At 42.5% G+C, this 576,716-nt stretch overlaps 2 protein-coding genes across 3 annotated transcripts; one reads left to right on the plus strand and one right to left on the minus strand.

Annotated features, from left to right (window-relative positions):
* Positions 1-28,580: 28,580 nt before the first annotated feature.
* EGFLAM (EGF like, fibronectin type III and laminin G domains) lies at positions 28,581-216,903 on the plus strand. The gene is made up of 24 exons (XM_055139954.1): positions 28,581-28,851; positions 103,959-104,083; positions 105,117-105,206; positions 115,222-115,339; positions 116,972-117,107; positions 137,119-137,285; positions 139,257-139,271; positions 164,592-164,707; positions 165,645-165,774; positions 167,095-167,195; positions 168,413-168,513; positions 170,073-170,217; positions 174,590-174,779; positions 178,516-178,641; positions 181,778-182,021; positions 185,618-185,729; positions 188,117-188,233; positions 191,145-191,325; positions 196,939-196,962; positions 199,404-199,482; positions 201,323-201,466; positions 208,887-208,970; positions 214,114-214,217; positions 215,293-216,903. The coding sequence occupies exons 1-24, from the start codon at positions 28,758-28,760 to the stop codon at positions 215,445-215,447; spliced, it is 2,898 nt and encodes a 965-aa protein (XP_054995929.1). The 5' UTR covers positions 28,581-28,757; the 3' UTR covers positions 215,448-216,903.
* An 8,090-nt stretch (positions 216,904-224,993) lies between these two features.
* On the minus strand, positions 224,994-299,702 carry LIFR (LIF receptor subunit alpha). Of its 2 annotated transcripts, XM_055131347.1 has the most exons (21): positions 293,304-293,320; positions 292,597-292,676; positions 273,231-273,391; positions 271,153-271,261; positions 270,141-270,277; positions 264,181-264,344; positions 261,169-261,346; positions 259,870-260,127; positions 257,886-258,015; positions 257,093-257,262; positions 255,165-255,310; positions 252,489-252,651; positions 250,055-250,125; positions 247,631-247,847; positions 244,638-244,817; positions 243,366-243,467; positions 240,727-240,894; positions 235,902-236,063; positions 234,941-235,034; positions 232,721-232,799; positions 224,994-232,237 (listed from the first exon to the last, which is right to left on the minus strand). In XM_055131347.1, exons 3-21 carry the CDS (start codon positions 273,367-273,369, stop codon positions 231,614-231,616), a joined length of 3,291 nt encoding a protein of 1,096 aa, XP_054987322.1. In that variant the 5' UTR covers positions 273,370-273,391; positions 292,597-292,676; positions 293,304-293,320; the 3' UTR covers positions 224,994-231,613. The 2 variants fall into 2 exon arrangements, with proteins under 2 accessions (XP_054987322.1, XP_054987317.1); XM_055131342.1 differs by lacking the exons at positions 292,597-292,676; positions 293,304-293,320 and adding an exon at positions 299,342-299,702.
* Between the last annotated feature and the right edge of the window lie 277,014 nt (positions 299,703-576,716).

Here is a 576,716-nt window from a genome sequence, read left to right on the forward strand (position 1 = left end):
CCTCCTTAAATTCCAGTGAGGTCGACAATCATCAAGTAATGTCAAAACTGAGAAACAAACTTAACCAAGACAGTGTACACCAACTTTATTACCACTCACAGGTGCTCTTTGTTTCTTCTCACAGGTATTTGACTGTGGTATTTTGTGAAATGTCATGGGGTGGGGGAGCATGTAAGGAGAAGGAGGGGGAGGGGGAGAAGGAGCAGGAAGGAGGAGGAAGAGGGGACAGGAGGAGGAAAGAAAATAGATTGTTTAGGGTAGCTTGTTGTTAGAGTTTATTGACCCTAGCTGGCCATGTCAAAATGAATACCTCTCTAACAACCCATTTATGTATTTAGCAGTAACTGATTGGAGCACCAAAGCATTATGATAAGAACATTCTCAATCAACATGAACATTTTACAAAAGTTGGCTTGATTTTCACCATCCATCGATACATTTATCTTTAGCAATAAGGTATAATATTTCACATAAAGTGTGGTATTTGTGTGCGTTGCATCAAAAGCTAAGTTAAAGCTATATTGCTTAGCTATTTTGAAATAACAGAAAAGCGAAACATTCTAACAGGAGTAATGATAATGGCAATAGCAACATCTCTTGTATGGAGCATCTATGTGCCCTGTATAATGTTGGAAGATTGACATTATTGCATTTAATATTTTTTCATTTCATGTTGGAGGTATTTTTAAAAGCCTAGCTTTTACAAAATAAGTGGCTATAAAGTTTTCAAATTTTGGAAGATTGAAACTACGGTGACCCTCAAAACTTGCAAAATTTGGGGAATGGTGATCTTAACACAGGGTTTAAGTCAAAAAAGCATCCTTGGATCACGTGCATTTCTGCCTCTACTGTCTCCCCTTCTCCACTCAAACTAAAGCAAACAATATACTTAGCTTCTGCACTGGCTTTTAGTCTCAGTTCCACATCTCTGAATTTTTCCACATCTCTGAATTCACCACAACGTGGCAACTGTCATGAAATGAAAATAGTTTGTAGGTTAACTTACCCTCATTGTGGAAAGTTCTTGCTCAATGTTAGTCTACTCCTGTCCCCTCACCATTAGCTGACAGAGACTCTGAGGAAATGCTATTTCAAGTGGGCTGCTTTGGTGAACATAAACCAATAACTGCTCATTCATAAAACCTGTGCTCAAGCCATCTTTGTTTTCTGCTAAAGCTGTTCTTCAGGCACTTTCCTCATCTTGCCTCTTTGGTGCTCAATAAAGTAAGGAACTCTAGCCTTCTTATGACAATTAAATTTGAGAGTATATATGAGCATATATACTTTGCAGGTGAAAAAAATATAAAATTAGCTGATATTTAACACCTCTCCATTTTAGTTGAAAGTAGGCCAGCCAGGGAAAAAGGTGATAAGAAAAAAATAATTTTTCTGGAAAATTTTTTGGCACATATGAGAAAGGTTTGATTGCTAACTGTAAAGATGAACTAATTTAGAGACTAGTGAGATAGTATCAGTAAAGGACCGACAGCAGTTAGATCCATTAACCACATATGATGCCCACTCATAGAGCCAGGAGTAACCCCTGAGTCACACTGGGTATACTGCACCTCTTCCCCCCACCCCCAGCTAAACAATAAAATGTGAACTAATGTCAATAAAAGATAATCAGAATAGAGGCTGGAAAGTGGGTAAAGCACTTGACCTCACGTACCAACAGAGGTTCAATCCCTGGCACCACATATTTCTCTGAGCACCAGCAGGCATGATCCTTGAGCACGGAGCCAGAAGTAAGCCCTGAACACCACAGAGTATGGCCACATAACAAAACAAAAACAACAACAACAAAAAATCACAATAACCAGCTAACAGTTCTCTCTCTGCTTCCCTCACTTCTGCCTCCATTCCCAATCATTTCCACTGTCTGCCCCACCAAAATTTTTGTAAAGGTAAATTGTAGATTACGGTATCACCTGGAGGCAATCCAGTGACTTGGAGATGAGAAAGAAGTGACAATATGGTGGTTTAGAGTCACTCAAAACCTAGCCAACTAGCCCCAAGTAAGTGAGAGTGGGCTGTTTCTGTCACACTGTCTGGTGTAATAATGATTAGTAAGCTAGCCAGTCTGGTGTACCCCTAGTTAGGGAAGCATTCCCCACCAAGGCCCCCAAAACAGGCACAGGTTTCACCCCACCACCCCCAAATACAGGCAGAGGTACGCTACCTCCAAGCCACTCAAGTGCATAGGTGGTTGATCTGCATTTGATGCTCCGCGCTTTCTGTGAATAATTTATCATCTTACACTTAAGCGTCATGCTTTCTAACGACTGAAGGGAAAGTGAGCCAGCCTGCCTGTGAACTTCATCAGAGGCAGACTTAGCAGAGGGTAAGGTGCCCACCAACCCCAATTTGATCCCCAGCACCAATATGTCCCTGGAATTCCACCAGGGGCCATTCCTGAGCATAGAGCCAGGAAAAAATAAGCCCGAGCATCGCAAGGTGGAGTCCCAACCTTTCACCTCAAAAAGAAGATATTTATACTAGCATCCCATAAAGTGAGAGTCAGTGGGGTATTTTTTAGACTGAGTTTAATACAAGAAATAGTATTACTGCAGTCATATAAACAGCATCATTATTAATAGCAAGAGTATAATAAAATATGATAGCAGTATCATTCATTTATTATGATGATTTTTATTTAAAAGCTACTTAGAGATTTTTTTGTCATCTTAAATTATGAATTGATATTTGATCTCCCGTAAGAAACTGAAACAAAATGTAAAATGTTTGTTGTATTATTCTGGATGTTACTGCTGGGGAATAAATAATGCTACCAATCAATGCCGGGGTTAGCAAAGCTGTGATTTTTCTAATTTTCCAGCAGACATTCCATCGTGGGGCTCATTAGCAGAGGGCAGATGTGATCTCATTTCAGAAGGGGGGGGGAGAAACACTTCCTGAAAATAAATGGGGTTGGTGCCACCTCCCACCCTTCAAAGTCTTTGACCTTTCCCCTTTGTGTGGGAATAGAATGGGGCACTTTTCCCAGTGGTCACTGTCATCTCCCTCTTGACACGGGAGTTCAGAACTTGGCACTGGACTGACTGGAGGTGAAGCTGGGAAGAGGCACTTTGAAGGGTTCCAAATACTCGTGAGATGTGGCAGTGGGGACGGGCCCTTTCTTCCTGTCTCCCCACCTGCTTGGGGTCCTGGCTGTCATGCCCACGATCTCCCTCCAGGATCCATCTCAGTACATCAGTGGCCTTTGATCCAGAGACCCCAAAATGAATCTCAAAACGGATTAGTTCCCTACAGAGATGTCTCAGGACCCCAACCATTTACGATTTTATAATTCCAGAAACGCGCGACTGCTTTCATGGCTGCACGACCTCTCATGGTATTCATAATAAACAATAGAAAATAAATTATATAGCATCTGCCCCCTGGGAGGCAGGTTTGAATGGTGGTGGGAAAATTTGAAATAATAGTGGTGGGAAGGTGTAATGGTGGTGTTGAAATATTGATGGGAATCAATTAGTGTGAGCAATCTTGTGAAAATAAAATTAAATTTAAAAAAATACTCATGAGGCTAAAGATCTAGTCCATCCCCTGGTAGAACTCCCTTGCAGGGGACCTTCCTGGTTAATTCTTCTCATTTTTGATCTGTCAGGTTAAGGTTTCAGACAGTACCACCCTGGGCAATAGTACAGACACATATTGGACTGATTTGCTCCAGTCTGTCTTCTGCCATGCACAGGATCAGGGAGAACTACAGGGCCCAAGGAGGGGCAGGACACAGGCTCCGTCCCCAGGAACAGGCACGTGTGACTGCTGAGGAATGAAGCCCAACATACTGAGCTGGGTTAAGCAGGAATTGTGAATTCCTCAAGCTCTCAGGGCAGACCCCCGTCGTAGAGTCGTAGCCCTGATGTAAGCACAGATATTCCTGAGATCAGAATCTCCTTTTGTCCAGAAAGCAACCCATAGGGAATGGCGAGGACACATACTTTCTCATTATGAGAATGAGAAGGGGGGAAAAGTGCGGGCTCCTAAGAGCCCAAGACTCAGGTCCGCTCTGTCTGTGACCTTTGTGTGTCCTGCTTTGAAAGGCTCAGGTCCTGCCAAATGCAGGGCAGCGGGGAGCATCCTCGGAGGTGCAGGTAAGACTGCAAGAGAGAGCCAAGGACAACTTCGGATGAGTATTGGAAAGATGAACTTTTAAATTTCTATTTTATTTTTTGAAAAATGGTTTTTGTTAGACTGTAAATCACTGAATTGTGCACACATTCTATTTTCTGTTAAGGCTGTTCCTATAAGGCTGGAGAGATATTGCAGTAGGTAGGGCACTCGCCTTGCATATGGTCCCCTAAGACCTCCCAGGAGTGATGTCTGAGTGCAGAGTCTGAGCACAACCAGATGTGGGAAAAAAGAAGAGCTAATTTTTTATATAATCATTTCCCTTAAAAATCGAATTATGTACAAGAAAAGAGGCTTATTGGTTATAGACAAATGTTTTCTTTCTGAAAGGTACAATAAGGACAATTTCAAGCCTTTCTTCCTCTGTTGAATCACGCAGATGCCTGCAGCAGAGAGGAAACCGCAGTGCCTGACCCATCACCCTTAGCCTCCTGGGTGCACAGCTGGGCTGCTTTTCTCAGACTTCTTTGCCGCTGGTACCATCAGGACACGCAATGGAACATGGACGGAAGTGATGCAAACCACGGCTGCCACCACTAAATGTCTCCCATAAAACCTCCTTTGCAAGTTCACAAGCTCCCTCCTGTCTTGATCATCCCTGAAAGCAAAGGAGTGGGGGGGGAAGAAAGATGTTGTAATCTGGGCTTCTCAAAGAGGTATGTGGCTAGAATTTCGGGGATCTTTGGAATTAAATAGGGAAAATAAATTTTTATTTTCTCCCACTAACTGAAGTTCAGTACTTGCTTCCATTTTGAGTGAAAGCAAGAAACCACAGTCTGCAATTTTTTTTCTTGTCACCACTAGTAATGACAGGTATTTTCATGTCAATCACAAAATATCATATTTCTGATGAAATGACAAAATGCTACCTGATCTTCACAATTGTGATATTGAGGCATGTTCTTGTTCTAACAAGGAAGTATCTTGATGTAACCATTTCTTAAGCAGTTCGTATTCAATATCACTGATTTTGCAATCTCAAGTCATTCATTTTATGTATTTAAAAATATTTCAGGGGCTGGAGCTATAATATAGTAGGTAGGACATTTGCCTTGCACATGACCAACCCAGGTTCAATTCTCAGCATCCCAGATGGTCCCCTGAGCACCGCCAGGAGTGGTTCCTGAGTGCAAAGCCAGGAGTAACCCTTGTGCTTTTCCAGTGTCACCCAAAAAGCAAAAAATAAAATAAAGTATTTCAAAATACTATCCTGAAAATGAGACAGAAACTTCAGGCATCCCAGATGGTCCCCTGAGCACCGCCAGGAGTGGTTCCTGAGTGCAAAGCCAGGAGTAACCCTTGTGCTTTTCCAGTGTCACCCAAAAAGCAAAAAATAAAATAAAGTATTTCAAAATACTATCCTGAAAATGAGACAGAAACTTCAGCAAACTGCCAAATTGGCCTGTAATACAGAAAAATATGTGAGTTCCTGGCTCCAGCTGGTGAAAGCAGGACCCCGGGTTCCTGGATATCTGATAGGATCAACCTCCTCCCCTTCTCTGCTTCCCTCTATTTCCCCTCCAACTCACAGCATACTGTAAGGTGAGTGGAAGGAGACAGAGATTTACAAGGGTGAACTTCAGCGGTTAGGTTAAGTAGGAGGAGTTAACTTTCACATTGATGATAACATTCTAAAACTCAATTTTCTACTTTTCTCTAACAGGCGTCTCTTTGCTGGGCCTCCATCTCTATGGTCCCCAGAGAGGATTCCCAGAGGTTACATACAATGAGAGACACTCTTTCCTCCTGACTCAAGTTGTACTTCCCAGCAACTGTGCACATTCAGTTTGGGAAGAAGCACAATGGAACCTGTGTGCTTTTCCACACAACTATGTGCCAGTAGCATCTTTTACATGTATTAGACTCATGTAAACATAATCCTAACCCACTCTTTAAAGGGAGGACTGACAGAGATGAGTTGGGGAGCATCCCATAGCATCCAATTGCTTATGGGGGCAAAAGCGATAGTTCAGTGGGTTGGGCATTTGTCTTATATGCAGCTGACCAGGGCTCTATCTCTGGCATCCCAGATGGTCCCTGAGCACACTAGGAGTGATTCCTTAATTTCTCAGAGCCAGGAGAAAGCCCTGAGTATTGCCAGGTGTGGCCCAAAGGAAAAACAAAACAAAAGCAAACAAATTTAGAAAACCACACACAAAACCATAATCCTCTCCTCCAACCCCCCCCAAAAAAGAACAGATGAATATTTATTTAAATGCTTATCATTCAATTGCTTTACCTTCCAAATTATCACTTAAATGCAGAAGGCAGGGCATCTAAATGTGTGCAGAGATAGTCTAGCACTTAGGACAATGGCTTGCTTACTCACCAGTACTACAGGACCTCCCAGACATTGCTGAAGGCTCCCAAGGGGCCCTGGTAATTCTGGGCAGCCCAGGATCTGATAGTATCACATCCTCAGACTCTTGCACTGAAGCGCTGCCTCAGTTTGCATGGTATCTTCTGGAATGGTCCTGGGCTCTCCTGAGCACCACTTGAGAGGATCCCAACTGTCCCCTCCACCCCCCCCCACCACCACCACCCCATGTATTTATTTTCAAGTTGGTTTTTAAACAAGAAAACCAACTTAGTCTGTTCGTCAAATATGACCATTAAATGTGCAAGCAAAATGCTGTTACTAGAGATAAGGCAAGTGCATATATTCTGTTACAAGTCTAGCTTGATTTATTCCTTTTCCCCTTTTCCCGAAGTCTGCTGTTTTTTCATGGTTTTATTTTAGTGGACTTTTAATGATGTTCTTGGTATTCACAGCTAGCGATGAGTTTATAAGCTTAACAAGTCTGAGAATTATTGAAAGTCAAACCAAAATTCTGTTACACAAATGCTTTTAAACTCCAGTCTACTTACCAGTAGCTAGTGCAATGATGCTGCCTGATTTTTAGCCTTTAAAGTAGGCTTAGTGGCAAATGAAATATTGTAACTGACTTTACTAGGTTTCCGACACTTCAGCTCAGGGAAGACTCTGAAGCCTTGAATTTGGCTTTGTTCCATTGTTGCCGGAATGTCTTATGGACATCTCATGTTTTAATTTAAAAATTTAGGAGCTTGAGAGATAGTACAGAGTGTAGAGCGTTTTCTTTGCACATGACTGATCTGGGTTTGTTCCCTGGCTCTGATCCCATCTTTCTTTCTTGGTTTGGGACCCCACCTAGCAGTTCTCAGGGCTTACTTCTGGCTCTTCTCTCAGCAATCACTCCTGGTGGAAAAGCTCAGAGGTCAGATATACCTTATCTTAACATAAAGATGAGTCAAATTGTCAAGAAACAGAGATGTTTGCAGGTTGGTATAAAGAAAGTAAGAAAACTGAAAGGAGTTGGCAAATGACATTAGTACTGAGGCTAACCTGACTAAAGAAGCCCAGAAATAAACAAGTATGTAAGGGTGAATACCTGAGAAAGAGGTCATTATGCAAATTCATGTGGGGAAGAGAGAGAGAGAGAGAGAGAGAGAGAGAGAGAGAGAGAGAGATAGATAGATAGAGAGAGAGAGAGAGAAACAGACAGACAGACAGGTCAGAGACAGATCAGAGACAGAGACAGAATCGATGCAATCAGGAACCAGACTTTTTTATTTTTAATTCAGCCTTTTATTTTATTTTTTTGGGGGGCTATACCTGGTGATGCTCAGGGGTTACTTCTGCCTTTGTATCAGAAATCATTCCTGGTGGAAATCCTCAGGGGTTACTCCTGGCTCTGCACTCAGGAACCACTCCTGGTGGTGCTTGGGGAACCACATGCAATTGCCTATAATCAAACCTGAATCTGTCATGTGTAAGGCAGGCACCCTATCCATTGTGCTATCTCTCTGACCCACAGGGGTTAGTGTTTTAAAATTCAAGATAAATTAGGTAATCTTGAATGTCCCTTCTGCTCTAAAATTGTTGAATTTGGAGCCATGGTGTTCAGTGGTAGAGCCCCTATGTGTAAGGCCATGGCTTCATTCTCCCACACTATGTAAAAAGGAAAAGGATTACATTAAATTATAATTTTAAATAGCAAAATTGTATGCTTTTATAAATAAAAGCACAAGAAGGAAGAAAAAATGTTTAAAAAAATTTTTTAAAGCTTTAGGATCCTTGTGGAACAGAAGCCATGTTCACTTGGGAGGTGATAATAAACACCTCACATTTATAGAGTGCTTATGAAGGTCCAGGCCTTACATACCTTGTTTCACTTCATCCTTACAATTCCATAAAAGGGTTATTGGAAAGTTTGCTTTTTGTTGAGCTTCTGGAAAAAAGGATTCCTAAGCATGATTCAGAGCTGCACATGCCAACAAGAACACACTTTGTAGAAGTCCTTGCTGCCCTGAGTCAAGGATCTGTCTTCCTCTAAGTTGAAAGGAGCAGTTAGACAGGAGGTCAAGGGGAATATGGAGGTGAAGGGTGTTTTTCCAGCCAAAAGACTTGTGCAGAAAATGACAGCTTTGACCTCAAAGGGTAGAGTTCTAGAAGACCCGGAAGCCTGTGGCTTATGGGCTCATGGATCAGGACTTTTCTGTTTATCTTTTTCCTTTTCTCTAGAGCAGTTCTCTCATTAATTGGTGGTGCTTCCTCACTGCTATCTGTAAGCTAATTCTGCTCTGAATTGGCCTCAGGTGCCCTGGAAACACAGCGGTCTCAGGTTTCTTTTATCCTTGGGTACATGTCAATATGTAGAGGCAGATGAGGCCCACAGACCTCCCAGCCCATTCTCGCACTATAGCTAGCAAGAAGCAGAGTAAAGGGCCAGAGATAGTACAGCAGGTAGGACTCTCACCTTGTAGTTTGCTAACCTATTTTGGAACAAGTAGAAGAGCAAGCAGACTGAACAAGCTGCCATGCAAGGTTTTATTGAAGAGAAAGTACAAAGGCATGCAACTTAGTGACTTCAGGTCTTTACTCTCTAAGGTGCTCCAGTTACTCCATTTAAAAGTCCCTTTTAGGACAAATGACATTGCATCCAGAAGCAGGGTTTTGTTAAGCATGAAGCAGCCATTGGGTAACTAAAGTCTTCCAACTTGGCTGTGGGTTGAAGACTATCTTGGAACCCGACTATGGGAGCCATTTTAATGTATGCAGAGATGTATAACTTTTGGGGGGTGGGAGGGGCTTTGGGGATACACTCCATGCTGCTCAGGGGTTTCTCCTAGCTCAGTGCTCATGGATCACTCCTAGAAGTGCTTGGGAGGACCTTATGTGGGGCTGAGGATCAAACCTGGGTTGGCCACATGCAAGTCAAGAAACTTAACCCCTATACTATCTCTCAGCTCCCAGAGATTTTAGAAAGATCCTCTGTCAATCAAGAATAGGCAATATTTCTATAGTATTCTAGCTGCAGAGTTGGCAGTGTATGGCATGGATGCCAACTGTGCTTATTTTTGTAAATAAAGTTTTATTGAAACACAGCCACCCTGATTCATTTACATATTGTCTAGGACAGATTTTGTGCTCCTATTACAGAACTGAGGAATTGTGACAGAAACTGTTTGCCTGAAAATATGTAAATAACTTACTATCTGGAGCAACATCTGGCACAGCTCAGAGCTTACTCCTGACTCTGTGCTCTAAGATCACTCCTGGCAGTGCTCAGGGGACCATATATTGTACAGGATATCCAGCTGGGGTCAGCCACATGCAAGACAAATGTCTTATTTTCTTGTACTCCCTTCAGCCATTATCTGAACATTTACATTGACCAAGCCTCCCCCCAAAATATACTGGATTCAGTAACTAAGAGAATTTGCTTTGAAAGTCTGAGGCCACAAGTTTAATCCCTGGCAATAACTGCATGCACCGATCATGGTTAAAGACCCCCAGTAGCACAATCAGAACAATGTGCTGTCTCCAGTACAGACTACAGGTGTGCAAGTACTTTGGCCAAGACACCATAACACCCCACTCCCCACCCTTCACCACACCAAGCACATGTATCAGTACCACAGTCTCTCAGGGAGTGCTAGTACCAGAATATTCTGGAACACCACAACTAAAGGAGTGTGGCTCCTAGAGGGCACGTGTGCAGATGTGGCATGAAGACACTTATGTTGAATACATAAGTACCACAGTCAGTACAATAACCACAACAAAGGGAAGGCAGACAAAACTGGGCTGAGCCCTGCCTGAATATAGGAAACATTACTATTTTCAGCAGAAAAACCCATTGCAGAGAACATATTTGCACACAATGTATCAGAGAAAGAGCTGATATCTGAGATCTATAAAACAGTCACAAAATTCAACAGCAAAAATTCCAATGGCCCCATCTACAAATAGGGGAAAGACGATGAACAGATACTTCATGTGACGGACATAAAATATATTTCAAGCCAAGACTATTGAATGTTTCTTGTAACAATGACTTCCTCAAGGGCCAGAGAGATAGTACAGAAGTTTAGGTGCTTGCTTTGCATGTGACTAACTAAGGTATGTGCAGTTGGATCGCCTATACAACATATGGTCCCCTGAGCACCACCAGGAGTGATCTTGGAGCATAGAGTCAGGAGCAAACTCTGAGCAGCAACAGTGTCTCCCCAGATAGCTCTGTCATAATTCCTCAATTCTGTCAAAATCTGTCCTAGATGATATGTAAGTGAATCAGAATGACTGTGTTTCAATGAAACTTTATTTACAAAAATAGGCCCAGACTAAATTTGGCCTCTAATTCTAGTTCCTGCACTAGTTCTATTCCCTGAGCACCTCCAGGAGTGATTCCTCAACACAGAACTGGGAGTAAGCCCTGACCACCACCACATTGACCCAAACACCCCCACAAAGTGAAAATTTGGAGGTCTAGAGAGATAGTAAGAGAGTTAAGATATGTGCTTTGATAGCAACAAACCCTGTTTGGGGTACTGAAACCTTTGATTACAGAGTCAGAAGTAGCCCCAAGCTCCACCAGATGTGGAGGACTCCCCCGGATCCCTGCAAGAAAAAACGTGAAACTCAGAATAGCAAGAGACTCTTCCCAATTAATGGTTCTTTGCATTTGGAAACTGGATACTGGGATTTCCTTGAGAGTGAAAGTGACTAATATCTGAATCTGGAAGCTAGTACAGTGGGCAAGGTGCTCGTCTTGCCTGTGGTTGATCCTGGTTCAATCTTTAGGTATAGCTGAAACCTGACTCCAGAGATTCCAATTTAATTACTTTGAGGTACAGTTTGGGTATCAGGATATATTTTGTTCTACTTCCCTATAGTGATACTAAGATATGTGCAGGGTAGAAAGTCACTGGTCTATTCTAAGGATTGAGGTCTTAGGGTAATTTTCAACTTCAATATTATCTATCCATCTGTGTGGTCTTAAAGGAGTCAATTAGCCTCTCTGGGTCTGTTTTATTATCTGTGAAACCAGGAGCAGAATACAATGATCTTTACTACTTTGAAATTCCTTCATAGACCACTGGCTTTTGTTTGGGAAGTGTCTTAAAGCTCAGGTTAATGTGTAAATACAGCCAAATTACTTTGTAAATTAATCTGGTTAAGCGCTTATATTTTCAATAAAGGATTAAGGATAGTCATCGAAAGGATTCTTTCCTAGGTAAATAGCTCTGCTCCCCACCCAAACCAAGAAAAGCCAACCAAACTTGGGCATTAAACCCACATTATAAAATAGATACAAAATTAACTTGATCTCTTGGTGGTCTGTGGACTAGTGATGTACGCCCTTGTCTGAAATGAAAAATTGTATTACTGAAGACTATTCCAACCAAAATAAATGTAAAAAAGTCACTTCCCTCCATTCTCTCACTGAAAATGAAAAAGTTTAAGGTCTCACAATTTCTTCACCATGTAATCCTACCTTGGAGCTGTCAGTGTCTTAATAGTGTATTGATTGGCTCCCACTCCTGCTACCCTTAAAGAAGCATTATTACTCTATTGGGTCAAACATGGAAAACTGCTTTTTTAAAGACCTTTTTAAGAGACTTTTTAAAAAAAATTTTTCAGAAGCTTCTTGGGGGCTTATTGAGTTAGGGCAGCTAGAATTCACTCAACAATGCTCTTTTTCTCTTTCTGACAGTGAATTCATCCGAAGCTGGCAAATTATCAATGACTCACAGAAGGGCACAGATAAGGGGGCCCTCAAGATAAATTAATGTGGTAATTAGTTACATGGACACCTGGACTTTCAGACTCTTTCTGAGTGTTACCACTGCTTTAGAAATGTGTGATCGTTATCCATCTTAAATAGGTGAAGTAGAGTCCAGTATTAAGGAGCACAAAGTGAGGCGAGGAGATTTTTTTTAATAAAAATTAAAACTGTTGATGCATTTCAAACAGTATTAAACTTTAAAAATTAACAAAATTCCTGCCAAACTGAAATAAGACAAAATATTTTCTTAGAACCTCATTCTCTCTCGATACAATGTCTGTATCTCTCTTCAATTTTCAGAGAAAAATATAATTGAGATAATTTTTAAAGTATGCTTAGCAAAATAGCTTATAAGCAAATGTTAAAATGGTGTCACCTTAGATAATGAAACCGCGGGTGGGTCTATTTTCTTCCTTTGGGAATCTGTGTGTTACCACTTTACTTTGTTAAGGGTTTATATAGATTATATATATATTCCTTTTTAACTCTACCTCTATTTTACCTGGATTAGAACTGACTTCCCTCCTCACTATGTTTGGGTAAAATTATTTAGCCATATGTGTTGCATTTCAAAGTGAACATCATCTACCTTAAATGCTGATGTGTATTAGGTTCAAGTACATGAAATAGCTAATACTTGACCATCTTTTGTGTAATGAAAATAACTATTGGAAAGCTCCCATATAATTCTAATGCTAACACTAACACTAATACTAATAATACTAAGAAAACATTTATTAAGGCATATGACAAATAGTTAGCACTCAAAAATGTTTGAAAAACAAGACAAACTTGGTGTAAACTTTGTACCCTTTTACCAAATTACATGTTATTGACGACACCAAGGATCTTTTGTAAATGGTCTATTTCTGTTATTCTTTCTGTAATAAAAACTAAAATTTAAAAAGTTTTAAAAATATTTAAGGAAATCCATCACTTATTGATAAAAATAACATTTAATAAAAATAATTTTTTAAAAACTAAAATAATTAGAAGAATGGCATTTCAGATATTTCTGAGGATCTCTTTAATGTTAGTTGTAATAGAAGAAGACGTCTTCCTTCTCATTCCTGCTTCTGCATTCAATCTGCTGTGATATGATGTGACAGGCAGTTTCTGGAAAGCTCCACTTTATGCTCAGGAGAGAATTCAAGTCAAGAAAGAAAATGGAATCTTAATAGTATAGGACTAGCTTTAACCTGACAGACCCTCTCAAAAGGTTGCAGAGATTTCACTTTTGGGCATCTCCAGATTGCACTCAAAACCACCCTACTAAGCTACTCTTAAAAATGCTAGAGGACTCTGAAAATTGTCACACTCCTTGTGGAGGTGAGCTTTGGGCATTTTATAAAATTTTATAAAATTCCTGACTTTTGTAATCCTGTGGGGATGCTCCTTCTGACTTGAAATGATGTTTCTATTTCAATTGCAATTTACATCTCCATCTAATGATGGTGAATGGTCATAGTCTTTGCACAGACAAGGCACTCTTCAAGAAATCAAGAGCCCCAAAATGGTTACTCCTTTCATTGGCTTTTTATTTATTTATTGAGTTGGGAACCACGGCCAGTGGGGCTGTTCCAGCATGTTGCTTGGGAATTGAGTGGAGGCCCATGAGGTACCACAGCCTCCCATATTGCACTACCCCTTTGAGTTCCGTCCCCCTGACTATTCATTTTAGTCTAAGTATTTGATAAAGCAGAATGTCACAAGAAAGCAACCTTACTGAATTCTTTAAATTTTGAAAATTGCCTTGGAATCAATTTAATGCCCAAATTTAAAGTATTCATTGACTTACAACTAGCATGATTTTTTTCTTTGTAAACATTTACCACATTCATCTTTATAGCCTTTTTGCCCAAATGTGGCTTCACCATGTAAAAATAGTGTTCTGTGTGTTAATGGTGGGTGAATACTCTTAAGCAGGTGGTCTAGGGGCGACGGCATACTGGGCCAGCCTGTCTATGACTCAGTGCAAGGTTGAGGAGGTGGTGTTCCTCGGTTCCTGCTATGCTGGGGACCACCAGGGCCACCTGTCAGTGCTCAGGGACTCCGAGGCTATACTTGGCAATGCTCGGAGAACAATGTGGTTTTAGGCATGTAGTCTTGGACCATTTCATGCACGCTTATAGCTTAAGCTTGTAGCTTAATCTTCCTGGCCTGGACCTCACTATTTTGAATGGGGGATTCTCAATAGTACTTCAGGATGTCTGGGGGCCCCACCAGTAATTCACAGCCAATTGGCCACTATGTCTCAATGCAAGGGCCCAAGGATGCTGGGAATTACGTGGGCCACACAAAGGTTCTCAGGGATCTCCAGATCCGTCCCTGGCATTAACCACTGTACAACTCCCCCACCTTACCACCACTTTTGAAACATCAAATGGAAGCTGTAGTCACCTATTATACCTAAATACAACCTATCTACTTCCCACTTTTTATACCTTACTTTTAATGTCTTGATCCAAAGTTTATACTAGGTCTTCTCAGAAGCATTTGAAACATGCCCCCTGGTTCCAGGGTTTGCATTTTCCACTGGGCTCCGAAATGTTTCCTTAGCACATCTGCTGCTTCACTGAGGCTGTACTAGCATGCTCACCCAACTGTATATGGGGAGAGTGACGACACTTGCCAAGCTTGATCATTGTCATGGCAGGGAGCAGCCTATCACTGAAAGTCTATAGATTCTCTCTTTGGAAAAATCATTTTGGAACCATGATGGTCTCAGTTGAGGGGATCATAGAAGCTTCACATCAGAAAGATCTTCCAGATCATCAATTGTTCCTCAAATACGGCCTTGAGATTTGCATGGTGCCATCATCTGAGAGCTTGTTAGAAATGCAGCTGCTCAGTAGCTACCCAGTCATAATCTCTATTTTAGCAACAACTCTAGAGAGAAATGTGTACATTAAAGTTTGCGAAATGTTGTTCTAGATCAGTGTCCTCTCCCCATCTGATGGAGAAATGCCATCTGCTGCCATCTGAAGCATTTCCATACCCAACCCACCACCACTTCCAGATGCTCACAGCCTTCTCCTTCCAACCTTGGAAAGCAGCTCTTTCACTGAAGCTCAAGGATCCCAACTTTGACTCCATATTAAGATCACCTTTTAATGGATAATTAAAAATTCCCGGGCTGGAGCAATAGCACAGCGGGTAGGGCGTTTGCCTTGCACACGGCCGACCCGGGTTCAATTCCCAGCATCCCATATGGTCCCCTGAGTGCTGCCAGGAGTGATTCCTGAGTGCAGATCCAGGAGCAACCCCTGTGCATCACCAGGTGTGACCCAAAAAGCAAAAAAAAAAAAATTCCCAATGCATACCCCGCTTCATTAATTCAGAATCTCTGGAGATGAAGCACAGGTGCTGGGGTTTTGTGAAGTTCCCCTGGAGATTCTAAGGTGCAACCTAGCTCCAAACTTCTGATGGAGAGCCATCTATTTGCATCCCGGGCTATTTGCTTTATTCCTTACTTTGATATCCTGTTAAAATGCAAATATCTCCTCAGAAAGGCAAACCTGTTATCTCTCATTTACACTTTGCTTGGAAATTGGTGAATTTTTTTTGAATCAGCATTTAATAATTTACCATAAACTCTTTAATATCATACACTAGTAGGCTTGACAATTCACACAGCTCTATTTGTGGGATGGAGGAGTCAGGAGTTAGGGAATGTGGTGAAAGTGTAGAATGTGAAGACAGGTTGATAAAGGGCAGATGTCATTCTGCTGGTGGCCAGTTTGTGAAGTACTATGTTACCAGGGGCAAGAAGGAATTGAACCATACTAGGATCTAGAAGTAATTCTCCCTCTCTTTCTCTCTAATTGGCCTTTATATAGAAATATCATTATTTGCATAGTATGATGTTAGTGCTTTAGGCTTACAGGATTATTGCACCACACACACTACCAGAGAGACACTACACTACATCCACCATTGTCCCTGGGTCCACCCAAACTACCTCCATCACTGCTTGGCATACTTAGTTCTGTAGTAGAAGTTCAAAGTTTGTTTACATCGGTCATTGTCTATTCCCTTCCATTGCATATTTTAAAGAACATTTATTTATTGTCAATTTTAACAACTGTCCCAATATTATTTTTTCATACATGCAGTACTGCCATACCAAGGAAGCTAGGAATCCTCCACCATTAACCCAAGAGCCCTACCATCCCCCTCCCTCCTTTCTTCTCCCCCACCCCCACCCCACACACATATTTACATGAAATATCTTAGTTCTTTTCCAGCCAAATCACTTTAGGTTTCTGGCCTGAATGCTCTTGCTTCTGCAGTGGTGGTCATCTGGGCAGGGGGTGTTGGGAAATAAAAGTCCTGTAACTTCCAGCTCCATCGACCTGAGCATGGGGGCCTGGCCTATCTCCTCCTTGGTTTAATAGATCTAAGAGAAATTTTGCTAATATTATACTTTTACTGACCTCTCAAGCAGCTTGAGTTTTAGCCCAGTCAATAATCCTCTTGAGTAATAAACCCTTTCATTTGTGACATTTCTGTTAAACAAACTGAAATCTGTAATTTTTTACTATGGTTTCAGGGGAAATGGTATGTTTACCCTTTATTAGTTTTTGAAACATCGTGTTTTATTGAAATAGTGCTGAACTTGACTAATTATTACTTGGGAATATATAAATAATGTTAACGGTACTCATGAGCATGTAAATTAGTGACCAAGTCAAAACTTTGGGGAAGGAGGAGAGTGTTAGTTTAAAAGAAAAATCAAATTACTACTTACAGATACATTAATTTGCCATTAATGAAAATTAAAGAAAACTTTTAGTAATTTAGGAACTCTAACATTTTAGAGTTTAAGATATGTTTTATCCATAAATTAAAATAACATTTAGAAAATTTGCTGTTTAAAACCCACCTATATACGTATATGTTTTGCATGTTAAATAGTAATATAACTTATTTAGGATAAATTTTGAAGATTAAATGCCATTATATTTTCTTTGCCCTCCCACTCCCTGTTTGCTTTAGCTTCGAATCTGGATAAATACACTGCAGCGTTGTTTAAATGTTAATCTGACAAGTGAGACTTACAGATGCTTTAGGGATGTCAAAGGTTGATGTTTTTAAAAGTCTTCTAACAGGAAATCTTTGGTGATAATGTGTTATAAAAATTTAAACTCTCTGAGACTGGAGAGATAGTACAGTGAGCAGGGCTTTTGCCTTGCACATGGCTGACCAGAGTTCAATCCCTATCACCCCATATGGTCCCCTGAGGACTGCCAGGAATGATCCCTGATCTCAGAGGCAGAAGTAAGTCCTGAGCACCACTGTGTGTGTGGCAAAAAAGCAAATAAACAAAAAAAATAATCTCTCCAATTAGCAAGGTTACAAGAAGAAAAACTTATTTTGGGTGTTTGGAAAAATATAACAAATTTTAAAGTTTTGTTATTCTTTATGGCACATGGTGAGATCAGAGAGTTAGTTTATTTGTAAGGCATTTTCCTTATACATGGCTGACTCTGGTTTGATCTGCATCACCACATATGGTCCTCTGATCACCTCCAGGAATGATCCTTGAGCACAGAGCCAGAAGTAGGCCCTGAGACTCACATGTGTAGCCCCCAAACCAAAAGCAACAAAAAAATTATGAAGCATACACAGCAGAGAATGCACAAAGGGAAACTGGATAACATTTTATAAATGATAATTATAATTAGAAAAAAATTTAAAAATGTTTTCTTCCATTAAACATATTTATGTTTTTAATTTTTTACAAAGTTTTAATTTTCGTACCTGTGTTCCACTTTTCTCTAATGGCTTACACTTTCATTCCAATAATGCTTTCTCTCTGTGTTTGAATGTATCTAACTTGAAGGGAAAGAGCACGTTAGCCTGAGTTCATCCAACTTTCAGTGAAAATCTTTGGAAAAGTTATTTTGTAGTGAATACTTTCTTGCAATTTTTTTAATCATGAAAATATCCCAGTCATCCCCCAAATTAATTTTTCTTATATGAATTCAGATTTATTTTTAAAAGGGAATGCTTGTAAAGTTTTTTTCATCTGGTAGTTTGAAATGTACAGGAGTAAATCCTAACATACATAGACAGTTTATGACAAAGAAGCTAAGAGCTCAAAAAAGTCTCTTGCAAAGTCCCTTCAGGAAATGATGGTAGGAAAACTGGGTAGTCAAGTGCAAGAGTTTGAAATTAGACCACTATCCCCATGCATAAAAGTCAACTCCGAAGGGCACTCCATGGTATTGGCTTCCAATTTATTTTATTAATTTCATTCAATATCAGTAAAATAAAAGCAAAAATAAAGATAGCGGGTTATAGTTATAGAACAGCAGGTAAGGTACTTGCTTGCTTGTAGCTGACCTGGGTTTCATCTTCAGCATCACAAATTGTCTCCCAGTACCCTGTTACAACTAACCCTTGAGCACTACCAGTTATGGCTCAAAAACCAAACTAACTAACTAACTAACTAAATAAATAAATAAATAAATGAGATTACACCAAACTAAAAAAGTTTTATACTGAGAAAGACACTATCACTGAAACAAATCATTTTACGGATTCGGAAAAGAATATTCTCACAGAATATATCTGATAAAGGGGCTAACATAAAAAATATGTAAAACACTCAAAACTCAGCAATAAAAAAATAAAACCATCAATAATGGGAAAAGAACTAAACATACATCTCCAAGACCTACAGATCTCTAACATTCATATGAAAAATGCCCATCATTACTTATTATCAGGGAAATGCAAATCAAAACCACTATGAGATATCACCCCACACTATTGAATAATGGTCTATGTAAAAGTACCTCGGAAATAGTAAGTGCTTGGGAACTGGAAAGATGTGGAGATAAAGAAACACCTATTCATTAATTATAATAATATAAACTGATTCACTTTCTATGGAGAACACTCTGAACGTTTCTTAAAAGATTAAAAATTAAACTACTGTATGATCCAGCCATTCCATGCTTAACTATCCCAAGAACAATAAAATACAGTAATTAAGAAATTAATCGCATTGATAATTATAATACTCAAGATCTGGAAGGAACCCAGTTGCCCCAAACCAGAGAATGGATTTACAAGATGGGTATATACTCAGTGCAAGTCAGCAGCTACTGTTCACTTCTAAGGACTGAAAATTGATTTTGCTATACAACATGGAGGGTGCTGGAAGATTTCATGCTAAATGAAACAAGTTAGGTAGGAAAAGACAAATACCTGATGAGCTCATTCAGCTGTGTTACATAAAGAAACACAGCAGGGCAACAGAAATCTCCAAGCCCACAGACTGACAACTATGATAGCGTAGACTGTTATTCTAAGGGTGTGGTAAGGTGAGTGGAAGAGTGATTTGGTGGACATGATGTGGTAGCATTGTACTTCTAACACATAGACATTTTTAGTGTAATTTTATTTTTGATGTTAAAGCCACTCCCAGCTATGCTCAGGCCACAATCAGCTCCTTTTGGCTGCCTTGACACCCCTGATAGTGCTTTGGGAGACCATACAGGGTGCTGGGGATACAACCTGGGTAGTCTGTTAGCAAAGCGAGCACTTTAAGCCACGTACTATTTCTCTGGCCCAACTTAGAAACATTTTATTTTATTTTATTTTATTTTATTTTATTTTATTGCTTTTTGGGTCTCACCCGGCGATGCACAGGGGTTACTCCTGGCTCTGAACTCAGGAATTACTCCTGGTGGTGCTCAGGGGACCATATAGGATGCTGGGAATCGAACCCAGGTCGACAGCATGCAAGGCAAATGCCCTACCTGCTATGCTATCACTCCAGCCCCCAGAAACATTTTAGCGCCTATAAACAGATGTTATCTCAGTTGAAATAATGTTAAAAATTTGTTTGAAAATGTTAAAAAGGTGAATATTGAAACCAACCCATCATTCTTGCAAGCTAACCCTACAGACTTTGGGGGAATGTAGATGAGAATATTATTGTTCTCTGCTTATTTCCTTTGACCTAATTTCCCTCTATATAGATCTCTACTATCTGGAAATCTCAGAGCAGAAGCATGTCCTCAAGGGTGGGGGCTGAGGAGGCTCAGATGCCTGTAAGTTCATATGCATTCAGAATAGTCATTCTTTGGTCCTAGTCTGTTTTATACCCCCACTGAAAATATGGTGTAATCCCCAACCCCCAATGAAAACTATGGTTATGGTAAAGCTTGGAGCTAAAGTGATTAAAAATACTCCTCTATGTTTACCCAATGCTGTATCTCTCCAGTCAACATCTTCATGTTCTGCTTCTGCATCTTGGGTTTTCTCATTATCTGAACTTAGCAACCACTTTAGTCTCTTCTTTCACATCAGACTCCGCCATCATGGTCATGAAAGCACTTCCTCAGGATAGTGAAATGAGGTCTTCTGGGAAGAGGATGTGCCTACAGCTGCCACACTACCCAAAGGCCAAAGGAAGAATGTGGAAGCTGGAAAGGATCCGATGTTCATCAGTTGAGTCCAGGAAACTGATGTCAGAAAGGCCCAGTGACTCACCCAGGAACATTAAATAACTAATAAACAAAGAAAAAAAACAGAACATGAAAAGGAATACACACTGGATTAATTACAGGCACTGAAGCTAAAGGAAAAATTGAATGGACTAGATGTTTCCTGAAGCATCCAGAGCTCACCGGAATCCTACCAGTCACAAATATATTCCGTGTGTATCATCGCATATTTCATTGCCTCAGCCATTGATTTTACCCAGAAGAGCTATGGCATTATCTTTGGGGGAACTGTCTTTCAGGGTTCCCCCAAACAAAGCTTGATTCTCCACTATTTCCAGTTCATCCTCAAAGTGTTCAGATCAGAGGTTTATCTTTGGCCTTAATACATCTCCCAAGCAAGAGTCCACTTGTACTTCTCGAACTTAACCCTGGAGAGGACTTAGCCTATCTTTGTGGTAAATGTCGGCATAATGTCATGAAATGATGCCCATACTCAGTGAATGTCATGCACCAGGTACTGGATTTATCCATCAGATGGGCGCATCCAAATCATGTAGGGGTTACATAAGTTAATTTCTCCCTTGTCTCTAGTTGTTGATATTTCTTCATATTGCCAATATGCCAAGAAATAGGAATCTTAGCCACGCCCTTCTCCTACTAGAATATTCCATTTTTCTTTCTATCCACCATTTCTATTATTCTGTTGTGTCACACACTTCTCTGGCTAAAAGCGTTTCCTCTCACATTCTTTCTTCCTTTCAACAGGGAACAAATCAAGTCTCCTCCTTGCCGGAGCTATTTTCACCTCCTTGACACTAAAGTCCTTCCCTTCAGATTTTTTAGACTCCTCCCTCCCTTCCTCTCTTCCTTCTTTAAACACATCCAAAAGTATATTATAAAAGCATAATCTAACAGATTGAAAGAAAACGGGTGTTTGGGGTTTGTTGTCGTTGCTTCTTTCCAACAGTTTTCTCTTGGCATCAGAAAACCCACATTTATTTGCACCGTCATTAAACAACCCAGAAATGGAGCCAGCATTCCTCTACTTCCTCCGCCCACCTCTTAACTCTGGTCTTCCCTGCCTACCTTCTCACACCTCCCCATTTCTTCTGTTCCCAATGGCCCACTTGGAAACTGTGAATGGCTTCTTACTGCCTTCTCACAGGCCAGGAATTTGGTCCTGCAGCATATGTGTGTGTATGTGGGTCTGTGTGTGGAATTCTGCATTTTATTGTGTCTTCTTTTATCTTTTTTTGGCAAGGGTGTTGCTTTCAAACCTCAAAGAATGTCTGAAAATAAACCTTTAGAGCTTTCTTTTTTTTTTGTTTTTCAGTAGTGACATCTGTCGATTCTGGCATAAGGAAGCAGCTCTTCTGTAGGTGCTGAGACTGTGAGTCTTAGGATAAGCTGAGACATCCTCCTAGCCAACACCCTTGTTTGAGAGGAGTAAAATAAGGTCTAAAGAGGTCTATTGAATCTCCAAAGTCCCATGACCAGTTCGTGACAGGGCTGGAACTAGAGTGCATGGCTCCTGAACCTAGCTAGTCCCCTGAGGGTTTTCTGGATGTACCGTTATTTCACAAACAAGCCTTGAGTTTTGAAATTGCATGCAGCTCTCCAAATAGAGGCCTTTTGGTATGGTGAGCAGTAGCATGGAACCATGATGAACTCCCGCAGCTGGTGGTGGTGTCTGTGGCTTGTGGCTAACTGGAGATCACAGGATGCTGGTGAGCTCACACATCTTCAACAGAATCTCCCTGCATTCCCAGAAGATGCTAGCTTCTTGCTCTTCCCCACACATTAAATCTGATTGCACTCAACAGAATTACATAATTTCTGAGTTTTATGTATCATGCCTCAAACTCTTCATTTCCTCTTTCTCCTGGGACAGTCGAGATCTGTATCCCTTCTCTTGATTTCTCAATCTGCATCATTTCTCTTGTCCCAATGGGTACTGTGTCTAGACTGCGCTCATACTTTCTTTCCAACCCAAATAAAGACATTCCTAGGATAAATATTGTAAGAAGTAAACAACAAAAGCTAGCTTCCTTCCATTAATCTCAACTCTCCTGTACATGCTCCTGTAATGCCTGCGACTATGATCTGCTTTGATCACTTTGTTTCATGTTAGCACATGAGAAGATGTAAGCCTTCTGTTTCTTAGATACTGTAGAATGTCCCATTGCAGTCTACCTACACCTCACTTGTTTCTCCTCTCATGAAACACTTACTGCTTCTGTGATTTTGCTATTACAAACAATGGGTAGTTCACAGTCTGAAACTTGCCTACCACCATAGTCTCCTTCCCAAGTCTCTATCAATCCCATATCCTTTGTCTGCTGTCATCTTGGAGCTGACAGCCTATGGGAAAGCTAAATTAGGTAATAAATTAATTGTTCCCTATGTTAACAGGCACAGTATTATTGTGCCCCCTATCCTTCTTTTGTGAATAATAAATTCAGAAGAGTACATATAACCTGGAAAAAACCTCTTATAACTTCCCTCATTTATTGTTCTCCAGTGATTTTTGGAATCAAAGGATTATACACAAATCATCATATTTTCCACTATTGTGGTTATTGGTTAAATAAAAGACTGGTGAACCAAGGTTATTTATTTGCTGTTTCTTTTTTTTGAGGGGGGGTGGCACACCCAGCAGTGTTTAGGTTTAACTCCTGGCTCTGTGCTCAGGGATCATGTCTAGGAGCACTCTGGGCACCATATAAGATGCTGGGGATCAAACAGGGGTCAGCTGCATGCGAGGCAAGTGCCTACCTGTTTTAGTATATCTCTACCCCTTTCCCAATCACTTGTAACGGAAGCTTCTAGATATATAGATATGCATGCAGAAGAAAGGGAAAATCTGGGAATATTTTACCCTGGTAACTCTAACTCTTATCATTGGCACACACATATCTATATAACTGTATGTGTGAATACATATATAAACATGATTTAAATATATATACATAAAACTATATATAACTATATATGTGTGTGGATACATACATAACATGATTAAAACATTTGTGACTTTAATGTCTATAGTTTATAGCACACTACATATGATTATCATTTTCATGCAAATTCTTCCTCTTGATGCAACAACATGTTGCTTGCACTCGATGCTTTCTTTGTTCTGCCTTCTGGAACTGTTAGCCATGCAGCTTCTTTCTCTCAACAAATCTGAAGTCTTGACTGTAGAGAATCAGTGTATTTTTGTTTTCTATAGTCTTTTTGTTCTCGATAGTATTTTACACATGATGGGATCAAATCTGAGCTAATGCTTCTTTCATATTGGGAGTGACTACAAATTATATTTTTACTCATCTGTTTCTACTCTGTAATTTAACTAAAAATGACTAGGTTTGAACTGTACTTGTTCTTCAAAAAAATGTCTATCTAGGAGGAAGCATGAGGAAGGATGATGTGTGGAATGGGTAAGGTTCTAGTTCTTTTTTTTTTCCTTGCTCTTTGGGTCACACCTGGCGATGCACAGGGAATACTCCTGGCTCATGTACACAAGAATTATTCCTGGCGGTGCTGGGGAGACCATATGGGATGCCAGGGATTGAACCCAGGTCGGCCGTGTGCAAGGCAAGCACCCTACCCGCTGTGCTATCGCTCTGGCTTCAGGTTCTAGTTTTTTATTTGAGTGGTGTTATGCAAGTGTGCTTTGCTGTGGTACACTTCTCACTTGGATACTTTGATTATACGCTGGGTATCAAAAGTTGTATTATAGGATCCACAGAGGCAGCTCAAGTGGTAGGGTACATGTCTTGCTGGTGTGAGGTCCAGGATTCAATACCTGTTACACTATCATGGCTCAGTACAAGAGGGAGTATTTCTGGTGGTCCCTGAGCACTGCCAGGAGTGACTTCCATAACAATAAAAACAAATAAGAAGCCCCAACAAAATGAAAAGTAATTTAATTTTTGACTGTGCAATGGCTAATCTAGAAAATGTGCCTTATAGTCTATTACAAACACACACAAGCGATTCTACAGATAAGGTCATTTATTACAGTGTTGTCTGTCTGTAACAACGAAATTGTAAATAACCAAAGAAAGAATATGTAGTCATACAGCGCACAGTAAGATATTATTCAGTGGTTAGTAAGAGGGAGGCTTATCTGTACCTGCTGATTTGGGAAGGTTTTCAGGCTGGAAGCATGTACAAGAAGCTTCTATTTGTTTTAAATATATACATATATATTGGCTTTTATGATTCTAGATTACTTTCAGAAGAATATATAAGAAATGGGGGCTGGAGAAATAGTATAGCAGGTAAGAAATTTGCTTTGCTTGCGTCCAACTCAGGTTTGACCCCTAGAATCCTGTATGATCCTTTGAGCACCACCAGAGTAATTTCTGAGGTCAGAGCCAGGAGTAACCCCTGAGAATCTCAGGGTATGACCCAAAAACTACCAACAAAATTTTAAAAGTATGTATAAGAAATGTGTAATAATGACTGCTTCTGAGAGAAGAAAGGTGAAAAAGAAACATTTTTCTCTGGACACTCTAGTGTACATTTCCAATTTTATATGTACATGTCACCTATTCCAAAAATATATCTATAGTCGATTCTTTGATGCTGTTTTTTTCTTCCTCCCTTGTAGGGACTTTCCAAACACCCTACAATCGGTAAGTTTGTCTTTACTTCCAACCACTGCAAATCCATTTCCTGGGGCAGAGGTCAGACTCTTCTTCCATGATATTGGCAAAGCAGGCAGGTCATTGTGTGGCTGCTGACCTTATTAATTGAGTTTAGACCTCAAGTGATTTTGAACAGATTTCTTTAAATGAAACATTCAATGCCTCTCTGCCCTCTTTAGTTCTCCTCCTCCCCAAAGGCAGGAAGAGCGTGAAAGGCAAGTGTTCCATTTTTTTTCTTTAGTCAGATTTACAAGTTTCATAAACTGGTTGTCAAACTGGAGAGAGAGGGAACCTTGGGGATGTGACATGACAAGCAAAGGGAGAGAATGAGCTCAGTTCAACTCCCGGCCTAGATTTTTAATAAGCAAATTTCAAAAAGCAAGGACTGAACGGGAGGATAGATCAGCCAGGAGGGCACTTGCCTTTCTTGGCTCTCCTGGTTTGATACCCAGCATCCCATAAGGTCTCGAGCACTGCCAGGAGCGATCCCTAAGTACAGAACCAGGAGTAACTCTAGAGCATCACAGGATGTTGTCCCTCCCCACCTCTGCTAAAGAAGATAGGACTTATCTCAAGGGCCCTCCCAAGGAGGATTCAGAGCATTTGGATGCCCTCTGAGGTAAATCAGAATAACATATTCAGAGGTGATCCCTACAAGGAAGAAGCAAGAGAAGTCTCTGAAGACCCAAACCACCAATGGCCATTGGCAAAGGAGGAGAGGGTGAAAGTCTGGGGATGAGGGGTTGTGGGGGCACATGTAGGAAATGGAAGCTTGCAACATTTGCAACAATTTGCACACATATTTTTTTTCTTTTGGGGTCACACCCAGCGATGCTCAGGGGTTACTCCTGGCTTTGCACTCAGAAATTACTCCTGGCAGTGCTTGGGGGACCATATGGGATGCCGGGGATCAAACCCGGGTCGGCCGTGTGCAAGGCAAACACCCTACCCGCTGTGCTATCTCTCCAGCCCCTGCACACATATTTTTAAAGGCACCCTCAGAGCAGTTATAGTTTATTTGGATTAGCTGGTGCCATTTTATTAGATAATTAGGGGAAAGCCAAACCTGAAATTCAATGATGATTTCATCCAGCTCCTTCATTTTACCAAAATATCCAAAGTTGCAGTACCCAGACCTTAGGATTCCCGTCCCTAGCTCGCTCTGCTTTCCGCCTTCGAAGCCTGCACTCTTCTCCCACTGGCACCTCAGGTTTCAGCAAAGCTTTGCATCTTGGGACCTTTTAAAACTTTGAGTAAGACTTCACGTTTCTGTGTGTTGATTTCTTCATCTGAGGAGGAAGGGAGGATACCAATACCATTGATACCAAGTCTTATGTGGTGTGGTCACTCCTGAGACTACAGAGCACTTCCAAGAAGATCAGGTAGGTAGAAGGTGCTATACATACACATACGCCAGTCAACAATAGTAATAGTATTCTTTCCAAGTGCTGGGGAGCCATTTTTAGATGGGAAAGAATGGGACCCACTGGGGATGTATTTCCATGGCAACCCTAGCTGGGTCCTGCTGCCTTTGCTTAGGCCTGATAGGAGAGAACACTGTCCCACACAGATTGCTGCCTGGGAAGGTGGGGAGTAGGGGTGCTCTCTCACAGGAGAAGGCCAGAAGTAACTGACGCAGGGACAAGACAAGCAGATGGCTCCTTGCGCTGGAGATAGACTGGAGTAACGCTGATCATCCCCAGGGCTCACATTCTGGCACTTGGAGACCAGCAAACAACCCTGGGCACTTTCCTATCTCGTTTCCAGGATCTTGGCAAGAACAGGGCCTTCTGTCGGGACTTTTCTGCCCAAATTTCATGTGCGAGGACAAGCTTTGGTCCCACAGCTCCTCCACAGGAGAGGGCTTGCTCATCCTTAGTTTTACTAACAAGATTGGGCTCCTGGCAGACCTTCCAGCAGGGGGGTAATTAATTCCTAAAAGAGGAGTAGGAATCTTCGGTGGGGGGTGAGGAGGGGTATTATCACTCCGCATGTCTCTTCCCAAACCGAAGGTAAGAAGATCCGCCAAGACGTTCACTGCACCCCAGTTATGCTGTGAGATGGGGACCTCTCAGCCCTTGCACCCCGCAGCTTCCATCTGTTGGGCACTTCCTAGCGCCTTTGATCTTTCCCCAGTCATCGGAGGGCTGTTTCTTCCCAGGTTTATTTATTCTATCTGCTCTCTCCCCGCCAGCTTTAAGATCAGCACAATAGTATGTATGCAAGGGGACTAAAGGCCCAGGGCCAGCGGGAAACCGGGCGGAAAGGAACCTTTTAACTAAGTTCTCTCGGGCAGCCAATTCCCGAGGCCCGGACGGTCCTTTTCTAGGCTGGGGAACCGTTTTCTGGGAACCCGGATCCGTGTTTGGGACACTCCCTCCCTCCCCCAGCCAGTGGGGTCCTCTGCGCCTTCAGGCTGGGAGGTCCGGGATCAACCTGGAGTTTCCTCTCGACCCCTGGAGGGTCTCGAGTTGTGTGGGGGGGGGGAGAGTGGGTGGCGGCCTCCTTCGCGCCCTGCCCTAATCTCCCCTGGGCGCGAGCACCTGAGTGGCCACCTCTCAGCTCCCCATCTGCGCGCCTGAAATCCCTTAGCACCCTGATCCTCTTAGCACCCCAGTCGGCCAACCGGCTGGCTCTTCTCACCCTCCCCCACTTGCAAATCCGACCCTCCCACTCTGGCCGCGCTTTTTCTCAAGTGTGTTAGACTGACCTTTGGTATTGCAAGCGTTTGGGGGTGCTGGGGGAAATGCCTCCATCCCCCAGCTAGGTGGCAGCCACCTAGAGGGGTTCGGACGGCTGTAAGAGGGCATATACAGGGCATGTACTAGATTTCAGGGTCCCCCTACCTAAGGTCCGGGACTTGCTATCACCTAACTCCTGGGGATTGAAGCCGTCCGCCGCCCCCCTCCCGCCCCGGCCCCCCAGGATGTCTTCCCCACCCCCATTCTGCCCTCACCCCCGCCCAACCAGGTCGTCCTCGAGAGAAGGACGCAGCCGGGGGGCGTTAGAAGGAGGGGCGGGCGGTGTGCCCGGAAAAAGGCGAAGAGTAAATTGTCTCCGGGTCTGCCCCCTCTCACTTGCACCCGATTGTAATTCCATCCCTGGTCGGGTCGAGCCTCCCTCCCTCCTCGGGTCCCTCCCCGTCGGCCCGCCCCCCCAGCAAAAGAGAAAAAACCCTGCTGCTAGCGGCGGGCTCCACTCCCCGCAGCTGTTCCACCTCCTCGGACTCCTGCACCGCGCGAGCTCCGGGGCCCTCCGCATCCCGCCCTCCATCCCGGGCAGGGGACCCCCGGGTGTCTCCACCCTACCCCACATCCCCCCCGCGTCCCCCCAGGGAGACGCCCTTTGCCCGCGCACCCGGGACTTGCAGAAACTTTGCGGGCGCCCGTGGTGAGATGGAAATAATCCGAGGCGTCTGGCTCCGGCTCTTGCCCCTCCTGGCCGGCGGCCCCGGCGCCGTGTGGTTCGGAGAAGCGCTCGGAAGATCAGGTAAAGCGCTCGGCGGGCCAGGGGTGCCAGTCCCGAGCGCCCGGGTCCGGGTGGCCTGCGAGACCGCCGAGCCGGCGCCCTCTCGCCTCTCCCTCCCTCCCTCTGTCTCTCCTCTCTCTCCCTCTCTCTCTTCCACCACCCCTGGCTGGCGAGGGCTTAACTGGGTTCCTCGCTGGCCCGAGCTTCCCAGTTTCTGCAGCCCGGAAGGTCCGGGGGGTATTTGCCTGTTCCCCCAAGGATGTTCCAGACCCCCTGGGGGCGGAGGGCTTTTGTCTTGGAGCTCAGAGAACTGGGAGTTGGGGTGCGATCGCGCTGTCTGGATTCCCCGAGAACTGCAACTGTGCAGAGAAGTCCTGCCGTTGCTCCCGGGTCGGTGGCATCTTGCTGCGAGTTGTCCAGAGCCAAGCCCTTTCCCTGTGCAGTCTGACGAGCGGCCCGGGTGCGCCCCTTTCCCCACGCGCGCGCCAGCCCACGCGCCCTGGGAGGCTGTAGAGCCGCCGCTGTTTCCATCCCCTGCCACGCAGGGGCCGTGTTCTCGGAAAGGAGCGCCCAACGGGTTAATTTTCCCCTGTCTCTTCCTGTGTTGAACTCCTGCCTTGGCTCAGATTTAAAACTAAGGTGTGTTGGCGTCATAGGCTCTTAAAGGGAGTTGGAGAGAGCTTGAAGGCAACAACTTGCATTTCTTCTAGCTATGCAGGTAGAATGGCTTGGTGTCTTTTTTGTCCGCTTTGATTTGGCCTGTGCGCGTGCCGCGACTCAAAGGAGCACATTCTAAATAATGAAGTTCTACACATTGTTTCCCAAACAACAGTTTTTCTTCTTTGCTCCCACTATATTTAGAACTGGGGTGGGGAGGGGGTGGAATCTGTTTTTTCTTAGTTTACTTTGTAAGCAAAGTTGACTTATGGGATTAATTATATTTTATGAACAATGGAAAACAATATAATTTTATTTGAATGCAATCTGCAAAAGTCTGCAGAAAGCACAGTTTTGTCTTCACAAATAATGTTTCTATAAGGAAGAGACAAATCAGGGAAAATGTATCAGGGGCAGAGAAAATAATCTTGCAGGTTCCCATGTGGCTGCTTACATATTTGGTTCCTGGAGATTCTGTGTGTGTGTGTGTGTGTGTGTGTGTGTGTGTGTGTGTGTGTGACTCACTCACTTTCTCCATTTGGGAATAGGCCTTGTTGCCTTTCAGTTCTGTGCACCACTTCCTCTCTCTCTCTCTCTCTCTCTCTCTCTCTCTCTCTCTCTCTCTCTCTCTCTCTCTCTGGACTGTCTCTGCACCTAACCCTTGCTGCCTGCCTTGAAATTGAGCATCTTTATCATACTCTTCTGCACACTTAAATTATGAGGCATTCCTATTTCTGTAGTCCAATTCAGTTTGGAGATAGCAGCGGCTGTTCAGTCTAATAGTATTTTAAATTGTTTTTTTCTTACACACTCACATACACACACCCTCAAAGATTTCAGTGAAGGACTTCATTCTAACTTCCCCAGTTAATCTAACATCAGACCAAAGGCATTCTGCAGGTTTATTCACATCAAACCACCTCAACAGTGCAGTTGTAACTAATTCTTTAAAGTGTCTTTTAATTAAATCACCATGAGGTACATAGTTACAAAGTTGTTCATGACTGAGTTTCAATCATACAATATTCCAACATCCATCCTTCACCATTCTGTATTTCCTACCAGCAGTGTCTCTAGTTCCCCAATCTTCTCATCCACCCTTCCTCTTTGAGAGATACTGAGACACTCTCTCTCTCTCTCTCTCTCTCTCTCTTTCTCTCCTCTCCTCTCCTTTTCTCTCTTCTTTTGGTCCTTGTTTCTATTGTTTTGGGTATTATTCTTATACTATCTATATATTTTTTAACCCCACAAACGAATGCAAGCTTTCTATGTCTGTGTCTCTCCCTCTGACTCATTTGTCTCATCATGATACTCCCATGTCCATACATGTGCAAGCAAAGCATTTCCCCCTAATGGCTGTATAGTATTCCATTGTGTAGATGTTTCTTTATCCACTCATCTTTTCTCAGGCACTTGAGATGTTTCCAGATTCTGGCCATTGTGAATTCATGGTGCAATGAACATAGGAAGAGGTATAGATGACTTTTCTGCATTGTGTTTTGTTGGGCCCCCAGGGCATATACCCAGGGGCGGTATTGCTGGGTTGTATGAAAGTTCAATATTTAGCTTTTTGAGGAATATACATATGTTTTTCAATAAGCCTTGGCCAGTCAACATTCCCACCAGCAGTGAATGAGAGTCCCTATCTTCCTGCATCTGCACCAGCACTGGTTGTTCTTTTGAATGTGTGCCAGTCTCTGTGGTGTAAGATAACATCCCATTGTTGTTTTTATTTGCATCTCCCTGATAGTTAATGATGTAGAGGATTATTTTTATGTGCATTTTGACAATTTGTATTTATTTTTTGAAGAAATTTCTGTTGGTCTCTTCTCCACATTTTTTGCTGGGGTTGATTTTCTTTTTCTTTTCCTATAAAGTTTCTTTCAGTGCTTTATAGATCTTGGATATTAACCCCTTATCAGATGGGTGTTAGCTGAATAATTTCTTCCACTTTGTAGGCTGTCCTTTTATCCTGGTTATCATTTCCTTTGAAGTGCAGAAGCTTCTTAGTTTAATGTAGTCCCATTTGTTTATCTTTGCTTCCACTTACTTGGCCAGTGTTGTTTTATCCTTGAAGATGCCTTTAGCTTCAATATCATGGAGAGTTCTGCTTATGTTTTCCTCTATGTGCCTTATGGATTCATATCTGCTATCAAGGTCTTTAATCCATTTCGCTTTGACTTTTATGCATGTCGTTAGAAAGAGGTATGAGTTCTTTTTTTTTTTATATATATATATATGTGGCTGACCAGTTTTCCCAGCACCACTTGTTGAGGAAACTTTCCTTGTTTCACTTCTTATTTTTTGCTCCTTTATCAAAGATTAACTGATCATATACCTGAAGTTCTATCTCAGGGTATGAAACTCTATTCTATTGATCTGAGGGTTTGTCTTTATTCCAATGCCAGGTTGTTTTAATTACTACCATTTTTTAGTGCAGTTGAAGTTGGGGAAAGTGATACCTCACATCATCTTCTTTTTCTTAAGGATTGCATTAGCTATTAGGGGGTAGGGGTGGGGAGGGCAGTGTCATTGTTCTATATGAATTTCAAGAGTATTTGATTTATTTATTTGGAAAATGTCATGGGTTTTCTTATATAGAGACTGAATTGAATCTGTACAATACTTTGAGAAATATTGCCATTTTAATTATATTAATTCTTAAACATAATTAGCAGGGGATGTGTTTCCATTTCCTCATGTCCTCTTTATTTCTGAAGTAGTTATTTTGTAGTTTTCTTTCATAGGTCTTTCACCTTCTTGAGTTAAGCTGATTCCAAGTTATTTTTTTCTAAGGCACAATATTAATTTCACTTCCTCTCACTTTACTATACAAATGTATTGTTTATAGGGATTTATTTTTTTGGTAGAGTCTTTAGGATTTCCTAAATACAGCATTGTGTTATCCACAAATAGTGAGAACTTGGGGCCGGAGCGATAGCACAGCGGGTAGGGCGTTTGCCTTGCACGCGGCCGACCCGGGTTCGATCCCCGGCATCCCATATGGTCCCCCAAGCACCGCCAGGAGTAATTCCTGAGTGCAAAGCCAGGAGTAACCCCTGAGCATCGCTGGGTGTGACCCAAAAAGCAAAAAAAAAAAAAAGTGAGAACTTGACTTCTTCCTTTCCTATCTGGATGCCCTTGATATATTTTTCTTGCCTAGTTGCTATGGCAAGTACTTCCAATACTATATTGGATAGAAGTGGTGAGACTGGGCAACTTTGTCTGATCTTGGAGGGAAGGGGCTTTTAGTTTTTTTCATTGAGTATAATGTTTGCTGTGGGCTTGTGGTAAATGGCTTTGACTATATTGAGGAATTCAATTCCTATTTTTGTTGAGTTTTTGTCATGAATGGGTGCCAGATCTTCCCAAATGCTTTCTCTAAATATATTAACATGATCATATGATTTTATTTTTTCTTTTATTGATATTGTGTATTGACTTGCTTATGTTAAACCATCCTTGCATCCCTGGGATGAATCCTACTTGGTCATGGTATATGGATTTTGGATGAATTGTTGGATTCTATTTGCTAATATTTTGTTGAGGATCTTTGCATCTGCTTTCATCAAGGACATCAGCCTGTAATTCTCTTTCTCTCTTTCTCTCTCTCTTTGTGATGAACTGATTAAATAATTTTTAAAATTAAGCACTGATTAAATCCCTTTAAGTAGAATGTCTTAAAAAATAATTTTTCAGAACCATATTTATGTAGTCTCCACTATGTTTCCTGTCATTGTAAGTCTCTTAAAAGTATTTTCTACTTAGTTTCTCTAGAATTCTCTTCCGATATTCAGGACATGATTGTGCCTGTTGGTCTCCTTTGGTTTTAAATTTTTTCTCTATTAATTTATTACTTTATTCTCTCCCCTTCCCATCATTATCAATGTAATTGCAGTGACAGAGGTTGTATTTCATCTGGCCATGGTGCTTCCTGGGAACTGCACTTTGGTGCTCGCACACTCAGTCACTGCACTTGCCGAATTTGTGGTGCTCATGCACAGGTTTGCACTCCTCACTGGGGCACAAATCATGGTTGTGGTACTCCCAGGGGGGTCACAGCTGTGCTCATTGCTAGGGGATTCACACTTCCTCCAGTAGTATTTACTGTTCTTTAGTTGCTGTGCTTATCTGGAGCCAAGTCCCCTTTTACAATGCTGACACACACCTGCTGAGGTGCAGATGGACATCCCTTGCAGTGCTAGGGCTGGTGCATGTAGGACATCAGGGATTTGAATTCAGCTCCCTATACTTGCAAGGTGGGTCCATAAGCCTGAGTACCATTCCTCCAGGCTTCTCTTTTCTTTGCTTTGCTTTTCATGGTCATTTGCCTGCAATGCATAGGCCCTTTACACATTCCCTGGAGAGCTGATGATGGTATTTCTGGAGGCCTTGGGCTGATGTTTCCTTCGGAAAGGAAACTTTTCCCAGCATGTAGCCTGGAGCTCCTGCAGACAGTGTCCTTGTGCCCCAACAGAATCCCATCCTGAAGGCTGGTTTCCTCTTTTGGTGTTGAGATGAAGCCCTCTCTCCTCCTATGACCATTTTTTTCTGCTCTAAGAGAACATTTCCCTCTATTTAAAAGACATGAAGATCTTTGCAATTGGGGTAATAAGGATTTGACCTTTGTGTAGTACTGGTTAGAGCTCAACTGACACCCTATTCTTTTTACCAGCACCTCCTTGGCCTCAGAGTATCCAGTGTTTCTTTATGATGATTTACTTAGTACTTTCTTCATCTTTTGGGTGTAGGGGAGCACTCCTGGCAGCACTCGGGAAATCATGTAGGGTTCCCACGATTGAACTCAGGGTAGGCATGTGCAAGACAAGTGCCCCACTTGCTATACTAGTGGTATACTATTGTGCTATACTAGTGCTATAAATCCAGTCCCTAACTAGGATTTTCTTAATAACATTTTATTTTCTGGGCTAAAGCAATAGTGCAGACAGTAGGGCTCTTGCCTTGCATGTGGCCAATCAAGGTTAGATCCCTTGTGTTGCCAGAGGTTCAGTAGAGAGAGGAACAAGGGAGGTAGCCTCAAGAAAAGAGTTCTTCCACCTCTCACCTCTGCTTCATCCACTTAGGCCACCCAGGGATATCCCAGCTTGGGTCTGGACTGATACATCTGCTCTGAGCACCAACATGGCATGGCACAAATGCTCACGTTCCCCTAGCCCCGAGGTGCCTCACGTTCTCTAGCCCCCTGGGGCCACCATCAAGCTATGCCTGAAGCCTACTTGTTCTACACAGTGTAGGAGATGCTCCCTGCCACCTGAGTTCATGGGGAGCAGTTGACTCAGTCTAGAGCGAAGAATTGGCTCTTCTCAGGGAAGGAAAATCAATCCTAACCTCAGCATGAATGTTTGGGATCCTTCGACTTTCCTTGCAGAAAGAATTTCAGGAGGGAAGTGAGATAGTTTTTTTTTTTTTGTCACACCTCTTGGCTCTGCACTCAGACACTCAGAAACCACTCCTGGCGGTGCTCAGGGGACCATATGGGATGCTCGGAATCGAACCCAGGTTGGCTGAGTGCAAGGCAAATGCCCTACCCGCTGTGCTGTCACTCCTGCCCTGAAGCGACATAGTTTTTATTGAATGTAAGTTACGTAGAAAGACATGAGGGGAGAGAGAGACATACATGGCCAAGGGAGAACATGGGCTTGAAAGCAAGCTTTGCCTCTGGTTTCACTTGAAGCAAAGATAGGGTTTTGATAGTGGAAATTCTACCATTTCAATATCTTGGTATATTAAATATACTCAATTTGAAACAGTCAAAGTATTGTTTGGACTAAGTTCAGCCAAGAAGAGTTGCTCATTATTTTATAATTTTAACCAGACATTGGCGTTCAGGTTGGGAAGCTGCTCAGATTAAAATGACAGCTACTTCATAAACTTCAGGGTAAAATTTCCTCCTGGGCTCATTTACATCCCTTGGAAAGACCAGTATTTGATCCGGAAAATTGTTCTAGATTAAAAACTGAATGTGCCCTGCTTGGCTCTGATGTGAACAGCAACCAGCTAATTTATAATCTTCCCCAGACACCAGCAAATCCTGCTAGTAGCCATATGGGAATTTCTTTGTACCTGTTTTTTTCAGTAGAAATTGATTTGTGCACAGCAAACTTTGAAGGTAGTACACAGGCGAGTTAGCATAGTTCTGTTTTATTTGAACAACTCTGTCGATCTTCCCACACTCCTAAAACTACTTTTGACATGTACAGCTTGAATGGAGGAGTCTTAGATTCAAAATCATCTAAAAAAAATCCCACTTCTCCTTATCTCAGGTGAAAAACCAACTACCAAATAGCACCTTCAATTTAGTATCTAATTTGGTTTCAACAGAGCAACTTTTCCTTCCTCCCTAAAATAGCTCATTTCCTGCCAGTGAGTATTAATGATAATTAATAAATGAACCTCTTTGTTTGCCAAGACCCCCCAAAAAAACAGTTTCAAGTTAAGGCAAATTAAATAATCACTAGCATCAATTAAGTTCTTACTGCACTGTCCAAAGAACCTGAAGTGTTCTGTCTAATTCAATCAGCCTCACATCCAGGAGAACTATTAGCACCCCTGCTTAATTGACGTGAATACGGTGTCTTGGCAAAAGGAACAGTCTCTGACAACTCACACAATTTAGAATGGTGGAACTCAAAGCCAGGCTCTGAGAGTCAGAACCAGAAACAAATTCCTGGCTTAACAGGAACTTCCTAGGGGACAAAGCCAGGCTAACAGGAGCTAAACAAATATTTGCACAGGGGATTATGTCCAGGTCTCCAAAGATAATGGAGTGTGAATAATACCAAGATGGAGTTCTGGAAGCTACTGTCTATGCATTCACAGGAATCAGTGGGTGTATCTTTCCAGGGAAAATGCCCTTGCTCCCTCTCCTAGGGTGCTTGAGATCTAAGGCTTGTGAGGGTCCAATGCCCAAAAGGAGAGAGAGAGAAAAAAAAATAAGAAAAATGCATGCTATAAAGGCAGGCAGGGGTGAGGGGTGGTGGGAGGGAAACTGGGGACACTCGGTACTGGGAAATGTACACTGGTGGAGGGATGGATGTTAGAATTCTGTATGACTGAAATCCAATCATGAACAGCTTTGTAAAAGATATATATGTATATATATATATACATATATATATATATATATATATATATGTATATATATATATACATATTGCTTTTTGGGTAGCACCGGGCGATGCTCAGGGGTTACTCCTGGCTTTGCACTCAGGAATCACTCCTGACAGTGCTCGGGGGACCATATGGGATGCTGGGAATTGAACCCAGGTCGGCCACGTGCAAGGCAAACACCCTACCCACTATGCTATCACTCCAGCCCTATATTTTTTTAAAAATAAAAGGAAAAGGAAATAAGGCTTGTGAGGGTCAGAGAAATTCCTATATTTGAAGGAAGAAACGGGGGCATCTGAAGATTGGTGGAGAATAGGATCCTGTCATTTTTCCAAGTCTTTCTAGGGTTGACATTCAATTTGTTTTGTGTAGCCTTTTCAAATTGCAAATTTGAATTATAAACCCAGAAGGAAGGGGAAAGTCCTCAGGTTACAACTGTGCCCAATGGGATTAAGTGACTTGTTCAATTTAAATTCAAAGCTACACCGGAGCTACTACTACCAGAGCTACTACCCAGAGCACTGCCCCTCACTCCAGAAAGGACCGAAGGGATAGTTGTGATGCAGGTGTGGGTGGGAAAGAAGAGAAAGGGAAAATACAGAGATATCTGTACACACGCATGTTGTTGTGGGCAGACTGGTGATGCTTGGCATTAATTCTCTCTGGCACAGAATGGCACTGTAGGAAGAACTTATCTTCCTGTCTGCCTTTTCCAGTTAGTCTGAGATTCCAGGGTCATTGGGAAAAGGTCAGGTTAGAGTTCAGAGGTCAAGGTTTATCAAGGACCAGGGACTCCATAGTTACCCTAAGGGAGATCTAGATCCCTAATCTTTTCCTTTCCATCACTTCAGCATTTCTCCCCCAGCTAAATTGGACTGAAATGAAGATGCAGGTGAATTCAGAAAGAAAAACAAAAGCCTGGAAAAGCAGAGTTAGCTCGTGGGTCACATAAGTTGATGATTGGCGGTGGGGACTACCTGTGTCCTAGGTGGTATCTGCTGCAGCTGTGAGTGTGAGACTGGCTAAGGGTCATCTTAGTCTGTTCCCCTCGACACCCCAAATAACCTGTGCTCACAGGGACTGCTTATACCCTCACTTCTTGCTTAGAGTTCTCATCGGAGGGCCCTTCCCAATGTGTATAATTTAGAGGATTCATCCCCTCGCTTTCTGGGGAGCCCACATGCTGCTGTGCTCAGGGCTTACTCCTGACTCTGCAGTCAGGAGCCACTCCTGGCAAGGTTCAGGAGACCATATGGAATGCCAGGACTTGTACTTTGATTGGCCTCTTGCGAGGCAAGTACCTTACCCACTGTACTGACTCTCCAGCCCTCCCTCTTCTTTTTCAACTATCCAACACAATGATTGTCTTCTTGGGGATTTGTTTCTCGGGGACACCAGGAATCGATATAGATATAGGTGATAGGTGATGGAGACATGGATGAATATATCTTCTGAGCTTTTAGTTACCAATGTCCTGTGCAGTTAGGCACTGTGACAGGAGTCCTTTCCTCTGATCTTTCATCCCATCAGTCTTCCTACCTTTGTTTTATGTATATATATGTATATATATATACATATATATGTATACACTGTAGCACTGTCATCCCATTGTTCATCGATTTGCTTGAGCGGGCACCAGTAACGTCTCCATTGTGAGACTTCTTGTTACTGTTTTTGGCATATCGAATACGCCACACGTAGCTTGCCAGGCTCTGCTGTGCAGGCGGGACACTCTTGGTAGCTTGCCGGGCTCTCCGAGAGGGATGGAAGAATTGAACCTGGATCAGCCATGTGCAAGGCAAACGCTCTATTTGCTGTTGCTATTGCTCTAGTCCTTGTGAAAATAAATGCATGAAAAATACTTATGATGGGGGCTGGAGCATTAGCACAGCAGGTAGGGCATTTTCCTTGCATGCTGCCAACCCTTGTCCGATTCCCAGCATCCCATGTGGTCCCCCGAGCACAGCCAGGAGTAATTCCTGAGTGCATGAGCCAGGAGTAACCCCTGTGCATCGCTGGGTGTGAACCAAAAACCAAAAATAAATAATAAAATAAACTATAAAAGAAAAATATTTATGACAAAATACTTATGACAAAAGGAATAAAACATGTCAGGAACTCACCATAGTGTACTGAACATTCTTGGGACGCATCAGGAGGTGACAACTCTTGTGCTGTCACATTATCTAAGAGAATACTCTGTTGTACAGTATATGAAAGTGCTTTGAAAACTAAGCTGTAGAAACAACTCACAGAGACTTCCACCAACAAAAACTTGAAGTCTTGAATACCAACCTGGCATTTTAACTAACGACTATTATATCATATATAATCCCTAAAAAGTGTCTCCTATCTCTTTCTCTCATCTTTCACTCCTCTCTTCTCTCTCTCTATCTCTCTCTTCCCTCTCTTCACTCTCTTTTGTTTTTCTCTTTATCCCACCTTTGATTCTTCATGAGACAAAGGGATTCAGAGTCCAGAGGCCTGAGATATAGTACAGCATACAAGGCTGTACTGCCTGGCAATGCAGTCATGCAGTTCAATCCCCAGAACCTCATATGTTTCCCCCAAGCTCCTCCATAAGTGATCCCTGTGTGTACAGAGCCAGTAGTAACCCCAAAGCACTGGTGGGTGTGGCCCAAAAACCAACCAAACACACAAACAAAAAAGAAGAAAAAAAAAAGAAAGAGTTCAAGGTCAGGGGTAAATGTAGTGTAACATGAGACAGTACATGTGTCTCAGAATTCTTTCTCATGGAAGAATAATTTGGATAGAAAGGAAATGAGTGGTTTTTTTTTTTGGTTGTTCTAGTCCCTGAGCCCAGAGATTAATAACCTTAAAACTCTTTGGGGAGAAGTTGTCCATCTGTTCATGGATTACTGTAGCTCAGAGTTGGTCCAGGGGTGCATAGCTAGATTTCTGGCAGAGAAGGACACGAAGATGAGGTTGAGGTGATATTGTCCTGTGGCTCTCCTGTATTTGTAGGCCTCCTGTATTTGTGGTCACACTCCTAGTGGGAATGGCTGTGATTTCTCTCAAAGGACTAAATGAATGATGGTGTCTTAATATAATAAAATATAAAATCTTTTGAGCTGGTTGAGACTTCACTACTTGTTTTAGTCACTGAATGCCAAAATGTCGATACTAAAAGTGCACCTTCTATTTTGACATGGGAAAAAATTATTTCAGGGATACAACAGTTGAAGGGATTCTACAGAGTCTTAGTGGTACTTTGAAGAGAAATCCCTTTACGCCTAAAACCTATTCTTTGAGTCCTTTGATTATGGGCTGCCATTTTGAAGAAGAAGGAGGCTGACATTCTCCAAGTGCCTTCAGCCTCCCAAAGGGAATTGGGGGACATCTGCCTCCTTAAGGAATCCCAGGGTTTGGAGGAGACTTACTACTGAGGACAACAGGAGGAATGAAGTAACCATCATAACAAATTGAGTCAGCAGAGGGCGCACTTTCAAGGCCTGGCTGAGAAGCAGGTGTAATTTTTTGGCAAACCCTGAACTTCTGCTTAAATTAGAATTCTTGGGGGGCAACCCAGACATCTTCCCTTTCAGTCAGCACATTAGGCCTTGGTGGTTCACAGCTCACCTTTGGGGAGCTTATCAAGGAGAGTGTGGCCTTTAGTTTCCACTTCCACCCATGCTATCACAGGATGGCCGGCAACCAAGGTTTCTCTGGACATCTGTAGTTTAGCTTAAATTCATTCTGTGCTCTGGCTTTCAGCAGGTTTTTTGAAGGTTGGATTTGGAACTTGTATCCTAAAAGCATGTGAGGAACATCTACCTGGAGTAGGTTCTTCTAGCCACCTTCATTTCCCCACCCTGTTCATGGAAAGACAACAGCACACAGAGGCAAACTGCAGCAGCACGAACCAAGAGCCAAGCCAAGCTGTTTATGGACAATGCCTGCACCCACATCTTTCCAGGCCTCACTAGCTAGGCAGCTGCATCTCTCCCGGGGTTGGTTTCCCCTGACTGAGCAGGAAGGCCTGAATGTGAGCACATCATCAAGAGAATTAGAGCTCTGATAGTATATATTGTTAAATTATAATATATATGACACTGGGGTTTCTTCATCTGGATGGCAGGAAGCCTGAGAGAGTATGTTTGAGGCTTCATTTTAAACACAATCACTATGATTTCATGTACTTTTTTACCCCACTTAAAGCACGTCCGTGTATGTGCTAAATACATAACTTTATTTGAATTAAGCTGTAATTTTTCCCCCGACAGATTAATTGACAAGTCAGAAAGAATCTTTGGTCAACAACATTCTTTGATTCGGCATTTGGAAAATTTGGCTACCAGGCTGCAGTCTTCTTTGAGAAAGAGTACCTCAAATGGATGGGCAATAGATAATTTTTCTTGGTAATTGTCTTTGGGGAAGTTTTGCAGGGCATGGAAAGGGGGAACAATTGTTCTGGAAAAAGAACTATCTAGATTGATGTGTGACTGGTAGAAATCTCCTCGAAGAGAGTGAGCGAGCTAAGAAATGGTTTGGACTTGTTCATTAATCAGACCATGGGTATAATTCATGAGCCACTACCAGTGACATAGAAAGATAGAGACGAAGGTCTGTAGGCTCTTTCTTTCCTATGAATGATTCTTCCAATTACTCAGCTGCATAACTGCCCCCACTTACCCCAGATAACCCCAGCAGCTTATTTTCAGAATCAAAGGAATAAAACAGAGTGTGTTTTGAAAGAGTTAAAGTGATCATGTAAAGATAGGACATTATTATATACTAATAATCATAGCAATTATTGTTTCCTTAACTAATCAGACTAACCCAGGGTACAATTTCTGGAGCTTTTGTCTTATTTCCAGTCTTTTCCTTCCCTCTTCTCTGAAAGCTCTTGAAGATTCAGTCTTGGTCTGACTCTGCAAATCCTTAGCAATTTAACTCTAACACTTGTATTTGCTGACAGAGCACCCAAAATCCCGAATCAGATTTAATGCAATGTTAATGCTATTTATTTTTCTTGGTGCAATAAATTTATATTAGCCACTTAATGGTTTACATTGAACAAAAGGAGTTGTATCAGCAGGCACTTTTCAGTAACATCTGGGCAATTGGAGACATAATACTTAAATACAACCTGAGTTTAAAGCCTTCCTTGGACAGATGGCTAATTTTATTGATCTCATCTTACATTTAGGAATAGGCCCCATGATCCTTTGCTTAGAGTGAGCAGAGAAATAAATAAAATGGATGATGGTGATGATTTTGAAGTTTGTTCTATTGTTTGTAATTTTCAAATGCTTCAAAATAAATAGGCATTGTGTGAGTGACTTGGGTCTTTACCCTAAGGGTGCTTAATTAACACTTTAAGTAATACAGGAGTCTGGCATGAGAGTTTACATCTATATTAATGTCTGAGAGACTGTGCCATACTGGCAATCAAATATTTGAACTTTCCTTCTGTGCTTGCGAGAAGCCTATTCCAGAACAATTTAGTTCCATTGGAAGAACTTTACATTGAAGCCCATTCTCAAAGATAACTGGAAAAACATTCAGGTGCTACTCGAGAAAAGTTTAGCGGGTTTTTTTTTTCTTTTTGGGTCACACCCAGCGATGCTCAGGGGTTATTCCTGGCTTTGCACTCAGGAATTACTCCTGGCGGTGCTTGGGGGACCATATGGGATGCCGGGGATCGAACCCGGGTCGGCCGCGTGCAAGGCAAACGCCCTACCCGCTGTGCTATCGCTCTGGCCCCCAGCGGGTTTTTTTAATTGGCACAAATTTTGTCAGAATTTGTGCTTTCATTCATGCCATAGGTTGATTAGCTAGAAAGATGGTACATGTCCCTTTAGTTCTGCACCAAGAACAAGAACCCAGCAAGCCCATCAGGCTGCTATGCAGTTGGGCCAGAGAAACTGAGATTTCTATTTCCCTCTCTTCTGAGACTCATCTGCCTGAGCTAACTGCAGTAAGGTGTGATGCTGCCATTAGAATGTTGGTGTGTACTTTGGAACAAGGTGCTCGCAGTAATCGAAGTAACTAACATTTGTTGCTATTGCAAACAACTCCAAATCTCAGTAGCCTCACCCCAAATTCATTTTATTTTCCTTTCAGTCCAAGTGAAGTATTCCTTTTTTTGGCTGCTCTCTTTCAAACAGATACGTGTTTGAGTAGAGGATGAGAGGCGTTTTGGCTTTAACATCTCCAGTTTGTAATGCCTCTATCGTTAACATGGGCCCACAAAGAGTCAGGGAAGGTAAAGGGCTAAAGACTTGTGATTTTTATGTGCCAGGTCAAAGCATGGTCAGGGGTTCTCAACTGGATTGTAAGGAGGTCAAGAAATTTAGTTTAGCTGTGTTCACTGGCAGAGCATGACCAGAAGGGGTCGGTTGTCTCTAATGCCATGTTTTGTTATTTTTCAAAGCATGAGCAAATTAATATTAACATAGCTGTCTGAGAATTTATGTGACTTTTTCCTCTGGAATATTTGGACATATGGAGGAATTTGGCCTGACATTTGTTTTCATAATAGTATTAAAGTTGATCAAAAAGCAGGTTATTCCCTTCTATCTCTGCTGGTGGGAAGCTACCATGATTTAACAGGAATTTCTAAGAATCAGGGAATCCAATTGCTTTTGATCAGTTTGCAATGGGGTACAAAAATATGTGTAGAATAAATGTGAGTAGATTGCAGTTGTTTCTACCTACTTCCTACACTTCACAAAAGGCTAAAACTTTTAAAAAGTAAAATGACTATCCAGTAGCAAGTAGAATGAGTTTCTAAGCACATCCACTAAAGCTCCAGTCCTTTCCATTTCCCAGTTTTCTAGATGCTCCTTCTATTTGTGTCCCATAACAAAAAGGACTATTCATGGTAGAATAATTTATTCAGTGAGAGATGCATCTTAAAATATAAAAAACATTTTTTTAGACATCACAGCCAGCTTTGATGGGGATGAAGATGGTGTGGACTGATCCCAACAAAAATAAATTGATATATTTGGTTGAACCACTGTGCTTTTCAAAAATACTTTTCACAGGAAGATTCTCATTTGATCTTACAACTCTTGCCCTACTGGGAGGTCAAGAGCAGGTGACTTAGCAAAGTGAAAACAAGCAGAACCAGGACATGAAACCAGACAGTTGAAGTTCAGTTGCTTCCCATCCATCCATCCTGAGACGTACTTCTGTTTTTCAGCTAATGGATGTGTGCGATCATCATAACATTCCCTGAGCCTTAACCCTGCAGTAAGAAGGGACTTTACCAATAAGACTTGCTGCATTTTAGCTCAGATAGAGAAGGGAACACCAAGTAAAATGTGGTTGGAGTACCCTCTCGGAAAGGGAGATGCGTGCTGAAAGTAGACTATAGATTGAACACGATGGCCACTCAATACCCCTATTGCAAACCACAACACCCAAAAGGAGAGAGAGAACAGAAGGGAATGCCCTGCCGCATAGGCGGGGTGGGGGGGGGATGGGATCGGGGGTGGGAGGGATACTGGATTCATTGAAGATGGAGAATGGGCACTGGTGGAGGGATGGGTTCCCGAACATTGTATGATGGAAACACAAGCACGAAAATGTGTAAAGCTGTAACTGTACCCTCATGGTGATTCACTAATAAGAAATAATAAAAAAGAAAAAGAAATTGTACAGAGATAAAAAAAAGACTTGCTGCATGTTAAAGATTGTGCATGTTAGGGAACACTGTGAGATGGACGATGCTATGTGCAGTTGGACACTCCTAGCCAGTTGCTGTATGTTCTGCAAAATACCACAACCTCAGGCTGTTTGCAGATGATTTGGTCTGACTTTGAAGGTTTCCATTCCTCCACTGTTTAGTCACCTTTTTTAGTGGCAAATGGTATTTTCTAGACTTTCAAAGTGGCCTACTTCAGGGTTCATCATTCAAGTCTCAAGGCTATCACAAAATGAAGGCTTTTCTTAGTTTCCTAAACATTTCTTTGATGTTCTAAGGATTTCTAATTGGTGTAATTAAAGAAATAAACCCATTAGGTTGAAAAGAGAAGCATGCCTTTGATAGCTGTTTTAAAGTAATTGATGTACTTTGCACATAAAACACACGTCCCTTTAGCTTGAAGGAATTGTAATAAGAATCCAATCAAACAGACCCAGATTTGATTTCTAGCTTTAAAATTTATGGCTGTTGAATTCCGTAGAAAGAAAACAATCTCTTTATGCCTTTGAGTTTTAACCTAATCTTTAAGATTCATAATTTCTACCACAAAGGATTTTTTTTGTAGTAAATAAATAAATGATGACTAGACATGCACCTAGGAAAGTACTTGAAAATTTGATGCAAAATGCGCATTCTAGGGTTAGTCCATACCAACAGATTTATTATAGTTTATGCAGTGTATAGCATAGTAACAATGGTGTGTTTTCCCATATTATAATCACAAATATAAGCATTGATATGAATGTATGATATGTATCATGATATCATACATGATACAACTAAGCTTAGGCTCCCATAAAAATGGAAATTGAAAGAATTTCATTTCTTAAGTTTTCTATTGTAGATTCTTAGGATGCATATTCCTAAGTATTGACTATGGGTTTCCAGGTCAGTCATAAAGTTCAGACAATTGATGAAAGAGCTAGAGTCAACTTATCGTTGAACAATGATAGCCAACATTTGTTTTAAGTTTTGTTCAAAAGTAAGGAATGAAGATCATATGATGTCATATAGCCACTGTAGTGTTAGTGATTATTTATTTATTTGTTTATTTTTGCTTTTTGGGTCACACCCGGCGATGCTTAGGGGTTACTCCTGGCTCTGCATTCAGGAATTATTCCTGGCGGTGCTCAAGGGACCATATGGGATGCTGGGATTCCAACCTGGGTTGCCGAGTGCAAGGCAAACACCCCTACCTGCTGTGCTATCGCTCCAGCCCTAGTGTTAGTGATTTTTTTTTTTAAATAGAAGCTGGCTTCTTACCCAAAAAGAAAATAAGTTATTTGTAATAGGATTATCAATATTTTAATCTATCTTCTTTGCTAAGGTATTAAGAGAATTAAAGCAAAAGATGCTTTTTTCGTTATGTCAAAGCCTCTCTCTCTCTCCCTCTCCATTTGAATTCAGCCATTTTCTCTGCCAGAATCACCTTTCCCAAATGCAGTCCTACCAGTTCTTTCCTTTTTTTAAATTTAAGTTTAATTTTTTGGACTATATCTGGGGATGCTCAGGGCTTACTCCTGACTCTGTGATCAAGGATCCCTTCTGGCAGGGCTCTAGCGGCCATATAGGTCTGGCTTATATGGCTGCTAAGGATTGAACCCGGGTCATGCCTGTACAAGGCAAGCACCCTGCCCACAGTACTATCACTCTGGCTCCCCATTTCCTTTCTGACTGTTCCTGACTGCCTTCTAAACTCCAAAGCTCAAGAATGAGGTCCATGGTAATATAGCCTCAACATGCCCGTACTGTCTTCCATTGAATATACATCCTAGTGCAGTTACATTGCTGGCTCTTCCATAGACCATAGAACTTGCCTTTGCCTCCCCACTACTGACCCTGTATACATGTTGATCTGGGCTGCCACTCGCCCTGTGAAATAGCTTTTCCTCCTTTCTGTCCAAAGAACGCAGCAACTCAGCTGCCCCTACTCTGTGGAGACTGCATGCATCCTCATAGTTGAAAGTCATCTCTCCCCTCTCTCAATTTGCCTTCTCCAGTGCCATCAGTGGCCCTGACTCATGTCTTCTGTTAGATTTATGGTTCTGTCAAGAAAACTACTGTGACTTCTTCACCTCTGGGTCCCCTCCTTTGCTGGGTGGAATCTCTTCCATGCATTCTATCTTCCCAAGACAGCTCAGGAATGGAAAACGATGGCCTCGTTCTGAGCTAATATATTTGAACATTGCATGATTACTTTGATCCTGCTTCCAGCTCTCCAATTTATTTCTTTCCTCCGGTATAATACGAAAAGGTGTCACTTCCTTGTGCCAACAGTTTTGCTCAACCTGAGCAGACACTTGAAAACCCACAGTGCTGTATGATTCAGAGTAGGAAATGGCCTGGGGAGTCTTTTTGCAGCAGTATGTAATTTAAACCCTACCTCAGTGCTGCCAAAGGCTATTGGAATTGTGGATTTTTAAGGAGTGTCTGATTGAGTTCGTACTGTGAAATATGCCATCTTCGATACCACGAGATCAGGCAGAGTTCCATGTAACATATGGGATGGCTTCAGACCTGCTTTTTGTCATGTTTGGGAGGTTAACGAGCAAAGGCAACAATGCTATCTACTCATGCATCAAAAGCTGGTGGGGGAGGAGGAGTGAAAACAGTCGGATGTTCAGTCTCCCTCCTTCCCCATCTGTATTTAAAACCAGAGGCAAACGAGGCTTGTGTGGCAAGGGCACGTTGGCAGTGTGATTGAAAAGCTCAGTTTGCAGGAGAAGGAAGAAAGCTGGGCCATCTCTGGTAATGAGAGCTGACAGTGGGCTTGGGAGGAAAATAGTACTCAAGTTTTCCAACATCCTTCTTCAGTTTTATTGTGCTGATCCTGGCTTGCTTATGAAGATCAATGCTGTAATCCCTGAAAAGTAAAGAAGCCCAAAGCTATCGTGTTTGCAAAGGTTTTTGTTTTCTGTCTCTGTTTTGTAAGGGAAAACATGCCTAATAAGATGAATGTTCCCAGACAGCCCGATTAAAAACACCCAATTGATTGAACTATTCACTATTGAAATCTTGTTCTGTCGGTCTGTGTATAACTGAAGCTACATCTCTAATATTGATCTTTCTGGAATGCTGAACACAGGTTTCCACTTATGGCAATTAAAAATGGACTCCCTAGGACCTGAGAGATAACTCAAAGAGCTGGGGTGCAAGCTTTGTATGTGGTAGCCCCAGTGTCAATTCCTGACACTTCTTGGGCCCCTAAGCATCAACTAGAAGCTACTCCATGAGTACCCCAGCACTAACAGGTGTGACCCCTTCTCTCCAACATGAACCAAGTAAATAATATGTTATCAAAGTATCTAGAGGAAAATTGTTTGTGTTTTAAATTTACTTGAAATTCATCAACAGTGTTCTCTGATGATGGAAGGAAAAACTATTGGAAACATAAGATGAAGTATCACTTGTATCACTTGTCATCCTGTTGCTCATCAATTTGCTCGAGCGAGCACCAGTAACATCTCCAATTGTCCCTGTCACGTGCTAGTGTAGCCCAATGGTGCTCTTTGTTCCAAGAACACAAAGAGCATCAAACTGTTTGTTCAGGGTCTCGACGAAGAAGTCTGACCATCTCGTAGGTGGGTGGCCAAGTGTTCTTTTGACGTTCTGTGGAATACAGTCAGTAACAGCTCTAGTCCAGAGATCGTCTCCAAATAGCATTTCATGCCCATCTGATTTTTGACTCCTTGGCAAACGAGACAGTGTCCCTGGTTCTTGATTGTTGGCAGAGATTGGAAATCCGGATTCCTTCTCTCATTTGAGTGAAATATGATACTCCACGCATAGCTCTTTCAGTTCCTCTTTGGGAGATCTGAATATCGTTTTCATCCTATTTTCATAGGGCCCAGGTCTTTGAGGTGTATGTTAGTGCAGGAAGAACGGTGGAGTCAAAAAGATGTGCTCGGAGCTGGAGGTTCTTCGTCCTCTTAACAACTTCTTTGACACTCTTGAAGGTGTTCCACTCTGCTCTCTTCCTCCTGCGCAGCTCAGTGCCAGGTCATTGAGCTCTCGACCTAGGTACACATAACTGCTGCATTCAGAGATGTTTGTTCCATTGAGAGCAAATGGAACGTCAGGAACTAGTCCTTTTCTCATGAACATTGTTTTCATGAGATTCAGCTCTAGTCCGACCTTTCCACACTCACGGTTGAAGTCGGCCAGCATTCGTGCCGCTTGACTAATGTTTGACGTTATTAGAACGATGTCATCAGCAAAGAGGAGGTGGTGTTGCCAACCTTCTGTCTTCACTCCCATTCCTTCTCATTCCAGTTGTCACATGATGTTCTTGAGGGTGGCACTGAAGAGTTTTGGTGAAATGGTATCACCCCGCCAAACCCCTCTCTTTACGTCGATGAACGCTTCCTTGAAGAATGGTGAGATCCTAGTGGTGAATCCATAATACAGCTCACGGAGAATAAAAAACATCTGGCAGGGGGTGACCGGGATAAAGCCCCAGTGACTCTCCCCATCGGCTACCCCCAGGTTCGGGGGGTCGGTCCTGAACCGCTCGCCCAACCGAGAGAGCAGATGCCTGGGAATGAATAATATTTGAAGCCAATTAAATCCCAAGCATAATACTGTCTTCCTTTGTCCATACAGAAAGGACATTGCTTTAAAGAAAACTATTCAAAAGACATAAGGAGAGGAGAAAGGCAATATTAACTTACAATGTAAGTTCAGTGTCCTAGAGAGATCTGACCTTATAAATTAACAGAGTCTGATTAGGGGAGAAAGCTGAATAACTGTTTGGGGAAGAGAGCATAGAGAAGTGGTTACAGATAGACAAAGAAATGGGAGTGAACTTGGGAGCACCTTGATGGGTGTGACCGGGATAAACCTAAGCTCCTTGTGGCAAGGGGGAAAGGAAAAAACAATGTCATCCTACAACGGAGAATCTTGATGTACTGAGTTTGAATGCCCTGTTTTGCTAGGGCTTTGATGACTGCTTCATTCTCAATAGAGTCGAAGGCCCTCTTTAAATCGATGAATATTAGACAGAGCAACATCTTGAACTCTCACGAAACCTCAATGAGCTTGGTCACCGTCTGGATATGGTTGATTGTGCTGAATCCTTTTCTGAACCCACCTTGCTTGCATGGTTGTCCTTCATCTAGTGTTCTGCCAATCCTATGCAGGATGACTGGAGTGAACAACTTGTAGATGATGGACAACAGGCAGATAAGGGCGATAGTTGCCCATGTCATAGATGTCTCCCCTGTACAACAGAATGGTCCTGCTAGTTTTCCATTGGGACGGAACCTTGCATATAAACTTGCATATAAAATCAGTGGTGGTGTATGCTGAGTCTACATGCTCCTTTTCACTGTTTGAATATGTTCATACTGAAGTGATAAAAGTGAGCTAAGACCTTTGGAAACACATGTAATGACAACAGATTTACCTATAAGTGTGACATTTCACCTTGCACTGCCAATACTGACTCACTGATGGCTTCCCAACTCCTGCCTTGTTCTTCACCCTGATTTGCTCTCAGTTCACCTTCCCTGTCCCTTGACCCACAGGGCTAGCTGGATAGCATCACAGCCTGTTTTGTCTCTTGACTTCCTTTGGGCTCAGTCAATGGGAGGCATTGGAGGAAGGGGACTGGAGGAGAGGAGAGAAAGGGAGAGGCAGGAAAAGGTGGGGAGAGATGGGTACAGGTGGCAGGAGAGGAATGGTAGACATCTATTTCACGGTTCCCTGTCTCCTCCCTGCTCTGAATAGCCCTAAAACCAAAGCTTCTGATTCTTTTTTTTTTTTTTTTGCTTTTTATGGGTCACACCTGGTGATGCACAGAGGCTACTCCTGGCTCTGCACTCAGGAATCACCCCTGGCGGTGCTCAGGGGACCATATGGGATGCTGGGATTTGAACTTGGGTCGGCCACATGCAAGGCAAATGCCCTACCCTCTGTGCTTATGCTCCAGCCCCAAGCTCCTGATTCTTCATGACTTTCACTGACCTCTGCTTGTTTTCTCCATTTGTACTTTTTGCTTTGGGGTAACACCTCACCAGTGCAAGTCCCTGAGCACTTCAGTGTCCCTACTCTTTCTTATTTGCTGGTTGGTTTGCTTTTGAGCCACATCCAGTGCTGCTCAGGGGTTATTACTCCTGGCTCTGTATAGGAATTATTCCTAGTGGTACTTGGGAGACCATATGGAATGCCAGGAATGGAACCCAGGTCAGCTGTGTGTAAGGCAAGTGCCTTACCTGCTATATGATAGCCCCACACAGCTTTGCTCTTTTAAGTTATTTACACCTCTGTAAAGTCTTTTAGTTAAAATTGCTTTTAATTAAGTAAATCCTTTTACCTGCTAGGACCCTAATTGACACCTTTGGTACCAACTGCCTTGTGATCTGTGTTCCTATTACTTTTCTCCTTAGTCATGACCCATGGTTTTGGTTTGTGTTTAGTGTGCATTGAGACTCAGTTAAGGATACTGGCGGCTGTAAATGCCGCATAATCACGGGAGCAATAGAATCCTTATACTTCTGAGGACTCACATGTCCTCTGGACCCATGTTTTCTGAGCTACTTAGGTAAGAGCACATTGTGACTGAAGTGCCCAGTGCTGTGTGGTGTGGAGAAATATTTGTAGCACATTTAGCAGCTGTTGTAAGGACCCAGAGATTTCTGGACACACATAAGAGGAAATTAATTCATCTCTTGATAAGTCACCATGAGCCAAAACTCTTCTTGTAACTCCAGTGAATTTGATCTATAGTTAATGTCCCTGCTAAAGACCAAAGTTAAAGTCTGGACTCCCTCCACATCAGTAGATTTGTTCTTGTCCTTTTTTTTTTCTTTTTGGGTCACACCCGGCAATGCACAGGGGTTACTCCTGGCTCATGCACTCAGGAATTGCTCCTGGCGGTGTTCGGGGGGCCATATGGGATGCTGGGGAATCAAACCTGGGTTGGCCTCGTGCAAGCAAACACCCTACCCACTGTACTACCGCTCCAGCCCTGTGCTCTTGTCTTTTATGTTCTTGATATTTTAAGGATTGTATTTTGATTTATTGGTTGTTAATACTACCTTGTACATGACGTTCTGTGAATTAGTTGAGTGGAAAATGCTTATTAGTCAAACTTGAAAAAATTAATTAGATTATACTTACTTCCTAACTTTGTATTCTCCAGCAACAGATGTTAAAAAAAAAATTGTATTTAAGTGCCAGTGAAAAGGCGCGTTACCAAGGATTTTCTTATCAAGAAAGTTATGTCACTGTTTAGTGCTTAAACTGAATGGATAAACTCTAGAAAATGAAATAGAGCATATGGTTAAGAGCTATTCTCTCGGAGGGAGCTAGAGTATTTATATCAATTCTACCAGCTCACAGTAGGGTCAGGAGAATGGGATTACAGGAAGGGTGGGTGTTAATTTCAGCACTTGTCATATGGCAGGCTTAAAGGTGGAACAAATTTCTGGTCTTCTTTGAAAACTGGCAGAAAGTTGCAGAGATTGGTAACTGGAATTGGGCCGGTCCGTTCTGAAGTATTAAAGCCAAGGATCATGCAGGGACTAACAGTTGCTCTATGCTAGTAATTGGCTACTGTTATTTAATCAAGACTGACTTTATCATCTTAATAGAACCTCCCATAGGGTTTATATAATTTATGAAGAAAACAAAAGACATCTAGAACTCTTATATATATCCCAGATCTCAATTCTTAGTCTCAACCTGCGTTGGGATTTTCAAGAGAAAAATGAATCTGCATTGCAGTACGAAGTAGAGACTTTTGATTCACCAACACTCTATTTGGAGATAATTTAGGAAATGTGACTTCATAGGTTTTATATACAAGAACCACAATCCACATCCTAAGAAAGTAATGGGGAAGACTTACATTTACAGTTATAAGTGTGTACTGTACCTTTACAAAATGATAATGATCACCACCATTTATATAGAACTTGCTATATTCTAGGAACTGGTAATGATAGTTCAGTTTCCTCAGGTTGGCCTCAGAGAAAAACTACAATTTCATCTCTAGAAGTGGTTATTGATAGAGTCATTTAATACTTGGGCCTGATGAAGATAGGTCACTTGCTTAAGGTTACATAATCTAGTTAGTGGTGAAATCAGCACTCTGGCCCAGGACTTTGCTAATCTCACTTCCTCTGTGGTAGGTAGACTCAAATGAGCAACTTCTACACTAAGTCTTCACTTCCAGAAATTTTTGGAAACTGACTTTAAGTAAAAAGATGTAAGGAAAGCAAGTCCTTAAATTATATTACATCCAACTGTCATACTCCAGGAATTTTTTTCTGCTCATTAAAGTTATAAATATTTTTCCATAAAATGATGTCATTTGAGGACCTTCTCTTTATTCTCATCAACTTTCATTTTTTCTCTTGAATTTGGTTTTTGCTTGTACACTAGAATGAACCTTCAGCCCAGATTTCAAAGGCAGTGAGTGCTATGCCTGGAGAGAAACAAAGGTTGTTTGACATGTGAAATAGATTCTTCTGTTTTTCCATCCCCACTCGGGCTACCTTCTTCCTCCTCCCTGATTAAGCCCAAACCTGAGGTTGTGAGAGGTACTGTTTGCTAAGACACAGAGACCTACAGGGATGGCAGGGCAGAAAGAAGAATGCTTTTGGGTGGTATTGAGATTCCCATTTGGAATTATTTCTAGGTAGTGATCTGGAGTAACTTTTTAAAAAATGATTTATTTGTGTAAAAAATGATTATTACGTGTGTGTGATTTTTTTCTGGGAGTCACCCTTCAAAGGAAAATTGAGGGTACATTTATGTCATAAGATCATGTTAGTGGCTTAATTACTTGGCTTTCTTCTCATCATGGAGATAAGCTTGAGGAATTAATCCACTAAGGCAAAATTTTAGAGTGTTCTTAATAAAAGCACAGTTAAAGTTACACCTTGTCGAGTACCACTTTGTATATAAATGATTCTTGAGTGCTGAATTCACAAAACGTTTTCAGTAAAAGTTCAAATAATACATATTTTATTAGACTTTGTTTTAAACTTTTTATAATTGAGGTTCTGTGATTTGCAATACTGCTAACAATGGTTTCCCCTATACAAAATTTCTATACCACACCCATCACCAGTGTACTCGTCTGCCTCTGCCAAAGTCCCAATACCTCTCCCTTTAAGCATTCCTGACCCCCAACTTAGTTTATGGATTAGTTCTCTCCATGTGTTGCCTTCGGTCCTTTGTTGTTACCTTGATGTATCTTCTTATATCATTCTGTATCTATCTCTTTCCTTCTGACAACTGCTCAACTTGGTTATCCATACAAAGATAGCCATTGGAAATATGAAATAAATGTGTGTGACTGTGTTTTGATATTGTGTTATAAATACAACTTTATTTATAAAACAAGCTATGGACAATTTTACAAGAACACTGCTCATCCTTAAGTCTTCAGATAGTCAAGTCAACTTGTTTGCTTTCCCATTTTGATTGCTTCTTCCATGGGTTCTTTAATGCTAGCATACTTTTTCCCTGCTGGAAGTTTTTGTTTCCTTCCAAACAACTTGACCCAAACACCAAAAAAAAATGGGGATATTATAATGGTAAAAAAAATAAGATGCATATTAGGACTTGGTATAAATCCAGAGGACTAGTCTCAGATATACTCAAAAGCCTGTTCTAATTGTAAATAATCCTGAAAAGATCAAGTTATCACCAATGAATCCCCCATATAATGTAGGTAAGAAGCAATAGATGATCACATCAAATTACATGCAAATAAAAAGTCTTTTAGACTTGATCTATAGCCTATTACCCCTAATCTCTTTGTATTTTAGTATTAGTGTTAAGGATGAAACTTTATAAATGTAAGGACTTTATGCATGTGATGTTTGTATTCTACCATTGAACTATATCCCTGAGATCTATTCTGTTCATGTTTCAAAGAAAACAGGCCTAGTTATTATCAAAGATAACTATTTTCATGTAATTGCAGTAGATACTCTCTTATGGAGTACAATTTGGATTGATCAGTTAATTGAAAGAGTCCATTAAGGGGACAATTTTAATCTATATACCTTTTTTGCTTTCAAGTAAGACAGTAATGTGAGATTTATTTGACCATGTTTGGGTGTAACAGCAACTTATTTTTTTTTTTGGAAACATGGGTTCACTGGAATTGATCACCCTTCAAGCATAAATGGTGAGGCTGGCCAGGCTCCTTACAATAAGGTGCTGTGAATCTGCTCCTACAGCTAAGTTCTGTGCTCACCATGATTCAGTCGAATTATTCCTAACTTTCATTTTATTCATAAGAGCCTTCCTTTTGTACATGGATAAGTCACAAACACAACAAGAGAAAGTTGTTTCTGTAAAAACCTAGGTCAACTCCTTTGGGATCATCCAGTGGAGCTAATTCTTAAGCAATTGCTGCATCTCCGAAATCCTGGGAGTCTAAAAGACTAGGAGTGATTCTGAACTCAGCTAATGCCTGATGTTGCTGTTAATGCTTGAGGGTGATCAATAAGCCCTGGTTCTGTGCTCAGTAGTGACCTTGTGGGTGCTTAGGGAGACTATATGTGGTACCTAGGATCAAGCCAGGGTTGATGGCATGCAGGACTAGTGCCTTAATCTCTGTATTATCTCTCTTGTCCTTTTTAAAAAGTTTCATATTTAGAGACCAGAGTAATATTATAGTGGGGAGGGCTTGCCTTGCATGCCATACGTGGTAGTGCTCACAGGTTACTCATGCTCTGCACTCAGGAATCACATTTTAGCAGTGCTCAGGGACCATATGGGATGCTGGAGATGGAACCCTGGTCCACTGTGTGCAAGCCAAGCATCTTACCTGCTGTTCTATCTCTCCAACTCCAAGAGATCTAGATCACATTCTGGTGAGAGATATCCAGGAGGGAAATGACAGAAATAAAAGCAATTGACAAATGATGTCAATAACTCAAACATGTTTTTCAAAGGTTTCAAAACTCTTGTCTGTTTTGTTATTATTGCTACTGGATAGATTTTGGAGTTAGAACTATTTAATAATAAACCCTATCTCCTAGATTTGGTCATATCATATTATTTTCTGATTTTTTTTCTGTGTAAAATGAGGATAAATAATTTTCCACTTGAAGTTATGAATTATGAATTAATTCTTATGAATTAAGGTTCTCTAATGCCTATGAATAGAGAGACCCATATTTACAGTATGTTCAATGAATTTTTTTTCTTCTCTACATGCAAATTGTATCATAGGAATGGTAGGTTCAAATCCGATATCTTCTGGTTCAAAAAATCAGTGTCCAGGTTTCAACATGCTTTGTCTGGAGTCAAGCAGGTTTCTACCTAGCAACCTGTAAGACAAAGGCACCATCCGATCGAAATGCGCACCAACCAATGAGAAGGAAGTAGAGCAGTAATCTGACTTGAGACATGAGAATGAATATTATTCATGCCCTTAGTGGTGGCAATGACAAATAAATGTACTTTCTGTTAATCGTTTATGATGACATCCATTTATTCATTCAGCAACTGCTTATTTAGTGAGTACCATATGCCAGGTATTGTGCTAACTGCTGGGAATAAAGTGAATAAGAAATACAATAATTTCTCTGAAACTCATTAGCGCTTCACAAAATTTCAAAGATATAATGATTCCTGTTGGAAATAGAAATTGCTTCATTTGTAATTTAACTATATTGGATTCAAATCATTTGATTATAGATTACAGAAGTAATTATAAAGCTGAAAGGTACATTATAAACCAGTTTTTCAGTATAATTTCTTAATATAGGTCTTTATTAATATATTTTATAAAAATGAAAATTCAGTGCACAGGTTAGATGGTCTGCAGATTTTTATGAAATCATTTAGAGATAAAAGGGCCTAAATATATGATGATAAGACTGTTTTATTATATTATCCAATTTTCTTGACATCTTCTAGCATTTTAATATAATTAATAAAATAGCTATAAAAGGTGCTGTGAAAGAAGAATGGTCACTTTTAAAACAGGAAAATGGAAAAAAACATATAGCTGGGCAAAATGGACCCACAGCTTGATATTATCTGTTATGCGTATTATTGTTCTTGCTATCTGGCCAAATAGAAAGCTGTCATTCCACAATTGTACTTTAACTAGGAAAGTGAAATATCATAAACTCTTAGAATAATGAAGAGTATGATAGAGTAGTCTGTACTTAATGTCTGAGGATGGAGTTTTAAGACTTTGGTCTCTAAGTTAAGAAAAAAAATAGGCCCCCAAGAGAGTTTTGGGGGTATTTTTTTCAGTTACATAATAAAATTTAGGATGGTCTAAAAAAAGGATAATTTTTCTTAGGAGAAACTTTCAGGCAGTAAGAAGGGAAACTATATTGCTTCCTTTTTTCTTCCAAATTATATAATTCTGTTGTCTATACCAGTATTTCTCAACTATTTTTTCGACTGTGGCCCTCTCCCAATCTTGTTTCATTCTTGTAGTCCCCCATCCTACTGATTGCTCCTCCCTCTCATCTCATTCCATGACCCTCTATCTATATGACTTCCACGTGTGGCCTCTCTTACAATAACTTAGGGCCCACAAAAGACCAGATGGCCCTCAGTTGAGAAGCATTGATCTACGTAATATTAAATTAACCACATTCTTCAACATCTCCACTGGTTGCATAAGCAAACTGTGTAATTCTTCAATATTGAGGAAACTTTAAGGGTTAGGAAGAGCACTGGTTTATAGTGCCGAATTCCTGAGTAGAAACCATTCCTATACCATGTCCTATAATTGGGTATGTGATTATCATTACTGTGACGAGGATAACACTTAGAAACCCTTTGTGGTTCATGAATCAGTTCCTGGCATTTGTGGAAAAGGGAAACCAGCTTCTGTGATCCGCACATTTCTCTAGACTGGACGTTTTCTTTTATGAACCATTTTTCTTTGAGTTTTTTTTTGAACATCAATCTATGGAGTCATTTTTCATTTTTTTCCCTCTCCTTTATTTGCTTATTCTTCTTTCTTGAAATTACTCTTTAATTTTCCTTCCTCAGTTTATGTGCCTTATTTAGGACATTATCCTCTGAGATTTATTTAGGCACCATGATTTAAATATGTTAATAACAGTTTTGTACATATTTTGTTCTAGCACTTACCATCAGAGTGTCATTCTCCCATAGTAATTTACTCACCTCTCCAACTTACCCCTACTCCATGCCTTTGGTAAGGTCAGTTCTGTTGGTCAAGTTCAAGGTCTGTGACCATTGTCCATTTGTTATTCCCTTAACTAGATTTCTAAATACCCACGTATGCAAAAGGTCATCTATATTTGTCCCTCTACCTCTGATTGACTTCACTTACCATGATACTGTCTATTTCTATCCATGTAGTAATGAATTGCATGATTTTTGTCTTTTCTTGTAGGAGTAATACTCAATTGTGTGTTTTGTATAAACACTAAATCCTTTATCTAGTTGTCTGTTCTTGGAAACATGGGCTGTTTCTAGACTTGGCTATTGTGACTACTCTTGCAATAAACTTAGAGTGCAAATCATCATCATCATCATCATCATCATCCCGTTGATCGTCAAATTTTTTTGAGCAGTCTCAATAATGTCTCCATTTGTCCTAGCCCTGAGATTTTAGAAGCCTCTCTCTACTCGTCCTTCCCAATGATGCCTCATTGGAGACTCTTTCAGGGTCAGGGGAATGAGACCCAGCTTGTTACTGGTTTTTTGCATATGAATACACCATGGGGAGTTTGCAAGGCTTCCAGGAGCTTGCTTTTAAGTCTCTGAATGTTGGCCAATGATGGGATTACACGGCGCAAATATCATTTTAGAGTGCAAATATAATTTTAAAATATATTTGGGCTCTTCAAGTAGATGACAAACAGAGAAATTTCTGGGTTACATGGGAGTACAATTCTTAGTTTTTTGTGAAGTCTCCTTACTAGTTTACATAGAAGCTGAGCCAGTCAACATTCCCACCTGCAGTGGATGAGGGACCTTTCTTCCCCACATCTCTGCTTGCACTGGTTGTTTCTACTATTTTTGATATGTTTCATTTCACTGGTGTGAGGGGGTATTGTTGCTTTTATTTTTATTTCCCTGATGATAAATGATAAGAAAAGCACTTTCAAAAAACTTTTTTAAAAGTTCATGATAATTTTACATGCAATATTCCAACACCAATCCCAACACCATTACACCATCCCACCGCCATTATTTCTAAATTTTCCACCACCACCCAAACTTGCCCCACAAGCACGTACCAAATAAGTTATTTTGTATTTCTTGTTATGAATAATAATCAGCTAAAAATGATCCAAAAAATATTTCTTTAGAGGAAAGTGTGTGAAGAGCGTTGTATCTCACCCTAGCCCATTAAGCCCTTGTATAAGAGATTACTAACATGTTGTTACAGATTACCCCTTGTAAGCTTATATATATCTATATATTTATATATAGATATTTTTCAATCAAGATAAGTTGCCTTCTACATTACACTCCATCAAATATGGTGTGCTACCCTTGGTACATCTTTGGGGTAGAGTACATGGCCCTGCACTTTAGGAATTCTAAAATTTTAAATAGGGTGATACAGCTAGAATTAAATTTTTAACTGGATGGTAACTTTGGGGTGTGGAGGCATTTCTGTTGCATGTTGCTCTCTTTCTCTTCCAAGATTTATTTGTGAATCTCTGGATCATGGCCATTAATGAGCTTATATGGTGCAAGAGGCAGGTCGTGGGCATGACCTCCAGGCTCTGGAAAGCACAGGGAAATGAGGGCAGGTTGCTCATTCCCAACTCTACAAGAGCTTGGTGATTTCAGTCACAAAACCCACACATCTGATTTTTCAGCAGGTTCATTGTTATGGATGAGGCTCGTCCTGAGCCTGTGGAAATTGGCTGTGAGCATGGCGGCAATTGGGTTCTGGGGGTTTTCCGCTGCTGGGGTTCTGTTGGGGCAGGTGGAGGGACTCACCCACCCCCTTCAGGGTGCCCTGGATGGGACAGCCTGGCATGGGGTACAGAGGCATCTCTGTGGCATGTTACTCTCTTTCTCTTCCGAGATTTATTTGTGAGTCTTTCAAGAAAAGCAGTTTTTCATTTATCTATTGGTCATCAGAATATCTTCTTTCAGAAAATGTCTATTCAGCTCTTCTCCACATTTTTTTTTGGGGGGGTCACATCTGGTGATGCTCAGGGGACTGCATTCAGGAATTACTCCTGGTCATGCTCAGGGGACCATATGGGATGCTGGGAATCGAACCCGGGTCGGCCATGTGCAAGGGAAACGCCCTACCCGCTGTGCTATCACTCCAGCCCTTTTCTCCCCATTTTTTGATCTTTTGTTGTTGTTGTTGAGTCTTGCAAGTGCTTACAATGTCTTGGATACTAGCCCTTTGTCAAATGTGTAGTGAGCAATTACTTTCTTCTAGTTCATATGGTACATTTTATTCTAATCATTCCTTTCACAGTGCATAAACTTCTGTTTATGTAATTGTTTATCTTTTGTTGTTTGTTTGGACAGTGGTGTGGAGTCATTGAAGATGCATCTGCAGTCAATTTCATGCAGTTCTGCCAAAGTTTTCTTCAATGTAATTTATTGTTTATTATCAAGGTCTTTAATGCATTTTGAATTAACTTTTGCATATGATATGAGATAGGGATCCAAGGTAATATTTTTACATGTCACTGAACAATTTTTCCCCAACACTGCCTGATGAAGAGGTTTTCTTTGTTCTACTTCACCTATTTCTTTTGTCAAAAATTAGCTGTTCAAATAGCAAAAGGTCTGACTCTGGTCTCTCAATTCTATTCCTTTGGTCTGAGAGCTTTAGTTTGTTCTAGTACCACATAGTCCTGATTACTATAGCTTTATAATAGAATTTAAAGTTGGTGGGGAAAAGACCTCCCACCTTTCTTCTCCCCCAGGATTGCTTTGCCTATTCGGTAATTTTATTGTTTCATATATTTTTTAAAAACATATTTCATGACCTTTTAGCTTGAGACCTGCAATAAACTGCTAACTAATGTGCCTGCTTTCTTACCCATATTAGTCAGTGTTGGCTAGGTTGTGCTACTATAACATACACAGAAAATTATAGTGATTTAAAACAAAATTACCTATAATTTATGTCATATAGCCACCACCAATTATATAGACTTAGTGCCACACCATCTTTGCTCAGTGATCTATTCTTTGCTACTTAAGGTTTTCTCAGTTTTTAATGCAGGAGGCAAAGGGCATTAGAGGACCTCACACCAACAATTAAAATGCAGTTCCAAAGTAACTTACTTTCACTCATAGGATTGTCTAGAATGAGTCATATGTCAAAAATGTGTAATTTTCTGAATTGTTGGCAACAAGTGAAATGCTAATTCTCCCCTAATAGTTGGGACCATTTGGGGATTCACTCTTTTATCCTTCAGTCAAGTCCAGAATCTTACACCCAAGACCAGGATTTCACTAAAAAGATCACAGTTCTACTTTGAGTATTCTAAGGAAAGGTCATTGGTAGTGTCCTCAAAGACTCTTTACTTAAAAACTTTCTCTTCTATTCCTAGAACTCAAGGATTGCTAACATGGATTGCTAGCTTTTATTGACTAAGCAATATTTATCAAGTACAAACCAGTCAGGCACTAGATCTTCCAATATGCATTATCTTGCCAATATGTATCTTACAAAGGTAAGATAGACATAACCATCCACATCTGACAGATAAAGAAAGTGAGGATTAAAATAGCTTTAGTTTGTTTTCTTCACAAACAGACCACATGATAAGGACTTGGAAGCCAGGATGTCTAGTGAGGAAGGGATTTGGTGGTCATAGTAAGAGAGGAAGGACTGGCACCGTGGGGTGCCAGGACTCTTAGTGTCATTGCAGAAACCTGGGAGACTGTACAGCTCTACCCTCTAGGCCAAACAGCTAGGCTAACTCTCCAGTAACTCCTAAATGACACTTGAGATGTTAAATCTACAATAAATTTGCCCTGTCATGCCCTGGCCTGACCTCTCCTGTGTTTCCCATAAGTGAGGCACATGCTATCTGTCACAATATAGCTTTCAGCATAGGTGAGCAATTTGTAAATTTTAAGTACCAGTCATGTTTGCCTCAGGGAATATGAGCCATGGTAATGTCTACCAAAGAGGGTGAAGTTCTTATCCAAAGAATTGAGATTAAAACCAACACCCTTGTTCCTCAGTGTGAATCCACATTGACAGTGTGGATTCACTGTCAATCTACACTTCAAATTTTACTTTCTACTAGCACTGAGCTAGATTTGTGTTCTATCCCAGATGTACCAATGGACCACCATGTATGACCCAAACCATCTTGCCCTTTTCCCTCTCTTTCCCCTTTCTTTGTGTTACTCGTTCTGCTGGGAGTTGCATTTACTCTGTCCCTCCTATATAAATCTATCCATGGTCTCTTAATGCAAATGTTACCTTCTCAATAAGGTCTTTTTTGATCATCAGAGATGCTTTATCTCCTCTAAAAACTATAGTCATCAATTGTGTGCCTGAGCACTTACCTTTGTACCATCTTGCATGGTAAGGATGCATTTATGGGTAGATTAATTTATTAAATTGCCCCAAATGCTGATGGACAAAGTCATATAAATGTAACACACATTCATCTTTCTATATTGACTGACCTAGCTAAAAGTCACAATGAAGTCTGGATTGAAGGAGGAGGTGGTTTTCTGTCTTTGTGCTACATGGCATTATCAACCCCTTGACTCACCCACCTCTGGCATCTGTGATGTCACTTGCAGTTTCCAGCAGTTGGAAGTGAAAAGAGGATGACTTGCCCAATTTAGATGATCTGACAAGAAGAATGTAATTAACCTTAAGGTGACACTCCAAAATGCCAAGTATGGCTGATGATTAGGAGGTAACAAAAACCTTTGGCTTTGTTTAGATTTTAAGAAAAGAAGTGACTACTGAAGTGTTTTTGCCTGAAATTCAGAGTTGTACTTTCAATGAGATATAAAAATTGTCCACTGATGAAGGAAACCCTACGCTTTCTGAGACGCTCTCATATTATTGCAAAATTCAGATTTCTGTTGCACACTGGTGCTCCATGACAATAAATAACAGCCAAATGGATGGGCCTAATCTATGCTTTGTGTCATTTTTTCTGGTGTTGAACTTTTCTAACATGGTAACTCCAACTTCTTGTTCATACTGCCATTCAGGTTTGAAAAGAAACTCTGGCCACAGCTGGTGAGTCATTCAAAACAAAGATAAGCGACTCTCCTCATCCCTTCCAACAACATGCACAAGTACAGAAACAGATGGTATTGTTAGTTGAATGCTCTTAAGAAAAATTAATCTAAATACTTGCCTTAACAATTTTCTGCACAGAACATTCTTAAGTTAATTATATGGTAGATAAAAATAATGCATCTTCTTTTATCTGTTTTGAATGAGTTGCGTTTCGATTTCATCGACTGCCCCTTGTTCTTACATGGCTGAATGAGACTTTGTTGAAGAATGGCTTTGTTGTGTTTTGGGCATTTGTCTCCCCTGCTTAAATAGAAACTCTGTAAGAAAATATTGGAACAACTGCTGCCTCCTTGTGAGCCTCTTCCAAGAACAGGCAAACTACAAGTTTCCTTGTATCTTCCAGTTCTGAAATCCTTATTTACAAAGTATTGTGTTCATTTGTATTTCTTTCCCAATCATGTACCTAAAGCTAGTTAGTTCTCTGATACTCATATCAAAGTCACACAGTGAAACTAGATAAATATATGAAGATAGTTCTTAAGGATGGAGAGATAGTACAATGGGTATCTGACCAAACTGGGTTTGATCCCTAGAACCCTATATGGTCCTCTGAGGCCCACTGAGAGTGATCCTTGAATTCATACCATGAGTATGCCCTGAGCACCACTGGGTGTGACCTGAAACCCTCCTGACTCTCCAAAAAGAAGTATATGTGTTCATATATATACACACAATATATACATATATGCATATGTTTATTACATATATTCATAGGTACGGACTGGAGCAATAGCACAGTGACAGCGGTAGGGCATTAGCCTTTCATGCAGCCACCCATGTTCGATTCCTCTGCCTCTCTCGGAGAGCCCGGCAAGCTACTGAGAGTATTGAGCCTGCGCGGCAGAGCCTGGCAATCTACCTGTGCGTATTGGATATGCCAAATACAGTAACAATAAGTCTCACAATGAGAGACATTACTGGTGCCCGCTTGAACAAATCGATGAGCAACAGGATGACAGTGACAGTGATACATAGGTACATATATTTATTACAACATAAATGTACTTTGCAGAAATTTACACTGATGAAATAAAAGTCCTGAATTGACACGTATAAGCAGGTTATATTGACTAGAGCTAGGAAGACAGGCAATGGTTAATCAAGAAGAAATTCTTTTGGGGAAACCTAACTCTGCCAATGTCATAAGAAAACATAATGTTATTACAGTTTATATAAACATTTATTATGAATATGCTTGGTGAGATAGTTGATAATTCTATGAAAAATCATTATAATTGTAAAAAGGAAATCAATTCCTGAAATCTATCTATTCTTCCCACTTAGAAACCAAGCAATAGAGTTTCCTTATGAAAAGCAGAATATGTGGATGGTTCCTTTCCTGATTTCTGTTTGTTTTTAGATTGTAGCTTTTTGTTTTGCCACTGAGCCACTAATTCCAAATGTTTTTCATTTTCAATTAAAATAGTTTCAACCTCTATTGACAAAGGACTTCTAGCATAATTGGGTTTTCACTTATTTTTTGTTTGTTTGTGGCCATATCTAGCAGCGCTTAAGGCTTACTCCTGCCTCTACCCTCAGGGATCACCCCTGGCTGCCTCAGAGGACCATATAGGATTCTGGGCATCAAACCCAGGTCAGCTGCATACAAGGCAAGTGCCCTACTGGCTGTTCTATGTCTTGGGCTCTGAGCTTTCATTTTTAAGGTTTCATTCATCTACTCCTTCAAACTATGAAGACACTTTGTTTTCCTATCTGGAGTATATTGCACTTGTCCACATGTGGTATGGTAGAAACAACACCAGCTTTGAATAAGAGGATCTGAATTTGAGAGCCAGTCTCAGCTCTGTGGCTTTAGGAAAGGTCTTCAGTGTTTCTAAACATCTGTATCCTTGCTTGCAGAATAAGTTAAATAAATACAGATAATACTTACTGCGCAATTACACTTACAATTAAAATGAATCTTATGTCCTACCTAGATTTTCAGGGCATATGGTTTTTATGTGGGTATAGATAGTTGGGTCACACCCTGCAGTATTTAGACTGCTCCTGGCTCTATGCTCAGGAATCACTTGGACCACACATGAGGCTGAGGATCAGACTGGGTTGGCCTGCATGAACAGCAGGGACCTCAACCTCTGAACTATTTCTCCAGCCCACAGGGTGTATGTTTTTAATGTCCAGAGCTATCTTTGTACTGACTGAGCATGGGAACTTGGCTGCTGAGACATTTTCCTTTAAAGGGGTTCCATTCTTGAAATACCGTAATTATAAACAATTAACCCCATAGAAGCATTTTCCGTCAGAGTTGCTCTTTACCGTTTCCCTAAACTGTCTTCATCGATGGTTCCTCAAGATACAATCTGTGAAGTTATAGATTTAATGAGGCAATTTCCTGAGATCAGAATGGCACAAAGAGTCAACGTTATTGTTGAAAGTTTTTAATTGTAATTATCATTCATAGACTGCAGTGTTTATGCTTAGATGAGTGCACACATGTGACTCATTTAGGGAGCCATTTCTAGAAAAGGTGTTAACTGTTCAATCCTGACCCACAGCTTAAGGGCTGACAGCTACTTTGGGAGTTGCTTGTGTAACTAAAATCAGTTAAGGAAATGTGAATTCAAGATTGCATCTCTCATTCCAAGTGCTCACTTATCAAGCACTCTTGATAATGATTTTTTTCTTTATTACTCTATGCATCGCCTATTATTATATAGAAAGCCACTCTAAAACATAGTGACTTATAAGAGACATCGTTTGCTTTCACTCATATCTGCAGGTTGTCTGGGATTAGGCTGACTGAGGCTAGACTTCGCTAGATAGTATATTTTACATTGTGGATTCTCCTGGTTTGTCTCCTTGGTCCAGATTAGATTTTGTCTGTGCCATATAGGTTTGTTCTGGAACCTGAATGGGCTATTGTGACAAAGAGATTTGGAATTATTTGCTTTTGGTTTTGGGATGTGAGTGTAAATATATTTGTGAGTGGTCTTCCCTGCTTAACAAGTGCATAAATTGAGTTTTTGTAAGTGGAATGTAGACATTTGGTGCAGCGTAACAGAGTCAGCTGAGATAGCTCAGTGTTAGCCCGATGTCCACGAGCTTCCAGAAGCAAAACCCAGGTATGCAGGTTCAAGTACTAAGACTTTAGGCCAAATGGCAACAGTGGAGATGGGCCATCACTTCCCATCTCCCTGCCCGCTTGGGGTCCTGGCTGTCATGTCCATGATCTGACTCTGGGTGCCATCTCAGCGCATCAATGGCCTTGACCTAGAGACTCCCAAATTAATCTCAAAATGTATTAGCTCCCTAAGGAGATGTCTCTGGACTCCAACCATTTACAAGTTTAGAATCCAGAAGCGTGCCACACAACCTCTCATGATATTCATAATAAGCACTAGTAAATAAGTTATCTAGCATCTGCCCCTGGCAGGCAGGCTTGAATGGTGGTGTGAAATTTTGAAATAATGACTGTGGGAAGGTGTAATGATGGTGGGATTAATGTTGACATATTGAATGTGACCAATTAATGTGAACAAACTTAAGAAAATCACAAATCAGGAATCACAAAATCCTGTTAATCGTCGATTTCTCGAGTGGGCTCAGTAACCTCTCCATTTGTCGAAGCCCTGAGATTTTAGAAGCTTCTCTCCACTGGGCCTTCCGTGGATGGCTCATTGGAGGCTCTTTCAGAGTCAGGGGAATGAGATCCAGCTTGTTACTGGCTTTAGCATATGGATACACCATGGGAAGCTTGCTAGGCTCTCCCATGTGGGCAGGAAACTCTCAGTAGCTTGCTAGTTTCTCCCAGAGGGAGAAGAAGGTTATAAGATATCGCTTCTGGGAGCTTGCTTTTAAATCTCTGGATGTTGGCCGTCGATGGGATTACACACACCTGAGTTCCTCTGCCGGTACCTTCATACGTGAGGCTTGTCCGAACGTGTGGAGAGGGGGCTTGAGCAGGGCTGTGGCTAGGTTCCGGTAGTCTTCGGCCACCAGGAGCTCTGCTCGAGGCAGAGAGGGAAGGAAGCTGGAGCCCATCCCCTCCGAAGGGCCCCAGGGAAGACAGCCAGGCGTTCTGTTTTATTTTATTTATGAAAATAAAATTTTATAAAAAGATAGTCCAGTGTTTCTCTACAACAACCATTCTGAAGTGGTTCATAGAAGATGTTATAAAATGTCTCCTTAAAGAATCATTTCTACTGCTCATGAAGCAAGCGGGGCCAGGGAGATAGTGTAGAAGTTTGGGCTCGTGTCTTGCATGCTCACAATTTGGGTTTAGTTTCCCGTGCCATGGACCCCCTCAGCATAGTTTTACCATTTATTTCCCTTATTTTATTCTTTTAAAAAAAATGATGAACTTGGGTATTTTAGGTTTTGTTGTAGTTAACTGCTGGCAGTAGAGCTCAGACTGATGGCAGCTTGCCATGACTAAGAGTTGCAGCTGGATTCCACACACCACACACTATTGTGTCTCAACAGTGGATCCCAAAATGAAGTCTGTGGGAAGCAGTGGTGAGGTGGGGGTGTTTAGAGATGTCTCTTCAATTTTGACTTGAAATTTAAAGTTCACAATAGTAATCTCTTCGCCATTGTTCTTCTTCTGCTTCTGGTTGATATTATTCGGAAGTTTCAGTTTTCATTAACTGTGACTCCAGCTGTAGATGAGCAATGTCCAAGTTATCTTTCAAGATAATTACCAACCACTCTCACCCAGGGCTCTTCTCTTAGGAGGTGTACAATACCCCAGCTCCTACCACCTTCTCGGGTGCTCCCCAGTATCATGGCACCTACAAATAGTTCACTCAGAGTCCTAACGGATTCATCCCTTCACAAGCTTTTATCTTTGGGCCATCTCTGAAACTATAATCATTTGTAGATGCTCACATGTTGGGTTTTTAAGATGGGGTTTTAAGTACTCTCTGACATACCGAGTATTCTTCTGCATAACTGAGTACTGTAAATGTAGAAATTAAAGCCTGTTAAATAACTGAAATAATATGACTATACTATTTTACCAAATATTAGCTAAAATTATTGTATGTTAGAACTGAAGTTAGCAGAGGGGGGAGTTGGGCTGAAAGTTGGGGGGTGCAGTTGGCCCAGTGCACTCTCATGGGGAGATACTGGCACTTTGGCAGTGAGTGTGGTATGCTCACAGTTTTTGAGGACACATGAAAAGGAAGGCCCAAATATACACAGCCCTGTAAACCAATATTACAGAAATTACAAATAATTTTAATTAAAAATTAAATAAATTTAATTAAAATTAGTCAACTAAGTAACTGCATGTGTATCATTTATGAAATATTGTTTTAATTGGTTTAGCTAATTTGCTTTGTTTTAGGTAATTGAATCCTTCAGCACATTACTGAATAGTAGTTCAACTATTATCCCCATTTGACAGTAAAGAAAAATGAGGCAAATAGGGTTAGGCAAAGTCTCATTTGGTTATTAAAGCTAATAATTAGGGGGAACAGGTAGGAACCTAAGTGATCTGCTTGAGAATTATAACCTTAGTTACTCTGGTATATTACCCCTGACTATGACTGCTGTCTACAATAGAAAAGAAAGAAGTGCATGCCAGACTAACCAGTGCCCATTGTCATGAACAGAAACACATATAGTTGTTTTATATATGTAGCACTGCCATCCTGTTGTTCATCGATTTGCTCGAGCAGGCACCAGTAATGTCTCCATTATGAGACTTGTTTTTACTGTATGGGCAGCTTGCCAGGCTCTGCTGTGCGGGCAGGATACTCTTGGTAGTTTGCCTGGCTCTCCGAGAGGGATGGAGGAATCGAATCCGGTCAGCTGTGTGCAAGGCAAACGTCCTACCCACTGTGCTATCACTCTATTCCAGTTTTATATGTGTATATATAAATATATATAACAATAAATATATATATATATTGTTGTTTTTGTTGTTTTGTTTTGTTTTGGGGTCACACCTAATGATGTTCAAAGCTTACTCCTGGCTCTGCACTCAGGAATCACTCCTTATGGTCCTTGGGAGACCATATGAGATGCTGAGTATCAAACCCGGGCCAGTCATATGCAAGACAAACACTCTACTATTGCTCCAGCCCCGGAAATATTTTTCTACCATTTTTCTATTATGTCTACTTGCTACCTTTTGCTTATAAAGCCTCCATGTACTTAGTGGCTCATGTAAAGAAACTAAGTGAGAGGGAGCCGAATTTTTTTAAAAATTGGCTAGACTACTCAACACCTTTATTGCAAACCACAACAGCTAATTAGAGAGAGAGAACAGAAGGGAATGCCCTGCCACAGTGGCAGGGTGGGGTGGGGGGGAGATGGGATTGGGGAGGGTGGGAGGGACGCCGGGTTTATGGGTGGTGGAGAATGGGCACTGGTGAAGGGATGGGTTCCCAAACTTTGTATGAGGGAAATATAAGCACAAAAGTGTATAAATCTGTAACTGTACCCTCACGGTGATTCTCTAATTAAAAATAAATAAATTATAAAAAAAAATTGGCTAGACTTGTGAGTGTGAAGTTTGATGTCCAGTGGTTGAGTTATATGCCAAGATTATTACTGCTTTATTTATTGAGTATCTATTATGTGCTGCTCATAGTTTGAAGTACATGAGATGCCTCAATGAGCAAAAGAAGCCACAGATCTTGCTATTCTGGAGTTCATAGTTCAGAGGGGGAGAGAGAGAATAAACTATAACCTAATGATAAATACGTTAATGTATATTAATGTATAAAGTTATAAGAAAGCAAGAATGATGTGGGGGCTAAAGGGAGAGTACAGTATGTAGGAAACTTACCTTGCATGTGGCTGACCCAGGTTTGATTCTCAGCACCCCATATAGCCCCCTGATTTGTGCCAGAAGTGATGCCTGAACGAAAAGTAAGGAGTAAGTCCTGAACACTTCTGGTCATACCACCCCGCCCCCAGAAAAAAAGAAGAAATATTGTGGAGTTGAGGGGATAAGAGGCACTAGACAAGGACTAGTATGGATGGCAGGCTTTTGGTTTTGGGTCACATCCAGCTGTGCTCTGTGCTAAAGGATCACTCCTGGCAGGGGACTATATGTAGTGTTAGGTATAGAACCCAGATCAGTCTTATGAAAGGCAAATGCCGTACTCTTTGTACTTCCCCTCCGGCCTCTGGACCCCTTTATTTTTTGGCTTTTTTGGGTCATACCTGGCGATGCACAGGAGTTACTCCTGGCTCTACACTCAGGAATTACTCCTGGCGGTGCTCAGGGGACCATATGGGATGCTGGGAATAGAACCCAGGTCAGCTGCGTGCAAGGCAAACGCCCTACCCACTGTGCTATCGCTCCAGCCCATGGATATCATGTTTTTTGTTTGTTAGTGTGTTGCTTTGTTTTTGGGGACACATCCAGCCATACTCGGGTCTTACAACTGGCTTTACACTCAGGGATCAGTCCTGGTGGTGCTCTGGGGAACCATATGTGGTACCAGAGCTTAGTTGTGAACCTCTAAGTTCACACCATATGTGAACCTAGCTTGGTTGCATGAGAGCCAAGCACCCCACCTACTGTACTATCTCTCCAACCCCAGGACTGCAGTCTTAAGTAAGTTATTCCAAGTGATCTCGGTGAGAAAACAAAAGAGTTAAAGGCAGCAAGCAGATGGTGATATAGTGTATGACCAGTAAAAATGTCCTTAGCATGGAGTGTTTCTGACATGTTCCAGGAACAGCAGGAGGCGGGGGAGTTTGCAGCTGAGTGGTCAGAGGTGAACGCACATCACCGCAAGGGGGTGAGATCATTCAAGTTCTTAAGGGTCAAGTTTATGCTGAGTTAAGAAGGCAGAAGGCATCACTGGGGGAGGGGGGAGACGGAGTGAAGACCGAGCTGAGGAATAACCTGCTTAGATTTTATTTTAAAAATAGCACCCTGGCTGCTGCTTTGAGACTAGACTTTAGTGGAAGGGAAATAGAAACCTGTTAGGGAGTCATCACAATTACCTAGTACAGAGGAGGCTGGGCCCAGTCCAGGCTTGTAGCTGCAAGGGGGTGAGGGGTGCCTGAGTTGGGATGACATATTGGAGCTCAAGCCAACCAGACTTCGGGATGCAGTGGATGTGACTATGAGGGAAGGAAGATGATGTCATGATGATTTGTAGAGCCAGGTAGAGGGAAGGACTTTGAGTTTATTCAGATGGAGAAAAGGGTGAAGCAGGTTCGAAGGTTCAGGAGTTCTGTTTTGGAATATTTCAGCGTTTCCGACATCTCTGTGTCGGGAAGCAGTTGAATAGATGAGTGGAGGTCAAAGGAGAGGTCTTGCACCCAATGACGGGATTTAAAGCCATGAATGGAAGATGTCAGTGAGGGAGGGAGCGTGGGTACTAAAACTCTAAGAAGCCAAGAAAAATAAGGAAAAGCCAAAGGAATATTCTGAGAGGGAGGGAGGCACAGCGGTAGGAGGGCAGGAGAGCTTAGGGTCTTGGAAATCAAGTTAAGAAAAGAGGACTGTAGGACAGATGATCAATTAGAAACTGCTGTTGTTGAGTCAAGTACGGAGACAGAAAATGGCATTGGTGACTTAGAAGAAAAGTGTATCAGTACCATGGTAGGGAGGACAACGTGGCAGAGATGGGCTAGAAGGGAATGAGAAGAGAATATAAATCGCTCTTGGAAAGACTTGTTACCATAAAAGGGAGAAAAGAAAAAGGCAACGGTTACTAGGAAGGTCAGGAGAATTTTTCTTAGATGGGAGAAGTAACAATAGGTTTACATGATTTATAGCTCAGGTTCTTTAAATGGGATTAGAACAAATTCTGTGCTAGAGTTCACATAGAAAATCCAATAAAGTATTACGGCTGGTGTCATGAGGGAATTAGAAATAAGGAAGGGTGAAACAGATAAAAATGATCCGGAAAGGGAAAGGGAGAGATTTGGAGGTTGACACTTGTGACACTCTGAATGTGGAGAGAATTGGTTGCCATTCAGGTTTAGATCAACACGGTGTCTCATCCCAGTCAAGTTGTTCCAGATGGCAAGTTATACAGATGGAATCAACGTTTCAATCCCCCGACAGCCCTAAAGATACAGCTCACTCCTTTGCTGGGAAGAGATCAGTTCCTGCTGGACTTTAAACCATGAAAATTAAGTGGGAGGCTGAAAGCCTAGATTACTCAGATAGTTGTGATGAGCTAGAATGGAGTTGGGGGATCAGGCATGTTTAAATTCCAATATAGGGGGGCTGGAGGGATAGCACAGCGGGTAGGGAGTTTTGCCTTGAACTCTGCTGAACTGGGTTCTATTCCCAGCATCCCATATGGGCCCCTGAGCACTGCCAGGAGTAATTCCTGAGTGCAGAGCCAGGAGTAACCCCTGTGCATCACCAGGTGTGACCCAAAAAAGCAAAAAAAAAGTGCACTGGTGGAGGGATGGGTGCTCGATCGTTGTATGACTATCTCACAGTGATCCAATAAAATTTATTTAAAAAAATTCCAATCTCAGATTGGTCAATCTCCTGTCATAGTCTCTTAATCTTCATTCTAAAAAAATGTGTCTGAGTCTTGCTAAACACAACACCGAAGTAAAAGTATCAGTTTAATTATCACATGGATCCTTCCTATATTTTCCTTCCTGCCTTTTCTGGTAAGCATAATATTCGGAGTCTGAGAATTTTTGTTGCTGATATGTTTTATTAGTTCATTTGTTTGGGTTATTTTTATTCAAAACATAAAAGAATCATGGTCCTCCATATTGTAATCTGTACAATGGGAAGAATAATAATAAATTAGTTATTTGTTTTATATTCAAGAACATTCAAAATTCAGTACAGCAAGAAATAGAAATGCTCACTCAAAAATACTATTAAGTTGATTTCCTGATACTTCTAGAAATATAAATTAACAATTTTCCTGGTTCTTAGTTTCATTTCCCTCAGACCATTCAGTCAGACCCTAAACATTTCAGTCTCTATTTCTTTAAGAGATTTGTTTTCAAGGTGTCAGGTAATCAAAATAAGAACACCTTGTACACAAGTTTTTCCTTCCCATGTTCAATTAAGTGTAAAGTGGCAATATAGATTTCTCAATGCTTTCTTTCCACCTTGTAAGAGACAGAATTCCTATTATTTCAGTGTCAGAGTCAGTTTTGGAAAGGCTGTACATGCCAGAAGTGAGGATTTCTTGAGTAACCTCCACTCTTTTATTCTCTTTCTCCATGCTCTATAGCCAGACTGTTTACCATTCCAGGACATCACAGGTGTGATCTAATTCCATGTGCAGAGTTTCAAGAGTAGGTTAGTGAAAGGTTGTAATCATCATTTCACATAAGTAAGAAAGGACTTCCAAATTATTAAATTGTGAAAAATATACCCTTAGTCCCTGGGATTTTTGTTTTGTTTTGTTTTCTGAGTCACATTTGTTGATGCTCAGGAATTACTCCTGGTGATGCATGGCAGACCATATGGGATGCTGGGGACCAAACCCAGGTTGGCTGTGTGCAAGGCAAGCATTCTACCTGCTGTATCATCTCTCCAGTTCCAGTACTTGGGATTTATATGGAACATTTATGGGATTTTTTAAAAGGATTTTTTAAAAGAGTAAAATAAAGAAAACAATTCCCTTCCTAAGCATACTGTAATAAGTGCCTTGGTCCCAAATCAGCAAGGAAATGAGGAGAACCTAAGGAGTTGCCTACAGAGTGTTAAGATATCACAAGGGAGTAACATCTTCATTGTAGTTACCAGAATATGTCTCAGAGAGGGCACTCTATTACTGGAAGATAAATTTGACATTTATCTTAAAATTGAGTGTAAATGGGGCATTAATAAAAGAGCTTTGGATTATCATAACCTTTCAGTATCTGTATTGCAAACCATAATGTCCAAAAGGAGACAGAGAGAGAGAGAGAGAGAGAGAGAGAGAGAGAGAGAGAGAGAGAGAGAGAGAGAGAGAGAGAGAGAGAGAGAAAGTGCCTACTACAAAGACAGGGTTGGGGGGACATTGGTGGTGGGAAATGTATACTGGTGAAGGGACAGGTGTTGGAACAGTATTGATGGAAACCCAATAATAAACAACCTTGTAATTGTGTATATCATTGTGATTCAATTAAATAAATAAATAAAAATTAAATAAATAAATAAACAAATAACAAGGGGAGGAGAATGAAAGAGCTTTGGAAATGCTCCAAAGTGGAAATATATAGGTATTCACAGAGCTTCTAGATTTTGCTAAATGAGCTATGCAATTTTAGGGCCAGAGCTGAATTGTTGGACAAAACACCAGCAGCTGAAGCCTGTGTATCGTTCACCTTTACCTTCTCTCAGGCGGGGAGCATCCTATCCTTCTAAATAAATGTTGATCATATATGTAAATAATAATTTATTTGTGGGCTGGAGCAATAGCACAGTGGGTAGGGCTTTTCCCTTGCACGCTGCCGACCTGGGTTTGTTTCCTCCACCCCGATCGGAGAGCCTAGCAAGCTACCAAGAGTATCTTGCCCACACAGCAGAGCCTGGCAAGCTACCCATGGCGTATTTGTTATGGCAAAAACAGTAACAACAAGTCTCGCAATGGAGACGTTACTGGTGCCTGCTCAAGCAAATTGATGAGCAATGGGATGACAGCGATACAGTGAATTTATTTGCAGTTTTTTTTTCTCAAATGTTGGGACGGTGAATGGACATTAAACATACATATTACTTGTACTTCTGACCAAAGTCTCACTAAAAATGACAATAAGGTATTTATTGTAAGCCATTCCGTCATAAATGAGAAGAAAAGAGATAACATCTTCAAAATTTTTTATAATTAAGAAAATTTTATTTTAAAATTTAGTTTAGACATTATGGTTTGTAAAACAATTATTGGTGTGGTTTCATAAAAAAAACTTTCCAGAATTACACACTCCAATAGAGTTTCTCCTTCTCACCACCACTGACCCAATGTATCCTCAGCATTTTTGAAGCTGAAAAGTAGAGAGTAGGGGGCCGAAGCGATTGTACAATGGATTGGGCATTTGCTTTCCATGCGGCTGACCCAGGTTGGATTCTTGGTATTACATATGGTCCCCTGAGTACCCCAGGAGTACTTTCTGAGTGCAGAGGCAGGAGTAATCCCTGAGCATCGCCAGGTGTGACCCAAAAAACCAAACAAAAAGGAGCAGATGATAGAGGGATAAGTGACATAATAGAGTCAGGTAAACAGACCCTAAGCTAGCAATAAGGAAAAATCTATCATCAGATTTACACCTTGGTGTCTTCTTATATTCTGAGATTGCTAATACCACATACTCCTGAAAGTAGGAGATAGAGGAGAAGCTAAAATAAGAAATAATATTGGTTGAGCATGTGCCTGAGAAGTGGTAAAAATCCCAGGTTTTTGAAAAACAGACTTTACTGAAAAATTTCTCCTCCTGTTCCCTTTTCAAAAGACTTTTGAACATGACTTCTATGTATACTGAGGACACCTGCCACAGATGAGATGGTAATATGCTGAAAAGTGATGTACACGTTGTACACAGAAACTTTCGGGCTCCTTTTCTATGCAGTTCATATATTTTTGGCTGATTTTCCCTTTCAGATTAGGTATTGAAGCACTTCTCTGGAATTTGCCAATCTAAAAGGAAAGACCTAATGATACTGATATTAAAAACTCTTGAACTAGATACAGTAAAGCTCATAGTCAAGATGTTCCAATAAAGGGGCTGGAGCAATAATACAGCATTTGTCTTGCATGCAGCTGACCCGGGTTCGATTCCCAGCATTCCATATGGTCCCCCCAAGCACCACCAGGAGTAATTCCTGAGTGCAAAGCCAGGAGAAACCCCTGTGCATCGCTGGGTGTGACACAAAAAGAAAAAAAAAGTTCCAATAGCACATACAAAGCTATTGAGTTTTTACTTTAATATGATCAGAAACAAGAATTTCCAGGCATTTAAATAATTCTTCTAATGTGAAAGACAGAAACTTTCTATAGGAAGAGAAAAGCAACTTGAGAGAAATAGAGACTATGAGAAGAAAGGAAAGGCAGGGTGGGGTAGTGGGGGATGGGGTGAGAGTGGTGGGAGGGATACTGGGAACATTGGTGGAGGAGAATGGGGAGATTGGGCACCGGTGGAGGGATGGGTAAATGATCACTGTATGACTGAAACGAAACCACAAAAGGTCATAAGTCTGTTACTGTACCTCACGGTGATTCACTAATAAAAATTTTTTTTAAAAAAAATGTAAAAGAAATATACCAAAATTTATTCACATAGCTCTCTAGAGAGAGAAGTTATTGCGACTATGAAACACAAAGCCAGATGAAATATAAAAAAATAACCAGAGGGCAAGCAATGAGTACTGAGATATTAATAATTTGATATCAGAAATTTAAAACTCACTATAAGGATTAGAAAGAAAGTTGGAGGAATTTTTTTTAAATGTAGGAGTACAGCTATTTATTCAGCCATTGATTAAGCTGATTGAATTAGGCACGAACTCCAAATTAATTTTTTATTAGAATGTTAATTTTTTTTATTACTGAGATACAGTTACAAAGCTTTCCTGTTTGAGTTCCAGTCATACAATGATCAATCACCCAATCCTCCACCAGTGCACATCTTCCACCACCAAGAACCCCAGTATTCCCCCCATCCAACCCTCCCCTTGCCTCAATGGCAGACAATCTCCCGCATATTCTCTTTGTATTGCCTGTTATGAATAGCATGAGATGTTGCAAGGCCTCGAGAGTGACTGCGCACATGCTCCTGCATCTCCAACATTCCAGGTAATTAGGGTCTGAAGAAATTTCTGCAGTGAGCTGCTCCGGTTAAGAGACTCTTTTGTGTGTCTCTGGATAATGGCCATTAAGGAGCTTAAGTAGCAGCCAGAGGCAGTTTTTGGGTGTGATCTCCAGGGTCCCATGGCGATGGGGGATGAAAGGGACCAGCTCATCCCTTATCCCTTGAGGCCTGCCATTTGCTGTCACTGAACCAGCATACCTGCACTTCTCAATGGGTTCTGGGAGTTGGCAGCCACAGGAGTTTTTAGGGGGCAGGTGGAGGGACAATGCCTGCCCCTGTCTGAGGCACTGTGGTGAAGTCAGCCTGGCTTAAAGTCCAGAGGCATCTCTGTAGCAAGCTGCTCAGTTCAGAGATTCTTTTGTGTGTCTCTGGATCATGGCCCGTGTTTCTGTCTTTTCCAGAGAAATAAACTATTGGCATATGCCCTGCAGGGTGCACCCGCTTGCCCGAAGCACACTGCGCCACTGGCCCTAACTCCGGTTTTGATCTCTTTTGAGATTTAAGGGTCTCTGAAATAAGGCAAATAAATGAGCTTATATAGCTGAGGTGGTTTGGGGATGTGGCTCCCACACACCTAACTTTTGACCGTTTAATTTCTTGGTAAACTTGGCCCCAAGTTGTTGGGGTCTGGCCAAAGGCACAATGGCAATTTTGGGGTATCTGGAAGTCTGAAGTCACCATTAGACTGCTGATGCACTTGCCCCACAGGTACAGGTTGACCTGCTGGCAGCACCATACCCCTTTGGAGGAATTTTTTGGAAGGCATAACAAAGATATGACAAAAAGGAAAGAAAAAAATGAGAAAATTAGAATATTAGTGCCTGGTGCATGGCATCAAATACACACATACTGGGCATTCTTCAATAGAAGAGCAGGAAAAGGAAGAAAAATTAGGAGATTTTTCCAATGAAATAATTCAGAGATTTTCCCTAAAGAACATGAATTTATAGATCAAAAAGCCTACGAACAATGGATGAGAACAAACTCGAACCAGGGAATGAAGAGAAGCTATTACACAATTTCAGAGAATTAAAACTAACATGAAAAAAAAATGAGTTTTAGATGGCTTTGGATTTCTAAAAATACTGACAAAAAGAGAGTAATTGGGTTTTTGGTTCTGGTTTTATCTTTTATTTTTATAAAGTTGCTCACAATGATTTATTACATTCAACATTCTGACTGGAGCGATATCACAGCGGGTAGGGCATTTGCCTTGCATGCGGCCGACCTGGGTTCAATTCCTCCGTCTCTCTCCGAGAGCCCGGCAAGCTACCAAGAGTATCCTGCCCGCACGGCAGAACCTAGCAAGCTACCTGGGATGCATTCGATATGCTAAAAACAGTAACAAGTCTCACAATGGAGACATTACTGGTGCCCGATGGAGCAAATCACTGAACAACGAGACAACAGTGCTGCAGTGCTACTGACAAAAAGAAGGCTGAAGAACGATTCCTTCAAAATACTGGGCATGGTGTGTGTGTGTGTGTGTGTGTGTGTGTGTGTGTGTGTGTGTGTGTGTGTGTGTGTGTGTGATTATTTCAAACCAGAATCGCATACCCGGCCAATCTATCAATTAAAGATGAGGGTAGATCGCTCTTGTTATTTAACTATTTGTGACACTTCTGAAGGATATCAGTAGAGGTAATTTAGGAAGAAACAAGACCTAGGTAACAGGAGATTTGCCTGGGGAAAATTATAAGGAATACCAGAATGGTGGTGGTGAGGAAATGCTAGGATGATAACTAATTATTAGAAAAATGAGGTGGCTATTAAATTAGAACAGGTCGATAGGCTCTGAATGATACTTCTTCAGCTAAGTGTACTTGATAAAATGTTGATATGTCTTAATGTTTGAAGAGATTTTTAAAAAACAGGCAAAATCATTATTTGTGATTTTTTAAAAAATCACAAATAATGACAGTACACGCTGTTTTTTTTATTTAGGGATCTTGGAACACTGGAATGGATTTCTTATGTAAGACCTGCATACTCACTCTCTCACTGTGACCCCAGAATGTCACAGGTCACTCTCTTCAAGGCAGTGAGAAAAACATTCATTAGAAGATACCTAGTGTCCCATGCAGAGTTTATCTGTGTAGACCAGAAAAGATGACAGGCAGGTTGGAGTGATAATACAAGGGGTAGGACACTTGACTTGTACGTGATTGACCCTGGTTCATTTCTGGCATCATGTATGGTCCCCTGAACACCACCAAGGGTCAGTCCTAAGCACAGAGCCCCTGAGCACTGCCAGGTGTGACCCAAAACCAAAACCAAAAGGAAAGTAAAAGCATTGACAGGAGGAACTATTGCCATTGGACTGGGATCCTAGGAATTCAGTGGCTCCAGGGCATAGTGGGATGCCCTGAACAGAGACAGCCCTTTTAATGATGAGAACCTGGTTATCAGAATTGGGATCAGAACCAAGCAGAACCACATCAGAATAATTTGACTAACAGATCTTTGGTGTTGGCTTGTTCATCATAGTGATGAGTTCCTTATAGCCCAGTTAGATGGGCAGACTACTTAGATTATTCATTTATCAAAGTCTGGGTCTTGTAATCAGAAATCTAACAGCATCATAATTCTTTTTTACATTTTTATAATTTTTTCATTTAACTACTTTTAGATTTTCTCCTTTCCTCTTCCTATTGATGCTGTTGTGATGATCAAGAGTGACACACTTAGTGGCGCATTGGATTGCGGTGCTTATGTACCCAGCTGCAGTGCCCTCCAGGAACTCCACACTTTAGTTATGGTACCCACTGGGCCAGATGGCTGCTTAGTTTAGACCAAATACTACTTGCTGATGTCCTGACCTCTAGATTCATAGAATGTCATAGCACTGGCTATTAGAATTCAGGACCTAATGCTCAGGATTGTTTCTCTGAACTGCAGTTCTTCTGTTGTTACTATTCAAGCATTAATATTCCCTTTACTTTTGCATAACTCTAGCTTTATTCTGTTTCTATAGTCACTGAAGTTACACTGCTGAGTATAAGTTATTGCTCACACTGGTGATAAAAATCACATTCTGTTGTCATCTGTCACATGGCAGACCCCAGGGCATTCACACACACTTCCACTTCCCTGATCACAGCAGGTTGAGGTGCTTGTACCCTGAAATCTGGGCTGGGGCTATTATTTTCTTCAACCAATAGAAATAGCTCATTTGTGCTTTGGGGAAGTCAGCTTCACAAAGGATATCTAACTGCCCCAATAATACCATATTATGGAGAACCTCAAAGGAGCTTGCTTGTGAAGAAATGATATGTAAGAGAAGGGACAGCAAGAGCCAGGGTCCTTGGTTGCCAACCCCAGCCAGGCTCACAGACAACAGCCACAGCAATGTGAGTGCATCATCTTGGAAGCGAAGAGCCAGCCCAGCTGACAGCTTGTGGGGCAGAAGCAAGCTGTTTCACCAAGGAGCCCAGATAGAAGATTTTATTGGTATTTAATAACAAGTATATCACTATTTATTTGTTATACTTGGCGCCAGGGGTAAGCCCATGGATCTGTGTTGCACTCCATTTTATCATGCACCCATGAAAAAAATTGATGCTTGAAATTCTTCCCCCCGCCCCCCGCCCTGAGCTATTGGCTTTTCATTTTCCCGGCTTTAGGTAACTATCCAAGTAAGGAACTGTCTCACACTGCTTAGAGTGTTAAGGGGCCATGCATATAAGAATCTTTAAAATGACGGGTGAGGATTTGGAGCTGTCTGTGACCATCATGGTTATGCTGCCCTTTGGCCTTTTGCTCAGCCTGTATGAGGGTTGGGCATGGTCTTCCTTCACCTCGACCGCTGCTTTGACGTTTTTCTGATCTGCTTTCACTTGGATCTTGGTTTGCTCTCAGGTCCTGGAGAAGTCCTGGTTACTCTATGCTTACAGTGTATGGGAAAGATTCGTTTCCCAGAAAAAAGAAAGGTAGGAAGCTGACCCCATAAGAATACTTAGCCTTCCTCTATATTCTTTTCAAGTATATTAATTTTCAATGCTTCCACCTTCTCACAACTGCTATATCAAGGACAAAAGGGGAATTTTCATCATAAACAAGTGGTAACAACCTAAATGTTCTTTTTAGCATTAGAAAATTAGCTGTCCCCATTGCTGCCCTTGATTCCATCTTCCTGGGTGAAAGGAGGCCTGACCTACGCTTGGGACCCCTCTCTGCACCGCCCATTTTCTTTTCCTCTTAGTTAAGACATGAACAAGTGTCCTCTGTGCGTGTCTATTAAGGGCTGGGACCTACCAAGAAGAAGAAAGCTGGTGACTTGGGGCAGGGATGAACACCAGTTTTGGAATCAGAAAGATCCAGATCAGAATCAAGCTCTAGCATTTCTCTAGTAGAATGACTGTAAGCAGGTAACTTAAACTTTCTAGATGTACTTACTCACAAACGCTGACATTCAGTACTTACTTTATGACACAACTCTTTGCAGGCATCCCTCAGAGAGCATGTGTGCAAGCACACTGACTAAAGCATTCAACTCACCGCAAGCACCATGGTGAGTGTGTCAGTACCTCAGTCAAGTGTTACTGCATTTACTACAATAGCAACAAAGAGGAAGGGGCAAACTGTACCAAGTACCCAGAGCATTTCCCCTCTCGCTAGCAAGCACAGGGAATCTTAGAGATAATGGTGGTAGGCTCTAAGGAAGGAAATAAGCTCCAGTGTTCCTATATGCTCATTTTTATGAGTCCTTAATGAGTAGACAGATGTTGGACTGAGCAGGCTGTGAATTGCTTTTCCCAACTGTACTACATAGTACATGGGAATCCTGACAATCCAGGCATCAGAAATGCAGAGATGATAGCTAGATTGGATTAGTAACTGATTTTTGTCTGTTTAGTTTGGGGTCCACATCTTGTGGTGCTCAGGGGTTACGCCATCTCTGTGCTCAGGGGTTACTCCTGGCAGTTTTGGAGGAACACATGGTTTCAGGGATCAGATTTAGAGCAGCCATGTCCAAGTTTATGATCTGATAAAAAAAATCTTGTAGAAATCTTTGTAAATCTTGTAGATTTTTACCATCACTTACAGATGTTTTTTTATTGCCATGATCAGCCTGGACAAAAACTGAATGCTGAAAATAGGTAAAGGAATATATGTCATAACCTTTCAGCACCTGTATTGCAAACTATAACACCTAAAATGGAGAGAGAGAGAGAGAGCGAGAGAGAGAGAGAGAGAGAGGAAAAGTGCCTGCTATAGACGCAGACTGGAAGGGGTGGGGTGGCCAGGAGGCAAAAGGGTTCATCAATTTGCTCAAGCAGGCACCAGTAACGTCTCCATTGTGAAACTTATTACTGTTTTTGGCATATCAAATACGCCACTGGTGGCTTGCCAGGCTCTGCCGTGCAGGTGGGATGCTCTTGGTGGCTTGCCGGGCTCTCTAAAAGGGATGGAGGAATCAAACCCAGGTCGGCTGCGTGCAAGACAAAAGCTCTACCCTCTGTGCTATTGCTCCAGAAAAAAAAAAAAGAGTGTACTTTCTTAACTAAGAAAAGGGGCAGCAGAGAGAGAATGAGGAAAGTGTAGAAGCTGTACAGTGCAGCTGCCCATGATCATGTAGGAAGTTCTTTGGGTTCAGTGGGTAAAACTGGAGATGGGCAGGAGTGGGTGGTGGGGGTGGATTCAACCAGTCTCAGAATTCCGACTTCCAATACAAGCTCCATTCTTGCTATCCCTGAAACCATGGTCACTTGCCATATCAGAATCACGTTTCTCATCTATAAAATGGTATCTATCAGTCTAGAGTGGTGATTAAAGGTGATAATTCCTATATAGTGTTCTCACACGTGTTGGCTTTGGAAACTGTTTTGGTTCAAATACTGGCTCTATCATGTAATAAATATATACCAGGTATGTGATTTTTGGGAATATTGCTCAATCTCTCTGTGCCTGAGGTTCTTATCTGTAAAACAGGGAAAATAATGACAGGATTAAAATATGGGGTCAGGCAACAGATATTTTAGAGTCTTCATATGTTCCTCAGTTGCATCCCAAAGAGTCAAAGCAAGTAAAACAACTGATCAGTGTGTTAGCTGTACACTATAGCCCTGGATGTTAGCATTTTTCAAAAACTTATTTTAATTTACAGATAACCAAGGGCTCAAAGTGTTGCAATCCACTGCTGGGCTTTTTTAATTACTCATGTGCTTTGAATGTTTTTTCTGTGTGTTTTTAAACTATCTGTTTTAGTAATTCGTCTCTTTAGGCCTTGTCCATTTTTCCCTTATGAGTCATAAAATGTTTATTTTCTACTTTGTATGAGTTTTTTATTTACTAAATTCATCTTTTTTTTTTCCCTGTCTGCAAAGATTTCTCCCCAGGCTGTATTTCAAACTTTAGTGTTGTTTTGATTGAAAGAAGTGTTTTTAATGTTTGTTTGTTGTTGTAGAATCTGCCTATTTAGTGTATGATTTCTTCTATTAATAAAAACTTAAAAAAGGGAATAAATTTGCTGAGGTAGGGTCACATGGGGAGCATCTTGTTCATGACTTCACAAATATTAGTTTCTCAAATTCTTGAATGCAGCTAAAGTTAGGATAGCATGTAGTATGAATTAAGACTAGAAATTGATTTCCTCTTCTAATTTGCTAACTAACTGTCCTACTGCCATCTGTTGAATAATTCTTCCATTTTCCAATTGATCCATGATGCCTTTCTTATCATAAATTATGTTTTTATACACCCTAGAGCTATCTGTCCTGGTCTATTGATCTGCCTGTCCATTTCTATGTCAATATCATAGTGTTTTAATTATACTTGAAGAGCATTTTAAGTTTGATTTCTTTCGAGAGAGTGCCCAGCAAAGCCAGAACAATTACACAAGTGTGAGGACATGGGAAATAGATATTTAGACACGCCTACTTGTTGTGGTTTTCCTTGCCCATATTGGGACCCTGAGCAGAACACACGGCCTGTCACTGTCACTGTCATCCCATTGCTCATCGATTTGCTCGAGTGGGCACCAGTAACGTCTCTATTGTGAGACTTGTTGTTACTGTTTTTGGTGTATCAAATACGTCATGGGTAGCTTGCCAGGCTCTGCTGTTCGGGCGAGATCTCTCAGTAGGTTTCTGGGCTCTCTGAGATGGGCGGAGGAATCGAACCCGGGTCGGCTGTGTGCAAAGCGAATGCCTTACCTGCTGTGCTATCCCTCCAGCCCACACAGACTGGTACTTGTTGGAAAGAGATAAGGAAGATGTGGTTGTGTCTCTAGAAGTCTTTGTGGGCATGAGCTCCCTGGCTGGGGCTGAGATGAGAGCCACCAAAGCTGACCTCTGTATTTTTTTTCCCTATGAATCCCCATTCCTCCACCAAGGGGCAGCATCTTTCTTGACATCCAGGTAGAATGCTCTTGTTCATCTCCAAGTGTGACCTCTTGAATGGAGCAGGCAAGTTGTGGTCAGTATGAGGAGCAGTAATACACGAGTCCTTTCTGGAAAGAAGCTTGAAGAGGTTCTCCAGGCTCCAGACAGAAGCAACTCCATGGGCTTGGGTCATACAATAGGAACAATGTGCAGAAAAGCTGCAGAGAGCCTGGGTGACACGCTGTCACTGTCACTGTCATCCCATTGCTCATCGATTTGCTCAAGCAGACACCAGTAACATCTCCATTGTGAGACTTGTGAGACTTGTTACTGTTTTTGGCATATCGAATACGTCATCAGTACCTTGCCAGGCTCTGCTATGTGGGCGAGATACTCTCAGTAGCTTGCCAGGCTCTCTAAGAGGGGCAGAGGAATCAAACCTAGATCGGCCGAGTGCAAGGCAAAAGCCCCACCTGCTGTGCTATTGCTCCAGCCAGTGACACTCTAGGGGACAATAAATAGATCCTGGGTGTTAAAAGCCACAATCTTTCTGGGGTTATGCTAGAGGCGTGGTTTAGCCTATCCTGACCGATTGCAAGAGACAAATTAAAATACTTAACAATTGCTGTGACCTGAGCTTTGACTAGTCACAATGGACACCTGGACACTGGCCAGGAGCCCTGAAGGTGCGCACAGTGTGCTAGCTAGCCTTCTTTATTCACGTCTTAGCAGCTCCTCTCTTTGAGGTGACTTTGCAAATCTCCAATCTCATTTATTGGAGATTGATTTTCTAACTTAGATTTTTACGGCGGTGCCTAGCAATTCCAGCCACGATGGTACCCCTCTTCTTTATTATCCTGTGCGATTTGCTCTGCTGGACATTAGACAACTCTTCATTTTATTAGTTTGTTATGTTGATCTTTCCTCCTCATTGAGATCATAAGTCCTGATAGGCATGAGAAGTCCTGAAGGCACTTCTGTCCCTTCCTAGACTATAGCGCTGTCTCGAACCTTCCTCCCTTCGTTCCAAAAGTGCAGTTTAAGTGAAGTTTACATTTACAAAATATATGTCTGAGATGCTTCTTTCATATCCTCTTTATTAAGCATTGGATTTTTTTCTTTTTTGCTCTCAGCTGAGCAGCACTGCACAGATGATCTGACACCAGAAGCCCTGGAGGGGAAGGAGGATCCGCCATCCTTCTGCCCAGAGGGAGGGCTGGGAGCTGGGTTGGCATCCTTGTTTCTGGAGTCAAGCTCACCTGACTTCCTAATTGCTACTCAAGAAGTTTGTGATTGGGGCAAGTTGTTTTGTCTCTTCTCTTCGATGTCCTCATCTGTCAAATAGTGTTCTTACAAAGATTTTTATAAATACTTGGACCAAGAATAGAATAAGCAGGATGTGCTGTTGATGTGGCTTTTCCAGTCACATCACTGTTTTCACGAACATCCCAATGATAGCTCTGTCACCTGATCCTGGCAGTAGTAGGAGAGGGGCTTGGGCCAGAGCCAGCAGTGCTCAGAGGCTGTTCTTGGCTGTGTGTTCAGGAGTAACTCCTGACGGTGCTCAGGGGACAATATACAGTGATGGTGGCGGCTGAAGCATGCTAGGTAAGGGCCTTAGTCCCATTTCTATTTCTTCAGTCCTGCAAACACCCATTTTGGAATCCAGGACCCTGGGATCAAATCTTGGCCTCTTCTTTCTGCATTTGAAAAAGGTCACCTACCCGACAGATCTGTTGGTAGCTGAAAAGAGTGAGTTCCAGTAGGTTGGACCCCTTGTGTGCAGCCAAGGGGTGCAGAGATCTGGAATCTGCCCTAGAGAGCACCCTGGTGCCTAACCTGGAGGACTGTTCACTCACCAGAAGGAATTTTTCCCCCTTTTTTTTGTCCAGTGGGCTTGAGTGGAGTAAAGAATGTGTAAAATGCTGAGATGAGACTTCTGCGGAAAGTTGGAGATCATTTCATTCTAGCCATCATTAACAAATGAAGACACAGCGCAACTGTATTGGTTTTAAAGTTTTTAGTATTCAGGGGGAAAGGGAGTGGTTATTTTCTTCAACTATTTTTTTGCATTCTAATGTCAATCCACATTACAAATGAGCATCGACCTCTATTCCCCGGAAAACAGGCAATGGCAAGTCTTTGCTAATCATGCAGTGTATTGATTCGGAATTTCCAGGTTCCATTCACTCGGTGGCCACAGAGCATGGGTCAAAATATGACAGAATGCTTCTTGCTACCGTCGAGAATATTGCCGACGCCAGATTGTGGGTTCTCCCAAGGGAAGCAGGGAGGCTTCTTCCCAAATCAGGTAGAAACTAGATGCCAGATGTGCTGCCATATGGTGCTGGGGACAGTGTTGGCGGGAGGAAGGGAAACCTGATCCTGAGACTAGTTTCTTTAACTAAAAGACTAAAAGTGGCTCCACCTACCGAGATGGCTCAGGTACTGCAAGGTGGGCAGTGGGGTGAGAGCTGCTCTCTGGCTCTTCAGAGCTGGAGAGGGTGCTGCAGGGGACAGTCTCAGCAGATGAAAGAAGTAGAAAGGTATGATGTAGGTATAATTTTTTTTAAATGGAGGCAACCACCGTTTTCCTCCGGTAGTTTTATTTTGGGATTAATTTTAGATTTATAGAGGAGCTGTGACAACAGAATGGCCTTTCGCTCAGCTTTCTATAATGTGAATAGCTTACAGTGCCTTGGTGCGTTCACTCATGGTAGTTGCTCACCTTGGTATAGCGCTAGTTGCTAAAGCATGATTTTAATTAAAGCTCTTCCTACTTTTTCATCCTTTATCTTCCTCCACACCTCCCCTTAATTTCCCCCCTATTTTATTAGTTCCCCCAAGACTAATCCAGGGTACCATATTGCGTTGGATTGTCGTGCTGCCTCAGTCTCATCAATCTCAATTTGACTTCATGTTTCACATGAGTTCCTTGGCCCTTGTGAAGTACATTGGTCAATAGTGTTGGAGGGTTCTATCCAATTTGGGTTTGTGAAGTATCTTCTCAAGTCTTGTATCTTTTACAAGGAAAAGCAAGAGTTCTCATCCCATCGTGGTTTCTCGTTGAGGATGATTACTTGGTGAAAGCAGTGACTTCCAGTTTTTCTCATTGCAAAACTACCATCCTCCCTTTTAATTCTCTATTAATTAGACACAAATCACAAAAATCCAGTCCATACTAAAAAAAATGGCAGTTAAGTTCCATCTCCAGAGGGAAGAACATCAAAGAATTTGTGGGCTCATGTTAAAACCACCACAGTAATTAGTAAATATTTTGGGTGAGATACTTAGAGGCTATGCAAATAGTCTCTTTATCAAGCTTCCCCCATTAAAGTTTACTCCCACTCATGGATTTTGCCTGCAGCAACCACCACTATGTTTTATTAATGAATCTCTCCTTTAAGGATCTTTGCTGCAGTCACAGTAACCCAAAGAGGTTACTTGTCTAGCACCGAGCCAGAGAATTATAGGGAGGCTACCTTCAATGGGAACAGAGGTCATCTGAGAGAATGTTCTAGGAGGCTCGTTGTAGCACTTAGCTTGCAAGGAGCGCCCTGTGGTTATGCTTCTGGGAGATGGGATGGGAAGAATTAATTGCAGGAACAAATATTGCCTCAGCCCTTGTTTGACTCCCCTTCTACGGCTTCTATGGAAAGATCAGGCTGCCTCCCACAATCTTTCTTCAAAGCCTTCTCTCTGCCTTGCAGACTGGGAGTGACTGGCACCTGAGCCAGGCCTCAGTGGTTCTCCCAACAAGAGCAAATGACCTCTGGTCCCAGCCAAGACTGTGGTCGAGTGGTGGTGGCAATTCTCTGTGGTTCTCATGATTTGATGCTTCTAGTGGTTCTTGCAGTGTCATGGGCATCTGGTGGAGCAGGTTTGTAGCTACCTTGCACTGGATGATAGCAGGTTGAGCAAAGGCCACGGCTGTCATACCTGAAGGGAGATATGGATTTATTTAGCTGATCATTTACTCACACTGGCAGCAAATATTTACAGAATGTCAGTTATGCATCAGAAGCGCCTGTGGGTGCCAAGGATGAAGGATGAATGCAAAAACCCCTCCCCTTGTGGAGTGTCTATCTTCCTGGGGCCTTGGGCTGATGAGTAATGGAGCACTGTATCTAGAAGCTGAGAGTGAGGACCTGAAGATGCTCCAGGTTTGGGACTATGAGGAACATGAGAGGAGGAGGGCAGAGGCTCCAAGGCTGTAGACACGAGTTTTCACCTGGGCCATTTGGAATTTGGAGTGCCTGTGTGCTATCAAGGCTGCAGTGCCCTATCAGTCTGCAGAGCTCCCTTGCAAAGATGTGTGCAACAGGTGTGTGGGGGATGCTGTGGAAATGGATGAGCCCCTCTGTAAGCAGCAGACTCAGGCAGGAGCAGGTGCACATCAGGATCACCTGGGAGCTGCTTCCCTGCACACAACAGCGTCCCTGATTTAGTAATTTGGAAAGTGTAAGATTCCTCTTGGGGCATCCTCCCCAAACCACCGCCATTGAGATGTTCTGAGGCAGCATGATAGACGTCGAAACAACAAAAAGCATAGTGAGCCACTGACCCTGTCACAGAGGAGGACCCAGGCTCAAGGAGACCTCTACAGCTTTGGGAAACGTGGAAGAATGTGCCACATAGGAGAAAGCATCTGACTAAGGACCGAGTAAACCAAGGTCTTGGTGTCAGCTCTTTACTTGCTGCAGTGACTTCCCACGCGTAGCTTTGACTTTTTCTTTCCTCATCGTTAAGTCAGAGGTGAGACCAAGCCAGATTCTCAGCTTGTGGCTTAGGGATCAGCAGCATCAGCATCTCGTGAGAGTTTGCCAGCAGTACAAGTTCTGGGGCCCCACCCCTTACCCACTAAATCAGAAATGCCAGATAGGGTGGCAATCTTATTATGACATTCTCGGGGTTCTAGTACAGCCAGAGTGTGAGAACCACAAGATCAGATGATATTGAAATCCCCCTCCTGCTCAAAAAGCATCCACGTGGTGTTCTTAGTCAAATAGTTTTGTCACATTTTATGGTCTGTACTTCGTTGTCCTCCTCAAGGAGTTAAACCATCTTCACATTTAAGCATTACTAATAATAGATCATGGTTAAATGATTTCAGTGGTTTCTGCTTGACGTAGGAGCATGTGGATTTTGTGCCTATGTATGTGTATTTATTTGTGTGTGTGCATGAGTACACACACAAATAAATACATATGTGTAATGACAGGAGAATGTGTAGGAGCGATTTACAGACCACCTGCTTGCTTTACTGGTGATGTGATAAGAAATAAGCTGGACTGAGTGAAAGTCAAGATCACCCGAGGATGAACTCCTGCACACTATGCACATAAAAGCTGCTTTTGGTTGCAGGAGGGTGGGGGTGCGACTGGAGAAATAGTACAGAGAATAAGGCATTTTCCTTGCATGTCACTGATCCCAGTTCAATCCCTGGCATCCCCTATGATCTCCGCATTGGCAGGAGCAGTTACTGAATGCAGAGTCAGAAGCAACCTCTGAGCATCACCTGGTGTGGCTCAAAAACACAAACAAAACAGCTGCTTTTTTGGGGGGTCCTAACCGCCCCAAACAAACAAACTCCAACATATCATATCAAGTTTTAGAGTGCAATTGGACATAGGAGCCAGTTATTTGTCACTTGGAGACAGTGACAGGTTGCCTTCACTGTATGACCATATGTCTCTCCATGCCCAATGTTTGGATTTCCTTGGGTTTGCTAACCAATTCCCCACAGGAGCCACTGCTAGACACTCTTGGCCTAGAGTTCACTCAAGCAGGGTCACTGGTTGGGCCAGAGAGTCCTGTGGAAGATTCTCTCACAGTCCAGTCACACCCAACCTATGAAGGAGCATGGACAGCTCTGCTCCTAATTCTAGTGTCAAGGACTAGATTTAAGATGGAAATACTATACCATATCATGCCAAGCCATGCCATGCCATACCTAAAATACCATGCGATATGATACGATACCATATGATGTGATATGATACGATACGATATGATACCATACCATGCCATACCATATCATACTATACCAATGTGGTGTCACTGATGATGAGTCAGCCAATGAACTATTTATTAAACAGGACATTTCTCTCTGATAAATCTACTTTCATAATGACCTGGAAGACTAGGTTCAAATTCAGATTTCCCAGGTTCCATGGATTTTGAGGAGGCATCAGAGAGAGAGAGAGATGACCCCAGACCAGGTCAGCTATACAAACCTTTCTCTTACTCTTCCCTGTAAGGCAGCCTGGGCTTACCCATGGGCACTTCAACCCATAGTCCTAGTTTTTGTCACTACCTCTCTTGGCACTCAGTGACACATGGCTGCTCCTTCCACCTGAGGGTGTACACACCAATGCACATGTACTCTGAGAATTACAGACCAAAGAAGAGATAAGGATCACCAAAGCACAGGAAATAGTTTCCAGGTTACTGGGAAAGGAACCCCAAGTTCCAGGCACACAGAGGTTGTTCCACAAGGGAAAGGATGCTAGGCGCTCAGTGAGCCTGACCTGTTGGACACTCCAGCCGTTGCGAGTGCTTGGCCAGAGCAAGATCCAGTGTGGGTCTTCGAAACAGTGGCCTCATTTGCCTGGCTTTAAAGAAGAAAGCTCAAGAACTGCTCCAAGACATTCTCTCCCGCCTTTACAGTCCCTCGGATTTAGGCTTATATCCTAAGAGCATTAGAAGTAAGAAAGACATTTGGAGATCTAAGGTAGCCCATTGGTTAGCAAATGATGAAACGGGGAATCTCTGGAAGAATTGCTTACACTCTGAGGCAATGCTGCTCTGTATTCTGGAATCATTCTCCAGGGGAGCAGGTCACATTCTGGATTATATGGTGGAATGGAGGCTTCTGTTCTAGAGTTGCATTCTGCAACAGTAAGTACGTCTGGCATGGAAGATTGCTCTTGAGGTCACACTCTTAAGTGAAAGGTTATATTGTGGAACTGTGTTCTCAGTGGATTCAGTGCATTCAAGAATTTCATGAAATGGGGACTGGAGCAGGTAGGGAGCTTGACTTTCATGCAGATGACCCTGGTTTGATCCTTGGTACCACCTGAGCACCCCAGGAGTAATTTCTGAGCACAGAGCTAGGAGTATCCCCTGAGCATCTCCCTTTGTGGCCCCAAAACAAAAAAAATTGCATAAAATACTGGATTTCAAGGGAATCCCAGTTGTGATGTGAGACAGAACTATCCCATAAGGAGAAGCTGTCAAGGTTCTGAAATGTACTTACTGCTGCCTCAGAATTTGTTGATTCCCCAGGTAATTAGAGCATATTCTGTGTCTTAAACCTCCTCCTTTACTGCTGCCTTAAAGGCCTCTCTTGGAAGTGACCGATAGCAGATTTGTGATTACATATTCATAGTATTGCTTTAGTACTATTAGTTGGAGCAAGCTTCAAAAAGATGGAAATAAGGTTTCTCCTCTTCAAAATTTCCTGATTATTTTTAGTTAGTCTGGGCATTTTCCATTGCATCAGTGAATATAACTTGGTTCATTTAATGAAAATCAAATAACTGAAAAGCTAGCAATGTATTTCTGTCACAGATGATATTTTTGTTTGCATTTGGAAGTGTTTTTATGAATTGAATTACTAGACTAATTGAATCAGATGAATTTTGCTCAGGAAGTTAAAGTATTTTATGAAATAAAATTACCATAAGAAATTGACCTAATTATTCAGAAGTTTCTAATGTAAAACCTTAATACAGTTTTGAAAGCCCTCCAAAGAAGGAAGCCCAAGAAAACAGCTCTCTCCTGGCAAAGAAACTCATATATATAACACATGTATATTTTCTCAAGGATAGCTCTTAACATAAAAGAACACAACTTAGAGATATATTGTATTTGCATGTTATTAGCTTTAAAGGCTGCACATTCTCAAAAACATTTTTCTATTGTGTAATGTTTTCTGTGATTGTGATCACTGTGGATTAAATGTGAGTAATGATTTAGTATTTAACTACTTAAATTTTGTTCGATCCACATGTCAGTGGCATATAATTGATTTTTTTGGTATTAAGGAAGTAAAAACATATAAGTACTCCTATATTTTCACATCATAATAATACAGTCTCAAAAGATCTCAATGTTACAACCATTATCACATTTTTAGCTTTGATACGTGTTTTTTAGTTTTTCACCTGAGGTGGGGGCACCTCCTAAGTGAAGTTCAGGGCTCTGAAAACCCCTCTCAGAGATTCTCAAGCAAATATGGGAACAGTGTAATGCTGAGGACTGAACTGGAGTTGACTGCATACAAGGCCTGCGACTTAATCCCTGTGGTCTTTTTCTGGCTCCTGTGAGTGTGTTTGGAGTGTGTGACTGAGTCTGGACTTGTCCTATCCAAGGAATTGACATTTTTTACGGTGAGTCAGAGAGAGTAGATGTGTAAGGTATAGAAAATCTAAGTGCTTGGTCTCATTCACTCTTATCTTTCATTGCAATCATTGGAAGATATTTAGAGAATTGCTTTGATGTGCTCTTTCCAGTGAGGACCAGATCCCCAGTTCTTCCTGTGTCTGAAGTTGATACCAGACCTTGTGTCAACACTTGCTTGCTAGTTTTTGTAGCCTTCCCAGGTCCACCAGTCTTCTTTGCCTTAAATCTATCTCCAGCCTGAGGATAGTGCTAAGAGGTGACTTACTCCTGCATTTAGTTTGCCCCCAATAACTGCACAATCTCTGTATAAACAATGTGCTAACTCTGCAAAATACTACTTCAGATGGCCTCCAGCTGGAGAACTGCCCTCATCTCAAGGACATTGCAAACAAATACACAAAAAGAAAAATGCTATACTTGCAAAACAAATGCAGCTTAATCAAGGCATCTGTCTTTTCCAACCTTGTAGCATTCATTTACTCCACCTACACATAGATTTCAGTCAGAGACCCCAGTCTGAAGGCCCATAATCTTAACGCTGCATTTAACTGCTTTATGGGAAAACAAAATTCCATATTTTTTGCTAACACACAATCTCCAGAGGAGTTGCAGACTGTGAAAAGGGGTTGAAGGTTGAAGAAACTGGATCCTCTAGGATCCAGATAGGTCTAAGTGCAACATTTGGTTATGCTGCTCCAAGGCACTGGGTTGAGGAGCAATCTAAAACCTCCTTAAATAGAGGAAAATAGATGTTAGTCTGGTTCTGAGGCTGACTTCCAGAGCGTTCTTGATAGAGATGCCATTTACCAGAATACAGAAGGGTTCAGATTGATGAGAAAAGTGATGAGCTGAGTTTTGACAGGTTGAGCTTGACAGGATTGAACATCTCAGTCCACTTGGCAGTGGAATGCATAGGCCTGCTCCTCTGGGAACGGGATTGGTCTGGAGAAATAGATTGGGACTCACCAACTATGTGGTAGTGACTGAAACGACAATAGTACCCGAGAAGAGGATGTGGTGGGTACTAAGAAGAGGAGGTGGTGCAGAGTGACCACGAACATTAATTTCTCCTTCTTTACCGCGTCTGCTTTCTTCTGAGATGTTGCAACAACAATGACCCTTGGTTACTTCGTCCACGAAGAATGCCTTCCTCCTCTGTCCCAGTTTTACATGGTGGATTGAATAAGCTTATTTATTGCTGGCCCCTTCAGAACTTTGAGGACATGCTTGTCCATGGATGCAAGGGCTTTGCCCAGCAAGATCAAAGAAAATAAGCCGAAGATGGCAGCAGTGAGAGTTTAGAAACTGCCACCCACAGGGACAAGGGGCAGTGGATTTAGAAACCAGTGGCAGATGATTATGAGGCCAGCAGTGAGAGAAAGCTTAGGAGCTGGCTAATATTTGAATAGTGCTCTAAAATTTACAAAGGCTTTTGCCAGCTTCTCTTGATTTTCTCATGTCTTCTTCAAAGAAGTAAATGTGCAAAAGGGAAGGATGCTGCTATGTTTTAGAGATAAACTACAGTTCATACATTTTTTTTGCTAATGAACAAAAAATGCAAAAAATATCATTTTTGTTAATGCTTCAGTAAAAAATAAATATATGTGCAGATAAATCAAAAGCACACATGTTTGGAGATAAAATACAATGTTACCAAATGTACATTATCTCTGGCAGAGAGGAAGGAGAAGGGATGGAATGTGTATGGAGTTTTAGCTGTGTTTTATCTCTTTACCCCCTTAGCCCCCATCAGTTTACTGATTGAAAAATATGTCCAGGGGCTGGAGAGAAAGTACAATGAGTAAGATACTTACATTGCATGCAGCTGACCTGGGTTCCATTTGTCCTATGTGTTGTTTGATCTCAAAGCACAGAGCCAGAAATAATCCCTGAATGCTACAAAATGTGATTAAAAAGAACTCCAGGTTTTTAGGATATAATAGGCATATGACCCTGTGAAAGTTTCCGCTATATAGTATGATGGGTTGATAGATGTGTGTATTGGAAATGATCCCTGCAGTATAGCACATCTATCATCTCAGTTTCCTTATGTGTGTATGTGTGTGTGTGTGATGAGAACTTTGAATATCTCTGAACAGCATTCAGATATATAATACCATATAGATCTCCCTAGCTTACTCGTGTTAAAACTTGTTTCTAAACTTAACCAGCACCCACTCAAACCTTCTCCCTCCAAAGTTACCAATCTATGTTTTTATGAGTTTGGCTTTTTTGAGTTTTCACTTTTAAGTGAGCTCACACACATTTGTTTTCTTTGTAAAAGAAATTTCATGAAAAACTTGACTTAGCATAATGCCCTCAAAGATATCATTCTGTTGAAAATGGTTAAGATTTCCTTCTTTTTTTAATGGCTAAGTAATATTTAATATTACCTATGTATATGATGTACACATGGGTATGTAGCACTGCACTGCACTGTTTGTCCTGTTGTTCATCAATTTACTCTAGCAGGCACCAGTAATATCTCCATTGTGAGACTTATTGTTACTGTTTTTGGCATATCAAATACACCATGGGTACCTTGCCAGGTTCTGCCATGTGGGTGGGATACTCTCGTAGCTTGCTTGGCCCTCTGAAAGAAACAGAGGAACCGAACCCAGGTTGGCCATATGCAAGACAAACGCCCTACCCGCTGTGCTATTGCTCCAGTCCATATGGGTATGTATGTATGATATAAACATATATGTAGTATAAACATAAAGTATATGTTCTTTATATACATGTGGGTGTATATTTACACAACACATATTCTTTATTCACTTATCTGTCACCACAGGGTGAAGATATATCTTCAAGATAGAAATTCAATTTTTGTTGGACTTATACCCAGAAGTGGGGACCATATAGTAGTTCTAATTTTAATTTGTTGAGGAACTTCCATACTGTTTTCCATAGTGTCTGCAACACTTCCCACCAACAGTATATGTAGTATTAATTTTCCCATCCCAGACAACATTTCTTTTTCTTGTCTTTTTGAGAGCAGCCATTCTTGCAGGTGTGAGATGCTACTTAATGTGGCCTTAACTTATGCCTACCTGATTAGTCACACTGAGTGCCTTTTCATGACTGTGTTAGCTATTTGGGTGTTTTGTTTGCAAAAGAGTCTATACAAGTCCTTAGCTCACTTTTTACTTTGTTTGGGTGGGGCACCACTGTGTGGTGCTTGGGGGCAACTCACAGATCAGGGGTCCCTCTCAGTGGAGCCTGGGAACCGTGTGATGTTGTAAATCAAACCCAAGGCTCCAGTATGCAAAGTACACACTTCAGGCCTTTGAGCCATCTTCCCAGACCTGCCCATTTTCTTTTCTTTTCTTTTCTTTTCTTTTCTTTTCTTTTCTTTTCTTTTCTTTTCTTTTCTTTTCTTTTCTTTTCTTTTCTTTTCTTTTCTTTTCTTTTCTTTTCTTTTCTCTTCTCTTCTCTTCTCTTCTCTTTTCCTTTCCTTTCTTTTCTTCCTTCCTTCCTTCCTTCCTTCCTTCCTTCCTTCCTTCCTTCCTTCCTTCCTTCCTTCCTTCCTTCCTTCCTTCCTTCCTTCCTTCCTTCCTTCCTTCCTTCCTTCCTTCCTTCCTTCCTTCCTTCCTTCCTTCCTTCCTTCCTTCCTGAGTCACACCCAGCAATGCTCAGGGATTAGTCCTAGCTCTGTGCTCAGGAATTACTCCTGGCAGTGCTTGGGGAACCATATGGGATGCCGGGGATTGAACCCAGGTTGACTGTGTACATGGAAAATGCCCTGCCCGTTGTACTGTCACTTCGGCCCAGACCTGCCCATTTTCAATCAGATTGCTATTGATTTTTTTCTATAGATTCATGTAATTTTCTTGAACATTTGGTATAAGAGATGTAGCTTATGAGATATATAGCTAGAAAATATTTATTTGTTTTCAATGTAGTCAGAAAATATAATAATAACAACAACAACAATAATAATTGTAGGGTGCAAGAGAGGGAGTACAATGGTAAGGTACTTGCTTTGCATCTTGCCACAGTTTTAGAAGCTAGGCTCTTACAGGGCCAATGCTCTCCCTCTGATAGAGCACTGGAGACGTTTTCACCTGGTAATTTCATGTGTCATTGTTTATTGCAGAAATAGCTTCCTTCAAGGACTCCTTCACTTTACCGTGATGGTTGACTTATTTTATGTACCTACCTAACCTTTGGCTGTTGAAAGCTAATGGATGGGATTAATTCATTGAGAATTATTTTTATCTTACCATTACATGGAGAGAGACAGATTACAAGCATGATACTGCATAGCATCTGCTTACTTGATTTGTCCAGACTTTATAAAGCATTATTTCATGGGTTTGCTTTAGTTAGAAAGAAATCCAGTCATTACCATGCCCAGGCAATCTTGATCATTGGAAATAAAGTACTTTTCAAATTATTATTTATTTATTTATTTATTTTGCTTTTTGGGTCACACCTGGCAATGCACAGGAATTACCCCTGGCGCTGCTCAGGGGACCATATGGGATGCTGGGATTCGAACCCCGGTTGGCCACAAAGTTTGCAAGGCAAACTCCCTACCCGCTGTGCTATTGCTCCAGCCCTCAAATTAGTTTTTTTTTTAATTTTTATTTTTTTAAAAATTTTATCACCATGTGGAAAGTTACAGAGTTCTCAGGTTTATGTCTCAGTTATACCGTATTCAAACACCATCCCTTCACCAATGCCCATATTCCACCACCAAAATCCCTGGTATACCCCCCGCCACCCACCCCAACTGTATAACTGATGAACCTCACTTTATTTTCTCTTCACCTTGATTACGTTCCATATTTCAACACAAAACTCACTATTGTTGTGGGAGTTATATCCCCAAACAAGATAACCCTAATAAGGAGGCATTTGATAATTAGTTTTCCATTCAAAGATTGTATGTTTTCAGGTTTTAGAAAAGGTCGCGCGGCATGAGATAATCTTCCCAATTTGATGAGTAACTTTCATATTTTGATACCCAATCAACAAACAATGGAAATGTCTAAACAATACTTTGGTGTCTTTCCAATAAAATGTTTTACTTTAAAAAAAAAAAAAAAGAAAAAAAAAGAAAAGGTCGCGCGGCCAGGTTAGCGGCCGCGCGGCTCGGATCTGTCCCAGTCCCAAATCCTGGAGCCGTGTTAGTTGCTGCTCAGTGTCGCCAGGGTTCCATCTGGAGAAGGTGTACTGGCGGCACCTCCTCCCTCCGGCCCCCCAGTGTTGCTGGCCCCGATTCGGGTCCGGAGCATTGTCCGGGCCGCGTTGCTCACCAGAATGCCTCTCAAATTAGTTTTTGAAAGTAACAAATACACTATAATAGCATTCTTCAACATTGATAAGTAGAAGGAAATGGAAAAACATCCTATATCTTGGCAATACTAATGTAATGACTAATCTTTTCTTCATTTTCAAGTTACTTTTCAAGTGCATTTCTCATCAAACTAATAATAGTATTGAAGGAGAATGGGTTTACATTTCATTTAACACATCATATTATTGCTACAATTATGCACTATAATCCTCATTTAAAAAACTTATACTTTAAGATAAATTTAAATGTATTGAGGATTGCAAAAGCTGTAAATAGAGAAAACTTCTACCCACTTTTAGCCAGTCTTATGAGCACATCTCACATAACCATAGTCCGTTTGTCAAATACAAAAAATCAACCTGTGTAATTTTATCAGTGAAGCCATAGACTTTCATTGTGTTCCATTGGCTTTGCCATTCATGGGCTTTTTCTATTCTGAATTCAAACCAAGTTACCACAGTGTATTCATTCAAATCTTATTTTCAGACTTTGCACAGCAGTGCACGAAGGTTGTGCACCCTAATTGAGGATTGACATATTTCTAAATATTTAGATAGTTTCTTGTTTTTCTGCATCCTAAGTGAGTCCGTGAAGTACATCTTTATCTTAGCAGACTTCTTTTAAGATTCTTTCAACAGATTGGAGTCACACTTCTAAGAGCATGAGAGAAGAATGTCTGTATTTATGGCTTTACCCATTGCCAAATTGTGTTTCAAATGCCTGCACTCATTTAAGCTGCCATAAGTGATTTCTTGCGAGTAGCATTTTCCTGTAATTTTGTCAGCTTTGGTTACTCTCACTTACTTATTCTGGCTAACTTAATAGATGAAAATTACATCTCAGTTTTTAAAGTTTCACTTATATGATAACTAGAAAATTTGAATATTTAACCATGTGAATACCACTTATACTTCACCTTTCGGGAATTCCCACTTCGTGTTTTTTTTAAGGCCTGGATTTTTCCATCAATATCTATGATATAATAAAAATATCTCATGGCCTATCATTTTGTTGTGGTCATTTATCCATAAATTTGTTGTTTTGTTGTTTCTTTAATTATTTTTGAAGATTATAATGAAAATGTTATGATGTACTATCCATCACGTATGATATGTTTTTGCTATCTCTTTTAAGCTTGAAAGGTTTCTCTTTTTTAAAAATCAAAACAACTGGTTTTATTGTATCTATTTATTTGTTTTGGGGACCACACCCAGCTGTGCTTAAAGTTTATTTCTGGCTCTGTCCTTGGGGATCACTTTCGGCAGGGCTCTGGGAATCATAATGGGTTGCAGGGAATTGAATCGAGTTAAACATATGCAAGGCAAGTGCCCTACCTGTTGTAGTATTTCTCCAACCCCTGATTTAAAAATTTCATTCTTTTCTATAAAAATGTAACTTGATCTTCATTCTTAACCCATTGGGTTCATTGGAATCTGCTAATTTCATGTAAACTTTTTTTTTTTATGGCAGAAACAGCTTTCTTCAAGGACTTCTTCACTTTTTTTTTTTTGATGATGAAAACAAAGTTCAGTTCAACATCTGCAGTTGACTGTGCCTCCCTCAGAAACAGTCAGCAACATATTTGTTTTTTCTTTTGTTGGGGGCCATATCCAGAGATGCTCAGAAGCTATTCCTGGCTCTATACTCAGATATTACACCTGGCAGTGCTTGGGGAACCATATGAGATGCCTTAGATTGATCCCTGGCCAGTAGCAGGCAAAGGAAACGCCCTAGCTTCTATACTATCACTGTGGCCCCAGGAGGCACGATATTTGCTCTCCAGATTAGTGATTGGCGCATACTTGCTCAAAGCTGTCCTGATTCCTCCCTCTCCTTTACCACCTATCTACACCCATTCAGCCATCACAGTGCTCTAGAGCACACCGGCACCTGTCTGCTTGCTACCTTCCACAGACCAGGAGTTAGAGTCTCTGCATTTAGACCAGTGGTTTCCAACCTTTCTACAGCTGTGGGCCAGAGCCTGTCTTCAGACAGGAGTTTGGAGACCACTTCTACAGAGGCTCTATAACATGATAGATATTACCTGGTGTCCCTACTCTATAGGAAAAGAATATATGCTGCTTCCTCAGCTTAGAACACTCCCTTATTCAGCTTGGGACACACTCCCCCACTCCCCCACTCCCAGATTCTCTCTCTCTCTCTCTCTCTCTCTCTCTCTCACACACACACACACACATACACACACACATGCACACACATTTTTTGCTTATTCCTACTAATCTGTCATGTAAAGACAAGTATATTGTATCCTTGCTATGTGCCAACAAGTGCCTGATACATTTTTTTTTTTTTGCTTTTTGGGTCACACCCAGCGATGCACAGGGGTCACTCCTGGCTCTGCACTCAGGAATCACCCCTGCCGGTGCTTAGGGAACCATATGGGATGCTGGGATTCGAACCCGGGTCGGCTGTGTGCAAGGCAAACGCCCTACCCGCTGTGCTATCGCTCCAGCCCCGCCTGATACATTTTTATATACTCCTAACATTTGATCACAATGTCCTCCTAACTTGCTTATGATTCGTTTCTCTCTTTCATACATATGCATATATATAATATCAGTACATATTTGCTGGGTGTTGTGTGTGAAAATAGAATAAATGAATAAACATTTCCAAAAAAATAGAAGTTATCTGTGTTTCTCAGGAGGGCTTAATAAGAATATTTCCCTAGAGAACAGAGAAGTTAAAGGATAGCATATTGGAATGGATGCCTTTTTATTATATCAAGATGTCACGAATAGTATATACTGACTTGTTTAATATGTATTTTACCTTCCTTCTAGGAATCATTACTGTCACGCAAAGGTTGGGAAATTAAGATGACATTTTCCTTATTGCCTTGCTGACAGTATTCTGGATATAAATTAGATATCACCAATTAGATACAATCTTGAAAAATAAGAAAGGTAGGGATGGAATAGAAGCTACTTTCCTCATATTTTTCCCTCACCAATGCAAGGTCATCAAAACATGAAGATTCCTCATTCCAGGGCTTATCAACAATTTGGGGGATGGCTGGAGGTCGCTGTGGTAGTAGTAATGACTAAATGACCTCTTGATTAAACATTAAGACTGGCCAGTGCTGTGTAATTATGCAGCAGGACCCAATCATAAAACTACACAGAGAAAATATATAACCAACTGATAAAGTGCTTTATTTATTTATCTATTTGCTTTTTGGGTCAAACCTGGTGATGCACAGGGGTTACTCCTGGCTCTGCACTCAGGAATTACTCCTGGCAGTGCTCTGGGGGACAATATGGGATGCTGGGAATCGAACCCTGGTTGGCTGCATGCAAGGCAAATGCCCTACCCCTACCTACTCTGCTATTGCTCCAGCCCCTAAAGTGCTTTAATATAGTAAGGTTTCTTTTAAATCAATAAGAAAAAATTAAACTCAATTAAAAATGTATAAAACACAAGAATAGAGTTAAAAATAGTTCAAATAATATTAAATATTTAACATTTTCTACATCACACTAGCAAGGGTTTTTAAGTGGTAATACTCAGTTCTAGTGAAGATGTGCTACTTGTATTGGGTGTTTTTAAACAACTCTGTAGACTTCTAAATTATTTCATTTTCTGCATCTACATGCAGATGCATTTTATGCATCTAGATTTGATTATATTTGTAAACAATCCTTTAAAAATTCTCATTTGCTGTCTCAATGATTTTTAGTTTTGTCTTAAATAGAGAAGTTCTACTTCAAGAATCAATTTATCCAAATGAAGTCATTGAGTGTACTTAAATACTTAAAGATCCTTTCCTGCTTTTGGAGAGCAGGAAGTCCGCAAGTAGCTGTTAAAAGTGAAAAAGCCTATACCTTTAGTTAAAATTAAGAAGCAGCCTAGAACTATTTGCACAGCACACAAAATTGGCATATAGATAGATGTTGGTCTCATCCCGATTTTTAAGAGTGTGCTTTTTAGAATAATCATAATGAATGTATGAGCCAGCTCCACGTAACTGAGGATTTGACTGTCCGACCTCCTGCTGCTCTTTTCCTAGAAACCTGCCCTCTTCTAGGGAAACTTCCATTCTGTGGATAGATTTAGAAAAGAACAATGCTCAGCACTCCCTATCTATTTCCAGTTTGGAAGCTGGAGAAAAAAAACTGATCTCTTCTTCTACTCCTGATTGAGTCAAGATAAAAGTTTTGGTCCATCCATGGGACTTCAAGTCTCGAGCTGAGGTAGAGTGAGAGCAGCTGGGACCACAATTCCAGGCAGTGGCAGGGGGAGATGTGTGCAGGGCACCAGCAGCTGCTTGCTGACCTCACAGTTCCTTGCCTCTGAGAGCTGCACGTCCGGTTACTTGGCTCATCAGAAAGGCCTGGGGGGCCTGTTAAAAACAATGGAGGACATTCCCTTTTGGCCTCTCTCTCCTTTTGGGTGTTGTGGTCTGCAATAGAGGTATTGAGTGGCCATCATGTTTGGTCTATAGTCTACTTTCAGCACATATCTCCCATCCAAGCAGGTCCTGAGAACACCCTTTACCTGGTGCTCTCTTCTATATCAGAGCTGCCCTCTCCCCCAGCATGTGAGGCCAGCTTCCAAATAGTGGAGCTAACCTCCTGGTACTTATCTCTTCTATTCTTGGGTTAGTCTCCCATTCTGTTACTTTATATTCCACAGATGAGTGCAATCTTTCTATGTCTGTGCCTCTCTTTCTGACTCATTTCACTTAACATGATACTTTCCATGTTGATCCACTTATATGCAAAGGAGGCAGGGGGAGGGGGATAGGGTGGGGAAGGTGGGAGGGATACTGGGATTATTGGTGGTGGAGAATGGGTACTGATGGAGGGATGGGTACTCAATCGTGTGACTGGAAGGAACGCAAGCGTGAAAGTTTATAACTCTGTAATTGTACTTCACGTGATCCACTAATAATAAAAAATAAAAAAAAACCAATGGGGGAAGAATCCAACATCAGTTAGTAAATAAACATTGTAGATCTCTGTGCTTTGCAGACAGAGACCTTCACTGATATGCTGGTGAATTATATCAGTTGTTAAAAAGAAAGATCACCAGGTCTGTTAGTAAGGGGAAAATCTAATTGCAGAATATCCATTTACTTGAGGAATGTTTATTGAGCACTTTCATTTTCTCATTTCTGTGCTCAGTACAGGAGACACTTAGCTTTTGCCTCTGTGGAGCATTATATAAAATTCCTAAATATCGAAAATAAATTGTATCTAGCTAGAGTAGAAGGAGAAATACTGTAAATTATTCACATGCAACATATGGAAAAGTTAGCAACTATTATCAATGATTCTGATAGGTATATATCATATATACATAAGTATAATTCACTCTTATGATGTAAAATACAAAATGAACATAAATAAAAATAAAAAGTAAAAATAAATTATGCACATACATGTACATATTTGACGAAGCATTCTTTAAAAGGATCACTTTCTCTTTTTGAATTTTTAAAATTTTTTATTGGTGAATCACCATGAGGTACAGTTACATACTTACAGACTTTTGTGTTTACATTTCAGTCATACAATGATCGAGTTCCCATCCTTCCACCAGTGCCCATTTTCCACCAATGATCCTAGTATCCCTCCCACCACTCCCACTCCCTCCCCCCTACACCCCACCATTGTGGTAGGGCATTCCCAAAATAGATCACTTTCTTTCTTGACAAAATGGATCACTTAAGGTTGACAGGACTAATTCTGAATGATTGAATTATTTTTTCTGTTATTTTATCAATTTTGCAATATGTTAATTTTATAACATAAATTTATTTAAAGTAATTACACAGTGGACTTGAGCGATAGCACAGCGGGTAGGGCGTTTGCCTTGCATGCAGCTGACCTGGGTTAGATTCCTTTGTCCCACTTGGAAAGCCTGACAAGCTACCAAGAGTATCCCACCCACATGGCAGAGCCTGGCAAGCTACCCATGGCGTATAACATATACCAAAAATAGTAACAACAAGTCTCAAAATGGAGAGGTTACTGGTTCCTGCTTGAGCAAGTGGATCAGCAACAGGACGACAGTGCTACAGTGCTAATTACACAGTAAAATATTTGAAATTTCTTAACCTCCCTTTATATTTAACTAACATTTGAAAAACTCTGTAATAAGGATTTTCTAACCCTATAAATACTTCTGAACAACATATCTATACAACATACCAATGTAGACTGGGAGATAGCGCAGGAGTTAGAACACATGTGATTCCCGGCACTCCATGGTCTTCTGAACATCGTGGAGTACAGCCCTGAGGGCACCCAACTGTCTGAGTAGCCTCATCTCATCTAGTTCTTGCATTAAACCACAGGTCTAGTTTACCCAGAATCACCGGTGAGAACCCTGGCCTCCTGAGCACAATTTGAGAACCACCCTCACCCCCTAAAAACGAACCCCCTACAGATATTCATGCTACAAAATTGAAAGAAAAGTCATCATCCTGCTTTAATGCATCTCAAGCTCTGAGTCAGAAGAGCTTAGTGTGGACACCTCCTGGGTACAGGAAGTTGGTGGGGGGGGGCAGTAGTGGGGTTGATCTCCCTACCAAGGCCTGGCTGGGGTTGGGGAAGAGCCAAGCCCATCTGAGAAGTCAGTGGGTGGGTGGGTGGGCTGCAAGTCCTCGCCAGGGGTGCTCTCTCCAGGATTTATAGAACCTCTAACAGCATTTCTTGTTCGCAGAAGACTTCCTGGGACACGTGCTGGATCCTCCACCTGCTGTCAGGCTAGAGGCAGAGAACTGCACAGCGTTCAGAATCCAGTGGGGCGTGCCGGAGCATCCCAGGCACTTCATTGTAGCATTCAAGGTGGGCATCTGGCACAGGGCGGGGTAGGGGTGGGGGTCCTGGGGGTCTCTGTAATGCATGTACAGGCTACCCTTCCTGCTTCTTCCTAATCATGCCTCCTTCTCTCAATTCCCCCACCCTTCATAGTGACCCCATTCCCCTTTTGTAGGAACTGAAGGGCCTGATACTCTTTTTCAGGGTGTTTCTAAGTGCTCTAAAAGGCCATTAGGAAATAATCCTCCCTTCCTCCAGGAATGTAAACTAAACTAAGTAAAAGCCATGGCGTCCAGTTGCCTGGAGTCACTGTGGAGAGTGACAGAATCATGGGGAAGCCATGGAGTGTTGTTGGCAAGTCAGAGTAATGTAACATCTGAATGAAAGCAGAGGGGTGGCCAGGCAGAGTGGAGGAAGGCGCAGAGAAGGCAGCCTGCTTCGTTAGCATCACAAATTAGACAGATTTCTTTTCAGATTGTTGAACAACAATTTTCAAGATGAATCAACCCATAGAAGTCAGGAGATCTGAGAGAAATTTCTGGACTTCTGGAATCTCGGGGGGAATATCCAGAGAGCTACTCTGGTCCCTCATTCCTGAGGGTGGGCACCAAGCTCCCCTCTAGAGCAGAGTTCCCCACCTCCAACTGGTCCTCATAACACCCCACACTCATCCCACCTTTCTCTTTTCACCAAAGTTGAGTTGCGCTTTATCATGGCCCTTTGCCCCGTTGTCTCCTGAAAGTAGAGACTGTGGATGTGGCCTTCTGCTTTTAAAAAATGGGGCAATGAGTGAATACCTGAGAGAGTCATTCCTTGGAGCTAGGTCCAGTGCTATTCAGCCCCCTTCACTTCTGTGTATTTCCCTCCTGGCCCCTGAGGATGAGGAGTTTGCACCCTGGCTATCTCAGACAAAGGCTGTTCCAGAAGAAGTAACTGTGGAGGTGGGAATGAGATACCCCTCAGCACCCTCTGAGCTGTTGACTGCAGCGCCAACACGGATCTTTGACCTGAGGGAAGAGGGTGGGCCCCCTTCTCATCCCTGGTGTCTGTTCTTTTCCAGATATTTTACTCTGAGGTCATTTCCAGCCTGGACAGACCCTCTGAGGAGAAGACCCATAATGTCCCTGTCACTGAAGATAGAATGATCACGGTGAGTAGCCCCCTCCTCGGTGAAACCCTCAAAATCTCCCACAGACTTGGCATCTGAGTGATACTCAGGAACCTTTCTCATTTGGGTGTGTGTGTGCTGTCTGTGTAATAATAATAATGAATGAGTGTTTAGTCCTCCGGAATGCATGAAGGTCTTTCATGTTCATTACCTCATCAAAGGCCTCCTGATCTCAGAATAGTAGCTGGAGGAAGACAGTCCTCTTGGCACAAATATTTTCACTGAATCCAAGCCACTCCATTCAGAGAACACAGTCACCTTACAGCATCTTTTTTCTGCTTAAGGTCACTTCTGATTTGTTTTTGAAATCCCAATAAATCTTTATCAATGGCGCACTTGTACCTTTCCAACCTGCTTGTGGATACAACAGAGAAGAAAATGATGCCATTTGAAACATATATTCAAACAGGTCCGAGTTGCTAATTTTCTTCCTGAGCACAACACTGTGTTCTTCCACCAATCAATTGTTGGCTCTTCATCAGCTTCCTTGCTACTTCTGGTCAAGGTATCTCTAAGTGAAGATTTCAGCCTTAGGCATGTGCTGTTTTCTCTCCCTCTCCTCCTTCCTTCTCCTATGACAATTAGCCTACAGGGTGGAACGTTTTGAATTGTTTTATGAGAATTGAGCTTTGGTACACAGTGTTCTGCTTTAATGGTGGTGGCTAATATTTATAATAACTGCCTTCTAGACATAGAGCGTAAGTCGGAGCCCATTTGTCAGCTCTGATATGTAACTATTACTTCTGAAGCATCAGATACCTTTAAGGTACTTTTCCCTGTGCTTTCATTTGATTTTCCATATAATCTCATGACTTTCCAATTGTTTGGAGATGCCTACTTAATAAATAGAACTCTCAGGCATTTACATGGGCTTAAAGGTACTATAAAAAATTACCAAGACCCAAGGTACCATGAACAGAGAGATTGGGGGCTTCTGTGGACTATCATCTTTGTGGGCATTCAGCGTACCTTGGGCATTCCCTGTGGCAGGAGTGAGCGCACTGTGTGTGGGGTCTGCCTTCCTTCTGCTGAAGGGAGCAGATAGGCAGCACCTTTTAGTTTTGGGGTCCTGCAAGTTTTACCTATTATGTAGTGTTTTTATTTTTTTCCTCTTTTCCTGGGATGAGTTGAGCATCCGGTGATTTGGGTAAAAATGGTTTAGAAAAATTAAACTCTTGCCACAACCAGGACTCAGAGGGTCTCTTTTCATTAAAATGTTGACTTTTCCCACCTCAATAGTGACAAAGGCCCAATAATGGAGTGATAGGTTGCAACATCAGCAGGCATGGAGGAACCGCTCAAGTGAATTTTTTTTTCTTTTTGGGTCACACCCTGCAATGCACAGGGGTTACTCCTGGCTCTGCACTCAAGAATTAACCCTGGCTGTGCTCAGGGGACCATATGGGATGCTGGGATTCAAACCCGGGTTGGCTGCGTGCAAGGCATAGAGCGTAAGCCCTACCCATTGTGCTATTGCTCCAGCCCCCTCAAGTGAATTTTTTATAATTTAGCAGAAAGCAACTTTTATCCTTGCCCATGCAACTTTGGCTCACATGACAGAGTGAGGTTAAAAGGAACAATGGAAAAAGTTGAAGTAATTTAAGTTTCACTCCGAAACTAGGGAGAAGGTGAAAAGATAGAAAAGGAGTGAAAAGATTTAAATCAGTGAGCATCATTGTGGGAATGGTTTCTGTCCCACCCCCCACCCTTTCCTTCATCCCTACTTCTCTAACCACCCTAGACCTTCTCAGTAAATCTGGCCTCGGCCCGCCAATGCTGCTTGGCCAACTTGTTTCTGTCTTGCCCCATCCTTCCTTTGGTGGTTATGTGCTGACTGGGGCCCACTAAGTAACATGTGGGCACACTGATCACACACTTGGTTGCAGTGCTCACATACAGTTGGTTTTGGTGCTTGATGGGTTCACACATTTGGTTGTGGCACTGGAGATCACAAATGGCCATGTTCCTAGGAACACAGTAATGTGGGCCGCTATCGGGGACAGAACACACAAACTCACACTACTGAGCTAATGTGGGGTCTAACTGATTGATTTTTGCATTGCCACATGGTTAATCTGACTTAAAGGATGAAATGAACAAATCACTCTGGTAAATGATGTGGATATGTCTAAAGGCTTTCCTTAGCATTTGACACAGGGATTTTTCTTAGATGAACACCTTCAGAGTTCGTCCTCGAAAAAAATAAAGCAAATTAGGGCTACTTGTTGCATTTGGGGAATTATACATGGATGTTGACACTGGTGGTCTCCATATTTAAACATGGCCATGCATACTATTAGCTGAAATCTATTTGAACCTGAATCAATATATGCATATTTATTTTTATAGATTTTACATGGGCTGCTCTACGAGCAGATTTTGCACATTATAAAGACATAATTTTAAAGGAAGAGATAAAGCATATCTGGAGAGTTTTTATTTTTTATTCGTGATCATCTTGTCCACTCAGGGTGTGGGGTGGGATGGGGGTACACTATCCCCTGGTCTGATTGACCCCTAACGGTGATTGTATCCAAACTTACAGGAAACTGAGACAGAGGCCATGAGATTTGCATCTAGTCCAGTTATTAAGCCAGAGCAAGGCCCACCGAAATATAGCATTTCGTTAAAAGAACCTTAGACCAGGTTCTCTATATTTCTCTGAATCTGGCGATGTGTTGCAGGAGGTAACTGAGAGTGCCATGGATCTAGGTGTTCCTTCAGTACTTATGGAGGATATGGGAATATGTGTGTGACTGTTAGTGAATACACTTCGGGAATGTCTCACTCTTTCTGTTTTACACAGGATAGATCTATTCAAGGAAGATTTTTTTCAGACCCCCCCAAACAATGCTGCTTCTCCTACAAAACTCTGGAAGATAATTTAGTACTTTCCAATAACCACTCAAGAAATGGAACTCTCTCAATTTTCCCTTCACCCTGGCCTGGATAGCTTTCTTTATGCCTATTAGAAGAAGGATGCTTAGAAAACCAATTTTCTATTTCTCTGGGGCCTTCCACCTGTTGCTAGGAGAGGGAGATCTACGATTGACCTATAGAGTCAACTGTGAAATCAAAACTAAGTTTGACAGCTACAAGTGAAGGTTACTCTAGAAGAATCATAGCATTTTGATATTGAAACTTTGGCCAGCCCAGCGAAGCTAACTTGCATTCCTCAAGACTATGTAGCTACTTACATTATAAATTTGAATCTCTTGACTCTTGTTTGGTGTTCTCTTGGGTAGAATCACTTCATGCCTCCTCTCAGCAATGCTCATGACGTCATAGTAATGTGTCTGGAGTAGTGAACAGGACAGTATTATGTTTTATTTCTGGAAAAAAAGAACCCAGGCTTCTATCATTTTATTCTAGTGGGAATAAGATGCAGCATGGAAGGGAATAAAGGTGATGTCTGAAATCAGGGTTAGAGATTTAAGTAACAACTTATTTAGTATGGTTTCATCATTGCCAAGTGAACCGATATTAGTTTAAAACAGTCTATAATTTTAAGGGATCATATATAATTTAGGATAAAAGTCTAGCAGTACAAAATCTCAAAATAATAATGATTCCAGCAAGATGTGCTTTAACTCCCCCCTCATGCAACTGCCAGGATTTAGGAAGTTGAGCATTTTTCTGGTTCCAGAAAGTCCCACTCTTTCCATCTCAAACCTTTTCACTCCCCTCCCTGTAGTCTAAAATATCTTAATGCCATACTTACACTCTAGCCAATAGATGAAAATAGAATAAAGAATGCTCCCCTTCCCTTGAAGGCATAACTCAGCAATTGCCTTCAGCATTGTTACTCATTTCCTAGTGTAAAGAATTTAGTCACATGATCACACCCAAAAAGCTAGGGAAGCTGGGTGGTTATGGTCCACTGAAATACAGTGTTTTATTATAAGGACCAAATGGTTCCAAGATGACATTGAGGTCACCCATGTTGCAGAGTGAATACAGAGAAAGAATTTGTATAAAGAACATGGAAAGGCATTTAAGTACCTGAGAAAGTTAGGTGCTGACCTGAGAATCATTATGTCTGGAAGTCATGTGACTGAAATATCAAATCATGGTGTGTTTATGAGAGAATCAAGACCCACTGATATCCCCACTGCTTATATAAACTCTCTGAGTCTAGCTTATCATCTTAAGAATAGAGGTGATAAGGGGCTATAATCCCTAGAGCCCACCAGGACTAATTCCTTAATGCAGTTAGGAGTAACATGAGCTTTGCTGGGTGTGACCCCAAAACAACGACCAAAAAGTATAGAGGTGATAAGATTAGGGCTGTTTGGAGGATTAAAAGTTGCAATGGTGTACAACGTTTTTATAGATTCAAATGACATATAAATTTGAAATGACATATAAATGCAAATTATTATGATTATCCCAACTACAAGGTGTAAGTTTGTTTTCTGGCAATCTCTGAGGGAGGCAAGAGTCTGCGGAATAGTGCACTCAATTTAGTTTTGCTCATTCGGTCTCCTTGAGATAAATGAACTTAAATTAGCCTAGCTTTTTCTCTTTTATGGACACAAGTTCTCTGACTAATGACAGTCACAGGTGGTCTTGTGAAAACAAAGGGGGCAACTTTTAGAAGATTTTGCTTTTCAGAAATAATCAAACACAAAGATGCAACAAAGCATCTCTTGTAGCCAAAATAAATTTTTCTTTAAAGTGATTGAGAGAGCCAAGGGACCGTATTAAACTCAATTTGGCTCCTACTTCTAGAAAACAATTTTTCTTACTCTCTTTACTGTCTTGTATAGAAACTAAAATCAAGAAACATAGGAATACTTTTAATTGTTTGAAAATTCTTACAAGCAATAAAATGGAGCAAAACACTTTGTTTTTCTACTTTGAAAGGAATAACATCTATTTAGTTATTTTCAGAGTATTTTCTACTTTGAAAGGAATAGCATCTATAATAGTATTTAGCATCTAGTTTGATACAAAGCTGAAGCAGTGATTTTAAGACATTTAAACGTGGAATTGTGTGGTATTATGCTAAATTATTTGATATAATGAAAGATTTCATTTTAGAAGAGTGATATCAGAGAAAGGAGTATGCTTAAATCATTGAGTCCAGCCCAATTTTTCATAATCCCAACAACACTGTCCCCTTGACCTTCACTCCCTTTTGCCAACTTGTCAGCTTGTCGACACAGGAAAAGACCTGAAGAAAGATTAGAAACATATGGCTCTGGGAGGGGCCCTCTGTGTCTTTTAGCACACTTGGGTTAGAGGTAGCATTTATCTTCCATGGTTAATAAAGAATCTGTTTCAAGCTATATAAGAAACTTCTACAGGAATAATTTCCCTTGGTTTTCAGAGATAATTTCACATCTCTGATACACAAACTTTCATAGTTTACAGAAATAATAAGCTGGTTTTCAGATTGAATATATTTAATATTTTCATCTTCATATTATCCAATAGAATTTGAGTCTCGGAGTTAAATAAAGAAGGACTCAAGTCCCTTCTTTGTCACCTAATTATGGCTTTGAGCAAATTATTAACTTTACAGGGACTGTTTTCTGTAAAAGAAACCAGACACCTGTATTTTAGGACTGGAGGACAAATTCAATCAAGTGATGTATATAAACACTTCTTGTTTCAGAAACAGAAAAAAAGCGATATGTGGGTAATAGTGGTAGCTATGTTAAGTATTGGTTCATAGCTAATATCTGCAATGATTGATGAAACCTTATTATCGTCTCCATATTTCATATAGCATAGTGACTTCCCCAGAGGGAAAGCTTGGAGCAAAAGCCTGTGATGGCATGGAACTGGTTTGCCTGTGCATTTCTGTTACTTGTGTGGGCTTCGGAGAAAGGAGTGAGAACCTGAGTTTATACCTGCCTGTTACTTCCAGTTTCTTACCTTCCCACCTGATGTGAAGCCAGGGGGGCAGATGGACCGTGGAGGCACCATCTAATTCCAGATACATGGAATTAGAATAAGAGTGCCTGTGGAAACAGTTCATATGTTCAACAAAGACCTCTTGTGCAGTTGCATCTAGAATAAATGGGGGATGGGGGATTGGAGACAAACACAGCTTCCAGAGGCTGTGGACATGACCCAGGTAGAGAGTCAGAGAATGTGAAGAAGTAAATAAGTTTGAAAGGCTTGTGAAAAGGAGTTCAAGGGAGGTGGGTAAGAGACAATTGGGCATGTTTCCATAGTTACTAACTCCAGGCTCTGGAGCCGAGTTACTGCCATTGTTAATCAAGTCATCAAGTCCGAGGGCCCCGGTGATAGAAACTGCTTTGTGATGAAGTCATCTGTTTACGTTATGCATCTTGGCTTGATTTCTTTCTTTCATCCACTCACTAGTTCATCTGTTCATTTATTAAAAAGCATTGTTTGAGTCTTTGCTATGAGTTTCCCGATGTTATGCTAAGCTTTGAGATGCCAGAGGAATTAAAAACTTGCTTTCTGCCCCCAAGTGGGCAAGGAGAAATAAATAGGCAATTACGGTATAAGGTGAGCAATGCTAAGATTGAGGTACACCAAGGACACCAGGGAAGCATAGAGAAGGCACCTAACCAGAGTGGAGGCTGGGGGTCAAAGAAATGAGGTAATGTCTCAGCTGAACTGAGTCATGAAGGATGAAGAAGAGTGAGCGAGTGGGGAGAAGGGCATTTCACATAGAGGGAGCAGTAGGTTCAAAGGCCCAGAGGCAAGGAATTGAATGGAATAAATTTGAGCCCTGCCAAATTCTTAAGTATGAGTAGAATGTAGAATGCATGTAAAGGAGGTGATATGAAATGATGTTAGGAGGACAAACACAGGGATGGAAATGCACTATTAAAAGAGAGCCTCTAAGTAGGATCAGTCATGATTTGAGGCTTAGAGAACTCTGGAGTTGAAATGGGGGGTCTAGGCAGTATTGGTGGAAGGGAGAGTCAGAAGCTATTGCCATAATTATCAGGAGTTGGACTTAAATAACTGTGATGACAAAATTATATCAACCGATTAAAGTTTTGTGATTACTGAGAAATGTTTGAATGGCGTTTAGGAAGGAGTCATGGATATAGAGTACCATGTAAAGAACTGTCTTGATGAGAGAGAGAGAATATAAGAACTGAAGCAATTTCTTGTGTATTTGTTAATAGTTGGAGGAATGGTGAGTTGGGCTGTAGTTATACTGAACTTCATTTGTTTGTAGTTGTTGAGTAGAGATGTTCAAGAGGCAATCACAAACCCATGGAATGGACATCAAGAGGGGGTCAGAGGTAGAGATGCAATTTGAGGGTGGGTTTTCCTTGAAGTTCACAGGGTAGCAATCCAAGTCAGAGTGAGAGAAGTTGGTCAGGGATGGAGCTCCTGGGAAGTACCAACATCTAAGGGCAAGCAGAGAATGGGGAATGGTCAGCGGATATCAAGAAGGAGCAAGGAGAGTAGTAAAAGGAGACCTAGGAGGAACAGTCATTATTTCCAGGGAACAAAGAGGCTTCAAATACGAGTGTATTGGAGGATCCGGATTAAAAGTATCAGTTAAATAATAAATCATTGCCACTGGGTTTACCACAAGTTTTGGTGACTTTGTTAGGAGCATCTCAACTGAGTATGAGAATGAGTTGAGCAATGAATAGGAGATAAGGGAATGAAGACAACTTTCTTAAGAAGTGTGCTTCTATGGAGAGGGTAGGGGTGCATTCGTGGTGGGGAATAATTGTTTCTAAAACAGGGCAGACTTGATCACACACACACACACAGTCCACAGATGATTCTAATGTATTTTAGAATTAAGAATTCCTGTAGGAAGCACTTGACAATTATTTATTTAATAAAACAAAATTTGCTTATCTACTGATTAATTCTTCTTAGCAACTGTGAACATTTATTTATTTATTTATTTATTTTTTAGCTCTTTGTGGAACTAAAACTTAAGCTTTATTCTTGATATTTAATATATTCCATTTGTTTTTTTTTAATTTTTTTTATTGAGTCACCATGTGGAAAGTTACAAAGTTTTCAGGTTTAAGTCTCAGTTATACAATGCTTGAACACCCATCCCTTCACCAGTGCACATATTCCACCACCAAGAATCACAGTATAGCTCCACCCCGCACCCCCACACCCCTAGCCCCCCCCCCCCCGCCCCTAGCCCTCCCCCAATCTTAGCCCCCACCCGCCTGTGTAGCTAATAAATTTCACTTTACTTTCACTTTGATTGCATTCAATATTTCAACAAAACTCACTATTATTGTTTGGAGTCTCTCCCCCCTAAAGTCGGACCTGCTGAAAAGGAAGCATTAGATAATTTGTTTTCCATTGCTGAGAATGAAGAGGTATGAGGTCGAGTGACCACACTTAGCGGCCTCACGGTTTTGGGTTTCTGTATTTTAGTATTTTAGTAACTAAGTCTAGAGAGATATCTGCCAGCAACTGTGAACATTTAAGCATCTGCAGAGGAGTCTATTAAGAACTTTAAGACAGTATTCCTGCTGTCAAGGGACTTATGGTCCCGGAGGGGAAATACTTTGTAATAAGCATATGCATATATATGTATATTGTGTGTATTTTGTGGCACAACAATTTAAGATAATAAAGATGACAATCCTTTTCTTGAGTACATCCATTGCACCAGCTCTATGACACACATTATCACAAATATTGTAATCGTGCAATATATAGCAGGCACATTTTACAGAGGAAGCAATGGATGTTAATATCAAGGCCACATAACTAGCAGGATTAAAGGCTAAGATGGTCACTCCCAAGCCAATCCCTTTCTTCTGCAATGTGCTGTGGCTTTTCACCAAGAGAACCTAGCTCTCAGCTTACTACTGAGCCCTGTAACCTCAGAAGCATGCCACTTTAGGTCAGGTCCAAGGTAGAGTGAATGAATACCCTTTAGCTGTAGCTTTCGGCGCAGAGCTTCATGTACAGAAAATAGTACAGGAAACATTCTCTCTCTGTGTCTCTCTCTCTGTCTCTCTCTCCTTCTCTCTCTCTCTTACACACACACACACACACACACACGTTCAGTCTTGATTATAAGTGGGGCCCCTAGAACAGCGATAACTTCATTTGGGAACATGCTAAAGGCTCAAGTTTTCATAACATTTCCCATATTTACATAATCAGAAACCTTGGAGGCCAAGTTCAACAGCTTTCTTGCTCCCAATAGTGGGGTCCTAGATTTGAAATGATAACCTTGCACTTACCAAATAAGCATCTTAAGTCATTGAATCATTCCTGGGCTCCCTAGAAATTGCTTTTTAGAAGGCATCTAAGTGAATCTGACTCTGATTCTATTGAAAAATATAAGAACTGTGACTGGGAATGAAGTTTAGCAGTAAAGCACATGCCTGAGACCTGAGTTCCATCCCCAACACCGCCAAAGAAGAAAGGAAAGTCTAAAATGTAAGGACCAAAGTTCAAGTTCCTACTTTATAGATACAAAGTAAGACCTCGGTTTACTGCTGGAGTCTGTTTCTGAGCATCCGTAGCGAACATCTGCTATGGGAAGAAAGAACTGAGGGATTCCAGCCCTGGAAAGGAATGCTCTTTATGTTCTATCAGCCTTGTGGTCTGTTCAGAGAATTCAGCTCAGCCAGGAGGAACACTATTTGATAGGCTGAATAATTCTTGTTTAAGATAGAAGCAAGGGGGGGAATTCTTTCATCTCAGACAATATGTCACAATGTTTTATGCTTTGCAAACTGTCGACTTTGGTCAGTCCTAGTGAAAGTAATGGCTATCCCTAGCAATTTACAGATAGTTTGACATACATATACAACCTTCATAGAAGTTGTCTGGTTTGGGTCTCGAGAAATAGTACAGGAAGTAAGGCAGCTGCATTGCATATGGTGGAAGCATCTCCCACAGATTCAATTCCTGGCACTGCATATGGTCTCTTGAGCTCTACCAGAGTTTTTTCCTGAGCACAGATCAGCAATAACCCCTGAGCACTGCAGAAAGAAAGAAATTGTTTGTCCCCGAAGAAGTTCTGCTTGTTGATGATTTCTTGTTCCGTTGTTGACAGGAGGAAGTGATTGGTGGTCTGAAACCAGGCACGAAATATTTAGTGACTGTAGCAGCTGACAGCCCACTGGGCACTGGGTCACGGAGCTCTCCTCAATATTTTGTCACTTTGAATGAAGGTAAATGGGTTTGATTCACTAATGATTCGGAAGTGTGTCTGTCATTCCTCCCTCCATGCAGCCTTTATCAATAAGCAAGTCCTATGTGCCAGGCACTGTGAACTCTGGGAAATCAGAGGTGAGAAAGCAAGAATTTCCTTGCCTTCTCAGAATAAGTGAGGAAGGTCAGAACATTATCTAATTCACATGCAGCCAAAGGTGGTAAGTTCTGGGGTGAGGAGTTCAGTTCAGTGGTAGACGTGGGTTCAATGCCCAGCTCTGCCAAAGGAAGAAAATGTGGGAAGTTCTCCCTACAGAATGCATGAAAGAGTATAAAGAGGATGACTAGATATAGGGGTGAGGTTAGACTCTTCAGAGAAAATGACCAGCATATGGAGCTCTGATGGGAAGTTGAAAGTGAGACAGTGAGGAAGGGAAGCGGGAAAAGAAATGTATATGCAAAAGGAAGCCAGCACATTGCTCCTGGAAGAGGCTTCATGCCAGGCACCGGGAATCAAGAGCATCATTGCTCTGGGCACTCATTGTGGAGGGAGAACAAATGATAATTAAAATTGTTTTCTGTAGATTTTAGAGGGGAAGTGCAACAGTGCTAAGGTACTCAGGTGCCACTTCCCCGGTTCTCCGCCCACTGGGCCAGATGGTTGCATGCTCAGTGCCAAGGATGCAAAGTTGCTTGGGACCACCAGGACCACAGATGGCAGTGCTGAGGTCAGAGGACCCTGCAGTGCAGGGGTCAAACCTAAGTTGGACACCTGCAAGGAATGCATCCTAATCCCTGCACTAACTCCCTGGTCCCACAAGAAGTACTTTTGCAGCAAAGTGTTTGGGACTGCGCCTGGAAGTACTTCGGGTTTATTCCTGACTCTGTGCTCATGGATCACTCCTGGGGGTGCATGAGGCACCCACAAACAGTATTTTAAAGCAACTATCTTTATTCATGGGAGGTCTGCACCCCCTGATAACCTTGCAGCATTTTTTCACTCTTGAGCTCGGGAGAGTTTCAGAAAGAATTATATTTGGCCTGAATTTCAAAAACAGCAGTTGCCTTGGAGAGGTAACACCTGTATGTTTTCATATGAGGGCATGGTTTAAGTATACTGTTCATGAAGGAAAACACACACATAAAAATGCCAAGTTGACCAGGGCCAGAGAGATAGCACATTTGTCTTGCACATGGCTGACTTGGGTTTGATCTCTGGCATCTCATTTGATCCCCTGAGCCTCCCAGGAGTGATCCCTGACCACAGAGCCAGGAGTAAGCTCCAAGCATGATTGGATGTACCTCCCCCAAACAAAAGCAACAGAAAAAGAATACCAAGTGGAGTGATGCTAAGGATTTATGTTTCCTTATGGATAAATGTTAATACTGGTATGCAAACTTTTATACAAGGTCAAAGAAGGTTAATATCTTTAACCTTCCATATGCTACCTATGGAAGGTTAAATATATTGCCTTCATAGTTAATATGTTTTCATAGTTTGTGTGTGACTTTAGTTTGGATTATGAATTTGTTCTTAACGGTGCTATTTAGGCTGAAGAAAATGTTTTTGCTCTGTTTTTTTCCCCTATTGTTTGTTGTTGTTAAGCAGCACCAAAAACCATAAGCCAACTCTGTTGTATTTTCTGTTTTAGATTCCTGCCGACCTCCAGTAGCACCCCAAAAGCCCTACATTCTTGTGGTCTCAGATACTGAAGTGGCTATATCTTGGAAACCTGGAGTTAGTCAAGGAAGTGTCCCTATTGAGTACTATTTTGTGGAATTCATCAGGTAAGTTTGTATGTTGCATTCAAAACCCAAATGGGTGGACCTTAGTTATTCCAAACCTGACAGTGGACTAGAGGGAGTGTCTGTTAACCGCATGTATGTTTAAGAGATGACAGACTTGCAGAAATGTCTCTCGACTGTGAACTAAAGCTATGGCCCTATGCTGTCCTGGGGGGAAAGGTTTTTCTCTCTCAGCCTTTCCTTTTGGAGGCAGCGGTGCCATGATGACCGCCATCTTTTAGAGCCCACTAAACAGAGGAACGAGCTTGCAGTGAAGAAATTTCTGGCAGAAATTTCTCTGGACTTAATTACGAAATGCCAGAAATCCAAAACTGCGTGGCTGCTCTCACAGCCACGTGACCTCATGTGCTCTTTATTCTCAGCAATGGAAAACAAATTATCAAATGATGCCTTTCCCACAGGTCTGATTGTTGGGGGAAAATTCCAAATAATAATAGTGAGTTTCCTGTTGAAATATTGAATGTAATCAAAGTAAAGAGAGAGTAAAGTGAAAATCATCAGTCACACAGGTGGGGGCGGGGTGGGATGGGAGGCAAACTGCGGTTCTTGGTGGTGGGACATGTGCACTGGTGAAGGGATGGGTGTTTGATCATTGTATGACTGAGACTTAAACTTGAAAGCTTTGTAACTTTTCTCATGGTGATTCAATAAAAAAATAATAATTAAAAAAAAGAGATGACAGAGGTGTGAAGCCTATGTTTATATACTGTCCTGGGCCAGCATCTCCTCTCCTTTCTTTGTTGGTGATGGTAGAGGTGGGAGAAGGACCATGTGGAAAACCTGTCCCCCTATACTGTTATCCTCCAAAGTTAGACTGTCCTAAACTCTGAAAACTTTTGCAACACCATTGTCAACAAGACTCTCTGTCTTTTATTCTGAAAACAGGATTCCTGGCTTGGAAGCATTATATTTGAAGTAAATATTTGATAGTGACCTTTCTCAGGGGATGGGAAGAAAACTATTTAAAAACAAATACAATTTTGATTTTCTTTATATCAGTGTTGCCATGGGGCAAGTTCTGTGGATTCGTTTCAGCTCTATTCTTTTGTCTACTCCCCAGTTCTTGTTATTCAGTTTATCAGAGATTAGAAGAGTAATTAGAAGTTCTTCTAAGATCACACAGATGTAAACACATGCATTCTCAATGCTACTATATAATTTTAAAGAAAATGACTCTTTCCATAGCAGTTCTAGTGGTGGTTGGATTTTGAATGAAAGCATCTCATTCATGTAAACGTGGGTTTTATGATCTCTACATTAAAAGTGATGGACTTTGTAAGAGGCTGCTGCTTCATGCATTCATAAAGTGACTACTTCAACACCTAACTCCTAAAGCTCTCTGAAGCTGAAACAAAGAAATCTGCTTCTGTTTCTTAATTTCTGAATCCTTGGTGGAAAAAAAGATATTTGTGTTTTCTGAAATATTCTGCCTGGACTTTCTTGAATATTTGCGCTCAGTTTGTTTCAGATGGAACTTGTTGAACTGCAAAAGTCAGAAATTTAAAAGAATATGAGAGTGATACATTGGTTCTTTTGACTATAAAATCTAGTGAAAAATCTCAATTCAGAGAAGACTAAATCCATGTCAGCTGGGCAGTTAGTTAATCTTTGATGTTTTCCCCTCTGTGGGCTTTCTTTCCAGGATGTCTCTTCCCATAAGAAAGCAAGATGACTTGTGGTCCCTTGAGACCTTCAGTGTGCCATCTTGACTCCTCACTGAAAAAATTGGCTTTTTCTCTGAAGCCAAATTAGAGTTTCAACAGTCATTCTCATTGGTCAGAATCAAGTTCCTCATATATCTTAACCAATCACTGTGACCAGGGATGAAAATCCTTAATTGGCCTGAATGGACTCAGGTCACATTCTGAACTCTGTAGCTAAGAAATGGTGGGTTCATCAGAATCAGACTCAGACTACATGGATTGAGAGTAAAGGGTTTTCTTCCTCAAATTAAAATTATAAGCCAGTGGAAGAACAAGGAAGAGAAGGAAAACATGTACTCTGCATTCTTAAGTTCCAGATTTGTTGCATAAATATTCTTTCGGTCAGGAGCATGGAGATAAAACACGCGAGAGGAATGTAGAGAGCATGGAAGGCCAAGGCTCGTTCTGGCTCAAGGCAAAGAGCAACTGCCAGACGCCTCCTTTTATTCTATTTTTTATCAGTTACATCCTAATGACTTTATCACAAAGACTCACTAACGAGAGTACAGAGAGTTATAGAATGAGCATTCGTCAAAGGAACATCAGGGTATACATCGTCTTATCAAAGCTATGCTGTCAAAGCTATGTTGTTATAATTAAAAACGCCAGAGGAAGATATGGAACTGGACACGTAGGTTCTAAATATTGACGTAATCCCACATTCTTGTGGTTGGTTACACATAGGCCAAAGAGAAGGCTCATAATGATACTGATACTTGAAGGATTATACTGATACTTGAAGGCCAATCCAGATTAAGGATATGTAAGCGGGGGCTGGGGGGAACTGCTGCCTTGTACTGCGAAGATAGTGTATGACTAGGCGGGTGTATGAGAGCATGTTGTACTCCTCTAGATCATCGGACTCACAAGTTTTTAGCTTGCCCACTTAGTGAGAAGTGGGGCCTCAGTTCTGCTTCCTGCTTGCAGGGCAGCATCCAAAGGCTCATCCTAATATCCTGGCTTAGCACCAACACAGATTAAAAGTTTTCATTGAGCATAGTTTACAATCTTGTTGTTTGGACTAATTTGGTAGGTACACCCTGGAGTATGCATGAAGAAGAAAAATTAAGATACTGATTCCAATTGTGTCTAAAAGTGCAACACAGGGAAGTCTTCAAAACTTACCTTTTCTTCCATAAAACTAGGACTGAACCTTCACATGGGTCATTTACTTGTTTAATACCAGAAAGCCAAATGTGATAACACTTTTTGAAAACTGATATTTTTTCAATGGCATCTAGAATATCATCTGTGGAATCTCCCAGTGAAGGTACTGAGTCATTTATTACTAATAATATGCTAAATAATAGATATTTAAAATTTGTTTTAAGTCTGACATGCACATAAGGTATAGAAATCTTGATTTTCTAACATGTATGTATTATAATAGGTAGAACATCTAAAATTTTCATTGAATTTAGAGCCAGAAGTTCTGGGAGAGGTTGCCCTAGGAGAGACACTTCTCGTGAGGTCTCAAGGCTTTTGATCTCCTAAGGCAGAGCCTGAGAAGGATTTGGTACAAGCTTTCTTTTGTTGGAATAAATAAGAAAAAGTGAGTAGCAAGTGTGAGACAGAGAAAATGCCATGTAACTGCATGTTATGTAAAGCACTTCTACTAGCTCTAGAGAGAGCCTCGGAGGCTTGATTCCATTTGTGATCTCTCTGAAGTGTACAGTATGCCTCTCTAATCTGCCTATAAAAAAAAAATAAGCTAACTACCTATAGGCTTATGTTCTTTGTTGATGGGGCTAGGGTTGCCATGCTGTATAATTCCTACATTTCTAGAGTCTCTGTGACTGGTTTAAGGACAGGGGTCCTGGGGTAGAGGAAGGAGTGACATGAGCTCAGCATGTCCCAGTGCTTAAGGTTGGATGCTGGCTCCTTGGGGAGAGTCCCAGTTCACACGGAATTCTCTACACCCCAGCTGCTGCTGTGTTCAGAATGGGAACACAGGGAGGTGACTAGGGCCCCAGAGACACTGCATGCAGTGTTCTCATCTGTACAAACACTGGTGATAACTATTTCCAAGCTCCAAGTGTCTGGTTAGGAAGAACACATGAAATCACATATGAGAAAAAGCTTTTAGATATAAAAATTCTATACAAGTACAAGGTATGATAGGTATTATACCGACATTTAGTAATTATAATATGTCCACAGCAAAAGCACATTTTCACTTTTACAGCTACTCCTAACATTTGACTCAGGCCTTAAATGTTTATGTATAAATATTTTCGAATGTTACACCCATCTAAAGCTAGTTTCAAATTTAAGGTTTTTAGCCATCTTGGAGAATCAAATGGAACCTGTTAAAATGGAGAATGTAAGTCCTGCTTCCAGTTCATCTTAAGATTTTACTTTGAGGGGCTGGAGTGATAGCATAGCGGGTAGGGCATTTATTTGCCTTGCACGCGGCCGACCCGGGTTCGATTCCCAGCATCCCATATGGTCCCTCGAGCACCACCAGGAGTAATTCCTGAATGCATAAACCAGGAATAACCCCTGTGCATCGCCGGGTGTGACCCAAAAAGCAAAAAAAAAAAAAGAGAGAGAGAGAGAATTTTACTTTGGGCCTGTAGAGATAGTACAGTGGTAAGGTGCTTGCTTTGCATGCGGCCAAACTGGGTTCAATCCCCAACATCCTATATGGCCTCCTGAGCACTGTCAGGACTGACTTCTGAATGCAGAGCCAGGAATAAGCTCTGAGCACAGCTGGGTGTGGCCAACCTAAAAATTGCCTTTATTTTGTCTTTCAGAGTACATATTTTGGTCAGAGCGTCTATGTTCCCATCATTATTATCAAGCCAGTATGTCCATCATGGTACTATTGTTGCTCAAGATTTTCATAAAGTGTTTAGCATAATGGGTAGAGTCTTGCACGCAGCCGACCCAGGTTCTATTCCTTCATTCCTCCCAAAGAGCCCGGCAAGCTACTGAGGGAATTCTGCCCTCACGGCAAAGCCTGGCAACCTACCCATGGCATATTCCATATGTCAAAAACAGTAACAACAAGTCTTATAATGGAGACGTTACTGGTGCCTGCTCAAGCAAATCGATGAACAATGGAACGACAGTGCTACAGTGTTACAGTTTACACCCAGTAGACATCCAATATGCCTTGTTCCCCCTCCCCTCACCAACCTACTCTCATACATTTCCCTTTTTATATATTGTTTTGTTGGGGGGGGGACCATACCCAATAGCTCTCAGAGACTATTCCTTGCTCTCTGTTCAGGAGTGATCCCTGGCAGTGCTTGAGGGGCCTTATGAGGTGTTGCAGATCAAGCCTAAACTGTAGGCTGCAAGGCAAGCCCCTTCACCCTCTGCTTTCTCTTCAGCCCTGCACCACTTCTTTGTTTACAAAGAAACTGATTCTCAATTGCTCAGGTTGCTTTGTTCAGCTTCAAAATGTCTCATTGGGGACCAATAATAGATTGGACCAATAATATATTCTGATTAGAATTGGAATCTTCTAACTTTCAGCCTATGACTCAGTTTACAAAAACCCCCATCCCATTTGTGTCTGGGCTGGAAACATGTCTCCCTTCTGAGATGGAAACATGGATCCCTTCTGCAGACTGAGGCCACAGGAAGCTGCTGTTTTCGGAGGTTCAAGAAAGAGCTTTCCCTGTTGGTTACTTAATGTTTGCCTGTAAAATGAATCCCCACCTTTGTTTGTAAACATCTGAGTTTATCTCCTTACAGGTGAGGACCAAGGATATGGGTTTAAAGAGAACTTTCCTGGAATCCAAATCTTAAACTTGAATTGGTGTGAATGATCTCAGGGTGGGGGTGAGGGCAGTGGTTGGGGTTCCTCAGTTACTCTGTTTTCCCCCAAAGAGATCTTTTTAATTCTTGAATTCCTTTTGCTCTGCTACCTCCTGTGTTCAGAAGCACCTGGCAGGCGTCCCCTTGGGAGCCCAAGTGGCAAGAGCTCAGAGGCAGGCTGTCTGCTGGTCAGGATAGATGCTGGAGAAATCAGTTTATCACCAGGCAATGTCTTCAGATTTCAGCTCCCTATATGAACTGTCTCTGTGAGATGATGAGGGTCTTTTAACCCACTGCCTTGGTAGGTTCTTATACATTTGATGCTCGTATGCCAAATGAATAATGTACCAAAGATAGTGGGGGGGTTTGTTTGTTTTTTTTTTCTTTTTTTGCTTTTTGGGTCACACTCAGCGATGCACAGGGGTCACTCCTGCCTCATGCACTCAGGAATTACCACTGGCGGTGCTCAGGGGACCATATGGAATGCTGGGATTTGAACCCGGGTCAGCCGCGTTCAAGGCAAACGCCCTACCCGCTGTGCTATCACTCCAGCCCCAGGTAGTGTGTTTTTTAAAGTATGAAATGATTTTAAATATTCAGCTGAATAATAAAAAAAATTAACCTGAGAAAGCAGACTAGAACACGAAGCTAATGACTGCTGGTTTGCTCCTGTTTCCTTGCCCAGTTCTACTTCCCCCAATAACCCTAGGCAGGCAGAGGTGAGATTCGGGGAGTCTTGAATCTTGTAAGAGAGAGTCTGCTTGACTTCAGGCTCAGGTAAGAGAAAGCATTAAGAGGGAAGAAATTTTTATGATCTTCCACCCAAAGTTGGCCTACTGGCTGCACATTAGCTTCCTGCTAACAGTAAAATTTTAATCAATGTAGAAAAGACTTGAAAATGCACATTCCAAGTAAGCCTCTAGACTACAACATATTGGTGTTAAAAAAAATCAGAGATACTAATAAATGAGAAATGGTGATGTCTCCCTCTTTTCTTGTTACCTAATTTTTCTAAACAGAAAACCCATCCACTTGAGGTGAAGGAGAATATTTCTTTTTCAAAGTGATACTAAAAAGTTCTTTGCTGGCAGAAATGCCTAGTATTTATTAAAATAAGAGCTAAGCATAAATATAGCTACCTATGGTTGAAATGTTTAGGCTATAAATATCTGAGAAACTTTCCTTCTTCTGCCTAAGAATTTCCCCAGGGCAAGCCCCTTTTTCATAAGCAAAAAATATCTATGCTACAATGGCAATAGAAACCAAAGACCTAGGGAAAATATTCTTTTCCTCTCACGGTTCACTTGGGAAGTCATGTTTCATGCATGTTAATCTACCAGGTTGTTAAATATAAAAAATAGTCTTTTTTTAAAAAAAAAACTTATCTGTAGGGGTTTTTTATATAAAGATATAATTTGATTAGTTAAAATTGCTTTAGAGAATTGTGTTGTCAATTTCTGGAAAGGGTAGATTCAAGTATGTTTCAATGGCTGTTTTCAATTTTAAAAAATTCCTTCACTAGGTTATTTTGGGTCCATGTGAAAGTTTAAAGTTCACTGGTGTGTGTTTTAGGGCCACTGATAAAGAAATGTTGATCTTCAAACCTTGGTCCAATTCAGAGGTATTAATAAATGAGAAAGGGTGATGCCTCCCTCTTATCCCTTTTGCATCCCTTATCTGGTCCTTATAAATGTTTTCCATAGCAAGACTTGCCATATTCCTCTTTACTCAGGGCTGCTTTTAAGCTGCTTGCAAATGCTCCCCTATTGGTTTCGCTCGAGAATTTCAAGGTCTTGCACACCTGATTGGATTTGCAAAATTATTTCATAAATTGATATTTTTGTCAAAAGGCACCTGCCCCTCTATCCCATTGCATCCCCCTTCTTAATCTATAAGTAACAAATAAGTTTAGTTAGTTTCCCCTGGAAGGTGACTGTGAAAAGACGGTTGCTGGAATGAAGATCGAGTCTGGGTTTCAGAATGGAGCTGAACAGATTATGGATTTTCCTTGAATAGTTCTAAAGGATGATGTGATTTGACTCATAGTCAAGGGAATGGAGTGTGCATATTTAAAGAAGTTTCTCATTCAGAATAAAACTTGGGAACATTTCTCAGATTGGTCCAAGTGTGGAATCAGAAGATATAATCTGAGACACAGACCTCTAATCTTGGGACTAGTGGCTTAACTCCAATTCCCAGCTTCCTTACGTGTAAAATAAAGCTGGTGACTCTGGTTTTCTAATCTCCTGACAAAGGGCAGGCTGTATAGACTAGTGATTTCATGTTCATGTTGTGGTGCTAAATCATTTAAATTCTACATATGTCCACACACTTTTGAATCCTCTTAAGCAGATGTTTTTAAAAGATTTTTCCTACTGAATCACTGTGAGATAGACCCTTACAAATCTGCTCAGGATTAGATTTCAGTCATACAGTGTTCGGTCACCAATCCCTCCACCAGGGTATGTTTCCCAGCACCAGGTGCCCAGTTTCTCTCCCATCACTCCCCCACCCCACCCCAGTCTGTCTCTATTGCAGGCACTTTTCCTCTCTCTCTCTCTCTCTCTCTCTCTCTCTCTCTCTCTCTCTCTCTCTCTCTCTCTCTGTGTCTCTGTCTGTCTCTTTGTCTGTCTCTCTCCCCTCCTTCCCCCCGTTTGGGCTTTGTGGTTTGTAACACAGATACTGAAAGGTTATCCAGTATATCCCTTAACTTATTTTTAAAACTCAGTTCTTGTCAGTGTGATCATTTCTAGCTATTATCGTCATACTGACTCCTTCTCTATCTTACCTACCCCCCCACCCCACACACACTTGTGGTTGATTACAAATATTGACCACCTAGCTCCTGTTTTCCCTGGCTGTAGATATTAGTCTTCAAATATTTATATATATATATACATATACACATATATATATACACCACAAATGAGTGCAGTCATTCTATATATGTCTCTCTGTTTCTGACTCATTTCACAGCATGATATTCTCCAAGTCCATCCATTTATAAACAAATTTCATGACTTCATTTTTCCCAATAGCTGCATAGTATCCCATGGTGTAGATGTGCCATAGTTTCTTTATCCATTCTTCTGTTCTTGGGCACTTAGGCTGTTTTCAGATACTGGCTATTGTGAATAGTGCTGCTGTGAACATAGGAGTGCAGATAATGTTTAGCTGTGAGTTTTTGGACCCCCAGGGTATATTCCCAGATTTGGTATTGCTGGGTCAAATGGGAGCTCAAGTTCTGGTCTTTTGAGGAATGTCTATATTGTTTTCCAAAAAGGCTGGACCAGTCAGCGTTCACACCTGTTAGTATCAAATATATACAAACTACTGATTAAACTTTACAAGAAAAAAACATTCAACCCCATCAAAAAATGGAGAGAATAAATAAACAACGAAAACTTTCTCAAAGAAGAGATTCAACTGGTCAAAAGGCACATGAAAATATCCTCTACATCACACATCTTCAGGGAGATGCAAATCAAAACCACAATGAGATATCATTTAAAACCACAGAGACTGGCACACATCCAAAAGAATAAGAGCAACCAGTGCTGGCATGGATATGGAGAGAAAGGGACTCTCCTTCAGTGTTGTTAGGTGGATATTTTTAAGCATCCCTCTGCCTCAGACTCAAGGATAGAGATGGTATCTTGCATAGCTTATAAATTGTTGTAAGATTAAATGAGATTATGCTCATAAAATGCATAGAATAGCACCTTGCACTCAATAAGTGCTTGATGAATGTAAACTATACAAATCATTGCTATCATAACTTCAATATATATAATCTGATATGCATAGAAACATTTGCTTTCCTGGATGGAAGCCTATGTGCTAGTTGCCAGGACATTTACATATTTTTTAACCCTAATTTATTTAATTTATTTTTATTTATTTTTTGTAGTGAATCATTGTAATTTGTTGTTTTTTTTTTTTTTCTTGAGTGTTCTGAGTTTCCCCCAAACTAGCTCTGTTTAACCTTCAGGACCTCTGCTTAAGTAGTCTAAGTATCCTTTCTCTTAAGGAAGCCTTTCCTGTTCTATCTCAACTAAGTTAGGTAATTCTGCACTATTTCCTGGCAGCTCTCAGGACACTTGCAGTTCTAGCGTTCAACATCTGTTTTCCTACCCTCATCAGCTCCTCTCTATGGACTCCACACTTCAGATCAGTGCTGTGAACATTTGGCTACAGTCTGGGACTGAAAGCAGAAAATGCCAACTCCTATCTTGAGGCTGGCATGCACACTTGTTAACGTCTCTGTGACTTCCATGTTCAGAGGGGGAAGAAAAAGTAAAGTAGAGGTGATTGCAGTGCTTACCTGGGAATAGTTATGAAGCTGAAAAAAACAGCTATTCAGTACGTGAAAGAGAGGCTCACGGACAATTGGCTTAAATGTTGATTCTTTTCTTTCACCCAACCATGTGAAAATGGAACTGCATTATTACCCTTGCGCAGGATGTTAATGAAACGAATCTATCATTTCCTTTACAATGAAACTCAGAGGCCACAATAGAAACCAAAATCCTAACTCACCAACTGCAAAAATAAAAATTAGACCAAACTGCATGGATATCTACATGCGCCTCCTTTCCTCTCTTGTGACCTAAAGTTATGCATTGTTTTTGTTTTCTTATCATTATAGTTATACTGGTATGTGGGAAGATTTCAAACAATACCTAAATGTGCAAGACTAATGTTAAAGTTTTGCTTTTTGGGTCACTCCCAGCGATGCACAGGGGTTACTCCTGGCTCTGCACTCAGGAATTACTCATAGCAGTGCTGGGGGACCACATGGGATGCTGGGAATTGAACCTGGGTTGGCCGCATACAAGGCAAACGCCCTACCCGCTATGCTATCACTCCATCACTCCAGCCCCTCTTTCTTTTCCTTTTTCATTTTTTTCTTAAAACTTAAATTTTTTTATTATGGTACCATGATTTATAAAGTTATTCATAGCTGAATTTCAAGAAATGTCCCAACACCAATTCCACCACCCATGTGCCCAAGTTCTTCCACCAATGTCCTCAAGTTTTCTCCCTCACCTAACCCTCCCCCTTGATAGATAAGCTTTTTAAGTCTTTTCCCTTACTTTGAATTTTTTAATGGAAGAACCATTTTCCAGACTAGTGTTTGGGCTCAGAAATTCTGGTATCCATTTCTATTCCTCCACTCAGGCTCCAATGAAAGTGACTTTCTGCATTTTTTAAAAAAGTTTGATTTGCAAGTCTGCAGATTGATTCTATGAAGCATCACTTCCTGCTACTGTGATCCTTCCTGATTTCATCCCTGGTCAGATTGATGGGAGTTGACATAAATTGAATTTGTGTGCAAGAGCTATGGGAGCTGTTTGTAAACTCTGAGAGTTGTGCTCTTTTGTGGCCCCACCTGCACGCTGTGTGCTTGGAGATTATATTACCCCATCCTATCCATCTGCTTGTCTTTGGGTTGGATTGAACTAATTCATAAAGAAGAAGGCTGAAAGCTGAAGGCCAAAAAAATCCCAATCTATTTGTTTTAACTGATTATTTAGTGGTTTCAGACATTTCTCTCCATTGTATTTTGGTGAAGAGCAAATCCTGCAGAAAACCAATCCAGGAGCCAGAGAGTGCAGGGGTTCAGATGCTTTCCTCACATGTTGTCTAATCCAGCTTGATCTCACGTGGTCCCCAGAACATTGCCATGAGCAGCCCCAGAGGCCCCCAGGCACCACTGAGCTGGCCCAGAGAATCCCCACTAACTACCACAAGCCCCCATCAGTATGGAAGCCTAAAGCCTCGCATCGGACCTAGCTGGCCACCTCAACACCGATTAGGATCAATTCCATGCCCCTCAACCCCCCTATATTTAAAAAAACTAACACACACACACACACACACACACACACACACACACACACATACACACACACAGTTCCCTTCCAGGGATTAGGAGATGTACAGTGGTTAGGGCACATGCCCAGCATGAGGTTGATCCAGGTTTGATTCCCAGAACCACATGGCAATCCTCTGAGCATTGCAGAGTGCAACCCTACAGGCCCAAAGCACTGCTGAATGTAATCCGGGAGGGTCCCAGTACAAGTAGGTGGCCCAGACATTCCCTAGCATGATAGGGTTCAAATAGCATTGCATCCTCTGGCCCTTGCATTTAACTGAGTCCCTAAGTCTTCAGAACACCACTTTGGAGGTTTCCTCCGAATTAGTAGAACTGTTCTGAGGGTGAGGTTTTCTTTCGAACCCTGGATAATCCAAGGCCCTTTTCTTAGAACACTGTGCCCCCACCTGCCCTCGGTAATTCCCTAAGGAATCCATGAATATAAGCCAAGGGATCACTTGTCATTAGATGGATGCAAATTACGGTCTTAGGTTTACTAACTAAATTTTAATGTTTTTTTTTCAGCTGTGAATGCAGTCAACGAACCACCAGGGTATTAGTTATTCTTGCGAGTTTGTGATCATTAGAATCACAGATGTGTTCTTTTCCCATTGTAATTGTTGCACATATTTAAAAATACCAGTTATGCTTATCACTACTCTGAAATTATTGTAGTTATTAAATCTATTTCTTGGTATTTATACTTAATATATACTAATAAAGAAAACACATATATAATTATATCACAATTTACTATTTTCCATTGTTTTCAGTGTAACTGACTTCCTATGTGATTCTGTGCATTTTATTTTATGTACTTAAAAGTATTCTAGCAGAAGTTCATAGGCTTCCTTCAACTGTTGAAGTGGCAACACAGACAAGGTTAAAGACTTTTATCTTAGATAGGGAGCAAGGGCCAAATAGTAATTTCAGCTATATAGTAGTCAGTTTTTCAATGCTCCAACCCTACCATTGCATCGGGGGAAAGCAGCCATTGACAATACCTAAACGAATTAGCATGGCCGCAATCCAATAAACCTTCAGCTACAATTAATTATTGGACACTAGCTAAAGTTCATTGTCTCCTAATTTAGGGCATTGGATTATTTCTACATTCAAATTCTGATATTTCAATTCAACTCAATCACCCTTTATCCGATAACTGTTAGGTTCATATATTCTTCCTTAAGTACATATCTTTTTTTTCTTTTGGGGTCACACCCAGTGATGCACAGGGGTTACTCCTGGCTCTGCACTCAGGAATTACTCCTGGCGGTTCTTGGGGGACCATATGGGATGCCGGGGATTGAACCCGGGTCAACCGAGTGCAAGACAAACACCCTACCTGCTGTACTATAGCTCTAGCCCCACCTTAAGTACATATCCTAAGAAACATATCTTAGGTACATATCTTAAGGAACATATGGACCTTAAGGAACATATCCATATCTTAAGGAACCTATCTTCTATGTGCAAAACATGTAAGAACCTTAAGGATGAACTACTGTCACCCTTTTCTTCACCTTTTTTGTTTCTTTCATTTCCCTAGAAAATCATCCACAAGGTTTGTCAAGGCATCTTGGATTTTTTGTGAATTTAGTAAGACTTCTAGAAATGAATAGAGGGTGGTGCACAGATATGTCTTGGATATGTTTTAGTACATGTATTTATATATTTTTAATGAATATGATATAATTAATTAATTAATTAATAATGGAATCACCATGAGCTACAATTACAAAACTTTCATGTTTGAGTTTCAGTCATACAATGATCAAACATCCATCCCTCCACCAGTGTACATTTTCCACCACCAATGTCCCCAGTCTCTTATCTCTCCCCCGACTGACAATTTCCCTCTTACACTCTCTCTACTTATAGGTATTATGGTTTGCAATACAGATAGTGAGAGGCTATCACGTTTGGTCCTTTATCTATCTTCAGCACACATCTCCCATCCTGAGCAAATATTTATGTATTCATGTGTCACTTACATTAGAAATACTCACCTAATATTGTTGGGATTGTTTGTGGGAATTAAATCTTTTAAGTTAGTGAAAATCAGACATCATTTATTAAAAATAATACATACATCCCTTAACCACTCTATTTTACCATGAATTTTGCAAATATACATCAGTTGATCACACTTTTAATGCTTGCACCTAATGTAAAGACAAGTATACTTTATCAATTTAGCTTTATCAAATCTCAAAAAAATTAGCATAACTAGTCGGAACTTATTTTATTCATTTATATAATATTACAACAGATCAAAATTACAATTACAAGCAGAAAATAAATAGGTTTTATAATAGTAAATAGGTTTGAGAATAACAACTAGCTCTCAGTAAATTTATTGATAAATTAATAGAGAAAATTGAGGGTCATTGATTACTTTCACAAGTTGTTTAAGTTGATTAATCACAGCAGCTGACTATAAGTGATACAAGAATACAAAGAGAGGAGCTATCAATTTATTTACTTAATTATGGTTAATGTTTGTATATGTTATTCTCTTATAGAGAGATTAATTGTTATATCTAATAGGATCTGTATTATTTACTCTATAACTATCGCAAGTGAAATTTACATGTAGTTGGTACTTCATATACTCAAATCACACATAGAACAGTTGTTCCTCTTATTTCTTGTCCACCCAAGGTTGCTCTGTTCCTTTTTATTTATGCAATCCCAAATGAATTCCAAACCTAATTTAAGTCCTTTTGGTCCTCGTAGACTTTCTCGAGGTTTCCAGTTCACATCAATCCATTCCAATATAGCACTTGGAAAATGCTATTATGGCTTCCTACTGATCCTTACATGCATTATCTCCTAATAATTCCCTGAGAATAATGGAATATTTATTGTTCCTTGGAGTCTCCAAGCACAAAGTTTCTGTGACAGATGCCCAGTCGCTATTCATTAATCATGTGCATTGACTAATCCAAGGCAGCCACCTACTGGTTTTGATGGTACCAAGACAAATGATTATTCTCTAAGGTTGTGGTTGGCTATGGAGAGATGTTCAAATGTCACAAGAAAGAAAGTATACAGAAAAAATATATATACCACTCAGTGCTTCTGTGAATTTAGATAAATTATTTTTCTTTTCATGTCCACAAGGTAGAATGGGACACATGACTAAATCAATGACTCCTTCAGCTTTGAGAATCATAATTATCTTTGATAACCTGATGAAAGCTATGAACCCTTTAATAGAAAAATGAAATAGTGCACACACATTAAACTTTGCATGAAGTTTCTAAAACCTTTAGCCATTTGGTTTAGAAACCTAAAATTTCTCATAACCATGCTAAATCCTTATTTTTTCCCCTCAGGAGACCATATAGAACGGCAGGCATTGAACCAGGGTAGGCCCTGTGCAAGGCAAGTGCCCTACCTGTTGTTCTATTGCTCTAGCCTTACCAGGTTGAGTGACAGCACTGGCAATGGCAATGCATTTTCCCACCAAAAAGAATCAGTGAGTGTATCATGATTCTTGAATCAGATAAATGGGCTTTGAGTGAACCTTGGCAGATAGCATTGTGTCTTCCAGACCCAAACTCCTCCCCAAATAGCTTCCAAAGGTGTTTCACTAATGTGCTGAGATGCAGGATGCCCAACACAATTCTAATCCATTCTCAGCAAAAGATCTTAAGCCCTATGGTGGCTGCCCGTCTTTACCAGATGGTTGTTCATTCTTAAACTACTCCCCCCACACTCTACTTCCACTCCACACTCACCCCCCCAACACACACACCATCTAGACTTGGTGGGGAAATTGCCAGGATAGCTGTTGCTATGGTGATTTGACTGGCAGATTTGTAGCTAAGATAAAATAATTTCCTTTCATGGAAAAGATAAAACTATTGCTTGAGCATGATGTAAGACAGTGTTTTTGCCTCATTATCTTTCAATCACCTCACCTTTGCACTCTTGTATGTCTAGAGACTCTAAAAACCTTTACATGCAAAACCCTTGACAGAATTAGAGGCAAAATGTTAAAGGTTTTGAACTGGCATTCAATCTTCCTGAGTTTTTCTCTTTCACTCTATATTATGAGATTAAATGTTAATGATTTCAATCTCTATTCGCTGGGGGGAAGTAACTTCCCTTACAGCAGCAAATGAAAAACAATCTCCCCCGTTAGTGGCGAGGGGCCCTACAATTGGTACATGAATATTGTTTCAGATATCTGCATGTAATCCTAAACTAACAATAGCCCATTCTGAGAATAGTTACAAATTATTTCTTCTACAAATGCCACTAGGGAAGGAGAACCAAGAGTTTTATCCAAGACCGCATTGTTGCTTTTTTTTTTTTTCTGACTTTGTTTTTAGGTATTCTCTGAGGCTTTCCTCTGTTAAATGATTTTGCTCTAATTTGAGTTTGTGAACATGTTTCTTTTCACTCAACTGAGGTTTTCTTCTTGATAACAAGGTTAGTTTACACAAGAAATCCATCTTTGGGGAAAGGAGAGAAAAGTAAACAACCCTTTCTTCCCTCAGAGGCAATGCCTGTGACTTCTGCTTCTCCAAATCTAAATTCTTAGGTCATTCAGATCCCCTGCCTTCCTCGTTAGCATGGGGAGCCCAGGATTTTTTACTGGACTTTTCCAGTCCTTTTGACTTTCAACCATCTCTGCTAATGTCAAGGTAGCTGAGGCGCAGATGAGACAAACCCAGTGATCCAGGTCTGTTCTTGTAAAATGATTCTTTATTTCCTTATCTGGAAACTACTTTATGAAAACCAAGGTCATATATTTTTGTTCTGTTTTCCTCCAAATAACTGTAAGCAGAGAGTTTAACAGCAGATTAACTAAGATATAGCAAGGAAGCAAGATGGAAGGTGGACAGTAGATGGAGAATAGTACCCCCCCCTCAAACTGTCACCCAAATTTCTCACCGGATATCAAGGATTTTAATCTACAGCAATGATCTTCACCAATCACCAGCTGTTTGACGTCAGGCACGCAACAGAGTGCCCTATTCAGTTTTCTATTAAATGAGTAGGGCCTACCACATAGGGTAGTTATAAGCAGTAAATAAGTTATGATAACAATTGTTGGTGCATCACATGCAGTTAGAGATGATAGTTCTTAGTACATAGTATCACAAACCTCCTGTTTAACTAAGCTATTCTCTCTGTTCTCCAGTCATTCACAATCATTCATTGAACTGATGGAGTTCTGGAAGTGAGATGTTCTTTCTCATGAATCAGGAAGGCCATATAGAGCAATGCTTTTCAATAGAAACAAAATAAAGTTCTATTCTTGTAAGAAAGGTGGAAATAATTTGTTTTTGTTTTGTTTGGGGGACACTCCTGATTGTTCTCAGGGTTTACTCTTGGTTCTGCACTTAGGCATCACTCCTGGTGGTGTTCAGTGGACCAAATGGGGTGCCAGAAATTGAACCTAGGTTAGCCATGTGCAAGGCAAGTACTTACCCACTGTACTATCTCTCCAGCCCTAATTTTTGATAAATATATAGTTAACCTATGAACCCAAAATAGCATTATTTCAGTTTATAATCAGTTGAATAGTTTGCACTTTTTTCTGTAGAATCTCATGTTTTTTTTTACATAACATGAGACTGACACCGAAGGACAGTAGACACAAGAACCAGGAAGATTGCTCCATAGTCGGAAGCCTGCCTCATAAGTGGGGGGAGAAGGTGGCTGGAATAGAGAAAGGATCACTAAGAGAATGATGGTTGGAGGCATCAGTCGGGACGGGAGATGTGTGCTGAAAGTAAATAAAGGACCAAACACTATAACCTCTCGGTATCTGTATTGCAAACCATAATGCCCCAAAATAGAGAGAGAGTATGGGAAAAATTGTCCGCCATGGAGGCAGGGGGAGGGTGGGAAACGGGAGGTATACTAGGGAGATTGGTGGTGGTGAATGTGCACTAGTGGAGTGATGGGTGTTTGATCATTGTATTATTGTAATTCAAACATGAAAGCTTGTAGCTGTATCTCACAGTGATTCAATAAAATTTTAAAAATTAAAAAAAGAATCTCATAATTTTTAAACAAATAACACTTGTAAATTTTATTTTTTTAATTTTATTTTATAAAATTCACAATTTATTACATTCAATATTTCAACACCAATCCCACCATCATTACACCTTACCATCACCATTATTTCAAATTTTGCCAACACCACCCAAGCCTGCCCCCAAAGCAGATGCTAAATAATTTATTTTGTATTGCTTGTTATGAATAATCCACTAAAAATGATCCAAAAAGGTTTCCTAAGAGGAAAGTATGTGAAAATTGTTGTGTCTCACCTTGGAGCTATTAACACCCTTATAAGAGATCATTAATGTGTTGTTAGAGTTTGAGTCTTGTGTGCTTATATATTATCAAGATCAATTGCCTTCTACTTTACACCTCATATGTGGTATGTGGTATATGGTATGCTACTCATACGTGGTATGCTACTCTTGGTACATCAGTGGCACAAAATATGGGATGTTGCTGCAGGAATTCTAAGATTTTAAACAGGGTACTAGAGTTGGAGTTAAATTTTATTTTATTTTATTTTATTTTTAATTTTTTTATTGAGTCACCATGTGGAAAGTTACAAAGTTTTCAGGTTTAAATCTCAGTTATACAATGCTCGAATACCCATCCCTTCTCCAGTGCACATATTCCACCACCAAGAATCCCAGTATAGCTCCACCCCGCACCCCCACACCCCTAACCCCCCCACGCCCCTAGCCCCCCCATCCTCAGCCCCCCCCACCTGTGTAACTAATAAATTTCACTTTACTTTCACTTTGATTGCATACAATATTTCAACAAAACTCACTATTATTGTTTGGAGAGTCTCTCCCCTAATCTACCCACTAGCTCAGGATGTAACTGAGAGCTTTAGCTGGTGGTGCTTACGTGCTGAGTAAGGTTGATGTGCTCAGGGTATATCTTCATTTCATCTTTTGTGGAAGGAAAGGAGAAGTTAGGGCCACAGCTAGTAGTAATCAGAGGTTAGTCCTGGCTCTGTGCTCAGGGGACCCTGCAGTGATGGGATTGAATCAGGGTGGGTTAGTGTGCAAGGCAAGCACTTTGCTCTCTCTACTGCCTGTCAGATGCTCTCCTTTTATCTTTTTAATTAAACACTCTTCTTTTTGTCTCATTTAAAAAAAAATTTGTATTGAATCACCATGTGAAAAGTTACAAAGATTTCACACTTAAGTCTCAGTCATACAATGCTCAAACACCCATCCCTTCACCAGTGCCCAGTTCCACCACCAAGAACCCCAGTATACCTTCCAGCCCACCCCACCCCACCTGTGTAGCTGATAATTTTCACTTTACTTTCTCTTTACTTTGATCACATTCAATATTTCAATATAAAACTAAATTTTATTTTTTGGAATTTCCCCCCCAAAATCGAACCTGCTGAAAAGGCAGCATTTGATCATTTGTTTTCCCTTGCTGAGAATGAAGAGATATGAGGTCGCACGTCCATGCAGTTTTGGATTTCTGTATTTTAGTAACTAAGTCCAGGGAAAATTTCTGCCAAACATTGCATCATTGCAAGCTCGTACCTCTGTTTAGTGGGCCTTATAAGATGGAGGTCACCATGCGGCCTCCCAGGAAAGGAAAAGCTGAGAGAGAAAAACCTTTCCCCTCCTGAGGCGGCATGGGGCTGTGGCTTAGTTCACTTTCTGGAGGCATTTCTGCAAGAAGCTGCTAGTGCTGAAGGTAGTTCGATGACCTCTGTGATCACGGGCGTTCAGCCACCTCATTTTTTTAAGGCAGGGAAGGAGAAGTTTAAAATTAACAGCTAGTTGGGGGCTGAAGTGATAGCACAGCGGGTAGGGCATTTGCCTTGCACTCGGCCAACCCGGGTTTGATTTCCAGCATCCCGTGTGGTCCCCTGAACACTGCCAGGAGTAATTCCTGAGTGCAGAGCCAGGAGTGACCCCTGTGCATGCCAGGTATGACCCAAAAAGCAAAAGGAAAAAATAAAAATAAAAGTAACAGCTAGTTAGTAAATAGTTAAGGCAGGACTTGCTGCTCTCACTCTGGGGTGTGTATCCTCACCCTATCTGTTGCCTCACAGATGTGAGGTGAAGTTCTGTGTTCTGTAGGATTTCCAGAAAGACTGGGGAATTCGAGTTGGCACCTTTGGACAGCTTTGTTAAGAATAAAAATGGCCACAAATAGAAAGTTGGGGGGATTTCCAATGGTAATGCATATAATTAGTCACCCTATAAAACTTGGATTTGTTTATGTTGTGAACAGATTGTAAATGGATGAAATCTGTCTCTCCTGACCTCTTGGAAGCAGGCTGCGAGGGAGGGTTTGTTTCTGAGCATCTGGAAGAAAGAGTCCTTGCAAAGGCATCCCTCAGCAGGGATGGTTCCTTCCCAGTCAAGGCTGTGTGAAGAGACGCGGATGGTGTTCAAACAGTGCTTCAAACTGCTCCTAAGCATGATCTACTTGCTTTTATTGGCAGGAACTTGAAAATGATGACCTATGATTCAAGATCGGGATGACTTTTGGAGAGAAAACACTAACTCATTATTATAAGCATTACTTCTGTGAGCTGGCCTGTCAGAGAGTCCCCCTTTCCTCTGCCACTCATGAACCATTGCTTCTTGTTTTTTTTTTTTCTTAACCCTTAAAGACCAGATATTGACCAAAGTTGGACCTTAATCCAAGAGCATATCCGGATGGAATCCATGGTTATCAGAGGCCTCGATCCAGATACCAACTATCAGTTTACTGTAAGGGCCGTCAATCCCTATGGCAGGAGCCCCCCCAGCCTGCCCAGTGATATCGCCAGAACCTACCGTGAGTACAGGGGTCCCTATGAAGCACAAAAATTGCTGGGCCTGAGAGCCCATTGGGCCGGGGTAACTTGGTACCTGGAAGGGGCCTCGCCCCTGTCTTTCTCCATGGCTTCTCCGGCCCTTTGGAAGCTCAGAGCTCTCAGTATGAACACAGGCTATTTCTATGTATGGGAGGTCAGCAGAAGATTTATTTTTGCTTCATCCTCAGGGAGTTTGAGGTCAGTTTTCTTTGACAAACACAGAGCATCCCACATACCAAGACGACATGTGCTGGCCCCTTTCCCACCCTTTCTCATCTCTGGATAAGATGGGTTCATCTTAGAATCTTAAAAAAAAAATCAAGATTCTTTGGAGTTGGTGTGTATTCCCACTAACCCTAAATCAAGGTCACTAAAGTGAAAAATCAAATTAAGTCAAAATGAAGGATGCTAAAGTGAAATCAGTTCTTCCACATGATGGTTGTGGAGGATCCAAAGAATCCGTGGATAGTCAAAAGGAAAGAGAGAACAAAAGGGAATCCACAGAGGCGGGGGGGGGGGGGTGGGAGGGATACTGGGACCATTGGTGGTGGAGAATGGGCACTAGTAGAGGGATGGGTACTCGATCATTGTATGACTGAAACGCAAGCACGAAAGTTTGTAAGTATGTAACTGTAACCCACGGTGATTCACAAATAAAAATTAAAATAAAAAAGAAAATGAATCCGTGGATGGTAAACATGTCACTGGGGTCTAGGCACTGATGCAGTTTCTGTGACTCACCTTTCTATCCTAGTGCCATCCTGGTACTGCAGGAAGCTCAGATCAGTCTCATTCAAATAAAGGGATGTTCTAGGGAAAGGCAGACCTTATTATATTTTTGGTGGAAGACCCTGAGACTTATTCAGCTTTTACCAAATAAAAGCTTCCAGCTCTGGTGTCTGCAGAGGTCTGCCCCAAGCCCAGGTTCCCTCTGCCCTGGAAAGGTGCCCCCAGCAAAGCAGCCATCTGCTTCCTGAGCTCTGCCTAGTTCACTTGTTAGTGGACCTGAAGCATTGTCCAACCTCTTTCCTCTCCTGATATCCACTCAGCTACATCCTGAGTCACCTTTGTTTCCAGGAACAGAGATTTATCAGATTCCCCAAGTTGTAGGAATTTGTGCTCTTCCAAATATGCTTAATCTTGAGTATTAAGCCTCCTTCCAACAGAAATATTGGCAGTTGTGGGTATGAGGTAAAACCACACGTTTTCACCTTGATATAGCTAGCATATATGACCATCCAGCAACTATTTCTATCTTCTCAAGAACCTAGAAGCTAAAACTGCCCTGGGCTTATAATAAAGAATGACACTCCTGGGGCTGGAGCGTTAGCACAGCGGGTAGGATGTTTGCCTTGCACGTGGCTAACCTGGATTCGGTTCCCAGCATCCCATATGCACCCCCCCAGGAGTAATTCCTGAGTGCATGAGCCAGGAGTAACCCCTTCGCATTGCCAGATGTGACCCAAAAAGGAAAAAAAAAAGAAAAAAAAAAAGAATGTCACTCCTGCTTTCTACAGAAGTTGTTCATCGCTCTCGTTTGAAAGAGAAGGGGGACCTCTTGCTGGATGAGATATATCTGTAGTCTAATGAAGCTTTGTGAATCAGGACTAAACCTTGAGGCATGCTTTCAGACCTGACTATAATTCGAAACATGGAGTTTGGCTTTTTGTGTCAGGAACTGAGCAGGCTTCCAATGCTGAGTTATCTGTGTTCCCCTTACTCCCCCTCTCTTTTAATTTCTCCTTCTCAGAGACAGGAAAGTAAAAGGATGAAACCAAACAAGTGTTGGCCCCAAACTGGGATGGAGAGATAGGTGGAGGGGGTGAGACGGGGGTGTTGGGGGCAGGGGACATGGGTTAAAATATCTCTAATTCTTTTCTCTTTAAACTGAAACATGGGTCTGCCCTTGGAGTATCCAACCATTTTTCCCTTCATGGATTCCAACTCTGCAGACTACATAGGATCAGGTACGTGAAAGCATTTCTGATATAGAATGTTATATGACAATCAGTCTCTAACAAAAAGTAAAATTTTATCATTTTAAAAATTGTATGCAGGGGATATTGTTGATTCAGTGAAAACTCAGTTAAGAAATATTCAAAATAAATATAATTTTACTGCTTTTACTTATGTGTGGTTACACAGATCAGTAGAACGGAAATAGAATTTATTAGATGATTTGTTTCATGAATACTTAAGAATGTGCTATAATTGGAATTTCAACTATGATTTTCCCAAGATCCTTTCTAATGTTTTAGAAAACACTTTCTTCTGACACATTCTTATTTTTCTATTAGTGGAGACTACTATTTTGCATTCAAAGCTATTTTTTATATATAGTTACCTAATTACTAAACAGCATTCATCTAACTAAATATGATAAATTCTAAATACCAGAGTAACCATTGCAAAAATCCCCTCCCCCCACCCCTGAGCCAGGCAATAGGCTATCAGCTCTCATTCTTCTATGAAATCCCATATTAATTTCCAGCACCTTTTATGCTGAAGGAATAGTATGCCTTTTTCTGCAATTTTTAAATTGAATCTTGAAAAAGTTTTGTCTTTTGTCACAAATAGTAATAATAGGAATGATGATAATAATAATAGTAACTAAGCACTGTCTTCCCGTTGTTCATCGATTTGTTGGAGTGGGCATCAGTAACGTCTCCATTGTGAGACATGTTACTGTTTTTGGCATATTGAATACGCCACAGGTAGTATTCAATATGCCAAATTGCCTCTGCTGTGCAGGCAAGATACTCTCGGTAGCTTGCTGGGCTCTCCGAGAGGGATGGAGGAATGAACCCAGGTCGGTCGAGTGCAAGGCAAATGCCCTACCCGCTATATTTGAACTCACATTTGGCTAGCTGCAACAGCAATACCACTTCCCTGAGTGGGAATGAGGACGTTAGAAAGTAAACAAAGTGCAGGGCACATTCTGTGTACAATCTGTGGACTGCAGAAATTCTGCCCACATAGAACAAGTCTATATGTTTCCCCCCATAAACTTAGGAGGTAGATGGTACTTGCTAAAATGTGAGTAAAACATACACTTACACACTTGTTCTTCCGTGGATGATGTTCATACGCCAGGTTCACTGATTGGAACGGAATGCTTCCCGGAAGCTCTGGGAGTTTGCAGTCTTTCTGGCTGGGCAGATCCTAACTAAGATCACGCTTCAACATTTTGCACATTGCCCTGAAGACATTGAGAAACAAATTATTTCTTTGTTTTGTTTGTTTTAGTGTTTGGGGGCTACACCTGGCAGTGCTCAGGGCTGACTCCTAGCTCTGTGCTCAGGGATCACTCCTGGTAGGGCTCAGGGCACGCGGTGCAAAGGATGGAAGCTCAGTGGGCAAGCGCAAGGCAAACGCCCTGCCCACTGTCCTGTCCCTCGAGCCCAGATGATGCTTCTCTGTGTTGGGCTTCTCCATCTTCTGCCGATCTCAAGGCCGTTTTTTTATATTACTGTTTTCTTGGCCTGGTGCCCACTTTGCTCCCTAAACAGCAAACTTCAGGACAAAACGTTCCAGCTGACTGTGGTGACCTGGTGGGAATCCTGAGATTCCAGCCTCAGCCCTGACACCACGACCCGCTGGGCTCCTCTGTGGACTGTTTCTCTGAAGCCTCCGCCCACCTCCTTTCTGAAGGAAAAATAACACTTCCACTCTCCTAACTAACAAAGCCGGGACTTCCTGCTGCATCTGTTAATGCCAGGCCCTATTAGCAGCTTAATTGCTTAATAGGGCAATCGGTAGATCTCAATTGCTTTTGTGTCTGTAGTTAATGGAAGCCAGACCCCACTGTTTCCCTGAATTGGCTCTCAGCCTGTATGAGGAAACAGAGAGTTTGGGTGGCTTCGAGAGGCATGTTCCACGTCCTCAGTTTACCTCAGCCCCAAGACGTAAAAGCAGAAAGAGAAGAAAATAGGACAAGGATTGGATGTTTAGATGCTCGATTGAGAAAGCCCATCATTTCAGTGACTCTGAGTAGGAAAGAAGATGCCACAGGTATTTGAGAATCGTGTGGGAAAGTTTTCAGTGAGAGCCGCTTATTCTATTCTTGAAGGAAATATGAAGACAAAGGCTAGGGTCTTCCCCTCCCTAGTTCCTTCTGGATGTATTTTTTTCTTCATGTAAGAAACGTCATTAGGGGCTGGAGTGATAGCACAGCAGGTAGGGGCATTTGCCTTGCACTCGGCTGATCTGGGTTCGATTCCCAGCATCCCACATGGTCCCCTGAGCACCACCAGGAGTAATTCCTGAGTGCACGAGCCAGGAGTAACCCCTGAGTATCGCTGGATGTGACCCAAAAAGCAAAAAAAAAAATGTCATTAGCTGTATCATTTAGTTTGTCATTGATGACACCTCTTCCTCCCTGTGATTGGGCTCAAAAATTGGCCAGTGGAGGCCATAAACATAGTGCACTCATGTGACTGTGTAGCACATGTATCACCCCATCTGGTAGTGACTATTCACTGGGGGCCAGGCTTATCTTGCCTAAGAAGGATGGAACAACTCATAAAGGGCATGAACTATGGATAACAGACTTGGCAGAAGTAAAAACTTAAAATGAAAAGTCATCCTTTTTTTTCCCCAAAAAAACAAACTGAAATGAAAAATAACTCACAAGCCTGGCCAACTTTAGAATTATATAATCTCCCTGATACTGGAACTCGGTCCTATCATCCTTGTATATTGTATTACATTGTATTATATTTTATTGTTTTGGGGGCCACATCCAGCAGTGCTCAGGATTTACTCCTGTCTCTGTGTTCAGAGATCACCTATGACAGGTTTGGGGAATCATATGAAGTGCTGGGAATCGGGCCCCGATCAGCTGCATACAAGGCAAACGCGCTACTCACTGTACTATCACACTGGCCCCTTCCGGTGCATTTTAATTCTCATGTCACATTCTCATAAAATAGGTGGAGAGAAAAATCACTGAGTGTCACTGAAATTGGTTTCTTCAGAAAAGTGCTCAGGAGTTTATTTGTTCCTCGTAAAAGTTGTTTTGTTCTTCTCTGCCTCAGGGCTTTTGCCCTGTTTGCTTCCTCTTCCTTGAACCCTCTCTCCTCTCCTAGACTATTCCATGACCCCCTATCTCAGCTCACACATCTGCAATTTAGATGTCACATTTTCACAGAGGCTTCATCGAACCCCCAACTCATGCCGGAGCCCAGTTCCCTGATTTGAGCTCTCTTCAAGCTCTTCCAGTGACTGGAATGGTTTTATAAATTTGCCTCCTACCCCAAGAGAAACTCCATGCTGGAGTTGGGGTGACCCGTCTGTTTCAGCACCCTAAAAGAGTCAGTCAGAGCACTGCAGAGTGTGGCTCAAAAAAAAAAATCACAAAAGTTGGGGCTGGAGCAATAGCACAGCGGGTAGGGCTTTTGCCTTGCATGCGGCCGACCTGGGTTTGATTCCCAGCATCCCATATGGTCCCCTGAGCACTGCCAGGGGTAATTCCTGAGTGCAGAGCCAGGAGTAACCCCTGTGCATCACCGGGTGTGACCCAAAAAGCAAAAAAAAATCACAAAAGTAGAATAAGAGAGGAATAAAGGAGGGAAGGAAAGAAGGGATAATGCAAACCGAAAAAGTTCAAGTTCAAGGCAATTAGGGTTGAAATGAAACCTAAGAGACAGAAATCAAGAGTAAGTCTGTATGTGGCATTTTGGGCTCCTTAACCAGTGCTCAGGGCCACAGGTCTCTCCTGGTGATACTCAGCAAACCAGGTTCCCCCATTCAATACTAAGGTCCAGCAACACAGTGGTAAAAGTGTGAGGGGCCCTCCATGTCATGCCCAGCAGTGCTAGGGGACCTTCAATGCTATACCTGGGGGTCCAGAGGGGGCCATGCAATACTGAGGATCGAAGTTGGGTCCTTGCATTTGCAAGGCATGCACCCTTGAACCCTGAGATTAGCCCTCCTTTTACTGCCCTATGCTTTCTTGGTCACCGGAGCAAGCTTGAACATTACCGTACTAACTAGGAGTCTATTTGTGCTCTGGTCCACATCCGTTTGATCCTGTTCTCAGATGCCTGAAGACTACACAGGGAGGGTTAAGAGTTGCCAGGTGTGGGGTCTACTATTTGCCACGCTCTTCTCTCCACATCTTTCCGCTACAATTTCAGAAACTCCCTCCTCTGTGGGCTCAATCAAATACTCCCTGGCTCAAGTCCATCAAATGTTGACAGTTAATCTCATTCCATGCTGCTCCTTGCCCTGTCCTCCTACTCTCCTCGTCTCTCTCTTTCCGTTTACTCAGACATCGCTCTGTTCTGCAGTTATTGGGCATGATGGTGTCTGTTTACTACCTCATTGTCTGTGTGGGGCATCTGGCTTGTGCCCCGTTTTGTTCTAAGAGCTAAGCCCTTGTTCTCATGGGCTCCCCAAAGGCCAGCTCACATTCTAGGTTTCCTGGGTCCATCTTATAGCATGTGTGTTTACAAAATACTTCCCTTTATCCTCAGTCTCCAACAAGGCCTGCTCTTTGGTAACAATACCTTCAATGCGCTGCTAGTGAGTGAAGGGACAGCAATAGGGGTAGAATTACTAAGGGTGGGTAGGAAGCGATCAGACAGGTAGGAGACCAAAAGTAGCTTCCTCCATATGGCTAATCATCACCCTCCAGTCACTTCCAGAGGATCTGTTGCCTCCTGTGGTTAGTGCCCTTGAACCCTTAAAAATGCCGCCAGAGACCTCCCGAGCTACCCTCAAACATCTGTGTCCTTAAGAATAAAATCTGACAAGCACCTCTGACAAGCACCTCTGAGGGCCAAGAGAACTGTGCTGTTACAACTTTGCTGTGAGAATTTTTCTGCAAATTCAATTCCTCTCCCTGGGCCTTAGCGTTCTCATCTCTCCTTTTTTTTTTTTTCTTTTTGGGTCAGACCTGGCAATGCACAGGGGTTTACTCCTGGTTTTGCACTCAGGAATTGCTCCTGGCGGTGCTCAGGGGACCACATGGGATGCTGGGAATTGAACCTGGGTCAGCCTCGTACAAAACAAACTCCCTATCCGCTGTGCTATCGCTCAAGCTCCAGCATTCTCATCTCTAAAATGGTCACATTGTGTCTGAGGGGTGGCAGCTGTGGTTTTAAGTTGTCTGCGTTATTTTTAAGGGGCTATGTGTGAGGGAGAGGGAATTACATCAGTCCACTTCTGAAGAAGAGTGATGTGTTGACAAGAGTCTCCTGGACATACCAGTCACAGGGCAGAGGGGTTGGGGGGGGGGGGTTGCGGGGGCGGTGCAGATGGCCAGGCTGATCACAGACCTGCTGCTATTTCTTTTTGGCTCCAGGTTCTGAGCTAACTGTTCTTGGAACTTCAAAGCATTAGGATCCCAGAATTAAGGAACAAAGATCCAGCCTCCAAAATTTTAGGATGGTGTGAAGAGAAGCAACCCCTTGGGTCTTAAGTTAGGTCAGGTAGAATCCTTGGACTAGGTTTTAGTTGCTTGGCTGGAAAATTGGTTTAAGATAGAAAGAGATCAGAGGGCTAAAATCACCTACAATGAATTTCACTAAGTAAAATTTCTTCTCTCTCCCTTCTTAAGCATATACTACTAGATTTATGCAAAATGAATGGGGAAATAAAGAGCCTCCCCTAGAATTATTATGCTATAATAATTATGTGTACCTCTGGTTTTTCCTACCTTATTTTTTTTATCCCACCCAAAGCTAACAGATTATTTTCAGGGCATCAACATAATTTTTGTAAAGAGAAAAACAGTAAATACTTTGGGCTTCCCCCTGCTGTTGGAGCATGAGGCAGCCACAAATAATAAGTAATTATAAATACCATGCATGACTGTGTTACAACAAAACTTAACACACTTATGTAGCATTATAGTATGACTTCCATGTGTCACAAAAGATGATTCTTTTAAAAGTTTTTTTCCAATAATTTACTATGTAAAAATGACTTTTCTCCTGTCCTCTTAAAAAAAATTAAAGAAGACACTCATTTGTTAAATAAACTTTATTCAAATGTCTGGTGAGATTAGTTTCCATTCTCAGAGAATAGCACAATGGGGCAAGGCAAGAAGCTTTGATGGGATAAAGAATAAAGAACAAGAAAGCAGAAAATAGAAACTAAAGGCACTAAGCAGGTCTAAGATCACTGCTGGGGGAGCGTTTGGATAGTGGCTGGTCAGTGCCGTGCTCTTCAACTTTATGGTATCTGTGGACTGCCAACTGTCCTGCTCACCAGTCCTCAGACTACCAATTGCAAGCAAGGTGGTAGATGGTTTTCAACCTTTCCACATCTGCACACTGGTTTGCGGACTGGCAGGTATAACCAAGGCAGTCCTTTCTACCCCTTGGACTGGCAGTTGAAGAACACTAGGCTAGACAATGCTGTGTTTTTGTTCATGCAGAACTTTTACAAGATCATGAAGGTATCTAAGTTTTATTAGCTTTTCTGATACAGCACCTTGAGCAGAAGAGGTTCCATCATGAGTCTGGAAACCTGTTTCTATGGTAAAAAAAAAAGTGGGCCAGAGTTCAGATTGAACTGATAGGCAAGACCTAGTTTGCTGACCTGTGCATTATGTTGCTGCATTTCTTCCTTCCAACCAAAATTTAAGAGCGCTCTAAGAAATTTTGGGTCTCCCCTCATTGTCAGCGATTTTTATCAGAATTAAAAGCAATTAATGAGAGCATTTTAATTAAATTATCCTGATAATTTTATTTTCACAAGAATGCATTAAAATAAGAAAGTGGAGAGTCTGCAACATGAATTGAGTTTGAAGGGGCTGAGTCTGGTGTCCAGGGGAGAGAGAAAGTGGCAGCAGAGGTTGCTTTGCTCAGCATTACTCCAGGAACTTAGAAGAGGCCTATAAATTGGTGAACAGATTTGTAAATCTTTTGACTGGAAGACCAAAAAGGGAATAGGAGGAAGCACAAATCATTTATTTCATCATTGCCAAGATAAATCAGCATTTTAAGCGTGTAGCTTGTGCATAAAAATAACTTCCAATATGATTTTATGTTCAGGTGCCCTCCACAGTAATCGCTCTATTGATTTGCTAATGCCTCAGTGCCTGTAAATCTGAGTAATATTCATTTGCACAGGTTTATTGGTTCTAAAAGGAATGATTCACTTCGTTGTTTAAATACCTGCTACCTATTAAATTGCTCTTCTGAGGCCTTTGAACATCTTACATTACCATACATTTACTTATAATCAAAACACTGATGTTTTAGCCCCTCTGACAAATCACAAGAAAAAATGAATTCTCTAAAGAAAGCCTTACAGTGCTCTAGTTTCAACCACAGCATCTGCACAGTCACTGGGCAACCCTAGATTCACGAGTTATTTTACCCCAACTCATTGGATTTCTAGATATTTAAACGAGCAAAATACGCATGTTCTTAGGTATTTCTCATTTAATTTTTTTCCTATTTCCTTCTAGTTCACTTTGTCTTCTTTCCTCTACTCGTTTATGGTTCGTTGTTCCTTTGGAGCACTTCTTGCTTTGACACCTGATCCTTTGGGATTGTTTCTGGAACACTCCATTCCTGATGCCTTAAGTTCTTTGTGGTCTAGCACTGAGCAGAGGACAGCTTAAGTGAATCAGCTTAAGTGCCACATGTAGGAGGAACAGAGTGAATGTGGCTGGGTTGGACAGATCTCATCTGATTAGGCAACAACTATGAAACAAATTTCTACAAATACATGCAAGGGAGTAACAAGGAAAGGAGAAGAGATGGTTTTCTAGTGATCTCAAATGTGCATGTCATACTTTCTGGCAGGAAACTCATGTGTTGAGTAAATTTGAGTGAGTATAGGCAGAAACTACTTGCAGAAATTTAGGGGAAAATGTAGGGTGGTCAGGAGCGGGTAGTTACTGGCCTCCAGACACAGACAGTCAGGCGTGGCAGGGAGCCAGGGCTGAGTCTATCAGACATGTCCCATGGCACCCTCAGGGGTGGCAGTTGGAGAATAAACCTGCTTGCTCCTTTCCTCCCTGCCCCTACCCTCCCATTGGTGCTTCCCATGGAGCACAACACAGCTGGAAGCAGAGCTGGTCAGCGCCCTCCCACGCCACCCCAATGGGTCCTAGAGCCCTGGGGAGAAAGAGCAGAACTGAAGCTGGGAGGCAGAACTCACCACAAAAAGAATCATCACCTTTTAGGTATGGTGAATTATATGGGTCCCCAATGCATGGCTTATGTGTTGGTCTTTCACTCTTGCAGATTTAGAATTCTAACCCCATTCCCCTCATCTTGGCCTTTGTAAAAAAATACACATTTAGTCACTGTGAATGACAATGTTTTATATGATTGGGTTTCAGGCATACAATGTTCCAACATCAATCCCTTGACAGTGCCTTCAAATTTTTAGTCTATGTATTTTTTTTTAATTTTTATTTTATTTTTTAATTGAAGCACTGTGAGATACAATTACAAAGCTTTCATGATTGAGTTTCATTTATACAATAATCAAATACCCATCCCTCTACCAGGGCTCATACCTAGGTCTACTGCCTGTAAGGCAAATTGTACTATCACTCCAGCCCCCAATCTTTTTCTTTTCAGTCTACATATTTTCTTGATGTAAGATGTGACCAAGTTGCATAGCTCAGTGTTTGTTATCTGGGGATTTTATCAGCTCACAGGTGTAGAAAGGACCACTTTCGACCACTTTTGCTTCTTCAGAGCACATGGAAGATAGCCAGATTGAACCAACGACCTTATCACACTTAGTGACAGATGTTAGACAAGGCAAGTTTCAGGCAGCTTGCACTCTAATCAATACAGAGAGCCGACGAACAGATGAATTAAAAATATAAACAGGATGTCAGGTGACAAGAGCTATAGAGAGAAAAATCAGGGAGGGAGATAGGCAATCAGAGAAAACCTAGGAAGGTGCCCTTTGAATAGGAAACAGAGGCTGTCAGTAACTTACCTCTAGGTGTCTATATCAATATGTATTATGTGTTTATATACCCCTAGATCTGTCTGTCTGTCCATTCTACCATCCTTCTGTTCAACCATTCTTCCACCTGGGGGAGAGCATTTCAGAAAAGCTTTTCTGATTTAAGAGCATACTGGGGTGTGCAGAGAAGAGCAACAAGATATGAATGGTTAGATTAGGGGGACCAGGGGGACTCTCTCATGGAAGGAATGAGATCAGAGAGTGTGGGCAAGTCACAGCTAGTGGAGGCTGATTAAGACCTTGGAAGCAATTGAGACCACTGGGCTTTGTTTTCCCTATAAGCAAAGTGAGAAGATTCGGAGGGCTGGCTGAGGGTGGGACCTTGAACAAAGGAGTGAAAAGAACTTCCTTAGACTTGAATAAGATCATTCCACTAGCACGTGAAGGAACCATGCAATGCCAATGACAAGACCAGGAGACCAATGAAGGAAAGGACAGCAATAATCCTAAAACAAAAATAGCATTCTTCATCATCTCTACATAGAGCAAATGGCCCAATTTATTATTAGAAAAAATGGAATGTAAAACCAAAGATGAAAATTATCTCAAATCCTAGACTAACCGTTATTTATATTTTGGTATACAGTCTTCCAGAAATGTTTTAATCCATGGAGGAGATCATAATACATATACTTTGTGTGACAAAACATCACACATGGTTTCAAATATAAATACTAATGCAGCCTTATGTTAATAATTTTCACAACCATAGTATATCTCATTGTAAAGTTCCATTACCTTAATTTAAGTAATTATATAAAGTTGTTTAGACTGTTTCACTGTTATATATATATATATATGATGCCAAACTTCTTAAAAATGCCCTTAGGCTATTTTTAAACTTGCCCAAGTTTACATTTATTTGCTGTGTTATGAAGCAGAGTTTGTCAACTTCTGTCTTCCTTTCATATATATCCATGTATAGACTCACATATGATACAATTGATAATATGATGGCATTTGAAACTTGAGTCTCTTATTTGCTATTCTAATGAAGTATTTTGATAAGTAATATCCATTCTAAAGCAAAGTTTTAATACAGATTTCTAAGACAGTGTTTTTACACAAGAGAAAAAAAATGTTATCTCTAGTAAGACGGAAATTACCTTTCTGACCCAGGTCTCTCATTGGCAGTTTGGGTAATCCTAGCTTCTCACTCCAGCTTGCTTGAGAGTTATTCCAGTCATTGGAACATCTAGGTCCTCTTCTAACCTTTACCATATTTCAACATTCATTTTTTAAAAATCTATATCCATTATGGCTCAGAGATATTCTCCTGTCAGTCTGTTTGATCATGTGGTCATAAAGGGCTCCCAGAAGCCAAATCCAAAGAATCATAAACATTGGGACCATAAAGAAATTCCTTGGAACACACTCAGCCCACCCGAGGTGGTCATTTACAAGTCCTCCAGCAGATGGCGACAGTTTCTTTCAGACAAACTTAGTGTCTGGAGCGCCCTTCATTCACTACTTGCTTGGTGTCTGAGGGAGAGGCTGAGGTGAGGGCAAACCAGTGCAGTTCTGTCATGTGTCTGGGGATGATTGACTTTCTCCAGGGTCCAGTGGTCTCATGTGGCAGGCAACTAATCTCAGACTTGACTTTTTGCAATTGGAAGAAAAAATTTCAAGCAAAAATGAAAATTTCTTTAGTGAGCTGAGGCCTTTATAACATCACATGTATAATCAATATTGAGACCCAATGGTACAAGGCACTGATGAAATAAATTTCTTCCTAAAATGAAAAAGAGGGCTTTCAAAAACTTAAAAAATTAGAACAATAAAAAGAGGGTGAGAGAGGAGAAAGCTGTGTACAACTTTGAGCCTTGCTTCATTTTTTGTTCTGTTTCCATACACCAGTCACCACTCTTAATTATTTGCATCAATCTGGAAAACATAGTGGTGAAGCTTAAGAAGGTAAAAAATTTAGTTTCTAAGTCGACAGTGATTATTTCACTTGTTTAAGAATGCATTTAACAAATGTTTTTTTAAATGTATATTTGGTACCTATTAAGATGTCCTGGGCTGGAGCGATAGCACAGCGGTTGGGCATTCGCCTTTCACACGGCCGACCCAAGTTTGATTCCTCCGCCCCTCAAGGAGGGCCCAACAAGCTACCGAGAATATAGGGCCCTCGAGGCAGAGCCTGGCAAGCTACCCGTGCGTATTGGATATGCCAAAGACAGTAACAATAAGTTTTTCAATGAGAGACATTACTGGTGCCCGCTCGAACAAATCGATGAGCAATGGGATGATAGTGACAGTGACAGTGATTAAGATGTCCGATTTGGGTGCTGGGATCTCAGCAGTAAATAAAGTGGACAATTTCCTGCTGTGGAAGAATCAGACTCACTGTGTAGCTAAGTAACAAAGTGATTTTTTATTACATTATGTTACATTAGCCATATGGGTTTTGTTTTTTTTTAATTGACAAGGTTTTCATAAGGGGAGGGAAATGATGGGGTAAGAGTTCATTGAGGAATCTGGGAGCTGCTCTTTGGGACAGACCATGAAGGAAACCTTCTGGTCATTTAGAATTTGAGTAATGCCCCTCGCACTGTGCAGGGGTAGGTTTGTAAGTGCAAAGCATTGTAAGTGCAAAGGTTCTGGGATTAGAGAAGTTTGGATTAGTTCAGCCACAGTCAAGATTCTCACTGGCAGGCAGATGATAAATAAAGGAAAGAATGACTGGGGCTGGAGCAATAGCACAGCGGGTAGGGTGTTTGCCTTGCACATGGCTGACCCGGGTTCGATTCCCAGCAATCTATATTGTCCCCTGAGCATCGCCAGGAGTTAGTTAATTCCTGAATGCATGAGCCAGGAATAACCCCTGTGCATCGTCGGGTGTGACCCAAAAAGCAAAAAAAAAAAAAAGAAAGAAAAGAATGACAGAAAGGTCTGAAGGATATCCAGGAGTCACACCATGTGGGTCCTGGGGAAGATTGGGAGTTTTATTTTCATTTAGATGCAAAGATCTCATGTTTTAAGCAGCAGAATGAAGGTCTATTTTTTAATAAAAGACTATGGATACCAAGTGAAAAATCAGTTGAGAGGGAAGGAAATGAATAGGAAGACTTTTTATGTTGCCTGAAGAAAAACACACACACACACACACAGGAGGAGGGAGAGGCCACGTTTCCACAATTTTCTAACAGGGAAGTGTACCATCACCAGACACTGACTGACCAACTCTCCTTGGGTTCTTGTGTTTCCAGCTTCAGGGAAGGATGCAAATTTTCCCGCTGATTTAGGTTCTTCTATGGCTGGTTGAACAATCACATCCATAGGTTAGTAGGAGTGAAGAAGAAATGGAGTTAGATACATCTGGAGAGTCTACTTAGCTGTGCATTCTGGCTCTAGAATCTGATTCCAGGGGAACTGGGGATTACAGCCTGAGCTAAGAAATGGACTGGGGAGCTGGGGATTCAGGGAAAAGGAAAAGACTAATTTGAAATGCAGTTGCTCTGTAATGATGTTTATGTAGAATAAGATAGAAATGTTATTTCTGGGAAGAATCCTAATTGTGAATAACTGCCTCAATTTCTAGGCAGTTAAGGGAGTGATAAATGATTGTTGCGAACCAGTAGAGCCTCGATTGACCTCAACAAGACAAATACCATGAAACACTGAGATATCTGAGGCTTTGGAGAAGGGCCTGTCCTTCCCTACCCTCCTTTCTATGATCCCCTGCTGCAAGCATGGCTGGTACAGTCTATGCAAGAGCAGTGATTTCTTGTCACCTGACACTTAGGTTGTCACCTATCTCCCATATACTGTAGCTCCCTTTTGGAGCATGGGACAGTTGCTTCCATGGTCCAAAGTAGGGACTTTTCACATGAGTTTCCTGAGATTATTTTCATTGCAAGACTCAACTTGTTTGGGCCAGAAGCACTCTTACTCCTTAACCTCTCTTTATGCATCCAAGAACAATTCTTTTTTTGTTGTTGTTTTTTCTTTTTGTGTCACACCCAAAGATGCACAAGGGTCACTCATGGCTTGCATTCAGGAATCACCCCTGGCAGTGCTCAGGGAACCATATGGGATGCTGGGAATCGAACCCGAGTCGGCTGCATGCAAAGCAAATGCCATACCTGCCGTGCTATCGCTCCAGCCCCGAAGAACAATTCTTGACTCTGAACACTGGCTGTGTCCTGCTGCCCAGCCCCTCCTGAGTCACACTGGTGGAAATTCTATGGTTAGATTGAAAGAATTCTGAGCAGTCACACAGTGACCATCAGGACCTGGTTATAGACAATGCAGAAGTGAAGAATATTTGGGAGAGAGAAGATGTGTAGCCCAGTTATGCATCCATGGGAGAGGGTCCTGCAGAATCTTGGCTTCAGTTCTATTTTATGCATGCATTTCTGAAAAGCAGTTTGAGTGCTCAGAGTAGTCTGGGGTACTATAATGTAGTTCTCCAATTAGGGTGGCTTTGCCTCCTTTGAGGACATTTGGCAATGTCTGGAGACACTTTTGCTATCGCTATCATAAGTGGGGGAAAGATACTAGCATCTAGTGAATAGACTGGTAGCCTTTGAGACTGCTACTCACCCTTCAGTGCACAAAGCAACCTGTACAGCAAAGAGCAGGCTAGCCCGAGGGCCAAGGGTAAGAAACTGCCCTATGCAAATAGAAAACCTAATTCCTGCTCACAGTAAAATGGCCATCAGACCAAAAAAGTTTCCCAATGTTCATGCAGTAATTAGAGTAGTATTTCTTACTTTGGGTATTTCTTACTTAGTCCACTGTGAGGACACTCCGCTACAGTCAGAACGCACAGATTTATCTAGATTATTCCTGTGTCTGCACAAATGTCTCAACATTTATAGCACAAACTATATTCACCTCTATTGAATGCGGAGCTTCCTATTTCGAAGACTATTTTTCTCCAGTCTTTAAAATGTGGTCATGCCCCATTGAATTCATTTTCACTCTCCACTTAATGGGTGTGAAATCTGCAGTTTGAATGTTACTGAATCCAACATATAAGGAAATTGAATATAACTTCACCTAAGCGGTGTATTAACACTGAAAGACTTAAAGAGAGGCAGGTGGCTACCCACCCACCTAGTTTACTCTGCAGCTTTGCATACCATGTGTGGGAAGTGGCTGATGGTGTGGATAGATCTGAGAGCAGGATGATGAGGGTTTCACAGCAAGGTGGCATTGAGGGTGACTGGCATAGTGGATGGGATTTCTCCAGAGACAGGGACCGAAGACTAGGAGAATTCAGGCAAAATGCTTTCGGGATTGAACACTGAAAGAGATTTTGACAGAACTTTCCTAGGCCAAAGATTAGGTGCAGAGGCAGAGATCTACCGTGTCTCCTCTGTTGAGTGTTTTAAACCACCTCCATCAGCATGGCAATGATTCTGCAGCTCACAGTTCACAGGCTAAAGGATGACATTAATAATCTTTCACTGCCTAACCCAGCCACCTTCTCCTGCTTTACTGCTTCCAGGTCCCTGTACCCCAGCAGGTTGGATTCCATCCAAGGTCTTGGGAAATCTCAACTCCTCAGCTTCCCTGACTCGGTACATTCCAGCTCAATAGCATTGGCTCATGCAAGTTTCAAATCATTGCTGCAATTCTTCCATTACAAAGTCTCCCATGATGAGCATTCCTCACATGATCCATTCGTTATCCAGTCATTGCATTCTCTGTGTCAGCGTTCCATGATTTTCTCTGGGATACTGGCTGGTTAGTGATGGCTTAATGTTTAGAAACACACAGTGACACTCTTAGCTCTCTCTTCTCCATCTTGACTCAAGTGAATGTCCATAACCCACTTGAAAATGGGAGCAGGTTGTTCTGTTCCCATTTATTTTGGAAAATGTTACTTTGGCACAACATAATGTCCTGGCTGAAAGAGGCTGGCTTGCTTCTGTTGTGGATACTCCATGACTTAACTAACTGTTGCAAGGGGTGATGGGCCTTCCTGAGGGTTTGGAGTTCACCCCTTCCCTGACGCCCTCCTTGCATTGCGGCAATAGACAAAGTCATTGTTATTTTCATCCCCCAGGCACATTGACGGGACCCTCCCACCTTAGACACATTATTCCTCTCTTCTCTAGGAATAGTGGCAAAGATTGAAAAGTATAATAAAATTATTTATATTTCACCCATGTGCCAAGTGATTGGAGAAAGTTTGTGTATATACTCATACTCTGATTGCAAAGAAGCAGGATAAGATGTTTAGAAACCAAATTAATTGGGGGCAAGGCTTAAATCCTGGGTATTGCTAAAATTTAAGCTTCCTATGAGAAGAAACACAAGAAAGAAATTAAGATTTTAAAAAACCCTTGGTGTCTAATTGGAGGACAAATTCTTTTTTCAGTGAGAATACTTTTATTCTGGATATAGTTATAGGAAGAAATTATCAAATAAATCACTTATATCAAGCATTTTAAGCATTTAATGAAACAGAACTGATGCTAAAAACTGACATTTTATGGATTTCATAGTTAAGATATTTTTTGCCTGACTTGATTTTTACTGATCCTTATTAAAAAATGAATTGTCGTTGAGCCATGGCATTTCTATTGGATAATCAAACTTGAGAGAGGAATACCCTTAGAATATTATAAACATTGGCAGTTAATTCTAAGCCTATTCTTAGAGCTTGTTCAAATACATTGTACAGTCAACACGATCTATGACCTTCCCAGAAAGATAGTTTAAAATTTCTCACTAGATTTCCTCTCACAACCTTTATGTGTGAGGTTGCATCAGATGCATGCAAATTTAAAATAATTTTATATTCTTGGTGATTCCTTTCATCAGTAGGCATTTTTGTTCCTTTAATCAGTAACCATCTCACAAATTAGTGATGCTTCTCTTTTACTGTGAAATTTATATTGTCCAGGAAATATAGACCTACTAGCTTCCTTCTATCACTTGAAACATTCATTTGCAAAAATCTTTTGATTCTTATATTTTGATTGCTTTCTGGAAACAACAGGTAGCTTAGTTTAAAAATTCATTCTCATTCTGTCAGTACCCCATTTCAGATAGCCAGTTTATTACCTTTGCAGTTGTCATTATTGGCATGTTTGCTCAGTTTTTGTGGGGAATCACTTAAAGGGCTACGGTCGTTTAAAGCATATAGTCCACATCAAAGAAACTTAAAGCATGAAGACCAATTGGAGACAAACCTCAGAAGGAACTTTGAATATCAATTAACTTTCCTTGAAAATGATGTGAAATAATTGTTTTTACATCCAGAAAATAATTATTAATAGCCTATGAACTCTTGTACCTGGACTTATACTGTTAAGAACCCAGAGGAACCCATCTTCCATGTACTTTTATTATGCCTAAACTCTCCCCAAAGTTAACTTTTTCCTTCCCTCACATTTTGTAAGTCCTTACAATGTTCCAAGATGTGAATGGGGTTTGGATGGTGCTATAGAAACCACAGTGACAGTACTGCATTCCTCAAGGAGAGTACAATCAAACGGTAGAGTCGAATTAATCAAATCATCTCACAGATACATAATTAAAGGCCAGTAGGGCTACCAAAGAGCACTGTGAGAATCTACACAAAGGGAACGTGATTGTTTGTGGGTTACAGAAAAGACAGTTTCTAAGAAAGTGATTTTGAGTGGAACAATAGAAGAAATTAAAATGCAGAGGGATGTGCAGTGAGAAATAATTCTTCCAGCATAGGGGCCAGCCTGTGCAAAGAATGCAGAGGCAGGAGAAACATGCTGGTACCTGAACTGAATGAAGAGTCCATGTAGTTAGAGCAGGATGAGAAGGAATAAACTCTTATGAGAAAAGGTTCCAACTAGTAGGACCAGGACATACAGGGTCTTAGAGAAATCAAGGAGACGGTGTATACAACTGTGGTCTATCACCATTTCATCCAACTGAGTCTGGATTTTCTATGAGATGGTCCAGTTTCCATCTATGGCACATTGCCTCATGAGGAACATTTTTCCTCTACCACTTTAATTTTGGTAAAGGGGACTTTGAATTTGCCCAATTAACACTTTTCTCCTTTGCCCATTTTCCGAAGCAACTGAGTAATTGCTTCAACAAAGCAATTAAACAAAATAGAGAAATGAAAAGACTACAGCAAATAAGATATGCAACTGAGCTGGATTCAGTCCTTGGCATATATATATATATATACACACATATATATATATATATAGAGAGAGAGAGAGAGTCTCTCTCCATATATATATAGTCTCCTGATTATCTCCAGGAATGATCCTTGAACACAGAGCCCTGAGCACAGCCATTTTTATTTTAAAAAATAAAAATTAAAAAAATTCAAATGTCATCCTTATTTCTGATAGACTGAATCAGAGAGCACAACTTACCCTAGGAACCAGAATGAGCTTTCAAAACTCTTTTTGCCTAATCCAGACTGCGGGCTTGCCACTGGGGGAAATTTGGATTTGCTAAGAAATCACAGCTGCCAAGGTTAATGCTTCCTGCTTATCTAGGTGGAAAGGGAGATGAAAGGACCCCTCCCCTCCCCGTCCCTCCTCCCGCCGCCACACACACACACACACACACACACACACACACATACATCATCCCTTCTCCCTCTCCCAGGGCCTTTGATAGGGTAGCTTCATTTAATCCAGAAATGCGAACCATTTTTTTTTTTTTGCTCTGTTTCCTAACTGCTTTTTCTATCCCTGGAGGGAGAATAACAGTTGGGCAAGAATCCAAGAATATTTTAAGAAAATCTTTTAGTGATTGGAATTTGAGGAGAGGGAATACGTGTTTCTCTCTCAGTACTGCTCAGAGCTATTAGAAAAGGGACTGAACTACAACTTTGTCCTTATGAATGATGCTGAATTCTGAAAAGTGACAGATTCCTCCACTAGCTTAAACACAAAGCTGCCATCCCCAAGGGATATATTTTCATGCTGAACTAACTCCCTTTTTCCATCCACAGTAGTAAAATTCCCTGGTCATTTCTTTTTCAAACTTTACTTGAAGTAACAGTTGCCTGCAATGTATATAAATCAAGCATGTAAACTTTGGGTCTCAGAATGTTAGTACTGGAAGTAATCTGAAGGTCATCAAATACAATCTCATTCTTTTTATATCTAGAAAACACAGGACCTAGATAGATTGAAAGACTTGTCTAAAGTAAAATCATAATTATCTGTGTTCTATTTCCAATTATTTGGATTTTGTAACCAGGGATATTTTCAACTATATCATATTGATACATCAGAGAAATTAATCATAGAAAGCCTGTCATCTCTTTAAAAATGTAGACATGCAAATCCACACCCCCTGAAAAAAAACCTTTATTAGTGGGAATTTAAACTTTGCATAATGATACTTTCAGAATAAAATAACACTTCAATTTGTTTTGTGGTTTTGTAGTCAGTGGTTTGAGTCTTCCAATGCAAAATAAATGACTCCTTTTAAAGTTCTCTTTTCTAATTAACAGAGTACCAACTAGAGAGAGATAAGTATTGTAGCTTAATTACAACAACCTCAGCCTGCTGGGAGAATACTTGTTACTGACTGGTTTAGACTGTACTCTGTGTTCACTTAGAAACAGCCTTGGACAAAGCTTTGAGTAGGCCACCAGTTCGAGATGAGAGATGGGGGGGACCCTCAGAAAATAAGAACAATGTGCTTTCACCCCACAATTTTGTTTTTAGTTGAATCACTGTGAGATACAGTTACAAAGCTGTTTGTGATTGGATTTCAATCAAAGTTCCAACCCCCAACACCCATCCCTCCACCAGTATACATTTCCCACCACCAATGTTCCTAGTTTCCCTCCTATCACAACTTCCCCTAGCCTGTCTCCATGGTAGGCACTTTCCTTACTTTCCTTCTCTCTCTCTCTCTGTCTGTCTCTGTCTCTGTCTGTCTCTGTCTCTCTCTCTCTCCCCCCCCCCCACTCCCAAGAAAAAAGTTCTTATCACCCAAGAACTTTTGAGCAAAGTGTGTCTATTACCCTTGCTGCTTAATTCCTTTAAAATTGGGACATGACAATTACCTTATATTACATGAGAGATAACACATTTGTGATACTGTAAAGAGTACTTCGATGCAGCTTTGGGTGTCCAGAATTCTACATCAGATCTGCTACTAAGGAGTCTCTCTCTGAGCAAGTCACCTGGGTTCTCTAAGCCCTCTTTGGCTCTGTGAAATAGATTTGTGGAAATAATCTCAAAGGCTTTTCTACAAAAATCTAAATTTTCTGTCTTACATTCTGCTTCTTCAAATTGAGATATAACCTCTAACTTCAAGGACACCAGTGTCAAAACAGAAAACTTTATAAAAAAAATTGAGTACCCACTGAGTATTGTTACCTTAGTTTACTTGTCAAAATATGTAGAAAATCTGGAATCATATTTATTCGTATCATGCTGCTATTTTTTAGATGCAGCAATATATTTTTGCTCGTTTGTTCTAGGGAGTTTCTTTCACAATAGACTTCCTGGGGTGTGTTAAAGACCAGGTAATCTCAGTTATATATAATCATTTCTGGCTTCTCAGTGTTTTTCTTTTGAGTTCTGATTGAAATATCTCAGGTACTTGGCACTCTATATCCTAGAGTGTTCAGGGTTTTGAACTAGGAATCATATAATTTGGTCCAGTTCTGTATCTGCCACTAATGAGTTTTAGGACCTTTGTTTTCCATCATTTCTCTTCTGTGTCTGTTTTCACATTGTGAAATGAGAGGTTTAGAGAGAGTCTTGAGAAAGAAAATCTTTCTCAACTCTAAGTCTCTGGTTTTGAATTTAAAAATGAGCAGGAATGGTGCAGCTTGGATAGGGGGTGGAGGGATGTCTTTGGATTTGGAGGCAGAACCTCACCTAGGAAGGAATCCTCCTGCACATAAAAGACACAGCCAGATGGGCCAGGGCGGGACAGGGCCAGAATTGACTGTATCTTGTCTCTGATAGAGCTCTTTAGCTTTTGGTATGTATGGTACGGAGAAAGGTAACCGATATCATGAAATTTAAACAATGGCTTCAACTATCAAGGCATTCACACCTTAGTTAATAACTACAAGGGCAGCACTCCTATATCAGAAGTTGGAAAGGAATAAGTACCATATTAGGGACTAGAGCCTTAGTACAGTGTGTAGGGCACTTGCCTTGCACGTGGCTGACCAGGGTTCAATCCCCGACAATCCGTATGGTTCCCCAAGCCCACCAATAGTGATACTTGAGTGCAGAATCAGGAATAAGCCCTGAACACCACTGGGTGTGACCCCCAAACAAATAAACAAACACCATCTTAAACGTACAAGGATTTCACCAAACTGTGGGAGCTTATTCTGAGCTTGTTTCTGAGCTGGCAGCCCCATTCAAGAGCAGATGGAGGAATGTCTTAAAGCTTTTGGTAGTACCATGTCTTTTGGAGTCTCTGCTTTACCCTCTCCCCTAGAATGTTTTTTTTTCTTTTTTCACAAAATGTCACCGGATGTTGGTCTTTCGAGGTAAACTCAGCTGTATAGAATGCATCTCCCTGGAATGGTGGGCAGGCTGTGTGTGAAGATACAGGAAAGAGGGAAGAACTGCAATATGGAGAGGAGTTTTTACCAAAATTCTGAGCAGGAAAAACCCAGCTCTATTCAGGTGATAACTGGTAGACAGTACAGGCATTGTGGTTTCTGAAGTAGGGGTAAGGGGGGCTGGGTGGGGGGACTGAAAACATAGTTCGGAGTCAGATTGTAAGTGGCAAAATCTAGTAGAAAGTTGAAAAAGAGACTTGGGTAAATTCTCTCTCTGCTTCAGTATGTGCCTGCCTTTGAGCAAGTTGTTTCATCTTTCTAGAGTTTATTTCTCCAGGTAGTAAAATGGGAATAATAATGCCCACTTCACATAATTAAAAGAAACAATGTATAAAAAGCTTTGGGCACAATAAAAATGATCAATAAGTGTAAACTTTCTATGGCTCCATCCTAGCTTCTGCTTCTGACAGCTGGGAAAGAAGCACGCAGACAGACCTAGCTTTAAGTTCATCCTAGCCAGTTACAAAGTCTTTGATCTGAGTGAAATCACTTAGCCTCTGAATCTTCTATTTATTTACCTGGAAAATGCAATGAATCATACTTACCACGCAGAATTATTGTAAATGTCATAAATGTATGCTAAGCACCCAATGATACCTGTTAAGTAGGGGAAAGGCAATAGTTTCTAATAAATAATGATGATGGGAAAAATTGTGGGGGAAGGAAATAGTTATTATAGAGAGCTCTGATTTATTGGCCAAGTAACCGAGGAGTTTTATCTTCTAGGCACGGGAGATTTTTTTTTTTGCTTCTTGGGTCACACCCAGTGATGCTCAGGGGTCACCCCTGGCTCTGCACTCAGGAATTACCCCTGGCCATGCTCAGGGGACCACATGGGATGCTGGGAATCAAAGCCGGGTCGGCCGCGTGCAAGGCAAACGTTCTACTCGCTGTGCTATCACTCCAGCCCCGGCACGGGAGATCTTTAAAGGTCGTATTTGTTTTGTCTGGTAGGGTGTTCGAAGGGGAAATGTGAAGAGAACGTCAACATTGCTTGAAAAAGAATTAAAATGGCAAGTGTGTGTATAGGACAAGAGAGAGCACCCAAGAGGAGAGCAACCAACCTAATAGCACAGAATTCTTATTATCAAATGGAGTTTTTAAAAAATTCAACAATTATAAATATATGAGAGGCACATGGAAATGGAAATGTCTAAATGGGCACAAAAATGGACAGAGGAAAAGAGAGAAAAGAGACCCAGAGGGAGGGAGAGTGCAGGAGGGAGAGAGGGGTAGAAAGATGCTGACCCAGAGAGAAGAGAGGAGAGGATGCTGTCTTCAAAAACCTTCTGGTTTGTTGTACAGACACCCAGTACACAGCTCTGTAGGCTGAAAGTGAGAAAACTAGCATCTCAGTATAAATAGGGTATCAATGAACTTAAGCTTTCTGTTGACATGTGAACTATTTCCATTTAAACTGTGTGTAATTAGTAAGGAAGTGGTGAAAATGTCATTGCCCATGTGTTACCCATTTCCACTTAGATGTATCTAACACCTAGAAAACAGTTGCCCCCCCCCCCCGCTGCTTCCACATCATGCCACTCTGGCCCACTCTTTCTGCTTCAGGAAATTTCTGGTCAGCAAGGTCCCCTGATCTCCCTTTTTCTATTTCCCTTCAGCTCCATTTTCTTTACTTTTTTTTTTTTTGCTTTCTGGGTCACACCCAGCGATGCTCAGGTGTTACTCCTGGCTTTGTACTCAGGAATCACTCCTGGCGGTGCTCAGGGGGCCATATGGGATGCTGGGAACCGAACCCGGGTCAGCCTCGTGCAAGGCAAACGCCCTACCCACTGTGCTATCCCTCCAGCCCCTCAGCTCCATTTTCAATCCATCTTTTTGCTTTTATGAGAAAGGAGTTGATTTTACTTATTCTGAGCTGAATATCTGTAAATTCAGTTTGGCTTTTGGTTTTGGTTTGGGGGCCACACTTAATGGTTCTCAGGCTTTACTCTTAACTCTGTGCTCAGAGATCTCTCTTGGTGGGACTTGAGGACCACATGAGGTACCAGGGATTGAACCTGGGTCAGACATCTTTCTAGGCCTTTACTTTGTTTTAAATCTTCCTTCCTTCCTTCCTTCCTTCCTTCCTTCCTTCCTTCCTTCCTTCCTTCCTTCCTTCCTTCCTTCCTTCCTTCCTTCCTTCCTTCCTTCCTTCCTCCCTCCCTCCCTCCCTCCCTCCCTCTCTTCCTCCCTTCCTCCCTCCTTTCCTTTTCTCCCTCCCTCCCTTCCTCCCTTCCTTCCTCCTGCCCACTTGCCTATAATCCAAGTTTCCTTCCTTTTAATTCCGAACCAATCATCTACACACTGGATGTCTTGTACTTAAATGAGTCTCAGCAACCAAAAAAAAGTTATGTTATCAGAATTGTTACTGCACGAAAGACTAGTGTCCGATGTGCCCCACTCAGAGAAGGTGCCTGGTACCTGGACTTGCTGAAACCCACCATGACGAGATGGGGAGGGGATGGCGATGGAGACACACTTTGAAAGCTGCTCATATTCCTGAGAAGAGCTTCCTGTGCTGCCTAAGTCAGGCCTGTTGGCAATCAGCAGATTTTGTGAATGACAAGTGAATGAAAATGTGAATCTGACCTTTCCTCAGATGGCGGTATAATGAGTGTTTCTAAGTTCCCTTTCTTGTTCTGAAAGATCCTCACTGTCCTACTAAAATGGCTATGACTGATTGGTCGCCAAGATACCACAAAGGCCTTGTGTGTGTGTGTGTGTGTGTGTGTGTGTGTGTGTGTGTGTGTGTAGGAGTGTTTATTACAATGACTCTTGTTTTAAAGAACTTTTAATGAGATATGATACACATCAAAAGTACACATGTAGCAGGTAAAAAAATGTGAACAGTAACATGTTCTTATTATTCCTGTGACCCAATTTCCCAAAGACCACCAAGGAGCCAACTTCAATGCAAACACAGGAGGGTCTTTATTGCGAACTCAAGCTTAGTCTCCCATGCAACACTGACACCAGAGGATTGAGGCTGGGATCCCTGAGCCCTTAAGCAGCAAGGTTCATATAGGGTTTACAGCGGGACCTGGGGAACTTATACAGCATTATTACAGGATTGGTTATCTTTACAATTTGAAGAGTGTGGCATTACATGATTGGCTACATTCAACTTTAGCCCGTTACTAGCTTGTGCATGTAATTTAGGGGACCACCTAAAAGCTTTGGGCTTTTGGCAAGGCACTCCTGATTAGCTGTGGCCTGGGAGGTTCAGGTTTTATGCACCCTGTGGTGTCTCTAGCTAAGGACCCTTTGTTCCAGTTATATGAGCCCTGTGCTGTTGCTGAAGTTCCAGTGATTTCAGGCCTATGCTGCCTTTCCACTCGTGAAGCCTGGCACGGCATCCCTTTGGTTTCTCAGTTCTCAGCACTTTTTTATAGAAAAAGGGTATCAGAAAGTACTCATGCAGGCCTCTGTGCCACATCTCATTCATATCCTTTTTTCATACCTCTCCAAGATTATTTTGTCTGTCTTGCTTTTATTATAAATTTAAACTGTGTATATATGTATTCCTATGCTGGCGTGATAGCACAGCGGTAGGTCGTTCGCCTTTCACGCGGCCGACCCGTGTTCGATTCCTCCACCTCTCTCGGAGAGCCTGACAAGCTACCGAGAGTATTGTGCCTGCACAGCCGAGCCTGGCAAGCTACCTGTGGCGTATTGGATATGCCAAAAACAGTGACAATAAGTCTCACAATGAGAGACGTTATTGATGCCCGCTTGAACAAATCGATGAGCAAAGGAATGACTGTGATACTGTGATATATGTATTCCTAAGTAAACTATAAAAGCTTTGGCTTTTATATAAATAACAATAAGTTGCATATATTTCTTTGCATTAAATTTATTTAGGTGGCTGCAATCATGTGAGATTAAGACATGTAGACATGTCAAACGCTTATTTCCACACCACATAGAATTTCACTCCATAGATCTGCTATAACTTATTTATCTGTTCTCTGTTGATATATTATGTGGAGAGTTACTTGCTATTATAAACAGAATATCTGGGTGCTTCGGACAATAATTTTATAATATACTTGTAGATAGAATACCTGGATGCTTTTTTTGCTGTTAAAAGCACCAGATATTTTATTTATATAACAAGTATCACAAATCCTGATACTATGAACTGTTATTCACAAGTCTCCTGATATTAACATGGAAGAGTTTCTCCATATTTTGCAAGTTGGTATGAGTCAAAGGTGAATGTTTATATTTTATTAAATTTTTCCAAGTCTTTTTCTGTTTGTCCTTTTGTTTTCATTTGTTTTTTGGGGGGGCAACCCCAGAAGGTGGTGCTCAGGTGCTACTCCTGGTTCTGTTCTCAGGGTTATTCCTGGCAGTGCTCAGGAGGCCATTTGTGGTGCCAAAAATTGGACATGTGTCTGCCACATACAAGGCAAGCACTATAACTCCTATACCTCTTTTTGGCCCCTAAAATCTGTTTTACAAAACGGTTCTACCAGTTTCTGTATCTAACATCAGCATTTAATAGTCCCATATTATGAGCCTGTTATCCTATTGGTCCATAGTGATATTTTTGTTGCCTAAATTTAATTCTTTAACCAGACCATTAGTATAAAATGCCAACTTTTTCTTATTTTTAATATGAATTTCCCCAATTCTTTATAAGACGACATATGTTTTATATTTCTTTGTTATCGGTGTGTCGTCTTCACTATGGAATCTGATGTGTTTGCCGTGATGCCAATCCACGTGGTATAGCTCTGTATGTGGCTAGATTAGGATAGCATAAGGCCTGAAAGCTTCTGCTAGTAGCACTGTGTGGTGTTTATGTTTTTTTTTTTCTGCGAAGGTGATGAAGAAGCAGGAAGTGGCAATTACGGACCTGATTATACAAATGGCACTGGGGTTGGTGAGGACGATGAAGATTTTGAAGATGACTTAGATTCAGATATTTCCTTTGAGGAGGTAATAAATCACAACTCTTAGACCCCTTGTGTTTTGCTAAACAAGGCAATTTAACCAACGGACCATAATCAGGTTATTAAAACTTAGTTATATTTGCTTTTACCAGTTAATTCATCTGACTATGAGGTCCCACGTGATGATAAATTAGCAGTAACTGAGAGCCAGCCTTGCTGGTGTCCTTTAGGCTCCTGTCTGCTGGTTTCACCATCTGGCAAAGCCATTTTGGTTTTTTCACCAAGTGAAATATTTATAAAGTCAGGTTATTGTATCTCATTGTTCATCAATTTGCTGGAGCGGGCACCAATAACATCTCCATTGTGAGACTTGTTGTTACTGTTTTTGGCATATCGAATATGCCACAGGTAGCTTGCCAGGCTCTGCCATGATGGCGAGATACTCTCAGTAGCTTGCCAGGCTCTCTGAGAGAGATGGAGGAATCAAACCCAGGTTGGCCGCATGCAAAGCAAACGCCCTACCCGTTGTGCTATCAAAATTCCTTGAAAGAGCAATGCATTTTTGTGAAATTCAAATAACAATCCATTGTGTAATCGCAGCTTTGCAGTGATTTTTTTCAGAGCAATTCAGAACAAGATACTTAAAATCCTGATTGTCAAGTTTTTCACTCCTAACCGAGGGTCAGTACTGTCCACCCCATTTACACTGCAGGGTTTGGAGGCAGTCTGCCAAATGACCCTATTTTCAAACATCAGGCTTCAACCTAAAAGTGAGGCAGTCTAGTGTTGTGTTATCTATAGATCCATTAAGTTACACTACTTCTTGCTATTCCAAGAGAGAACAAGAGAATTTAGGTGGATTCTCAGATGTGCCAGAGACCTTGTCTGTGCTTGTCCCCCCTGCCCTCCCATCTCTCTGTTCTACTAAGTCGGCTCCCAAAGCCAATGCAGCAGAGCTAAGAGGTCTGGACCCGCCCCCACAGGTACCACAGCTCATTGATGCTGTTTGCGACCGGCAATGTCCCCCCGGCAGCTTTTGTGTGGAAGACTTCTCCTCTGGGTTCAGCAGATGCAAATGCTCTCTGGGCAAAGGTGGAAAAGACTGCTTAGAAGGTAGGCCCTTGTAACTATCTCACGGTGTTGCAATTTATAGAAGTGTAAAATTTAAAAAAATTCTAGAAAAGAAGGTAGGCCCTTGAGGTCAATGTGTGTGGTAATATGAGCACTGGGGTAAGGGGTAGAGGGTGCTGTAACTTAGTATTCAAAAAGGAGAGTCACACAATTGTAAACCATGTTCCGCCAAAAATAAGTTAAAATGTGCAAGAGGAATATAGACATATATGTATATATCCATACATATGTAGGTACATAAATATGTAATGAAATGGAACTATCAAAAACAAACAAGAAGGTAGGTTCTTGGAGAGTGGGAGGGGAACAATATAGTCGTGGATCCAGAGAGAACAGTTTTATGGTTCATGCCCAGTTCCTTGTAGCCCCTTTTCTAAGATAAACCCCTTGATTGCTAATTAATTGGCCATTAAATTAGCCACGCAAGACAGCGTGTAGGGCAGCTTTCATTGCTTCTACCTAAGTTGCCGAGTTAATGCAATGCATTAACTGGATGAAACTTTGGGGGGCAATAAATCAATCAAAAAATCTTCCTGACGGAGCTGGAGCACAGCAGGTAAGGCATTTGCCTTGCAAGTGGCAGAGCTGGGTCCCATTCCTAATATCCCATATGGTCCTCTGATCACCACCAGGAGTAATTACTGAGTGCAGAGTCAGGACTAACTCCTGTGCATCGCCGGGTGTGATCTAAAAAGAAAAAAAAGACCATCCTGACAATTCCGAGGGGAGGTGGACTTTACTGTTATTACTTCTGCATTGAAGAAATTCAGGGAAGATTCTTAGAGGAAGGACAGTAATGTGCCTCTAATAATTATTGATACTACCCAATATATAACTGAAAGTGGTCAGAAGGTCAGTGATAATTTTCTTTTAATTAAAAAAATGTATTGGTTCCTCCTCCCCTTCCCTTAGTCATTGTTGATGATGGTGATATTATTGTTGTGATGGTGAGGTTGGAACCCCACCAGTCATGGGGCTCACACATTTCAGCAGTGATACGGCTTAGGGTTGCATATCATGTTGTGATGCTTGTGCACTGGCTGAGGTGCTCCCTGAGTTTTGCACTCCTAATTGATCTCTTTTTAAGATAGAGAGTAACCATCTCAAAGATTCCAATTTCTTCCTCAGAAATTCACAAAAGCAATGCTCCCCATAATGAGCATGAAAAGAGTAGGAGAAGGAGGTAGTCAGTGAGGTAAACAGATTAGTGGTGGTTTTAGCCTAGATGTTCAGTTGACTGTATATTTTGATTTTGCCCTTGAAGAGAAAATATCCTTTGGTGATGTCTTTTTCTCTCTTCAGATATTACTATAGAGTATCCTCGTTTCTATGGTTACTCCTATTTAGCCTTGAGCTCTCTGAAGAACTCCCACAAGTCATTTCAAATTACTCTTCAATTTAAGGTAAGAGGATGAATTATTTGATGAGTGCTTATTGAACATATTCATCCGACAATATGCTGCATCAAGGGGGAATAGAAGAGGGTGGAGGAAGCAGAGAGATAAATATCCAAAGTAATTACTACAAAGAGCTTTTTTTAACCAGTTCCCAGGATAGTAAGATGATGGACACATTCACACTTTCAAAGACACCAACAAGGAAGACACATTCACACTTTCAAGGGTGCCAGAAAGGGAGAGGGGGTTCGGTTTATAATTGAACACTGGGAGTGGTAGGCTAAACTGCTGCCAACCTAGTCATGCTTCCTATGATTCTTCTGGGTCTAGACAGATATCAGGAAACCTACTCATGCTTCCTATGATCCTTCAGGGTATAGACTGATTTCAGGAAACCTAGTCATGCTTTCTATGATCCTTCCGGGTCAAGACTGATTTCAGAACATTGTGCCTTCTCTATTCCAAAATCCCTTCTAATGGGAGCCTACTTCTCTGTCTTGATTGCTCCACAGCTGCCCTTTGCACAACCTGACACATAGGGAAAACCCGACAGATACTTTCTGATCTGAACCAACTGGCAGCTCAGGATTCAATCAGCAGCATTACCTTAGTGTGATTCTTTAGTATATCTCAGAGACATGGAAAGGCTTGGCGATCGATCTGGTAAATAGGTCCCTTCTGTGGTTACCATCATAGAAGTGTCCAAAAGATAAGTCTAGGACCTGTGTGAAAACCATACTAGTCTGCGTTTATTGACTCTTTTATGTTCTGTTCTTCAGAAAGAAGTAAACAATAAAATTGTCATGCTTCCCCAAAGTGAGGCGGGGGCAGGGGGAAGTGAAGGGGGAAACAGGATTCCTTTTGGCAGAAATAGAATTTTCTATGCACAGAAACATCTCTGTGACCTCAGTCTGCGCACATGGTTTTCCTGAAGCTCTGATGGGAGATACACAAGCCAACTACAGAGCAGGTTAAATGTGGGATTACCTTAATGTCACCTCACTGCCACTCCTCCCAGGCTATTTCTATTACTGTCAGTTACTTATTGAAAAGGAACTTGGCAGAGACACCTGGGAATTAATTGGAATCCAGAGATTTTTCCCTTTGTAATTAGGACCGCCTTGGGTGTTAGTCACATCTTATACTCCTAAATTTCCAAGAGGTACTTAATATGGAAAATGTGGTACTTATTGTCCTTGTGGCTTTTGTTTGGATAATGACAGGCAGATACTGAGGATGGTTTACTGCTGTACTGTGGAGAGAACGAGTATGGGAAAGGTGACTTCATGTCTCTGATGATCAGTGATGGTGCACTCAAGTTCAGGTAACTGTCACCATAGTCCATAAATTTATATTTAATGTGAATGGCTTGATTTATTCATTTTTTATCATAGTTTTATAATGTCATGGGACTTCAGGGAGTTAGCCTCACCTCTCTGTGTCTATCAGCACTCCACCACAAAGTTCCTATGCCATCCCCCATCCCAAAGATCCCATGTTGTTTTTCCCAATCACCTACCTCTTCCCTTGGGTAACTATCATAGTAGCACTCGCAATTATTGGCTAGTAGCAGCTCTCTGGCTCTGCAAGTTCTACTGAGTGTTTCTGATATTCCCATTAAATTAGCCAGTCGGCAATGCCTCTTAGCCCATTCTACTCTATTAAGAGTCGCAAGACTAAGGAGCCCAGAAAAATGTGCCATAATTTGTTGAAAGTCTAAAAGGCCAGTCATGCTTCATTTCCTACTGGCAACCTCAGGATCCTTGGGGACATGGCATAAAGGCTGTCATAGTGGTGTTTGACTGAGAGGAGTCAAAAGTCATAATGTTAGGCATAGTGGCGAGTGGACATTGCAGGATATAAGGAGGTTATGGGGAATAAGACAATACAATGATACAGATAGCTGAAAATGACCCAATTCCTCACTTCTCAGCCAGAGTCTCTGTTCACCCCAAGGCATAGGTCATCTAGATGGCAATGGTTGAATGACTATGAGGAATAGGTTTCCTTCTATTTCATTATTACCTTTTGGGAATTGGGATAAGTCCCCAGAGAAATCCCTGGAAGAAAAATGATTCAAGATCTAATTATCTGAAATTTGAATTCATTTTAAGTATTTGGTAAATTCCAAGAAGGGAAAGAATTTCATTTATTCATCATTTTTTTCTAAGCTTCTGAGGGAAAACAAATATTCTAAACAGCTCCCCAATAAAGATTCTGTGCACAGATTAAAGAGAGATAGATCATTCCAGAGAAGAGATATTTAGTTCTTTCAGCTATCTAGCACAGCTTTTTCTTAAATTTCATACATCAAAATGAAAATAAACAACTTTGTAAATAAAGAACTAGCTAGGAGTAAAACTATCATACAGGGAAAAAAGCAAAATATCTTTAAAAGAAACTAGTTTGGAATGTTTCTGCCAAACATTTGAAATGCTGGAAAGCCAAAGTGGTTGATGAGTTATAAGAGACTGAGAAAGATATGATTTGGGAGGTATGGAGAGGTCAGATTACGAGAATTCTTATACATTACAGGAGATATGTATTTTAACTGAGACTGCCATTCCTATGGTGAAATATATTCACATTGCATGAGCACTCCTGCAGAACTGAACAAAGTTTGAACAAATAAAACAGGCTACAGCTATTGGAAGTCATTGAATGTACAGAAATCCAGGCAGATTTTGGAAGGACATCAGGACATAGAAGAGAAGCAGCGCATGGTAGAATTTCCATTGTGTGCTGAAAGAGCTCTTGGTATTCATAAATATAACAGAGCAGATTGACTGAAAGAAGCCCTCACTTCTGGAGGTGAAGTCCTTGGAATTCAAAGCATGATGAGTCAGTGGATCAAAGACTCTGTTTCTTTTTCTACCTCCATAGATTTAACTGTGGATCTGGGGTTACTACCCTCATCAGTGGGACCAACATCAAAGTTGGGGTCTGGCACACAGTCACCATCTACAAAAATGGACGGAACGGGATGCTGAAGCTAGACAATGGCACTGCCTTGATAAGTGAATCCCCGGTGAGTGAGAACACTGTTCCCTGCCTGCCCACCTCATACCCCCCCAAGGGCATCCTGTGAGGGCCCCACTGCAGAGAGCTGAGGTAGCTTCAGCAGGATACAAGTTCATGGTGAACTCTTACAGTTGATCTCTGATATGCTCCTGCAGGGTTCCTGCCGTGGAGGTGGGCTTTGGATACACCCCACCCCATTCCCCATTTAACAAGAATTGTATTTGCAAAGACCATCACTTGGAGGTTGCACAGGGACATACAGTAACTCTTTTGTCTAGGGATGCATTCTCTTTCCACAAGGACATCAAAGCCAGTGGCAGAGGAAAACTAATATTAGAATAGAAATCATCATTAGCGCCAAACCCCAAGCTTGCTTTTGAGGCAAGGATGTTACAATTTTGTGGCTTCAGAAAATAGTCCCAAAAGATTCACTTGGTTCAACAGGCAGGAATAATCCACTCATCAACTCTTTAGGAGGGGATATGATTATAGGAAGTGGTAAAGAATTTAACTGTTGGGGTACTCAGCAAATCACTGAGGTAATCACATATTTGTCATGCTTTGGGCAATGTTAGGATGGTGTTTAGGGTAAATAGTTTGAATTAGCAACCTGCCTAATATCCAACCTATAATTATAATTAGTTAGGTGTCCCTATGCTCTTAGGAATAATGTAGCAAGAAACCCTCTATGTATGGTTTCCTCTATGCCTGTGCTCTTCACTCGTTTTTACGGGCAAGGTGTGTCATAGAAAGAACATGACTTACTGTTTCAAAAGGGAGAGGGGAAATCGCATTAATTTTGACCCTCATTGTCCCCCCCCCCAAAAAAAATAAAGGGCTCTAAAGTGCTGGTGTAGGCCTGGGATATTACACCACTCATAGAGTACCCTGAGTTCACTGCCGGGCCCCCGGGATTTGGTCCTGATGGTCCCTAAGAACTACAAGGGATATCTCTTGTTAGAAAGTTGCTGAGGGACATATTGGTAACAGGGGAAGCATATGGAGCATATGGACAGGGAAAAGGCAAAGGTCAGCAAGAGTGAGATCCCAGGCACCATTCTTGAGAGTTTGGCTTCAGTTTCTATAAAAGGGAGTTCTGGGGTTTAATTTAGGTATCAGAGTTATCTCACCCTAAGCAAGGGAATCCATTTTTCACAAGTCAGCCCCCATCTGAATCTGTGGAGGGCTTCCCTGGGGAAAGCAAACCCCAGGGCACTGCCCGTCTCCACGCAGGCCAGTAAACAGGCTGTGTGGACCGAAAGGCAGCCCTCTTCACATGCCAAGCCTCTGAGCTGAGATACTGTAAAGGGAACATGGAACTCAGAAAAACCACATCTCTAGGAAAGGTGGAGGAGGAAAAAGGGATTGAGCATTCAGCCCCTGGCACGAACTTGGATCAGGAACAGCAGCAGAGGAGTGAAGATAGATTTAGACAGGCTGACTTCTAAGGATCTTCAAGAGTGAGATAGCAGCTCCACTAATGAAAGCAGTATGCGCCATACTGGCAAGCCATAAATTAATTCCTAAAATCCATGTAAGCACTTGAAAGAGACCTGGATCTAGTCACTATGCTATTTACAAATTATTTTGGGTTTTTCATTATGGTTGTTTGTGTTTCTTTTTGTTTGTTTTGTTTTATTTTTGGTTTTGGTAACAAAAGTGCAAAGGATAAAAATTACATTTCTGGATATCCTAAACTTTTTAAGTCTGCCTTTCTCTTGCCCCCATTTTACTCTTTAATCCAGATGAATAAGATTTCTCTAGAACAACTATTAACAACTGAAAGCAACTTGATCTTCATCTCATTTTCAGCTCTGTATTTTATCACCCTAATACAACCCAAATTGTGGTTTGGTCTAAGACTGTGAATGTCCCAACTAACTATATTTTTAGATGACTTACATGTTAAAAGTATTTTTATTTCAATTTTTTATTTCTGGGTCACACTTGGATATGCAGATCTTACTCTTTGCTCTATGTTCAAGGGTCATACCTTGCAGTGCTCAGGAGTGCAATGTACAATCCTAAGCACATGTGCAGTGTTTGCATGAAGGCAAGTGTTGTACCCACTGTACTATCATTCTGTTACTTATAAAAACTTTTTACCATCACATAATAGTATGATACTTGCAGTAGTTCTATAACAAATTCACCACTGATAAGCTTTAATTGACACATTTTTTAAAAGTTGCAACCCTGAATATATTAAAAAATATTTTGCCAATCTCTGGAAATTTTCCCACTGACAGTGTTTCCTGCATGATATAGTATAAAGGTGATGAGGACAGTGAGAGGTAAATGTTAGGCCACGTCTATCCAAAAGTAATCTTATTCCCTCCTAATGCTCAGAAGAACCCTTTGACCCATCCAAAGTTCACACTAAAATGGTGTCAGAACTGGAAAGAGAATTTTTTTATGGATACCTAATATAGCATATTGTTTGGTTACTCTTGGCTACCTACCTTCCCTTCCCTACTAGACGTTCTAAAACATCCCCTCTGGAAACATAGTCCTTAACAAACATGAGAAGTTTGCTAAGTTTCCTGTGGCCTCTCTCTCTCTCTCTCTCTCTCTCTCTCTCTCTCTCTCTCTCTCTCTCTCTCTCTCTCTCTCTCTCTCTCTCTCTCTTTCTCTCTCTCTCTTATACATTTGAAGTAATATTTTAAAGAAGTACCTACATAAACTGTACTATAGTCACCACTAGAATTTATTCTAGTTCTGGACATCACAAATTGCTGGCTCTTCAGATTCATACATCTGTCTTTATCTCCGCCCTACAAGTCAATGTCTTAAAAAAAAAAAAGGAAAAAAACCTCAAGGGCTCTGTAGATAGTACAGCAGAGAAGGCACTTGTCTTGCATGTGGCTGACCCAGGTTCAATTCCAGCACCCAAAGGTGCCCCTGAACTCCACCAGGTATTCTGCCACCCTGCCACCCTGAACTTCACCAGGTGTTACCCCCCCCAAAAAAAAACAAACTTGGTTGGGAGAAAACATTGTGGCAATAAACCACATTTTAATCATGTCCTTCATCAAAAACCCAAGTGTCCAAGAACAGATGACTGGTTAAAGAAACTTTGGTACATCTACACAATGGAATACTATGCAGCTATTAGAAAAGATGATTGTCTAATTTCTCAAGCGGTCTCAGTAACATCTCCATTCATACTAGCCCTGAGATTTTAGGAGCCTCTCTACTGGCCCTTCCCAACGATGCCACATTAAAGGCTCTTTCAGGGTCAGGGGAATGAGATCCAGCATTGTTACTGGTTTTGGCATACAAATACACCATAGGGAGTTTGTGAGGCTCTCCCATGTGGGCAGGAAACTCTCGGTAGCTTGCCAGGTTCTCCCAGAGGGAGAACTAGGCTATATGATGTATGGGAACTTGGTTTTAAGTCTCTGGATGTTGGCCGTTGGTGGGATTACATGGCACTGCAGGCAGTTCCTGGGTGTGACCGTCTAGCTACTGGAGAATGGGGAATCTAGGCAGAAGAGGCCCAGTCCCAATCCGAGCGGGCTTGGAGGTCTCAGCCCCAGGTCCCACACACCTGGGCTCCTCTGCCGGTACCTTCATGCGTGAGGCTCGTCCAAACGTGTGCAGAGGGGCCTTCAGCATGGCTGTGGCTAGGCTCTAGAGGTCTTTGGCCGTGGAAGCTCTGCTTGGGGCAGGGAGGGAAGCTGGAGCCCACCCCTCCAAGGGGCCCTGGGGAAGACAGCCAGGTGTTCGGGCAAGAGACTCTGCATTGCTCTCTTCCGGGAGCTTGGTTTTAAGTACAGAAAAGATGAAGTCATGAAATTTGCATATAAGTGGATCAACATGGAAAGTATCATGTTAAGTTAAATAAGTCAGAAAGAGAGAGACAGACATAGAAAGATTGCACTCACCTGTGGAATATAAAGCAACAGAATGGGAGACTAACACCCAAGAGAAGTAGAGATAAAGACCAGGAGCTCTCCACAGCTTGGAAACTGGCCTCACATGTTGGGGGGAAAGGCAACTCAGATAGAAAAGGGAACACTGAGTAAAGGATATTGGAAGGACCCGTTCGGGTTGAAAGATGTGTGCCGAAAGTAGACTATAGACTGAACATGATGGCCACTCAATACCTCTATTGCAAACCACAACACCCAAAAGGAGAGAGTAAAAAAGGGAATGCCCTGCCAGAGGCGGAGTGGGGTGATGGGGGATGGGAACATTGGTGAAGGGCACTGGTGGAGGGATGGGTAAACAATCATTGTATGACTGAAATGCAAACACGAAAGTTTGTGAGTTTGTAACTGTATCTCCTGGTGATTCACTAATAAAAAAAAATCATCTCCCTCATCAAAATCTTTTGTGCTTCTTTTAGTGATTTACAGTTTTCATCTTTCTTAAAGGGTGGCTATGATAGGATTACCTTCCGAACACCTCTCTATATTGGTGGAACCCCTCGTGCTTACTGGTTATTCCCAGAAATAGGAGCAAGTCTAAGCTTTCAAGGATGTGTGCAATCACTCATCATTAATGGAAAGAAAATTGACCTGAGGCCCCAGCCCCTGGGGAATGCCATCAGCGGGGCTGATGTGGGTAAGTAGTTATGAAGTGGACTGGTCTGTTCTTGTGGGATTGTTCCTATGGTTGAAAAAGGAAATTGAATATCTTGATGAGTTGCAATCCTACCAAAGCAGGGGTATGCATAGACCAGTTGGGAGGATAAAGCAATTGCTCCAACGTGAGATCATGGTGGTTAGGTCTAAGATGGCCTTGGTAGAGCTGTGGAGAAATTTGACAGGTCTTTGGGGTGGGGTATGGGAGTTGGGGAGGTTCTCATTGCCCTTCAACATGCTTTGCCTCACCGCACACCATCCCACCTTCTCTTGCACCTTAGCTTTGCCCCCTTCTCTTCCTGGTGTTGTCGGAGGTGGTGCTGGTGTTGGAGTTCCAGTGAACACTTGGTTACAGTGCTCACACACTTGGCTTCACCAAAGTCCCACTTGTGATGTGTTACCAGGGATCCCAATGGCAGTGTCAGCAATCACACTCAAACATTAAGGTGGTATCAAACATGTGGCTTCATGAATTCAAGGCAGGTATACCAGCATTGAGCCATATCCTGGTGCCCTCACTTCATTCTCACTGAATAAACTTACACAGCAGCTGACATAGTGTAGATGTGTGTCGATGAAAGTTCATTTGTCAAGACTAGAGAGAGCTCGTTGTACTGAGGTTGTGCCATTCTACCCTGGCTCCACATGTCTGCCTGGTACCACTGGTATAGCCCATAAGACCCCTGAACACCACCAGGTTCATTGAACCATCAGGCCCAGTTGGCCAAATACCACAGAGGTTGGGAAGGCTGCTTGGGGCACCCCACCAAAACCAGTTATCTTAAATAAGGGGCTTGAGCTGTGACTCAGTGGTAAAGTCTCTGTAAAGTCTTGGGTTTTATCTTGGCTCTAAAAATCAAAACAACAAACCTTTTCTATGTTGTTGATGAGATCCTGTCAGCAGTTTTATTCCCCCCACTCTACTTGAAGGTTTTTGTTGTCTCTAAAACTAACCTTTTCAGCCATACTCTCATCGCCTCAGTGCGGGCTTGCTGCCGGGATTCTGTCTTCTCAGTTACCCAAAGATTTCCCACCTTCTGTGTACCATTCACTCCTCTGCAGTCATTGGAACCACTGAATTTATTTGTAATAAAGACAATAATATATACAGGGAACATTTATATTGATATAGAGTTCTATGATAGTTTTTAGGCTTTGATATTATAGTTTTATATATATATGCTTCATTACTAAGCATTGAACATGATAATTTTATTGTGCATGCCGTTGCTATCATGATATTCAAGGGTGAAGAGATGAGTGATATTTTGAGGTAGTTGCCACAAGTGGAATAGGCTCTGGCAATAACATGACTCTGTCAGTGACAAGTCCCCATCACTGCTGCTAATAGAGGTATTGAAGTCAATACTCAGGTACTCAGTTTCCAGCAGGGGTGAGGGGAAATGCTTGAACTTATTTGCACTCACTCAGGACTTCTCATCCTTCCCACAAAAGCCAGAGTCCTGCTTCCCATGGTCCCACTTCTGTTCTTCTCTGGGGACTCTTTCCTCTCTTTCTTGGACTCCAACAGCAGTTCCTGGTACCCCCCCCCCCCACCCTGCCTGAACACGCCAAGCAGACGAGCTCTCTGGAAGCTCTCATGTCCTCTCTTAACAAGTCCTGAAGCTCATCCCCATCTGTTCTTTGCCAAGCCGCAATGATTGAGTTCTCTCCTTGCTCATGTTCCTCTTCCAGACCCTCCATGAACTTGCCCCATCTGTGTTCCCTGGACCATTGTCTGTTTTGTGTCTTCCCTGCCACTCAGCAATGTCCTTTCATACCCTGTCCCCTCTCAGGGGGTCCATCTGTTCTCAGTGGCCAAGGTCACTGCTTGTGGAACCTCCAGTCCCTCTCCTGTCCCTGGGCCTCACTTTGTGTTTCCACTGAGCAAAGCTCAACCCTCTGCCCCCAGGAAACAAGCTCACAGAAACACTCAATTCTTCGCTCTCACCACCGTTCTTCCCATCATCCAAACTGGAGAACCTTGACAGCTGGCTGAATTCTTCTGTCCTTTCAATCCCTGCAATGAACTATCTCTCTGCCACTATGTCCCTTTGATCTTTTCCATTCTTTCTATGTCCTGGGCTAGCACCTTCTCCCGCCTTGATTTTCCTTACCCCTGATGGATTGCATTCCCTTTTCCTGCCCGAGTCACTCCCAATCCATCATGCCTCCCACCGGCAGAATAATCCTGCTGAAATGTGGCTCCAATTGAGTAAACAAGGCTGGCTGCTGTTCACAGCCTCTGCGCCTCCACCCCACGTCCGTCTCTTTAAAAAAAAACAAAACAAAAAAGAGTTACACTGAAAATTTGGGAAATAATTACTTCCATGTGTATCTGAAAGAACCCAAGGCTCCCACTTCTTCCTGTGGGACCAGCCGTTCTCTGGGAAAGAGACTCAGCTCATAGACACGGGTGGGACTTGGAGACCCGTGAGAGAGTTGGACTCTCAGGGCCAACCTGGTCAAGGTAAGCAGGGGTCACTCCTGCCTGAGCTTCCAGGGTCAGGCTCTGTGAAAACGGAAAGGCCAGGCTGCTCACACACAGGTGATGAGACAAAAGGTGCCCAGATGGTGTCTTGGAGGGGCCAATAAGGGCTTCTGGCCTCATGTGGGAAGGTGAACGCTGCTTTCTCCACTGATGGAGGAGGCTATCTCTGGTGCCATCACACATGCATCTTTTTTTTTTTTTGCTTTTTGGGTCACACCTGATGATGCACAAGGGTTACTCCTGGTTTTGCACTCAGGAATTACTCCTGGCAGTGCTCAGGGGACCATATGGTATGCTGGGAATCGAACCTGGGTCGGCCATGTGCAAGGCAAATGCCCTACCCGCTGTGCTATCACTCCAGCCCCTACACGTGCATCTTTTAGCCTCCATCCTAAGAGAAGAATTTTGTCCTCATGTAGGGGGCTGTGGGCTGGCTGTGGTCTCTCTTTCTGGTTAACTATGAATAGGAAAACTAGGATGGCAGCCAATTGGGAGAAAATCTATTTGTTTTCACATTCTCTGGTGATCTACATTGGAAAATGACTGTGTTTCTCCTTCATGAGTCTCTGACTGACGTGTTTGGGTAAGAGAATTGCCCATTCTGAGGCTGAACCACTCAGCAGTTCTCCTCCCAACCCACCTCTCTGTCTTTCATGAGGTTATAACCCATGAGAAGTAGAAATAGAATTTTTGGAACCCACATTTCAAGGGGTCTGGAATCCCCCTTCCACTCCCACCCCAGAGGAGATGGCCATGCAGGTCAAGTAATGGTTCCTTAACTCTTTCACCGCTCATCTTGTTGGCTTCAATTTTCAACCAACAAAGCTGCACCACTTAAGGTAATTGGGGCTACACAAATTAGAACACTTTTACCATAAAGACTGTTCACATTGAAGGAATTGGAATACCCTCTGGGAGGAACAGCAGAGAGATGAATTATAGAGGAAACAGCTCAGTCATCCCTGTCAGTGATCATAAAATTGCCCAACAATCTGTTACTCAATTTATTGTGTCCACTGTCTCTTTGGCTTGCCATCAAAGTCAAATGAAAGTGAAGGCTCACTTATCCTGAAACCTGGATCATGGTTGTGCAATAAGCGCTAAGCAGCAGGACTAAGAGTCAAATCCTGGTTATTTAGAACTCTGGGCTCTTGACTTGATCGGCTTGGGTCTGGGACTATCGGGCAATGCATGGCCAACTTTGTAATCTGTGCTCTATATTTAGGGGAATGCAGCCGAGGGATCTGTGACACAACCTACTGCGTCAACGATGGCATCTGCATACCATCCAGCGCTGACTCCTACATTTGTCTCTGTCCCCTGGGATTTAAGGGTCGACACTGTGAAGAAGGTGAGGAAGAAGCAAGGGGCAGGACTGTTGCTGCCTGCAGCTAATTCATATTTGTGTCCTTTTTCACTGGTGTGTCTTGAGCAGAGCCCTGTACAGTTTTATGGGATTAACATTGCTTGGTTCAGAGTGATGGAGAATTTCCCCTTCCTCCACCAGTTCCAAGTGCTTTGAATGCCAAAGTGTTAAACCAACCCAAGAGACATGATCCTCCGAAGATGCTCCTCAGTAGGGCATCAAAGGGCTCTACTTGGCCCTCAAATAACATTGAACACTTTTATTAACAGTGCGGTCACATCAGACTGGATTCTTAAAACTTATTTTTGTTTTTGTCTTGTGGCCATACCTGATGATGCTCAGGGCTTATTCCTGGCTGTGTACAAAGGGATCTCTCCTGACAGGGCTTGAGACACCATAGGGGTGCTGGAGATGGAGCCCTAGTTGGTCGCCTGCAAGACAAATGCCCTATCTACTGTACTATTGCTCTGGCCCCAAACTCTTAGAATTTCTGTCTGTTTCAAAGGAGAGGTTGGAAAGACAGGCAAGAAATACTAAGAAAGAGATGGGACAAACATGATCTTGTTTCTTCTGTCGGCCATTCTACTGAGTTAGTCCCCCACTTCATATATCACATACCAAGTACAGATGTGGTCTATAAATATATATGCACACACCTAGGCTTCAAGTACACATGCATCTAATAAATCTAACAGATACATACTCATCTAATGATGCCAAATTGGGGATTGGAGAGATAGTCCAGTGGGTAGGGAACTTGCCTTGCAGGTGGCTGACCCAGGTTCAATCCCTGATACCTATGTGGTTCCCCCAAATCCAATCAGGAGTGATCATTGAGCATAGAGTCAGGAATAAGCCATGAACACGGCTGGATGCCCCCCATACACAAACAAAAACAAATTTATAAAAAGAAAAATTCAGGGGGCTGGAGTGATAGTACAGTGGGTAGGGCATTTGCCTTGCACACGGCCAATCCTGGTTCAATTCCCAGCATCCCATATGGTCTCCCAAGCACCATCAGGAGTGATTTCTGAGTGCAGAGCCAGGAGTAAGCCCTGAGCATCGCCGGGTGTGACCCAAAAATCAAAAAAAAAAAAAAAAAGAAAATTCAAAAGATTTTTTGGGAAAATCCAGGAGGATCAAGCATGTAGTTTACTTTTTAGGCCATGCCCAATGATGGTATGTGACTCTTCCTGGCAGTGCTTTGGAGAACCATATGTTCCCGGGGAATAAAATTAAGGTTACTGCAAGTAAGGCAAGTGCCTTCATCCCTGTACTGTCTTTCTGACTTCACTATCTCTCTTACCAGTCATTCCGATTTTAAACCTGAGGTACCATGCTGAGGAAACCCATTTTTAGCCCAGCCTATAATCTCAAACCTCCTATCACCTAGCAGAGACCGTATGAGTCAGAGTTAGGCCACACTGTGGCTGATCTTCTCCTTGTTCCCTGCCTGATACAATGGAGGCTGATCCCCTGTCACATCGCACCTCACTGTGATGGAAGTTCAGTGAAGGTCTGGGGTGCTATCAGATAATCCCACCCAAATTCCACTGGCAAGAATTTACCTCCCACCTAGCTGCAGAGCAGCTGAGCCATGCATTTATTTTATTTTTCAAAAAGCATTTTAAAATTGGATCATCATGAGATACATAGTTACAAAGCTTTCATGATCAGGTTCCAGTCATATAATGTTTCAACACCCATCCCTCCCCCAGTGTATACACTTCCCACCACCAATGTACCCATAACACACCCTCCCACCACACCATTACCCCTCCTTCCACCCTATCCCACCCCATCCTGCCTGTCTCTCTGGCAGGCACTTTTCTTCTTACTCTCTACTTTGGGACATTATGGTTTGCAATATAGATACTGAGAAGTCATCATTTTTGATCCTTTATCCACTTTATATGCCTGGACTGGAGTGATAGCCCAGCAGGTAGGGCATTTGCCTTGCACATGGCTGACCCGGGCTCAATTCCTCCATCCCTCTTGGAGAGCACTGCAAGCTATGAGAGTATGCTGCCCACATGGCAGAGCCTGGCAAGCTACCTGTGGCATATTCTATATGCCAAAAACAGTAACAACAAGTCTCACAATAGAGACGTTACTGGTGCCCGCTTGAACAAATTGATGAACAACGGGACGACAGTGCTACAGTGCTACAGATCCACTTTCAACACACAACTCCCATTCTAAGTGATTCCTTGAATCGCTCATCGTTGTCACAGTGGTCCCTTTTCTATCCTAGTTGCCTTCTCTCCCAGCACTTGAGGCAGATGTCCAACTGCGGATCAATCCTCCTGGCCTTTGTTTCTACTGGCCTTGGGTGTTAGTCTCATAGTATGTTATTTTATGTCCCATAAGTGAATCAATTATTCTATGTCTGTCCCTCTTCTTCTGAATCATTTCACTTAGCATGATACTCTCCATGTCCATCCATTTATGTGAATTTCATGACTTCATTTTTCCTGCATAGTATTCCATTGTGTAGATTTACCATAGTTTCTTAGCTCTGTGCCTACAAGCAAAAGAACACAGCTCTGCAGAATGGGACACTAACACCCAAGAGTAGTAGAGATAAGAACCAGGAGGTCTGCCCCACAGCTTGGAAACTGGCCTCACATGCTGGAGGAAAAGGCAGCTGAGACAGAGAAGGGAACACCTAGTGGAGAATGTTGGGAGGACCCACTAGGGTTGAAAGCTGCATGCTAAACGTAGACTATAGATCGAACATGATGGCCACTCAATACCTCTATTGCAAACTACAACATCCAACAGGAGAGAGAACCAAAGAGAATGACCTGCTGCAGAGACAGGGTGGAGTGGTGGGGGTTGGGGTGGGGATGGTGGGAGGGATACTGGGAACATTGGTGGAGGAGAATGGGTACTGGTGGAGGGATGTAAACGAAATGCAAACATGAAAGTTCATAAGTTTGTAACTGTACCTTATGGTGATTCACTAATAAAAATTTTTTAAAAACCCAGCTCTTTACTAGGGAGGTAGCTCAGTAATGGAGCACTTGCCTTGTATGCGTGCAATCCCTCACACAGCCTCAAAAGTAAAGACCTTGGGTCAGCCATGGAAGGATTTCTAACCTCCTGCTTCTGCTTTCAGCTTTCACTTTGGTCATCCCACAGTTCAGAGAGTCGCTAAGATCCTTTGCAGCAACGCCGTGGCCACTGGGACCCGAGCATTACCTTTCCTACATGAATTTTGAGATCATATTTCGACCAGAGTCGACAGACGGTGTCCTGCTGTACAGCCACGACAATAGCAGCAAGGACTTCGTGTCCATCATTTTGGCAGGCAGCCACGTGGAATTCCGCTTCAACTGTGGCTCTGGCACTGCCATTCTCAGGTAGATGCTGTTGGGTGGTCATCGACCGGCACATTGCCTGGGCAATCCTAAGGTGGATGCACAGCAAGTGGCTAACAACTGGTTCAAAGCATTAGCAGTAATTGAGTAGAGAGAACAGTCCTGTCCTGAGCAATGTCACTTTATTTTATTTGGTGAGAGGTGGTTTGGTCACCTATGCTCATGCTTACTTCTGACTCTGCTCAGGGATCACTCCTGGCTGCGCTGGTGATATCATATGTAGTACCAGAAATTACATCCATCCAGGTTAGGCAAGGGAAGCTCCATAACCCTTATACTATCTTTCTGGCCCCGAGGCAACCACATTTTATTTGTTTTATTTTTTGCTTTTTGGGTCACACCCAGGAATGCACAGGGGTCACTCCTGGCTCTGCACTCAGGAATTATCCCTGGCAGTGCTCAGGGGACCATATGGGATGCTGGGAATCGAACCCGGGTTGGCCACATGCAAGGCAAACTCCCTACCAGCTGTGCTATCACTGCAGCCCCGGGGACCACATTTTAAAAATCAACCTTCATCTTTCTTTCCCATGTGCTTATTTCTTTGTGATCAAAACTATTTCTTTGTTATTTAGCAAGTCTCTCCCCATTCATTGTATAAAGAACCTGACTGTGAGTGAATCACCACCCACTGCAAACCCTCCATCCCTACCTGTGTGCTTGGTATGACTGTGTGAGGGAGGAGCAGTCTCAACACCAAACAATAAACAGTTGTCTCTGAAGTACTAGGTGAAATATACAGAACTGGTTCTAAGTGGTGAAAACTTCCCTCTGTGTAGTATTTGGTCCTCTCCACTGACTCAGCGCATCGGTTATTCCCACACGGAGTGCCATGGGCATCTCTGTAAATCACTTAGAGCCTCTGCTTGGGAAAGGAAGATATTTTTCTGATGGGTTTATGCCTGGCTCTTCTTGGTGTGTTCACGGTATCTCTTACCTTCCACCCTGAGGCCCACTAATCTAAAGCAGATGTTGTTCTTGTTCCGACATTTGTCAAATTCATCTCTTGAAACTCGGGGATGTTTTGCTCCATTGTGCCCCGAAGCAGGAAATCAGCTCATTTGTTGTTTTGGAGGAAATTGCAAACTATATTCAATCATTATTCCTATTGCTCAGTTGTCATGTTTAGTGGGAGTATGCGGGTGAAGCGTTCCAATTGCGTGTCCTGAACTGCGGGTCCTTTGTCATGGCTGATGGGAAGTGCTTGCTGCATGAGGTCGAAACTGTCCTTAAAAAGAATAGTTCATGCTTGTCCCTGTGGCAGAATTGCTCACATCAGTGTGACAGCTCCCACCTTAGGGAATGGATGAGCACTTGGGTGCTGCTAGTTATGCAAAAACATCCTGTGTCTCAAGAAAACTTGGGTGGGTATTTAATTGGTGCAATTTACATATGATTATGCAAACCAACCTGAGCAATTCCTTTAGAACTATTTGTCAGGCTGAAAGGAAGACACCTTGAAAGTCCCTTTGTATTTTCACAGGGGGCAGAAGGAGAGAGGGAAGAGCTGGGCTCATTCCCACCCCCTACCTTTGCAGTTACTGTGGGGTCACAGGCACAAGGAACATCTGAAAACCCGGTTACTTTTGGCAGAATGTGTATTTTGATAAATAACGGGGCCAGAGAGGTAGTATAGCACATAAGACGCTTGCCTTGCATGTAGCCAACCCAGGTGTGATCCTTAACATTAAATATTGCCCCCCGTGTTCTGAATTGATCCCTGAGTACAGAACTCATGATAAACCCTGAGCACAACCAGGTGTGACCCCCCCAAAAAACAAAAGCAAAACTTTAAAATTTAGATTAGTTGTTTTCCTGCATGCCAGGAAAAGGCCGTGGGAGAAATTTCTTGAGCAGTAGGCGTGATGAAAAGAAGACAAGTGCTCTGACCCCACGGCCATCTGCTCCACTGGCCCGTCTTCCCTCCACTGGGACCTGAACACATAATCATCCTGGGGGCTGCAGACTCCCTTTGGAAGATGTTGAGTTTGGAAAAGGTTTCAAAGGCTTCCTGCTTGATTAAGAAATTTAATAGAAGTCTGAACTACAGGAAGTCATGTGATTGGTTGAAATAATTTTAATTTGTGGTCTGGAGAGATAGTACAAGGATTAGGGCACTTACCTTGCTTGTGGCCAACCCAATTTCGATCCCCAGCACAGAATATAGTTCCCTGAGCACTGCCAGGAATGATCCCTGAGAACAGAGAAAGCAGTAACCCCTGAGCACCGCCAAGTGTGGCCCCCAAACAAACAAACAAAACATCTTAGCTTAGAGAGATGGATAAGGTTGACACATTTATAATTAATTTGATTTAAAAAAAAAAAGAGAGCAGTGAACTGAGTGCTGGGTGTCAGTGATCAATAGAGCTGTGCAGAGGAAGTAGCATATTGACAGGAAATGGCCTCGAAGGATGAGAACAGGACTAAGGCACTATTAGTTATGATGGAGATGGACCAGTTGAAAAAGCAATACTCATTTCTTTATTGCATATTGATTTAGCCAAGGTGATTAAATTCTAATTGCTAAGGACAAATCACAAAAGCATTTGCCAGAGCAAAAAATCAAGTGAGGGGGGTGGAGACCTTTCTGTAATTGGTATTCCTGATGGTTTTCTAAAGATGATCCAGGACCAAAAAAATAATTGGGAGGTTCAGTGAAGGCCAGCAAGCAGGTATCATTAGAAATACAAATGCAGTAATTCTATTTTTGCACACTCCACTTTAGAAAGTTAAAAAAGAAAAGAAAGAAATATGTGAAGATCCTATTGATATCATTTAATGGTAAGTAGTTTCCACCTTGAATTAATAATTAAATTTTTAAAGTGCTTTTATCTTTTCAGTATGGTTGACAGCAGCACAGAATCTGTCTTTGTTTTACCATAAAAATTTTTAATATATAAAAGGCTTTAAAAATATGAACAATAAACATCCTCATACCCACTACCTAGAATTTGCACTTGACACTGGCTTCATTTATCTCTTACATATCAAACCATCCTTAGATCTCTCTGTCGATGCACCCACCAATCTGTCTTATCTTTCATACCTTTCAAAGGGTGCCGCTAGCATCAATATACTGAGGAATATGTTTTTCATACCATACTCTGCATTATTTTATCCTCTTCAAAGCTTGTATGCAATTAAGATCACATTTTACCCTCCTGTCACTTCTCATCCCACAAACCAGGCTAATCTGACCTGCAATTATTTATTCCAAGAATAAATAAAGGAATAAATACAATGCTTTACCAATTAGTGAAGCTAGTTTGGCTGTGTTTTCTGAGCAGGAATTGTTCTGTCTCTCTCTCTCACCTCTCTCCCACCTCCCGTAGGGGGACACATCTGGCAAATACTCAGGGGCTACTCCCAAGTCATTGCTCCCTGAAGTGCCCAGGAGACCATGCTGTGCTGGGGGTTGAACCCTGGCCTTCCACAGGCAAAGCCTACATTCTAGCCTTTCAAACCATCTCTCCGGCCCTGGCTCTGTCTATCGAAAGGCCTGAGGGATCCCTGTTTCCACCCATTTCACCAGTGCTGCACCAGTGAAGCTGATCTCCGTGGTTTCCTTCTTTCAACAGGAGTGAAGCACCCGTCACCCTGAACGAATGGCATGAGCTACATGTTTCCCGCACGGCAAGGAAAGGCACTTTAGAGGTGGACAAGCAGAAAAAAGTGGAAAAATGGGCAGCGGTAGGATTCCCTTTGCTCTTTGTAATTAATGTGAACTGTGCAGCTATTTTTTTTTTCTGTCCTGGAGGGAGGGAAGAGCAGCAGGGTAGTGGGGTAGCAGGGAAGCATGTGCATTCTGGGCTGACCATCTTGGGCAGGAGACAAAAGCTTCAGTAGGGCTAATGGTCTGGGGGTGTCTCACATCCCCAAAAGAACACAAACTCTGAAACCAGACTGTAGGGTTCAAAATCCAGCTCTGTTAACTTAGCAGGCAGGAGAAGTCAGACTGGTCCCTTGACCTTCAAGATTGCATTTTCTCATTTATAGATTGGAATGATGGTGATAAAATAATAGCGCCTCTTGCAGCATGGTGAGAATTAGAGCAACTGCATATAAAACACAGCACTGCCTGGCAAAGGGTCAGAGTGATATGCATTATTAGTTAGTTGCTAGTTGTACTGCCATGGTCAAAAGCACAGAATTTCTACTCAAGTTTGTAAGAGCCTTGATTTCATTTCCAAGGTCATGTTCAAAAACATTCCAACATTTTTAAGATAAGAGATACTTGCATTCAACAGTGACCTACTAGAATTCTACACACACACACACACACACACACACACACACACACACACACACACACACACACACACACACACACACCCCACTTAACAGTTTCCTAAAACCTAGAGGGGCTCCAGTTTGCCAGAACAGACCTGTGGGATCTATTCACATCTCTCTTGAGGCTCTGACTCTGGTCAGCAGGAGAGTGACCACCAAGGATTCTCATGGGCTACTGGGGGCAGCCCTCAGCTCAGGAGACCCAGCCATGCTGCCTGGACACCACCTTGATTCCATGTCTTTTTGGTCAAAATTCTCTGAGACTGCTTTGACCCTGTACATCCTCTTTCCCTTACTCTCTTATTTTAACTTCCCCAAAGAGTAAAGAGCTGAACTGGAGGTCTTGTGTGCCATCAATCCTGGCCTGCTTGGGAATTCTATCAGGCTCCAAGTACCATATTTCACTGCATATTATCACAACCCTTTCTTTATTTTCATTCCAAAAATGGCCCTGTGATTTTTTTCCCAATGCTTCACATATGCCCACACTCACTTTTTTATTTTGGGAGGGGGTCGTGGGGAGAGGAAATATTGGTAAAAATCTATGATGATTGTACAATAAAATACAGTACTTTTTTTCCTGAAAGTCTTTCTTCTTCTTTTTAAATTTTTAAAAAAATTTTATTGAATCACCATGAGATAGTTACAAGCTTTCATGTTTGGGTTACAATCTCACAATGATCAAACACCCATCCCTCCACCAGTGCACATTCCCCGCCACCCCCCCTTCCCCCCACCTTCCACAACTCTGAGCCGCTAATTTTATCTAGCTGGTCCACTGCTTCCTTCCTAAAACACAGTCCTGACTAGTCTCTCTCTTGCATAAAACCTTGGGGGTGAAATATAAATTCCTGTCCAAGAATAATCCAGCCTTTTCTGGCCTCTGCCCTTGCCTACATTCCTTCCTAGCCCCGACTTCACCCCTTTATCTGGCCACTACATTTCTAGCTTCCTTGTCTGCCCTTCCCCGCTGCATGAGACCCAGCCCCCACCCAGCCCACCCCTGAGCAGCCATCCACCCCCTCACTGCCACCCCTCCCTATAACCCTTTCCCAGTGGAAACTTTGCAGGAACTAGTTTATATTCACTGTTGTTTATCCAGCACTTCATGCCTGTGTCTTAGTAGCTGACCAATTGTATTTCATAAATCAATGAGAAAGTGCTATCTTGATGTATTTGTTTTACTGATGATTGAAGCAAACAATAATTTTTGTGAAAGTATATTTATTCCCAGAGATCTCAAGTTATAATTGGTCTTTGCCTGTTATTTGGGGATATTGGAACATTTTGAATGTCAGCTGGTGTCTGAAGCATTTTAGTCACAAAATAGTACACAACTTGTTGTCTTCCAGCCATGGGTGCTTGTAGGACTTTGGGGATCGATAATGAAGAATTCTCCCCCAAATCTGGAAAGTAGGAGCATTCATTTGCCCACTTCATTGGTTAGGGAGGGATGCCTCCCACCCACTAGCCTTCGCATTCTTGGAAGCTAAAGAGTCTGCCTCTTCCTTGCTGCTTCTAACCACAGCCAGCCTCCTGTGAACTGAGCAACAGTCACAGACAAATCCTGCACCTTCTTCCTCACTCACACTCACTGCAGATCACTCTAAGATCTGAGCTGCCAGGACCAGGAAGATTAGAGAGCAAAATAAGCCTGTCAGCTTCTGTCCTAACACCATGCTTCAATCTTCTGTCTGAGTTTTAAGGACCTCAGAGGATTATATGGGACTGATTGCTTGGAGCTGATCCTCTTTTCTGAGCTATACCTCCCCCCCATCTCTTGGCAGGGAGGCTTCACGCAGATAAAATGTAGCTCCAACATTTTTATTGGCGGAGTTCCTGATTATGACGAGGTGAAGAACAACTCCGGTGTCCTCAAGCCCTTCACGGGAAGCATCCAGAAGGTACTGGTGTCACGGACTCTTGTTTCTGGTGGAACTCTGATTGCAGATCCTGGTGCCTCTTCCTGCAGCCTATAAAGCAGCTTTGAGAAAGGGCTGGGATTGGACTTGCAAATGGTCATTGCCCAGTTTCCCAGTCCCACTTTCTATAACCCCTGCGCCTGGGCCTAGCAGGCACCGCATGAACGAAACTCAGGGAACAGATATTTTCTCAGCAAATCCACCAACATATCTGAAGGCTGCTGCAAAGCTGGGGCGGTGGGTCACTGTAGATATCCTACAAAAGGGAACCAACCACCAGAGGCCCAAAGCAGACTTGTCTCTGGACCTTCCTGGGGGGGGGGGTCACTTTACAGGATCCAGGGCAATTGTATGGGACTTGCCTTTTAAGAGGTGCTTGCCTTATAAGCCAACCTGACTTCTATTGCCTGACACCCCCCAGTGGTCTCCCAAGCACCGCCAGGAGTGATCCCTGAGCACAGAGCCAAGGGGAAGCCCTGAGCACCACTGGGTTGACCTACAAAGCAAAGCAAACATTCTGCTAGTAAAAGTTGCCTCCCCTCAAGCTCTCCTCTCATTCCTCTGTTGGGGCTTCAGTAATCTCCCCTCTTAGGAAAGATGATGTTCTGCCTGCAGCAGGTGTGCCGGTTGCCCCACTAGCCCAGATTTCTGTAGGACCAGCAGTGGGAGGAGGTGAATTTTAAAAAGCCTTTGGTTCCTGGATGCTAATCTCATCCTGTCTCTTTTGACAGCCAAGCCAAGGGTAGGATGTGGACTGTTGATCCTTTCTAGTGCGATTGACAAAGATGAGAGAGAGAGACAGAGAGAGAGAGAGAGAGAGAGAGAGAGAGAGAGAGAGAGAGAGCAGATGGTGCTAGCACTCTGCACAGTGGGTGCTGGGAAGAACCGTGGGACTATCCCAGTCAATCCAAGTTCTCTCAATGGGGCTGAGCCCCAATCAAGGGGCTGACTGAAGTTTCCCCTAATGTCAGACATGCAGGTCAGACCACTGCCCATCCAGGAGGGAAAGAGGCCCCACTGAATCATGGCTTGAGATTCTCACTTGAAACATGCACTACCCTGGTCAGGCTCTGCCTCCCATCCCACACTTCACATAGCATACACTTTCCTCTTTCCTTCTCACTTTCTGGAAACCCCCCAGCCTCCCAGGGCTGAGTCATTGGCTGCTCTTTATCCTGCCTGCCCTACCCTATGGTGCATTCTGAGCTGTTCCCAAGAACACATGACTCACTTTCACGGTCCTTTCACTTACAGTGTGAAAAGGGGTTGAGGGGTTGATCTAGAAAAATCCTGGCAACTTTCCAAGAACTTCCGATTCGGACTGGGGCAATTTCAGCCCTGTTCTCCAGACACCATCCAAAATAATGAAGCCTTTGGAAACAGGATCCCAGTGGCAGAAGGGGTCACCACTCACCTTTCAGTGCCCCTGCAGGGTGCCTGGGAGGTGCTCTTTTATCCTCAGTTCTGCAAAGCCTTATGACACAAGATCCAACAGTTCATAGGCAAGGGCTAAAAAATGGTGCATCCATTTAGGTGAGGTTGGGGAACCTGAAAAACCTCTTCTGGTAATTCACTGGCTTTGCTGAAACCCCATCTCAGGGAATTGGGGTGGGGGGTTGGGGCTAAGAAACTGCCCAGTGGGTATGCACAACCGGCCTAGGATGTTTTCTCAGTTCTGGGTGAGAAAGATTGTGATGGGGATAGGGTGCTTGCCTTGCATGTCGTCAATCCAACTTGGATGCCTGGTTCCTCCAAGCACTGCCAAGAGTGATCCCTGAGCACAGAGCCAGATCTGAGCCCTGAGGGCAGTCAGCTGTGGCCCTATAAGCAAACTAATAAAATAAAAATAAAAGAATGTGTTCTCAGTTCCACTTGGTTTTGTTGTTTTAATGGGAAAGAGGGAAAGAGAAAAGAAGTGAGGGGTCATGGAGGACAGCAGGACATCAGGACAGGCTGGGTCATGGGGCTGGAGGAAGGAAGACAGAACACACCAAGCTTCTCTGATGCCGTCAAGACCAATCACGCCCTCTTAGGTCCTTACTGCCTAAATTGGGGTTTTGTCAGCAGCAGGTCTGAGCCATAGCTGCATCTTTGCATCTCTGGAAAGCTTTATCAAGTGGCCAGGGATGGAATCCCAGCCTCTCGGGCTCTGATTTGGCAGATCCAAGTAGGGCGGGACTATTAGTGTGTGTGATGGGAGGGTGGGGGACTGGATCACACCCTGCATTGCTACCAGTTGCTCAGTGTTTGGAGGACGGTGGTGCCAGGGACCCTATGAACCCCGGGGCTCCTTCATGCAAAGCATGTGAGAAAGTCCTTTGAGACATTTCAATATTTCCATCAGTATATTTCTTCTCCCTTCCCCATTTCCCCCCTCCTCTCTTTTCTGTTTGACTTTTGGACCATCCCCTGTGGTGCTCAGAGCTTACTCTTAGTTCTACACTCAGGGATCACTCCTGGTTGGGTTCACAGGACCATCTGGGGTGTTGGTGATTGACCCCAGTCCTGTTCTCTGCCGCTATCTCTCGTCCCCTACCCCTATTAATATATAACTCTGAATACTTCCCAGGAGATTGCAACATGCTGCATGGTTGATAACCCTCTTTTTTGTAGTCATTGGAACTTCTTTAGGTGCTTCCCGCTGGGGTGAGCTGGTCTTCCTGGTCCAGTGGCTGTTTCTCTTCTGATTCTGCCCCTACCCCACCCGAGAGCACGAAAGCCATCACCTCCAGTCCTGCCTCACTTACCAGACTGTGAAAACAGGAGTCAGATCTTTCTCCTTTATAAAGCTCCTTCGTGCCACAGCATGCCCATGAGCAGGCTCAGGAAGGTCTCAGAAGACTACAAGGATGCTTTCTGAACGCCTGAATTCCTTTCCATTTTCTGTCCTCAGCTCATCATCAATGACCTGACCATCAACCTGATGCATGACCTGACAAGGGGCGTGAATTTGGAGAACACAGCGCACACCTGCGTGGTGAATCCCTGCCATAACGGGGCCAGCTGCCAGCCCAGGAAGGAGAAATATGACTGTGACTGCCCCTTGGGCTTCGAGGGGCGACACTGCCAGAAAGGTACCTGGAGAGTTGCTGGAAGGACCGCCCCTTAGAGGAGGGAGGGCAGGGCCATCACTCTAAAAGGTGCAGCCACACCATTCTTTTTAATCAATAATTTTAATCACATACAAAATGTTTAATTATATATAAATCACTTTAAGTATTTACTCATTAAAATACTTCAGGACTTCTGCAACCAGAGATAAATAGCTTCTCCATCCCCCACCCCCACCCTCCTGACTCCTTCCTAAGATTTCCTCAATGATCTACCACATGTAAATGGTAATTCATGTTGTCTGTTATCCCACTTTCCCAGGACCCCTCCCAACCCCCATCTGAGCCAGAACTTCTCCAGACAGGTGGACACCAGCCACTGGTGCTAAAGTAGCTGAAGAGAAGAAATTAGGAGACAAATATTTTTACAATATTTTTATCCTCTTTCTGTGTGTACTGTCAAAAAAAAAGATGGAAAATCGTGTCCAAGTCCAGACAATATTCATTATACCTTAGTTACTCCCACTAGTATGGATAACCTTTGAATAGTGTGACTTTCCATGCAACCTAAGATTCCTTTAAACCTCTGTTTTTACATCTGTAAAATGGGAATCAAAAACAGATATAATCTCTAACACATGTTTACATCTCGATTAAAAGAAAAACAAGGTGACATGTGTCAGGCCTTTAGAAGAAGGCCTGTTAGGTAATCGATGAAGATTCATCATCATTGCCATTGGTGTGTAAAGGAAAACTGCCTTGGCAGGTGCTGTAAGCTACTCAGCTTCCAACATGCCCTGGTCTGAGAGGGCAGGTTCCAGGCCACCAGCCCTGCAGGGCCTAGCTGTCAGCCTGAGCTCCTGGGAGGCCAAGGCCAAAGGGCCTGGTGTCAGAAGGGATTTTCCCATGACCCCTTTTGGCAGGGCCATGCGCACTACCTGTTTCAGGATGTCAAGCTGAATGAGTCAAAGAAGGCAGATAGGCCGAGAGAGAACAAACAGCGAGCCTTAATGAAGGAATGTGCTTTTTCTCTTTCCTATGTTTCCAGGTTCCTGATTCGTATCCGTCTTAGAAAATATGAAAGAGGGGGCTGGAGTGATAGCACAGCGGGTAGGGCGTTTGCCTTGCACGCGGCCAACCCGGGTTCGATTCCCAGCATCCCATATGGTCCCCTGAGCACTGCCAGGGGTAATTCCTGAGTGCAGAGCCAGGAATAACCCCTGTGCATCATTGGGTGTGACCCAAAAAGCAAAAAATAAATAAATAAATAAAATGAAAGATGCCAATTTGCCAGTTGGAAGCCTGAGTAGCCTTCTATTTAAATGAGTTTTGAAACCTGCCTGACAAATCATGTGACATGTGATTTACATGACATTCATTTACCTCACTCTTGTGATGATACCCCCAGCTCCCATCTGTGAACTAACCTGATGACAATTTTCATGGTTTGGTTTATAGCGTGTCCTCTGGGAGATTTTGTTTTAGAGGAGCCCGTTCATTTAGAAAATTGGATTTAGGTTTCCTAACGCTCCACTTTGACCACAGGCCAAGGCCATTCAGTCTTGCTCCAGCCTTCCAGTGCTCACGCTAATAGTCTAAGGTTCAGGATTAAATAAGCATTTAGCTTTAGGGATGTAAGAAAGAAGGAAAGGGTCATTTGTGATTGTGTTAGCCCTCATTTCCTTCTACAGAACATCAGGCAGAAGAGATGGAAAGTGCCTGCATTTAGAACTTCCTCAGTCTAGGCTCCAGGTCAATGTGAAACCAAGCAGAGTGAAGGGGCCATGTCTAGGGAGAGCCTGGGCTTCCTGCCAAGATCCAAGGGATGGGTAGTGGTGGGGGTGAGGTGGGCGGGGCTGGACCTTTAGGCTTCTTTTCTTGCAACTTATTAAGCCAGAGCCAAGATTTTTATATCCAGGAGATCCAGGGCCCTTGTGCTGTGCTCAGGTCTCTAGAACTTTGGGATAAAATTAGTGCTCCCTGCAAACCATCAGCCTTCCTTTAATCCTGGAGAGTCTTTGTGAGAGGAATATCCCGATTGCCTCTGATCCTGTCCTGGCACGGGCCAGAGAAGATGAACAGGGATAAGATTTTAGGCATGGGCTCCCAGCCACCAGCCATACAGGGCAGTGGCCATACAGACTGCTGTCATGTCGGGAGAGAGAATCCAGACCTGAGGCAGGGAGGGGAAGGAAGGCAGAGAGGTGGGATCTACATCATTCAACAATGATGCAAAAGAATATTCCAAACGTTGTGATAAATTCTTCATGGGAAACACTAGGAATGTTAGAAGCTGCCCTTCACTGTCAGAATCCTATCTAATCCAGCAAGTTTTTCTTTTTCCTTCTCTTTCTTTCTCTCTTTCTTTCCTTACTTCTTTCTTTCTTTCTCTTTCCTTCCTTCTCTTTCTTTCTCTCCTTCCCTCTCTTTCTTTTCTTTCTCTCTTTCTTTCTTTCTTTCTTTCTTTCTTTCTTTCTTTCTTTCTTTCTTTCTTTCTTTCTTTCTTTCTTTCTTTCTTTCTTTCTTTCTTTCTTTCTTCCTTCCTTCCTTCCTTCCTTCCTTCCTTTCTTCCTTTCTTTCTTCCTTTCTTCTCTTTTCTTTGGGAGTCAGGAGACTTCCAAGCCATGTTAGGAGATACTTGGCCAACCAGGTGCTTCTTGGGCCCACAGTGCCACGGATCATCAGACCAGCCTTTGCTTGAACTGGGGTTGGTCGCATGCAAGGCACAGATCCTAATTCTTGTTCTATCTCCTTGGCCCCTTTGTATTTTGAGAACCAGATCATGCTTCCAAAGCAAGATGTCATCCCTGGTATCCTCCTTGGAAGTACAATTTATTCCTTTGCATCAAATACCATGTTGTAGAAATTCCAGCACCAGTTTCATTTAATCCATACTAAGGGACACTTCCACCAGGAATTTGGTTTTGGAATTCTCACTGGCTCTAGTTTTCTTTCCGTATGTTAGAGAATTATGGGCAAGCAGACAAATTCCATTAAAGCTTTAGTTAGAATATTTGATCCTTGTTCTTATTTAGATGGCATAAGAAGTTTAATGATAGAAGCCTGTATAAGTCCTGAAAACAGGAGTTATACAGTTTAACTCCATTCCCAAGGGTGTTTCCAGGACCATTAAAACACCCTATGGCCACAGAAGCTACAGAAAATCAAGTCTCTCTGTCCCGGCCATGAGAGCCAGATAGGACGGGGAAACAGCAGGGTCTTCTAATTCCCAACCAAATGTTCTTTTAGTTGGGGGCATAGCCAGCAGTGCCTTGGGGGCTACTCTTAGCTCTGTCCTCAGCTCTGTGCTTGGGGTGCACACATGGGATCATGAGGAACTACAGATTGACTCCAGGACACCCATATGCACTCAGTTGATTGCATTACATCTCCAGCCCCCAACAAAAATCTGAAGGCTCTCATCCATTTGGGCAGTCTTTATGGTGCTTTCTTCCCCCTCAAGCCTCAGCATCCCGTATAGCACCCTAATATCTAGACATCCCTTCTCAAAACGGTATGCTGTCCCTAGAGATTTCTTTCTGCTTCTCTCTGCTCATTCAAATCCTCCCTGGGCATCTCAGTTCTGGAGGTTTTTTTTTTTTATCAAAGTAAGTTACTACCAGATTAAAGCAGAATTTCACAACACATATGTAAAGAAGGTGGTACTGGGTAAGCACAGTTAAATAGTTATCTCTTACGAAGCTGTCCTTGAAGCCTGTATAGGCTCTGTGTCTAAGAATCTAGAGTGCTGTTCGTTCCCAGGGCATCTTCCAGTTTATAGTATTCAGGACTCAAGGGAAGAATTAAAGTCCCTTTTTCTCCTGACCTGGGAACACCATGGATGCGGCTGGTATAGGACTGAGTAGGACGCTAGGTGGCGGTGTTTCTCCACAGCTGGTCTCACTAGTGACACCGATTGCTGCTGGCACACATGTGGGATGAGAGGTGCTGAAAGATCAGACCCGGCGCGATCAATCAGTATCTACCACATAGGCAACATCTAGGATGTTTTATACCTCACCTAGTAGAATAATATTATATTTCTAGATGGGAATTAGGTGTCTTTTTTTTTTGTCCCACTGAATGGAAACATAGCTTCTGTAAGTGAAGTCTCTCCTTTCTGAACACTGAGATTATTAACAAACACAAGTGGAGAAGAAAGAGTCCGCGTGTTTCAGGCATTTCTCTTTGTTGCCTGGTGCAGCAGTAAACCGTGAGCTGCATGTGGGTGTTCAGGCAAGATGTTGGTCTGTAGATAGCCAAAGTTTTCCAGTGTGTTGAGAAAATTTGTGTTCATTTCCTTTGACACAGCAGTCTGCTTGTCTACCAAGAATTCTGCACGAAGTAGCGCTGTCTAGCGGTGGGGTGAGGGTTGCGGTGGGGTGGGGTGGGATGACTGCTGCCTGGCAGAGCCTGAGCTGCCCCTGTGGAAAGAAAGTATTGCCTCAGGCTTAAGCTGGGGCCCCACCCAGCAGGATGTTGTGGAGAAGAGCTCTGGGTGTTGGGAAAGCCCGATTACAACACCCCCAGGTCTTTCGCTGAGGTCCTGTGACTGGACCACAAAGCCAGCTCCCTTCAGCTCTGAGTCCCTTGGGAACGGAGTCCCTCTAGTGGAAAATTTACTTTGTCTGGGGCTGATAGAGTCTGCTAGTCATTGGTGTGTGTGTGGGTGGGGGAGGGAACGGAGTTGTGTGTGGGGGCGGGGAACGAGGTTGTGGGGTGTGTGTGTGTGTGTGTGTGTGTGTGAGAGAGAGAGAGAGACACACACCAGATGGCCCAAGCTTTCAGGTATAAATGTGAGACAGAGATTAAAAAAAAATACATTTTAACTCATGCATCCTGAAATCTGCCTTTGCCACAGAAAAAAGACAAGATAGAAAACTGTCTGCTACACCGAATTAGGTTGTTACCTCTTGGACCACAAAGGTCCAGGATGGGCTCCATGGTCACTTCCAGCTCTAATATTTTAGGCAGGCATTAATATGTATCCCTATGCGCCAAGGATTTATGCTGCCAAGGATACTTTCGCCATTTGGACATTCACTGGTGTCATTTCTTGACAATGCCCTGCCTTTGTTATCACAAAATGACGAGGGCTTCAGAACTTTGCAGAGAGGCAGCAGAGGGTCGGGGCAATCCTCTTTTTCCACTATGGAGAGGAGAGGAGACAGCTTGGTTAGCTTCTTTATATTTTTTGCACATGCAGCCCAGAGCCAAGGAAAGTAATACTTGGTGACCAGGTAAGTGATTATTCTCTGTGGAGTTTTTCCAGGTTTAGAAAAAGTGGGAATTGTCAGTGCAAAGGCAGGGAAACTCCCAAGGGTCAGGCCCCTCCTTATAGGCACCTCCTTGGCCCTTCTTTCCCTCCCTGCACTCACCCTGCCGTGAAACCCGCACTCGGAGAGGTGAGTTGCCCGCCTTGGTTCTGATTGGGGTGAGAAAAAATATAGCATCTCTTGTGGCTTCGTTCCTACTGAGATGCCTGGTCCCTTTCCTAAGAGGATGTGCCGGGCCCTGGGCACAACTTTGGAAGGAAATGAAACCAGTTTCCAGGATCAGCGAACAGAGGCCCTAGACACGGACAAGGACTGTGAATTTCTGACTTTCCTTGTTCTGTTTCATGCTGGCACCGGGCAGAGTGTGGGAACTACTGCCTCAACAGTAAGTACAGTAAGCCCTCCGAGGAGCAGTGGGGACACTGGGCAGTAACCAGGGTGGGTTCTGGCCAGGCTGCGTGGACCCAGTGCATGCCAGCCACAGGCAGAAGGTAGCCCCAGTAAGACTCACACCCCACTACCAGGCTCCTGGGAATCCTCCATCCCAAAGCGCCACCCCTGAGAACACCCGGGGCTCTTGGTTTGACCTGGGGGTGTACTTGAGTTCCCAAGTGAGGGGTGCTGTGGGTGGAGGGAGGCTCGCGGACAGGGAGCGCACAGACCCCTTTTGAGCCCCTGTGCCAAGTTGTCATGTGACAAGCATATCCTGACTGCTGGCCACAGGCCATGCTCTTAGCCGATAACAGAAGCCCCGGGTTGCCCGTGACCCTCCCCTGCAGGAAAGTCGGAGCTGCGGAGCCGCCTGGCACCTTGCTTATGTTAAGAAGGGCTCCTCCTCCTCAGCTTGCACAATCTCTCTGCCCTCGCCCAGCTTGGCACCAGGTTCTGGGGATTGGGAACCTTGCGACCTGCCTTTCCAGTTAAGAGCACCTTTGGCCTCATATTGTCACCTCCCTGACACCCTGTTCTGATTTCCCTTCCTCTGGGTCCATCGCCTCCCCACTCTCCACCCCACAGCTGTTCCCTCTCTGCTCTCTCTCTCTTCCCCCTCGCCTCACCTTCGCCCCACACTTCTCCCCCTTTCCCTGGCCATTGGCTTTCTCTTCTCACTGCGGTGTTCCCACAGGTTCCCCGCTGTTTACTTGATTTTCTATTTATGCCCCATATGACCTCCAGTCTCTTTTCCTCTTTCTCCTTTCCCTTGCTTTCTTCCCCCATTTCTTCTGCTTGCACCAGCAGGGAGAGAGGCTGGTGGGCTGCCCAGGCTTGTGAAGATGAGAGCATGTCACCTCTGTCCTTGCTGGGTCCTCTGGCTGGGACCCTGGTCTGGGGTTCTACCGCCTATGTCAATAGCATTATCGCCCAAATTATCTATGAAGATTTGATTTCTCTTTGCTGATCTTGTTTTCACACCTTTCTTTCTTTCCTTTGTTTTTGTGAAAAGGAATTTGGGGAACATGTGGTGGTAACCTGCCAACATAGGAACATAGAGTTTGGGAGCTCATTGTCATTGAATTCTTGGTTTGCTGTAATTCCTCCCTCCCTCCCTCCCTCCCTCCCTCCCTCCCTCCCTCCCTCCCTCCCTCTCTCCCTCATTTCCTTCCTTCCTTCCTTCCTTCCTTCCTTCCTTCCTTCCTTCCTTCCTTCCTTCCTTCCTTCCTTCCTTCCTTCCTTCCTTCCTTCCTTCCTTCCTTCCTTCCTCCCTTCCTTTCCTTTTTATCTTTCTCTTCTTCCCTCCTTCCATCCCTTCCTTCCTTTTTTGGTTAATGTCTACAGGTTATTTAAACTCCCATCCATTGTTCATAATGTCAAATAATCAGACGTTTTCTCTCCTGGGTTCAGTGCCATCTTTGCAACCATCGCATACATTTGTAAAGCTATAACTCATTTAGGAGCTGACTGTTCACTCTCATAATGGACATTTCTTTGATGACGTGATTCACTCTACTGTAATGTCATTAAGCCGCCAATTCTGTGTCTTTCTAAATGAGGGAAGAGATATTGTTTTTATCAACTTCATTAAAAAATTTTCCTAATTTATTCCTAGTGTGTGACACCAACCATGACTACTTAACCCATTCTTTTGCTAAATGTGTGTCAAAGAGCAATTCTTCCTCTTTTAAAGAAAACCACAATGATGAGAAGCTGGGAGGAGGAGACAGCATTTCTAAAATATTGCAAAGTAAAGAGTGATCTGGGCCTGGGAATCAGAAGAACCCACCCCGTTCTTGTTTTATTGCTCTCTTAGCTTAATTTGGAGCAAATACTTGATATTATTTGGACCTCATTGATCTTACCCATAAAATGGGCAGAAACCACTGCCCCCTTTCCTCTCTGCTGCCCCAGTGCCTGGTGGGGCAAATTAGTGATATAACCATGGAATGTGGTTGTACGGGGCCAGTCAGAGGTCTTTGCACTCTGCCACTGGTCTCAAGGTCCTGATCTCAAGTCCAGAAATCCCAGTGGGCCTGGTTTGGGAATGATCTCCTCTGCTTCCTTTGAAGCACATTTAGAATCATCCTCAGCTGCTCCCTGCTTGGCCCAAGACGTGCTCCTTAGCTCCCTAGAAGAATTGGGTCCCGTTCATGTTTGTGCATATTGCACATTCTTCCCAGTCTTCTCAGGTCAATAGCAGCAATGGCCACTCCCCAGAGAGGGGACATCAGGCAAGCACCAACTCCAGGCTAATGTGGCCAAGGGTAGCCCAGAAGGGAGCACTCAATGTCCCCTCCCCTGGGGCTGACCCTTGTTCTGTCCTCCCTCGTGGTTAGTGCTGGGGTCGAGAGCACTGCAAGCTAGTAACTTCCATTCTCTCTTCTCTCTCAGCGATCACAGAGCCCATTGAGATTCCGCAGTTTATTGGCCGCAGTTACCTGACCTATGACAATCCGGATATCCTCAAGAGGTAAGTGTGCCAACAGATGCCTTCCTTGTCTCTCTGCGGGAGGATATCTTCAGTATCCTCCCTGAAGGCTTCTGACCATCTCCCACCTCGGAGATGTGGGAGCCTAACCAGGGCCCCTCAAGGGAGAGGAGATACCAACATAAACATAGACAAAGAACAGAGTGAAACAAAACACACATGAATGCAGCCCATCAAACAGCCTCATGACAAGCAACCCAAGCCCTTCTGGGTCCAAGGGCCTGGGAGGGGAGCCTCCCCAGTGCTGGACCGTGCAGGATGCAGGCGGTGTGGAGCAGTAGGACTCGTGGCTTGAGCCTGGCCAGGAGGGCGCTTCCCGGGCAGTGGGGGGGGGGGACGGGGTTCCGGCTGTTGTCTGATCACAGTCTCTTCCTGGAGTCAGGCACGCTGCAGCCCGACACCCCCACCCCCCGAAGGCTCATTGTCCTCCTTTGCATCTTCACCAGTGGAGCTGTTACCAGAGATTCAAATTTCTCTCCCATTTCTGCCTCGTTATCTTCAACATGTTCTCTAGAGGCTATTCCCACTCTCAGCTACCCACAAGATGCTCAGCAGGTGACTCTAAAGCAGGCAGGGCAAGTGCATTCGGTAGGACTGAAGTGGGTGGGGGAAGACGGGGAGGATGCCACCACCCTGCTTCCCCACATTTTGCTTTTAGTGGCTTTTATTTTTTAAGGGGAGGAATCTTTCCCAGATAAATGTTCTCCATCTCATTGGACAGTACTAGGTCAGGGTCTCATGCCTAACCCTTCGCTGCAGGAGATGTGGAGCCGTCTGATTAACTTTACTCCAATCAATGTATAGGAAACATGGGAGAAGCTCTGGGTCCCTGGGTAGGGAAGGAGTCATAGCAATTGCCCAGTACCCAGGCCCTGTAGGGGAAGGCACGGCAGGCTTTCTGTGCAGACCAGGCCCAGAAGACACAGGCAGGGTCTCCCCTCCTGAATGTGTTCTGCATCCGGACCTGGATGCGGGACAGAGAACAGGAAGGACCTGCAAGGCGAGAAAAGAAGAAAAAGACCAACAGCAATGAGTGCTGCCCTGGTGCAAGATTAGATTCCATTCAGTCCTACCTCACTGTTCCTCTGTCAGCAACTCGTGCTTCTTCTTTCCCCATCATCCTCTGAAATGCCCAGGAGGCCTTCTCTGGTGACATCTTTTTTATTTTTTTTTTTGCTTTTTTTACTTTTTGGATCACACCCGGTGATGCACAGGGGTTCCTCCTGGCTCTGCACTCAGGACTTACCCCTGGCGGTGCTCAGGGGACCACATGGGATGCTGGGAATCGAACCCAGTTTGGCCGCATGCAAGGCAAACGCCCTACCTGCTGTGCTATTGCTCCTGCCCTCTGATGACCTCTTCTTTAACCTCAAAGGGATGCCAGAGTGGACATCCACTGTCAGTACCACAACCCAACAATTGCCAACTCGAGTCTTAGGCAATCAAGAAAGAGAGCTCACACCACCCCCTGCCAAAAGGGTCTTGAGCAGCAGGACAGGGAAATTGGAGACGGGGCCTGGAGGTGCAGCCCAGGCCGTGGCTTTGGCCAGAGTCCTGCTCAGCTCAGCCCGCACTGTCCGGGGAGCGCCCCCCACACCACTGCAGCCTGAGTGGACTTGCAGAGTCATGTGGGATTCCAAGACCTGGTGCCCCTGTGGATCTCCGGGTGCCCCCTTTGAATCTCTTTGAATCTCCACATCAAAAAGCCTGGACAATCTTTATAATGGGGAGTGAGACAGACAGACCAAACGGGGGTCTCTCGGATAAAGGAGGTTGGTGGAGAATGCTGGATGGGGCTGCATCACTCCTGTGTTTCCGCCAGGGTTTCAGGATCGAGATCAAATGCGTTCATGAGGTTCAAGACAACTGCCAAGGACGGCCTGCTGCTGTGGCGGGGAGATAGCCCCATGAGATCCAACAGTGACTTCATCTCCCTGGGCCTTCGTGACGGAGCTCTGGTGTTCAGGTAACCACAGGGCGGGCTTTCCCGGGTGGCACAGATCATGAAGTGGCTGGATTTGACTGTCCCAGTGGATTCCTGATCCACCCAGAGTCCACCTGATAGCACAGAGCTCAGCAGATGACAGCCTGAGGGTCAAATCCTCCCTCCCTCCTTCCCGCTCCCTCCCTCCCTCCCTCCCTCCCTCCCTCCCTCCCTCCCTCCCTCCCTCCCTCCCTCTAGCTTAGTGAATGAGGTTCTTTATGACACCTGCCATTCTTGTTTATCTATATATTGTCTCTGGTGGCTTTGCAGTGATGGTGGCATAGCTGTTTTGAGGCTTCAAAACCTAAAATATTTCCCCAGTAGCCCAGTAATAATCCAGGGGCCCCGGTTTTAGTAGGGGACTACCCTGTGGTCCCCATTTGTAAGTGAAGGAATTGGAGAAAGTGGACTTGGGTAAGGCCAGCCCTGGACACGGGCTCTCAGCTGTACGCTCGCTGGCTCTGCGTCTGGATTCTGTTTCTGTACAGTTGGGCAGCCTGGGAAAGATGCTGCGGTCCTCATTGCGAAGAACCAGGCACACACAACTCTTGGAGGTCTGCAGGTCATGGGGTCAGCTCATGCTTTGTGGATGATAACTGCAATGGCCGGTATAGCTTGGGCCACACCCAGCTGTGCTCAAGGCTTACTCCTGGCTCTGTGCTCAGAGATCACTCCTGCTGAGGCTTGGGGAACTGTATGTGGTGCTGAGAATCGAACCCAGGTCAACTGCATACAAGGCAAACACCCTACCCACTATACTATCTTTGCAGACCTTCCTCATCTATTTGAAGAGCAAACTTATCTGTTCTCAAATTTGTCAGATAGGTATCAGTAGGTCAAGAATTACCTTTGTCTCATAAGGGTGGGTCCCTAAGTTCCATCCCCAGATACACACACACACACACACACACACACACACACACACACACACACACACATAACCAACCTCTCTCCAAGGAATGGGAACTGGCTGGTGTAAGATGAAAAAGCTTCTCCTCGGTTGGGTAAATGGCTCAAAAGCTGGAGTACACACCTGGTGTGTGGAGAGCCTAAGGAATGTGCCTAGCACATGGCCGGGGGTCGCCTAGCTGAGCCTGAGCAACATGGCACTGCTGACCAAGCATGCCAGGTCCACAATCAGGCCAGGTATCACCAGGTATAGGTCCTGGGCCCCCTGAGCGCTGCCTGATGGACCCTCCCACCCACCAAAAAGAAAAAGAAATACCGTTTCTAGAGAGCTTACTCTCAAGCGGGTGAGCCAGAGCACTGATGCTCACATCATGGGCCTGGGGCAGGGGATGGCATTGTTAGAAATGCAAACTCTCAAGCCTCTGTGCTCACCACCCCCAGGGCCATCCTGATGCCTGCTGACCTTGGCACACCCCGCCCTCTCTGCAGCCCTCTGCTGCTTCTCTGCTGCCACCCCACAAGGCCCAGGGGTGCTCCCTGTGGGGGATGGGGTTATATGATCCCATGAGACAAAGCAAACAAAGGGAGTCAAAGCATAAAGAAGATGAAGCCTGAATTCGGGGGCTTCCATGGGTGTTCCGAGGTGACTGGCAACCCCGTCAGCAGCCTTCCTCTCCCACTTCTGCAGCGAATGCAGGGTTTCCAGCGAGGAGATACCAGTCACACTTGCCCTTCCAGAAATGCCTGCTGGGGGACTTGGTCTTGCGGCTCGGGGTGCCTCTGAGGGCTGTGTGGTCGCAGGTCAGAGCTGACAGGCCATAGCCTCCGCTCCCCGCCTAGCCCCTCACCCTGCTGGCTGGGCCCAAGGTCACACATGAAGTTCTTCACACCCCGAAGCCGGCTGGCTGCTGCGAAGCCATTTTCTTGTGGTTTTCCTGTGGTTAACCTCACCAAGGCCTCAAGTGCCTGATTGTGCCCAGAAAAGAGAAGTGAAACAGTAGCTCAGCCCTGGGTGGGAGGCCCGACTTCCCCCCTAAAACCACCAGCTAAATCTATTCACCCCCCTACCCCCCCACCCCGGCCCCGGCCCCAGCTCATCAGGGAAACTTGATCTGCCCAGGGCCCACCCCGCAGCTCCCACCAGCTTCCACACCCGGCTCCTGGCCAGCCCTCCCCCCACCCCATTCCCAAGGCCCACGATGAGCCACCGCGTTCCCGCCTGGACACATTTCTTAAGCTACCGTTTCTTTCTCGGGTTTGTGGAACTTGGCCCTGTGTGTTCCTCTTAAGCGTGGAGTCGTGGTGGCGCGCTAGGTGCTGGACTGTCCCCCAGACCAGGCCTGGAGCTGCAGGCTTGCTGCTGAGTCATCCCCAACTCCCAGTCTGAGCGTGTTGCACGTGAGCCCACAGCAGTTTGGCCCTGGCAGAGGTGGGTGACCTCCTGGCCAGTGTGCAGAGACGCCGCCAAGCAGGTGTGGGGAGGCCAGCAAGCACCCAGCTAATGCAATGCCCCGACATGAGAAACTGAGTCAGCAGTGACCACCAGCCTGGACTTGGCCTGCACTCCACCCCCGGGGCCCCGGCTGGCAGCCATCTGACTCCTCCAAATCTCACATGGCTACGTCCGAAAAGAGGCTTTAGTTTTGGGGGTATAAGTTTGCTCTTGCACAGGGCTTGAGACAAGATCTTCTGGGGCTAGTTATTAGGGAAAATGACTTTTGGGGAATAGCACTCTAAGCGGTGTCCATGGGGACAAGGGCCTTGCCTGGCAGTATTCCACCAGCAATGCCAGCAGTTCAGGGCTAAGGCTCTGCTGTGCAAGTGAAGTGGAACTCCAGGGCCATCTGGTGGTATAGCTGCCCTGGTGATGTTGGGAGCCAAGGATAGAAGCCTGGTTGGCACATGGCTGTTGGATCTCCCAATCCCAGGCACAGTGATCTTCAAAAACGATCATCCAGGTCAAGGAGATACCCAGGGTGGGTGCCTGCCTTGCATGCTCAGGTCATTGGTACCCCGTGACTCTCTCCTCTGCCGAAGCACTGCCAAGTGTGACTTGAGAGGCCACCAGGTGCTGCTGGGTGGTCCTGGTGGTCCCCAGTACACCAGGCGGTCTATCGCTGGGCCCTGGCATTGGTCCCACCAGCCTCAAGGTCAAAAGATTGCTTTAAACTTAAAAAAAGACCTTTATTGATTTATTTTTAAGATAAAAGGATCATCCTCAATCATGGTTTTCTGTTTTCTAGAATGTTCCTCCTATTGGTAATATAAGCAGAGAAGCAGTCTCTAATGCTCTGTAAAGTGTAGTTATTATGACTAGATTCCCTTTGGTTTGGTTTGAGGGGCTACTCCCATCTTTGCGCTCAGCAGATTTTGTGGGGGGTGGGCCCATTCCTGGCTCTGTGATCAGGAGTGACCCCTGGCCATGCTTGGGGAACCAAACGTGGTTCCAGGAATTGAGTCAGATCTGCCGCATGTCAGGCAGTGCCATATCTTGGGTACGATCTCTCTGCTTCTGCTAAGACACGGGCCCTTGCTCTTTGTCTACATGGGCTGCTCTAGTATGCGGACAAGCCATTTTTGAGGCTTTGGTGTTTGATCTAGGTTCAAAGAAAACAATAGCGAGCTAAATAAAATTCTTTCTTCACCTAAATGCTCCTCCTTCTGCCGCTTCTGCCAGAGGAGGAGGAAAAACAATGGAACTCTTTACAAGGTGACTTAGGGTTTTGATGCTGGATTAAGTAGAAGAAAGGCAGGGAATCAGGACGCCTGGCTAAGAGCATGCTTTCTTGCTTTGTTCCATTTGGTTTGAGGATTATACCTGGACCATAGGATATAGGGAGTGGGTTTGTGGAAAGTCTCTGGACTTCCCACTAATTTTCCATGTGATTTCAAGAACATTTCAGTGCAGCAGAGAGAAGAGATTAGACCTCAGGAAGGAGGCCAGTGCTACAGTGTAAAGAGAACACAGCTAAGATGTGTTCCAACATGGAGGCTGTCGAGAGGTTTCCAAAAGGCCTCACCTGCCAGCGGGTCCCAGGCTGCACCTGAACTCAGCCATCGCATGTACCACACATTCAGTAGGCCCACTTGGGTCAACAGAACCAATTCATCCAAACCCGGTTCCCCAGATGCGGAGAGAGAAATCAAACATGCCATAGATGTTCACTTATGTTCTCTTACTCACGCATTCTTTTGCTTTGATCTTTTTTTGGTTGTTATCCTTGGAGAGATCATTTACGTAAGCGCACAATGCTGAGGGTACAATCTTAAAACCTTTTCAGTGCATAAACACCTTGAGATAACCACCACCCGGAATAAAAGAGAAAACACTTTCAGGAAGGCTCCCTCAGATCCTCTGCCAGGGAAGGTGACATTTATCTCTAGTCATTAATGAGTGACAATTGTCCAAGGGCACATGTCAGGCCACCTGGAGAGCAGGAGATTGATTAGAGAGTTTTCAATCAAACAGAGTCCGGGGGCTGGATAGTCGGGCCATGGGGATAGCTACTGCGTGTCACCCACAGCCCCTGCCTTTCAGTGGTGCCTGGATCCCTATGTTCAGAATTTAGGTTGGACTCCATGAGCAGTCAGACCCTTTGTGTGACCAAGAATGTCATCATGCAGAAGGACAGCCTGTCCTTTGTCCCAGCACAGCTGAAAAGGTTTCTAGTTGCTAGATTACAATCACATTCCAGCCAGTCTCCCTGCATTACAGGAGGGCACCTTGATGCTCAGCGCTGGGTGTTCCTAACTCTTTTGGGTTACATATTTACAGCCTGTTTACACACACATCCACAGAGAGAGAGAAGTGTGTGTGTGTGTGAGGAGAGAAAGAGAGAGAGAGAGAGAGAGAGAGAGAGAGAGAGAGGAGAGAAAGGAGAGAAAGGACACACACACACACACACACACACACACACCCCATTCTACCAGGTGCAGCTTGTGGCCACTTTCTCCTTTCTAGATACCTTGGCGATTCTGGGTTGTATTAGGCACTGCATATACTTGGGGTGGAGGGTGTTTCATTTGGTGCTTGCTAAGTGTTGTGCCCTTGGGCGAGCTTAACTTAATACTCCCCACAAATCCTTCGGGGAAGGCAAAGTTAACCCCACTTTGAGGAGAAGAACTCTTAGGCCCAGAGAGGTCAAGCAAATTTCCCACGGTGACAGCGGGTTCTTGGTCAGCGGGGACGTGAAGACAGGCGCCTCTGAGGCAGCGACCTGGCACTTCCTCCCACCCCGCACTAGCTCCCCTAAATGCCAGCCTCGGTAATTCAGCAAAGTTCCTCCCACCCACTCTCACCCACTTCGTTTTGCATTCATGTCTCTCACGGCGGCGTTTGGCCAGGAAATCCTGCAAGCTGAAAATTCCACCTCCTCCCTCCTTCCTCCAAGGAGCACTTGATGTGGGAAAATTCATTAGAAAACAGTGCATTTTCCAGGGTCAGAGTGACAGCTCTGTCCCATGCTTCGTCAAGTCCCCCAAACGCTATTCTTGGTTGAAGGTCGATGGGCTGGGTGACTTCTCTGAGCCTCCTTTCTTCAAGCATCCTTTCCCTGGTGAACGGTGTCGTGGACTTCCTGGCCCGGCGCTGGGCTCAGAAGGAGCGCCTGCCAACGCTCGGGCACCCACACGGGTTTCCGCACGGCTTTCCCTGGTTCTTGGGCAGCAAGAGAAGGAGCTGCACGTGCTTTTAAAGGAGGAGGGCTGGAGCGCGGCCGTATGGAACACATTTGCTTTCAAAAGCACGATTACACAGGCTTGATCCCATTACCCGGGGGAGGGCTGGGCTGCTGGGCCCATGCCCGCGCTCGAGTAGTCATTCACTAAATATTTGTTGAATCCAATTAAATCCGAGTAATTGAATGAACGCCGGGCTAAGAGGACTATTTCTCTCTGGTAAACATGCTCGCGTCTTCTGATACCCCGAGGGTCTCGGGGTGTCTGGGTATCTGGAAAAATGAAAGAGGAAATCAAAAGCGACCTGGGTGGACTTTGCTTTCAGAGTGAAATGGGGGGGCCCGGCAGTCGATACTATGCCAAGTTCAGCTTGTACACAGCAGCTTGGGGATTTTAGGCAAATTCCCCTAATACCTTTGGGACTCCCTCCGGCAATGTTCTGTTCTGTTCTCTTCTGTTTTTGTTTTGTAAAAAGTGAAAACAATGCATTAGTTTCCAAGGGCTGCCGTAACAAATGACCATGAAATGGGTGGCTTCAGACAATAGTCATCTATAGTCTCATAAGTCAAGTGTTGGGAGTCTAAAATGCAGGTACTGGCAGCACTGGGTGTTTTGGGGTTTTTATTTTTATTTTTTATTTTTCATTTTTTTCCCTGGGGGCTCTGAGAGAAAAACCTGTTTTATGTGTTTCTTCTAAGTCCTGGGAGTTTCAGGCAGTCCTTGGTGTTCGTTGGCTTGTAGCTGCATCACTCCTAGCTCTGCCCACATTTGCAGATGCCTTTCTCCTCTCTGCATCCACCTGTCCTCTTCTTATGAGGCTGTCGGCCCTATTAAATGAAGGGCTGCTGACATTCTGTATGATTTCACCTTAACTCCATGGGTAAGCACCCTATTTCCATTTCCTCTCTAATTATGAAGCTCTGAGAGTGCACAGAATTCTGGGAAGGGGAGAGCATTTAATCTAATACAACATTTCTAAATAAAGTCTAGTCATGATTTAGAGCTGGGCTGGAGTGATAGCATAGCGAGTAGGGCTTTTGTCTTGCACGTGGCTGACCCAGGTTCGATTCCTTCGTTCCTCTTGGAGAGCCCGGCAAGCTACCAAGAGTATCCCGCCCGCATGGCAGAGCCTGGCAAGCTACCCGTGGCGTATTCGATATGCCAAAAATAGTAACAAGTCTCGCATTGGAGACATTACTGGTTCCCGCTCGGGCAAAAAACGGGACAACAGTGTGACAGTGCTACAGTGCTACAATGATTTAGAATAACTCTATTCCTAACAAACTAGGAAGAATAAAATATGTTCTTGGTGTTTCTGTCCATGGGGCTTTGGGAGGGTGGGGGGTGGGATCAGTCTTGAGAGCAATATGCTATGTGGAATAAGCCTGTCAAGAAAGGAAAAACTGTGATCCTTCCTAGAGGAGACATGTATCACAATCAGATTCCTACAGGCATAACACAGAGTAGAGGCTGTCAGAGAAAGGGAGTGTCACTGGGTTGACGGGCAGGCAGAGTTACCTTCTTTGCAAGGTCATGAAGAAATGTGGAGGTTGCTTGCAAAGCATTAATACTGCTGCCCATGGACACTTGAAAGTGAAGATGGTCAATTTTGTTATGGATATTTTAATAACAACTAAAAAATTATTTGGTCTTTTATGGCCCCCCTTGGAAATTTCAGCCCTTTATAACTATGTGGTAGCCATATAAGAAAACCAGTTTGAGTGCCAAAACACATCTGTGAGGGAGCATCACTGGTGTCTGCCTGTTTATCAGAGCTTTATTTTGTTCTTCATCTTCTCTTTCTCTGATACTTTAGCTACAACCTGGGCAGTGGTGTGGCATCCATCATGGTGAATGGCTCCTTCCACGATGGTCGGTGGCACCGGGTCAAGGCTGTCAGGTGAGTCCGGTGTCCACAGGAGACAGAGCTCCATGGAGGTGGGCTGTGAACACCTGTTCTCTGAGCCTCATTATCCTGCCCCTCATCGTGCCTCCTAACCTTGCTCAGTCAGACCTTCTTTACTGATTCCCGCCATGCCCTTCACTCACAGGACAGGCTAGAGAGACTCTAGACCCCCACTGCACACAGTGGCCTCAAACAGCAGAGCTTTGATGGATACATGACAACATGGTGGCAAACTTCAGCAAGGTGGTGAAGCCTAGCGAGATGCAGTTATTCCTTTTGAGATGACGTTTCTGGTGTTTGAAGACTCCTCCTCATTATTATTTCTCTTCTTCCTCCTTCTCCTCATCCTCCCCCTCCTCCTTGTCTTCTTCCTCCTTTTACCCTGTCCCTCTTCTAATTTTTCTGCTTTTTTTTTCAATCTCACATTTACGTTAGAAACCTTGTTTAACTCTCCCAAGACATAATCCTCCTCAAAGAGGGCACTTCCCTGACTTTCCTTGGGTGAATTGTTCCCTTAAAATTTCAGTTTTACCAAGTTCAGATGAAATATATGGCCATAATGAGAGAAAGAGAAAAAATGGGTGGGAGGAATGAGTTGAGGTCTCTCTCTCTCTCTCTCTCTCTCTGTCTCTGTCTCTGTCTCTCTCTCTCTCTCTCTCTCTCTCTCTTTGGTATAAGGATGGCACAGCAGTTCAGTGGTAGAAGGGGTGATAACTATACATTTTTTAAATTTAAAATTTTTTCTCTTTTTCTTTTCTTTAACCCCAGCTATGCTCAGGGGTTATTCCTGGCTCATGCACTCAGGAATCACTGCTGGCAGTGCTCAGGGGACCATATGGGATGCCAGGGATCAAACCTGGGTTGGCCGCATGCAAGGCAAATGCCCTACCCGCTGTGCTATTGCTCTGGCCCCAATTTTAAATTTTTTATAATTTTATTTCCCCTTACACTTTACATAAACACTGTGGTTTACAGAGTTGTTCATGATGATTTGTTGCAGACATTCAATATACCAACACCAATCCCACCATAATAGCACCTTCCCACTACCATTACCTTCAATTTTCTCAACCACCCTTTATGCCTGTACCCATATCAGGACCTCAATAATTTATTTTATATTGATTATTATGAATAATTTACTAAAAGAATGATTAAATTTTTTTTCCTCAGAAGAAATTTAGTGAAGATTGTTGCATCTCACCACGAAGCCATTAAGCCCTTGTATAAGGGTTCCTAAGATATTGTTACAGGTTAAGCCTTTTGGGTTGATATTTTGTTAATCAACATTGATTGCCTTATATTAAATTACATTACATTGCCTACATTACATCCCATCTAATCTGGTGTGCTACTCCCGGTTTATCAGAATTACACACATTTAGAGGTATGACGCTAAACTCCTAAAATCCCATAATGTTGTAAACAAGTGACAAATCAATGGAAAAGTCAGACATAAATGACAGTTCTGCTCACTGTAGTCATGTTCTTGATGATCTATTTTGAAAACTGAACATTGGCCCAAATATAGCTAATAATGAAATGGAAATCCTAACATACTAGAAGTTTTTAGGAGAGGAACCATAGAGACTCCGTGGTTCAGATTCTGTGAGAATTTTTGACAGCTCCTTCTGAGAGGTCCACAGGCCATTAGCAAGGCCAGGGAAATATGGTCAGCCTCCTTAGGCTGTCATAAAGTTTCTGGTAGGAGCAACCTGGCTGAACTCCAGTTTCCCATCCATTACACTGACTTTTGATTTTAGAGTATGTCTTAACACTGAGGCAGATGCCTACCCCTCAGCTGACCAGCTGGCCTAGAATGTCCTTCAGAGAGTGACTTTGATAAAGTCCTAAGTCTGACTTGTTGAAAAAAGAAATAAATATTGAAAACCACATGAACAGACTCAAGCTCAAATATGTCCTAGAATACAAGTCCAAATGATCATTGTCAAACTTGTCTCCCAAATACCCCTGAATTCATGGCTTTAATTCCTTCTTTTCTCTCTCCTGCTCATCCTTAAAAGAGATGATTCAGAAATATACAATGGAATGCTCAATAATTCAAGTTCTTACCTTCATACTACACATAATCCCTAGAGTCCGCAACCCTGGGACATAAGGAATATGCTATCCTCAATATCCCAGAGTGGGGAAAGTTGGTCAACTACACTAGCAACAATAAAAATAGAGAATAAAGAAAATTGGTAGACACTGAAGGATTCTAGACCAAAACACTTCCATCTCATCCCATGGAACAACCCATCCCAGCTAGGATTTCAGATGTCTGGGAAAGATAAGACAGGCAATGTTCCACCAGAACTTTAGAAGCAGAGTATGAGCATGGCTCCATGAAGATGCAGTAGCAGAATTAGCTCTCACCATTGTTATTGCTGATACTTCCCCGCTGGGTGGTAGGATGCTGTGAAAGGTAAACAGAAGGAATAGAGACCTGGACCTGGATGCGTGGGAAGATTCATGCAGATATTCTGGAGGTGCATCCCGGCTAGATTGGGTCAAGCTCTGAGCAAGAGCCGAGTCAAAATCATGAACATCAAGTATGGCAGGATGATTTGAATGGATCCTTTAATTGTCTGTAACAGATTCCAGGAGAAGAGAAAGGGGAAATGAGTTAGGAGGGCATCTCCCAGGGAGCCTGCTTACTATTCTATCTTTTCTGAGTAATGTTGGTCTTGCTGGCATTCTAGCAAAAAGATAAAATGCACCCTCATTTAATATCTTCAGGATACCAGGTATTTTATACTTATTTCTACAATCCTATTTTATAGATGAGAATGATGATGATACTAAAAACAGCAACAACACAATCTTCTGATGTTCTTTGTAGAGCACGTGTGTATCTATCAGATGTTTTGTTCATTGCTTGCATAACCTCCAGTCTCCACGACAACCCTGGTCAGTGACTATTTAATCCTACTTCAAATAAGGTTGAAAACTCCACAGATAATGTTGTTCATTTACCCACTGCTTTGAATCATGCTCTATTCTGGACACGTGAGATACAACATTGAATACCAGCATTTTTAGCATTCTTACCTGAATGTTCTTGCATTCTAGCTGGAGCAGTAGACAGTGAGTAAGAAGCATAATACACACTACTTACGATGCTGGATAGTGATGTTTTCAGACCACAGTGCCCTTTACTGACCATGGAAAATATAATGAAAACACGTGCTCTGGAAAAAGTGAAATAATGGGTCTTTCTGGCCCTGGAGACAGCTCCAAGCACTGAACTTATGCATTACATGTGGGAGACCTGGTTTAATCCCCAACACCTCTGGACTCCCAAGCACAGATGGAAAGACCCCCAAGCCCTGCCGATTGCAGAAATTGTGCACCATTGGGTGTAACCCTATTCCCTCCATTCCAATAATAATGTATCTCTTGAATATTATAGACACTAGTAATAACTAAATACCAGATTATTGTATGCTGTGTACATAAAGACTGAGAATTATGGACTGAAGCCATAGCACAGTGAATAGAGAATTTGCCTTAACATGGCCCACCTGATTTCAATACCTGGTACCACATATGGTTCCCCAAGCCTGTCAGGAATGATCACTGAGCACAGAACTAGGAATAAGCCCTGAATAAGCTCTGTTGTTCCATAGCTATGGAATAACAACAAAAAAGGCTGGTAACCGTACAAGTTTGTATGTTGGATATGAAAAAATCAATTTTTCCTTCCTTAAATTCTAGGATATCAACAGCCAGGCCTATTTGCCACAGTAGTGGAGAAGAAAATCTGGGCAATCCCTGAGAGAATGATTGACCACAGTACCATGACCCCCCTCCCCCAATGCACAGAACCATCCCCAGTGTACAAAGGGCCACCAGTCTGCCCCAGTGACCCATACAAATCTCTGAGGTGGCAACCAAAAATCACTACACTCTCAGAAAATGCCTCCACTATAGAAGATGGACCTCAGAAAAACTAGACATAGCAAAACAACTTGGAGGAAACAGAAACCTTGAATATAAAAGTGATTCCAAAATACCAGCTATTAATATCATCAGAAAATGAGAGATTATTAACCCAAGAAACAAAAATAGTTATTTGAAAAAGCAAAAGCAAAAAAAAAAAAAAAAAGAAAGTGTTACCTGGGTAGGTAGAACCCCAAGAGCACAGAAACGGGTATATTCCATGAAGACGGTTCATGGGGCTAGGTACGTTTGGAAACAAGCTGAGAAAACTGCAAACCCTTTGTCACAGAGAAAATGCCATCACTGTTCTGTCCTCGGAGTCTCTTTAATGTGGGATGGGGGTCCTTTAGCAGCTTTTAAGTCACTTTCTGCCATCTCTGGCAGTAGTCTTCAAACTACAAATTGCTTTGCTTTGTACTCTGAGCCACAACCAAATTTATCACAGATCATACCGTCTCAGAACTCTCTTAGACTTTCCTGTAACCAAACTCATTTCAGGCTACACCATCACCAAACCTACATCAGAGGACCCCATCACCAAAATCTCCTCAGGTCATTCTGTCTACAAACTCACCTCAGGCCACCCCATCACCAGACTCACCTCAGATTAACTATTCTGTCATCAAACTCACCTCAGGCCACCCCATCACCAAACTTACCTCACGCCACCCCTTCAGTTCTCTGGGTCTCTCTTGCCCTGGGGTATATCCTAACAGCTTTGCTCCTTCACCACCTGCTTCTGGCTTCAGTTTTCACCTCCTTATTCCTCACTCCGGAATTCTTTCTGCTCTGTTATTCCCGAACCTCCTTGTCTTTGCTCTCTCAGCCTTTTCCTCCCCTTCTTCTCCCAAACCCCCAGAACTGATCTCCAACTGGACTTCCTGTGAGGTTTCCCCACCCTCTCACCAATAATTTTCCTTCCTGGTCTTGGCCAGATGCCTCTCCTACGTGTTCCCACAGCACGCTGGCATTCCTCTACCAAGTGGTGAACTATTGTCACACGCAATTGGATATTTTTAGTTTTGCTCACTAGAACCAATATCCTGATGGCCAGGCATGATGTTCTCTTTCACATCTACAGCTCTGTCTTTTAGCACAGTGACTGCCTAACATATCATAGGTGCTTCACTACTTTATACAAAAATGAGTGCATGGTTGATTGAAACTCTCAAAATGGTGGTGGTTTCTACAGGGATGGCCAGTCGGGAAAGATAACTGTGGATGACTATGGAGCAAGAACAGGCAAATCTCCTGGCAAGATGAGGCAGCTCAACATGCATGGAGCTCTGTACGTGGGTAAGTGTATTTTGACTAACCTAAATGTCTGCAATACTTTGTCTTGTTAGTCCTACAGTTGTTAGGCTGGGGTACTCCAAAGCCGTATTCTTCACTGGGTCAGCCAGATACATAGAAATCAGGACATTTTCCAAATATTCCACTCCTCCATTTTCTGAATTTCTGACTCATGCCAGGGGGCAGAAAGTACTTAGCTGCTTTTGTGTTTTGGACTTATGCACGAGCAAAGTCATTCTCTTCTTGTTTATGGAACAGGAATCTGCTAAATATAGCTTCATGAATTCACTTGGAGGAAGGAGAATCTGTCTCCCTGGGCCCTCTCAGAAATAGAATGAGTGGTATTTCTATGAATAGCTGAGACTTTATTAGTGCTGACACATTAACATGAAAAGAGATCTCTATCCCAGTAATATTTTTTCAATGTGGAACTTAATCAAAAGCATTGAATAGCAGTGTATTTTTGTTTAAGATGTCATCATCTCTAACTCCATATTACATTTTGTTGACATGATACAACATTTTGGAATATGCCAGATTATACTACGTTTACAGTATTTAGGGCACAGCCGGGTAGGGCGTTTGCCTTGCAGGCGCCCGACACGAGTTTAATTCCTCAGCCCCTCTCGGAGAGCCTGGCAAGCTACCAAGATTATTTCACCCTCAAGGCAGAGCCTGTCAAGCTACCTGTGGCATATTCGATATGCCAAAAACAGTAACAACAAGTCTCACAATGGAGATGTTACTGATTCCCGCTCAAGCAAATTGATGAGCAACAGGATGACAGTGAAACAGTGATACAGTGATACAGTCTTTAGATTATACTACATCTACAGTATTTTAGATACTGGCAGAAATCATACAGAAGGTATACATTTAGAACCTCTGGCTGTTTAACAAATTGATCCAAGTCATCTTAGACAAATTAGACAGGTTGTGATGGGCTGAACAGTTGTAAGCACTCATCACCCTTATTTTTTCTGTGAGCCAAGGGACCCCTGGGTCAGTAGATATTTAAGGGTCCCAGTAAGATATCCTTCCTTAGGGCTAACCACTGCTCCTTCTTGCTTCCTGGCAGGTGGAATGAAGGAAATCGCTCTGCACACCAGCAGGCAGTTCCTACGAGGCCTCGTGGGCTGCATCTCTCACTTCACACTGTCCACTGATTATCACATTTCCCTTGTGGAAGATGCTGTGGATGGGAAAAACATCAACACGTGTGGAGCCAAGTAACACCAGTTGGCCTTGCGCAAGGGACAGAGCCTTCTACCTGGGACTCCCGCCATGAGACCCTGCCTGATATCATACTCAGAGGCACAGGGATCCGAGTGTGCTTCCTCTCACCAAGAACCCGCCCGCACACCCTGAGGAGAAGCTAGCACCAAGCGGGGAGTCCCTGTGAGGCCTTTCCTGCGGACTCTCTGTGGGCCAAGCCCCAAGGCTGACTCCGTAGGAACCACCAGACTTTGTCCATTGAGTGTGGAGTGGCTGCCCTAGGTCACACATCAATGGAAATTCCAGAGCTTGTCTGCTGTAGCTCAGTGACCGTGTTGTGATTCATAGTGCTTAAAAAAAAAAAAAAAAGGAAGGAAAAGTGAGAGAGAGACCCAAAGGGCAGTATTAAAATACTTCTCTCCTTCCCTGACTCATGATACTCTTCCTGAAAACAGAATAACTATGTGACCTTTCCTTGAATTTTTTTACTTTGGCCCACGAATAGTATTAACCCCTTTTAATCCTCACTGACTGGTTCACTAGTACATAAGGAGGAGGCATGGAATCATATCATAATGCCACCCCCTAAATCTACCTTAGTGAGAAATCCTTGATTTTTATAATGTAAACCCAAGAGATCAGGAACCATCATTTTGTAGCTGTCCTTTTGTATGTGTATATTTTTATAGCTGCAGATTGTTCACACAGTATACTTTTACAGGTGTGAGTGGACAACGCTGAATTCTTTGCACACATCCTACAAATGTGCTCCCCAAGGAAGTTAGGTAGAGGGAGAGGGGGATGGCTAATTTGGGGGCACTGCCTCCTGTCTTGGGTCTTGGTAAATGTTGATGGCTCCAGGAGAGGAATAGGAAGCTTTCCCAAAGAAGCAGACGAGAGAGAGAGAGAGAGAGAGAGAGAGAGAGAGAGAGAACATGTATAATTGAGGTGGGTCACTGTCAATTATGTTTCTAGAAGGTGGGGGCATGGCATTAGTGAACTCGAATAAAGGAGACAAGAAGGCTAGATCCTTTCATCTGGTCATTCCTTTCAGGTGTTACTGATCCTTGCAGGAATCTTGCTCTGATACGGGCTCAGTGTCTTGGTGTTTCTGAAGTGTTCTAAAGTGTCTCTTGGTGTTCTGTGTTTCTAAAGCTGTGCTGGGGGCAGGGCAGCAAGCACAGAGATAGGGATGCTCCCCTCTGTGCTGTCATTGGCCATGCCTCCTTGCAGGCCAGTCACGTGACTGTAGGGACAGCTGGCTCTCTGGCCAATTGCCAGGATGGGGCTTGCTAAGGGAAAGGTGATAAACAGGGCCACCAAAGAAGAAGGGAAGTACAATTTGATGCACACAGGAGCCTGTAAATAGTTGCCTGCGAGAGCCCACTCCTGCCTGTGGCCTGCAGTCAGCAAGGACTTCTGAGCTTTGTGCACGGTTTTAGGCATGTGCCAGAGACGAAAGAAAGAAGCATCAGACAAGACAGTCGCCTTGTGGCTTAACCTTCTGCTTCTCATCTCTGGGAGTTTCGATAACCAGGACACATGAGAGAAAGGTTTTTTCACTTCCTTCCAGTGACCCTTGCCTCCACACCTTTCCTCCAAGAGTGCTAGGGACAGCGCTTCCCAAAGAGAAGGGGATTGCTCTCCAACAGAGTGCTTTGGGGATCAGTTGTTTCTGGCCAAGAAAAGCAAATCATCATGAGTTTGTAGCCAGCTGAGCTAAAGCCAGAAGTTGTAGCTGAGCTATTGCTCCATCTAAGTGTGATCCAGTGAAAAGTGCAACGACCCAGGGATGGGAGCCTGGGAGAGTGGGTTGAAACTGTGGAAGACTCTGAACCTCCTCCGCCCTGGGTGGCGTACACAGGGAAGGCGGGCACCGGGCAGCAGGAACTGCAGGAGTGGAGGAAGGGCCTTGCTGGACAGGGGCCCAGGAGTTGCTAACTGACCCCTGGGAGGCTCAGGAGAGAAAAACAGAGCAAGACACTGGGTAGGGCAGACTGTTCCCCTCACAAGGAGAGGTGGGAGGCTTTACCCCAGAGATGGCTGGGAAGGAAAGTCAAGATGATCACAGAAGCAACAGGTTAGATGGAGAGTCAGATGGCAGGAGGGCTCAGAAGAGAAATGCCTGAGGTGGGAGGTCGGTCCTGCTTTCTCTCCCTGCCCGTCCCTCTGTCACCGTGGCACAGGTGCTCATGCTCCTTGAGAGTCAGATTGGCAGCTCCGCTGAGCCTGACGGGGCTTGAGGAGTTGGTTCCGCTCCCTGCTGAACTTGCACCTGCGTCCAAGAGTGAGTCCATGAGGGACCGCCTGGGATGGCATGGAGAGTGCCTGGACACTTTTCCATGGAGGCAGACAAGGACAACTGAAGAAAGGCAGAAAGGTTTCCCACACACTAGGGCTCTCCTGTGTCACTTCAGCCAAAATGTATTCACCAGAAGCCTGCAGATTCAAGCTATGAAGAAATGGACTCCTGCCGATAAGCCACCCGGTGAAGGGAATTGAATTGATGCAGGAAGAGATGAAATCGGGGCATGGATGCAACTGATCCGCCACAGCACGTCACAAGATGGAGAGCACAGAGGCAGTAGAGAGGCACCTGACATCTGTCCTCCTGCAGGAACACTTTGGGGTGGGGGCAAAGTCTGTGACATTGTCAGTGACTTGCCCAAGGGGACAGCATCCACATTTTCTCCAGCTTTGCCTCCCATGCCCGGCTTTCCTTCATCCTTTCTGCTGTTGCCTGACACTTGGCAGCTGGGTGGCTCTTCTGAGGAGAAGGCACTCACCAGAGTGTGGGCCCTGTGCAGGGTTCCGGAGTCATGACCCTGTGCAGAGGTTACGGGGGAGTTTAGGTTCAAGAGCCAGGACTGGGGCATCACCAAGGAATGTGGCCATTAATGGCATCCTTGTCCTGTGACAAAAGGGTTCCTGAAAAGCTGCTGTCTCACAACCAAGATCTCAGAGAATTCCCTGGAACTTCCTGTGTGTTCTAAGCAAGGGTGACCGGGAAGGTCACGGCCAGAGGGAAGAGAAACATCATTGTGCTTTTTCTCTTGCAACTTTGACAGCCACATAGGTTTCCTCTGTGTGGTGGGGTCTCAGTCAGGGAGGTCCGTGGGTTCTTCCTGGTCCCCATTCTTCCCGGGAGTGCCTGGCCCCGCTGACCCCAGCCTGTCACACACCAGCCGGCCCGCCCTCTTACTTGCCTTGTGTGATTTCCTGTCCGGGCCGGCTCCAGTCTCCGGGCCAGCTCCAACACAAACAGGCTCTCTGCTTTCCACATGCGAACGTCCGGGGTTCAGAGTCACTGGGGCTTTCCTTCCGGCTCCCCACCGCCACCACCCACCTCCCTGCTTCTCCCCGGGCGGGAGGAGGGAGCTCAGCTCGGAAACGTGCCCGCTGCTGGCCGGCGGCTGGCTTTCCACTTGGAGGAAAAGCTGCATTTTTCACCTTTAGCCCAGAAAAATATGGTTCTCAGAAAGCTTGTTTTTAGCACGGAGCGTTCCCAGAGGAAGAGGAACAGGGAGTAGGAGGGGGCCCCGCCCCCACGGAACCCTGACAGCCACCTCCTGGCCCCAGAAGGCCGCTGGTTCCTGGGAGGGGACAGCCCCCTGCCCTCCCCCCAGCCCTGCTGTGGAGAAAAGAGTGGCGGGAAATCCACTGCCCAGGAGAGAGACAGCACATCCTCCAAGAAAGGGCCCGGGCAAAGCCTTCGCTGCGCCCATTCCTCCCCGGGTCCTGGCCCCGGAGCCCAGGGCAGCTGGGCTTGACTGCCGAGGTGTGCCTGGACCCCGTGCTGGGGTCTGTGTGATGGGCTTCACTGCGTTCCACGAAGTCCATCGTCTCCCAACAAGACTCGCTCCGTGGCTCAGCGACGCTGGTGAGGGGATGGGGAATTCTGTCCCCCCACAGGGCAGAGAGTCCTGAGATTCTATCGTGAGTCTGAGCTATCAGGTCCAAAGGGGACAGGAAGGAAACAAGGATAAGAAAGAAATGCTCCAGGAGGGGCTGGAGCGATAGCACAGTGGGTAGGGCGTTTGCCTTGCACGCTGCCAACCCGGGTTCGATTCCCAGCATCCCATATGGTCCCCTGAGCACCGCCAGGGGAATTCCTGAGTGCAGAGCCAGGAGTGACCCCTGTGCATCGCTGGGTGTGACCCATAAAGAAAAAAAGAAAAAAAAAGCTCCAGGACACAAAGGAGGGACCAAGGCTGCCTCAGCCCTGCCTGGCCCCCACCCACGGCCTTCCCCTGCATCCGATCAGGGCGCGTTTCTACTCACTGAGCATAGAAGAGGGGAGCTTCTTCCTTAGCCCCCCGCCCCCTCCCCCCTTCCGGCCTCCCACAGGCATCTGAGCTGGTGGACAGTCACAGTTGTCACGAGGGAGTCGCTGCTCACAAGTGGTTGGATCAGGCAGCGAAAAGACACATCCAACTCACAACATAGAAGCACTTCCAGGACAGGCCCTGAGGGTCACTGAGGGTCACTGTCCTTCGATATCACCTTCAAAGGCGACTTCCTCAGTCAGGAGAGGTCCAGGCGCAGAAGGCTTCCCTTCACGCTCCGTGACTATTTTTGCAGTTGGTGGGTCCAGGGCGCCCTACCTGGCAGTGCTCAGAGCTATTCCCAGCTTGCTACATGGGGTGAGGGTTCCTCCCAGTGGTCCTTGGAGGCCCATGCGGTGCCGGGGGCGGGGGGGGGGCGCTCCAGCATGCAAAGCCTGAGCAGCAGCCCTCTGAGCGCTCTCCTGGCCCTTGTGTTTATGGATTTGATCTTAATAACAGATTTGACTTCTAAGAGCCAGAGCAGATGGCCTGGCCTCGGGCCCAGGATGGCAGAGCAGCCCAGGGAGCTGGGCCCTGCCCAGGCCGTGCCCGCTCCCTCACCTCCAGTGTCGTGCAGCTGCCCAACACCACTGGAGTGGGGCCGTGGCCTGGTGCGGCTCCCTCCGGTTTGCTGTCGATGGCAATAAAGTCCTGTGGTGAAGTGGTGGGTGGATGGGGCCGAGGCGGGTGGCCCAGTGGCTCCACACCAGTTTCCCATCATAGCTTCGAGTCCGTCTTTGACCCATTTACTCACTTCCTAGCCGGCAGATTCCAGGCTGAGGCAACACGAATGCAGAGACCGGGCAGTCCAGCCTCTTTCCCCCAACACCAGGCCATGGGGTCTCAGTTTGAACTGTTCCTTCCTCTCCTCTGCGTCCCCCATCACAAATAGACACAAGTAGAGAGGGCAGGCAGTGGAGACACCCCCCTGTCCCTGGCCGTTCTTCTCCCTGAGTCCTCACAGAGGTGACATCCCTGTCCTGGGACATGCAGGGCTCTCGGGAGCTCTTGTCTCCTGGAAAGAAGGAGCAGGAACACTGCGTCTCAGCTCGGGACATGAGTACACTGCTTTTTGGTTTCGTCTTCCTCTCTTGGACTTAACGAGAAATGACAGAGGCACGGAAACTCCAGACAGGTAGCATGGCTCCCCTACCCCCTCCCAGGGCCTGCCCAGCTGCCGCCTTCAAGGAAAGACTCAGCCAGGGGCCACCCTAAGGGGCTACTGCTCTGCCTTGACTCCAAGAGGTCTTGGGGTTGGAATGGCTCAAAAGCTCAAGGCCAGGGATGCTCAAGGAATTTGCTCATATACACTCATTTTTTCAGGAACCAAAATAACAGGCAGCAGGCCAGAAGGATTAGCTGAGGAAAACCCTGCAAAGAAATTGGCCGAGGAACTAGGCTGTCAGACCAAGAGGGAAGGGAGCACGGGACGGCGGCTTCCAAGGCCAGCTGCCTGGGGTCGGCCCTGGCTGCTCACTGTGCAAGTTCTCACTAAACTGACGTGAAGAGGGTGTGTGTGGGAGGGGGGGGGCGGGGGGGGTGACAGGAGGGTAACTGCTCAGAAGAGCAGGGAATGGAGTCACGGGTGTTCTGAACACATGGCTAGGCCTTTGAAAGGAAAGAAACAGGAAGGAAGCTTCTTCCCCACAGGGCTAGGAGGAGGGTGCAGGGCAGGTTCCAGGCGCTTTCATGGCAGGTTGGCTGCCCCTGTTGGAGAGCCTCAAGCTTCAGAGTTGATCTGGAGGCGTGGGAGTGGTCACATGCACCATGCATCATGTAAGCTGCATCTCTGTGTCCTCACGAAAAGCACGGTGGTCGTGTATAGCTTCACAGAAGAGCCCCAACATTTGGTCAGATGTGATGCGGACTCTCCTTGGATATGGTTTGGTTCCCTCGGAATGTTTTCTCCCTCCATTGGAGAGAGACTGGGACTCCAACTCTAAATACGTGATTCTTGTAAAAGGCATCTTTAAACAGAAGCTCTGTCCAGCCCTGTGAGGGACACAGGGAAGGCCAGTCAGAATCCTCACAGGGAACTGGGAAGAAATGTCTTTTCTCTTTTCCTGTTAAGGCCAGAAGCTTGGAGGAGTCTGGAGTCACAGGTCAGGCTTTCTGGGGACATCTGGCCTGACAGAAGTAAGTCGAGGGATAGAGAAGAGATGCATTTCACTTCTGATAGAACAGAGTTTGCAGCCCAGTGCAACCTGGGACTATTCCAGGGCTCACCTGTCCACGATGTAAGATCTCTGAGATGGGGAAGGATGCTGCCCTAGAGAAGATTTACGCCACTGTGGGACACAGGAGGAGAAGAAACCGTCATTTGGCTTGGCTTGCAAACTGTTATCTGGAAGGAGACAGGGAAGATGACCCAGAGAGTGGAAATATACTTCAAAGTGGGCAGAAGGGGGTGGGAGAGGGACAGTGGTGGAAGGTGGAGAGAGGGAGAGCTCTCATCTGCTGTCACTTCAGATAAAGTCCTTCAACGTCTATCTCCTGTCTCTAAGAGGACAGAGGTACCTTTCCTTCTAGGGCAGAAAAGTGTCACTGCTCATATTCTTTAGTGCCCAAAATGCACCGAGCACACAGCCCACTCCATGAACCGGGGAGGAGCTGCCAATGGCCACAGCAGGGCACCTCTTGTTCTCATCCTGGGGGTGCAATTTTGATTGGGTATTTCTGTTTTTTTCCGGAGTCAGAGAGATCTAAGGCAGATCACTTTTCTGTAAAACAAACTATTTCTCATACGCAGTGTGACACACAAAACCACTTCATTTTCTTAAGGCGTAGTTATTTAAAGACCTTTTATCAAGTGTTGGTGACAGACACTCTGCTAAGCTTGGCCAGGCAGCAACGCTGAGATACTGTTCTTTCCTGTTATCAAATGAAGTTTGATAATGACGAAGTCAGAATTAGGCTGGGTGCGGCGGAGCTGTGGGGTGCTGGCAAGGCAGATGGCTTGGGCTACTGCACGAAGGCTTCTCTGAGCTAGCGAAGTTGACGCTGAGACCTGCAGAAGGAGGACGGTCCCAGAGCAACAGGAAAGGGGCACAGCCTGGGACGAGGTGGGGGGCAGAGCCAGAGGCTGCTTTAGCTGGCCTTTTGCCATAATGCTCCTATGTGGGGAATCGAGAGTTGTAATCCAAGGAGAAAGGTGTTCTCAACGTTACTACGACGTTGGCCAGGGGGCTGGATTAAGGTGCTTGCCTCGCCTTGCATGTGGTCAAGCCGGGGATCAATCTTGGACACGGAGCCCCACCAGGAGTGACCCCTGAGCACGACCATTGGGTGTGTGTGTGGTCCCCAAACAAAAACAAAAACATAAAAGCAGCTGGTTAGGAAGCCTGAGGTGTCACTGAAGTTTCTCAAGGGACAGAAAAGCATCTGCATCAATCCACAGTCTCTTCTGCAGGGACCATGATGCAGGCTCGTGCGACACTCACCAGTCTGGCAAAGGGAGGCAGCAACAGCTGTGGGTGGGGCCAGGGAGAGTGGGACTTCTCTAGGTCCTCTAGGCACAAGGCGACAAAACTGACCAGACCCAGGTCTGGGGTGACTCATTGAAGACGGCAGCTGCCCCAGCATCAGTCATCACAGGAAAGGGACAAAACCACAAAGGGTCACTGAGAAAATTGAGATTCCAGGCACACTTCTGAAGTGTGTGTGTGGGGTGGATGGGTGGGGGGGGTGGTGTACACTGAGCAACTGGGAAGTAGGCAGGTCTACGGGGTTCTTGGATGTGCTGGTTGATGATTCTTACACCAGCTCTAAAGGAAAGCGGAAGCTGAGGTGGCCCAAATGACAGGAAGATCAAAGCGCAGGTCCTGCCTGTGAAGGTTCTGTCTAGGGTGAAGACACGATACAGGTCTTGGTCCTGCAGCAGCTGGCCAGGGGCAAGAGGGAACTTTGTAATTCTGAGACTTAAAATTCTGTTTTCACCTTTCAAATGTCGAGGCCGGTGGCTACGAGCTCTTGACCCTGGAGTTACACCTCTTTTCACATTGCCGCCCCACAGTTCTCCTCAGGATCATTATAAAAAGTCTTGTCTCCATCTGGGATAATAAGTCATTTGCAAATTCACTCTCATCTCAAAACATTTCATTTTTCATCTTCCTTTGGTTCTTGAAGACTTAGTTTTAATTCAATATTTAAGTCATTCCAGAGGACGGGTCATGGATCTAATTTACAGGCTATCTGAAACTCTTATCCAGCTCTTTCGTGAAAAACTTGAGCTTGTAAACTACCTTGGCGTGAAGTGGATATATTTGTTATTTACACATTTCTATTTTATTTCCTTTAACAATGATGTTCTTTTATCTTTTTGACCTTCTCACGGTCCCATGTGGCTGATAATACTGTATAGGTTTTGGCTTAAGCATTGTCACTTGGGAAAGAAGTTATGTGCCGTCTCCCTCAAAGGACAGAATATATGTATGTGCTCTCCTGCTCTGTGCTCTTAAGTTTCCTAGTGTTTTCCAATTTAAAATTGGTCTCTTCCCCTCACCCCTGCCCCCAACATTCAATCCAGACCCATTCATTCATGACAAGTAGTCTGTGTAACCCTAGAATACATGACTAAAGAAATAACTTCTTCCTTTATGAAACTGTTTCTTATCACTTCATAATTTGAAATTATTGATGTTTTACTGAATCGATGGCTGCATTTTCAAATCTAACAAGCTGAAATAAATAAAATATGGTATAATCCCAGAATCAATTTCAAATAATTTCTGAAATGTTTAGACTCCTTAGAGTAAAAATATCTGAAAACTTCATTTTATGGACAGGTATGCATTTTATAATGTATTCTCCCACAATTTGGCTAATTACATAGGAATTCCCTGGTATATATAGTATAGACAATGAAATGCATAGAAAATCATTATAAAGGTATGATAATGCATTAAAATATTCTCATGTAGCCAAAATCCAGTGACGGCTTCATAATCTGTGTCATTTCTTTGTTGGTTTGGTTTGGGGACCATATCTGGTGGGGATTAGGGGTTTGTCCTGGCTCTGTGATTAGGGATCACTCCTGGCGGTGCTCAGAGGGCCATATGTGGTGCTGGGGATCAAACTGGAGTTGGTCTCATGCACAGTACCTTAAACCTGGTACCAACCAGCCAATTACCAATGTAATTTTTATGGGACAGAACCGAAAATATTAATAGCAACAAAGCAGAAGCTATTTTCCAAGGGCTTAAAACAGGAGGAGAAAAAAAAATCAATATGTACAAATCTATCCATGTAAGTTGTAAGAAAATATATTTATTTGTTCCATGACAATACTATGATAAAATTGTTAAATACATGCATGTTTAAAAAAAAAACAGACATTAAGTGACATCTTTAGAGTTAACAGCCAAGCATACTAATTTTACATTTAAGGTGTTTTAGTAATAGGTTACTTATAGTCTATGTTCTTGCTATAACCATGTTTTCCAAAAGATCTGGAAAATAAATTCTGAAATCACAATGGTATAAAATGTCCAAATTTTTCATTCTAACAGCAATGTGATCTTGAAATTTTCACAAGGCAGAGAACATTTCAGTTGTCATCCCAGTAAGTGGATCAATCTTATTCTGTATTAAACTTGATTTTTATGAATCAGATGGAATCATACAAATGTACTGCGATCTGTTTACTTGCCGTATATGTCTATTTAGCCGTTTCTGTATATAATGCTTTGACAAAGCATGATTTTAAGAACAGAACGTAACTGATCAATCATTCAGGTTAAAAAAATAGTCTATAGTGGTAAACATTTCAAGAAATGAAAGAGTTCTGGATCTACGCTCTGTCCCTATCTTTAAGCTGTATTTGCATACGCCTGACCAAACAAAAATTAGTAAACAATTACTAGTAGTTGCTTTTTTAAAAAAAACTTAAACTAACGTATAACATCCCCCTAAAAAACACTCATTCTACAAACAACCTTATAAAAGACAAAAACTTATATCTGTTCACAGTATGTGTAATTTGTAAACAGCAAGTCAGTATAGTGAAATTTTGAGAGAGAGAGAGAAAGAGAGTGAGAGAGAGAGAGAGAGAGGAAAAAAATGTAATTTCCTAGCATCGTAAAGGCCTCTCTCGTATGGCCACTTAATGAAAAAGAAATGTTAATAAGAAATATTGATCTTATGGGAAGGGTGAATAGGTTTCAATGAATTTTACCTTAGGGCATACATTTAAAGTGGCTATCACAAAATTAGAATGTCTTATCTAGGTCAGAATCCTTCAAGCAATTTTGAATTAAAATGTATTGAAGAAAAATACTTTTTTTTTTAATAACAGAATTGAAAAAATCTTGCAGGGTTTTATATTAGAGCAATCCTACAACAAAGGAACAGAATTTCTTATATATTATGATTAACTATTCATAATATTGATATTTTCCTAACCATTACGCTGGAAAGAAAATTAAGTGGAATTATGTCATAAATATGGTGAAAGTATCTGAATCAAACTGGGGAAAGAATATCTGAAAAATATTTTTAAATGAACATCATTCTCTATCTTTTCTACTATCAAATGCAAAAATGCTAATCTTAAATCTAATAACATGCCCATGTTTTAATGAAAATTGTTATCACCATCTAGAAATATTCACATTATAAAAATCATAACACCACTGGAATGGTCAGGAAAAACAGTGAGCTCAGAAATGGAAAGTTATCCACTTAAAATGGAATCATTCTAAAGGGATGTAGATCTTAAACATAGAAGGAAATTCAATACACTGAGTGAGACATTCAATCAGGTGTACAAATTGTTTTTGGCTTAAGTGCAATATAAGGCCTATGATGCTAAGTCTTGTTGGTTTTAAAAATGTCTTATTGGCGAGTACAAAGGCTATCTTAGAAGATACAAGGAAAATAAAATAAAAATTTCCTTATCAATTCAACATTTATAGTTTTCCTATTCATCTTTTGGTTTTTTAGGACATTCATTATAGCAACAAAAAAGTAATGTTATTACTGCTTTGAAAATGGTTAATATTCAATCAATATAGATTATTTAAGAGAATATGAATTTATTGTTTCTCTGGTTCCTTAGCTAGGCACTTACATATAAAAAAAAAACAACAACATTCAAAGGGCTTACCCCCTTAAAATACTACTTATAATTTTCATTAAAATGTTGTACAATTAAAATTTGTTTTGCATAGGTAAATTGTTTATAGCTTAGACACATATAATCCCAAATATTTTCACCCTTCTTAATTTAAGGAGAAACAAACTCTATTCATGGCTAAGAAGAGAATTGTCAGAACTCAATGACATAATTAAAAATCTATGGATATATTCTAGATCAAATCATATCCTCTAGTATTTTAGGTTAACCCTAATAAAGCCTTTACATACTAATTGAATGCGGTTCGTAATCCTTCATAAATGACATTAAAAATAGCTCATATGTATTGTAATTAGCATGAATACAATCATGTTACAGGTGAGAAAACATACTAATTAAAAGAGAACAGAAATCTTACCATCCCAGTGAAACGAGGTTTCATGATTAATAGCCCTGATGTATAATCCATGAAGCTACAGACCAAATTAAAACTGAGTAATTTCCAATGATTCTTCAGTTCTAAGATATGCATTCTAGTAAATTTAGCCATAAATAATTTTCTTCCTTGAAGTGTTTTCTTCTAGGTGTATATGATCAGATGGGCATAACACCACAAAACTATGCTTCATCAGGAAGTATCAGTTTAAAATAAATGCTTGGAATCAACAGTTTATCAAAAGAATGAATGCTAACACTATTCAAGTAAGCTCACACATAACGTGCTGCTTTCCAGAACACAGACTGGGCTGCATAAATAAAAATGCTCCAAGCAGCATCTCTTCTGAGTATGAAGAAACAATGAACACTTAGGGAGAAATTAGTTGCTACTTATGCTTTTAAGCATGTGTCTCCCAGGTTTTCACTCACAACAAGGAGCCACTTGTGGGTCACGTTAGAATCTATCAGCTGCAGTCTCAGACCTGCTTAAGCCAGATCCAGACACATATGCCACCCATCAGGAAAACGGTTTAATCAGTACATGCTGGGATGGAACTCAGTGAACAGTTACTGAACTTCCACTATGAACAATGTAATTGGCTTAAGATCTCACACTTGACTACTGAGCTATCCAATTTTCATACTTTCAAAATAAGGAAGCATTTTATAAAATGTAGGCAAATTTTAACATGGTTCAGAAAGAAAAATTATCTTAGGATAAACAAGCAAAAATTCTGTGTCACTGTCATCCCATTGCTCATCAATTTGCTCGAGTGGGCACCAGTAACACCTCCATTGTGAGACTTGTTGTTACTGTTTTTGGCATATCAAATACGCCACGGGTAGCTCTGCCGTGTGGGCAAGATACTCTTGGTAGCTTGCTGGGCTCTCTGAGAGGGGCAGAGGAATCGAACCTGGGTCAACCTTGCAAGCAAAAATTATCTCAGGATAAATAAAAAAAAATTGTAGCGGATCATGTGCCTGAGCTGTAGAAATAGTTGATAGAACATTTTCTGAATATGGGCATGTCAGGGAGGACTTTAATTTCAAAATACCCTAAATCAAAGTTCCTTTCAGAAAAAAAAATATTCCCTGATCTCCTTCATTAATTATCCACATATAGAAAAGATTGCAATGTTCTTTCAACATTTAGAGTATAAAAAAAATACAAATTACAGGACTAATTTTCAATAAAAATTCAAATCGCATGAAATTTTAAGAATAACTTTACCACAGTTTCTGAAAGTGCAGTAGCAGTGCTAGGGGCTCTAAATGTAATCTTTCGGATCTGGGAAGTGTAAAAGTAAGGCTGGTGTGGAAAATGAGGCAGCTTCTTTCACCCTCAAACTTTTCTGCACAGGGTGGCCTCTGTGTCTACTCTGAGGAACAAAGTACATCTCTACCTGAGCACATCACACAGGCCTCCGCCATCCAGACACTCAGGCACAATCTCAAATCCAGGTGTCTACGGTTTCAACGTGCCAATGACTTCCATGACACTCTGATGCTAATCCACACCAATACATAAAGTACAAGGCCTATCTTACACCAAAACTTCGTCAAATCCCGTAAGAATAATTCTACACTATTATTTATTTAGGATGCCCTTATACGAGAGATAGCTAGTTGCACTGACTATCCCCATAATCTTCACTCCTCACAAAGGACATTTGACTTGAAACTGGTTTGTAAGTGAACTGGCTTTGGCGAGATGTGAAGAATGCACTCTGTGTTCAGTTCAGCAGACACCATGGAACATAATTCTAATTCCAACATTTACAAGTTTCTAACCAGTGACTGGGCTTTAGATGAGGAAAAGGAGGATTTCTCAATCATTTCCTTAGTTAGGAGCCTCCTCTAGCCCCGGGGGAAGGAATGGATCAGGCTGTATGAAGTCTGGCCACTGACTGCCTTTCATGAGTGGGCACGGTCCTGGCATCTGCCACCTGTGTCTCCAGTGCCACCACCACCAGGGTCTATTAGCAGAGCACATTTCCTCTCTCTCCTCCCTGCCCCTCCAAGAGTCGAGGATGTCCCTACCACCTTAGGCAGGGCTGGGAGCGAATACTGATATGCACACTGGGGCTGGCCTGTCTTAAATTCACTGGTGGTAGTATGTGCTTTGGACCCAGATTTACACCACATGCCTCGAAGTACAGAGCACTTTACAGAGAACTCGCCGTGGCTCCTGGAGCATGAACTCAGCTTCTTACTAAACGAATGCCCTTTGGGTGTGGGACTCTAGCAGGGGAGAGGTGAGCCGACACTGTGCCCATTCAGAATAGGCAAAGTAGGAAGCCCTGGACAGAGGAAGACTTAAAGAGTCCCAGGGATGGTCACCACTAGCCAAACAAGTGAGCTATTCTGTAGCACAGAGACGTGGCTGAACCCAGACGGCTGAAGCCGAAATGCATATACCCTAAGGGCAGAAATGAAAATTTTCATCTTTTTTTTTTTTTACCTGACCTCAAGTTTATTGGATTCGTAAACTCTTACCTCAGCCAGTACTTATCACGAAGATGAGCTTTTTGGAATATGCGAGAGACACAATGAGGACAAGGTTTGGATGATCTCTCCCTGCCCCATGCCCAGCTTCAGGAGTGGGAACTAAGGGAGAAAGAAGATGGAGGAAACTGTATTTAGGAACAACTCTGGCTTGATGCCTGTTTCACAGTGGGAAACCTCCGTGAGACACTGCAGAGGTCTACGGTGTTATGTGTGAGCGTTATCAACTGTACCTAGATCCACCTGTCTGTGTATCTCAAGCCTCAGAAGTTTAGCTGGGTCCTGGCAGGTTAAATCAGTCTGCACACTCGGGGCACCTGAGCCACACGGACTCAGTCACACAGTGCCGACTACTTCTACAACACGCCTTTTATGCAGAGACACTCATGAGCTAGCTCAAAAACCACCAGAAGTCCATTGCAAACGCTACACCACCTCAAATGACCCAGGTCTGTCCTGGCTTCTTCAGCTGGGGCAGACTTTCCAGTACTGAGGCCTTCACTAGCACAGGATAAAAGGCAGGAACGAGCAGAAGACGGGGATGTCAGCACAGGAGAGACGCACTATTGGGTGTTGCATTCAGCCTCTTCCCCCAAACACACCCACTCTAGAGACTGTCCTGGACAGGTATGAGGGGCCGTGCACTGCCCCCTGGACTCAGACCCAGCACTTCACACAGCAACAGTCATCCACTAACCGTTCCTGACAGCAGCACTATCTTTGGAGGTTTATATTGAAAATTCGAGGGCCAGGTCAAACAGTTTAAGGATCATAAATGAGGAAGGACCCCAGGACCCACAATAAGGAGGAACACTTGCTCGGAGATCAACGGCCTGGTCTCCCAGGAGCCAGAGCCAACCAGAACTGTGGGGATCACTAATGCCATGAGATATTGCTTAGTAGTCGTATCAAATAGTAAATCATTGGAATTACACGCTATGAATAATATTGAATATGCTCAAACAGCTATAAAATGGACACTGTCACAAAAAAAGGTTTAAAATACAAAACAACAAACACAAAACAATTTCCCTATACAGTCTTAGAAATCTAAGTTTTAAACATGAAGGCGACCAACTGCATAAATGAAGCTAGGAAAAAAAAATTCTAAGAAACAATTGAAAGGCTTGGAATAACCTTGCAAAGCATGAAAAACACAATTCTAATTTGGGCTGGTCAGTGTCACACTCTCGTTCCAAGCTTGTACCCCTGAGACAACTGTTTGATAACCATTATACAGTAGGTACAGAAATCAGCATACTTTATCAAACAGAACTAAAGAACTGTTGCTACATTAAAAAAAAAAAATCATAGTTGTTTTTGTAAATGCTGTGGACGGAGGTGAACAATGTAAAAAGATATAAAATCTGTGCTTGGTTTTCATCTAGAATGGAGCAAATGTCAGGCAAATACAGGTCACCTGTTAACTTGGGGCATTTGTCTCCCTTGCTGGCAAACCCACCTGCAGCTCCATTAACGCATACATATGAGTAAACCATCAACAGAACAGAATACAGTTACGGTGGAATTGGTTTTGCACACGTGGACTGGAACAGGATTAGCCTTGAAATGCTTCTGGAAGGTAGAGCAGTGAGAATTCTTTGGCTCGAATCACAAACAGCTGCGAATCTTGAGTGGAGTCGGCTGAATTCCGGGGTGACTATGCCTGGGCTCGGAGACTACACGGAAAGCACGTGAACACTGAGACTGTCACTTGTAGCAGCGACGGCCACCCCCATGGACAATACTTCAAGGAGGCCTCCAGGAGGCCCGCTGCTGACACGGCAACACTAGCAATGGGAGCTTATGGAGATGGCAGACACGGAAGCGACAGGGTGACACCATTAGTCGTTTGGTTTGTTCTGAAAGAAGTTTGTAAAGGACCACCCTCCCCCGCTGGACTTGGGAGAGTCTTCGTCTCTGAGGGGAAGCAGAAACTGCCGGGAGTTAATGGAGCATGGGCTCCCAAAAGAGACCACCTCGCTGTTGCTGTCTGTGGACCTCGGCGAGTCGGGGGACACTAGGTTCCAGGTACTGACATCTGCCTGAGGTCGGTAGCCGGCGGCTTTGTCCACGTCCCCGTCGGCAGCAGGCTCTCCAATGAGAGAAGTCACGGGGAGGTGCATCTGGGGCTTATAGCCGGCTGCCCCGATGGCGTCGCTGTCCGGCTCGTCCTCGGGCTTGGCCTGCGGCTGGTACATGGACTGGACGTCGATGTAGATGACCTGGGAAGTGCCGCCGGCCTCCTCCACGCCTGGTGTTGGCATTTCCTCCTCGATGACCGGCGGGCAGTAGGACACGGCCACGTGGCTCTCGGGTTCTGCATCAGAGCTCTCTTCTGGGCGCTCGGCCACGGGGGAGATGATCTCTGTGTCTTCTATTTTAGAAACCGCCGAGGGTACTTCCAGAACCTCCACGTTATTTGGGGTACACGGGTTCATCTCCAATGTCTTTAGACCACTGTTGCCCTGGAAACGAATTTGCACACAGTGATTACAGGTGGCACTCAGGGATGCTGCGAGGGACACTAGTCCTCACTGTTCCACAGTGTGGTGTGGGAAAACTCGGCCCGAGAGCAGCCAGTGGGCAGAACAGAGCAGCGCTTGCCAACCCTTTCTCTGGCCCGACCCACCTGCAACCGTGATTTCTCCCTGAGCCCCTGGAGTCTTAATGGGTGGAGAACCAGGGCAAAGCCACACCTTTCCTGCAAATGGTCAACACCCCACACCCCGCCCCCCATTTCTCACCCACCCGCCCCACCATTCCCCTGCTGTTAGTAATAGTGGGGGCTGCAGGGGGGAAGCATAGTGCAATCTACAGCCACAACATTGGAACTCAGCAGAAGTTTCGAACTGCATTCTCCTCAGTGCATCTGACAGAACAGCATCTGGCTGTGAAAACCTCTTCCCGAAAGACAGAGCTTCAGAGACTAATAATGTCAGAAAGATTACCTCACAGACACTCTTCTGGAACTGCAGAGCTTTACAGTTTTCTGGATTTGGAATATCTGGGTAGAAGGTTTCTTTAATCCTTTAAACAAAGAATAAGTGTTATCAATAGAAGATCACACACAGGCTGACAAACCACCAGCCGTACCTGAGTGTTGCTGCGAGCACTATTACGAACACCTGAGATAAACACGGAAGCTGGAGCGATAGTGCAGCAGGTCAGGCGCTTGCCTGGTACACGACTGACTGGGGTTCTAGCCCCGGCACCCCGTATCAGCCCGACGGAGTGATGCTCAAGTGCAGAGCCAGGAGTAAGCCCTGAGCACCACTAGGTATGGCCTGACGGCAACAAAACCAAACCCAGGAGCTGCTCTCAGTGACCCCTTTGGGAGACCTTTCTGGAGAATGCCTGGGAAAGGTCCTATCTGGAAGCTAGAAACAGCCTCTATCTTCCAACAAGCAAAACATTTGAAGTACTTTAGAATTTAAAAAAGCCAAGAATTATAATGGTGACTGTGATGCCGACTGCAAAGTAAGGCCCAGGCGCTGCTCCCGCTAAGCGCAGCCCACACTCAGAGCCTCTGTGCGCCGTGCAGTGCGGGCCTGCCCCGACAGACGCTGCCGCTACAAAAGGAGTTTCCAAGCCCGAGCAAAACTGAAACACAAACACGAGATCTGCTCAGTTATCATATCACTCTGGGACTGTGGGGGTGGTCTGGGCCACGGCCAACGGTGCTCAGGGGTCACTCCCCGTGGTATTCAGGGCTTGGGGTGGGGTAGTGCTAAGCACGTTACGTCTAAACAATCTCTGGCTCCTGTAACATTATTTTTCTAGTCCTCTACAGAAAAAATAAGTCTGTCATTGTAAGTCTGAAGGAATCTAACTTCTAATCTATTTGCTTATCTTTTTGATACTGAAATCATTTCCAATATGTGATTTCTCTTGGAGAACAGTTACTCCAATAGGACACAATGTAGTTCCAACTACTGCTGCTTCGGTTCGTAAGCCAGCACCGCTAGAATCCCTTCTCTGGACTGCAGAGGAGGCACTTTTGGCCAGGGGAATGTTCTCACAGGAGCAGACACTGGCCCAGCCGGCCCAGCACGGCTCCCTCCAGGGGGCACTGGTGCCCACGGAACCTCTGGCTTACCTCGCCCTCAGCTTCCTGTGCCTCGTCCTCCTATCATCTTCATCTCTTCTTCTCCTTCTCACCTCATCTCTTCACCTCACACACGCCCCAGCCTCTCCTCCCCCAACACCTTACCTTACAGGGCACCTCCCTGCCTGAACAATCCCCTCCTCGCCTCACCTCAGCCCACCTTCCCGTACCTGCTGCCCTCACTGTCCTGCTCTACCCAAGTCCTCGCTGCCTCCACACAATCAAGCTCCTTCTCACTTCTGCGCCCCCTTCATATGCTATTCTCTGCCTGGCACGTTCTTTTTCCTCTGGTTACCACTGGGAGCACTGTTCAAGTGTAATCCCAACCATGAAGTGTCCTCCCATTTCCAGAGACAGAATTCACCTCCACCCTCCTGATTATGCACCTTCACGAACCGTGTTCCCTGGGAGCTCACGGGTTTGTTTGATTTGGTTTGTTTATGGGGAGAGGCTATACCTGGCAGTTCCCAGGATCTACCCCTGGCTCTGTGCCAAGGGAATGCTCCTGGCAGGGCTTGGGAGACCATATGGAGTTCCGGGGATCGAAGCTTGGTCGGTTGTGTGCAAAGCAAGCACTTCACGCGTTGTTCCATGTCTCCAGAGGTTACTGGTGTCACATCCTCTTCCCCGTGTCACTGTGTCCTAAGACTAATACTTATCTTGCTCCTCACTCTATCCCCCAGCACATAAGAGGGGTCACTTATATTTGCCAAGTAAAGGGCATGAGCAGACTTTACAAACAGAACACCTGGAAATGTGGGCCCGTACTCTGAGAAAAGATTCATTTACTCTAAGTCCTGCATACAGCTTGTTGCCTGTTTATGATTATTCTGGGGTACAACTGCCATTACTTAAAGTTAACAAAGTCAATAAAGTAGGCAATGGTTACCTTTCTACTCTGAAACCTTTAAATGGCAGGCCATATGCCAGGGTAAAGTCAAAGGAAATCCCGACTGAAACAAGTACTTCTTTTTTTTCCTTTACTAGTCTTAACCAAAGAGATGCACTTGTGTGCTCACACATAAACCCAGAAGCGAGCAAGCTCGCATGCAGGTACCATTACCATTCTCGTTTCCGATAGCAAAGGATGCTGGTGACCACGCCCACGATGACAGCCACAGCCACTGGGATGAGAATGGCAATGATCAATCCTACGGCTGAAAGAGAGCATTGCAAACACTCGAGTCATCATTTTCTGTGTGAGGTACAGAAAAGGTTTGCACTAGGAGATATTTAAGTTAGACTACTTGGAGGGGAAAAAAAATCCCCAGTCCATTCTTCAGGACACTGAAAAACTACTGAAACAGAACCGTACAAGTGCCATAATAATCACTACACAGACACCTAAGTCCTTGAGGAGGGGGCTTCTCCACCTTGGCACGACTGACATTTCAGGCCAGTAATGTCTTCACCGTGCTGGGGGCGGGCAGAGGGGAGCTGATCCAGCAGCACCCCCAGCCTCCACATGCTGCCAGGCAGAGGCACTTCTCATTTGTGAGAAGCACCAGTATCAGCAGACATGGCCAGGCATCGCTCAGGGACCAAGAAGCCCAACCTCCTGACTTCCTGTGAGAGCTGTGTGTGAGCCCCAACTCAGGGGCACGGAACATGCCAGGGCCGAGGGGAGGCAAGTCCATCTCTCTGCCCTTCTCTGCTTCTCCAGTTCAGGACTGCTGTACTTTAGACAACAATGCAGGGTTAGTCAATGCACAGAAAGAGTCAAGACAAAAACGCTTGTGCTCACTGGAAGTGGTGACAACACTGCAACACAAATGAGAACTCAGGGCTTCATGAAGGTGTCGTCAACCATTCATTTCTTAGGTACTCAGGTGGGAAATGGCTTCAAATAAACCATTGCGTAAATACAAAGTCATCTCACGGCCTTCTGAGCACGGCCTTCCACCCATTACAAACACACAACTCGGTGTGGAATCTTAAGAGGGTTTCTACATAAACAAAAATCACTAAACAGCACACAGTGCATCTAAGACAGGAAAACATCTCAATGGCATCATCTGACTTACAATTTTCCTTCGTCACCACAAACATGCTCTTCTCTGGGCCCATTCCGCCATCTGTGTACGCTCGCAGGACCAGATGGTAACTTGTTTTACCCTGCAGGTCAGCAATCCTCAGTGTCTTCTGGGACGTATCAGTTATATTCTTGACCTTGACGTCAGAACGGCCTGTTTGCAAAAAGAAGAGCACCCCTGATTTCTCCACCATTTTACACACATGCTTCCCTGGACCTGACAGACCCGCCTCCCTTCCTGGCGAGCCAGGCTGCTGCTCCCTGCAGGGGCAAGGCCCAAGGAGCAGCCCGAGCCATGCTCAACCTGCATCTCTGCAGTTAGCCCTGCCGGTCACCTGGGTGGGTGGCTGGGTATGCGCGTGCACGTGCGTGACTGCCTGCAGGATGTCCTGGGGTGGAATTCAGGGCCTCACACCTGTGGGGCGTGCGCACTACCATGGAGCCACGTCCCTGGCAGCTGGGCCCATTATTTCTAACACCCGAGTGTGAATCCGCCCATGAGTTAGGGTATGATGATAGGACGATGTGGGTTCTGTGAAGTTCTGACTGTGAAGTTCCGATGGGCGTTCTCCAGAAGTGCTGGGCACACAGCAGATAACCACCGAGCCCGTGTTTTTCTGGTCTTACGAGCATGAGAAATCTCACGCAGCCAAGGAGCAGGAGAGGCTGTTCCTGGGACTGATGGTCCCTACGAGCTGAGTGAGGCGTCACGAGCGCAAGTGTGTAAGCAAGAGAAACTCACTCCATGTTAGAGTGAGAGACAAAGCAAGGAAGACACTGCTTTTTTTTTTGTCGGGGGTTGGGGGGAGGTGGTGGATAGTCGGGTCACACTGGTGGCACTGAGGGGCTATTTCTGGCTCAGTGCCCTTGGAGAGGGTCACTCAAGGCTGTGAGGAGGGGAAGGTGTTGAGGCGGGGGTGCTATGGATCAAATCTGGATCTCTGTAAACAGAGCATGTATTTGACCTTCTCTGGTTCACGGAAGTCTTTCAACCACTTCCAAAGTATGAAAAACTGTTTAAATAAACGATTTCATTTTTTTCACTCAAAAATTCAATTAAGAAAACTAAGTCATAGGATGACTAATAACAAAACATCACAAGTCCTGCTGGCACCTGCGCCTGCTCTCTCCAGCCACGGGCAAACCACGTGATTGGTTTCTGGGGGTGTCTACTTCCCCAGTTTGAAATACACTCACTGGTAGCCTTGATTCCTCTCGGTCTTAGACACCATCTACTCGGGTTGCCGTGACACTGTCATTACCCCCACTCCCGTTCCGCCAACACCATTCATACCGCAGCAGCAGCACAGTAAATTCAGTGTTTACAAGCCTGTGATGGCATAAATATGCATTTGCTGCGAAGGCAGATGGCCCAGCATGCTCATTCACGCTGCCTTTCTTGTTTCCTGTTGTTATGACTGCTTTTCCCCTCATTTGCTTGGTGGGCCAATTCCTAATTCTTCCCACATCTGCCAATGAATATTCAACACAGCGTCTCATGTGGTACCACACAACAAAATCCCAGTGCAAGCTTCTTCTCTCCACCCCTTCCTGAACCTCCTTTTCTGTGGCTGGTGGGGGAAGGGAGATGCCCCAGACAAAAGGCCGCCTTCGGCTGCCACCACCCCAGGAGCTCATGAACTGCCTCACTTCCTGAGGTTGATGCATTCTTTTGCATTTTCTTTTTCCGGTGGGGCCATACAGGGCCATGCGCAGGGATTACTTTTGATTCTGTGATTCTGTGCTCAGGGATCACTCCTGACGATGCTTGGGGCAGGGGGGAGGGGGTCCCTATGAGGTGCCGGGGATTAAACCCAGGTTGGCCATGTGCAAGGCAAAGGCCCTACCCTTCTTTATTTTACTTTTTTGGATCTGGGGTCTCCCTCTCCAACTATGCCATATCAGAAGCAAAGCCAGCGTTCCTACATGCGGTGGGCTCTGGTCGTCGGAGTTACCTGGTGGCTTTTAAAGGGAACATGAGGTAACAAAAGACTGCAGGCTTGCACAACTCAAAATGCCCTCCTTCTGGCCTGGCCTTGGTTGACAGACAGGCTGACTACAGAATTTTAGGTGAACGCATTTTCCTGCAATTGCTTGATGACACGACTGTGAGCTCTTCTCAGAGCTGGTGTGCTGTTACACCTGCTGCATCCTCACTGCCGAGCCTGTGCACAGGAGCTACTTGTCTCTGTTTCAAGAACTTGGTCTGTTATATGCTACTTGCTCTGGAAATCCATGACAATGGACAGCCGTGCAGATCTTCGTTCCTGTTCAGTTTACTATATTCTGAAGAAGCTCTATTATGCTTATAGAGGTAGGTCTTTTGTTTCTTCGCCATGTCCTTGTACTATTTCTTCAGGAATTTCTTTCTTTATTGGATGCTGGGGATTGGACCACAACTACAGGCAGTTGCTTGGGGAACCACCTTTGACTCTGCTCAGGCATCACTTGTGGACCATGTGATGTTGGGAGTCAAACTGGGTGAGCTGTATGGGACAAAAGTCCTTTAACCACTGTATTAGGAATAGTCCCTGAGTATGGTTGCAAGTGGTTCCAAGTCCTTTCCAAAACAACAACAACAACATCAACAAAAAAACAATGTCTTCAATCCAGAAGTTTCTTTCTTTACCTTGCTCCCTTTCTTCTTGGCCTAAAGCATGATCAAAAGTGCAGGTCTTTTGACTCATGATTTAGTTTGTCATCGTTTAACTCCAAGTTTTCTCACTAGCCTCTAAATTGGGGAAAATATCCTGTTTTTATATTTAAATTTCCCTATCTTCTCTTTAATTCTTTTAAACAATCTCTTGGGTCACAAATTAATTCCCAGGTGTTTCCTGAACACTGAGTTTTACAGCATGACATCTTTCCAGAAAATGCAGACCCCTCCCTGGTTTCCTAAGAAGAGTCTTTTTGAAATATCTTTCCTCAATCTGGATCTGGTTCCTTAGACATGTCGCTTCTTCCTTTCACGTGGGAGGCTTTTCTCAGCTCTTCTGCTGGCCCTGGTTGCGTGTCATACTTAAGAGTGAGGCACAGAAAGGCTCATGGGAAGCACTGCATCGTGGGGCTTGGGGCTTACTGGTTGGTGACTTCATGGCTGCTGGTGTAAGTGATCGGGGCCATCCTGGGAAAGTCCCCTAAGTATCTGCACCTTTGATGTGTCTCCTCGGAGACCATTTAACTTTTCCAAAGAAAGGATCCACTCACTTCCTGTCCCAGGCCTGGCTGCAAATATCCTATTAGCTGGATGGGACAGGAGAAAGAGGGAAGGTCACCCCCATATACTCTGTCCCCCTGGGCAAGGCTATTCAGTTCTGTTTCTGCAAAGAGACTCTTCAGGTGCAAGCAGAGACCCTCACTCGCATCAGCTGCCTGAAGCTTAGTGTGGGGCTTGGGGGTCCCCAACTGCTCCTTCCACAGACATCCATTCAGACAGTCTCCACTCTCTGCAGACGCATTCGCCCAGCATGCCTTCAGTCCTGCGCCCACAGGGCAGGTCAGGCTGGCGGCTCACGGGATTCCACCCCCGCGGCTCCTCCAGGTCATACACACCATTTCTGCCCTCCCTCAAATGCCATTTTTAGCGGAATCCTTTCTCCCCCTCTTTTTCTCACCACAGCTAGACTGGGAATGGGGGCGTCGGTGGAGGAGCCCAGGGCTGCGCGTCACGATGCTGGGCGTCCAAAGGCACAAAGCTCCTGCAGGCAGGACAGCTACACTGGGTGGCGTTTGGGGGGGGCCATGTGGTTGAGGATCAAACTCAGAGCTCTTTCATGGGCCTTGGCTGCACTCAGTGCTCCAGTCTCTCGGCCTCTGCGGCTCTGTGTGTGGTTACTGTTTTCTCTGCTAACTCATTTCACTGACCAGTCCACTGGGTCACATGGCAGAATTTTGCTGGTCCAAATGTGCAATGTCTGAACACTGGAGCCAAAGGACTAGGCTCTGGAGCGTAGCACTTGGCATCTCCCTCATGCACAGGTGGGGCCCAGTGGCTGCCGGAGGTGCACATACCCTGCAGCTGCCCCGGGGGGCGGGGAGGAGGGACCAGGCCTAGGCTTGGTCTCTCAGTGTCAGAGCAGGTATTAAATAATTAAAACGGCTTCCTTTTGAGCAGCATTCACTTAAAGGCAGTGAAAGCTCTCCTGCGGTGGAGGTGATGGGCTCAGAAGCCAGAAGCTGACACAAACATTTCTGTGTTGGTAAGTTTGAGAATTCTCTAAGGTTCCTGTACATTCACTCACCAACTGTCAAGAGTGACTACTGTGGGAGTCCTGCTGGATACGAGCATCCCCAGACAAGTCACCCGGGCTCCCAGCTCAGCAGGCACTGGCTCCTCTGGCTAGCCACAGGGACACCCTGGCTACTGAGTGCCCCACCCCCACATGTGAAGAGGAGGAAGCCACCCCTTTCTCCCCCACCTCTCTTTCTCTCAAGCCTCTCTCTCCTCTCCCCCCTCTCTCCTTCTCTCCTCTCTTCTCTCTCTCTCTCTCTGTCTCTCTGTCTCTGTCTCTCTCTTTCAAAAACCTTCATAAGGTGCTCTTATGGACCATGTGAAGAAATAGCCTGTCCTATGGAGCTTAGAACTAAAGGATTCGGAATAAATGATTTCTCAAAGGACCACCCATGTCATTTATCACATACTCAAATATTAAACTTTTATCCATCACATGATTGTGTTTGCATTTCTCTATTTTTCAGACCGCTTTGGAAAACAGGACTGAACCACTTAGCAAGCCTCCCTTTCTTCTCTGCTCCTTTGTCTGCAGTTAATGAGGAACATCTCTGAGATGTTACCCTCAGTCTGGTAATTTACTTACCCGATTCCAAACCCCTCATCTTTGATGTGTCTCTTTCTCCTTTTTCAAAGTAAAATAAATATCCTCTTAAAAATCCTCTAAGTTCTTCCACAGGAATGTCCTCCCATTTCACTAGTATTGAATCTGCAGATGTATCCTCAACAGTGAAATTTGGTGCAACTATTGGAGCTATAAAGAGAAAACGTCAACAGCTGAAGGAAGGTTTATGAATAAAGAACAAGATAATGTTTAACGAGCTTTCCAGCCTCAAGAGTGAAACATCGGGTTAGAATTTCCACTTAATCATAAACCTTCAGAGATTTTTTTATGACCAACACTTTCACTGTAACCAGAGACAAAAAACAGATCCTAGAATTTTTTGACAAAACAGCCGAAATCTTTTTTAATATTTTAATTTTTTTCCCAGCTTTTACTTAAAATGTTCTTTTTTTGTGGTGCTGGGGAATGAACCCAGGTCCTGACTTAAAATTTTTCTAACTTTATATAAAAATTACTCTTAATATTGCATAACTTATCAAAACCTTTTTTTTAAGCTTCAATTTTATTACTATTACTTATTTAGTGGCACCAGGCATCCAACCCAGGCTTCTCACAAGTCAAGCATGTAATCCAGCCCGGCGAGCTATCTCTCTGGCACTGTTTTAGCTTTGAAGCAATAAAGACTTATTTCTCCTCATTCTGGGAGTTATGAGTCTGAAGTGAGTGGTCCCTGGGCCGGCCTGAGTCTGGTTTCGAGCTCGCAGGCCGCCGCCTCTCCATGTCCTCTGTGGTGGAAGGGGCTCTCTGGGTGCCCATGGGCCCAGACACCCAGGATCTTTGGCTCTCAGAAACAAAACTTCGTGAGAGGCCTGAATTCCCTTTCTGACACCAATTACCGAGGGGCACGGGTGGGAGGGCAGGGGAGAGCACCAGTGCTTGAGCACAGGGAAGGGCCAGGGGCGCCAAAGCTGACGCCAATAAGGAATCCTGGACAGGATTTATCTATTTTTTGTGTGTCTGTGCAACTTTTAATCAGAGAGATTAAACTTTTAATCATTTACGCCTCTGGTGTCGAGTGTGCGCCTGCCGCCTGGAGAGCACCCTGTCTGACTGGCCGCTGGGCTGCAGAGCCTCAGTGGGGGTGACCTGGGCACTATGATGAAGGGATGTGGGGGAGAGCCGTGGGCCTTGCCAGGGGAAGCCTTGAGGGGCCCTGGAGGGGAGCTCACTGTCGGCAGCTCTGTCAGTCTCCTGCTCTCCTGCTCAGCACTGGCAGGCCTCACTGCAGGAGGGACGGGGCTTTTTCCTCCTTCCAAGACGGGAACAGGGAAGGAGGTAATGCACTGCTGTAGACTCACTGTTTCCTCGACTGACAAAATTTTCAGTGGAAAGCTTCTTCATACTTTTTTTTTTTTTTAAAAAAATGCTGTTTGAACACACTCTTTGAAACAATACCTTGTCATTAACGGGGGCTGACAGCTGAGTAGACTAAAGGGCTGTTTCATAGGTTTGAATATGAAGATACCCCAATATAATTTCCCACAAAATAATTTTTATAGAGATACAGATAAAATTGTCGATTTTCAACTTAAAATGCTTTAAGTAATGTTAATATAAAATATTAGCATATTAATAAGAGAACTGTATAATAGATGATAATTTTGTGTCACCTCAAAGAATCACTTTCTATTCTCATATTTCCTGAAAAAAAAAATTCAAATTATTTGGGTATTCCACTTCTATCAATCTATCATTAATGGTGTCATTAAAAATCATCAAAAATAATTTTCTAGACTGTATCATCTTTATATCCATGTAATTTTTGGTAACTCAGTATCCACATATGATGCTACCACTGAAAATTATACAATAAATAACATGCATCCATGTGTGTTTTACGTATTTAGTCAGCCAGTATTTGCTGAGCTTGTATTTTGGGCTGGGAATATATCTAAGTCATTTTTATGTGTTGGGAGTGACAGTGACAACCTTATGAATATAAATTCTGATAATGTTTCCATTCTGCTGGGAGAAGACAAACTAGTATTAGGATGTTCTGTGAAATGCTATGAAGACAAAGGAAAAGAAGGTGGAGGCTGATGATGAAAAGTCAGATGATTCTTTAGGATGTCAAAGAAGGTGACTTTGAGGATTTCTCGAACTGTATCATTTATCTTCTGTATCCCGATGCCCTGCAAGTTAGATTCCTAAACCTATCCAGACTAATTTTCCCAGAGTCAGCCATTCCTAGAAATAATAGACAGATCTCTAGTATGCATGCTTCTTAAATACAAATAAACCAATCCAGGGTCAAACATTCCAACGCCAAAATAAAATCTTTTAGTGGGTATTCAAATTGAATGATTTTATTTGACTTTCCCTTTTTAATCAACAGTCCTGAGCTGGTCAACTCTTATAGAAACTTGTGTAAGAGAAATTGAGTATTTTTGTCATCCAAGGTTAACTTTTCTCAATGACAACCATATATTTAAAAAATTTAAATATTAGGCAAATAGAGTAAGAAAAAGTAATCAAATAAAAAATTATCATACAAATATTTTTCACTCCTTATGCTAATCTTCTCTATTTTTATATTCAATCTTGGTTTAGAATTTCTTATATGACCTCAAATTCGAAGAAAATTTATCCACTTAACTTACCCAATTCTTCTATATATCCAACTATAGAACGCAGCAATTGATATCCTTGAGTTTTGCATCCATATAGGTAAAAATTGTATCTCACGCCTGGTTGAAACTGATCTACAGGATAAACGCAATCAGCAAACTTCATAAGTAAAGATTACTCTGAAAACTTAAGGAATACCAGATTCATGACTATTTGTTCTGAATGTTCGAAAATTACCTTTAAGCAGATGCCTTATTATAAAACATCTAATTAAACCACAATTACATGTACTACCGTCATGAAAAGTTTGGTGTTTCAGGAGGACCCCACTGTGAAGGGGGGAAAGTAGAGATCAAGGCATCCACTATGTTTCTACAAATCAAGCCATGCTGCCTTATTCCCAGAAAGGTTTTTCAACCCTTTTTGTTTTTATTTTTGGACCAGACTTGGTGAAGTGGGATGAGGTCTGTGCTCAGGGATCACTCTTGGTGGGCTCCGGGAACCTATGGGATGCTAGAGCTTGAACCTGGGTCAACTCTGTGCAAGGCAAATGCCCTACCTGCTGTGTTATTGCCCTGGCCCCTTATTCTGTCCATACAGGAACCGGGTCGGCTCACTAGCCATCTAGGATTGCATCCTGCTCCTATGAGTCCCTCCCCCTGGAAAACAGCACTCTGCTTGCTGTAAGAACCAGACACTGGAAGCTCCAAGCTCCCAGGAGGTGCCTGTGTGGAAGGAGTGGGCCGCCAAGTTCCCTTCAGGGAAAGGCTAGGGAGCGACCTTGAGGGAGACCACTGGACAGCCACGAGAGGCACCTTGATTCCAACTTAAAGAGCCCGTCTGAGGTGCTTCCTCTTGTGAAAAGCCAGAAGCACAAAAGTATACACAAGGAGGCTCTGGTCTGGAGAAACCGGCAATTTTCAGTGGTAAAATCTATACACCTTTTAATGCTATGTAACACCAAGGACATTTCATTGATGTTCCACAATTTACTCTTTGTCCTAATGGCTCTTTGGATTGTTTTTGGATGTTCCAGTGCTAAGCAAGACTGTGGTGGGCATTCTTAGATGCCTACCTGCATTATTTCCTCTAAAATTGTTCTGGAAATGTACTTACTGGATGGAAGAACATGAAAGCTCTCACACAGACACTGCCACAAAGCACCTGCCAGAAAAGTGAAGCCAAACCACACCGGGGCCAGCGGTGGGGGCACTGTGACTTGATTTCACCTGGTCTCCCCAGGAGATGCTCTTTTTAAAAACGTTCCCTGGTAGCTTTCATTAAAAGGCATGGCTATATCTCACCAGATTCGATGGCGGCTTCCGTGGAGCTTGGAAGAACCTTCCTCCAGTCCATGAGGCAGGGCTGGGGCTGCGAGGACTTACACCACTTGATGACATAGTCGCACGTCATGTTGGGATTGTAATTCCACGTGAAGAGAAAGCCTTTCCCCCTCCCAACAGTCTGTTCCACTTTGAGATCATCTGCAACAAGGAAGGAGGAGTGTAAGGCTACGGGCTTGACTTCAACCCCACAGCAGAGGGGAAAATCCCTGGAATATGGGCTAGAGTTACAAAATCAATGTACGGATCGTTGAAAGAACAGTGCTCGGTCAAGACAAACCTGAGGCAAAGTTTTAAAGTTCTAAAACCGAAGGAGAGTCACGAAAGAGGGACGGAGTAGGGTGGGACAGGAAGGTCCCTGCTGGGCTGCAGGAAGGAGCAGGAGAGGGGAACTGCAGGGAAGGGCTGGGAGGATCAGATGCCCTCTGCTCATCATCTTTTATGGGCTTCACCACCCACCATGAGCACACACAGGGCTTGCACCTGCACCCCGGCCCTGGGCACAGAGTCCACAGATGGGCATGTGTTATCTCCAGGTGAATGAGCAGTTGGGCCTCCACTTCCTTCTTTCCAAGGAGGGGGATGAAGGACTGCAGGAATGTGCTGAAACCTCTGTGGGGTTAGGATGGCTCTAGGGCCAGTGCCAGAGGAAAAAGCCTGAAGGGTCCAGAGTAAGGGAGGCCCATGGTGAGGGAGATATTTAGGTCAGGTTAGGACACAGTGTTCAAAAGGGGCAGACTTCCTTTAGTAATAGGAGGAGAGACGCAATTTCTATAGCTGATATAAAGCATAAAGCTACTGCTGGATGCAAAACAACTTCGCTCGAGTACAGAGTGCCTTGGGCATTAGAGCCTGCTGGCTCTTTGTTTTTGTTACAGCTAGGAAATATCCAGAGAGGACTCCACTGAGGACACAACTGAAGAAATCTGAGGAACAATTATCTGTTCTGAGGTTTCAGAAACTGTGTGAAAGTGACTGACCAGACCGCTGTATAATTCTGTAATCACTATCTTTTAAAGGAAATGTGAAAAAAGGTATGAATATAGCCTATGAATTAAAAGACGATATATAGTATTATGGACTGGAGTGATAGCACAGCGGGTAGGGCATTTGCCTTGCACACAGCTGACCCGGGCTCGATTCCTCTGTCCCTCTCGGAGAGCCCAGCAAGCTACCGAGAGTATCCTGCCAGCATGGAAGAGCCTGGCAAGCTACCCATGGTGAAACAATAACAAGTTTCACAGTGAAAATGTCACTGGTGCCCACTGAGCAAATCTATGAACAATAGGACAACAGTGCTACATACAGTATTATAATATATAGTACACAGAATACAGTATTATTAAGTACAGGGTGGCCTAACATTATGAGAGCTGTGAAATCCATAAATCCTATCATCTTTCACCCTCTTTCGCTTGCTCTCATGAGTCTGTAATTTTGCATCCATGCATGAATGCCTGAGGGTCTTATCTCCACTACTGAGCTCTACTCTCAGGGCTCTGGTCACTGTTCTGAGACTAAGGTGACTGAGAGCACTGTGGGAGCACCCAGAGCACTGTGCTACCCCCGGTCGGTCCTTCCTCTTTATTCCCCTCTGGTCACAGAAACAAATTAAAGGCCCAGTTAAATGGCAAGCCGTAAGGTATGGCCTCGAGTGAGGGCTTAAAGATTAATGTAGAGGACCCTAATTTCACCTCCAGGAGTGAGTGGTGGGAGATGACGCCCTCAAACTGGGGCAGGCTAGTGTGAAGGGGACGTAGGAATGACCCAGAAGCAGAGCCATCAAGGCTAGGAGGTAGATGAGCTCACGTAAACCCATGCCTCAGAAAACGACTAAGGCAGCGGAGGGCTGGACGCATCACGGGTCATCCGCCAAACAGAAGTCGGCTGGGGAAATGCTCAGAGGGTAAAGTGCAGCCTTTCATGTAGAAAGGTTTAATTCCTGGCTCCAAGTACTCCGTGAAGACCCAGGCAGGGAGTGACTCCTGAGCACTGCTGGTATGATACAGAAACAAAGATTTAAAGGAAGGTACCAAGCAATTACAGTAATCACAGCATGGGAACTAGAGTGACAGTACAATGGGTAGGGTGCTTGCCTTGAGTACAGCCGACCTGGGTTCAATCCTCGGGATCCCATATAGTCCCCCCCAAGTACTATAAGGAGAGAGTGCTGAATGCGGAGCCAGATATATTTCCTGAGGATTGCCAGGTGTGACTCAAAAACAAAAAAATAGATACCAGGGTCCAATTTTAAAGCTAATACTGAAAATTTAATTTAGAGGGGGAAAAAAAAGTCTTAACTTCTTTAAATTAACTTTTTTAACTAACTTAACTTTATTAACTAAATTCTTGTTAATAAAGAATATTGTAGGCCAGAGTGATAGTATAGCAAGGAGGGCATTTGCCTTGCATGCGGCACACCCAGCTTTGATCCCCAGCATCTTATATGGTCCTCTCAGCAGCACCAGGAGTAATTTCTAAGTGTAGAGCCAGGAGTAACCCCTGAGCACTGCCGGTATGGCCCCCAAACAGACAAAGAAAATCTTAGCTTCCAAGCTGCAATTTCAATGAGTACTTTCCCCTGCATGACACTTCATTACCTAGCGCAGCTGACGTAACATCAGCACTCATGCCTTGGAGAGATGTTTGAAAACACCATCTGAATAAGCTGCTAAACTACTTCCTTCTTTAGAGCCACATCCACCTCCATGGTTCTCCCACATACTGCAAGAGTCGCAGGGGACAGCGATGATCTCATCCACCTGCGTCGATGTGGTGAGTCAACGAGAGTGACTGCACTGAGAGAATCCTGCTGACTAGCCTCTGTGTGCCCCTGCCTCTGTATCGGGCACCAGGGACAGGAGAGAGCTACCGGGTCAGGGAGCCGGCACCAGCTTCAGACGCGTCTCGCCCTCTTTCCCGGCTCCTGGAACCACATTCCCTGAAGCACTCACCATTTGGAATTTCCATACTGGTTATCTGAGAAGGTGGCGATGCGCCAACAGAATTCTTTGCCACCACACTGACGACACAGTCGTGCGTATCGAGTGGGATTTCCGCCTTGTACTGTTGAGGCTCAGGGTTCTCAGAAAGGAACTGTCTTTCCTCTGCTGATGAGCAGGAGACGTTGTAGAAAAGTATTTTTCCATTAGCTTCGTTAATGGGCAAAGACTATGGGAAATAAACAGAAGACATTAACTTAACACCAAAAGAGACCAAGTGACAAGGTGAGACTGTCAAGTCTGAAGTGGATGCTGCACTCATCCTGACCAGGGAACCTGAGAGAAGGGGAAGCGGCTGCCAAAGCCAACACTGGCCACAAGCCTACCGGCATCTAGCAAGGGAGGACCCCAGAGAGAACCCAGACCTGTAGCGAGAGAGCATGAACATTCGAAACCGGAACAGCCGGCACACTGTTTGTCCAGAGATGAACTCCAAACAAGGGATGAGAAGCACCTCCATGCTCCTTAAACACACACACACACACACACACACACACACACACACACACACACACACACGTATCACAGTTGTTTGGAAAAAAAAATTGCTTTCTCATGGTGGTCACTTGCCCGTGACAGAATATTTAGAAAAATAAAAAGTTGAAAAGGAAGAAGTTTAAAAAGATCTTGTCAAATCCCATCCGCTGGTCTCTGTGACTTCATTTTGCCCCCGGTCTTCCCTGTCTCCAGGGCTGGGCCTCCTTGGTGGGTCCTCTGCTGCTATCACTCCCTTACTCTGCGGGGGGGCCCCATGTGTCTGTGCTGAGCCCCCAGCTCCAGACCTCCGACGGCCACCCACTCAGCATGACACTGCACAAGTCCACAAGCCCCAGCAACCCCGTTTCCCACTCAGGAAATGAGCATCCTGCCTCCCCCCCCACCCCCACTCAGCTGAGAGAGAATCACCCAAGTATCTTTGGTCTTGGTTAAATGTCTGGTTTGAACTGATTGGATTTTGCTGTTGTTGTTGATGATTTAGTTTTGGGGTCACACCCGGGGGTGCTCAGGGCTTATTTCTGGGTCTGTGCCTGGTAGGGCATGGGCTGTGGGAGATTGAACCTGGGTCAGCTACATGCCAGGCAAGTGTCCTACCCCCTATACTATCTCTCTAGCCCCAAAGAACAATTTTTTTAAAAAATATATGGTTAAACATATTCAACTACTTTGAAAAATATGCCTAGCTTTCTCTGCACTGAAGCCATTTGTCACACTCAACATGACGCATGCCAGGCAGTGGCCAGGGGTGGGCGTTGGGGCCCTTATGCACAGATCCGAGCTGACCCCACCCCTCGGGTGCAGGCTTCACTTTCTGTGGTGTTGTACCGATGGCAAATTTTTGTAAAAACACAATTAGGTTTTACTTTCAATAGCAAAATCTAATTACAACAGTTCTTATAAGATAGAGCATAGAAAATGAATCATTCCTGGTGTTCATAAATTAGATTTTTAAAAAACAGCAACAAAAATGTCTCATGTAGTCAAGAAAAATGTAATGCAATTTGTATTTTATCTAAAAATTTTGCTAAACCATGCAAAACTTTGTAATTGGCATGTTATTATAATGTAATTTATTTAAGGGAAACAAACTACACATGAAATTGATTACAAACCCAGTGTTCTGGGCTGGGGAGATGCTCCAAGAACTAGAGCGCCCACAGTATGTGGAATCCTGGGGTTCGATCCCCAGGTGCTGCACGAAGCCCTGAGCATAGCTGGGTGTGGCACAAATAGCAAAGCAAAACAACACAAAAACCAAGAAGCAAAAAAAAACGGTAAAAACTTTCTATTCTTAGAAGAAAAAAAGGTAATATAAACACGAGATTCTAACTTGTAGCATGCCCATGTTTCTGGCTAATCTGAGAGAGAAGGAAGCCAGAAAATTCTCAGGTCCTTTGTGGGCCTCATAAAATCAAGATTTGAGTGCTCGGAGACAAAACATCCTCACTCAGCGTACCAGGGAGAACCAGTGATGAGCAATCAGAGTTTTAGGAGTTTGGGCAGATCCCAGCAGGTCTGCAAACTAACCTAGCCTGGGGAATGACTAGGCATCGTGAAAACCATAGAACCTTAAAGGAAGTTAAACGGTCACTGTCACTGTCATCCCGTTGCTCATCGATTTGTTTGAGCGGGCACCAGTAACATCTCTCATTGAGAGACTTATTGTTACTGTTTTTGGCATATCCAATACGCACGGGTAGCTTGCCAGGCTCTGCCGCGCGGGCTCGATACTCTCGGTAGCTTGCTGGGCTCTCCAAGAGGGGCGGAGGAATCGAACTCTGGTCGGCCATGTAAAAGGTGAACACCCAACCACTGTGCTATCGCTCCAGTGAGCATTATTAGAGTTAGCTAAGCTTTCTAAGAGAATAAGAGATGTACCTTCCAATAGATGATTAGTTTCTTTCCATCAGCACTCCACTCTCTCCACGTGTCTGGTCCCTTTGAAGGAACTAGGAAAGAGGTTTGAGAGTTAGGACTGAAGATGCACACGACTCACCTGCAGACAGCGGTCCCTGAAATCTTCACTTCCAGGTATCTGGGATTTTCAATAAAAATGTGAAGCCATTCCAAAGCTTCCGGGAAAGCAGAGAGATGCTGAGCTCTCTGGGCGGTGGACGGGCTCCCGAACTACCCTTAAAATCCACTAGGGATGCTGGGCCAGCCCCACCAACCCCTCCAGCTGCAGGGACGTTTTCTCCCTCTGCCCAGCACTCCCCTCCCTGCAATCAACCCCATGGCTCGCTTCCTCAGGCCTCGGTTTCCAGTTCAGATGTCACTTTACAGTGACCAGACACCCTATTTAAAATGAGAACCGTCCTCCCCAACCCAGGGCCCAGTCTTCATTCCCGAATCTTGCTTTTTTTTTTTTTTCTGTCACACTCATACTAGTATCTACTATATATTTTTTTCTTCTTTTTGGTCTTTAGGCCATACTGGGAATGCTCAGGGCTTCCTCCTGGCTTTGTGCTCAGGAGGGGTCACTCCTGGGTGGGGGTGGGGAGGGGTCCTGGGGACCACAATGAGAGATCAAACCCAGGGAGGCTGCACGCAAAGCAAATGCCCCACTGCTGTACCATCTCTTTAGCCAAGAAAAGTTTCAATTTTAATCCTATTAACCCCCAGTGCAGAATTGCAGCTTTAGTCACTGCATGATCCTGGTAAGTAGAACTATTTCTTATTACACAGTAAGCACTTACTCAGTCAGTATTTAAGTAAATTAATGCCTTTCTTTGAATAAAGTGTAAATAAAACATTTCCTCCCAGCCACAAAAGCTGATCATCTGAAGGGCGAGAAACTGACAATGTCCAGTTCTCCTGGTAACATGTGTGTTTGTACCCCACCCCACAATGACGGGCCCAGTGTTGGCCAGTGAGACCAAAAAAGGTGAAAGAGAAAAAGAACTGGATTAACATATATGACTTTTTTGTTGTACTAGTTGCTAATTTTTGCAAAAAAAATAAAAAATTATAATAATTACATGATATAACATTTTACTATTTTTTGCTGAATGAGTCCTAAAAATTGCACCTATTCTATCCTATTCTTTGTGATATCTCTCTGTCTCTGTCTCTCGCTAGGGACCCACACTGTGGGGCAGTCGCAAGTCAGACACTTCCCCCTCCCCCATGGTTTTGGGCCACATCCTGCAGTGCTCAGGGCTTCCTCCTGGCTCAAGGATCACTCCCCAACAGGCTTGGGGCACCAGATAAGACACTGGGGACTGAACCCTGATCAGCTACATGCAAGGCAAGTGGCTGACCCCCTGCACCATCGCTCCAGCCTCAGGACTGGGAGACTCTCTGGGGAGCCCTAACAGCAGAGCCATCAGGATCGGCTCAGCACACGCAGGATTAGACTCTCTACCTTTGAGCCATCCTCCAGGTCCTTCTTGCCCGGGACTAAACAGGGACTTTCCTGAAAAGGGGTCTGACCAGTGAGCTGGTACTAACCAGGCAAGTGCAGTACCCTCTGAGTGCCCGCCCTTCCCAGCTCAGTGTCTCCATTCTTTTATTTCACTCTGACTCGTGAGTCATTCATCATTTTGCCTTCAGAAATTATCATAGTCAAAAAACTAACACCTGTTTTAGTATCAACTTTGACTCAAGTTGAACTACAGAAGGTAAAATTTTGTGTGGAGACTGGGTTGCAGATAAGAACTCCCAACAGATGATTAGCTTTCAATGAAAGGCAATCTATGTCGATTATTAACATTGCTAGAAAAGGAAGTCTAAGAAAAATCATAACTTCCATGAAACCGGACTTGTTCCAAATTTGGTTTCCTGGGCATAATTTTATCAGAGTCGCTGTAAGCATGCCATAGTCAGCACGGCTAGTCCTGTGATAAACACATGCCAAAGTCTTTTCCTGATCACAAAACAGTGATTTTAAAAATCATTATTTAAAATACCTCTTTGGGACTTGAGAGACAGTCAAGTGTTAAAGGCTGAAAAGCTTTCTTTTCTTGCATGAAAGGAAAAAAGTCTATCTTTCCTATCTTTAATGCATTTCCTTGCATGCATTAACCTGGGTTTGATCCCTGGCACTGATGTGGTTCCCCAAGTACCACCAGGGGTCATTCCTGAGCCCAAAGTTAAGAGAAAGTACAAAGCATCCTAAGTATGGGCCCAAACTCCACCCCTCCCCATAACAATATATAAAATAACATGCCTACAATAATGTACTGCTCACAGTGGTTATCAATTACATAATATAAGCATTCTCCTTTGTCACTTTGGTAACATCTTCTTTTTTCAAAAAAGCATTAAATTCCAGGATCCACAATAATGACCAGACATAAATTAGTTAACTCACTGGCTTCTGTGGTTAAATGGTGCATTTCATTACTCCATCTGCTCCATTTCCAAAAAGGTTCAGTAAAACAACGAATCCGAAAAGCATACGTGGTATATGGGTTTAACTTGTCCACAGCAATGAGGTAATTTGAATTGTCTACTCCCCTGATTGTGACATTCCGCTGTTAGAAACAAAACATATGTATGTATATATATATATAAGGTATATGAATACAGATGCACATCCACAGACATTTCTGCATAGGAAATCCTACCAGTACATTTGTAATATAAATTGACTAAATTTCTATGATTCTGCTTCTTAACAACTCAAAACAGTTCCTTGATTTTTAATATTTTTCCATAAATGCAAAAATCAGTAAAATTATGCTGTCATATAATAACATAAAATTTTTAAATAATAAATGATACAGAGATGATATAATTTTGATAATCAGTCAATGGCTAGTAGTTAAGCAGTAAGCTTTGGCACCAATTAGTAATCTGAGATGACCCGTAGAAAACATGAATTACTCTTATGACATCTAGAAGCTTTCTGGAGGTAGATGTTGCTTTACGCTTATTTCACTCGTTTGCTTATTATCTTAGGGGTCACCCCATTGGGTGCTTGGACGATATAGACTACTAGGGCCATATCCAGCAGTGCTGGAAAGGCGCGTGGGGCCAGGCCCCATGTGCAAGGGCTGCACTCCACTCCTCTGAGCAATCTCCCTAAGCCCAACGACAGTTAAACAAGCCAGCTGTTCAGGCACTGGTATGGTGCTCGACATGTAAAATATTCAACTAATACCTAAACTACATATATGAAGTTGAAATGAGATCTCGGCGGCAGGGAAATGGCCCACCATCACAGCTCCAAGAGCACATGATACTGCCGAATCCTCCCAGGAAGGATGGGAGAGATTCCAGGTAGGCTGAGAACTCTGGGGCCCTCTTGGAGTGGGGGCAGGCAGATTCCCCTTTCTTCCTGAAGGCCCAGCAGCACAAAGCCAAACCCAACACCCTCTGCCATAAAAATGGCCCAGCTCCACACAGAACCCTCATCAAACTGCCAAGCCACCAAACTCTTCCAGATCTGTAGCTCCTAGACTTTGCGGCCGGGAACTTCAAACTGTCATAGTACTATTAGCCCAGTAGGATCACAGCAAACCTGACGGAGGGGAAAGCTGTACAGAAGCCCACCAATCGCCAGGAGCCTACACAGTAACACAGAAGGCCCAACTAGCACTAACCAGCACAGCACATCTTCAGACAATGACTTCTGTGACACCACTGTGAGATAAAACAATCTTCACAGATTGATTCTTACTGAACTAAGTTTCAATAATTCCATTTGCCTTTGTGCTATAACAAGCAATATGAGTAAAGTTTATCATGCCTCCAGCGGGGCTTGCTGGGATGGTAGGTAGGAAACAGGGAACATTAATGGAGAGAGGGTCACAACAGTAGTGGATTGGTGTTGGAACATTTAACACCTGAAACAACTATATTATGAACAACTTGATAAATCGCAGTGTTGTAATAAAAACTTTTTAAAAAATAAGTTGAAATGTTGGGGCTGGAGTGATAGCACAGCGGGTAGGGCATTTGCCTTGCACGCAGCTGACCCAGGTTCGATTCCCAGCATCCCATATGGTCCCTTAGCACTACCAGGAGTAATTCCTGATTGCAGAGCCAGGAGTAACCCCTGAGCATCGCTGGATGTGACCCAAAAAGAAAGAAAAGAGTTGAAATGAAACAATTTTAAATAAATTTAATGATTTGCATGCCTCAAAAATTAGCCTGAGAGGTCAGGGAGATAGCGTAGGGGTTAAGGCGCATGCCTTAAACAATGCTGACCCTGGTTCAATCCCCAGCATTGCATATTTCCAGAGAATCAACTGAGGGCACCTGAACACCACCAGGCGGCTGGGTAACCCCTGGCACCACAGGACCTGAGTAGCCGTGCATTCTCCAGCCTCTACATTGAACACCGAACACCTGCCTGATTGGCTGAGAATCACCCAAGGTGGCCCTGGGTACCACCAACCACCCTGTGGGAGACTCTCCTCCTTGCATTTACAAAAAAAAAAAGAACACCTCTGAGCTTCTGATTTCTTAATACAAAGTAGATCACATTTTCCATATGACTAATATTCTAGAAAGCAACAGTAAATTTTCACATGGATGCTTAAAGTATCATTTATTTTGAATGTACTATACTTGTATAAGATGGTACAGTATAAAAGCCAGTCCAATTATTTAAAATGCATTAAAAAATCATGTTCTGACTCATAATGACCAATTATTACTTGCTCCTACTGTTGCTTAGCAGTTTTAAAAATCCCATCATTTCTCTGGTGCCGGGTAGTCCATTAACTGGTGCTGAAGGTTACAGCCCTAACCATTCATTCATACACAAAGGTATGGAGTGCCAGCTACCTGTCAGAATTACAGAAGACCTGGAAACATTCTGAGTATAAAAGCTGTGCTTATGTTATACTATCAGGCATTATAATTGTGTTCAAGTATCAAATATGATGCTGTTAACTAGACTGATATACAATGTCCTGATTCTTGGTAAAACTAAAGAAGAAATAATGTTTCACATTAAAAAAAACACTCAATAATTTTTTATTCACATAAAACCATTTAATACAAAATAATATCGAATATATATAAAAGCCTCACTCACCAATTCATGTACTGAATTAATTTCATTAATTTCAACCTGACATGAAAGTTTCATCTTTGCAAAGTTGCCTGGCAAATGCCAGGAAAGCACAACAGCTGTTGAATTAATATCCTTCACTTTGATTGAAGTCGGTGTGTGGGGATAAACTGCAAATAGAATTTTTAAAGATGAATGATTTTAAAAGCTATTTTCTAGGGGCTGGAATGAGTGCACAGCAGTTAAGGTCTGTGCGTGGACCCCTGGGCACCTTGAGGTCCCAAGCACTGCTGTAGCAAGACTGAGCACAGAGCCAGGAACAGCACCCACTACTCTAAGTACCAGTGGGTGTGGCCCAGAAAACAAGACACCAAATAAATAATAAAAATTAGTTTTTCATATGGCCAGTGAAGAACCAAGAAAGGAAGAAAGGTATGTTGGTGTTATCAGTAACAGACTTTATCGAATTCACAAACCCGTTTTTCTGATGATACCATGTCAGCATTTTTAAGAAATGACCATGTTAAAGGTTCTTCAATTAGTGTCAAATTTACTAAAAGACAGTAGGATCATAATCTAACTTACTTCGGATATGACTAGTAAAATACAAAGGAAATGACAAGAGTACAATGTACTAAGTTCTAAGTCTATGGCACAAACTTAAGCATGACAGGAATTTAAGTGCAAGCATGATGAGGTTAAGTCTCATGGTGGAGATGGGAGACCAAGACTAGACTTGGCAAAATGACTGCGGGAAAGCCTTTCAAGCCAGATCAAGGCACTGTGAAGCTAACTGCATATTGCACCAGAGACGGGAAAGAGTCATCAGCAAGGGAAAGAACAAACTATTTGTTGCAACACACAATGCAGATGGACCGAAAGGGCTTTTATCCCGGGGGTAAAATTTTTTTAAAAATCAATCTCCGGGGGCCAGAGCAATAGTACAGTGGGTAGGGCATTTGGCTTGCACACAGTTGACGCAGGTTTGATCCTGAGCATCCCATACTGGCCCCTGAGCACCGCCAAGAGTAATTCCTGAGTGCAAAGCCTGGTGTAACCCTTGAGAACCACTGGGTGTGACCCCAAGAAAAACAAACAAACAAAATAAATATCTTAAGATTATATATGTACACACATCCTATGTCCTCTGTATGATTCCTTTCTCAAGAGTGCCAAACAACGTTCTCAAGATGACCAAGGAACAGATATGAAGCAAATATCGCAGCCGACTGGGCAGGAATGTGAGGACCTGGGAGGGGATATGGTACAGGGAGTCCTAAGGAAGCTCCTTTGTTGGTGGTGACAGCACTTTCCTGCCTCTGCGTGGCTTAAGTGAGACTCCACAGGTACAGGTAAGGTACTAACATGGAGAATGTCAGGTGAAGGAGTCACAGGCTCTCACTGTCAACATAATGTTTTTAAAAATTTGCAAAAGCTTTCAAAAATCAAAAACTGTAAAAGTTATATAGAGTTTCTACCTAAATGGCTAATTAAAAATTTATTTTCATTAAATAAAATGGTAAAATCACAAATTAAAAAAATTAAGGTTCTAAAATAAACTCACAGAACTTTTACTTTGCAATTATTAAGAAATTAGAGAAATATAATCCCTAGAAGTACTTTTCACTAGTCTCCAGACCCTCCACTACTTCATATTTTTAAGATGCTTATTTTACTGGGCTGGAGCGATAGCACAGCAGGTAGGGAGTTTGCCTTGCACGTGGCCAACCCGGGTTCGATTCCTCCACTCCTCTCAGAAATCCCAGCAAGCTACCAAGAGTATCTCGCCCACACAGCAGAGCCTGGCAAGCTACCCGTGGCGATTTTGGTATGCCAAAAACAGTAACAAGTCTCACAATGGAGACGTTACTTGTGCCCGCTCGAGCAAATCAATGAGCAACGGGATGACAGTGATACAGTGATATAGTGATTTTACTGCAGTGGTTTCTTACCTTTTTCAGTTACATTAATTAAAACTGTTGATTCTGACTGGCCCAGAGGATTTTGAGCATTCAGAGTAAAATTATATATTTCTTGATCTGGAAGCACTTTAAAGAATAACTGATAGGTTTCATTTATGGCCATTTCATTTCTTTTGAAGACAACATGTTTTCCTGAAAAGCTGTAAATTAGGAGAGCAATAGAAATATCAAAGGGATTTGAGAATGGCAAGAAATAAATGGATAAATCTCTAATAAACTTTTTAAAAAGTCTGTATTCTAAGGTCTATCCTTCTAATTATGGACTACTGCATATGGTTAGAAAATGTGTATGAGATAAAAAATAGAAGAAAATAATCAGTCACAAGTCCACCACTCAAACAGTCTCTGTTCATATTTAAGGTTCCTCCTCAAGGCATTCTTTTTATTTTTCCCAAAGGAGACAAGAAATCAAGACTTTCTAACGCATTTAAAATTATAATAGAGGAATCAGAGAGATGGTACAGTAGGTAATGTGCACGCTTTGCACCAGCTGAACCCAGCTGAACTCAGCTTCCATCCCTGGCACAATGGTCCTCTGAGCTCTGCCAGGAGTATTCTCGAAGCGTAGAGCCAGGAGTAAGTCCTGAGCACCACCGGGTTAGCCCCAAGACCCAAAATATGAATAAAATTGTAATATAACCAAATTTGAACACTCCTATATATCTCGTTCAGACAATAAAAGCAATAGTGCCTTTCTTTCCCGCATCATCTGACATCCATCCATTGTACACCACACTGAGTGGGCATTTCTGGGGACCTTTACCTTTCCAATAAAGTGTAATTTGTATCACGTGGGCCCACCAATGACGTTGGTCTTCCTGGATTCCAAGTACATATTATCTCTTTTAAATCATATGTTTCACAATTCAGTTTTTGAGGAATATCAGGTGGATCTAATGAGAAAATTTAAAAAAAGAAACACAGTTACTTATGGTTACATGTTTATTCTCTGAAAACATGACACTTCATAAATATTCTTAAATTTTCTATACTTTCCTTTAAAACTGGGGAAACTCGGGACACTGATGGTGGGAAATGTACACTGGTGAAGTACTGGAGCAACCCATGACTGAAACCCAATCATGAACAACTTTGTCACTGTGTCTCTCACAGTGATTCAATAAAAAAAAAAAAAAAACCGTGACGCCAATTCAACTTCCGGTAGATTTTTCTAAGTATGAATACATGTGTGCGTGGGAAATGGACAGGCTGATTTTAAATTTCGTTCCAGGCTTTTCAAGGAGAGGTCAGGAGAGAGAATAAAATGAACCCTAGCACCATACCAAAACCTTCCCTGACCCTCAAGCTCCGACCAAGCTCCTGAAGGAAAGTCCTCCTGCTCCTGTGGGCGCTACTGAACAAGGAGAGAGCAGCCCCAGTGGTAGACATGACAGGCAAATAAGAATCAGAGCTGGCCTAGGGAGTGCTGGAGAGAATGAAAATAACAATTTTTATTATTCGGGTTTTTTTTAAAATGTAACCTCGCTCTCACTTGAATTATGAAATGCATAACTGGGAAGTCAAAAAAGGAGAGGAAGGTTATAGCCACTAAAGTGAGAAGTATCTAATCTTGGCTATACTCTGGGGAGAACGTCACCAGCTGGATATAATTCATCCTGAATTTCTATAGAAGTGAACAAAAATTACTTGAGAGCTGTTGGCCCAGAATACAACTGTGAATAAAAACACTTGAAAAATTCTAAGCAATCAGAAAGCACAATATCCACTTTGCAACAACTTTTTTCATGAGGTGCTTATTTTTAGCTCTGAGACTTTTAGCTAAGTACTCAGAGAGGCAAAGGCACCAAGGCACTACATGGCAGTGGCCTGGGCAGGAGAGCAAAAACAGTAATATGACGTTATCTGTGGACAACTGGCATAACCATGTAGCTACAGATACACCACATATTCACTACAATTACTTGTGGAAATGGTATAAAACATCTAAAGCCTAGAAGATCAAAGATGCACTACAGAGCACAGTGAGTGAGAACTCCCTCACCCGTTTTCCAGCTACCCTCTTTCTCCTCAAATATATTATCTTAAAAGTCAGGAAAAAAAATGTGCTACTGAAAGGTTTTGTGTTGAGTTATTAAATACTCTTTAATTCAGGGACTTAGAGAAGGCACATGAGGACACTGATTCATAGTGATTCACACTGATTCAAACTCCTAAAACAATGAATAATTAAAATATATCGCTAAATCCTCTGGCTCAACAAAGCTGCCAAGAATCTGAATCTGTAGCAGAATTTTTAAATCTTATTAAAAACCTGATAAATTATATAGATACAGGTATGTAAAAACTAGAGCAATAGCACAGTGGGTAGGGTGTTTGCCTTGCACATGGCAGACCCAGGTCCAATTCCTCTGTCCCTCACGGAGAGCCTGGCGAGCTACCGAGAGTATCTTGCCCACACAGCAGAGCCTGGCAAGCTACCCATGGCGTATTCAATATGCCAAAAACAGTAACAAGTCTCACAATGGAGACGTTACTGGTGCCCGCTCGAGCAAATTGATGAACAATGGGATGACAATGCTACAGTGCAACAGGTATGTAAAGAACAAGTTTAGAACTAATCTTAAACAAGCAAAAAATCTGGTGCCTTCATATATTGTATATGTTGAAGAATAAGAAAACAGGAAAGAAATAAAACAACCTACCCCAACCACAAAAATGTATTACGGCTTTCAAAGAGGATAAAAAAAAAAAGAACAGAAACTTTTTTCTTAATAGTATATACTTACATCCAACAAAAATAACTGTCCCAAACATGTCATTTTTTGTCTCGAAAACCACATTTGTTCCACTACTTTGAGAAGCAGACACGTTCCTGATCCTGACTGCAACATTTTCTCCATCAAGATGGATCAGAGGACAGGAAGTTCGCCCAATCTGGGCAGATATCACTTTTTCTTGGGTAATACAACAAATTGTGATATCTGATCCTACAAGTAGTACACTGTCTAGCGGAACAACCTGATTAGTGTGAGAAACAGGAGACCCTGGGGAAGGAAAAAGCAATTTAGTAGATGCTTAGAAGGTTCAACCCCCCGATATCCATGTGGTCCCCCAAGCACCACCAGGAGTGAGTCCGAAGGACAGAGTCAGGAGAAAGCTCTGAGCATGGCCAGGTGTGACTCAAAAAGCAAAACACCATCAACAACTATCTTGCTGCACCATTTTACTTCCTCTATGAGGAAAAGGAGATAAACTCAGGATGCTTGTGCTAAGGTTAGAACGGACTGTCCTTTCCTGCAAGGTTCCCACGGTTCCCCGAGTGATCAGGTGGCAGGGATCATTTCTTGCGAAGTGCACCGCAAGTGGGCTTCAAGTGCACCTTGATAACTGCCTCAAGGGGTTGGCAGCACATGAGCACCGGTGCCACGTAGGTGCTTGTAACTCACTTTGCCTAGTCTTGACCCAAGGCAGAGAGGTGGAAGCACTCCTCACTGAGTCCATCTCCCTTGCTCCCACTCTAATGAGCCACCGGCGACAGAAATATATACAAAAATGTTTACAAAGCGAATGTAAAGGAAAAGGACAGTGATTGCTACTCCTATTAAAAATCTAAATTTAAAAATGATGAATAAAAATAATAATAATAAAAAAGTGCAAATTCCTTTGGTGGAAGATGGAGGGAGAAGAGGCAGACTAGACGTCACCTAAGGACATTGTAGAGGGACTAGATGTCACCGAAGGACATTGGTGGAGACTAGAAGTCACATAAGGACACTGGGGGAGGGTTTGGGCACTGTGTAAGGTATAGCAACTGTGTACATCAAACCCATGACTGCTAACATTGTTATCATGTTATCTAAAGTAGAATAACAATTTTTAAAATTTGAATCAAAAAGATTCAGATTCCTAAGGCCTATCTCAGACTTAATGAATCAAAATCTTCTGGGATGGTTACAAACTGCCAAGCTAGGTCACCCTCATATATCCAACTGGGCTTCAGAAAAAAACTTGAAGTTAAAAAAAAGTCATTGACACAAGGATAATATAATTCTCTTGAAATAAAAATGTTCTGAACTCAAGATTACCAGAAATACTCTTCAAAGGGCTCCAGGCACTCCACTTTTTGTGACCAGAGAAATAAGGGTCATCGATGTAGCACCGAATTCCCACGTAATGACTGGCACACTCCAAGGGGATGTCTGAGGTCCAATTCCAGTGATGCACTGAATCTTTCCCACCACTCAGGGCTGTGTTGTGGGTTATCTAAGAAAACAAACACAAACACATAGTTGTATTTCCACAGAGTGACTTGACTCTTCTTTCCTTTAGGATTAACATACAATAGAGCTGAGAAGTGGTTCAAAAGGTAGGGCACATATTTTGTCTGCATGATGCCCTGGGTTTGATGGCAGATGGGTGGTGTGGGGCCCCCTCTCTACCCAGCACTACTTTTGCCTTTCATGTGAGCACTGCTGATATACCCCTACACATCACTACCACAAACAAAAATGCCTAAGAGTCTGCAGACATCCACTAGACAGATGAAGTTTTATCCCTTAGAAAAAGCATGTTAGTTTTCTAGAAGGCACAACAGAAGGATAAAATGCATGTCACTGACTCCTGTTTGACCCCCAGCTTCCCATAGCACCCCCAAGCACCACCCAGAGAGATGTAAACACAGAGACAGAAGAAGGGCTAGAGCACAGCGACATGTGGCATCAAACTCCCGAGACAAAACAAGAGTTTCCAGTATAACAGTTGGAAGATAAAGCAAGAATAAATAATAAAATGCCTTAAAAATGTTGAGAAAGATTCCCAGGCAAAATTTCAATGCCCATGTTCTATAGTGAAGTATAAAGGTACTTTCAGAATTGTGTCTCAATGTCTACAGTCAAGAACATTTTACACTCCCACCAGCAGTGCATTCAGAGTCCCAATTGGCCTGCATACTGTCAATAATTAGAACATAGCCGTTGAAATTTCATTAGCAATTCATCAAAAAAAAAAGTAAAGATAAAATAAGGCTGCAGGCCGACATTATAAGCAGACAACTCTATCTACAATAAATAGTAAATGATTAAATCCATGTTTCTGGGGCCGGGAGATAGCACAGCGGTTAGGGTTTTTGATTCCCAGCACCACATGGTCCCAGACCATCACTGGGGGCAGCCCCAGAGCCCTGATCACTACAAGGTGAGATTCTGCACCCCCTCCCCCCGCCCCAGGCACTACCTGGATGGCCCGGGAACCCTGGGCACTGCAGGGCCTGAGCAGCACCGCATCCATCCTCTGGCCCTGGCATTACACTGCCAGCCTGGCTGGCCAAGAACTGCTGGTGAGACCATCAGGGCCCTTTTCCTCACAGAAATAAAACATTTACTGCCACCAAAAGAAGGAAGTAGGAGGAAGGCTAGGAGTTCAGGAAAAGGGGATTTATCACCAGCCAAAGGAGAAGAGGGAGTCCCCTGGGTGAGAAGGACTTCTTGGACTACAGCTTCCTAACATCCGTGACTGTCTCAGGGGGGGAGGCCTGTACCTCTGGCACTTTCCTCAAGCCTGCGGGTGCTGGTAGAAGCGGAGAGCTCCCGAGACACCTCTGACCACAAGAATTCCTGCGTGGGGGGCCAGAGCGCGAGGACAGCAGACAGGGCACTTGCTCTGCACATGGCGGACCTGGGTTCAGTAAACCCTGCCTATGACCCCTCCGCACTGCCAGGAGTGATCCCTGAGCTCAGAGCCAGGAGAGTGCCAGGTGGCCCCCAAATCCCACAACCCCCACCACCACCAGAGAATCCCCGGCTGCTGACCACACTCTGCACGCGCAGACATCGGACAGCCCTTACAGAAAGAGGGCTGGAAAGCCAAGAGCCCTCGGAGAGACCCAGACGGAGATAAAATGGATAAAATATTGATTCTCTTTAAACATTTCAACAACTTGGGGAGAACTTAAACTTTGCCTGTTTCCTGCCATAGCCTTAGAATCCATTTTTCTGATGAAAATAGCTCCCTAGCTCCTTTTCCAGAGGGGCAAATTAGAAATAAAAAGAGATAATCTATATTATAACATCTGCTTCTGACTTTGGAAAGTTTTTCCCCCCGATGGGATAAAATGTCCTGCTAAAGGGAAAATAATAATTTTTTTTCTACTAAGTGCTTTTTATTTTAAATCTGACGCTAAACTGATATCAAACATTAGATTAGTCTTAGACAACACAGGATAATGACTTAATATTTGTATGCACTACAAAGAATGCAATGATAAGCCAACAATTACTATGGCTAAAATTTTTCAAGACATTTATTTTTATGTTTATAATGTTGGAGGAAGAGAAAATAGAGAAAGTTATATAAAATTGTATTTATGTACTTTTATTTTTTGTATGTAAATGCATTTATTTACACAAAGATACTCTTTACTGAGTGACCCAATGCTAGAACAGTCCTCCTTTAAATTTCCAAAGCTTTCTATAATGGTTACACTTAATTTTAATACTATGATTTTAGCCCAGCCTATGAAGCTGAAGCGATAGCACAGCGGGTAGGGCATTTGCCTTGCACGTGGCCAACCTGGGTTCGATTCCTCTGTCCCTCTCAGAGAGCCCGGCAAGCTACCAAGAGTATCCCGCCCACACGGCAGAGTCTGGCAAGCTACCTGTGTTATATTCGATATGCCAAAAACAGTAACAAGTCTCACAATGGAGACATTACTGGTGCCCACTCGAGCAAATTGATGAACAACGGGACAACTATGATTTCTGAGTCACAGTGTATAGTTTTTAATGATTTCTGAAAGGATATCTGCTTTGCTTCTTTAAAACTACAAAGGTTCACCGGTGTCACCTGAAAAATCTTTTTCAGAAGTACTTTGCTTTCTGAACTGGGAAAACAGTACAGGTGGTAAGGCAAGGGCCTTGCAGGGCCACTCGGGCCAGTCCCCAGCACCGTATCTGACCCCCTAAGCACTGCTTGAACTGACCCCTGGGCATGGAGCCGGGAGTAAGCCCTGAACACAGTGGGTATGGTCCAAATGCCCCTCCCAAAACATATCTCATTTATTAAATGCTATAGGGGGAAAATCTACTGTTGTTGAAACTTACCAAGTTTACAAATTCCTTACTCTCTTTACGTAGAATTTTAATCTCCCAGGTCACATTTGAGTAGTGTGGGAAAGCAGAACCCTTGTCACTCCACTTCAGATGTAATGTTGAAGTTGACAAATCAGCAGATAAATTCAAGATCTCTGGAGTCTCTGGAATTAAGGCTTAAAGGAGAGATTTATCCTTATTAAAATCATAGCATCTTTCATATTGAAATTCCATTTATCAACAAATTTTAAAGTATCAATCTTGATAAAATAATTAAGAGCTGAAAGTAAACTCCGGAATCTAGAACTTAAAAGTGCGTGCGTGTGTGTATGCGTGCGCCTTCCATCAGCCAAATCTAAGAAAATGATTTATCATCTGATGGTTTCAGATCCATAATATTTTCTGATACAAAGAGCAACTAGGTTCCTAAGATAGTCTAGCATCACTTGGTCTGGGACCTACAAACTGACACTATGAAAGAAGTCAAAACGTCCTTTCTTAGGAAACAGCGGACCACTGGAAGCTTGCTGCTTGCTCTACAGCCTTCCCTATCACATCTCAGGCTAAATGGAGTTTGAGCTGAAGAAAATCACCCACTTGAGAGATGCTATGAGTTACACCAGTAATAGCCATCAGAAAATAGAATATATGAAGCTGAGGAAGGCAATGGGTTTCTGAGTAGATCCAAGATGCACTGAGCAGATAATAGTTAGTCCTTCTGAAAGGCACAGGGTAATGAGGTCAGCAGTGCTGGAGAAAGCCTCACCAGAATAACGAGGACTGGGCTGAAGCGATACTACAACAGGCAAATAGGGCACCTGCCTTAGAGGGCCAACCCAGGTTCAATCCCTGGCATCTATACAGTGCCCCATTCTATATGAGCACCATCAGAGTGATCCCTGAGTGCAGAACTAGAAGCAGCCCCTGAGCACTGCCAGATGTGTCCCAACTACCAAAAAAAAAAAAAAAACCCACCACACACAATAGTGAGTTATTTTTTTTTTTGAACTTAGAAAAACGTATGTTCTTTATTTTATTTTAATTGAATCACTGTGGATTACAAGGTTATCAAGTTATTTATAATTAAATTTCAGGCATGCACTGTTCTGACACCGATCCCTTCACCAGTACCCATGGCCCTCCACTCATGTCCCCAGTTTCATGTCCCCAGCCTGCCTCTATGATGGATTATGACGTTCTACATGGAAAAGAATGGAAAAAATCTGATGGGAAATTGCTGGATGAAAAAAACAAAGGACCAGAATAATAAAAAAGAGAGAGAGATGCAGGATTTTGTTCCCAGCCAAGAGAGAAGCGAGCAGAACAAAAGGAATGAGGAACATGGTCAGCAGAGGTGGGAGGGCTGGCCTGGGATGACCAAGTGTCCAGCAAGGAGAGACCCTAGGTGGAAGGTCTGCGGACAGGTGAGTGAGGACTGACCAGGGTGAGTCAGAACCCATGCAAAAGTGGACCTGGAGAAACCAACAGTGAACCAAGAAGGCGAAGACAGAAGAAAACAGCAAGAGTCCCAGGGAGGAACAACACAGAAACAGAAATCCAGAGAAAACTTACAAACAATGGAACCAAAAGCAATGGGCTGGCATTCAGACTAGTAAAACCAAACAAAACATACTATATCCCAAGAGTCTGGCACAAAGATCACTGACATTAGCATTAGCTGAGGATACTACCAATGCTGGAGAAACAGATCTGGGAGAAGAGTGATGCTAAATCTGCATTACAAAGTGAAAAGAAAAGAGAGAAAAACCATGTTCAAGGATGCGTTTCTCACAGGAATAAATGGGTAAACCAAAAGGGAAAAAAAAGACAAAATAAAGAAACCTTTAGAATCTTCAAGTCTCCCTATCTAAAAGGGGAAGGTAAATTAAGGAGAATTTTTAGACCGCTGGGAAATATACAGGAAATGAACCTGTTCTAATCTAGGAAATACTGGCTTTCTGGTATGAGGGGCGGAGAAACTTGGGTGCTCTTTCTGGCATGTTCTTTCTTCAATAACAACTAGGTGAAAGTAGGTTGAAAGAGATCCATAGACAGAGGTTCTCTGGCTTCAGATCAATCGAAGTGCTTCCCCACAAAACTCAAGACCAATTAAAGTCATAACTACAGTCTCTAGAGGCAGGGCACCTAAACACACTAAATAAAACAAATCGGCAAGACAAATTCACGTAACCACGTTGGTCTTGGATCTTAAAAATATATCCTGAAACTTAGAAACCTCCCCCAATCTTGGACTTATGGACAAAGTCAAGGACTGTAAAGGAATGGATGCAGCATCTATACTAGGAAACAAAGTCTGCAGTAACCCAGCTCTCTAGGGTGGGTGAAAGGATACTTCACTGGACAAGGTTTACGTGAGATGCTGCTATAGGCAAAGCAGGCAAGCAAGGCAAAATGAGAGCGCCCAGGGAGGGAGGGTTCAAGAAGCCCGTATGGATCAGAGTTCCCAAAAATGTAGCTCTTGTTTCAAACGTTTCAACATGACGAGCTCTAGTGACTTAGCAACTGTGCACAGGAGACTATTTCACTGAGCAACACTCATCTATTAAAATAGCCCCCAACTGAAAAGTCCACACAATTTTTATTTCATTTAAATAGCTGTGGGCTACTCTTCACAACACAAGTCACATCCAGTATTCCAGGCTAAAGACAGTAATAGCTAGAGTTACAAATGAAAGGATTAAGGACACACACACACACACACACACACACACACACACACACACACACACACACACACACACACTTTTAAACTTGCTTTTCTTCACAGCATGTATGGGAAGTTGCTCCGGCATTCCTAGGAACCACCGACTGCATTTCTTTCCAGCTAAAATAGATTCTTGAGGACAATGTTAACTTGCTTTCTAGAAACCAGGAACTTCTCGGCTAGGAAAGGCTCTTAATCAAAGCCTTGCTTTTTTATATTTTTAAAGCCATGAGAGCTCTACCCGTAACCTCCAAGACCTTAGACCATCAAGATTCGCGAGTTACAGGATCCACATTATTTATTCTACACCTCTGAAGCACTGAACTTTTTCAGGTGAGTTTAGGAAATTTAGACATTAAAAGTCTTAAAGAATTATTTTTTGTGCTTGCCCTTATAAATGGAAGCTTAACATACGTTTGTCTACATATTTATATGGTAATACTTTATTTGTTTCACATGCATACTTTTAAAAGTATGTATATGAAGATTTAGGGGAAAAAAAACAAACTTATACTTATTCACTTTAATTAGTAGCCAAATGCCCGGTTCCCGGTTCCTCAACCGTGCTGCTGCACGGCCACCAAAGAGCTATGCTTGCACAAAGCCTGTGCATCCTTCCCCCTGTGACAGTCACCTGGTTTGTTCCCCAATGTTCTTTAGAGAACTACCATCATAATTTAGTAGCCACAGTAATAGAATCTTAAGAGTGGAGGTAATGTTACCCTAACAGCCAGATCACTACCATGCCCATTATTATTACAAATACACTCAGCAAACTGCAAAATCTACAAAGACAATAACACAAGATATCCAGAATATATCTCAGCTTGGCTTTCTAATTCATTCTCTCCATCACACTCATCTTCAAGAAGCTTCTCAAAACCCCCAATGCTTTCTGAAACGAGCTGACAGCAGAAACTGGCTCTCTTAGGAAGTCCTGGGATAGTTTTGAAAGGTCTGAAATAAAATTAAAGGTTTTCAAATCTATATGCAAAGGTAAAAGACAAAAATGGGTCTGATAACAAAACCATAACATCAGAGGAAAATAGCATAAAATTTATGCAATAAAAATGAAAATCGTCACTGAAATAGCAGCACAGTTTAAAATTTAAACTCTGAAGACTATTTGCAGCATATATAACAGCTTATATCTATAAGAACAGTATTGCATGATCCCTATGACTGCAAAATGTGAATAATATACAGTCTCAAAAACATCTGGCATAGAATTACAAAAGGAAAACAACTAATATGGTTCCTTTCTCTTTAATTTGAAAGATTACCTAAATAAATACTTTGCACAGTGAGACTATGGTTACAACACAGGGCAGATTCTAAGTTCCTGAATAGTATGCTTTGTTATTCTTTCGCAATCTGTACTAACCCAGATCCAAATCACTCCAAATCCGTTCATAAAATTGAACAGATTACCAAGTGAATTCGATTTTCTTTCCCTTGTTTTAAAGTTAGTCACCCCTGTCAGGCACATCATCAAATCATCACGGTGCCACCCTTTAAGAGGGGTCAAACAAACTTGTTAATCAGCCCACCATGGAAACAGTGAGGAGGCCTGACAGAGTGTGTGGCTCATTCAAAAGAACAAAAGCAACCAGTGCTGGCATGGATGTTGGGAAAAAGGGGACACTCTTTCACTGTTGGTGGGAATGCCGACTGGCCAGCCTTTCTGGAAAACAATACAGACAGTCCTTCAAAAACTAGAAATTGAGCTTCCATATTACCCTGCAATACCACTTCTGGGAATATATCTCAGGGATGCAAAAGAGCACAGCAGAAATGACATCTGTACCTATATATTCATCACAGCACTGTTCACAATAGCCAAAATCTGGAAATAACCCTAGTGCCCTAAAACAGATGACTGGTTAAAGAAACTTTGGTACATCTACACAATGGAATACTATGCAGCTGGTAGGAGAAATGAAGTCATCAAATTTGCTTATAAATGAATAGACATAGAGAGTATCATGCTAAGTGAAATGAGTCAGGAAGAAAGAGACAGACAGAAGGACTGCATTCATTTGTGGAGTATAGAATAATATCACATGAGGCTGACATCCAAGGACAGTAGATACAAGGGCCAGGAGGATTGCCCCAGAGCTGGAAGACTGCTTCATGAGTGGAGGGGAGAAGGCAGATAGAATAGAGAAGGGATCACTAAGAAAATGATGGCTGGAGGACCCAGTTGGGATGGGAGATGTGTGCCAAAAGTAGATAATGGACCAAACATGATGACCTTTCAGAGTCTGTATTGCAAGCCAAAATGCCCCAAAGTAGAGAGAGAGTATGAGGAATACTGTCTGCCACAGAGGCAAGGAGAGGGTGGGAAAGGGGGGGTATGATGCCTGGGATATTGGTGGTGGGGAATGTGTACCGGTGGAGGGATGGGTGTTTATCATTGTGATATTGTAACCCAAACATGGAAGCTTGTAACTATCTCACAGTGATTCAATTAAAAAAAAAAGGACACATCCTTCAGGTGATATCTTTCAACAATGTTTTAAGAGAGAGAGAGAGAGAGAGAGAGAGAGAGAGAGAGAGAGAGAGAGAGAGAGAGAGAGAAGGGGCTGGCCCTGCATGCAGTCAACCCCAGTCTGATCCCTGGCACCATAGTATCACCCCTAGGCACCGCCAGGAGAGGTACCCCTGAGCACCACTAAAGTGGCACTGGCCTGGGTTCGATCCCTGGCACCCCATATGGTCACCAGGAGTGATTCCTGAGAGCAAAGGCAGGAGTAACCATTGAGCATCACTGGGTTTGGCCCCCAAACTAAACATAGTGAAACAGCAACAAAAAATGAGACACTCACAAATGAAATTAAAAAGAATGGGGAGGAAAGGGTCAAGAACCTTGGGAACACGGGTGGTAGAGGGGTGCTACAGCAATATATCCAAACCAGAGGCAACAACAACGAAAGCAGGAGATCCAAACCACAATAATCAAACTAAAATGTGCGTGTCAAGGAGGCAGGCTGGAGGGGCTGCACGGGAGGGAACTTGAGGACACTGCGGAGGAAGTTGGCATTGGTGATGAAACTGGCAGTGGAGCATAATATGCCTGAAACTCCACTGTAAATAACTCTGTAAAGAATGGTGTTCAAAAAAATAAAACGTAACTCAAAAAAATGATACATTTACAAACTAACAAAAAATAATAAATTTCTGCCAACTATCATAATACATAGGTTTTATTCTCAGTTGCTTAAAAATCATCTTCTCAAATACTTACAAACGTTTTTTTCACTTAGTATGAATTTACTTATAGAATTTCCAAAATCAGATAAGGGTCTGATTGTTATTTCATGATCACCAGGTGGCAGAGCTGGGATTCTGGCATTTGCTTCCTCAACTTGGAAGCAAAGAGACCTGCAATGTAACAAATACATTCTCATTAGCAGTTGAAGTGAATAGTACAGCTTTCATTAAAAACACAGGAAGCACAAAATGCATTGGAAAACTACGCTAAGCTCTTTTGTACACAAAAGCATGATGTTATACTGCATTTTTTTTAAATTAAAAAATGAGAACTTCATGAGTTCATTTATGCAGGGGCAGGAAAAAGAGACAGATTGCACTCAAAGTCAAATGTAAGCATCCATGCGTCCTTCAAGAAACAGAGCATTCTGCATGCCTTGTTCTAGCTCCCACCTGCCTTCCCTACTTCAGCTGCGCCCCCCCAACCGCCCCGCACAATCCCACCCAAACACCCACCACTTTTCACCAGACCATAACTCGCCCCTCACAGAGATGGACCCACCATACTGAAATGCTAAAAAAATGAAACTGGCTACCCACCACACCATAAACCATGTACTCAGCATCCCTAAGCACTCCCTAGTTGAAGCCAGGAGACACTGGGAGGGGAGGGCCAGAACAGCAGCCCTGGGCAGATCTGCGTCCACAGCACGTGGTGCAGACTCACTCTTCACCTTTATTCACTAACCAAGACCAAGGTGGGAGAAAAGTGGGCCAGAGTATGGGTTTGTTTCCATCCTGAGTGATGCAGGACTAAGAACAGTTAGGAAACAGAGACCCAAGTCCTAAGACTTCAGGTAAAAAAATAATTACTGAATAAAAAAAAACTACTGAATAAAAGTTCTATATTCCATATCACTTGGGTTGGCCTCCCTCCAACTAGCAAAAGCTAGAATTTTTTTAAAGGAAAACCTTTATGTTCTAAAATGAAAGATACAGGATCTGGATGTTCAGGTGGTAGCTGTTGATCAAAGTTTTCTGATTACCTGTTATCGATGCATACTTCATAACGAGTACCACGGCCTTCTCTAGAGGGTGCTTTCCAAGAACAGTCCCACACTTGTAAATCGTGAGTCAGACACTTCAAAGGAGTCCCTGAAGAAGGAGAAACAACACACACACACACACACACACACACACACACACACACACACACACACACACACACACATACGGTTTAGAATTGCACAGTGAAAGGTCAATGAGCTAAACTGTTTTCAATCCTAGGTATAAGCCTGTGTGTTTGTGGAGGGCCCAGGTTCTTAGCACAGAGATGAACCTGTAGTGACCAGACTGGTTGTGTATTTCTTTATGTAGCTTCGGATAAAAAAAAAAAAAAAAAAAAAAAGCTGGAAAGTCAACTGATGAAACTGAGCACTCACTAGGCTCAGGGGTTCTGTGCTGAACAGAAAGTCAAGTTTCAGGCAACTAAGATGGAAAGAGGAAATGATGGAAAGATTTAATGATGGCCTCAAGAGCAAGCCTGGTATTCCAAACTCCAACTCTCTCTCTTCTCTTCTCTCTCTCTCACTCCTTTCTCTCTTACCCCACCCCATTTTCCTCTCACCCACCCAGCCCCCCACCCCCCCACAACCAAATAACATGTGTTACCTGGAGTACTCCTGCTCCCCCAAACTCAACACTCCTAGCCAATGCCAGTTCCCTGCTTGCTACCAGCTGCAGCTCTGACCCATTTTCAGGTGTCTTATGAAGCACATTACACACTCGAAGAAATAAATGCTGCGTGAGCCTGAACTCCCAAATAACAATTTACTCAAAAGATCACAGTCATGGCAATTCTTGCTTACACATATAAATTATAATGACATCAAGGCCCACGTACTATACAGTTCTTTAAAGTGTCATTCCAAAAGAAAAATGAAAAGGCAGAGAGTACAAGGTAGGAAAAGGGAAAAAAGAAGAAAGGGAGGGGAGAGAGAAAAAGTGCAGTGTGAAAACAATACTCAGCTCCCACTTCCCTGCATGAACATCTATGACAGTTTATATGCAGAGGCACGACACAGACTATAGCAGTAAATGCATTATGTACGTACAACGGAAAACAAGAACCTTAGCCGTATTCACTTTTTTTTTTTTTTTTTTTTTTTTTTGCTTTTTGGGTCACATCTGGAGATGCACAGGGGTTACTCCTGGCTCTGCACTCAGGAATTACCCCTGGCCGTGCTCAGGGGACCATATGGGATGCTGGGATTTGAACCCAGTTTGGCCGCGTGCAAGGCAAACGCCCTACCCGCTGCGCTATCTCTCTAGTCCCCCCCCCCGCCCCCGTGTTCACTTTTGAGGTCATCAGGAATGGTAAGAGGTTACCAGTCAATGGTGCTGTTGGGGAAATAAAAGAGCCAATTTTGAAAGTAACATAAAATTAAACTCAGGGGTAGTAAGGATGGTAATGCTCTTACACAAACAAGCTAGGCAACATCAACTCATTAATTCATGACATTTTTAATAAGATAAAAATAACACATTAAGAAAGGTATGTAGATTTCATTTATAGGACACAATGAAAAGCAAAATCAAAAAGATGGAGTAAGAAGACTGTGGGCTGGGGGAGAGGATGGGGCAACTGACTATGGAAGGGCTTGAACTTGATTATACTGGTGGCTCCATCACTGTCTGCATCTGTCAAAACTCTCAACTTTATCCTAAAAGGGTGACTTTTATTATGTGTAATATGCCTTATATGCCTTAATGGAGAGAAAAAACTGGCTTGGAGAGATAGTGCAGTGGTTAGGGTGCTTGCCTCAGAACTGGTTGGCATGCAGCCAACCCGGGTTTGATCCCTGGTATCCCGGTCCCCCAAGCCCTGCCAGGAATGCTCCTTGAGCACAGAGCCACGAGTAAGCTGTAAGCACAACTGGGTGTGGTCTCCCCCCAAAATAACAAAACAAAGCAAAACAAAAATACATGAAAACATGCTAAGAGAAAATGCATTCTAACCACCCCAAACCTGAAGAGTTTCAGACAATACGAGACTCTGAAGATATGCAATCGAAATGAATGACTGAAGCCGTCACAGTGTAATCAGTTCTGAGGATGCACTTACCCCGCCTCTGGCTGTTTACTTGATTCATCAAATAGAGAAGAACAAATGCGGCTAAGAGCCATCGGAAATCGGAAGCCCTCCTCATTCTCGTGATGTCCACCATCCGGAATGATCGCCTCAAACACAAGGAGATGCCCATAGTCGATGCAATGGCGTCAGTCCTGGATGAGGAAGAGGATTTCAAGTGGTGAGCCCACTGCTCCCGACACGTGCCTTGTACCACGCACGTCCAGAAACAGACACTGACACACGGAGAGCAGACACGCACTTCCCACAGGGGCAACACCCCATGCACTGCCTAGGAGACCGAAACTGCCGCAACAGCAGGTGCACGAGGGATAGGTTCAAAGGATCCGATTTTCTGGGGCCTGAGAGAAAGTACAGTGGGAAAGGTGTCTGCCTTGCAGGTGGCCAGCCTGGGTTCGAGCCCTGGCACCCCATATGCTACTCCCCTGGGCAGCACCCAGGGTGACCTCTGGGTGCAGAGCCAGGGGTAAGGCCTGGGCACCACTGGGTGTGGCCCAGAAGCAAATGGTTTGATTTTCACAGTCAGGCATCAAGCTCAAGACGATCGCCATGGACATGTGTGTTCACTCCACTCGGGAACAGCAGAGCAAGAAGCTTCAGTCTGGACAAGTTCAAGTGATGCATTAAGCACATTTTTTTTTTAAAAGTTTCTATCCAGTGCCTTGTCCAATCACTCATTTAGGAGAATATCATAAAAGTTACATTTCCACTGTCATATAAAGTTCATATCATATCAATTTAATTTTTTTTTTTGCCTTTTTGGGGTCACACCCGGTGATGCACAGCAGTTATTCCTGGCTTATGCACTCAGAATTACTCCTGGTGGTGCTCAGGGGACCATGTGGGATGCTGGGAATCAAACCCTGGTCAGCCGCGTGCAAGGCAAATGCTCTACCCGCTGTGCTATTGGTCCAGTCTCCAATTTAAATATTTTTGAAGAGAAAAAACATAGGGTAAAAACAGTAGGGGAAATTTGTAGATGAGACAAAAACATGATGACATCACATCAAGGTCTCCAGTTGCAGAGACACTCTAACAGCTGTACCGAGAGATGGGGCGTCTGCAGAGGAGAGAGCTCGGCGGGGCTGCCCCTGGAGTCCAGCACTGACGGGCTCTGACGGGAGCAGACACCAAAGGGCACTGGCGCCAGGAGCTTGCAGGGCCTCTCCCTGGCACTGGGGCACACCCTGGAACCAGACAAAGACCCTGCCCACAAGGAGGCTACCCTCATTCAGAGAGCTGTGACATGGGCAAGAGGCCTCAGATCCCATGGGCACAAGTCAGCTTGTGGACAGAACTGAACCCTTCGAGATACTGACTCAGCAGGTGACCTGATGCGTTGGTAAAGAAAACAAAACCAGAAATACACAATTGGGACTGCATCCGACCAAAACGTTTCTGCACTGCTAAAGAAACTAGGGCTAAAACTAAAAAAGACGTTGCGGTGATTCAATAAAAGAATAAATTGAAAATAAATAAATAAGACGTTGCACTGAACAGGAGAAAATACTCACATCCCATCAATCTGAAGAGTCTGATATCCAAGATATAAAAAGCACACTCAACTCAACTACCATAAACAAAACCCAGCAAAATACAGGGATAAGCGCTGAACTGACAATTTCTCAAGGAAGGCATAGGGATGGCCAGAAGGCATGAGAATAAAGGTTTACTTTCCTGTATTACTAAGGAAATGCAAATCAAAACCATGATGAGACACCAGTGAGAATGACCTATGTCAAAAATAAGCCTGAAGTGACCACTGTGTGTTGGTGGGGATGCAGGGAAAAGGGGGACCCTCATTTACTGTTGGGAGGTTACTGTCTGATTCAATCTCTAGAAGAACAGCCAAAGAGGCTCAAGAAATTAGAGTGACTAAAATATAACGCAGTAATTCTACTCCCTGACATCTGTCTTAAGAATGCAAAAAAGCAGATAATCAAAAAGATATAAATAAACAGACCTACGTTACTGCAGTGCATAGTCAAAAATCTGGAAATAATCCAAATGCCCAGTGACAGATGAGTGTCTAAAGAAATTGCTGTATGGAAACAAGACTCAGCAGCATGAAGAGAAGAAATCCCAGTATTCACTGCAAGGAGGGAGGCTGCCGTGCTAAGCGCAATCAGAGGGACAGCTCTCACTCAAATGTGGTTGAGAGAGAGAGAAAGAGAGAGAGAGAGAGAGAGAGAGAGAGAGAGAGAGAGGAGGGAGAGAGGGAGGGAGGGAGGAAGGAAGGAAGGAAGGAAGGAAGGAAGGAAGGAAGGAAGGAAGGAAGGAAGGAAGGAAGGAAGGAAGGAAGGATGGGACAGAGGGAGGGAGGGAGGGAGGGAGGGAGGGAAGAAGGAAGGAGGAAGGAAGGAAGGAAGGAAGGAAGGAAGGAAGGAAGGAAGGAAGGAAGGAAGGAAGGAAGGAAGGAAGGAAGGAAGGAAGAAGGGAGGGAGGGAGGGAGGGAGGGAGGGAGGGAGGGAGGGAGGGAGGGAGGGAGGGAGGAAAGGAGAGAGGGAGGAAAGGAGGGAGGGAAAGAGAGGGAGGGAGGGAAGGAGGGAGGGAGGGAGGGAGGGAGGGAAGGAGGGGAAGAAATGGCAAAGAAAAACAAAAGCCTTGCACTCTGACCACTGGGGTAACTGGGGTAACAGTGGGAGCCTAGGGGCCAGGGAGCTGTGGGGGGAGGGCTGGGAGGATGAGGAGGGACCTAAGGACAGGGTACCCTTGGAGGCATAAGGAGGTAGAGGTCATGGACATCGGTACTAGTACACAAAAGCAAGTGTTAAAAAATAAGACCTGCATGTGAAAAACAAAAATGAAACGAGAACAAGAAAAGTCACCATTTCTGAGTGACAGCTGACTGATGCGACCCAGGACCGGATCAGGGCGACGAGCAGCAGATGCCAAGAACAACGGCCGGCCTGGGTTTTCGCAGAAAGAACCAGAAAGGAGGGGAGCTGGTGAAGCCACAGGGGCTCATGGCCACCGACAGGATTTCAAGTGGACCGGGGCTGAGGTGGGAAGGCGGCCTCGTGTTTTAGTTAGGGAGCGCCATAGTGTGGCGCACGCCCCGGGAAGCTTTCCCTGGCCGCCAAGCGGAGGGTGCAGTGAGGAGGCGGGAAACCACAGCAGGGCGGCCGGGAGAGGGGGAGAGGCGTTCACACTCAGAAGCTGGTCACAGAGTGGACCTCAAGCCCCTCCTTTGACACCTGAACCTCTCTGCGTCCCAGTTTCCTCACCTGTAAAGTGGGAGCAGTACCTATTATTCCGGATCTAATACTACTGTCCAGATCAAACGCATGCACGTGCACCCAGCACTGGAGCCCAAGCACACACAGTTATGTGCCGTCATGTATTCTGAGGAGCAATCTGAGGTATAGGAAGAAGAGAAGCAAGAACAGCCGCAAGATTTGGTGGGAGGGGGAAGCAAACAATCCCCAGAACAGATGATGAGGCCATGTAACTCCTCGGGCACACAAAGGAGAAGCAGAGGTTTATGGGGCTAAAATGAAAAAAAAAAATTAAGCATCTGTTTATAGAAGGCAACCTCTGAGCACTTCCACTCCCCCGCCAGACAGAGGCAATCGCCCCACAGAGCAGCAACAAGTTGCCAAGGCGCCCAGAGCAGTTAACACGAGCCTTCCGCATCTGTCACACAGGGATTCCTCGAAGTATTGGTGCTCCCGTCCACTTCCTTTCCCCTGAATTTTGGGGCCACACCCAAGGGTGCTCAGGGACTGCTTCTGGCCAAGTGCTGGGCGGGAGACTGCCCCTTGGCAGGGCTCTGGAGCTCGCTCCTGGCAGTGCTCAGGGAAACATCCCGTGCCAGGGACAGAACACGGACCTCCTGCCCGCATTTGCTCTAGTGACTGAGCGTTCCCTCTGGGCCTCACACCCACTTTGGCTGAAGCAAGTCCAGGGTCCAGGCATCCTCCTTCTACTGGCCTGCACTCCTTGCACTCTGTGGACACTACATCTTTAAACAAACTCAAGGTCTGCCCCAGTCCTGCCCTGAGGGTCCATCCCCAGCCCTGTGCCAGCAGCCTGTGCTCACTCTAGGTCTGTGTCACATTAGATGAAGGCACGTAGGCTGTTTTTCAGGCCTAAGGCTATTCTATAGTATAATGAAACATATAGTATAGTATAAAGAGTTTCTTGCCCCCGCGCCTGGCTGTCTTCACTGGGGCCCTTCAGAGGGGGTGGGTTGAGTTTCCCTCCCTGCCCTGAGCAGAGCCCTGGCAGCCTAAGACTTCCGGAACCCAGCCACAGCCATGCTCAAGGCCCCTCTCCACATGTCCAGACGAGCCTCACGCATGAAGGAACCGGCAGAGGATCCCAGGTATGCAGGACCCGGGACTGAGACCTCTAAGCCTGCTCGGATCAGGACTGGGCCTCTTCCGCCCAGATCCCCCATTTTCAGTTACTAGGTGGTCACACCCAGAAACTGGCCCTGGCGCCCGTGTAATCCCATCAATGGCCAACATCCAGAGACTATAAAACCAAGCTCCCGGAAGAGAGCAATGCAGTCTCCTGCCCCCGCACCTGGCTGTCTTCACCAGGGCCCCTCGGAGGGGGGGTGGGTTGAGTTTCCCTCTCTGCCCCAAGCAGAGCCCCAGCAGCTGAAGACCTTATAGCCTAGTTCTCCTCTCTCCTCTCCCTCTTGCAGAACCTGGCGAGCTACCAAGAGTTTCCTGCCCGCATGGGAGAGCCTGGCAAGCTCTCTGTGGTGTATGCATATGCCAGAACCAGTAACAATGATGAGTCTCATTCCCCTGACCCTGATAGAGCCTCCAATGTGGCACCATTGGGAAGTACGAGTAAGGAAAGGCTTCTAAAATCTCAGGGGAAGGACGAATGGAGACGTTACTGAGACCGCTTGAGAAAATCAACGATCAATGGGATGATGATGATGATTTTTTAGTTCATCATCATCATCATCATCATCATCATCATCATCATGAAGCATTACCATTTATATGCATTGGTAAACTTAAAAACTCTGTGTACCTGGCTTTACTGTGATGTTATCTTTGGGGTTGTGGTCTGGAAACAACCCACAGTGTCTCTTGGGATGTGCCTGTACTGAGAATTCTTGGTCAAACCTCACATTGCCTCATCATTTTTATCCTGAAACAGACAACTAAGGATGACAAAATACATAAGCAAAGTCTAAAACATTACTATGAGATAACAAGGACAACCAAACAGAAGATAAAAATTACTCCCAGTGCAGAGGGATCATGTGTCAAGATAGGAAAAATGAACTAAAAAAATAAACAGGTTCCGGGGATAGCTCAGATGGTAGAATGCACCCCCCAGCATGGCCCCACATGCTGAGTGCACTCCCAGGGGCTCTGACATCTGGAGACTCCAGCTCCACCAACCCCAAAGTACACGGTCTCCGGTGAACCCCAACCAAGTGTGTTCAAGTACCACCAACACAAAGCAAGCCCTGGGAAGAACCACAATTAAGTGTGCAAGCCCCTGTGATCACAACAACGGCAACAAAGAGAAGCGGAGGGGAAAACAGACAAACATGAACAGTCTCCAAAGCGTCCACAGCCAACACGGCATAACCTAAGAAACTGAAGACGCAATGCATAGGGGATCACCAGAAAGTAAAATACACTGCGGGCTGATATTCAATTCTTAAAAGGCAGATAAAACACTGTGCAACCTTGCACAAGAAGGTGGGAGAGGAGAGCTGAGAAGCAAAGACATCCTGAAAGGAGACCTGCATCTGTGCAGAGCCGGAGCCTGGCAGGATTCTACAGGATGAAAGCAAAGGCCTGGACCACCTCTTGATTGGGGTGGGAGTAGAAAACCCAATTAGTCCCTAAAGAGCTAAAATAAGCGTCACCAAGACATGCAGGTAGTTTGAAGGGATTCTATTGCCTTCTGGGTAAGTAAGTTTCTTCAGTTGCACTGTCACTGGATTTACTGATTAAAATGAAAATGATCACAGGATGCCCAAAGTGCCCTTTTCTAAAGCCATAAAATAATAGTGCATGCAGGGAACACCGAATAGAGGAGATGGACAAAGTGGGCTGGAGTGAGAGGACAGCAGGTGGGGCACTGCCCTTGCACGTGGCCGACTAGGGTTCGGTCCCCGGCACCACCTATGGACCCGGAGTCCGTGGTCCTGTCTGAAGGCCAGGCAGCCCGAAAGCACAGCCCACCTACGCAGACTCTCAGGCAAGATGCATGAAATTTGGGTCACGCACTCGCTTCTGACAAGAACAGCATCAGACTGTTTTCTCCCCACCGCCCAGCAAATGCACTCCTTGGCCCAGAGAAGGCTGGCGCATCCAGGGGTCCTGCTCCCTGTCCAGACAGCTGCCTCACCAACTGCCGCAGGCAACCAACACAGAGGACAAGGCTGGAAGCCAGGAAATGTTTGCTCCCCGGGCAGGTGAACTCACCTGCCAGGTCCCCAGGTTCACATTTCTTTTTCCCTTTTCTGAAAATTTTATTTTATTATAGCACGGTGAACTACAGTCATCGTTGGATTGTTTTGGGGTTTTTTGTCTGTTTTGGGGTCACACCTGGCGATGTTCAGGGTTTACTCCTGGCTCTGCACTCAGGAATTACTCCAGGTGGTGCTTGGGGGACCATACGGGATGCCCGGGACTGAGCCAAGGTCAGCTGCATGCAAGGCAGACGCCCTACCCGCTGTACTACTGCTCCAGCCCCCATCATCGGTTTTTTAACACCCGAAGTTCCATCACTGATGCCACCACCACCCATATCCGCTTCCCTCCACAAGTGTTCCCAGGTTCCCTGCCCTACCCCCACACCAGTCCCAGCCTGCATCTGGACAGGCACCTTTTCAATCTGGCTACACATTTTCTGACATTTTCAAGAAAGAAATCCATGGTTTTCTAGGAAAAACTGATTTTCAAAACTTTAAAAAAAATTTTTTTAAGGCCCAGGGCAAAAACAAAACATACATCCAGACAGTGGGTACCCACTGGTATCCTCTGCAGAAACACTGCGTGCAAGGACTTGCAAATGCCAAGAGCCTTACTGTTTATCGGGATCCATTGATAAAACTGCCGAGTAGGGAAAACCCGTGTTTTCCATGTCTGTGTTTCTGTCACTTTACAAACGTGTCCTGGGCCTAAGACAGGTGTGCAGTGCTCTGGCCAGGGCTGCCAGCGCCTCTCCTTCTCGGGGAGACGGGTGAGCAGGCTCTGGCCCCCAAGTCTGGGGTTCTTCCTGATGAGTGTGACTACGTAAGAGATGGGCTAAAGAGAAGCAGGTAAGAAAAAGGCCGAGGAGACCGCAGTCCTGGCAGATTCTGTTTCATCTGCTTCTGGTACTTTTGGGGGGCACGTGAGAGGGTTAAAGGGGGACCTCTGCTTGTCAATGCTATGCCAAGTGGCAGCACAGGCCACCCAGTCCATGCAAGGGGCCTTGGGAAAAATCTCCTTGGGCATAGAGATATAAATGAAAATGACCCCAAGCACCAATGATCTCTGGGGTAAGACACTTTGTCACCCAGATGACTCCCTTGTCTGTAGTTCACAAACAGTGTCTACCACTGGAGAAAGGGAAACACTGGAGAGAGGACTCCGAAAAGGACCCAAAACACACACAGGTCACTGAAATTGACAGGAGAGGAGATGCAGGCTGGGGAAGAAAGCAGGCAGTGTCCTCGCTGAGGGTTTACAGTCTGCAGAGACTCTCTCTTTATTTTCCATTTGCAATGATAAAAATTACTGAAAAACGTTTCCTAATTCCACCACTCCCCACCCCCATAGGAAAGAGCTTAACTTTCTCCCGCTGAACCCTCTGAAGAAGCCCTTTCAGGAGCAAACACTGCAGTGTGGTGGACCCCACTGGATTACTTTAGCGGAAACGGGGGATGCAGGTCAAACGAGACCAGGCCTTAGGAGAAACACCAACAATCCTGGCTGAGTCGGGAAGCTCTATATGGGAAGGCGGGCGGGGACCAGGCGGAGGGCGCTGGTAGCTTCTGAAGGTTGCAAGGCAGAGGGAAGGCGCGAGGAAGTGGAGCCTGACAGAGTTAATGAAGAGGGAAAACAGCAGTTAACCAAGACACAGATGAAACAATGGAATGTTCATGCTTTCAACTGCACAAGCAAAGTCCTCTTGAAGTTTGAAGTCTTCTGCTGCAACGTGAAAAGACAGCGCCAGGGGCCACTGCTGAGAAATTTGCCTTTGAAGTGGCTCAGAATGGCGCTGAGGAGAGCGTGGCCACACACCCGCCTCAGGCACGGTTCACTGGGTCAGGACTCGGTAACCTGCCACGACAGGCCCTCGGCTGTCAAAGAGTGACAGCGCTATCTGCAGAACAGACTCTAGGGGAAGAGCAGGGAGCCAATGAACACGGAGGGCGGGAGTGCGGCAAGTAAGGATAGCAGGGAAGACGGCTGAAGGGACGCTTTTCCACACTCGGATCCCACTCGCCAACAGACTATCTGAGAGAGGCCAAAATGAATCCTACAAAGATACAAGCCTCACGTCTTCATCAAAATGTACTTGTGCTCCATCTCAAGACAGATGCTTCCATGCACCCATTCTCCAGAGGCGACTGGGAGAATAGGAATCCACCCACAACATGAAGTAGAAAATGAAAGGATGGAAAAAAACGACTCAAGAAACTGGAGTGTGATAAAAGATGGCCAAGCACTGAGTCTCTCAGTAGGCCAGTCCGAGCTGAGGCTCTGGGGCCTTCTTGGAATGAGGCCTGGCAGAGCCCCCCGACCTCCCTGACCAAGGCCCGGCAGCCCCGCGCACACCTGACATTTCCCAGCATAGAAACTCCACAAGTGAACCTCACAGAGCCACCAAGGCACAAAAGATTATTCCAGCTCCTGGAGCGTGTGGCCACATGGGCAAAGTTCACAGTACTCACAGCCCAGTAGGAAGCCAGCAAATGTGACGGGAAAGGTGCACAGAAGACCACCAAGAGCGCAAAAGCAGTAACTCGGAAGGCTCAACTAGCACCAACCAGCGGTTCCTCAGACAATGACCAGTAAGATATATCAATTAGCGCAAGTTGATGGTTATTGATCTATTTTCTGATCATTTCTTGTAGTAACAAGTAAAATAAGGTCAATTATTTTATGCCTAAGGGGGCAGCCTTGGGGGGTGGGGGAGGAATGCCAGTATCTGCAACTAAACAATGAGCAAGGCAGCCAAGCATGCTGATACCACAGCTAACATGAGCAACCTCAGAGAGCCAGTACATGTGTGCAACCTCAGAGAGCAAAATATGTGTGTGACCTCAGAAAGCTAGTACTCGTGTGCCACCTCAGAGGACAAATATGTGTGTGTGACCTCAGAGAGCCAGCACATGTGCGCAGGATCAGAGAGCAAAAACACATGTGGGACCTCAGAGAGCAGACAGTGTGTGTGACCTCAGATAGCAAACATACATGTGCAAACTCAGAAAGCAAGCGCACATGTGTAACCTCAGAGAGCATATACACACGCATGAAATGTCAGGGAACAAACACGCCTGGGTGAGCTCAGAGAACAAGAGTGCAAGTGCTACCCTGTCCGTCTCAGCAACAACCCCCATACGAGTATTACAAAAGGAATCAGTAATATAAGAGTAATTTTACGTCTTAATGTGCCATAACAAGCAATGTAAGGAAAACCATTTTGGGCCTGCAAGGGGGGCAGGCTTGGGGAAGGGTGGGGAACTGGGGACACTGGTGGGGGGAAGGTCGCACTGGTGCTGGAATGCTGAATGCCTGACACCATTGTATTGTGAAGCCTGTTGTAAATCTTCAAGGTTAAATAAAGTAAAAGAGAAAGAAAAAAGAAACTGGGGCGTGAGCTGGGGAGAAGGGCCTCGGCTCTTCCCACCCCGCCTATCCTCTTCCAGGTCACAGCTTCACACCTTTCCCCCAGCCCCCTTCCTGCCCGCTTAGATCTGCTCATCTTTGCCTGGAATTCCCTCTGTAGTCCTTCTGCCCCTCCTCGAGGAGGTAAGAGGGAGGGGGTAAGAGGAGCTCATCCTCACCTCCCAGTATCCTTCTGGGATTCCCCAAGTGGTTCTTCCTTCTGTTCCCACAACACTTTAGTTAATCTCCATCATAGGGGTGCACAAACCCTGGCCCGTGAGCGTTGCTCATTAAGGTTCTGCTAAAACTGAGCCACGCCCATTCACTTAGACACTGCGCGTGGCTGCTTGCACTTTCCGGTGCGAGATGCCAGGCCTAGATGAGACTTACTAGCTACCCCTTACAGAAATTTTGCTCACTGCATCGCTTGCAAATTCTGTTGTTCCCCTTTGCGAAAATGTACGCAGGCTTCTTGAGAGGGAATGTTTTCTCAGGTCACTGTCAGCACCCAGAGTCCATGCCCAGAGCAGGCACACATTCGGAAACCTAGGGTGGCTGGTGGGCAAATGAACACCAAGCACATAAACGTACAGAGGCCTACTCGTCATGCTTCGCTGCCAGACTTCCTGCTAAACCCAATACCGCCACATTGGAAATAAACTCGGCTCTGCGGCTTCCAGACCAAGTGACGACGAGGTGCCCCAAGGCACAAAAGAGAAGTGAACTGAGGTACCACAGAATATTTGAAATTTTCCAAGAAACGCAGCGACATCTGTCCAGCAATGTCCGGCCTCAGCTCTAGATGGTGCAGTTGCAACACTTGTGCCACAAGCTGGTGGCATATGACATTCCTTAAGTGACATCACATGGGTGTGAAGTAGGGAAAAGCCCCTGACTGCTGGGATTAAACAGCAGCACCATCCATCCAAAAACAAATGACAGAGACGAGGAAACGAGGAGGGCAGGACCCACTTTCTGTGGAAGGCTTTAGAGGTTGTGCAATTTACCCCCCACTCCAGCCGATTCAAATATGAGACTTTTTAAAGAATGAAATAAGAACATTTCCCCTCTCCCTTTAAATTGATGAGTCATTCTTTTATAACTGCTATTAAAGTATAAATGCCTATAAACCACTTGACGAGAAAGAAAAAAGTGCCAGGTATTTCTTCTGACCTCGAGGCACCGTAACAACATCGATGAACCCCAAGGGACACAGAAAGCCGAGGAAGTTTGGGAGTCCGAGTCAGGATAACTCCGCCGCGGAGTTGCATCATCATGCTTTGCTCTGCCTTCTCCAAGCAGGCCAATAATACGGACCTAGAACTGCAGCTGCGTTCTCAATGCAGATCTTTGTGCATACCACAAAATATAGTTTCCCCCCAAGAAATCACTATTTCCTGTCCTGGGATGCAAGGAGATTATTCCTGTCCATTAGAATTTGTTTCCCTCTGCCATTTCTGAAAATATTTTTACACAGTCACCTAGTTTTTTTCTCTTGTGTTTTTTTTGTGTGTGTGTGTGTGAGGGGGAGTTTGTGGGGAACTGGTTATTTATTTAGCTTTGGGAGGCACACTCAGTGATGCTCAGGGGTTACATAACTCCGGAGTGGCTCTACACTCAGGAGTTACTCCTGGAGGTGCTTGGGGGACCAAAGGGGATGCCAGGGATTGAACACAGGTCAGCCCCGTGCAAGGCAAATGCCCTAGCCACTGTACTATTATTGCTCTGGCCCGGAACTGAATTTCTTTCTGTGTTGGCTTTGCTAAGAGCCTGTTCATTATTAACTGCAGCAACACATCAAACAGAAGTTTGGCCACATCACTCCAGGGCTCGAGTGGTGTTTAGAATCCTTCTGAGTCTCCGGAGTGCAGCCAGTCTGAAACATGAAACCCTGCAAGTCGCCCCTGTGGCCACAGTCCCACCCACTGCCCTGCACAGTGCCACGGAGGGCTGCCTCCACCCTCCCACGGGCGCGCCCTCCACCCACACCGTCTCCTCCGGGGAGCCGGCCCTCCACAGACGCGGGACTCCACCCAAGAGTGGCCCTGATTTCTCAGCTCTCACCTCAGCTAGGCTGTTCCCGGTGACTGGCAGGCAAGACCCTCGCTACGTGCTAACTGATGTCCATCAGGTAAGCACACAGGCTGTTTCTTCCCTATTATTCAGGAAAAGACCTGAAGAACATCCCTGACGGTTCCAGAACGCGCCAAGGTCTCCTTACCATGCAGGCAAGACTGACAAAAGCTCTCCTTCAAGGGGAAGCAGGGACGACTCATCTCCCAGAACCCGCTTCCCCGCACCCTCAGCAATACTCGGGAAGATCTTCCTCTTCGTTTTTCAAACTCTCTTGCAACTGTTAGGCCACAAATGGCATTGCCTTGATTATGTAGTCAAAAACCTTTTCATATGTTCTTTGATAATTTTGATGCCTTGTTCTATTTTTTCTATTCAATTTTTCTATTTATTTCTACGACATTTTATGAAAGTTCTATTAATTTATTAAACTTTTCTATTTCATTCTATTAAAATTATTCCGAATTAGACAGTAAACCTTTTCCTTACTGCCTGATAATAAAGAAATACAATGTGCATATTTAACTGTTGTAAACAATGTAAATATATTTCACTGACTTTCTTACTTGCCCTGTAAGGTCTATTTGACTTTTCACAGTTAAGTCAGATTTCTCATTTTCCCCCCACTCTGGTTTCAGACCATGAACTTCTTCTCATACCAACACTATGTATATAATCACCCTTACAGTCTCCAAGAGCATTTCAGGCTTTTAAGATTTCAAGCTAAATTTAAGCCACAGGAAGTTGAGGCTGGTGCTGAGTTGAGTCAGGGGTTCAGTTTCCCCGCCTTCCTCCCTTGGGCACACACCTTCAGTCCAACAGCCCGTGAGCTGCCTCCCACTGACCTGGGCGGCACGAGGGTACACCCCTTCCCAAGCCCCGTGCGGGGGCCCCCTGAGCTGCCGCCCCATCACCTCGCAATTCCTCATCAAACTGCTTCATCTACTTCCGGGCAGTTCCCCCACCCCGCCTTAGGAAAGGATGCTCCTTCCGTCTTTCCAGGGTCCACTTCCTCCCACCCCCAGCCCAGAGATCACCCACATGACAAAGTCTTCACTATCTATGCCAAGGCATCAAATTAGGCCCTCCGAAAGTGACGATATGCTGACGCTTTACAAGGACTTATGACGCCTCCAAACTGCCACCTGTTTCCAAACGAAACCCCACCTTCTCTTCCAAATTGCTTCTCTGGTGCCACCACCTCTTCTAGATCACCCGGGGGGAATCACCCTGGAGGACGCCTGCCCTCCACCGCCTCACCCAACCAGACCCTTCATCTCCTCGGCCGCTTTATCTCTGAAGCACACCTCGAGTCCTTCTTCCACTCTGCCCTGCCATCCATCGCTCTGGTGCCGGCCAACTCCAGCCTCTCCAGCAAATGTAATTTAGATCACTACTTAATTCGTCTCCTGGTCTCCAGCAAGGGCCTTCCACAATCCATCTTCCACAGGAGAGCCTGAGACTCCTGGCTCCAGCCAGCACCTCCGTCCCGAACCCGCGCCATCATCGTCACTCAGCGCCAGGCCCGACACCCGGAGACTGTCCAGACATCAGCTTCCCCGGCCCGAACCCAAAGTCATGTCCACTCCCTGGCCTGGCCCTGCTTTTCTACCCTTATCTACTCCCCTCTGACGTGGGCACCTCTGCCTCTTCGCTCTCTCCCACTTGCCATCCCATCCAAATACCCCGCTCTCTTGCCACTCTCTGTTTCACCTACGTGTTCACCATTTATCATTCCATACCAGGAATTATGAAGATTATTCCTTCCCTCCATGCCACTCTCCTTTCCCCATTAATCATAAGCTCCCTAAGAGCAGAGATCTGTCTGTATAACACTCTTGTATTTAAGATGGCTTTATGTGCACTGTGTGTTCAAGATGTATTTAGAATTAGCCAAATCTCCCCAGTGGAGTCTTTGCTGAAAAAGTAAAATATTTTCAGTATACCCAATGGTTTGTTTACATTCTGGAAAGAAAGTGGTTTTCCAATGCATCCCTTTGCTATAGATTAATAAATCAAAAAGACACTATAAAAAAAAAAAAGCTGGAGGCTTTTAAATATATAAGGGCAGAAATCACCCTTAAAGTCCTCACTAAATTCCAAGATGAAGTAGGCAACCTTATTGTGTAGTTGCAATGCTGGTTTCATGGCCTGACATGAAAAGATAAAACTCATAAATATGAATTTTTCAGGAATCAGGCTGTATTGGGGGACAGAGGAGGGGATACAATTAGTGGTGCTACGTGATCGGTGCTGGCTCTGCACTCAGGAATTACTCCTGGTGGTGCTTGGGAAACCCTATGGGATGCTGGGGATCAAACCTGGGTCAGCCACGTGCTGGGCAAATAAATACGCTACCCACTGTACTATCACTCTAACCCCCGAGTTTTCGAGTTTTTGTTTTGTTTTTTATTAGGAAAACACTGCTTCAAGTTCTTCAAATGTGGGACCAGACTTAAGGCCCCAAACATCCCTGTGAGGTGGGTGACATCATGCTCCACCCCCCGGCCCACTGTCACCAAAGAAGGCCACGAGGAGAGGAGGTCTTGGCACATCCTGCTGGCCAGGGACAAATTTGAATTCAGGTCTGACTGCAAACGCTATCCCTGGGCAATTACACAAAGCAGTGTTTCTCAATCAGAGAGTCCCTGAGATATTCCAAGGGGGGGGCTCAGATAAAATCCTATAAGTGGGGGGTGGGGGGCTAAGGCATAGCATGAGACTAGTGAGCCACCTGTCGAGGGAGCGGGCAGAGGAGGGACAGGTCAAAGGGAACCACAGCCAGAGAGGTCGAGAAAACACGGCACGAAACTTAAAAGACCGTGAAGTGGAAAATGTGCACCCACGTCGCGAAGTCCAGTACGAGACGTCAAACCAGTCTCGCAGCATCTTCCGTCTTGGCTCTAAACTTACAGTCATGACGTCATGATGCGGGGCAGACCTTCCTGCCACCTGTCACAGATAAGGGACGGACAATCGCTTTCTTCTGAAGCTCCCTTGCCTTCTCACCCAAATGAAGGAAGCCTGGAATGTGATCAGCCCCACACCCCCCTCCCTGCCCCCCCCACTCCATTCCCACCCCACCTCCGTGCTGGGGGTGGGAGGAGGGGGGATGCATCCTGTTTCAGCAAGTGCTTCCAATGGTCACCTCCTGACCGAGTCGGGCTGTCCAGGTTCAAGGAAGGAAGCCGCAAGGAGCTGCCGCCTGCCTGTTCTCCTTCCAACTCGAAATGCACTTTTAACCGGTCCGTCTCCACTGAGCAGGTGCAAACTCAAACAAACTCCCCAGGCTAGAAAAGTGAAGGGGGCACCTCGGGGCCGGGGCAAATAGCCCCCAGCACCTCCTTCCGCTTCCCCCAAGTCTGCTGGGAAAGTGGGGCTGGCACACGCCTTCCCCATTTGCAGAAAGAGAGAAATACAGGGTTTTGTTTTGCTGCGCTTTTGAAAATGTGAAGTCTCCTTATTTTTAAATGCTGGCAACTAATTCCAGTTTAAAAAAAAAAATAAAAAACCAACAAGATGTGGGCCAAACAAAACACATTCATAGGCCAAATCCAGTTCTGAGGGCGCCAGTTAACAACCTGTTTCAAATGTATTGGCATTAAAAAATTCTTGTCTTGTTGAAATAATCCTAAAATATCTACCGTCTGAAGTCTTACATTTCAGTGCACAGATATTTACCAAAATGTGCCTGAATGTTTTCTTAACATTCTTTGGGGTCAGAATCAAGAAAGTTCTCTTTTTCTAAAAAAACTCAAATTCCCCCTAACCCCTGTACTATTCGTTAATCCCAGGACTCAAAATCGTAAGCAGCATTTTGGAATAAGAAAAGTTTTCTCTGTCCCCGCACTCCCCCCACCACCTCCCCACCACCTTCAAATAGCAAAGCGAGAAATCAAATGAAAACATGGACATTCCAGTTTCCGACTGTGGCCTACAGCATATTCTAAGGAGTTCGTGGAAACGCAGCTCCTTTCCTTATGTGGCGTGTTCTAGATGAGAAGCGAAAATGTGAAGAGCCCGAACATGGCAAAAATCTATTTCAGAAAGAGGCAGCCAGTCAGGAAAGCAGGTTCGACAGAGCAGAGACCCGGAGCCAAGTTCCTGGCCCTGCGTAAGCGAGCAGGATCTGTGAGAGGTACCTCAGGCCGGTGGACAGCCTTCCGCCTTTCCTCCTGACCTCTTGTGGCGGCTACAACATGAGAAGTGGCAGAAACAGACCAAAGATGTCCTGATTTGAACACTACCCTTCTGAACGCCTGAGAGATGTTTACAAGTAAAATGGGAGAAGACAGCTTAGAGAAGGAGTGGAGGAAGTTCTTTTGCCAGGATAACCTTACCCAACAGGTGCTTTGGAACCAAAGGGAGGCGTCTACCTGGACAAGGATTACAGACAAATGCGCCAGAGTTCTGCTTTACTTGACATTTTCTTTGATGTCCTGTTAGATAACATAGGAATTTTCTTTGATGAACTGGAAGATAACATAGGAATAGTATCCATCCAATTTGTGGATGGGAGAAAAATGGCAAAATGCTGAATACACTGTAGATAGTAAAGATTCTAATAAGCCAATGCAATAAACTAATCCTGCAAGATAAACCTGTCACTCATACTTGTAGAGTCCAACATAAAATGGCTATAAAGACAGCAACACTCAGAAGATGAACAAATAATGGTTAAAGGAGATATGAGTTGACACTGGTCAGTGAGGAAAAACATAGTCTAAGTAGTGAAATGGGCCAGTAATGTCTCAAAACTGCCAAAATAATTAGAAAACGGATGACGATGATATTTATGCTCACTATCTCAATGTCTAAGCACCGTTCTCGGGTGCTACTGAGATCCGAACCCTCATCCATTATCTGTCTGAAATACTGGGATATATATAAAATGCTATATTAGGGCATTATTAATATGAAACACCTGTTTCTTTTGCTGCTGGTAAAATTATTATAAATACTTGCTTCAGTATAAATCTTACTCCAAGTATTCATTCTTACCCATGTCTCTGGAAGAGCACCCGACTCTCTATTCTATTACCCTCTCACTTTACCAAAATATAACTGACAGATGAAACTGTGTGCACATGTTTGGGGCCACATCTGACAGTGCCGGGAGTCAACCCAGGCACTCTGCTGGGGCTGTTCCCAGGGGTGCTCAGGGGCCCCTGTGGTGCCAGGGATTGAACCCAGGGCTCCATGTGCAAGGCATGGCCCTGGACCTGTCAGTGACCTCCCCAGCCCTAAAACTATATTTCAAGTGTGATGATTTGATCCCATGTCTACTTTAGGAAATCATCAGCACACTCAAGTTAACCGAGTTACCTACAGATACTCTGAACCTGAACATTTAAAACACACTCAAATTCAGAAGTTCTGGAGACATTCATTGCACACCCTGCAGGGTCCCCAGCGACTGTGGGTAACAGCTACCAGCCCAAGGACAGGAAGATACTCCCCAGGGTTGTCTCCTGAGTCCCTTCTCTATCAGATCCCCTCCACTGACAAATCCCCGTGACCTTCTCCCGGCGACTACCCACTCTACCTGCAGCTGAGTGAGGAGAGAGCTTTCCTTATGCGCCCAGAGCGCGGACACAAGGCAGACCAGCCCCCCCCCCCATACCCTGGGTGCCTCGGTGCCGCCACACATCTGAGAGCTGGATCCCAGCCCCCACGGCTCACAGAAGGCACCAAGTTCAGCGTTCACAGATCTGATCGCTGGTAAGTGACCCAGAAAGTTCCAAACCGCAGTCACTGCCATTTTACTGAAGCCGGTATTTGGGAAAGGCGAGCTGGCCGGAGGCGCGCTCTGGTCAAGCCTAACCCGGGGCTGCGTGCCAGCACAGGCCTGGCCGCTCTGCGTCTGCCAGGGCACGTCCAGGACATGCCACCAAGGAAGAAAGTGTTTCTTTGAAAAAAGTCACCCTTTTTTTTTAAAAAAAAAAAAAGGGCAAATGGGGGGGGGGGTAGGGCAGGGAGAGTAAAGAGGGCCACAAAGAGCCATGGTGTAGAGACGGAAAGATACGAGAGGGAAAGAATGAACTGTGGACTCTGCGGGTGGTACCAGCCTGAGACAGGACCTGACCTCCCTGGCATGCTACACAGCAAACAGAGGTGATGTTTGGCGGATGAGGGACCCTCAGGCGTGGGGCGGTGACACTCGGGCTCCGAGACACACACTGTGGCCCCCTGTGAGCCCATCAGATCCTGAACCTCACAGACTTGTCACATGGGCTACTGCAGACCAGAGGAAGGGAAAGAAACGTTTCTTTCAAAATACAATCCTCAATGCAAAATAGAATCCGCTGCAGTTTTCCAGTGAACATAAGGAAGTTATTTCCCTGACAAGCAATGCAGTCTTTTTTCAGAAAGTCCTGACATGCTCTTAACCACAGATCAATGTTAACTAACAAATTCTTTCTGCTTAAAAATCCTTTGTAGGAATATAACATCGGCTGGAACCATCCTACTGGATTGGCGAGGTCAAGGTAACAACATTGCTTCCCAGAGCAGGAGACACCATCCCCAATCCTTGAGGCTCTGGGACCATTGAGGGGCTTGATGGTAACCTCAAATCTCATTTAGGGGTGCTTCCTGTTCATTCACTTTAGGGCAGCTGATTTTCAGTGGGGTTTTGAATATAGGGGGAGGGGGTAACAAACCCAGGAAAACTTGAACACTACTGTTCCCATTGTACAGACAAGAAAACTGATGTTAGTTTGTCCAAATTCACACAATTAGTAAATGGGAAATGAAAATTTGAATTCATTCCTTTACCTGTTCTACATGTTAAGAGATTCAGGGAAGCTGAAATATAAGCATTCTCTCTCCCTCCCTCCCTCGCCTCCCCCTCCCAACCCCCCCCCCCACACACACACCTGCCACAAACAGATCAGAGGTACAGTTCTGCAATCTGTTTCTTCAGTTTGCAAATTCTGGTTACCTTCCCACATCAGCTAAATACTCCCCTGCCTCGCTGTGAATGAAGAGATGGTTTTCAACTACTTTTACATATAATAATTTGTGCAATCACTCTCCCTACCACTGAGCATTTAAGTTGTTTCTAGTTTAGAACTGTCATAAACAAAGCTGCAGAAATCGTACTTGCCAAATGAGAGGTGGGTTTTCAGCCTCTACTTTTTTTTGTGGAGATCACCACGGACTAGAGGTGAGTTTTTCCAAAATTTAGAGTGCACCCCGCAATTTTAAGACACCCCAAGGAAGAAGTACTCACCAAGCTCAGAAATCACTGTGGAAGCAACGGCTGTCAGAAAGAAGGTGTCCACACGAACGGCTTTGGTCGGAGCCTCGGGCGGAGCCTGGGCCTGAGCATGTGCCTGATTTTCCCCTAAGTTCAAATTTCTCCTGATGGAAATGCCTGACTAACGGACATTTTTGAGGCTTTCAATGAGTAACATAAAATTGCCCTCCTAGAAAGCCAGAACAATCACAATACCCACCAGCAGCATTTGAAAGTGACAATTCCCAAGATGGTCCAGTCAGCCCGACGTGCTATAAACAATCAAATCCCTGTTTGGCCCTAAGTTTTAAAACAGAGTGAAATTACTGATGCAACATATCAAATGAAAAACCATTCAAACAATGACCCCCACTATGTTTTTTTTTCTTTTTTTTCTCCCCCAAAGAATATAGGATTTCAAATACGAAACATAAATCTCTAACGATGCTAGATCCCAAGAGACTAAATTTTACAGCATGACTATTGGAAAATCCAGTGAAAGCAAGTTCCCAGAGACCGGGCTGATGTGGTGAAATACCTCATCCTCGCTGGCCATCTGGCTTCCTAGTCTGGGTCTCAAGAGCAATCTACTCCACCACCTCTCAAAAAACTCGTGAAACCATATGTGCTTTTAAAATGTACAAGTGCTATCTTATAGCTGATGTGGCAACCTTAAGCTCTTGAAATTCTTTTAACTAGCTAATAAACAAAGATCTGAACACCCACAATGGTCTGGGCACCATTCTAGACTGGGCACAGGGTGTGAACCCAATGAGAATTCTGCCTTCAGGGAGAACCAGATTCGAGTTCCAAATTTTGCAGCAAAGTCACTGAAATTGCTACTAAAACGCTAATGTGCAGCTAGCTGGGTCCTGAAGGGGGGCAGGGCGGGGGACCCACCATATCTCTGCACCTTGGTTTCCTCACCAGTGAAGTAAAGAAGTCAGCCAGATGATCCGTGGCCAGTTTGTTTCAGCTCTCAAGCTCTTTGCTTTTGTTCAAAAGTTCCTAGTCACTCCGTTGTGAGCCTACTTTTTGTATTCTGCATGCTAAGCCCTGTACAGTTCTCCGAACATGTTCTATCCTTAGAACAATTTTACATATACAGTAAAACTCGGATGTCTCAGATACCTTTAAGGAATAAACACAAAATGAAGGTTCCAGTTAGCTAAAGACTTTTGTTCCCAATGTTACCATTTTTTGAAGACATTTCTAAAATTCTAAAATACTATCCCCTCCCTCCTTCCTTCCCCCCTTCCTTCAAGATTGAGCCACATCTGCCAAGCATGCAAAAGCCCACTTGAACTTCATTCCCAGTGCCTTCCCCTTTACTCGTGTGCTGTTCTATAAATTCTAAGGCACAAACTGTGAGACAGTACCTCAACGTGGTGGTGGATCACCAAGCCTGAAGATGAAAACTATCAGCATCCCAGCTGACAGTGGCACATGGGGTCCCTCGGCCCTTAGCACTGAAGCTCCGGGCTTACCTTTCTCCTGCTGATCCACATCCCAAAGAAGCACAAGTAATTCCATCCGAAAAATGTCTACAACTCACTGCCCCCACCAGTATTCTGAATACTAGCAATGAAAAAGGCTCTACTTCCACCCTGTCTGTTCTTCCCCACCTTCACACCCAATGGTTGTTCTTACCACCATCATTTCACCTACATGCCCAATCCAGAGTCTGTGTGGAGATGCCTGCTCTGGCAGCACTAGAGAAAGCCAAACCAGGGGGCCTCAGCAGCCCAAGCTTGACATGCTCTTGGGAAGAGTCTCACACCCTTAGGAAGTAATACTGCCTCCTTGTGGTTTCTCAGGATATGACCATTAAATAAGACAGGCAAAGTCTCATTGGGAATTGGCGCCTTTGGAATTCCATCTCTTCCGTCTGTCTGCACATGCTCTGCAGGCTGGAATAACGGGTAGAACTAAGATTTCTCTCACAATTCTTGTGCAAACTTATCTGAAGAAAAAAATCATATACTAGCATATTTTCCTTCAATTTCCAACATGAAGCTTTAAGACAGGATCTGATCTGGCTCATGAGAGCTACTTCTGCAGCACTGACTAGTAGTAGCATAAGTCATGGTGGCTGCAGGAGCAACAATACAGGGGTTAAGGCACCTACCTTGCATGCTGACTAGCCTGTTTCAATGTCTGGCGCTGCATAAAGCCACACTCGAACCCCACCAGGGATGATCCCTGGACAAAGAGCCTGAATTTTAAGTGAGCATCACTGGCTGGTGGCTCCCAAACTAAAGAATATCTACATTGTAATGTATTTGATGACATCTGACAAATTCTAAATTCCTGCATCTCTACAGTTCATGAAAGCAGTAAAATAGAACAGAACAAAAGGTACTTTAAACCCAAGCACCCAAGTTTCTTAAATGTACCACAACCAGTTACATAGAAAACAAATGCCTACTTGCTTCTGCAGCCTGCCAGAGTAAGGACAGTGACAAAGGACAAAGGCAACTTTGCTTAGGACTCAAGAGTTCCAAACGCCCTTTGCAGAACATTTTTGCAGAACTCAGGAGAACAAGTCTGATGATAAAATTATCTTACGTGAATTACCATTCAGTGGGCTTGTGTACCAAACCAGTAAGAACAGGAAATCTGAAAAAGAAGTTTACATGTCTTGGGACCAGATAGTACAGCTAGTAGGGCACCTGTCTTGCAGCGGCCGACTGGGGTTCAATTCCTGGCACCCCATATGGTCCCCAAAACTCGAAAGGAGTGAACCCTGAGCACAGAGCCAGGAGTGATCTCTGAGCACTGCCAGAGGAGGCCCCCAAACAGAAACAAACCATAAAATAACCTGATGCCTCCTCAAGATCACAGAACGCCTGATGCTGAACAGGCGCCCGAAAGTCACAGGCAAGACAAGATGACAGATCCCTATTAGATACCAATAACAATTACTTGGCACCAGACTCACTTCCCAAGCTCTCAATTAATATAAAGGAACATATATTTAGAATGACAAACAGATCAGAAGTTGGGAAGAGGAAATGCCACAGTTCCTGATACCGCCTAGAATAGAACACGCCTCCGTTCTTTCCTGTGAGAATAAAAGTACCTGCACAGAGCACATCTCTGCTCACTGCGCTCTAAGTGCGTCTTCTGTCCAAAGGAACAAAAAACATTCAGTACCCAGAAACGGGAATCTTTGGAATTTTTACGCGTAAGCAAATGACCGATCCAGAGAGAAACTTCTGATAAAATTACTCATACATCCCTGTCCCACCCTGACCTGGAAAATGAGGTCGGTTTTTTAGGCCTCCTACGTTACCGTCGCGGACGGACACGCAAGCGCACCCCGGCCCTAGCAGTCAATTTAGGAGGAAGGGCGAGCTTCGCAGCAGATTCCGTCGGGTCGGAGTCAGCACTACGGAGGAAGGCTGAGGAGGCCCTGGGATGTGGCGCAGAGGCAGAGTCCGGGGTTCAGCCTGTGTAGGGCCCTGTGTTCTGTCTCCAGCACCCCAAAGTCTCCAGATCAAGTGTGCTGACCAAAACCACACACGGCTGCATCTTAAACCCCCTAGCTACTCACGGCTCCCACAGTCAGTCCCAGGCCACTGGGACAGCGCCATCAGGGCTGCAGGCGCCGTGAGAACAGAGCAGGCCTATGCCCGCCTGCCTGGACCTTCCAGCTGGAGCCCCGGGCCAAGATCTCTCCACCTGGGCGAACGTGCCTGGACACAGGCTAATGCTCGGGGCACCCAGCCCCGAGCCTACCCTCTCCCGCATGCCACTCTGGCCCCTGCCGCTCTCTCCAGCATCCCTCACCCAGGCCGACTGCCCAGCCCTCTGTTGCCTGCATACAGGCTCAGTTCCCGCCTGGGCACCTTTGTGCTTGCCTGTGTCTGTGTCTGACCCTGCCTGTCTGCCTCCAGACCTCCTCCAACCCCGGGCTTCTCCCCGATCAGCAGCAATCAGCTCACACCTCCATCCCACAGAGCCGCCGGGGCCGACTCAATCCAAGACAGCAGCCGCCACCCTGCCTCTCCTGGCAACTGCATCTGTTTCATGACTCCACCAGTACTCGTCACTACCTGAGATCATCTTCTTCATTGTTTTCTGTCCTTTTCACTCACTTAGATGAACACTCCATCTATCGAGGGCTGTTCTGCACACTGCTAGGGTCTGAGCTCCCCCGACAGGGGCCTGGAATACAACAGCTGCTTGACAAACACTTCAGAACAAATACAGACAGCATGAGAACTTCTGTGTCACCCTGATGGGTACCAGTAATAAAGGAATGAACACCATGCATGTGAAAGTATGTCTCATAGATTAAGAAAAAAAAAGTCTTAAGAACACTCTCAAAACTAAGCATCATGGAAACATACAGTTCAACATCACAAACACTCCGACAGCACTATGCCGGCCTGCGTTCCTAGCAGCAAAATTACTTCTACAGTCTATTCTGCTGTAAGAGCACTCCAAGCCTTCAACTTTTTAACTTCAAAACAACCAATATTTTCATTAAAAACTGCACCCCCTGCGGAATTACTAATGACCTCCTTCCCAGATGGAGCAATGTTAAAACCAGAGGTGCTGCCAATGAGCGTCAGGCATTTTAGTGTCCAATGGCATGAAATACACACTGCATCTGTCTCTGATCCACTTGTACGAGCCTTTCACCTTATTCAAAAACATTTAAACTGTTAAGTATTTTTTCTTACAGGTGATTCTTTAAATTTTACATCCGGGGCTTTTCTTTCTTTTGCTGAAACAAAGAGCAAAGGTGTCAAACAAGAAATTCTCTATGACATTAGTCACTAGCCATTTGGGTTCAAGTTTCACCATAAAGATACCCAAGCTCCTATGGATGGCTCTGAAATTATACCAAAGCAAAAGCTTTTTCTGGACAGAGAGAAGGGACATTTATTTCCTGGAGGCTGATGCAAAGAAGAGCCACTATTGTGCTGCACCTCCAGAAGTAGTGAAACCCACTCCAACCTCCCGCCAAACGAGAGCTTTTCACTACTCTGCATCAAAAGACAAGCAATTACCTATACGTACCTCAATAAAGAGGTTAAATAAATTATGGTTCTCCGTTAATGGAATGCTCAGCAGCTGTCAGAGAGCGAGATGGCTCTCTGAGGTCCTGATGGAGAGACTGCCAAGAATCAGCCCTGGACACAGAGGGCCAGAGAGCTGGTGCAGAACCGAGTACAGAATGTGTCCTCACTTGTGTACAGACAAATGAAAAGAACACAAACAAAATGTTGCTGCTAACACAGGGAGCTGGTAACTGTTTCCTGCAGGAGAGAACTGGCTATGGGGCAGAAGAGACTCCTCTGCACTTTTACACTGAATCTTCTACCTGAGATTCAGTATAAATCTCAGACTGAGCAGACTGCCCGACCCAGGAATTAATTTGATCCATTCAAACACCAGAATAGCCTACCGTCACCAAAATGATATTTATGGATCAGCATCAAGACACAAAAGCTCAAAGAAAAAAAAATCACCGGAGTTGGTTCCATGAGCACAGTTTCTGATCCTTATTTCCCAGAAGAGAATCCAAGTCTCTGCTAATTAAAGAGACGGCTTGTGATCTCACCTATTACAAAGCAAATACGCCTCCATTCAGTTCTTGGAAGGGAAACTGCTGCCCGGTTCACCTTGAAAACACGGCTCATTTTTAAATCGTGCCTGCATCTATCTACCTTGGTTACAAGCCTCTGAATCAAATAGTTTCCCCCTGGCTAAAAAAGAAAGTCAGTGTAAGAAATAAGAGGACAGTTGGCTCCCTTAAAGGAGCACACACTATACTTCAGTTACCTCTGCTGGGGGGGAAGGCGTGCTTAAACAAGGAATCCTTTGATATTAATATAACAGGATTTCACAAGTACAGCAAAATGATCATCGAAGGAGGTGGTGGGCAAGCATCCTTTGCACCAAACACACACCTTAATCTTTCCATCTGCTTGGGGAAGCAACTTTGCTGCAAACTGAACGTAGGAATCCTTCACGGACCTCTGACTAAATGATACTAAGTCACACTCACCTGACTGCAGGGCAATTTTTAAATACATATCTAAAACTGAAAACCAGCCAATCAGAAAGCACACTTTCAACCTTTCCATCAGAAAAGGGGTATCTTGAAAGAACACATTAAAATGCAAATGTAAAAAAGGCATGCTCATACAAACGCCTGATACTGAGTACATATGGAGTACCAATATTTGATTGCATTAAACACACACATGCCCAACTGCAAATAAAGAGATCACACAAATTTCGAGAGCCACACACAAAGCGACCCGACTGCAAATACAAGAAGAGCCAGCTCGTGTGTATTTCTGAAGATCAGATCCAGAGTCACATTATTCTAGCCCGAACAGAAATTCACATTTCAAATTTCTGTCTGTCAGAACCATGACTCGCAGCTCCGTCTTTTGGACCCCAGACCAGAAGTGGCATTTTTCATGGGAGTCTCACTTGAATCTCCAAGACGGATGTTGGCTTAAATCAAGCCTAGCGCCTTCAGAGAAGCACGGGCTGGAGGAGGTTGGGGGGATGGTAGGGGGAGACGCAGGTAAGTGGCCAACAAGCACCGAGAACCCCCGAGGGGGATCAGAACTACTACTTTAAGCAAGATCTGAGACTCGAAATCACTTGGCTCCGGCGGGGGCTCGGGGGAGGAAAACAATCCAAACCCAAACTGCTTCCCATCCCCCAGGTGGCCTCTGGTCCCAGAACTTCACCGCTCTCGGGCGCCAGAAGTTCGAGGCCAGGGAGTCGGGCGCCCTCCCGGGGAAAGCCAGGACGGCCCCCCAGGAGTGCGACGCGCGCTCGAACCTGGGGCGCCCCCAGCCCAGTCCGTTCTCCCGGACTCCCCCCACCCCACCACAACCCCCAACGGGGAGCCGAGCTGTGCCCCGGGACCCGCGCGGGCCGCCGGACAGGACCGCGCGCCCCGCGCCGCGCCCACTCGCCCCGGCACTCACGGGCCGCCGCCGCGCCGCTATCTCGCCATCCCCCGCCGTGGGCTCGGCCGCCGGCGCCGCCGCCCGGGGGCTGCCCGGAGTCAGCAGTCGCCCCGGGGCTGGAGGCGAGCAGCAGCAGCGGCAGCAGCGGCAGCAGCAGGAGGAGGAGGAGGAGGAGGAGGAGGAGTGGGGGGGGCCCGGCACCAGCCGCCGCCTGCGCCGCCGCCGCCGCCGCCGCCGCCGTCTCGCCTCCGCTGTCCCAGCGCCGCGCTGCTCCCGGCGGCCACCGGCGAGGGGCGGCCCGCTGCCCTGGGCCAGCCACGGGCACCGCTGCGGCCGCCAGAGCCGCCCCGAGGCAACGGTAACGGCGACGGTCACCGCCGCGCCGTCCTGTCGGGATTGCGGCGCGCGGGGGCGGCGCCTGCACGCCGCTCGGCTGGGGGCGCTGCGGCCCCGACCCCGCCCCCCGCCCCGCCCCGCCCCGCCGCCCTCGCCCCGCGCGCCCCCGCCGGAAGCGGCCCGCGCGCCCCCGCCGCCGCCGCCGCCCACCGTGGCCCCCGCCGCGCGCGTCCGGCGCTGGCCGGCGGGGCCGCCCCCGGGAGTCGTGGGGGTGCGGGGGGGGGGGGGGAGCGCGGTGGCGCGCGGGTCCGGAGCGCCGGGGTGGCGCTTCCGCCGAGAGGCCGGGGCGGAGGCCAAGCTCGGAAGGTCACGGAGAGCCCGCGGGAGAGCCTGGCGGCCGGGCCGGTGCGGAGCTGCGCCTTAGGCCGGCCGGAACCGCGGCCGCCGCGGGACGCGACCCGTGCGCCCTGCAGGAACGGTGCGGGGCTGAGAGGGGGGACGTGGGGGCGCTCTCTAGGCTGCTCTGGAAACACGCGCGGGAGCCCGCGTCCCTGCCTTTCGGGGCCGGAGGTGTGTGCGCTTGGGTTTGGGGACAGTTATCATAATGCGCCCCGCCGATTCCTGCTTCCGAGCTGGGGTGCTGCAGCCCCGGCCGCCTTCCTCGTCCCCGACCCCGGGGGCTCTCTGAGAATATCCTGGAGCCTTCTAGTCTTGCCCGAGAGGCGTGGTGGGCTTATTTGTGCTGAGAAAGAAACGGATCCCTTAATGGGGTGAGATATTTTTTTTTTCTTTCCTCAGCGCATTGTTCCCATTTCCGCAGTTTCACTTGGCCTCTATTTTCTTCCAGAGCAGTGCACCAAATGAAATTAGCTGGAAAGGGTTTGATGGCGCGGGAGCAGGGGTTTGAAGATGTTTACACGCTGTGCCGGACGCGTTTGATGATGTTCTCTTTGGCACAATTAATTTTGCAAAGTTCAGAAATGTGCCAGATGAAGTCCCTGGCACGCATAGACACACAGGGCTTTGCAGACACACCTTCCATGGGAAGCGGGCTTGTTTGTTTCGTTTGTGATTTATCTGATGCACCAGCACCAGGGGCGACGTGGTTTTTAGAGATCTTTGGGTGAAATTCCAAACCAGTTTCTAAATGGGCAAAATGAAGCAAGTTTTCTGAAACCGTTCCCGCTGATACTGCCATTTAAATAAGCAACAGAATACCAGCATCTACAATGACTGAAAAGTAAGCTTCCTCGGAAGGTAACATATAAGGATGATGGCTGTGGCGTGCAGTAACTTGGCACAGCAGTCCATTAACTTAGCTAACCTTAATAATAATAACAATAATAATAAGTCTATTTGAAATTTTAAAAGTAAGCTTTCCTTTCCTGAAAATAGGCATTTCAGTTATATATGCCCTGCACTTTTTGAACAGCCAGCTCCATCCTTATGTTTATTTTAACATCCAAATTAAATTCTATTACCTCCGAGATCTTGTTTGGAAAAAATGCTTCTGCTAGGTGCACTGGAAGCCCTCTTTAAAGTTTTCTGTTCAGGCCCCTTTTTGAATCCTTACTGGTTGGGAAATGTTATATATATATTGGAGAAATAACTAGTTTTTCCATTAGACATAGTTCTAAGGTTTATAGTAGTTTTAGAGACCCGGGAAAAGATTTGAATTTCTTTTCAAATTAGATGGAACAGCTACACACACACACACACACACACACACACACACACACACACACGAAAATGCTTGAATAGCAACCATTGAATTCATGCCCTGTCTAAGGCACTGTCCATTTCCTCACTTAATGCTCAGCACATCCCTATAGAATAGATTCTACTAACATACATTGGGGTTGACCACGGCTTCAGAGGTCTAAAATTTAAGCCACTTGGGTCATCCTCTCCAAGTCAAAGAAATAACAAAACAAATGCAGAACCCCCAAGCGACTCCAGCACCCTCCAAGTATGAGGGAAAGTGACAGAGGGAAAGTACAGGTGGAAAGTGCTTGCTGTCTCAGCTGACCGGGTGGTTAAAATAGCTTACTTTTGCCGACTATACAAAAACACAGGACCATGTGAATGTATTTTGAAGACTCCTGCCAGGGCCTTGCAGGGGGACTGAGATAGATGCATTGGCGCTTACAATTGAAGTAAGATTTTCACAGAAAATCTGTGTCCTGACTTAGACACATTTCATAGATCAGGAAGAAAGCACAGGAACTTGTCACAGTTTCTAAGAAGTACTACAGTGCCCATATCATATTGAGGTCTGGTTTTAAGGGTGATGGTATACACACTTTTCATGAGCAATAGAAGCTTTAATACTTCCTTAAATAAGTAAGGGCTTTAAAAATTCACTGGCAACACATATATTCTGATTATGACCAGGCACTAACTCAATTTATTTGAGTACTTGATATGATTCTGTTCTCTGTGCCAACAGGAATAAATTTGTCTAATTATACAAAAGGTGAATAACTGCTGTGGATTCTAAAGGAATTTCAGCTCACTAGCAAATGCCATAGATTGATATAATTTTATTTTCCTTTAAATAAACCAATCTGTGCTGTAAATATCACTGCATATTTTTTGTAGTTTCAAAGAAGTTGCAATTCAAGTATCAAGACAAGAAATTGTTCAATAAAAAAGGAAAAAAATTCACTGAAAAATAAAATAAAAATTTTAAATGCAACAAAAAAATATATAAATAAACAGGCTACAACTAGCTGTTTATGCTCAAAAAAAAAAAGACAAGAAATTGTTCTGATCCTTGCATGTATCCTACAAAGAGTCTAACAAAACAGTTGTCATTAAGTTTGTACAAAAATACAAGCATAATAAAAAATATACTAAGAAGTAAAAGGGTAAATGATATAACAAGCTAAGACTGAGTGGGAATGAAAAAACAAAATGTAACTTTATGCTGAAAAGTACATTCTTAGTTAATTATTTTGTCCCTGATAAATAGTGTGTCCTTGTTTCCAAATCTTAGTAATTCTCTGTATTTTTTTTCTGTTTTGTTCATTTAGGGTTTTCTTACAGTTATTATTTTTTTTGCTTTTTGGGTCACACCAGCGTTACACAGGGGGTTACTCCTGACTCATGAACTACTCCTGGTGGTGCTCGGTAGACCATATGGGATGCTGGGAATCAAACCTGGGTTGGTTGCATGCTAGGCAAACACCCTACCCACTGTGCTATCACTCCAGCCCCACAAATAAAAATTTATTTGAAATGTTTAAATATAATTTTTTTGTTGTTTTTTGGGTCACACCTGGCAATGCACAGAGGTTACTCCTGGCTCTGCACTCAGGAACCACCCCTGGCAGTGCTCAGGGGACCATATGGGATGCTGGGAATCGAACCCGGGTCAGTCGCGTGCAAGGCAAACACCTTACCCTCTGTTATCGCTCCAGCCCCCATAAAATAATTTTTAAATAAAATAAAAGCATAGCCCTACTCTTCATGAAAGCTCTGGAAAGGAAAGACTTTGTTCTTTGAAAAGATGAGTCATCTAAAATCACCAGATTGGGTAGGCGACCCAATGTGCTCTAAAATGGCAGAGCACATCCTCACATGTGTAAGGTCCTGGGTTCAGTCTCTGACAATATACCTGATCCCCCACCACCACCACAACAAACTTGAGCAAACTTGGGCAGCAAACTTGAGCTGATGGAATTTTGTTGTTAAATTACTTACATCTTAGCCCTTCAGCTAGCTTCTTGGATGTGTGCACTGACACGTGGAGTGTTTATCAATCTCTGGGACAAGATATGGCTTGGTTCCTAGAAGAAATTTTGGAACTGGATAGAAATCTACAAATTAAGCATAGCTATTACCCAGTGAATAGTTGAAATGAGTAAAGCTGTTCTTTGTTTTAAGCCTGACTGATAAATGTAGATTTAAATTGGCTTATTTTTGAGTGCAATTTTGAATAAGATGCAGAACTTTAATTAGATCCCTGTAACAAGAAGACATATGAGAGTAATCAGCCAATTTTCTCTAGATGTTATGTTCTTTACCCAAAGTGGTTTGGAATGTTATTTGAGGGGCATGAAAAATGTCATAAACACCAAGAAAGACAATATCTGCACAGGACTCTGTTTATTATATTCCTTTTCAGACAAAAAAAAACGGTTTCAGGGTGTTATGTAAACCAATTTAGTAAATTATTACATCCCTAGCATAGCCCCAACAGGATTGCATTTTGTTTCTTTGTTTATTTATACAGTTTTCTTCCCAAAGGACTTATGGTTTACAATGAAAGACAATTATTTTAAAAATAAATAAAATTTCAAAAACCTCTTGCTGAGACAAAGAATAGCACTTGAGCACTAAACTTCCTCAATAGTAAAATGAAAGAGATAAAATGAAGATTTTCATGATTTCAGTTGTTCCGTGGAAAGAATCCTATCATCTTATTTGGGAGAAAGTTTTCCTGGTACAAGCTTTGAGGAGAACCTGTTAGAGGGTCACTCAATGAAGAACATTAAAAATTCTAACTAAGAGGGAGACAGTACAAGAATTATTTGGGTCCTTTTTGGTGGCAGGCAGCGCCAATAATGTTTTTAGAGAACAGGTTTGAAATCCACAAGACCAACAGAGTTTTGGTTTTTATGTGTATATGTGTATTTATTTAAATTCTGGCATTTGAGACAAGTAAAGGGATATAATAATCAAATTTTGGTCACCATTTCCATCTCTATAAAGAAGAGGCATTTAAAGTACATACTTCCTAGAGAGGACAGGTGAGTTCAATTCTTGAAAATGTCTCCCTGCTTTCAGTGTTAATTAAATTGCCATAGCTGTACTTAAAGTATGAATATGTATATATATTGTTTTTCCTCCTCTACCATATTTTTACTTTAATGTAAACCATCTCATATTTTGTGAAAGAACATGTGCTGTATGGGTCTGACACAAAACAAGCAATAGAAATGAGCCATAAATAGTATTAATGTTAGGATTTCTCCCCAACCGAAATCTATCAAAGCAGATAACAAAACAGCCAGTTTTGGAACTAGATGCAGTAGTGAAGTGGTTCTAAAGTCCTCTTGTCCTTAGTAAGTAGAGCTTTGAGGAAGACAAGGGATAAATAGCTGTAACTAAAATCACCTGCCTTATAAGCATGAGGCCATGAGTTTGAGCCCTGTGATAGCCCATATGCACCAAGCCTTGTCCCAGTCACTGTTGTTTGGATCTTCGGGTGCTTCAAAGCAGTGTGTGAAATGTCGTGCACTGCAACCAGGTTGTTGCACAGCACAGCAGATAAAGATAGACAGCCCCAGGTGACCAGTGCAACTAATGAAGTCTGCACACGTGGCCCGGGGGTTCCAGCTCCACCCACTGTGAGCACCAGCCAAATGCTCCTGGCAACAGCAACCAAGGGAAAGGAAGAGGAAAACAACATACATAAAACTTAAAACACACTAAAAAAATAGTTTGTTTATTGTATTTCCTTTTATTACTTGCCCATAATCTCCTCCATAACTTCACTTAATTGCCTGACTTGAGATCACGGTATCAAGACCCATTTCCCCCAATTAACCTTCATCAAATTAGCTCTCTATGTCTGTCATCTCCTGTCACCTCGCTGAATTTCTTACACATTTGTGAGAGTGAGTGCCTCTCCTGTTAAAGCAAACTCCCAGAGCCAGAAATCTAGGTTGGGAGTGGGGGGAATAAAAGTAATGTGAAGGGAGAATGTCGTAAAGGAGATGGCTCGGGGCAGGGGGTGGGGGTGGAGGCACTATGAGCAAACCCTCCTAAAGGTCCAGCATAATCCCTGCCAACCTTCTCTGCTCTGGCCCCCCTCTTCCAACCTCCCATTTGGTTGCAGTGAACTGCTGTCTGATCACATCTTCATTTCAATTCCCTTCTCTTTCTCTCGCTCAGTAATCTAGTTTCTCTTTTTGCCATTGCTGTCTTGTGTTTTCTGCACCTGTCTCCATTCATACTCGTCTTACAGCCTTCATTCACGTCCCATCGTATAGCCGTCCATCCCTTCACCTTTTGTCTCTTCCTTTGGACTGTCTGAGCTTTCTCCTCCGTCCTTGATTTTTCTCTTTCTTACCAATCTTCTTTATCTTTTGTCTAGAGTCATTTAGGGGCAAAGCAAGATATTAAAATTGATGCTACCTGATTCCCTATAGTCCATCATGAACCCAGAATCCTGCGCTAATATTCTCAGTTGAGCTAATGGATCCCGCAAAAGAGCAATTTACTTCACTCTCAGTGGTGATATTAAGACCATTATTTAATTTATTCCTACAGCTACTGCACTCAGTGTTGCCAGAGGCATCTTGTGCAGATGGAGAAAGAAGCCAGTAGATTAAGGAATTGAACTGAGGTCAAGCGAGAGGTAGTAGAGTGGGCCGAAATTGGACATAAATTCCTTAAATCTTTGAATATATTATTGTAACTAATGTACTTCATTCACAGCCTCCAATGTTCTGCGGAGGGTCAAAAATAAATAAAATCAAAGGAAAAGTGAATTTTTGCTTCTAGTTCCTGACTGTGAAGAATTTTCAGGTGTTTTTTTTTTTTTTTTACACATTTGCCAGTGGGCTTTATCCAGGGTCTCTAACATATTGGGTAACTGAAAAAAATATATCAACTGAATAATTAATTTCAATAACAACAGCGTCCCTAGAGGTCCGTTCAGGTACCTAATCTGGTATAACCTAGGTCCCACATCGGAAAACAAAAGTGGCTATCGCTATGGCAGCTCTAGCCGACAGAGACATTTCTGTCCCTGATTTCCCCACTGGAATTAAAAGAAACTGAGGGTCCCGCTCTCCAGAGAGACAGTTTGCAGCTCTGACAGGCTTCTCTGTGTCATGCCCAAGAACGTCTTGGGTTTGGTTTTGGGTGTTCTGTTTCATCTCAGAATCTTACCCTCAAAGAGCTGATCTCAATTAAGTTACCTCAATTAAGTTACCAACTCAATTAAGCAAAACTAGTGTCATCAGAGAATTTCATTCTACCTACCCGGCTAGCTTGTCCTGGACTACAACAATGAATCTAAACTCACTAGGATATCTCCCAGCAGCCCCCCTCATCCTCCCCACCCCCCGGGAAAGAGAAACAGTTGTACAGGTGACCCTAGGTTGGGTGAACAAAGTCAACTGATAATTGACTTAAACAGTCTCCGTGCTGAACTCCTGCCTGGACCCCAGTGCTCTGCTCTTAGAGCTGGCTGCTAAACTTTCTCACTCTGGTTTGGGGAATTGCACTAGGATGTTGCTTACACTGTGTTGCCATTGTAGAGGACGCTTTGACAAAGCTGGGTTTTGACTGGTGCTATGCCAGACCCTTACCAACCTGAAGGCATGCTCTGTGTAGCCCACTCACTGCAGGGCACTTGGCTCCTTTGCTCCATGAGATCAAATGGAACTCTCTTATAGTCTGTTTCAGATTTCACCACTCACGGGATAGATAACTAGCTGGGTTTTTTGTTTGTTTGCTTGTTTGTTTGTTTGTTTGTTTGTTCTGGTAATTATCTAAGTTCCCTCATATTGTATGGCGCTGTGTCTCTATAGGGCACGGTCCCTACCACCACCTCCAAACTTCTCTTATTTGCACTGAGATCCCAAAATCTGATTTTCACATTATCCTTGACCTCTGTGGTACCACTGCTTCCTTCAACATGAAAGTGTCCTTAGGTTCAAAAACTTCAACAGAAGCCAGGGCTATCCCAGACGCGTCCACTGGATTTAGAGTATTCCTTTTGTTTATGCTTTGCAAAAATCTTTACTTTATATACAGATGCTTAGTTAGAAATTTTGTAGGGTGGTATCATAATTTAATTTAGTTAATGGACATCGATTTTTGATATATTTGCCCATCTTTAGGAAACAAAAATTTTCAGATAAATAACAAATATCAGGGGGTGGAGTGATATTACAGCAGGTAGAGCACTTGCCTTACATTTTGATTCCTGAGCCCTTATGGTCCCTTGAACATCGCTGGCAGTGATCCCAGAGTGCAGAGCCAGGAGTAAGCCCTGATCACTGTCAGGTGTGGGACCCTGTCCCAAAAAAAGGCCCCTGCAAAAAAATTATTGTTCAAAAAATAGTTTTTCATGTTTCAGATATTAATAAATAATCTTTTTATGCAAGAAGTATAAATGCAACCTCACTAATTTAGCAGAAAGAGAGTAAGAGATTACCAAAAAATCATAGAAACTTTCAAAAGACTACGTAGATTTGTGACCAAGGTTGTGATGGGGCAATCGATACCTATGTGAAGGGAGGTTTGATGGGAAGATTTATGGGTAAGCATAAAGTGGGGTAAAAAATGTCCATGTCATCATTATTAGATTTTTCACTCTGTCATCAACTAATATTGAGTGCTGACTCTATACAAATGCTAAGGATTGAACAGTTAGCAAAAAAGGCTCATCATCCTAAGTTGACATCATAAGACACTTTAAAAACATGATCAGAATGATTTTAAAGGCTTGAGTTACCACTCTCCCCCCAAATTAATTTATTATTAACTAGAATTTTCTATTTCTCTGTCTTTATTTTTTGTTAGTATCAAAAGTATTAGATTAAACTTTAAACCCACATGCCTAACACCTTCACATCTGATTTCTCAAAGGCTCAATGTTAATTACTACTCATACATATGTATTAATAGAAATTGGCAGTGATATTCAGCCTAAAAAATGGAGGAAATTTGTTGCTCTTTCCATTTCAAAGCCTTTTTGGTGACTGAAAATAAAACAAAATACAGTCATAGTAGTTGTTTTTAAACAGTTTCTTCAAATTAGACATTTTAAAATTGCTGCTTAAGTAAAAGGGTTACTTAAAGTATTATCTTTCCCAGTCACTGACATAACAATGAGGCTACATATTAGTAATTATTTTGTTCTTAGCTCCCTATGTCATATATCTATACTAGTCATATATCTATACTAGTTTCCAAAGATTTTGAGAAATTAGCATTTTATGGAAAAAGGGAACTCCCCAATCAAAAATGTTGTGATGGGAATAATTTAGTAAAAACGGAACAACTTTTTAGAGGCTATTTTAGAGGTGTCAGTTTATTGCTGGTCTCCATTATAACACAAGGTGATGTTATATGATTACACACCAGAACAGCATTGCACTAACATAACACAGCATTAACATTACATAGGATTAACATAACAAACATAACAAAAGCATTACCCAATGCTCATTCTCTCTTCTTTTAGTAACAATATCCTGATAGCCCCTTGGTCATGGCTATCTCTCCTCCATTCTTAGTTTTTAAGCTTTAGAAATAGTCAGAGATGGGCTGGAGTGATAGTACAGCAGGTAGGATGTTTGTCTTGCACACGGCCAACCCTGGTCCCCCATGGACCACCAAGAGTAATTCCTGAGTGCAGAACCAGGAGTAAACCCTGAGCATGGACAGGTGTAGCCCCCAAACAAAAATAAAAACAAACAAACAAAAGTCAAACAACCACTTCTCCAAAGGAAAATAGCTTTGGTGTATAGCATTTGTTCATTTTCATGATGTAAATACTTGCACCCTGGCCAGTTTCAAATTCCCAAGGGGCAATCACTGAATGCAGAGTAGAGAGGAGATACACACCATCAGCTCCGGGCGCTGTCAGTTCTGACCAGACAAGGGAATCAGACCGTGTCTCCTGGGCACGTGACGCAAGCCAGACTAATTCCTTAGCCTTAATTCCTTGAAATTTGGGGAAAACTGTCTTGAACGAGGCAGCATCTTTAGCCAAGAGTGCTCGGAGGAAGGACCTCATTGTGTCTTTTCTTTGCCAGAGGTTCCAACTTGAAAGACTTGAAAGGTTGAAAAGGCAGCCTTCTCGAGGAGAGAAAGTAGAGAAAAAAGAGATGCAAAGAGCAAGTTCTAGGTCACTGTGTGAGCCTGAACCACGGCGCTCCGCAGTTCCAATGAACCCAGAAGTCCCCTCCCCTTCTTCCTCTCGTTTATTTTTACTTAGGTAAAAGAAAATGGCTATTTGTTTTTCTTTAGTTAAACCTGTTTGAATTGGATTCTAGTCCACTGAAAGGATAGCACAGTGCCGTTTTAAATTTTGTGCTACTTTTTTTTCCCCCCAGAGTTTCTCCTGGGATGACTATTCCCCAGAGCACCTTGAGAATTGCTGTCTGAGCTCATTCTCCCCCCCACACTTCACAGGATAGTGGCACTGAAGGACTTCCTCTCTTTGTCTTTACATAGAAACCGGAATTGGTTGCTGTCTTCTAAAGCCTGATATGATGGTGCTGTTCAGACTCCACAGAAGGAAAACAAAACTCATTTTCTACTGAAAGTACACTATGTCCCAAATTGTCATTAAGTCATGTAGCAATTATGAGCGAGCCTAGGGAGAGAGCAGCGTGTAGAGTAGAACACAAAGTTTTCATCCTCGCACAGCTGTTCTTATTATAGAAAAGAAATCCATGAAAAACATGAACATATAGGCAAATAAGACAACAATGTGAAACCGGAAATAAGTGCTTTGGGAAAGTGTTTGGACACGGACTATTATTGCTCTTCTAAGCTGGCTAATTGAAAAGAAGGGAGCCCTCTGAGAAGAAATTTTCTAGGGGCCAAAGAGATAGTCCAATGGGTAGGGGATTTTACTTGCATGCAGCCCACCCTGGTTCAATCCCTCACACCACATATAGTCCCTTCAGCATCACCAGGCATGATTACTGAACACTGTCAGGTGTTGCCCAAAACAGAATAATAAGCAAAACAGAATTTCTGAAATCAAGGATTCTTAAAAAAAAAGAGAGGGGAGATGCCAGAGATGAAACCTGGGATGGCCGCAGGCAAGACAAATACCTACTGGCTGTACTGTTGCTCCAGCCCCCTGGAATCTTGAGCATATCTAGGTAACCCATAGGTGTGTGACTGACATGTTCCAGATCTGTATGGAGATCAGTGAGACTGGAGCATGGGAAGTCGAAGTGGTGTCCAGGAATTAGTGGAGCAGGGAAGGCACAATGGCACATATGATTCCTCTCTTGTACACTGTACAGAGCAGATTATCTGAGCTCAAGAAGAGAAGCAGAGGTGTTGGGGAGAAAGTTCACTGGGTAGGGCATTTGTCTTGCATGCAGCCAACCTGGGTTCCATCCACACCATCCCATATGGTCTCTGAGTGCTTGACAGGAGTAATTCCTGAACACAGAGCCAGAAATAAGCCTCGAGCACTGTTGGGTGTGCCCCTTCCAAAAGCAACAGAAAAGGAAATGCAGGGAGTCACTGACACACCCATGACAGCATCCAAAAGCAAGACCACTGCAGCTCAGATCTTCAAGCTCCTAGCTACCTTTTCCAGGCATATTCTTTGCTTTGTCCATCTCTTTCTATTGCCACCTTCCTGAACAACTGTGGAGTTTGTTTCTAGAGTCCATCACATAAGTCTTGGAAGCAAATTGGGTTTCCCAAGATTGAGAGTCTAAGACAGATTTTAGTGTGGAAAACGTCCATTAGGTGTGCTCTGGGGATTAACAGTCTGTCAGAGAAAAAAAGAAAACAGGGATGGGCAGTAAAAAAGGTTCTACTGGACCACAACGATAGCACAGTGGGGAGGGCATGTGCCTGGCACACTGCCAACCCGGGTTCAATCCCCAGAATCCCATATAGTCCCCCAAGCACCACCAGGAGTGATTCTTGAGTGCAGAACCAGGAATAAGCCCTGAGCATTGCTGGGTGTGACCCAAAAAGCAAAAAAAAAAAAAAAAAAAAAAACAGAAGAAGGAAGGGAGGGAGGGAGGGAGGGAGGGAGGGAGGAAGGAAGGAAGGAAGGAAGGAAGGAAGGAAGGAAGGAAGGAAGGAAGGAAGGAAGGAAGGAAGGAAGGAAGGAAGGAAGGAAGGAAGGAAGGAAGGAAGGAAGGAAGGAAAAGGTTCTACTGCCGGGGCAGTGACTTTCAACACACAGATGACTCTTGGAACTCTCCTGAGTTGTGGGGAGAGTCTTGGGTCTTCATCCCCTCCCAAGAGCAAGTTATTCAATGCCAGTAACCCTCAGCAAGAGGGCATAGTCTTGGGTGAAAGAATGCGAAGATTGAAGACTCTCTGTGGCACAATCCCAGGGATCCAGATTATAACATTTTTATTCCTAATGGTGGTCTGGACACAACCTTCATTCTAACATGCTTTTCTATTTTGTTCCAGAAATTACCCCATTTTTCTCATGAAGGCACATCATACCATCTCTAGAATTATAATCCAAAGTAAAACTTATTGCTTCTTATTGCCTAGTGGGCTATATTTGGACTCTTTCTCAGAGTGTTTAGAGCCTTCTATAAGTCAAACATTCACCCCACTACAATCTCACAACCTGGACAGACTCAATACCTTTGAATACAAGTTATTGTGTAAACCTGAACTTCTCTCTTACCACTTTATTTATCAAAAATCCTGTTGATATTTATCAACTTCTTTTGGTTTGAGGCCACTCCCAGGCATGACTCAGGGTCATCCTGGCAGTGCTCAGGAGAAATATGTGCTGCTGGGGATTGGATCTAATCTCCCATATACAAAGCACGTGCTCAGCCTGTTGAGCTCTCTCTCTCTGGCCTCCAAATCTCATTTTTAAAGGCTGGCTCAAATTCTCCCTTCCTCATTCCTCAGAACTACTAATGTAGGATTTATTTCATTTCTCCCCGGAGTGAGTTATTTATTTCTAGGGACCAATGAGAGTAGCAATGAGATCCTCATCGTTTTACCCTCCTTGGTCCCTAATAGCATTTGCTGGAGATGGACTCCCAATAAATTCTGGGTGACTTGGTCTATTGTAGCTTTCACTGAGGACAATATTCAGAGGTTTGGCAATACAGCAGGAGAAGTTAAGAGCAGGGCTTCTGGATTCAAACTACGTGGGGGAATGAATTTGGCTTGCTTATTTACTTACTAGATCCATAGACCCGAGTAAATTTAACATACTAAGCCTCTCTGTCCACCTGTAACATCAGGATAATGACCTCTTTACTTAGATTGTTGTTAGGATGAAATGTATTTGTATAGACAGAGTATTTTGATGTGTTTCTTTTATTTGGAGGGGGGGGATGCACCTGATGATACTCAGGAATTATTCCTCGCTCTGCACTCAGGAATCACTTCTGGCAGTGCTCAGGGGACCATATGCGATGCCAGGAATAGAACTTGAGTCGGCCACATGCAAGGCAGATGCCCTACCCACACTGTACTATCACTCTGGCCTCAAGCAGAGCATTTTAAATAATGCCTGCCACTTAATCATCAGTGTTGACTGGTGAGAGTGCCTTGAGATTCTCAGAGGCCTTCTTCAAGTCACTATTGCCCATATTGCCCCATGCTGATCTGTTCTCATAAAAAGTTCCACAGTAGCTCTTGCTAAGATTCAGACAGTTAATGAATGAACCTCATACAGCTCTGCAGAGAAGAAATCTGTTAATAGATTTCTTGTTTTTTTTCATAGGAGCATGCCTTTAGTTGCAAAACACTAGCTCTGTACTTTCCTGGGGCTCTTTCAGTCTGGCCTCAGACCTGATTTTATAATGAAGATTATGCACTTTTCCAATGTTGCAAGAAAAAAAACAACAACCAAAAATCACAAAGCATTACATTTTTAAGTGAAAAGAACCACAGACACTTTTGAATGGAACTTTAGACATCACCTGGTCCTGGAGACACACCAAGAGATTGTAGGACTTGTCTAATTGATACAAACTTATCCAAGTTTAAAAAGGACAAGACTACTTAATAAATTTTATTTTACCCAAAGATATTATTTTCTCTAGTATGTACAATTCAAATAAAAGTAGATCAACTTTTTAAATTTCCATGGAATAAAAAAAAGAAACTCTATTTATCATGGTTATTGTTTGATTTCAATTGTTTGGTTCAATACTTAGAGGGCTCATCATTACCATACTTCTTTTTTTTTCTTTTTTTTTGGGTCACACCTGGCAATGTACAGGGGTTACTCCTGGCTCTGCACTCAGGAATCACCCCTGGCAGTGTTCAGAAGACCATATGGGATGCTGGGAATCGAACCGGGTGGGTCACATGCAAGGCAAACGCCCTACCCGCTGTACTATTGCTCCAGCCCCACATCATTACCATTCTTGTAAGGACAAACAGATGACATAATTATTCATTCACTGATGTACTTATTTACTCAATAGATATTTGTTAAGTGTCTTTTATGTACCAAGTATGAATAAAAATAGAAAAATTAAAAAATAAATAAATCCTCATATTTATTTATGACTGTCTCGCATCTCTATCTGCTAGGTAGCCCAAATTCAAGCAACTTCAAAAAGTGGCTCCTGAGTTGATTTTCAGTCGTCAATAGTTATATAGTTGAAATCACAAAGTCAGTGATTGGATTCAGAGCACCGTTGTAACTAATTATCATTAAGTGAAGATGGTTTCCTTAAGACAAATATTATGCCCTGGTCTTCTCCTCCCTTTCCTTTTGAGAATTGAGCTCCTCAAAGCCAAGACCAAAACAAAAATTCATCTTATAAAACTCTGTTGCAAAATGTCAAGAAATTATAACAGTGTTAATGCAGATATTATGCTTCTATGAAATAGCATTACTGGGGTTTGTTTTGATTTGGGTTTGGTTTAGTTTAATTTGGGGGACATACCTGACAGTGCTAAAGGAATCTGATGGTGCCAGGTACTGAACACTGGCCTTCCTCATACAAAGCATGTGCTCAGTCCTTTGAGCTATCTTTCAGACACTGGAATGTTAACAAATCTTAGGTGTGGCATATAACCTTTGTCTAATCAATTTGGAAAATTCTGAGTGGAGCAATGTCAAACTTTTAATTTTAAACATACTAATGTGCATCATGGTCTCTAACCAGGGAATAAATATTTGACCCGGGTAAATACTGGAATCCTTAGATACAGTTTATTATCCATGAATATTTCAAAACCCGAGTTGGCTGAATCAGTTGGCTTCTATGATCCATTGAGTATTTTTTTTTGTTTTATATTTAAACAAGAATTTCTTTACAGGCTAGAGAGATAGTACCAGGGGATGAGGCACTAGCCTTATATGCAGCCAACCCCTGGTTGGATTCCCAGCACTGTAAAATGTCCTGTTTCAATCCCCAGAACTTCCAGGTGTTACTTACAAGCATAGACTTGGAGTAGCCTCTGAGAACAATGGTTATGGCCTGTTACCCCATCCTACCCCAGCACCCCCCCAAAATTAAAAAATACCTTTATAGTTTAAGCCTACTTATATTTATACATTATAATATTTTGTGTCTTTAGTATTAGTTTTATACTTGAAAAATAGCTAAATATATCTGCTTAAGGCTCTGAACTCTACTTGAAAGTTGTTATTAAAGTGTCCCTCACCATGTGGGCTACCAGTGCTCATCCAGAACTCATGCAGACACCTGTTGTCCGTAACAACATTCTTTCCCTGCAGCTCTGAAAGGTTTCAACTCTTTCTTGGTGCCTCATCAAGTCTCAAGCTTTAGGACAATGGTTCCAATCCATGAACTTCTGTCTGCTGCTAAACTGAAATAAATTTCCCTTCATTGTTAACATTAACCACCTCTTACAATGTGTTTGTTCTGTGTCAAACTTTGCAAAGCACTCTTATTGAAAAACTTCTATTTCAAGTTCTTTTTCATTGCCACTGGTCTGAGTGGTCTCACTCTAGTCTAAGTGGCCAACCTTCTAACCATTCATGTCCCTACATTGTGCATAAGAAAACAACCCAACCTCTTCCAGTATTCCACAAGTTCTTCAGGATTGGTTTCACAGCTGGGGTTTTCAGGTTGGGAAGGTCAGCCTTCTCAGGGGATAAAGCCCCAGAGAACCAAGTTATGTGAACACTTCATAAGAAGTGAATGAGAAATGCACAATACTAGGATTAATTTAAAATAGGAAGTGAAGCAATCACACCAACCAGATGTTTGTGTCAACTTGGTCGTGACATCTTTATGGAAGGGAGGCTATAAAAAGTCTTCACTGAAAGATTGTAGGCAGAATCAGATTGCCTGCATTTTTGACTGGGTCAGAACTTAGGGGATCAGTAGAATCTTCTGCTTTTTGAGGTCTGCTTCCCATCTGTAAAATGGGAGAAAAGGGAAATAATAAAACCCACTCCCTGGGTTGTAGTGGTAAAGACTGCATTAGGGAATACAAGTGTTCTGCACTGCTTAAAATGAACGGAAGTTGGTGAAAGGTAAAAACAAGTACCAGTCACTGTTCCTTGAATGGAAATCTACATAAAGAGCTGAGTCACTATTTAAGCAGAGGAAATCAAATAATCTTAAAAAGTTAATAATTTGTGATTACCTCATAAATTACTATTACATATTATCTATTCAATGATGAAGGATATATCAAAACAATTTTTTACATTACTAGAATCACTAGATAATAACTTGTCCAGTGAGTATAAAAGAATTCATGGATGAAAACTAAAATGAAAACTCACAAATTTACCTTTATCTTTGAAAACTCAATTGTTTTGTTTTGTTCAACACCAAATCCCAGTGCCCCTCACATAGGTTGGAATTCGGTCACTGGACATTATAAGTATGAATTTAATTTTATAATTTACAATTCCTATAATGGAAATCAAATGTAGGAGCTATGTACAGAAGCCACTGGATTACATATGACAGAGTAAGTTGCAAATTCAGACCTTTCTGATCCCTGCCTCTGCACTTCACTACCCTATATGACTAAGGATAGAAAAACTTGATCTCTGCAAGATAAGTTTCTCTATATACACCTCTTTCTTCTTAGTAAACTACACTCTGCTTGCTAACTTTGCCATCAGATCCCTTTCTATTATTATGTCTGTACATTTTAACTTATTCTTGAACCTATACAGATCTTTCCTATGATTTGTAAATGAGTTATTGATCCTGCTATATTATGCTATATTTCATTTGATTAGTATTTCTTCTCTCTTCTACAGTTTTGCAATTCTGTTCCTACATGTGAACCCAACAGAATTGTATGTGTGCCTATCCAAAAGATATGCACTGGAACGTAGTACCAATAACCCTAAACTGGAATTATCTAAATACATATGCAAGAATAAATAAAATGTTATATGCTTATACAGTGGCATGCTATATAACAATGATAAGGAATACCGGTCACTGATTTGCACATAAGGATGTATCTCATAAACATGATGCTGAAGGGAAGAAGTCAAGTACATTCCATGTATAAAAAGTTCAAAAACAGGCAAACCCAATTTATCATGTTAAGACAAAGAAATACTGTCTACTCTTTAAATATTAGTGATTCTAGGAGGGATTTAGGGATGGATAGCACTTTATTTCTTAACTTGAATGCAATTATATATTGGAACATAGCTTATGAATGTGCATAAGTATGGACATTTATAATAATTATACTATTTTACATATATATTATGCTTCAATATTATGTCTTACAACTTCTTATCTTTTTTTGATGACTTTACAGAGATGAGTTTAAAATATCTGCCACTGTTCGATATCCTACCCACTATTAGCCTGATGCAAACTTCCTATGCACATACAAAGCCCATTTTGTGAATTGTTGAAGTCGAAATGGGAATACACAACTCTTAATTGAGACATCCAAAAATATCTCTAAACATTGTTCCTAAGAAGCAAACTGACACTACTGAACTGAAAGCTGATCTCCCTAGCTCCTTCTCCAGACAGATTCCTCTCTTATCTCCTTCTATTCTGTCCCTTATACAAAGCCAGCCATCAGATCTCCTTGTTTGTGGGTTTTTTTAATTATTATGGTGGTTCAATGGAATACTATGCAACTGTTAGAAAAGATGAAGTCATGAAATTTGCACATAAGTGGATCAACATGGAAAGTATCATATTGAATGAAATGAGTCAGAAAGAAAGAGACAGACATAGAAATATTGCACTCATCTGTGGAATATAAAGTAGCAGAATGGGAGACTAACACCCAAGAGTATTTGAGATAAGAACCAGGAGGTCTGCCCCACAGCTTGGAAACTGGCCTCACATGCTGGGGGAAAAGACAGCTGAGATAGAGAAAGGAACACTTAGCAGAGAATTTTGGGAGTACCCACTCGTGTTGAAACCTGTGTGCTGAAAATAGACTATAGACCAAACATGATGGCCACTCAATAACTCTATTGCAAACTACAACATCCAACAGGAGAGAGAACAAAAGGGAATGCCCTGTCGCAGAGGCAGGGTGGGATGGTGGAGGTTGGGGTGGGGGTGGGGGAAGGGATACTGGGAACATTGGTGGAGGAGAAGGGGCACTGGTGGAAGGATGTAAACGAAATGCAAACATGAAAGTTCATAAGTTTGTAACTGTACCTCACGGTGATTCACTGATAAAATTTTTAAAAAAATTATTATGGTAGTAGTCTCCTTGATGTTCTTTGAATACTCTACAAATGCTCTCACCTTGTGATTCACACCTGATCCTTTTTTGGTTCTTATGTTCTTCATCCAGGTAACTTCATGGCTCACTACCTATTTCTTTCATGGATTTATTCAAACATCAACCTTTGGGTGAAACTCTCTAGAATTTTTAATTAAAAATTTAATCCTGGACCAGAGAGATAATACAGAGGTTAAGGTATTTGCTTTGTAGGTAATTGATTCAATTAGATCGCTGACATGGCATGTGGTCCTCTGAGCACTGCTAAAAATAATCCCTGAATATAGAATCAGAAATAAATTCTGAGCACAGCCAGAAGTAGCCCAAACCCAAAAGTTAAGATAAAAGTCTTAAAAATTTTATTCATAATATATAAATTTTTGCTCATAAATACATTTGTTTCATTTTTCTCCAGAGTTCTTATTACTCCTGATAAAGTTTGTCATCTGTATCCCCTGTGAGAAGTAAGCCCTTTAAATAGAAGACTTATTTTCTTCATTACTCTATCTCTGTGCCTAGAACAGTGCTTAGCATGTATAAGATATTCATTCCAGATTCTACCTTGTTGAATAAATGAATGAATGCAATCCTTAGTCTCAGTTCCATATTTGACATTTGTATGAGGGCAATCAATAACTGTTAATCCCCTTTTCTAGCTCTTTGTGGCCAAACATTGCTATAACCCATTTCTTTATGGCTTAATCATGGTTTCTTCTGTTTTAGAGCTCAGCTGGGAACTTCTGTCCTCCAAGACTAGTGTCTTCTTCTTAAATTCAGATACTAGTATTACTTAAGTTGGAGATCAGATCTACTTCAGTTGAAGATCAAGTGCTCTTGATACTGATTATTTAATTTCTTCTCACTACTTCTGGTCATGTTTAGACCACCCAACCAGGACATCAGGATCTGATATCACTATTTTAGTGCAGATACCTATCTGGGGGCTAGAGCTATAGCACAGCGGCAGGGCGTTTGCCTTGCACTCATCAAACCCGGGTTCATCTCCTCTGTCCCTCTCGGAGAGCCCGGCAAGCTATCAAGAGGATCCCGCCTCTACGGCAGAGCCTAGCAAGCTACCCATGGTGTATTCGATATGCCAAAAACAGTAACAACAAGTCTCACAATGGAGACGTTACAGGTGCCCGCTCGAGTAAATCCATGGGCAATGGGATGACAGTGATACAGTGACACCTATCCAGATTACCACTTTCCTCTACTACCTCTTTCCCCCTACATTGTGTCTATGTAATGTCCTCATCACTTCCTTCCAGCAGCACCCCCACCTTCCACCTTCCCAAAGGCAAAGTAGATCTTACATCTAGTTCTAACACAATCTCTCCACACCCCAAAATCCACAATGCTCTCCTCTCAAAATCTTGCAGAAGTTTCGAAAGATTGCATCCCTTTTTTATCTGTTCATTTACCAGGAATCTGAAATTATGGCAGGCCATGAAAACCATGAAAGGCTTGCCTGAATTTTCTTGCTTCCACTTGACTGTAATGCGAGTCAGCGTGTGGAGCCATAGAAACCTGACACCATTCAATAAGCAAACAACGGTAAATGCCAAGAGTCAACTTGCCACTGGAACCTCCAGTGAAGGGTAACCTGGAGTTAGTGTTGGTCATCATTTTTATTTTGTTAATGTGACAGAAGACAGTTTCTGGCAGACCTCTCAACCATGTCGGCAGGGGCTTATCTGGATGCAGTAGTTCGTTGCCTTTATTAAGAAAACAATCAAGTAATCAAGCACATATTTCTACTGGAGTTTCACTTGTATAGCTTTAGGGCAGAATGAGGGAGAAGTTGGGCAAAATCCAGACATATCTAGAACACAAACTTCTAAAAATTGGTAAGGCAACAGTCTGAAATTTGGAATTTTAACTATAAATAGATTCATGGTTCTCACAATTTCCAAATGCTCACATAAGCAAAATGACTAAACTGCAGTGCATTTGTCTGAGATAAAATTGAAAATCCTTTATCAATCTATCTATGGAACCCGTGATTTGTACTGACACTGATGACATAAAATGATATTTGAAGGTATAAGAATTTCATGAAAAACTCAAGGAATTCAAGGGCATCAGTTGAAAAGGCTATTTTGATCTTGTTTCTGAACATCTGGCCCTAGTATCTAGCCAACTCATTCTCCTCCCCCCACATTCTGTCTTGCAAGTATTCTTATAAATTGCCCAAGGAAAGGGCTAACACAGACAAGGCTTCCATATTCTTAAACTTGTCATCTGATAAATACGGTTTGGGATTGTTGTCATTCATCAGTTTCACAGTAGTTAGGAGGCTGCAGGTGTCCACTCCCTGGCAAGGCCTATCTTTTTTGAAAGTAATACTCTTGTTTCTGAAAAAAATATATACTGTTACTTCTGAAGAAAGTGAGGAAGAAGAGAAATAGTTCATTTTGCAAGATCATACAAGTTCAATATGGATTATATACATCAGAGGTATTTTTATGCATAATTAGATGTTGGGCTGGAGCAATAGCACAGTGGGTGGGGCATTTGCCTTGCACGTGGCTGACCTGGGTTCGATTACTTTTTTCATTTGAATCCAGGTTTGATTCCTCCTTCCCTCTCAGAGAGCCCGGCAAGCTACTGAGAGTATCCTGCCAGCACGGCAAAACCTGGGAAGCTACCCACGCATATTTGATATGCCAAAAACAGTAACAACAAGTCTCACAATGGAAACATTACTGGTACCCGCTCGAGCAAATCGATGAACAATGGGTCGACAGTGCTACAGTGCAATTAGATATTGAGATCTCAAGTTTGAAAGCTGTGAGCAATGAGATAACTTTTATAGTCTGCCTAACTAAACCTCATTTCATTAATTGTGCTCCATTTAATATTTTGATTGTTAAAGTAGCTGTTTATGTTTTGGTTTTTTAAAGCTAAGTTTTTTTTTAAATGATCTTATTTTTGGAATTTCTCAAATCTCTCATGAAGTATCCAAATATCTAGATCCTGGAAAAACTCTGTTGTCTAAAAATTATAGTACTGTAAATCATTGTGATTAAAAAAATTTTTTAAAGACTCGGTGAATAATGACATAACTGAATAATGACATAACAAACCACATTGATTTTGTGTTGAGTCATTAATTACTGAATTTATTGACTAATGAATGGTATACAAGATGCCATGGTAGTACAGTATACAAAATTATGAGAAAAGGAGCTTAACTACATCAGAGGGATAAGCAGCAGAATACTTCTTTTTAGTTTTTTCTTTTTGGGTCACACCTGGTGATGCTCAGGGGTTACTCCTGGCTCTGCACTCAGGAGTTATTCCTGGTGGTGCTTGGGGGAGGGATGCTGGGAATCGAACCCGGATCGGCCGTGTGCAAGGAAAACACCCTACCCGCTGTGTGTCACTCCAGCCCCTAGCAGAATACTTCTTTAGGTAAAATGAGTATCAGTGGAGAAACAACTTTCCTTATAAACTCCCTTATTTAAAATTATTCCATGATAATAAATAAAATAGCTTTACATTATTATAGGTTAGGAGAATGACAAAGAAAATTGCAAACTATTTTGTATAGAGACTCTAGAATGAAAACCACGAGTGAGTTAATAAAAATCATAGTAAAAGCAAAACTTTTCTTCCTTGAGATGTTTTGATAATTCACCATTGTAAATGTCACTGATTAGTCTTTACTAACTGGCTTAAAGGGACAAGAGTTTCCAGAACTTTTTTTTTTTTTTGCTTTTTGGGTCACACCCAGCGATGCACAGGGGTTACTCCTGGCTTTGCACTCAGAAATTACTCCTGGCGGTGCTCAGGGGACCATATGGGATGCCAGGAATGGAACCCGGGTCAGCCGCGTGCAAGGCAAATGCCCTACCCACTGTGCTATTGCTCCAGCCCTGAGTTGCCAGCACTTTACCACTAAATTTAATGCATCTGCAGATCTACTTCCTATGAAAACAAAATAACTGTGAATTTAAAGCGAAGTTAATAAGTATGCAAGATCAACACATACAGTGGTGAGGTTTTATTAAGTGGAAAACACAATTTTCATGATTGCAGTTAGACATTATTATAGTCTATAATATTAATTTCCTTCCTGATGTAAAAAATGAATAGATATTGTTTGATACCACTCCAAATACTTTGGAATAAAATTGTTTGCTGCATTAATTTAAGAAGAAAAAAATTCCCCTTTAGATGGGGGGAGATTCCTCTTTAGGTCCAGCATGTGGATCCGCTTCTCCACTAGATTGCTAACCCAATGTAGGAGAAATATCATCAACTTTATAGTGGACAGATGGAATTTTCCCTGCCTAATCCTCACGAGTCCCTTTACTTCTAAAAATAGTGACCCAATTTCCCTTTGGAGAACCTTTGTAATGCAGGTAGCTGAATCACATGACCCAGTCTTAACCACAGTGATTGGCTCAATGTTGGCCTTTACTTAAGTCAGACCAAAGAGATCCAGTTTTGAGACTATTAAATTGGTCACCAGCATCTTGTTCTTCATGGTACCATCAGCTGAAAATGAGGCTAACGTGAGGGAGAGCAAAGATGAGATCTGATCTCTCTAGATCCTGTCCCATATTCTCTATGTAATTACCTGCTAGTTCTCCCCATGACCATCCATACACCGTCCTCATCTTACCTCTTGTATCTCCAGTTCTTACACCTTCCCAAAGGAAGGCCTGGTCTCCAATTCTAACAGCACCTGTTCTCTCAACTGTCGATAAACTTAATTTTCTCAAAATCACTGATATTTCAGTTTTGTAATCAATACATTAGTTTTTCTTAAGATAATCTGAATTAATGTCACAGCTAATCTTTCGTCTTCATTAGAAGCAGAAATAAATCTTTGTTAGATCAGATTGGTATTTTTAGTTTCTTTGTCTTATTTTCAATATTTTTCAAATTAACGTGGGGCCACTTGGGCCACCCCAGTGAGGTTCAAGGACTATTTCTGACTCTAGAATTAGGATTGACCCCTGATGATGTTGGTGGATTGAACCAGGGCTGGTCACTTCCAGGTGAGCACCTATTGCCTATAATATCTAGGTAAGATGATTACATTGTGTTAAAGTTTACAGTACTGATGTACAAAGTTTTTGTGCCTCACCACCAACAAAGTCCCTATAACCTTCCATCAATATCCCTTTATGACCCCTGGTCTCATATATTTGAAATAGCCACAGGTCATTTAAAGTGAGACTTCTGAACAAGATAGACCTTAAAACTTGAGAGCATGACTTTGTGCATGAACTATTTACCTAAAAATATAAACTAAAATGTGATAAATATATAACACAGTAGTCTGGTTATTCAAAAGATACGCCTTTATGATTTCTCCTTGAATGTAATAGTTTTTAATTACATGTGTATCATTTAAAATTTAATCAAATGAGTGGCTTTAAAATACACCACAGGGGCTGGAGTGATAGCACAGAGGGGAGGGCATTTGCCTTGCAGTTGGCCTATCTGGGTTCAATTTCCAGCATCCCATATGGTCCCTGAGCACTGCCAGGGGTAATTCCTGAATGCAGAGTCAGGAGTGACCCCTGTGCATCGCCAGGTATGACCCAAAAAATAAAATAAGATAAAATAAAATAAAATAAAATAAAATAAAATAAAATAAAATAAAATAAAATACACCACAAAAGTATAGTTGACAAACAACCTACATTGGTAATATCATGGGGCACTGATTTAAAATTTTAGAATCCCTGAGCTAACTCCAGGTCCACAGAATCAGATCTTTAGGGAAATAGGCTTGAAAGTGTCCATTCTTGCCAAATTTATGTAACCTCTGGGCATAAAAGAATTGAGCACCATTGTTTTAAATCCTATACATGTGCAATTCTTGCATTCATCTTCAAAGTGTCACTGCCTGAACTTAAATAAATAAAATTTAAGAACATATCAATAAGATTGAGACTGAATGAGTATAACTGCAAAAAGCAGTGAAGGTCAGGTAATTTAGGAATGCTTATAATCAGATAGTCATCTGTGGTATCACAAATGATCAAAAATATTTGTGATTTACAACTTCAAATGTTAATTTCCTATGTACATATACTTTCATTACAGGATGCTGCAGGGCTCTGGACTATTGGAACATTCTCTCTGTGGAACATAGCTAATTTACAGTAGTGGGTAAAATAATAGGTGAATTATAGACTGGTTCTTAAAAGTATTTGCTCAGACATGACACACATTACTTGTAGTTACATTATGATGATCAGTGCAGGTCACACTGTGTTTAGGTCACAGCAAATGGCAGTGCTAAAGAAAAGGGAAACTATAGAAAAGAGCAGCCAACATTTTGCACAGAAACATAATCTTTCACATAGACCAAGTAGGTCACATGTTCTTAAAAAGAATGGCAGGACTCTGTGGTCAGGTTAGTCTGGGGACTGCTCATACTGTCCCTATCTCTAAAGTCTGCACGTAGCAAACCTGCACGTTAAAGCCTCTCAAATTCTATAATGGAGAAAAAAGATTGTTTAACCCCAATGTTTCTAAGCTCTATTTTCATGGAAACCTTTCTGAACACCATTTCAATTTGTTGTTCAGAGGAGTTATCTGAGTTGAAGACAAATACATATTTTCTTTTTCTAGTATAAAACTGGCGTGCAGGCAAGAGACTCTCTGCATCACTCTCTTCTGGGAGCTTGCTTTTAAGTCTCTGGATGTTGGCCGTTGATGGGATTGCACACACCTGGATTCCTCTACCGGTACCTTCATGCATGAGGCCTGTCCAAACATGTGGAGAGGGGCCTCGAGCGTGGCTGTAATTAGGTTCCGGTGGTCTTCAGCCGCCGGGAGCTCTGCTCGGGGTGGAGAGGAAAGCTGGAGCCCATCCCCTCTGAGGGGCCCTGGGGAAGAAAGGAAGGGATGGGCTCCAGCTTCCCTCCCCACCCCGAGCAGAGCTCCCAGAGGCCAAAGACCACCGGAACCTAGCTACAGCCATGCTCAAGGCCCCTCTCCACACGTTCGGACAGGCCTCATGCATGGAGGTACTGGCAGAGGAACCCAGGTGTGTGTAATCCCATCAACGGCCAACATCCAGAGACTTAAAAGCAAGCTCCTAGAAGCGGATGGCCGCAAAGCGGCCGCACAATATCTTGTAGCCTACTTCTCCCTCTGAGAGAAACTGGCAAGCTTTTTTCTGACAGTTTCCTGCCCACATGGGACAGCCTTGCAAGCTTCCCACGGTGTATTCATATGCTAAAGCTAGTAACAAGCTGGATCTCATTCCTCTGACCCTGAAAGAGCCTCTAGTGGGACATTGTTGGGAGGGCCGAGTTGAGAAAAACTTCTAAGATATCAGGGAAAGGACGAATGGAGAGGTTACTGAGCCTGCTCGAGAAATCAACGATTAATGGGATTTCGTGATCGTGATCATGATCCTATAAAACTGATCGTAGAATAGTTCTAGTAGAATATTGCATAATAAATTTGCGTAGCTTCAAGCTACTCATATGTAAAAAATATCTTTGCATACTACTAAATCATCAAAGAAACCTGGAAAATCCTCTACAAATATCTTTAATATTAATCTAACTAGTTATGAGATGTTGAAATTTAATAGTTTTACTAGAGAGCACATAATCATCTAGTTCTTCCAGGTATGGGAGAGTTCCAGAAAAGGATTTTTACTTTTAAATATTCTCATTACCATATTTGGAATTAGGCAATTACTGTAAATTGAAGCAATGCACTTTGCCCTTCCCCTCTTTTTATTGGAAGCTGATATTTTCAAAGTTTATAAGCCATTCTGTGGTCATTAAGCATAACAGCCCTCAGCTCTATGAGAAACAAGATTGGAGAAAAATACCATCTTTTCCTGCTTGTTCTCTAACTCTACCCACTGCACTTTCCATCTCCACTGGGTATTAATGATGGACAGTGTGTTTTCACCCTTTAAGAGTCTTGTTTCTCAAAGTCATTACAGAATTTGAGAGTTACAAAATCAGAAATGGCCCTGACTGCATTCCAATTATTCTAGCTTTAAAGCATCACCAGTAACCATCTTTTAAAAAACCCATCTCAGTACACGGACATGGTTCTCTCTTTTTTTATTATCTCTATCTTTCCTTGTCTCCTCCTCCTAAACCTACCCACTCACTTTGGAGTTCTTCCTCTGCCTGCCCTTGGATATTTTCTCAACTTGCTATGTCTGCCAGGATGAATTAATCTACTCTCTGAACTTCTATCTCATGAAGGTCTGTCTCTAGTTCGCATTGCTTCTGAGATTCAATACCATGTTCAAATGCCCAAGAGTAATCACTGCTGACTCAAAATTAAGGTATCCCCCCTTGACATTCTTCAAAGAAATGGAGCAAGCATTCCTGAATTTCACATGGAACAATAAGCCCCCAGGAATAGCTAAAGCAGTTCTTGGGAAAAAGAAAATGGGAGGAATCAACCTCCCCAACTTCAAACTCTACTACAAAGTGGTAGTAATTAAAATAGCATGGTACTGGAACAAAAGCAGAGCTGCAGACCAATGGAACAGGGTTGATGTTCATTGCAGCACTGTTTACAATATCCACAAACTGGAAAAACCGGAGTGCCCAAAAGCAGATAACTGGTTAAAGAAACTTTGGTACATCTACACAATGGAATACTATGCAGCTGTTAGAAAAGATGAAGTCATGAAATTTGCATATAAGTGGATCAACATGGAAAGTATCCTGTTGAGTGAAATGAGTCAGAAAGAAAGAGACAGACATAGAAAGATTGCACTCGTATGTGGAATATAAAGTAGCAGAGAGGTATGAGCTAGGAATGATGCAACTTCTGGCAGAAATTCCTCTGGACTTAGTTACTAAAATACTAAAATATAGAAATTCAAAACCTCACGGCTGCTATTGTGGCCACACGACCTCATATCTCTTCATTCTCAGCAATGGAAAACTAATTATCAAATGCTTCCTTTCCAGCAGGTCCAACTTTGGGGGGGGGGGGAACTCCAAACAATAATAGTGAGTTTTTTGTTGAGATATTGAATGCAATCAAAGTAAAGAGAAAGTAAAGTGAAATTTATCAGCTACACAAGCGGGGTGGAGGGCTGGGGGGGGGTAGGGGGGAGGTTTACTGTGGTTCTTGGTGGTGGAATATGTGCACTGGTGAAGGGATGGGTGTTCGAGCATTGTGTAACTGAGACTTAAGCCTGAGAGCTTTGTAACTTTCCACATGGTGATTCAATGAAATAAATAAATAAAAATAAATTAAGGTATCCCTCAAAACAACTCTTCATTTTATTCCCAGGTTTGCTCTTTTGTATTCCTGTTCCCATTGTTTTATTATCTATCTTATCTGATTTTATTATGCACAAATAGTTCTGGCCCCTCCATTTCTCTCACCAGTAAATTTCAATCCATACCCACATCCTATACAACCCTAGAAAAATGAGTCTTGAGATCTTTCTCTTTCTCTTGAAGGACTGCTTTAGTTCAGATGCTGATAAGCTTTCATTTTGATTCTGAGAATGTGTTATATTAAAGACATGAGTTTGGGCAATCATAGCTTGGGACAGAATTTTAACTCTCCCATTTCTTGTGGCATGATCTAGTCAATTTATTTAAATTTTGTTCTGCTCTGGTTTCCAGATCAGCAAACAGAAATCAGAACAATACCATCAAATGGGTTAACTAGAGGATTTCTTCAGCATATATACACAAATTTCCTGGCACATACTAAGGGCACAATTAATATTAGTTACTAGTATCTAAACTTTTGAGCTGAACCCTAGTACTATTCACTTCCACTCATTATCTCTAAGAAACCACCTCTCTAAAAAACAAATCTTAGTGTGTTAACTTCTAGTAGTATTCCACCATATACGGAATAAAGTTCAACTTTCTTTGAGTATTTTAGACCCTTCATCTCTTTCCAAGATGCTTTTCTGGTTCATTTTTGACTACTGAGATTGTATACATGGGTTTTTATCCTGGGATATGTTAGATTTATCATTACTCACTATAACTCTATCATTACACAATAACCGTTCATATTTCTGCGTCTCTGCGCTTCTTCTGTGTTTGCCAGTTTCCTAAGCTATGGTTCCATAACAATCACATCCAGTTTTCAGCCACACAGAATTATTTCTTGCTAACATTCTATGCCGTCTGCAGATCGGCATTAGGTCCACTGCAAGAGTCTTCACTCTGAGATCCCCATTCAAGAGTGTTTCTGGAAGTGACTTCCTTACATGATGGAGAGAAAAGAGTATTGCTGGATTGTCATGGTGAATATTAAAGACTTTTCTCAGAAATGAAGCAAAAACACTTCTATTGATGTTTAAATATAGCCAAACCAGATCTTAATTGGGGCAGAGAAATATAAATCTCCCACAGAGAGATGGAGTAAGCACTTAAAAACAATAAAAGAGTCTCCTGTCATGTTCTGTATCTATAATTTTAACACAGGTCCATTTTTTGGGTCCATTCTTCAAACATCTTTAAAACTTTACATCTCAGCATTGTGGAGATTTTCTGTTGACACCAGGCAGAGCAAGTTCACTTCTCTCCTTTCTGGACAGCTCACCCACTTCTAAGAAAGTGTTTGTCACACTGTATTAAGTGTATCAGTTTTAACCAAGTAGAGGATGTTGGGAGGACCCATTCAGGTTGAAAGGTGCATGCAGAAAGTAGACTCTAGACCGAACATAATGGCCACTCAATATCTCTATTGCAAACTACAACACCCAAAAGGAGAGAGAACAAAAGGGAATGCCCTGCCGCAGAGGCAGGGTGGGGTGGTGGGGGTTGGGGTGGTGGGAGGAATACTTAGGAACATTGGTAGAGGAGAATGGGCACTGGTGGAGGTATGTAAATGATCACTGTATGACTGAAATGCAAAACATGAAAGTTCATAGGTTTGTAACTGTACCTCACAGTGATTCACTAATAAAAATTTTTTTGAAGTGTTTAAGCTTTATCTCTTTATCTAAATTTGTCTTCTGGGAAAGAATCACAGCTTCTTGATTTCTCTTTCCCAAGTACCAAACATTCTACTTTTCAGACGTGTTAACAGTTGACAGCATGAGGGAATTTTTTTCTTTTTGTTTGGCCATTACTGGGAAAGATTTGGAAGGCTTTTTTGCTAAGATGCATAGGTTAGAGGACAAGAAACTCCTTTGTGCAAGCAAGGAAGAGACTTAAGGGCCCGTGAAAAACCCAGATGATTTATTCCTATTAACCTCCCAAATTATTGGTCATTTTCTTACTTTGTTCTCAATCTATTGCTATGTTCCAAGAGCAAATTCCTTAACTGATCATGCTATATGCTTTAGACATTTATGTACAAGAAAACATATTAATTCAAATGAAAACAGTAAGTCATTTTGATACACAATAAATAAATGGCATCTTTGGTATCATTTGGAAAGAAACTAATTGAGCAGTACTACTAAAGTATCAGTACTTTATCTCCTAATTATTACAAATGCATTCCCTGAAGCTCCTCACTACCTTAGCTCAAGTTCTTGTCATTACTTACCTGCACATTACTGTGAACTCCATATATATATATATATATATATATATATATATATACACACACACACACATATATCTATATCTAGACTTAAAAAGCAAGCTCCCAGAAGAAAGTGATGCAAAGAGGCTCTGGCCCATGAGCCTGGCTATCTTCCCGGGGGCTGAGACCTCCAAGCTTGCCCTTATCAGGACTGGGCCTCTTCCGCCCAGATTTCCCATTTTCCAGTAGCTAGGTGGTCACACCCAGGGACTGCCCCCCAGTGCCCTGTAATCCCGTCAACAGCCAACATCCAGAGACTTAAAAGCAAGCTCCTGGACATCTTATAGCCTACTTCTCCCTTTGGGAGAACCAGCAGGCTACCTAGAGTTTCCTGCCCACATGGGAGAGCCTGGCAAACTCCCTGTGGCGTATTCTTATGCCAAAACCACTAACAATGCTGGGTCTCATTCCCCTGACCCTCCAATGTGGCATCATAGGGAAGGACGAGTGAGGAGAGGCTTCTAAAATCTCAGGGCTAGGACAAATGGAGAAGTTACTGAGATCGCTCAAGAAATTCAATGATCAACGGGATGATGATGATGATGATGATGATGATGATATCTATATTACCACAACATGCTGTATTTATTTGTTTAATCATCTGTTTTTTCTTTTTTTTTCTTTTTGTGTCACACCTGGTGATGCACAGGTGTCACTCCTGGCTCTGCACTCAGGAATCACTCCTGCTCAGGGGACCATATGGGATGCTGGAAATCGAACCCGGTTAGGCTGCGTGCAAGGCAAACGCCCTATCTGCTGTGCTATTGCTCCAGCCCGCTCATCTGTTTTTTCTTATTGGAGTAAGATGCCTTTGAGAGCAGGTTCTGTAGAATCTCTATTTCTTCTCTAGCTCAGGGTAGAGAGCCTCTCTCTCTCTCTCTCTCTCTCTATATATATATATATATGCATATATATACGCATATATACATATATATGTACATATATGTATAACGCTACTCAATTAATGTTTACAAACTTGAGTCACTGTCGAATAGAAGGCAAAAAGTGTGTCTTGGTTTTAAGTACTATGGTAGAATTGAAAATGCTTTTGATTATGTTTTTAATATCTGCTAAAAAATTCATGATTCATAGAGGATACAGCAAACATGAATTTCAGGTTTCATATTTTAGTTCCACACAAAAAATTTTGAAGGTAAACCAATTCTCATAAGATCATATTAGCATGTTAAGAGGAAAGTGGCATTAAAAGAAATACTCTCCATGGAATGGCTAAAGAAAAATGTGAAGGTACCCTAGATCTTTACTATCTTTGTCACAAAAGATATACAGTTTTCATTCTCTTTGTTACAGAAAACAAAACTGGAAGCTTCACTAGAATGTTTAAAAAAAAGAAGAAGAAGAAGAAAGAAATCGAGAAATTTAGTTGTGCGCCTCAGAAAAGTGATTCAGCATGTTAATATGAACACTCTCCAAATGAAAGACGTCAAGCATACATTTTATCCTCTTCATTAGCTCAAGAATAAAAATTTTAGTTTTGGTAACTCTAACAAGGTTATGTAAGACATCATGAGTGTAAGTAAGTGGGAGACATAGAGGGCAGAAGAGGTTGTAATTAAAGTAAATCTTCCCAGAACCCTGGGTTGCACCAGGAACATGGCCAGAATAAGCAAGGCTACTGACTTTTGCCAGGGTCATGTTTGGAGGTTACTTTATCACAGCCCTTGCTAGAAAAACATAATTTGAGCCTAAAGGGCTCCCAACGTTCAATGATCCCCATGTGCTTCCCATTAGGGTCAGAAGAAGAAATGCTGTGGTATCCTCTGCAAATGATCGGAGTGGGAATTTTCAGACCTTGCTCCAACTTGGCAAAGGACATTGTGCCAGCTTGGACATCAGAAAGGCCCAGAACTTTTTTCTGAAGTACAGGGACAGAGAGTCATTCAGCCAGTTACGAACCACAGCGAACAGTTGTTTAGCCACTCATCCTTTTCTTCTGCATGGGGAAGCCTAGAGCTTGACTCAGAATGGCTATTGCAGTGGTTTTCAATGGTTTTTACACCCATGGTCCAGTGGCTGAAACGCACTGATCTCATTCTAAATAACATGATAATTTTAAGTATATAAGTTAATAGTAAAGTATTTTTTTTTCTTTTGCTGCCTAGTTGTTATGGATTTGGAAGCCACCATAAATATCCGTCAAATCTTTACTTATTCATTTGCTTTCTGCCAAAGGAGAATGTATGATGACACAAACCCTTCCTAATTTCTCACTGGCAACCAGGATGGTATGAGGACTTCGCCAAGTGTAGCATCAGTATTAGTTGCTTGTCCAATATTTACTTTACTCCGTTTTCCTCACTGAACATTTGACCAAATAAATAGTAAGTGTTCTAGCCAATGACATCTAAGCAGATGTTTGCCTGAGAATTCTGGTAAAACATTTGATCTCCTGTAAAAGGACAGACTCCATTGCCTTCTTGCTTTCTTCCATACTGTAACAAACATCTTAGAACATATTGGAACATGAGGTACTGAGGGAAGATGACATTGGGTCCCTCATGGCAATATGAATTCAAAACAATGCCAGAAATCACCGAACTTTGGATTTCTGTAATGCTTGAAATATGTGTTGAAGACAGATTTGTTGACAATACCATTGTTTGGATTTTCTGTTGTTAAGAGCCAAACATATCCCTGAGTGATACATGAAGTCTAGTAATAGAATCTGAATGGTAGAACTTAAAAGTTAGTCATAAACTACTTGCAATAGATGGATAGTGATTTAGAAGAAATATTAAATTTATCTTCTCTTTTTAGATTTTTCCTTCCCCTTTACAAATGTTCCCTCATACTCTCTCTTTCTTAAGCAATTCTGGGTCAGTAATAGAAGATGGAGCTAAAATCCCCACTTTACTGTATCAGTCCTAACATCTTATATAGCAACATTTCTTTAAATTTTAACATTACTTTCAACACTAAGAATCATTAGTGTCTACCAACCGATGGTAGATTTTCAACAAAGTATTTTAGTTTAGGAGACTGAATTGCTAGAAATGTTAGTTAAAGGCTTTTAAGAAAAGAAAATACAAATTCATAAACATGAAGTTTTATAAAATCTGGTTTCCATGATGAAAATCTTACCTTAAAATCCTGCTCTCTAGAAGGGAACACCAAGTAAAATGTGCTCAGAGGCCATGCGGGGGAAGGGTGATGTGTGCCAAATGTAGACTAGAGACTGAACACAATGGCCACTTAACACCTTTATTGCAAACCACAACACCTAATTAGAGAGAGAGAACAAAAAGGAATATTCTGCCACAGTGGCAGGGTGGGTGGGGGGAGATGGGATTGGGGAGGGTGGGAGAAATGCTGGGTTTATTTGTGGTGGAGAATGGGCACTGGTGAACCGATGGGTTCTCGAACTTTGTATGAGGGAAACATGAGCACAAAAATGTATAAATCTGTAACTGTACCCTCATGGTGATTCACTAATTAAAAATAAATAAATTATAAAAAAAATCCTGCTCTCTAGTCTCTCCTTCATTATTCAGGTTTTAATACTCAAGCATAAGACTTTCGTGTGACTTCTATAATATTTTTGCAAATGTATTTACATATGATATTCACTGCAATCATTTTTCAAGTGCTAACATGTAGGTTTCTATAGGAATGTATCAGGTTTCTTTTTTAAAAAAAGCAAAACCCTACAAACTGGTAACATCTGGTTGATGAACTGGGTTATGGATGTTTGCACCTGGAATACAGCCAGACCTGAGGCCCATACAATCATGCAATTACTCTAGACTCATCACATCAAAGTCATATTCTGTTCTGACTCCAATGCTGGGGCTGGTACACTGTTTCATCTTGTTCTGCTCAAAAACTCTTAAACAGTATTCAGTGAATGTGTAGAAAAAGGCAGCTTGCTTTTTCTTCCGTTGACTTTGTCGAATTTATCTATTTATTTTTAGTGGACTAAGAACATTTTCATTGAAACGCTTTGAAAGATGAGAAAAAGAAGAGAAAGATGGGAAATCTGTTCAAGAGAGAAATAAGCAAGTAAAGAAACATAAAGACAAAGTGAGATATGTGTTCAATAAAGAACACAGCTTGAAGAGTTAGCAAGAACTTAGATGTGAGGGTCATAGTGATAGTACTACAGGTAGGGCATTTGCCTTGCCCATGACCAACCCAGGTTCGTCCCTAGCACCTATTATGGTCCCTCAAGCCTTCCAGGAGTGATCCCTGAGTGCAGAGCCAGGAGTAAGCCCTGAGCACTTCTGGGTGTGGCCCCCAAACAAAACAAAACAGAAAGAAAAATTTAGAAATAAAAATCTTTACTTAAACACTCTTTATCATAGTCCCATTGACCGAGACACTTACCATATGCCAAGACTCATATATTATTCTTATATCCTGTCCTTACATCTCTCACAAATATATGAGTTGATGACTCTCCTGATATTAAGCCATAAAATGAATTAGGTCAATGATCATTATCAGTAGTAAAACAAAACAAAAAACAAAGACCTGATGTGCCCCCCATCACTCCCTGACCAGGAGCTCACCCTCATACACTTCTAGAGTTTGTGTATCTAATGGGGGTAAAAGACATCATAGTGTGGTGAGTTTAAAAAAAGAAGGTCATCAAGGAGAATGTTACACAGGCTCCAAACTCAGATGGGGACAGGAGGAAAACTCTCACTGAGAACATGATGGCTTAAGTCTAGACATCTAGACATTTGAATTATTTGGGTAATGGGTAATGGGAGAGGTAGTATGGGTGCTGGGGTGGAAAAGTCATTCCAAGCAGATAAGATGCTGCTGGATAGCAGAGGGATAAGAGAGTTCCAGTGCACATATGGGGACCAGGGGAAAGTTGGGGAGATTTTTCGTATTGCTGGTGTTGAGAGATTTAAAGGTAGTATGTAGTATGGTGAGAGGGCAGAATGTAAAGTAGGCAGAAGACTAGACTTTGGCTACCATGTTGGGATTTTATCCTAAAAGTGTTACAAATTTATTCAAAATGGTAACTGCAGTCATGATTTCATGTAAGTTCATACCCTGAGTCAGAGACATTAAGTCTGTCTGTCCAAGTCACTTGAAGCACATTTGAACCTAATGTGCCTCACTCCCACACTTTGCTCTTAACCCAACCTTAAGCACCATCTTCTAGTTTTACTTCTTCAGTTTTATCAGAGAACCTCTTGGCTTGCAGATCTATCAACAAACCATTGTAAAACACAAGTAGTTAGTGTTTACTATGTACTGCAGTTCATGTTAGGTGTAGAGATTAAAAGGCCCTACCTTCTGTTTCTTGGTGGCTATAGTAGAATTTGGAGTCTGTATTCTGACCCTTTCTATTTATTATTCCTAAAAGCCACCTTATTTTCAAACTATAATATGATTATGTTAGAGTTAAATTTAACTGAACGGGAGACTGTGAGGGAAAATATTTTCCTGCTAACAAAATCCTCAGTTTAATTCTGTCAACTACTTGTGAAATGGGTGTCCTGTTGCAGCAGAACAGACTGAGATTCAGAAGGCTAAGCCACTGGCCAAGGTGACATAGAAGGAAAGTTCCAGAACTGTGAGACTGACTGCTATCTTCTGAAAAACCAAACTCAGAGATAATCAAACAGGTTCTTTCATACCAGGAACCCCTCCCACTACCCCAAGGTGAGAAGGTAAGAGGCGAGGGAAAGGGATCTGAGGGGAAATACGTTTTTGTCGAGAATAGTGGTTAGGGTTCTCCAACTCTTCTTCATAGCTTAACTTTTTTTTAACTGTTTCAATTTTAGATACTGTGGTTTACAATGCTATTATTGGTAGTGTTTCATGCATAAAAGCCCCCAGCACCACGCTCCCCTGCCCCCAAATAAAGTAGCCGCTTCTTTCCACCATTGTTCTTGTGTCCCTAACTCCACCCGATCGATACTTAAACCAAACTTATTGTTGAAATACCTTCATAAAAGTCATTATTTTACAGAAAGGAACTGAATTTTTAATTATGAGTCTGTAAGGACAGGATTTCCTTTTCTTTTCTACCTTTCATTTTTGTACATTAGATGCTCTAAATTAGAGTTGCTAGCAGCAAATTTAATTTTGCTCAGATAAATAATTGAGAAATAAAATATTTTCCAAATCATAGGCTATGTTTGCCTTGAGTCCTTTTTAAAGAAGGTCTTTGAGCCCTTTGGATTAATCAAGCACTTCCCACTCTTATCCTTTCAATGTGCAGGAAAGAAATGGTTTTTAACAAATTAAAAGACATAAGTTAAAACCAGAATTTAGAAGTTTATTTGACCAAGATATGTTCTTATGTTCTCATAAGTACTATATAAGGCTCTGAATCTTTCATTTTATTTTCCTGATCCATTACTAATCTTCTACATAAATCTTTAAATTATCTGTGTATAGCTTACCAATATTCTTATACATTCTACCTATCAGAATAAAATGGTCAATTTGTGATATGGTTTTAGTTTTTAATCATACCAGACCTTGAAAAGATCTATGAAACTGATATCACATTTTATAATTAAGTTCTTTGGCATACAATTGCCATTAATTATAATATTAACCTCTCCTCCATGATTTTATTTTTACAGGTTAACTATAGATCTTTGTTATATCATGTTTAAACAGAAATAGCTATGCTTAGAGTGATACTTCAAACTACTATGAATATTCAAGTGAGCATTGCTTAATTGTGAGATAATAAGAATAAGATGAATCAAAGTCATTTTGCTTATTAAACATAATTTAACTTTTAGGACTGAAGGGAACTTGCCTTGAATGCAGCTGATCTGGGTTCTATCCTGGGCACCACATATGGTCCCCTGAGCCCAACTGAGCTCTGAGCAATAATGGGTATGGCCCAAAAACCAAAAGGAAAAAAAATCAACTTTAGTCACTATCAGTTCTCAAAAAAATGAAATCAAATCCCAAATTATATAGACACAACTTATTCCTGAAAAAGGCCATAAAATTAAAATAAAGCAATTGGAGAGATGATACAGGAGTACTAGCCTTGGTTCTATGTCTTGGTTTGATGTAACCATGTGCTTCATGGTCCCCTAAGCAATGAAGAGTAGCTTTGAACACCTTCAGGTGGCCTGGATAATCCCTGGAACCAAATCTGTCAGTACCACATCCGCGGGCTCTCGCATTGATCTTTGAACCTGGTTTGCCTTCGACAAGGGCTCAAAGATCTCTTGAATCCATTTAGGAAGCCACCCTCCTCCCCAATTAAAATCTGATCACTGTCAATGTCATCCCATTATTCATCGATTTACTTGAGCAGGCGCCAGTAATGTCTCCATTCATCCCAGCCCTGAGATTTTAGCAGCCTCTCCTTACTCTTCTTTCCCAATGATTGGAGACTTCTTTCAGGTCAGGAGAATGAGACCTGTTATTGTTACTGTTTCTGGCATATCAAATATGGGGAGCTTACCAGGCTCTGCTGTGTGGGCAGGATACTCTCAGTAGTTTGCTGGGCTATCCGAGAGTCATATATATTTATTTCCCTCTATGATGATGTATCCAGGAATATGTTCACTCATGCATGAGGCTTGGCCTGAGCTGTGGAAAGTGGCCTGGAGCATGGCGGCAGTTGGATAGTGGAGGTTGGCTGCTGGGGCTGGGTCCTTTGGGGTGGGGAGGGCTCTCACCCACCCCCACTCTGGGGCGCCCTGAGTGGAAACAGGCTGGCGTGGAGTCCAGTGGAATAGTTATGGGGGCCTCATTTTAGGCTCCCTCCTGGGTGAAGCCGCCATGAGTTCTGGAGGGTGACCCATGAGGAGATTATCTGGTGCTGGCAGGTGGTAGTTTATGGGTGTGACCCCTAGGTCAATGGAGATTGGGGGAAATAGACAGAGGATCTCTGTTCCCAGGTCCTGTTGAGCCCAGAGTCAATTAAAACCTAGGCTTTGTGAATTAAAATCTTGGCTCCTTAAATTGAGAAAATATTATGAGTAAGTATAAATACAAAAGTGCAAATTTCAGTAATTTTATCCTCCTAAACAAAATGCTGGACTGGGCATATAGCCTTATTGAAATTTTACTTACAAATTGGAATAGAGGTCAAAAGACAAAGAAATGAAAGTGTGTATGTGTTTGTGTGTGTGTGTGTGTGTGTGTGTGTGTGTTCTTCCTCTTTCTCTTTTGTCCTCAGACAGGAAGTAGTCCTGCCACTTAGAAAGGGAGTTCACAGGGATAGGGAAAACCCTTACTAAGCCTCTCAGATCAGTTTGAAACTCTGAAGAACTACATCTGGAAAAATGGAAGATGATTCAAATCTTACCAGTTTTATCTATCTTGTTAAGTTTTCATAAGCCCAGGCCTATCTACAATGTCTGAAACAATGAATCAAGTAACACGTCAGAGGTGACTTGATTCATAAGTTTAGGACCTACAGCTGACTTCAAGTCTTATCTCATTTTCCCTTCCTGTCCTGATTATGGAAATACAGATATCTCTCATGTGCCATCTATTGGTATAATATTTCCAAAAGAGAACCAGTTGTCAATGACCATCTTTATTTTTTAAATTAATTAATTTTTGTTTTAGGGTCACACCCCGTAGTGCAAAGGGCTTACTCCTGGCTCTGTGCTTAGGGATTACTCCTAGCAGTACTCATATGGTAGCAGGGATAGAATCTGGGTCGGCTGCATGCAAGGCAAGCACCCTACCCACTGTACTAATCCTCTGTTCTCTCAATGACCATCTTTGACAGAGATGAGTAGAGCCAGGTCCTATAGACTGAACTGAGAGTTGTGGACATTCAGGGAGGATTGGTGAAATAGAAATGAGAGTTAGGTATGAGATGGTGAGAAAGGATGAATGTAGGGATTTGGAGAAGTCTTTGGTAAAATATTTCCCCTGAACCCTAGAGACTCGTACCATTGTAGACACCATTGAGGGGTCTTCTTTTACATGTTGCCCCTTTCCCTTTGCCTTCAGAGTCAAGCAGTGGCTTTGTTACAGATTATCATGATGATCTCTGTCTAACGATACTGTGAAGGGCAAATCCTCCTTAACTAATATGAGAATAATAATCACTACTGCTCATGAAGTGCTGAGTATACATAAACTATCCTCATCCTTTAAAATCATTCACGTTTATGCAATAACTGATTCACACAGTTTAATTCAGGGGATGTGTTAGGAGGGAGAGGTGTTGAGATCCTTGGAGGAGGGAGATAGGTACACTAATGATGGGCTTGGTGTTGGAATTATGTGCATGAACTGCCATAATTAACAGTATTGTAAATCATAGAATCTCAATGAAATATATTTATAAAATAAATCATTCACCTTTATTGAGAGTTATAAGCTCTTTGCATAGAGCATCTCAATTCTCATAACTATTCAGTCATTAGATTCCCTTATGATGCACCTTTATAAAAGAACATAAGCAAGAAGGCTGCTTGTCCCAGGACATAGGTCCTGAACCGGGGGATCTGACTCTGGTGACTGCAAATAGCTGCTATGCTTCATACTAAAGATTTGGGTTGACTCCCTGTTCTTTCAGGCTCTGAGAAAAAGCTCCACACTTACAGCCCTCCTGGAACTTACAGTTTATCAAAGAGAGACAACTGTCAAGATTGATATAAACAACTGTGTAATTGCAATGGTGGCAAGGATGCCCAAGGAAGGATTTCCAGAGTACTGCCCTAGTTAATTTAATCCTCACCACACTACTATTCCTATTCTACACATGGGTGAGCAGAAGCAAGTTTGAAGGGGAGAAAAGAAAAATATTTAGGCAGTTGGCTTAAGGACAATCTACTCAGACCTTCCCAAGTCATGACTTAATTATTTCACTCTGGGTCATGTCACATTTGTGTGACCATTAGCAAATCATTTAGCTTGGAAGCGTAAGTAGTAATTATGTGCACATTAAAAGTTCCAGGGCACTGATTTGACTCTAGCACAACTCACCCTATTTTTATATGCAAAGATTTTCTATGGCTTATATAACAGACCAAGCATTTAGCTGACCACTCACATGGGCATGCAGGCCAGAGAGTCCGCCAAGGAGTCCATGCTTCTACTTTGACTTTTCATCTGTTTTGTGGAATGTCGAATTCGGCTTAACCACTGTGCTTATTTCTGTTCAAAGCACTGGAAATAAAAGGTTTGTGCAGATGTTTTAAGGACACCATATAGACTATTCCCAAACTTTTGTGGTCAGTTTAGCCACTATCGTCGGGACCAATGACTCACACTGAGCTGGGTTTGGTTGGTTCTTAAAATATTGTTTTGGTCTTGTCCTTAGCAAAGTTGACGTGTTCACCACAAACATTGCTAGTTAGGGAAGGAAGGGGTGGGGGGTGGGGGTGGGACTGTGTGAAATAGTTTGTGTGACAAAAGTTAGTTTCAACTTTCCGTTACTCCAAAATGGTTTTTGACTCAAGGAGCATTTTAATCTAGGCGCCTCTGTAAATTGAAGCATTAGATCCAACCTTGCATTCTATGAAGAAAGCTGAGTTTCCTGAGAGATTAGGCAGTAGAGAGGACCAGTGTCCTGTGTCCGCTGGTGGTACAGTTGAACTTTGAACTCTAGCCTCCTGAGAGCCAAGCTGTCCAGCTCCTTATTCCTCTTGAGACCCTAGACCGATTCTCTTTATTCTTTCCACGTGATTGGTTCTTCTCTTCTTCATCATTTCTGCCTTCAGTATGGTACCACTGTCCTCTACCATGGCTGGCATCCACCCACTAACTGTAGCTTGTGGCTATTGTCCACTGGGAAATTTTACTGTCTTCTCTAAGGGCTTAGAGCATTGAGCAAAACCTCTTTAAAATATAGATGGAGATACAAAACTACCTAGGCAAGTTCTATCTCACTGCTCCGGCAGTGATAGACATTTCACAAGATACTGTCATTCTATGTGCAAGAGAAGAGTTCGGGTGTATTTGATGGTGATAAATAGACCTGAGATGGGACGTATATTTCAGCAACAAGGCTAGGAAGAATTCTCTTTTCTATTAGGGAATATTCCTGAATGTCAATGGGAGGATTTCAAGTCTGAAAGTAGGGGGAAGTTACAATGCTACCAGATGGGTGACCTGGCATTAGGTGTAAATGAAAAAAATGTGCTGTCGGGTACAACACCCACCACCATAATGGCCCTATGTAAATGAACAGTATTAAAATTAAAGGCAATTTTAGGATGTAACTAATCTGTTACACTAGCCACATTTCAAATGCTCACTAGACACATGAAACAAATGGCCACTCAGTTGCCTCAGATAAGTGCAGAATGTTAGCTGCGTTGCAGGTTTTTGGAAAGCACTCCCTAAGAAGATGCATCTGAGAAAAGGGAGGCCGGATGGAAAGAGAGAAGAGGAGCAAAAGGTAATGTTTCCCACCAAAGAAAAAGATGTCTTAGATAATGAGAATGAGGATATGAAATTCACAGCAGGGAAGCCAGAATTGGGTTCGGTGCACTGGACAGAAAGATCAAAGGACTAAAGGCATGCTCGCAGGAGACCCACGTTCGATCTGTGGCACCACCTGCGTAATCACAGAGTACCACTGTCATTTGGCAGGCATTCCTTTATACAAAGAAACAAGCAGATCTTCTGCAAAATCATGAAGACAGTAAACAAGTAAGAGACTTGCAGAGACAGGGGAAGAGAGAAGGGAGGAGTGGTAGAGGGGTAATCAGGTGGAAAGTGGAATTTTTAGAGTGGCAAAACTATTCTGTGTGATACTATCTTGGTAAATACATGCCATTTGTCAACACCAGTGAAGCTTATAACACAGAGTGGACTATGGAAAAATAATTGATATTGATACAGTATCATGCACAAAATTAATGTGCGTGATACTGTATCAATATCGCTCCATTGTTTGAAATGTACCACACCATGGCAAGATGTCATTAATAGTGAGAAGTGGGGTGTGGAAAAATATATGAGGATACTCTGTCCTTTCTGTTGAGTTTTTTTTTCCATAAATCCTGAAGTGTGCTAAAAACAAAACCCATGCAATGACTATTTCCCACAGGTAATTTCAAACACTCCACTGGTCTTTATTTTCACATAAACAATAAGATGACAGCAAAATACTTAAGTCTAGTCTCAGCTGATAACCCGATACAATTACTTGTTATCTGAGATTTATTATGCTTCTTTTAAAAAGCACGATACCATCTGGGTACTCACACAGTACCCTGCAGTGTCCACAGCTTAGTGTAAGAGACGGCATGGTGAGCAGAGTGCAAGTTGAGTTTAAGTCCACACTTGCCCTCTGCCCCTGGCATCTTTGTGCCGTGCACGAACTACACCACCCGACATAGTGGCTCTACCAGGACCTCACTCATTGTTCTCTCGGAGTTGCGAAGAGAGGCTGGCGAGGTTACAGTGACTGAAGACAAAGGAGGACCGTTTCTGTAGGATGCCAGAGACTGACTGGAAAATGAGTCTGTTGAGAACGGATCATAGAAACTATGAGAAATTCTGTTTTTCATTAGTACAGAGCCCCGAGAGATAGTCAGAACGAGCCAGAAAGGGAGGGAAGTGAGAAGTTTAGATGGACAAAGAGGCACAGGAAGGAGGTGAGCCACAGCGAGGCCTTACCTTGAAGTCAGCTGCTGCCTGAGACGCAGCCGCTCCCTGTCTGAGACTTGGCAAGTGCACGCCTGCAGCGCCAGGAACCAGGACTCTGCCTGGAGACACAACCTCTGCGAGAGACGCTTGGGGTTTGAGGAGATTCACTGTGGGAGGCTATATATGCCATATGGCACTTTCCTTCCAGGGGCTGGAGGGAAAGAGGAGAAGGAAAATGCATCCCAACAATGACAGGAATGCATCAGCTGTGCAAAACAAAACTCCTGGGAAAACCAAGCTGGGGCTTGCATTGTGGTTCAAGGAACTAGTAATGGGATAAAAAGCTTTCCTTCCAGGCCAGCAGAGTGAGCCCAGCCCAGGTTAGGAGTTAGCAAAGTGCTTCAGATGTCAGGGTGAAAGGAACTGATGGGGCCAGCCTAGCCTTCGAGTATTAGAGTAATCCTGAAAAGAACCACCTGCCACAACAGGTAATCCTAGCAGCCAGCTTCACGGAACCACTCAGGGGGTGTGAACTGTGATACCTGCACATTCTGAGCTCTTGAAGGAGTCTCCCGGGCACAGAACGGAAACATTGTGGAAAATTTCTATTCCCTCTCTAGACCAAAGCCAGTGTATATCCTACACTTGGGCCTTGAACCCACACATCCATATCACCATGGGAAACTTCTTATCCAGGCCGACTTCCCATGGGTCTCTGCCATTCCCTCTAGATCAAGAGAATCTTGATATTTAGAAACAGTACCTGGGATTCTACATTAGGTTATTTTTATCTTTCTGGGTCACACCCTGCAATAAACAGGGATTACTCCTGGCTTTGCACTCAGGAATTACTCCTGTCAGTGCTCAGGGGACCATGTGGGATGCTGGGAATCGAACCCGGGTCAGTCACGTGCAAGGCAAATGCCCTGCCCACTGTACTATCTACAGCCCTGGGATTCTGCATTTGGATCCCTTTTTTTTTTTCTGCTCAGGTACCCTGATGATGGAGCATTGTGGTTGTGGGGGTTGGTTCTGGAACTCCATGTACAGGCTGATCAGCTGGAGCGCTTGCTAGCACAAAGTTCGTGGACTATACCTCCCAGAGATGCCAGCTCAATACCTGGGGCACAACTGAGAACATTCACCTCTCCCAGGATCCAAGGTGATTAGGGGTTAGGCATCACACTTTGAGTACTACTTCAGTCCCAGAGAAACTTTTTCCTCGCCTGCCAATTTCTTAAAAAGCTAAGAAAGTATAAAATTCCACTTATAATTTATGTGCTTAATTGAACTAGCTTCTACCACCCTGCTATTCCTATGACTAACGCCCATGACCTCTTTTTCACCTCATTAGATCATTCATAGTTTAAAATTGACAATACGGAAACAGATCTCACCTGGCCAGCCCCAATCTTGTGTATGGTCCTGGGTACAATGTCATCAGTTCTGTCCTCGTCTCCTGTTTGGTGTTGACCTGCACCCCCTCTATTTTGTGTTACCTTGAGATTCAAAAAATAAAAACCAGCTCCTTTGTTTGACATAGATACCATGCCAAGAAGAAACCTGAAAATAATCTGAAATTCAGAAAGTGTTATTTTGGGGAGCTTTCTGGGACAGGATGTCCCCATCATTAGCCAAAGGAAGCGCAGATTTTGATAAACACTACTTGCCTTGCCCAGATCAAAGGCAGTCATTTATTGAAGGAAGGGATGGAAGTATTTGATGAGGCCTTTCTGCAGACGCCAGGTAAACAGGATAAGTCCTATCAATGAAAGCTTCTATGCAGCCAGGCCGAGGTCCCCAGGAACAATGGAGCAGCCAGAACAGTGGGTGGCAAGGAAAGGGGCTCAGTCCTGACAAGATTGTTCTGCCAGGAGAATAGCCGTGTAAACAGGATTAGTTGTAATGAGATTATCAACTCCCAACCTGGAGGTCTGAGTGAGAGAGTTCAGTGTGGCATGAAGAAAAGACACAGAAGTTGCTTGTATGGGGAGGGGATTACAAAGCCAGCAGCCTGGCCTTCCCCTTCCTCTGCCCCCACTGGGCCCAGCGATGCCGTTTCTCCTGGGCTGAAAAAGGAGTTACTGCACTGGCAAAATTTGCTTGGCAGAAGCAGAACCAGCCACAAAAGCATTAAAGTAGGGGTTCTCAATGTGAGGTCATGGGAAATATCTGGAGACTCTTGGGCTTGTCACAGCCAGGGGCTCAGAGCGATTCTAACACGTTGGGGAGCAGCCAAAGGATGCTGCTCTGCAGCTCCATCTCCCTAGAAGATGAGAACCCTTGGACTGGAGTGATTCTGAGGGGGTTCAGACAGGGTTTCATAAATGATCAGTCAGGTTCCAATAATGAGAATACGTAGGTTAGAAGAACAAATGGGGAAGCATTTGTTGAACCCAAGACTAGAGAGGTGCTTTCCGTCCCTGGAAATGAAAATTTGGTGTGGAAAAAGGAAGGGAGACCCTATTTATTAATTCATAAAGTATATATACTTGTAACACATAACCAGATGGACAGTATTCTGTGTATTAAAATATGAGGGGTGGGTCAGAGGGAGAAAGTACAATGTGTAAGTAAGTCACTTGCTTTTCAACCCTGGCACCACTTATGGTCCCCTAAGCATTGTGATCCCTACCCCCCCTTTCTTTCTGTCTGGCTGTCTCTCTCTCTATATATATAATACATACATATGGCAAATATATATATGTATATATATATGGCAAAGGAAAATGCCTTGATTTTATATAAAAGGTTGAGAAACACTGGTCTTGATTAGAATCTAATTGGACCAATGCTCTTTTTCCAGTTGCACCCAGGATTCACTGGGGGAGGGAGCTTTTCCTAGAAGGTGAGACAAGGAAGCGGTAGTAGCTTCAGGAATTAAAAGTGGTTGCCTAATGCCTTCAGGATAAAACACAAACGAGTTTGAGGACTGGAAAGATAGAACTTGAGTTAAAGCATTTGCTTTGCCAGAAGCTGACCCTAGTTGGATCCCATGGCACTACATGCAGTCTTCCAAGCACCACTAGGAGTAACCCCTGAGCAGAACTAGGAGTAAGACCTGAGTATTACTAGGTTGGACACATGCCAAAAGAGAGAGGCAAGGGGGAGAAAAAAGAAATATTTTAAGCACTAGAGAGTTAGTACAGTGATAAGGCACTTGCCTTGCAAAAGGCTGATTCAAGTGCAGTCCTGATTGATCCCCAGCATCATATATGGTCATCAATAAGCATTGCTAGGAGTTATCACTAAGCATAAACCCGGATGTGTGTGTATGTGAAGGCCTATTTTCAACCTGACCCCTACCACACTCTGCTATGATGTTCAACATCCAGATGCCCTTTTCTCTCCATCCCCAATACACCTCTGTGGGCTAAATAGTCCCCTCCTATGAGTTCAGGCATGGTTTAATGAACTGACCAACAACTCTGGGTCAACTAATGTTGGTCTGGGGTAAGGTAGACCTTGTGGAAGCCAATTCACCCATAGACATATGAGAGACACTGGAGTAAACTGGAATGATGAAGAAGGGAGATGCAAACTGGGGTTAGTTTAGCATTTCTCTCAGGGGCCCTTGCACTGACCATAGTGCAGCTATCAGGAACCACATGTAGGTGTTTATTCCAGACCCTACAAACCTGGGCTATGGGCAGTGAGTCTTCCTGACTCCCTGCTTGCCTGGCATTTGTTCTTTAGGATTCTGAACATGGCTTTCTCCTTTTCACTTTCTTTTCCACTTTGATGGGTCATCACATTTCATCCCATTGCTCGGCATTTTCTCTTTAGGTTGGCAAGCTTCAGATTTGTAAGGTACCTATAAGTTGCATCCAAATCTAAGAATCAACATGTTGCAAATGGAAACCCATCTTTCACTTCTCCTCTCCTTTGAGCTCTTTTCCTCTGCCCATGTCTCTTTCCTGGTTGTACAGTTGTAAACCAGCCACCCATTGCTCCAAGCCAGAAATCAGAGTTACCTGTGACTCGTCTATCTCCCTCCATGGAAAGTTGATTTTCCTTCTTAATCATTGTTCATACTATCATACTTTCCCCTCTCTTCTGCCAATTTCTTGATTATATTGTCCCCACCAACTTCCCCATTGCCCTCTCATTTCCTAACCAGTCTCCAGTGTCTTGCAATCTGTCCTGCATGGCACTATAAATATATATTTTTTACCCAGTGACAGTTGATGAGCCACTGTTCACTGACTTCTCTATTGTCTGCCCCAGATAAAACTGAAATACAATGTCTGGCATAAAATCTCCTTCCTTCTGTATTTATTTTAAGTCATTTTTCAAGGAGTTCCTTGTGCTTCATTGATAAGCAGCAGCAACATTTTGATAGACCTGCTGTTGTTTCCTAAATTCAAGCCTTTGTGTTCATGGGCCCATTCCCTGGACTCTCCCTTCTCTGTATCCTGGTAGAAGTGACTTCTCCATTAACCCCAGTTCATTGTGTCATGTGTGTGATGCCTTTTCTCACCTTTCACTAGTTGCCACATCCATCTGCTGCTAGATGCATTATACCTATCCTCAATTGAACACATGATGGACTAGATTATAATTTCCTGGGTAAACTTTTATAGTCCCCACTAAAATCTAAACTCTTTGGGGATAGTACTTGCCTGGTGGTTCTGTCTTCTCCACAGCAAGTGCAGTGCTTCCAAACTGGGATATTCAGGTTTCTTGTCCCATGAGTTACTGAAGTGGTTTTAAAGCTGCCTTGCTCGACTGGAGTAGAAAAGGGAACACTAAGTCAATGATGGTTGGAGGAATCATTTGGGATGGGAGATGTGTGCTGAAAGCAGATAAAGGACCAAACATGCTAGACTCTCAGTATCCATATTGCAAAACCTAATGCCTCAAAGTAGAGAGAGAGTATGGGGGAAATTGTCTGCTATAGAGGCAGCGGGAGGGTCACAAGAATTCATGGTAAAATACGTTTCAGAAATTGGCTTTCACTTAGTCCCTCTAACTTCCAGGGCAGGGAGACACACTTAAGCAGGTGAGATACTGTGAGAGGAGCAAGATGCTCAGGGGGTGGGGTGGGGGGTGAGAGTGAACAGAGAAAAGGCTAACCCTGGGGGTTTGGTACAGGTTTTGGGGAGGAAGTGACCTCTTTCAGTCTGAGTCAGATTGCCATCAATTTAACCCTCAAACAGAAACTCTAGTAACCTCATGCTCCCGGAGATTGGACTTCAGGATTGAAAGAGAATATTATACAAAGAAAGTCAAGTCTCTCATGGTATTTTCATGCTCATTCCTGTGGTCAAGCTCAACTTTGAACTGGCCTGCCCCAGGCTGAAGCACATTCCTAAACCACTCACTTAGTAACTCCCGTTTATTATCTTATTGTTTATATTTTCCTGTGTGTGTCCTAGTGGCTTGCAATCACAATCCTTCAGGCTTCATGAGGGCAGGCCATTTACACTGGTCATTTACACTGTCCTCTAGTAAACTCTGAAAATTCCAAGCACATAGTGGGTACCCCCAACAAATGTTTACTAAACTCAGTAAACACCACTATAACTTAATATTTCCTATTTATATTGAGGCAACAGCAATGCAAATGTAATAAACCAGAGACTAAGCTTAGATACTTGGAAGATGTTGGAGAGTTTGGTGGGGAGCAGAGGGTACAGGGGAGGTGGTGGCGGGGGAGGGGGCAATGGTGGTGTTTTTTCTTGGCAATTGCTGAGGCAAGCAGAGGAGTAAATATCCTTTTCCTATTGCTTCTATTTGAAAGAATGTGACTTTAACTAGTTCCTATTTAACTCCCACATCTATGGATGGACAAATGGGAAGAGCAGCTGTTCTCAGAGACCCAGCACATTCTCCCAGATAGCCAGTGGTTTTAAAGCTGCCTAGCTCAGCTGGAGTAGAGAAGGAATCACTAAATCAGTGATGGTTGGAGGGATCGTTCGGATGGGAGATGCGTGCTGAAACTCGCGACCTGGGTAGAGGAGGCCCAGTCCTAATTCGAGCAGGCTTAGAGATCTCAGCCATGGGTCCCACATACCTGGGTTCCTCTGTCAGTTCCTTCATGGGTGAGGCTCTCCAAGCTTGTGGTGAAGGGGCTTGACCATGGCTGTGGCTGGGTTCTGGAGGTTTTCAGCTACCGGGGCTCTGCTTGAGGTGGGGAGGGAAACTCAACCCGTACCCCCTCCGAGGTGCCCTGGTGAAGACAGCCTGGCACGGGAGCAGGAGCAATTAATTATTAAAATGAGAAGTCAATAAAAGTGTATTATAATAAATTGCATCAAAAAGAACAAAGTACATAAGAATAAATTTCATCAAAGAGAAATGAAAATTAAAACTAACACAAGATAGCATCTCACAATAATAAGCAATATTATTACCAAAATGTCAACATTAATGAGAATACGAAGTAAAGGGACATCTTGTGCTTTAAAAAAAATAAAAATATAAGGGACCAAACATGCTAGACTCTCAGTATCTATATTGCAAAACATAATGCCCAAAAGTAGAGACAGGGAAATTGTCTGCTATAGAGGCAGGGGGAGGATCAGGAAGATGGGGGTGGGGGGGATACTGGGGACATTGATGGGAAAATGTGCACTGATGGAGAGATGGGTGTTCAAACATTGTATAACTGAAACTCAAACATGAAAGCTTTGTAGCTGTATCTCATGGTGATTCAATATAGTAATAATAATAATAATAATAATAATAATAATAATAATAATAATAATAATACAGCTGCCTTGCTGGGATCAAGGGCAAACACAGAGACCTGTCTCTGTTATCTGAGCACATCGCCTAATCTGTCTCAGGCTTTCACCTATAAAGTGGTGATGATAATCATAGTTATTCCCACCTAGAATTTTTTTGGAAAATAAATAAATTCCAATTTCTATAAGATTTAGAAAAGTGCCTTATTATGTAGTGAGTACTGTATAAGTGCATGTGAAATCAATTCATCGATATTCATTTCAATGTTGGAGCATATCCAGGATGAGATGATGAATAAAAGCCAGGAAGTACAGATTATCTACACACATTGCTTAAAATAGGGCAAAAGTTACTGCATGTAGAGTCTGATAATTTCACCAAAACCATGCACAAGGTAGGTAATATTTTCATGTTTTGTAGAGGAAAGAGGTTTCAAGATTACATATCCAATGCAATGCAGCCGAACCCAGGGTGATGGAACCAGGCTTGAAATCCATGTCCATCCTATCTGAAGCCCAACCTTTTCTTGGCATCTGATATTTCTTTCCTGGAGGCTATATCTACAGAGGCAACTCCACCCCTGCTTTGACGTACTGATTGGAAAGAGGTTCATCAACTTTGTGATTCACACAGTTAAGGCCCGGCAAGCTACCAAGAGTATCGAGCCCATGCAGCAGAGCCTGGCAAGCTACCCGTGTGTATAGGATATGCCAAAAACAGTAACAATAAGTCTCTCAATGAGAGATGTTACTGGTGCCCGCTCAAACAAATCTATGAGCAACGGGATGACAGTGACAGGGATGAAGGCCCTAGCTCACCTGTATATTTAAACTGTATTTATACTTTTCCCTCTTGGAGAGCCCAGCAACCAACCTATCCCGCCCACACGGCAGAGCCTGGCAAGCTATCCGTGGCATGCTCGCTATGCCAAAAATAGTAACAACGATGGTCTTCATTCCCCTGACCCGGAAAGAGCCCCCAGTACACCATCAGGCTACATTAGCAAAAGACAGGGATGAATGGAGACATTACTGGTGCAAATCGATGAACACCAGGATGACAGTGATACAGTAATTTATACTTCTACTAGGAAAGTCAGATTTGCACTGGATATTTTCCCTTGCCTCCACTTAAATAAAAAAGCAAGCACCTTTCCTCCTGACCTCTCTATCATCTTTATAATGTACAGAAATGAGATCATGCTTTCTACCCTGGCATCTTCCTTAGGCTACTCAACATTAATCCAACTCATGCTAAATACAAATACTTTGATTTGTAGAATCTTGCTGCCTGTACTGGGATACTTTTTGGTGAAAGTAGAATGTTGGCCCACGTTTCAAGGCTCTAATGACGAGATCCCTGGGTCTCAAAGGGCCTTGCCTTTTTGTTTGAGATGGGTCTTATAATATTCCATATGCTTTTGGGGCCTCCATTGACAAGAACACCAGCCCCTTTAAGATTCCCTTTTGTAATTTTTATCTCTCAAGACTTTCTCTTGGAAGCAAGATCTTTGGCATTCAACATGGCTTTTCCAAGTCCCCCATACTCCCCACCCTATTTCTCTCCTCACACACACTATTTCAGAATCAATCTTTTCACCCGACTGTGTAGACAACTCTCATTCTTACATTACAGAGTTCCTTTCAAGAGAAGGACTAATGTGCCGATCCAGCGTTGACCATGGAGTGTGACAGTTGGAAATCCCAGAAACTAACTTTCTTATCTCTTTCCATATGACAGACAAGGGATATGTATGAGGGAAAGTAACTTTCCCTAAGTACAACAGAAAGGAATTCTGGGATTGCCTGATAACAGGTAAAAGTCAGGGCTTTCATACAACAGGTGTCATAAACTTGGAATTATTTTAAAGGTGGTCATGATGATGCCAATGGCATTTTTCAAGCTACCCATTAGAATATGAGATTATTCATAAACTCCGCCTCTGTCTCTTGATAAACTGCTTTCCTGTGAAATGAGCTATGCATTTATAGACCTACAAATGACCTCCTACTTCCACAGTCATGCTTCGTAGCTTATATTTCCAGTGCACAGATGAGAAAGTGAAGGGTGGGGGAGGGGTGAGTCAGCAGCTCTGCAGAAATCTCCCGGATGTCATCCTAGCCTCCTGTTGGTTATGTTGGGTTGAATTTCTGCTCAGTGTTATTACTCATTGGTCTCATTGTTAAGAACATGTTCTCTGCGTTTCCTGCTTATCTCTAAGTTGAAGAGAATGTTTGTGCGCACGCGCGTGCTTTTTTTTCCTGTTTGCTTTTTCAACCTTCAGATTCCATGACCTTAAAAAAAAAAAAAAAGTAAGCAGAAGCTGAACTGGTCTAAAAGCAGCCCGTCTGCAACCTGATCCAGACCTGGCCCTCAACCAGCGCAGTCCGGGTGTAGGGTTCTCCAAGCACATTTAACAATTTTTCTAAGAGGCAATTGGTTTATTTCCACTGAAACACTTGAAGAAACTGAATGAACAGTACATTTCCTAAACTACTGAAGGAGCCCTGGTCAAATAGTATACAGGTCAGAAGGGAAAATTGAGAACTAATGGAATTTTTTTCCACTGTAAAGCTAAAGCACCATTTATATCCTTATATTTAGCCAAATGCACTTTCAAGGTTAGGATTGGTTGAGATAACATTCTCATAGTCTTCATCTTCTAAAGGCTTATATTTGATACATAAAGACAACCCAGGGCACCATTAGCCTTTAACATCTCCTTTTGCCTTAACTTTTATGATTCTCTATAAAATAAAAATTATTTTGCTTTTTAAACTCGAAGACCCTGTGAATTATGTGAAATAAAGCAACCATGGAAAATATTTCCAAATTACTCTTGGCCTGTTTCAAATAATTATGTGTAAAATTATGTAATCATGTGCTTAAAAATCATGCATAAAATTATGTTAAAATTATGTGCATATGCAAAACCACGTTGTATTTATTGTTTTTATTGTTTTATTGTATTTATTGTTTTATCTACTTGTCAGTGTAGACATAGTGATCTTCCTCGTTGGGAATATCATAATAAAAACAAAAAGCACAGAGGAAATGTTTGTCTCTTCGAAGCCTAAATGGTGGAATGATCTGATTTAGATTGTGAAATCAGAGCTAGCCTTTGAAAATTTTTCTCTCTTGTCCTCTCTGACCTCCTTTTTTACTTCTATGTAAGGAGGGAGAATGAGGTGGGTAAACATGACAACATTTATGAGAATGGAAGGGAATGTAGTCAAACTTTTAAGGTCCTACGTTAATACCTATGACTAATAAAACATTAATTATATTGTTAGATAAATCTCGAGGCAATTTCAAAGCCAAGTCTGCTCTTATTTTCATTCCATTAACTTACTCCCCAGGAGTCACACGTGGTCAGGGAGAGTGCCTTCTCATTGGCTGCCTTCAACAGCTCAATCCAAATGTCCTTCAAAAGTGATATTCAAGTCTCTTCAGAAGTGGCATTTAAGTCCCCTCGAGTCCCCTCCTAACCCTTCTCCCTGGCTCCCAGGTTTCAAGGTTCAACCAAGAGCTTTTCTCTTCCTAAAGAATGAGGTTTACTGCCTCAAGTATCAAACTTAACTGACATGGAAATAACCTGCATTTATTTTATTCCTGGGTAATAGCAAAAATTTTCTTTAACAGTTTGCACCCATTTCCCAAACCCCATTCCCTGCCTGACATTGTTATCACCATTCCCAGTTTGGCCATAGTCATCACAGCTGTGTCTCCCTTTGAGTTTTCCTTGCTGCCTTAACCACAACCCCAGTTTCCACCACCATCTCCCCAACAGATATAATCACTTTCTTTTGTCAACATATACACAAAATAGTGCTTCCTGTCATTACCAAAATCCTTCCCGTCACTACCAAATTCTCTAGCAGAGCACTTGCTACTCATTCTAGCAGATGGAGAACTGCCTCCTTCTCTGGCAATGTCTGGAGACTTTTTGATTTACAGTCACAACCTGGAGGAGAGAGTATGACTGGCATCTAGTGGATAGAGGCTAGAGACGCTGTTAGCCCTCCTACAAGGCACAACCCCTCACAAGAAATATCTGGCCCCAAATATCAATAGAGGCAAGGTTGAAAAACCCTGTTCTATGATAGCAAAGGCCCTCTTGCACCACTCATGGAAAACCAAATGCAGATAAATCTATGGTCCAGGCACACACCTGGTCCTGATCTCTTCCTCTCTTCTTAGCTCTGAACCAGAGAAAACAAGTAAGATTTTATGAACCAGCCTTTTCATTCTCCATCTGGGGTCTTTTCCCAACTTGTTGGGAACTGACTAGAGTTCCATCTGGACAAGAGAATCTGTTCAGTTCAGAGGTTTTCAACTATCATTGGGCATCAGTCTCTTGTCATACTTAGATACATAGAATATTAAGAATATAATTACTTAAAACCAAAATTTAATTGCTTATGATGATGTTAGAAGTAATGCATCTCTGGACTGGCAGTCTGCTCAATGGAGGGACAAGAGACCTCCCTACCCCCAAAGATTTGTGGGAAATTATTCTCCTGTGAAACTTTAAGCACTTCAGAATATCTAGTCTTCCAATAGGATGGAAGCCCTGTCATGCCTGTTCTTCCTAGGTCACCTGGGCATAATATTTGAGAATCCTTGTTCAGAGTATTTCTATGAACTAATAGGTGTTTATGCCTATTTTTAATGTTTATCAAAATTGGGGAAAGAGGGTAAATAAAAGGCTAAAACTACCTTCATGACTAAGCACCTCCTATTTCATGTTTGTCTTTGAGAAACAGATCTTTACCCTGTTTAGAACAACTAAATATTCAATCTTTGAGAAGTATTAAAACTTATCAAAAAGAATAGAATACTCTCATAAATCCTTATGAAACAGAACCGGTCTAATTCTGTATGTTTCCTCTGTTTCAGTACAATAAAGTCCTTATAAATTAACCTGGCATTGATACTGGAATCATTATTGTGCTTTAACTAATGAAATAGATAAAAATATATACTTCTTAAGTAACCTACAATTTAAGTAAATTCTATCTTAATTTTTAAAATTTTATTTTATTTTTATAAAGTTGTTCACAATAATTTATTACATTTAATATTCCAATACCAATTCCACTACCATTACACCTTTCCACCACCATATTTTGAATGTTCCCACCTCAATCCCCAAACCCTGCCACCAAAGCAGAATCAAAATAATTTATTTTGTATTGCTTGTTATGGATAATTTGCTAAAAATGATCCAAAAATGTTTCCTTAGAGGAAAGTGTGTGAAGATTGTTGTATTTCAACCTGGAGCCATTAAGCCCTTGTATAAGAGATACTAACATGTTGTTAAAGGTTGAGCTTTGTGTTCTGGTATACACACACACATATGTATATTTGGTCAAGAGGGCACCAGTAACGTCTCCATTGTGAGACTTGTTGTTACTGTTTTTGGCATATCAAATACTCCATGGGTAGCTTGCCAGGCTCTGCTGTGTGAGCAGGATACTCTCAGTAGCTTGCTGGGCTCTCGAGAGGGATGAAGGAATCGAACCTGGGTCAGCCACGAACAGTAACAATAAGTCTCACAATAGAGACGTTACTGGTGCCCACTCAAGCAAATAACTTTAATATATATTGATACCAATGACTTAAAATTAGAAACATGACTATATGCTAGCATTTTTTTTTTATTTTTGGGTCACACCCAGCGATGCTCAGGGGTTACTCCTGGCTTTGCACTCAGGAATTACTCCTGGCAGTGCTTGGGGGACCATATGGGATGCCGGGGATCGAACCCGGGTCGGCCGCGTGCAAGGCAAACGCCCTACCCACTGTGCTATCACTCCGGCCCCCTATGCTAGCATTTTTAACAGTACTCTGAGAAGGAGGTAAGATCTAAGGGGATCATAGACAGCAAGTATTATTGATTAGAGAAGAGAAATGGGAAATAATATCCATGAACGAAATAGCACATCCAACAAAGTAAAATGGGAGACTGTCAGTGGGCATCCTGAAGGACTCAGAATCAACAGCTTAGAATGTTGTGTAATAGTAACAATATTCACAGAATCCAAACACTAGATACTTTTTTCTTCCTCAAGTCACTGCTTGCTCACAGGTGCTTCTGAGCCTGCTTAACATATGCTTGCATGTTATGCTTACATGATACTACATCATGCAAATGTTCTCTTCCATCCCACTAAAATGGTGTAAGTTTTAGGATTCTTGAATGTTTTTACAATATTCACCAAACAAAGTATATTCAAGCTTTATTGTAAGATCTGGAAGTAAATATTCTTAACTTTCCAGAGAAATCTCTATGAGAAAGTTTCAAAAAATATTCCAGAATTGTTTTATAACTATCAACTAGACGGTAGGTTAATATCCTTAATATTTTAGAATTGATATATTCAAAAACCAGTAAGACTTGAGGATATAAAGAATATTATTATTAAAGAATAAGAAACATCTGTATGCCGAGGATGAATACAACTAGGAGGTTTGAAATATTACTGTGGGATATTTACTGGAGACAGAAAACAAAAAACTCCATGAGACATAATATTGCATTTCAGAGAGTATTTGGTAACTTTAAATCAAAACATATTTTATACTTTTGTTTATTTAGAAAATTCTTTTTCAGTTCCTGACTCAATAGCTATTTTCTAAATAATAAAGTTCCCTATGTTAGCCAGAAAATGCCCTTTGAGATCACATTATCTAGTTTACATTTTCCAATTACATGTATATTAATTGCAACTATGCACAAGAAAATCTTAGAGAAACAATTAATTAATTTTTTAATTCATCTAAAAGTAAACAGAAGCTCTAAGTATTTTTACAAATAAAAAATATTTGAGAAAAATAATCAACACTGTCTTTCAAATTTCATGAGGTACAAAATCATTTTTAAAACACCATCAAGAAAAAACCCAAAACTTTCACACTGGTGCCCACTCGAGCAAATCGATGAACAATGGGACGACAGTGCAACAGTGCTAAAATTATGTTATTTACTTCGTGTGGGTCAATCTTCAAGTAATTTAGTCCTCCATTTTATCAGAAGAGCCAATATTTTTGTTTAAAATAGTGCAGGTAAGACACACTATGACAGGTTATTAAGTTATAAAGTTCTCTTATTCTCCAGTTATCTCCAGTATGTCTTATTCTTTCATGGGGCATGGGGGTAGGGTTGCTTATTAATAGCTGCATCCTCTGTTGATAACAAAGAGGGCTCTGTTATTAATAAATACCCGCCACTTCTTGTCAGGGCCATTGTCATTAAATTTTTATTTTAAACTAAAATTATTACAAAACAGAATGTAAAATTATTCAGGTCTGTATAGATTTATGCTGCTTTTGATCACTGTTTTAAAAATGTTTAGATACTGTACAAAGGAAGCAAATAGAAGATTAAAGAAATATTCCACTTTCTAGGATAGCTTTAACTTGTAAAACTTGTAAGGAAATCCCTGAAAAAAATTTAAGATGTATAAATTGGAATTTGTGGAACACTTCTACCATGGTTTCCTTTCAGCAATTAATAGTGAAAACTCATTTCAGAACTCTGAGCTTATGCTAAATATCAGGTAGTATTTATAGAGCTTAATTTAAGAGATGACTAAAACAAAAATCATTTCTTCAAACAATGTAAATTATATTTAGGGGTAGACATAATAAAAGATATTTAAGTGAAACATATAGTATGTTATGATGGAATACTTGAGGAGAAATAGAGTTTATAGAATAGAAATGAGTTTGGAGAGTTAATATACAGTATAGAATTATAGCCAGTGATACTGCATTGCAGACTTTACGATTAAGAAACTAGATTTTTAATGTTCTCACTATGAAAATTGATTTAAAAAAAGAGTTAAGTTTAAAAAAAAACATTAAGTGATATGGTAGTCATTGTTAAATCTACAATAGAAATTCTTTGCAGTATATAAATGTATATACTGCCCCTCACTGTCCCCCCTTGCCTCTCAGCGCCCCCTTGATGCTCTTAGCTGAGTGTCCTGTGGGGCCTGAAGCCTTTACTTTGAAAACAAATATGCCTCTCAGAGAGCCTGGCAAGCTATCGAGAGTATCCCACCCATAAGGAAGAGCCTGGCAAGCTCCCCGTGGCATATTTGATATGCCAAATACAGTAACAATAACAGGTCTCATTCCCCTGACCCTGAAAAGAACCTCCAACCGTTGGGAAAAACAAGTAAGGAGAGGCTGCTAAAATCTCTGGGCTAGGATGAATGGAGACATTACTGGCATCTGCTCTAGTAAATTGATGAACAACGGGATGACAGTGATACAGTGACAGTGATATATGTATATATGTATATGTATCTATATATGTATATATGCAAATTTAGTTATAAAATTTAAAATATGGTTATACAGCAGATTCACTCATGGGTGAGGCTTGTCTGAGCCTGTGGAGAGCAGCTGTGAGCATGGTGGGGATTGAGTTCTGGAGGTTTTTGGGTACCAGGCTGTGTTGGGGTGGAGAAGGGAACACATCCGCCCCACTCTGGGCTGCCCCTCATGAGCCAACCTGAGGCAGGATCTGGAAGCATCTCTGCGGGGGATCATTCTATATTGTTCTCTTCCCAATTCTATCTTAATTTTATAGAATTTACTGCTGCGCTCTGGATCTTAATTTCTCCATAATTTTTCCTGCTCAGTAAAATGAAGGTGTCATGAGCTGATGTGTAAAATATCTTTTAAGTTTAGGCATTAGCAAGAGAGCAGTGTACTAGCTGTGCATTCCTCAGTAAGAATGGAGTGTCTGCTTTTCTGCCTTGGCATATAGCGTAGGAACATGGTATAAATCCATCAGCAAATATTTCCTAATGACTCTTTCTCTAAAAAATATGAGACGGTGCTATGAAGGAGTCAAAGAAACCGCAGGCCTATCAATAGGTTATAATTTAATTGGGAGAATGTAATCATACATCAGATAAAATCTTTAGTATGTGCCAATTGGCATTTCATTGAATTAGTGACGTTTTATTAGGCACCTATTAGATGAGTTAGATTATAGCCTAAACAGTGCTGATATGGTCAGGGAAAAGTTGTAACCTTCCTTCCCCCCCGCCCCCTTCAGTTTTTCTTTATAAATTAGAGTAACACATTACATTAACTTTGGCTTTGATGAGCTATTATCTACTGACTAAGTCATACAGCTAATTAATATGGAAATAACATTTGCCTATTTTACTCCTAAATAATTGGAAATAGTTTTACCCTATCATTCATTCTCCACCTGAGATAATCACCTCTCCTCTGTTCTACTGAGTTTTTCTAAGTTGGGAGCTGATGGTCATCAATAACTTGGTAGCTAGTTATTTAAATAAATATGCATTAATTGAGTATTTACCAGGAGAAAAACATCCTGGACATGGTATTAAATGCTAGTAATACTGATAGTAAGTAATATTTATAACTTTGCCTATGTAGTTCAGTCAAGCAGGAAAAATACATATAAATAATTAGATATCAGTACACTGTAACAAACATACAATAAGGTCTGTATAATGTTTAGAGGTAGCTATACATTTGTTCATTCATTAGACAATTATGTCTAATAAGTTAATTTTGTCTAGTATTTAGTATTTACTTTGTTTAGTCACTACCCATGGGATAAAGTATATATTGGAGAATTACACTTAATTTATACATTTTTATGGAAATTTCAGCTTAGTGGAACAATATATAATAAAATAAGTGAATTAATAATACAAAACAGAGGGATCGAAGAGACAGCACAATAGGTAGGCTGCTTGCCTTGCACCCAACTGAGCTGACTTCAATTGTGGGCACCCTATATGGTCCTCTGAGCTCTGCCAGGCGTGATTCCTGAGTGCAGAACTAGGAGTAGCTCCTGAGCATTGCCGCATTGCCAGTTGTGGCCCCCAAACTAAAACAAACAATAGAAACCAGAATATAATTTCCAAAAATACTGAGTCCAGTCATAATAAAAGGGTAGATCTACACCATTACCATTTTTCTCAGATATTTCCTAAAGAACAAGTTGAGTTAACCCAAGAGCAAAAGTAAGAGGATCTAGACCCCAGGTCAGGAAGTGGTGCCTGAACATAGACTCTGAGATAGGAGTGATTTGGGTGTCAGAGGACCTGCACTCGATGTTACTCTAGAAAGTGAAGGTGATAAGAGTTGGAAGTGGGTGTCCTGGCAGAGGGGAGGACCGAGGCCCCAGAAGGAGGGCCATGGCAATGTAAGTGTTTTTTAAGTAGGATCAGAAGTACTTTTATTCATAGTTAAGTACTTCTGTTAAAGCAGCAAAGCACAGAAGTGTGAAATAATGATAGTATATGGGTTTAGAACTGAGGTCTGAGAATTGCTTTTACTATTTGGGGCTCGAAACATCCCTGTGAGGTGGGTGTGCCTTTTCCCCCTTAAATAGGTGAGTGAAATAAAAATACCAGCCCAGAATTGGTGGCAGACCCCCAATATTAAAAAAGAAAGAAAGAAAAGAGGTAGAGGTGGAGACAGGTCATGAAGAACTTTACAAACCACAAACAGGATATTATTTCAAGCCAATACACAGTTATTGAAGAATCTTAAATTGGGAATGATAATGATCCCTTAGAAATGGTATTGGAATGAAACATTTGTGCTCTTGAGAAGGCTGTATTAAAGGCAACTAGAAGGAGAGTTGAAGTAACCCAGACTGGGCTGGAGACAGTGAACATGCAAAGCAAAAGGTGACATTTAAGGAATAGTTTATAAACAGAAGCAATAGGGCTGTGATGAATTAGGGGCAAGTGAGAGAAAGACAAAATTCTGGTGAAAAAGTCACAGAGGCCATAGCACACAAATTAGTCAGAAGATCAAGGAAGAGCTCAGGGTGGGGGGTGGGAGGCAGGAATGGCACAATCCTCTGGCAACCGGAAAGGAACGGAGTAAATCAGATTAAGTAATTCACAGAATGAATCAGCAAGGGAGCCCTAGTCCATGTCCTGAGAATTACAACCTGCATATGAGCTTAACGATGACTTCATATCATCAGTATTCAAAAAGCAGCACAGTATGAATGAAGTGATCAGTCTATAATATCAATCCTTTTCTGTTGGCGCAGAAAGTAAAATACTCCTTGATATGTAGGGGAGATGTGGGGCAGATTTCCCAAAAATCTAAGGAAAGACAAGCTTCAGACTCCTTCACTGACATGGACCCCTCCAAGTCCCTGCGTCTACTTTGGATTGACTTTGAATTTAGTACTTTTTTTTTCCTAAAGAGGGCTCTCAAGTTATATTTAAACCCAGGTCTTATGAAATCTGTTTTTTTCTTTTTTTTGTCTATGTTGGAGAAAATGAAGGAACAGATCATGAAAGCAAAAAAAAAAAAAAAAAAGCATCCAGAACCTAATCATTTGGATGCCCGTGGGGCTATACAACTTTCTCTATACAACTTCTGCACTGCGTTATTGGTGGTTGTGAGCAAAAAAGAATCTTTTAAGAAAAGCTTTATCTTCCAGGGTACTTTCAGACCTATTCACACGAACCCTAACTAGATGCATGGTGATGATCCAGCACGTCATGGGGATATTGTGAAGAAAGCCTACATCAAGGTGGAGAAAAGGAGTTTAGCCACGGGTGTCACTCTGACCATCAGAAAGCTTTGTTGGCAACCAGCTGAATATGGTAACATCCAGTTCTTCCAACCAAAACCTTTAAGAGGAGGGAGAGAGAGATAAAATCATTTATTTTAAGGATAAGCAGATGGCTATATCATCTGCATTGTTTGGTGCAAAATGAAGGAGGATCCCAGGTTCAAAAAAAATTTTTTTAAAGAATTTCAAGATAATTACTGTTGGAGTGATAGCACAGTGGCTAGGGCATTTGCCTTGCAGGCGGCCGACCCAGGTTCAATTCCTCTGTCCCTCTTAGAGAGCCCAGCAAGCTACTGAGAGTATCCTGCTCGCATGGCAAAGCCTGGTAAGCTAACCATGGCGTATTGGATATGCCAAAACAGTTACAAGTCTCACAATGGAGACGTTACTAGTGGCCTCCTGAGCAAATCGATGAGCAACTGGATGACAGTGATGACAGTGATAGAGTGATACTGCTGAGCATAAAACCGGAGGTGGAAATTTTACTAAGTGGCGGGGGTCCTATCTGGTTTCACATGTAGCTTGAAAGCCCTGGGGATAATGTACTATAGTCACTATATCCCAACATAGTTCAAGACAGACTTAGAGTTCTTTTTCATCAACTTGATATCCTCACAACTCAGTGAGAGAAATATCATTTAGCAATATCTCACTGCTGAGTAAAAGTCCTAAAAATGTTAGGTTATTCACACAGATATGTAAAATCTTCATGTGCTCTGAAGTGATGGAAAAGAAAAGACCATAAATCTGCTCAAATACTGGTTATAACTAGAAATATTTGGACTTCTATTATGAAGCTTTTTTAATTGAGCCAAGACGTCAAAATAGCTTTTTTGCTGCGAACCTACTACACTTGATGCCATCAATAGGAAACTGAAAATATTATTATCCTTTATAATTTCCTTGAGACATTTAGCTTTTTTTTTGCTTCTGCAGGAAGATTGTCATTCCAATAAAAGCAGACACATTTGGAACCTTTGGAAGTTTCAGTTTTGCAGTGAATCTCTGTGGTTGGCACAGGGTTAAATGACTACTGCTTTATTTGAAATTTGTTTAGATTAAAAGTGAAATGTCAAGTTCACACAGGGTGAAATAAAGGACTCTTTACAAATTTGCAAACAAAGACAAGTGTTCGCTGCCAAAAATATCCAAACAAACCAAACCAGAGACAAGAAATATCTCCTTAGTTCAAATGGTGCAGTTCCTCTGCATGGCCTTTTCAGTAGATGAAAGGAAATCCTGAAACTCAAGACCAGACTCAATCAAATAGCAATTTAATGTTGCTTCCCAGTTGATACCAAGTTAATGGAGAGTCACAAATGATCTGGCTAATTTGAGCACTATGGCACCGGCATTACAGAGGCAGAAAAAAAAAGCCCTAGTAAAGGACTGGAATTTTCTGATATTTTGCCAACGCTTTCTTGAACACTATCCCATCACCATTCATGCCTGTCTATTTATACACATCTATAAAACATAATCCAGCATCCTTTGATAGGAAAAATTACTGTTTACTTGAGTACAAACTACACACATTACATGCGCTGATGCAGGCAGGAGCTTTAAACATGTAGGTTTTCTTAGGCTTTATGAAGTTAGCAAGGAGGGTAACAGTAGAACCTGCATACATATGCCTGAGTCCCAGCGATGACAGATATGTGACTTTTAAAGCACATGTGGCTCAGACATGATTCTCACCGAGGAGCCATGGCTGCACTGCAAAGGCCTGGAGTGGAGCCCGTGGTAGGCCTGTGCCAACTTTGCCTGCCCCTGAAACTGGCAAAACAGGTTCGCTCTTACTTTGATCTAAACATATGAAACTCAGGGTTCCCCTGTGGGGAGAGTTTATAAGTTCTGGTGTCTTTTCTGAGAAAGGAGGAGACTGAAATGGGCATCCTTTCCATCATCCACACCTCAGAAGAAAAGTGGCAGGCAAGCCTACGGATCCTGACACTCAATTGGTGTGGAAATAGCAGGCACAACCTGCATGGTGAACCCAAAGACTTCTTCTACAGGAAGAGTTTTTAAGTTGTCCTCAATCTTGTCAATTAATGTGGTACATATTGTCCAGACTTCAGAAATAAGACCCAACTGAGATCTTGTTCCTAACTCCAAAGGTAGGGAAATCCCTGAATTTCTTAAATACCCCAACATGTAAACCAAGCACAGAGCTTATTTCTGTAAGCCTTGAATTCATTTATTGGAGTAAACTGTAGTATGGATATGGAGCTGACTTACCTGCAAAATGAAAATCACTGTGTGAACATTCTTTATGGATCTGGTAAAAGAGGAGGCTAGGTTATCCTTGTCATTATCTATGTGGAATATTCCCAAGGACTTGGGATATTCCCAGTGTGGACACAGGATTCAGGTCAGATGTCTGCTGCTATGGTGATAATGTGTCCACAACTGGAGCCAAGCAGGTGGTTCAACTTTCATCTCCGTTGATATCCAACAAGGCTAGCTCTCTGCTGTGGTACCTTTACCTGTGAACCAGGGCTATAAAGATTCTGAAGGCACTGCTAGTTTCTCTGCACAGTATCTCTCTTCCTTTTAAGGAACTGTGATTTGGTTCAATTTTGTGACATTTCCAAGAATAAACACTCATCTCTCAGACTTGAATAGAATAGGGGGTGGCCATGCACCCCAGCTCTGGTAAATAAACTGCTCTTGGAGAGGGAGGCTGTGCCGATGGAGGACAGAGTCCACTGGCACAGGCTTCTGCTCTTCCTATTCCCCCCTCCACCCCACCTACCCCCACCAAACACACACACACACACAAACACACTCACACACACACATTTCTGCCTGGAACGTGATACCCAGAGACAGAGAAGCTGTTGAGGAATGAGGTCACAGACTAAGAATGAAAAAGTAAGGAGGATTAAGTAGAAATGCTTCTCGAGCAGTTGCATCTACCAGGCTGCCAATCCTGGAGATCTGGCAGGATAAAATTGAAGAAGAGTCCCCTTAAGCTACATGCAGCCAGATATAACTCGAGTGGTAAACTACATAACCAGGTTGGTATGAAGAGCTCATGAGATGAAAAGGACCTCACGCGGAAAAATAATTGGTAATAGTGAGTTCCACCCATAGGAAGTAATGCTAGAAGAGCATTCAGGGCTCTTCTTCAGTCTTAGAGGAGTATTTCTCTGCTGTGATGGACCTTTCCTCATTCTGCCTCTGCAAAGTAGCAGACCTGGCACTGGGTGTCCGGCAACTCTGTGAAGCCCTGCTTCCTTTGCAATGACAGAATGCCTGCCAGGTATTTGTAACATCAGATGTCACTTAAAGACTGGAGGATGTGGTAATATTTTGAATCTCATTTGAATTCTTGTGTTTTCTTTCAATTGCACCTTGCACTGAGGACTAATAAAATTCTTTTTTTCCCCTTTTTTTTTTCTTTTTGGGTCACACCTGGCGATGCACAGGGGTTACTCCTGGCTCATGCACTCAGGGATTACTCCCGGTGGTGCTCGGGGGGCCATATGGGATGCCGGGGATCGAACCCAGGTTGGCTGCATGCAAGGCAAACGCCCTACTCATTGTGCTATTTCTCCAGCCCAGGACTAATGAAATTCTTAAAAGAATCAGATATGCTACCTGATACAGGGTGATGACCCAGAAATTGGAGTAAAAATTGAATGTAGTGATGAATGCTTCCTCTGATAACATCCACAAATACAGTGTTTCTGGGAAGGGAAGGATTCCTCTAACTAGCAGTTCTAAGGTAGTACAGGTTAATATCTCGGTGAGGTCCGTCCTGGGGCTCTGCTTGGACAGGCACCAGGCTGACCCAACCCCTCCAATTTACCATGGTCTAGTAAGCCTTGCATGGGTCCAAGATTAACTGAGGTTTTTGATCTCTTTCAAGATTTATTTATGGGTCTCTGAAACAAGACAGATAAATAAGCTTGCATGGCTGAACTGAAGGTGGTTTTGGGGCATGGCTCCCACATAACTAACATTTGGCCATTTAATTTCTTAGGAAATTTAGTCCTGGGTTGTTGGTGTTCAACCAGAGTCACAGTGGCAATTTTGGGGTATCAAGAAGCCTGAAAGCACCATCAGGCTGTGTTGCACTCGCCCCGCAGGTACAGGCTGACCTGCTGGCGGCACTGTACCCGCTACGACTTAGCACACTTGACATGCTGTTTTCACATATTTGCTTCACTTTCTAATGATTTTTATTTCTATCTTATATGTTATATATCTGTGCATTGCATGGTTTCCAAATATTTAGGAAGATACTCCAAATGTCCTCTGTTACTTATATTTTAATGTAAATTCAATTTTAGTATGGCTATAAGATACACAATTTAATGAACCTTGTCTTATGACTCAGAATATAGACTATCTATAAGCTCTGTGCTTTGAAGAAGAGTGTTTTCTTTTTTTTAATTAGGTAGAATGCTCTGTAAATTTCTATGAGGTCAAACTCTTCAGTAGAGTTCTTCCTGTGTTCTTAAAGTTCTATCTACCTATTCCATCAATTATTGAATAAGAACACTGACATTATGACTACTTGTGTATCTATTTATTTCTCTTTACACTTCTATAATTTTTCCACATATAGTTTGACAATCTTTTATTTGGTGCATAACTTTATGATTGTGATGTCTCCTGGGTGAATTAATGTCTTTATGTTTATGAAATTACTCTCTATGCCTCAGGAAATATTCTTTGCTTTAAATCTACTGCTACTGACATAGTCACTCCAGTTTCTTAAAAAATAACATTTCCTGTCATCCCATTGCTCATCGATTTGCTCGAGTGGGCACCAGTAACATCTCCATTGTGAGACTTGTTGTTACTATTTTTGGCATATCCAATATACCACGGGTAGTTTGCCAGGCTCTGCAGTGTGGGCAAGATACTCTCGGTAGCTTGCCAGGGTCTCCGAGAGGGACGGAGGAATCGAACCCAGGTCAGCCGCCTACAAGGCAAACACCCTGTGCTATCGCTCCAGTGGTGCAATCGGTTAGTTCGCTATACTTATAAAAAGTAACATTAGCACAGGTTATCTTAATTTCATTTATTTACTTTAAACCAATTCATATACTTCTATTTATAATGGATTTCTAATAGGTTACAAACAATAATATTTTTATGCAATCTGTCAATCTCTGCCTTTAATAAATTTAAATGATCTATAATTTACTTATTTGGTTGTATTTAAATCTTTCACCTTATTGTTTGTTTTTCTATTTGGTCCCACTTGGTTTTTTTACTTTTTATGTCTTCTCTTGAATTGAGTATTTTTATTATATATTATGTCCCTTGTTGACTGATAAGCTTAAACTCTTCATTTTTAACTTAACTGTTGCATTACATTCATCATTATCATCATTTATCATCCCGTTGTTCTTCGATTTGCTTGAGCGAGTGCCAGTAAAGTCTCCATTTGTCCCTGTCGCATGCTAGTGTAGCCCAATGGTACCTGCTTGCTCTAGGAACAGGAAGATATAAATATCTTAATGCATTACATTAAGATTTATGTTAGACTTCTCTCACTCATTAGAGTTCACCTGAAAAATATAAAACCTTCTCATAAACAACATAAAAATTTTATATTAGTCCATATCCCCCTCCTATCTTTCATGCTAGTATTGTAATATATCACTGTATCACTGTCACTGTCATCCTGTTGCTCATCGATTTGCTCGAGTGGGAACCAGTAATGTCTCCATTGTGAGAATTGTTGTTACTGTTTTTGGCATATAAGCCCTATTACATAATTAATTTTTATGTAGTCAATTATCTTTTATTTCAATAGCTTAAACCCTTTAAATATTTACTTATGAGTCTGGCTTTTCCAGTTCTCTTCACTCCTTGCATAGATGCACATTTCTATCTGGTTTCATTTTCTTCAACCTGAACAACTTCTGTTAACACTTTTTTTTTTTTTAAGAGGGAGAGAAGTAGTACTTGTAGGTCTGGGGATCATTCCAGTGATAGTCTACTAAGCCAGACAATTCAATGTTAGGGTCTGACAGTGGCAGTGCTGGGGCCACTAGGGTAACATCTAGAGGAGCTCAGGGACTTCAAGGTCACACCCTAAGGCCACTGAAGGTATAACCCAGGGACCCATGTGGTTCTTTCTCTTTTTTTGCATCACACCCGGTGATGCTCAGGGGTTACTCCTGGGTCTGCACCCAGGAATTACTCCTGGCGGTGCTCGTGGGACCATATGGAATTCTGGGAATCGAACCCAGGGTGGCCACATGCAAGGCAAACACCCTACCCACTGTGCTATCTCACCAGCCCCCACCCATGTGGTTCTTAAGATGAAACTCAGAGCTATACATATGCAAGATATGCACCCTAGAGATATCTTGAGATATCTCCTTGAGCTATCTCCTCCGCCCCCTGTTAATACTTCTTAAAATGTGATTTTGGTATACTGCTGATATGTTCTATTTTTGTTTGTATGACAATGCATTTTACTTAATTTTACAATCATTTCACCTCTGTCTTAGAAGCATTTTGAAGCTGACAGCACTTGTCCTTTAGTATTTCAGGCGTTATTCTAAGTCTCCTCATTTGTGATTTTTTTCTAAAAAGAAGTTCACTATTATCCTTATCTTTGCTAGCCTTTTTTTTCAATCACCTCTTTTAAGATTATTCCCATTGTCTCTGGCTTAGATTAATTTAAGTATGATGTACTGACCTGTGGTTTTCATCATTATTCTTATATTTGGAGCTTACTGTGTTTCTTAGATCTGTGGGATTATAGCTTTCATTAAATTTTGAAACTTTTCATCATGGTTTGTACACATGTGTGTGTATTTGTGTTAGTTATTGCTGTGTAACAAATAATTCCCCAAACCCAGCTGTTGGGAGCCAGAGAGATAGTACAGAAGGTACTTGCATGCAACTGATCTGGTTCAAATTCCTGTCACTACATATGGTCTCCAAGAGTGATCCTCGAGCACAGAGCCAAGAGCAAACCCTGCACACTGCTGATTGTGACCCCCAAACAAACAAGAAGCAAAATTAAGCAGTTGAAACTGATAACCAATAAACCCTTATAATATCTCATTTCTGGAGGTCAGAAATCTGGGTTCAGCTTAACTGGGTGGTCTGATTTGGGTTCTTTATAGACTTGATAGTCTAGCTGCTAGCTAGAAATTACTGGCAAAATGAAGAAAGACCTATTTCCAAGTTAGTTCACATTCTTGTTGGCAGCCTCAGTTCCTTTCTAAGTAAACCATTCCACAGAACTGCCTCACCATATGAGATGTATAGTCTACAAGAATCTCAGAGAAAAGAGGTCTAAGAGGAGAGGCAGAAATTAGTACAATAAAAACAGAAGCCAGAATATTTACCTATTCTAATTTTGGAAATTATATCCCATCACTTCTACATATTTCCTTCATCAGAAGTGAGTCATCAAATTCATCCCACACTGAAGAGGTGGGGGTTAAGGAAGAACAAGAATAGCAGAAGCAAGGACCACTAGGGGCTTGTCTGAGAGGTTGCCTATTTCTACCTTTCAGTTAGGAACTACAGTTATTTATTAGGGTGCTTGAAGCTGTCACAGCTCAATGAATCTCTGTTCATTGTTTCTTTCTTCTTTCTTTTAAACTTTTGGGTTGTACTGGGAGGTGTTCAGGGCTTACTCCTGCCTCTACACTCAGTAATCACTCCTAGCTGGGATAGGGGAACCGTATGGGATGCCAGGGATCAAACCTAGATTGGCCACATGCAAGATAAACACCCTACCTGCTGTACTATTGCTTCAGTCCCCTCTGTTCATTTTTGCTTAATTTACTTTTATATAAAATTTATCTATAGATAGTTATCTATAGATAACTTCTCTTGCTATATCTTCAAGTTGATTAATTTTTTTCTCCTAAAAAGTCTAATTAACTATTGATTTAATTTGGTCCTTTTCATCTCAGACATTATACTTACCACCTACAAAATTTCATATGCTTTTTAATGCCCTGACTTTCTTGAATCCCTGGACCAAGGGATTTATGACAACTATTTCTGTTTTTCTCTAATACCTAGTAAATTCTGTATTCATTTCAAGTGATTTCTTTTCCTTCTCATATTTTACTTATTCTTCTAGTTTTTAAAAAAAAAAGCCAGATATTGTGAAAATTATCTTCTGAATGTTAGAGATATTTTTCATGTTCACGTGCATTTTTAGTTTGTTTTAAGAATACCTTTCCTAACAATAAATCTTGGGAAAATTTTGATCCTTTTGCATTTTTAAGTGGAACTAAAATAGTGCTAAATAATTAGTACTAATTATTTCTTTCAAAAACAGTAACAATGAGTCTCACAATGAGAGACGTTACTGGTGCCCGCTTGAACAAATTGATGAGCAACCAGATGACAGTGACAGTGACAGTGACAGAAGACCAATCCTGCTTATCTTATCCACTTCCCCACGAATTCTGATAGTATTCAAAATTTAATTGAAAAATAAACATTATTTCTGGCTTTAAATATGAGAGAATAAGATGGATACCCACCATATGGGTGGTTACTGGCTTCCAATACCAATAGTTTATCACATATCTGCACTCATCAACTAAGTATTGCCTCAAAGGACTGTTCTTCCTTGTGTTTTCTCTCAGTGACTCTCTCTCCCCTCTCTCTCTCTCTCTCTCTCTCTCTCTCTCTCTCTCTCTCTCTCTCTCTCTCTCTCACTGTCTCTCTCTCCTCTCTCCACCACCCCCAGTGTTCTATCCTGAGAATTCTACTGTGGCATCCTTCATCTCCTATTTCTATTTTTTCCATCTCTTATTCCTAAATTTTCAAATTAGGAAGTTTTATTTGTGTTTCGCTTCTTTGTGCTAAACTCGATACATAATCTTATGTTTTTTAAGCCACGGGATGAGATAATTGTAGAGCTTTTGTGTTTTCCTATCTCACACAGATTGCTATTCTCTATTACCTGATATTCAGTATCTTGGACACTATTCTTTTGCATGTTTGTGCCTATCTATATTAGGGTGTTGGTTGCTTAAAGAGGGAGGGTAATCCTAATTCTTGACACTCTGTCTTAATTGGAATTCAATGTCTGGTCTCCGGGCAGAACATTTTGAGTTAATGTGAGCAAACTAGTTGAAATCACATGACAAATATTTGTTCTTTTGTTTCTTTCTAGTGGTTAGGAACAAAGAGTAAAGCTTCGTGTGCATGGAGATGGAATATGAGAGAAGGATTTATTTCCTCCCTGTTTGAAGGCTGCTCTCACAGACTGCCCAGATATGACTTCTCGAAAACTCATCCTCCATGCTGTCATTGACTGTCTGTCACAGGTTCTCCACTCTTCAAAGCTGTGGCTTTGAAGCTCACAGATGTTCAGACATTTCACTTAGAACCTGGCTAAATTAAAGTCAAACTCCAGCTGCAAGTGTCTTAGAAGATAATCTTTCTTGCTTCATGTCTGTGAGGTTAAATTAAGAAACTGATGCATCTCTAGCAGTTACACCAGACTATCTGGTACTTCTCACCAATGGCCATTAATATGTCAGTGGCATCTCAGTATAAATCCTCTCTTTGTCCTGTGAAAAGAATACTGATTAGTTGGACTCTAACAGAATCTAATTAGCTTTCCCTCTCCTCATCTTATTTTTTAAATGTAATTTTGTTCATGCGACTTTTAATAGTGATTTATAGCGAAAGAATCCTTTTACCTTCTTCTCTAACTAGGTAAGTGTTTTTTTTTTTTTGAGGTTAAAGTGCAGCAAATGCTTTCTTGTTCCTAATTCTTATTCTTTTCCATTTCCTGTTGCAATATATTTAATCTCCTATTTTTAATCACACTTAACTGCACCTCACTCTCAGACTGACTTAGTGCACTCTTGCTGTCAGACTTCAGAGAGCACGTTTCCTGGAAAGGCTGTTCTTCATTAGCTAGGGAGGACAGGAAACATCCGTATCAGTGCTCTGAGAACCACAGTCTCCTATGACCAGAGGAGGAAAGTTCAAGCTAAGTTATGTAACCCAGTGGATTGGGTTCATCATAGACTTCGGTCAGGGTCAGGGACAATATCATTTTAAGAGCAGCTTGGATATTTCTTATAAAAGGGAAAGAGCCTTGATAAGCACATTTGATTAAACATTTTTTTCTGTCCTGGAATTTGTTATGAAACCTGACATTCTTCATTAGCAACACACAGCTTTCCCTCAATTCACAAAGATTAGTGCCAAATAATTACCAGAAAATAATGCTGTTAGTGGGAATGAGTACCCTTCCCAGCAGAGGAAGCCTGTGTGCATTCTTCTCCTTCAGGGGATTCACCAAAGCAAGAGTTGGGGGCAGATGCAATAGCCCCGAGACAGCAGAAAACTCCTCATGGCTCCAAAACTCAGAGGCAGTCAGGATGGCTGAGGTCAACGGCAAAATCTACCTCTGCTGTGTACTCTGTTCTGTGACTTTAGAACTGTGTGAACTTGAGCAAATTACTCAACCTCTCTACATCTCCATTTTGCCTTGTATAAAAATAGACATACTAGTATCCACTTCCTAAGACTGTTGTCCTGTGACAACTCAGCTTAACTGAGTTGATATGTGGAAACCCTTAGCCCGGCGCCTGACATATACTGGGGTTTGCTGTTATCATGTGTTGAGCGGTTTAGGCAGTGGTTAGAACTATACTCCAGTATGGAAGCAACTGGGGAGCCACCAAGTGTGTGCAGTCATTAACTGCTTCAAGTGGCCTCAATGGAATGGCATAGTTATTCCATTTCTAATTTTTTTATTTGAATTCGGGTTCGATTCCTCCGCCCCTCTTGGAGAGCCCGGAAAGCTACCAAGAGTATCTTGCCCGCAGTTTTTCCTTGTCATGTATGACTGTGTGTGTGTGTGTGTGTGTGTGTGTGTGTGTGTGTGTGTGTTGGGTAAAAGGCTCCTAAGTGGTACTCAGGGTTTCTAGGAGTCCCTTCTGGGGATTCTCATCCCAACTGAGCCACATTCACTGTGAGAGCTTGAGGATGCAATGCTGTTTGCATCCTGTAGTTCCAGGGATCACCCCAGGTACCCCAGAAATTCTGAGGTGTCTAGGACTACATTGCTCCTAAATTAAGCCACATGGAGGAAAGTCCAGTGACTGTCTCATGCTATCTCCCCTTGAAACAAAAAACTAATGCAGACACATATGTGACAATAATTTCAGCCCCATTTCTAAATGTTAATGGTTCACTGGGAATACTTTAAAATATGAAGGTAAAAGAGAGACTCTTCTGGACACTTTTCTATTGAAGGGAAGCAATGCCGCCCCCAGAAAAGAATCCAGGCTTGAGGTCCAGACACACCTCTGCCAGATTCGAGTTCCACCTCTTCCAGTTCTAAGTCCTGGTACCTTAAGGTTGATAATATTTGTGAAACAGAAATTCACTTTACTCCTACAGCTTTAGTTTCCTGATTCGTATAAACGAGGAGACTGATTCACGGTAAAGAGTTGTTTTGCAGATGAGATCATTTGCACATAAAGTGTCTGGCATTTCATCAGTACTCTTTAAAGAGGAGCATTTATGATGATATTTTGGAATAAAATCAAAACAGAGCAGAAGGACTTGTGGCAATGTCAAGTATTTGCCTTCCAACTCCCATTTTCCATATTCCAGGGCCCTGGGAAGGTGACTAGTATAGAAGATCTCCTAAACCTTGTAGCACTGTAGCACTGTCATTCCATTATTCATTGATTTGCTGGAGTGGGCATCAGTAATATCTCCATTGTGAGACTTGTTGTTACTGTTTTTGGCATATCAAATACACCAGGGGTAGCTTGCTAGGCTCTGCCGTGCGGGCAGGATACTCTCGGTTGCTTGCTGGGTTCTCTGAGAGGGATGGAGGAATCAAACCCGGGTCGGTCACATGCAAGACAAACGCCCTACCTGCTGTGCTATCGCTCCAGCCCTCTTAAACCTTGATGTGATCCTAAAGCCGAGCTCTGCTAGGAGCATCAACCTTCAGTGTTTTGTCCAGTACATCTTTAAGAAGGTGGCATTGTGATCACTAACAACATCATCTTTGTTCCTTCTCTTTTTCCCATGTCTTTCCTCTCTATCCAGGCTCCCAGTGGAGAGAGGGAGAAATTTTAGAAACTCAAGATGTTCAAAAGATAACAGGAGAGAACAGAGCCCCAACCAATTTTTTAGATTTCTCACAAACTCATGAACTCAGGTTGGCTCTTCTGGCAATGGCTTTCTGACTCTATTGTTAGTCTTTTTTTGCTGAAGAGATCAAGATAATCATCAAAGCTGCTCTCCTTTCTATGCTGAGTGTTTAGCGGCCAAGTCTTCACATTGGACTTTCTAATCACAGTTTAAACAAATATTTATGTATAAAGTACAAAGATCAGGCCAATTTTTATTTTCTGTCTTCTAAGAACAATGCACTAATTCTTCTCAAACATTATGCAAGGAATTTATACACTCATCATCCGGACTGAAAGGGCCCAGCTCAAGGAAGCATTGAGAGAAGTATGAGACCCGCTATGACTCTGCACTGATGGGATGACCTAGAAATGATTAACTTAGGGCACGTGGCATGACAGTCTTCCCAGCAAAGCCAGGTCTCAACTTCTCATCCATCGAACCAGTGTTTGCAAAGTGGCTCCACTATCCTCCCATGTCAGATCTGGAAGATAAGATTCTGGTCCCTAAGGATCTTATCATTTATCAGGATGGACAAAATATATTCTTGAGGTAAATTGAAATTGACTCAGCACTTAACTGGGTGATATTGACTCTAAGTAGAAGAGTTTCCAGAAAAGGGAATCAATGCCAGCTAATGCTGCTTTAAAGGGCTTTGTGAGGAGGATGGAGGGGATGGTTGTGCTATGAAGAGTAAGACCTCAGTCAGAGTGGGGGAGAATAAATGCATCAGAATGTGTTGATGGGTCTGTGTGTGTTTAAAGGGTGGGCAAGTGGGGAGGAGTCCAACGGCTGGGAGGTGCTTTTAAACAAGATACATACAACTGACACAAAGTCTTCAACCTCACACTATATTTCACCTGGTCCACTGCTTTGTTTTCATTCCAGTTTCAAGCCCTACATTACAACTGCTTTTAAGTTAATGGGAAATTTTTTTCTTTACTTATATCTTGTATCCACCACCTTTACTAATATACGGACCCAACATAATTCCCAGTATTTCCCGTATTGATGCCTTAGGAGCTGGACAAAAATAAGATCCGTGAACTCCCTGCCCAAGAAGCCAACAAGCTCAGAAGCATGTTGGGGGCTTAAAACTTCCTGGGTATTGAATTGATTTTCCCCCCACAGAAAGCCTCTGAGGGGACCGAAGAGTTGCGTGACTGCAATCCTGGTCCTTTAAGAGAAGATTTTGGGGTCAATAATTACAGGATAATTTTTGGAAGAAATAGAACTCATGGAGTTATATTCAGGTACATTCAATGACTAACACTGGAAAATCTCATCTGGGGTCAGAGAAATGGTCTAGTGGGCAAAGTGCATGCCTTGCATATACTCATCCAGGGTTTGATCCATGGCACCTCACATGGTCCCCTTCATCAGGAGGTGACCCCTGAGCACAAAGTATTTATATATATAAAAATATTATATATGTATAAATATCTGGAGATACATATATATCCCATCTCCATTTTTAAAATGTTGCTTGATAGACTTTTCTACCAAGGAATGTGTTCTTAAAAAGAAAGCCGAATCTGCACCAGACACCTTCATAGAGAGACAAAGGTCCTTGAAAACATTGTTCTGAATCAAGGAACCTCCCTCCTGCCCCCTCCCCCCCACCACACACTGTCTTGTCCCTAAGTTACTCCCTATAATTTGTTCCAGTTGATTCTCTCTTCCCTTAGTATGTGCAGGCTCAGAGACCTCATTCCCCTGGGCAGGAAGGGAAGATACTGTTTCTCTTTGCCACCCTCCAGACTCTGAGGAACTGATTCTGTCTGGTCATGCCAGAAAGGAGCATGACCAGCAGGGCGACTGTGGTCAAGGTAAGAAGCAGAGCCGAGTATTGTCAGAGAAATGATGGGTGGAGAAATGCTGGCATCTGAGGGGTGGCTGTATACAGAGGCACGGGCAGCAGCAGAAACACCCTCTCTGAATCGGCATCTCCCGAGACGAGCCTGAGGAGCACTGGAGGAAGGATGCCTCGGTCATGGCTGGGCTTGGCACCATCTTCATGCCGCCAGAGGCACAGCATGGACTCAGCAGGGATTTCCTTTGCAATCTGTCCCAGGGTACCCTCAAGACATGCTCAGGCTCCTTCCCACTTTTCAAAAAGCACTCACTGGTCTTGTGGGCCGGGAGTAATTTCCAGCTCAAGTCAAAATTCCAGACTGCCTCATCCATTGGGGACAATGTGGCCAAATTGTTGTCATTTCTTGGCACTGGAATCATTTCCAGCACCAGCCAGTGCTGGGCACCAGAGCTGGACCACTGGGTCGAGTGAAGAGGAATTCTTTCACTTTCTCCTTTTCACAGGGAATGGAAGTCAGACATTTTTCTGTCCTGGAGCCGTACAGTCTGGCCTCAGATACCTAAACTTCTTTCATCTTTACTCACTGCCTTATGCAGCCCCCATACCTAATCCTAGATAGGAAGGTCTTCCATTGTTTTGCATCTTTTCTTTATACCAAGTGGACAATGGATGAGCCTGAATCCAGGCAAATGTGTTTGTTGCGAAAGATTCCACTCCACAATCAGGGTCATGTACTCATGCTTCTTAGTTTTGTTGTTGCTCTTTAAAATCCACTTAGGAGAACCAGACAAAGCCCAGGAGGCCTTCAGAACATGCAAATTGAAAATGGCAGCTGAAATTGGCATTTTCAGGGGCAGTTGCAGCAGGCTACACCCACAAAGCATTTGAGAAGGATTCAAGGCCTGCAGATTAGAGTCCAGCAAAAGAGAGGGGGGGCGGAGGTGGAGGTGAGAGAGGTGTTTATAGGGCATTGGACAGAGATGACTTTTTTTTTCTCTCAAAGATGATGTTTCAAGATTTTTCGGTTGGCTGATATCAATATTGCTTTTACCAGAGCAATAGAACCCTTGGTTATAAAGGTTCAATGCAGAATGAAAAGATTTTGGTGCAATGGTCAGGGTGCAGATGGTCAAGGTTGTCCTCTGATGAAGAATGCCTTCACATTCTTCAGAACAACTCCACCCTGTTCTTCCACTTCAGTCCCACACAGGGATAAGAACCAGGGAGACCACCACCTTTCCAGAGCCGAACCCCCTGTGGAAGTGGACGTCCACCCCTTTCCAGGAAGAGCAATGGAAGGAGGGCAGTAAAGGAAAGGGGTTCTTAGAATCAGAACTGACCAGTTCACTGGGGGCTCATCTGGTTCTGCAAAAGTTTTGGCTTGAAGAGTGAGGCTTGGTTCTCTGCTAACCTAGATTTGGGGTCTGTGCCAGTCACCTCTGAGAGATTAGAGGAGGTAATTCTGAGGCTTCCCAGTGTCAACTTTGAGCTGGGTGTGTTCTTGAGGCTAACCCCTTTCGCTTTGGAAAGGAGTAAAACAGCGATGACAAAGTTGCAGGGATAGGATCCAGTTTCTCCCATGTACGAGCCCTTGGGCAAGCTGCTTGCCTGGGTCCTGGCATTTGCTTTCTCTGGCCAAGGACTGTGAGCCCTGAGAACAGAAAGAGGCATGCCAGTCTGTAGGGGGTGCTTAGTCATGAGAGGTTTTCCTTGGAACATCAGACCGCGGGTGGTAGAGAACAGTAGGAAAGGTCAGTCACTGTGTGGTCAGTCCTGTGGCTTCTCCAGAGCTGGATGGACTCCAAATCTATTTCCTGGATCTCTGCTGCAGCCTTGGGTTTCAATCTCCAATCCCTGGGCCCTGCTACTACCTGCAGCGATTCCTGGTTCTGCTGTTACTTACCTTTGATGACACTCAGCAATGCTCAAAACCTTTCCAGGCTTGATGTTGCAGGGTTGCTCCTGGACATGCCCAGGACCACGTGGTGCTGGGGATTAAACGCTGACCTCCAGCAGTGAAACATGTGCTCCAGCCCTTTGAGTCCTCTCCCGGATTCCCCTACTATCATTCTTAAGCCAGATCTCAGTTTGCTCTCCACTATCTCTTCTTGGGATGTTTTGTATTTTTAATCCTTCTCTTCTCCAGCCTCAAGCTCTGTCACTTTCTCCAGAAAACAGTGCTTTTACTGAAAACACATATATGCACCAAAAGTGTTTCCTCACCTGAAAGCAATGTTTTCAGGCCAGAGAAATAGTATAGCAGGTGCTTGCCTGAGTTTGATCTCTGGCACCCAGAGACCACCATGAGTAAACCTTAAGCACAGTCAGATGTGGCCCAAAATCCAAAACATCAAAAAAACAAACTTTAAAGTACAAATAAAAGTTTTGGTGACAGAGCAATCATATAATAGGCAGAATACTTGCTTTGAACATGCCCACCTGTGTTTAATCTCTAGCACTCCATATGGTCTCCCAAACCCACTAGGAGTGAGGAGTAATCCCTGAGACAGAAGTAAGCCCTGAGCACTGTTGGGTGTGGCCCACCAAACCAAAACCAAGTCAAAACAAATCAAAGCCAAAAGTGATGGTTTCAATCTTGAACACCAGATCCCTAAGATTTTCTGACCTAGACTGATGAAGCAAATTGCATATGGGTACTTCAGCTGTCTCTGTAAGAATCAGATCTAGAATGTAGTCTCCTAGTTAAGAATGAAATGGAAGGGAAAGAATTCTATAAGGGCCCTGGCAGTAAACAGTGGCACAGTCAAACTGGATGAAACTGGATGAGAGGACATGATGAAAGTATTGTTGATAAAAAATGTGTAAAGATAGAATAACAGAGTGGGAGACTAACACCCAAGAATTGTAGAAACAACTACCAGGAGGTTGACTCCATGGCTAGGAGGCTGGCCTCACATTCTGGGGAAAGGGCAACTCAGAGAAGGGATCACCAACTATAATGTAGTCGAAGGCCATGTGGGAGAAGGGAGTTGCGGGCTGAATGAGGGCTAGAGACTGAGCACAGTGGCCACTCAACACCTTTATTGCAAACCACAATAGCTAATTAGAGGGAGAGAACAGAAGGGAATGCCCTGCCACAGTGACAGGGTGGGGTGGGGGGAGATGGGATTGGGGAGGATGGGAGGGATGCTGGGCTTACTGGTGGTGGAGTATGGGCACTGGTGAAGGGATGGGTTCCCGAACTTTGTATGGGGGAAGCATAAGCACAGATGTGTATAAATCCGTAACTGTACCCTCATGGTGATTCATTAATTAAAAATAAATAAATTTATTAAAAAAATGTGTAAAGAATCCACAGTACCTAGATCAAGGAATAGCTGGCGATAGTCAGTACCCTTATGTTGGATGGGGCCAACCAAGACAGCTGTTATTCAACCCTGTGCTCATAGAGTTATACAGTGGGGCTGTCTGATGGGAGGTTGTCTATATCTAGCCTGCAGCAACCTCACAAGAGGAGAACAGGGGCTATAATTATTATAGCCCCATCCATTCACTTCCCAGTCTTGTACAGCAAGTCCTCATTGTTTTAGAGAGGTTTATATAAATGAAACTTAAAGCCAAACAACATGCAACAAAATCAGGTCCTTGAATGTAAGCCAGGATTTTTTGTTGTTGTTCTCATCAACGTATAGTTATTATGAAGCTATATTGAATGAAATGACATTATCCCAGGACTTGCTGTGTCTTCTGCAGGCACTGAGCTCCTTATACTCACTAAATCCTACTTGAGGGTAGAGACTGTGAGACCCATAGAGTCATTCCTACCAGTTATCCTCCAACCTGGGGAGAAGATGAGGAAGAGTGAAACCAGCAAACAGAAGAATTAGTTTAGTAGGGGTTCAGTAATACGTAAAAGGAATGCTCTGATATTGGCAGCTACTAGAGCATACATTCTCAACCTATCTCCTACACTCCTACTAAACTCTTTTGCACTAGAGAATATCAAAGTTGGGGCCAGAGTGATAGTATAGCAGGTAGGGTGCTTGTCTTGCATGTAGCCGACCCAGGTTCTATCCCTAGCACCACATATGGTCCCCCAAGAATGCCTGGAGTGATCGCTGACTGCATAGTCAAAAGTAAGCCCTGAACACAGCTGGGTATGGCCCCAAAACAAAAACAAAGTCAAATTTCTGTGGAATGCTTTATTTTACTTTTTTTTAAAAAAAGACTACAAATTGTTTTCTGTTATCAAACTTATAATCAAATTACAGTGCTCGTGACAAACAAAACACTCCATATTAACAATAACAATGAGAATTTCAGTAAGAAGAGTCATAGAATATTTTTCCATATTGCTCATAGAATTCAGGAAAGCTGAGATATGGAATGTATACCTTCTCCAAATACTCTATTATTTTTAATGCTCATCCATGAAAGGAAGTGGCCACAATGCTCCCAGACATTTAAAGCTTTCAAAACATGCTCGGTATCTCTTTGTGGTCACTCAAATCAATCAGACTCACTGACGCCAGCAGCATTTTCCCTTTCTTTTTCTCCTTGGCTTCATCAAAACTGATTTGTCCAGCCTTTGAGAGTTACCTACTCAAAGAAAAAAGAGAAAAAACTACTAAACTAATTCTGTATATAGGACTTTAGGCCCAATGGTGCTTTGTTCATTATCTTCTTTACTCAAACTTCTCCAACCTTCCTACCTCAGAGCTTATCACTTTTAATTTTTCTATCGGTTGACTTCAAAATGGAGACATGGAAACCTTTTCTTAGATGGAGTTTCTGTCTCAGAATCTGAGACAGAAAGTTTGCATACAGAAAGTTTTCCTTTGTCTAAGGCAATGTCTAAGAAGACAAACCTACAGTGGCTTGAGGAAGGCAGATTTGAGAAGGACAGAAGCTGAGCTACAAGGGTATAGCGGAAGATCCAGCCTCTCCTATGGGTTCTCAGGGGCTGGCATCCTTTAGAGATGTCCTGATTGATGCAAAATTAAGGAGTCATTTGGTCATTGACTACAGACTATGCCATGACATGGAGATATGACTCAGATATATCTCCAGTTAATGCAATTTCTTTTTCTTTTTTTTAGGGGGTTTACACCCCTCTATGCACAGGGCTTACTCCTGGCTCTGCATTCAGAATTATTCCTGGTGGTACTCAGAGAACCATATGAGATGCTGGAAATCAAACCTGAATCGGCCGTGTGCAAGGCAAACTCCCTACCTGCTGTGCTATTGCTCCAGTCCCCAGTTGATGCAATTTCTAATAAATAGCAGCACTGTGTGCTCTCAAGAGAGATGATGCTTTTTGTTAGTTTCAAAGAAGTTAACTAAGCAGTGCATCATAGCAGACTCAACTGCATTAGAATAAAAGCTTGATATAATTCAGGTGCAAATATTTTCTATAGCTGATAAAAAAAATCTACTCAGATGTAGTGGTTTGAAACAATGACAAACTTTTGCTGTTTAGTTTTTTTCTGTGGGTCAGGAATCTAGGAGCAGCTTCACTGGTTGGTCCTAGTTTAAGATGTCACACAAAGTTGCAGTGAAGATGCTGCTACATTCAGATGCGCCTACAGAGTCATCTAAAGCTTGACACAGACTGAATTTCTAGGATGACTTGATCATAGCACTACCAAGTTGGTAATGATTATTTGCAGAAAGTCTCAGTTCTTGGCTACATGAACTTTTTCATTGGGCTGCTCTAAATGCTTTCATAAAGAGTGATTGGTTGATGAGAGATGAAGCTGTGGTGTACAGGGTCAAAAGAACACTATGTAGTATAGGAACAGATAAAATCTTGCAGTCCACAGCAACAAAGATGGAACTGGAAGGCATCACTTTAAGCAAAGTAAGTCAGAGGGAGGACAAACAAGAGGTATTTACTCATCTGTCATATATAGAGAAATAAAATAGGGGAATACACAGTATGGAGCAATGAAAAAAACCTTGGTTCTGAATTGCAAAACTCTGATAACAAAGCAGTAAGAGAAGGGTGGGGAGGAACAAAGAGATAAACTAGAGGTGAGACGCAGACAGTGGTAGATGATTTGGGGCTCTTGGTGGTAATGGAGTATACAGTTACTTTGTACATAACTGTTATGTTATATACACAGTCACATTAACACGATTGTAACTGTGTTCAGTCTATACTATAATGAAAAATAAGACTTAAATAAAAAGAGATTCACAACAAAATTCATTTAAAAAATGTACTGGTTGATCCCAGAGCAAATTATCCAAGAGAGATTAAGGAATAAATTGAAATATACTTAATTCCAAGCATCAAAAGTTACATATTGTTATTTCTAAAAACTCAATCATTTATGACTATACTACATCTTGATCCTATTTTTTTGTGGGGAGATATTGCACAGGACAAGAATACAGAAGGCAAAGACCATTGGAGGCTAGCTATCACCAAAAAAAGTGCTTACAGGTCTAGAAATCTGGAAACAAATGTTCTTTAATGACAATGTATGTAGGGATTATGAATATACATGAGCCATGAACATTTATTCAGAACACAAAGGTAGTTGAAATACATACTAGTTCTCTTTTTCTGTTATATTGTTTAACAGCAATATAACTTTCCAGAAGACAACCCTTCCCTATAATAATCTGCTAGAAAAATTATGCCACAATTAAAAATATCTAATTATTGTTTTAAAATACATTGAAAATGGCTTGTTCCATAAAAATGTTTTCCATCTTATTGGAATTTTCTTTTTTCTTTTTAATTTTGCTTTTTGGGTCACACCCAACAGTGCTCATGGGTTACTCCTGGCTTTGCACTCAAGAATTACTCCTCATGGTGCTTAGGGAACCTATGGGATGCTGGGGATTGAACCCAGGTCAGCAAGACAAACACCCTACCCACTGTACTATTGCTTTACCCCCGATTGGAATGTTCTCATATTTTTCACAAATACAGAAAATTGCATGTGATCATCTCAAACGTCCAAAAACTTAATGTTTTACAATTATTTTACACTTTTATTCAAGTCAGGGTGCCTTAGTTTATGTTTGACAACTATACTCATAAATAATTATTAAGGTTTATTAATCAGAGCTCCAGAAGAGAGTTAAAATTGGCTTGGGAGACAGCAAAGAAAAACAAAACCATAATTCCTGCTTGCAAAATGGTGATATCTTGTGAGTGAAACAGCACAAATGCATCTTGTGCCTATAAGAACTTCACAGATGAGGTAGCAACTAAACCCCAAACTTAAAAGGAGCAGAATTCTAGCAGAATGTCCTCTAGACTCTCAGTAAATGTTTTACTGCTCTAGAAACAAACTTTATTTGAAAACCAAAGAGTGAATTCCTCTTTATGTCAAAGATCAACTAAAAGACTGGGGGGTGAGGGGGGAGCATGTTCACTGCCCATTTAGTGGCCTGGAGAACTCAACACTCACTATAAATAGATTGTTGCCTTCAAGACGCCCTCTCCACCCATCAGATCACACCACATCCCTTGACTGAGGGATGCCCTTCTGGCCAAGTCTATAATTCATTTCCATGACTACGATGGAGGTCAGAACAAACACATTTCTCCAAGAGGAATGAACTGACATTTATTTGGGAGATAGAAAATCAATATCCTTCATTCTGTAAAGATATGTACCATTGGTTTAGAAGCATTATACTTAAGTCTGATTGGATAACTCTATGTGACCTAAACTTATTTTTCATGCAGGACTTGAAAAGGAGAGGAATAAGGCCTTTATCTATTCACTCAGTCATTCAACACATTGATTGTTCACATATGTATTATAAGGAATTAAAATAAAGAGCATTAAGAATAAATATATAATGTGGAATAAGAATAGATATAAATAATAAATGGGTATTATGGAATATTAATATGTAATTAAACATTATATATTTTGAATATGTGAATATCTAAATATTTAAATAAATAAATAATATATCCTAAGAAACTTGTACTCTTCAGGGAGGAAATAGAAAAATAAGGAAGTGATAAACCCCCTGATAGAAATGTACACTGAACTTTGGGCGAAAACTCTTGGAATTAGGTGTTAGATGGAAAGAATGCCCTCAGTGAAGAAAAGTTTCTAAGACATGAAAATTTAAAAATTGCATGGATTTCAGGCAATTACTAACTAAAGCTGTAGGGTAGAGAGTTTGGGAAGAAGGAATAAAAGGTGAAGTTGATATTAAGTCTCAGCAAGGCAGATATGGTCAACCCTGCCTAGGAGTTAGAGTTTAATCTAAAGGTAGTTGAGAGCTTCTCAAAAGCAGTTGAGAGCTCCTGAAGGAACTTCAGGGGAATAAAATGATCAGAGGTGTCTAAAATCACCCTGAAACAACAAAAAGGGCAAGAACGAATCCGCAGGAAACTCCCACATTTATGAGGAGAACAGAGCCAAGAGGAAGACCGAGAAGGCACCAAAGAATTGAAAGGAAATCCAGGAGAGAGTGGTCTGGTGGACCGCAAGCATGTGTGAAGAAGTAGGAAGCCTCGAGTGCCCAATGCTAGGGAGAGGTCAAGGGAGGCAAGGATGGAAACACACCCACTAACCAGCAGGAAATGGGAGTGAGGAAGGGGAGGCAGTGAGCAGCCGTTTTCTAAACCCCTGGCTCTCAATGGATGGAGGACCTTCCTCAAGAGAAACATACAACTGGGGATTTTTTAAAAATTCTATTTTTATACTCACGTGTCAAAGAATTAGAATATTTGAGCACATTCTTAAGCACAAAGGGAAGATCCAAAATTGATAGTGGGGTTGAAGGTGAAAATTCCTGAAGGTGTAGAAGGGATCAGAGTGAGTGCACACAGCTCAGAGGGCTCTGCTAGGTGCAGCGGAAAGGATGTACCTTATTGTCCATGCGAGCCCAGGGGACAGCGAAGCGCAGCCCCGGGTCCCACACACCTGGGTTCCTCTGCCAGTTCCTTCATGGGTGAGACTCATCCCGACATGTGGACAGGGGCCTTGAGCATGGCTGTTGCTGGGTTCCGGAGGTCTTTGGCTTCCCGGGCTCTGCTTGGGGCAGAGAGGAAAACTCAACCCACCCCCTCTGAGGGAACCCAGTGAAGACAGCCAGGTGCAGGGGCAAGAGACTCTGCGTCGCTCTCTTCTGGGAGCTCGGTTTTATATTATGTAACATATATACAAATATGTATGAATACATATGATGTAAAAAGCACTGTAGCACTGTCGTCGCATTGTTCATCGATTTGCTCGAGCAGGCACAGTAACGTCTCCATTGTGAGTCTTGTTACTGTTTTTGGCATATTGAATATGCCACGGGTAGCTTGTCAAGCTCTGCCGTGTGGACGGGATACTCTTGGTAGCTTGCCGGGCTCTCTGAGAGAGACAAAGGAATGGAACCCGGGTGGCCATGGGCAAGGCAAACGCCCTACCTGTTGTGCTATTGTTCCAGCCCATAATATATAAAATATATAAATAAATATATAATTTAATAAATATATAATTTATATATATATATGAAGCACCTATCCTACACAGAGATTGGTGGTGGATGGTAGGATGGAGGCAAGTGGAGGTGAGGGTGGGGCTTGATGATGATGGAGGGAAGTTGATACTGGTGAAGTGACTGTCAAAACATTGTATGTCTGTAGGACTGGAGTGATAGCACAGCGGGTAGGGCGTTTACCTTGCAGGCGGCTGACCCGGGTTCAATTCCCAGCATCCCATATGGTCCCCCGAGCACCACCAGGAGTGATTCCTGAGTGCATGAGCCAGAAGTAATCCCTGTGCATCTCTGGGTGTGACCCAGAAACCAAAAAAAAAAAATTGTAGGTTTGAAACCCAGTCGTGAATAACTGTGTAACCACACAGTGACAAAATATATTAAAAATAAATAAATAAATTAGAGGGTCCATAGTGATAGTTCAGTGAATAGGGTGTTTGCCTTGAATGTAGCTTGAATGTACCTTGGTTCGATCCCTGGCACCTCATATGATCCCCAGAACTCACCAAGTGAACCTGCTAGGAGTGATCCCTGAGCACAGAGCTAGGAGTGAACCAGGAGTAATCTGGGTGTGGCTCAAAAAACAAACAAAATCCAAAAAGGGAAGATTTAGAAAGGGGACTGTTTTTGTTTTTGTTTTGATTTTAGACCAAACCCTGAAACATTCAGGGGTTACTCCTGGCTCTGTACTCAGGAATTACTCCTGACAGTGCTCAAGGGACCATATGGGATACCACGGATTGAACCAGGGTCATCCACCTGCAAGGATGCCCTTGCACTATCCTATTATGGCCTACCCACTATATTATTGCTCTGGCCCCCAAGAAAGGGGATTTAGAATAGATCAGAAAGTTATCAAAAAATAATCAATGGCTACAATGACTTTCTGATTTCATTCACTTCTGCTGAAAATATTGCATCGCTGAAAGTATAATAAGATGATGTTTGTTGGAAATGGAACCATTAAAAATGAAAAGAGAAGTAACTATACATCAAGTAACTGGCAGTATGTCCTAACCTAGGGGAGATGGCACTTCCTCTCTCTGTGTCTGAAAAATCTAAGTGATTCCGCTTTGGATGTATTAATGGGAGTCCAGTTTACTTCCATGAAAATACAGTCAATTGTGTCATCTTTATATATTTAAACCTTCAGTGACAACGACTCTTGGAAAGTGTCCAAAACAAAGTGAGGCTCAGTCTATTATAACACTTGTTTTCTGGTGCATGAGATCATTGCACTCAGTTGATGAAGTATTTATGAAGCACACCCTGCACCTACAACTGTCTTGTAAAATCTAGACAAAATGGCCCAGCTTTGTTTGGGGGACACCAATCACAACTCAATGTCAGTGTGCAACTCATATAAGGACATTTTTATGATGATAGTTATGGCATCATTCTGAAAAGTTGGCTTTTGGTCATTCTTTCTCCCAATATTCTCTCTCATTGAATAAGGAAAATAAAAACCAAATCTTTGTCCTCTCCTAACTGACATGGTTCACTGACACTTCAAGGAATGAAATGGAGGGTTTAGGAGAAAACTGGAGATGAAATCAATAGATGAGAATGAAGAAAAGAGTAATGAATTCAAATCTCCCAGACAATTTTTTGTCCTTGCTTATTTTGAGATCCAAAGACTCCCCGGACACGATGGACTGTATTGTGTTTTGGTAGATGGGCCCCTGCCCCAGAAGCTCAGAGAACCTCCACAGCTTCTGCTCTTGAATTTCGGAACTGACTCCCTGGTATGGCAAAAAAAAAGTAGTGACATCTCTTGTGCAAATGGAACTTATCCATTTAACTTTTTAAAAATTTTAATGAATCACTGTGAGATACAGTTACAGATTTACAAACTTTCATGATTACATTCAGTCAAACAATGTTTGAACACCCATCCCTCCACCAGTGCCCATTCTCCACCACCAATGTTCCCAATTACCCATTTAATTTATGAGAAGAAAAGAAATTGTGGGCCAGGGATGTGGTTCAGTGGTGTTGCATGTTTGAGTCTCTGAGTTTCAACTCTAGCACTACCTACATATACAAACCAGCAGGGTATACGTATATGTCTCTCATCCTCAGGGTGCCACAGGGCTGCCTTCCTGCCACAGACAGGATTTGGGAGTTGGCTCTTTGGAGCTTCTTTCTCTGATGACCTGCACTCTATTGCTCAAGGACCACAGGTCTTCAAAATATTTTACAATGTAAGCTATTGCAAGTATTAGTTGAGTTGCAAGGTGTGTGGCCACGGGCACTTCATTTATTTTCTTTGCTTGTTGGGTTTACTTAAACATTAAGTACTAAGATGAGATTAGGTCTCTTTCCTTCATTCGGTTTTCTCGAGTGCCTAGGACGGTGCCTGGCATAAGCTGGTGCTAAGTATGTGCTAAACTGACCAAAAGAGAATACAATGTAGCGGTCTCTCTGATGTTTTCATTGATTCTTTCTTCACACTGAGAGTTTCCGAGGGATGAGAAGAATATGAAGCCAGTGATGATCTTGGTTCCTGAGCATATAAAAGTGATAATAAATTCCCAGGTTAGATGGTCTAATTGTTGGAGGAAAGGATACAGGTGGGGCCCTAGCCATTAGCACTTTGTAAAGTAATAACTCCAAGATGTGATTTTTTTAAAGTTTCTTAGTCATTGGTCATGAAGCAGTGACTAAGACCCCTTTGGCCAGGTAGCAATAGGCCTGCTAAGACTAACAGGCACCATCCAAGGGAGGGTGGAACTCCTTAGGAAAGCAGAGGCTTCAAGAGGTACAAAAGGCTGTGGGAAAAGAATATAAAAGAAGACCATCAAGAGTCCAACACACTTTCCCCTAATGATAGTGGCTTAGCAAAAGTCTTATTTGCATAGAAAGTTCCAAGGGGGAAGGTAAATTTGGAAAAAGCCAAATAAAAATTATCTTTGCAAAGGCAAGCAGTGTGCATTCTGCATTCTGGAGGTGCCTGCATCTCAATCAGAGATGTGTAATTCCTTTCTTTTACTCTCTCTTGATCCCTCACCCACCCCCTATTGAGAAGACCATGGTATCTCTTGAACTTTTAACTCTCTTCTCTTTCTTCTTCTGTGTCTTTCTGTCTCCGTGTCTGTGTGTTTGTGTGTGTCTCTTTCTCCATCATATAATTCTCTAAATAAAACTATTTTACTTTACTGCATATCTCCTCCTAAAAGACGATGAGACAGGGCAGAGGTTAGAAGTGATTTTCCTTTTCCTATAAAGGGAAATTATTCACTCCAGCCTGAGGTCACAGCTCCCTAAGGACTCAGGTGGTGGGGACCAATTCCTGAGCTATGTAGATCAAATGGATCTAGGGTACAGCTCGATGCCTGCCTAGTGGCACTAGTAGGACACTGGCATCTACACCATGTTGGGGCTTGTGAAGACTTTGCCAGTCCTAACTTATCTGGGAATTTCCTAAGGTGACCCTGCAGAGCTGAGCAGAGCGATGGCAGTACTCTTCTCTCAAGAGTACTCCCTTCTCTCCACTTCATCCAAATCACCTACATCAAAATGGAGCTTATTCTCACTTGAGACTCAAAGATGAAAGTGTGAATTCTAGGGACTGGAGTGATACACAGTCGGTAAGGTGTTGGCCAACCTGGGTTCGATTCCCAGCATCCCATATGGTCCCCTGAGCACTGCCACGGGTAATTCTGAGTGCAGAACCAGGAGTGACCCCTGTACATCGCTGGGTGTGACCCAAAAAGAAAAAAAAAGTGTGAATTCTATTCTTACTCCTGCCTATTCTCAATAAGGCTAAAAAAGGTTGTTATTTCTGTCATTTGCCTGGGATGAAAAATGCTGGTTTTTTTTCAACTAATATTTTTTTGTTGTGTAACAACTTTCACATAGTAGTGAAGTTGTTTTATTGTTTCAGTGCTATTACAAAATTGGTGCTTTGGTCGGCTCACAGAATTATACACCTACAGGTTAAAAGATGATCTATATAGGTACTTTTTGTCCAGAGTCTTCGGGTACTTTTTAAAAAATTTATTCGGGGTCTGAGCAATTGTACAACTGGTAGGATGTTTGCCTTGCATGCAACTGACCTGGGTTCATCTCATATGGTCCCCTGAGTACCACCAGGAGTAATTCCTGAGTGCAGTGCCAGGTGTAACCCCTGATAACCGCTGGGTGTGATCCCCCCACAATATGCTAGCTTATGAAATCCAAAATGAAACCAGCCTAGTATTACTAGACTATTCATATGTATACATATATATATACTTTATTTTTCAAATGGAATACTTCACAACTGAATAAACAATATTGCACAAAAGACATAAATCAGGACTGTTCTAAGGAAAACTGTGTTGTCACTCAATAAGTAGAATTGATTTTGAGAATTTTTAGAAATGTGGGATCCATGGAGAGAAAGAACATTCACAACAGAGAGAAGGAGCTAAGGAGCCAACTGTCCTGCACATTTTGACATAAATGATTGCAACTTGGAAAAATCAATCCTCAGTCACTGTTGGGAACCTTTCTCATCTTGACAAGTTCTGTGGCATTCATACTTCCTTCCACATGACTCACACATGTTTAACATACAGACTTAGAAAAGCCTGCTGCCATTAACTCTGAGAAACCTTTTCTTTCCCTCTTAACTAAATAATTGCAAGGTCTATATATCATCTCTTCATCTCCTCTCTTCCTTTTCTAAGGTTCCCTATGGGTCACACTAACATTTAGCACCGAAGAATTTTGGCATTGTATCCACTATACCTTTACTGTGAACATTATCTTTACCCATGCTGCTCAACCTCTATTCAAGTCAACATATAGCATCTTCCAGAATTTCAGACATGCCAGGGCTATCTATGAAACCTCCACTTGCTACGATCTTCTGACAGAAACTGCCTCTTAAACAATCCCTAAGTAATAAAGCTGCCACAAAGACCTACAATTTGCCTTGTCTAGCATTGATATTAAATACTTTCTAATTTGTCACCGAAGAGAGTTCCTGGCATGGATATTTTGGTGTGAAGAAAGTAGTTTGCAGGTACTCATTGGTGCAAACAACACTGGGTGTGTAGGTATTGCCTGGTCCTGGGATAATTGCACACTTAGCAAGAAAGAACAGGTCAGAAGTGTGTGCTGTGATGGATAGAACTAGAGACTACCAGGCTGAGTGAAGTCAGGCAGATGGAAAGGGAGAGAAACAGAATGATCTCTCTCATATGTGGGACTATGTCAGGGTCCTGGCCATTAGACCCTGGCAAACTGTTGTATGATCCCCCTGCCACCGGACTTACTCCCTATAGGAGAGGGAGTAGGAAGGGAAGAAGCCTCTGCCCTGCCCCCGTGCGCACCATGGCCACCCTACCACCGCCACCAAGAAAGAACCACGCAGAAGGGGGAGAGTTGGAGGTCAAGTAACTCTCGATTTTATTAAGCTCACACGCCAATATTTAAAGAAGAAATTTTAGGGAGAAGTGGGCATTATGAACACCTGGTTATCAGCTCTGAAGTAAACATTTTGCTAGGCCCTTTATAGATGTTAATTGATGATTTATGTTCCCTCCTTTCAAGGCGGGAACTTTCTATGCTTAGTTCAGAGAAGCGGTGACTTTCAAGTTTCATCCCACTATCTCCTCGACCAGAGAGCCTTTCTGGGTGGAGTGCTGGCACAGGGCCTTAGGGCCCTGTTTGAAGAGAGCCTGTTTCTGTCTCTAAGGGCAGGGGATTTGGCCAGGGTCTCAGACTGGCTGCTGAGACCCCAACAGGACTAAGGATATGGTAGCACTAAGTTAGTGGCAATGTAGCAACAAAGGGCCAAAGGCAATATAACAAGATAACTAGTCCACATAATTGAGTTGAGGGGATTGGGAGGTTGGGATCTTGGGGCCTTTGGGAGAGGGAGGAGATACACTGGTGAGAGGTACTAAATAATGCTGTTGGAATTATGTGAAAGAGAAAGCATTATAACTAGTACTGCAAATTACAGAATCTCAATTTACAAAAATGTGCGTGTTGTGTTGCCCACAATTCTTGCTGGGCTGACCCAGGTCTAAAGAGTCCCAGACTGTAACCAGCCCAGTGACCACCCCCCACCTATGGAGACAGCCCACACATCAGCTCCATCCTGCCAAGACAGGTCTTGGAAAAGATGGAACAATATCTCCAAACACTTTGTTTTTTTTAGGGGGGCTGGGGGAAAGGTAATGAAATCTGTGCTTCTTTGATCTCATCCAATTATTTCCCTAGAGCAAGAACTTTACCTATCTTCAGGATCTATTTCAAGACAATAATTTGACTATCATATTAAAGAAAACTAGGTTTAAGGTCTCTTGAACCCAAAAGAAGTCTTTTCTGCAGATAGATGATGCAAGCACTTCACATTTTTATTCAAGCTTCAACAAGCACCTGACATTGAGTCTCACCTTCATCTCCTTCCTCAAGATAGACAGGTTTCAGACAGTTCAGTCATCTCTGGGATGGGTGAGCTACCTGAATTTCAAGGGAAGTTCGTTGTTCAAACAATTCTTGTAAAAGAAAGAATTTCTCCTCATTCTCTTACTCCATTTCCTTTCCATGCTATCTCTGATGTTTCATATATTATATCTTCAGGTACTGTGGTTGTGTAAAATGAAAATTTGTTCTTTTTCTGTCCGGAGTTTAGAAAAAAATATTATAACTGGTGTTGCATCAAAATATGTGAAGGTAATATTTTTCTTCCACACATTGTCCTACTAATGAGTTCACTTTCTTCCTTGCCTTCTACCTCTTTCCACCCTCATTTAAGATCCAAAATGGGGGCCGGGGAGAGAGTACAGTGAGTAGGGTTTCACACAATGGACCTAGGTTTGATCCCTGACATTCCATATGGTTCCCTGAGCACCGCGAGGAATGATTCCTGGGTATAGAGCCAGGAGTAACACCTGAGCATCACCCATGTGACCCCAAAATGAAAACAAATAAAAAGCCAAAATGAAATGAGTGAATAAATTAATAGATCGATTAAAAAATAAAATAAAACCCAAAATTAATTTTTTTCCGGTGTTGAAATGGCTCTTCCCCAATCATTCTCACTGTGTGCTTTCCCTCCCATTCCTAGTCTCTGCAGGCAGATGTCTGAAATTGTGCTTGGCTTGGTCAATCACGCAAACTGAAAATACATTTCAGTCCTGTCATCAACCAAGAACTTATTTCTGAGAACAAGAATGATCCCAGATCTTGTTAGGGAGAAACACAGAGGTTGAAATGAAAGGAAGCAGGCAGGTGGGGAGGCAGCTGGTCCATGAATTTCAAGTTATGAGACCAAGATGTACTGTGTGGAGCAGTTCTTGCTGCCAGCCCCAGACCAGACAAGGCAGCCAGCCCAAACTCAGCCCCCAGGGCTGGACCCAACTTGGAGATGCTCCAGGAATAAAAGCCTGATAAGATTTTGAACAATGCCAGCCCAAGGAAGGAAGGCTGGATCTATCAGAGGAGGAGACATTCCACAGAAGCAAAGTCTTGAGAAGAATAAATGGAGACCAGCTGAACTCCAAGTCCTTTTCTTTGGCGAAGCCCAAACAATGGACGTTTATATGCACAGAAATCTCTGAGCCAGGGCAGCTTGAAAAAGGCCAATGAAACCAGCTTTGCAAGAGGCAGCGAGGCACATTTCACTCGGCGCTCACTTCCCAACTAAGGGTGCATCATTACTTCCTCCAACTTTACTCTTTCTTTCTCCTCTTTCATAGTTCATAAATGAAACTCTTTTGCTTCCCTGTCATCTCCAGAAATTCTTCCTGCGAAAGTAGATGACAAATCTGAGATCTGGGCAGAGGTGAGGACTTCACTGTCTGTTCCCTTCAGTAACTTATGCAGAGTTAAACACAGGGATGAGGAGTCATTCTGCCAAGGGCCATCTGGATATTTAGAACATCATTCTTGGGTCATACAATACAGGCAGTTGATGAGAGATGCATGTGTATCTAGTCCATCATGTCCCAGGGCCAGACCACAGGATTTCATGGGTGGGATATGCTTTAGTGAGACCTGGCTTCCCCCAGACACTTGCACGATGGTGCAAGGAGGAGGGAGGTCGAACTCTCTCCCTCTCCCCCATGCTGGGGCTCCCTACTCACCCAACCAGCAACAGTCATGAGTGTCTTTCTCTGGGGAGTGTTTCAATGGCATCAAGAAGGAAACAAGTTTTACACTTGAAAGGAATGTCATTTCCAGACACCCTGTCCCTCATTCAGAAAAATCTGGGTATCTGTGGTCGTCAATCAGCAAATCCAAGTATGTCCACAGCAGAGTACTGTGGCACTGTGTTTCACATTCTTGTTTTGGTTTAGGACCACACCCAGTGGTTGGGCAGCTAGCTCTCTCAGACCTTCGCTCAGTAGTCTTCATGCTGTAATCTTATAGACGGGCACGGGGCATCTCCCTAGCTTAAGTGACCCATAGCCATGGGGATTGCTATGTTGGTCTGGAAGCAAGAGTACATTTCTTTTCCTGTTCATTTTTATGAAGGCACCATAATTGACTAAGTTGTTCATAATAGAGTTTCAGGTATACAACATTCTAACGCCAACCCCACCACCAGTGTCAGCTTCCCTCCACCAATGCCCCCAGGTTCCCTCCCACCCCACAATCTGCCTCCTTAGCAGGCACATTTTTAAGTTTGGTCATTGCAGTTTGGGTCTAATGCTGATACTGTCATTGGCTCTGTGGTTTAGATATAAACAAAAACCACATCTTTATAGAACAGTGTACCCAAGGCCTCTGTTACCTGCTTTCTGCTCTTCTTAGTTCCCCCTTCCATTTCTTTCCTTCTCTGTCCTTCACATTTCTATGCCCTAGGGTCAGGGTTTGTCCTTGCTCTAATAATGTCTTGCATTTCCTTGTCCTGTTATTCTATGTCCCTCAGATAAGTGAGATAGAAACTTGGATGGAACTAGAAAATACCATGCTAAGTGAAGTAAGTAAGAAGGACAAATACTGGATGATCTCACATATCTGTGGCATATAACGTGCATCTCTTCCCTTATTTCCTTCTGTTCTCTGTGAGGAGGGTAGGGAACCAGAACGGGGAGGCAGAAGCTGCTATTGAAAGCACTCCGGCCTCCCTCGGGGCCCAGAGCCTGGGGCACAGCTTAGAAGCTGAATCCACCGGGGATTCTCAAGGTCATTGCCTATTCTCACAGAAAAAGAATTCAGAAGACAGTGAAGCCAAGTACTTTCATTTGAGAAGCAGGAGAGAGTAGAGAGAACCCTATCAAATAAGAGAAAGGAATGGTAATCGCATTCCAGGATGAGATGTGGGCGATCTCAGCAACAAGTGTCCTTGATTTTACAAAACTCCTTTTGTAGCTGGGGGTCCATTGCTAGGGCACTGCCAGGGAAAAGACCTTGGACTTTGGGTGGCCTCTTTTCCCCTCAGTCTTATCAGGAATGCTTTTGTTTGTTTGGATCACACCCTGTGGTGCTCAGGGGCTACCTCCACAGCTCTGTTCCTGGTGATGTTCAGATGACTACGTGGTGTGGGGAATGGAACCCAAAGTTCCTGCTTGGAAACGCAGCCTGCTGAGCTGCCTCCTTGACCACCAGGTCTCACCATTGAAGTTTCTCGCCTACTGAAGGGGTTCTTCCTTCTCCATTTAGTCAGGAGTCAGTAATTCAGATGTTACTAGGCCTTAGTTCCTTGTAAAGAATCACCTTCAAGAGACTCGGGAGACAGGAATACAGCTGGTTCAATCCAGCACCACATATGATCCCCTGAGCATTACCAGGGATTACTCCTAAGCGTAGAGCCAGGAATAGCAACAGAGTAATCTCTTTTCAGATCATATTTTGATGATCTTACTTCCTAAACTCATGCCAAAGGAGGCTCTTTACCTGCCTGTCAGCCTACCATTTACCTTCTTTCTCTCTTTCTCTCTCCCTTTCTCTTCTCTTTTTCTCTCTCCTTCTGTCTCCCTATCTCGCTCTCTCTCTCCCCCCTCCCTATTTCTGACTGTCACTCCCTCCTCCTTCTCTCTCTCTCTTGCACACATGTGCGCACGCTCACTCTTTTACTCTCTATCACTTTTTCTCCTTCCCTCTCCCTTTCTTCTTCCCTTCCCTCTTTGTTTCCTTTTATTTGATGCTAGGGACCATGTGGTACAGCAGATGGATCCTTCACCTGGGGCTCTAAAAGCTGCCCTGCCCCATTTACACCATTTTTGCTGGAAGAATGGACAGTGAATAGAAAGGCTTTCTATACACCTTAGGAAACTTTATGAGTCATATGGCAACATGATAATTTGCCAAATTTTGTAGAAGACCACTGATGCAAAAGTCAATCATGGATTTTTTAAAAAAAATTATTATTCACTCTAGAATAAAAATGCCTAAAAGAAAACAGATAGGCCTGTTCTCTCCAAGAGGCAATAAAGTTTGATGGAATTTATTGGTGGTGGCCTCCCTACTCCCAGATACTAACTCAGGCTTTCCAGTTTTGGACTGGAGATTCTCATCACCCCAGGGAATCTTGGATAAGCTAATCCATGAATTCATGCTCCTTTGTCCAGGGATCATTAAGGGATCATTAGGGAACATACCATTTAAGCTAGCCCAGGCTGAAGGAGAGTGATCCTCAGATCTGTTTGGAGAACATTGAAACAAAGGTGCTCTCTTTTCTCAGAGGTAACCTAGAATGCAAGCCGTGTTTCACCGGTTGCTCCTTGCAGTCCCTGTGATCAAGAGAAGCGTAGTATAAAGCTGGTTTCAGGGAAGGAATAGCAGAGAGACAGAAAAAGATTAGGTTCACTTTGGAATCCTGGAGCCAGTGGATTAAACCTCCCTTGAAACTAAGGCCTACAACTAGATCTCTTCAGTTATGTTGCATCAGTAACTTAACATATGCTTATTGTTTAAACTGCTTGGAAGTCTCTGAATAACATTAATTTTGGTAATTAGTCTTAAGTTAAAGGAGTCACTGGGGGGTTGGGATTCGCCACACACACACACACACACCTGCACGCGCTCACGCAAAGAATGCTTCATTTCTGCATAATGCATTATAACTTCCTTCAGAGGACACACTCTGTCTAAGAACATTCCTTTACCTTGGTCGTTCAATTGGGACATAAAATTAATGCATTTGAGACTACTGGGAAAGAATATACAGATGACATGGAATAGTACTTTCAGAAAGAAGGGATCAGTGAAAGAGGAGAAGAGATTTCTTGGAGGTAAAAAGATTTAAACCAGATTACATGGGAGGTTGTCAGATGAAGGAGAGACAAATGAGACCAAAGTGAGCCAAGAGGCCTCTGCTTCAAAGGCCTTTTCAAGGCAGCCTGATCCTCAAAACTACAACCCAGTCAGTTTGTCTTTATATGTGCTCAACAGCATTTCTAGCAATGTGATAATAATAAGCTGAAACTGACCTTATCAGAAAAACCAATATAAGTTCTCTCTGGTGCACTCCATTACTTTCCCATATGCAAATGTCTGGGTGAAATTCAGCTGTTTAGTCTCTTCCCTTTCAGTTCCCTGCATAATTCTGCCTCTGAGTTACAGGAAATTTCTTTCTGAAAAGCCATTTGGAGACAGATTGTAATATAATGCTCTTGAACATTCCACTCTAACAATCGATAAAGGCAGCACTCACTGCAGAAATAATCAACACAGGATGGAATCTAATATGCACAAAGCTGATATTTTAACTAGACCCAAGAAAGATACTCACTGACTCTTTGCTCAGAACTGTAGTTCAGTGCACTTTCCTGCCTTTGTCTTATATATTTATATACTTCAGCTTTGTCTTATATTTTTATATAACATTCAGCTTTTGGAGGTAGTTAATAGTCATTTTCTTCTATTTTTGCTCCTCAAGGCTGCCACCAAGGTCAGTTCTACACCAAAATAAATATGCTGGCAACCAGTGAAGTATGTTATTTGAGGAAGAAATGAGAGGACAATCTTGACTAAGAAAGCCTTGCCACACCCCCCTCACACTCTTCTTTGGACTCTTTAAAGAAAAAACTGACTACTTACGGCCAGTATGTGCTAACCCAATCAGACCTGCTTTCTTGAGGAAGACAAACTTTTTTGGTCAAGACTTCTCGCAGGTTCTAAATCATGATGGGGCAGAGAATGGGAGACCATGTGAGGAAGTGATTTTTCTTTCTGAGCTATAGGTCAGGTGCAAGATGAAACTAGTATTTCTCACTTTTCCTTTTCTCAACATGCTTATGGTCACATTCCCTTTCTAGAACTGTCTTCTGTGGATGTCCCATTACGGCCAGATCATCATTCTGAGTCACCCTCAAAGAATACCTAATACATCTTAAAAGTAATGAGTCATAAGCAATGACAACATCTTCTGCATAAGACATAAGAAAGACCATTAGAAAATGTGAAGTCATTTATGCTATGGTAACGAAGGAAGTAAGAAGAGCTTACCCTTCGAAGGGCTCCAGACAGTGTTTTAGGATAGGTGGGTAAAGGGATGTGAGAAGTTGTCTTTGTTGTCACTGGGATCGAAAGAAATCAGTGTCAATCTCTACCTACGTTCAAGCTATTGTCTTTGTGTCACAGGAAAATATTTCTGTAGCAAACAGACAGTAAAGTGAAATTGTTTTATTTTGGAACTCTGAAAGAGAAGACAGAACTTCATAATGTAAAAGAAAAGGAGTTAAGCACCCTAAGTTGGGATGCAGGTGACTCCAGAGTGGAGTATACTTGGTAGCTTTGGCAGATCTTCTCCCAGGCATTCTCCTAATTGCCTGGCTTGGTGCTGTCCATGCAGGTAAGAGTCATTTGCTAGAGGCCTTGTCAGGGGAAAAGTTCAGAAGGTTGGTAGCTCTGTCATTCAAAGCCTTCTCAGGAATTTTGTTCCTGCTGAATCCTCTCCTGAAGTGGTCCAACCTCCTGGTTTGGGCTAACATCTTCAGAATGGGGAGAGCACTAAGACTTTTCAGATTATATTTTCATTCACCATTATCATTATCCCATTGATCGTCGATTTTCCCGAGTGGTCTCAGTAACATCTCCATTTGTCCTAGCCCTGAGATTTTAGAAGCCTCTTTTACTCATTTGTCCCAACGGTGCCACATTGGAAGCTCTTTCAGGGTCAGGGGAATGAGACTCATCATTGTTACTGGTTTTGGCATATGAATACACCATGAGGAACTTGCCAGGCTCTCCCAGGCAGGCAGGAAACTCTCGGTAGCTTGCCAGGTTCTCCGAGAGGGAGAACTAGGTTATAAGATGTCCGGGAGCTTGGTTTTATAGTCTCTGGATGTTGGCCATTGATGGGATTACATGGCACTGGGGGCAGTTTCTGGGTGTGACTGCCTAGCTACTGGAAAATGGGGGATCTGGGCAGAAGAGGCCCCATTCCAATCCGAGCAGGTTTGGAGATCTCAGCCACGGGTCCCGCACACCTGGGTTCCTCTACCGTTTTCTTCATGTGTGAAGCTCATCCAAACGTATGGAGAGGGGCCTTGAGATTGGTTGTGGCTGGGTTCTGGAGGTCTTTGGATCCTGGGGCTCTGCTCAGGGTGGGGAGGGAAACTCAAACCACCCCTCTGAGGGGCCCTGGTGAAGACAGCCAGGTGCGGGGGGCAAGAGACTGCGTCGCTCTCTTCCAGGAGCTTGGTTTTATAGTCTCCGGATGTTGGCCGTTGGTGGGATTGTATCTTTGGGGCTGGAAAAATAGTACAGTGAGTAGGATGCTTGCCTTGCATGTGGTCAACCCAGGTTTGATCATCGCACATGATCCTCCGAGCACTACCAAGAGTAATCCTTGAGCACAGAGCCTGGAATAAGCCCTGAGCATGGCCCCCAAACAAAACAACAAATTAACAGATCACACCTGAGTTTTATGACTGCTTTTAAAATCCACTGCCATGGATCCGCCTCTCCCCCATGCCTGCTGCTTTACATTGAAGTGAATGTTAGTGTCATAATGATTTATCAAGTAGATGTTTCTCTTCCCCAAACCAAACTCATGCCCCTCCATGCCCACCACCACCAACTAATCATAAAATTACAGAATTAAAAAGCAAGTTTTGTTAAAAAATATTGTAGCACTGTCACTGTAGCAGTGTTGTCCCACTGTTCATTGATTTGCTCAAGTGGGCCCAGTAACGTCTCCATTTTAATACTCCTTGTTACTGTTTTTGGCATATCAAATACACCATGAGGTAGCTTTCCAGGCTCTACCATGAGGGCGGGATACTCTGGGTAGCTTGCCAGGCTCTCTGAGAGGGATAGAGGAATCGAACCCGGGTCGGCTGCGTGGAAGGCAAACATCCTAACCACTGTGATATCGCTCCAGTCTGTTAAAAATATTACAGAATTAAAAGAGGAGAGTGAAATTAAAAGAGGAGGTCTAAAATCAGGGAAATTCAAGAACGCAATGATAGTGGAAGAATTTATTCTCTAGGGATTAGGTTCTATGGAAGAAGAGTCCTTTGATCCTGGCTAGAGAAAGGTAGGTGTGTCATCATAAATACTGAAACAATTAAGACACAAGAATGGTCCTGATAAGGCGACCCTTTCTAAGTCCTTCCCACAGTTTACTGGGAATACAATTGTGCATTACTCATTACATGAATGAGTCTCAAAATAATTGTACTCAGTAAAAGAATCCAGACAAAAGTAAATGCTGCATGATTCCATCTATGTAAATTTCCAGAAAATGCAAACTAACCTATAGTGACAGAAAGCAGATCAGAACCTGATAGGATGTTTCAGGTTTAATCATAGGGTCATTATGTTAATGGTGATAGTTTTACGGGAGTGTTCATATCTCAAAATGCATCAGTTTACATTTCAATTTTGCACTTCACTTCAGTAAATCTAACACACACAAACAAATACACGCATTCATATGTATGTATTCAAAATACACTTTCAATTTCTCATTTACTTCAGTAAATTCAACACACACACACACACACACACACACACACACTCATATGGATGTATTCACAATAGAATGGGGAAGTTGGCCAGGAGAGACTCTATAAGAGGCAACTGATGGATGGTTTTTCCTAGTGAAGCCCAGAAACTTTTATTGCAGTCTCTCTCCCTTTCTGCTTCAGTGTGGTACCTCAAAAATGAAATTTTGTCCGGCTATTTCACTTTTTATGGCTAAGAAAATTCCCTTCTGCTTTTTGTTGTTGTTGTTGTTTTAGATGTATCATCATCACCTACTATACAAGTTGCACACTAATTATATCTTCTTTCTGGATTCTTTTTTTCTTTTTTTGGGGGGGGTCACACCTGGTCATGCACAGGGGTCACTCCTGGCTCTGAGCTCAGAAATTACCCCTGGCGGTGCTCAGGGGACCATATGGGATGCTGAGAATCGAACCCAGGTTGGCTTTGTGCAAAGCAAATGCCTACCCGCTGTCCTATCGCTCCAGCACCACTTCTTTCTAGATTCTTGATGCTCATTATTGGTGGACATAAGAGTTTTGATGGTAAAAGTTTTCAAACCGTCAATTCTCAAGTTGCACATGTAATTGTGGAACAATAAGTGAACATCAGGACACTGAGTTGTTCCTCAGAACAAAAAGTCATGACAGAAAATAAAAAGATAAAGACAGATGGAAGATGTGTAAGAAGCAAAAGCAATGAGAAGCCCTGGACAGTGTTAGAGCTCAGCCAATCAACTGTAAGCAGAGTGATTCAGGACAGCTGGAAACCTCTGGTCTAAGTTTGTGAGAGATGATACTGAGGAAGGTTATGAGTGGAGAAATGGCAGGACCACATATGAAAATATCTCCTGACAGAAGAGATAGTAGAGTAGGTAAAGCACTTGCCTTGCATTTGGCCAGCTCTGGCACCCTATATGGTCCCCTGAGCACTGCCAGAAATAATTTCTGAGTGCAGAGCCAGAAGTAAGACTTGGGCATCACTGGGTATTCCTCCCTGCCCCCCCACCTCTAAACAAACAAACAAACAAAAAAACTCCAGTGCTGAGAGACTTGTACAGAAGTAGGAGTGGAGATGTGACTGGGGTCTAGGATTTGCTGCAAAATGCTTTAGTAGATTAAAGTTGGGGAGACACAGGCAACTATAGCTGAGGTAATACTTATTAAATTTATACTTATTAAATATGGTGAAGGCTATGGAGTTCAGCAAACTTTTTAACTTTGCATATCTGATTTTTTTAAAAAATAAAAAGGTGTTTAAAGACATTGCTAATACATGTCACATTTTTAAAAAACGAGGAAAGGGCTGGAGAGATGGTACAAGAGTTAAAGACATCAGGCATTTAAAGTATTAAGAAGATAAGACACTTGCCTGAAAGCTGTGACCTATCCTGGTCAAATCTCCCAGCAGCTGAGCCCAACCAGGAGTGACCACTGAGTGCAGAATTAGGAGTAAGCCCTGAGCACTGCTGGGTATGCAACCCCCCCCAGCCCCAATTAAGAAATACGAATCATAACCATGGCCCAGAGGCAAAGGAAGTACTTCCTGCAAATTAGAAGACAAATTGAAGACCAGGGTAGGAGGAGAGGAGTAAGAATGGAGTTGCTTCACCTCTTTATAGGACTGACCTAGCCTGACGATGTCACTTGGAGAAAGGTCTTTACTTAAGAAAACCTGGGAAAACGCCTGGTCTACGGGATGGGATGGGGGAGAGGTTGAGGATTCACTGTCATTTTCCCAGTCCTAACAGATGGCAGAGCAGACCAATAGAAAGACCTTATCTTCTTTTTTTAATTTTAATTTTATTTTTATAAAGTTGCTCACAATGATTCGTTACATTCACTATGCCAACATCAACCCCACCACCATTACACCTTCCCACCACCATTATTTCCAATTTCCCAACCAACACCCAAGGCTTTAGATTCTTTTGGGGGCCACTGGGGGCTACTCCTAACTGGTGCTGTAGAGGGCCCACTCCCCCTAGCAATACTCAGCCCACTAGCAGTTGATAAGGCCAGGTGGTGCACTGTTACATGGGTCCAGCTTTGCAGGGTGCTACAAGGATCACCATGTTAGTGCTCAGAGTGATGTTGGGGGCCCAGCATGGGTCTTGCTCATGTGGGCATATGCCCCTCAGCCCTGAGCTATTGCTGCAACCCCTCATGTTCCTCTGAGTGTCTGTGGGAGCTGGTAGTTCTCTCCTGTCCCAGCTTCTCCTGGACCGGATGACAGGTGGACAGTCCCCAAGTTCCATTCCTGTCCTTGCTGAAGCTACACTGGAGGGCTTGGGGGATGCTTTTGAAGTTGGAGATACACTTCTCTTTAGAGGGCCTCTTAATCTGTAGAGGTTCCCCTCCCTGTGGCACTGCAGACAAGAACCAGGTGACAAGAGAAAGCGGGGTGACCCCAAACAAGAACTCCCTCTACATTACAGGACAAACTATGACTTTTCTCAAGGCCCACAAATTACAGGGAGCCTGAGTTTGGAAAAATTCAGAAAGAAAAAGAAAAATTAGGCCAGCCATACCACCCATAAACATATGCCAGATGGGAGGGGGGAGATGTCTATAATCCTACTGGCTTTCAAATGTATTTAGTTCAGTCATTTATGAAACAAAACCCAGAAATTCCAGGCATCTCTTCTAAACAAAAGAACCGCTAGCATTAGTCTTGGGTTAGAATGTGGAACTTGGTTACAAGCCCAAATGTCTGACATAGGTTTCTAAAGAAAGTCCTCTCGGGTTAGGGCCAAACTATAGAATGCTTGTCACATGTTTCCTTATGCAGCTGTCAAACTAAGGGTCACCCCAGAGGTGCAAAACCAGGGAAGTCATCTGGAGATGCTCTTTCTACCTATGTCAAATAGAAACTTCCTCTGGAACAGTTCCTTAAAAAGAAGTAAAGCCAAAGGACTGCAAAGATTTAAAAAAACTGACCTGAGCACCCCCCCCCCCCCAAGAAACCTTGATTCAGACCATCTAGATTTCACAATGTTATCAGTTATCAACAGATTTTAACCTTCCTTGAAAGTGCTTCCAATTGTTTCAGTGGCTAAAAGGACTTAAATCAACACTGGATATAGCAAAGAAAACAAACCACTTATAAACTTTCTCATACCTGCCAAAACTGGAAAGCTATAAATAGTGGGTAGCAAACACTGCTCAAAAATATTTCTGGGGGAGAAAACAGGCGGAAAAGAGTGAATAATGTTCAAAGAAGTAGGGGTTTTGAAGTAAGTGAGTTCATTTTGCCACTTGGAATGTCTGTGGTGGCAACGATGAGAGGAAACCACAGCTGAGTCCTGATGTTTCCTACCCAGTAGGAATGCTAAAATGTTGTCAACTTGATTTAAGCGACTGCAGTGTATGCAATATTGATATAGTGTTTCATTTTCTTCATCTATTCTCCTATTGCTTCTAAGAGAAGACAGTGTTTTTGTGGTATCACCAGCCCCTATATGCTTCTCTCTCCCCGGAGAAAGAGCAGTTGGTCAAGGTCATTTAACAGCCGGAGGAGAGCTCAGGTTCAAGTGAATAGTGTCATTTCTGGTACCAGGTTGCTCAACTATCTCTTTAGTCACGCAGTCTGTTATTGTTTGCTTTTTCAAGCATTTTAACTCTATTGTTAAGTCCTTACGGCTATGACAAGGAACAGAAAGATCTTTGGAGCTTAATCTCGAGTCTAAATCTTTCTTTTACCATTGCTTGCTGCGAAGGCAAATTTCTAAAAATGCATTATGGATCTCACTTATCAGTGGTTTATTGAATAATTGGACTAGAACGTGTGATGTAATTAAGGGAAGATGTTTAGATCATTCTTGACCCCATAGAATAAGGAGGGGACCGAGAAGGAAAGAGATTGATGGAAGAAAGGAAAATGAAAATGGGAAGTCATGAGGAAGCAGAGGTCAGAGGCCTCAGATATACTGTTGATGTGGGACAGTTGTACAGCTATATACCCAAAGCACAGACCCAACAATATTAAAAACATGATATTTAAACCACAACCACAGAACTATGAAATGCGCCTACCAAGGGGGCAGCAGAAGGTAGAATGAGGGGCCTGGAGGGAACATGGGACAGTGGTTTAGTGAACACTGGTGAACACTGGTGATGAGATTGGTGTTGGCATATTGTATGCCTAAGACTCAGTTTTCAATAGCTTTGTAAATTAAATTTTTAATTTTTAAATTAAATTAAAATTTAATTTAAATTAAATTGGTTTTGAAATTAAATTTAAAAAAATTAAATTTTATTTTGGTTTATGCAAATGCTTATAATAGTGTTAACACTTAATAGTACTGGAAGTACTTGCGATAGCTATTAGACAAGAAAAAGAGATTAAGGGCATCCAGATAGGAAAGGAAGAAATCAAACTCTCACTATTTGCAGACGACATGATACTATATCTAGAGAAGCCTAAAACCTCTACTAAGAAACTCTTAGAAACAATAGACATACAGTAAAGTTGCAGGCTACAAAATCAATACCCAAAAATCCATGGCCTTCATATATGCAAACAATGAGGCAGAGGAAAGGGACATGAAAAAAGCAATCCCATTCACAATCGTGCCCCAGAAAATCAAGTACCTCGGAATCAGCTTAACCAAGGAAGTAAAAGACCTTTACAAAGAAAACTACAAAACGCTACTCCATGAAATCAAAGAGGACATGAGGAAATGGAAACATATACCCTGCTCGTGGATAGGGAGAATCAATGTTGTCAAAATGGCAATACTCCCTAAAGCATTATACAGATTCAATGCGATCCCTATAAGTATGCCCATGACATTCTTCAAAGAAATGGATCAAGCAATCCTAAAATTCATATGGAATAACAAACGTCCAAGGATAGCTAAAACAATTCTTGGGAAAAAGATGATGGGAGGCATCACCCTCCCCAACCTCAAACTTTACTACAAAGCAGTAACAATTAAAACAGCATGGTACTGGAACAAAGGCAGAGCCGTAGACCAATGGAACAGGGTGGAATATCCCTACACACAACCCCAAATGTATGATCATCTAATCTTTGATAAGGGAGCAAGAGATGTGAAGTGGAGCAAGGAAAGCCTCTTTAACAAATGGTGCTGGCACAACTGGACAACCACATGCAAAAAAATGGGTTTAGACCTTGACCTGACACCATGCACAAAAGTCAGATCAAAATGGATTAAAGACCTCAACATTAGACCACAAACCATAAGGTACATTGAAGACAAGGTCGGCAAAACCCTCCACGATATTGAAGATAAAGGTATCTTCAAACGTGACACAGAACTAAGCAATCTAGTAAAAACAGAGATCAACAAATGGGACTACATTAAACTAAAAAGCTTCTGCACCGCAAGAGATACAGTGACCAGAATACAAAGACTATCCACAGAATGGGAAAGGATATTTACACAATATCCATCAGATAAGGGGTTGATATCAATGGTATATAAAGCACTGGTTGAACTCTACAAAAAGAAAACATCCAACCCCATCAAAAAATGGGGCGAAGAAATGAACAGAAACTTTACCAAGGAAGAAATACGAATGGCCAAAAGGCACATGAAAAAGTGCTCTGCATCACTAATCATCAGAGAGATGCAGATCAAAACAACCATGAGATACCACCTCACACCACAGAGACTGGCACACATCCAAAAGAACAAAAGCAACCGCTGTTGGAGAGGATGTGGGGAGAAAGGGACCCTTCTACACTGCTGGTGGGAATGCCGGCTAGTTCAGCCCTTTTGGAAAACAGTATGGACGATTCTCAGAAAACTAGAGGTTGAGCTCCCATTTGACCCAGCAATACCACTGCTGGGAATATATCCCAGAAAGGCAAAAAAGTACAATCGAAACAACATCTGCACATGTATGTTCATCGCAGCACTGTTTACAATAGCCAGAATCTGGAAAAAACCCGAATGCCCCAAAACGGATGACTGGTTGAGGAAACTTTGGTACATCTATACAATGGAATACTATGCAGCTGTTAGAAAAAAGGAAGTCAAGAATTTTGTAGTTAAGTGGATGGGCATGAAAAGTTTCATGCTGAGTGAAATGAGTCAGAAAGAGAGAGACAGACATAGAAAGACTGCACTCATCTATGGTATATAGAATATCAGAGTGGGAGACTAATACCCAAGAACTGTAGAAATAAGTACCAGGAGGTTGACCCCATGGTTTCGCGGCTGGCCTCACGTTCCGGGGAAAGGGCAACTCAGAGAAGCGATCACCAACTACATTGTAGTTGAAGGCCATGTGGGGGAAGGGAGTTGCGGGCTGAATGAGGGCTAGAGACTGAGCACAGCGGCCACTCAACACCTTTATTGCAAACCACAACAGCTAATTAGAGAGAGAACAGAAGGGAATGCCCTGCCACAGTGGCAGGGTGGGGTGGGGGGGAGATGGGATTGGGGAGGGTGGGAGGGACGCCGGGTTTACGGGTGGTGGAGAATGGGCACTGGTGAAGGGATGGGTTCCCGAACTTTGTATGAGGGAAGTATAAGCACAAAAGTGTATAAATCTGTAACTGTACCCTCACGGTGATTCTCTAATTAAAAATAAATAAATTATATAAAAAAAATTAAACCTGTTTTAAAATGCAATCCGTGGGGATAAAATCAAATCCTTACTTTGTAGAAATCAATCATCATCATCATCATCATCATCATCATCATCATCATCATCATCATCATCATCCCGTTGATTGTCGAATTTCTTGAGCGATCTCAGTAGCATCTCCATTCGTCCAAGCCCTGAGATTTTAGAAGCCTCTCTCTACTCATCCTTCCAACGATGTCGTACTTGAAGCTCTTTCAGGGTCAGGGGAATGAGACCCAGCTTGTTACTGGTTTTGGCATATTAATACACCATGAGGACCTTGCCAGGCTCTCCCAGGTGGGAAGGAAACTCCCAGTAGTTTGCCAGGTTCTCCCAGAGGGAGAAGTAGGCTATAAGATACCAGGGAGCTTGCTTTTAAGTCTCTGGATGTTGGCTGTTGACAGGATTACAGGGTGCCAGGGGCAGTCCCTGGGTGTGACCGCCTAGCTAGTAGGAAATGGGAAATCTGGGCGGAGGAAGCCCAGTCCCGATCCAAGCAGCCTTGGAGGTCTCAGCCCCAGGTCAATCATATCAATTAATTTTCACACTGTCGTCCTGGGTTGTTCATCAATTTGCTTGAGCAGGCACCAGTAATGTCTCCATTGTGATACTTGTTGTTACTTATCAAATACGCCATGGGTAGCTTGCCAGGCTCTGCCGTGCAGGCGGGATACTCTCGGTAGCCACTGGAGCGATAGCACAGTGATACCAATTAATTGCTTCTAAAAACTAAAAATTAAGTAAGTATGTGAAGAGCTTAACACAACAAGCATCACATGCATGTAAAGGCCAACATTCTTCCAATAACCTGAAGATTATAATGATCCAGAAACATCAGTGAAGCCACTTCCTGTTCCTGTTCCACAGCACAGTCTGGGCAGGCCCACTTCCAAACAGATCCTTTGTTCAGCTCTAACTTCCTCCCTTGTTTTGGGAATTTAAGGTTTTCATTCTGTGGTTCTCACCCCTTGGAAGAGATCCACTCCTGAGCTTTACAGACCACACTTAGCCTTGGCAGTGGTCATTGAACCTTGCCACTATATAAAATGTTCACAGTGCTGGAGAGATAGTAAAGGAGAGATAGTAAAGCACCTTAGTGCTTGCCTTGCATGTAGTCAGCCTTAGTTCAATCCCCAACACCTATATTATTCCTCCAGGGTTAACTCAAGCACAGAGACAGGAATAGCGTCACTGGATATGCCCCTCCCTCAAGGAAATGATGTAGCAGGACAAAGGGCTGCCTCTGAACTCCAGCATGCACAGCTATTTTTAATTCCTCTTGTTCCTTAACAGTGTTTTCAGAAACGTATCATTGCTTAATTTTTATAAGAAATCCATATTACTTGTGGTTCACGTATATGTGCACTCTTTGTTTTTAAAATGATTGAATCACCATGAGACACACAGTTCAAAGTTGCTCATGATTGGGTTTCAGTCATAGACTGATCTAGTACCCATTCCTTTATCAGTGTTCATTTCCCAACATCAATGTCCCAATTTCCCCTCCTGCCCCCCTCCCCAGCCTGCCTCTGTGGCAGGCACTTTTCCTCTCTCTCTCTCTCTGTCTCTCTCTGTCTCTGTCTGTCTGTCTGTATGTCTCTCTCTCTCTCTTTTTTCTTCTGAGCATCATGGTTTGCAATACAGGCACCCAGAGGTTATTATGCATATTCCTTTGCCTACTTTCACGTAAGATTGGGCGCATTAAGGATGATATGGCCATAGAATTTACTTACTTGCAGCACTTAATCCTTGTCCAAAATGATCATTTCTAACTATCTTGTCATAGTGATCCCTCTCTATCCTGACTGCCACCCAACACACAGACACTTGCGGCCACCCAACACACACAAACACTTGTAGCAAACTTTCTACCATGGATCAGATCTCCTGGCCCTCATTTCTACCATTCTTGGATTGTAGTCTCATAATACGTTTGCTTATACTTTCACTTGCTTGGGTAGTGGTGTTTCACCTTTGAAGATGCCTTTATTTTCAATGTCATGGAGAGTTCTGCCTATGTTTTCCTCCATTTACCTTATGGATTCAGGTCTGATATTGAGGTCTTCAGTCCATTTTGATCTGACCTTTGTTCATGGCATTAGATAGAGGTTCGGGTTCATTTTATTTTACATGTGGCAGCTCAGTTTTCTCAGCACCACTTGCTGAAGAGGCTTTCCTTGCTTCACTTCATATTTCTTGCTCTATATGGAATTTTTAATGCAGACTTTGGCTCTTTGGGAACTCCATGTTATGAAAGTCTCCATGTCCTGTGAAACAAGGCTGGCTGTCGCTGGATCTCCTGGTTCCCAATGAACTTGCTGTTCTTCCAGAGGAGATGACAAAGAAGATGCCTTAGTCTGTGTCCTCCAAGAAGAAGCTTCTAAAATGGGATTAAACAAAGTAAGGTGAAGGTAAAGTGAAATTTATCAGTTACACAGGTGGGGGGGAAGGGCTAAGGATGTGGGGGCGGCGGGCGGCGGGGTGGAGCTATACTGTGATTCTTGGTGGTGGAATATGTGCACTGGTGAAGGGATGGGTGCTCAAGCATTGTATAACTGAGACTTAAACCTGAAAACTTTGTAACTTTCCACATGGTGACTCAATAAAAAAAATTTAAAAATAAACGGGATTAAAAATGCAAGGACTTGAGAGAGGAAATGCATATGAGAGACCATGTATAGGGCAAACAGGAGTGACAGTGCAAATCCAACCTCCAAGACAGGGAAGAGGGGAAAGAACTCATCCTCCATTGCCCACCAGTCTGTAGAGTCCTCCAGAGGTTTGGGGACTCCTTGAGTGAGAATAAGCTGTCCTCTCTCACCTGGGTATAGGCATGTCTGAGTGTCCCTGCTGAGTGTAGCCTGTAGCTGTCGGGACAGCCAGAGAAAAGTGCCGCCATGGATGTGCACCCAGGACATGAGTCTCAGATCTGCTGCCACTGCTGCTGGGGCAAGTTTTGCTTCCTGTGGCTGGACCTTGGGGTGCGTTGACATGTCACACGAGGCAGTGGGCACTAACTGTTCCTTGGTTTCTCACGGAGACCTGGAGGGAGGAAGTAGGATTGGCGACCCGTGTGAGAGAGAATCCATACAGACCTGCACCTATTTATTCTGGAAGGCTCTGAGAGATACTTTCTACAAGACAGTTGGGCACTCCAGTCACCCTGGGTCTGCGGGTGTGGTGTCTACCATGGTCACTTCATTGCTCCCACCCACTTCTCAGCAGAGTGTTTGGGTTGTATTTTTTTTCTGGACAGGACAAACAGTTCTGTGCAGTGGGATTTGTTGAGGAATTAAAGACAAAAAAGGTTGGATGTGGCTCAGTGCTAAAGCACATGCCTTGCATATATGGCATATATGAGACCTGGGTTTGATTCCTGCATCAGAAAAAATATATTAATTACTATAATTAATCATTAGAAATTAACTTATTATAATTCATATACTTCTTCGTCAAGACCCATAATGAACAGCTTGATGCTTTTCGTGTTCCTGGAGCGAGCAGACGCCATGGGGCTACACTAGCAAGCAACAGGGACAAATGGAGACGTTACTGGTGCCTGCTTAAGCAAATCGATGGCAACGGGATGACAAGTGATACAAGTGAAGCGAATAAATTAATAAATACAAATATATTAATAAATACAAAGAAAAAGAGGTCAAAGGATAGGAAGAGCCGGGGATGAAATGAGAGAGAGAATAAGACAAAAAGCGTCTAGTGCCCATCCCAGGACTTAGTTCTGGGGCTGACCTGAAGCAGTCAGGATAACACTTATCACCACGAGGCTTGGTCACATCTCCCCAGGTAGGTCGTGTTGACCACTTGGAGCAGGAAACCCTACAGGGGGTAAAACAGTGGTGATGAGAGAATGGCCTTGGGAGGGAGGGTAGCTTCGGGGATGGAGCCCTGGACAATTGGTCTACTTTGTGGCATCACACATTTTGTTCAGGGCAAAACCTTCCAGGGGTGCAGAAACTGCAGAAACCAAGGAGTCAGGCTGAGCTGGCGGGGAGCAGCTCAGAGTAGAGGTGGCAGTACCCCCAGTACCCCGTGAGGTCCTGCTTCAGGGGCTGTTTCAGGTCTTCCAACAGAGTCATCTGGGAGGGGGCGAGATCCACACCAGGTGATGATTAGGAGCTACTATGCTTGGGAGCCATGCCGTGTAGTAGTTAGGGGTCAGCCCCCGAGAGCTAATCAGGGGACCTGTGGTGACAGGGATCAAACCAGCATCAGTCACATACACGGGAAGAGCATTAATCCCCGCACTATCTCTTCGGGCTCAGCTGGTTAGTCCGGGTGCCCTGCTCTGTGAATGCAAGTTACTGTGAGCCAAACTACAGGTGTGTCTTGCCCATTACAGGGACCCAACTCAGCTGGGGAGTTGGGCATTAATCAAAGTGTGCCCCCAAAATGTACCAGATTGTCTTATGCAAGTTCTCTAGGGGAGGAGTCTGGATGCAATGGAAATACAATATTTGGTTTGCCCAGAAAGTCCTGAAATAGCCCCGTATAGAAAAGGCTCTGAGATATAGGGGAGACAACTGGGAGCAGGGGTTAAGGGGATCTGGGTTCATCAGTGTGTAAGGAGTGGTGGAGCTAAGTATAGAAATTGCAGCTCCAACAACACTGAAAATAAGAGATCCAGACCTCAATAACCAAATTTAAAAAGGTGCCTGACAAAGAAGGGCTGGAGCGACAGCACAGCAGGTTGGGCATTTGCCTTGCACGTGGACGACCCGGGTTCGATTCCTCCCTCCCTCCTGGAGAGCCCGGCGAGCTACTGAGAGTATCCCGCCTGTATGGCAGAGCCTGGCAAGCTCCCTGTGGCATATTTGATATGCCAAAAACAGTAACAACAGGTCTCATAATGGAGAGGTTACTGGTGCCTGCTTGAGCAAATCGATGAACAACAGGACAACAGTGCTACAGTGCCTGCTAAAGAAAGGCAGGCTGGTGGCAGGATAGGGGAAGGGGGAGCGAGGGAAGCTGGGAACCTTGGGGAAGGGAAGAAAACACTGGTGTTGGGATTGGTGATGAACATAGTATGTCTAAGACCCAACTATAAAAAAAACTACGTAAATCATAGGGCTTTGATTAATAAAATGTTTTAAAGCATAAAAAAAATAAAATAAAATGAGTGGCTCTCAGCAGAGACCAAAAAAGTCAGATAGATGGAAGTGGGGAGCAATAGTCAAGACAGTACAGGAGGTGAGGTATTTACTTGCCTTGCATGCAGTCACTTCCGCTAACTCCAGTTCAATCCATGGCACTGTATATGGTTCTGCATCACTGCCAGGGGTCACTTCTGAGCACCACAGAGTGTGGCCCAACTGCAAAAGAGAGAGAGAGAGACAGACAGACAGAGAGACAGAGACAGAGACAGAGATTAAAAAAATTGACCTTTAATTTGCCTGGAGAAGAGGGCAGAGAGTCACCATCAGAGTCAGCATCGGTGTTTGGTGGCCGGAGGATTGGCAGGCGGTGATTGGCAGACAGGAATACAGAAAGGGCCTAAGGGAGCACAGCAAGACAAGAAGGAGGAATCGTAAAAGGGGTGATATTAAGGTCTAGCTGGCCATAGCCAGGGCCTTCATTTGTACCGCAGAGGTCATTAAAAGCTTTAAAGAGAAGAGAAACAATAATATTTGCATTCTGAAACTAAATCATCATTTGAGCTGCAGTGAATTGAAGGAAGAACAAGCGGAAACGCGGGCTGACTCGTTTGGGAGAGATATGCGGGTGACAGTGATGGAAGGGTTGAGAAATGGATTTAGGGGACAATTACAGGACAAGAATCATTGCAATGGCTTTGACACGGGCTGAGAATGCAGGAGTGGCTTCTGGGTTTCTGGCTTGCACATGCGAGTACACGAGACCATCTTCTGGAAGGATTGAGGAAGGACCAGGCCTGGGAGAAAGGTGGTCAATGAGCTGAACGACATCCAGAAAGAATTGCAGGCAGGTTCTGCTTGCAGGGCACTGATTCTTGACCAGCAGGTGAGCGGGCAGCTGCGGTTGAGTTCTGGAACCTTCCTGGGAGTCTGGGCTTCAGGTGGGGGAGGGGAGGCCATCGTGTCAGGGCAGAAGACTCGTCGCAACTCTCTGTTCCTCTCTCCAGAGCGCCCAGAGCAACTCACTATCCTGGCCACTTGAGCTGGGCTGCTCGAGCAGTTCTGACACTGAGTAAACAGGGCTTGAAAGAACCCAAGGAGTGAAAAAATCATCAGGAACCTAAGAAGGGGGCTCTTGACTAAAAGGAAGGAAGTCTGGGGCCTCCGAGCCGCCCTTCAAACCTCCCCAGTGAGTTATCTGCAGTCTCTCAGCGCCGTTTACCTTGGCCTGGATTTGCTGTCCTGGGAACCTAGGAAAGCTCAGTGCGTCCCCGTGCCCAGGCTCCACCAGCTTCGCGTGGCAGAGGCCGTTGCTCCTGCTGCTGCTTCTGCCACCTGGAGGGCAGAACAGGGACAGAGCCTGGCCTCCTGCTTCTGGGCCCGAGGCTCCCTTGGAGTGGGGTGGGCTGCAAGAAACAAGCCACGAGCATGGAGGACAAGTGGACCCCCCTGCTCCCTGAGATCACTCCTGCGTGCTGGTTTCAGAAAGGGAATAACGGCTCCGCCTGACTTGTCCATATGTACATTGCCCTGAGGGTTTGGATTTCTTCTTACCAGGGGTCAAGGACAGGCTTAGCCCTGGAATTTGGAAAAAGAAACTTAATGGTATCTTCGCTCCTGCTTCCCTGTATCTATTCTTACAAATTGAGCAAGGAAAAGGCCCAACACTAATCAGGCTCCTGAAAGCTTCAGCATAAAAAGAACATTCTTGGGAACACCTTCACCTATGGCTTCAAAGTAAATTATTCTCCCACTTAAGAGAACTAATTTCTGGGGCTAGAGCATTAGCAAAGCGGGTAGGGCATTTGCCTTGTACAAGGACAACCTGGGTTCAATTCCCATCATCCCATAGGGTCCCCTGAGCACCGCCAGGAGTGATTCCTGAGTGCAGAGCCAGGAGTAACCCCTGAGCATCGCTGGGTGTGACCCCTCCCCCCCAAAAAAAGAGAGAACCAATTTTTTCAGTGAATTAAGCTTCATTTACAACTGCTAAGTCTGATATGATTTGATGGAGGGCTAGAACAGACACCCTTTCCCATCACTCAGTGTGAAGTAGCTATGTAGCCATCAACAAGCAGGATAAATGAAGGGATGGACTTGGGAGTTGTTTCCTGTACCCACGGACTGGTCATTTGCCTCCGAAATTCATTCCCACCTTTCTTCACCCTGATGCTGGCCATCCCAAATTGACAACTCTTCCTGTTCCCTGCCTTTTCAGCTCTGTAACTTTGGAGGGACACAGTCTCACCAGAGTCAGGGCAGCTTCAGCTGGTGTTGGCCTCTCTGGTTCCCAGCCCTTCGGCCTGTGCCTCTGTAGGGCCCAGACCATATACTACAACAATCAGGAAGATACAACCTACTTCTAAGCTTGAAAGTGAGAAACATTGTTCCAATTAAATATTTTCCACTAAATAAGGACTGCAGTCTATTTCTGTGGTTTCCCCAAGGGGCATTTTCCATGAAATCGGAAAGAACGTTCTTTTTAAAAAGCTGACAAAGGTATGCATCACTTATTAGCCATTGTGAGAACAACTTGCTCTTTGGAACATGGTTGCCATGTTTATCTTTCTCAAGCACCAAATTTTTCATATTTTTCCATATCAAAAAACTTCTCTTTATTCAAAGTCAGTGCCTTTTGTAGAATTCAATTCTGTTAACTTGGTCTCATTTTCCTTTTTAGGAAAAAATCTTTCCTGGCCCTATGTTACCTCTGATTATGTCTCTTTCCCCTAGTTTGTGCACTGTTTGCCTATACTCTCAAATGGGATGCACTGGGAGGAGGTGAGGGAAGAGGCTGAGGAGAGCGGACAAAGCATTTTCACCCCCTCTCTGCTGGCTCTTCTGTCCTTATTCTTCTACTGACGATCAGACTTACTGAAATTTCTTACAGGCCCCAGAAATGCCACCTTGCTCCTGGTCTCTTCAATCCCAGGGTGCTGCTGTCTTCTCTCTGTCCTCTCTCTAACCTCAGGGTGTGTCTCAGCATCCCTCTGGCTCCAAACCCTTCCCCGCCCATGCCTATACAGCTAGTCCCCTTACCCCTTTTGATTTCACACTTGGTAAACTCTTGGCAATTTATTCCTTTACACTGTTTTATTTCTGGTCTCCCTAACAGTGCCGGGGATCACTGGGGATGGCAGAGGGATGCTATCAGGTGAACTGGGTGGGTGACTAGAACTCCTCAATTCTCATCCATGATCAGCAAAGCATTCAAGAGCACGCATACACATGCAAGGTTCCACAACAACACACCAAGAAAGTTATTTAAGAACAGTAAAGTCCAAAAAAAGGAGTATGTCAACCATGTGAATAGTTGTCAACTGCTATATGCCTAAACAGATATATTTTGTAACTTACAGTGGGTTAGATGATCCCATTACATTGGACTGGGGTTGCAAGAGGGACTCAGGTGATGGCTGAGGTTTGAATGTTTATACAACTAGACAGATTCTGAGCAGGTGGCTATAAAGTATGGAGCAGAGCCCACAAATAAGGGCAAAAATAAAATGCAGTCATATCATAATGAGCTTTTCATGAGGTGGGTAAATGAGGACATGAATTGGACCTATGTGTCCATGCTTACCTGTTGCTCTTTGTCTTTTACTCCTACCAGGTGTTTCCCAGACATGCCTACATTTATACTGAGTCCTAGATGCAGTCCCAATGTCTTGACCTTCACTCATCATCAGGTTCCCTTGTCAATGTCTGCTCTAAAGTTAGTCCTTAACTATCATAACATACCCAGCAGGGCACAGGAGTTCATGCTGTGCTGAGGAGAGGCCCCTGGGAAACTGGGTGCTAGATATACATACACTCTAGCCCTTGGAGCAATCATTCCAAACCCCCTTGCTAACTTATTAAATTTTTTTTTTAATGATGCAGATTCTAATGATTTACAGTATTGTTAGTGATGGTTTCTCAAGCACATAATTCTGCCTTTAGTAATTTAAAGTTAATTCTGGAAATCCACAGTTTGAGGTTAAGACCTGAGTTTTGTGATAGATGTAAGATATGGCAGTTTCCTTTTGCAAATGGTTTTCCACTTACCCACCAACATGTATTAAAGTGTCTTTCCTTTCACATTATATATCTGGACTCTGTTGCTTCATATGAGCTGAACACATGTGAATGGCTTCATTTCTGGACTTTCTGTTATTCCATTGTCCTATATTCTATAGCATGACAATAGTATGTATTTTCATTACCATAACCTTATACTGTAGCTTGAAACTGAGAAATGCTATACCTTTCACTATGTTCTTCTTTCTCAAGAAGAGCTCTGGCTAAATTTAGGGTCTTTTGTGATTTCTAAACAAATTTTAGAATTATTTACTCTATTTCTATGAAAAAGTCATCAGCATTTTGATAGACATTGCATTAAATCTGTAGATTGCTTTAGGGTAGTGTGAAAATTTAAGCTTTTCAAAGTTTGACAGTAGAATATTAGAATACAAACTCTTCTAATTCATTCGTGAGTAAAAACTATATTTTTATTTGTACCTTCAATTTACTTATTTGGTTTTTAGGCCAAATTCAGAAGTGTTCAGTGATTACTCCTGGTTCTGTGCTCAGGGATCACTCCTGGAGGGCTTGAAGGACCATATGGGGTGTGGGGGATTGAATCCAGCTGTGTGCAAGGCAAGCACACCAACTGCTTGTACTAGCACCCCAATGATGTATCAATATCTTATACCGCAATATATCAATATATCAATACCAATGTACTGTATCAATATCTTGTATATTTCAGTGTAAAGATCTTCTTCATTAAATTTATTCCTATGTGTCTCTTTTGTCGTTGTTGTTGCTGTTGTTGTTGTTATTGTTGTTGTTTTTGGGCTACACCTGTTGGTGTTCAGGGTTTACTCCTGGTTTTGCACTAAGGAATTACTCCTATTGGTGCTTGGGGGGACCATAAGGGATTCCGGGGATCAAACCTGAGTCAGCCTCGTGCAAAGACAATGCCCTGGCCCCTAAGTATGTGTCTTTTTGATGCAACTGAAAATGAGAGTATTTCCTTAGTTCTCTTGATGACAGTTACTGTGTATAAAAATACAATGAATGTTTGCATAGTTTTTGTATTCCACAATTTTACTAAATTTATTAGCTAAAACAGTTTTTGTGGGGTCTGCTGTTCTCTCTGCTGAAGAATCAAGTTTTCTTCAAATAGACAGTTTCTCTTTTTTCTTTCTGACTTCAACGCCTATTCTTTTTTTGACTAATTGCTCTTGCTAGGATTTATAGTACTATGTTGAATAAAAGTGGTGAAACTGAATATTGTTGTCTTGATGCTGCTCTTAGAGGGATATACAGATAGTACTTATTACTTTGAGGAACATTTTCCTCAGACACAGTTCTTAATGAGATATTTTTATCACAAAAAAATGTCTAATTTTGAAAAATGAAGCTTTCTGCTGCATCTATTGAGATGATATTTTGACTTTAATCGAGCTTGGAATTGTTCTCCCTATTTTATTTTTTGGAAGACCTTGAGAAGGATTGGTTTTAGTTATTTTGCAAGAGTTTACCAATGAAATCATCTGGGCTTGGACTCTTGTTGGGTTTTAAATTACCAATTCAGTATTTTTATTAGTAACTTTTCATTTAATGTTTAATATTTATTTGTGATTTAATCTAGGTAAATTTTATACTTCTAAGAGTTTATCCATTTCTAATAAGTTGTATCAGAGGAAGCATAGAACAAAAAATTAAATAACTTCCAAAAAATCAAAAACAAAATTGTAGTGGTAAGTTCATAGTACTGCACTGTAGCACTGTTGTCCCATTGTTCATAGATTTGCTCAAGCGGGCACCAGTAACATCTCCATTGTGAAACTTGTTACTGTTTTTTGGCATATCGAATATGCCACAAGTAGCTTCTCAGGCTTTGCCATGTGAATGGATACTCTCGGTAGCCTGTTGGGCTCTCAGAGAGGGATGGAGGAATCGAACCTAGGTCAGTTGTATACCAATAATAACTTTAAATGTAAATGGACTAAATTCTCCAGTCAAAATGCATACAATGACAAAAACAACTGAAAAATAAGTTTTATTTGGTACCAATGAGACACTGAAGTTTAGGCCCAAAGGACACACGCAGACAAGAAGTGAAGGAATAGATAGACACATTTCATGAAAAAAAAAAGGCATGATCATACTTTTTCAGACAAGATATAATTTAAGGCTAGGACTCTAATAAGAAATAATGAAAGTTATTGTTTAATGATAAAAAATTCAATCTAACTGGAGGATTTAACATTGTAAATATCCCTGTACACAATACCCAAGGATGTATACACAAACCTGAAGGGAGAACCAGCTACCCAGTGAGAGTAAGAAAAACCAGTGCCCTCCTTTCAACAATTGATGGGTCACTCCAGAGAGAAGCTCAGTCATGACACTTCACGTTTAAATTACATGTTGTACCAGATGGACACATTTGGACTTAATAGGTATTAACAGACTGTTCAATCCCAACAGGAAAATACAGTATTCTCAATAGAACATTGTCCAGGATAGATAACATTAGGCCACAAATTAAGTCTCACTGCTAAAACAAATTTAGAAAAATTGGAATTATATGAAACTTTTCTATGAAGCTCAGTGAAAATAAAGAGAGTAAGAAATAACAGAGGATAAATGAATATAGACATACATTTAGTTTTATCAAGAAAAGAGAGGACTGGAGTGACTGTACAGTGTGTAGGGTTTTGCCTTTCACGTGGCCAACTTAAGTTTGATCTCCAGCACCCCGTATCATCCCCTGAGTACTACCAGGAATGATGCCTGAGCAGAGAGCCAGGAGCAATCCCTTAGCACAGTTGGGTGTGTCCCAAAAACAAATGGATAAAATAGAACAAGAAAAGAGAGAGCTCAAATATATTAAATTAGAAACCCCTATAACTATATGCCAACGAAATCCTCATTTTTTTAAAATTACGCAGCAGTGAATTATAGCATTGTAAAGGCTTTGGGTACGCATCAATGAAAATTAACATTTCAATCTCTGAATTACAAAAACCCATATATCTCCACCCCAGCCTTTACATTCTGTTAACCACCAATTGGTCTTGTATCAAAAGTTTATATGTTTGTTCTCTCTATATGTCAACATTTAAATATTCCCATACAAACAAAATCATACAGTGTTTGTCTTTCTTTGCCTGCCCTGCTTCACTTAGCACAGTACTTTCTAGTCTAACCATGTTGCAAATTGCATCTTTCTTTATAGCTAAAAGAGCATTCCATAGTTTATATGAACACATATACTGTATTAAACAGTTGGTGACTATTTAAGTTGTATTTCAGGTTATTAACTACTATAAGCAATATTGTGATAAACATGCTCATGTATTTCTTTGAATTAGTGTGTTTTGGGTAAATACTGAGAAGTACAATTTTATCTGCACTCTCAACACTTATAAAAGTATTCTTCTTCTTCTGGTAACAAAACAAAAACAATAAACACAAAGGCATAGTGAGATCTTAAAATGATACCTATAAATCTAGCATATATACAAGGGTCAAAGAAAGAAAACAAAAGAAAGGAAGCAAGAGAGAGAGAGAATGACAGAAGCATAAAGAAAGAGTGGAGGCAGGGGAAACAAAATGAAGACCAGGATGTCAGAGAGTAAACAGAAACACATGTCAGTGAAAAGCCACATTTCCCTCCTGTAACACGTCCTCCATCAGAAATCTGAAGGCAGGAGCTCTGCTTTAAAGCTGTTTTGAGTTTTGTTTGTTTTTGTTTTTTTAAAAAAAAAACAGTTTTTAGGCATATGAGCCTTACTAAGAATTCCCATGGGGAAACTGTTACACTCTCTTAACTTAGCAGGGATAATTGGCAAAACTCTATTCTCTCTATTCTTCCTTGTAGGTAATGAGTGACTCACTGAAGGCTGAGGGGAAAAGTCGCACATATGACAGAATTAAGACCCCCTGCTAAGTCTAACAATTTGTCAAAGTCATCACTGCTGCCAATGGGAGTGTCCTGCCACAGTTCCCTCAGTAGCAGCAGATGTTTCCAAGAGGGTGGCCCCCGGTGACAGTATCCACCAACAGTGACTCCTCTCATCACAGCAGCCAAGAAGCAACTCTGGTGAACTATCAATACAACAGTCAATCTCACTTGAGCTTGTACCTTTTGTTAGTTTCAAGGTCTTTTATCTCTTCCAGTGGTGTCTGTGCCATTCAGCAGGAAAGAAGACCTCATATGATTTCTCAGCCCTATTCTGTGATCAGAGCTGGGGAAGACCTCACACTATAGTTATTTTTTCTCTTTAAAGCTCTAAATTTAATGCAATTACCATTAAAATGCAAGAATTTTATTTGCATATTTAGTTGAGGTAATGTTGGTATGAAAATCTATAGATGGTTCTATTTTCTAGGGGCACGATATTACCAGATCATACCTACAAGAGAGAAAATATTTCTCCACCACAAGCTACTGAATTTTTAATATGAAAAAGATATTAGACTGTAAGTGAGAAAATAAGAATTCTCAGAGTTCAGGCAAAATGAAAAAAGTAGATATATCTGATACTACGACATTACAAATGAAAGAAATCCTTAGCGATAAAAATAACGAGTGGCACACTTGGAAAGAATAAAAGCAACTGAAAACCACAAACAATTAGATTGTAAGATTTGTAGAAAAAAGCACGCAATTCTGTTGCCAGTATTAAAAATGATGTCCAAAGCATGGAAGAATGTCCCATCTATGAGATTAAAAGATAAATTATAAGCCATAGTGATAAAACCCAGAAAAGTTGGAAAACACAGGAAGGAGGAAAGGGGTGGGGCGGGAAATTACAGGTAGACAAAAATTCAAATAGCTAAGAATTGCATGAAGAATGGAGTACCTCAGGACCCTGGAGACAGCGCAGAGGGCTGGTGTGGAGATTTTGCATGCTGGAGCCCAAGGTTCAATCTCTGGTACCACGTAGTCCCCCCCAAGCACTACTGAGGGAGTCCCCGGGTCATTGAGCTGAGAGTAGCAACTGAGCAGCACTGGGCATGGCCCTAAAATAAAAGAAACCAACAAAAAATATTACATGGATTCATTAGTAGTCAAATGAATCTAAATTTTTTTTTTAAAAAATTGATGTACCACTTAGTAGCACTGCACTGTAGTACTGTTGTCCTGTTGTTCATCGATTTGCTCAAGTGGGCACCAGTAATGTCTCCAATGTGAGACTTGTTATTACTGTTTTTGACATATTGAATATGCCACAGGTAGCTTGACAGGTTCTGCAGTGCGGGCGGGATACTCTTGGTAGCTTGCAGGGCTCTCCAAGAGGGATGGAGGACTCGAATCTGGGCTGGCTGCATTGCAAGGCAAATACCCTACCTGCTGTGCTATGGCTTCAGTCCTGTACAAAGGGACTGAAGATACAGTCAAGTGGGTGAGGTGCTTGTCTTGCACACATTCGACTTAGTATATAGATATTTACGAAAATCAGAAAACCAGAAAGTAACCAGTGTTGGTGAGACTCCAGGAAATAGTGTTCCTCCTATAATACTGAACAAAAGATAAAGCAGTGCAGACTTTCTAGAAAGTAGCCCACTTTACTTTTTCAATAATTAATTAATCTTTCATTTATGTTGAATGTCTATTGTCATTCTATTGACATTCTAATAAATGTTAATCAGATGATTTTTTTTTTACATCTATAGAGATTTTCACTATACTTTTAAAGTTACTGATATAGGTACTTAAGTATTATCTATGATGCAATATTTTCTAACATAAAATCAATATTCCCTTTTTAGGATAAAATATATTTTTATATTTTCATAGGCCAACTCAAATTTCCTTTTTCCTTTATTTTTCTCTCCTTACTCTTGCCGAATTGTATATTTTTAGGATTGTATATTTTCTACAAAAATAGAAATGTTTGCCTATTTCATAAAAAATCCAAATATTTTAACATTGAATTATTATTCATACTATCAATTTTTAAATGTATAAAACTGCAAAAAACATATATACAGTTTTTGTAAAACAATTATCAACTTATTGACTAATAATTTTGTGGGATTTCAGGAGTCTAGCTTTACTTATCTAAGATGTGTGTAGTTGTCACCATCTCCACAATGAATTAAGAAAAGATAGATATAAAGTGAGAGAATAATAAATGGCCAAAGTCATAGAAACTGGAGATTTCTGTCCAGAATTGAGCTTACATGGGAGACGGAGGTATCTGGGTGGAACTTCTGGACTCTGGTGGAGGGAAGTGCACTCTCTGGTGATGCACACGGTGCTGGAATGATGTGTGCATAAAAAGTAGAGTTCATTACTTGTGTTACTTGTATCACTTGTCATCCTGTTGATCTTCAATTTGCTCGAGTGGGCACCAGTAATGTCTCCATTCATTCCTGGAGCGTGCTAGTGTAGCCGAATGATATCTGCTCACCTCAGGAACAGGAAGAGCCTCAAAACATTCATTTAGGGTTTTGATGAAGAAGTCTGACCATCTCGTTGGGTCAGAGTTAATAGTATTGTAAACTCATGGACTTTAATAAAAACGGTTTAAAAAGAAAAGAATGCAAAAACTCTACCATGGTGGAAGATGTGTTGGAGGGAAACACTGGTGGAGGGGGTAGTGTTGGAACACAGTATGCATGAGCCCGATCATAAACAGTACTGTAAACTGAAAAAGAAAAAGAAAAAGAAATTCATACATTCAAGAAAACCCAACTTCGACTTCTGAATATATAATTCAAAAACACTCTCTCTAAATGTGTACACAGGCATATTAAATGATACTTATGCCAGGTTGTTTGTGGTTTTAAGGATCTGAAGATAATCCAAGTGTTTATTGAGAAGGGAAATTAACAAGGCAAATATGTGATATGAAATGATGGAATGCTGAAGTGCCCATTAGACAAAATAAACAAAATTTACACAAAGAAACACAGATGGTTCTCAAAACAAAGTGTTGAGTGAAAAAAAAACACAGTAAAAATGGGAGATCCAATACTTGATAGTATTATGCAAATGAAAAACACTGATACAAATGAATATTATTTTTCAAGGATATACTTGTCTAAATAAACATAGGGAAGATGTATTGCAAAGATTAAGTATTCTAGGTTGAGTATACATGAGAGGGAGGGGGATAATATAAAAATAGTAAGAGGGATTTATGTGTACTGATATTAATAGTGGATCACAATGATAAGGATTTTTATTAACTCAATTCTGAGGCCTAATAATGAATGACAAAGAAAATAGAAAACAAACTAGAGGAATGATGAATACCCTTTCTGGCAGATCTCTATCTAATTGGTATTCACTAGCTTCTGTTTCACTCCAGAAAACAACCAACTAAACCCATGGGTGGTTGGGGATTCGGTTTAAAGGGATGGAGCATGTACCTAACTGTTTGATCGTGGATTGAAAACGGATCCATTCACATGCCTGTCTAGTGTCAAGTCACTTTATTTGGAAATATAGAACTTGACACAATCTTAGAGCTGAATAAGGCTTGGATGATTAGGCGATTGGTCTCAGTACATAGATAAGGGGGCAAAGGGTTAGGGGTGAGGGACAATAGAAATAAGACATCTGCCAAATGTATTTTTACCCAAATATGTCTACTAATGTCTTCTTTAAAAAAGATTTGTATTAAGTCATTTTTCTGAGACTAAAAGGAATTTTTAGCACATCGGGTAGGGCATTTGCCTTGCACATAGCTGACCCAGGTTCAAGTCCTCCACCCGTCTGGGAGAGCCTGGCAAGCTACCTATCGAGTGTATCCCGCCTGCACAGCAGAGTCTGGCAAGCTACATGTGGCATATTCGATATGCCAAAAACAGTAACAACAAGTCTCACAATGGAGATGTTACTGGTGCCCGCTCAAGCAAATCGATAAACAACAGATGACAGTGCAACAGTGCTACAGTGCTCATAATGTTTCAATCCATACAGGAGGCAATTTCTGGTCAATGAAACCCTTTGACAGGAGTTTAAAAGATGTAGTAAATAGAACAGGTATCTAGTCATATTCACTCAGGCATAATGCAATTTTTATATAAAGCCTATAGCTGTAAAACGTGGTAAAAAAATGGTGCCTACACAATCTAAAGAAGGAAATGACAAAGTAGATTATTTTGTATTGGTGTGTACTAAACCAGGTCAGTAAGCTGTGGACGGTATTTTGAAGGCTATCATTTTGAGACCTGGGAGAGCAGAAGAGAAATGTCTTAATACAGGGCTCTCCACTGAACCTCCAAAAGAATGCCTTTATTTCTTTGTCTCTAAAATCAAAATTAGCAAGCTGCTGCCAACAATGAGAAATCTGCCATTTTGACGAAATTCCTCTATCCTGGTGATGGTGTCAATACCATAAACCATTCAGAACAGGAGAACAATATCCAAAGCCATATATAATCTGGAGGTCTGGCCAGGATGTGATTATTAGTTTCAGTCACATTATAAAATACAGTGAGAGTTTATATGGCAGTGATCATCAAAAGAGGAAGGCTTATAGAAGCCATGTCTTAAAAACCCAACACCAGACTCTTAATGATGCCCATTGCAAGTGGTATTTCTTAAATCTCATAAAACATGATTATAACAGTGTTAATATTCATGTTTATGATAAAGTCACTGTCCCACCACCACAACCATATCATAGACCTTTCATCATCCTTACAAAGTGGCATTATGGGAGCAGGGCTGAGGCCATGCCCTAAGGTGCTGGGGGGCTATTCCTTACTCTGTGCTCAGGAATGACCCCTGGTGTTGCTGGGGTGACCATACGTGGTGCTGTGAACTAAACAGGTTTTGGTCACATTCAATGCAAGTGCCTTACCCCTGTAGTACCTCCATGATCCCAAGTGCCATTATTTTCTAAATCAAACAGACTCTTGTCCTTTTTTTGCTCATGTTCTTTCTCTCTCCTTCAGCTGTTCTTTGTTATATTTTACACACACATACACACACACACACACACAATAGGGAACATTGTTTGTAATCTCATGGCTATGTTCTTTCCTCTGTGGCAAACAATTGCACTGTGTTTTGTTTTTTTCTCTATTACATGCCCAAAGAAAAGAAAACATATTTTGTTCTTTGTCCATTATGGTCTTTCCATCAATTTCCTTCCTGTGAATTCTGACTTTAGCTATTAGTCTCTTTTTCATTCTTCCATCAGAAATGACAAGTTAGATGTTACGTCTTCATGGGTTAACAGAGCAAATGACTAACTCTAGGTACACGTGAATGCCAAGAAAGAGTTTGAACAAAATCTTTCCTTGGGAAAGAGGAAATAATTTTTGATTCAGTCTTTTTTTGCTGGAGGGTGTTGTTTCATCATTTAATTTCAAATAACAGAGACTTTTGTTTTGTCAGGAAGTTACACCTGGCAATGCTCAAGGATTACTCCTGGCTCTGTACTCAGGAATTACTCTTGGTGATGCTCAGGGAACCATGTGTGATACTGGGGATCGAACCCAGGTAGGCTGCATGCAAGGCAAATGCCCTACACTCCAGATCCTAAGAAAGTTCTTTTGAGAGAAGACACATAATTCTGAGTCACCCTTAATCAATGCAAGATCCCGATGTTTATAAATGGCATGAATACATGTTGATGTCTATTTAATTATCCTTTCACGGGTGAATGGCCCCACATCTTGTAAGAGTATATGCGATGTAAACAACCCATTAAATATCACTTTTTAAAGTATCACAATTACTGGCTGCATAGTGGATATTAAGAATCTACAGCTGCAGAAGAAGGAAAATAACTGTCATTGCACTAGCATGTTGTGTGATAAAAATGAAATTTTATAGTGAAAAAGACATCTATAGCAATATTTCTTTATAGAAAATTTAACATAATATGTAAAATATATAATTTAATAAGAATATATAGAGTTAAAATATATATGCAGCTAAATGAAAAAACTGTATATGATCAGATCAGATTATTGGTTGTTTTGAACCATGGTTCTACAATTTTGGGTGAAGGGAATGGACGATCTATATGGAAAATGGAAGAGACTTTCCTATTTGGTATTACTATGGTCTATACATAAATGAATAGACAATGGCTGAATCCTCAGTCTAAGGGGAAGAACCCACACAGTCACAGAAAGTTCTTTTCTTTTCTCAGTATAATTGAGAAAGTATGTTTATCTAACTATTTTTATCTTGATGTAGATTACAAGAATGATGACTCTTCTCTAGTAGACATGACCATGCTAGTTTGTGAAACAAGCACTGTTATAAAAAGCATCTCATTTAAAAAAAATTAAAAAATAAATGAAGTGCAACTTGAAAAGTATCCACTTTAGGAGATTGTTCATTTATTCAAAGACTGTCAGTCACAGGTCAAAGTTGCTTGGAGAACTGCCTTCAAAGAGTCAGTTCAAAGGCCAGATGATAAAGCCAAGCTTGGCTCTGGAGGAACAGTTTTTTTTTCTTCTTCTTCTTCTTCTTTTTTTTTTTAACCCCAAATGGCTATTTACCAGATTGGACTCTGGATGACTTTTGGCTCTTTCCAGAAATCATTAAGTCCACACCCTTCTAGTGGTCCCAACCCCTAACCCCCACAGTGGACGAACACTTGGCACTGTGCTGGGACTCTCACAAAAATGCTTTGCAGGCTCTGAACACAATTCCACAAGAGGAGTTCCAAATGTTTAGCAAAAAAGCACAACACAATTAGAATAAGTATATGACCTCCCAGTGAGAATGTGCTGAAAGGAAAAGGCATTCCGTTGCTTGTAAGTTCTGGGGGATTTATTTTTTTTAATTGTTTTATATTCATACCTCATGCTCGAAACTTACAAGCCCTGCATTTCATACCAGGGTGTCCGGTTTTGTGTATCAAAAACTCATCTGGTTCCTAGTTAATCAAAAGAGCAAATATTAAGCTTTTGTTTGTATAAGGCAAAACCTACCAACAGAACACAACTTATAAACTTGCTATAAGTCGGATTGTTTAGTAAAGCAATGAAACCATCATGCTAATTAACAATGCTAAAGATGGAACTGTATACAGGCCAAGTATATGGTGTGGAATAGGGCAATGAATCATTATCTTCAGTTATTCATTTGCAGAGGTCTAAAAGCTAAAGTTATATGGACTTGTCTCATTTGCAGGCCTGGTTAATACATCTTCCCTCTTACATTTTGGCTCCAGCATGTTAATTATCTCCATATATCATTTTTTGGTTTTCGTTTTTGCTGAGCAGTTACTTTTTAACAAATTCATTACTATCGTTTTCCCACAAGCTGCCTGGCACATAAGCTATTTATTCCCTGTATCAAAATGAATGTTATTTTTAAAACTTATTTTAACTCTTTTCAAGCCACTGGGGTATTACTGAGTCAATTTCTTGAGGCAGTAAATTCCCAAGTAGGAGTAGCTGGCCCTTTAAACAGCATCAAGTAGCCAACTTGCAAGTTGATAGGAAGAGCCAATAAGTGTAGACATAATGCAACCCGAATCAGTTAAGAAATAAGTTACTTTGGGGATTTGAAAAGAGAAAGCAAGTCCAGAGAAATTTGCTAATTCTTTTGGACAGAACTTTAAAATTAGAGAATGAAGGAAAACAAATTAGACTTTACATATTTGAATTTGAGAAGAACATTTGATTCAGAAAAGCAATTTTCTGGTTAGATTAATTCAAGCTGGGTTGACTATTTGAAAACTGAAATTCATGATTCTAACATAATATATGGTTAGATTCACATTTCCCGTTACCTCTAGAGAGCATACACTGCCAAAGGCAGACATTTAAGATAAGTCCTTACACCGTGCATTAGTCTTAGAAATCATTTTCCAGGAATTTAACTCAGATGAAAGCCCATCAGAAACAAAAACAATTTACATTTGTCCACACTCATGCATTCTCTGGGTTCTGCCAGACATTTTTTAGATATTCTCAAAGCAGTTCCTCATTCCTGCCTCTGGCATTCCCCAACAACAGAACCAGACATTGAATGACCATCTGTGACTATCAAACCCTTCTTTGTCTAACACCAGGGCAGATCTATATAACCGTTTTCTGGGATATGCATTTCTACTTGAATGCAAGCTCCAAGAAAGAAGAATTTTTTCTCTCTTATCTGCCGTTGGAAGAGCAGAATCTAGAAAAGTCCTGGTACATTGAAGGAATCACAGCTCAGGAACCTCCAGCTGAGTAATAATCACACATTTGTTAAAATCTGAGTTCTGAGAGAGATATCCTACTTATTCTATTATTGAAGACTACTTTATTTTTTGAGGATGCCACCTATCCCTTTTGGCAGAATTACACACGCAGAGACACACAAACACATCTACTTTATAGATATACTTGGTGCTGTCTCCTGTTTTTTACTTTAACATCTAGTTGAGCGATTAATTATATCTATAAAATTATGAATTTAGTATATTGACACTACTGGAGCGATAGCACAGTGTGTAGGGCATTTGCTTTGCACGTGGCCGGCCCGGGTTCGATTCCTCCATCCTCTCTGAGAGCCCAGCAAGCTACTGAGAGTATTCTGCCTGCACGGCAGAGCCTGGCAAGCTGCCTGTGGTGTATTCGATATGCCAAAAACAGTAACAACAAGCCTCGCAATGAGACATTACTGGTGCCCGCTCGAGCAAATCGATGAACAATGGGATGACAGTGCTACAGTGCTATACTGGCACTAAATTTTTCTATCACACATAAAGATAATTCAAAGCTTTTTATACTTAAGAGAAAGAAACAGTTTGGGCACATGCAGAGTGCAACTCACATTAGTATTAACTTCTATAGCTGTCACACTTGGGGCAATACTAATTGGATCCTTAGAATACTGGATTCTTATAACCCCAAGATCTTGAAAAGGGTAAGGTCCCAAGAACTAATCAAAGTAGTTCTAATTACTCGGTGAATAAATCTAGGTGAATGGGCACAGGGTCACACAGTTAATTAGTAAAGATTTAGATCCAGTCCCCTACCCCAGTCTCTTCACTGCTGGTTTAAATTCTTCCACTTAAAAAAAAAAATTAGGTGGAGTCTTTGATGCATTTTCTCAGAAAGATCCCCACACACTATCCCCAGTGATACACCCCCAGTGACACAGGGCCTGGCTGCGTGGGTCTGGTGGCTCAAAGGGTCCTGGTGCCTTGGGGAAATGTAGTGCCAAGGGCAGAAGGCAGGGCGTTGGACACGGCTTCAGGTCTCTGAGCCTTCTCCCTGGCCTTGTCTACCACAACCCTGGGAACACTACAACAGCACTGGAACTTGCTTTTTGTTGTTGTTGTTGTTGCCTTTAATAAGAGTCTAGCTTAGAGCTGTTTGGCAGCAATCTTGAAAGGATAAAGCAGATATAGGTCACTTTAGGTAGGCTTTAATTGGTAATTGTTTTCAAGAGAGCAAAATCCTGCTTAAAAACTGCTGGTGAAAACTGTGTCTAATCAGAAATAATGGTCACAGAGCAGAAAAGGATAGAAAGTCAGATGTGAAGAGAAAAACTAGAAATATGCTCAGAAAAACATGTTCCCAGGAAGCTTATTTGCATGTGTAAAATAAGCATAAAATCAACTGAGACCAGGATTTTAACAGAAGTTAAAGTAGGTGAGCATTCCTACTATGGACTCTTTTTCCACCCAGGTTATCTCACGGGCGTTATCTCTTGTCATGGGTAGGTTTCTGGCTAGGAGTGACTTTTTAAGAATCCCACACCTGGTAGGGAGCAGTATACACTTTTCCCTTTGTCTCTTGGTGGCTCTGCAGTCGTACTCATATGCCTCCATTTGGGCCAGATAATGAGACCCAACAATAATAAGCAAAAAAAAAAAATAGGTTAAGCACTTAATTTGCCATTGGATGAATTGAGATGGGCAGTTCTGAGCTGTGTCCACGGTATTATGGTTCATACTCATCCAATTTCTTAACTAAGCCTGTGAATTACTTTAAAACAACTCTAAGTCATTTGTTTTATTCCACCATGCCACGAACGGACATGAGTTCCCAAACAAACTGTGCCATGAAGTTCGGAAGTTGCTTCAAATGCCCACAAAATCCTTAGGTTTGACTGAATACAGCGACATATACAGGAGTTTAAAGTACAAAATAAGACTTTTCAAAAATGCCATCTTGTCCCATAATTTTTAAATATTGCCACAGATTCAAGAAAGTATGAGCAAAAGTGCAAAAAAGCTTTTGCCCAGCTACTCTATTGCTAGTTTCTTATATTTTACATATTTCCCATGTCATTCTGATAGATTGAAAATGTCACAGAGTCACTAGCCTCAAAAGGTATATTTTTCTTATTGTATTTATAGTCTTTGAGCAGGCCATGTTTTAAGAGAACTTATACTTTTAACCACTTAATATTTTAAAGGCAAGAGGGAGAGAGAGAAAAACAAACTTCTTTGGCAATACATCCCAGTTCACATACCTAGGGATTAGAGAAGCTTGACAAAAGTCTAAACAAAATCCCTTCTGCAATTCTAACTCCTCATGCTATCCTCAGTAGAAACCAAAGAGAAAGTTCTCACAAAGGGAAATGCTCCTATAATTTGAAGTTCAGGGGAGACTGTTATAATTGACTATTATATAAGGAAAAGATGAACGTTAAGACTTGTAGGCTTCACTAAAGGTTGGTGACTAAATGGTGAGAAAGAAACAGCACAGTCTGATGCACAGAGCTGGAGATAGTCAAGAGAGAGAAAGATGGAGACATAGATGGAGATGATATGTATGGAAGACATACAAGGCCTGTTTGCATCTAATCTTGCAAAAGCCAATCCTGTAATTAGGAACATCGCTCAAATTCTCTGGCATATATAAATGACTTGAGTGTTTCGTAGTTAATTCACTGTTTTTTTTTAAAATCACATCTCATTTTTCCCCTTTGTACTGAGAAAAGTATCTGTACATCTTTCAATTCTGTTACAAAATGGGATTCCCACCTCAAAATCTAAATCCTGAAGAATTGCTCACATAAACACCTACCTTGACTACAGCCTGTAGAGGATGTTAGGGACAAAGGGAAATAGGTGCCATCATCAGTATCTTTTCTTATTGAGCTATCTGGAGTGATTTTAGGGACCAGGCTTCTCCTATGATTTTAACCTTTCTTTAGGTTATGAGGTGTTTTTCAATATTTTTGGTGAGGATTAAGTTCTCTGCTATAAGCCCCCTTTGCTTTTCCACTCCTCTTGGTGACTTAATGTAGCAACAAGAGCTACTGTTACTTGTACATGATGCTAGAGTTTAGAATTAGTACCTGTTCTATGTCACTGTCCTGCATTCTATTTCTTTATTTTTTATTTAATTTTTTATTGAATCACCATGTGAAAAGTTACAAAGCTTTCAGGCTTAACTCTTAGTCACACAATGATCAAACACCCATCCCTTCACCAGTGCACATGTTCCACCACCAAGAACCCAGTATACCTCCCATTCCACCCCCACCCCCCCGCCCCCACCCCCGCCTGTGTGGCTGATGATTTTCACTTTATTTACTCTTTAATTACATCAATATTTCAACAGAAAACTCACTATTATTATTTGGAATTTTCCCCCAACGATCAGACCTGCCGAAAAGGCATCATTTGATAATTTGTCTTACATTGCTGAGAATGAAGAGCATATGAGGTCACACAGTTTTGGATTTCTGGTATTTTAGTAATTAAGTCCAGAGAAATTTCTGCCATAAATAGCATCATTGCAAGCTCGTACCTCTGTTTAGTGGGCCTTAGAAGAAGGTGGTCACCACGCTGCCGCTAAGGAAAGGAAAAGCCGAGAGAGAAAAATCTTTCCCCTCCCAGGGCGGCATGGGGCCATAGCTTAGTTCACAGTCTAGAGGCATTTCTGCAAGAAGCCACTGGGTGCCAAAAGTAGTTAGTTGACCTCCAGAATCATGGGCGTTCAGGAACGGAGGGGCAGCTCGTGTGTGGCCACTTGGGATCACATCTGAGTGGAGAGCAGCTCTGCATTCTATTTCTATGGGATCATTTTTCAACATCTACCTCACAGTGACATAATATGGTACTTTCTTTGCTGTAATTACAGCTATTTCACTGAGACAGAGAAAAGAAGAGGGAAATGACAGGGAAGAATAAGAAGGAACCAGGTTTTTACTCAAGCATGTTACAACTCTTGTTAGACTTCTACAAATCCTAGTTTCTCATTATTCTTATAGCTACCACAAGATCATCCATCCTTTTACCTACCTTCTTTATATTAGCTTCCCAAAGAAATTGTAAGACATTCCCTGGAACTTTGAGGCTTTCAACATTATGTCAAGTAGCTGTCTTTTCTCAACAGCTTGTCCCCTAGGCACAATTTCTCATTTCTGCTATTTGATGGTGAGTTACTGCTTCTCATGATGCCCACTCAGTGTGAGCACTCAGCCCTTCTAACTTGTCTTTGAGTGTCTATTACTTCAATATGAGACACTCGGAAGCTAACTCTGGGCTATCTAGCATACTCTGGGCCATAAAGCATATTCTGGGTTTAGATTGTGGATTAACTCCTCATTTGGGGATTCCTAAGGTATAACAGAAATCATAGCACAACCCAAAGTAAAAACGAATAATAAGCACATTTTCTATCTATGGCAAAAGACACAGTGTAAAGCATGTCCAGCCTCTGGCAATATCAGTTTCCCCCAGCAGGTAAGGCTGGCCTCTTCTGGCCTCCTCTGGCCTCCTCCGGTCCTTCCTGGAGACCTTATATTGCTGAAGGTAGTATTCAAGAAAATTGGCAAATCTACTTACATAGAAACTCTGATTCTTCTGGAAAACACCCAAGTGCCCAAGAACAGATGACTGGTTAAAAAAATCTTTGGTACATCTATACAATGGAATACTATGCAGCAGTTAGAAAAGATGAAATTATGATATTTGCATACAAGTGGATCAACATGGAAAGTATCATGCTAAGTGAAATGAGTCAGAAAGAGAGGTACAGACATGGAAAGATTCCACTCATCTGTGGAATATACAGTAATAGAATAGAAGACTAACACTCAAGAGTAGTTGAGATAAGTACCAGGAGGTTTGTTCCCTGGCTTGGAAGCTGGTTGCACATGATGGGAGAAAGGGCAGCCCAAATAGAGAAGGGAACACCAAGTAAAAGGGGTCTGGAGGATCTGCTCAAGATGGGAGATGAGGCTGAAAGTAGACTATAGACTGAACACAATGTCCACTCAATACCTCTATTGCAAACCACAACACCCAAAAGGAGAGAGAGAGAGCAAAAGGGAATGCCCTGCCGCAGAGGCAAGGTGGGGGGGTGGATTGGATTGGGTTGGGGGCGGTGAGAGGGATCATTGGTGGGTGGAGAATGGGCACTGGTGGAGGGATGGGTACTCGATTATTGTATAACTGAAATGCAAGCACAAAAGTTTGTAAGTCTACAACTGTACCACATGGTGTTTCACTAATAAAAATTTTTTTAAAAAAGAAACTATGAGTCTAATTTATCTCATCTTTGCCTTCCAGAATCAACACAGACCCACTTTGTTCATCGAGATCTTTTTGAAAGATACATGTATACACACACCCTACTTTTTTGAAATCAGAGAATATACCCTACAGGCCTTGTTTTTCCTATACTGCCTCTTTCTGCTGTCTCCCAGCAGGGGAAATGTTCAAAACACCACATTACAGTCTAAAATATATTAGGTTCAAAATGCATTAATGTGTGTACACACACACACAATCACACACATACAGAGGAACATCTCAATGTATGTCATTTTAACCTTTAAAGATTGGTGGAAGCTCTTTAATTAGGAACATTTAAAACCAGAGGAGATTCAACATCAAAAGGAAATATGAGAATTTTGGAACAAGAACACTCTGAGTGTGCTGGAGTCCTTTTACCGGATGTCCTGAAAGGATGTCATAGGAATATCTACATTTATTCTCTGATTATTTTAGCCTTTTAATAGGTTAACTTTCAAGAACACACAAGATAGAAGCAGCTTATTGAATCCTTCTGAACCTCATGTGCAGTTTCAACAGTCATCATCTGAGGCCCATACCGCTTCATCTTTGACACACACTACTTCGGTCCTACCCTCACTGGTCTATTTGGAAGCAAATTGGAGAAATTATAACACCTCATTCATAAATATTTATTTATAAAAATATTATTATTATTATTAGGAATTATATAAATCCACTTAAAAGAATTCCTTAGATGTCATGAGGTATCTGATTAGTAATCAAACTTCCCTCAATTGTTTAAATTTTCTCATAGTTGCTTGGTTAACATCCAGATCCAAAAACAGTTCTTCCAATCAAAAACACTTGATGAAACTCAAGGTTCATTTCTACAGCCCCCTCCCTTTGTTTTCTTTTTGTGTTTGCAATATATTTGTTTAATACACCAAACTACCAACCTGAACTAGATTCTGCTAATTTTATTAACTTCTCTATATGAGGGTTCCTTTGCTCTGCTATTTGCTACAAACTGCAGGCTACAGCCAAAGCATGATCTGATTCAGGCTTCATTTGTGAATGTGTGTGAATGTGTGTGTGTGTGTGAGAGAGAGAGAGAGAGAGAGAGAGAGAGAAAGCGAGAGAGAGAGAGAGAGAGAGAAAGAGATAGATGTTGCTGATTTTAGTAGGTATATCATTACTGTTTCTTTTTGTGATATGAGTCATCAATTATTCTTAAAATCTATTTACGCACATCTTTTTTCCAGATTTGATATTATGTTTTAAAACACTCATTTCAAACACCTTTAAGTTTCATTGTGATCTGTTTTCTATCCAGTAGTTACACAATACTCTTTTATTTAATCATCAGCTTTAAGATTTTCATCAATCACACTAGTGTGTTATTTCTTCTGCAAAGCACTGACCACTCCTGCCAATGTCCCTTCCTGTATCTTCTAACCCCTCCTCTTCCTCAGGAAAAAAATACAAATATCTTAACAATACCTTTAGCATTATAGAGCAATTTTATTAAGTAGCGCCCTTACGGTATTTTCTTCTGTTTTGGTGGGGAGTGATAAGGAGGAACTGGACCACATTCAGAAGTGTTCAGGGGCTATTCCTACCTCTGAGCTCAGGAGTGACACCTGGAAGTGCTCAGAGGATCATATGTAGCTCTGAAACTAGGACTGTGGTCTGTGAGATGCGAAACAAGCACTTAACTTCTATACTATCTCTTCAACCTCATTCTTATAGTATTTTCCTCTGCTTGTGTCTTATTTCCTAAGTCAGTAAATGTATCTTCTAAATTTCTATTACCAGCTCCAACATGTCCATTTTTCACCCTGGATGACCAATTAATTCTTTGTCACCAGTTGGTTGCCCTATAATTCAACTCGGTTTTGATTACTTGCCAGAGAACATCAGATTCCTCTGGTTAAGAGCCTCAGACTCTCACTCACTACTCCTGTCTCTTCACTTCTGATGCCAACTACAAGTTAAGGTTGTCATCTTAAACTGTGCTTAAGCTGACTGACTATAAATCAAGGGTTCCCAGATCACCTTCTTGGGTTCCATTAATTTACTAGAACATCTGACAGCACCCAGAATATCAGTTTGCTCATGAGATTTATGGCTTAATACAAAGGATATTGAAGGATATGAATCAACAGCTTGATGAAGAGATAAGTGGGGTTAGGTGCTGAACAAAGAAGCCTCTGTACTTGTGGAATTTGGGGACTGGCACTGTGGCACATGGAAGCATTATGATTCACCCACTAGGGAGCTTTTTGAACCCCATTTTTGGGAGATTTACGACTTTCTTTTTTGCATTTTGGGTCACACCTGGTGATGCACAGGGGTAATTCCTGGCTCTGCATTCAGGGATCGCCCCTGGCGGTGCTCAGGGGACCATATGGGATGCTGGAAATCAAACCCGGGTCGGCTGCATGCAAGGCAAACACCCTATCCACTGTGCTATTGCTCCAGCCCCGATTGATTCAAACTTTCTCCTCTCTCTATGCCAGGGTCAGGCTGGAAGGTGTGAACCTTTTAAAAGTTTTGACATTCAGCCATATGACTGGCAACCAGCCGTCATCCTTGGGTTCTTTCCAATAACCACCTCATTATACAGACTCAGGATTAGTGGAAAGGGACATGTTATGTATATAAATACACATTCCACTAACAACTTAGGAAAGTCAAGAGCTTTAGGATTTCTGAGGCAGAAACATAGATAAAGACCAATATACCTATTTATTTTTTATGTCATGACATCACACCTCCCTTTTCTGCATCATTTTTCATCTTTGCCCATCATACATAGTATCATAATGCAGGAAGATGTTTGGTTCCTTTGCTGTCAAACTCTAAAATCTCGTAAATTGGAGATCTTGGCTCTCCTTCTCTTGCTTTTCTTGAGTTTTGTGTAGGATGCAGACAATGTTGGCCATGCTCAGCATTGAAACTGAAATGACTTTTACTTCCCAGGATGTTCCCTTTCCATAGCTGCATGCTTTCACTGGAACCAGAATGCCCTGGCCTTTCCTCCTAGGCATGCCTTCGTTATAAGGCACATTATAAAATTTTACCATTTTTTCCTTCATATAATCCTTATCCATTGGAATTTAAAATGCAACCTTCATAATATCAGGTTCATTGTTAAAACACAAATAAATAAGTTGTTTAAAAAACAAAATTTGACCTCCTCTATGAACCTTTGACTGTCCTCATGTCCCCTGTACTCTGAGAACTATTAATTATCTCTGTAGAGTCCACATTCCTGTGTTAATGACTGCATTTTATAATCATGCCACTCTGCATCATATAGAGTGAAGGCTTCTGCATTAGATATAATATTGGATTCTGCACTATGTATAAAATCTTTAATGAAAATAGGAGATAATTATCTTGGAACTGGACAGACACAGAGGGCAGGGCACTTGTCTTCCATGTGGCAGACCTGGGTTCGATCCCCGACATCCCATAGGTCTTCCAAGAACCACCAGGAGTGATCCCTGCTGTAAAGAGCCAGGAGTAAGCCTTGAGCACCACACAGTGTGGCCCCAAAACAAAGAGCAAAACAAAAAAGACATTTATCTTATTCATTCTTGCAGTACGATCCCTGTTCACATCCTTCTCTTCCCCAACCACCCAACACACTTATTGACTGCCAATATTTGTAGGTTATATTGACATTTTTCTATTCCATTAAAATAGCTTTTCTACTATAGTCATGGTTACTGGAATTCATCCTTCTCTCCACAAGTAAAGCTAATTCCCAAAGCTCTTGCTTCTTTACCGTATCATATCCTATAGCAGATCCTTAACCCTATCTCACTTTGAAGCCCCAGATTCTTTGTATTTCCTTTCTTTAGTAATTTTCTCTGTGGAAAACATTCCTCTTGAATTCCTTTTGAAAATATTGTCACTGTAGTGTGCTCCAGACTTCTTTCACCTTGGCCCCCTATATGCTGCAGACCCTACATCTGCTTCTGCTAAGAGGCCAGTCATACCCTGTACATTCTGCATTAGTAACTTGGACCACTAAAGCCTCTCCATTTCTACCTCCCGCCTTAAAAGAGCACTTTGGTCAGCTTTTTAAAAAAAAGATTCCGACTCATTAAGAATTCTCATTCTTGACTTAAACCTGAAAGCTTTGTAACTTTCCACATGGTGATTCAATAAAAGAATTAATAAAAAAAATATTAAAACACCAAAAAAAATTCTCATTCTCCATTCATTCTTTTGCTTTCTTCCCAGCACAAGAATGGAAAACAAATTCCTTCTTCTCTCACTGAAAAAAAAAAAAAACAAGGCAGAATAGCTTTGCTCAGATAAAGCCTTGACTACAGATTCCAGCCCCCTTCCTCAGATCTCAAGTGTTACTATGGCTTTTAATCACAATCTTTTCCATTGCATCCACAAGGAGATATAAAAGTTCAACCCCACCGCATGCAAAGTTATTTACAACCAACTCTAACTTAGAAAGATAAGGCTGGATCGGGGCTGGAGCCATAGCACAGCGGGTAGGACGTTTGCCTTGCATGTGGTCCATGGCTGAACCGAGTTCAATTCCCAGCAGCATCCTATTATGATCCCCTGAGCGCCGCCAGGAGTAATTCCTGAGTGTAGAGCCAGGAGTAACCCCTGTGCATTGCCAGGTGTGACCCAAAAAGCGCAGAAAAAGAGAACGAGTGAGAGAGAGAGAGAGAAAAAGAGAGAGAGAGAGAGAGAGAGAGAGAGAGAGAGAGAGAGAGAGAGAGAGGATCCAGAGGTACTTGTGAGGGGCCTTTAGGTTGTAAAGGACATTTCTTTTTTTGCTTGTTTGGGGGGCTATACTCAGGGCATAGTCATGGCTTTGATCTCAGGGATCACACCTGGCATAACTTGGAGAACCGTATATGATGCCAGGAATCAACCCATTCAAGGCAAGTACCTTACCCATTTTACCATTTCTCCAGCCTGCAAAGGGCATTTCTTGTCCCCTTAGATTCCTAAGGAGACATGTGTTGCCTTAACTTTTCCAGTTTTCTTAGCTTCTCCTTAATTTGAATTCTAATCGGGCCTTCCTTTCCATTTCATTCTCTTTGAATTGCTTCTGTTGTGTGCGGTCCAATCTGAACTGGCATCAGTTGTGTCGGTACACTATATGTTCCGTTTTTCTGAGTGTTCACTACAGGTTATAGCAAACCTCTGTAGGAGGACAGCAGGGATAACAAGTGTCCAGTCAGGGGCATCCGCCTGTGTTTTGTGCTCTTTCAGTTACATCAGCACCAGGCAGGATAATGTAAGTGTTGAATTGTAGTGAACGTTAGCCTTAGCTGTATTATAATTCTTGGCTCCAACAAGATCATAAAAAAGGAGGAGTTTTTTCTTCCAGTGATTGTAAAACATATTTATTCTAATTTGTCCCTTTTACTACAGGTGTGTGTGTGTGTGTGTGCCTGTGTGTGTGTTGTGATCTATACTTGGCAGGGTATATCTCTGACAATGAGGAAAATTGTAGATTGTGTATCCATCTCTCTCTTGGACCATTTAATTTGAGAACTCAGGAGTCTGTGAGGTTTCTGCGCCTTTCCATGAGCTCTGAAGTGTTTGGAAGTGTTCCTGCTTTGCTGAGATCCCCCGAGGCTGGGGTGGGCTATTTTAGTTCCCATGAGCAGCAGAATTGGGAGTAGAGTGGAAAGATCCTGATCTCTTCTCCTCTGTGAGGTATCCCCAGTCCTTCCAGGATAAACAGAGCTCTAAGTTCCAGAGGAACCCCATAATTCATCAAAGCCTTCAGCACTGGGTACATAATAACCCAAAGTTGGTACATAATAACCCCAAAGCTGAGCCCAAAGCTCAACTAATTTTTCAGGGACTTAGACACTTGGCCTTCAGTTGGGTCAGGAAAATGAACTACTCTGAGGATGGGTGACCTGACATTATTAATTACTTGATTCTGCAAGTCTGTTTCCCTCTCTGGGTGTAGGTTTCCTGATTGCACAGAGGAGAGGGCTGAGACTTTGTGGAGATTCATTCCCTGATTGTTAAGTTCTCCTCCATCAGGACCATTCTGAAAGCAGATCTCTCTTGGCCAGGTCACTCATATGCCCCTAGGAATGGGAATTCACACCTAGTCAGAACTAAATATAGCACTGTTCTCTAGTACTTTCTCTAATTAGGAAAGCTTGAGCACAGTTTCAACTTCAGCCAGGGTAGCCAAATCCTAGAGGGGCTCATGCTTACAAATAGGACCTCAAGGTCTCCTCCTGATAGAAGGCTGGGCCCCTCCCACACCCCCTCATCCTCAGCTTGAAAACAAAGCCTTCTCTTTCTCGAGTCACCACTTCCATGGAACCTACCCCACAAAAGGCCTTGCTCTGAGACAAAGTGAATATCAATTTCCTTTCTTTTTTTCCTATTTATTTATTTATCTATTTATTTTTGACCTGGGGAGGGGAGGCACAATTGGTGATGTTCAGGGTTTACTCCTTAGCTCTGTGCTCAGGAATCACTCTTAGAGGTACTTAGAGGACCATATGGGAGGCTGGGGATCGAACCTGGGTTGGCTGCAAGCAAAGCAAATGCCCTACCTGCTCTGCTATGGCTCTGGCTCATAACCAGATGTATCAATTCATTTCCTGTTCATAACCATATCAGTGGAACATTTGTATTAATCTCATCTTAGAGAGGCATAGACAAGATGAGTAAATGGCTCAAGTCACACAACCAGTGAGCAGCCCCATCAGAGTCCTGCTCTTTACTTCACACTGGTCTCAGGCACGGGGCTAGTGGTGACTGATGAACACTCAGCTCTGACATATTGTCTGCATGTCTTTATAAAGTTTATTTCTTTTTTAAAATAATTTTATTGAATCACCATGAGATAGTTACAAGCTTTCATGTTTGGGTTACAATCACACAATGATCAAACACCCATCCCTCCACCAGTGCACATTACCCACCCAATATCCCCTTTCCCACCCTCCGCCTGCCTCCAGGGCAGACAATATTCCCCATACTCTCTCTCAACTTCTGGGCATTATGACTTGCAACACAGACACTGGGAAGTCATTATGTTTGGTCCATTATCTACTTTTGGCATGCATCTCCCATCTCAACTGGTTCCTCCAGCCATCATTTTCTTAGTGATCCCTTCTCTATTCTATCTGCCTTCTCCCCTCCACTCATGAAGCAGGCTTCCAGCTATGGGGCAATCCTCCTGGCCCTTGTATCTACTGTCCTTGGGTGTCAGCCTCATGTGATGTTATTCTATATTCCACAAATGACTGCGGTCCCTCTATGTCTGTTCCTGTCTCTCTGGCTCATTTCACTTAGCATGATACTCTCCATGTCTATCCATTTATAAGCAAATTTCATGACTTCATCTCTCCTAACAGCTGCATAGTATTCCATGATACTGTTTATTTTATTTCTAAGGTCAGCACAGAATGGGCATCATCGGGCAAATCTCCTGTCACTCTTTCTGAGGTTAGGCTGTTAAAAAGTTGTTCTGTTCTACACAGTGCCTGTGCCACCTGCCCACGCCATCATTTTCAGACTGAAGTACCCCCCTCAGCCAGGTCCACCTGCTCATTTTAAAGCCACACTGTTGGTATCTGATCGGCAACCAAGTGAGACCACAATGAGCAAAGTGCCTTGAAAAATGACATGAAATACAAATTAAGGGATCACTGTCAGCACCCGGCATCTGCATTTAGTACACACTTGTTGAATTAATCCTAGACAAGGAGCCAAACAAAAGCTAGAACAACAGAAGCACACAAAAATGTTCTTACAGGCACTGGCAGCCCTTGTTAGGTTCCTGGCAAAGGAAGAAAGTCAAAACCATTATTTCCCTAAGTCCGTGGACTTTTTAAATGATTTGCTAACTAGAACTGCTACAAGCTGGAGCTAGATGCTGAACCGTTGGAACCCGTGTGTGTGTGTGTGTGTGTGTGTGTGTGTGTGTGTGTGTGTTGTGGGAGTGTGTAACCAGGTGATGAGCTGGGCCAAACCACAAGCCTGGGCTCTGGGTATTGGTGGTACAGGGTGTAGTTAGGAGGGAGGTCCTGGCCTCCTGAAGGCAGCAATTCTCTCAACTTGTCCTTGAATTTAGTGACAAGGACCAAAATTGATGCCTGCCAGAGCCAAGTTTCAGCTAACTCTCAATAAGAGACTTGAAATACCTACTTCTTGATGGCTGAAAATAGAAACATGTAATAAGCAACAGTCGCCCCACCCGAGTCTGAGGATACGGCTGCGTGAGGTGGTCTCTGCTCAGGAGGGTGAGTGAGCGCTGCAGCCACAGACCCCAGCCTCGCTGCAGACCCCCTACAAGCACCGTCCCCCTGCTGGCATCGGGACAGGGGGGCTTCCCACGGGGCCCCCGTGCCTCCTGCTCTGCCTGCTCTTCCCATGCCCCTTCCTTATCCCTTTCTTCTCTTTTCCTTTTTTTTTTCTTTCCTTATACCCCTTTTTTTTCTCTTTTCATTTTTCTCCCCCTTATTTCATTTCCCTTTTTTTTCTTTCTTTTTTTGGGGGGTGCTACATCCATCAATGCTCAGGGCTTACTCCTGGCTCTGTGCTCATGGATCACTCCCAGTGGTGCTCAGCTGATTCAACTCTGAGTGGTGCTACGGATGGAACGTGGGTCAACTGCATGCAAAGGCAAGGACATTCTCCACAGTGCTCTCTCTCCAAGGCTCTTTTTTTTCTTTTCCTTTTGGAGGCCAAGCAATGCTCAGGAGACCTGGGTCATTCTCTTGACAGTTCTTCAGTTCAGTGGAGGGTCCTGTGTGCTGGGCATGTTTAGGGGTGACCGCGTGGTACTAGGGACTGAACTGGGGTTTGCTACATGCAAAGCTACCTCTCAGCCCATATGCCCTTTCCAATGAAAAATAAAAGTGTCTTAATAATAAGATAAACTGGTTCTGCCGGTTTAGAGGGATCCTCTGGAGCTTCCAGAAACGGTGATTCCCCAGGCCTCTTCAGTCTCACAGGGCGCCGAGTCAGTGCACGGAATGCCCTGCTCAGACACCCTCTGGACTGTGGATGGCTGACACAATTAGGCCCAGAGGGCAGCCCAGGCTGCTCAGAAATTGTCTGTGGCTGAAAACACTATCACACAGATAGTCCAGGAAGAGGAAGTAAAGGCTCGAAGGCAAAAATGCAGAATCAGCACCACTGAATCCCCGGAATATTTTTATAGTGGGGCAGTGGGGGGCGGGGAGGAGGTTGAAAGCAAAAAAATTTTACCAAAAACTCCCCACAGGCCCAAACAAAGCCACAGTGTGTTCCCGTTTACCGCCAGCCTGATAATCACACCCTTCACATCTCTTACAGTTAGCTGGAGCTTCCTATAAACTCCTGGCTCCTGGTGATCAAATTACCTTCCTCCTCCTGCCGGCCTCCTCCTCTCCTTCCCGCCCCCTGCAGAGCCAGCAGCTCAAACAACTGTTTCGTGTTTTTGTTTTGATTTACATCTTGGCTCCCTTTTGTGAACCAAAAGCCAGAGAAAAGTGATAAATATTGGACATTGGAATTCTGCAAGGAAAGCTTGCAGGCACGCTCTGGGTAGCTCTGGGTCACCCTGTCTCCCCAACCTCCATCCAAAGCAAACTGAGGCTGAGACCAGTGCCACGTCCCAGCCTGCCAGCTTGGCCTTCCGCAGAACACAGCAGTGCTTTACCCACTTGAGCCCAAAGCCAGAGGCCACAGCTCTTGAAAGATAGCGTTCTATGGGGCTGGAGCAACAGCATAGCGGGTAGGGCGTTTGCCTTGCACGTGGCTGACCTGGCTTTGATTCCCAGCATCCCTTATGGTCCCCTGGGCACTGCCAGAGGTGATTCCTGAGTGCAGAGCCAGAAGTAACCCCTGTGAACCACCAGGTGTGACTCAAAAAGCAAAAAAAAAAAAAAAAAAAAAAAAAAAATAGAGGCCACTTGGGATTCTAACCCAGAGCCAAGCCTTGGGGCAAGATCTGCATGGCCATCTAGGACCCTAGCTTTCCTCCCAGTCTCCCCCAAAGGAAGCTCTCTTTCTCTCTCTCTCTCTCTCTCTCTCTCTCTCTCTCTCTCTCTCTCTCTCTCTCTCTCTCTCTCTCTCTCTCTTTCTCTCCCTCCCTCCTCCATTTTATTGATATAATTCCAATGCTTATCTCAGTTTCCCCAAAGTCTTTCTCCATGTTTTCATGATGCCTGTGATTCATCTCTGAACTTGGAAGTTTGAAGGATGTAGCTCTTGTTTGACAAGACTTACACATCACTTCTTGCATATCTTGCATATCTGTCTCCTTTGTTATTTATGTCTTTGGGGAAAATCATTTGCTTTCTAAAGCATTGTCACCTGTCCCTGCAACTAGTATATATGATCCATGAAGATATCTGTTTAAGCAGATATCTTCTGGACATATCTGTGTAGAATGTAAGACATCAAATCTTTTATAAAGTTGATTACCTCCTCAATCAAATGTTAGCTATCCACATTCTTTCCCTCACTGAAGACCAAGCTGGAGTTCTGTCATTCAAAGGCATTTTTCTGCAATGATCTGACCAGCACCCATCTTTCACTTTCTTACCTGACACTTATTCTTTGCCTCTCTGATACACTTCATCTCATTGGCTCTCCTAGGTATATTCTACAGAGTTCAATGCCTCTATAAAATTTTATGGATTCCACAGAAATGACCCCGAAGTTTTACTATTTTTGTTGTTTTGTTTTGGGATAATATCCAGTACTGCTCAAGGGCTACTACTAGTGCCATGTTCAAGGCACCGTGAAGTACCAGAGATCAAACCCAGGGCTCAAACATGTAAATCAAGTGCTCCACTCTTTTGCTCCACAATATTTCCAGCCCTGCATTACTTTTTGTGACGCTACAATATGAGATGACATTTTTTGCTGTAATGAAAAAAAAATCTCAGGGGCCAGAGAGCTAGTATAACAGGTATGACATTTGTCTTGCACATGGCGAACCCACATTCTGTCTCAGCATCCCACTTGGTCCCTTGACACTACCAGGATTTATTTTGGAGTGTAGAGCCAGGAGTAACGCCCATGCATCACAGGGTGTGGTCCCAAAACAAAACAAAATCTCAGTTTCTGATTTTTGCACATACAAATTTTCTTTCAAAAGTTTATGGTAGTAGTTGTCAATCTACAGCATGCCTACGTATCATCTGGACACTTATTGGGTATAGATTCCAGCCTTCACCCACAGATATTTTAAGAATCATGTCTGGGAATAGAGTTGAAAGAGTATACTTTGAGGAAGTCACTCTATGTCAACCAGATCTTAAACTGCTTCTGTATTGTCCACACTGTCAGACAGAGCTGAGCCTGAGGACTGATTAAAATGAAGAGGAATTCTAATCTAAGTGGGAGTTATGGACCAGCCTGTCTCCCACTGCAGGGCTAAGAATTTTCACCTTCTGAGGAAAGATGGTATAGTAAGCAGAATGCATGACTTGCATGTGGCTGAACTGGGTTCGATCCCTGGCACCTTATATGGTCCCCCAGGCCCAGTTAGGAGTAAGTCCTGAGAACTGCCAAGTATAGCCCAGAAGATTAACAATAATAATTTCCACCTACCCCCTTAAAATCAAATGACCACTATCAAACCCATCAGGAAAACCCCTTGACTTCCAAGCTAACTGACATATTCTTGGGATGATTAGTAAATACTTCTTCCTTCTCTACTGAGAATCAATCAGCAAGAACAATGGCTGGCTCTCAGCCCTCCCACAAGTGTCATTCCACCAGAGCTTTCTGTACCTTTCAGTGTCTGAATATACCTAAGAGAGTAGAATTTCTTTAAAAGAAAACCCTAGCCTGAAAAAAAGAAAAAATTTATGATACCCCGAGGTAGGCTATACAGATGTTTTGCATTTCTGTATCATGACTGAGAGGATTTTCATATTTGCAAAAATATTAGAGTTCATTGTTCACCTCCAAAAAGGTGAAATAAAGCTTCACTTTTAAACCCTAATGAATTTGGCATGAACAACACTTCTCAAAAATCATTGTGATCTTTGGAACATCTCCAAAAATGGTGTGTGAATTAATATAATAACAAGTTTCAGAATTACAGGATGTTAGAACCCAAACAGTGTTGCATATTAAGTCCAGACCTAGCTTTTAAAGCTGAGGAGACAAAAGCTTTATATTATACTCATAAGTAACAAAAACCATAGTTCCCAGTGAGTTACTTTATCCCAGTGAGTTACTTTATCCCAGTGAGGATCTGAAGCAAAATACGGCTGAATCTAAACTACAAATGCACGTAGGACAATATAAATTAAAGGAGTTTTAAGGGTGCAAAGTCTTCCATGAATGCACTATGTTTATAATGTAAAAAAACTGAAAGAATGAAGGAAAGGGAGACCAAGATTTGGGTTTAATATTCTTTCTGAACATGAGCAAGCCATTGAAACTTTAATGTCTCCTTTGTGAAATCAAGGTGCTAAAGTGGCCTTAAGTAGGAAGTAAAGCAGGGTATTTGACAGCTCGTTACAATCTCACAAATTCTATACTCTCAGAGATGTAACATGGGAAAAATGATGTCCAGATAGTCTGCTTAGACTCTCCTGCATGGCCCTGACTTTGCTTCCCGTTGCCTAACAACCAAAGTTCAAATCCATGCTTTGATGTTAGTTTCTTCCATTTTTATCTCCCAACAACCACAAAATAAAACCTGACCCATGTTTTTTCTTTTTTAGCAATTATCAAATTGTATTAAAGGAAACAGAATGGAAACAAATTGAATAAAAGCCCATAAATGTAAACTCAACACCCTCCCACAACATACACACAGACATGGGCTCCCTTTAGAAAAGATCCTATGACTCGATCAGGTTAAGTATAAAGAAAAAAGGAGAGGCCAGAGAGATATTACAGCAGGTAGGGCATTTGCCTTACTTACAGCTGACATGAGTTCAATCTCTGGCACCCTATATCATTCCCCAAGCTTGCCAGGAGTGATCTCTGAATGCAGAGCCAAGAATAAGCCCTGGTGTGGCTCAAAATCCAAGAAAGGGAGAAAGGGAGAAAGAAAGAAAGAAAGAAAGAAAGAAAGAAAGAAAGAAAGAAAGAAAGAAAGAAAGAAAGAAAGAAAGAAAGAAAGGAAGAAGGAAGGAAGGAAGGAAGGAAGGAAGGAAGGAAGGAAGGAAGGAAGGAAGGAAGGAAGGAAGGAAGGAAGGAAGGAAGGAAGGAAGGAAGGAAGGAAGGAAGGAAGGAAGGAAGAGAGAAAGGAAGGAAGGAAGAGAGAAAGGAAGGAAGGGAGAGAGAAAGAGAGAGGGAGAAGCGAGAGAGAGGGAGAAAGCGAGAGAGAGGGAGGGAGGAAGGGAGGGAGGGAGTGGAGGAAGGAGGGAGGGAGGGAGGAGATGAGTTTTATCTATGGCCAGAAAGTATAAAAAAAATTTAATTGTCTCTTTCAGGTTCATTGTCTAGTTTCCCCAGTAAAAAGTCTTCTTTCAAAAAGAAGCATACAGATTTTCTATATGAAAAGATGGTGTCAATTTGCAACAAGATTTTATCTGACAATCTTTCTTTTTTTTTCCTTTCCTTTTCTTTCTTTTTTTAAGATTTTGTGAATCACCATGAGATAGTTACAAGCTTTTATGTTTGGGTTATAATCTCACAATGACCAAACACCCATCCCTCCACCAGTGCATTCCCCACCACCAATATCCCCGATATACCCCCCTTTCCCACCCTCCCCCTGCCTCCATGACAGACAATATTTCCCACACTCTCTCTCTACTTTTGGGCATCATGGCTTGCAACACGGACACTGAGAGGCCATCATGTTTGATCCATTATCTATATTTGTATACAGATACTCTAATAGGGCCCAGCATTGACCTCCAGATGGGAATACAGTGAGAGTTCTTTTATCTAAACAACACATTAAAATCAAACCAGAAAAAAATAACTACTTCGAATTACTATTCCTTTTCTACCTATCTCCTTCTCTTGGTTCGGTGCTAAAGTTTTCCTAGGAACCAAGAGAAGGAGATAGGTAGTAAAGGAATAGTAATTCAAAGTAGTCATTTCTTTTTGGTTTGATTTTAATGTGTTGTTTAGATCAAAGGACTCTCACCATATTTCCATCTGGAGGTCAATGCTGGGCCCTATTAGAGTATCTGGATACAAATACAGCTCACCCCTATAGCGGGTACATACCGCTGAGTAAGTCTGAATCAAAGATGTTACAAAATGTATAAGCACCACACTAATTGAAGGGATGGTCTCTCCTACCTCATCCCAAGTCTTGGCCTTGAGAAACTCTCCCTGCTTTTGAAATACATGGAATGTTCTCCAATATCACACAATGTGCTGCATGTTGGCCTCCATGGAATTAAGTCTTCTTTGATTTCCTTCTGTCTCTAATCTACCTCCTCCCCCACAACAGGCCATGTTAAGAAACTAAACCACTATCCGAATACACACCAGCACACATTTTCTTTTACCCAAGAGACAATAGAGAGCCACTAAAGAAGAGTGAACAAAGCGACACCTGAAGGAGATTATTTTGGCTACTGTGTTTAATGACTAGAGTCACATATGTGACCTTATTAGCACATCTGCGCAGAATGTTTTAATTTATAAAGTCATTTTCATGGGCATTGATTCATTCCATTGTCACATCCTGCATCATAAAGGGATTGTTGCCTTCATTTCAGAAACTAGGAAACTGAAGACCAGAGACTGTCCATTGGCGCAAGTTCCTATTTTTCACCCCTATTTTCCAGAAATGAGTCAAGTTCTATAAGAGCGAGGAGCTGAAAGATACTGATAAATTCAGCTCAGCTGATAGCCCATCTCTTGGCAACAATATAAAGGAAAGGAAAAAACAAACTCTAAGTGTAGATATTTCCTCTCCACTTTCTACACAGATGTTATATGATCAATTCCCAGTTCCAACACTTCTTAAGACAAGACAACTTTTCCAGCAAGGTATAGTCTCAGCCTATGCCTCATTCTTCTTGCATTGGAAATGAGGATAGCAGCATGCTATCCTCAGATTTCTTATCTGATTTTAAATGTGGCAATCTACAAAAACACATAGTTAACTCCTGGTGATGGAATAACTCATTATCTGTCAGGTTATCATGATTCCCAAAAATTAGGAGAGAGAGGGCTGGAGGGGGCTGAAGAAATCCTACAGCAAGTAGGGTGCTAGTCTGGCATGGGACCAACCCAGCTTCAATCCCCAGCATTCTTGGGCTCCACCAGGAGGGATTCCTGAGTGCAGTCCAGGAGCAACCACTGAGCGCTGCCAGGTTTGTGCTCGGGCTATCATGAAAAAAGCAAGAGGGGATGGAAGGAATGTGGGTAGGCTGGAGACAGTGCTGGGATTAAGATGCTTATCTTGCATGAAGCTGACCCAGGTTTGATACCTGGTACCACATATAGTCCCCTGTGCATCACCAAGAATGATTTCTGACAACAGAGAGCCAGGACTAAGCCCCAGACACACTGATGGGTATGAGCCCCAAACTAATACTAATACTAATACCAATACTAAAGACAACAACAACAAAAGATGCAGGATAACATTGGTTTGCCCTTCCTCCCTAGTCATTGCTGGGAGCTTATGTTTGTTGATTGCCCCCCCAACCTGTCAATTACCTTTGTTTCCTGATCAAACTCTGTTGACTTGTAAATACTGTCTTTCTCTTCTTACTGTTCTTTGAATGGTTAGTTACTTCAAAGCAATTGGTTTTTATATGGATACAGGAAGACAGTTAAAAAGATGAGCCTGTGGCTTAGGAGTTGATTGACTCCAGATAATATTACCTCCTGGACATCTGCTCTCTCTACTTATGCCTCAGTTGCCCTTACTTCCTAGATCCCCCAAACCAGTGTCCCAACATGGGACTGGCTGGACCCAAGGCAAGTGATGAGCTATGAGCTACTCTGGCATCAAAATGGGCCTGGCCAAAGTGCCCTAATGCTTAAATATAAGTCAAGAGCTTGGTCATGGACAAGAGTGTTGCAGAGACTGAAATCTAGCTTAGACTCCAAATCCTTATTTTTCTTTGTTGCCTTCAAGTATCCTTTGATTTTCTTGCTCTCCATCCCTTTCTCTCTTTTGGACCTGAGATAGGAGCTGAGAAGCTGGCAGGATGTGGTCTCACATTAATTCTTCACAGTTTTGCTGACACCCTGCAATACATCTAAGGATGTGGTTTCTGTAGCTATTCAAGACCAGCAGAATCCAGATGGCATCCAGAGACACTGCATACAATCTCTTATTTCCCCTAGAAGAACCTCTTTTCTTCAATATAACCTGATTGTAATATATTAGCCTATTCATAGCATAGGAGCAAATGACACATCTACCTGAACTGTGACAATTTGTGATACTGTGCCAAATCCCAGATACAACATTATGAGGAGTGAAAAAGGTGAAATCCCAGTTCTTGGAAAAATCTCTCCCATTCCTGGGAAGATCCATGAATAAACCTCCTCCAGCTTGACACGGAATAGAAAATGGTCAGAACGTTGTGACTTCTCAGGGAGTCAGGTTGGGTTCTGTTCCCTTTGCTTTCCCCATAACTGTAACTTTAACTTGAAGAAAAGCCCCTTTCAAAAGCCCTTTCAGAAAAGCCCTTATGCATCTCCTCATGATTTCTATCCTAAGAGAGCACAAAGATGATCTGGGCCTGAATCAAGGCCTTCCTCCATGGGAGGCAGCCCATTGTCCTTCTCAATATTTCCTATTTGTGATGGTCTGCATGAAACCTATCTGCGGTATTCATGTGGACAGTCAAAATGTCTAGAATCATATCATAAATCTGCATTTTCACAAGCAGCCTAGCTGGTTCTTTTGTCCCAGAAGTCACTGAAACCATTGGACTCCTATAGCAGTTTCGATTTCCTGGCCTGCCTACCTCCCCTTTTACCCAGGAAGTGTCAAGAACCCCCTGAGTTTTTTTTTAAACAATCCTTTCTGCCCCTCTCCCATTTGTCCCATCTGTTGTTTCATGGTTTGCAATACAAGACGGCTGTCAGCTTACTCTATGGATACATCACTTTTTCTAATCCACTTTGAGTAATGGCTTGTTCTACCTCAGAAACCATCACTCATCAAAGGAGGTTAGGGACCAAGTAGAGGGAGGAGAGATAAAGTATGGGCAACCTTCAAGCTAGACATAAGTCCCACCATGTACAAAGATGCAACAACTGTTTATCTAGACAATCTCCAACTGTACTAGGGTGGTAGTTATCTCAAAAATAAGTTGGGTAGCAGATCAGGCAAACATAGAAAATAAACTAAATAGTACTTGATTTTGTCTCACAAGCAAGTCATTTCTTTCAGGGAGGAAGCTGGTTGTCAGTGATCCTTTGTTTCTACTTATTCAAGTTTTGCAAATAATCATATTCCACTGTCAATCCATGAATCCGCCAAAAGGCTACTTCCAGTTGCCCCTGAAACTGCTGAGATGAACTTAAGAGTTAGTAAGATGAGTCAGGCATTTGCCTTGCATTCAGTGGACCTGGGTTTGATCCTTGGCACCACATTTGGTTCCCGGAGCACCACAAGGAGTGACACTTGAGCAGAGCCAGGAGTTAAGTCTTGAATATTGCACAGAGTGTGGCCATCGAATGAAAAAATAAAAAGTAAAACTACTCAAGTTAAGGACAGAATGTCACTTCACAATGAACAGTTCTGGTTTTCTTATCAGGATGCCTTCAGAGGGTGTTGTTTATTATGCCCTATTTTCTTCTTAAAGTGGATTTATTCTCTGGTTATGTCACTAGCAGAAGAAATCCTAATTCCCTGGAGGATACCGGAAGATATAAACTTGGGGAAGGAGTTGAAGAGAAGGGTGTAAGAATGGAAGGAAAACAAATTTGAATTATTAAGCACTTGCAAGATTTTAAAAATACCATTTGGCACTTTTCCTCTCCAAAGTGCTTTACCCCATTAAAGGCATAGAGAGCCAGGCTCTTCGCCATGGCAGATTTGCTTAATTATGTTCTCTCACTCCTAAAGTGGGAAGGGTTTCCATGGAAAGGCAGCCACCTTTGCTCCAAATGGAAATGCAATTGCCCTACCTGCATTGATTTGATGCAATCTCTACTTTACAAACTGAACTTGGCACCTCTTCACAAAAGGTAATAAGCAAACGTATGTGAATGACATGTGAAATCAAGCCATATAGCCCAGCATCGAAGGAACGTTTTTCTAATAGGACAAGAAACACTGCCCTCAGCTTAATTTTGCTTTCTGGAACTTGGGACAGGGAATCAGTTTGTGACTCTGTGCTCAAAGGAGAGGTAGGGGAAAGGACTGAGAATGTTAGGTGGATATGTTGGAATTTTCTCACCATTTTTTCCATGTTATTAAATTTCTGCAACAGACGGAATTACTCTTACAACTTATTTTCACCCAATTTTTCAGATCACTGGGCTGGAATGACAGCACAGCGGGTAGGGTGTTTGTCATACATGAGGCCGACCCAGGTTCAATTCCTCCATCCCTCTCGGAGAGCCTGGCAAGCTACTGAGTGTATCCCACTACTTTCAGGCAAGCTACCCGTGGTGTACTCGATATGCCAAAAACAGTAATGACAAGTCTCACATGGAGACGTTACTGGTGCTCGCTCGAGCAAATCGATGAACAACAGGACGACAGCGCTACTAGTGCTACTGTTCAGATCATGGGTGTTCTGATTTGGGGTAAATCCAATCACTCCAACCATTGGTGCTCTTGTCCTTCCACACAGACCCCAGGTGGGAATAATGCCCCAGGAAGGCTGAGTCATCCTCAGATGCCATCTAATCTAAGTCCCTCAATTTGCAGATTGATGAGTTGAGGTTGTGTGAGTCAGTGGCACTTTGATACAGATAGTTAGTGGCTATGCAGGGTCAGAAGTTGGATCAACACTTAGGTCTTGATGTCCAGCCTCCATATTGCCCTTAATGAATGCTCTAAGAGTAGAGACCATGTGAACATGTTTGTTTGTTTGTTTTTTCCTGAAGCCTTTACCACTTTAAAAAGGAGAGACACAAATGGGGAAAGATAAAGAAGAAAGCTAGATCTCAGAGTGGGATTGGGTAAACTCTGATAAGACACAACAGGATGGACATCTTATTGATGTGTAGATTTGATAATTTACCCAATCTGAACCTTAGCTTTCCTCTTTAAAACTGAGATAAAAATACTGATTCCCCCGAGCTGTAAAAGGATTAAAGACCATAATGCACAGGTCCTGGCACACATGAAGTGCTTAGTAAATGCTGGCTCTTGTTCTAACCCTGGTGCAGGCATCCAAGGACTTGAATAGACTGCCAAGGGATCAGTCCTGAGAGGACCTATTCCTTAAAGCCAAAAGTTTTCCTGCCAGCTCTTCTCTTCTAACTGGGCACCTGGGGCTGTCCAAACCCTCCTCTCAGTCCCTCCAAACAAAAGACAGTCATGACAGATGTAGTACTCAGTTCCATGGATCTTTCCAGAGGGGAGTCAGGACACTGATCGATGAGGTTAGCAAAGGACACATGATGGTGTTCTACTAAGGGAATAAGAATGGGAAGGGAAGGAACAGTGTTCATAGGTTCCTTTTATCTATGATCACAACGTTGGATTATGAAACAGTGTTTTGTAAATTTGGGGGTGTTGAAATACAGTTCCAAACAGGCTCATCTTCCATAGAAGTTACACTGGTAACAAAATCACTTTTTTCTTTCCCTAACTGAGTCATCAGACACTCTGATTTCAGTGCCCAAGTTTGTTTTGCCTCCCCCAAATCATTAAAGCTCTATCAAATAAAAGCTGGCACAAATGGCATTAAATCAAAAATTCTAGACTTAGTTACTTTACAGTGATAATTAATATTTATTCATATTACCCTGCTATGACATTTATTCATATTACCTCAGTACCCTGATATTTATTCATATTACCTTGAATCAAATAACATTCAACAGTTTTCATTTAAAAAAAGACATTGGATCATCATAGTTTGGGATTCTGTTCTGAGTTTCTGAAATTTAGCCATCCATATTTGGTGTTTATTAACAAGAAAACACTCTTATGGCTATATTGTAATTTATAATTCACTTTCTCTCTCTGGACTCTAGATCTGCAGCTTTCCTGTTGAGTCCACATTTATCTTCTTGTGAAATATGTTCCTAAAAGGTCAAAAACAGGATAACATTTTTTTTCAAAACAGCGTTTGTTTTGCAGAGTGTATCCCTGCTACTGGCCACCTCCCAGCAGCTGGCGACCCTGGACGCTGAGGAGCTGAGGTTCTGACATTGCAATTCAAACCCCAAAACACAGTGGATCATCATCATGGTTTCAGAGAAATCATTATCTTCATTTCTCCCCCTGCTGGACATTGTATCTGACCCCCTTAGAGATAAGAACAAACAGAACATGTTCTGTCTCCCTCAAGACTGCTGTATCAGCATAGATTTTCCACTTAAAGCTTTTAAGTATTTGACTTATACATTTATGAACACCCCCAGTGGACTGTTAGGGTTTGGTTTAATCCCCACAAAAACTGGCATTAAAATAGACCTTTTCCCAGCAATAATAATCTCATTTACGATAAATTATTCTATTCTCGGTACCTTTGAGACACACGAGAGCTTTTATGTAATAAAGAAGCCATTTATTTCTGAATATTTTAATGTATGTTTCCATATTTTTCTCATTTTTAATTCAAGGACCATTGACAGTCTTATAAGAGAATGTCATTTAAAAGCAAATTTATGGCAAACATTCCAGTGAAATGGATGGTGGCATGCAACATTGCACAGCTCAGCTGCTGAAAGGAGCAGGACAGAGATTTGGAATTCTCACCTCTGTGCCTAAAGGAGGTACCTCATTAGAGAAAGACGACATTACCGGGTAAGTCTATAAGATATGGGAGATCTCCATTCAGTTTGGACTCCATCATTTGATCTGCTCTAGACACTTGGTTGTCTTTAAGTGTCAAATTCTACAACTGAAACAGCAGCAAAGGAAAGAGACAGTGGAGATGACCATGACAGCTGCAGAGAAGTGAAGTCAGAGCTCTGCCTGTAACTGCAAAGACAAGCTCTTCGAAAGGTCAGAGGATCAAGGAGCAGATAGGATGGTCCTGACTGTCATTGTCACTGTCACTGTCATTGTCATCCCGTTGTTCATTGATTTGCTCGAGCAGGCACCAGTAACAACAAGTTTCATGATGGAGACATTACTGGTCCTGACTAGAAGTTGAATTGTTTTTATTTCCTAAACTTTATTTCAGAGCTGCTCGTTTGGATGTTATCTCTCTGAAAAGCCACCAAGATGCGAGTTCTTAAGTGGAAAGGTCTGACAAGAAAAAGTTGTAATAAAAATAACCTGTTCCTAGTTCTGTACATTTAGTTCTGCTAGGCTCGAGGGACAGAAAAACTTTTGCAGAAATATCTCCATTAGGTCTTTCTGATATGCCTCCTGCCTAAGAACCACTGCATTATTATGAACCTGATTAAACCTCAATTATACATACTTGCAAGAGAAAAGAAAATGGATCCTTGACATGAGCAGTAAGTACTTTGTGAGCAGCTTACCGATATTCTTTTGGTTAAAAGCTCTGCGCATTTTCTGGACATAATACTGCCCAACAGTAATGTTTGTCCAACATCACACTCTGGATAAACTGCAAGACTTCTAGAGAATAGAGAGATAGTTTTATTTCTAGGCAGAAGAGTTATTCTGTTCTTGGAGGAAAGGGAGTGTTTCTTCTCTTACACCACTAAATCCAGGTCTCTCATCTCTTTTCTGAAAAAGGGAGAACAAATATAATAAGGAGGAAAGGATGATAGTCCAAAGATGAATGTTTAACAACATAAGCTAGAAGGAAAGAGTAATAATCCCGATAATGCCCCCCTACTATATGCCACATACTGCCTTATATGACCACACTGTCAGAATGAAATTTGTAGCAGGAAGTGTCTAAAGATTGGTCACAGGGATTGATACCTCAAAAGTGCACCCTCTGGGGCTGAAGCTATCATACAGAGGGTAGGACATTTGCCCTGCACACTGTCAACATGTCAACATGTGCTTGATCCCTGGAATCCCATATGGTCCCCTGAACACCAGAAGTAATTCCTCAGTGCAGAGCCAGAAGTAACCCCTGAGCATTGCTGGGTGTGGCCCCGAAACAAAATAACAACAGTTAAAAATTAATTTTGAAAACTAAAAAAATCTTAAAAGAAACTGCACCATCTAATATGATGGTCAATGTCCATGTCCAATAACCACATGGTATGTGGTCAGAGCCCATTAAGATATGCCATAGGTGTCACTCAATACCTCTGTTGCAAACTACAACACCCAACAGGAGAGAGAACAAAAGGGAATGCCCTGCCGCAGAGGCAGGTCGGGGTGGTGGGGGTTGGGGTGGGGGTGGTGGGAGGGATACTGGGAACATTGGTGGGGGACAATGGGGACTGGTGGAGGGATGTAAACCAAATGCAAACATGAAAGTTTGTAAGTTTATAACTGTACCTCACAGTGATTCATTAATAAAAAATAGTAAAAATATTGGGGGAATATACAAACTAACATTCTGCTAAAGCTCATGGAAATTAAAAAATAATGTGACCACTTTTGAAAAAAAAAAAAAGATATGCGATAGGTGTAAACTACCTAGTAATTGCCTTGCGATGTTAAAGTCTTAGTATAATTCAAAAGAACAAAAAATAATTAATATTTTTATGTTGACTATGGGTTAATCTGATAGTATTTGGGATACTGGGTTAAATAAATATATTCTTCAAATAAATTCAACCTTTCCTTTTTATTCTACTTAAATGTGTATGACCACAGGAACATTGAAACTTACATGTGTGAGATGTGCCTTTGTGGCTCTCATTGGGTGGCACTGGTTGAAACTGTTAATAATACTCAGCTCAGGCAGCTGAAGAGATAGTACAATGGATAGGGCACTTATCTTACAAACAGCTGATCTGAGTTCTATCCCCAGCACCACATATGATCCCCTGGTCCTCACCAAGAATTATCCCTGAGCACAAAGCTAGGAGTAATCTCTAAGTACTGCTGGAAGTAGCCCTTATCCTTCCAGGACCCTACACCCACCCAACCACCACCAAACAAAAATCTCAGCTCAGTAATCTAGAAGGGCTCTGATTTAGAGTGATCTTTTGCTACCCAGAATCTAGCAATGGTCACTGTCACTGTCACTGTCATCCCCTTGCTCATCAATTTGTTCGAGCGGGCACCAGTAACGTCTCTCATTCTGAGACTTGTTGTTACTGTTTTTGGCATATCCAATACACCATGGGTAGCTTGCCAGGCTCTGCCGTGCGGGCTCCATACTCTCGGTAGCTTGCCGGGCTCTCCAAGAGGGACGGACGAGTCGAGCATGGGTTGGCCGCGTGAAAGGCGAACACCCTACCGCTGAGCTATCGCTCCAGCCCAATGCAATCATAAGCTCTAACTAGGTGCTTCAGAGAAAAGTTCAATATCATCTTCGAAGGGACAGAAATGCTAAGTCCCTGAGAACAAAGGTGATGGAGAAGTGTGAGCACTCGAAAGCCTTTTGAAATGACTAAGGGTGAAGGGGAGTGCTGAAATGGACATGATGGAAAGAGGACTTAGAAAAGTCAGTAATCAAAAAGAATTCTGTTTTTCTCCCCAACCTCAACATTGCAAACACTGGCTTTTTATAAACAACAAACCCAAAATTCCCTGCACTTTCGGGAAGTGTCTGCCACTCCATCAATTGTATATTACCTGCATCAGATTCTCTAATCCTATGCAAAGGCCTATGAAGCAGGAATAACTATTATCCAATGGTACAAAGTGGAAACCAAGTTTAGGGGAATTGAATAACTTGCTAAGTTTTCTTGTTTAAGTGGTGAGGCTGTGACTTGAAGCGGTAGAGGCAAAGCTTACCCTTGTAGACTATACCCTATGCCACTGCACAGCTCAGAATGCAAATGTTCAGATTGCAGAAGATTCCTGCAGCTTTTGGAATACATAAGTGGGAGGAAGGGGCACCCACCAAATTCCTTAGAGTCAATTTTGGAATAATCCTGGGAGCTGGGGGCTAGAAAGAAATTGGATTAAAGGTGGAAGCTAGGCGTTGATAGTCTGCATTCGGGTGACAGAGCAAGATGCCCTCGTACAACATAATTATGACAGCCCAGGGCTCTGGAAGCAACTGCCTGTGTCTGAATCCCAGACTGCCCACTTCCTAACTTCCAAAGGCGCCACTCCCCCAGCTACAAAACTAATTAATTCCAGGAGCTGGAACAATCATACAGTGGGTAAGGTACCTGCTTTAAATGTGGCAGAACCTGGGTTCAACCCTGGCATCCCATCACCAGGAGTGGTTCCTGGGTGCTGAGCCAGGAAAGACCACTGAGCAGTGCCACATGTGGCTCAAAAACAAAAACCAAAACTGATTAATTCCAGTATCTGCCTCAAAGGGGCTAAGAATGAAAAGACATACATGGAAGGTACTTGGTATATATAGTGAGTCTCACATCAAATATGCCAACTATTATAGTAGAGGTGTTTTAGGATAAAGTTCCAAAGTCCGGTTTCCCAACAGGTATTGGCAGATTTAAAGGCAATGCACTGTACGAGTATTCCAGAAGCAGTCTTCTTTGCCCTAAAGGAAAAAGAGGTAGCACTGTATCACTGTTGCAGTTATCCCATTGTTCATCGATTTGCTCAAGCGGGCACCAGTAACATCTCCATTGTGAGACTTGTTGTTACTGCTTTTGGCATATCAAATATGTGACAGGTTACTTGCCAGGCCCTGCTGTGCAGGCGGGATACTCTCGGTAGCTTGCCGGGCTCTCCAAGAGGGACGGAGGAATTGAACCCGGGTCGACCGCATTCAAGGCAAACACCCTACCCACTGTGCTATCACTCCAGCCTGAGAAGAGGCCATCATCATCATCATCATCATCATCATCATCATCATTGTTATCATCATCATCATCATCATCATCATCATCATCATCATCATCCATTTTCTCGAGTGGTCTCAGTAACGTCTCCATTCATCCTAGCCCTGAGATTTTAGAAGCCTCTTCTACTCATCTGCCCCAATGGTGCCACATTGGAGGCTCTTTCAGGGTCAGGGGAATGAGACCCATCATTGTTACTGGTTTGGGCATATGAATACCCCACGGGGAACTTGTCAGGCTCTGCCAGGCAGGCAGGAAACTCTCGGTAGCTTGCCAGGGTCTCTGAGAGGGAGAACTAGGTTATAAGATGTCGGAGAGCTTGGTTTTATAATCTCTGGATGTTGGCCGTTGATGGGATTACATGGCACTGAGGGCAGTTTCTGGGTGTGACTGTCTTGCTACTGGAAAATTGGGGATCTGGGCAGAAGAGGCCCAGTCCCGATCTGAGCAGGTTTGGAGATCTCAGCCACAGGTCACTCACACCTGGGTTCCTCTACCGTTTTCTTCATGTATGAGGCTTGTCCAAACGTATGGAGAGGGGCCTGAGTATAGCTGTGGCTGGGTTCCGGAGGTCTTTGGCTGCCGGGGCTCTGCTCAGGATGGTGAGGGAAACTCAAACCACCCCCTCTGAGGGGCCCCAGTGAAGACAGCCAGGCATGGGGGCAAGAGAAGAGGTACAGAAGGAAAATGCTAAAACTACAGGCTTTCTTCCATAGGACATGTGAGGGTATAAAGATACATCCCAATATCTCCTGGAAGCCTCTAATTTGGTGCCCTTTCAACTCCTGTAGCCCATAGTAAATAAAGAGCCTTTTTCGCCTGAGTGGAGAAGTCAGAGACATTTCATGTTGTTTTCCTAGATCTGGGTCTCCCCTAGGGAGTGCTCCTCAGGGATCCCACTCAAGATTACATCACAGATAGGAAATTTATTGTGACCCATAGGAGCTGAGAGGGAGCCCTTCAGAGTCACCACTTCAAGGTCAGACCTTGGAAGGTGGTTGCACATTTATCCCCAGTCCTTCCTTCTTGTATCTCTATCAAAGATTCCAAGTGGGAGGCAGCATGGTCCTCTGCGCGTTGAAGAGCAGCCCCAGCGGGATTCCTGGCAAGAATTACTAACTTCCCATTGAGGAAGGCAGTCTCTATCACATCAGGGAGTCTCAAATCAGCCAAAGACTTGGAAGGGTTTCCCGAGAAATGAAAAGTCATCCATTATTAATGGTGACTTCTTTGGGGGACGTTGCATGTCTTGTTTTTTTCCCTTCTGTTTACTTTGGATTGTCACCGAGGTCAAGTGCAAAGCTGTTGATCTCACCCCAGCAGCACAGAATACACGAGCACATCTGTGGCCCAGGAGACAGCACTCAAATGACCAGATGCAAAATGTGGTGTTAAGTGAACCAAACAGTTGAGGAGACACAATCTGGCAGCAATCATTAGCCACCAGAAATGGATATATATTTTTAAGTGACTTGTAGAAGAAATATGATAGGTCATAAATGTTGAGGCAACTTCAACGCTCATGCACTGCTGAGAGAAGTGTAAATAAATATGATCACCTGAGAAAACAAAAAAACATTTTCAATATACATAAGAGAAATATATTCACATGTGCACCAAGACACATAGGCAAGAATGCTCATGGCCACATTATTTGATAAAGTCCAACTGTGAACACTTCTTCTGTACAACTGCCAATCTATATAGCCCCACGTTTACTGCTGAGTCTATGATGAGTTGGGCTTCTTGCAGGAACAGTCAGCAATGCCTTACCTAAAGGACTGTACGTCAGACCTTTGACTTCCTGTAATGCAGCTTCTCTGGTTTAGGATTCCCCCGGGAAACCCATGCTCACATGAAAACCTTGGAGAACTTTTGTTGCAGGGACTGTCCTTGGCCAGTCGACAGAGCCAGTGAACAAATGTTCTCACTTTGTTCTCCCTGGTAAACGGGTTTGAAATGAATTTCATATGGACACTTAGAAGACATTAGTAGGATTGAACATCAGCTAATTGCACAAGTGAAGTCAATAACACATTTATATATTGGTCTCCCTGGTCTCTGCTTCCATTTCACCTTCTCTGGCCTGCACACCTATTCCATGATATTCCAAATGAAGAGATGGCAGGAAAATCTGTCTGGTGTGCCCATTTGATGAGATCCATGGTAAGATAACTAAACTTGGAAACCATTAAAGAGTAGAAGAAATAAATAGTGAGATATTTATTGAAAGAAATGCTGAATTTATCCAAAAGTAGATGTATAATGAAAGGATTGTGTCGAATCAAAGAAATTAAATATGAAAGAATGAAAGTATATACTCCAGAATCATTTCATATTAAATTTTAAAATAGACCAAACAAAATCATAGTGTTGGAGTTAAGAAAATGGGTCAGCTTTGGGGAAGAGTAGGAGTCAGTACTTGGGAGATATGAGAAGATTTCTGGGTATACTGTCAAAATTCTCTTTCTAGAACAAAATATTTTAGTGGTGCTAACCTTAATGATAATTCTTCATATTTTTTCCCATCTGTACTATACTTGAGTAAAAGGTTTTACAAGAACTTAAATTTAAGATATGATGATTGAGATTTTTTCTTGCTCATCAATGTGAGTTTGTTTTAAAAGACTAGTTATATCCATAATCTATTATTGGAGATGCAAATTCAAGTTCTTTCCCTGGGAAGTGAGTGGCACAATACATGAAAACAGCAGTGTAACTTTTTCCCTAAGTAATGTGGTTTATTCTTAGTTCTATTCAGAAAGCTGGCATTCCCCAAAAGCTAAAATCTTAATTAAAAAATACAGCAAATAATCAAGAGCAGGAGGGAAAAATAAATAAAGGAACAAATACAGGGAGAAGGAAGGAAGGAAGGAAGGAAGGAAGGAAGGAAGGAAGGAAGGAAGGAAGGAAGGAAGGAAGGAAGGAAGGAAGGAAGAAGGAAGGAAGGAAGGAAGGAAGGAAGGAAGGAAGGAAGGAAGGAAGGAAGGAAGGAAGGAAGGAAGGAAGGGAGGGAGGGAGGGAGGGAGGGAGGGAGGGAGGGAGGGAAGGAGGGAGGGAGGGAGGGAGGGAGAGGAGGGAGGGAGGGAGGGAGAGGAGGGAGGGAGGGAGGGAGAGGAGGAAAGGTGGAAAGGAGGGAGAAAGGGAAGGAGGGGGAGGGACAGCAGAGGGAAGGAGAGGGGGAGGGAAGGAGAGAGAGGAGAGAAAAGGAGGGAGGAGAAGGAGGAAAGAGGGAAAGAGGGAGAAAAGAGAAGGAGGAAATGGGAGACAGATTGGGATAGGAAGAGAGAGGAGGACAGAGAAGGGCTATTTTGAAGTTTGGCCAATATCCATGGTACAAATAATCCCACTACAGTTGATTTCACATTCTCAAATAACAGTTGGTTAACATTTCTAAATACTTTGTAATTGGCTCTCAGGAGCCAGTTTGAGCTGCTCCAAAACTCTATCTATTCTAACCAATAGCTGCCAAGTGCGAAAGTGGACTCTGTGTGTCCTAATCTTGACATTTATCAACAGTAGCCTGAAATCTGGATTTGAAAATTCTTAATTTTTAAATATTGACTAGTACAAATAATTTTTTATAACTTTACAAATCAACAAAAATCATATTTACAAATTACATTTGTCACCCACACCATCCCTCCCCACCCACCTTCCTCCATCCCCCCGCCCCCCCCCCCCACTCAAATACAAGTCCATTTTTTACCTCTGGTCCATGGACTAAATATTTTTTTTTGGTGTCAATAGTTGAATTTATTATTTTTTTAAAAAAAATTTATTTCTTTTTAATTAGAGAATCACCGTGAGGGTACAGTTACAGATTTATACACTTTTGTGCTTATACTTCCCTCATTCAAAGTTCAGGAACCCATCCCTTCACCAGTGCCCATTCTCCACCACCCGTGAACCCAGCATCCCTCCCACCCTCCCCAATCCCATCTCCCCCCCACCCCACCCTGCCACTGTGGCAGGGCATTCCCTTCTGTTCTCTCCCTCTAATTAGCTATTGTGGTTTGCAATAAAGGTGTTGAGTGGCCACTGTGCTCAGTCTCTAGCCCTCATTCAGCCCGCAACTCCCTTCCCCCACATGGCCTTCGACTACATTATAGTTGGTGATCGCTTCTCTGAGTTGCCCTTTCCCCAGAACGTGAGGCCAGCCTCGAAGCCATGGTGGACTAAATATTTTAAGGGACTATCTTGGCTTCACTGATGTAGTACAAACCTTGGACATGTAGAGTGTATGTAGATATTTGCTTTGAGTGACTATGGTGCAGTGAATGCTGTCCTACCTGGGGAACTGAAAAATTAGATTCTAGTCCCAGTTTTATTGCTTTCCATACCTGGGCCTTAGTTTCCCCACTTGTGTTAGGATGGCTTCTGACAGCATATATCTCATATGGCAACTTCTAGGATTACGTAATAAGCATAAAAGCACGTGAGGCTATACTCTGGGATTGAACCGACTTCACAAAATGGCAGGAGTAATCCAGTGGCTCCAAGTGACTGCATAAACATTCCAGGTGTGATGGGCCCTGCTTTTTCTTGCTTCCACTTCCATCACTTACCAGAAAAGGTGAGGTGGTTCCTAGGTTATCAGTCTAAAGGGATATGTTTGCCTGGGAAGATTCTATCACCCACAGACCCCTCTACTCTGGTGAGCAGATCCGCTCTCTTAAAAGGTATTAGAGTATACCAAGAAGATGCCTGCAGCAGAGGTTTTTTAATTTTTTGCTTTTTGGGTCACACCTGGCTATGCACAGGGGTTACTCCTGGCTCTGCACTCAGGAATTACTCCTGGCGGTGCTCAGGGGACCATATGGGATGCTGGGAATTGAACCCGGGTTGGCCATGTGCAAGGCAAACTCCCTACCCGCTGTGCTATCTCTCCAGCCCCTGCAGCAGAGTTTGTCAGACTCGGGTCTGTTTCTTAGTGCTCTTACTTGTTAATTAGGGACTTCATCCTCACTTTCCCCAACAGCTTCCACTCTTTAATAGCTTAAGACACATGACTGAATAGAGCTAGGAGTGGAGTGAGGGAGGTGGGAAGTTAAAGGGATGGTGAAAATGAAGTGATCAAAATAAAGATTTCAATACAGTGTTCTAAAAACAAAAGTGCAAATATACATGTGAAAGGCATGAAGTTGGCCAATATCCAAATTGTAAAAGGAGGAATGTGAAAGGAGGAACCTGCTTTATTAAGTGTAACATATAGTCTCTCACATATTCTGAAATAAGTGTTCATCGCCATCATTTTGATTTATTAAGGCTGATGCCAACAATCGTTAAAATTTAGTACTATTGTCTCCTTGTGTTCATTTGGTCTCCTATATTCTGTTATTTCATAGATTCTGTTATTTTATGGTAGTCAGAAGCAATATTTCTGCAAGATCCAAACAGATCTAGACAGACATTCTGATCCAATACAAATTTAGTGGCTCAGGAATACTCACGAGAGATGTGTTAGGTAGTCTGGTGGAGTGCAGAAAAGTCACATAGTAAGAAGGAATCGGTTCAAACTTAGAATATCTGGGGATGAAGTTAGGCAACAAGCTATGCTACTAATTTATTTAAAAATTTAATATATCTAAGTTCCATAAAGGCAGGATCAGTAAAATTTTGATACTTTTCATCATGTATATTTGTATTTTTATTTTTAGAACATTGCATTGAAATCTTATTTATTTTGGTCACTGCATTTTCACCATCTTTTTAATTCCCACCTGCCTCACCCCAGTCCTAGTTCTGCTCAGTCATGTGTAGAAATTTTCCTTTTGCATGTTTCTGATACATATTTGTTGAATTTAGTCAAGAATGTCACTCATGTATGATCACACAATGAGGCAGGTTTTGTGGAGAAATTTTGGTGCACTAAATCACTTGTACATGTCTCAATTTCTCTGAGACTCAAAGACAAACATATGCATTCTTTTCCTTTTACAAAACCCCAGTACTTGAATGCTTACTGAAATTTCACATTCAATCATTTATTTTGATCATGGAGATTTGGAGTGTCCTCTCTATGTACAAAAAGTTTTGCTAAGTGTTCTTGGTTGCAAAGAACCAATTTCTGTGTAACTCCATTGTATTCACTGTACTAAAACTCATAAGACAAAGATCTGGGTGGGCTAGATATCAGGCTTAAAAGCTACTGGATTCTGATCAACTCCAGGATAAAGACAGATCTGGGGAGTCAGCAATGCGGAGAGACAGCAATGATTCAGAGCTGTGGAAGCACTGCCACCGGGACCACCACAACCTCTGTCTGTGCAGGACAAGCATTGCAGACTGTGCAGGACAAGCATTGCAGACCATCATCTCCATTAGCCATCTTCCTCTCAGCATTCTCTCTGGCAAGCTCCCCTTCCAAGCAAAGTCTTGCAGGGGTGCAGCTGAGGAGACTGGCCTTTTCCTGGCTGCAGAGGAATTTGAGAAAAGGAGTTTCTGGCTTCTTCCTGAAGAAGGGGAATCATAAATCTGGAAATTTTCAAACTCAGAAAGGATACGGAGAAAGTGGTAGGCAGCCAGATGGCATAATGGATGTCCACTGCTCAGACATGGTTTTGCAGCCTTGGGCAGCCTTTGTGGGTGTGGGTGCAAACAGAGTCAAAGGACTCAATGTGCATTTGGAAAAATCACCTCTCTTCCCTGAAGTCACACGCTTGAAGCCACCCCTTTTTCCTGCCTCTCCTGGAAGCAAACGTGTTTATGAGAATTTAGGCTGAGATATTCACTTCTGATGTCCCCATCCTTCACTTAATCCCTTAGGTTCCCCTATTTCCTTACCGTAATCTGGTAATAATGTGCCTGCCTTCCCCCACGGGATGCTCTCTGGACTCATTAAGTTTGAAAGTGCTTGGGAAATGCATCTGCTCAGGCCTCCAGCCAACTGTCATCACGGTCAGCTTACAGACACTCTCCCAGGCAGCAAAATATTTTCAAGTTCTAAAAATCCTGGCTCTAGCCCATCCCTTATTCCCATTTTACCTTAGCCTTGCTAGGTTCTATGTACGAGGCACAAAAATTCAAAACGAATATCTGTCTCTTTATAGGCTGCCAGGGATTGAGGGCATCTGCACAAGGCAGATGGATGTGCCATGAAGCAGTGACTTACCCCAGGAACAGATGCTCCTGTGCACTGATTCCTCCTCTGGAACTTTCTCTTCTTTTATCTTTTAAGAATGATTGTGCTGGAACAAGAGGTGAAGACCTTTCATTCTTGAAACAAATTCCTATCTTAATTAACATGGGGTCCTTTTCCTTTGCTCTCTTTGGAAACTGGTAGTTGCCTTGAGACCCAGTATATGCGCATTATGGTCAAGAGTGATTTTGCTTTCTCACTTACATTGTGAATTAGTTGACAATTGGACCAGGATTCATCTTGGCCCCTAGTAACCTCAAAAAATGGGGCAATTGATAATGATTTATTGGGAAACAATTTTTATTTTCCTTCAATAATCTTTATTCCTTCCTTTCATCATTATTTTTAGGTGGCTTTTCTATAAAAAAATGAATAAAGCAGTTCTTATATCCTAAATGTGACAGCACAAATGTGCACTAGTTAGTCACACTGTTAAAAATTGCTTATTGTAAATGAAATATTAAAACACAATTTCTCTATACTACGATACAATAAAACACTAGGGCAATAAAGCTAAGTTAGAAATTACTCTGGAAAGATTCTACAACTGGAAGGATGCTCAAAGAATAGTAGGTTGCCTAAGGGAAGAGAAGGAAGCATGGAAATTTCTGTGGGAATTCTTAAAGCACACCAGAGATGAAGTTCTGGCATAGCAGAAGAGGCCAACATTAGTTCTTTGTTTAATCTAATTTCATTCCAAACACCAGGGTCATTAACTTTCTGGAACTATTCTTAGGCTAATTTAGTTTAACACAGCCTGTCTTTTGGCTCACAAAGATCCAAAAGGGGGGGAAAGAAGAACATTTTTCAAAGAAGGTAAATAAGCTAGAGATAGAAGAAAGTAGGAAAATGCCTGGCTTCCTATGTATTGAGAAAATTTAGTGGCATGGAATTAATAAAAGTAGAAGTGAATGTATTTGTTCCTCATAAAATTAGTGGGGGTCAGATCCTGTTAAGTCTTTGTAGAACATGGAAAATCAGGAAGACCTGAATTTGACATGCCATCACTTTTAATGGGTCACTCTAGTTGCTGTTATTTGGCGGTGGTCAAGAGTTGGAGTGTGAGCAATGGAGCGGGTGGTAGAAGAAAACTGGTGAGAAGGATTCATATTCTGAGTATATGAACCATCAAGACTGGGTGATAACTGACAGAGAGAGCCTCTCTCTCTAATTTTATGAGGAACAAATGATGATTGAGAGAGCCACACCTTTGTTCCAGCACTTTCATTGGTTATCTACAAGGGTTAGAAGGCAAGAAAAGGAAAAAACACTTTGAAGGGGGTATATATATAAAGGGGTAAGAGATAGGGAGAGACCAGAGGAGAGACAACAGAGACAGAGTCAGAGATAGAGAGACAGACAGAAAAGAGCACAGTGGCACACACAGGAGCAGAGCACAAAGCAGGAGGTAGGGAGAGAAGGAGAGCCAGGGAGAGGAGGCAGAAAAAGAGAGTCAGGGAGTCGTCAGAGCGAGAAGCAGTCAGAGTCAGAATCCAGGGGGTCAGAGTCAGGATCCAGGGAAGAAGCAGCAGAGAACGGAAGAAGAAACAGAATGGGAAGAAGAGTCAGAATCCAGAGTCAGAATCCAGAAAGTCAGAGAGAGTCAGAGTCAGAATCTGAGGATCTGGGATCTAGGAATGAAGGGCTAGGAAGGAAGAGTGTGTGAGATGGGAGAGACGAGAGATTGAATAAATGACAACTAATCAGCAACCAGCTTGGTCCTCCTTCCTTCACCTGCCCCTTGCCAATAGCTGCCCCAATCCAGTCCATACACAGTGACTCGAGAGCACTGAACATGAGCGGGGAGAGAGAGAGAGAGAGAGAGAGAGAGAGAGAGCTGCCCTGAGAGCCCACGAATACACAACACCCTTCTGCACTTATAATTTCTCGGAGAGCCCGCACAGCAGAGCCTGGCAAGCTACCCATGGTGTATTCGATATGGCAAATACAGTAACAAGTCTCACAATGGAGACGTTACTGGTGCCTGTTTGAGCAAATCGATGAACAATGGGACTGCAGTGCTACATATATAAAAAGATAAATAAATAAATAAATAAAAAATAAACAAACACACACGCACAAGTCAGGAGCTTGCAATTCAGGAGCCCCTTGTACTCAGTGGCCAGGCTGCAGCATGTGGATGGGCCAGACACCCTTCCTGCACAAGGGGGGAAATGCTCCTCACCACAGACTATCATGCAACAAATACCGATGGCGTGTCTACTGTGTAACAGTCACAATGCAGAGTCCTAGCGAGTGAGTAAGGTTTCTGACTTCAGTAGATGTGGGTGCAATTTTTCTACATGCCTCAAAATGTTTCCCTTCTATTGAATTTTTTTCCCTCATGCCATTTCCTCTTAATGAAAGTTTTTTTTTCTCTCTAAGGTACAGTTTCACCCATTAAAACCTTCTTGGGTTTAGCTCCTTGTCATCCCTCTTCATGGAGCACCCTGAATTTTCTATCTTCAATACCAAAGACCTTTATTGATTTCCTCTAATACTAATTATATCAGATGGGCATTTTTACTACTTGACTGACCTCACTTATTAAACTATAAATTCCTTGGCCATGATTGTTGCTGCTCGTTTCTGTATCGGTCACAGCACTTAGCAGCAACTTGATCATCAGGAAGTGAAAAAAAATGAATAGTTTTTGCCAAGAGAAGAGAGCAAAGGTGAAATACAGAGCCAAGAGTCCTTGCAGCGTGGTAGGGGTAGGAAAGAGAGAATTTAGGGGGAACAACAGAGACAGAAGGGTTGTGGAAAGTCAAATACAGAGAAAACAGTATTAGGCAGTATTAGGCAGAAAAAAAGGAGCAACCAAAAAACAGTGTTGACTCTGGCAGTCTCTGTGTGAGTGGAGGGTGGAGATCAGCTGTTTCTGTCCTGTTTGGTCCCAGAGATCGGCATGTAGGAGGCTGAGTATGGACGGAGTGATGCAGCCATGCCCATATCAGCTGAACTTTCTCTGAATTACTCCACATCTTGTAGGAAATGTTCACGGTCTGTTCAACGAACCTATTTCTTGAGGTTCAATGCAGGACACAGAAAGAACTTCAGGTATTTCGAGGTAGAAATGCTAAAGGTGCCCATGAACTTCAGGTTTGAAGACAAAACCCTTGGAAGCATCCTGAGGGCAGGCTGTGGCTGTGGCTGTGGCTGTGACCCTGTCTGCCCCGTGAAGCTGGAACCTGGAGCCAGCTGCTGAGGCACTGGCAAATGACCAAATGACCGCTGTGCACCCTCCACCCCACCCCCAGCCACTAATCAGCTGCAGGATGAGATCAGCACCCGGTGAGGTGGGGAGGAAGGAATGAACCAAGGGGAAACTGTCACCAGGAACGTTCTCCTCCATTGGGAAAGCCTTTCCGAGGATCCCCGCAGCATCAGAATCTGTGTCTGACCCACGATCAGTCCCTTCGTCCTTCTAACATTGCTTACACTGTCCTGGGCTTTATTGTTATGGGGTCTATGTTATTCTTTCTCACCAAATGGCATGTTTTTCCCAATTAAAACAAACAAACCAACTGACAAATCCTTGTGTCTCAGTCTACTTGGGCTGCTAAAATGAAGAGAAGCAAAGCAAAAAATAAACCGAGTGGCTAATAAACAAGAGAAATGTTTGATTTCCTGTTCTGGAGGCTGAGGAGCTTGGGACGATGGGGCTGGCCGACCTGGGGCCTGGATGGCTGTCTCCTCTTCCTATCATGCACAGGAAGGGGGAGGAAGTCTCACACTTACAAGGACACTGATGCCATTCAGGAGGGCTCCGCCCTCCTGGCCTGCTCACGTCACAAGAGTTCCACTTCCTAGTACTATCACCTTGAGGGGTAGGTTTCAACATATTAAAAGGCGTGGGGCTGGGGACACATACTCATACTCCACCATACAGCAGCTTGGACTAGTGTTTTGTTTGCCTGGTTTTCTGGTTTGGTTGGTCTTTTTGATGCCTGGACTAAAGAACAGCCATAGAAAGTGCTCTATTACCATTTACTTGACTGCCTCTACTTATCTCATTCCTGAATCCTAGAAGTTCTGTGATACTCCTGCTTCCTAAGTGATGAGTAATTTCTCAATCTTGTCTTCATAAATAGCAACTTATATTAGCAACCTATCCCAATATCTCAGCACACACACAAATACACATGTGCACTGAGTACTCACATACACACGTGCACACACAGAGAGTACACACACACATACACACATACAGCTTATACAGGCATGTACACACATACACATGCACCAAGTACTCACATATACACTTGCACACACAAAGTACACAAATACACATAAACACACATGCAGATTATCCAGGCAAGTGCACACACAGAAACTGAGTACTCACATATGCACATGCACACGGAGAATACACACACACAGATCATCCAGGCATGAGCATGCATGAACACACACACACACACACACACACACACACACACACACACACACACTCAAGAGTAAGTACCAGGCACATGCTTTGAAATAAACAAAGAAGAACACTGTGCACAGGGTAAAGTACTGGCCTTCCATAAATGGTAATCTGGGTTGGATCTCTAGTAGCATTAAAGAAAAACCAAAAAGTAAACTAAAGGAAACACTGTTTCATCAAAATATGAGGACATCTACCTATTTTTAATGGACGATGATAACATTTGATTTTCCTGGGGTAACCGAGTTATCAGCTCTCACTAACTCTAGGGAGTGCCAGGCTCCAAGTCGCAGGGGAACAAGGAGGATTTCCTCCATGAGTAGGGTCTGCACCCTCATAACTGTTCCCTTACTCTGTAATTTGGGGACCACTGCTGGAGATTAATGACAGTTTACTGAGATCAACATGTACTCCCCGTTCCCTGGAAGCCCTTGATTTGACTGCCAATATCTCTCAAATTAGCATATGACTGTGTGGCTAGAATAAATATGCTTTACTAAGGCTGACTCCTGCACACTGAAAACCGCGTGAGCACTTCAGACCTAGAAGTTCACTGATACGGAACAGACCCTCTTCCTTTCACTTCTGGCATGGCTGCCCAAGACAGCCTTCCAGGGGTTGGGGGGTGAGGATAAGGTCCCTGAAGAAAGCACAAGGGTCAATTTTGGATGGAGTGATGACCTTTGCAGCTGCTCTGACAAAAGAGTCAATTAGATCTAAGGCAGTTCAGGTGACTGTGAGGTGCTTCTGTCATTTATAGGGGACAGATATAACCCGTGGGCTCCAACCTGGAGGCAAACTCAGAGCACCTGGCTATTTGTCTGTGGCCAATGTGGAAAGTCCTCCAATTGGAGGGGCGAGCGTGCTGGAGGTGTGGGCTCCTGAGGTCTCAGATCACGAGGCACCGGTCTCCACAGAGAGGAGTCCAGGGGGTGGATGCCTCTCAAAAATGTTCTGTGAGTGATGGAAGGGCAGTGGTGAAAGGTCAGGAGCACTTAGGGGTGAACTGTGTAGTAAATGGGTACCTCAGAACTATAAACATTAACCTTACTGTAACCATAATACCTAAACTAGTATAAGGGGAAAAAAATTGTTTTTAAAGAGGGCTCTGTGCTGAGGTGCCAGAGTCCAGGGCCCGGGGAAGGAGGCCCGAGGGGCAAGCTGCTGGCCCCGGAGAGTTGGTGAGCAGATCCCCAGCCAGTTCCCAGCCCCCTGCGTCCCCCATCAGTGCCCCTGGCCTATTTCTTACTTCCTGTGTACAACGCTCCCCTCAGACCAACCTCCCTCCCCAGTCCTGAAGTGGTTCCAGGGCCTTTGTGTCCAGGACATTCTGCTCACCCCCCAGCGGCCTCTATGGCACCCATATGGGCTGCATGCCAGAGACACTGAGGCGCAGGCAGAGGGGAGAGGGCCCAGCCCCACCTGGCCCCTTCTCTGGACTGGCGTCCCTAGTCTCAGCTGCAGGGCCCTTCTGTGCTTCCCTCACCCCTGCCTTGAATTATTCATCAGCTCTCACGGGGCAACAAAGGGCAGTCTTTTCATCTCCTCCAGAAAGGACTGTCCTGTTGTTCTTTGGCCTCAAGGGATCTTGAAATTCCCCAGTTGCTGCCTGAACTCTGCCCCGGCTTGGAAGGAGCAACAGGCCCTGTCCTTCCCTTCCCTAGCGGCCTGCTGCTGAGGGCTGTCTCCAGGGAACTTGCAACTTCCGGGGGTCCTTAAGGAGGAATTTAAGGGGTGCAAGGTTCCTCTTCTCAGGGATCAAAAGGAGGACCAGCAAATCGACCTTGGGTGACCTTGACATCTAGAGACATTAGGGGCCAGGGCAGATGGGTCACTTCTATTGTAGAGCTATCTCCACTTCTTGGACTTTGCAAAAAGCCAGCACACTCCTTGTCCTGGGCAGTTCCTGCACTGAAGAACACACAGGAGAGAAGCAAGAGGGCTTTCTCCTTCTATCAGCCTCCTCCCAGTCACATCCTCTGCTTTCAACTCCAGCCTTGGATTCCCATGGTAGCACTGTCGCACTGTTGTCTTGTTTTCATCTATTTGCTCGAGTGGGCACCAGTAACGTCTCCATTGTGAGACTTGTTGCTACTCTCGATAGCTTGCTGGGCTCTCCGAGAGGGATGGAGGAATTGAACCTGGGTTGGCCGCATGCAAGGCAAATGCCCTACCCGCTGTGCTATCACTCCAGTACAAAGGTTAGCATCTAATATTATTATTAATTTTGGTTTGGGAGCCACACTCGGTGATCCTCAGGGCTTACTCCTGGCTCTGTGCTCAAGAATCACTCCTCTCCCCAAAGCATTGTACAAATTCAATGCGATCCTATAAGATTACCCTTGACCTTCTTCAAAGAAATGGAACAAGCACTCCTGAAATTCATATGGAAAAAAAAGCCCCCACGAATAGCTAAAGAAACTCTTGGGAAAAAGAAAATGGAAAGAATCAACCTCCCCAACTTTAAACTCTACTACAAAGTGGTAATAATTAAAACAGCATGGTACTGGAACAAAAGCAGAGCTGCAGAACAATGGAACAGGGTTGAATATTCTGACACACCACCCCAAATATATGAACATCTAATCTTTGATAAGAGAGCAAGAAATGTGAAATGGAGCAAGGAAAGCATTTCTAACAATTTGTACTGGCAAAATTGGACAGCTATATGCAAAAAGATGGGCTCAAATCTCCTCCTATCACCATGTACAAAAGTCAGATCAAAATGGATTAAAGACCTCAACATCAGACCCGAATCCCTAAGGTACATTGAAGACAAGGTCAGCAAAACCCTCCACGACATTGAAGCCAATGATATCTTCAAAGATGACATGCCAATCCAAGCAAGTGAAAACAGAGATAAACAAACGGGACTATCTTAAACTAAGAAGCTACTGCACCTCAAAAGAAACAGTGACCAAAATACAAAGACAGTCTACAGAATGGGAAAGGATATTTACCCAATACCCATCCGATAAGGGGTTGATATCAAGGATATACAAGGCACTGGTTGAACTCCACAAGAAGAAAACTGCCAACTAGATAAAAAAAAATGGGGTGTTGAAATGATGAAATGAACTTTCCCAAAGGAGAGATCCGAATTGCCGAGAGGCACATGAGAAAATGCTCCACATCACTAATCATCAGGGAAATGCAGAGCAAAACAATAAGATATCATCTCACACCACAGAGACTGGCCCACATCCAAAAAAACAAAAGCAACCGATGTTGGCATGGTTGTGGGGAGAAAGGGACTCTCCTTCACTGCTGGTGGGAACGCCACTGGTTCAGCCCTTTTGGAAAACAATATGGATGAGTCTCAAAAAATTAGAAATTGAGCTCCCATTTGACACAGCATGACCACTCCTGGGAATATATCCCGGAGAGGCAAAAAAGGTATAGTAGAAATGACATCTGCATTTGTATGTTCACTGCAGCACTGTTTACAATAGCCCAAATCTGGAAAAAAAACAGAGTGCCCAAAAACAGATGACTGGTTAAAAAAAAATTGGTACATCTACACAATGGAATACTATGCAACTGTTAGAAAAGATGAAGTCAAGAAATTTGCATATAAGTGGATCAACATGGAAAGCATCGTGTTGAGTGAAATGAGTCTGCAAGAAAGAGACAAACATAGAAAGATCGCACTAATATGTGGATTATAAAGTAGTAGAATGGGACACTAACACCCAAGAGTAGTAGAGATAAGAACCAGGAGGTCTGCCCCACAGCTTGGAAACTGGCCTCACATGCTGGGGGAAAAGGCAGCAGAGACAGAGAAGGGAACACCTAGTAGAGAATGTTGGGAGGACCCACTCGGGTTGAAAGCTGCGTACCAAAAGTAGACTATGGACCGAACATAATGGCCACTCAATACCTCTATTGCAAACTACAACATCCAATGGGAGAGAGAACAAAAGGGAATGCCCTGCCGCAGAGGCAGGGTAGGATGGTGGCGTTTGGGATGGGGGTGGTGGGAGGGATACTGGGAACATTGGTGGAGGAGAATGGGCACTGGTGGAGGGATGTAAACTAAATACAAACATAAAAGTTCATAAGTTTGTAACTGTACCCCATGGTGATTCACCAATAAAAATTTTTTAAAAAAGAATCACTCCTAGTGGGGCTCAGGGGACCACATGGGGTGCAGGGAATGAACCTGGATCAGCCATGTGCAAAGCAAGCACCCCATCTGCTGTGCTATCACTCCGGTTTCCTCATATTATTGATAATATAAGAAAGCGCCAAAGTATGAAAAAGTATAACAACCCCATTTAAGGGCCAGAGCGGGAGTACAGCAGGAAAGGTGCCTGACTCACCTGTGGTTGACTGGGGTTCAATCCCCATCATCCCATCTTGCCCAACCAGGAAGCCCTGAACAGGCTGGGCGTGGCCACAAAAGCCAACAAAGCAATAAAAAAAAAAAAAGACTTTTAGTCAAGTCTCATAGATACCATTGACTTTTTGATGCCCACACAGTGAGGAAACACAGTGACCCAGGTAGACCTGCCCTCCCCCTGCTTTCACGCTCACCCACTCACCTGGCCCTGAAGCACCCTCTCCCAGGTATGCCCTTTGCCCCCAAATCCCGGCTCCTTTGGCAGAGAGCCAGAGGCCGGTCAGGACCCCTTCCAGCCCAGGGCCCTGGGTAAGCTCAGGCTGCTCTCAGCAAAGACAGGTGACCTGGGGGGTTCTGGAGGATGAAGTGTATTCCGACACCGTTCCCCGGCACCGGCTACGGCACGCAGCTTGAAATCAAACTCAGATCAAATGCAAACATTTGTTGACACGCAGGCCCCAGTGGTCACCTCCCAGTCTGCTTTTGTGAGCACAGCTTGGCCCCATTCCATCCTCCTGTACTCAAACAAGCACCCGGGTACAAAAGAGTCACTTTAAGGAGGCGGAACACACAGACAGCAAGACTGAGAGAAGAGGCCCTGGCGCCTGGCCACAACCTGGGTCGAACGCTTCCACTTTGATGGCGTCACCAAGGACTAAAATGAAGCTGCACACAAACATCTCACTAACCTTTATGTTAAAATGTCTTTCTTGAGGGGGGAGGGGCACACCACAGTGCTCAGGGGGAATCGAACCCAAGTCTGTCACAGGCAAGGCAAGTCCTTACCTCCTCTGCCATCTCTCCAGCCCGATGCTGAAATGTCTTAAACATGGTTTTCACACAAGCAGTAATAGTAACTGGCGTCAATCCTCTATGCCTCAGTGTTCTCGTTGTAGAAATTAATAGGATTAATCCTATCTAACTTCTAGGGATGTTGGAATGATTAAATGAATTAGCTAGGTCAGCTGAAATAAAATAGTACTGAAGCAGATAGGGAGCAGATACTGCTGTAGATTATCACTGAATAAATAAAACGTCGCTGATAAAGTCATATTGAAGATATTTACTTCCGTGATAAAACATCACTAAAACAAACAGATAACGGATTTCTCAGAAAATCAGAAAGCCCAAATGTGATTTAAAGAAGTGACTCTGTGACCCATCCAAAAGTGCCCAGAAAGCACAAACGCACAGCCTGGTGCATGCAGTGTCTGAGGAACACCCTGTGCATGGGGCCCGAAGCCTAAGGGTCTGACGACCTCCACACACACCCAGAGAAGGCCAAGTCCTGGGGGGAAGCTTCAGCAGGAACAAAAGGCTGTAATGAAAACAGGAAAGTAGGCGGCCAAAAGTTCAAAGCTCTTCCTTAGGACAATGCCCGAATTAAATTATGTCCACAAAGACCTCAGGCCAAGGCAGTATGGAGAGTATCCCTGTATGACCCCATTCCAAAAGCCACTCAGCACCTCAGTACTCTCTCTCTCTCTCTCCCTCTCACTCTCCCTACCTCCCTCTCTCCCTCTTTCTCTCTCTCTCTCTCTCTCTTTCTCCCTCCCTCTCTCTCTCCCCCCTCTCTTCTTCCCACTCCTCATATTCCCTATTTACTTCATTATTTGTCTCCTCCTGAAATTCTTTTCTGTGAGGATAGATGAATGAAGAACCTAAGAAACCAGGGCCAAGGTCAGGAATGACAATCCTTTTCTCCGCCCTGAGACTCCTGATGAACTCAGTGGGATGCAGAAAGGGACCAGTTCCTGCTTTGCCAGATCCAGTGACCTCAGGTGCAGCTTGGTGCTGCCCAGTGAGACTGGTGGGAGCCAACCTCCACGGGGTAAGGTGCTGGGGCAGACCTCGCCAGCCCTGACCTCAGCCAGCTCTCCCCTGGAGAGGTGAGAGAGGGTGGGGCGAGAGGGTGGTTTGCTTTAAGAATCTGCATATTTCAGCTTTAGTTCCCTGTGAAATCACCTCTCTTATTCCTTAACTTCCCTGGGTGGTTGCAATGACCAGCGGTCACACACACACTTGCTCAGGGTTGCACATCCGGTTGTGGTGCTCATGGGATTCGAGTACTCTTAGCTGTGGTACCCTGCACATGTGCTCAGGGCACGGGGGCCCTCCTGGCTGGCCCACTCTTGCACATTCCAGCTGCTACGCTTGTTGGAGGTCACTGTGTATACACACACCTGCTAGGGGCCCCTCCCTTGGTCTCGGGACTCACAGGTTTTCTGCTGCAGCACCCATGAGGGAATCTCAGCCTTTGTTTGTGGTGCTCGAGCACAGCTGGCTGCAGAGGACTAGTGGCCACAGGTTGCGCTGCAGTGCCAAGGGGTCTCAAGGAGCCCAGCTGCAGGGAGTGTGCTCAGCGCATGAGGAGGCACCAGGATCAAACCTGTGGGCTCGTTCTGCAGGATGAGCACTTCTGCTGCAAGGCCGCAGCTGGACCACGAGCACTGGATCCCTTATAGAGGGAGTCCGGAGACCGGCTTATCTGCACAGTGAGTCAGTGAAAAGTAAAGCACTCAGTTAGTTTAAACTGGAAGTGGAACAATTTTTTTTTTCTTTTTTGGGTCACACCTGGGTTACTCCTGGCTCTGCATTCAGGAATTACTCCTGGCGGTGTTCAGTCATACAATGATCAGCATATGGGATGCTGGGAATCGAACCCGGGTCAGCCACGTGCAAGAAAAACACCCTATCTGCTGTGCTATCGCTCCAGCCCCATGGAAGTGGAACAATTTAACAAATCTATGTTCAGCCAGATGAGCACTTTACTCTGTGCACTGGAACCCAGTAAGCAAGCATGTGAGTCTCACTGCTGAGACCAGTGGCTAATGGGCAGGAAAACCGGGGTGACATAATGGACACCGATTTTTCATCCTCATTCTGCCTCAAGCTCTGTGTGGTTTTAAGCAATTAATCTCCCCTCTTGGGTACCTTGCTTCCCAAATCTATATGGCAATTTCTGAGATACAGAATTTATACATCCGGGTCTTCCTGTGCCTTGCTTATGCAAGGGTCTGAGTTTGAGTCCCCATATTATATGCCCCACTCTTTAAAACATACAGAAGCAGAGATTCTATGTGTAATTGGAGCAAAGATTTCAACACATGCCATCCAGTTTCTGGAAAATTCTCTGATATGCTTGAATGAAACAGAGAATATCACCTCAAAATGTATCTTTTGGCAAACAGAAAAATTATTTTTAGCTGAAGGCAACTAAACTGTAAATTAAACTGTAAATATCTCCCTTTTCTGCCCCAAGGCAGAAAACAGATTGTCTTTTTACAGAAGACAGACACTTATCAGCTTTGACACCAAAGGAATCTGAAAACTAACCTTGTTAAGGTAATCCTTATCTTTCAGTTGCTTCTTTACTATTTCTATCCCTATCTAGCCCTTCATCTTGTCAGTGCTTCATAAATGTTTTTGTTTCTGGACCCTAGGAGATATCTCAATAGATTACACACAGCATTGCCTGCAGGAGGCCTGGTTTCAATTTCTGGCACTGCAAAGTACAACCAGTAGGGACCCTAAGATACCCAGTTAGGACTAACTCCTGGACACTGCTGGGTGTGACTCCAAAACAAACAATATTTTGTTTGTTTCTTTGTTAAAAATAGGTATTGGAGAAATTGTTCATCAGTCGGGTTTCTTTTCTTTTGCTTCTTTTGCTTCTTTTACTTCTTTCTTCTTCTTTCTTCTTCTTCTTCCTCCTCCACCTCTTCCCCTCCTCCTCTCCTCCTCCTCCTTCTTCTCTTCCTTCTCCTCTTCCTGCTTCTTCTTTTTTTAATTGAATCACCATGAGCAACGATTAAAAAGCTTTCATGATTGAGTTTCAGTCATATAATGATCAAACACCATCCCTCCACCAGTGCACATTTTCTACCACCAATATCCCCAAGTATCCCTCCCACCACCCACACCTGGCCCCACCCCCTGCCTCTATGGCAGACAATATCCTTCTTGCTCTGTCTCTACTTTGGGGCATTATGTAATACAGATACTGAGAAGCCTGGGTTCTTTTTATGCCTTGCATATGTAAGGGTCTGAGTGATTTCCCCATTTTGCATGCCCCACTGGGCACTGCCAGGTATAGTCCTGGTGGCCACCAGCACCAACAGGGCTGAGTAGTACAGCTTCACCAGACTTGAGCACTGAACCTGCACTGCTGGACCCAGTACCACCAGGAGTGGAGCTCTCCCCCCAAAAAAATCACAAAAATTCTTGTCCCCTCTTCTAAGCATTAACTCTCTTTTGAAGAAGAATCTCATGTATGTCCACACATAGCCCATACAAAATTTCAATACAATGTATAAAAGCATATTTTCTCCTATTAATCTTTCTTTGAGTATACATCTTCAAACCCAGTCAGAGAGCTCAAGAGAGTCAGGGAAACATTCTCCTCCTACACCCATGAGTGACTGGATATTAAAAACCAAAATCAATATAATTATGAGGGTCAAACAGTTGAGGTATATATACACAATGGAACATGTAAGAAAAGACAAAAATCACGCAGTTTGCCTCGACATGGATAGAACTAAAGGGTATCATGCTGAGTGAAGTCAGTCAGAAGGAGACGAGAAGATACAGACTGTTCTCGCTTATCTGTGGAACTTAAAGACACATAGGAAGGAAGCAACAAAGGTCCAAGGGCAGCAAAACTGAAGAGTCACTTCACAGTACTGAGCTCATAGGGGCAGGGTATTGAGCGAAGGGGCCTTGGACTTTTGTGGAGAGAAGTGGGTATTCTGAAGGCAGGGGTGCTGGAATGAGGTATGCATGAAAATACTGTTAACAGTATTGTCAAACACAGTCCTGAGGTATGTCTGTACATCTGACCCACAAAGCCAACAGAACTGAAAGCAGGAGAATGCAACTGCAACAATCAAACTTAAAAATGTGCCTGTCACTGAGGCAGGCTGGGGGGTGAGAGGAAAACTGGGGACTCGTGGTGGAAGGATGTTGATATTTACTGGTGGTGGGATTAGTGTTGGCACATAGTTGCAGCCTGAAACTCAACTATGAATAACATTGTAAGTCACGGTGTCTCAAACCAAATTTTCTTTCAAAGCTGACAATTAATCAATGTCATCATGGAAACAGTGTTGGCATCTCGGACCCTAGACCTCACCCAAGTTCTAGACATCGATCAGGGTTTTTTTGGGCAGCCATGCCCTCCAGACCCATAGAGGACTGTAATTTTAAGCAAGGAAAGAGAAGATTGGGGATGTTACTACTTTACTTCAAACTGCAGAAGTCACTGACATTCTTTCTTTCATTCTTTCTCTTTGGCCCTTCCTTCACGTGTGTGTGTGTGTGTATGCGTAAGCACATGTGTGTGTGTGTGTGTGTGTGTGTGTGTGTGTGATTTTGCCAACAGGGCATCCCTCCCATCTGCTCTTCCCATCAATGGACCCCCTGAGCCAGATATCCAGGACACAGCCTGGATTTTTGAGAACTGGGCACACTATGCAAGAAAACTTCTGTAACCCTTGGGAAGCTGACTTATAAAGGCTCTGACTTGTTCTTCAACCCGAAGAACTCCATGTACTTTCTGGCCAAATTGCTTTTGCAGGTAAACATCGAAGTACGTGGTGAAACTTTGGGGAGCCACGGGACAGGATGAAGCTCTGAACTAAGCAGACAAAACTGGCAGAGGGTTGCTGAGGTCAAAGAGAAGAGTGAGCCATTATCACCGTGAGGACTGAGAGACCCCCTTAAAAATTTTTTTTAATTGAATCTCTGTGAGATAAAACCTTACAAAGCTGTTCAAGATTGGTTTCAGTCATACAGTATTCCAACACCCATCCCTCCACCAGTGTACATTTCCCAGCACCAGTGTCCCCAGTCCTCCCAGTCTGCCTCTATGCGCTCTATCCCTCTCTCTCTCTCTCTCTCTCTCTCACTCTCCCCTCTCCCCTCTTCCCTCTCCTCTCTCTCCCTTTTGATGCTGGTAAGCCTGGTGAGGGAAGGCGCTGATTTCCATACTCTGAGTCTCTTGGGAAGGCGCTAATTTCCATACTCTGAGTCTCTCAGAACACCGGACTCCTTCACATTCCACCAAGTAGCAGAAAACACCAGCTCTTTTCACTTCAGCAGCAGTTCCAGGGCTTAGCATCAGGGCTTAGTATCCCAGAGGTATAAACAGATCCCCATTGCTTTAAATAATTGGGTTTAAATAATTGGGAAATACACAACTTCTGGCATGTTGACTTAAAAGCATGGAGTTTCTCCATTAGAAGTCTTGAATAACTACTTTCATCTGTTCAAAAGCAGATGAAAAAGGTTCCTTTGCAATAGCCATTTCCCATCATTTATTCTTCCTCCATGCACTAGTTCCACTATGTTATCCATGAAACTTTTATTAATCACCATATCATAATTCTTGGCAGCAAAATATGAACAGAAGTCAAAAACTTCTGGATAGAGCATTATGATTATGATTATTAATTACAAATGGAAAAAGTTAAACCTTTCCTGATGCCAACCACTAAGACTCTCCCTTCCAGGGCTCAGCACCCACTACGGGCAATTTTGAGGCTGAGAGACCTCCCTTGTTGGCAACCAGAGTTGGCAACCAAGGTGCTGGCAACACCCCCAAGGTTGGCAGCGCACCCAAACACCTGGAATCCCTGTGGTTCCCGTGACTCAGATATCCAGGGCTTCCTCCTTCTTCAAGCCTCAGCCTGACAACTCAAGAAGTGTCAAGAACTTTCTAGAAGTGGAGCCAGCTGACCCATTACATCTGTATGAATGATCTGTTGAATAATTTTGTAGCTATAAAAGATTTATTTCATTTACAATGGTATCAAATTGTAGTTTATAGCTTGCTTAATAAAACCATTAGCCATATTACAGCATGTTGCATTTAATGAAATGTTTAATGACATCTGGACACTACCAAGCCACTGCTTCCTGTGGAATAAGATGTCAGTATTATTATCCTCATCATACATATGAGGAATAAGTGGTTTGCAAAAGTCTATAGAGTCTTCATCTGAGCAGAGAATGTGAATGTGTAGGAATGGGGGTGACTCTACTGGTACCAGGACCACGCTGGCTGGTTCATAACTCCACATGAAGCCTCTCACCTTCCCAGTTTGGTAGTTCTGGGCCTCCGTCCATCTGGTCTGCTGTCACTTTTCTTGCCCTCCCTTCTTTAGACCCCTGCCTGTGCCTCTATGTCTGTAAGAGCAGACTGGCCAGTGTGATGGCCCATCTCACAGAGGCTGATGCAAATGCCACTGTTTCAGCCCTGCACATGCCCTGCACAAATGCTGCCTCTGTACCTTAGGGACTCTGTCTTGTTGCCTGGCTTCTTGTACTGTCCTCTTGAGGCAGGCAGGTAAGGGGAGTGGGTGTGGAGGTGGAGGAGGGGGACTCTGGCAATAAATTGTGGGTAGTAATTATAAACAAGACATGATATCATGAAAAAGAAGCTTATCTGTCATCAGTTCAAAAGCATGAAGTCCAGAGCCCCAGGTACTGTGGTTGGATTAGACTTCGAAACCAGGACCAGCCCAAGGAAGGCCAAATCCGCTCAGGAGAGGAGAAACTTCAGCAGGGACAAAAGTCATAATCACTCCCATTGTTCATCGATTTGCTCGGGCGTGCACCAGTAACGTCTTCATTTGTCCCTGTCGCATGTTAGTGTAGCCCAATGGTGTCTGCTTGCTCCAGGAAAACAAAGAGCACGTTGTTGTTACTGGTTTTGACATATCAAATACGTCACAGGTAGCTTGCCAGGCTCTGCCATGTGAGGGGGGGGGGAGAAAAAATAAAATAAATAAATAAATAAATAAATAATAAAAATAAAGAGGTCCAGGAAAAATTGCATTGCTCTCTTCCAGGAGCTTGTTTTACAGTCTCTGAATCTTGGCCATTGATGAGATACATGGCATGGGGGGTGGGGAGGTAGGGGGTGGAGTTTGTGGGTGTGATTGCTAAGCTACTAAAAAACTGGGGATCTGGATGGAGGAGGCGCAGTCCCGATTCGAGAAAAGTCGGAATAAGAATAATAAAGAAGAATCGTCCATATTGTTTTCCAAAAGGGCTGAACAAGTTGGCATTCCCACCAGCAGTGAAGCAAAGTGAAATTTATCAGCTACACAGGCGGGATGGGGGGTTGAGGGGATGGGGGGTGGAAGGGAGGTTTACTGTGGTTCTTGGTGGTAGAATATGTGCACTGGTGAAGGGATGGGTGTTCGAGCATTGTGTAACTGAGACTTAAGCCTGAAAGTTTTGTAACTTTCCACATGGTGATTCAATAAATAAATAAATAATTTTAAAAAGAATAATAAAGAAGACCACCAAAAAGCCTAAAACCCTTTTTCCTTGACAATACTCTAGCAATAGATTCTCATCTACATAGAAAAACTCCAAACCTGGACAAATTGGAACAAATCCTAAAAAAAAACCTTTGCAAAAGAAAGTAGTGTGCATTTCATTTGGGAATTACCTGCTTCCCAAATTTGGATGTGTACTTCCTTGGATTTTTTTTTCCTTCCCCCTCCTTCCCTACTTTCTCTCCTCTCATCTTTATAATCTCTATATCATTCTCTGTCTCTTGTCTCTGTCTTTCCCCAAACAAAAATACTTTACTTCTGTCTTCTCTGGAAATTCAATTCTTTGCCATAAGGTAAAGATGAGGGCTTGAATGCCAATGGAGACAGGGATGGATTGTTTCACTAGTTCTGTGCTTTCCCTCCCACACCCCCTCAGGCAAACAGCCCCCTTGACATTCTTACTCCAGGCACTTTACCTGCTCCTCCTTTATGACTTGCTGCTACTTCTGTGGAGGTCAGGGGGTTCCCTCACCATCTGAGAGCTCTGAGTCTATCAAGGTACTTTATAAAATTAACTGTTGTAGCTGATACTTGATAAAGATAAGGAAAATGGCAGCATCTCAACATAAAATGTGTATGTGGGGTAAATATTCTAAGAGGAAGTTGGATATTTGGGTTTATTTTAAATTTGCACTTTAAATTTACAATTAAATTTAAATTTTAAAAAATGCACTGGAGAAAGAGTACAGGAGGAGGTAAGGTTTACATGTGACTGACCCCAGCTGATTCCTGGCACCATATGGTCCACTAACATTATCAGGAGCTACTCCTGATAAAAACAGACCTTCAGACCAATGGAATAGAGTTGAATATCCTGTCACAGACCCCCCAAATATATGGCAACTTAATCTTTGACAAAGGAGCAAGAAATGCAAAGTAGAACAAAGAAAGCCTCTTCAACGAGTGGTGCTGGGAAAGCTACCTGCAAAAAAAAAAAAATGAACTCTGACCTCTGTCTAATGCCAGGCACAAAAGTCAGATCAAAGTGGATTAAAGACCTTAATATCAGACATGAATCTATAAGGTTCATAGAAGAAAATGTAGGCAGAACTCTCCATGATGTTGAAGCTAAAAGCATCTTTAAGGATGAAACAGCACTGACCATGCAAGTGGAAGCAAACATAAACAAATGGGACTACATTAAACTAAGAAGCTTCTGCACTTCAAAAGAAACAGTGACCAAAATACAGAAAGAGCCCACAGAATGGGAAAGAATATTTACCCAATGCCCATCTGATAAGAGATTAATATCCAGGATATACAAGACACTTGTAGAATTGTATAAGAAAAAAAAACCTCCAACCCCATCAAAATATGGGGAGAATAAATGAACAGAAGTTTCCTCAAAAAAGAAATACAAATGGCCAAAATGCACATGAAAAAATCCTCCACACCACTAGCTATCAGGGAGATGCAAATCAAAATAACAATGAAATATCATCTCACACCACAGAGACTGGCACACATTCAAAAGAACAGAAGCAACCAGTGCTGGTGTGGATGTGGGGAAAAAGGAACACTTCTTCACTGTTGGTGGGAATGCCGACTGGTCCAGCCTTTCTGGAAAACAATCTGGACAGTCCTTCAAAAACTAGAATCAATTGAGCTTCCATATGACCCTGCAATACCACTTCTGGGAATATATCCCGAGGATGCAAAAGAGCACAGTAGAAATGACATCTGAGCCTATATATTCATTGCAGCGCTGTTAACAATAACCAAAATATGGAAATAACCCGAATGCCATAAAACAGATGACTGGTTAAAGAAACTTTGGTACATCTACACAATAGAATACTATGCAGCTGTTAAGAGAGATGAAGTCATGAAATTTGCTTTTAAATGGATAAAAATGGAGAGTATCATGCTAAGTGAAATGAGTCAAAAAGAGAGGGACAGACATAGACGGACTGCACTCATTCGTGGAGTATGAAATAACATCACATGAGGCTGACACCCAAGGACAGTAGATACAAGGGCCAGGGGATTGTCCCATAGCTGGAAGCCCGCTTCATGAGCAGAGGGGAGAAGGCAGATTAAATAGAGAAGGGATCACTAAGAAAATGATGGCTGGAGGAACCAGTCGGGATGGGAGATGCATGCTGAAAGTAGATAATGGACCAAACATGATGACCTCTCAGTGTCTGTGTTGCAAGCTATAATGCCCAAAAGTAGAGAGAGAGTATGGGGAATATTGTCTGTCATAGAGGCAAGGGGAGGGTAGGAAAGAGGGGTATACCCGGGATATTGGTGTGGGGAATGTGCACTGGTGGAGGGATGGGTGTTTGATCATTGTGTGATTGTAACCCAAACATGAAAGCTTGTAACTATCTCACGGTGATTCAATAACATTTAAAAAAAGTAATTAATAAATAAATATAATTCTATGTAAAAAATGGGGGGTGGGCTACTGGGAAGGATTGAGAGAAAAAAAACAGGGCTATAGGGAAGGGTTAAGAGAGAAAAGACCAAAAAAATGGCCAGACTCCTGACCTGAAGGAGATCAGAGAAAGGCAGAACACACCAGAGCCCCATCTGAGGTGGTTTCTTAGGCCTTAAGAGCTGTTCCTGGGGTAAAGTCAAGTACTACTTTGAGCCACTCTTGGTTTGATATTTGTGTTAGATCAGCCTAGAACTGAAGCTTATATCATCCTTCATCAGTCAAAGGAATATTTTATGGATACATACAAATATTGTAATATGTTTTGTCATCCATAAAATTAAAACCCATATGAGAGCCGAATCCAGGCCTGGTTCATCTTGAATCAGAGTGTCTGATTCCACTTTATCTGACACGCCTTCTAAGTAGCAGGCACTTGGTCCATATTATGCATTTTTGAAAGAATGGGTGAATTAACCCGTTTTTAATGAAACATAATTACAGGTATTTTTTTGTTTTTTTATACATACAAGGCATTCTAATATATAGCTTCAAGTTCCATGTAACAATTCTCAGCAACACACACTTTAAGACTCTCTGAGTTATCTACAAAGCAGCAATGTGGAAAAACCAAACCAAACAACAAAAGGAAAGCATCATTTTACTAGATCCAAAATGTTCTCATCCCCCTGCCAACTGTTTTTCGGTTGTATTTTTTTTTAACCATCAAGAACATGAAAGTCGGTGGTATAAATAAACACTTGATAGCTCTTAAACAAATGGCATGCACCGAATTTTTAAACCCTAGCTTCTCCAAAACAGGATATTTGGGAGTAGGCAGAGCTTCCTAAGTTGAGATAAGAGAATGCCGAAAGTTAGATAGGTAGGAGGTGTTGGCTACAGAAACATGTAAGGTACTAGTTTGCTTCAATTAATTTTTCAGTCTCAGGTCAACTAACCTTTAGAAGTGACAAGACCTATCTCAGAGTCTAGGTTCAGAGAAGTTCCAAATGCTTAGCCTGTCCAGGGGAGGGTGTAGAAGTCAAAAGATCTGTGATGGAAACTAAATGACCGAACATGATGGCCTCTCACTATCTGTATTGCAAATCATAATACCCCTAAATAGAGAGAGAGTAAGAGGAAAATTGTCTGCCATAGAGGCAGGGGAAAAGGTGGGAAGGATACTGGGACATTAGTGGTGGAAAATGTAGACTGGTGGAGAGATGGGTGTTTGATCATTGTATGACTGAAGCTCAAACATGAAAGTTTTGTAACTGTAGCTCACTGTGATTCAATGAAAAATCCAGAATCTGGAAAAAACCCGAGTGCCCGAGTACAGATGACTGGTTAAAGAAACTTTGGTACATCTATACAATGGAATACTATGCAGCTGTTAGAAAAGATGAAGTCATGAACTTTGCATATAAGTGGATCGACATGGAAAGTATCATGCTAAGTGAAATGAGCCAGAAATATAGGGACAGGCATAGAAAGATTGCACTCATCTGTGGAATATAAAATAACAGAGTAGGAGACTTACATCCAAGAATAGTAGTAGATAATGCCAGGAGGTTGGCTCCATAGCTTGGAGGCTGGCCTCCCATGTTGGTGGAAAGTCATCCCACATAGAGAAGGGAACACCAAGTAAAATGTGATTGGAGATCCTGCACAGTGAGGGAAATGTGTGCTGAAAGTAGACTAGAGACTGAACACGATAGTCACTCAATGCCCCTGTTGCAAATCACAACACCCAAAAGGAGAGAGAGAGAAAAAAAATTGGAAGGCCCTGCCACAGGGGTGGGTGGGGTGAAGGGGATGGGACCAGGGGGTGGGAGGGATACTGGGTTCATTGGTGATGGAGAATGGGCATTGGTGAGGGATGGGCTCTCGAACAATGCATGAGGGAAAAACAAGCATGAAAAGGTGTGAATCTGTAACTGTACACTCACTGTGACTCACTAAAAAATAAATAAATAAATAAATAAAAATTTTAAAAAATCTGCGATGAGTCTTGAAAAGCACTGAAGTTTGGGGAGAGCTGGAAGGTCTCCTTGGGCAGAATGGGGGTTAAGCACTAGAAACGCCCAGGACCAGAGAAGCTGGCTGCACAGGGACATGCTTCTCAGCACCACACCCGGGCCCGAGGCTCTTCCACTCCATTTCCCTGCTAAACTCATCCTCCTTTCCTCCCAGGGCTGGTACCTATTGAGATGGAGACTTGCTGTCGGTAGCAGAGACTGCTGATCAACACCATATCTGCTCTCTCTTCTTGAAAATAAAGCTAAGTGCTGTCTGATGGTGATATAAGCAGAAGCTGTGTGCACTTTCTGAAAAAATGTCACTAATGGCACATGGCCTAATCTACACCTACTCCCAACCTCTCCCTGCCAATCAGAACACAGACCCTTTGGTTGAAGGAGATAGAAGGAGTGGCAGAGGAAGAGAGACTAGCAATATCAGAATAGGTGCAAAATCTGATCCCTGGCAGCTAGGGACCATCCTAAGACTTCTCTAAACTGAGAAAAATAAAACCAATTTTTTATAACTGTTTATATTTTTGTCTTCTTCCTTTGCAGCTGAACCTAGTACTAATATAATTTTTTAATTCAATTTATTTTTAGAGTTGGAGAGAAAAAGTAGGAGTGAAGCACTTGTGTTGCATATGGCTGACCCTCATTGAGTCCCCCGTACCACATATGATCCCTGAGCATTGCCAGGAGTGATCCTGAGCACAGAACTAGGAGTAACCCTGAGTACTTCTGACTGTGGTCCAAAAACCAAAAGAAAATTATTTTGATTAACCTCCTATTGGTTTACGATATGATGACATTTCAAGAGCTTACCACCACTCCTACCACCAAGTGTCAATGCCATTTGGTGAAGACAATGACCTCTCACCTCATTCCTTCCACCCAAATCCCTTTCCTTCTCGTACCCACCATCCACCATACTTTCCACAAAGTTGTCTCTTGCCACTTCGTTTACTTTAATAATTCCAAGTCAACACACGAATGAAATACTTATTCAGTAGCCAATAATCATGTCTCACTTCCTTACTTCACTGAGCAAAACTCCATCCATTTTGGACAAAAGGGCACAATTTCATCTTCATTTTTTTTTTTGTGGCAATCTAGTGCTCCTTTGAACATATACTCTTTTCCTGCTCCTTCTTCTTATAGTGCTGGGAGTTGAACTCACGGTCTTACTCAGGTAAGCCAATGCTTTATTACTGAACTAAAATCCCAGCCTCAATAAAGTTAAGAAAGGCCTATGATGATAAATATTCATGGGCTACTGTGAGAAATGCTGCTATGAACACAGGGGTACGGACACACTGTTCAATTGGTATTTGGGGTAAATTCCTAGAAGTGGTATTGTTCTATCAAGTAGAATTTCTTCTGTTATTTTTAAGGAATTTCCACACTAATAGTATCTATTCATTATTTGATGATACTAGTTTTGTCCTTTTTTCATCCTCCCTTTTATCTTTTTTGGGATTTTTAATTTGTTTTGTTTGGCGGCCACACCTGCCGATGCTCAGGACCTACTCCTGGCTCTGTGCTCAGGAATCACTCTGGGTGGCACTCGGCGGGGGGCGGGGGGAGAAATGGGGGTGCCAGGTTGACCTTATGCAAGGCAAACCAGGGTTGGTCTCATGCAAGGCAAATGCCCTACCTGCTGTACTCCAGCTCCCTCCTTTTATATTTTATTTATTTATTTATTTAGTTTGCTTTTTGGGTCACACCCGGTGATGCACAGGGGTCACTCCTGGCTCTGCACTCAGGAATTACCCCAGAGGTGCTCAGGGGACCATATGGGATGCTGGGAATCGAACCTGGGTCGGCCCTGTGCAAGGCAAACGCCCTACCTGCTATGCTATTGCTCCAGCCCAATCTCCTTTTATCTTTTAAAGCAAAAGTGGCTTAGGTTATGAGCACAGAACCAGGAGTAAGCCCTAAGCACAGCAATCTGTAACCCCAAAAACAAAACAAAAAGAATCATTGTGCCTATACTAAAGAGATGCAGGTATGGAAAGATCACTGTCACTGTCACTGTCATCCTGTTGCTCATTGATTTTCTCGAGTGGGCCCCGGTAACGTCTCCATTGTGAGACTTGTTACTGTTTTTGGCATATCGGATACGCCACGAGTAGCTTGCCAAGCTCTGTTGTGCAGGCGGGATACTCTCAGTAGCTTGCTGGGCTCTCCGAGAGGGGCAGAGGAATCAAACCCGGGTTGTCCTCCTGCAAGGCAAACCCCTACCCGCTGTGCTATCGCTCCAGTCCCAGAACTAGAATTTTCTTTGAGCAAATCCGTCTTATTTTTGTGATGGCTGCCTGGAGAATTTTTATGCATATACTTTTGGGTTCGCTTCTTTTGTTTTCCTGCAGGTGGCATGGCAGACATGGTGTTATGATTCTTTTTCTTGTTTCTATGGCCATGACAGGGAAGCGGGTGACAATGAGGAGAAGGAGCGTGGAAACCTCTGTTAATCAACCAGTCTGTGCCGTGGGAAACAGGGGGATATAGCTCGGGTTTGGGGGTGAGGGAGCACACTGTCCTCTTTGGTCATTCCTGACTCCTCTTTCTGCCGAGAGTCAGCTTGGGGAAATCTTCACAGAAGAATCCCTCCCTCCTAATTTCATTCTGCTCTCACATCACATACTTTCATGTATATGGATGTACGTGCCTTTCAGGAAAACTAGGCTGTGAGCAGGTGTGGCTTCTTCTCAGATGCGTAGTGAAGTCTGTTTTGATGTCAGCAAGAAGTTTTCTTTTTTTAAAAATTTTATTGAATCACCATGAGATAGTTACAAGCTTTCATGTTTGTATTACAATCTCACAATGATCAAACACCCATCCCTCCACCAGTGCATTCCCCACCACCAATATCCCCGATATACCCCCCTTTCCCACCCTCCCCCTGCCTCCATGGCAGACAATATTCCCCATACTCTCTCTCTACTTTTGGGCATCATGACTTACAACACAGACACTGAGAGGTCATCGTGTTTGGTCCATTATCTACTTTTGACACACATCTTCCATCCCGACTGATTCTTCCAGCCATCATTTTTTTAGTGATCCCTTCTCTATTCCATCTGCCTTCTCCCCTCCGCTCAAGAAGCAGGCTTCCAGCTATGGGGCAATTATCCTCCTGGCCAGCAAGGAGTGTTCTTGCCAGCATCTATTCTACTTTTTAGCTGAAGTCCTCTCATGTTCATGGTTACAAAGTATAACTGGGAGCAGACTTGGTTCAAGAAAAGTTAGCTGGGGTAAATTCACAAAAGGAAAACTAACTTCACTACTTTGAAGTTAAGAGAGGATTAAAACAATGAGATGCCATCTTGTTCGCTTATAATAAAGGAGGGAAAATGTTAAAACTCAATTATTGCAAGTCTCCAAGGAAATAGGTAGGATGATGAAATGTCATAAATTTGTCTGGTTCTTCTAGAAAGTACTGGCCACTTAGCTCATTTGTCTCTAATATGTTCCTGTATTATTCCCTGGTGATTTAAGTATCAAACTGTTTGAAAATTGTTCATAATCACTAGGCTCAAAAGTAAAAACTTATAAATAAAATGATAGCAAAGTTCTTTTAATGGAAAAAAAATACCAAATTACCTAGATATGGTCTATTGGTGTTATGGCAAACAATAGCACATAAACTATGATGCAGGACCACTCAGATATTTAAGGAAAATTAAATATATTTAAATTAAATATATTATTTAAAATAATATGCCACAAATACCACAAATAACTTGAAAACTTACATGTTAAGTAATGTTAAATTAAAAGAAAATACTTCAGGGAACTGGAGATTAATTAGGATGCAGTTGTCAAAGTCTGTGTTTACCCAATCTTATTATTAACCAGGTTCAATTATTCTGCATGGCATCCAACAGGAACTGTGTGTCCCAAATATACTTGTTGTAAATTCTCATCCTCTTCCTGCTTTGCTGTCCCTGCCCGTTAATACCATTTCTGTTTTTCACTAAACTAGGTCTTGAATTTGGACTTTGAGCTTTACAAGTTGGTTCCTAGTTGAATATCTCAGTAGACAAAAGGTTTCTGAGAATCTTAAAGAAAATGTTTCATAAGATCTGGCTCCTAAAGTAAAGAACACCAGGCTCAGAAATTGTGGATGTGGGGGCCGGAGTGATAGTACAGCGGTAGAGAATTTACCTTGCACGCAGCCAACCTGGATTCAATCCCCGGCATTCCGTATGGTTCCCCAAGCACTGCCAGGAGTGATTTCTGAGTGAAGAGCCAGGGGTAACCCCTGAGCATCTCCAGGTGTGACTCAAAGAGCCAAAAAAAAAAAAAAGAAAGAAATTACAGATGTGGTGTTAGAGCATATGGTAGATGTAAGAGAAAATAATAGAACACCTACACCATTGAAAAAAAATGGCTTGCACTGCAAAACAAATAGCAACATTCTGGAAAAAGCAAAACTATGGTGACAGTAAAGAAGGCCAGTGGTTGCTATTGCAGCAGGGAGTTTGAGAAGGCAGAATAGGGAGAGAAGGAAAGACAGAACACAGTAGATTTTAGCCAATGAAAATTCTTGGTATGCTACAAGAACAATAGCTACCTATCATTACGTATTTGTCTGAAACCATAGAATGCACAACTGGAATGCCAACTATAGACTTTGAGTGATTATTGGGTTATGAGGTGTCAATGTAGATTCATCAGTTGTACCAAATGTACCATCATGTTGAGGAATAAAAAAGTCATAAGTCATAACTTTTTTATTCCTCTAAGATTCTTAGAAACCTTAGACGACAGAAAACAAAAGCCAGTTAAAAATAAAGGGTCTGAAATTCCACAAACTGAAATAGGTTTTGGGAACTTAGTCACTCAGAAAGCTGCTCAAGAACCAAAAATATATTTCTAGTGAGACAGGAAAATGATCTCAGAAGACAACAGCAAAGTAGGCACTGAAACTCCCAGAGGATATAGAATAATGGATTGAAGAACTGCGCTCAGAGAACAGAACAGAGTCCTGCTTTCAGGTTAAGAAAACCAGGAATGTGTGCCAGGATTCACATGCAGTCATTGTCTTTTTGAATAAAATGTTGCCTTGTCCCATTTCTACTGTTTGTTGTGAGAAGATAATAAATTTGAATCATTCAATTGGATCTAGAGGGCTCTGTACCAGATAAACCACAACCAGATGAGAACCCTTGAGGAATCTCATCCATGAGAGAAATCACAGAATCTTGAGCTCTGAGCTAATACTATAGTTGAGTGAGACTTGAGGGAGCTCTCAGTGGGAGGGAATATATTTTTCACAAAATAAGGGGCATAAATAATTGGAATTAAAGGGAAACTGGTTTAATTATATGGTAATTGGGCACCAATGACATACTTTCGGTTATTGCTTCCTCCATTGACTTTGGGATTGATCGTATGACTTCATATCAGGATATCAGGAAAGGTCATGCAGGCTGAATTGAAGAAACAGATGATCATTATATTTAGCCTCTTTTGTGGCTTCCGTTAAGCCATTTGAACACCAAAATGAGAAGCCCAGTCTAGAAAGACCAACTGGGGGATGAGAGATAGCATGGAGAAAATTTAAAGTTGTCCAAGTGGTCTCCATTAAGCTTCCTAGCTGTGAGTTGCATTCTAGTCCAGTAAACCCAAACTAAAAGAAACAGACTTGTATAATCCCATACGGGATTAAAATAATCCCATTTATACCAGGAGTCCCTCAAAAATAATCCCATAAAATCCAATAATCTCATGAATCATATTTCTTGTATTAAACCATTAAGGTTTAGGGTGTTTAAAAAATATTTAACACAGACCAATACAAGGATCAATATAGTATATGGAATATGAGAGAGGTGACTTTGAGGTAGCCAAGTCTTGGGAAGAGTAGGCCCAGGTGTGTCAATAGTTTTCCAAGACAAACTAAAGCAAATTCACAGAGGAAGACATCATTGTGGTCAATGGAAGGTCAGAAAGAAGAAAATGTCAGAAGTCAAGCCCAATGGGAAAGCTGAAGACGGAAACTGAAACACGAGCAATGAGTTTGGAAGTCTGTGAAATGATGAAGAGGCAAAGTGGTGGGAGGAACAAATGGGTCAGGAAAAATGATCCAGAATTAAAACTTTCTGTAAGAAAAAGCTGTAGGTCTTTCTATCAAGTTATCAACTGATAACTAGCATGATGCCAAGGTGGGTCCCTGGAACCTGCACCTTTAACAAGTTCCCAGGAAATTTAAATGTATTCCTTCTTCTCAGTGGTCAATCCTACATATGTCAAGTGGTAGTTTTTGTCCAGTAACCAAAGAAACTCGAATTACATGCATTAGCATGATAATACAGTGGGTAGGGCATTTGTCTTGCACACAAGTGACCCAGGTGTGATCTCCAGTAGTCTATGTCCACTGAGTATAGAGTCAGGGGTAAACCCAAGTGCCGGTAGGTGTGACCCAAAGAAAATGTCACTGTCACTGTCATTCCATTGTTCATTGATTTGCTCAAATGGGCACCAGTAACGTTTCCATTGTGAGACTTGTTGTTACTGTTTTTGGCATATAGAATATGCCATGGTATCTTGCTAGGCTCTGCCGTGTGGGGGGAAACTTTTGGTAGCTTGCAGGCTCTCTGAGAGGGATGGAGGAATCAAACGCAGGTTGGCCATGTGCAAGGCAAACGCTCTACTTGCTGTGCTACCGCTCCAGTCCTGACCCAAAGAAAAACAACATAAAAAAAAATTAGGTGCTATATCACCTCAAACACAACAAAGTAATATCAGTGATTCTCAAACCCAACTGCATATTAGAATTATTAATGAACGTAAAAAATACATAGTATCCTGGGCATTAGGCACAGGAATTCAATTTGAATCTCAGGAAGTAATGTCTACGCACCCATATTTTAAAAGCTTCTCAAGAGATTTGATTATGGGATGGAAGAAGACTTTGGAGGACATGATGTAATCCCTAAGCAAAGAGTTCATCAGGTTTCTGAGAAAGGAGTGATAAATGTAGACTTTCTCTGAACCTCCTCATTTTTAAATATTTTGTGATTGATCTAAACTGCTATTAAATTCAAGGAATCTGGTGACTAATGGCTATTCTGAGTCAAAATGAAATAGCACTTATTTTCATGATGTAATAAAAATCAACTGAGCATTAACTCAGACCCTATGAATCAGTGAATGTGATTATTTGAACAGAGGCTAAAGCTACCTATGAAAATATAATTTGTTTAATTTGTTACACCGGTTTTAAGATTTTGGTAGATATATTTAAATTATTGAAAACTAACCTGGTAATACAAATGAGTAGTCATCTTGATGTTTGAGACAATAAGAAATTGTAAGAAACTATGACAAATCAAATTTGCTGGGGGTAGGAAGAGCCTTTTGTGCCAATTAAGGATAAAAACTAGTAGTGTGGACAGGGATGTGACTCAGTGGTAAAGCACATGCCATGCATGTGTGACACCCTGAGTTTGATTTATGGAACTAAAAATAAATAAGTCTTCCACACATAGACAGCCTATATTCATTTGAGTCATTGCAGAAACTCTTGTAATAGAGAAGTACATATCACTACAGAAAAATAATAGTCAAAAGATCAGGAAGGATTTAATAAGAAGAGTGATTACAGAAACATTTTAAAGGCTGAGCATTTTTTTCCATTTAAATTTCATGTTAAAAGTTTTCAACTTTTTATTTTGAAATGGTTTCATTGACTATTATGTGACAATAGAGTTCAGAGAGTTTCTGTGTACTCTTCACCCAGGTTTCTAAATGCCAACATTTCTCATGGTCTTTATACAGAGATCAAAATCAGGAAACTTTCTCTGATACAATACTGCTATCTAATCTACAGACCTTATTCAAATATCACCAATTGTCCCACTGATATCTTTTTCCTGGTTCACGACCTAGTTCAGGATCATGCTTTGCATTTTGTTTTTGTCTTGTGGCAATTTCCTTTCATCTGGAACAGTTTGTTTTGTCGGGATCTTGACATTTTTGAGAAGAGTTGGTCAGTTATTTTGTAGAAAAGCTCTCAATTTGGGTTTGGCAAATGTTTGCTTATGATATAAAATCAGTTCATACATTTTGGGGACAAAAACCACAAAGCCATCTGATGTCATCTTAGTGCACTATTACTAGGGATATATATATATACATATATTTATAGATATATTTATAGATGATAAAGCCTTGATCACTAAATTAAGGTGGTGCCTGCCCTGTTCTTCTATTTTAATATTAACATTTTATAATTTGTAATTAATAAGAACTTCAGGAGATATACGTTGGGTTTTGTAAATAGCCTACTTATCATACATAATCCAAGCATTTATTTATTTATTTATTTATTGTATTTTGGTTGTATTTGGGGTGCATACCTAGCAATGATCAGGAGTTACACCAGGATTTACCTCAAGGTTGCTCTGGCTGTGCTCAGGGGACAGTAGGAGGTGTCCGGGATCAAACCTAGGTTGACTGCATGCAAGGTAAACTGATACCCAAACTGATATTATTGTTTTGGCTCAATCTCAGCATTTATTGATGAAACTTTCCTAAAACAATAATTACTGCATTCTTTTCAAATACAGATTTTCTAATTTCATTTTCCTTCCACATTTATTAGAATCATACCTTACTATTTTCTTTTTACACACTTTTATCTCAGTACAGTGTTATGTATTCTTATTTTACTCGATGGATTAAAATCACTTTGAGATTATTTTTTTTATTGCTCAGCTTAAATTGTTGTACAATTCTTCATGTATACTTCTGGGTCTTTACATGCCTTCCCATGAGTACATATTGATAGCACTAATTATAATTCAACATCACAAAATTCATTCTAATCTCCTCCCTTTCATTATTCTAAGATCATTTCTCTGACAACGGGAAACCTGGCTTTCTTTCCCACAATTTATTAACTTATTTGGTCAATCCTAGAAACACATTAAGCGTTAGACAGTTCACTTAAATCCACAATTTACACATTCCCATCTTTCCACATATGCATATTTTAAATACTGATGCCTACATAAAGTAGACTTATTTGGTCTCAAAAACAGATAACTGAAGTCCAATATGATTTTTGCAGCTAATTCCAAGTCAGGAACATCTGAAATGTTATGAAACTTTTCAGTCAATGAAATGTTCTTCACAGCTGGGTAAAACTATGGCTCAGACAATGAATGACCAGCAAATTTAATATGTCATAGCAGAGGAATATAGCAATACCTGCAACTATTAAATCCAGAATTTTAAAATAGGATTGAAGAGTAAAACACAAAGGCACATACATGCATACATACTGACACACAGTGGACGGTAACACATGAAAACATAGTCGCCCTGGGTGGTATGTAATATGAGGGTGACAATTTTACTTAAGTAATACATTAGGGTTCATCTGAGAATAGAAGTTTAGTCAGTCTATCTGGCAGTCATTCTCTTTTCCTGGAGGTTTTCATCTGTTCACTGACAGATCTAAAGAAACTTCTTTTTCTTAGGGGCTGTATCTAGTTTTCGAGAGTCTGAGATAGGGTAGTTGTCATAGGAGTTGATGAATAGTCCTAGACAATGGCTCCAGAATTGGAATTTCTTTGGCAGTGTAGCCCATATATAAACTTTCGTCATCTTTAGACTATTTGATTAGTCACTTCCAGAGGTTAGGGATCACAGAAATCAGCTATCTTGTCATAGGTGAATCAGGAATTCCTATCGTCTAACAAGAGCTGTGTGTTACAGAATCATCCCTTAAAGCCAGAATGTAATGGCTGCTACTTTTCTCTTGGCTTTGACTTCTGGATCCTTTCTGGCAATATCTTAGAGTGAAATGATTTGCTCATGACCTCCATTACAGCTGCATTTGTTTGCTTTGTCAGGTGGGAGTGTTCAGTAGGAAGTATTTGGGAGTGGCCTAAAAGGGTGCAAAAGGCCTGACTTTAAGCCCTACGATTACCTCCTGTTTTGACTTGCATAAACCTTAACTTGTAGTAGTTAAGGTTTAACAACAAGTTAAGGTAAGGCCAAGTTAAGAACTTGGCAACACGGCAAGATTCCACTCATTTAACTGCAGTCCATATGGCCAGAATGGGATTTTCTAGACCAGACCTTTCTTCCTTCTCTGCTTTCCGATGGGTCACTTCATCGTGAATACTGTCATTCTGTTATAGACATTACTACAGCTCAAACGCAAGGAGTCCCCCTAAGACTTCCCCTGATATGCCTTGTATCAAAGTCCCTATAACCATGTTCTTTACCTTTGCTCTGTCAAGTTCCCAACTTGGGGTTTGCATAGTACTGCCTCCCACTCAGGGAACCAAATTCTGAATCTGTTATGAGTTTGCGGGGCCAAAACCAAAAGTTGTTTCAAATTAGCTTGTTCAGTCAAGGAACTTAGTGATAAGACAAGTCTTCAACTTAGCATACTTCTAAATGAGATTATCTCAACTCCACATGTTAGCTTTATTTTAAAACTTTTTTTTGGTTCCAGCGACAAATGGAGCTCATTAGCTCCAACAGTTTCAAACATTACAGTTTTATTCCAAAACGAGAAAAACCTTGATACCAGAATTTTATGTCACCATCCTAAGATTTAATTTACCCTGTTTGAACTGTTTAAGTCCTATGACTATCCTAAGCCAATAGGAAGTCTCATATGTTTGGTTTACACCAGCCATTGCCCACAATATGGGTGATGTGTGGCAAGAGTAGATATAAAATTGAAAATAGTCCACCAAGTTGAGAGCAGAAAGTGAACTCTGGATAGCAACTAATAATATATTCATAAGCAGCTCTTTTAAAATAGTTTTTCAAAATTTATCTGTAAAAGCTGGGCATTTATCAGTACCTAAAATTATGGTATTATATGTCCCTTTTAGAGAATTGAAGGCTCTATGAGAAAGGTGACTCTATCTGTCTTGTTTATTTCACTTGAAACACAATGCCTCACATTCAGTAAATATTTGCTTAATGAATGGATGGATGCAGTGTTTATCTCTGAGTCCTTGCACCAGAGTCCCAAATCTCTAGGGCATGAATATTTCATTTGAGATGCTTAGGTTTAAAGCTTCACAGCTGGTAAGGAGATGGCCAAAACCTGAACTTTGGTTTGCTGACTCTACATATCTTGCTTTTTTCTGACTTGTCCAAACTGCTGTAATGTGTTAAAATAAGCCCTTAGAGTTTTAGCACAGCTGTGTTCAGAATACATGTAGGAAATACATAAAGTATGCAGAGGGCTTGTATCCAGATAATTTGGAAGATTAGCAGGAATCCAAAACTGGCATGACTTGTTATTTGTTTTTCTCATCTAAAGTTATCAGCACAGTTCAAGTGTGCATTGGAAAGAATGGGGTTGAAGTGTTGCTAGTCTCCCTTCTCATTTTGCTATGGCAATCACATAAGGCACATTGCAATTTTTGTTTACTGTTGTCTTGGTGCAGTTAAAACTCTTTTTTTCTGGCAATGTTTATAGAAGAATTCTGGTCCACCGAGAAGAGAAATAGCATTAAGCGTCTATCACTAGCTAGGCACTTCATTCTTATATTTACATCTTTTATTTGTATCCATTCATTAAATATTTATTGAGTAAATTCATGTTATCATGTCTGGGAAAAGGATGTAGCACTAAGTACTGGTGAGAGAGACAATTGTGGTAATGAATTCTGGAGTCAAAGAGACTGGAGTTTCAACCAGATTTTACTACAGCCTGTAAGTTCTGGGAATTGTGTGACTAGTTTATCTGTGTCTTATTTACTTTGTTGTATGGAATTGTTGTATGTCATATACAGTTATTTCCCGAGGTTTAAAAGAGATAATGAAAATACTACATTTGCTTTGCTTGATATTATACACCTATTTATTTAAATGCTTTCTTTTGTCACGTACTTTCTAGCCTCAAGTTGCTTACAATAAAGGGAGAACCATGTTAAGTCTTTACTCAAAATTTTAAAATGAGCTCCAAAATAACTGTTACTCTTCTCATTTAAAATTAAGCAAATTAAGAATTGCCATTGTTTCCTCAAGTCCTCAATTAATGAATAACTGATGCATAATTCAAAGCTTAATATGTATACAGCTATGGATCTAAGAGATAAATTAATGGGCTACACACATGTATTGAATGTAGGAGGCCCATATTCTATCCACTGCCTCCTACAGTCCTCTGAGTGCCACTAGGAGCAATTCCTGAGCAGAGAGCAGACAGTAGCCTTCAGCAGCATCCAGTGTGGCACCCCAAAGCAATAATGATAGATATAAAGTGTATTAATTTTCTTCAATTACCTAGATAAAAACTGAAATGGGTTTTGGCTTTTTATTTTAGATCATCGGTTTTAAATCTTTAAGACTTTTTATCGAATATCAGATGCCAAATTCCTGTTGCATTTTCTGTTAAATCAGAATCTCGGGATCAAGGCTCCCAAAAATTATTTTCAAAATCTTCCCAGAAGTGAATAGCAGGCAGCAGGGGTTGAAAACTACTCAGCTCACTCAAGACTCTTCCAGTCTTTTTGGGACAAACATAACGAAGTATCTACAGGTATGAATATATCTCTGTACCTGAGGTCTAAAGAATGTTGTAGGACAGAGTCACTTCAACTAACAGAAAGTGTGATTATTTTCATCTATGGCAACAAGTGTTAAGATGAGCATTAACAGAAGCAGGGGTATTCTGGAACGTTTCTCCACGGAAGCTGCAGGGTCACCAGCGCTGTGAAGGGAAAGGGACACTGATAGTTTGCTTCCTTTTCCTGCAGCTACTGCCATAGGGGAAGAGAGGGTAGGCTTGTCTATAGCAGACCCAGCAACTGCATACATGCCAATTGAGGAGGGTGGTGGGAAGCCAGCCTTCCTCCTCAGTGCTGGGCTGACAGGGCAGCAGCCTCCCTCACACACAGGGGAAGAAGCAGCCTGGGAAATGTCCCAAACAGATGCAGCTGTTCTTTGTTTCTGGAGAGGATGCCAGTAACATTTTGTTCTTTGGGGTTCTTAAGAATGAAAATGTGTGCATAACTATAAAAACAAACAAATCCAGAGGGACAGTGACCATCCTGACTAATATGTCATATAGACAATTCTTAAAGTTTATTAAGCAATAGCAGATATTCAGGTCTTCAGTCACCACAGACTTTGCATTGTTACATTCAACAGAGAGAAGAAGACTCATTCTTCAGTCACGGATACCCTTTGGGATCTTCAGCTTCTACATAAGTTTCTGTGGAAACTCCAATATAAACTTCTACAAAAGCATGTATATCCCTCTAAGCTGGGATCATTTTTGAATTAATCCTGGAATCTGGTCCACATAATTCTAATCTGCCCCTCTCTGTTGCACTCCTCACAACAATTCCATGAGCCACAGGCAGAGATAACTAATCTGTGAGTTGAAAACTTGAGCTTAGGTAGGTCAAGTGACTTGTTCAAAGGGTGAAAATAGCCAAGTCTATGTTCATGCAAATGGCTCTGGATTATAAATGTACTCAGATGAGACAAGAGATTTTACAACTCAGTTTTACTGTCTACTAGAAACCAACCAACCCGATTAGAGCAGAGACATTCCAGTAAGGACACAGGTTCTGAGCTTTCACGACTTCCCTCCTTCTCTGTAACCCATGAAAATATGCATAAGGCAAGCAGGCAGGACCCTGTCTCTGACTGAGTCAGATCTTCCTGATTCCTTGTTCCTCCACCTCATCCTCCAGCACCAGGTGGTACTGAAGTTCATTATCCACTGCCCCCAAAACATTTGGTTGAAATGGTTGAGTAAAATTATTATGCTACTGTACACAAATGTTGAATTATACTGTTGCACACCTGAATATTATGTAATGCTATAAAACAATGCACCTTCATTTCAAAATATATTGATAATTATATATTGATAATAATAAAAATATTATTGATAATGATAAAAATATATTGATAATTCAAACCTTTCAGGAATAAAATTTTGTGTCACCTCATCAGGGAAAAACAGAGTGCTTGTTTAAAATACAGCAAAGGCAAAATAATTCAGAATGGCTATAAGAGGAAAATTAGTTATAAATGTATAACCAGGAACAAGGACTAATTGTCAGGAGAAGTTCCTGCCTTTTGTTTTTTATGAATGTACTATGTGTATATTAAATATTGAGCAAAAGAAAGCAAGAGGAAGGAATAAAGGGGGGAAATAAGGAAAGGAAGGAAAGGGAGGGAGGAAAAACAGAAGGAGTGAGGGGAGAGAGAGGGAGAAAGAAACAAGAAGGAAAGGAAGAAAGGAAGAAAGGAAGAAAGGAAGAAAGAAAGAAAGAAAGAAAGAAAGAAAGAAAGAAAGAAAGAAAGAAAGAAAGAAAGAAAGAAAGAAAGAAAGAAAGAAAGAAAGAAAGAAAGAAAGAAAGAAGGAACTAAGGAAGGAAGGAAGGAAGGAAGGAGAGAAAGAAAGAAAGAAAGAAAGAATGAAAGAAAGAAAGAGAGAGAGAGAGAGAAAGAGAGAAAGAAAATTTTCCTGCTAGACATATTAAAGAGTAAAATGAAAGAGGTAAACTAATTTTAATGATATATCTTGTCTAACCCCATATAAAACATATAATATTTCCACATGCAATCTTCTTAAGAAATAAATAAGTCTTTGCTGCTAAGTCTTCCATTCTGGGCAGTTCTTTATACTTTTAGCACTCTCACTTCAGATTAGTCCCCATTCCACTACTCAGTGGATACACATTGGCTAGTGTATACAGGTTGGCTAGTGGCTTCTGGCCTAGACAGCGCAGATCTAGATCATGTTAACACAATTACTAGACTGATGTTCTTACTCTATAAAATTGCTCATTCTCATTAATTAAAGTCTGGTGTGCAACGAACCAGAGTCTGACTAGACATGAAAGGCTGGTTTCCAGTTGGTAAGGCAGGAGGTGTTTTGTTGGGAAAAGGCAATTGCCAGAGTCTGTGATTTGCTCTGTAGACATGGGGGTGAGGACCCCTGCATCCTCTTAGTGGATATATTTAAGAAAAGAATCACAATCCATCCATCTGGTAGTAGAGTTCTAATGACAATCTCCTTCAGAGGCAGGGATACTAGATAAGATAGAAGATTGGGAGTCAAAATCAACAAGGATCTGAGCTCTCCTTGTGAAACCTGCAACTCTGGTGGGTGATGGGGAAACTCTTATATAAGATAGAAATTTAGGCTGTTATGAATAAAGAATAGAGTTTTTGTTCCCACAATGTTCTTCAGGAAGACAAAGACTTGAGCTTATGTCATTAGTTTTGGCAGCAATCTTAGGGAACATGCTAAGGAGAAGAGAAGTGAGACAGAGACAGGAGGCAAGCCAGGACAGGATGGACATGAGATCAGGTGACTGCTACAGATGACAGGACTCCATTCCAGTGGGATCCTCTGCAAGATGTACTGAGCACGTTTCTAAAAATCTACTCCCTGAGGAACATGGAGCTGAAGAATTTACCCTGCAACCTGAGTTCCTGCATCCATTAAGGGTCTCTCTCTCCTGGGAAATTAACTCCTGGGGCTTCTGGTCTGTCTTGCACTTGGACTGAGCTCACTCTTGTGGCCAGAAAATAACCTCGTGAAGCAAAGGAAGGGCAGGAACCTTTGGCTTCCTACAGGAACTGTTATAGCCTAGTCTGGAGGAGGACAAGAAGATTTAATTTGGTGTCCAGAAGTGTCCTCAGCAATAATCTACATTCTGAACTACTCAGCATGGTGCCAGATCTTGTTCTAAGAACTTCACTTAGATAAAGTCAGTACCTCTCACTCTCCATTTTTAAAAAGAGAAAACTGAAACAACAGAAGTTACCAAAAATGAGAAAGGAACAGAGCCAGCATCTGGGCTGAGTTTAATATCATAATCACTGTGCCTCTCATTACCAAGTACTTGAGTTTATTAAATATTGAACTTGTCTTGCAGAGAAAGTCTACTCAGGCTTTTTATTATTATTTTTTTAATGGAAGGGTTAAACCTGAGCATTTTATTATTTTTTCTCATATAATTTTATTTTATTTTTTTTTAATTTATTTATTTTTAGAGAATCACCGTGAGGGTACAGTTACAGATCTATACACTTTTGTGCTTATACTTCCCTCATACAAAGTTCGGGAACCCATCCCTTCACCAGTGCCCATTCTCCACCACCCGTAAACCCAGCGTCCCTCCCACCCTCCCCAATCCCATCTCCCCCCCACCCCACCCTGCCACTGTGGCAGGGCATTCCCTTCTGTTCTCTCTCTCTAATTAGCTGTTGTGGTTTGCAATAAAGGTGTTGAGTGGCCACTGTGCTCAGTCTCTAGCCCTCATTCAGCCCGCAACTCCCTTCCCCCACATGGCCTTCGACTACAATGTAGTTGGTGATCGCTTCTCTGAGTTGCCCTTTCCCCGGAACGTGAGGCCAGCCTCGAAGCCATGGAGTCAACCTCCTGGTACTTATTTCTAGAGTTCTTGGGTGTTAGTCTCCCACTCTGTTATTCTATATACCATAGATGAGTGCAATCTTTCTATGTCTGTCTCTCTCTTTCTGACTCATTTCACTCAGCATGAAACTTTTCATGCCCATCCACTTAACTACAAAATTCTTGACCTCCTTTTTTCTAACAGCTGCATAGTATTCCATTGTATAGATGTACCAAAGTTTCCTCAACCAGTCATCTGTTCTGGGGCATTCGGGTTTTTTCCAGATTCTACTCAGGCTTTTTAAATACTACATCTAATGTTTGCATTCCAGGTCTCAACTTTACATTCTAGATTATCGACACAGTTCTTTTTATCATAATCTTTGCTGGGTGAAAGAGATGAGGCTTTCATTCCCGTGCTCACTCTGGGCTGGCTGGGTCTCACCAGCAGAAGTGTGGGCAGGCAGGCAGGGCTGGTCACCCTACAGCCACACCCCTTGTAGCACCCACTACACGTGCTTTCCTTCCCTCAGCCTGCAAGGGTCAGATTTGCCATCAAAAACAACGACCTCTACTTTTTTCTTTTGAATTTTGATAAACACTGAAGAAGCTAGAGCTGTTAAACTTTATTTTGGGGAACACCTCAGAAATGGTTCATTTGGTGTCATGGAACCTCTTACTTTTTTCAATACACGATTAGTAATAAAAAAAAGAAAGAGATGAGGCTTTCAAAACCAGAAATAGACTAGATCAGGCCATCAAAGACAGAGGTATGCCAAAGTGTATGTTACAGGAATAAAAATATTTTTACATGCCCAATGCCAAGACTGCATGTCTCCAAAGCTGCCCACTGAACTGCTATGTGTTCAGACACCCCTCTCCACTTTCCTTGCTCAGATAACAGAAACACAGAAGGATTGAGTTCTCATGGGACACACCCATTTGTCTCCTACCCACTGCCCTCTAACCATGTTTGTTGGATCTCTGTTCCTCATACCTTGATGGCATCTGCCACAGACAGCTACCTTATCTTTCCAGTTAGGCAAGCGACAAAGATGCCTCATGTTCAGGACTCAAAAAGTCCACGTAATCTAACCCAAGCTTTGGGCCTGTCATTCACACATGTCAAAGCTCTTCTCCGCCCCTTCTGCAGACTTGGTTGAGCCTCAAAGAGTTGCAGTAATAAACTACACTGCTTTGTCTGCCCTATAATAACCTGCCACTTGCTTTTCTGCTTCAAAATCCTGCAGAATCAAGGCACTGGGAAGAGGATAAGGAAAAGAGAAGCCCTATTGGCCCACATGTTAGCAATGTGGCCATCATCATCATCAACTTTCCTTTTGAAGATTCGATGCTTTCCCAACGCTGAAGGAATTTCCTGAAAGTTCTCTCTGAATACATCGCATTTTTTGCAATAGTTTTAGAGTGATAGGCAAGATTTATTCTCCTTCTTGGCCAATACCTCCGTATTCATTACTCTTTCACAATCACACTCCACACATTTGCTTTAGAAAGAAGGAAGAAAACACTTCGTTTCCTAATAAGAATAAATGCCCTCAGGGCCAGAGTGATAGCACTGTGTGCAGGGTGCTTCTTTTTCATGCAGTGGACTCAATCCCCGCCAACCCATATGTTCTCCAGAGCCTGTCAGGAGAGGAAAAAAATAAAGAAAGGGAAATGCCCTTTCATTCAGCTACTCTCTCTCTTACAGATGAAGGTGGGTGATGCTGGGCTGCAAATCTAGTTCCAAGAACTCTAAATCCTACTGATGGTCACTGGACTCCACTGCCTTCAGTTTTGGGACCCAAGTCAATAGGGACAGCTTTAGTTGCTTATTACAGGAGAGAGCCTGCTACTTCTTGACTACCTCAAGTGAAGTCCTACTTACTCACACTGAGAAAACAAAAAAAAACTGCAAGATTCAGTTTCATCCAATATTTATTTTTAATTTTTGTCTGAGTTAATAAAAATTCTGTTTTCTAGCCACAGGATAATTTCTATCCTCTCTTGAAACACGAGGGGGAAAGCTTCTGTTTCATATAGACATGTGAGGTGAGAAATCCAAATATAACATAAATGCAATCAAAGACTCTTAGTATAGCTGATATACCAATTATTGAATCATAAGGAATTTTTCAGCAAGGGGGAAACTGAATATTCACTTTGGGACGCGGTCTCCCCCGCCTCATGCAGGACTTAGCTGCAGAAGAAATTGGAATTGAGTTCCCAGAATGAATTATTTCCACATCTAACATGGGGAGGGGAGGCGAGGAAGAGAGTTATCATGAGGATTTATTTTTAAGTGCCCGGTGAACCTTCAAATCCAAAGAAATATAAATCTCCCCCTGGAGGGGAAATATATATATATATTCCCTTGAAAGGTTGCTCTATAAGCAGTACTTTCTGTGCTATTTTTCCCCTTGTTATGAAGAATCTGTGTGAATCATCAGAGCCATCAAACTACTTGACTGAACGCTGCTAATTAGGTGGCTTCTAACGGGAAGGGAACAATGGCTTTGGTTCTCCCTTAGCAGACAAGCCGGCTTACTCAGCCACAGATTTTCCAGTAAGGTGCAGCCAAGAGTGGTGCCTCATTGAACAGAGGATCTGATTCTCTGTCTTCACAGCAAGGTCCAGCCCTGCAACCAGCAGGTCTCCAAGAGTCTGCCCTGCCCCTTCTCCAGCATTGGTTCAAATGCAGCCTCAGCTTCCCTGGGGCGCACCTTTCCCAGAGGTGCTGCACCCACACGCATAAGGGTTCTGGTCCTGGACTAATCCCTTTGCCTGTGCCTACTGGCTGGATGCCCAGGCACAGGGCACAAGCCTCTCTCCCGCTGCTGTGACCTGACCTGGCATCTGTGCGCAGCAAAAGTGCCAAAGTGCAGGGAATGATCAAGTAACCACAATTTAGACTTTTCCTTCAAAATAAAAATAAAGTGTCTTTTCACTATAACCTGTTCCCTTCATAATACTGAACTGAGTACCAGGGAGTCACAGCTACAGCTGTGGCCGTGGCTCAGAACGTCCCTTTCCAAGTGCTCTTCTGGGGTCTGTTCACTGCGGCCGGACACTGATGGCAGGGCACGGCAGCAGAGCAGGATCCCTCTTTATTTTATCATTTACTTATCAACCTTTTTTTCTTTTTTGTCTTCTCTTGTTTGGTTTTGTGTGTGTGTGTGTGTGTGTTTTTTTTTTTTTTGAGTACTCAGTGGTACTCAGGGCTTATTCCAGGCTCTGTGCTCAAGGATCACTTCTGGCAGGCTCAGGGACCATATGTGGTGGTAGTGGGGATCAAACTGGATTCAGAAGTGTGCAAGGCAAGCACTTAACCCCCAACTAACTGCCTCCCAGTCTCTTTCCTTATTAATGAAAAAAATCCCTTCTTATCCCTTTGCTGCTGCTCAGATGATGACTGGGATCACGGACCTGGTTGGGTGCCTTGAATCCCAAATGGCAGTGCCCTGCAATAGCTCTTGGATGTGGATAAGACTCAGAGCCTCATGCCTGCAAGGCCAGAGTTCAAACACTGAGCCATCTCCAGCCCCCCCATGGCCCCTCTTCAAAGCCTGAAGAATGAATTCTTCCATTGCACACAATTTCCTGCAAAACCGGAGGGTTTCAGGGTGAGCACTGGAACTTAGTTTCCTTACCTGCTACCTTATTTGGGTAGAGGCTGCAGGGCACTTTTTATTATTTAAAATTAATTTTTATTCATCAAAATATTAGGAATAGGACTATGCATTCTCATCTGTCCACTTTTCTTTAAAAATGAGTGCAGTGTGCCTACTGTTTTTAAATAAAGTTTCTTTCATTTTCTTCCAAATTACAGAATGCAGACTCATCCTAGAAAACTCGAAAGGGACATCATCATGACTGCCAAGCAAACTCTTTGAATTTGACATTTAGGAAACCCAAACATCGGCATATGCTTGCCTGGAAGGAGGCAAGTGAAACCTGTCTTAGAGATAATTAGGAAAGTAAAAGTAGAGAGAGAGTATGGAGAAAACTCTATGCCATAGAGGCAGGGGGAGGGTTGGGATGGGGTGGCGGGGGGACAATCCTGTTGATTGTTGAATTTCTCAAGCAGTCTCAGTAACGTCTCCATTCGTCCTAGCCCTGAGATTTTAGAAGCCTCTCTTTACTCGTCCTTCCCAACAGAGCATTGGAGGCTCTTTCAGGGTCAGGGGAATGAGACCAGCATTATTACTGGTTTTGGTATATTAATACACCATGGGGACCTTGTGAGGCTCTCCCATGTGGGGAGGAAACTCTCAGTAGTTTGCCAGGTTCTTCCAAAGGGAGAAGTAGGCTATAAGATATCACGTGGCTGGTTCCTTCATGCATGAGGCTTGTCCTTGAGCTCTTGGATGTGGAGAGGGGCCTTGAGCATAGCTGTGGCTAGGTTCTGGAGGTCTTTGGCCGCCGGGAGCTCTGCTTGGGGCAGGGATGGAAGCCTGAGCCCATCCCCTCCGAGGGGCCCCGGGGAAGACAGCCAGGCGTGCAGGCAAGAGACTCTGCCACTGGGGACATTGGTAGTGGAAAATGTGCACTGGTAGAGGGATGGGTGTTCGATCATTGTATGACTGAAACTCAAACATGAGAGCTTTGTAACTGTATCTCACAGTGATTAAATAACACACACACACACACACGCACACACGAGATAATTAGGAAAGCAACATTCTGCCACTATTCTTCATCAGAATTTATGCTGCCTTGCCTAGAATACATGTCTCCTTATTCCAGCTTCTCTGTTCATGAATATAGGCCAGAGTTTCCAATTTGCTTCATAAGAACATGTTCAGGATAAAAAAAATTACAATATTGGTTGGGAATTCTGAATGTTCTGAAGAAATCTGTAACCTCCAGTCTCTGAATCACACTTACGCAGTTTGGGTTCCTCCGTGCCAGACCAGACCACATGGAATTGGGGCCACGTGAAAATAGTAGAAGGTGGCTTGGCCAGCGCAACACACTCCAGCTCTATCGAGGCCAGAGAGTGAAAGGAGCTGACGACACAAAGAAGACTGTGGAAACCGTGCGGCTAACCCATAGCCATGGGCAGGTGGTAAAGGCACTGGGAGAAAGACAGCTCTCTTCTAGAGCATTCGTACTGATTTCCTTTTGCTAGGTATTTAAATTGCCCTTAGTTGTATTGATCATAGAGAATAGTCCACCATCTGACTTAATATAACTTAAAGAAATGACAGCACCTGCGTTCATTGAATAGATGATGACTTAGTCTAATGGCAGCACTAAGTTTGGAAGGCAAAGGTGTTCTTTCTTGGCAGGTTAACGAATAAGGGCACAGACCATGCATGCCCTAGGTTCCAGATTCAGCAACTCATGGCCCCCAGAGCATGCCAGTTGTGGCCCTGGTGACAACCCAGCATCACCCTAGCCCTAATCCTTACCCTGGACATGCCCTTAGCATTGAACTGTAAGTTCACAAAGGTGGACTAAGTAGCCCAAATAGAGGCTCTGGGCCCCCTGAGAACTGCTTTGGAGGTCTCCAAATTAAATGTTCTGGTTTGATGACTATAGAGCACAATGTCTCAGTGGCTGCTCAGACAGCTGGGTTTCGATCCTGGAGGCAAGAGGCTTCTAGAAGGAGGCACCTGGGTTGGTGTTACCTCATTCAAATAAAATAGAACAATCAAAAACATAGAGCTCACTCCCCACAACTACTAACCCACTGTAATTTCATCTTTAGGCCATGTACTTCCCAAGGCCTGATCTGTCTTCCTGTGTGCCCCATGTGTATATGAAAATGGCACCATTCACTCCCAGTTTCCCCTAAGTCATATTCATAGGCACCATTTTTCTTTTTTCGCTTTTTGGGTCACACCTGGCATTGACAGGGGTTTCTCCTGGCTCTGCACTCAGGAATCACTCCTGGTGGTGCTCGGGGACCATATGGGATGCTGGGAATCGAACCCGGGTCTTCCACGTGCAAGACAAACGCCCTACCCGCTGTGCTATGGCTCTAGCCCTCATAGGTATCATTCTTAACTCCTTCCTCCTTCTCATTGCCCATATCTAATGAAAATCTTTCTTGTTGGTTAATCTCTGTGTCGATGTTTTGCTTTCTCCACCCCCACTTTCACCAGTGCAACCAAGCTGCAGTCATCTCTCACCTGATTCACACCTACCAATGTGGACTAGATTTCCACTTCTTCTTGCTATCTAACCAAAGCGGTCCTTAAGGAAAAATCCGATCCTCACTCTTCTATGGAAAACATGCCAAAGATTTCCCAGTTTTTTTTAAATAAAGAGGTCATTTCCCTGCCTACAAATTACTCCTAAATGTTGTATGACTATGCAGACTTTGACAAATGTACAGAATCAAGTGGTCATCATGGTACTTACAATATAAAACAGTTTTTGAAATAAAGTATCAAAATTCACAGTTGATTTATGTGTGTGAAAACAAGCTTTTTCATTTTACTTAGATAAGATAAAACCAGGAATGGCATTTCTGGGTGGTATAATAAACGCATATTTAAGTTTGAAGGTAATTGTCAACCCTTCTTCAAATCAGCTGGACCATTTTGCATCTCTATGTTGAGAAAATAAAGCAATCCAAATATACACCTGTAAATAAGGGGCCTTCAGGGGCCTCCTATCTTCCTCCCATCTGTCTATCCAATGTTCTATCACCCAAACCTTTCCAGGTTTTATCATCCAACCACACTCAACTTCTTTTTCTCTTGGAGGACTTCCTCTGTACGGTATCTTCTGCTTAAAATATCATACATCCTTCCTTTTACCAGAGCTTCTTTTTTTTGACCAACTCATTGGCTGAAACATCATCCCTGCCAGTAAGTTTTTCCTAAACCAAAATAGGTCTCCCTGATTGTTTCCCTTTTTCACACATTCAGAACATTTGATGAATAACAACCAGAATTTGGGCTCTAGGGTGGGGTTTGAAGGGAGATGGCAGTCCAACCCAGAAAGAAGTCCAGCATCCCATGTTGCTGAAAGACAATGGACAGGAACAACAAGTGTATACCAGAAGGAGATACCAAGTACTATGAAAAAAGACAGAGCCATAAGCAAAATTTAAGAAGTAGAGACCACTGTTTTAAATAGGATGGTAGGAAGTCACCTCTTAAAAGTCTGAGCTGAATAAGGGAGATATCTGACGAAATAGGATTCAGCAGAGAAAATCAGGAGAATAGAGGGGCTAAGACAGAAAAAAGGGATGGTATGAAGAGGGTGACATACTTAAGAAGCAGTTTGGAGAATTGTGGGGAGCATAAAAATCTGGGAAGAGGTCAGAAATGGGAGTGCATCGGAGGCGGGATCATATCAGCACCACGGCTTTCTTAATCCTCTCCCTGATGCCAACTCCCCCTGCAACATTTATCACAATAGATTGTTACTGCCTTCTGTGTTATCTCTTTCCCTCTCAACAGTGTGCTCGCTGAATGCTTAAGCTACTCACTATGAAGTGCAAGCATTTAACACAGTGTCCTTCACATGGTGGGTTCTTAATGAACCTTTGAATGGATGAGCAGATGGAGTCTCTCAATCTGAATTCACTTAGCTGCATGACAAACCCCTGCAAAGAGAGAATGACCCCATGCTGCCAGTAGAGAAATTGAGACTCTGATTGTTTATATGACTTTCCTAGAGGCTGAGAGTGTGAGCGCTATGGCTGGAATTTGGCTTCCTACTTGAGAGATGCTCCCTCTCACAACAGCTGTATTGTCTTTCCAGAATCAAGAGGAAACAGACTTTGAAGTCTGAATATCTTTCTGCCTGTTCTCCTGTGCACCAGTCATGTCTACCAGACCTTGAAAAAAAATCTCAAGATCATCCCTTAGGATTGTAGTTGGGGTGCAGAGTTGAAGATAGAAGAGAAGACAGCCCAGGAATCCATAAATGGTTTATATTTGGGTGACAAAAATGTTTTTTAAGAACCAAGAAACGCCTTTAAAAAATCAAACTTTCCAGCTAATCTTGAAGACTCCAGAGCTGCAGCAATGCTGGTCTCTAATCTCACCATGGGAAACCCTGGGAAGCCGAGTCACAGTTCTCTTCTTATGCCCCGTGCCCTTCTCTAAGTTGTCACCATCTGCAATACTCCAGTGCCTTCTACTTGGTCCATTTCACTTGTTTAGGTACTAGTTTTTTTAAACTGTGTGTTGCCACCTTATATGGGATCACATAACTAAATATGAGGCTCATGAAAATACTTGGCAGTAAAAGTTTTCTGACGACATTAATTCAAAATCAATTGTAATGAATCTCAGTGGCAGCTCTCATCAGAGCTACTTTGTCCAGCAAAATGGGCCACAAATTAGAAAAGCGTGAGGAGGTCTGGCTTATGTAACTTGCCTGGAGGATAGTTCAGTGTGGTTTCATGTCCCATAGCAAATGCTGTAGCCCTGTAGCACTGTTGTCCCCTTGTTCATCAATTTGCTCAAGTGGGCACCAGTAATGTCTCCATTGTGAGACTTGTTGCTACTGTTTTTGGCATATTGAATAAGCCACGGGTAGCTTGCCAGGTTCTGCCGTGCAGGAAGGATACTCTGGGTAGCTTGCCGGGCTCTCCAAGAGGGACGGAGAAATTGAACCCGGGTCAGCCACGTGCAAGGCAAACACCCTACCTGCTATGCTATGGCTCCAGTCCTGGACTGGAGCAAATGCTGTCAGGGTCCAGAATTACGGGAATTTGGAGACTGGGGCTTTACCTATTGTATATTCCAGATCTCTATCAAACACAATTGAGTAGTTGAGTTCTAATGGAATAAGTGTTCAGAGGCCAGAGTGATAGTATAGTGGGTAGGGCATTTATTTGCATGTAGCCAATCTGGGTGCGATCCCCAGCATCCCATATGGTCCCCCAAGCACTGCCAGGAGTAATTCCTGAGTGCAGAGCCAGGAGTAACCCCTGAGCATCGCCGAATGTCACCAGAAAAAAATGAAGTGGAATAAGTGTTCAGAGCAGACTCAAAATCAGGAAGTTTGTAAACAAAGATGACATCTCCAAAGAGTGCAGCAGCATCTGGGGTTATAAGAGGGGCTAGGGAAGGTAGTGATGAGGCTGCAACCTCCTGTTCAGACCCTCCGGTCTGAGGGTCTCACCTAGGTAAGGCTGCATAGTTGGCAGTGCCCACCAGCAGAACCCTTTTTGTCCCATGATCATTTAATCTGGATCTCCAGTGAGCTCAGACTATGACAGTTATACTGAAGACATGTATGCAGGCCAGACTGTGCTGATTCAAGTTATGATCTGGCTTAGGATAACTCTGGGATAACAATTAGACATGATTTTTCCCTGACAGGTTATGTAATCCAGGGTCTACCACAAACGTTGGCACACAGTAGGAGAAAAAATAGATATTGAAGATGAATGAACTTGTGCAAGCCATGTCTCCTGCTTCATCTATAAAGTGAGAGGTTTTCACCTGGCTACTCTTTACAGACCTCATCATGCTTTGAAATGATGTCATTCATAGATTTCTACATAGCTGTAAACAAAGCAGAGGTCAGTGTTAAATACTAAGGGTTCCATCATTTTCCTGAGCATAGTCAAGAAGATTTTAATGCTGGCTGAAAGGAATCAGGAAGGTTCTGATTTTCCACCACTGAGCTGAGATAATGCATTAATCATCACAGTGCTTCTCAGCACTGGTGTTATGGCGCAAAGTTCAAGAGGTTGCATTTTGCCAATGAGTAGAGTTTATTTGCCAAAAAAAAAATTCATAAAGAATTCACTTCAATGAGTCAGGGAACAAAGCTTCCATAGGTATTAGACACATGGACAAGCTTCCAGGAGAAACTGAGCTGCTCACATTTTTTTGCCTGGTCATTTCTTTCCCTTGGCCTGCTCTGGTGCTGAAATCCCTACTATCAATCACACTTTTGAGTTCAAACCTTGAATAACAGTATCCAAGTGCACCAGTAAGCAAAAGATTTTAGGTAAAAACATACATCAATCACCTTGTTCAAGAAATAATTGACTTCTGCAGTAGTAATTGCCATCTCTTACTGGGACATCATCTCTGTCCCAGATACTGTGCATGTCTGAGGCTTTTGATTTCATTCTATCCACACAGCGCCCTGTGTGGCAGGTACTATATTTATCTCAGCTTACAGGGATAAATGGAGGCTTGGCAAGAGCTAGCGGCTACAATAGCCATAAGTGGATTCAAACCCAGATATGCTGATCCAATTAGACTCTCCCTGCCCCACTCCTTTCCCATACTCAAAGCAAAATGCACCATCTTAGATGAACAAAACGTACAGCTGGATAAATGTATGTGTGCTTGTTGTGTGTATGTCTAAGTTTGTGTGTGTGTGTGTGTGTGTGTGTTTACCCTCATACACGAGTCACTCAGATCAAAATACAGAACAAGTTGCTCACCCCAGGGGCACACTCTTGCTCTGGCCCTGTCAGCCCTCCTCTGCCAAAGGAATAGTATGATCAGCATTTGGACCGTGACAGGAAGGGGTGGTGGTAGCCCTGGCAAGGTCGGAGGGCCAGGGGGGCCTAAGACAAAAGACTCCTAGGAGTTCGGGGCAGGGAAGTGGCATGAAGACACCACCTTCGAAGAGAAAGTCCTGTCCTGTAGCACCACTCACCCCTCCACTGCTCCAGCTCCAGCAGACTGGGACATCACCGCCTCACCGCAATCCCGAGGCAACGGGGCGCCGGCGTGCAGAGAGGGGTTATAGGCGCGCGGGTCCCAGTCCAAGGCAAGCTGCTATCTCCCACTGCCCGGAATCCCGGTCTCTAATAAGAAGCAGACTACTGAGAAATGAGAAGGAGACGTGTTTGCTGGCACCGCGTCCTCAGTGGGAAGCCAGGCCAAACCAGGGCTCCCACAGGAAGTTTCGAACCCACTTTCTAATTCTTAGTTTAGCTAGCATCCATTTTTCCCAGATCCAGTGTTGTGTTTTTACTTCGCTAAGTTTAAATCAACCTTCTCCTGTTGGCTTTCCGTCTGCCCTCCAGTGTAGGATGCTGGTTTGGAATTTTATAACCTCTGAGGGCTACGGCCAAGGCATTAATTGCCTTCTTAAGAGAGTTTTTCTGCAGGCTGTCAAGTGCCGACTGGCAGCTTGTATCTGATCATTCTTATCGGTTCTGTTTGAAGTAGGCATCAGTCTATCTTCAGATCGCCAGGCCCAAAGAGTTGGCAGGCTAAGGAGACACACCTCCAGGAACCCCTGTCACTGAGCAGGCAGGCAACTGCAGAGCAAGACCCGAAGCTGTATGTATGGATTTGACTGGTGGGGGAAGGGCACAGTTTCAAAAATTTGGGGCCAGGTTAAAGAGGGAGGGAGAAAAGAAGGAAGAAGAATGAGTAATGGAAGGAAAGAGGATGAAGGGAAAGGGGAAAAGAAGAAATAGAAAAATGAGCATAAAAGGAAATTGTGCAAAAAGGGAAAGAGAGAGAGGAAGGAGGGAGGGAGAGGGAGAGAAAACTGCGCAGAAGAGGGAGAGGGAGGAGCAGACAGACTCTTGCGACCCCGCCATGCCAGCTCTGCTGTCTATGCCCGCATCTGGGCAGGCTGCGATCCCAGAGCTTCAGGTGGCTTCTGGTCACAGGAAAGCTGGGTGCATGTGAGCACCAAAGTTAAAGGATTCGATCCCAGTAAGCACCTCAGCCAAGTAAGGTACTAGCCCTAGTCACCCCTACAACAGAAGGAAGTTGGGGGCGGGGAGAGATTAAATTAAAACAAAAATTAATTTAAAGAAGAACAAGGAAAAAGATTTTTAAAACTAAAGTAGAAAAGAAAACCCTCTCCTGAAAGGCATTTCAGAGCCAGAGAAACAGTATAGGGAGGAAGGTGCTTGCCTTGTATGGGCCAACGCAGTTCCAATCCTGATACCGCATATGGCCCTCTGAGCACGGCCAGGGGTCACTCCTGAGCACAGAGCCAGGAATAGCCCCTGAGTACTGCTGGGTGCGACCCAAAACACCAAAAGAAGAAATAAAATGCATTTCGGAGTACCAGTAAAACTAGAAATGAAATGACTTCAAGGACTTTCTCATTTCACTAAATGGGTTTATCCTTTGGGTAAACAAGATCTTAATTTATCCACTAATCCCAGAAATATTTTTTTGAGTACTTACTGTGTCCCAAACTCTACTAATCTTTGAAAATTTTGAGAGGAAAGGCTTATTTCTACCATCTTGTACTTCCTCTTGGAATGCAACTCAATTGGACCTAATTATTTCCAGATTCATGTATTGTCTGATCAGACTAGATTAGAATTTCCCCCAGGGGACTCTGCCACTGGCCTTTCCTGCTCTTCAGCATGTGTCATACATGACACATGGCATTTACTCAGCCCACATTCATCATACAAATGAGGTTATCACAAATTAACATTTACATGCCACTTATATCCATAACTCCACTTAATTGACTTAATTGTCACAGCAAATCTTTGAAATAGGTCTGATTCTTCCCTTTTTACAGTTGCAGAGACAGAAAAAAAGAGAAACTAAGCTAGTTAGGGAAGGTCACATAGCTTAGTTAAAAATTAGTTAATTCTAGGGGCTGGAGCGATAGCACAGCAGGTAGGGCGTTTGCCTTGCACGTGGCTGACCCAGGTTCGAATCCCAGCATCCCATATGATCCCCTGAGCACCGCCAGGAGTAATTCCTGAGTGTAGAACCAGAAGTAACCTCTGTGCATCGCTGGGTGTGACCCAAAAAGAAAAAAAAAATAGTTGATTTTACTTGGGAAGCATAGTGTCAGAATTCATGCTCTTACCTGTTATGTTGGATCTGAATATATCAAGGAATGAGGGAATTAATGAATGAGTGATAAGTGAATCAATTAAAAAAGTTGACAAACTATGGGCTTTAGGGTCTGTTACTGCAAAACAAAGGTGTGAAGCCACACTCTAAACTTTTCTATTAAAGTTCTTTTAACTAATCACTTGGCAGATTATCATTAGGTGCTCTGCATTTATGATTTAAAATGTACTATGTGAGGGTCAGGGAGATGGCTCAAAGGATTGGTTTGCTCCATGGCACTGCCTGGTCTCCCCAGCACAGCCAGCTATTGAAAAATTAAATTAATTAAAATTTACTCTCTGATGTATATCCTTATACTCTCTGGTGTCTCCTGGCTTGTCCGCTTCTGCCACTTTGTTTTTATATTTGTTTATTTATTTATTTGCTTTTTGGGTCACAAACAGCAATGCTCAGGGTTACTCCTGGCTCTGCACTCAGGAGTTACTCCTGGCGGTGCTTGGGGGACCATATGGGATGCAAGGGATCAAACTTGGGTCGGCCTCGTGCAAAACAAATGCCCTACTCGCTATACTGTCACTCCAGTCCCTCTGCCACTTTATTTGTACCACACCCAAACTTGTTTGACTTTAGCTCTTACTGGAATATATAATTTAATTACATATTATTTAAATGCAATTTATATGTAAGAATGCAAAATGAGGTTGGGCCTACTCCTGGCTCTGCACTCAGGGCTGATCTCTGGTTCTGTGCTCAGGGCTCATTCCTGGTGGGGCTCTGGGGACCATATGTGGTGCTGGAGAGCGAACCCAGCTTGGCAATGTGCAAGGCAAATACCCTACTCACTGTGCTTTCACGTGTGCCCAAAATTAGTTTCTATGAAAGCTACACTTCTAGGTCTGAGATATCCTAGATAGATTTAAAATATTTTAAAATAAATAATGATAGCACAGTGGGTAGGGTGTTTGCCTTGCATGTGGCCGACCCGGGTTCGATTTCTCCTCCCCTCTCGGAGAGCCTGGCAAGCTACCGAGAGTATCCCGCCCTCATGGCTGAGCCTGGCAAGCTACCCGTGGCATCTTCGATATGCCAAAAACAGTAACAAGTCTCACAATGGAGACATTACTGGTGCCTGCTCGAGCAAATCGATGAACAAGAGGATGACAGCGCTTACAGTGCTACAATGCTAGAAAGCTAAGTATAAATCTTTGGAAATGCCTGATTAATGCAAATCACTCACATTTAGAAGTTACTCCCAGATAACGGTTGGAAGAGATAATGGTCAAAGAATTGCTAAATGACTTTTCACTTAGGATGGGGCGGGTGGACAACTTCAGATTCTCACATACCCCAAATACTCACATACCCTAAGGCATATCAATCAATATATTGTCACAAAAATCCACTTACACTAATATCCAAAGATAAACAAATGATAAACATTTATATTTGGTGGGGGTAGGCCTCCTGAGCAGTGATCAGAGGGCCTGGAGTCCATACTTGGTCATGCTTGGCCCATGATGCCAAATGGTTCAATATGAGAGCCTGAGAATAAGGAGTTCCTGGGTCCTTGGTGCCAGGGACCATCAGGGCAAATCCATAGGTGATTTGGGACGTTCAAGATCCTCGGTGAGGACGAATGTGGTACAAGATGCTGGTTGGTGCAGTCTTTGCGTGTGCCCTTGAACACTGAGCTAGCTCCTCAACATTTTAAGACAGATCACTTCAGAAAAGTATGCTTCCTTTTTGAGAATTTCTCTATTGACTCAACAATTTTGGGGCACCCATGGGTTGCTTTAAACTAAAGTCTATGTTTCATCCTAAAGCTTATATGAACTTTGTATCCCATTCTGCAGTGGACATCGATAACTGTTCACATATTTCTAGCTCTTTGGGGCATGGTATTGACTTGTACTTTCCTGCCCTTCTTTGAAGACAGTTGGGTATGGATGACATCTGTTGGCCAGTCAAGCATGTGTAGAAATGATGTGCGACTTCCAGGTGGGTGTACTAAAAGCTAGTTTTTGATTTACAATAGATGCCTTTTTCTCCACTAACAAAAAGGCAAAGTCCCACAGTGATGTTGTTTCATCAAGCTGGATCCGAGGATGAGGATATAGGGCACGGTGACCCTCACGTACATGTCATCTGAATGAGAAATAAGTTTTTTTATAAGTCAGTATCATTGACTTTTTTTGTTATTAGAGCATAAGCTAACCTTACCTTGATTAATACATATTCCATGATATATTTGTACTCCGTTAAGTCCCCTTGTGTCCCTCTTCAAATTTTAAGGTACACTAAGCACTCTGGAGTGATACTCCACATTTGTCTAGAGACTGATTAGCTTCCCAATGAGAGGATTTAACCAGATGTCTCTCAGATCCCTTTAAAAGCTAATATCACGTCATATTATGTATGAGGAGAGAACAGGCACACATGACAGTTGTGCCCATGTTGCTCAACTTAAACCCAATAAAATTAAAAATTTGATTGTAGAGCTGTTATATCTGATTGTGAAGTCATTGATTAGATTTCCATAGAGCCAATCGGATTTGGTTGTTAGTGTTTCGGTTGTCTTAATGAGAGAATTGGATTGCACAGTGATCCAATTGATTGCTTTGGCAATTGGTCTGCCAACACCACAGTTTAACCCTAGGGCAAAATGTGAGATGAGATTAATTCACTTGAATGAAGAATTCAAGCATTTTTCCCCCTTACAAGCTGCCATGTGTCAACTGCTATCATTTAACGAAAAATATTTATCGGCTGTAAATATTTAAAATGTACAATCTCCCCTGTATACATGCCACACCAAGAGATCTAAATATTTTATGATGCTATAAACTTTAATTGGGTCAAGCTTCCATTTTAAATTCTGTGCAGATCTCTAATCCCTGCAGGGCTATATTCCAACATTCCTTATGATCAAAAATTGATTGTTCTGTGCCTTTAAAAATAACTGGTTCTGATGCCATTAACTCGAAATGAAATTACTTATGCAAGGTAAAAGCACCAGCTCAGAAGAACAGTGATTCATCTATTTACTCATCATTGTGTATATCAAACAGTGCCTGAGTCAGTTGTAGGCAATGATATTGCAAAAGAAAGAGCAACCAACTAAAGACTGAAAAGTATCAATAGTATTTATTTTAGCTATTTTATAGAGGAGAGAGACATACTCTTCTGAATGTAGGTACTAATATAAGCTCATGGAGGGCTTTGTAGTTAGTTAAGTCTCAGTTTGATTTCTGAGCCTGTCACTGGGGTAGACTACATTTCCCAAAGACGGTCATAAGGATGGAATCGCCCATCTCACACATTCTTTCAAAAAAGGAACTTAGGAGGTAAGGAGATAGTATTGTGGGTAGGGCATATCCTTTTGCCATGATAAACCCATGTTCGATTCCCTGGCACCCTGTATGGTTCTCCTGGGCCCACCGGAGTGATCCTGACCGCAAAGCTGGGAGTAATCCCTGAGTACTACTGGGTGAACCACCAACTCCCACCCCCAACACCACCACCAAAAACGAAAAAAAATAAATTAAAAAGAGTAAAATTTTCCCCCATCATGATACAGCCAATTTCTATACTATGCTGAATCTGAGAGAACCCTGTAACTGGTTTGAGCAATACAAGTTGGAAGAAACTATAATGCATCAGTTACAGACTTAAGCCCTTCACTGACCTAACAGTTTCTACTTCCTACCTCTGGGAAGTCAGCCACCAGGTATCGCCAAGAACCAGGACTTTGGCATAAGTTGGTAGTGTGTCTTTCTGGTATGAGAGGTGAGGAGATAGTATAGTATATGATCCCTGAATGATCCTGGTGACACTGCCATTCGGGCTGTATGACACTAAAAGAGAGTGTACCATCTTGATTACACCACAACTCAGTCTGTGTAAGCACCACGACTGAGTGTGTGACCCTGGATGAGCACTGCACCCGAAGGACGTCAGCAGCACAACCGAGTATACAACATCCAGTTATCACAACAATCAAAAGGAAGTGGGGGGGGAACAAAACCATTTTTTAAATAAAGTTAGCATTCTCTTTATAAATCTTCAGCAAGATTATGACTGAAAGATGAAATATAGGAAGAATATACATTTTAAAAGAAAGTAGGATGTTATTCCTCATTGAACATGTTGAATTTGATTTTCCAACACAATGGTTCAGGGGCAGTCCATTTTAGTAGGGAGTTGGCTACATAGGTCTGAAACTCAAAAAAAAAAACCCATAATTTGCATTGGTGGTAATAGAAGTTAACAATTAAAATACAGACACAGTGAGGGTTTTTTTTAGATTTTAATTTTTTAAATTTTTCTGCTTTTTAGGTCACACCCGGCGGTGCACAGGGGTCACTCTTGGCTCTGCACTCAGGAATTACCCCTGGGAGCGCTTAGGGGACCATATGGCATGCTGGGAATCGAACCCGGGTCAGCCGCATGCAAGGCAAACGCCCTACCTGCTGTGCTATCACTTCAGCCTGACACAGTGAGATTTTATATACAAAATAAAGAGCCACAGAGATAGACAGCTCAAAAGGTTGGTGTGCAAGTTTGCCATGCGGGAGGCCTGGGTTGGATCCCTAGAAGTACAAGGAAGCTTGAATACCACCTAGAACGACCCCTGTAGACAGCCAGGAGTGGCCCAGAAGTACCACCACAGCCACACATACCCCCGACAAAAGTGCATGTAGTGTGAGAATAAGAAGAAATTGGATGCGAGGCATAATTTATGAAGCGCCATAATTTAAAGAAAGGGAAGAGAACGAACAAGTAGAAGAGAAAAGAACAGAAAGTCCAGAAAAGTAGAAACCCAAAAGAATTACATATTACAGAAGCCTAGGCAGAGCACTTGCAGAAAAAAAAAAACATGATAAATCGTCTTAAAACTGCAGACATGTTAAGAGAGTTGAGGACAGATACATTGGAAAAATTTCAGAAGTTAAAGTCTTCATTTAAGGATCTTAGATCTGAGTAATCTTCCATCAGTTAGAGGCATGTACTTGAGATTTGGATGGAGAAAGTGAACAATGTTTCTGGTGTTTTTCTTTTACTATTTCCATGCCGTTTGATGACACACGTGTGAAAGCTGACCTCAGTTCTACTTCTAGGGAATGTACTATCTTACAATGTACTGATTACCAAAGACATTAAAAGCCAAATGAAATGGTCTAGAATGCTTTTATAATTGAAAACGATACATCCTTGCATCTTTGATGTGCTAAATTTCATAGTGACAATAGCATATGGCCCTAAAGTGCATGGAAGTGCTTAGGGGACCCCTATCACTGTGGCCCCTAGCACTGCTGGACCCCACACACTGAACCATCAGGTCCTTAACATTGAAATGAGCATCACTAGGAGTGGTCACTGGTTCCCTGAACACTACTTGGACAACATCTCTCTCCCTATGCCCCCCAAATATTTTTAAATTCTCTACACAAATAGTGAAGAAAAAGAGAAAAAAATAATCTCATTTATAATGGCAATGAAAGGACTAAGAATCTAGGAATCAAAGAATTATACATTGAAAATTAAAAGTCACCTTTGAAAGTAATAGAAGAGGAAACAAGAAAATAGAAAACTATTTCATATTCATGGTTCAGAAGAATTAGCATTGCCAAAATAATCAAGGAGTGGCTGGACAGACTGTACAGAAGTCAAGACAATTGCCTTGCACACAATTCAATCCCCAGCACTACATACAGTTCCCTGAGCATCACCAGGAATAATCCCCAAGCACAGAGCCAGGAATAAATCCTGAGCACTGCTGAGTGAGTTCCCAAACCAAATTAATAATCATTACAGTAATGATCATAGTAAACTATAAATTGGGCTCAAGAAATATTACAGCAGGGAGGGTGCTTGCCTTGTACACAGTTGATCCAGGTTCATTCCCTGCCACCACAAATGGTCCCAAAAGCACCACCATGAATAATCCCTGAGAGTAGAAGCTATGGGTAAGAGAACCCTGAGCACAGCTGGATGTGAACTAAAAACCAAGTAAAATAAATAAAATAACTGTGCTAGCGAATGCATTATACACATTCAATTTAATCCCTATCAAAGTTCCAATAGTAGTTTTCATGGACATAGGAAAAAGTTACTAAAATTTGCAATTAAGCACAAATCTTAATAGGATACACAATCCAGGGACCGTGTATACAATCCAAACACCTAACAGATTTTCCAAAGGTAACACTCTTCTAAAGAAGATCTATAACAGATGACTGACCACCACATAGAAAAATGTTCCTCCTGAGTAACTATCAGAGAAACAGAAATCAAAATGACAATGAGGTATCACCTTACATCAATAAAAATAACCCATATCAAAAAAAAGACCAAAAACTAGAGTCTGATAGATGGTACAGGAAGTAAGATACATGCCAGCACCACACGGACACCTGTCCTTGATGAATGCGTCCCTGGAGGCCTGAATACATGGGCTCTGGCCCTGGGGGGCCCTTAAGCACTGAGTGACCAGGGCAATGCCCAGAAGCACCAGGTCTAAGCAGCACCACATCTTTATCCCATCATACTTAGCTGCCTTCTAGTTGGCAAAGAATTGCCAAGAAGGGCCCCTAAGACTTCTCGGCCTCATTTGGAAGCCCTAACCCATCTCCCCCTAACACATACACACACACACAAACACACACATAAAGTTTTCTTTAAGTTTAAAAAAAGTGATGGTGAGGATGTGGTGAAAAAGGAACCCACATCCATTGTTGGTAGGGTGTCAGTTTCCATGGAAAATAGTGTGGCAATGTCTCAAAAAAAAGAAAAAGAAAACCACTACACGACCTGACAATTTCATTCCTAGGTATTTATCCAATGGAGTATAAAAACGCTAACCTGAAAAGATATAGGTATGATTTTTGCTACCTCTGAGTTGTGTATTCACAAGTACTCTGTGCATCTTAATGCGGCACCCAAGAAAGTTTAGTAATATACCATTTTTAAGGAATAGCAACAAAATATTTGGAGCCATTCCAACCAAGTTGTGAAATTAAAAGCTAATATGAGATGCTGATAAAATGTAGCATACAAATATAATGCTAGGCCTAATGGTTCAGCATTATTACTCAATGCCAATTAAAACAAACTCCAGTTTTTGAGTTTTGCCAGACCGCTGCAAGGATGGTCAAGGTCACAGATAAAGATTTAGCGGCTGACGCTCTCCTGTCGTTCCATTCTGTGTGCCCCTCTCATCTCGCCCCCTCACAGGCCCAGTTATAAAGCCATGTAATCATTTTTCATGCTTGCTCCAGAAACCAGGGTTTTGGCATCTTGATCATGTCATTAATTTTAGTTATGTTCTGAACACGAACTAGGGAGGTCTTCAAGGCTATGGGTGACTGACAGTGTTTAGACAAGTCCAATTAAGTTTCTTCTGTTTGGAGAATCTTGGAAGCTAAATAAATCACTGAAACTTTCATTATGATAAACCTCCATTTGGCCATGGCGATAATTCTCCTGGGAATGTGATGAAGATTTATGCGGGGAGGAAGGGTACGGACAGTGGAGCAGGCGCTGCCAGGAAGCGCATTCCTGATAAGGACTGGGCTGAAGCAAACAGTTCAGCGGGGTTTGGGAATGTCAAGGTTCTTCCTATTCCTGGACCCCCTTTCCATTTTTGTTGTTGTGATAAAGACATCATCTAAAGCTACTTCCTGACTTGTGTTCATCAAATTGGCTCTTGGTGTAGACAGCGGCCAACGGCATTTAACAAATGCTCTCATCAGAGCACTCAAATGTTGCTGACTGGGCTGGAGCGATAGCACAGCACATAGGGCATTTGCCTCACACACGACAGACCCGGATTAGATTCCCAGCATCCCAGATGGTCCCCCAGGCACCACCAGAAGTCAATCCTAAGTGCATGAGCCAGGAGTAACCCCTGTCCATGGCCGGGTGTGACCCAAAAAGAAAAAAAAAAGTTGCTGACTGATTTTCAAAGCCTCTCACTTGTCCTGTTCTTCCCTGAACGTACCTTCTCCCAACAATTTCTTTCCAGCCCAGCTAGAGCACATATACAAAGAAAAATATTACCTTTTTGCTTTCTCTAGAAATTTATTTGTTTTGGGGGGGAAGGGGTCGTGGTGGTGGTGGTGTGAATGGGGATAAGGAAACTGTCAAGAAACAGAAGGCCCACATACTCCATGTTGTAATAGAGACTGAATCAAAGGAGCATTAATCAGATGCCTGAAAGGCCAAGGGAGAAGATTCAAGTTTCCTGAAGTAGCGATGGCTGGAACCCAACTGCCGAACTTGGAGAGCGAAGGAAAGAGGCTACAGTGAATAAAATGCAGAGGCTTGGCACTGTGCACCCACCCAGCTGCAACTCGGACCTAGAAAAAGTGAGTTTGTGCCTCTGAACTCCAGGAGGGGCTCTGAAGTCTGGGACCCAGACCCCAGACAGTGCTCTGGCCATGGGACCGGTGTCTTTCAGGATGCCTAGGCTGACTGCCTGGTGTTAAAAAAACAAACAAACTGAAAAGTGGATGGTATCATCAACTGCAAAGCGATTGCATTGCTGGTGTAGGAAGCATCATGGAAATAGTGTAAAAATGAAGTCTCAGACAAGGCAAATTCCTTCCTCTTCCTCCTCCTTCTCCATCCCTGGATTCTGGCGAACCATGTGACTAAGCAGAAATGAGGTTTGAAGAGCCCAATCACACAAAAAAACCACAGAGGGTGGGCTGAGCACTGGTATAATCGTTCAAAAACTGTCATGAGAGGGGCATCCAAGTTAATTGTTGGTATTCTATTCTTCTCCATGTTTAAATCTTTCCATAACATAATTTAAGATAAAGTTGAGGGTTAGAGAGAAAGAGTCAGGGGTTTAAGCACTTGCTTCTGACTGACTCCAGTTCAAACCCCAGCACACAATAGGGTTTCCCAGCACTGCTAGGAGTGAAACCTCAGTACAGAGCCAGGAGTAAGCCCTGAACATCCCCAGCATGACCCAAACACCAAAAAAGAAAAAGAAAATTGAAACTGAGAAGCCCACTTCAAAGAACAATATAGTTTAAGCTGTAGTGGTTATATTACAAATATAAAAATATTTTTATATTTTCATCTTATGTTTTTAAAATTTTCTTCACATGATTAAGCTTTACATTTGTAGAATTTCTCTGCTTCCCATAAAATTTAAAGTAGATTAGCCATAATTATTTATAAGTGTTCATTTTTAAAATTTATATACCTGTAAGAATATATAGTTTTTGAGAAATATCTATTAACCTATCATTAATTTACAATTTTCTGAAATTTTAGGAGTTTAGCTCTGTCTACATGTGTATAGGTCTCATCACTTCCGCAATTACAAAAGAAGAAAAAGATATCTTCTACATGGGGGATAAAAAAGAAATATAATAAAGGAACAACAAATGGTCAAAGTCATCAGAATTGAAGATTTTTTTTGTAAAACTGAGCTTATGTGTGGAGTGGCTGGAAGGGGTCCTTGGCTCCGGGTGAAGGAAACCGGGATTTCGTGATGGTGTGGTGTTGAAATGATGAATTTTTTTTTTAACCTGAAAGGTGTTGGACTGTCTCTGATCATGTGCTCCAGAAAACAGACTCTGAGATGGAGATTTTCATTCATAAAATGTAACAAAGAAAATGAATTTCTGGAATGACATGTGTAAGGAATTAAGAGGCTAAGATGAGGCCAACAAATAGAAGTTAAACCATGATGCAAATAGACAGATGTCTCAGCCAACATAACAGAAAAGATATCACCTGAGGTGACTGGAGAGTGCTGAGAAACAGAGAGACTTTCGAGGGGAGTGAAGGAAGCCTGGGGGAGAGTGTGCTATGATGCAAGCTCCGCATTTCTCAGGCATTCAGTCTGGGGTTAATGCAATCCATTTGGCAGCCCCGTGGGGAGGGCACTGATGGAAAAACCCAGAGTCTTTCTGGTTAGCCGACTTGAAAAAGTGAAACTGAAAAATATCCTGGAGTGGAGGAATGCTGGATGGGAGGGAAAAGGAGAGAAAGAAAGGATCTCAAAACCTACATCTAAGGCTGACCCTAGAACCATGCATGCAGATCAAAGCAGCTGAACTACGGTGAATGGTGAATGATATGAATCAAGACCAGAGCTGCTGCCCAGGGAAGGAGATTTTTGCAGGTCAAGCCTTGTCAAGAAACTGCCTGCTCGAGCAAAGGGAGCAATACACTTTAGGAAAATAGAAGACACCACAATCTTCATAGCTTCATATTTATAATACACAGGGTACATTCCAAAAGAGCTTTACATATGAAGAATCAAGAAAATGGGGTGCATTCACAAAAGAACAAAAGCAAACCACATATGACCCTGAGATGAAGCAGATGTTGAAACTCATAAATAAAATGCTGCTATTTTAACTGTGTGATAAAGCAAAATATGCTCTCAATGAATGAAAATAGTAGCAAAATAATACATTTAAACAATAAAAGTGGAGATTCTAGAACTGAAAAAATAAGTACTCGAAAGTTTTTTAACTGTCAAATTAAAATAACTAAATGGAGATGTTAAAAAAGAGAATGTAAACTTTGAAAGAAATTAATAAAAACTGAACATATAAACAGTGAGATAAAAGACTGAAAAATAAAGAAAATCAAAAGGCCCTCTCAGATAATATAAAATGATTCTCCAAACAGACAATCTCAAAGGAAGAGAGAAAGAACAGATTTGCAGTACTAGCCAAATGTCTCCCAAATTTGGTTAAATATATTTAGATTCAAAAACTTTTTTCAACATCAGTTGAAACAGACATGAAGACAACAACATTAAAATACATTATTGTTAAACTAATGAGTCAACAACTAAAAAATACCTTGGAGTCAGCTAAAGAAAAAGAGATGTTATATACAGGAGAACATATTCCAACTAAGAACTAAACTCTCATCAGAAACTACTGTGTTTAGTGGAAAAACATCTGCAAATTTTTGGAAGGGGGTGGTGGGATAAAACTGAAGTATCAGCCTCAAATAGTTTATCTAGTGAAAACATTACAAAAATGAAGGAAGGGACAAGAGAGATAGTGTAGGGGATAAGGAACTTGCCTTGACATAGTTGACCCTTGTTTGATCACCAAAATATTTAAAAGTCCCCTGAGCACTACCAGGAGTGACCCCTGAGTACAGAGGCTGGAGTAATTCCTGAGCATAGCCGGGCACACCCATCCCCAAGTTTATAATACCACAAGCTTAGAAATTTTATCTATCTTTTCTCAGCGATTAATAGTATAGTTGAATAAAAATCATCAAATAAATGACATCTAAAATAAGTTTACAAATAGATGAAATGAGAGCTATTAACTTCAAAACATATTAATTTTTGGTAATTTTCCTGATGTGCTCAATCTTGGTCTTTCTTCTGATATGCAACGTACTTGCCTTTATTCTCTTCTTCAAGTTTGTGGCTGCTACATTTTATAATTTTTGCTAAAAAATATTCTTTACATGGATCTTAATGCTTAATTTTTATTTATTTTTCTTTTGGGGCATCACTTAAAAGCACTATTTAACCTCAGGATATCACTAAAAAGCTACTAGAGTTAATAAATACAAAAAAACACATAAAACTCTAAACACAGATTTAGTTTATTATTTAGTTTATAAATAGTTTATCATTTTCTGCTAATAAACTAGCGGAAAGAGAAATTAGAAAAATAATTTCATTAATTTTTGCATCAAAAAGTATTAAAAAAAAACAAAAAGTATTAAATACTGGGCCTGGAACAATAGCACAGCGGTTGGGGCATTTGTCTTGCACATGGCCGACCTGGGTTCGATTCCCAGCATCCCATATGGTCCTCCGAGCACTCAGGAGTAATTCCTGAGTGCATGAGCCAGGAATAACCCCTGTGCATCGCTGGGTGTGACCCCCCAAAAAAAAAGTATTAAATATTTTGGGATAAATTTAACCAAAAAGGAAAACTCTATAAACCACTGTTGAGAGAAATAGAAGACACAGAGAGATGGAAAGACAGTCGATGCTCATGGATCAGAAGAATTAACATTAATAAAATGACTACAGTTACCTAAATCAATATACATATTCAAAGCAATTCCCATCAAAATCCCAGTAGCATTTGTAATGAGAAAAATATCACACAGTATATTTGTAACCTACAAAGATCCCTGAATAGCAAAAATGCTTCTGAGAGAAAAAGAACAAAAACAAGAAAATATCAAGTTGCCAGACTTTGAACTATACTAAAAAATAATAATAATTAAAAGAGTATCATATTGGAATAAAACAGATATTATTTTTTAAAAATTGATATTCTAGAAATGAAACAATACAGATATGACTAATTTATGACAAAGGAGCAAAGAGTATATAGTAGAACAAGGATAGTATGTTCAATAAATGGTGTAGGAGAAATTGAATGCCCCCTTACAAAATTATGAAACTAGACACTATATAAAATTACAAGCAAAAATCAATTCCAAATGGTTTTAAAACTTGGTGATGTTTTTAAAACCAAATGGTGAAATCATAAGACACATAGAAGAAATCATAAATGATACCCTCTTAAACATAGGCCTTAGAAATGTGTCTGAAAACTTAATTCCAACAGCAAGGAAAAAAATGCAAAAATAAACAAATGAGACTGATAATATCAAGCCTAGAGACTTCTGCACAGGAAAATAAACTTGACTTAAAACAAACAGGTACCAAATGGGAGAAGAATATAGCTCATAATATGTTAATATACACATATGTACAGATTGAGAAAATTCAACAACAATAAAAACAATGAAATTTTAAAATGGGTGTAAGATCTAATTAAAGAAGACTTATAGACAGAGGCCATTAGGCACCTGGAAAAGTCATTAGGGAAATGCATCATTAGGGAAATGCACATGAAACAACAATGCTATATTACCACACACTTGGAAAGAGTCATCCAAAAGACAAGATAAAACAAGTAGTCGTAGAGGAGGGAATCTGGAAAGAAGGAAAACTTGTACACTGTGAAGGTAGAATTGATGTCACCATTATGGAAAGAAATATGGTAATTTCTCAAAAATTAAACATAGAATTCCATACAGTTCAGTTTTTCCGCTTCTGAGAATAAACAGTAATCAATAGTTAAATAATAATTTAATAATCAATAGTTGAATAGTGAGAATAGGTACCCCAAAAGTTCAAGAACAATAACTGAAAGATCACTCTCAAGTTTTTTGCAGCATGTTTACAATAGCAAAGAGCAGAAAGCAATCCAAGCACCCACCGACAGATGACTGTGTAGTGCTGTGGAGTGTGTGCTGAACTACTCATCTGTCTTGAAACAACACGAAATCTTGTATTAGCCAAAGCATGGATAGGGCTTAGAACACTTTATGCTTAGTGCAATAAGGCAGAAAAAGCAAACTCTATTTGATTTTCCTAACACATGTTGCATAGAGAAAATCAACACATAGATAAATTAAATAAAATAAGAGCAGTGTTTAGACATTAAGACCAATTAGTAGTTTCCAGAAAAAATGAGGGAGGAGAGGTCAGGTAACAAGGCCAAAAGGATCAATTGTATGCCGAAGGATAGTATTTTAGTAGTGACCTTAACATAGTTTATTAACTTGCTGATTTTTAATGACGTCACCTAAAGTATAGTGTTAAAATGCTATGTTAATTCAATAAAAAGGCAAATTTGAAATTAAGAGTATTTTGCCATCTCCTTTTCTTTTCTATAAAAACATTAGTTAAAATATTAGTAAATTTGAAGAGGGCCAAAATAAATTATCTTTTTTTTAAATCAATGTATATCTTCCACACATATTTTCTTTGTGTTCTGTACTAATTCATGCTTCCTGCAGATTTTTAGTTTCCCATAAAATAGTAATAGCAAACATTTTTAAATGCTCTTAATATTCTTTTAAGTATTTACCACATCCCTATGAAGTAACTACTATTACTATTCTCATTTTATAGATGACAACATTGAACACAGAGGTGCTGAGTGACTTACTCCAGATCACACAGCCACCAGGAGTCAGATCTAATTCAGTAGTGGGGCCCTAGTCTATCTGCCCACGTGGCACACAAAATACTTTGGTTCTTTTTTTTTAAGTAATAGTTTATTTGAAGATGTCCTTCACTGGGGCTGGAGCAATAGCACAGTGGGTAGGGCGTTTTGCCTTGCAGGCGGCCGACCTGGGTTCGATTCCCAGCATCCCATATGGTCCCTTGAGCAACACGAGGAGTAATTCCTGAGTGCAGAGCAAGGAGTAACCCTTGAGCATCACCAGGTGTGACCCAAAAAGCAAAATAAAAAAAGAAAAGAAAAAGAAAAAAGAAAATGTCCTTCACTTCCTTATTTCCTGATTTTGTTCCTCCTATCATTTATATCATTTCTCATCAAACTACTTTTGTTTCTTACTTCTTTATCATCATGAACATTTTCTTTGTAAGTCTCCTAGGGTCATCTTCATGAAGCTTTATCTCAATAGATACCCATGGCCTAAGGCTGGGGGACTGATGAATCTCCTTGCTATTTTACACGGCCAAGTCTTTGTGGATCTGATAACTGAAGGATGTGCAGAGGTGAGGATCACCCAGGATGAGCCAGGTGTGCTCTAAATGCAACACAGCTTTCCTTAATGGAGAAGCAGCGGAGGCAGCTTTGAGTCCCGGCAGGAGGAGGAAGCCATATGAAGACAGAGCAGAGAGAGACTGAGAGATGCTGCTCTTTTAGCAGGATTCAGCTGCAAATCCATCGATGTCAAGTTACAGAAGCTGGAAAAGCCAAGGAAGAGATTCCCACTAGTACTTTCAGAGGAAAGAGAATCCTATTAACACCTCAATTTCTTTACACACACAAAAAATTTTAATTGGCTTTTGGGCCACATTTGGGTGTGCTGGTAGGGCTGGGGGTGGCTCTCCAGAGATGCCCAAGACCCGGCCCAGGGTTCCCACATACAGACATGGGCTCCCGATCTCTGAGCTTCCTCCAGCCCAACATGTTTAATTCTACCATGGGATGCTGATGTTAGACGCCTTCACATTTGTGAAAGAATGCGCTTCTGTTGTTTTAACAGAGCTACCTTGTAGTTTGTAGTTGGTTATAGAAGGAAATGAACAGGTTAATACCTTTTTCTTACTGTCTTCTTTCATAGAGGAAATTCATTTTAGCCTTTTATTTTTAAAATATCAAATATTGACTTACTGTGTGCTATCCTCTAGTGAAAAACAAGTCAAACAGACAACTTTGAGGGGTCTGGAAAGATATTACAGGAGGTACTTGCTCTGCACACAGACGATTCTGGTTCAATCTCTGGCACCACCTATGGTCCACTGAGCACCACTAAGAGTGATCCTTGAACCCAAAGCCAGGAGGAAGTACTGTTCTCTCTCTCTCTCTCTCTCTCTCTCTCTCTCTCTCTCTCTCTCTCTCTCTCTCTCTCTCTCTCCTCTCTCTCTCTCTCTCTCTCTCACACACACATACACACACATCGAAGGCCCCAAAGTAATCAATATAAAAATAGGTACTGTCCTTATTTGGAAGGTACTTGGGTCAATGTCAGATGGTGAGGAATACAGCAATTTTAAAAACATGCAAGAGAATGTATTAAGATTGAGAAGGGCTTTGAGCCTACACACGAGAGATGAGGACTTGAGTTTGGTTTGAGAAACTTTAGAAGCCAATACTGGCTTCTTCAAGGCAACTGTATTTAAGCTGAAGAGTGCCCAGAAGTCGAGCGAGCTGGGTAAGGACCGTGTCTCAGCCCTACAAACAGCCTATGTGAAGACAGTGGCGAGTTTTCACTTAGATCTTGGCATCTTGAGGTGCTACTGTTTGTATTCAATTAATTCATATGACCCATAGAATATCTTTTCTCCTCTACCATGCATTGGATACTGCACTCTGCCTGTTTGTTGATAGTTAAAATGTTAAAGCACAGTTTTATCCTAACCAATGTCCTTGTTACTTCAGTCGAAGAGACAGAAGTGGAGGGCTGGAGATAGGGAGTCCTGTTACCACTTCCAGTTCTTTTGCTACCATTTTTACTATAACAGTTTCTCCATTGCTCTTAAGTATCTTTTCATCTCCAATTGAAGTAATGCTGTATCATAAAGTTATGTGATTTTTCAGGTGGATATTACTGAAAATATCTCTGTGTGGCTGAATTTTGCTAAAAAAAAAAAAGGCAGCATCATAGCTTGCAACACAGACACTGAGAAGTCATCATGTTTGGTCCATTATCTACTTTCGGCGTGTATCTCCCTTTCCAACTGGTTCCTCCAGCCATCATTTTCTTAGTGATCCCTTCTCTATTCCATCTGCCTTCTCCCCTCTGCTCATGAAACAGTCTTCCAGCTATGGGGCAATCCCCCTGGCCATTGTATCTACCAAAAGTAGAGAGAGTATGGGGACTATTGTCTGCCTTAGAGGCAGGGGGAAGGTGGGAAAGGAGCGGGGTATGCCCTGGATATTGGTGGTGGGGAATGTGCACTGGTGGAGGGATGGGTATTTGATCATTGTGAGATTGTAACCCAAACATGAAAGCTTGTAACTATCTCACGGTGATTCATTAAAATTAAAAAAATTTTTTTTTTTAAAAAAGGCAGCATGTCTCAATCTCTCTCTGCTCTGTCTTCATATGGCTTCTTCTTCCTCCTGCCGGGGCTTGAAGCTGCCTCTGCTTCTCCATTAAGGAGAGCTGTGCTTGCATTTAGAGCACACCCAGCTCATCTTGGGCAATCTTCAGTTCTGCACATCCTTTGGTTATCACATCCACAAAGACTTTGCCATGTAAAATAGCAAGGAGATTCATAGGTTTCCCGGCCTTAGGCCATGGGTATCTTTTAGGATAAAACTTTTTGAACTTAATATAGTTTATCACCACTAAATGTTCTATTCTGTTCAGTTCTGTTCTTCACCATGCAACTGAACCCCTTTTATCTAACTGACTCAATCCCTTCTCCTATCGCATCTGGGAAACACCAATCAGTTTTATAGCCTACATATTTATTTTTGTTTTATATAACTCATCTTCTTGCTTGTTTTTTCTATATACCACAAAAGTTAAATCATATAGTATTTATTTTTCAACATCTGGCTCATTTATTAACTAAGCATAACACCTTGTTATGCTTAGTTATGATCTACCCAAGCTATAGCAAATAACAAGATACCATATTTCTGATTTTTAGATCTGGGTAATAATATTCCATTGTGTATGCATAGCACAATTCCCTCTATTCAGCAATCAATAAGTATTCTGGCTATTTCTAGCACTTATTTATCATAAATTTGGTCCAATATTCATGGAAGTGTATTTATCTCTTCAAATTCAAAAATTGTTTTTAATTTTGGGGTAAATGTACATAAATAGGATACTGGGTTGTATGAAATTTCTATTACTAATTTTTTGAGGATTCCTCACATAATTTCCATTATGGCACTACCAGTCACCATCCACACCCACAGTGCAAAGTTTCCCTTCTTTCCAATGATAAAAAAACATTATATGTAACAAACATAAACATGTTTCCAGAAAAAATAAAGTGTGAGCAAATGGATCCCACTGTTTTCATTCAAGTCCTAAGAACAACTTTCATAAGCCAGCTTTTAATTTTTTAATATTCCCCCAAGCCCAGAAATCACTGGAAATTTCTTTTTTTTTTTTTTGGCTTCAATTTAATAGGTCTTTTCTAGCTCTCACATTGAACTGACCTCCCAGTTTGCTAGATCATTAACTCACTATGGGTAGGAATTGAATCCCTATTTTGTTTGTATCCGCTCCTAGCTCTCTTCAACAGGAACTACACAAATAAGATAAAGTGCATATTAACAGCTGTGTTTTTCTGTTGCTGTGTGTTTTCCTTTGCCTGTGTCAAAAGAGAGAAGATCCACGTTTAAATTCCTATTCTGTACAGCACTAACCACATGAGGCTCCTTCAGAGCTTGCTAATGTTCACTATTCACATTATATCATTGTAATAATGTAATCTGTGTTGTATTTGAAGAGTAAAAACAAAAAGTTGGATACAGAGCCTTGTCAGAACTTTGAAATTGCCAACCAATTTTGAAGGTCCAAGAAAAGTTTGATGACACCACAAATGAGAACATATTTTCAAGCTTCCAGAATTGACAGCAGTAGGGGAGGGATACTGAAGTTGGGAGGAGTGTCTATAAAGAAAATGGTGTCGCTCCAGAGAAATGAGTATGTTGAGCTGATTCGCTCTTTATCTTCCATTTAACAAATATTCGGTTGGCTGAGTTATACCCCTTCCCGCCTGCTTCAGAAGGTCTTTGTTTATCTTTGCAAGGACAATTAAGTGGCAGGAATGTGTAATATTGCGAAAGGCTGCCAAAACAAACAGCTCGCTTGAAACGTTATGTAGCAGTGGCTATTGTTGCTGGTGTTTCTGCAAGCCTCAGAAACCACTTGCTAATAGCTTAATTCCATTTCTCTGCAGATAGACCGATCCTATTGCAGAAGAGGGCCCATGTGGTCTGCTGGTTAGAAAGAAATCCTGGGAGCCTAAGCGGGTGCACACTTTATAACATAGCTGAACAACTGACTCACTTTGAAACCTGGGACTCTATCTCTTAGCCTCACGAGGCTTGTTGTCCATCCATCTGTAAAATTTGGAAAGAGGTACAGCTGGAGTGAAAACCATTTGTGGTGCGGCTGATTTGCTTGACCGCAGGGTAGAGGTTGAGGCGGATGGATCATACTAACCATGGTGGGGACTGTGATTGAGCAAGGCAATTAGAGCTCAGGCTGGACAGAACGTCCCATCATGAAGAAGGCAGTCTCTGCAGGCTTAGTTGAGGACAATCTCCAGTCTCTCTCATCATCTGGCCTCAGTCATTAGTCACATAAAATGGATCTTAGTAGCATCATGATCCCCAGCCCGAGTGCACGTCGTGGCTGAATGTGGCAGGATGGAGACCCCACAGGAACTGTGTGCTCCTTGCTCCAAACCTTTGATCCTGATTGAGGGATGAATGGACTCTAGGAAAACAGGATACAGGCCACGATTGTTCTCCATAGGGAAGGAAATTAACCTCAAACGCTGGAGTTGAAATATTGTAAATTGGAAATCAATGTGTTATATCAAAAGAAAAGAACAAGAGCTGGAGAGATAATAACCAGGTTAAGGCATTTGCCTTGCATGCCTCCTACCCTAGTTCGGTCATTAGCACATATGTTATCTTCTGAACACCACCAAGAGCGATTTCCTGATCACTGAGTCAGGATTAAATCCCGAGCACGCTGAGTTTGGTCCAAAAAACATACAAAAATAACACTGTGGCCAGAGTGACAGTACAGCGGGTAGGGTGTTTGCCTTGCTCGCAGCCCACCTGGGTTCAATCCTCTGCATGTCATATGGTCCCCTGAGTACCGTCAGGAGTAATTCTTGAGCCAGAGCCAGGAGTAACCCCTGAGCTTCACTGGGTATGACCCTAAAAGACAAAAAAATATATTAATAAAATTTAAAAATACTGAAAGAAAGAGATAGAAAATAGCTTGATACAGGGGTTGCTCATTTAATTGGAAATGGATATGCAATATTGCCTTTAGGTTTCTGAAAGTTATCAAAAGGTGTCCTGGGGGATGGTGGGTTAGCAAATGGGATTGTTAACATTTAGTAGTGCAGGGCTGACCTTTGAGGATGAGACTTCTGGTAAAATCAACAAATTCTAGATTGGCAACATGTGCAATCAGCTAGGGAGTTTCCAACCTGCCGGGGAAGTTATCACTCACACTTCAATGGACTGTTTTATTCCCAAGGATAACAATGGTTGGTTTGTGTTTAAAACACCTCTTAGGTAGGCTAGCCAGAACAGGTGGAAGGAGAGTTGCTTTTGGATAAATAAACCAAAAGGAGAGGAGCATAAATAACAGGACTGGCTTAGGTGTTTGCTGTACTAACTATTCACAAATCCACGGGCAGCAGCTGATAGATTCGAGCATATTTATCACTTCCTCCTCTCAAAGATGAAAACTGTCAGTGCCACGAGAATGGCTGAAAATTGCACTGTGAGCACAAGACTAAAAATTTCATATATTCTCAATACAAATACCAAAACTATTTTTCCCAGAATGGAGCTACATGCGTTGACAATAAAAATAAAAATAAAACAAAATCATAAAATTATAAAAGTTACAAGAGAAGATTGTCTGCCATGGAGTCAGGGAGAGGGTGGGAAAGAGGGGGTATACTGGGAATGTTGGTGGTAGGGAACATGCACTGGTGGAAGGATGGGTGTTTGATCATTGTATAATTGTAACTTAAACATTAAAGCTTGTATCTCACAGTGATTCAATAAAATAAATGAATAAATAAAAAAACTAAAGAACCTATTAAAACATGTTTTAAGGCTCCTAAATTAAAAACAACATAGGAATAGACAAAGCATATCTCAGGAAAATAAAGACAAAAGGTATCATTTTTCCCAACTTCAAACTCTACTATAAAGTGGTAGTAATCAAAGCAGTGTGGTACGGGAATAAAGACAGAACCATGGATCAATGGAATAGAATTCAAAATCCAGAGACAGACCCTAAATTAAATAGCAGTTAATCTTCAATAAAGGAACAAAAAATATGATATGGAGAAAGAAATCTTCTTCAACAAGTGCTAGGAAGATAGGTTGTACACATGCAAAAAAAAATGGAACAAGGTCATCTGGGAATATATCCCAAGGATACAAAAAAACACAGTAGAAATGACATCTATTCCTATAAGTTCACTGCAGCACTGTTCACAATAGCCAAAATCTGGAAACAACCCAAGTGCCCTAGAACAGATGACTGGTTAAAGAAACTTTGGTACATCTACACAATGGAATACTACGTAGCTGTTAGGAGAGAGGAAGTCATGAAATTTTCTTATAAATGGATAGACATGGAGAGTATCATGCTAAGTGAAATGAGACAGAAAGAGTCTGCCATGGAGGCAGGGGGAGGGTGGGAAAGGGGGGGTATTGGTGGTGGGGATATTGGTGGTGGGGAATGAGCACTGGTGTAGGGATGGGTGTTTGATCATTGTGTGATTGTAACCCAAACATGAAAGCTTGTAAGTATCTCACGGTGCTTCAACAAAATTAATAATAATAATAAATACAGATAAAAACAAAAATGAATTTAGACCTCCTCTTGATACCATGCACAAAAGTCAAATTAAAATAGATTAAAGACCTAGTATCAGACTTGAATATGTAAGGTAGCACTGTAGCACTGTCGTCCTGTTGTTCATCGATTTGCTCAAGCGGACATTACTATGTCTCCATTGTGAAACTTGTTGTTAGTGTTTTTTAGCATATAGAATACGCCACAAGTAGCTTTCCAGGCTCTGCCATGCGGGTGGGATACTCTCGGTAGTTTGCCGGGCTCTCCCAGAGGGATGAAGGAGTCGAACCTAGGTTGGCCACGTGCAAGGAAAATGCCTTACCTGCTGTGCTATCGCTCCAGTGATATGTAAGGTACACATAGGAAAACAAGTATAACTCTCTATGACATTAAAGATAGAGACATCTCCAAAAAAAATCCACTATCTGCTCAATTAGAAGCAAAGATAGGGGCTGGAGTAATAGCACAGCAGGTAGGGCAATTGCCTTGCACGTGGTTGACCTGGGTTCAATTCCCAGCATCCCATTCATATGGTTCCCTTCACACTGCCAGGAGTAATTCCTGAACGCAGAGCCAGGAGTAACCCCTGTGCATCACTGGGTATGACCCAAAAAGAAAAAAAAAGTAGAAGAAGCAAAGATAAACTAGTAGGACTATAGTGAATTAAAAAACTTCTACACCTGGAAGAAAATGATGACCAGAACACAAAGCAGCCCACAGACTGGGAAAAATTATTTGCCCACTACTCTGATAAAGGTTTAATATCCAGGATATATAAAGCTTTGGTAGAACTTTACAAGAAAAAAAATCCAATGCATCAAAAAATGGGGAGGAGATGGATAGAAACTTCCTCAAGGAAAAATACAAATGGCCAATAGACAAATGAAAAAATGCTCTGTATCACTAACCACCAAGCACATGCAAATCAAAACAACGATGAGATATTACCTCATATCACTGAGACTGGAACTCATCAAAAAGAACAACAACAAGTGTTGTCATAGACATGGAGGAAAAGGACCCTTCTTCAACACTGGTAAGAATGTTCGCTGGTCCAATGTTTTTGGAACACAATATAAATATTCCTCAGAAATTTAGGAATTGATCTTCTATACAATCCATTATTCAGAATATACACCAAAGGTCCAAAACATAATGTAGAAAAGATATCTGCACTCCTATGTTCACCATTTTCAGTACCCCAAATCTGAAAATAACCCAAGTGCCCAAGAATAGATGACTAGATAAAGAAACTATGGTACATCCACACAGTGAAATACTATGTGGCTGGAAGGGAAGATGAAGTCATGCAAACTGCTGATACATGGATAGATATGGTGAGTAAAATGAGTCAGAGGAAGAGGAACAGACACAGAATGATCTCACTTATATGTGGGATATAAAAAAAACAAGGGAATAAATAATGCCCTGAGGTAACAGAAACAAAGAGTAGGAGAACTGCTCCTTAGTAGGCAGCTTGACACTGGAGGGAGTTGAGGGCGGGGAAGAGAGGTGGAATAGGTCAGGGAAGGATCCATTATGACAATACTAAAGGGAAGTGGTCACCCACTGTACTATCGCTCCAGTCCCCTACTAGTGTTGTTTATGTCTTCGGTGATATTGTTTTTGTTCATTGATCTTGGTAGGCTTGTGTTTTCCCCATTGGTTTTCTAGTTTTCTCACTGTGCAGGGAGTGGGGGAGATGAACCTTTGTAGTTAACCCCCTGGAAGATGCTGAGGGAGCAAGCTGGAGATTGCACAGCAAAGCAAACAACTATACCTTAAGTCAGTAACATAACATTAACAAAAAGGAAGATAAACTAATAATTTTAACATAATTTCTTTACTATGTTCCCCAGCCTGATAATAACCAGAAATATGAATAATATTAACTGTAATTAATTTGTAAGTCATATGTCCATAGGTAGCAATAATAGAACCATCTTAGGTTGATTAAACATATAAATATATTAAGGTTATTGGGATCAGGTTGTTCATTGTCAATGAAGATTAAATTGGATTAGCATTTCTTTAATTTATTTGGCCCCTCCATCACTTTCAAGATGGTTTTATCACTGAACATCATGGTCTCATAGAAATAAGGAAGAAGGTGGTTGGTTCATGTCTTATGAGGAAGGAAATTCTTCTCTAGGTTTCAGATAAGCCTCACGCATGAAGGTACCAGCAGAGGAACCCAGGTGTATGTAATCCCATCAAGAGCTAACATCCAGAGACTTAAAAGCAAGTTCCCAGAAGCAATATCTTATAACCTACTTTTCCCTCTGGGAGAAACTCGCAAGCTACTGAGAGCTTCTTGCCCACATGGGACAGCCTAGCAAGTTTCCCATGATGTATCTACATGCCAAAGCCAGTAATCAGCTAAATCTCATTCCCCTGACCCTGAAAGAACCTCCAATGCAGCATCGTTGAGAAGGCCGAGAAGAGAGAGGCTTCTAAAATCTCAGGGATAGGACGAATGTAGAGGTTACTGAGACCACTTGAGCCACTCGATGACCAATGGAATTTCGTGATCGTGATCATGAGGTTTCCAATAAAATAATCCTCTGAAATTTTAGTTAATGCTTACTCCTAGTAAAAATTATAAATCATTTTTCTCTGTTTAAATACATCACAATGGGAACAAAATTGGAGTCTGTTAAGGAAAAAAACAGGGATAAATAGGATATCTACTCGAGGGTCCCATTTAGTACTTAATCATTTTTCTTTTATACCTCCAGATACTAATGGCATAGTACCTGACAATACCCACTGAAAAAATAGCTGTGGAATGAATGAAAGTGACTGAGCTTGGAACAATTTTATTTAAGTCTAGGTAAATAACCAGTTATAGAAATTTTATAGACTCTCCTAATCTTGATCCCTAGTTGCAAAGTTTCAAGTACCCTTATGGAAAGAAAAGAAAGGAAAAGAAAAGAAAAGAAAAAAGAAAAGGAAGGGAAAGGAAAGGAGAAAGAAAGAAAGAAAGAAAGAAAGAAAGAAAGAAAGAAAGAAAGAAAGAAAGAAAGAAAGAAAGAAAGAAAGAAAGAAAGAAAGAAAGAAAGAAAGAAAGAAAGAAAGAAAGAAAAGGAAGGAAGGAAGGAAGGAAGGAAGGAAGGAAGGAAGGAAGGAAGGAAGGAAGGAAGGAAGGAAGGAAGGAAGGAAGGAAGGAAGGAAGGAAAGAAAGAAAGAAAGAAAGAAAGAAAGAAAGAAAGAAAGAAAGAAAGAAAGAAAGAAAGAAAGAAAGAAAGAAAGAAAGAAAGAAAGAAAGAAAGAAAGAAAGAAAGAAAGAAAGAAAGGGAGAAAGGAAGGAAGAAAGGAAGAAAGAAAGAAAGAAAGAAAGAAAGAAAGAAAGAAAGAAAGAAAGAAAGAAAGAAAGAAAGAAAGAAAGAAAGAAAGAAAGAAAGAAGATAAAGTGTCATAAAAGGGTATTTTTGTTTTAAGGTAGTTAAAACTGACATAAGAAAGAGAAGTATATAGATGTTTATAGGCAAAGAGACTGATATATCTGTTGAGATGCTTCATAGTTAAAAACATGGGCAGCTGGAACAGCAAAGGCAGAGAAATGCATGGGCAGAGAAAGCTCCAAGGGCCTCTCATAAGGAATGGTTGGTTGTTCAAGTCTCTTATCACATCCGTATGCTACATATCCAGATGAGGGGGAAAAAATCATCTTCCATGTTTTAGGAGCCAGGAAAGGTTTCCTCAAAAGTCCACAGTAGATGTCTCCTCATGCTTAGAGCAGGAGTGACCACATGCCCCGCTGGAGAAGAGAACGGGCTTTGCGTGGTGGATTAGGTTGGCCTTCCAGAACAGGGAGACTGCTGGGCAGAACATGTGTAGAGCTACTAAGGTCCAGCTGAGGAGTTGGTGCTATACTGAAGGTTAAAAAAGTTCAAAAGCCTGAGCTTGTTTTATTTATTGTGGTAAAACTAGTCATGAAAGTAGGAAGCAAGAAAAATTATGAAGAGTGAACCATCATTAATGGAATTTGGGGAAGGGGAGGAGCAAACAAAAGGGAGGAATCAAGGAGGTTTTGAGGTTGAATTATTCCTCAAAATTGATCCCTAGCAACAACAGAAAGACAGGGAGCCACTTACTGACTATTTCCAGAAACTTGAAGGCTATTCCCAGACTTCAAGTTCAGTTGTGGTTAATATTGAACAAACAAACACAGCCCAAAGTAACCAGCAGAATGCAGGACTCAGAGCATTTTATTGTGTGGCAAGACGGGGTAAGGTCAACTAAGAACAACATACACAATAAATACTTCATGTGGTTCTCAACCACTTGATCTCCCAGAAGGTTGTAAAAGCAATGTAGGATCCACTCCTCTGACCCTAAATTTAATCCACTGGGACACACTACTTAAGAAAAAAAAAAGAGCAATTAGCAAAGGTAGCTCTGCCTGTAGCACTGTTCTCCCATTGTTCATGGATTTGCTCGAGCAGGCACCAGTAACGTCTCCATTGTGAGACTTGTTGTTACTGCTTTTGGCATATTGGATACACCATGGGGAGCTTGCCAGGCTCTGCTGTGCGGGAGGGATACTCTCGGCAGCAGCTTGCCGGGCTCTCCAAGACAGACAGAGGAATCGAACCCAAGTTGGCCGCATGCAAGGCAAACGCCCTACCCACTGTGCAAAGGTAGCTGTCTAAATTTAGGGACACGAGGAGGTAGCGAATTAGTACCAGGGGGTTAAATTCTCAGGGATCAGAGGACTTCTGTTAGATGGAAGCACAGATTAGATGAAGCCTGTGCATGCAAAATGTCTGATCCAACACAGTGCCATAAGACTAGGAAAGCTGCCTCCAGAAGTTTCAAGGCATTCTTAGCTGCTCTAGGGTGACCCCAAGTTCCCAATGAACATCCACTAATGACGGAAAGAGCCATCATTTATGGTGGATAAGACCTTGACTGTGGAGACAGATTGTGGATAAACCTGGTATCCTAAGGACAGTCCTAAGCAGCGGTGTTACCTTAGACATATTCACAACTACTCTATGTCCACTTGCCTCCTCTTTAAACTGTGTCTGAGAAGTCTGTCACCAGGTTTTGGTTGGACAGAATGTGTGTAGACTACATAAACAAACACAGTGCCTGAAGCACACACACACACCACACACACACACACACACACACGCAAATATAAACACACAAATGATATTTGATGCTATTGTGGAAACAATAAAAATACTCATTTCATTTTTTACTATGTGTTTAATAAAAATATCCTAGTGTCAGAAAAAGAGCTCAAAGGGCTGGGTTTGCTACCTGGAACCTCGTAGTACCCTGAACAACACAGGCAGTGATATGAATGTATTAATATGTTTATAGATATATAATGCAAACAAGAAATATCTTCCTATAATTTTTTCCCAAGATGAGTCTCTGTCATGTGTAGAAAATTCAACCAGTAGTCAAAAACAGCAAAGGAAAACTGAAGCTTCTTGCCTCCTCCCTCCACCACCCGCCACCTGCTCCAGATCTTGTCTCCAAACGTAACTGCTTTTAACAGTTTCTTAGGATTACTTCCAGGAAACTATTCTCTCCAAAGTTTTATTTCTAATTAAATTCTAGATAAAATGCATTAAGCAATTAGAAGTCAGCCAGTAGGGTGCATGGCACAATATAAAGTGACAGCAGACTCAACAGAGCATGCACTTAAACCTCTTCTTCCCTTCCTCCAATTTATCTGCCTCCTTTCCCCTCCCTTTATTTCCTCAGCCCCTTCTCTTCCTGTTCCTTCCTACTCTTTTTCCAAGTACAATAACCAAAACTCACTGTCTGATAGAAATACTGATCTAACTAAGAGATGAACTTGCCTAAGTACCTGGCAGAAGAGAAGGAGATTTAGTAAGTAGATTGGGGTCAAGTTAATCTCAGAAAATTGGGTAAAATCATGGAAATGTTGCTCATTATTTTCAAGGAACTTTGACAACAAGAGTAGAACTAGTTCCCTAATTTGAGAAAGATGATCAATGTGGGTGTACACTACTTCCTTCAGTGTGGACTTGAGCTTCCTTCTAAAATACACTATTAACAGATGTGAGTGGCAATAAAAGACTTTTCTTCTCTGATCTAGATCCAGTAGCTCAAGAATCAATAAGGAATGTTGTAGAGAAGGTTAATTTTATGTTAAGAGACAGTCAACAAAATATGTGATGGTGCTCCTGGGAAGTCAAGATCGTAGTCAAGGAGCAGGTGTTTGGGTGGTTTCTGAATTATCTGGACCATTCGAAGCAAAAGAAACTGAGGAATGGTCTGTATGGACTTTGAGTGGACCCTGACACGTGGTGCAATTCTGAGTCACCTGTATAATTCTACTACTAGGATGTGGTGAGTGGGAGATTTCAGTCCTATCTGAAGTCTTTTTAAGAATGAATTTTCTTTAATATACAGAATGAGTAGTTTATAAAATTTTGTTTCTTTATCTATTAACCCAATCAGATAACACTTGTTTTTCAAAGCACACAATGTTGCCACAGATAAAAACAACCATATCCTTGAAGTGTAATCTAAAGATGTCCTTACTATGCACAGGAAGTCTATCCTTTGGGTGGATACAGCCCAATGCTTTGGAAACATAGCTCCTATCGATAACCATTTTAAGGATCTGAAGAAAATAATCCTCAATATAATACAGAGTACACCACAGCACTTATTGGCCCACAGAAAAGACTTCAAAATAATCTAATCATGTTTTTCAAATAATTTTAAGGGTTATAAGAAAGCTTTGCTCTGTCTATAGTTCCAAAACGTAGAGCAAGAACCAATGGAGGTTGAAAACAAAAAGATACACAGCTGACTTTCCTAAGATTTAGAACTGTCTTAAAAGTTCTGTAAAAGAGCTCTAATGTGATGGTGTCTTCTTTGTTCCTGGAGATATTCCAAGAGAGTTTAAATGACAACATTGTCAGCATTTATTAAATTAAAGAACATTTCATACTATAGTGTCTCCTCTACTTAACTGTTTGTCAAAGGATAGCTTTATTTGGGAAGTATCACTTACCTACTTCCCACGGCTCTTTGCACCAGTGGGGAATCAGTCACAGTTCCTGCTTTCATAAAACTCAATCATAGTAGGGGCACAGAAAAGGAAGATAAAAAGGCCAAGAGTGTGGTCTGAATTTCTGTACAGGTCCCCAAGAACTTCCTTCGGGTTCTGTAAGAAAACTCAATGATTTTCCAGATAAATTTCCCCTTCACTTAAGCCAACTGGTTTTTGTTGTTTGCATCCTGGGGATCGTGACTCAGATTCCATAGAAAAGGCATTTGAGCACTTGTACACTCTCTTTACAGCCATTCTGGGACAGGGAGAGAAGAGCTTTTAAGGTCAACAAATTGGAAGTTGGTGGAGGATGAAGAAAAATTGTCTTGCCCTCCTTCCATATATTAGTGCTCAAATTGACAGGGTCCAAGATTCGAGTCTCCAGAAGAAGGAAGGCTGCGAGAAGCTGCTTCCCCCGATACTCAGGATGGCAGAGCAAAGGTTATATGATCAGCAGAGTTTTATGTTCCCCCACAGCATCCAGGTATTATTATTATTTAACATTTCTACATCACTGTGCGATAAGCAAGGAAGTACATTCTCTACCCAGGCTTATAATAATAAATAAAATCATTCCAAAACAAGAGGGAAAAAAAGCTCTTTCCCCCAAGAGCTTAGAGGGGAGAGACGCGTCAAACAATGCAGGACAGAGATGTGACCTGAGATGAGTTCAGGAAGTTTTAAATAGCCCGTGTCACGGCGGCCTCCATTTCCAGGGGCTTTCTGAGAGAGCAAAGGGAGAGCGCGCTGTTGGGATGCAAGGATTGGTCTGCTCCGCAGGACAATCTGTCCCCCGTCCTCCACGGAACCTCTGTCCCTCAGGCTTTTAGTTTTGGAATCGTCTACTTATAACGAGGGCAGAGCAGAGATTTTTAAAAACAAAACAACACCCTGCCATTTTGCCAATTCTGCTTTTATTTTAATGAGTCCAAGAGTGAAAAGCAGATCTTCTTTCAATGTTCTACTTGCTGATTAATTTCCTGTTGACGCTGAAGGTAACTGAAAACGTTCTGGAGGGAGCAGAAATAGTCTCATGTATGAGGTTGTTGGGAAGGAGATCGAGCCATTTGGGGTCAGCTTCTAGGGACTTTCTCTAAGTTCCAACTGGGTGATTTGGAGCAGGGGGTGATTTATAATATTCAATTAGAAAGAGGTTCAACATAAGGCATTCTTCTCCTTCACCCAACGCCTGCTTCTTCTCCTGTCCAGTGTTAGTCCTAGTCAGAAAACTCACGTGATCTGCCTCTTCCCTCCTGCCCAGCTCCCTTTCATGAAAGCCCCATCAGTCTTGACATCTCCTGTTTTACTCAGGTTCGAGTTCATAGGCTGATTGGTTTTAATTGAGGTATCACTGACTTGCTGGAGCAATAGCACAGGGGGTAGGGCATTTGCATTTGCCTTGCACACGGCCAACCTGGGTTCGATTCCTCCATCCCTCTTGAAGAGTCCGGTAAGCTACCAAGAGTATCTCACCCGCACGGCAGAGTCTGGCAAGCTACCCATCGAGTATTCAATATGCCAAAAACAGTAACAACAAGTCTCACAATGGTTACATTACTGGTGCCCACTTGAGCAAATCAATGAGCAACAGGATGACAGTGATACAGTGATCACTGACATGTAACTGGCTCTTGAGTCACATCGGTTCTTCCCAATAATCATACCCTGCCTAAAATAAAATAAATTTATTACATTAGACAAGCACAGTTTAGCATGAATTTAAGGGCCTGCACATACTAGTGCTTATATTTGAAGGGATGAGGTGGTTTGAGAGCAAAACCTGAGTATTAGAATGCTCTGACAGTGAAATCTGTCACCCCATTAATCACCAGGTAGATACAGATGACCTGGCAGCTATTGAGATTGCCCCTTCCCCCTTTATAATTCCATGTGTGTCCCTCTGAAAGTCATGTGCTCCATCAGAGGACAGCCTTCCCTAACAGAGTTCTTTGGTCAAGAATAAACATGGAATTGTGCTCCTATGCTAGAACCTCTGTATTAGCTCTCAAAAGGAAACACAATCAAAGATTTTGTTTAATCAAAGATTTTGCCCTAGATTTTGCTCTGTACTAAACGGCTGAGATATCTGGGTTAGGTACTTTACTTCTCAGTTTCAACTTTTGTTTTTAGTTCTGTAACATCAGAAGCTTAACCAATTTCTAATATTTCTTCATTGTTCTTAAATTGCAAATTTTGTTCCTGATTTCTTATTGGTAGGGGGAAGTATCTAAGGCGAGATAGAGCTTCTCCGTGTCTCTAAGTCAATCGCATTGAGTTGAGTCTCCGTGGTCTAAATCTTAGGTTCCCTGTTCTACCATACCCTTTTCAAAAAAATAAAATAAAATCACTCCTGCTCCCTGGAAATCTATCTTCTGTAAGATAATAAACAGAAAGCACATCCTGTTGCAACCACTGCCTCCTGGCTTATTCTAGTGCACCGTGGGGTTGGGGTGGGGTGGTGGTATTCCTCCTTTTTGGGAAACACTATAAATGTGAAAGGATCTAGAGACACCTTCCAACAAAACTGCAGCCCAATGTCTCCAAAATTCCCTCTTGAGAAATTCTTTTGTCTGGATTTTATGCATGGGAAGGCACACTGATTATTCTGAGGATTTCTTCACATCTAAAATTTCTAACACTAACTTCCAATGGCCATTCAATGCTGTGCAATGACCAATGGATGAGATTAAAACTATAAAATAAAGAAACATACAAGTGCTTGGCCTCCCCCACATCCTCTTATGGAATTGCCAATTGTCTCCTGTCCCCAAGTGTCTGCCTCGTGCAGAACTTCTCCTGGCTGCACAATATAGCTGAGGACCTTTCAGATGGTCCCTGACCAGGCGCCCTCAGGAATTGTCTTCCTCTCTACAGGGGGAGCAAGCAACAGGATTCTGCAACCTCCCATACTTCCCTTTTCCTTTATTTTGAGGACCCTTCCTGGGACACACACAGGACCCCAAGGAGCATTCATTATGCCTTTCAATCATTGCTGGGCTGGAGGAATTATTCTTTCTCATCCTTCTTCTTCTCCACCCCTTCCCACCAATTCTATAGAATAAAGCATCTCCATTTGATTCTTTTGTGCTTCTTGTGTTTCTTTGGTATTACTCTGTTTTATTCCCCCTGTTTCACTGGAGAAATCATGATTAATACTTCTGTCTAGACTTCTTGTTTTACCTTGAATCACCAGCCATCCTTTGAGATTCTAGGATCTTCCTGTCCTTAATGTGCGGACTGAAATTTCTTCAGCCTCGTTTCACCACAGACAGCTGAAGATACCTCGGGGAACCAAAGTTAATGTTGCCTCTTCTTGCTTCCCTGAGCATTCTCCCTTGATTCCCTGCATGATCTCTATCACCACCATCCATGTCCCTTGCTTTACTCCACAATGGACACCATCACTATTCCTTCTTTCCCCAAAATCACACTTACAAAAGAGAATATATATATATATATAATTTGATGATTATAATGACTACCTAGTGATAATAAAGGGTATTACACATAGAATAGCACAGATACAACTCAAAGTTGAACATCAGATTTCACCTCTGAAAAACTGAGCACCCATGAAAAATTCTGGTCATGTTGAATTATTGTGGATTTTGCAGTATCTGCACAAGAGACTTTTCCATATTTTCTATTGTTGTTAGGTTCTATTTCTTTCAAGCTCCTGGGAATTTTTTAAATGCAGGGAAATTTACCTTTAATCACCCTAGGCTATTTAATCTCTGACTAAGACAGCCCTTTGCTCATTCACTTGGCACAACGCACAAAGAAGTGTACAGTGGTTTAACGTTTGCACCTCACCCTGGTCAAATTATTTCAGCAGAACCACACTCCTACATCTCAGCCTCCACAGGTCTTACCTCCTTGGTATGCTATTTTCATTCACTGCAAATTCAATTTCTTGGTTTTGTAATCAATTCTATGACCAAGTCATGCCAGAACAACCAGTATGTGATATCTCTGCTAGAGATTGGTGGGGACAGCAGAATATTCGTGCTGGGAGGGACCCAAGGACAATCTGGTCCTCTACTTAGACATGAATAAAATCAAGAGCAGCTCTGCATCAGCCTGGAGGGCAGAGTGCTCAGACCTCTTGGATCCATACCCGAAGTACAGTGGTGTGACCTTGGGCAAGTTACTCACTTCTGTTTTATTAATAGCTCTGAGGCTCATAATAGATGCTGCCTCATCCAGCAGGCAGGATAAATAACGTAAAGCAGGAAATGTACTTAGAATAGTGTCTAGGATATAGCCCATGCTCAAACTTTCTATAGTCACTTATGAAAAGCCAGACTGAAACCCAAGCCTCTCAACTTCCTGTGCCCTTTTCTGTTTACAAAAGATACCCCATGTCCACCAGGCCGTGTCATCTAACTGTGCAAAAAAAACCAGTATAACAGAAACAATCAAGGGAAAGCCTTAGGAGTGACTGACAAGGTAGAGCAGTGATTAAAAGCTACAAATTAGCATCACCTGGGATGGTTTCAAAATTCTGTAGCCCAGACCACTGGTGCCTTACACCACTTAAAAGAAAATCTCTAAGGATGGAGTTCAAGAATCAATGTTTTTAGTCTCCGAGGTAATTTCAATATAAATTCAAACAAAAAGAAAAAAAAACATTGCTTAGAGCACCATGATACCCTGATGAACTCAGTTCAAAGAGGTCAGACATTTGGGTGGTGAACACTTTGAGTACTCCAGAGACACTAACCATGCTCAACTCTTGTCGTTCCTTGTCCAAGAATTATTGTTCGAATGTGCTCACTGACTAGGTGTTTATTATATACCGGCTTGGCACATCTCATGCTCACTGATCCAACACAATAATCTCTTGAGTCTGTACTATAAAACCAAATCCACTTTACAAATGTAGACATTAAGACTATTATAGATGTAGGGGCTGGAGCAATAGCACAGCGGGTAGGGCATTTGCCTTACACACGGCCGACCCGGGTTCAAATCCCAGCATTCCATATGGTCCCCAGAGCACCGCCAAGAGTAATTCCTGAGTGCATGAGCCAGGAGTAACACCTGTGCATCACTGAGTGTGACCCAGAAAGAAAAAAAAAGACTATTACAGATGTATATGTAGGCATTTAACCAAGGTTACACAGATAATGTGTGCAAGTGGCACAAGTGTGCTTTTAACCCCAAATTTACAGAATCGTCATGGGAGTCTGTTTCACCTCTCTGCCCCCAGCCCTTCCTCCAAAACAGTCTTCACTCCGCACCTGAAAGCATAGCTAGGCACATGCTCCACCTTCTCCAGCATTGTGGGCCAACATCCAAAACTGGTCATTTTCCATAGCATTGCTCTTTTGTGTTTCAGTCCCCACCCTAAAAGAGATCAACTACCACATGTCTTTTTCTATCACAAATGGGGTTTTCACAATGTTTTTTTCCTTGCTTATTTCCATGGTTAGTTCTCTTTCAAGTTTTAGCTACTTTTATACCTAGATTATTGAATTTTCATCGTCTTTTTCAACTACCTAGTCTCTTCCTTACCTGTGTGTATCCTTCTTATCATCTAGAGTACACGCATCTTGCTCTGAAAAGTCTTCACTAAAGGAATTAGCATTTTCTTTCCCTTTCAATGGCCAAGCTTCTTAACAGAAACATAATGACTATTGATTGCTGTATAACATCATTACCACAAACTTACTAGCTTGAAACAACACACATTAATGATTTCAGTTTCTTTTTCCTGAGACTAGAAATAACTTCACTAGGTCCTCTACCATCTGGTAAGGCTCTGATCAGTTGATTAGCTTTGCAATCTCATCTGAGGCTCAACTGGGGCAGGACCTGTTTCTAAGTTCATTCGGCGGCAGGCAGCCTTCCTTGCAGCTTCAGGACTGAGAATATTTTTTTCCTGCTGCCTCTTGGCCAGACGCCGCCTTCATCTGCTTGCCACCCCACATCCTCCATGGGCATCTCACAGTGGTGGCAGCTTTAATCTTCAAAGGCAGCAAAGGAGGCCAGTCTCTGAAGAGGTGGGACCTCACAATTGTATTAGTGTAGTCACCTTCCCATAACCCTGGTTGAATTATATTTGCAACATCACAGTGGTTAGAAGCAAGCCACAGGCCCACCCACACTCCAAAAATGGATAAGGGCACGAATACCAGCAGGCAAAGATCCGAAACCACCTTGCAGTGCGTGTTGCAGAGTGGGCTGGATTATGGACACATACCACCCCTCCCCACATGCTCCTTCTGATGCCTGGTCTCTCTTCTTTCCCTACCTCTGCTTGCTGCCTCCCAATCACTGCTTAGGTTGTTCCAAATCTTGAATGTAAACAGTAAAATTTCTTCTACTTCCAGCCCTTATGCTAAGATTGGTGAAATGGCATTTGGCATCAGGCCTTATTGTCAGTTAAAGTAATCACAATTTGGCAATGTAACCCAAGGGAAAGAGAAGCCAACTCAGCCCCCTCCACCCACCCACACACACACACACACACACACACACACACACACACACACACACACACACACACACACACTTTTAAACACAAATGCCTCTGCATGAATTTACATGAAATAAAATAAAATGTGTATAGATCGGAAGGATCAGGGTTTTTCCTAATTGCATGTGCTTTTATTTAGAAGGAAGTCTAATTTCGTTATGATGAGCTGGGTTAAAGTTTAGATGTTCTGAGACAGAATAAGCCACACACTATGGAGGACGCCTTTCCATTCTTTCCCACCAGCCAGCGCTCACCCCTTTGCACACTGCCTCCCTTGAACCAACTGCCTTCGAGCCAGAGTTCACCGTTTTGCTGCTCAACCAGCAGAAGCTGAGCCAAGGAGAAAGGTCATTATAGGAGAGGGCGGAAGTTGCAAAACACAAGAAAGGACCAAATGGTATAGAGCTTGATTATTTTCTAGGGAGTAGTGGTTTTTAATCTTGGCAGGGCCATGAGAGTATAAATCTAAATTAGTTTCAGCTGCAAGAAACAAATTCCCAAATAATAATAACTTTTAAAAGAAATATGATCTCTTATTTATATTCCAGAAGTCTGGAGGGAGGTAGAGCAAGGCTGGCAAGCAGTCCACAGGGCCGAGGGAGCAGGTTCTTTGTCGAGCTGCTCTGCCCTATGCAGTTTCCATCTCGAAGCTCCCTTCACAGCCCAAGTGGTTGCAGGAGCCCCAGACACGGCACCTGCTTTCCAGCAAGTATGCAGGGGGAAAGGAAAGAGGAAAAGCATCCAAAGCTCTGCATATGGACACACAGTAAAAACTGTACACACACACACACACACACACACACGTATAAAGAGAGCAAAAGGCCTGATTTAAGCATTCACTCTTATACTGTAAAGCTGCAGGAAGGTATAAGATTGGGAGCCAAAATACAAAAATAAGAATGATTCCTTCCATCCAGGACAGAAAAGACAGGAGCCATTCAGTGGGCCACTGGTTCACAAAGCAAATAAGTGAAAATATTGTTTGGCCAGAAAACATCTTTCCTGTCTGCTTTCCTTGCACAGAGAGGAGACTACTGTTTGTTCCCTGATTAATCTTGATTATCTCTACACCTCCATATGCACAAATAGAGGACACACTAGGATTGGAGCGATAGCACAGCAGGTAGGGTGTTTGCCTTGCACGCAGTCGACCCAGGTTCAATTTCTCCGTCCCTCTCAGAGAGACCAGCAAGCTACCAAGAGTATCCCACCCACAGGGCAGAGCCTGGCAAGCTACCCGTGGCATATTTGATATGCCAAAAACAGTAACAACAAGTCTCACAATGGAGGCATTACTGGTGCCTGCTTGTGCAAATTAATGAACAAGGGGACGACAGTGCTACAGTGCTACAGAGGACACATTTGGTTTTTCTTTTTTCATGCATTCAGCACCAAGATTCCATCATATATAGAGATGTCCATATAGAGAAGGGATATGTTACCATAACCTCCTAAATTCAGAAACCGAAAGTATATCTTTATAGAACAAGAGTACTTAGGAAAATTCAGTGACCTGTGTTCTCTTTCCTTATCCAAATCTATCTATAATACACTGCAAGAAACCTGGAAGTTTCAAAAGAGAATTAGACCAGGTCAGATCTGTACTGATTAAAATGCCTGTTCTTCTGGGAAACAGTCCTAGAGAAATGACAAGCTTTGCTCGTGATCAAATAGTGAGTTAGATGTGGAGCAGTTTTAAACACAAGTTTGGTCTCCCATCATATACTGCACACATCACTTGGGTTTTCTTGACTTCTTATATCTATTTAGTCAACTTGTCATTTTCATGTAAAAATAATGTCATACACCCATGGCCAACGGCACTTTTCAGTGCTTGCTTGAAGACTGGCTAGTTGGGGCTTCAATTCTCACTAGACCACAACTTTTCTCCTCATTGCATCTATGGTGGGGTCCTCAGCGTCCTCAACAGACAATAGAACAGGGAGTTTTGTTAATGCTTCTCAAATCCTTGGAGTCAGTCATAATGGCCCCACACTTTAGAAATTTGCTTGATATTTTATGGATTTGATCACTGCCTGCCTCAAGTTCCCCATCTAAAGTACAATGAGGCACATTACAGTGAGTTTTTAAGATGAGCGTTTCCTGACAAGAACAGCTATGTCTCTGGTACTGCAAAGCAGCAAAGATCCTCACAGCCCTTCCCTCAGGGAATATAAATAATACATGAGGATTTCAGGAATTGCTAGAAGTATGACAGCCATTCTTTCCTGATTTCCCGGAAGAATCCTGATTTCTTCCTGACAAATAAGTTCATCACATGTGTAATAAAATTCGATTTGATTTTTAGACCTTTGTAACTGTTTTATGTTCATCCAATCATTCATCCTAAAATAAATAAATCCATAAATAACCCCGTGTGGGCTCTTGCATGCTAAGGGTCTGAAAATATGGGGGCTGCAAATGGAAAATAAGGAAGCAGCCTGAGCATCCCTTGCAGGCCTGCTCTGCAATCCTTCTACCACCTTTCCCCAGCCTGATATTCCCTTCTGACATTCTATATGGGGGGAAGGGGAGGGACCCTGCTCTGCTCCCCAAACACACGCATAAGACTGCCTTTTGCAGTTGAATCCGATGCTTTGCCCTCCTGAGGGTTCTGTCATCACTGGCTACAACCCCAACAGAGTCACAACTGCTGGGTTGCCAGTTGTGCACCTTCACCCTTCTCTCCCACTCTGAAGCTATACAAAATCACAATCCACCAAAGCATCTTGGTAGCAGGCGGCTGCCCACATGACCAGCAGAACAGACCTCCCAACTGTCCCTCAGTCTGTGTCCTTTAGTCAGCCTGGGCTCCTATTTCCTTCCCATCCTTCCATCCTCCCCTCTACTGCTCTGTCTTTACATTTCCAATGCACCAGGTCCCGAGTTTCACCGTGAGCACATGATTTACATGATTTACTTTCCTCGCCAAGGCTGCTGTCAGCTTCTGGCTGCGGGAATAAGGATCTCCCCAAAGATCCAAGCCAGAGCGTGCTGTGTTCCCCACCCTTTCTTCCTGTCACCTTCCGATCCATTTCCCGTCAACTATGACTCTTCCTTGAGAACATTAATTAACTGTGGTACATTTTTATCAGAATTCTAGGAAAGTGATATCCATATGACTCATACTTCTGCTGTTTCAAACACTTTTAGTATATTTTAGTGAGACAGATGGGGCTTTGGGGGAATTTTGTTTTGTTTTATTATTCTTATTATTATTCTGATTGTCCTGATTATTATTATTACTATTGGATGCTTACTGTATGTAGTTACAACCATCTGTAACCATTCTAGGAAAGAAAAAACAACCACCACCCAGCACCATTAGTTCTTAATGAGGCTTTGCCGTATCACTCCAACTTTGAGTGAAAACATATGTGATGCAATATCTATAAATGATCTCATAAATGTCTTTATTTAGGAAAACAACTGATTTCCTTTCTAAATCTAGTTTTAAGGCTACAATTAACACCTCCCTTAGAAATAACATTTTACCACTGCATAGGAGAGGGTTTTACAGCCAATAGTGAACCTAAGTAAGGGGTTTTACAACCAGATAGTCCTGGGCTTGTTAAATTATGTAAATGTATGTGAAGCAGAGTCTAAATTAATTCATACCTAAATAAATCAAGCTCAAGCCAGGCTATTATTTAATTAAAAATTAAAAATATGACTCATGGCACTTAACTTTACTGATGTTTACTGCCAAAAGAGGCTACGACAGAGATAAATGTAAGGGTGATAGAGCCCACAAGGTCGATATAGGCAGAGCAGCTAAGATGGACATGACATTGTCAAAATTCCTGTAATTGCTCAAATAAAATTCCCAGGGAAGTTCAGGACAAGTAAATTCACCTGTTGGCAGGAAAATCCACAGATGTATATTTTAATTCTTAGTTTTTTTCCCTCAAATGTTGAGCTATGTTTCTTTCAACCATTTTATAAAACATATATACACTTATGTACATATATATGTGGGTCCATATTTATGTTCACATAAATCTACAAATATGCTGAATATTCTTTACAACTATTTTCAAACTCTTTTCTTTCCTGTTTTGACTTTTGAGGCAGTAAGTCCTTGAATAAGGTGATTTTGTTCATTTCATTCAAGGTCATTTCATTCCAACATTGATGAGGAGGGAAAAAAGTAATTCAGTTGGAGCCATGACCTACATGGAGTTTGCACATCCCCCCCAGGTTTTCCAGGGGGTCTTTCAGGTACCCCACTTTCCTCCCACAGCCCAAAGATGTGCGTGTTAGTTGTATGGATCAAGAGCACCCGCTGAATTGCAGAAGAGGCTGTGGCAACCCACAATCCTGGGCTGAAAAGGGGGAATTGGAAGCTGAATGAATGAAGAATACACCATAACTGTTGAATGGTCTAAGTATTTTAGATCCTTATTTAGAAGTTTGGTGGGTGATGTTTTTGCTTTTCTTGGGGGAGGGTCACAAACAGCAATGCTTAGGGGTTACTCTTGGTTATGCACTCAGAAATTTCTCCTGGTGGTGCTCGGGGGACCATATGGGACGCTGGGAATTGAACTCGCATTGGCCTCGTGCAAGGCAAATGTCCTACCCGCTGTGCTATCACTCCAGTCCCTGGTGATGTTTTTGAAACCAGAAATAAAGTATAGGAACTGAACTTTAGTTTATATCACTTAGTCTATTGTCAAATTTGTTTTCTTCTACATCATATCATTTAGAATCACAGTATTTCAAGAATACCGGGGTATTAAGAGAGGACTTAGTGTGTATTACTTTAATAAAGAATGTTCTCCCTTATCTCTGTTTGCTGGAGCATGTCTGTGCTGTAGGCATTCCCCCATGTGACTTAAGCACTTGTGCAAGTGTGACTGTATATGAAGTGTCCTTTCTGGAACATATGTGGAAGATCTTTCAACTGACTGAGTTTCCTTTTCAGCCTGGCATCCTCAGCAAGGACCTGGGATCTAAGGTTCAGTCATAGGGGATGGCAGGTGGGGAAGGATGGTGTCTGAACCCAAGCCAAGACACAGGCGCTGTCTCAGGTATGTGCGTATTTTGGAAGCACTGGGACTGCTTGAGAAGCCCAGGCTCTTCCAAACACCCTTGGGTGCACAATCTTCTTGAAACTTGCCCGTTTGAGTCTGCCTTCCTAGTTCCACAGTATAAGGACAGAGGAAGCCATAGCCCTGACAGTGACAAACCTCAACTCCTTCCCAGTCCTTTCCACTTGCTCCTGTAGCCATCCACTTCACTCCATCAGTGACCAGCACCTCCCTGAAACTAAAAAGAATCCCAGATTTTAAATTATTTTTAAAGAATTATTATTGATATTGCAATCCTATAGAATTTCAGGGGAAGTAGTTTCACACCCCTATAAGTGTATCACACTCACCACCACCAGTATCGGTGCCATGCCGCCACTAAAATGACTTCTCATATGCCTTCCTCTTTCCCATCAGTGACCACCATCAACTTCACCACTTCAAGGAGACAGTTTTGTTGGGGTTTCTTTTCCACTTTGTTTGCTGCATTTATTTATTTTCCACACAAGTGAAACCATCTGGCAATTGTCTTTCACCTCTTGATTTATTTCACTTAGCATAATCACCTCGAATTCCATCCATTTTGTCCCAAATGACACAATCTTATCTTTCTAATAGCAAGCTGTACTCAATTATGTATACAGGCCACAGATTCTTTATCTGCTCATCTGTTGATGGCTATTTAGATTGATTCCACGGTTCAGCTGTGGTGAAGACTGCAGCTATGAACACGAGGATGCAAATATCTTTTCTAATTAGTGGCTTCTTATCTTTCAAACAAATGCCTGGAAATAGCAATGATGGATCATATGAAAAAAAAATTTCTTAAGTTTTCCTTAGAGGCAGCAATTTCTTTTTTTTTTTTTTTGCTTTTTTTTGGGGTCACACCCGGCAATGCACAGGGGTCACTCCTGGCTCTGCACTCAGGAATCACCCCTAGCGATGCTCGGGGGGACCATATGGGATGCTGGGAATTGAACCCGGGTCGGCCGTGTACAAGGCAAACGCCCTACCCGCTGTGGATGCAGCAATTTCTATTCCCATTAACAGTGTAGAGTAAAGTTCCCTTTCTACCAAAAACTTGCCCATATGTATTATTTTTCTATTCTTTTTTATGTAGACTATTCTCACTGGTGTAAAAGTGCTATCTCATATTATTTTGATGTATACTTTCCTTATAATAGAGAACTAGAGGGATTTAAACTTTTGAGGGACACACTTTTGTGTTCTTCCTGCCTCTGTGCCCAGTGATCATTCCTGGTGGTGCTTGGGGAACCTACGCAGTGCTGAAGATTGAGCTAGGTCATCCTGGAGGAGTAATGAAAGCACTTTATCCACTGATCCACTGTACTATCTCTCTAGTCAGATTTGAACTTTTTCCTTGGGAAAGAGCCCATTTTTTCTTGGGCTACCTGTATATCTTCTTTGAAGAATTGTCTATTCTGTCCATACTTTTACTGGCCTTGTTACAGGGAAGGCAATGTGGGGAAACTACTATAAGAAACAAAGAGGGGCGGCACTGATAGTATAGTCAATAAGGTCTTTTATGCAAACAACCTGGGTTCGAACTCTGGCATCCCATATGGTCCCCTGTGTATCAGGGAGACAACTCGGGAGTGAATCCTGAGTAAAGAGCCAGGTGCAGCCCCCCAAAAAACAACAACAACAGAAAACAAACGAGCAAACAAAACGAACTGTATCCTGTGTCTAAAGACAAGAGAGAGAGAGAGAGAGAGAGAGAGAGAGAGAGAGAGAGACCTTGAGTTTCTAACGTAGACAGCCACATGGTTACTAACTTCCTGAAAGAGAGAGACCTTTGGAGAACCGGTTCCAGCCAGTTGGTGAAGCATGCTCAATGACTAATGAAAGATGAATGTTTCGCTTTTCTACTTGTAAATCCAAATGCACATTAACTTACATGGCCCCTAGCTGCATAATTAGATGATAATCATACACGCCATACATGAGCAAGCATGTAGCCTTATACACATGTGCATCCCTCAGTCACGCTACTCATGCCCAACCCTTATGCATATTTTTCCTTACTTAACATACTCTTTAAAAATGCTTACTTGGGGCGCCAGAGTGATAATACAACTGGTAGGTCGCTTGTCATGCATGAGACCAACCTGGGTTCAATCCCTGACATTACATATGGTTCCTCAAGCTCTGCCAGAAATGATCCCTGAGCTCAGAGCCAGGAGTAAGCCCTGAGCATGGCTGGGTGTGGCCCCCAAAACAAACAAAAAATGCTTAGTCCAAAACCTAGCATGTATCTCTCTCCCTTTCGAGCCCTTGCATTCGCAGAGTGTGTACTGCCCCTTTAATAAACCCCCTACCGTTATCAACACTTGGATTCTCTCCGAGTAGGAAATGAAGTACACCAGACCCCCATGCCACGTCCCTTCATCCCTGTGACAGGCATGAGTTCTTTGCATCTTCTCTAGATGATTCCCTGGTTGTTAATTTGATGTGCAAATGTGTTCTCTCAACTTCTGCTCTCCTTCTCCCAGTTACCATTTTGTTTCAGCAGTAGTTTATTTCACTGTGTAGAGGCCTTAAAATTTGAGGTAATTCTGCTTGTTTATTTTGCTCTTGTTTCCCATGTGATGGAAGTCTAATTTCCCAAATACATCTTTGATGTTGGAAAGCAGCACCTATTTTTTTCTATGTAATTTATGGTTTGGAGTCTAATCTGCAAGTCCATAATTTATCTTGAGTTAATGTCTGTGTATGGTGTTAATCAGTGATCTTGCTTCATTTGTTCTTTTGTGGAAGTCCAGATTTCCCAACATCATTTGTTAGACTTTCCTTTGTCCACCATAAGATCTTGGCTTATTTATCTTATATGAGTCCATATATGTGTGGCTTTATTTATGGGATCTCTTTTCCTTTAGTCAATGTGCCTGTTTTTATTTCAAAACCTTACTGCTTTAGCTACTATTGTTTGGTAATAGAGGTTGAAATCAGGGAATAAGATGCTTCCCTATCCTTCTTTATCTCTCAAAACTGTCTTGGATACTCATTGTCTTTTTCCAAGTAGTGACATTTTGCCTTGGATTCTTCCTATAACTTTTCCAATTAGAAAATTTTTAAATTTGTGTTTCAAGGAGAGCCTTTAATGCCTTCAGGCAAAGAGTTAGTAATTTTTGACTTTTAGATCTCCTGAAAGTGGACAATAGGTCTTTTGGCATCGTCCTGATCACACAGGGTTTCTTCACCCTTTGCCACCTGGCTCCCTACAATCAGACCTATTCTTCTCCAGTGCTGGTTCTGGAAGCTTCAGGGATGGACAACGGTCACCTCCACCCCTAAAGAGGCTTGGAAAGACTGGGGTTCTCTAGAGAAGTTAAGAGTCAGGTCTCCCCACAAGCTCATCTTGAGCAGGGTATTAGGAGGAAGGTGCAGAACTCTGAAATAGTGTCCCTTCCTTATGTTTTCCAAGACATGGTTGTTCCCTCCATCCCAGATTCTTGAACAACTTTTGGGAAGTGCAGGCAGAGATGAGCACAATTTTTAGGTTCTAGTTGAACAATACTCTGACTTTTCCTGAAAAGAGCCAAAACACTAGCTCCTTCCCCCTACTGCCCTAGGAGAAGGATGAAGGGGGTTTTGGGAGGAAATAGTTCCCCAAGTGACAGAGACCAAAACCTTGGCAAATGGATCTTGCCTCCTGCCAGCTGATCTGATGATCTTGAATAACTCCCGAGGAAAACCACAGAAGTTAAGAGACTCCTGTTTCCAGGACTCCCTCGGAGGCTGCCACCGGGGGCCCTGGAGGAAGCCGATGCATTAGCCGACATCGCCACCTAGCCACGCCAGAGGGTAACTCAAGAAAGAAGGTTTGGTGTTTTTGTTTTTCCAACACCAGAAAAGGGGGTTTCCACTCCACTCACCGAGTTCTGGGAAGTAGAATTTGTATAAAATGCTTACACGGGATGAGAAAACAAATAATTATTAGCATCTAATGAGTGAATGAGTGAAGTTGGCCCAAATGCAATAGTAATCAAAATTTAGAAGTTTGTGTCTCTTTTTTTTTTTTAATGCGGAACAGCTGAGACAGCTGAGTTTCCATTTCAAAAAGGAACCTGATTCTGTCTTAAGTGATAGATTTTGAAGTTGACAATGAGCTGTCAGGCACTTATTCCTTTTCCTCCTTTATTATTCACAGTTCAGTTTCTTCGGGATGATCCTAAAGGTAACGGGAACTAATGCAGGACGGGATTCAGCAGGTAAGCAGAGGAACAGCGGAGTCAAGGGGCATGGTGACAGTTCTCATATAATCGTGCCCCTTTGTATTAAAGAAAGTGATACATGATTTTTTCCCTGCTCCCACAAACAGCCCCAGCAGGAGACCCCTGCTAAGTACCTGAAACCGTCACCTGAAGGAGACTCAGGTAAGCCCCTCCGCCACCCACCCCCCCCCCCATTCCCTCTGGATGGCAGAAAGCCCCGCCTGGGACGCAGAAGACCTTGTACTCTTTTTTTTTTTTTTTGGCTCTTTTGGGCCACACCCAGCGATGCTCAGGGGTTACTCCTGGTTTTGCATTCAGGAATTACTCCTGGCGGGTGCTCGGGGGACCATATGGGATGCTGGGAATCAAATCCCAGTCGGTCGCATGCAAGGCAAATGCCCTACACGCTGTGCTGTTGCTCCAGCCCCCAGACCTTGTCCTCTTGAAGGGAGATATCTGTGGGACACAAACCCAAGGCTCCAGGAGTCTGACAACCACAGTGACAAGAGACTAACTTTGCCTTCGAAAGGGTGTGGAGAGCGCAGGCGCCGTGAACAAGTACTCCGGAGCCCAACGCCTGGGTTCCGAGCTTGCTTGGGATGCTGCCACCCGCCTCACTGCTCCGTGAGGATGGACTCCAGAACCTACTCCATCGGGGTTTTGAGAAGATTAGGGAAGAGAAGCCATATACCGCGATGAGGATGAAACGGGCCATGGGATATTGGTGAAGGGATCTTGAAATACTGGTGGACAGACTGGTGTAGTAGCTCTGCAACTAAATAATGGCTCCTGCAACTAAACAATCGTAAATCGCGATGCCTCAATTTACAATGTTTAAATAAGTTAAATAAATCAAGTACTTTTCATGCAAAAAGAGGGGCATGTTTTGTGCTACTGCATCACAGCCTGTGATGTGTATGTAGTCCCTCTCACCCTCTCCCTCACACACACTCCTTACATTTTTCTAAATAAAACTACTATTTTACTTCAAAAATACTTGGCACAGAGCAAACACTCAAAATATGCCTCCATAATTTCAAATAGGCAAATAAACTTAGTAGTTTTACCATCTTAGAATTTAATGCAACAAACTTGAGTTTCTTTGCACCTTAATAAACCCTTTATGGGGCCACAGTGATAGTACAGCGAGCAGGGCATTTGCCTTGCCCATAGTTGACCTGGGTTCAATCCCCTGGCCTCTATATGGTCTCTTGAGCACTGCTAGAAGTAATTCCTGAGTGCAGAGCCAGGCGTAGCCCCTGCCCATCACTGGATGTGACCCAAAAAGCAACATAAAAAAATTTTTTTAAATAAAATAAACCAATCATGTTCCTTGGTTGCACCTAAAGCAATCAAACTTGATTAGTTACCATAGCAAACTGTGCTTGTGTAGAAACTGGTGAGCCCCACATTGGTAGCAATTAAAAACATTTAAAATATATATTTAAGAACTACTCTTACTCACCAATATGTGGTATATTGGGGAAAAAAAGCAAGGCAACCATTGAACCACCCAGTCTGGTTGGCCTAGTATCCCTACATGTGCTTCCAGAACTCTTGAGCAAGAGGTGGTAGCACTGGCCCTCAAATAAAATGAAGCATAGGTATGAGCACTGTCCGGTGAAGACAAATCTTTGGGCTATAATGTCAAAGGGCACTAAACAGGCCCAGTGGACTGTGGTGGAGGAATCTGGACATATTGGAGGTTATTGTGGTATGTAATATATAAGTTTATATATATAAGTTTATAAGTATTAACCCACTAAAAAAGAAAAAGGTTTTGGGGCCGGAGCGATAGCACAGCGGGTAGGGCGTTTGCCTTGCACACGGCCGACCCGGGTTCGATCCCCGGCATCCCATATGGTCCCCCCAGCACCGCCAGGAGTAATTCCTGAGTGCAAAGCCAGGAGTAACCCCTAAGCATCGCTGGGTGTGACCCAAAAAGCAAAAAAAAAAAAAAAGGTTTTATATATTTTGTAAAACAATTATCACCTGTGTCACTGTCATCCCATTGCTCATCAATTTGCTCGAACAGGCACCAGTAGTGTCTCCCTTGTGAGACTTGTTACTGTTTTAGGCATATCAAATACGACACCAGTAGTTTGCCAGGCTCTGCCGTGAGGGCGGGATATTCTTGGTAGCTTGCCGGGCTCTCCGAGAGGGACAGAGGAATCGAACCCAGGTCGGCTGCATGCAAGGCAAGTGCCCTACCGCTGTGCTATCGCTCCGGGTTCGATTCCCAGCATCCCAGATGGTCCCCCGAGCACAGCCAGGAGTAATTCCTGAGTGTATAAGCCAGGAGTAACCCCTGTGCATCACCGGGTGTGAACCAAAATTAAAAAACCCACTAAAAAAGAAAAATACTTATGACAAATAAAACAATTATCACCTCGGTAAGAAAAAATAGATTTAAGAAACATCCTTCATGGAGAGATAGGACTGGAGAGATAGCTTAATGGGTTGAGCAATGCCTTGCATGCAGGAGGTCCCCTGAGCACTACCTGAAACAATCCCAAACACAGAGCCCCTACACAACACTAGGTGTGACCAAAATAAAAATCTTTTTAGTAAGAAGCATACAAAAAAGTTTGAAGACCACTGATCTATCTCAAATGGGTGTTCAGTTAAAGCAGTTAGCTAAGTGAGCCTCAGAACAGCTTCTCTCTACTTGCCATTACAATCATTCTTCCAACCCCAACCCCATCATAGGCTGATTCAATGAACTTTCATGACCAAGCCTATAGCAATTGGCATAATTTCATGCTTAATTTATTAAATTTTAAGTTAATTGAGTGTAGGGTGCCAGTTCGCCATTCTATGCTGCTAAGCTACTAGAGACCGTAACTTTGGATTAATAGTCTAGAACCAATAATGATAATTGTAAAAATAATTTTTTTCTAAATCACATTAACATGATTAATAGTGAGATATTAGTAGTCTACTGAAATAACAGTATAGTCAACTGGGGAAAAAGTCTTAATTTTTACTTATCTCTTAACGGTCAATTTCTATGTACTATGATCGATTCTGAATAATTATTGTGAATGCCTCTCATGAATCAAATTAAACACAATATTCTCAACAACCCTCTTTTTCAGTAGTGACAAATTGATGTCTTTTCCCAAAAGGTAAGGGCTTAAAGAATTTCCAGAAATTCTGGTCTCACTGACACATTGAGTAATGCAAAATGAAACAACACTTTATCTTTAAAAAATATGGGATACATGTCAAAATATAAGACTTCCAAAGCTTGCAGTCAAAACCTTCTAGTGCTTCGCTGACTGTGATAAATGAGCTTGTGCTCAGGCACTAGTGCTGGGAAAATGGCTTGACAAGTATCATTTATCTAGTGTCTCTAGGCTTCTTGTAATTTTTTACTATCTTGTTTAAATTTTACTGAAAAATTAAAGATTATATGAAGATTTTATAAAAATCACATTTAGAACCACAAAATCACTTTTCAAAGAACTCTGTAGTTTAGCAACAAGAAATTAACTAAGCAAAACCACTTTTCTGTGACATATGGAATGAGATCACAGAGACAAGAGATTATTGATATTGTTTCAGTTCAGTTAAAATAAAAATTTTAGAACCCCTGTCAATGAAGTTTTGTTTCTTATCATCGTCAAAAGCTCTTTTTTTAAATTGTTACTAACTATACATTTTAGTAGGTTTAAGTCAGTGTTCATAATATTTTTTAAAAGATGATTATCATTAGTTTGATCAAGGAGTAATCTATACTCTTTCTTTTGTTTTATACTCATCCTGTAAGCCACAGTACATGATCACACTCTCACTGTAACTGGATCGATAGCCTTGAAAAAATAATACTCTTAAAAACTCTGTATAAGTGGGACAAAAGCAATGTAAAGGCACTTGTTATTGCTCTATTACATAGCATTTGCCTCCAGATCTAGCTGCCATTGTTCTACTAGGCATGTGCACAAACGTAGTCTTCATTAATTGATGTTGACATAGTCACGTAACACTAATTGCTATTTATGATCTCTTCTGACTTGGCAACAGCTGCTCAGTTGAGGCCTCTTTTCATCACAATTTCAGCACAGGTTCTCCTTCCGTGTCATTATTAGTTGGGATATATTGGAGCATGGCTAGAACTACTGTCTTCATGCACCTATATAGCAAGCCAGCTCCTTGCTTCTACATGCCCTGATGATCTAAGGAAGTATCACATTCATCTATGTGGTTGCAAATATGTGGTTAAGACAGACACAAACACTTGGAGAGACAGAATTTTTTTTAATTCAATAGAAATCTCCCTAAAATTTGTGAAAACTCAAGCTAATTCATGTATATACAACTATTTATGAATATATGCATACAAGAACATATGTGTATGTACATATACATATTTCCCCATATATATACATACACACATATATATATACATCTTATATATACATAAGAACAAAGGACCAAGAATAGCTCAACACTAAAATGGAAGAACCATATATGAACACTTGCCTTCCAGATATTAAAATTATTCTAGGGTCGCAGCCATTCATAGTACTATGGGGAAAAACATACAGATAAAACATACACATAAACCAGTGTGACAGAACGCAGAAATAGACCATACATGCATATTAATTAGTCTGTGTTTATCCTAGTTCTGATACTATATAGCACTGTCATCCCGTTGTTCATCAATTTGCTCGATCGGGCACCAGTAACATCTCCATTGTGAGACTTGTTACTGTTTTTGGAATATTGAATACACCATGGGGAGCTTGCCAGGCTCTGCCATGGAGGCGGGATACTCTTGGTAGCTTGCCAGGCTCTCTGAGAGAGATGGAGGAATCGAACCTGGGTCGGCCACGTGCAAGGCAAATGCCCTACCCACTGTGCTATTGTTCCAGTCCCAGTTCTGATATAGTTCTGATGTTATATATGTCACTGTCACTGTCATCCCGTTGCTCATCGATTTGTTCGAGCGGGCATCAGTAACGTCTCTCATCGAGAGACTTATTGTTACTGTTTTTGGCATATCCAATACGCATGGGTAGCTTGCCAGGCTCTGCCGCGTGGGCTCAATACTCTCGGTAGCTTGCCAGGCTCTCCCCAGAGGGGCGGAGGAATCGAACTCGGGTCAGCTGCATAAAAGGCGAACGCCCAACTGCTGTGCTATATATGGGGAGATATAAATTTTTTCTACATGTGAGTATGGGAAAAACAAATTACCCATATGTTTAAAAAATAAAAATAACCCCTCATGCCACACATGAAAGGCAATTTCTAAGTGTGCAAAAAACTTAAGTATGAAAGTAAACATAAAATGTACTGAAGATTAATTGGATCGTTTTTTATTTTTTTGGTTTATAAATATTTCCTTAAGGGGCTGGAGAGATAGTACAGGGACTGAGGTCCTTGCTTTGCAAATGGGTGACCAGGTTGGGTCCACAGAACTGCATGTGGTCCTGAAGCTTAAAGCCCTACCAGGAGTGATCCCTGAGCACAGATAGAGCGAGGTATAAACCCAAAGAACCAACAGCTGTGGCCCAAATAAAACCAAACCAAAAATACCCTTGAAAAAAGATGCTGTAGATTCTTAAAACTACCTACATTAAAATTAAGAGCTTGGGGCTGGAGCGATAGCACAGCGAGTAGGGCGTTTGCCTTGCACGCGGCCGACCCGGGTTCGAATCCCAGCATCCCATATGGTCCCCTGAGCACCGCCAGGAGTAATTCCTGAGTGTAGAACCAGGAGTAACCCCTGTGCATCTCCGGGTGTGACCCCAAAAAGCAAATAAATAAATAAATAAATAAATAAATAAATAAATAAATAAAATTAAGAGCTTATGCTCCTTACAGAACACCACAATAAAAGTAAAAAAGACAAAACAGGGAGAAGGTACCTGCTACTCAAAGGATTGATTTCCAGAATACCTAAAAGAAATCCTGCAAAGCAATTTAAACAAACCAACAAAAAAATCAAGCAATCCAACTGACGAATGGGCAAAAGTGCTAAAGGTGCTTCACCAAAGAGAAGGAAATATATAAGCACACACAGAGTGTCTCAGTATTACTAAAAGGTAGGGGCATAAATAAATTAAAACTACAATGATCAAACACCATTTTATACTTGCATGCAAGCAGTGAAAATTCATAACATTCCTATAGTTACTGAAAATGTAAAGTGATTGTTATACCAGTGTGGGATAATCATTTGATATCATTAGTAAATCAGAGAAGTAACTGAACTCTCCGAAATTGGGAGAGTTCCCTAAGGGAGAGCCTAAGAAACTCTTGTACCATGTACTGGAGACATGGAAAAGAACATCTATAGCAGCACTGATTGCATGGGAATTTTTAGGGAAAAAAACAAACCAGATCAAATGTTAATAAACAATAAAATGGAGAAATAACTTTTGATGTATTCACCATGAATACATCAATGAACAAATCAAAAAGCTACATTCAACACAGATGGAATTCAGAGAGGAAATGTTGAGTAAGTAACAAAAACAAAAAAGAAGAAAAATGCAGAATGAGTTCATTTATGGAACATTTGAAAACATGCAAAACAACATATTCTTGAGAAAATAAATAAATAAATAAATAAATAAATAAATAAATGAGCAAATCTAGGAAGAAAAGCAAGGGGGTGGTGAACACAAAAATCTAGGTTGTTACTGATGAGAGAAAGGGAAAGGGAAGGAGACCTTTGAAATTTTCCAAAATAATAGCTATGCCCTTATTCTTACAGTGGGGGGTTGGCAATGAATTTTTGTTGTATTCTTATTGTTTCAGCTCTTAATTTTGAAATAATTTTATATTTACATTGACATTTCAAATAGAGCCGTTAGTTCCTTTGTATCCTATTCAGTTGATATAATATGTCCCTGGAGCGATAGCACAGCAGGTAGGGCGTTTGCCTTGCACACGGCCAACCCAGGTTTGATTCCTTCGTCCCTTTCAGAGAGCTGACAAGCTACAGAGAATATCTCGTCTGCTCGGCGGAGCCTGGCAAGCTCCCCGTGGCATATTCGATATGCCAAAAACAGTAACCATAAGTCTCACGATGGAGACATTACTGGTGCCCGCTTGAGCAAATCGATGAACAACGGGATGACAGTGACAGTGATAGTGACCAGTGATGTCACTTGCCAAAGCCTGGTTCCACTAACAACATCAGGGAACTGGCTTGGTATAATACTCTAATCTCTGCTATATTGATTTTTAATTAGATTGAAAATATGCATTTATTTGTGTGTCACTATGGTACAGTACTATTCCGTGTATCAATTTATGTGATCACCACCACCTTCAAGCTACAGAACTGCCTAATCAACACACAGAATCATCTGAGATTCCTACCCTCTTCCCAACACTCAGCCCTGGAAAACTTTGTTATTACAGTGACTTTTGTGACATACATAATTTAAATCATCTATGTAATAATTTGGGGCCATATCCACTGGTGCTTAGCATCTACTCCTGGTTCTCTGCTCACAGGTCTCTTCTGGTGGTGCTTGGGGGCAATGCAGTGCCAGACATCCCACCAGGGTCAGCAGCACGCAAGTCAAGTACCTTAACTCCTATCTATCTCTCTAGCTCCTATATAAGAATTTTTTAAACTCAACAAAGGGGCCAAATGGCTGACTCAAGTTCAATTCTGACATTCCCTATGGCCCCCTGAGCACCACCAGGGAATGATCTCTGAGTGCAGAGCCAGAAGTAAGCCCTCAGCGCCCCTGGGTGTGCCCCAACCCCCAACAAAAGAAAACCAACAGAAACTCAACTTCAAAACGTTGAAAATGTTTAGCCACATAAAGGTGCTCCCCATCGGCTATTCGCAACACACCCGGCGAAACTTCTCGGGAGTCAGAGAATTGCCATATACATCGTCTCGACCCCAGCACATCTCTCACCCCTTCCACAGGAGCCAAGAGGAAAACATGTGCACTCCTTTATCCTCTCCTCTCTAACAGGTCATCCGAAGACCACCTGTCTTCCTCTGCTTGGTCCTCCCTCCTGACCTCAGGCCGTGGGAGGGCAGCAACTTTGTAGACGTGTTTCAGAGGGTGATGTTAGTCTGGTATGGGTGAAGTTTCCCAAACAAATGAGACACAGATGAAGAAATAATAGATACACTGCAAGCCACCTGATCTCCACTGACAGACAGACTCACATTTAAGTCACGCACTGCAATAGCATCCCTTGCCCCCAGGCTGGCTGGCTCCAGTCTGGGCAGAGTCCCTGGGAGATCCCAGACTCCTGTGGTCTGGGGCCAGAGTCAGTTCAACACAAAGTCCTAATACACCTAACTCCAGGCTAGTTGCCTTTCTCTCCCATAATCTTCCCCCCTCGTTTAATTAATGCTTCCCGTACCCCCACCCCAGGACAAAGCCTTCCACTACTCTGCCTCTGTATTTACAAGCAAAGTTATTTTTGGGAGGCTCCAGTGAATCCCCTGTCTTTGTTTCATCTTTCAAACCTGGATCAGGATGCCCTGACCCCCTCCTTTCCCTCCCACTGGTTCTGCTCTTTCTAATTGAGGTGTGTTTGGTTTTGTTTCCATTTTACAGTACTCAGCTTAGACATGTAGAGGCAGACCCTGTTCTGCCACAATCAATCAGTTCTTGGACTCTTTCTCATGAAGGGAATTGCATTTCCTTCTAAGAACAATGCCTTAATTGGAGGGTGCATTCCTGAAGAAAGCCCAACCACAGTCAAATGAGTACATGTGTTCCTTGGAATATGATCATGTGACTTGAGGAAGGGTTTGTGGACAAACAAATCTGGAAACACTGGATTTAACATTGCCCTGAATTCCCAACACCTGCCAGTGTAGGAATGCTCAGATTTTTTTTATGTGACCCACAGACCTATGAGGGAGAAGAAAGTGAGATTTTTAATGAGTATAGACTTAATGAGTGTATACATAGCGCACACACACACACACACACACACAAAATGAATCTTTTTTAAAGGCGCCAACAGCACTGTTTCATATTCCTATGAAACAAATATATACAAGCTGTGATCATACTCTTCTGGCGCTCTGGTCACTCCCTCCACGCAGCTGTCTGCCACCATGCTGACCACCATGCTCTCAGTGAGTTTTCTGACTTTTCACTCAGACCTCTTCCACAAAGGCTAAACTCCCAAATACTTCTCAATAGTTGACTTCATGAGAACGCAACCTATAACCACTGATGGCTTCCTACCTTATATGGAAGCAACAGGCCTCTCCCTACATTTCACATTCAGTTTCCAAAGAAATTAGTTTCAACTCCTCTGATCTATTCCTGGCCTGTCTCTGAGGACGGTGGGAGGGGGGAGGGGGGAGAAGGGGAGTTACGTTTGTTCTTTTTGAAAATACTCTCTTAATCATGACCCGTAAAACCTCCTCTATGGCAACTAAGGAGGTTGCTTTCTCCAACATACATGTACACATGTATGTTCATAAGTACATAATACACCGGACATTTCCCATCCAGTCATGGTCCCTGTCAAATTAGGATCAGTACTTGGTAAATATTTAATCAAGGCTATACATAAATGACAAATACAGCCCACCTATGACATATAATTGTCTTTTCATCTGATTATATTTTCCATTCACATTTTAGTCCCTAAAATTAGTATCTTGCTTTTTCATTTGCTTAGAATTAGTTTCCAAATACTCTCCCAGTTAATCTGCTTTTAACATATTCAAATTAATTATTCTGTCAACTTCATCTTCTTGAAGATGTCTAGTCTAGTGCCTTCTGACCTGCAGTGATCAGAACTAATTGATTACTGGGACTGATTGATTACTAGGATTGATTGATTATGAAGCCTGATTAATTACTAAAACTGATTGATTGATTACTAGAACTACCTCCTAGTTGTTTTCTTGAAATCCCCCCATCCCTCAGCTTTCCCATCATTTAATATTTCCTTTTCATCTCTCTCTTTTTTTTCTAGTTATTGTGCCACATCTGGAGGTTCTCAGGGTTGCTCCTGGCTCTGCACTCAGGGATCACTCCTGGTGAGCTCAGGGAACCATGTGGGGTGCCAGGATCAAACCTAGTGGCTTCATGTAAGGCAAGCACCCCCCCAACCCCTGCTATACTATTTCTCCACGCCCCCTTTGCATCTTTTTGTCATTTCTTCTTTTCCCTTTATTGACTCTTCCTTGTTTTGGTGACACACACCTTTCAGGACTTTGCATAGAAACGGCTCTTGGGAGTTAAAATTTGGGGGTGAGGCCACACCTGGCTGTGTTTGGGGGCTGCTCCCTGCTCTGTTCCAGGCTCACTCCTGGAGAAAGTTCAGGAGGCTGGACTACATGCATCGCATGTGAGAGACCTGGTGGTTTCTATCCTTGGCACCGCCTGCTCCCCTTCGAACCTCCAGTGTGACACAAATTCTCCAAAAATTGAATAAGTAAAAATACATAGAAAAAACCAGTTGTATCAGCTATTGCTGCATTTGCTTCAAACCTGATTTGAATATGTGATGCCCAAAAGAGTGGGGGAAATGGTAAATTTAACCTCCAACACAAGAAATGAACATAGCTCTATGAGGAAGATCAGGTAAAATGATGGATGCATAGTGAAAGGAATGTATTTCTCTATTTTTCACTTAAAACCCACAAAGAACAATACTTTATATACATATTTAAATGGAAGCAGTGTCCGGTGTAAGCCAGCCATTGCCTGGGCCTTAGATCTTCCTTTTGTGGAATTCAAAATGTCAACAAAGGGGCCGGAGTGAAAGTACAGCGGGTAGTGTGTTTGCCTTCACACTGACGACCTGGGTTCAATCCCCGGCATCCCATATGGTCCCCCAGGCACCATCAGGAGTCATTCCAGAGTGCAGAGCCAGAAGTAACCCCTGAGCATTGCTGGGTGTGACCCAAAAAATGCAAAAATAAATAAAGATTAAAAACACATGTTTTTTAATTTAAAAAAAAGTCAACAAAATGCCAGTGGTTGTCAGGGAAGGAGGATGATTCCCGAGCGCGATGGGATAACACTGCCCACCAGAGACGGCTCCCCAGAGACGCGTTGGAGAATGCAGGAACACCAAGCGAACTGTAGCTGAGGCTGGGTTCTGCGGCTTTCCCCGTGTCCCTGCAGGTTCACTACAGCAAAGGCACCACCCGCGGGGGAAATGTTGGTCCCGGCGTTGCTGTGCTTGGGGCAGGAGTGTATGAGAAATCTCTGTGTTTCAAAGCCCTGGATTTGTTGCTGTGTGCCCAGAGCTTCTCTCATGACACTAAGGGACCGAGCTGTTGTCTGCGGCTGCTCCTCCTCTCACTGTGTAAGAAACCCGGGCATGAGACAGCCGCAGCCTTGCCCTGCTGACAGGTCTGAGGAGAGGTGGGTGTCTCCAGGGAGCGGGGCCACACACGCTGGCTCTCCTTGGCTGAGACCCTGGGCACTGAGGACAGGGAGACCCCGACCCCAGCCCGAGGCTCCTCTGTGCTAAATCTAGGATATAAAAGAACCGGGGGCGGGGGTGGGGGTGGGAGGCTGGAGCGATAGCCCAGCGGGTAGGGGATTTGCCTTGCACGCGGCCGACCCAGGTTTGATTCCCAGCATCCCGTATGGTCCCCTGAGCACCGCCAGGAGTAATTCCTGAGTGCAGAGCCAGGAGTAACCCCTGTGCATCGCCGGGTGTGACCCAAAAAAAGCCAAAAAAAAAAAAAAGAACTGGGGAATCCAGACAGGGCGCCCCGGCTGAAATGCCTGCCTTGCACGTGGGCGAACACCTGCTCCATCGCCGGAGCAGCCCACCTGCACGGGGCACGGAGGTCCCTGAGTGCCTTTGGTTTGGGAAACCTCTCAGAGCTGGAGAGCTAGAGAGCGTAAGCACCACAACTAAAGTGTGTGACGCCCAGTGAGCACAACTGTAAAAGGTGTGAGCACCACAGTCAGAAGTGCGACCCCAAGAAGCATAAGTGGGAGTGGACGGCGACCCTGTGAACTCTACGATCACAATGTACATGACCCCCGTAGGTCAAGTGTGGACCCCGGTGAGAGCACCACGTCCAAGTGTCCGAGCACCGCAAATAGCTGTGCAAACCCTGGGGAGCACTACGGACCAGCAAGTCACCGCAGCAAGGAAAGGAGGAGGGGGCGGGGATGGAGGAGAGGGGCATTAGGTGGCTTGGTTTTTTGTTGGTTTTTTTCCCCCCCAGTGATGCTAATAAATGGATTTGGACCAACTTTCCGCTTTCCTGACTCATTTTAAATATTTTTCCATCAAAAGCCTGGCCTGATCTTCACCTTTCCATTAAAAGAAACATTTTCTAGCTACTGCAGCACTTGCTTGAGCGAATCAAAACAGACAGGTATGTGGGAGCAAAACTCGCTGGAATGAACTGAGGCCCAGGGGTCACATCACAGCTCCAGGGCTGACTGAAGACACTTCCCTTATGAGCAGGAGAATTTCTTCCCACCAACCTTGCATAGGCCCTGCAAAGCTAACCTAACCTTTCTGTGTGTCAACTGTACAATGGAAATCATGGTTTTATTTTAGTGTCTGTTTTCAAAAGTAGCTACAGCAGCATTCTAAGGGATAAATGATCTTTTGCCAACTTTAACACACACACATACACACAAAATGGTCATTTGGCCAGTGCTTGGACACTTCCCAGGAATGTGGAAAAGTCTGTAACAGGCATCCTAGTGATCCACCTGGGCCCACCTTGCAGGGCCATCAGAAGATGACACAGCACGACCAGGCCACTGTCAGCAACGGCCAAAGTGGCAATCACACAAGGGTAGCCCTTAGGACTGACAGGAGGCTTGGGGCTAACCTTCAGTCTTCCCTGGGGCTGGATCGATAGCACAGCGGGTAGGGTGTTTGCCTTGCATGCTGCTGACCGGGTTCGATCCCGAGCAACCCATATGGTCTCCTGAGCATCGCCAGGAGTAATTTCTGAGTGCAGAGCCAGGAGTAACCCCTGTGCATCGCCAGGTGTGACCCAAAAAGCAAAAAAAAAACAACAAAAACAACAAAAAACTTCAGTTTTCCCTCCCCCATGACCGAACATTAAGAAACCTCAAGGACTACTGGTCTACCTGTGCACCTGGTGGACCCCGAGGGTGGGAATGAGCAGAACTGAACTCAGGCGCCCTTCTTCCAAATTGTCTCGGCACACTGACATCAGATAGAGAACAGGGCCTGTAGCTCCATGCAAGGGCTGTCTCTCTGTCTCTCTGCCACCTTACCAGTGTCTCTGACAGCCCTGATACCTGGCACACAATAAGCTTTCTGCAAATGTAATTGTTCCTTTTGGGGGTTTCTCAAATTCTTTCCTTACTTGCTCAATCTTATATGACTCAAGGCCTCTTCAAAGTTAGTTTGCATATTTTCTTTTTTTAAATTTTCTTTTCTTTTTTTTTTTTTTTTTTTTGCTTTTTGGGTCACACCTGGCAATACACAGGGGTCACTCCTGGCTCTACACTCAGGAATTACCCCTGGCGGTGCTCAGGGGACCATATGGGATGCTGGGAATCAAACCTGGGTCGGCCGCATACAAGGCAAACACCCTACCCCCTGTGCTATTGCTCCATCTCCTAGTTTGCATATTTTCAAGGAAGCAACTGAAAACTTGAGTTTCATCAGGGAATTTACCTTACCGGATGTCTCTGTGATTTATTGGGGTGGAGGAGGGTGCACATAAGACAACACATTTGGGGACATACTTGTGGGAAGGAATGTGGGTTTGCACGATCAAGGGAATACCCAGATTTAAATTTATGCAAAAATAACCCAGATGATTGCTGCTGGTGTGTGTCGGAGCCTGGGACTGGGGAGAAGGTGGTCAAGTCCTGTAATGTCAGACTTTTCTCTTAGCAACAAGTTGGACATTTTGAAGTAAATTTCCCTAAGAAGTCTGTTCCGTTAAAGGGGGTCGCTAGGGGGCGCCTTATGCTCTGTGTGCTGCTTGCCTGGTTTCAGAGGAGAGGTCAGGCAAGTACCTCTGGACCTTTCAAAAGCAGAGCTATATCTCTGAGTCAGGTTATGAGGTCTTCAGCTGAACCCAGGGGCTCTGATCCCAAACTCTTCATTTCTGCCGAGTGAGTTACTCTCATCAAAGACTGTCCAATTTCCCCCATCAAAGGAATTAGATGTTTGAAATGTAAATGATATGAAGGGCTGACTAATTTATCCTCCCACCAAAAGCACTTAATGACCAACACTTTCATTAACATAGAGCCTGATTAATCTTCTAACGGTGCAGATTGAGAAAATCTCCTTGTTTTTAATAAGCATCTACATTTTATCTTCTCTTAACCTATCAAAGATGTTCCAAGAATATCCGGTGCATATACAAAACTGGAGGGGTAGTACTAAACACTCTGTGTACTCATTTTTTTTCTCTTCATTCATACGTAGGATAAAGTTTTTTTGTTTTTCTGTTTTTTTGTTTTTTGCTTTTTGGGTCACACCCAGCGATGCTCAGGGGTTACTCCTGGCTTTGCACTCAAGAATTACTCCTGGCAGTGCTTGGGGGACCATATGGGATGCCAGGGATCGAACCCGGGTCGGCTGCGTGCAAAGCAAACGCCCTACCCGCTGTGCTATCGCTCCGGCCCCATGTAGGATAAAGTTTATATAGTCATATGCATACTAAAATATTAACAGCAGTAGTAAAATAGAACAATTACAACATACCGTAATAAATGTTTTATAAATGTGGTCAATATCATTCTCAAAATATATTATTGTAGGTAATATTTTCGGATCATAGTTGACCTCTGAAACCTCAGATCAGAGTAAGCACAGTATTCTTTGAAGAGTAAAGAACGAATCTCCTTGTTTTAAAAAGATTCATAAGGGGGCTGAGTGATAGCACACCGGGTAGGGCATTTGCCTTGCACGCGGCCGACCCGGGTTCAAATCCGAGCATCCCATATGATCCCCTGCACACCGCCAGGGGTGATTCCTGAGTGCATGAGCCAGGAGTGACCCCTGTGCATTGCTGGGTGTGACCCAAAAAGCAAAAAAAAAAAATTCATAAGTTTGGGGCTGGAGCAATAGTACAGCGGGTAAGGCATTTGCCTTGCATGCGGCCGACCCGGGTTCGATTCCCAGCATCACATATGGTCCTCTGAGCACCTCCAGGGGTGATTCCTGAGTGCAGAGCCAGGAGTAACCACTGTGCATTGTCAGGTGTGACCCATAAAGCAAAAAAAAAAAAATTCACAAGTCTTCCCAATACAAAGCTAATATGGTTTCTAGTAGACTATAGACCAAACATGATGGCCACTTACTACCTGTATTGCAAACCATAACACCCAAAAGGAGAGAAAGAGAGAGAGAGAGTAACAGGAAAACTGCCTGCCATGGGGGGGGGCTGCCGTGGAAATGGAAATGGGGTGGGGGTGGTGAGAGGGATACTGGGATCATTGGTGTTGGAGAATGGGCACTGGTGGAGGGGTGGTACTCGATCATTGTATGACTGAAATGTAATCACATGTAATCACTAAAGTTTGTAAGTCTGTAACTATCTCACAGTGATTCATTAAAAAAATATAAAAATATATATAAATAAGTTAATATAGTTTATCTAGTCCTTCTCAAAATACCCAATCACTATGTTCTGACCTATTTCCCTTCCAAATACACTCTCTTTATCCTTTTGCCAAGAAAGTGTGCACACTATTTGCTTCCTTCTCATTGTTTTGTGATGAGCTGGACAACATATTAGCATTGTTTCTGTAGACTAAAAACCTCAGAACACACAGTTCGTGTTTTGTCTCTGTCCAGAAAACTGTATACAATTATGGAGCTGGAGACACAGGCCAGCAGGTAAGGTAACTCTGCACGCCACTAACTCTGATTCTATCCCAGCCTCATATACAGCCCCGCCAAGCACCAACAGGAGTGTGTCCTGAGCAGCATGGGGTGTAGCCAAAAAAAAAAAAAAGTAGAAGTATTCATTAGGTGGTGTAAAACAAAGACATGTTCAAACTTGATTTCTCCTTCCCCAAAGAATATATCTAATTTACATGATTCAGACTAGAGTAATATGTAAAACAGAAAATTTGGCTAGCCGCTGTGCTGTGAGAAAAAAATAAGCGTGGAAGTACAAAGCTGCCCTCTGCTGATTAAAAATGAAACTTACCAACATAACTTCAAATAGAACATCTGTAGCAATTTATAAATGACATTTCCCAGTGTCGGCTCCGGTTTCAAATAATCAAAAGAGTTCTTTTATCGATGAAATTCTTTTAAGTATTTGATATATTGAGCAAAATATCTTTAAGATGACACATTCCTGGAAAACTTGATGGAATAAGTCACATCTGGAAACCAGCCCCGTAAAGCACAACCAGTAACCAAGTATCTCACGCAATTCATCCCAGCGTATCACGGTGAGTCACCTGACCACTCACGCATCTGTGCCAGGGAGAGGGTGACTGTGAGTGGGTGAGTGAGGCGGTGAGGCCTGTGGCACTGGAATTACTGGGGGGAGCTGAAGCAGTCTGCCTTGCAGCTGGGACAAGGTGGAGAGCCACACGGTCAAATGAGTTATGGGCCAAGCTGGGAGACTTTCCATTGTCACTGTCACTGTCACTGTCATCCCGTTGCTCATCGATTTGCTCGAGCGGGCACCAGTAACATCTCCATTGTGAGACTTGTTGTTACTGTTTTTGGCATATCGAATACTCCACGGATAGCTTGCCAGGCTCTGCTGTGCAGGCGGGATACTCTCAGTAGCTTGCTGGGCTCTCCGAGAGGGGCAGAGGAATCAAATCCGGGTGGGCCACGTGAAAGGTAAATACCCTCCCGCTGTGGACGCCCATATCTCCAAGGTCCTGGGAGCCCCTCCCCAGCAGAAGAAAGCTCCACATTACCTGCCAAAGCCAAGTGCCGTGAGAGCAATGAACACCAATAACTTTCACAGGCAGCACCCGGCAGGCTGTTTCCCCCTTCCTGTCCTTCTAGGGAGCCTTGCCTCCAGCAGGAGGTGGACACTGCCAGGGGTTCTAGAAACTGCCGAGTGGCTCAGGCCCAACAGCGGGGAGAAGATGCAGATCAAGCAGGGGGCAGGATGCCTGTGGGTTCTGGGTTCTTCCAGACTCCAGTGAGCTCCTTCAGAGGAGGGGAGATCCACAGGCCTCCCCAGGCTGAAGGGCTGTGACCAAAGATCGTCTATGATTTCAGCACAAGACAGGGCAGCAGGCCGAGTCACCCACCTCGGAAAGGCAGAGTATGTCTTCAGAACAAGTCATCAGCAGCTGTGTGCACCTACAGGACTTCACTCAGGGAAGGGTCTGGAACCACGGGCTCCTAGGTGCTCTAACTGGGAACAGATCTAGGCATAAGGGCAGAGATAACAGAGTTATTTGCTACCAAGACTGGTTCCACCTCTCACCCCTCCCCACAAGGCACCATAACCAAAAAAAAAAAAATTATCTCTCAGGGATTATCCTTTTTCATGCCATACACAGGAGGCTCTGAAAACAAAACAAAACAAAACAAAACAAAATCAAATCAGAACTGCAAAACTGGAATTCTACCACCTCCTGCTGGATAAACAAAGCAAGTGACAAAAATGTTTAGTGGGGATAGACGAACCAGAAAGATGAATTTTCAGAAGTCAACCTTAATAACCTGGGGATAGGAAGTATCGTGGACAGCAAAACTGTGAAGAAATGAAACACACACCAACATGGAACAGAACTTGAATAAAATTAAGAAAGGAAATGCAGCTGGAGAAGGAGTTTTTCATCAAGGAGATTTAAGTCAAAAAAGAAAATTCAGCAGGTAGGGTGTTTGCCTTGCACGCGGTCGAGCCAGGTTCTATTCCCAGCATCCCGTATGGTCCCCCGAGCACTGCCAGAAGTAATTCCTGAGCGCAAAGCCAGGAGTAACCCCTGTGCATCGCCGGGTGTGACGCAGAAAGCAAAAAAAAAAAAAATCAAAGGGAGAAAGCTCAGGGTTTGAAGATGCTACTCTGTATCCACAAAGCCCTGAGTTTGATCCTTGGCATTGTATGGTACCTTGAGAAGCACTAAGTATAGCCCTTGAGCACCACTGGGGTGGCCCTGGTGGTCACCAGCATTGCAGGTCTTCAGCAGTGAACCAGCTAACTCAGCTGGCCTGAGTTGCACTAGAAACAGCCATCGGGTTCCATGAGCATTGCTTTGGAAGCCTGATAAGAAAACGTTCTAATTCGCAGAATAGAAAAAACACTGAGTGCAATGAAACTTCCCATAAAAATCAGATGGCAGCCAGGAGCAATCACAGAGGAAAAAATCAACAAAGCTGAAGATAAAATTCTAGTAATGACTCAAATGGGAAAAAAAGAGATTTAGGAAAAATGAAGGAAACTCATTAGAAATATTAAGCTCCATGTAAAGAAGAAACAAGAAGTGAATAGAGAGGGGGAACAGATCCTATTTAAAGAAATATTAATTAAGAGCTTCACAACTCTAAGAAAATAACTAACCACAGAAGAACAGGAAGCTGATA

This window comes from Sorex araneus, chromosome 1, assembly GCF_027595985.1.
Source record: "Sorex araneus isolate mSorAra2 chromosome 1, mSorAra2.pri, whole genome shotgun sequence".
Taxonomy (NCBI): domain Eukaryota; kingdom Metazoa; phylum Chordata; class Mammalia; order Eulipotyphla; family Soricidae; genus Sorex; species Sorex araneus.

Bases quoted from the DNA above. Each gene is read 5' to 3' on its own strand.
- LIFR (XM_055131342.1), bottom strand. From the start codon at position 273,369: ATGGGCATCTCCTTGTGTTTGAGGCGATCATTCCGGATGGTGGACATC. The intron at 264,345-270,140 runs GTAAGTATTTGA...CTCTCCTTTAAG, and splicing joins ACTAAGTGAAAAAAACGTTT to CCTTAATTCCAGAGACTCCA. The intron at 255,311-257,092 runs GTAAGAAACCAC...TTCTATTTGCAG, and splicing joins AATTAATGTAACTGAAAAAG to TTTATCCCCACACACCGACT.
- EGFLAM (XM_055139954.1), top strand. From the start codon at position 28,758: ATGGAAATAATCCGAGGCGTCTGGCTCCGGCTCTTGCCCCTCCTGGCC. The intron at 117,108-137,118 runs GTAAGTTTGTAT...TAACCCTTAAAG, and splicing joins TATTTTGTGGAATTCATCAG to ACCAGATATTGACCAAAGTT. The intron at 214,218-215,292 runs GTAAGTGTATTT...GCTTCCTGGCAG, and splicing joins GCATGGAGCTCTGTACGTGG to GTGGAATGAAGGAAATCGCT.